The sequence below is a fragment of the Pleuronectes platessa genome, chromosome 3, assembly GCF_947347685.1.
Source record: "Pleuronectes platessa chromosome 3, fPlePla1.1, whole genome shotgun sequence".
In the NCBI taxonomy this organism is placed as follows: Eukaryota; Metazoa; Chordata; class Actinopteri; order Pleuronectiformes; family Pleuronectidae; genus Pleuronectes; species Pleuronectes platessa.
In genome coordinates, this window is record NC_070628.1 from 26710998 (window position 1) to 27283184 (window position 572187).

Below are 572187 nucleotides of genomic sequence, written 5' to 3' on the forward strand. Positions count from 1 at the left end.
ACTTGTTTGCCAGGTGGCCACCAGCCTACCATCACATGAAGGATGAGCATGATGTGAAACTTCTCCATGTGTAAACACAAGCCTTGAAATTCTGTTTTCATAGAATGTAACTGCAATGGCAAATACTATTTATGAGACATAACTCTGACCAGATGTGCAAAATGTTTACACTAAACACATTTGTTTACAGCACTTGATGTTACTGACCACTTTATCAAACTGTTTAATGATGTTTATCCACTCACAGCACTTCTTTTTTAGCCTGGATGCCAGACGAACTTAGCCCCGCCCACAACAATTTGGTCGGGCAGTTCGGTCTGGAGTCGCTCCATTGGGAAAAAATTATGGCCCGACCGGGCCAATCAGATTGTCAGGGCGGGCTTTATACGATGATTGACAGATGATCAACGGTAACGTAATCAACCACGTCATCAAAGTGCCCTTGGGTTGAATTCGTTTTCAACAAACATGCCTGCCGCTGGTGAGCTGAGATGTGTAGATGCTGCCATTGAGTCTGTTTTCGAAGACATCGACAGCGCATTCATTTTGAAAGAGGAACACAGAACGTGGAGGCGACGCCAAAGCACCGCGCTAATCCCTATCGCCCCGGCGCTTGGCTGTTCACAACGGACACTGAAGCGACGCTGAACCGCCGGGCAGCGCTAATAATATCACCCGTTGATCCAGTAGATCGCTGCACGGCTTTGTGCCGGTCACACCGGAGGCTGAAGCACTGCGCTGCGCCAAGGCTGCCTCGCGGTGCTTCAGCCTCCGGTGTGACCGGCACAAAGTTTTAACATGGGAGTGGATGGGAGCCAGCTGTTATTTAAGGCTTGGCGCTGCGCTGAAGCGTCCGGTGTGAACCCGGGTTAGTAAATAACTCACAATGCGTTGCTTAGCATACGTCACATACTACGTTGCTCTGATTGGTTGTAGGTCTATCCAATTGAGCGAAGAGGAATTTTACTTCCTGGTCAGTTGAAACACGCCCCATAATTTTTTCCCAATGGAGCGACTCCAGACCGAACTGCCCGACCAAAATGTTGTGGGCGGGGCTAAGTTCGTCTGGCATCCAGGCTACTTCTTTTTAGGAAAAGAGTATTGAATGGTTTCATACAAAAGAAGTTCACAGTGACTTCAGACACTCCCTAACCTTAACCACAATTGTGCAATTTGGACACCCCATCATCCATTCAGTCATCCATTCAGTCATCCATTCACCCATTCATTCACCCATTCATTCATTCATCCATCCATTCAATCATTCATTTAAAACATTGCCTCTGAATGTGAACCAAGTAGCAATTATATTTCCTTCTAAATGTATTTGCTACTCAGACAACATTATTTATTGATGGTTATTGGGACATGAAAATGATTGCAACAATTTTTTTTTAAAGCGTTTCAGAAAAAAATGAACCACCTTACCTTCTAGTGTTTTTTCATGGGACTGGGAAAAAACACATATCAAACAAAGAATACATAAATAATGCAGTCATAACTTTTTATTATGTGGACAGTAAGGGTCAATGAAAAATAAATATCTTATTTTTCATTGCCCAATTCTCTTCTAATTTTAACAAGTTGCACAATCTTTTTCCTCATGTTTATAATATTTTTTACATTTTACATTGTTAAGTTCACGGTTGCACCAAACACACCCCTGCAAATTTCTTGGCAATAAACCCTGATTAAGTATACAAGTTTGTATGTAAGTAGTTTGTATGTAAGTTTAAAGACTTTTTTTTAAGGTGAAAGAAAAACTGATAAAAATTGAATTTATCAAAGCAGCATTTGTCAATTAAAAAAATATATGAAATAAGACAATTCTATTCACGATAGAATGTATTTTGGTGTCATGTGCACGTTTTCACCTTCACATAAAAAATAACTGTTTGTAAAATGAAATAAATAAAGAGTAGCTCCATGTTGACAACCACGATAATGTGAATATATTAGTACATATTTAATATTGGGTTTAGTAATGCTTTTCTTTTTTCTTAACATTATCACTCAGTGTTTTAATCATGTGGTTTTATATAGTTAGTTTGATGGTTTGTATAATGTACATAAATATTGGTAATATTTATGGATTATTATATTATTATAGGGACAAAAGATGAAAATGAGCTCACAGAGCTAACTCTGATTTATTTACAGAATAATGAGCACTATTAGTGAGGGCAACATATGAAAATCTGGGAACTAAATCCTTACCAAGAAATGTCTTCACAATTGTGTTTAGGAAGGTGTGTAATATCATGTCTTAAAATGTTGAAATTCAACTCCCGTGGGAAACCTCCTAAAATTTTTTTCAAAGTTGGGGTACCTGTAACCGTTTTTTGAAAATCCAGTTAACACCATGAAAAATTCTATCTTTTTTCTATTTGTCTAAAGCAGAGGTCTTCAAATGGGGTCCCCCTGGAGGTACTGTTGGGGGGGTCGCTAAATGTTTGGTTGATAAGATTTTTTTTAATCATTTTTATAATTTGATGTATTTTCTAACCAATTTTTAAAATGCACATTAACATGCATCCAACATATTGAGAGGCTGATTTGACCCTCTGCCCAACAGCCTCCATCCATCCAAGGTTAGATAAGTTGTGTGCTACCCATCAGGGTCCGACATTTCACTAATGTGGGAGTATGTGTGCCATCCACAGTTGGCTTGAGGATTCACTGTCTCTTCTACATACATAGTTTGAAATAAAAAAAAAAAATCTGTGAATTACTTTAATAGCTCAGTGTTGTATGCAAGATGTATGTTTATAAATGGCAGTGGCATGGCCACCCTGTACCTAGCACATGTTTAAATTGAAAACATGACTATATGAACCTGTGTTATATTTGAATAGCTTAGTATTGAATGCACAATAACAGGGTAGCTATGTTTATACATGGCACTAGGCCTAGTTTAATATAAAACACAATTTTAGACAATATATATAGTAGGGGGTCCCCGGCCTGAAAAACTTTGAAGACCCCTGATCTAAAGCAATAACCTCATGGAAAGCTAATAATTGTCAGGGCAGCATTAGTTTTTCACCAAAACTGCTTCTTAGTGGAAAAACAGACATTTGAATTTGAAAAGTAGCGTTATGCGTTTATTTCAGTATCTTGCATAATACTGATCCACTCTGCCACACGCCTAATGTGTCAATGTCTGAGTCTTCTCCAAACTGAACATCATCATGAACACAATTCTTGCACGAAATGCCTTTGCAAACTCCACATGCCGAGATACACTTGACACCATTCTTTTTGCAGCTGCACCGGCGGTCGCTGCAATCTCCATTGCAATTGCAGACTGTGAACTGAAGAAGCTCCTCAGGAGCCATGGGGTCTAGTGTTGGAACTGGCTCATATCCCTGAACACCTAATGTCCACCCGTAGTCACTAGGGCCCAAAGACATGCTCTTAAGAAGGATCCAGTCCCGGGTTTGTATACAGTGCCTTGCATAAGTATTCACCCCCCTTGGACTTTTTCCCATTATGTACTGTTACTAACTGGAATTCAAATAGACTTAAATAAACTTTTTCCTGTTTGATCAACAAAACATGCATAGTACTTTGGAGGTGCAAAATAAATTTGATTGTGACACAAACAATAATGAGAACAAAAAAGTTGAAATCTGTTGGGTGCATAAGTATTCACCCCCCTGTGTCAATACTTGGTAGAACCCCCTTTCGCTGCAATTACAGCTGCAAGTCTTTTGGGGTATGTCTCTACCAGCTTTGCACATCTAGAGATGGAAAGGTTTGTCCATTCTTCTTGGCAAAAAAGATGAAGCTCAGTCAGATTGGATGGAGACCGTCTGTGAACCGCAATCTTCAAGTCTTGCCATAGATTCTCTATTGGATTGAGGTCTGGGCTTTGACTGGGCCATTTTAAGACATTAACATTCTTTAATCCAAACCATTCCTTTGTAGCTCTGGCTGTATGTTTAGGGTCATTGTCCTGCTGGAAGATGAACCTCCGCCCCAGTCTCAAGTCTTTTGCAGACTGCATCAGATTTTCTTCAAGGATTTCCCTGTATATGGCTCCATCCATCTTTCCCTCTATTCTGACCAGTTTCCCTGTACCTGCTGAAGAGAAGCATCCCCACAGCATGATGCTACCACCACCATGTTTCACTGTTGGGATGGTGTGCTCAGGGTGATGGGCAGTGTTGGGTTTTCGCCACACATAGCGTTTTGCATTGAGGCCAAAAAGTTCAATTTTGGTCTCATCTGACCAGAGCACCTTCTTCCACATGTTTGCTGTGTCTCCCACATGGCTTCTGGCAAACTCCAAACGGGATTTTTTATGGATCCCTTTCAACAATGGCTTTCTTCTTGCCACTCTTCCATAAAGGCCAGATTTGTGGAGTAGACGACTAATAGTTGTCCTGTGGACAGATTCTCCCACCTCAGCTGTGGATCTCTGCAACTCCTCCAGAGTAACCATGGGCCTCCTGGTTGCTTCTCTGATTAATTTTCTCCTTGTCCGACTCTTCAGTTTGGGTGGACGGCCTCCTCTTGTTAGGTTTGCGGTTGTGCCATATTCTTTCCATTTTCTTATGATGGATTTTATGGTGCTCAGAGAGATGTTCAAAGCTCTGGATATGTTTTTATAACCTAACCCTGCTTCATATTTCTCCACAACTTTATCCCTGACCTGTTTGGTGAGCTCCTTGGTCTTCATGATGCTGTTTGTTCAGTAATGATCTCCAACAAACTCTGAGTCCGTCACAGAACAGGTGTATTTATACTGAGATTAGATTGCAGACAGGTGGACCCTATTTACTAATTATGTGACTTGCAAATGTGACTTGTGAATGCAATTGGTCGCACCAGATCTTTGTTAGGGGTTTCACAGTAAAGGGGGTGAATACATATGCACTCAACACTTTTCAGATTTTTATTTGTAAATAATTGTGAAATCCATGTAATATTTCCCCCCACTTCCAAATGATGCACTATTTTGTGTTGGTCCATTACATAAACTCACGATGAAATAAATTTTAATCTGTGGTTATACCATGACAAAATGTAAAAAAGTCTAAAGGGGGTGAATACTTATGCAAGGCACTGTATATGCACGGAGAGAGTGCTGTGCAGCTGCACCCTCTGTTGGAGACAGAGTCTTTGGTTTGATCACCCCAGCTGCCGCTTTCTGTGAGAACATGCTGTATCGAATTGAACCCAAACTGGTACCTGGTGCATGTTAAATGCACTGAAAGATGGCTGTACCAGCTTGAATCACTGCATCCTTAGAAGCCTGTGTGTCAAGGAAGCTGTCCATGTGTTCATCAATATCCCTTGCACAAAACCTGAAAAAATGCACTTTGAGATTTGTTTCAAATGCAAAGTGCAATAGAAATAAAATGTATTATTATTATTATTATTATTATAACCTGTCAAATATAGCTGTTTTCCAGCGGCCAGCGATTGCAGAAACCGTATCACAACCAGTGAAGGCATGACAAAAGAGCAGGTAGCGTATTTGTCTTTCAGAGAGAGCTTCTCGGATCCTCCTGACATCATAGGAGCCCTTAGATGTGGTCAAGTAGATCGGATGGTTTGTGCTTGAGCTATGGTGCACCACCATTACCAGCAAATCTGCGTCTTCTGCCTGCACCTGAAAATAGAACAAGATATGCAAGTGTGTTGAACTATGCAAAAAAAGATAACCATTGTCAAGTTAGTATACAATGTGAATACTCTTCTTTTCAAAGTAATCATAGCTGATGAAAGTAAAATATGTACACAAATGTTACTGACCTTAACAGAGCCATCTCTAGCAGCAGCCAATGCCTCTCTCACAATTGAAGTGTCAGTGTAGTGATGTGGTCATGATCTTTTGGCGATCTGCTATAGCCATCAAAGACCACAATGATCTTCTGAGAGCGACAGCCAAGACCCTGCAAGTATCTCAGGTAACTGTTGGCAATCTCCTGCCAATACTGACCTTGTTCCCACTTCCCCATGTAGAGAAGCCATCCACCATCAACCACCAGAGTGGAGGAGAGTTGGTTAGTGAGGTCAAGCGGATCAGTTAAATCCTTCAGGCTAGTCTTGGAAAAGCCTGCCTTGTTTGCCTTGTTCATTTTCTGATTTTTGTTGCTGAACCGTTGGGCCAAAATGATCAGTCGGTTGAACAACTTGAGTGAGTCAAGGTGAATCTTCTTTTCATTGACCTTGGGAATCTTTCTGAGTGATGACAGGGCTTGTACCTTCAACTTCACCTCCATGGTCGATGTGGCTGACCTTCCATCCAGCTTTATCTGCATCTGCCTCCCTACTTCAGCTGCTCTCTCTGCATTAACTGGGTCATCTCTTGTGCTTGTGAATCCTGTTGAGAAAGACACAAGCAACTCCTTATCTCGATCTTGGTCAAATGGGTTGATCTCCTCAAACCACTTGAGGACAAGTTCAATCGCTTCAGCATCTCGCTTCATTTGAGTTTTGGCCATGTCTGTGGAGTGGACCATGTTTCTTGACACCTTCCTCCATGCGCTGGTTGACATTGGAGAAGTGGTTGAGGGTAAGCACCTGTGACCAGAATCACTATTTCTCATCCTCCCTCTGCTCAGTCCACCTTCTGACTTGGCTGCCTTCATTAATGACTGCTCAATACAGATGTCACACCAGGTGCCAGACCAATCATGGCTAGAGTAACGGACAACATGGTTCCCATGGGCAGTAACACTTTTAAAGGTTTCCTTGTAAGCAGGCAAAGTTTTGAGTTGCTTCATGAGTTGTCAGTACAGCCGTGCCCCCTTGGCGTATTGGTGATGTCCCACAGCTGCAAAGATGTCTAGCATCCTGGTGACAATGCAGGACAGGTGCCCATTGTGGTCTGCAAGCCGTTCAGTTCTGATGAAGATCTTGATGACATCTACCATGTAGTGGTACTGCACCCAGAGTGCAGGCGTTCTTCCTCCTTTGGCAAGTCTTTTGAAGATTTCTTCAAACCTCCGTTCAAACACTAAAACAATTGGATCTGTGTGTCTGGCTCCCATTTCCCCATCAGCTACCTTCTCCATCAAGGTCCTCATTTCACCAAGCTCCTCCTCAGTAAAGGCATGTTTCATGATGTGCTGATAGATGGCTGCATCAATCAGGAGGTAAGCACGGATAGCCTTGTCAAAACATCCTCCATCCAGGATGTGGTTGGCTGTCGTACACCCTGGATAGATCAGCTGGATCAGCTCTAGTAGTCCAGAATCCTCCATGATATTACCCAAGGATCCAAGGTAGGACTTTAGCAGGTGAAATCCACCCAACCGTGGAATGATGGGTAGATTTGCCTGCTTTATGATGTCCACAGCTTTGAGCCAGATTGGGAGATCGAACGTCACTATAGTGACTTTGTCTTCAGAGACAAACTCTTTGAGAGTGGTGAAGATGGTGTTGTGGTCATTAGGGTCACCTTCGATGACTGGGAGGATGTCGATCAGCGTGCTCTGCTTGGCATCATCTGCATGGATACGTTTCATCCAGCCATTCCAGTTGGAGTGTGAGAAATCAGGATCCTTTGCTTTGATAACCCACCCTGCTGCCCAGAGTGTATCGCCCGGAGTGAGGAGTGACTGGTCTTGTGTTACAAAGGAGGAGAGCTCAGCGATGGGAAGAAATGTGATGGTGTTTATTCCAGTCTGTTTTCTGTTGGTGAATGGAAGAATCTTCACTTTAGCTCCCTTCAGGATCTTAGCTTTGTCGAGTGCCTTCAACCACACCCTGTTGATAGCTGCTCTCATCTGTGGATCTGCCAATGGTGGTGCCGGAGAGGTGATTTTGATCCAACCCATTGAATGAAAGGGAGTGTTTCCGTGAATAGAAACAATTTTTAAATCTATATTGTCCCCAACAAATTAAGTGACTGCATTGCTTGTTTCCCCAACCTCCATGGAGACCACCTTGTCACTCCATATTTTACTTTCACTAGCTGTCTTAACTGATAGATGCTCAAGTGCATTATCAACCTCAACTTCATCATCTGTCTGATCATCAGTTTCTTCAACAATGGTATCAAGAGCGCCAGAAGTATCAGAGAAGCCATCTCTGCTCCTGTCATTGATGAAGCAGTATTTGTAGTTCTGTGTCTCTGAGTAAGACTCAGTATATCCCAGCTGGTGTAACTTGTTGAGCATCCATTTTGACCCAAATCTATGATCCAGTTGTATGGCAAGCCCCATCTGGTATGGCATAACTCCTGACCGAGGCCGAGAGGCCTTTATAAAGTTTTGCCCCCAAACAGCTACTCTTTCATCTGTCTTCACTATCAGTTTCAAGAACATCTGAAGGCTCTCAGGAACAAGTGCCAGCTGACTATGGATATCAGTCTTGCTCTGTGCAGTGGGGTATGACTTTGGATCTAGATCAATCATGGCAATGTCGTTGCATATGAATTTTAGTACAGTCTTTATGATCTTAGTCTTCTCATCTCCAAGCTCAAGATTAGCATGATGCTCTCGCAGAATGTTGCTAGTGTTATCTTTGAGGCAGAGCACAGCTGCCCTTCTCTCCTGTGATGTGAAATACAATGTGTCATGGTATTTCGCTTCGAGTTTCTTCTTTAGACATTTCTTTGAATAAGAGAGGCTCTTATCTGGTGACTGATCAAACTGTTGCAGCTTTTCATGGACTTGATCAAGTGTCATCACCCCATGCTCAAGTTCTGAGTCTAACCATTCACAGAATTCATTAAAAACAGCCTCTCGCTCCTCATCAATTTTCTTCTGTACTCTCTTCCTCTGTCCTCTATCTTCAATCTCAGAGTAATGACTACCTGTCTCAAAAAAAACTTTGCAGCGCAAATGATACAGAGTTTCCTCTGCCACCAAGTCATTGATCCCTTCCAGGCGTCCAACGACTCCAGTGCTCCAATCGTCCCCACGACTCTGTGCTGTCTTCAGCAAGCTTTTCTTTAGTCTATCTGCAGTCAAATTATCCGGCACTTTATATCTCTTTCTGGCAGCCTCTGGGTTATTTATGTAGAGATGGGCGGGTTGGTTGCAAAGAATGCATACATTCTTGTACAGAAGCTGAATGGGCTGAGAACTTGTAGAACTGCACTGAACTCTAAGCAAGTGCGTCTTCTCTTCATCTTTGCTGACTCTTTCTCTCCTTTTGATGCATGAGCTGACTTTGTGGTGACCTCGACAAACTTGTTGTACAAATAATTTTTGCACTTTATGTGGTACCTGAGTCTTCCTACATTTTGAGCCTCTTTCATAAACTCCAATATCATAGCATTTCCAACTGCTTCTGCATGTTCCATAAAAGTAGAGTAGCCTTTAGGAGTTGCCTATGTGAGCCTCTGAGCTGGCGTCCCCGGGCCTTCACAGATGAAGCAATTGAGCATACTGCTAGACTATAATGTCCTACAAAGTAAAAAATGGTAGAATATAATTTATATTATATTAAATATTAAATATTACGTAGTAAAGTATTTTTGTGACAATAAAGACAACTCTGTCATGTGCAGGAATAACTTCAATCTAATATATTCTATTGAAGAGGAAAACAGGAGATCAGCTTTACAGTAACATTAGCAAAAATCCTCTCTTGGAAAATACACCGCTGTAACCTAGCTATATAGCTAATGGGGGAGTCAGCAGGCATTCAAGAAAATAAAATGGTGCAGTTTGCCATCAGATGCAGTTTGGAGTGTCTAATACACACATAAGAGTTGGCTAACTGACCATGTTATTTACAGTTACCCAGCTAACAAGGCCTAGCCAAGTGGGAGTTAACGTTAGATAGCTAACCATGTTATTTACTGTTAGCCAACTAAGTGAGCTAGGTTGCCAACTTTTATGTTACTTGCATAGTATCAATGTAGTGACATGAATTATTTCAAGTTGTTAAAAAAGGATGTACAATACTTACATATCAGACAGAAAAAGTAGTGCACATCGAAGACTGTTGCAAATGGCTTCAGCATGTCTAGCACTAGCTACTAACTACATTAGACCGTTGCTAAGCAGACTGTTGCTAGGGACGCCACTCTGATCCACCCTGACAATTGTTACTCAGACATTGACACATGAGGCGTGTGGCAGAGTGAATCAGTATTATGCAAGATTCTAAAATAAACGAATAACGCTACTTTTCAAATTCAAATGTCTGTTTTTCCACTAAGGAGCAGTTTTGGTGAAAAACTAATGCTGCCCTGACAATTATTACCTTTCCATGAGGCTATTGCTTTAGACAAATAGAAAAAAGATTACATTTTTCATGGTGTTAACTGTGTTATTTTTATTTTTTATTGTTTTGGGGGAGGCGGGGGGGTTTGGAACCCTTTATTTGTGAATAATAGCTGAAAATGCAATGAGTGGGAAAAGTGGGGGTGGCTGTTTTTGCACTGAGTGGTTTTGGTGAAAAACTAATGCTTGCAATCAACTCAGAATCATGAAAAAACCCTAGTTTGACCCCTCACAAGTTACTTAAAGCCAAATTTAACATTTTCGATTTTTCAAAAATCGGTTACAGGTACCCAAACTTTGAGCAATTTTTAACGGGAGATGAATTTCAACATTTTAAGACATGATATTACACACCTTCCTAAACACAATTGTGAAGACATTTCTTGGTAAGGATTTAGTTCCCAGATTGGTCAAATATATGCTAAAATTCCCTTACCAACCATAAATAAACAGATCGAAAAAAAAGTTGTTTTTATTTATTTCTCTCTTATTTACCACGGTAGCTGTGTGTGCGTGTGTGTTTGTGTTTAACTGTGTTTGCATGTGCGTGTGTACACTCTGCTGTCTGACAGGCGCTGTGACGTTTCACTACAGCCCCGCCGCACCAACAGTGCATTCTGGGTCCAACCCAAGATGGCTGCGCCCTTGCAGAAGTGCTGAAGAAGTGCCTCTCCGGAGAAACTGTCGGGATTACGTGGGATTTCCGCGAGCACCGTCGAGCCAAATCAGCTCCGAGGGTCGCTGGCTTGTAGAAGGAGACAGCAGGAGCCCAGTCGTCGATAAGAACGACCGGGGCTTCGCGTGGCTGTGGCAGACTGTCCGTGTGAAGATGGGCCTCGTCTCCAGCCCCTTCCCATAGCGAAGAGCCGTGGGGAGAGGAGCCGCGGATTCCCCTGCAAACACGCACCCGTCCAGCTCGGCTTTGACGGGTTTGACATTCTGTACCGGCTGTGGACGCTGCCCTACAACTTTCTCACCAGGATTGTTTGTGCCACAGTGTCCGTCATCGTCCGGAGGCGTAGAGGTTCCTCAGCCCGGGTAGATAACCCCACAGCACCGAGGTCTGCATCTACACGCTTCGCTACCGCCATTTCCACACATCTGCTCTCAGTCACATGGCCCCGTGTTCAGGTTGTTTCTAACATGACTGGAGGAAGCTCCTTTATCAACGCTCACTCCTCACGCAGTTCTGACAGCTAGCTGCATGGGAGCTGTCAAATGAGCCACGCTAGCTGAGCTAAGTAGGCTAGCTGACCGGTGTGTGTGTTTGTGTGTGTTAGCGGGGGAGGCAGCTGTGGTGTTGACACAGGCAGAGTTGGGTGAACGTCTACACACGCACACACACAGCTCCTCAACTGTGGCTTCAGCCTGTGTTCACATGACCTCATGTGTGTGGGGCTTCTGGTGGTGTTGTGGTTTTCATCCCAGCAAGAGATTCACTACACATGACCCACAGCCACCATCCCATAAACCAAGGGATTTAATTTAATGTTGACGGTCATAAAGGTTAACTCAGCAGCTATTGAGTTTTCCTAAACTCTCCCTTCACTAGTTGGTCGGTGCTCAGTTTTCAAATGAAAGATCTGCCTGCAGCATCACAGTATTTGAGGGTTCTTAAATATTAATGCAACTTTTTTTATACTCCTGCAATTAGGATACTGCAACCTATTAATAGTCCTTACCACTGAGGATAAGAAATGTATTTTAAAAGAAGTCCTCAAATGTTGAGGAATGTCACAACACAAGCATTCAAAGAAAAACTCTGTTTGCATAAACTAAAGTTTAGATTGAACTCAGGAACTGTATGATCAAAGAATGAATGAATAAGATTATCAAGAGTCTGACCATAAACTGTGCCCTCATTCTCACATCCGTCCATTTGTCAATCTGTCAATCTGTCCCATCCCCACTCAACTCAGTTAAGTTGATATAAATTCATTCAATATTTATACACCGCTTATCCTTTAAGGGTTGCAGGGGAGCTGCAGCCAATCCCAGCTGACATTGGATAAAGTCGGCGTACACCTTTTCTCTCTATTGGATTATTGTAGCTCCATAGTTTACACTATCAACATTCTTTTTACTTGGAAAGATTTGTCGTATCAACTCCAGAAGAGCCGACGTGTTTGCAACAACCGCTTACGGATGACTCTGCTTCGAGAAATGTGTGACTGCATAGTTTAACCACTGCCACACTGCCGACATTGAGTCATCTTCTGGCAGCAGCTCCTCATGCACCATGCTGCTAGCTCACGTTGAATTGTTTTTCAAATAAGTAATGGATGAAGAGAAACATGATAATCGGCCAATGACCACAGATATGTCATAGAGTAGAATTTAATACTATTGGCTTGTGAATGTATCGTGGATCCACATTATTCGGGTGAACAAAGTGTAAATGTCATAATAACAATCCATGATTTTATTGACCGGTCATCTTGTTACTCATGCTGATGAAGGGAAAATGACATGAAATATCTCATCATAGTGCTGTTTAAAATACAGAATCAACACAAATCTTTCACCTGTAACATCTTAACAAACCTAAATAGTAACTTGATCGGGCTGATCTGAGTTTGCTGATGACAGATTTTGACCTTAAGGGGAAACTCGGCTATTTTCATGGTGAAATAAGAGAACCAGCCACAGCTATGATCATGTACTAGTTGGACCACACTGAAATCACAGAAATCACAGAAATCAGTTAAATCTTTTTTTGTTTCCACTAACGTAACCGCTTCCCCTGCAGGGCCCTGATGAAAATGGACTCAGACTTGCTTCATTCCCCAGCGGTTGGCCTCGCTGATGAAGAGGAGGCCGACATGAATGACTGGAAGCTTCCCTTGGCCTTCATGAAGAAACGCCACTCGGAGAAGATCGAGGGCTCCAAGGCGTTAGCGCAGAGCTGGAGGATGAAGGACAGGGTAAGTTCTCTGCTCATGTGCGTCAGGGTGCTCCTTTGTGCCGAGATGGGGCTTGAGGTTGTAAGGGCTTCACCCTCTGTCATTCTGTAGCCAAGCGTAAACTGTGTAAACTCATTCACTTTTAGGTACAATGCGGACAGTAGACAGGTTTGATAGTTATGCAGTAGGCACATTTTCATTGTCATATAGCTCTGAACTCATGTTCATTTTCATGGGAAGAACTAATTGCAGAGTAAGCCAAGGAAATGTTATCATGACAGAACTGATGCTATATATCGCAGGGGATGTTTTATTTATAATTTTTAACTGAAGAATTGTTAGAAAAGCATGGTTTGGAATTTTAAAGACACAATGAAATTCTGTATTTTTTATTTAATGTATTGTTAGAGCTGCAGTTACACAGTAAGATGGCATTATGATAGACACTAGGCTACTCTATTATGTCACAGCTGTTTCCCAATATTTTGCAGTCTTTATGCTAAGCTAAGTTAGCTGGCTCTAGCTTGGAGTGCAAACATGCAAGTGGTTCCAGACTTCTCATATAACTCTTTGGAAGAAAACAGAAGAAGTGGTTTTGTTGAAGTTGGCACTTTCAGCTGAGACAGCGTGGAAAGTTAACAGAGGTTGTCCGTTATTAAGCATAGCTTCTATTGGGGCTCTTAAGGAAAGGTCGGTGATTAGTATTGGCCTGGCCATTATACCAGATCTAAAAATTTCAATCCACAAAAGACACAAATTAAATGCACCAGTGCTACACACAATGCTTCCAGAGGACATCAGTCTTTATACAGCCAGGACAAATTTCCGGCAAATTACTGGCTACCCTCGTGTTTATTATAGTACCAATTCATTTTATACTGCTGGAGGCTAGCCATGCTGCGCTTTGACAGGAGAAACTCAAAGCTTTCCCTCATGAATGGCCACAGTGCATTTCAGCTCTCATAAAGCTGTCGTTTCGTCCACTGCAGTGTTACCGACCTGATTATTTGCCCCGTGGCTATGATGGCCAGTGTCATGTAGTCATACATAACCCTGACAAAGTCAGCACCTATTGCAGAAATTCACCCAAATAAAAGTTGAACACCTCGCTGCTGTTAGGACATCAGAAGAATTACGCCGCAGCGGCTACTGATGTGTGGCGCTGCAGGGAAACGGTGAATGAGAGGACATCATTAAACGTGAGGCAGCTATTGATTTGAAAGAGGTGATAGGGCTCGGCTGGTGTGGGCATACCTGTCAGAAAGTTGAGCTAACTCACTGTAACATTTTATATTTTTCATCAGACCATTTTTAAAGCCAGAGACCGTCATTTGTACGTTTGTAAGAAGAATATGTCCTTTCACATTTCTGCTTCCAGGGAGCTGGCATTAAAGAGAGCTTTCTGTGTTTCATGCAGTAAGAATTTGGCTTCAATGTGCTTGGGTTTAAATCCATCATTTAAAATGGCAGTAATTGAAAAATGATGGATTTTAATCCGTTTTTTTCTGCAGCTTCATGCATTTTTCTCTACAGTAGTTTATGGCTGATCACACACACAGCGCTTGCCTTCTAATTGTGTCAGCTGATTTAAGCTGATGGACAGTATCTGTAGCAGTTAAGATATTGAGCGAATCGAAATGCAAAGCTTTAATCCTGGAGAGAGTGCGAGGCTTAGAGCCGACCGTAAATTATGCTTGGCACTGTGGGAAATCAGAGGTCCTGCTCTTGGAGATTTGGAGACACACATGCACATGTACATGCACACTCACATCAGTATGAAGACATGAGCAGAGAGAAAGGCTGTTCAGTTACAAGGCTCATTGGTCAAACTGGGGTGTTTATTCTCCTTTTGGGTAATGAAAGCTATTAAATTGTGTATATGTGTGTTTTCGTTTTTTTTTCTGCTTGAGGCATGATTTTGTGTGTTGCCACACCTGCCAAGTGGAATAATGACGACAGTTTTCAGATACACTGTACAGATGCCTGTATTATTCTACTGTAAATTTCAAGATCTAGGCTTCTTAAGAGTGGATCTGTCTGGTGAATTAAAAGCTGCCTGTAGAGGAGAAAATGTAGGACTATATTCTTTTACAGTAATGTTAATTTAAGTAAAAAGATAAAATCTGAAGATGGGGCAAGTATTGTGTTTCTTTCCCTCGACTGTCAGTTTGATAGGGACTACATGAATGGAATTAGGTCTTTGATATCTCCGCATGAGTTTGAGATCAAGATCTAAAAAGATTCAAATTAGTTTTAATGAGCTGATGCCACGACTTACTCTTCTCTGTTGATTATCACTCCCAGTGAACACGGAACATGACGTGTCAGTGTGTTGATAACGAGCACACTTGAACCTGGACCTGATGAGATGAGTCATTGCAGCATAGGCTTCGTCGTTGATCGTTTATTCTGAGTGTGATAGCTAACACACATCAGCTGAAATCCTCAAAGTCTGTAACAAAAGCAAAAACAGGAATTGGACGGTAATACTCTCGATGTGACTTATATAAATATTTAATTACACTGTTGAATAATACATACTGCATTGTAATTGTAGACTGCTTTATTTTGTGTTTTGATTGAGAGAATGAGAGACGGTTGGAACCCCTGTGTAGTTTGGACATGTCCACAAGCCTCATCTTGGTCTTGTTCAGTTGAAGGCGTTTGCAGATAGGGAGAATAAGGATTTAGTGAAATGGTGGAATTCTAAGCATTGTAACGCTTTACCTTGTAAAGTATCATAGTACATATAATGCTGTTTTATTACATTATGAGGGCTTATAGCATCGGAAAGAGGCAATACGCTCATTCGAAAACAGAAAACAACTATCAGGGCCATTCCAGGCATATTTCAGTCGATCAAATCGGCTAAAATAACTCGGATCATTCATAATCAGATCAATTCAAGATTTTTTTTGTCCTCTTCACACTGCGGCATTTTCCCGCTGCGTACGCCAGTGAAAATTAGCCTGTGAAAGTGAAATATTAATTAGGCACAGCAGTGACTGACCCTGAGTTCACACACTGAGGTTGGAAGGATGCACAGGTTCACTACGCTCTGACGATAATAATTATTAGAAGAGCTGGATAAAAACTCCCTTTTTATTTGGCCCTGCAGGGCGTCACTCTCACCAGTTAAAAAGACAAACGTCTCTTACCAATTACTGCAAATTCTGTCAGTAAGTTAATGATGTGCCTAAATTAGAGCTGACAGGTATTGGCTTGTATTCCCTGTGTTCGGCTGCCATTATGTGTCAAAGATACAGTAGTTTGCGAGGAGGGGGGGGGGGGGACCTCCACTCCGTAACACCACTGTAAAACCACAAACGGATTTAGGTTAATTTATGAGATTAATTTAGACATGATCTTTTTAAAATACGACCTTCCATTTTGGAATCAAGAGACGCTCATAAAAAATACGGTATGTGAGATTAACTAGCCGGCAGCTGTATTATGTCAGTGTGTCAGTTACATTACCATCTAAGTGAGGTAAATTATGTTCAGAAACAAACTCAGTGTCAGTGGATACCTGATATTAAAAGACTTGAATCAGATTGGGACATCACCAATGCTTGTTGAAATAGTCAGAGCAAAGTGTTTAGTAACTCTCATTTGCTGTTTAAATCAGAAGTACCTAAAATCTATAACAGTCCAACATTGTTAGACAGACAAACTGTCTCTGACCGTGCATGCACAGGAACATGTCTGTCCCCAGTTATTATTCTTCACAATCTTCTGGAGCTGTAAGCTGTGCGACGTCAGAGTTGCTTGACTCAAGCGTGATGCAAACTGAATGCCCAGCCCTCAGCTTCTTTAACAAACCCTTGTCACATGCAAGTGCACAGAACGTCATCGTAAAGACTGATTTGTTATAGTTGTGTGACAATAAGGTTAGAGTAAATCCTTGGAGATGACGCACAGTTCTTTCCCTGGGAGGAGGGTTGAATTCATACACCAGATCCCCAGTTGAGACACTTTGATACAGTGCTGAGTCAACGCTCATTCTCAGTATGCTTTAATCAGTGAAGAAATTGACACAGATTAAGAAATGCACAGAGTTGATATATCTCTATGGTGTAAATCACACATGAGTCATAACTCATGAGGCACCATGGCTTGTTTCTTTCCTTACCTAGGCATAGAATGCAGGGAAAGTATTCGATTCAGCATGAGGCATCTTAAGGTCCAGTAACTGTGACCTGTGTCCTGACATATATCCTTACATCATCTTCTATGGGTCAAACATGGCAGTATTGATGAATGTCAGATGTATGGACATGACCAATAATGTGTGCATAGATTGTCAATGCCAAATCTCATTAACAAAGGTAATATGGTATCTTCCAGTATGAGCAATGTGTCTGTTTCAATGCTCTCATGCAAAATCCTGCTACTCTGCTAAAGATTTAGAAGACAGCATCCCCTCCAAGCCATTGAGGTTATGTTTTCACCAGGGTTGGATGTGGAAAGCCGGTGTCAATCAGGCACTGATTCCTACTGATTTGTTGGTTGGTATTTTTGGTTGTTTACCCATTAACGTTGGTTTCAGAACTTGATCAGGGGGCAGATCCAAGAACCTTTTTTTACATTCTTTAACATTGTTAGCTAGGGTGTTTTTCAACATTCCCTTCCATTTACACGTTTCCTCCGAAAGTAATCCATCTTGTTCCACTTTAAGGAACAAAAATCTAGGAAATTTGTTGCAGTTTGACTGAATTTAAAGGGACTGCTGGGCTCTGGTGGAGGTTTGCGCTCTTCTAGTTTGATTTGCTTTTCCCCATTCTCGTGTTGGATTGTAAAATTGGATGTTTGTGTGTTGTTACATGAAAATATTAATAAACTTATTATCTCAAAGTGCCTCACAACATAGAAATTACACACATGAAAATAGACTAAATTAAAATTGAAGAAGGAAAGAATGCAAATCATGGTTGAAGTGCAGTGCAAAGTGGATACCAGCCAACCCTCTTTTTATGACACAAGTAAATAAATAGAACTATAATATAATATTTTTATCATAATATCATTATTTTGGAATAAGTGGGGCTGCCTGATGACATATTTCTTGTTTCTTGCACCTTTCTGGACAGCTACACATGTACACACACTCGCACACACACCGAAACGAACGACCCATTTAAAATGGTCCCATATTTGTTTTCACACATGCGCTGCCTGCTGTGTGTTTTCACTTAGGAGTAATGAAATCAATAAGTCGTCAATACCCAAGCACATTGTAATAATGTGGAAATGAGACAGCTGGTCTGTGCTGCTTTATCTTCTGCATCATTAGTTGTATTCAATCAATGTTCTCCGCTCATTAGGCAGCACATAGACTTTCAGCCAGGCAAGCTTGAAAACTAAACATGTTTATAAATATCCATGATAGGTATTTGTATACATCTCTTGAATTATGGCGGTGATCTCACCATACAGTTAACATATGGGAAATGCCGTTCAAAGCGATGTACGTTCAAAGTTCCCACCCTGTTGATGTGTCCTTGAGATAGATAAATACTCCACAAAGCCATAGATAATGACACATCATACAGATTAGACTGTGCACGTGTCACATGCTGCATTTTTATACACTTCTGGAGCTCCAAGAAATTTCTTGCATCTACACAAAGAATGTTTTTATTGAGCTCATTAGTTGCAAGGATACAACTCTTTCTCAGTAAACAGCATCTTTTATTTCCTTTCCTGCATCATTGTCATTAGTGGAAGGATAATGCCGGTGGTTTTTATTGGTATTCGAGATTAATGAGCAGTAGCACTCCTTCTAGTCTCATAAACACGGATGTAGGGACATCAAGGAGAAATCTATGCGTGTTTTTCTAGCTTGTAGGAGGTGCTGAATGTGGCTGTACATTGTCCCAACAGACCACCAGTATCGCAGTCTTGTGCTTTTATTTAGGATGAACAGTACAGTCTGTACAATGTCTTAGCAGAGTTATTCTTTATCTTTTCAAATGCTATTAAATCTAAATTTATTTTTCATGAGTAAAGGGAGTAGAAGTGGCTCATAACCTCTGCAGTTGTATTAATCCATGACTGCATTAGAGTGAAAGTGCAGCGTCACCTTGAGCATAGGGGAGATGTTAAAATGTTTAACAGGGCAACGGTTCGGCTGATCATTGACATCATTCTCTGTATTTTAATATATCTAACTCATGCATGTGTGTAAAAAAGGGGCAGAGGGTTGCTGGAGAAATGTTCCTACCTGATTATATAAAGATTACTTATGCAGACAGAGGACAAATATTGTATACAGTACAGTATTTCTCAAGAATGTCCTCAGTGCCAGCTTGTGCACCTACTGTATCTGCTATTATCAGTGGGTCCCAGACACATCCAATGGTTCTTCACATGGGACCTTGACAGCAGTTTTCATGTTCTCCTTTTTCTTTTCTCGTACACAAGCATAAACCTAGGCAGCTGAAGTTTACGTCAAAGCATTTAAGTGTTAAACTTTCCAAACACGAATATTTGATAATCGTACACAGAGTTTTCAGAGCCGCCCCCCCCCCCCCCTACAGCTACTCTTGTCACTTTTGGCACAACAGCATAAATGCATTTGTCAGGAAGGAATTTACCCATTTGTACAATTCATTGTGTTTGTAACAAAGGCCATGGAGAAAAGCTCATTCTAAAGGAAGAGACTGTACCGTTTAGCCCAAATTATGAGCACGGCCGTTTTACTAAGGCCTTTGTAAAAAGCTGTGTTTGGCTCTTTGGCAAGAAATGTTTGCCATGTATTTTATATATATATATTTTTTAGATATATCTAAAATTTTTTAGATATATCTAAAAAATATATCTAAAAAAGCAGAGTTGTGTATGTGACTTGCTCTAAAAACTTTAAGTCACATACACAACTCTGCTTAAGTGTCCATATCATGACCTGTTGCTACATGACCGTATGAGATCAATGGTCTCCACCATTTTAATAACCTTTATTTATTGCTGGCCTAACACTTGTAATAAATAGGGGCCATTGATCGTCGCATTGACCAGAGCTGCGAGGCTGTATTGGAGTTTCAAAAGGGCGCGGAGGGAAAAGACTGGGAAGTCCCCTGGAGTCCTGTGCTGCTATTAATGAGAGGAGGACGGCAACCAATTACGTGCATAGGCCAAAACAGGGAGATGCACGCACACATGCTAACTCGTCACCATGACTTCATAGGACAATACAATGACTTGCATTCGAATCCTGATTACTCACTGTAACTTAAACGTTCCTAACCATAACTTTAATACACATCTTCTCCTTTAAATCTTGCTTACTTTTTGTCCTCTTAATGAAGACAACTCCACATAGGGGTTGTGTGTACGCACTCAAAGATGTAAATTGAATATTTATCCTCCTTCCCGTTTGCTTTTCTGATTCCCTCTTCTGTTCTTTCGGCCCTCCTACTCCTCACTCTCCACCTCACAAAGAAAAACACTTAATGAGGTTATTGGAAATCCATGAGGGTCAGGGCATACCTGTATTAAATTTTATTTTTTCTTGGCTGTCCTCTCAGGTTAGTACTTAGTCAAATTAACAGGCTGAAGCCTCCGCTTTGATCAAGAGCTATATTATCTTGTTATGGGTCAAAAGGTGCTTAGGTCACACAGGGAATCCTCACTGATCCCCTCTCTCTTTCTCTCCACTCATTTCTTCTTATCACTGTCTTCAACACATCTGCAATTTTGACAACAGGCCTGCTGTTTCCATTTGTGTTTTACTTTGGCTGGAACTACCTATTATTTTCATTGTCCACTTATATATTCATTTTTTTACAAGCAATCAAAACAGAGCCAAAGGTGATTTTCTACTTTGTCCAACCAACATCCCCAAATGCATGCAATTTACAAATCAATAATGGTTAACAGATTATCAGTGTTTCACAGTTATACTTTTTTTTTTGTCAATTGCAGCCCTTTAAAAAAAACAAAAAACTTTACTTTCCTACTATCTCCAATTTATGGCTGGATCTCGTGTTTTATCCTTTTACTTGGATGAGTTAACAATTTATTCTGCATCATACAAACAGTTTATGATTTGCAGGAAGTGAAAAATCCAAAGTGCTCAGGAGTTTACATAAAAATGATAAATACTGTAACAACATGTTAAGCCCAATTCCAGCTTCTGCGTCGAAGCTACGCTGTAGCCTATGCGTGGACGTGTACGCCACACAGAGCCATACGCCGTGCCCTGACCTGCAGCTCCCCAAAACTGTAACTTTTCTTCATGGCAGTTCTTTAAGAAAAGGTAATTGCTCTTTAACATCTCTCAGCTCCAACTCCAACATTATCTGCTTACTAACACTCAACATTGTTCTGAAGTAAACAGAGTCGCTGGACAATTTGTAAATAAGCGGACCACAAACCGGAAGACACTCCACCAGCATAGAAACTCTTCCGCTTCTAGTGTTGCGGCGATGTTGTTGCAGCGCGACTCACACACACCTACACCCAACATTAATGCTCAGCCCTCTGCGTAAGCTAAGTGCTTACCTACAGTAGAGCTTTGATGCGGAAGCATGAATTGGGCTAAAGACCTGAATGTGTTGCACACCAATGTGTTTTTAAAATGAATATAACTTGAATTCAAGAAAATATTTATTTACCGGGCTGACGAGAAGTTGCAGTAAAAAGTTTATGAATTAATTACTCAGTGAACAGATAAATGGCATTTTGTATAAATTTATACTTTTCAGCCCAAATGGCCCAAATGGACTACTTTACTAGCATGGGTGCCAGACGAACTTAGCCCCGCCCACAACATTTTCGGTCGAGAAGCTCGGTCTGGAGTCGCTCCATTGGGGAGAAATTATGCTCTGAATAGAAGCTGTTCGGACCAATCACATTGTCAGGGCGGGCTTTATACGATGATGGACAGATGATCAACCATAGATATGTGATCAGCAGTTACGTAATCAACTACGTCATCAAAGAGCGCTTGGGTTAACTTTGTTTTCCACAAACATGTCTGCCGCTGGTGAGCTGAGATGTGTATATGCTGCCATTGAGTCTGTTTTAGAAGACACCGACAGCGCATTCATTTTGAAAGAGGAACAGAGAACACGGAGGCGACGCCAAAGCGCTGAGCCGCGCTTATCCCTATCACGCCGGCGCTTGGCTGTTCACACCGGACGCTGAAGCAACGCTGAACCGCCGGGCAGCGCTAATAATATCACCCGTTGATCCAGTAGTATTCAAGCATATACTTACTCGTTGCTCCAACATTAAGCAACAGCGTCCCAACATTTGTCTTTCTTGGTGTTGTCTTTATACAACATGTTCCGAGGATCATACAACTCACTGTAATTCTCGACTTCAATTATTAATTTTATGTCATCCATGTTGAAGAACTTCTCCGCTGTTTGCTCCGTTAAATGTCGGGTGTCGAGGGTAAATTACGTATTCTCCACTCAAGCCTATGTGGAGAATATGTAGCCCCCCCCCCCCCATTGTCATTGGTAAAATTAAAACTCCAGGACAACACAAGGGGAATTCAAAGTATGGGACGCATATTTGATCATTTATATCATATCAAATATGTCATCAATATCGTTTAAAATCATTTTTCAGTGTGTTTCCTTGCGCGATACACTCGCGTCAAGTGCAAAAAATAGACTCGACACAGAAACGATCACTGCACGGCGCTGGGCAGCCTTGGCGCAGCGCTTCAGCGTCCGGTGTGACCAGCACAAAGGTTTAACATGGGGGTGGATGGGAGCCAGCGGTTATTTAAGGGTTGGCGCTGCGCTTCAGCGTCCAGTGTGAACCCGGCGTTAGTAAATAACTCACAATGCGTCACTTAACATACAACGTTGCTCTGATTGGTTGTAGGTTTATCCAATAGAGCGAAGAGGCATTTTATTTCCTGGTTCGTTTGAAACGCGCCCCATAATCACAGCCCAATGGAGCGATATCAGACTCACATTCTGACTAGAATTATGAGTATGACAACGTCAGGCTACTACTTTACTGTTTCCAGCCTCTAAAGTGAGCACATTTCCTCCTGGTTTTGTTCATCGTCTTTTATGTACTAAAAACAAAACAAATTATTTCAAGAGGTCACTTTGTGAAAATGTTTCTTGCATTTACAGACCAATCCATGAATCTATAAATCAAGAAAATAAATTACTTATAATGCTTATAATGATAACCCAAGTGAGATAATATGCAAATTTAGAAACCGAACGTATGACATAAAAGTGTGTGTGTGAGAGAGATTTGTTTTCTACACTGACCTGCTTATCACATTCAAAAGAGTATACTCATCACAGTCTTTCTTGTATATTAACGTATCACGTATCTCACATATACTTTAACTGGGGCTTACATAGAAATGTTTTTACTTTCTCAACATTTGTAAGACGACGGGACCGTCATTCAAGTGCTGGTCACGCTAGCCCTCTGCAGTTTTTAGTCACAGGCTTAACCGACAGACAGGCACTTTGAGATAAATAAGGACTATTTTAAAGACTGTGAATCATGAATAGCTGCTCAGTGCAGACCCGGAATAAAAATATAGAGATGGAAATGCGCATAATCGGTCCCCTTAAAATGTCCATTTTATCTTAACAAGCACTACACTCACAGCTTAACCATTTTAACAGTGTCTAAGGGAGCAGCTAAGTCATTGCTGTGAGCCCTGCAGATACCTAAATTGATGCCCAATAGATATAACAAAATCTTTTTATCAATTATTTACAAGCTTGGTTAAATTAACTACCTGTTCTTGTTTTCACTGAGTGTGAGGTAATGTTTAACATACAAGCGGATAAATCAGTGAGAATAATGGAGTCCACACCTGTGAGGCATCATCCTCAAATGTCATGTTGCATCGTAATGATGATTGTGAAAAGAAACACTGTGCCTCATCCGTCTGTGTTATTCTCATGATGGACAAAAACTAATACTTTCATCAGGGATGCTTGCTTTGGGATGATTATTATATCATCAACTTGAACCACTTAAGTATAGCCATGATTAACTCCAAGGTGATACCATTGTTGCGGTTGCATAGTGTCTCCTGTCCTCATTGTACATTGGGTGACGAGTCTGACTTCTATCCGCTGAAGTACCTGTTTCTGTGTCTCTTGTATATTTGTATGCTGGTCCATGTTGAGGTAAAAAAAAAATGATATGATAGTTTACCATCTCTTGAGAGCCAACAGTTTTTTTTGACATTTAACCTGCCCTGGCAGTAACATATTTTCTCTCTCCCACTGGAATTTGCATTAAGAGTGTGCTGTCACTTCTGCTGTTGTATTTTAAAGGCCAAACCTGCCCCGGTTCCTCCTAGTGGATTATTTGTCTTTGTAATATGTTTTAGATGTACAGGCCACCTTCCTATTCAAGTGATCTCAGACTTTTGGACGCTGTCAGTATCTTTTACCAGGATAATGGTGTAGATCTTTTGCAGCCCCTGCAGAGTTGACAGGGAAGAGGCACGCTTGCCTACATATAATCAGTAAAATCATCTTATTGAGTCATTTAACCTCCATCCCTTTCATCTTATAAGTGTGCACAATTTCTTTTTTATTCAATTGACTTTCAGAATAAAATGACTTAAAATAAGGTTAGGTTCTTATTGGTGAAAGGATCTGCATGCCGACACCTTCCTTTAATATGTGTGAAGGAAAAAGGCACACATTTCTTAGACAAGATAATGTGAAACACATTATAGTGCAAACTAAAAGAATATCAGTAAAGAAGTAAAATTGCTTAATAAGCAGTAAAACCAGCCTCTAGCTCCCAAACAGCTTGAATCTTCATTGACTTTTCTGTCATTTGAGTGAAAGCTGTGTGTCAGGGGACATTGGATCATTCTTGACAGAAAGCCTCCAGTTCTTTGAAAGATAAAGGAAGAGAAGAAATGTGTCCCATGAAACCTGATGGACTTTTAGATCGTGTGGCTGGGGAGACAATCTTAGACTTCTAGCTGCTTTCCGGTGTTCATGAAACACCTGACCTATCCTTAGATTTAAAGATACCAGTACTGAAATGTTGCGAAAAGACAAACATTATATTTAAGGCATTCCCCCGAAATCTTTTGAAAAAGCTGTTTTCTTTGTTAATTGGTAATAAAATGTGATATAAACTTCACAAGTGACAAGGATAGACAAACATTGTGTGTTCTCTGCTCAAACACAAACATTTGTAATTGTTGTGTCTTTATTGAATACACTCACTACACATTCTTAGTGCTGGTGGGGAATTTTTTTTAAAACTTATTTTAGCTGTGGATCCGATCTGCCCAAGCGGAACCATGGGTATGATGACTCACCAACAAGGATGTTAACCCGGTCCAATAATTCATCTAATGTTACTTTGGGTTTCTTTTCTCTAAACCGCATTGAGCCGCCATCTACAGCTCCACTTGGTTTCTTCATATTGTCAAACAAGAAGACGTCATTTAAGCCTGACAGCAATTGGATACTAATATGGACAATGGAGATGCATATTGATACCAGGTGTAAGTATAATCAGGTTAAAATCAAAACTACATATATCTGGGAACAAGATGAATTTCAATGTCAGGTGCGATGGTTAGCTTCATAAACATAGGTAGTAAACCTCAGTATGACATTGTCACTGTGGGCATATTAGCAAGGCTAAAGTTTGTTTTTATTTTAAAGCAACACTATCCATAACTGCATTGACATGGTGCTTCCAGAGTTTGACCGACTTTCCGATTTGTTCACTGGAAATCACGTTTTGGCCAGTTATCCCAGTCGGGAAAATATCTATCAGATTATTCCTGACACCACGTGACCACACAATAAGTACAGAGCCCCTGGACCCTCAGTCGTGTCTGGACCTTTCATGCAACAGTAAACTGTGTAAATTCCAATATGACTCTGTCAGGACTAAATGGAATTTTTACCAAGCATGCAGGTGGGAGAAGGTTGAGGGGTGAGGAGGTCAGGTGGACATGATTGAGGTGATATGCTGCAGTGTGACTGTAGGTGTGCGGATGCTGTGCAAGTTGAGTCTCGTCCTGCCCGGTCCCACTAGCACACTGACCTTTTCCTCTATCGGTGGGAAAGGAGGAGGGCACCATAATTAGCCTCTCAACAACAGCCTTCCAAATGCTGCTCAGCCAGGGGAGGTCACGAAACCAACTGTACTCAAACACAACACATGCTCTATAGGTTTACATTACCCACAGAGAGTTATCCGGCACTACCTGGAAAAGGTCACTTGGCACTATTACATTGACTTACATGGAAGTGTTGTACGTGTGTAAACTATTGAATGGCTAGCTCTGAACAAATGTGCTCTCATGCAGCTCTCTCTGTATTTTGCCACTCACATGGACACACGTGGACGGCAGGGCAGGGAGGGCGAGGAGGAGAATGTGACATCAAGTGAAGGGAAACACAAACCTATTATTCAAGTCGACAGCAGCTCTGCTCATTAATGCATGTGCAATAAAGCCTTAGCCAATACGAGTAATTTATCAAAACACCCATTAAACTTTCAGAAGTGACATTTTCAGTTTCTCCTGCAGTCTCCCATCCACCAGTTGTATAATGTGTTTAAGCCATAGCAACCTTGTCAATTTATAGCTAGTTGTTATGAAAAAGCTAAAACAAAAATGGGCTGTATGTTATAAGAGGACCTTGTTGACTGCAAACCTTTTTTGGACGTGTGGTTTCTCAAAAGCCCCTGGTGAGGCATCCACCTGACCTATGTAAAAAGGTCCCTGGACATTCAGACACCATAGTGCACTAGTGATTAGTGAGTGATTTCAGACAAACCCACTGTCTCTTCTCATCAATGTTGTAAATATTGTTATTTTGTTGATAACTTGCTCTGTTACACTCTGTCCATCCTCTTAGAGGGATCCCTTCTTTTTGTTTGTTCTCACTCTCACTGAGGGTTAGGGGGAGAGGATCTCACACCTTGTTTAGCCCTATGAAGCAATTGTGACTTTGAATATGGCTATACAAATATAATATGAACAATTTAATGGACAAGATATAAGGTCTAATTATTTCCCGTTGTATTTTAAGTATACAAAATATTATTTTGTATTCTCAATAGTGTAATAATGACTTTGAGATTAGTGTTTCCTCAGCTTTCAGGGGTTGTCTTCTCTGCAGTTTTCTAATGCGAGTTTTATCAAGCAGACCTAAGGCAGCAGATCAGGCAGCTTCTGTTGGCACTTCCTTGATTTCAGTTCATCGTGTCAGTGTCCTCTTTAATTGGAGCTACAAGTTGGGGTGACAGGGCGTCACCGCGGCTAACGTCTGCACCGCTGCACAACAGAATTTTCCTGAAGTGCTGATGGTGCTGAAGAGCTCACTGCTACTTCCGTTTGTAATTTGCACTGCTGGAGACCTGTGCTGCCTGAACAGGTCTCTCCGTGTTTCTGTCTTTTGTGTTTGTCAGGATTTTCCACATAACCCATGGTTGTTCTATTTCGATGGCCTATGTCTTTTTCCCCTCACTTCGTGCCACAGTGGACTTTAGTGTTAGGTCTCATTTCCTGGTGTGACATCGGTCTGTTGTTACGATGTTCCTGTCCCATTTTCATTTGGAAGAAGAAAGCACCACACACTAGCTAGTGGCTCAAATGTTTTTTCATTAAGCAGGTGCAATGAGTGTGCAGGTGTTTTTACTCTTTCTTGTGTGTCAGGTCTGCTTATGCACTTTTTATAAAGATCACAAAGGTTTTTGATTATTTATTTATTCATGGAGCCTTTGCTGCACCTCTCTGTTTAATATTCATACTTTACAGTTTCAGGTTAGAACCCTTAGTATAATGACAGAACTAATTCTTCTTCTAACTGTTGAAAACTGAAGCCGTTTTCAGACATGAACTCCGGAAAAGTAGTTCTGGATTCTCTCTAGAATTTGTACTCAATCTCATATGAAGAATGTAGCAGGAGATTATCTGAAAGTTATCCCGTCTATAGACGGGTGGCGTGAATGCAGGAGGCAAGACGTAATGTATAAATCCTGCTGTAGAAAGTTTGCAATTTTGCAGCATATCAACACTGGCGTCTGCCCTTATTATCAGAAAGTCTTAAATAATCAAATTTTCTGTCCAAGTTGACATATTTGTTTGCATCGATTTTGTGTCTGTTGCGTGTTAAAATTATCATCAACTCGTCTACTCACTCACAGAGCCCCAACTTGATAATTTCAGGATAATATTCTGGGCCCAGTGCATATCTGACAGCAGAAATGTAGTGAGCTCTATTTCAATTGTTAAAGTCCCTGGATCAAGTGGAAAAAGTGAATACATCTTCTTTCTCAGTAACTATTGTAGAGTTCCCCTCTGGGTGAGACACTTAACTTTTACTGCTTCACTGGATTGTCATTGGGCAGGAGCAGCAGTAGGAGCAGCAGGATGTGGTTTACTAGAAAAACGTCCCTGAAGGGTCCTGAACACAAGCATGCTCAGTCCAGTTACTCAGATGAATAAAGATTTAATGTGCTTTTGAAAAACGTTAACAATGATGCGAGCGCTGATGAGTGATGTGAAGATAATGTTGTGTCCTGTGTCTTCTCTCCCAGATGAAGACGGTGAGTGTAGCGCTGGTGTTGTGTCTCAATGTTGGAGTGGACCCCCCCGATGTGGTCAAGACCTCACCCTGCGCCAGACTGGAGTGCTGGATAGGTGAGTGAGTCTGTAACCTGAAAATGAATGAACATGCTCTTAAAATGTAACTTTACGCTCCTTTAGAAAATACACATAATCTCTGACAGTCAAGCTGATGCCATTTCTGAGTAGTCCGTCTTATCCTGAAAACACAATTTTTAACAAACCATGACAGTAAAAGTTTAGCTTTTACTTTGCAGCATTTAGCGACATTCTTAGTCTCTCCCAGAGCTGAAGTCACAACTGCTTTGTCAACAAAAGATGAATTAGTCGAGAGACCCACAACACGTAACACAGAACAAAGACAAAGGAACCATCTCCATTGAATGGAAACCTCAAAACCACTGTTTGCCTCCCCTGAGACTCCTTTCCTCTTCGAAGAGTGAGGGAGGCACATTAAAGTGTGAACACAGCTCTTAAAGTTTCTTAACTTTCTGAGTGCCTCCTGACACTGAAGACCTGCCGCTTGGTTCTAGAGATGGTAAACTTTCAGAGGTAAAGGCAGGAGGGCTGTCCTAAAATACACCAGAGGAGAATATATGGAATCTGATGCATCTATTTGCAAATAGATCGACAAACACCGCGTTGTTTTTGCTATGGTGTATGTGGTTGTCAGAAGACTTATTTTACACAGTGGCACCATTACATGAAATTGTGTTATCCTATCGGGACTTGGGAGAGATCGTGGTGTTTTAATAGGCACTTTCACCCTTGGTTTCTTAAAAGTCACTATTTTATTATTCATTTTACTTCACATTTCCCCAATGTCTATAAGTTTGAGAAATAAATACAGTGTCTCGTGAGTCTAGATAATAATATGTTAAAAAAGTAATTGATCATTTTGAAATGTCTTATTTTACCAAGAAAAGTATATATTCTTTCTTTAAAATGTCACACAGTGAGACAGAAGTTATTATTTGAACCATCAAACACAATCATTTAGTTGTGAAAGTGCGACAAAGCCCCATTCATCACAAGAGCAGTGGATGACTTCTCTGCATTAGCGTATAAGTATCTCCTGCAAACTTGCCAATGCATTAGTCTCTGCATGCTGAGAACAATTTTAATCTGTCCTCAATCTATATTTAGCTATTCTTCTTGCCATATTGATGCGCTCTCATCGATTATTTCAACCTGAGGCGGCTGTTATTTTTCCAAACACTGCTTTTGATTTGATAAGAAATTTTGCTTTGATGCTGAAAGGTCAAACTTGCCTTTGTCATCATAGTTTTGTTGTATCTTTTGCATGAATATTAAACAACATTTGCTGCTTTGTTGGATTGGTTTTGGTGAAACTGTCCGCTAAAAATCCTACACTTTACAATGGCTGCTTTATCCCCTTCAGATTGAATCAGTGTAGTTTTACTGTGCCATGGATGTTTTGTGCAACGTCTGTGTGTGTGTGCGCACAGTGTATTTTACTCTCTGTGTTTGCTTGCCAGATCCTCTGTCGATGAGTCCACAGAAAGCTCTGGAGACCATCGGGGCCAACCTGCAGAAGCAATATGAAAACTGGCAACCCAGGGTAAGTGGGTTCACATGAACCAGCCCCACTCTTTCTTCTAAATGTTCTTGTAATAACACAAACACAGACACTCTCTAACAGCTATTTCACATAACAGTACATACACACTTGGATGAAATGCATAAAAAAAAACAATGAAGAATCATCCGCCCTCCAAGATCTGACTATTGTCATATCATATCATCAGTGATTGATTTAGCATCCAATAACCCATATGCTACGTTTAAAGCTAACGGGACATCATTATCATGCACCCACAGAATGCGTCACTAATTTTATTATGGTTAATAAACACAACATTCTTTCCCATTTTTGCCAAATCTATGAATGAAACCGGTAGTGGCAGTTGTTTTTGTGTGAGAAGGGGCTTTCTGGAGATCATTCTGATCATGCAATTTTCTCCAGGTATTACTAAGAGGACATTTTAAATGTCTTATTTTACCTTCATCAATCTATAATGTTGTAGCTACGGATGTAGTGCAGTTCTTCCACTTCCAGTTCCAACCAACACCCACCTGCTCTTGAGAGTGATTCTTATTTCTTTTAAATGCATCAGGTGGTCTTTTAAATTTAGCTGTTATAAGTTTGTGTGTGTTCATGGATTCATATCATCGCTAGCAGCTGCACTTCCTCTTGGCTTCCAGCTGTAAGCGAGGTCAGTATATTTTCTCAGAGGCTCCACAGTTGAGCTCTCCCTTGGCCTCTGAGTATCGCCGCCTCTGTGCTGGAGCAGATGTAGAGGCAGCTTTTCTATCACTCCTAAACACAGATGGAGCGAGATAAGTGAAGGTTAAGAAAACAAAAGGATGTTAGGCTGTGAGGACAAGTGGAGATGGAGATTATGCACTGGAGCAGATGAAAGATGCTCAAGAAAAGACTGATTTGTGATCAGTAACCTGCATTCACAATGTTTGGAAAGAGAGATCAGGAAATGAGAAGGAGAGAACTGTGCTTAGGCAACAGGAAATCTGATCCATGTGACTGACTGTACCAGTCAGTGTTTACATTCAGGTAATTGTAGTAAACAACAACATTCTGGGAAAAACTGTATTCTAAGGTGGGTCTTTAGGACAGTGACAACCCCTATGACAGAGATCATAGGGGTTGAATGAAGCGGTTTCATGCTCTTTATGTGCTACTGACATTTCTGCATTTTATGTTAATTTGAAGAAAGATTACATCTTGTGATAACCATGTGGATGGTAAATAAGCACTAAGAGTCTTATTTCAACTATAGTTTATTTGAAAGTCGGCACCAGATGACAACAGTGTATCATGGTGTATACATTTTAACTCTCCTTTATATATTTCTCACTGTGCCAGACATATTTCAGACATGTATCCTGTGGGGAGTAGTGAAAGAAATAAACAAACACTTGAAATTTGATGGGAACTGCATTTCAAACCACCTGTGAATATGATTTATACGACTCGATTTGATCAGGCCTTTTTCTTGTGAGACTTTGTAACAAATGGTCTGTTTATTAGGCGTGTGAAAGAAATCCGACCTCATGTGTCTGCTGAGAGCAAAAGGGATATGGGATGTTGTGGGCCAGGTGGAATAAAGGAGCTGAAAGACAAAAGGTAAAATAGAGACAGTAGTAGCTGTTGAGCCTTGTGAGTCGGAGCTTGGCATCCTACATGTCCACCAAAAACCTTATATCTTGAGTAGGTACAATTTAAAATATCAATGTGTGGCTGTTTGGTAAGATGCCACAGAAGTGACACACAAGAGGGTGTGAAGGAAGAGACATCCTAAGAGAGAGCAGCTGAAGGAATGTGGGCTTGAGCTCTGCTGACCTCTGAGGTCAGGTGGTAGGAGTGCAGGAGGAGGAGTGGGAGGCTGAGAAAGCTGTGCCTTTTCTTTTTCTTTCTCCAGCTCTGCAGCACCACCGCAGAGCTGTGTTCGCCAACACACCTTATATAAACGGTTGTTAAAGATGTCTATTACACAGCAGCTATTTACCTGCTCTTTCACCGTGACGAGAAACCTGGTAGTAAGGTAATTTCGGATGAAGCAAGTTGGTTAATATTAGACGAAATAGCAGATCTGACATCCGTTTAGTTACGGATCCCACTGTGGTGTTGGTGTGCACGAGCTGTGTTCATAACAGTGGAGCCGCTCAGAGAGTTTAGCTGTGCCAGCATGCCGTCACAAATCTCCTCCTCTGTTTGCTGCTGTACTCTAACATTAACACTCATGGCCAGAAAATACAGAGAGAAAGGTAAACACTGTCTTGGTTGCTGCCCACTCGCTTTCTCTCCCAACTCTCCCTCTCACTCTTTTTTAACATCTCTTTCTCTGACCTTTCTTAATCATTTTTTTTTATGCCACATCAAAGTTATATATTTTCTTCTGTCCTTACCTCCTTTACATCTGCGTATTTTCACCAGTTCCTCTGTCTGTGTATGATTTTGCAATGGAGTAAAGAAAAGATCTGGTACCTCTCTGCCTCCTCGAGGTGAGATCTAATGCAGCACATGCAGATTACGTCACATTCGGTTTCGTACTGTTCTTCTGCTACAGATTTTTTCAGTCGATCAGGACTGATTTGCTCCATAATAGTTCATTTTGGTGGTTCACTGTCTACTGGAAGAAATGCATGAAGTGCAACAGCAAATACAAAACATAACATTTGATCATCATCCCAGTTTAACCATGTCAAGCAACATAGTCCGTTTGTTTGGTGGTTGGATGGTTAATTATTCTTTTTGATTATCAGCAGGATTATGCAAAATGCATTTATTCATAAAACATGGTTGAAGGATGTTTACGTGGTATTTTTTTTTTTGTACATTTTCGCCAACCATCCCCCCAAAATCAGTCATATTAGTGGACTTATGACTTCGGATGTGTGCAATTTCTTGGTGCTCTCTACTGTTTGTCTACATTTTTGTTTATCTGTCTTGTCAGCAGGGCTCAAAACCTACCTAACCAATTTCCATGAAAGCTTGTGGAAGCCCATTCAATTCTGGAAGGGATCTGATAAATAGGCAGATCCAAAACATTTTTCATCTTCTTTAACATGGTGAAAAAAGCCACTTGTTGGCCTCGGTAGAGGTGTGCATGCTCCAAGTTCTCACTGATCCACTGTGTAGACGAGGGAGGGCCGACACCCTTTAGTGTAATGAGAGTAGATGCTCCTGGCGTGCATTATGAACTGAGCTGTTCACCCATCAACCAATTTCTGGATTTTGATTCAAACCAACTTCATTGACCTTTTTAACAAACATGGTCAAGGCTGCTGAAAAACCTGTGGGAGTTGTCTTTATTACTTTGGGTCTGAACCTTCACAGTAGTGCAGTGGATTTTTATCATTGTCATTATGGCTAAATCTATTGATACAGTTTTCCAACATCCAAATCATGAAAACATAAAAAATTAGAGCTGTGAAAAATAACGCGTTAACGCGTTATGATTAAATTACAGGATTATTCGTTTTTTTTTTTTTAACGCATTTAACGCATGCGCAGAAGGACCTTTCAAGTGGAATGCGCCAAACCAGACTCACTCGCCGGACACATTGTGCAAAAGAAGCGGTCAGCTTTACTGTCAGAGAATTTGAACAAGTTAGTTTGCCTCACCAACTGGCTAAAGAACGAGTAGCTAAGAGGGCCTTTAGAGGCATTAGATTGTATCATGGTGTGGTTAATGGTTGTGTGACAAAAAATATAAAAAATGTCAACCATCCTATGGCTAAGAAGCTCAAATAATTTCTGTTTAATTTAAAAAAAAAAAAAAGTTTTATTCAACCACACAATGGCTAAGGAGCCCGAATTCTGTTTAGGATGAAGATTATATTAATGTTCCATATGGAAAAGCAATGATAACTGCTGAAGAACTGCTGAGTTGCAGCACAAAAGAAAAGTTAAATGTCATAAATCTTGTTTTCACAAAAATATTCCGAAAAAATCGGTAATGTGATTAATCATGATTAATCCATAGAAACCTGTGATTAATTTGATTAAAAATTGTAATCATTTCACAGCCCTATAAAAAATATTTAAAAAAAGGTAAAAACTGTCTGGAGACTCAGTTGGTGGCTTAAAATTAATATGTCGACTACTAAGTCGACTACTTTAGTTAAAGTTTTTAAATGTACTCTCTTGCCGTCTGTATGTATAACTCCCCCCACACAGATTCTATTTTTTGTTACGTGTACGATTCTTAACCTGCAGAATTAGATTAGCATGCTAGCAGCAGTCACTGATAAAGAAGTTGATGGAAGGAGACACTTGACGGCTGTCAGTAGAGCTGTATGACTGCTGTCAGCTGTGGGCACACACCCTGCTTATGTCCTCATATTCTGACACTTAAATGTGATGCTGCCACATGATAGTGCAACTTCTCAGTCTCAGGTTGAATAACTTTAGGCATGTTTTTCTCCCAAACCATGAACCTTGATGGTTATGTTTTTTTTTACTTTTTACTTTCAGTCCAGAGTGTACTTTTAACCTGAATGGGTCAGGATTTGTTTCGTGGTTCGGGTGTCATTTAGCCTCGTAAAAAGGCTGCCAGATGTACCAGCTTTTTATTTATGAACTGATATAAGGTATCACCTTCCTTTTTCAATAATTAGTAAAGTTGTGCATGTTGTTTAATTTGTGTGTTCAAGATGACCTTGGCTGCAATAATAATGGAAGCGTTATTATAGTTTTCCTGCCCTGACCCCACTCACAAACTCTCAGCGCTCTTATTGTTCTTTTGTACGGCAGATGGGGTTGTACATTCCAAACCATCATTCTTTTGTTTGTTGTTTAACTTCATCCTTGTTCTGCAGTCTGTGTTTTTATTGAGTGTGTCTGTATTGGGTTGTCTTTGAATCCAGACTATATTCAACAGTGGACTGCCTTTGTTTCATGCAGAGGCATCACAAAGCTATGTTAGTGAGATACCTTCCTTAACTTTCAATTTCTCTTTGAGTTTTCCAGCTCTACATGTCTCCTGTGCTCTGCTATTCTCTTTCATGTCACCCCTTTTCTCTTTCTCTCCCTCTCCTCCGTTACAAGTTTTGAAGTGTAGTTTAAAATTCTATCTCCTTGCCTTGCTAGATGTTTGGTAGTTACTGAGGTGAAATGCACCATTCGTGTGGTAGTCTTGCCCTATGGCCAGTGCAGCATGGCTGACATCGCTGAACATCAGATTTACTGGTCTCTGTCCAATATCATCGTATTTTCTCTTTAGGTCTGTCTTTTTATCCGTCTGTGTGCTATCATCCCTCTCTCCCTGCATCTCCCTCTACTGCTTGGTTGCACTCTGTAACCCCCTTGCTGTTCACTCTATGAACTTTCTTTGCATAATTTATCAATGAGCTGCAGCTAAAACTTTGCTTTTCATTGGTTTTGAGTTGTTTTTTTCTCTTATCACCCTGGAACAGCCGTACCACACAGCAGAGAAAGAATTCCTAAAGTGAAATGATCAATGTATACATGATTGCAGCACCCATTGGTCAGAACTATAATACCAACAATTGGGCAATCAGGAACGGCTGCCAATTTAAATATGGTTAACGGTAGCTATTCCTGCGACAGTCACTGTGCCCATCTAAAAATGTACCTATTTTGCACCTAACAGACAGAACTGACAGCAATTTAGCAAAAATGCAACGTTTACATGTAAGAATTGATGCCCCAACCATCTCAACTGTCCCCTTTTGACATGGAGGAGCAGTGGTTTTACTCCGGATGAACTCCTCCTCCTTTTCTCTAAAGCTGAGCCCAGCCACCGGCTGAAAAAACTTATTTCGACAGCTTGTATTTGCGAAGTCTACAGTAGAAATGTGAGCCAGTGACATTAGGGAGTGATAAAGATGATTCTTCTTTGCAAGAAGTTTGCTTTTTGACATTCTGTGTTAATAGAAACCATGACTCAAACATCCTGTATATCAGGAGAACTTAAAGCTGTGCTTATTACCTTCACTTGTGTAAAATATTTTATGTATAATGGTCATTTGTTTATGATAGTTCATCAGATGGCAAAAAAACAACCAAATCGTGTGATAACAGTGTTGGTTCTTGTGAATGCACTTTGGTCACATTCATTGTGTTAGCTAAGGGTAGGAATGACATGCACTCTCACAAAACTAATCCAAATTCAAAAAAAGGAATTTGAAAATATCTGTGGATCAATTTTAACATTCTTATTTCTGTTGTAGAAAATATGATTTTCATTTTCTGCCTATGCTGGTTATAAGGCATCAGTATTTCCTGTCCACGTGTCCAATTCAGTAACCAGCACCAGTGCGTTATTCCCTTGTGGACCCCTCACAGCTGCCAAATCATTGAAATCCCATTTGAGTTCGCTGAAAACCAGTGTGAGCCGGAAGCTGCAGAGTGAATAACGCGATGCGAAAACCATCTTAATGATCTGCCCTCGCCTCTCCTCATGCACCAGTCCAATAGGAGCCACAGAGAAAACCATTAGCCCACTGTAAGACATAAAGACATTCCACCAATACATCTATAAACAATGTACTTATGAGGAAGGCTACAGCTCTCTAGTGGGACAGGAAGAGTGGGGGGGAGGGGTTATTGATCAGTTATCTCACTGATGCAGATCACCTCGTTAACATCTCAGTAAACGACAGTTTGAAAACCTGAGGCCATCTTGTGCTGATGATTGGATGGAGATTAACTCCAAATTACTGTATGGATAGGTGTTGTATAATGGCTAGTATTTCTCATAAATTGAAGTAATGCATTGCTAAAATAAGACAGGGCTCCTATGATCATGGAAAACCTGGAAAAGTCATGGAATTTTGTTATATTCATGTTCATTTATGCTGCGTTTTAAACAAGTCATAAGCTTTTAAAGTATTACGCTCAAAATATAAGCAGGCATACTTGGGTTTCTGTCATTTAAGGTATACTGTATGCCTTGGAATTCTCATTTTTAGTTTAAATACTACAATTTGTAGGACCCCCTAGGGGGTCCGCGGAGGTACTGCAGGGGGGTCGCGAAATCTTTGGTTGATTAGACAATTTTCCCCCCACAAATTGAAATGTCTTTAAATAAACATTTACATGCATCCAACATATTGTGAGGCTGATATGACCCTCTGCCTGACAACCTCCATCCGTCCAAGATTAGATAAGTTGTGTGCTACCCATCAGGGTCCGACATCTCACTAATGTGGGCGTATGTGTGCCATCCACATATGGCTTGAGGATTCACTGTCTCTTCTACATGCATGTTTAAGATACAAACATGAATCTGTGAATTGCTTTAATAGCTCAGTGTTGTATGCAAGATGTATGTTTATAAATGGCAGCGGCATGGCCAACCTGTACCTTGCACATGTTTAAATTACAAATATGAATAAATGAACCCTTGTAATATTTGATAAGCTTAATATTGATTGCACAATAACAGGGTAGCTATGTTTATACAAGGCACTAGGCCCAGTTTAATACAAAACACAATTTTATACTGTGTATATGTGTATATATATATATATATATATTAGGGATGCACCGATATATCGGCCGAACATCGGTAGCGGCCGATATTCGCCTCGTTTACTGATATCGGCTTATCGGTAATAAACTTGACTTTCACCGATATCATTGGCCGATGTTCATATTTGTGGTAAAACCGCTGGGCACGTGCCGCGGCTGGGGGAGCAGTCGCTCCGTCGCCCTCCTCTCCGCGCCGCCGGAGGCTCAGTGTGCGGCACCGGGAGGTCCTCATCCGGTGGCACCTCACGGCGCCGGCGCGGAAGGCGGAGAGGGGACTGGGTACGCGGTCAGCGGCGGCCACTCTGGACGCGTGTCGGGCCCTTCTCGCGGATCACCTCAGCTACGGCGACCGCTTGGGGAACCCTCCGGCTGGCGCCTATCAGCTGACTGAGAACTGGTGCGGACCAGGGGAATCCGACTGTTTAATTAAAACATGCATCGCGAAGGGCCACGGTGGGTGTTGACGCGATGGGATTTCTGCCCGACACTAAAAACAGGTAAAACTGAGGAGGGCTTGTTAAGTTATCTTGACTCACGCAGTGTAACTTGGTGTAAAAAGTATGAGCGTAGCGTCTGTTTAAGTACTTTATTCTCATGTGCACCGGCTCTATTCATCCGTCTCATGCACAGGTAACAAGGGAATTGACAACATACGTTATACACACAGAAGCCATAACACATCTAATAAACGGGCAATACTGCTACCGTAAATCAATGAGAAGAGCGTTCTCTATAATGATACTTTAACAGGGCTGTTTTAGACAGGGTAAAAAGGTGCTGTTTTAAATTATCCTTGTGGTATTTTGACCAAAATATGTTACAGACATTTCATTAAGATCCCAAGGAACCATTTCAACTTGCGGTAAAATGGGCATAATATGTCTCTGTTAAATAAAGTTTAGTTAAATCAGAGATTGTTTCATAAATCTGATTCAATTTGTGCTCATTAAAAGATAAGAATGATGAATAGTGCTTTTTTAATAATGATTTAATTATTTTTCTGGCACAAAAGGGTGAATGAATAACAACAAAAAGAAAATAAACAAATATCGGTATCGGCTATCGGCCAGATTGTTTTTTAAATATCGGTATCGGTATCGGCCAAGAATTTCCATATCGGTGCATCCCTAATATATATATATATATATATATATATATAGTAGGGGGTCCCTGCACCATCTCTTGCCCAGTTTGGGGGTCCTTGGCCTGAAAAACGTTGAAGACCCCTGTTGTAGAGGATACACTTCAGCCATCAGTCTATGGTTGAAACCCAAATCGGGCTTGGGTTTTGTGTATCCTCATACCAGTGAAGCTGTTATCTTATGATAGTCTGCCTCCAATCCTTCATTTATTTCTGATAAGGGGAAGAACAAGCTCTGAGATGACCCTAATATTTTCTGGGGTATTTTTGCTCATGATGTGTGTGAAATGCACATCATTGTGGTTAATTTTAATCACCTTTTCTTAGCTGAGTCATGCCAAGTTTGTGAGAAACCTGGGTGTCAGGTTTAAATGGCCAGCTATCTCTCTCGATGCCAGACCCATAGCCTGACACTGATTGGACGAGTCATAGGTAAATTAAATTGATCTTTCTGAGAAGAAGATGGAAAAAGTCTCTCACAACCATGTGGTGACCGTCTCCCAGTTGTACCACTTTGCACTACAACGTAATTAAATCAGGCCTTACCCAACTCAGAATGCCATCCATCAGCGGAGGGGCATTCCTATCTATGTTCAAGAATGTCTTGAAGACCCATCGTTTCTGAGAGCACATCCTTTCATACCTCTTACCCCCTTAGACATACCTAACATGCACTTACTGTGAATTTTCAGTGTATTTCTTTACCTAATGACCTACAATTAAACTCAATTAACAGATTAAGCACTTAGTACTGACTTAAAGATATCCTACATGTGTTCACTGGATAGAGTAAAAATACTTATCGTCTCATTCTCTGTCACCGATCAGTTGTTAAAGTGATCCCATAATTTCATTTTAAGCCACCATAATCAACTTGTCATACCAGGCCAAGTGAAGGCAGTGCACTGAAATGACCTCATGAATGTGTTTTCTTCCATATTGTTATGAACGAAAACTTCCCCTTACATTCTCTGTTTTTCATAGTTCACACTGACACTTGTATAGTTATGTCAAATATGTTACCAACAAATTCCTCTTTATACATCCAGCACTCATTGAATATCATTATCATTCACTTTCAGTGTGTCTCTTGAGCTGTGGACAAACCATAGTCTAATATTCACCCCCATTTTAAGTGTGTTTAACCTGCTCCTGAGGGAAATAGCTGGCTCTTTAGCTGCTTAATGCTTCAGTTTCTCCACCACCTTGTCACCGACACTTCTGTCTGCTGTTTGGATCTGTGCTGCTTTCATACAGTCATACAAGAGCTTATTAAATGTGAGGGCATGTGTTGGCATACATTTTGTAAGAGGATGCAGAGCAGGAGGGGACAACAAGGGAGGCCAGGATGTGACTCATTGGATAGAGATTAAAGATAGACCCACCTTTCATTCTGCCATTTTTAATTTAGCCCAAAAATGTGTCACGGTGACTACGTGTCCACGCAAATCAAAAAAGCCTCCAGTTGAGCATTGCATGGGAACAGGGGCATGTGTGTCTAAGGAAAATGGTAAAAATGCGGAATGGGTCCAATCAGCTGTGGAGGAACAGAAGGATGACAGAAGACGCTCATCCGTGAAGACAACTTTGTGTCTTTGCAAGTCATTGGAGAGACACTTCACTGCCTGCCACCAAGCTTTTTCTTTGCACACTGATCATCCAGAGTGTATGGGCTACATGTTACTGTCTTATTACTAACAAAGCTCTACCTTCCCAGCTGTAGCTGCACTATTGAATTCAATTAGTCTTTTCTTATGTGTCTCTTAAATTGTCCTGCCAGGCAAATTAAACGCATATTTAAGAAAAAATAATTCAGTGCACAATTGGCACAGCTTTTGTTTGTGTAAGATTATTAAAAAAATGAATTTTCTTTAGTGGTATATAAAAGCTTTAACTTCAAGGTAAAACAGGTCATTATAATGAACATAATTCCTCACACCATCTACCTAATAACTCCACAAAAGGCTGTGTGGTTGGGCATTTGGACGTAGAAACCGTCTATTTGTGATTATCTGAGCCCAACATTGAATGTTTTTGGAGGTTGGTGTTTGGGCAATTCGTTACTTGATTCTGCTAATAGAATGGGCTACTTCCCAGAATTCATTCAACTGTACAAATTATCCTGCGAAGAGGTACAATATATAAAATGGTAAATTTTATATATTCATTCATTCACCCAGTCCATCCTGACTCCGCTGACTCACTTCTCTCTCTGACACAATATGTGCTGACGTCTCACATCAACACTGATATGAGTTGAGTAAAATCCCTCTTTATAGCTTAGCACATTCATTCTTTTAAACTGCTCCACAAATGAGGTTGGATTTTTTTCACAGTTAAGAGATAAGATCCAACGCTAAAGAAGACAGAGGTGGGCAGCACTCAATGGAAAGAAACTCAATAAAGGAGCCAATGGCACAAATAAATGTTGAATCAACCTTTTGATCTTATTGACTGCTAGCTTGGAGCACTATTCTGATTTATTAGTGCTAACATTTTCCTGGTTGGCTCACATGTTAGCGGTTATCAATGAGTTTAAGTAGTTAGTGTTTTACCAAGCGTCTAGCACTACCTATTTCACAAGGCCCTGTGGATACATTTTACTGTACCAGTTTTTGGTTGAACTATCGATCCAATGCCTGGACAAACTGATATGTGTCATGGCAAAAATACATTCCAGTGGATTCACCATCAGAGGTCCCACTAGTGATAAGTGAAAAAGCCCAAATAACCAACTCATAAATTTGTAATTCTCCCCTCAGCACATTTCTTAGCTCAGAGAGGTTAGCTTTTCCTCTTCAATGTTTTTGTTTTATTGAAACGTGTGCAGTGAACAAAACAGAATAGGTAAGGACAAATAGACATTTTTCCTTCCATTCCCAAATAACAGAGGATCCAACGAGTGGATCTTTCTTGTGCCAACCTTTACGGCGGTGATAAAGCTAACCATCTACCTATGTGGCTAAAAACTGGTGCAAATGATTACATTACATTACATTTAATGTAATGTATACCAAGTACCGAGTCAAATTTGAATGCCAGCACTTAGATGGACTTCGATGAAACCACAGGAGCAGTATGCAGGTGTGTGAAGAAGTGGTCCCCAGTTACTTCAATTGTATTGGATTCGGCTGTAACACTGTTCAACCTTGATACTCCAAAAGTACAAATTTGGACGAAGATTACATCACCAAGATTCTGCTCCCACCTAATATCTTTAGCCAAATAAATGTGACTTACTCTTGAGAAGAGGTGTATAGTATTTTGTGGTTGTGTGGTGCAAGCTGCAAGTTAATTTTGGTTAAGTATTTCTAAAGAGGTGAGATATCTGTCATTCTTTCTTCTGCCTGAGATGTGCAAAACATGAATTGCAACTTAGCATTCATCTAAGCCTTTGAATACAGCCTTGCCTACCTTGAGGTAACACCTGTGTTCCTTTTGAGTCGGATTTCTGTATGAAATGATTCCCTTTTCTCCAACAGTACAGTTATTTTTCTTACCAACAAGGCATGCTATTACAGACTAATGTCGTAAAAACACAATTGTAAGACATTTTCACTGAGTGCACTGTGTGCACTAACAGAAATCTTAGTTTTAGTATGTTTTTTTCATCAACATGACACAAATTTGTCACGTTGATGTAAAACTATGACAAATGTGATAGCAGATGTAAAGCTATTGTCTTTATAACTTTAAGCAATCATTGCAGTCCAAACACCGAATACACAGGGCTCTTTGTTCTGCTAACAGCAGTTCATGGTATGAGGCATTACAGTCTAATAATTATAAGTCTTTTCCCCCCTAAAGTGGCTTCAATTAAAGAGTGAGTTCTTCTTATTATGCACTCAGCAGATTGTGATATCAGTCTTCACGTTCCCACTGTCACAAGTGAAGAATAGAAAGCCATAATACTGAGACATAGCTGCTCTGTCAGCTGATACCCAGCATCCTTTTCTCCAAATTCTCCCCCACTGTCAGTCAAGTTCATTGTCCTTCATTTTGGCCTTGATGCCTCTAAATGCTAGAACCTGCACCTCTCAATTTGCAGTAATTAGTAAGACGGCTGTCTGTATTGACCATTAGTGTCCCCCTCTGCTCCTTCAGTCTTCAGCTAATGGCTCCCCTGGCCCCCCTTCTCTTTCTCTAATGGCCTGCTCTCCTCACACGGTTTCTGTCTGTCTCAAGGCAGTGTGGGATGTCTGTATCAACGACCTGACCAGCGGTGGCCTTTTAATGGGCTCATTTTATAACATGATGTCTACCTCGCCATCCAACCTTAAATGTAATCACACTTAACCCCGAAATAAAATAGCTTTTTCCCCCAATGGCAGATGGCCACTGCTTGTTAGTAGTACTGAAGATGATGTGGGGCAGATTTCATTACCTTTTCCAAGAGGGTAATCAAACACCCATCTGGGAGATGTTGAATTAAATGACAGGTCTGCTGTTGTGCTGATACTCAATGTCTGTGTGTGTTTTTAATTATTATTTTGATGGCACCACACCATAGTGAACATCCTGAATGCTGGTTCTTTGTATTCCTATGTGTCTGGTGTGGATTCAAGGCTAATATACTGGTTTACATGTAGGTGCATTGATGAGCAGTAAATAGTGCTAATATTTGTGCAATCACAGTAAGATATTCCATATAATAAACTGTCCTGAGTGAAAAAGGTAGGATCAAGGCCACCAACATTATCAAGCTCAGTAATTTGGCTCAAATGTTTTGTTGTAAAGTGGTGCATCTTCTGACCTTATGTACTCCTACTCTAAAGGTCTTTTGAAATTCACCATTGTATTTGACGGACGGAAGTTAAGAATTGTCCGAAAACATTGTAATATTGATAAATAACAAACACGTTTTAAGAATTTCTTCGTTAGAAATACTTTAATGTGTCCTCAGTTTGTTTACATTGTGCATGAGTACATAACAAACATTCCTATAGGGTTCTCACTTTTTCAAATAGTAAAGTTTTTTGAATTAACGCAAATTTTTATCTACATGGTGTTATTCTTGACATCTCCACTGTACATCCAAAAACGTCCACACATTTATTCTGAGATGTTAGATGCTGACTTGTGTTGTGATCATCTGATTAGCACGGCTTCATTAGCTAGTGTCCATCTCCGTTTTAAGTAATAGTTTAATTTAGCTATGGATCAATAGGACAGCAACAGGCCAAGCTGACAGTGAATTTAAAGAGCGCCCTCTGCTGGACTACAAGTCAAGTTAATTCAAAGACTCTGCAGTGCTTAAGAGACTACAACATTTAAAATTGAAGAAGCTCAGTTTTTCAAAATATCTGGCATTTCACTATACTCTGCTGATTGACAGTTTGGGGCTCTACCAAATGTAGCAGTGTACCACCAGAGATAGTGAATAACCCTGCTCACAGGTAAACATTAGTGAATACAAATCAATTTTGTAGATGTTGCAAAGGGAATTGTTTAGGACTATTGTGTTTGTGATACCTCAAGGATGCAAACAGACCGAATTCAGTGCAAGGCCACCTAAATGTCACCTCTAAAAAGTTGAATTGTTTTTTGTTTGTTTGACAGAGTGAAATACAGCAGTGAAAGACTCAACTCCATCCTTTGTTCTTTTTCTATTATTGTTGTGCATGGCCTTGATTCTCCAGCCGCTCTACAGGAGCCTGCACTTTCTCTCCATGATAGCATGTGAAATATTCTTTTTGTGGACTTTATGCTGATTATTGACTGAATTGAATGCAATAAGTCCACACCATAACACCTAAGCATGTGGAGCCCAAACCTATAGTATGTGTACCATATTATTTTTTGTCCTAACATGAGAGAGTTAAGAAAATCCTCCAGGAACCATGAAGTTCAGCCGTGTGGAGTTTGGCAGGGTTTCCTTCTGCTTTCTTGTCCCTCAGCATCATTAAATGGAAGGGAGAGCCTTTTTCAGGATTAGAGGGGTTTGTACACTGCCATAGGCTATGGACAATTGATCATTATACATCTCTGCACTCCACTTCTCCACTCTCCCTCCTCCTTTACTCGCTGTGCTTTTAATCTCTCTCTCTCTCTCTCTCTCTCTCTCTCTCTCCATTCTTCCTCTCCTCGCCTATTCCCTCTTCTCTTTTTGTCTCCTCATTCTCATCTCATCCTCCCTCCATATTTGTGTTACTGTACTATGTATCCCTATCTCTCTTGTTTAATTTACACTCACAGGGTAAAGATTGTGTTTAAAATAGGAAGAAAGGCTTCCTGAGATTTTTAAATGACGTTTTGTGAGAAATTATTCAATTTGATTGGAAATAATTTGTGAGGAGAAAGGATGTTGGGTGTGTTAATGTTTGTCATACGATAATGTTCTATCAAACAGTCCAGCACCTCCAAAACTTTTTTTGTTCACACTAATATTATGAGTGTTATATATTAGGGTGGAATTGATAATAATTACAATTAGGGACAACTCTCTCTCTGTCTGAGCAGAGAATGGCTGATTATGGATCTGTCTGTTGTGCGACAGGACAAAAAGTTGAGTTCACAGCTGCACGCAGAAACCTAAGTAATATCTATCAAACACAAAATAGAAAGTATTTTATAGACCTTGTGTTACACTGAAAACCAGCAATAACATTTGTCAAAATCAAACACTTTTTTTCTCTCCTGACACTGTTAATCATTGCTTTGGTTCAGTATGGAGGTGCCCACACATACAGCATCCCCTCTGGAAATAAATCATTAATGTCCAGAAGCTTTTTCTTTGTCTTGAGACTGGTTCACTGCGGTTTCTAGATCTCCTATTTGTTGAGACGGGCTCAAGTCAAACTGTCAACTATAAAAACTACAAAATGTACTTGGCTGCTTTCACATGGAACAACATCACCATTACTGGTTGATCGTAAACAACCTTAAGGTTCATACCATAGTGATGTTGTGCTGCTGCTTCATGAGATAAATAAGCTATAGGCTGAATGAAGAGAGGGAACGCCGATAGGTAACAAAAAGCAGTAAAATAAGTGGTTGGTTTCACAGCGGTTATATCCTAAAGTACAAAAACAAACTGCTGGAGATATTCTACTGTTTAATTAATGAAATCAGTCACCTGTGTGTGGCTGAGACTGTAACAGACTCACCTCTTGTCACAGATGCATTCAGCGGGACAAGCTGTTTGATTATCCAGAATTTACTTTACAATATCATCAACGTAGTTTTGACTTTAACTGTAAGTAGTGAGAATTTTGGTATATATATATATATAAAAACCTCATTCTGACTTGTTAAACAATATCACTCATTGTTTATACTCAAAAGTCAAAATTTTATACATCAGTAATTACATAGTAAGATTCAAACTACTTTACTTTTTTCTACTTTACGTCAGTCATGTGTGTTTGGATTCTCATTATAAATATCTACAATTTAGTAGAATTATTATATTATATTCTTTAGTTTCTGCTCAACTTCACTTAAGTTAAGTTTGAACTTATCAGACTGTTCAAAAACAGCATAGTACACAAATATAATTTTCGAATAAACTCCTGCAAAGGGTAAAATGCAGCTTTTGTCTTTCTATCAAATTACTTAAAAATTGAAATGAATAGACAGATTAATCTGTCATTACTATAATAGTCAGTTGCCTCCCAAAGAAGCCATATTTCCATGACCCTGAGAATCCTTGGTGTTATGTGACACTGTATTGATCCACTTGGAGAAATTCTATTGTGTTTTTTTCTCCCTTTCACAGGGAGGTCAGAGGTCAGTGTCAGGTACACTCTAGTGTCAAGAGCTGACAGGGATTCATTGTCTCAATGCGGAGATAGGAGAATAGCAAGGCAGTTAATTTCTTGTTGGCTCATGGAGATGCTCTGTGGTGACCCTTTGTTCAGTCCTCAATATGGAAACTCGGAAAAGACAACTTTCCCCTTTTCTGGTATAAATAATATAAAAACCTAAGGTGATGTTTTGAGTCAAGATGACCTACAGTACTTCCAGTCTGGTATTTTTATAAGGAAGTTAAGTGTTTCAACTGAATCTCTTCTCAGTGAATTACAGTACATCATTGCAAAACGTTTACATCAGCTTTGGTGACCTCTTACATGTCATTTGAAATGACCTATACGCTGACCTTGTGGCTGATGGAAAGCCACCGAAACCAAAGCAGAGGAAGCTGTCATCACGTATTATATTGGACAAGAATACGGTTGTCAGCAGGCAGGCAGACGTTTTCCTATTGAATCCAATTCTGTTGTGAGCATTGGGACACGGGGAGATGTTTGCATGGCTGTGTTGTTTGTACTTGTTTGCAGTATCCTTGTTGGTTGGTTTCATGTGAGCCTCTGAAAACCTCTCTACATAGGTCTGAAGATAAGGTTTGTGTATCTTTTAAGAAGTATATACCTCGTTTTAGCTGGGTTGCTAAACATCAGTTAGCAAAGTACTCTCTTAAAGGACTACTGTGTTTAACAACCAGCGGAACATTTCTCTCTGGGTAGCTTTTTATCAGTTTGTTTGCCGTATAGTGCTAACTAACTGCTTCGTTCCTATGTCCCCAAACTTCTAGCACCACCTGTATTGCAAAGAAGCAGAGATCGATCTTTCTGTGCCACTTTTTTCTTTGAGTAGATTATTATATTACTCTGGTCTTAACCATATTATAACTTTGTTGGTTAACCTGGTATCAATATCCTTGTGTACATGATCTTAACATTTGCCTTGGCCATTTCTGTACCAACTGAGATACCCCAGTACTTAAGGATGACCACATCACCAGCACTCTGATGGGTTTGGCTGCACTCTGTCAGATTACCAGTAATTTGAGATGTAACAGTTCCTGGAGTTTATGGTGCTGATGGAAGTTGTTTATCAGAAACCTGAATAAGATTCACCTGTTGATGCACTCCAGCTATTTCCAGCATCCAGGCTTCTTAAACCAATACAAGGGCTTATCCATCTGATTGAACCACAGTGATGCTCAAATTTTCTAGTAAATTAGCCCGGAGATAAGTGCACATATAAAACAACTTCAAACAACCACGGATTTCATTCAGAAACGTATGAGTCAGTTGTGGGTTATTTGTGGTGTAGAATTTAGGATGACGTAAAAGATACTGTCAATGCATCAATTGGTATATTTATAGAATGTATGATTCAGTCCACTTGAAAGCAGATCCCTGTTCATCATCTTTCTTTCATTGTTCTCTTATGGTAGCCTATAGAACGATAGAATTCAAACATTTTGTCTGGGCACAGATATCTGTATACTGTGAAATATTTATTGGTGGCATATAAATAATGCCACTAATTAAATAAAAAGGGGATGCAGTCGTTATTAAAATCTGGATTTTTAGTTTTGGTTAATTTGACAATTTGGCTCATAGCCATCATACCAATGCAATTTTTTTAAATGTAGTTATTCCTGCCTTGGGCCGGCCATCAAAGAAATATTCGTTATTTTCATTAAAATTAACCAAACATTTGTAACAGCTTCCAGTCTTCCATCACACTTTCTCTCAATTTGTCTTTGAATGAGCACACATTCAATCAGACAAGTTTATTTTAAAGTTTGTTTACCTGTTTAATGAGAAAAATAAATGTGTCACTAGGCTATCACAAAATTCCCTATTACGAAAAAAAAGCTAACTTGAAGTAGGTTGTCACCTTGGGCTGAACAGGGGCCTCTTTACGAAACAAGAACATACAGCTTAGGGAAAAGCCTTCCCATAAGTGTATTACTTTTAATATTTAGAAGTCGTCTGAATATTAATGATAAAACTAAATTAACTCCATTGCCTAACTTTAAGCTTCTTTCAGACACGAACTGAACTCAGGAGATCCTACGCAGTTTCTCTGAAAAGAGGTTTATGTGTGAATGCTCCTGATTTTCTCCACCTGGCCCCCTGGTATAAAGTTTGCAGGATGTCCACAGAACTCGATGTGAGAACACGGTAGGAGATCCCCTGCTGGTTCACCGAGAGCAAGTCGGTGGAGATGAAGCTTCTCACTCGCTGATACAGAGGCAAAATAGAAGGGGGAAAATCTCGGTGTGAAAAAGTGGCGTCACACACGTAAAAGACACAGACGGAGATGTCAAGAGAGTTTTTGGTGATAAGAGCAGATGCCGTTGTCAATGTGCTGTAAAAAAAATCACATGGTCTCCACAGTAGAAGTAATACGAACACTTTCTGCGTCTGCCTGCTGCACCACGCCTCAGGTTGGAGGACGACCACTCTCTAGAGTGGTCAACCTCCAACCTGAGGGTCGGCAGTTCGATCCCCAGTCTGACCCATCTGCATGCCGAAGTGTCTTTGGGCAAGATGCTGAACCCTGAATGGCCCCCCATAGAATAACAAAGTGCTGCTAATAGATGCACTGTATGAATGTGTGTTTGTGAATTGGTGAATGTAAAACTGTACTGTAAAGTGCTTTGAGTGGTCATCAAGACTAGAAAAGTGCTTTATAAATACAAAACCATTTACCATTTACTAAATCCTCAGGTGAATGTCAACACGTCTGGGCGGAGAACCTCTGCTGGACATGTCTGAAAACAACTTTATTTAGATGCATGATTTACTTTATTAAAATAAGCTCCTGAGCCTTTTCTGCAGCTCATTCAATTTCTCTTCTCATCCAAGATGTTAGATAAAGAGCTGAGCAGGAAATAAAATTCTACTACTTTAGTTATAACAATTGAATACACTAACAGGAAAATTAGGCAAATATTGTCTCGACTTTGAGCTATCAACAACTTTGACCATCTGGGATCATCTGTGTGTCTGTACAATCCCAGTATTTGTTAGTATTGTGTTGCATTGGAGTGTGATTCCTCTGCCAAAAATCTGATAAAACACACAATCATATCATTAAACAAATAATAGCCACTATAATCTTGAAGTAAAATCTGAGGTTGTGACAGCACTAATTCTGCATTAACATTTCATTCTGCCAATGTGGGCCATTTAATTTGCATTTGTATTTTTGACATTGGTTGCATTTGTATTTTTGACATTGGTTTCACGTTTAGCAACTCAACACTTTCTCGTTTCTGTGTCCCCCCCCCTTGTTGTTTTGAGTCATGTAATATGAAGTGATGGAAACATTGCGGAATCCATGATGTCGTCAGTCTCCTGAGAAATATCAAACAAATGTATATTATGCACATATTAAGTGATTATTTTTAATGCTGCGGCACTGTGTTTGTTATTTGTTTATTAGTGATGTTCTCCCATGAGTAATTCAGACTCCCAGTTGCTTGACAATAGGAAATAAGGACATATTTTTTCCCAACCAGATTTCTTATAAGTGTATCATAACAGCCCTGCAAATATGGGAAACTGAACTAGTTGTCCTGAGGGATGTCATGGATTTCCTGTGAATGCTTTTAGGCTGCCTACCCCTTTCCTTCTCCTGACATAACATACTGCCAATCTAATAAAGCCACCTTTAGCTTCTTTCTCAATGTCATTAAGCTAAATGCGATATGAATGGAGCCTCTTGTGCAACCATTACTCCCTTCAATGGAGAGAGATGCTCTCTTACTCATTGCTTAAACGCCATAGCCACATCCAAAAAGGCTATTAGGTTGGATGATGTGGGAGCTATTCTTAGTGACAAATGCCTTACTGAGTTTTCCAGGAATGAGGCAGGAGGGCAGAAAATACTCTGCAATGTCCATTTCCCAGCTGGAAGGCCTGGGGGAAGGAGGAGGAGGAGGAGGAAGAAGGAAGGGTGGAGGGTGGCGGGGTTTAGTCCTCAAAAATGTCCACAAAAACACACACACACACAGACCATGCATGCACAATGTGTGGCCCCAAGGGCTGCAGTCGCAACTGCAAACACACACAGGCACACAAAGCTAGTTTGTTAATCACTGCAACGAGGGCTCACCTGACATCCACATGCTTCCATCTCTCTTTTACGTAAACACAGTAGACAAACTCATATGTTTCTCACTAAGGAGGAACGAGGACGCCTCAATCAGAAGTGTTTTTTTAAACCCCCCACTGAATATGTGGTTTTGGTGGCATTGCTGTGATCTCTACCAAACACACCCAATATCACACTTGCTGAGCACATGCAGATTTACTTTTTTTTCAAGGATTTTCTTATGTTTCTTTGCTTGTGAGCCCTAATTCTAAAAACGATTGTACTATTGGCTATGGTTTTATCACGTTTTAGACTGTTAATCAATACAAATAATACAGTTTGTGTATCTGTATGCTTTTGTAAAGTCAGATCCAGTGTTTTCTTTTAAGGTAAGGATTTTTCGAGTAAACAAACAAGACACATCTTATTGGCCACGTTCAGGTCTTTGGTTTTTCCTTAGGTCATGATGCTTCTGAGCTGTTGACACTCGCGCACTAATGAAGAGACACAACACTTGCAGGAACACAAGCATCAATGCACATGCATTATAAAAAATTAAGAAAAAAGGAACAAATACACACACAAGCATAGGCCCAGATCTACAGACATTTGAACACAGAGGTAATATGTTAGATCCAGCTTGGTTTTATATAGATTCATTGATCCAGTTATAAATATGTTTGTGGAACCACTCAGCGCTCCTGCTGAGTTATTATGAGGAACAAATGTGGTCGATACAGACTTGGAAATTAGGAGCTATTGATAGATGCTCAGTTGTGTGTTATTGCTCTGTGTGTGCATGTTTGAATGTCTGTGCGGGTCACTCTTACAACCCTCTGGGATTGAGAAGACCCTTCGTTTGGCTGGAGCACCGACCTGGCAGACATCCTGTGTGTTACTCAAATAACATGAATAGGTTTGTGGTGGATCCCGGTTGTTTTTGTACAGCGTTACGTGCCATATCTGAAGTGAAGTGGATTGATTATATCCCATATCTCTCAGTTTGTGTGTTAGATCACCCTATTCCAAAATTAACCCCAAAACCCCAAACCCACACCCTTTCTCTCTAATCACATTATTTTTCCATCTCTATGGCTTGAACTACTTGTATGTTATTTCGTTTTACTGATGCAAAGATTTTAATTTAGAAAAATCAGAACAGCAACAAATCCTTAAATTTTGAAAAATAAAACCAAAAATCTTTGTTATTGTGAGCCAATTGAAAAAATTCTCCCTTGTAGACTAAATCACTCATTCAACTTATTTGTGCCCTACTTTGTGGAAACAAAAGAAACCTGTGATTTCTAGTACGTGGGTTGCAGTGGTTTTGTTTTATCTACCTGCTTTCATCTTCTTTTGCCTCAAATTGTTAATACTTCCTTGTCAGCCTCACAATGAGAGATAAAGAAAAGATGAAAACAAACCCACCAGAAGTGGAGATATGGCTTTTTTCATAAATCCATGCTTCTTCTTTGTCGAAATGTGGTGCCTACACTGCATCTCAGGAATGAGCGTTCACAGACTGCTGTGTGATTCTGGTTAGTGTGAAAATAACCTTGAACCTTTAGAGGAGCAGATTGTTCACTTTGGCGTCTTCAGCGCGGGTGACCTAAGTGACCTCGCTTGAGGCAACTTATCATGCCTTAAAGCTTTGTACAACTACAAGGGAAAGTGTTCTGCTTTAAAACAAAATATAAAATAATAAAGCTGTTTTTTTCCCAGTAACATGAGCTTGAATATAATTCACCAGACACATATCCCTGATTTCCTTTTTCCATTTGTAAACGACAAAATTAATATGACAGATTGTTGTTTCTTTACTTTGGTTGTTAAGCAGGCATTACGCATGATTATTTTGGGTGTCAAAGCATAAATGGCTGTGAGATGTTTGTTTGGGCTCCAGATCAATACAAATTCTAGCTAATTGCTCTACTGCTGCAGTCGTTTCTCGGAGTAAGTGGATCTGAGCAAACACTGACGTCACAGGAGAAACCATTTTTTGAGTTATAAAATGGAAGTGACTAACACTTATTATTACAATGCGTTGCTTTGTGACATTGGACCTTTTTACCTATTCCCAAAGCTATTACCTCTTAGCTTATTTATCTCTGTGAGGGAGAAGTGATATAGGCCAGTGGACGCTGAGTTGTTTGATGTCATAACTGTAGGAGATAATGGAAAGAAAACTTAGATTTGACTTTGAGTAGATTCACTGACTGGAGTTACACAGACACACACACACACACACAAGGTCAAGACATCACACAGAGTCTTAGACAGCGGCGGTCCCAAAGCGCTGTCTCTGGGCTAATGGTTTGTGGCAATCTTGCCTGCCCCAATCGCTCTTCAATCACATACTGGTGTAACTCTCCCTGCAGGCGGCTGGAAATGAGGGCAGCATTTGATTAGAGCAGTGGAGAGTGCTATAATAGGTAGCCAGCTGCTTTGGTTAAGAATAGCTGCTCAAACACATCTGTCGCACCACAGGTCACTGTGAATTACTGATGCGTTCAGTGTATCTAAAGGAAACTTCAGGACAGTTTTAACATCTAATATTTGGCTTTTTAAAGGGAAATGGGACCAAAAAAAAACATGTTTAATAAAATCCCGTAGAGTTTTGATCTGTAGACATCCCTGTCCTCACAAGCCTTTCCTGTCGTATTTCCATCACCACTGTCCGAGCTGGAGCTGATTTAAAATCCTGTTGCTTGCAGACAGATTTGTCGAAAGTGAATGCTAATTGTATCTATTCACTTGGCAGACTAAATTCCCATGTGACTGGGTGTTCGTGGTTTTTTTGACCAGTGGAAAAGTGGCCTTAACTACAACACTTAATATTGAGTGCATCAAACCTGTGATTTTCTTGTTATATAATTTAATAAAGTCTCTTTTAATTCTAAACTTAAGACAGTTTAAGCAGTTTAATACCAAATGAATCGACGAATGGCTGACTGTCCTTCAACTTCATTTATTTATTTATCTACACCTTTTTCAGACAGCAAGGTTTTTAATCTGTTATAATTCTAAACGCCAACATATTCACTAAAAAAGAAAAATATGAGTTTCTGCTGTTTTTTAGCTTATCCGAGGTCAAGTGACAGTCTAGACTGGTCAAGAACATTCCACTGTTTCAATCTTTGTGTAGCGCAGTTGTCCCACATTTTCTATTCACCTCAGACATCCTCAAAACTGAAGTTTATCTCTCTGAGCTCATAGTTGTACTGTTAAGACAATAGAAGAGGAGACACTGTAGAAATACATCGACTTCAATCACTTTAATCTTTATAGATTGCTTCAAGATTTTAAGGTTTTAGCTTTCATCACATGTCTGCCCCCTCATAAGGTAAAATGACTGAATTACAATTATGTACGCATACACAGAAACAACAGAAAGGCTTCTGAGAGCTTCTCAGAACTCAGCTTTTAATTGGATTGGTACTTAAGAGGCCTCTCTGCCCCTTCTCTATCAAAACAGACACACACAACATTGATATTCACTGAGGTGTCTGTATAATGCACCCCATTGAAGCGTCCTGAATGTTTCAGGAAATCATGTATGCTAAACGTGAACATGCTTGAGTCCTTTTTGGTTTTTACCACATTCGATTTCTGCTTTTTCTCTCAAATGAGAATCGAGTGAAGTTTTTGATGTTAGGGCAATGGGGCTACTTATTTAACATAGTAACTGTTACCATTTGTTGATGAATACAACCTAAGTTGGAAGCAAATTTAAGGTTCAGGTAATAATTACATGTCTAATACTATCATAACTACAATCTCTGTCTGTCTGTGGTCCGCATATGTGGTGAACCATTCATCTTATCGGGTTCACATTTGTCATGTGTATTGTTAACAGCCCAAGAGATTTCAGTGTTGAATCTGGGCTGATTTTGACACCGGAAACATTACAAATAAATAAACCCACACACAATGGTGTTGACTGTTGGCAAAAATAGATCTATGACGATATCACAATTAACGTAACTATGTTACTTGAGCAGGCCAAAGGCCAAGCTAACTGAAATTGACAGATTTAAGGATATTTCATTGTACACAACTGATATGATGATAATATTATAGCATAATCATGCACGAACAACCTTTCAAAGGGCAATGGGCCTCAGTCACCAACCGCTCTAAAGAAGAAATTTCTCCATAAAACCCACTTTTGCAGTTTTCACGAAGATTCTATCATTCACCGGTGTTTTCCTATCTGGCTTTTGTTCTTATGAAAGAACAGAATCTATGCGCACTGATCAGCACTTTTACGCACACTTTACATCTGAAATGCTTGTGTAAAATAATCAGTTATTGTGTTTTTTACTTTATTTCTACAGTTGAATAATAATATTTAAATTACCATAATATTTGTAGCATTTTGATCTTAAAAAGACAGAAAGTTTTCAGTGCACATTATAACTTTAAACAAACACACAGAATATTTGACCTATACTGCAAAAGATTACGCTTTTTGAACACAGACATGTTGAAGAGAAGAATATTTACCCATCTTTAGGTTTTACACACTGGTGTATACATATAAAATGTAAAACAACGATCCATTTTTCTCCTCATGTCCTATATGAAGTTTTAGACTTGAACTCTTGAAATGTCCAATTATCCACACCTCTCAGATCGTAGTTTTGAGAAATGGCAGCGTAGTCTCAACAGGAGGTGTTTGCTGGCAGGATTGGGAGGTGATGTGTCATCTCTCCCTCCCCTTCATCCGACCTGCTGTGAACTGACTCAGCCTGGACACACTGGACCCAGCAGGACTGCTGTCACTGGGGAAGTGACTACCAGCACACAGACCCGCTCACCCGAGTGCCAGCTTCTAGCTGCTATTTAACTGAATGCACTTTCTCAGTTAAATTTGAATAAGTATACTTTATTCATTCCAGTTAGGGTAGTGTCCACTTGCTTTTCCTCTTCCTAGTTTAAATGGCACTGCTGGCTTCAGATCTTTACTGTTGGAATACGTAGTGTTTCCCTTTTCCTCTCTTGATATCACAAATCCCTTTTTTTACTTTTGTAATCCTGTTGAACGAATGTAGAGAGAGAACATCTATGTCCAGCTGTCCTTATAGATGAAACTCTTAACTTCAGTATACTTCCATAATCACACCATTGCCTGTAGGGGAGAAGGGATATTAGTACAAGAAACTGCTGTGATTAGGACGTTATTTTAAAAATAAGGATCACCAAGCGAGCATATGAAAATCTACCCATTAATCCATTTGCCCCTCTAATGTGGGTCTGGGTCTTCGTGGTACTGAGCTACAGCAGGGCTTAAAAATTTGTCAACATAACTATGTCATTCAGTTCTTCTCTGGGAACCTTCAGGCTGTGGCCATACCAGATGGCTAATGTGTTTCCTCCAGCGTGGTCCACATCTGCCGTGTGGTCTTTGCTCAACTGGACCTGCCCGGAATACCTCTGAGGAGGCATCCTTTGCCAAAATCACCTCTGCTGACCCTTAATGCAAAAAAACCCAAAACAGCAGTTCTATTTAAGGCTTCATCTGAATGTCTGAGCTGGTTACCCTATTTCTAAGGATGAACCCAGCCACCCCCTAAATACATTTTACCTTAAACATCTTGCAGTCAAAGCCAAAGCTCGGAATGCATGTAATATAGGTCACCAAGATGGAGCCTCATCTTCTGGCGCATCTCTCTTTTTGCCACGCATTACTGCAGTTGATGCAACAGTTCAAAAGTGCATCTGTAGCTTTATCTTAACCACTTCTTGTCAAAATAACCCAAAAGATATTTGAAACCTTTTAACTTGAAACAACTCCGTCCCAGCATGAAGAGAGCATGCACTATTTTCCAGCATGGTCTCAGAGTTGGAGGTGTTGCGCCTGCCTTTGCCATGTCTTCTGCAAAAAGCTGACACTCTACCACCAGACACTACATATATCATATATGCCTTGAGTTCTGTCCATGTCAGTCACACACAAACAGTTGATCCACAATGACTGTATAAAGGCATGGCAGGATTCAAAGTTTTAGCTTTAGAGAGTGAGCAGTAATAACCTGTAATACAGCCGCCTGTCTGTCTAGTTGCTACTATCACCACCAGTGTTGTGCTTCTTAAGACTTTATATTCCTGGTCTTGAAATAGACTGCCTCACATGATGTCATCAATGACGTCATGTCATTGACTTTGACACTTTACTATATGCAACATTACACTTTTATGTGTCTGTGCGAGTTTGAAAGAGAGACCGGAATTATTGCCTCTGTGTTGGAGCTGTTAAGTGTAGTGGAGAGAATGGAGACTTGCAGTTTAACCTCTATGATAGGTTGTGTAATATGTTATGTGCATATTTTGACAAGAGCCCTGTGAAAATAATGACTGATTGATAGGCTAACGTGAGGCAGTGTGACTTGAAGATGTCATACTTAAGGTTTCTCCACTCAAGCCCATATATTACTTACGGAGTAAGTGAACCTGTTGAACTGAGTCATAAATTACACCTAAATGTTACTGTGGCATGAACCAACTGTGTCCTTTAGTGTCAAAGAACTTTTCCCTTCGTAAGGCAATAATTCTTGTGTCTTTTAAAACTATATCCTTGGAGAAAAGAGTCAATGTACTCTAACACATTGATGAGTGTCTATCCAATATATTGGCTTTAATGGCCTTAAACAACTAAAGATATTAAAGGAATTAGGGCCACTGTGCCACAAAATCTTACCATATATTGTGGTTTTGCCTAACTCGTTACTGAGACTGAGTCCACTTTGCAAGAAAAAGTTGACCCACAGACACTGTAATTGTTTCCTCTATGTTTTTGATATAGCCATATTTTCTCCTCCATCCTGGTCCTATTACTCTTTTTGTAGTCATATTTCAGCTTTGGTTCACCAATAATAATAATAATAATAATAATAATTGTTCTGTGTCTTTTTTTCTTTGGGGCTTGACAACAGAAGGAAGATCTTTAAAAAAGAAAAAGGAATTCTCCAGATCTGAGCACAGTTGTAGTTTCAGTGACTGTGGCTTACGGTTTTGGTTTGTTAGGATTTTATCACATGCAAATAAATTATGGAATCTTTTTATGGGAAACAAATCCTTTTGAATCCCTTATCAAACATAATAAGGTTTAGTTTTCAACGTAGGAAAGTAACTAAAGCTCTAAATATTTGCAACTCAGCTATTCAATTTAGATCTCTAATCCCATTTTGATGGCTGAGAAGGCAGAATCCCTACTGCTTCAAGTGGTTACCTAATTAGTGTTCACAACCTTTAGCCACAATGTGACGTTTTAATGAGCAGAAGAAGATATGATTTTCATCCATCTGACAGCCTATATTCCTCAAGCCACACGCTTCAAATATTGAACAAAGAACAGACAGTTGAGGAAACGGATGTCAAACGATCAGATTGTTGTGTCGAAGAGGGAGACCAATTTTTTTTGCATTTTAAGGCAGCGAAACATCCGATGCCTGCTAACTTTGCTTGAAAGTTTTTTTCCGTAGATAGATAAAAGGTTCAGTAAGGCAAGTTTCATGTGCAGGGGTCCTGTGTGCTGATTAATACTGGCAAATTTCGACTCTTGATATTTAGATCAGCTCAGATCAGGTGTAAGAAAAACATTAGAACAAAGAAACAAGTCACTGATGAGGGTTTTCATGGCTGTAGTGATCTAACAGGGGAGATTAGACTTTGAAGCACCTCCTCTAATCTTTCTACTCCCACTGTTTTTCTATAGTTTTTTGCCCCTGTTTTTCATTTGTCTCTCTTCCTTTAGTTTACTTCACATCTATCTAAGCCCGGTGTTACTCACGTATTGATTGGTGATTGAAAGGACATAGGTTGACTTTTTCCCATTTCCTGTCTCTGACAACAAGCGGCTGCTGCTGTCGCAAGCGACCAACTTAACTTCCTTGGGTTTCTTATCTTTTGAGTAGATAGCCTCTAATACCTGAATATATGAACGGCTGGTATTTCATTCAGCTGTAACTCACTTTATTAAACTGTATACATTTATATAAATATATTACATACTCATTTGTTTAAAAGTCCAATTTATTTTATACTTTATATACCCATTGGTGCTAAATCATGACGATTATTCAAAAGTTTCTAGAACTTTCCAACTTGTATCATTTTGTTTACTGTCACGGAAGCCAGAGAAGCTCCCATTGCTCTGTACAGCTTTAACTGCCTTTAGTTTAATTGCATCCTGAATGCTTACAGTACTTTGAAAAGGTTGCCTGGTCTCAGGAAGAGACACGATGATAAATGGGGACTCAGCCAGCACTGAGCACACCTTTTAAGAGTTTGTTTCTTGTGGCCTTGATGGATATAATGGAGGTGTTTTATAGGGTTGGTGTGAGGGGAAGAAAGAGACAAACAGCTGCAGTTTAGGAGAGCGTCGGCCTCCACAGGAGGCTGGAGCCCCCCCTCAAGGCCGAGGACACAAAAACGCATGCATGATTCTGTCCCAAGCTTTTTGTTCCATTTTGTGTTTCCTATGTTATGTTTTCACTCAGCAAATTACTATAGTATCACTAATTATGTACAGCACATTTGATAATACTGCCATAATAATGATAACCGTGATCATTTTGCTCGCTACAATTGTGATACAACCTTTTCACATGGTTTCATTTTTAGCCCGGACTGGTCGTCAGTTCAGAAACGTATAAAAACAAACAGCTGTTCACACTCACACCTTTATGTGTTATTTAGAGATTCCAGTTAACCTAGGTTGCATGTCACTGGACTGTAAGGGAGCTGGAGTATGGCTCTCAGAGCCACTTGCTTTTAATTTGCTCGGCTGTCATGAATTTAAATGCACAGCTTTGCTTAAATGCGATTGGGAATAATCTGAAGTAATATCTACAAGAAGGTGTAAACGCTTGTCCCTCCTGCCTCTCTCTCCCTCTCATTCTTCCTCCTTTCCTCATTTCATTCAGCACTTTACTACAGAGTTAAATCTCCTCTAGATCTCGTCTCTGAACCAAATCTGATTTCAGGCCTTGTACCTCCTTCAGTGCAGGTCCCTCACTAACACTATTTTGCCATTCTGATACAACTTGGTATTGTCGGGGGTGAGTGCAGCGCCTCTCAGCATTCAGGCACTCTTATCTGATTATACCCAAATTGTATCAGACTGCGATCGCTACTATCGCACTGCAATTCACCCAGATGCAGGAAGCCGAAATGTGGCACCTTGGATCAAGGGGTGTTCCGTTTGGCCTCTGTGGGATACGTGATCTGATGAACAATGAGCATGTGGTAGTTTTATTCTGCGAATCAGAACTACAAATCACTATTCATAATTAGGATCACAGCATTTAGCACCGTTTAAATACAGATTACAACAAATTTAACCTCATTTAAATATTAATGTCACAACTCTAGCTTTTGATACAGCATGGATCGTGAATTACTGTAAAGCTCCAAGAGTTATAAATACAGCATACATGACAAATATGTCCCAGGTCTACTGCTTTCAGGCTGTGCTCTGTTAGAAATACTGTTCACTTATTTCCAGTCACTTCAACTTTGCAGTTTTATCAATTGTCGTTAAGTTACTGCTGATCACCAGTAAACCACACTATTTGAGATATAATGTACAAGGACAATTCTGTTGAACTTCAGGCAACAAATTTATCGTTGTGAGATTGAGATGAGTTAATAAAGTAAATTGTATTGAGAGAGCGATGTAGGACAGATGTGACATATTGTAGGGAGAGTCTCACAGATTATAACAGAAACAGTTAGTTTCTTCTGTTAGTGAAGAGAAGCTCGTAGCAGCGAGGTGATGGGTTTGACACAGCTCGGTCGGTCTGATGAAATTAGGGCAAAAAACAAACAAACACCAAATCATTCAAATTTGTCAAGATAGGAAATAAACATCAAGGAAAGTTTGAGTTTGCACCAAAGTTACAGTAACAGGATTGGGGGCTGTTCTAGTCGGAAGGACAATAAGTCAAAGTAAAATGTGGTCTGATATACTTAAAATCCGGTAATTGAATATGAAGACCTTCTTATTTGGCAATTAAAAGTGAACTAGAGGGGCGCACTCAGAACGAATGCCTCTGCCGAGGCGAATGCCCCATTGCCCTGTTCATAAAAGTGAGCATAACTTCCTGGAACTGCCCCATGATCTGGATCCGCACCGAATTTTAATGGGATCTGACCCAAACATCATCTTTTAACCAAGTTTCGTGGTAATTAGTCAAGTTGTGTTTTCTGTTATGACGATAACTAATAGACAAACAAACAAACTCGGATGAAAAAATAACCATCTTCATCAGAGGTGATGAGGATGTTTTTTGAGAAGACATCTTAATTGTCATTTTCTAAAAGTAGACTATTTAAAACGATATCATGTCGTTTGTCATTGCTTTTTGTCTTTGTATTTAACACTTCTTCTTGACAGCAGCCAAAAAGTGGCAACCGTAGAAACACCAATACACAAAATATATGTAATAAACTAATAAATCTAAATTATGATATCAGCGAAGGGGTTCAGGGTCATAGCATGATGGAGCAACTAACAAATACAAGTAAAAGAGCTGTAAATGGATTTTGAGAGGATTCAAGTGCTTTTAATTTGACTTGCGTACTTGCACCATTGATAGTAATTTCATTGTTTTCAAGGAGTTCAGTCCTACAGTCCTGTTTCTCTTTGCTTGGTTGGCTGTTCACGTCTGACGCGGTCTGAAGACATTTTTTTCCCCTCTAGTTTCAGTCGTTGGAAGTTTTCTAAGAAGTTGTGGTTCCAATATGGCTCCTCCTGTGAGTCAGAGCCATTTGACAGGAGGCAGGCTGTCAAATGGCATGTAGTTATATAACAGAAGGGCCTTGGTGACTGTGCTTATGATTCAGTCGAGTTGAACCGGGAGCTTTTCTGTTGCATAACTAGTTGACACCTTTGTGTCCCTTCATCCATGCACACTCACACACATTATTTGATAAACTGAAGAAGCACAAGCAATCCACATGTCCGCTCTCTCTCCTGCCGCTACTCCTTTTAAAGTTCCTGAAGAAGTCTTTCCACCCTATGTACACAGGCTCATGGGCGAGCATCACGCTGACCTCACTCTTACAAAACTTCTCACACTGGTGAAGCATGATTGGAAGTAAGCAACAGGTGGCAACAGGAAATGCATTAACTGCAGTGTTTTTTGTCCCTTTTTGAGTGTTTTGTTCTGTTCTGTGAAGCTTGTAAAACAGCATGATACAAGACTTGTACTTGTTTTATCTCCTATCTTCTTTCCACATCTTGTTTAAAACACATTTGTGAACCCGAAAAAAGCTTTCCTTTTGTTCCCCCACAACAAATTCTTCTGGTTTTGCATCTACAAGTTTTTAGTTCAAATCATTGTTGTTCAATTATATGAAAGGGCTCTCGGAGTCCTTGTTTGAGTCATTATAATATTAGATCAGTGCAAACTAAATGTCTCAGATTTGTCAGCCTGCTGATTCAGGGCAATATTCCTTGGATAAACAAATAATACCTTTCAACAAATCAATACATCTGAACCATTTATTTTAAATGACTGGGCCATATGGAAGAAATTATCAATATTTTTTTTTCCTTCTGTCGATAAATATTAATAGATAGATAGTAAATAGTTAGCAAGGTAGATGGATAGATTTACATATTTTAGCAAAAAAACAAACTGACAGATATGAATTAATATCATCAAACATGGTTAAAGGTATTGGGAAGTTGAAACGACAGAGTTGGAATTGAATAATAGAATAGAAACATTTTTCAGTTTGATCTGTTTATTTCATTTTTGAAAGAGGAAATAGTATATGGTATATTGTGTCTTTTTTAGTTTTAAACGGCAGTACTCTGCTTCTGTATTAAACCCTCCCAAAAAACTGAATAGATTATGAAATCAATAGTGATGTCATTATTTTGACTATTTCCCATCAGAACACTACGGCTTGTGTGGTGAAAAACTCAGATTATAGCCTTTACCGTATCCAGGTGGCCTCTCTGGGCAGTGCTGCAAAATGTGTTTCACGTTTACTCCCCTTGTGTTTCCTTGAGATTTTAGATAAATATCTTCTTTCCTACTTAAGTGCATGTAGGTCAGCTTAATATGTCAAGTTGTTTCCTCAAACGGCTATTTACCTCATGTGGTTCCTTTCAGCTTGTTAACATATAAATAATGAAACATGCCATATTTGAGAAAATTCTTCTAATTAAGATAAACAGCAGTAAACCTCAGGCTGTGTCTCATACCAAGGCCTCTCATGCACACAACATGAAACAAATCTGTAATGAAAACCAGCAGGACAATCCCCCTCATGGTTGTTCACCCTAGTTTCTCAAAGATGTACAGTTGCAATCAGAAATATTCAACCCCCTCACCTCAATAGACATTATAGTGATGTGGATGACAGATAATGACAATAAATGACAAAAAAAACTCATCAAACAACAAAAGATATTTATTGATGCGTATTTTAGTTATTTTGACAACAGAAGTTGACTTAACTTTGAAGTTCAAATGAAAAATGTAACTCTTTCAACACATGTGCATGTTCAGTATTAATCAACCCCCCAGCTTCAGTACTTTGTGGCGCATCCTCTAGCTTTTATAACTTCTAAAAAATGTTTTCGGTAAGTGCGGACAAGCTTCTTACACCTCTCAATTGGAATTTTTGCCCATTTTTCAAGTGCAAAAGCCTCTAGATCAGTGATGTTTGATGGCTTCCATGCTGCAACTGCCTTCTTTAAATCCCACCAAAGATTTTCAATCAAATTTGAATCTGGTGACTGTAGGTTTGACAGGCAGGTTTGAAGGTGCTCCATCAGTTTTAAACTTCCTTATAATGTTCCCAATTGTGTCTCTTGGAATATAATTTTTGGGGGAAATCTTCTTCTACCCAAGGCCTTTCAGGTGTGCTGAAATAATCTCCTCTCTCAGCTTTTGTGCAAGCTTCTTTGTCTTTCCCATGATTGCAACTCACCTTGAATACCTTCATGGGTAGGGTTTATATATGCATCACAGCTGAAGCAAATGAAGGATCAGTATAGAGTTCCTAAAGGCTTAATAATGTTTCAACTCAACTTTAGGACAAAAAAACTGTCAGACAGCTTTAAAAACAACAATATTATATAGGGGTTGAATAATTGTGACATGGCTATCTTAACAAAATATACTGCTACACACAAATACTACATCATGCATTTTCCGTGTTGATTTTCTGTATCACTCAACTCATTAAGAAGTAATCCGAAGCAGAATCTTGCTCAAGAATCTTGCTCAAAGTCCTTAAAATCTTTGGGGGGTTGAATATTTCTGATTGCAACTGTACATCTCCATACAGTCTTACATGCCTCTATCTCTCTATCTATCTCCTTATCTCTATCTCTTTCTCTCTAAAAATGACAACACGCCAATGTCAGACGCACTCCTCTCTACAAACCAATTAATGTCATGTATAGGTAGATGCAGCCCCTGCAGGCCATGATGACAGGATGTATGTCATACAACTCAAATCAAATGTAAACAATGTAGCAAACGCATGAACCTTGATTTAGACTTTCTCATGTGATTATGTCCTTAGAGTCTTTAAAATGCCTGATTCATGACATTTTCCTCCCTTTATTCCTGTTTTTTAGGCACGTTACAAGCAGAGTCTGGACCCCACAGTGGATGAGGTGAAGAAGCTTTGCACGTCACTGAGGCGTAACGCCAAGGAGGAGCGAGTCCTCTTCCACTACAACGGTCACGGGGTGCCACGACCTACAGTCAATGGGGAGATCTGGGTCTTTAATAAGGTATCACACACCAACACCACATTTTCCCCCACCTTCACACACTCCCTCTACATCTCCTAACCTTTGCTGGAACGAGGTCCCAACATAGCCTGATTATTTGTTGTTGTAATGTCATAGGCTGCGATTACATGTGCAACAAATATGAAAATATTATGTGATCAACGATAAAATCTGATTATTTTATTTCAGCCACCAATAAATAAAGTCGCCTGCAAAGAATAAGAAAATAAGCTGGTGTCACTGGACATCCCAGGACTGTTATAACACGACACAGTATTATTTGTTGTAGGGTTCTGTGAAGTGGGGGGCGAGTTAAGCGCTTCGTAAGAAGATGGCTGCGCCGAGTCAAAGCATGGATTCACTTAAAGAACAAGCTGAAGTGGGAAAAAGTCGACCACGATCAATTAGAGAGTGGGAGTTTTTAGTCAAAGACCCAACAGCATGGTGCACTGTAAGCGCTGCCCTGCAGTCTGCTCAACTTGAATTTACAGTGTTTGACATTCCCCCAGAAAGTTACTTGAATTTTACTTTGTTTTTTCATTTATTTTGTTGTTGGGTAGCTTACTGTAGAATGCATTATAATCATTTTACTTTAATGGAATAATCTCTTGCACTAATTTTTATTTTTGGGAGAGTATGGGACCGCAAAAGGCAAGACTAGCGGTTCAGACTGAGCTTTTCTTTTGTTGTGGAATAATGCCTGAAGCCAGAAGTTAAAAGTTAGCGAGTGAGTCACAGAAAATCTGCTTTTCACAATCATCAGGCAGTGCATGTTCATGTGTTTTGGGGGTGTAGCTTTGACAAGAGGGCAGATGGCTTTGTTTTTGTGTAGCCTGCTCTTGTTAGCTTTTTCCAGGCTTCCCAATCCTAGCTTAATATGTCAATACCATCAAATGAAATCTTACTATCTAGTCCTAATATTGATACAACCACTGATTGCTTGCAGGATGAAGCTGAACAGCTACTGTTCAGCTTCAGCAGGTGCACCATGGTAGTGGACCAGTCCATCCTCTCTTCCAGGGACTTAAATTACCCAGAGTTCCCTATGTTCACGATGAAAGAAAATTACATGAGGACCTCAAAAGGTTCCTTGGTTCTTGTTGTGGTCAAGAAGTGCAAATCGTTTAACAAGCCAACATAAAAGCACATTGTACCTGTAGGCTGTGATCCCAGGGCTTAGCTCCACTTGGTTGCAGAGAGTCGATGACCTGTGAATCCGAGATAAAAAATTAAGTTGTTCATTGCCGTGTCCTATAAGTAAGCACCAACTCAGAGTGATGCACCGCTGCTTTCTGGGCTTAGCTGTTGCCTACTTGTCCCCATTGCAACCTCATGTCTTATGTCCTCTTCCCTTTCTTCATCCTAGTTCCGTTATCTCCTCATACTCATTCCTTTTCCTGTAAAATGAAACTGCCGTGTCACTGGCAACTGACACAAGAGATCTGTTGGGATTTAGTGTTGTCAGGGAACCAAATTGTATTATATATAATTGCATGCGTTTCTACCATCGTCATTTTTCAGTCTCTATCACTCCTCATTATAATTTTCCCTTTTCAACTATTTCTCCCTCCCTCTTCTCTGCTCACACTCTTCATCAAACAGATGACTAGTTAATAATTAAGCACAAATCTATGAAAGTGAGTTCTCAGCAATACCAGGATCTACTCTCACTTAAGCTCTCTCTCTCTCTCTCTCTCTCTCTCTCTCTCTCTCTCTCTCTCTCTCTCTCTCTCTCTCTCTCTCTCTCTCTCTCTCTCTCTCTCTCTCTCTCTCTCTCTCTCTCTCTCTCTCTCTCTCTCTCTCTCTCTCTCTCTCTCTCTCTCTCTCTCTCTCAACTTTTCTTTTCAGAACTACACCCAGTACATCCCGCTGTCCATCTACGACCTGCAGACGTGGATGGGGAGCCCGTCCATTTTCGTCTACGATTGCTCCAATGCTGGAATCATCGTCAAGTCTTTTAAACAGTTCGCCCTGCAGAGAGAGCAGGAACTGGAGGTGGGCAGTAACACAGACAAACACACTCATGCTTTGCACATTGTTTGATTTGATACCAAAATCCGGAGCCAATCAGTAGCGGCTTCCTACCTGACCCTCACCTACTGGACTGATCAGAAAGTGGATTTCGGTGCCTCATTTTGTAGGCTGGCTCTAGCAGCTTGTAACGTTAGCCAGTAGCTTCCTGAATCTCAAGTCTAGATAACCACAAAATGCCCAAAGCTTAACAGTTGAAATTGTGCCTGTATCTCATGGGAAAGGATTTCGACATTTTAGAGGCACAGCAAATGTTTGAAAACAATTCAGTGTAAAGGGAGGAACATGAACAACTCAATAGGCACCAGGCGACACACAGGATACATTTGAAATTAGAGAGATGCTCCATGTTTGACCTTGTGCCAAACACATCAGCCGGCAGTATGGTGTCTCTGGCTCCCACAGTGGGGAGACAAATGAGTTTGGAGCTGGAATATTTTGCTGAATTAAGCATCGAAACTGTTTTTTTAGTTTTAAAATATTATAAGTCAGGTCAGGCATTACACGTTATAGAATTTTGATATGGAAATATTGTTGTCAACCCTCCGAAGAGACACAACGTTAGTATTCGTTGTTAAACAGTTGAGGGAAAGAAACAGGCAAAGGGAAAGAAAACAGGCAAAGGGAAAGAAAACAGGCAAAGGGAAAGAAACAGGCAAAGGGAAAGAAACAGGCAAAGGGAAAGAAACAGGCAAAGGGAAAGAAAACAGGCAAAGGGAAAGAAAACAGGCAAAGGGAAAGAAAACGGCAAAGGGAAAGAAAACGGCAAAGGGAAAGAAAACAGGCAAAGGGAAAGAAAACAGGCAAAGGGAAAGAAAACAGGCAAAGGGAAAGAAGAGCTTCTGTGAAAGCTGCATTACCAGTCAAAGAAAAGGTGGAGGCAGCAGGCAAACTGTTGAGTTGCCGCAGTATTTGACAGAGCTTGTGACGAGTGTCTCTAACCATCCTCTGCTGCTCTTCTCTGTTTAACTTTGCAGAGATCATGTTAGGGCTGCAGCTTCACAGATAGAATCTGAACTCTCAACATCAGAGACTTACTCCTAATTTATGGACGAAGAAATACTGAATAATTCATCTGCACCATATGATTTGTGTTTGACCAATGTAGTCATTTGTCAGAGTCAATTAGCTATTTACAAACAAGAGTGTTCCTGTTTCCTTTCTACAAACATGCTTGTCATTGCCCAGGTGATGTCTTTATTGAGGGCAGGTGTGACTCAAGAGGTAGAGTGGTCAAGTGGAAGGTCAGTGGTTTGATTCCCAGCTCCAGGAAAGATGATGTACCTGATGACTATGCCATTAGTGTTTGAATGGGAGGCATGAGTATATGCTATAAATAGAAGCACTCTGAGTGAATTTGACCTGTCTAAAGCTCTTTTAGTGGTTGTTAAGTGTAGAAAAGTGCTTTATGAATGGAGTCCATTCAGCATTTAGCGGCAACGAGTGTAATGGAACTGGGTTGTGATTTGTAAGATTGTCCAGTAACTAAAAATATCAACATTTAGTATTATATTCCGTGTACAACTGCTCACACCACCTTACAGCTTGTGGTGACTGAGACGTCTCAGACAAGTACATTAATGGAAAATAGAAATTCACAAAACACAACTACAAAAGCTACAACACAACCGCAAATGCCACACATTGTAAAAACAGCAGTTAAGCCTTGGCTTTTGAAGTTGTATTGTCACTTTTCCGATTTTGAATCACTTTAGTTGTCTGTTGTTTTCCGTTAATGAGTTTGTGTGAGACATCCTGGCCACAGTACCTGTAGGAAAGCAGAGTAATAGCATACCAGTGTTGCCATCTATAGGCAATGGCATGAATAACTGCTGTGCTCAACGTTACAACCACTATTTAAAAGAAATATTTAAATAGTTGTTCTATAAGTGGTTTTTGGGAAGGTGTTCAGTTTTTAAGAGTTAGCTTCAAATAGAGCAGAGTTGAAACCCCAGTTCTTGGGGCGCAAACTCCTTCATCTTGGAGCTACTTTGGGCAAAGGAAAATTAGTAAGGGTCTGGGTTCTTTCAAAGCTACTGCCAACATTAAAGTTTTTGCTTTAACTTGTTATTTAAGTGTAATTCTCATCAGATATTTGCCCTCAGCCTTGGCAGTGAATCTTGTGAAGTGGCAGTGTCATCCTAAGCTGAAATCTGCTGCATGGCTGGTGCAAAAAAATGGACAAGCACTTGCTCATTGTTGGAGACAGTATTTTCACTTGATGGTTGCAGGGCACACCATGTACTGAAGGCATTATTAGCATGACTGCACAAAAAGTGTTTATTTAAAGGTGGAGGCTTCAGGGTTTAACTGCAGTGTTTCAGTTGGGAAATATATAGAGGAGGTCCCCCAGTTAAAAGCAAGGGAAGTTGCATAACGTCCATAAGCAATGTTTCCACCTGAGTGCTTGTCCTTCTCACCCACTCATACAGGAAGTATATGATGGGAAATGGAGGGAGGGGATAATGGAAGGTAAAGAGAGAGGCGACGACTTCCAGAGACTTTTGAATCATGCAGGAGATGATCCAAGCGGGGAGTCCCCCTCCTCGCCCATGAACATCTCTATCCTTATCCCTCTGACGCAACACTTTGTGCATGCTCATGGGTGGTCCCTAGTGGGATCAAGAAAGAGCTTCACATGCACAGTTTTGTCAGCAATTTTTAAATGGCTGAGCATTAAAGATCCATATGAGGGGAAAGATAGGAGGAGGTGTTATACAGTGCCTTGCATAAGTATTCACCCCCTTTGGACTTTTCTACATTTTGTCATGGTATAACCACAGATTAAAATTTATTTCATCGTGAGTTTATGTAATGGACCAACACAAAATAGTGCATCATTTTGAAGTGGGGGGAAATATTACATGGATTTCACAATTATTTACAAATAAAAATCTGAAAAGTGTTGAGTGCATATGTATTCACCCCCTTTACTGTGAAACCCCTAACAAAGATCTGGTGCGACCAATTGCATTCACAAGTCACATTTGCAAGTCACATAATTAGTAAATAGGGTCCACCTGTCTGCAATCTAATCTCAGTATAAATACACCTGTTCTGTGACGGACTCAGAGTTTGTTGGAGATCATTACTGAACAAACAGCATCATGAAGACCAAGGAGCTCACCAAACAGGTCAGGGATAAAGTTGTGGAGAAATATGAAGCAGGGTTAGGTTATAAAAAAATATCCAGAGCTTTGAACATCTCTCTGAGCACCATAAAATCCATCATAAGAAAATGGAAAGAATATGGAACAACCGCAAACCTACCAAGAGGAGGCCGTCCACCCAAACTGAAGAGTCGGACAAGGAGAAAATTAATCAGAGAAGCAACCAGGAGGCCCATGGTTACTCTGGAGGAGTTGCAGAGATCCACAGCTGAGGTGGGAGAATCTGTCCACAGGACAACTATTAGTCGTCTACTCCACAAATCTGGCCTTTATGGAAGAGTGGCAAGAAGAAAGCCATTGTTGAAAGGGATCCATAAAAAATCCCGTTTGGAGTTTGCCAGAAGCCAGTGGGAGCAAATACAGGGAAATCCTTGAAGAAAATCTGATGCAGTCTGCAAAAGACTTGAGACTGGGGCGGAGGTTCATCTTCCAGCAGGACAATGACCCTAAACATACAGCCAGAGCTACAAAGGAATGGTTTGGATTAAAGAATGTTAATGTCTTAAAATGGCCCAGTCAAAGCCCAGACCTCAATCCAATAGAGAATCTATGGCAAGACTTGAAGATTGCGGTTCACAGACGGTCTCCATCCAATCTGACTGAGCTTCATCTTTTTTGCCAAGAAGAATGGACAAACCTTTCCATCTCTAGATGTGCAAAGCTGGTAGAGACATACCCCAAAAGACTTGCAGCTATAATTGCAGCGAAAGGGGGTTCTACCAAGTATTGACACAGGGGGGTGAATACTTATGCACCCAACAGATGTCAACTTTTTTGTTCTCATTATTGTTTGTGTCACAATAAAATTTATTTTGCACCTCCAAAGTACTATGCATGTTTTGTTGATCAAACGGGAAAAAGTTTATTTAAGTCTATTTGAATTCCAGTTAGTAACAGTACATAATGGGAAAAAGTCCAAGGGGGGTGAATACTTATGCAAGGCACTGTATGACCCCTCCACATCAACCTCCTCCTTCAATCCATTCATTTAATCAGTCTGTTTGTGTGTGTGTGTGTGTGTGTGTGTGTGTGTGTGTGTGTGTGTGTGTGTGTGTGTGAGTGTGTGGGTGTGTGTATGTGCACGTGTGTGACTGCCCTGATCCCCCTCCCCTGCAATACTAGTCTCAGAAATAAGTGGAGGTTTTCCTAAAGGAAATTTTTTTGTTAATTAAATATTTCCCTGATTATCCCCAGTGGAAACGGGGAAAAAGAAAGCTGCATGGTGATTGTCATGATAATTTGAGAGATTAGAATATGCTAATGTGATAATTATAATAGATGCTTGGCATTAATCAGCTGCTGTTGGCAATCTTGTCGTATTTATGGTTGGGATCATTGCAGCAGACTTTGTCCCTCTCAGGGGATAATGATGTCATGTTAACACCACAAGAGACCTTAGAAATAAACGCTGCCTTGTTTGTTATGTCTGTCTCTGCGAGCAAGCTAACATTCGCTTCTCTAGACGTAGAAAGAGGGACAAGAGGAATTGCGGTACAATAACATTGGCACAAATCCACACAGAACCGCACAGAAAAGACCGGGCACTCACACCTGCAAGCATTTCAAAGAGAAATCCAATATGCATGTTGGGAAAAAAGGGGCACATGCACAGATACACACATGATCACACCCCATCCCATTAATTAAGATTATTCTTCTGTATATTTAATGTAATGATTTATTCATGTGCGTGCAGAGCCCCTTATAGAGAAGCATTGTAAATACATCATGTCTCACACTGAGATCAGAGCTTCCGCTGCAGCTGCCTCAGTTCCTACACTTATTATAGAGTCAACTAATGAGTTATTGGACTAGCAGAGAGCAGGAAGGGTGTGCAGTATATACAGGAGCGCCGAGGCATTACATAAATCCACAATGCCTCATCACAAGTCTTTTTTTCAGTTTGATTAGCTAAACTGGAAACTGGATTGAACACTTGAATCAGGTCGTGGCAGTTTTATGAATACAACACTTTACTTTGTTTTGCTTGTGCAGCCTACTGTAGAGATAGCATTTCTCCTGCCTTGTTTTCCTGTTTTTCTTTGGGCACTGGCAGCTTGTAGATCATAATGGTTTTCCTGTCTGATGGTCTTATCATCTTATTTCCCCCTTTGGGCACAGAAAGAGGAGCACGTCCTCTCTGTGCTCGCCTCAGGTAAGGTCAGTTTACCCCACCATGCGTCAGGCGCTAAGCTCCAGCACATTGCAAACTGGGAAGCCCAAGAAATAGTTTCCCTTCTCACGCTCTGGTGTTTCACCCGCTCTACTGTGCAATATGTGTGCCCATGTGAACATATGTGTTCTCTTATTTTAAAGCCGTGCTCCCTTGCATAACTGTGTGTATTCATGTCACTGTAGATTGATTTCCGAGGGAGGTGGTGCCAGACAGTTTGTGGGTTTTGCACACCGACTCCTGCTCAGCCTTAGTGCCTGTTGCCCCAGAAGTGTTTGCAAACACAGAAATGGTTTTAGCACTTGAGGCAGCATTTTCGCTGCCGTTAACAGAAACCCGTTACAGCTCCTCAAGACACTTAACAGTTACAGTTTGTAATTTATACCAAATGTCCCCTCTACTGTCAGCTAGCACAGATGTGCATAATATGATCACAGCCTATCTATGCACCCCAACCAAAATTGGGCTAGAGAAAAATAAAGTTAAGTAATTCGATTTTTTTCTTCTTAGACAATTCGTTTATGGCATTAAGCCAGTGAGAGGGTCAATTGGCATTGTTATGGATGCATATTATTTAGAAAAGAAAAAAACTATATCAATTAAGTCAGTTTAAAATGATGATCAGCATGAGGTAGACTTTTTGGGAATAATAGAGGCTTGAGCTTTGCAGAAAAGAGGTAATAATAATTATAATAATCTCCCCCTTATATCTTAACATGGGCAGGGCTGCAGAGTGAAAGAGAAACAAGCCATAACAGTCAGTGATGATAAAGAGAAGTCTTGGACTGCTGCCTCCATTAAGACCCACAGCTCATTAAAGCCTATTTAGAAAAAGACAAACCACGCTCAACTCCCGGCAAAGAAATCAACACAACAACAACGCAATGAGCAAATAAATTGTCAAGAGCTCCAAATATAATCAAAGTTTTACATTGTATGAAAGCCTCCTTCATTTTTCATTTTGGCAAGTAATGACGTAGCCGTCACAGAGTGTCGAAATACCACACTACTGTGTTTCCAAAAGAGATAAGAGGATTGTTTACCAGTGACGACCGCCTGCTAAGGGGCAAAGCAAGAAAATGTCCTCACAGGGATCGATAAACTATCACATCATCATTATGGTATCAAGATGTCTCAGGCAGTGCCTCAAATGCACTGTTTTGCCTGGAAGCTCGCGGTGGCCTACCCGTAAAGAGGACTTGTTTGTTTCTTTTGCAGTCCTATTTTCCTCCTGTTTTTATGCAACAGAGAGAAAACAAAACAAAAAGGAAGGGACTTGTATGGCTTGTCTCATGCTGTACGTAAAGAAGCAAAATAGTTGAACTCAGTGTGTTTTGGGTTTTCACTGAAATTCCTCTTCTCTTTACCCGACTCTGTATTTCAATTTGAATGTGGTAACCACATTACAGAAGCTCCTGAATAGGATAGACAATTTATCTCTGTAGACAAGGTTCAGTTGATAATACATTTAAATGGGTTTGAACAAGAAAAATTTGTTTATCGGATCATATTTTGGCTTTGACTGATCAGCTCTTAAAGTATATCAAGATACCCTCCCAGGTTACAATCCCAGCTAGTTTGATGAAAACCATACACACACACACAGATGAAAACATCTGCTCGACGTACAAGGTCAAAATGGAGAAATCAGCACCGCGAGCGTGAAAATCAACAGTAGTAGTGTCCTCTGACAGACACAAACACTGGCCTCAAACTAGTTTCCCCTCTTTAAAGTCAAGATGTCTTTCAACCTGCTTCCCGTCTGTTTCTGTCCTTCAGTCATTCATGTCCTCAGACAACAGGTCAGACTTTGGAGCAATTAAATAATTCAGCATTTCACGTCTGAAACCCAGATTCTTTCTGGCATCACTTCCTGCTTTATAGTTGAAATCCTCCTCGTTGGAGATGCTCATTTTTACAGGCATGATGCAGCACTGTGGTCACTTGACAAATTCTGTTCAAGTTCGAATGAGTTACTGGACTGCTGTTATTTTTTCATACATTACATGTCGGCTTTTTCACTGGTCTGTAAGCATCGACACAATCTTGAGACCCAATTTCACACATTTTCCGAAATAAAAACTCTGTAATTCAGCTCGATACAAAGCAATGCATCAACAAAACAAGTGTTGTGCTTGTTCTTTGAAGACAAATTGCCGGACAGGAAGGGATTCTATCATGCTGTTGCATTGACAGAGGGCAGCACTCATGACTGTCTGAGTCCTTTAACAAATGCTGTCATTTTGTGTCTGCTCAGGTGGCAGCCATCAACCCCAGCCACCCACTCGCCCAGATGCCGCTGCCCCCTTCTATGAAGAACTGCATCCAGCTGGCAGCCTGCGAGGCCAGCGAGCTTCTGCCCATGAACCCTGACCTCCCTGCTGACCTGTTCACTTCCTGCCTCACCACGCCCATCAAGATTGCGCTACGATGGTAAAGTCCCTCCCACTTATCTTCCTTCTCTTTGCCACAATTCAGCTTCTGACGACACATACAAAAATTAACCCCATGGACCTCAATCGATATGTGTTCCACATGCTACATTCAGAATATGCTTTAAATTCACTCTGAAGTTATGAGTTTTTTCACCTATCTGACAGTGTGCTCCATTTAGTGGTGGGGGAAAAAACCTACTCTGTTCAGTATAGCGATATTTTTTGCTAGCAATTATATCGATACAGTAGCACAAAGTATTGCAATAAAAATTTTTTTTTAAATACTTTATTTACAATTTTTGAAATATTAAATTATATATGTAACAGCCCCTGGCTGGCAAACCATGACGAGGAGAGTCTCCGAGTTTAAAAGATACCTGAGCATTCCATCCGTTCATGTGAGAGGTCTCCTAAAATAATTGCAAAGGTCCTGAATGTTTAAGGACAAAGTTTTTGCACTACCCTTTCTTAGTTTTTGCACTTCTGTTAATGTGTAGTAGACGATGTTGTTCACAGAATTAAATGTGACATTTGAAGTGAGTTGAGCAGTCTCATTTTCCTAATTTTTTGTAATGCCTTTGAATAATATGGGGGAATCGAATCGCAATACTTGCTGTATTGCAATATGTTAAGAATCGCAATACTATTGAATTGTGGCCCAAATATCGCAATACTATCGAATCGTCAAATTTTTGCTAGTTTCTACCCCTAGCTCCATTAATGAACCAGACTGGGCTTTAAACAGCAGGAGGAGAAACTTTATAACGATGCACAGGAGATGTATGGTTATGGTTTTTCACAGTTGGTGAGGAAAATGTCGAAGGATTACGAAGTGCTTTTCTGCTCATTATCTGTTGAGTCTCCCTGATTTGAATTTCTTTTTAATGGAAAATCAGCACATGGTTGTTATAATTTGAGTTTTAAATCAAAAAGTTTATAATAATTTTGGCTTTATTTTGGGAATTTTGATTGATTTCTCGTCCAGGTAACTCTTTATTCGTAATCATGTGTAAAACTGATGTAGATATTTCCAGATAATTTCAGCAGATCATCCAGGGTTCAGTGTGTGTCAGAAAAGCATTTTATGACTCTTGAATTAAGCTCTTTATCATCTTTAATATGTATCTACATCTTGTTTAATTTATCTCTGTAGTCGAAGATGGTCAAGAGAAATGGGAGGTACCTGAGCTAAATCTTACCTGCAGATAAAGAATTAAAATACTAATTTGATATTTTTGTTAAAACAAAATTCTAAAAACTTTTCTCCACTGCCTTAAAGGGCATTGAGTTTTGATTGATGAGTGTAACATGTATTTAAATGATTTGTGCACCTGCTACATAACAACATTTGAGGAGCGGTGAAGGGCACTGAATACCCTATGAAAGCAGCATGATGCATCATTGATTCAGAGGACTGTACTGATGGGGCTTCAAGCTGAGGCAGGAGCACATGAGTTGCGTCAGACAGTCGACTGTCTTTGGGGCACAGCGAGCGTGGGGTAGCTTTCACGCTCCGGCAAAGATGATTACATCAGCCCCAATCCCCTGTCAACATAAAATTCATACACATACATGAATGTATCATTCTTGGTATTTGCTGTAACTCCCCATCTGCATGTGGGGTGTAAGCTCAGAACCGTATCGACAGCCGGCTCCAGTCTGATTGTCAGTTGGTTTATTTGTAAGAAGGGCCACACAAAAACAACTGATCAGATTTCCACGACACTTGGCGGAAGGACCTGGTACGCACCAGGAACATTTTTACAGTTTTCCCAGGATCAAATAGATCATGTATCTTGATGGGGGAAAAAATCTGGTGTATTTAGGGTATAGATATTAATGACTCTCTGCAGGTGATCAACTCATCCTGCACAGAACTATGTGCTTACAGTATATTCAGTGTCTCTGCAGTGAACCAGGTCCCTTTAGTGTCATTAATCATCACCTACCTGCACTGTTCTTTGCATTTTAATGACTGAATTCACTTTGCACACATTAGATGGATGGTTTAACAAATGTCGAGCTCAAGATTTGATAGCGTTGGATACCTCAAGTTTTTAAGTGAGAATGACAGGTTGCCTTGGGAAGGTGTCTGACAAAACCCGCAGAATTTTTCTTCTCTGCCATAACTGGTGAAAGATTTCGTTTGTCTTCCTCCTCTCTAAATCCACAGCCCGCTTTGACCTTCAGCATAATGAGGTCTCGCTGCTTTGCCATTAATATTGATATACCCTACCAACAACCCATTAAGGAAAATAAGTTGCTAAAAAACTGCTGGATAATATTGACTGAGCTTTTCCATAATACCCACTGCCTCCAGAAATGGATGTCATTGCTCGCAGGGAGTGTTGGGACCTCTCCTTCCTATTAAGCACGTAGTTGGGGCAGTGTTTCTTTCATGAATTTTACTTGTTGCCTGGTAATGAACTTGGATAAATTTATTCCTGTATTAGCCTATATTTGCATTATATATGACATTTCCTCACTTAGCCCAGATGAGTTGATAAGCTAATTCAGCATGAATATTAAGTGAACACCAAAGCTTCAAAGTAGAAATCAACCATTTTGTTGATAATTTATTTAGTCGACTTCTATTTACATTTTTACAGTAACAAAAGTTTACGATGATATAAATAGAGATTACTCTATATTATCGTAACATCTAAGTATTAGAAATTGTGTTTTGTTTTCTTTCTGAGAACTTCTTAAAGGTAGGGTTGGTGATTTGTATCTCAAACATTTTTTATCTTATCGGTTGGAATCCTCAACACGTCCCGATAGCCATCAAAATTTAATAAAAGCCTGCGTAGTTGGTCCTCGCTGGGCTGGTGTATCCGTCTGTCTACTAACTGACCTTGGGGCTGTCGGTTTTTCCAAAATGGTAGTTGCATGGTATTGTTGCGTCCCTGCTTACAGAGGACAAGGAACTTCTTCGTTGTTTAGTAACTTTTATTATCATTTACACGAACATGTCCACTTCGCGGTCTTACTCCGTCACTCGCACACATCAACAACCCTTCACTTTCTCATTGGGCCCCCAACCTCAACAAAACCAGCCAATGAGAGCCTGACATCCCCAAACAACCCCACCCTATTGGTCCAAACAGTCACATGTCCCATCCCGACCCCTTCACTGACCCTCAGGATATCAGAGCGCTCCTTCAACACAGGGTTCTACTGAACATACGTCAAAACCAAACATAAACATAAACCCAGTCCGTTACAGTATAAAGAAAACAAACGGCCAAAACCCAAACACTTCCACACACCACTTGCTAGATGCTATGGTGTGGTGATTATCCACTTACAACGGCTTTACTTGCTAGAGTCATCCTTTTCATAGCAAAACAACATTAACATCAATCTCTTACTTTACTAATAGGTCAAGAGGCAATACAATTGATCAAGGTGACAGTGATCTCAGGGGGACTCATGGAAAAGTCGGCCTCCGGCAGTTGTTGAGTTTGGATTCACGTGACTGATGAGAGGGGGCGAGATGTATAGGTTGTATATATTCAAAGTATAGCCTGGTCTTGCTGACTTTTACAAACTCGAGCTTTAAGTTTGTGGTTTTTGAAACAGGAAATAATAAATTCTTAGGATGAAAAAAAAAAAATTTAATAGTTTTGTGTTTGTGTGTGTATATATAAATATAAAGATAAAGTAGCTTTATTGTCAATTTCTTAACATGTTCAAGACATACAAGGAACCGATACAACGTTTCCCATATATATGTACTTAAATCCATTTCTTACACAAGTAAGTGACATTACTCAGTCAATTACGAACATTAGGATTCTTCTCTACTGCCACACCTTGAATTTACCATTTTCCTATTATTGTCACTTTTGACTGCTGTTCAGAGGTTTGATTAAAATCCAAGGCCTTGGAGGAGGAAGGTACTGCATGCTGGTGGACATAACTAATTCTACACCTAGTCCACAGCTGTTGCTCAGTGTCCTCCTGTCAGGTTTGGTAGAGAATAACAATTTGATTGAGAAGAGTTCCGATTCACAAAAACCTCCCTACTGGAATAAACATGCCAGCTGTGGTCTGCATTTCCATCAACCTTCTCCCCAGCTTTCTCTGAGATATGGAACTCTTCGAAAGTCTCCCAGGATAATGCCCCTCCCTCTTACCCTGTCCTCCCTCTTCCTATTCTTCATATAGTTAGTTGCTGACTTTCCCATTTGCTTATTATTTCTAAATGAAGACATGCGGAGCTGTCTTCTCTGTAATTTCACACAGCCCCACAGAGAAAAAGGGTGAAGAGAAAATGGAGAAGGGCTGGGGCTGAGTTTGGCAGACTGAGAGTGGGCGGATGCAGGGATTCACTGATGTGCAGGCTTACCTTGGCTTTAAAACTTTAATTAGATGCACTGAGGAATGGATGATGGGGTTTACACAGAGAGAGAGAGAGAGAAATGGGGAATGCCAGGCAGAATGAGTGCATATGTACCTTTCATTGCTCAGCTGAGCAGAAAATCATTACTGACGGAGTACCATTTTCAAGGGATATCCCCACTGCTGCTATATGGGAGGGATGGAGGAGATGAGTGTCTTAAAATAGAGATGGAGGGAACAGGGTGAAATCAGGGGTTTGCAGGGGACAGATGAAGGAATATAAAATATTTTCTCATAAAAAAATATTCAAGTTCCCCAGAGGATGAATGCGTAGCACTGAAATTATTCTAAAGCTTTTCATTTTGCACAACTACCCAGTGGAGGTCGAGTTCAAGAATCAAGTTCTGTCATATGAGAAATAATACTTGATAAATTTAAAACACAATTCAAAGTGCAGCATGAGCAATGATGCCGGATTTACTGAACAGAACACAAAATAGGTCAAAATTTGTCATTAAGCAACTATCCCCCGCTGTTATTCTCCCCCTTGTTCCAACTGTAACTCCAAATGTAAAATGAAAGTCGTATTTGGACTGCCTGTCATAATATTTAATATTCGCAGACCATATATTATGATAACTACTTTTTCTGTAGCATCACTGTTTTGGTCAAAGTGTAACATCTGTAGGATCATAGTGAAATGTGGTAGATTCATGCATGTTGATTAACAGTTAACACTGTGGTGATGCTACAGTCTTAGCTGACCTTTGTTGTTACTAGTAATCAGTTAATGTTTGAAGATAATGATCATCCTAATAAGATCATCTGCTAATCATCAGCATGTTATTATTAGTTTAATATGTGAGCACACTTACATTAGCATTTCATCAAAGCACCTCTTTACCAGCACATAGCACAGCTTCCCTGAGCAGGAAGCGCAGTCTTAGACCGTTGTTAGACCCTAATGTGGCTCCTCATGAACAATAGAAAGATTACTTTGGAGTAACTTATCAGGGAGATGCGAGGGTGCATCACCTCTGTAATTCAGCCCTTTAGGGAGGAAGCAGTCAGCAGCGATGGATCTTTGTAGAATGCAAAGCAGGCTGAGCCAACTCCTTGGCAAGTGCCTCGCTCTCCATCTCTTCAATATTGCACCAATACCACCAGCTCTACACATGCTAACGCAGACCCTGGGGTGCCATGCCTTCCTGCATGTGTGTGAATAATCAGGTGTGCACTTACACAGAGGCAGTGCGCACATGCTGTTAATGCTGATGATGATATGTACATGTACGTTTTTCAACTCAGCTATGAAACTTACGATGGTGAGATGAAGATGTTTCTAGTTATCTGCATGTATGTGCTGTAAACAATGAGTTTTTTTCATGAGCAGCAACACAGATGAAATTTTAATGGGAATGCAGCAGTAAGGGCCCACGTGACACACACACACACCAACACACACACACACACACACACACACACACACACACACACACACACACACACACACACACACACACACACAGAGCTATGTATCTGTCGTTTCCAGCTTCTATATGTGGAATGAAGAAAAATAAACACTAACAATCTGTATTTATAGCCTGAACACACACACACACAGAGACACAAACCATATGGGATTCTTAGCTTTAATAACTGAAATGAAAATTATGTGGAAAAGTGTTGACACATCTATCTTGATTCTCGATGTAGGATCAACCACAGAGGAAAAGTTATGTAACACTGCATATATCTTAGCTGACTAGTGTGTGGAGACCTTTTAAAGAACATAGCAGGTTTACCTTAGAAAAATACTTCATACATACAGTAAACATGAGACCTCAGCACAATTGTTACACAGCCTGATCATGGAGAAGACTCCCACTCTTGCTTTCAGTTGCATATACATTTAGTGCACCTTGTCATAATAAAAGGTCAAAAGTTAATATGTCACAACCTAAATTAGTTATTTACCATAACTCATCATTGTTTAATATCATTGTAGGATAGCTTTAAAAAATGCTACAAGGCCACTGCAAATATTGAGACATCTCACAAAAAAGCTGTTTGTGAGAGTGCTACCAATTTGAAAATTTGAAAATCTGAAAACACTGACTATTTTCAAACACACTGCCCATTGACCAAAGCTGGACAACTGATCCAAAACTGAAGACCACCGGAGTCCTCAAATATCCAAGGTTCACTGCATGTTGATCTGTTTTGATAATCAGATTAACTGCATCACATTAGCACAATGTCAACTATGATAGGCCCTTGGTATTTTCAAAGTTTTGGTAAACAAATGTTTACTTGTCTTGTGAACAGTCAAATCCAATTATATTTGTCTTGTTCAGTATTGCAAATCAGAGATTTGGCGCAAGGGGCTTCAAGGGATCCTGTGTCAAAAGGATTACACAGCTAGAATTGATTTAGGATGGTAGTAGTAGTGGATCTTGATTTCATTTCCCCAAACATTTAGCAACTGAACAAAAGCAACAATTCAGAATTACATGATATTTTGCCAAGAATTGTCACAGGCAAATAATGATTCGCCGGATGCAGTGGGTCTATAACTGCCATGGGCGCATCTTTCAGGTGATTATCCTCCCCCTCCATTTTCAAAAATTTTGGAGTTCACCAAAACAAGCTCAAGACAGTTGTTAAATACAAACAAGCCGTAGCATATTTCCCCCAATAGCAGCATAATAATTGGTGTAACCAGACCATTCTCCAGTGCTGACACAGTGATGTGTAAGCAGGTCTACCGATGTGAAAATAATGAAGTTGCCATTTGAACCATACAGCATGCCTTAAAGTCCCTAAAGGAACTTAGAGGCCAGGGGGGTCTGATGTAGGATGGAGGTGGAGCATGTCTCGGGACTCAACAGTCAGGTTTTGCCCTAAGGTCTCCAACAGGGTAATTTGGCCAAGCCCATAACCTCTTGTAACAGACTCTCTTCTTTTATGTGAACTCTACTGGAGAGATTAACACTGTTCTTTATTGTTACAAGTTTTTACAAGAGCTCAGAGCATAAACATTTTTGATAGGGATTGATATGGTAATAAGAGAACTGTGAAGATTTAGTAAGAAAACCATTTGACAGTTAAGAAATATAGTTAGTTAGTGCTGTCAGGTGGAACAAACTTATGTAGAGGATTTCTAAATAATACCAAACATACCTTTGGCTTTTTGTACTTTCGTGTTACTTATATCTTCAACGTATACTCCTTTACTTCATCACCCATATGATATAAAGTTCCCCTGGGATGCAGGTGAGACAGTTAAATCCGTTTGTACTAACACACACAATCGTCTATCTAAATAATCATGTCAGCAGGTGACAACTGCTCATTAATATATATGCACATCAGTAAAGTTTGAATGTGTAACTTGCAGCTGTGAGTCAGAAAATGTGCTCGTATCCCTGACAAATCACCAGTCATTGTGTCAAAAGTTGTTTTATTATTCACTGCCGGAGCCGCTACAGGATTCGTCTCTGGGTAACATCATCACGGCAGTCTGTCTCTGTGGTCTTAAGGCAGAAACAGAAACTTGTTTTAATTCCAAAATGAAATATGTATCAGTGGAACTGGAAATACTGTGTGCATTGTTAAGGATGGAATTCCATGCAAACTGAATAATGCTGTTTAGGCAAGGTCAACATCCCTGTACGTTCAGGAAATGTCTTATTAGCATTATGTAGCCAGTATACCACAAGCACCACACTCTCAAGGTTAATTTAAAATGTAAGCAGTAATGAAGCATGATTCTATGCTGATCGGACAGGCCCTAATCCATATCCGCACTTGTCTTTGTAATGATCAAAGAGCTCACATTCATCATAATGTACCATCATTTCAAATGTTGCTATGAAATAAGTCCTTGTACTGCAGCTGCCACTTAATGAGCAGCTTGTTACGAGCTCTTGTAACAATGACAAATGTGGAAAGAGGCATTTGAAATTAAAATATTCCTTACTTTCCATTTATTTTTTTACTAAATATTCTAATATAATCTTAACTCTACAATACAGATCATTTACAAGTCAAGATCTTTCATTGTGCTCATAAGGCACCATTTATTTTGACATATGACATTAAAGGCTGAATGTAGGATTGAAATGTAGATTTATAAGTTTCCTTTGTTGACGGTCCAGGAATCTCAGACCAAGAATCCAATTGGCTTTATTTGTGGTCACTGACTACTTGACCTTCGACCAATCAGCGCTCTATAGGCAGAAGTTGTTGTCAGAAATTGTAATGAATTTCAGTTGTCACCTATGGGTGAAAATATATTTTTTAAACATCCCAAACCATTCTTGCAGGATAATCCACTTCCTTATCTGCATCCATCATAACGCTTGTTTAAAAAGAGACCAGACACAGTTATAAAAAGTCAAGGACAAGTATAAACACAAATGAGAAGCAGGTCTAGAGACGTGGATGAAGTTTTAAAAGCCATCAGACACAAAGTCCTGGCTAAACGAGAGGCAGAGGAAAGAATGTCAGGAACCTTGATATTGACAGTTGATTTCAGCTGCAGTCCTCAGTTACAGCTGCTAACTCTTCAGAACCACCTTCACAGAGTGACAGTGATACCTGCGTACTTTATGCTTGGAAGATTTCTGGGGCCAGAGTCCTTCAAGAACCATTCCACATTAGGTTTTCTGTGTGTATTTTAAAATGGTGTACATGAAGGATTTATTCAATGTAAACTTAAATAGCCAATGTAGGATTTCAGTGCTAACTAGTTAGGATAGCAAATGTAAAAAATCATTGACCAAATCAGGATTTGTTATCAAATGTAGTTAAACGTCTTATTTAATTGAATAAGGAATTATTGCTCATATTTAACAGAACAGTAATTTCTTACAAAGTGTGATATATCTCATTTATAGTAGAGGTCAGTGACAGAGCAGATTGGATTTGTGGTTGCCCAGTTGCCTTCTAGCCCCCTACTGATCGAGATGGTGACTTGCGACAGGGGGCCGATTGAAGGAGTAATGAGCTGTAGATCCGGCCCTGAGGGGGCCACCCTGCTGCTCCCGTTCCTCCTCCACCTCCCACCTCAGTAGCAGCATAGTAGTTCCCTCACACAAGATCCACTTCATTTCCCTCCTCAGTGTTTAATATGCACAAGCCCACTCCTACCCTCTCCTCTCAGCACCCACACACTCACTCACTCCTATTCATCGATCCAATTACAGTTTGGCCACCTCACTCTCTGTTGGTAATAATCCCTCAATTTCCTCTTCATCTCTGGCCTTCAGCCCCTCGGTTCTCCTGTCAACTTATCTGTGCCCTCTTCATCACAGGAACTCTCAGTTCACCAGCCATAGCGGTTGGTGCAGCCTTAAGTTTGCCGACCACTCATAATAGTTTGAAGAAGATCAAAAGCTTTCGATGAGTTACTGCTGAGTTTTGCCATGTAATAAGTTAGAGCCCAGACAAACCTCAGCTCACCTCTACTGTTCTCTTTTCTGGGAACAGTTTATCAGCCTCATATTAGTATCTGTTCTCACTCATTGTTTTTTTTTTTCTTCTTTTACCCCGAGACATAACTTATTTAGTTCAGTGGTTATTTTCTTCCAGTAAGTTTTTCAACGTGAAACTTTCCACATACTCGACAGATAAAATGTTTTCGAACACCTCCATGTTTCAGAACACCTCCACCACTGACTTTAATGGGAGCGTTTGTAAGTCATCAACAAAAAATTTGACATTTAATTCTCATCTCATCGTCATCCGCTTATCCGGGGTCGGGTCGCGGGGGGAGCAGCTCAAGCAGCATTTAATTCCATTTGTGAGAAAAGATGTAAGTTAACCAATTTGCTCATTCCCGAAAATGATGATTTTTCATTTTTTGATTATATAAACTATTCTTTCAAATCTTCACTGGGCTAACACTGATAACATTTCTCCACCCTTGAAAAAATCAGTCTGTTGGTCAAAGGCTACCACTTCGATTCATATTTGACAACAACTTTACTCCTGGGCCTCCAGGATGTCAAAGTTGTCAAGTTTGCAGTGAAATATGTCAACATCTACTATATCTTAGAAAACCCGAACTCAACTATTATCGCCAGTATGTTGACGATTTTAAATTTTAGTCAATTGTTTTTAGATTGATGGTCTCCAAAACAATCTGCAATGGAAAGTAATCACATTGACCCATGCAAGAATTAACATTTCATAACCACCTTGTTGTTTTGGACCTTCAGTCTTTTCAGATTAGTCCAAACCGAAACAAGTGTTGTGACCAAAAGAGGTGGTCGCGGTTCAGATCAAACTGAGCCGCGGTCCGGTTTGTTTGTAGTGTGAAACCACTTTTTTGGATAGTTCTTAATCTTAATCTTCATTCAGTATTAAACAGTTGAATAATAAAAAGGCTATGTACTGTGCCTGAAGCTGATGAATTGTGTAGTCACACAATAATGATGTTACAGTGGCAACGAAATGAATGGGTTCATTTGTTTTTCCAATGAAACAGAAAGAATACTGTCTAGAGAATTGCCAAGCAACCTATGCATGTCAAGTATACGATGAAGCCCATCTAGGGATGAAAGACATACCTATGTCATTAGTAAATCTGAGGTGTGAAAACATCCTGAGATGTTTCTGACATTACACTTTACTGCACCAGCAGGAAGCTACTGATTGTTGATGCTATCCTGTGTAGTTGATCAAGAGGTAGATTTCAGACACACACTTGTGGTTGTGAAAACCAGAACAATTATTCAGGGGGAAACTGTAGCGATAAAACCAGGCTGATCTGAGTGTAATTTGCATATCAGCCCTTATGGGAAAGAAGCAGGCAGCAGCGATGAATCTCTTGTGAAATCCAAAGCAGACTGAACCAACTCCTCAACAAGCATGTGCTTCCATCTCTTCAATAGCACCCCCCAGCTCTCAACATGCTAACCCCGCTACTGGGCCTCTGTGGTTTCCTATATTCTGGAGACTCAGAAAATACATGTATTTCTAATTAAAAGCTAAAGCAAGCTGTCCTCATCACCTCATGCTGACAAATGCCTATTAGCACCTATTTTTACTACATTGAATGCATCTGTACTGCACTCAGTTGATAGTGTATGTAGTGTCGTGAGATTTGAAAAGATACAGTGCAAACCATGATAAAAGCTCTCCCTACTTGTGTCATGGCTTTGATTCAAACCAAAACAAACTGATGTAGCATCTGTGCAAAGGATTTTCTTTTTTTCTTGTAGGACCCTTTTGCATTATATGGATTCATACTTGAAACATGTGCATTTCTGCCTTGTTCCACCATTAACCCTTTTTTTCAGAGCAGAGCTGCTGGACAACGTTTATTTGGCTGTAGCCACAGGGAGAAAATTCAGCTGTTTATTAGTTTCACACATCAATTATCTCGTCTTACAACTTAGCATGAACACGTTCTAGTTTTAAAGTCAAGCAGTACTTCGAAATGTATTTTTTAAATATGTCTGCACTGTGGTTACACTGGCCCGTCTGTCTCTTTCTGCTGGACTCTATTAGTAGTTAATCATCCGTGTTTGTAGCGTTTCCCCTTTTAACTTTAAACATACAAAAATATATACAAGATAATCTCTGGTTCAATTAGAAAAAGTGAACAGAGAGGTTGTGTTGTACTGGGGGAAATGATGGTGTAACCGATGCTTTACGTATCATTTGTCAAACGTTTGGCACATACCAAAACAGATTTGTTAGCCTTCAATTTGTTGCCAATCAGCATCACAACTTGCCCTGCTGGCATCCTTCCTCCTCTTCGCTTTGTGAGTGTCAGGCCCTCTTGGCGCCCGTGCTGTTCTTAAAAGAGATCGTAAGTCCCACTGCTTCCATGAGGGATCTCATTATTCTCTAGCAGCAGGAAGAACCTTTGAAAGTGAGTACCACAGCTTACGTCACAGTCAGGGTGGATCAATTGTCGGAGACAAATTCCCAATCCCTGCATGACTTCTATTATTTTTGAACTGCCTCCAGGCGTGACGCTGGCTTCAAGCTCTGGTGGAAGATACGGAATCACTCGTACTCAATAACCAATCATAGATGACGGCTGACAGAAAAGTGTAAAAGACAAAAACAGTTTTGACGGTTTGATTTTTATTCTAACACTGTCTTTTTTTGAGAGATCAGTAAGACTCAATCTATTTATATTTTTACGGCAACTAAATTTAATCAGACATTTGTCATATTTAAGTCTGGACATTTGGAGCCATTATGACCAAAGCTCTTGTAACTTATAATGACGGTTTAGCTAAATGTCCAACTTTAGCTTCAAAAAATTAATCAGATCTACTTTTTTCATACAGTAGTTACTTATCACATGGTCAGTTCTACCAGCCTTTACCGCTCTACACCTCAGCCACTGGGAGGCTGTGGATGAGGTGTGGAGCAGTCGTCCTCCAACCTGAAGGTTGGCAGTGTTGTGCAATAGTAGTAGTAGATTTGACGTTGGCTAATTATTAATAATCATGAGAAATGATTATTAAAATAGAAATTATTTATAAAAAATTATTAAAAATTATAAAGCTAGTAATTAAGAATAGTAAAATAATTCATTAGAAATGATACGGTTATCAATTAATAATGGTTAAATAATTAATGAAAACAATACAATTATCAATTAAGAATGAAACAATCTGTAATTAATGCTTATCGTTGCGGGGCACCACCCTGGTTACAGGGACCAACTAGTCAAACTATAGTTATCAGTCTCAAGTGATAAAAGTTAAATTAATAATCTCAATATTTAATATTAATGATTATATAATAAACAATGAAGGGTTTTAAGTTCGAGCACAGGCTATAGTAATCCAGCTGCATTCACATACACATGTACAAATAATCACAGAAATACAAATACTTTAATTACAAAAGTATTTATTCAAAAGGGGAAATAAAGTTAATGTTATTTCAATGATTCTTCATTTAACAAACTCCAATATTTCAAAGAAGGCAACAGCAGCAGCAGTACTTATCACAATGGTCACACATGTAATTTTGAGTATCTACTGGTGTGTGTGTGTGGTCGTGTGTGTCTGCCTGTCTGTGTCTCTATGTGTGTGTGTGTGTCTGTGTGTATCTAAAGAGAAAAGGGAGTGGCTATGGCGTAATGACGAGATCACGTAGTGACGTAGTCTGGCCAGGATCAAGATGTTACGTTCACGTACTTTCAAGATGGAGGTTTATGACCCCGGTGACGACATGAGGTCGAAGACAAGATGGCGGTCGGTCGCCTGTTACACAAAGGAACTTTAGACAAAGAGAATTCTTATCTCCTGGTTCTGGCGCCGAATGGCGTCGAGATGTATTAAGGCTTTTTAAATCTAGAATTTTCTATGTAACATGAAATAGGTAAGTGTAGGTCGGGACGTGTGTAAAAACAGGTTTAGGAGAAAAGAGAGAGAGGGAAAGAGAGAGAGACATCAAAAACATTGTCTGAGACCAGCTACAGTGACTTCACCACTCAGTACACAAATTAGAGTTGTGCACCGATCTTTTAACAGGTTAGGTCTCTGTAAACTTAGTCGGACGATAACAGTGCTGCCGGAGGCTCTCTGTCACGGCGCGAGGCACTTTAAAAAATTCGCCAATGTAAACAAGGAACCGGAAGTGACGCATCGTTTCCTCGTTACACGGCTAAAAACAGATCAGCGATCTACAAACAAACACACTCAAATAAACATGACACGCTAAGTATTTAAACTAGTCTCTGCCCAGACAATAAAGCCTCTTACTGTGACCTTTGCGGTGTTGCTTGCGCGTGAAGCGCGGATTTTCCAGAAGTCCAGTGAATCTCGTTGATAACCTCAGGATGCCTGCACGAACGGCGAATTTTCCTGGAAACAGATGAGTGAAGTCCTGGCCTCTTAAGCGAGCTCCGGTGGGTCTCGTGTTTACAACGGAGGTTAGCGCTGGGCCGAATAGAGCGAACTTCTCTTGCTCTTGGAACGGAATTCGGCCTCGTCTCTTCTGCGACAGAATGATGCTTTGTCCTGCAGGGATTAACAGCTGTGGCGCTGTTGTGGGGATCGTGAAAAAGAAAGTCTGTGATCTTGGCCGGCGAGTGGACTTCCTTTGGCGATCTCTTTCAAGTTAAAATAACAAAAAGTCCTATCAAAATAAAACGTCGACTGAATAAAGAAAGGGCAGCGATTTTTGGGTTGCTGGGGCTTTTAAATTACCTGAGAGGTCCTCCTCCTTGAGGAGTTGGTCATAGGACATCGGCCAATTGATTTGTCAGGAATGGATCTGAGTGGGCGGGGCTTGGAACTCAGCGGGGGTTCCAAGGCATTCCCAGAACATTTTCCACCACCAGGGGGAGATTCTTGAGCCTGCAGGAGGATGTTTTCCCGCCGAAAGTTTAACAACCCTTTGTTCCTCTCGGCTCCAGTGTCTGGTGGCCCTCTGCTGGGCTCTTCAGACCCAGCAGGGGTTCCGTGTTCCTGCGGGGGCCTTGAAACCTGCTGGGGTTTCTCGAAACTGCCAGGAAAAAGTACTCACAGGTGGATAAGAATGTTCCACAAGGCCTTGATTTACACAGGCCTTTGTTTAGATTTTCTTTGGATAACCTCTGACCTGTGTCTTGTGGTCATCCGCTGGGCTCTGGCCCAACAGCAGTTCAATTCCCAGTCTTCTCCATCTACATGCCGAAGTGTCTTTGGGCAAGATGCCCCTCATAGAACAAGAAAGTGCTCCTAATAGATGCACTGTGTGAATGGGTGAATGTAAAACTGTTCTGTAAAGAGCTTTGAGTGGTCATCAAGACTAGAAAAGCGCTATATAAATACAAAACCATTTACCGAGGAGGGTAATTGTTGAACATTCATTAAGTTTCATGTGGCTAGGAACAAGACTAAGACAAATCATGATATTGCTTGTCTCTACTGGATGCGTAAACAGTTTGCTGAAGTCTTTCTTTATACAATGTTCCCTGCAGGTCATGTGTGACTGACACACAAAAATAGACGCACGAACGCATGCACACACACTTCCTGCTCTCCTCCAGGTGTGTGATGACTCGCAGTGGGCTCGGCGCGGTGCTCTGCGTCTGTCACGCTCTGAGTGACGACCTGCTGTGACTTACAGCTGGCCCGACCTGTCAGAGCTAACCACGCGCAGTAAACAGTAACCCCCATGCCAGACATTTCAGAAATATGACTGCGTGTCCCGCTGTCTGCCCCCTCCCCTCTGACTGTAGCTCAGCCAAAACACACTCATCAAGGGGCTAAGCGGTTGTAATCTGTGAAGCTTTTGTTTCTTCTTTGAGTGTTTTATCTGCTCATTGTCTCTTTTGCGAGTCATATCATTTGTACTGTACAATCCCAATTCCTTTTTTTGTGCTTTGTCTAGTCTGTGAGCTCATCTTGTTTCTGACCCTAATCTGCAACTTTTCCCTGTCTGCTTTTGCCCCCAGGTTTTGTATGCAGAAGAGTGCCAAATTGGTGCCAGGGGTGACGTTGGACCTCATTGAGAAGTAAGTGGCACTCCACCAGCATCCCCAAAAAACTCAGTTTCTCTCTTCCTCTCTCTCTGGAGGGTTGTAGTTGAGAGAAGTCATTATCCTATCTTCCTCAAGTCTGTCTCGCCCGGTCTGTCTTCCTGTCTTTGTCTTTCGCTCTCTCCTAGCTGTCAGCCCTCGCTGTGTTGCTTTCCACCTGCAGGTATAATTCTCTGCCTTTGTTTTCCCCTCACAGTGAAAGCAGCAGTAGTTTGGCAGATTTAAAGCCCCACATTTCTTCAATAAACTCCCGGGTGCCAAGCGGCTGAGCGCAGAACATCTCTTGCGCTTAGGCATACACTGTCACACTGATATTAGCGCTCAATATGGATGTCGTATCCAAAGTTTTAGTAGTTTCACAGAACAATCAGGAGTGGCTCCCCCTACCACCACCACACCACCCCACCACCCCCTGCTTATGTGCAGGGTAGAGTAAAATGTCACCCAGGAAATAAGTTGGTCGAAAGGGCTTGGGTAGTTGAACTATGTAACTTAACGTAACGTAACTGTTATATAGTCTTTGCAGGATTTGTTTGTTTTCTGCTCTCACGCACACGCACACACACACTAACCCTAACCCTCAGTCAAGCTTTGACAGAACTGTTAATTTTTTGTAGGGCTTTATTTAAAAAGGGCTTATAATGAATTACATAATAAGGTGTATAGTTTATATAACACAATTTGAACAATCTTACTTTTGTTAATGCAACTTGAACACTCGCTCTAGTTAAGCAATTTTCTTGATTAATTCAGGCTAATTAAACGTACAGTCCACAGCAGTAATTCCATTAGTGCAGCAGCTGAGTTATTATTTAACACTCTGTTCTTCTGGGTTTCCCTTCACAACACGTACACAGTGTTTCCTATTTTACCATTCATTTCACTCACTTCTACTTTGCTGCCTTTTCATTTGCTTCAAAGCTGCTTTCAATGGACGTCTACTCATCCTGCACAGATATTTTGTTCAAAATGGCCCTTACAGGCTCAAAGGACATGATAACTCTTTCCTGGTCGACCAACTAGAAGTGAAAAACTTGAAGACTCTGTTTCTGTATTTTGTTTGAAATGGTTCTGTGAAAAAGAACTAAACGTGACCCATCATAGCACAGACAATGGCCCTTCTCTGTTGGGTTACCTGGCCTTTAGCATGAACCAGCATTGATTTGGTCATGCTGGGCACATCTGTTGTTTGATTCTTTTCTGTTTTTAGTGAACAAGACGATATAGTTATTTTGCTTCTTTTTTTTTTTCTATTACCAAACTCATTCCAATATTTAGTCACACTCTGGTTAACTGTCAATCGATAGTTTGGTTTTAACTTCATCAAATGCCTCCACAGACTGCAGGTAGTTATTTGGAGGATTGAGGAAGAATATGTCTCACAACACGTTTTTTTTTTTATTTCAGCATTCCACATGTAATATGATTGAAACTACTTCCAGAAGATGTGATCCAGCCACATGTAGCTACGTAATTGACCCATGAAAGTTTGACCAGATAGTTTGTGGTTAATTTACACGTTCACTGTCAACTTTTTTCCCATTCTTACATCGATCATCCATAGATATAACGTGTTTGTTTTTCACCTTCCTACATTAGTAGAAACCTATTGGTCGCTGCTCTTCTTATTTTACCACTTAATTAACTTGCCATCAGTTTGGCTTTCATCTTTTTATTTGAACACACTTTCCCCTATTCCTTTCCCCATTCTCTCCTGTGGATGCATATTACGCAGGAAATGCCCTTGTACTGTACACAAAACTTCCACTGAGCGACTCCCAATGCAGGATGGGAAACCACTAGAGTGATGACGAACACCTTTGAAGAAATAAGCCCATTCATCCATTCTCAATTATAATATGTTCGACATCACGGAACCCTTCATTCATGCTCAAGCTCTCACTCCCTTTTCATCTCTTTTTGTCTTTCCCACCAGGAAAAACAAAGGGCATATGTAAAGAGGGGTAAGGTTAGTTATGATCCACATTGCAGTAAGGAGAGTCTGAGAACCCACAAACACCACAATAATTTACATCAGAGAGAATTCCATCCTCTCATTCTTCTGAAGGACGTGTGCAGAACACTGTCCAATGTCAGTCTCCTACCACAAAATGAGACTCACGACAGTCAGTCTGACCCACATCCAAAGGTACAGTCACTAATCATTTGAAGGCCTAGAATTATGTCGAATAAAAAGCAACACACTATAGAATCACTGAGTGCAATTCCACTTTATTGAAGGTTTGATAATGGCCTTTCAGTATGTACAGCCATGACAAACAAAAAAAACAGACGCTCCATCCATTTAAAAACTGCAGATCAGTTATGTTTTGGAAGATCCGGTGTTCTGCTCTTTGTGTTCGCTGTCTTCTACAATCGCCTTCACTGTATAGAAAAAGTCGTTAAGGATAAATGAGAGTTCTCCCAGCAGCAAAAATTGCTGACCTTTTCTGTTTTGGTTCAGGTGCTGAAATTGAATTTGAGATGATGTCAGTTCGAGACAATATCGAAAAACAGTACATCTGAAATTCATGAGGAAGATGACCTTGAGTTGATGAGCGTGGGGATATTAAGGGTGAGGCTCCATGCTGGAAGAAAATCAAATCTAGTATATACTTAGAAATGTCCTTACAGTTTAAAAGTTAAAAAAAGTGTTCTAAAAAAGGTAAAATAATAACAAAACAAAAAATAGGTGTTAAAGAAAAGTCATATTACTGGCACAGTAAAGTGTTTCCTCTCAGTGTTGATGTGTCAGCTTTACTCAGTGGGGAGGTCGGTGGCATCCCTTAAGTTGCTTTTTCTGTTCATTGCATGTCCAGCGTGTTGTACAGACGGCTAAATGTTGACTCAGCTGATTTCCGTCACAGTTAAATAATTGATAGTCTCAGAGCTCATAAAAGAAAAATGGCACTACACTCGTTTGCCATTCCACCTCTTCGCGGTATAACTTTGGGCCAGCACATTAAAGTCAAATGCCAAAGTTAAACATTATTCATGGGATGTTTCTCGGCCAAAACATGAAATATCACAGTAGCTGCAGTTTGTAAAAGTGTACAGTAATCATCATATTGATTAAAGTAATATATATACATATTACAGTCTGAAGACTAATGTAAAAAGTTTTGCTCATAATGAGGAATTAACTAGGGCTGCAACTAAAGATTATTTTGAAAATGGATTATTATTTTGACACTTTCACATTCCAGCAGTTTATTTGAAAAAAGCTACTTCATCTTCTTGTACAATGCTTGTATATGTATTATAGACATCTGCAACTGAATAATAATAATTCCAGATTCAGATATCTACAATTTTATTCTGACTTTCTATAGTTCAAGTTCATGATGTCTACAACCCCTAGGCTCAGTTCCATTCCATTCTCAAACATAAATTAAGGTTAAATTAAGGCGAGATATCTTGACCTGGAATTTAAGATATTGTTGCATTCAACTGAAATGTAGATATCTATAACGAGAAACCACACACATCAATAAAAAAAAGTAGTTTGAATCCTACTATGTCATTACAGATGTTAAAAGGATTTAAGTAATTAAATAGGGTTAATGATTGTTTAGACAATTCATAATAATATAATACATACCTTATTAACCTAAAGACATGCTGCCACAGAGTGTGCCGTGCATTATAACAGACCTGACTAATCGATAACTAAATTAGTTGTCGGCTATCTTTATTACCGATTATAATCAATTTGTTACAGCCCTAATATTATCACAAAACACTGCAGTTCCCCTCAGTACCATGTAGCCTTTAAGCCTTTTTTAGTTCTGCGTGCCACAAAGAAACAAAGCTTAAGCTTTACCAAGAGATCTGACAAATGTCTTAAATCCATATCCTTCTGCATAAAACATTCCAAACCAAAGTTATAATACTTTAAATCCAGCATTTTTTACATCCATATTTACTTGTTACTACTTCTCTGCTGTGTTTGCTGTCACATTACTGTGCTACCACCACCTGTAGATCAGTGGAATCAGTGTGAAAACCTGGCACACTGGCAGGGAAGATAACCTAAACTGTGACCTGCTCATTGAAAAACTGAACTTTTCAAAGTGCCACAGGAGTTCAGAACATTGCAATTTAGTGTTGGTAATCCTGCAAAAGCTTGCAAGTGCAGGCAACTCTGATGCAACTGAAACATCCCGCCTCCTCCCATCAGCCCTCTCATCAAAGCGCCCCCAAAACATATGAACATGAACATGCACTGAATGACAACTGCTTAGAGCCGACTTTCCCGTGACTCGACACTAACCTCTGGCCATTGTCTGCTTCTGCTCAGAACTCCGGTTCGCAGTGAGAGCATGGGCAGGCCGTGGGCATGTAGGCAGGTCGGTTAGTCGTGTTTATTAAGGTGCTGCATACACTGAACCACGCAGCTCCTCCGTGCTTTTCCAGAGGTGTTGCATGTGTGAACACAAATGTCAGGTTGAGACGCTCCACACTTTCTGCTAACTTGTTCTACCTGACCTCATTCTAAATCAATGTCAGTGACAGCTGTTTAGGTTTTAGTACCTTGCTATGCTGCCTTTGAGGGGAGAACAATGCAGCTCTAACTGTTTTCATAGTTGTCATGATAAAATGAAAGGCTGTATAAATGCTAGTCAATGCAATCTAGGCACATTTCATTGTAACGTTATTGTCGCTACCATAGCACAAGTAGCACAGTATATAATCAGCTGACTGTGGTATCCTAGCAACAACAACAGCACAATCACCCTGGGTTGCTCTGTAACGGAGAGTGATTCAGTGAAGCTCAATAATGAGCCAACAGTCTCTCACACGCTCAAGGAAGCTTTTTGCCTTTGTCATCATTTTGCTGAACACGAGCATTACACTCACTGACCAATCATCGGGCTCATATTCACCCCTCAAAAGGTCACACATGTTGGAAGCCATGTGTGGAGCGCTCATCGCTCCTTGAAAGATTACAGCCATTTGTTGTAAGAGGGATTGAACATAATGTCAGTCTTGAGTAGTTGTGTGCTGTTGATTTGTTGATTAATTTAATCATTCCTCTTTCTCCGCTCCATCTGTGCACCCTTCTGTGTCGGCTTCCCACATGCATCCAACACGCACTCTGCCTGAATCAATCACAATAGCCTTTCACATAAGAGAGTCACGACGCTGCCTGCGTGTGGATTTTACCTGCTTACTCGCTCAATGATCTCTGGCCGTTAACCCTCACACTCTATCGCACAAAGTTTCTCTTCCCTTTCATCTCACTTGGAGCTGACTCATGTGGTCACGGGTTGATCCCCATTCACAGCCTCCCTCTGTGTCTTTCACACACCGGCTCCCTGGTGTCTGACGCAGTCCGACACTGTGCTCCACTCAGCGGGGGTCCTGAAAGAATCCTATCACTGTGATCGCTCGTTAGCATTTTACTACTGAAGACGGAAGTTCTATGACTCTACATACATCTTGTATGTAAATGCTGTATGTCCTCCACATAGACATCAGAGAGAATAGGCTGCTACACAGCATCAACCAAACAGTAGAGATTTATCTCTTTGCTCCAACTTTTACAAGGATCCTGCTCACGTCTATGATCTTATATGTAAACATACTCAAATTGGTTCTTGATGCATCTGAGGACAGGGTTTTAATCATTATACCAGTATTTCTGCTCCATCAGTATTCATGGCATCAAACATGACAAAATTGATCAAACTGGAGACGTATCGGGCAACAGTGGATGTGGTTTCTTTTACTGACATATGCACATATCTGTTTAGTGTGTCTCACACACACATCATAACACAGCTCACATGCAGCGCTGCACTGTACTTGTTATGCCTCGACACGAGTGGCAGGAGGCTTTATGTTTTCTGGTTGTCTTGCTGTCCATCTCATTCTTATGAACACAATATCTCAAGAACACCTAAAGGGAATTTCTTCCAAATTGGTAAAAACATTCAAAAGGTGGACTTTTGGCTGTCAAAAGTCAAAGTCGCGGTGACCTGACAAATCTTGATCAAGATTTAAGTTCACTTAGACTCACATTAACTGGTCAAAGGTCACGATGGCCTCACAAAACATGTCTTTAGTCTCCTGAACATAATATCTCAAGTCCATCTTTAGGTTATCTCTTAAAATGTTAACCTTTAGCACTTGATGGATTTGATTCCTGTGGTCGAAGGTCACAAGGACCCCATGTCAATCTGGAAAAAAATGTCCAGAGAAATACCAGACTGAGATCACATAGATAGTTTCTGTGGCAGTTTTATTTGTACATTTTTTCGCAGTGTAAAGTTTGGTTTGACACCAGTCATTAAGGTTTGTTAGTACAGATATTTTTACAAATTTATATAATCTGCCATTAAAAATTGATAGCAGACAGATATTAATCAACATTCTCCAAGTTACACATCTTATAATATATCATTATTGTAAATATTTCATATTATCAACTTAGTAGCTTTGAACCAGGACCTTCAGTATTTGAGAAAAGCAGCTTGTGAAAAATAAGCTACACCTGTTTAGTGCCAGATCTGCTGTTACCATGCATATCATTATTATTTTACAATGTTTAATGAGCTTGATTGGCACAAAAATGTATTGCATTTTGAATTCGTTCTATCATCTGTTGTTGTAAGGTTTTAACTTGACAGCTTGAGACATGGGACATTTCAGACATCAGACACCTAAAAGACACAGGGCTTACACTCTTACAGTTTTGTTGCAACACACACTAATACGCACTTAACATTATCACCGGAAAAATTGTGTTAACCACATACTACATTATCGATCCTGTATATAGGCACTTTAGACGTATGTACTTGTGATTGGCTAATCCAAATGACTATGCATTTGACAAGGCAAAATCTCTGCATGTATCTAAAAAGCAAAATGCAGTGCAAACTTTAACAGAAGGTCAGCATCAGTCGAAACACAGCCTTAAAAGCGATCAGGTTGCAAAAGGGATATGTCTGGCCCATGAGCTTTGTTCCTCTTGTGTCGACAACATGAACAAACATGAAACATGTTGCGACACAGATTAGTTTTTCCCGTCTTTCTGTTGCTCTGCTGTTTGAGTGAGAGTCACAGTGTGTCCAGCACACCAAACATCTAACTGCTCATCTACCAGCCACATGACTTAATCAAGCACTTTTCAAACGAGTTTAACATGTGCTTCATGAAAATTGAAAGGAATTCCAGACCAACAATCTTATAATTCATAAGATTATCAATGTAAATATTGATAAAATGGATTTTATCAACACAAACTACAGAGGCCAGACAATAAGTTACTATTATTCAAATTTAAATGGAGAAATATATTTTTTCTGCCAGTCTTACTGAATTTTGGTTTTATCAACAAGTGGTCATCAGATTGACTTGTGTGTTTTGTTTGTTGCTGAGGACCGAATGGGTTGTAGTGTTGAGCTTTATTTTATTTGTTGTCATTTTTTCCTACTTAATTTTTTGATTTAAAACATATTCCTCCCATTTTCTAGCCTGACGTTGTCATACTCACAATTCTAATCAGAATGTGAACTTCCCGACCTCATATGTTGTGGGCGGGGCTAAGTTCGTCTGGCATCCAGGCTACCCATTTTCTGTACTTGGACACAAACGACCCGCTCACATTAACTGTAATATCTGTGAGGCAGCGAGGGTTTGCCCTCAACCCCCTCCTATTCACTCACTGCTTTGCATAGTGTTCATTAAAAGGCAGACAGCTCGGTGGAGTAAAGGTGATTTTCTCCGTTTTGCAACAGTGATTACTGTCACATCGACTTGGGTTCTTGTCTGAAAAAGATTTCCCTAGTCTCATTTCCATGGCGCTCCCACTCTCCCTGCACAGAAAGATCTGGTTTTTAAAAGCCGGAGGAGCTTCTGTGAAAAACGGATGTATGGTTTACACATCTCAAATCCCTCCAGTGCACACTGTAGATACACAGCTGTGTGGAAACTGCATTATAGGCAGTGCAGTGAGTCTAAAGATTTAAGAAGTCCGGTGTTTTGGATTTAATCTTCACATTATATGGTGTTGGTACGTACAAGGGACGATAAACACACGAAATCACAAATTTGTTTGTGTTATTCTAATATTTATAATCTGTTCATATATTTGGGGTGTTGAGAAGAGTTGGCCCACTCTCATTAATCAAATGTACTGTGTAATGGAACATTTTATTACATTTCACAGCAAAGACAATTATCAATTCTGGTTCATACAATTCTACCTAGCTGCGGCTAGGGACCAGAGCACCCTGTCACTTAGTCAGACTTGGGTCAATGGCACAGAACAATGGAATCACATTTGATTTATACTAAATAAGCCCCTCCTTTCACAGAGGTAGAATGTTTATCCAATCAGCTCTCTGCGTGTTGTCTTCAGGCTTAGATTTGGTCACCTCCAATCTGAATGAGGACCCCTTCGAAGTCTCACTACACATTTACATCAGGCTCTGCTTAGACTCAGTGAACCCCCATCTCTGCTGGATGACCCATGAAAGAGTCTAGGTGTGAAAACCTTTTGTCTCAGCAGAGGCACAGAGGAATCTCCAATGAATACACATCTGAGTCTGCCAAGCTGACCCCCACATGTTGCCGTCTTAAAACACACAGAAATACATCTCAGAATAATATTCCCATCTATAACTGTCATTCCTTGCATGAAACTTAACTAAATATAAAATCTGCCTTCACAACTGTTTTTGGGGTAATCTGGCACCAGGTCTCCTTATGAAGCAGCCAGGTTGAAATTGTTAAGCTTGTGTAACCTGAAATGAATCTGTATGACATAAAATCCATAATCTTACTCTTGTTCTCGGCTGGTGCCTGATATTCATCTTGGCCTCCAGTATCTTTGTGCACACAAGTATATTCATGAATATTCAGACCTGCAGTAGCTGTTAGTCTCTCTGAGTAAGTGACTGTAAATTTCTTCACGTGGTGCGATAATGTTACTGAGCAGTTGGCACTTTGTGCTCTGAGTCACCTATGTGCAATACAGTGAGCGTGGCTGACATAGTGCCATCTGTGTAATGTTTTGTGTGTTTGTGTGTTTGTGTGGTGCAGGATCCCTGGCAGGCTCAATGACAGACGCACTCCCCTTGGAGAGCTTAACTGGATCTTCACAGCCATCACAGACACAATCGCCTGGAATGTTCTGCCTAGAGGTAAGACTGTACACAAGATTTTTTTCCCCCAACAAAAATTAAAATGTAATACAACTTGGGCCGTGTTCACACAGTGTGTATATCTCCTCTTAAAAAAGTTAGATAACATACAAAGACAATGCAAAGTGACGTGAATGAGGTGTAATTCGCAAGAGTTTGACATATTTTAACTTACTAATTTGTGGGACACAATGTCAGGAAATCCAATCAGCGATGAGAAAGAACCTCACCGGACTCAGGTCCTGGCCCTGTCCTGAGCTAGCAGTTGGTCAAAATGGTTGCTAATCATCCTCAGGTAGCGCTGGTATTGTTGGTCATCCAGCTACTCTAGAAGACGGCGGAATTTCCCAAGCTGTACCCTACTCCAGATGGTCTTGTGGAGCCCGACACAACAGCAATGACTTCTCTGGCATTTCCACAACATGTACATCGCAGTAGCTCTAGTTACTTCAGCCTCCTAACCTATTTTCTAATAGGCAAATATTCCAAGAATATGTTTACCAACATTGGTCCTGCCGCAAAACATGATGGGGAAATTTCCATTGCGTTTGGTGTAAACGCACCATTCAAATTCAGCAATCCCAGCCACACTTGTTGTCGAAGATCCAGCAGCATTACATTTTCCTAACACATTGTTTATTCTTGTAACATTAAGAGAAACACTGAAATACTAGTTAAAAAAAATGTGATTCTTAAAAACTTGAACATATTTAAAGATGAGTACTGTGTCATAATAACTAACTATAGTAACCATTCGAAACAATGGGAAACGCAAAGAAAAAAAATGAAACCCTAAAGCAGGAAAGCAAACGAACACACTGGCGTTGAAGGTGAAGGACAAACTTGCTGGGAGATCTGAGGCCCACTGACGTTGTGAAACATTGTGAATAACATGTTTCGACAATAATGAAAAATGAATTTACTCATCGGGAGCTCAGATTAATAAAGACACCTAATAAAAACATTACAGTAATGACGCATCAGCAAAAGAAAAAGTTTGAGAACACCCCTATTGGTTGATAAAATAACCAGAGTGCAGTCGGCACAGCCTGGCTCCTCAAATTGAGATGAATAGTGTTTAGAGTGTGTAGCACTGTAATTGGGGTTTTATCATTTTAACCTGAATTTAGGGGCCATAAAAGTTAAGAACACACACATAAACACACTTCCCTCTGTACGGTGACAACGCATACATAAACTTGTGCATATACTGCCATTAACAGCCACCCACAGAGTCACCATGCCCAGATGAAAATACACATGCGCTCTTCTTTCTTGGCATCTATTTATCTTTTGCCTGCAGAGCACACACCTCCTCTCACTGCTCACCTGTCTCTCGTATACAATACACACACACAGACTCACACTGACACACACACTGACAAGCACACACAGACTCTCCTGAGACAAACTGTATCAAAGCTAAAACAGCAATGTGACAATGCTGATGGCTGCCAAAGCCTTTTAAAACCCCGGGGCTCTGCTGCTAATGAAGCAGCCCACATCAGCGCGAATCCCTGTAATGAAGGCACTGCATACCAATTACACACACACACACACACACACACACACACACACACACACACACACAGACACACAGACACACACGCACAGTCTCTGTGGCCTTATGCACCCACACACTAACTTAAACATTTCAACATTCAAACAGTTCCCATTCACTCACAGCAGGCACTGGATTTGTGTGTCACTGTCTAAGTACTCCACACATGCGTATGCCCCCTCACACAAACACAGGGAATCACAGTCCTAAACCAGGGAGATTGCCATGGGATTGGCTCTGCCCCATAAAGTGAATTAGTAAATACATTAATGAGCTGATGAAAATGTGACCACGACACATCGCTGGGTTCCGTACACACCGGTCTTCTGCACACACATACACACTACCTACCCTGGGTTTTTCCAAAGTTGCCGCTTTGCTCTAATTAAGCTTCTGTCTTTTGCCCAGTTAGATCTGCATTTACTCATTCAGTGCCCCATTTCCCTCACGTGATCCCATCTGTCTGTTAATTGATTCACTCGCTGACCCTCTTCTGACTCTGCCTTGGTGGATAATCTCTGTTCTCCCTCTCTCTGCCGTCAGATTTGTTCCAGAAGTTGTTTCGTCAGGACCTGTTGGTGGCCAGCTTGTTCCGGAACTTCCTGTTAGCAGAGAGGATAATGAGGTCGTACAACTGCACGCCGGTCAGCAGTCCGCGCCTGCCCCCTACATACATGCACGCCATGTGGTAAGCCGCACGCATACAGAACAGAGCGGGCTTTCTTACACACAGGTACCCAGATGGTTTCGGCTCAGTCAAGCAGAAGGCAAGAGGAGCAGCAGCAAAGCTTTCTAGGAGATACCTTCTTTGATCAGACAAGAGGCACACAGTGTCCTGGACTTAATGGTTCCACATGTATATTTAATGATCTCAAGTGGTTACCTTTAAAAAGCCATATAAGATGCAATCGGCCTGTTATCTTATGCAAAAATGGCAAAATGCCTAAAAGTTATGAGATCATTTATTAAATGAAATCTCCTTTGGAAATATTTGAAAACAGCTTGTCGAGCTGCACTTTTTTGTCACCATTGCCTTTTGGTTTTGGTCTTGTTATTGTAACAGCAGGTCATTGGGAAAACAGACTGTGTTTTACCACAGTGAGATATATTCAGCAAAGCACTGCCAACTATTCTGCTAGAGGGTCTGCAAAGCTTTAAGGAATATTCCTCTCGTTTGTGGGAATATGCCTCATACATACAGTTAGTAAGCAGATTGTACATGAAAATTGTGCAATGAGTATAGATTCTTGTTTAACCTAGCTCAGCAGAACAACTGGAAACCTATTCTATTGATTTATCATGAGAAGAAGAAAACAATGAAGAACTGAGGTGATTACAACAACCACTGAGGTTAGTGACAGCATGCAGCATATCAGCAGTCCTGTCCTCACTGTTTGGTCGCTGTCTTCACATACGCAGTCTTTCCTGACTCACAACAAAACCCAGGTGAGCCTTAGAGGTTTTGGCAGCTCGCTGGCTGGAGAGCAAGTTACAAAACAACTTGTGTAACTCCTTTCTCTTTCAGTGATCCCTGCTTCCAGTAGTTAGGTTGAACTAATCTAAATCACAAGCAGGAAATTGATGTCTATCTTATCAACAAAATCCCAGAAAGAAAGCAAAAAAGTGTTAAACATTGTTACTATATGTCCTGAGAAATCCCATCATAAGTGGACAGCGTTAAACACATAGCTATATTGGTTCACACCTGGATTTAGAATATGTCCTGAATGTCTCTCCGGTGATCTTCTAGTATCTCACCTCCCTGCTCTAAATGCAAATAATCATGAAAGTTGTGTTTTTACCCCGTCTAAGTGTCCGATGACGATGTTTGTGTGTGTCGACGGGAACGAGAAAGAAAGAGAGAGAGAGAGTGTGATCAGAGTCTGGTAGGACTGAACGAATAAATGTGCACAGCTACACAGAAAGATTTAGCAGATTATAAGAAATGTATCAGTCGTCATGGTTTGGTCAGTGTTGAGGTGTGACGGTGACCGCAGACCGATCCACGTATGGATACAGAGAAGCTTAAATTCATAGTCAAACTGTAGCAGGTCAGAGGACGTCAGCTGAGGAGGCGGTACTTCAAAAAACATTAGATTAAGTGGTTCAATTACTTTCTCTACTTCTCAAAATAGACATTGTTTGAGGAAGTGTGAGCCAAAACACGTAGGGGTTTTTGTTTGCTTCAGGCCTCCAGCATATGCATACACCTCGCTCACGCTAAGTATAATTTCCATGATTAAGTTCCTCGGTTGTATTGTATGTTGATTACTGCGAGCCTTGCTGCATGTGTTTGCTCGCTGCCTCATCAAAATAAGCAGATATAAGCAGTGTGTTCACTGGCAATGGCCTCAGTCCACCTGACTACAGTAGGCTGACTCAAGACAGCTTGTATATAGAGTAGGGCCACTGCTTCCACTTTAACCGCCCACACACACAAACGTAACCTGCAGCTGAACATGTCCACCTTTTGACTGAGAGCATCAACAAAACTCTGAGGGATAGGGAAATATTCTGTGGGACATGTCAGACATCTTTGACTGTGGGAGACATGGCAGATTTAGGTTAAAGACATTGGCACCCGAAAATACATAATTCTTGGGAATTATTAAAGTTTGAGAATGTCTTCCCTTTTACTCACACAGCTTGAAACTTGAGCCAGAAGTTGTCGCAGTGTTTCCACTGCATTTGTCCCCCCCCACGCGTTCTCATTACAAGTGTTATAGTTCGACATAGAAAGAGGTGCTCTGTTGTCCATTGACTTTACCTGCATCTCCACACTGTGTAAGATCGTATCTATCTCCCTTACACCAACACTTCTCCCACTTTCTATTGTTTCTCCTCTTGGGCTTCTATAAAAGCCTCCCTCCACCTCTCCCACTCATTATCTGGATCGTGTTTTTGGAAAACAACACTCTCTCACTCTGTCTCCTCAAGGAGCGATTTGTTGTGTAACACCCTGGCATCACTTATTGTAAAGAATACTGTTCCTTCCCTCCCTGTGTGAGCAGTCATCTTTCTCTCTTTATCCGTGCGGCCTTTTATTTTAGATTGTGGGTATATTGCTCTGTTTACCACTAAAGAAATTGGGAGCTGCACTTTGTTTCACACCACGTAATAAGCAGGACAGAATAATGGCAGAGAGGTGCTTTAAGAGAGCAGGAAAGGAGACTGAGAGGATGATAAAAAAAAATGGAGCTCCCAGAGATAAAAGAGCAGTAGAAGTATAAAAGTATTGCCCTGTATAGATTGTGGGAGGGGGTGTAGAAAAGGAGTAATTAAGCAATTTGGAGGCTCGTCGATTGATGTTGGTGTCCCAACACAAACAGCAATTGGAGCAGAATTAGCAAGAGCAGATAAACTCATGGCTGATTACTCCCTCGTGGACAGTCTCGGCGTGGGAGTGTGTGTGGGTGTGTCTGCTTTATGTGTGTTGTGTGCGTCGCTGCACCATTCTCTGCAGGCAACAGGAAAAAGAGCTTAGTCAGGAGCCAACTTGTCCCCCACGCTTCTGTGTCGTTGGCCGTCCCCTCCACACGCACACAAACACACACGCAAACAGGTTTTGTAATGAGTTACTTATTGGCAGACACTGTCCGAATTAATGCCTTCATCTCACATGGTGCAGCAGCCTCGACCCTGTGATGGTGGGTTTACTGCTCTCTCTGATGTTTCTCCTATTGAATTACAGCAACAGAAACGGAGATGGGATTTGTTTGCAACATTTCTATACAGATTCTAATCTCAGCACAAAAAATAGATGTTGTTTTCTGGGTCAGTTTTGTCTACACAACAGAAAACAGGAAAATGCAATGCCTTATAGTAATTTCATTATTTGATTGTGTTTCTTGTATCTGTAAAACTTTTTAAATGACTTAAAAATGATCTAAGACACACAGTGCGTAAGAAAGTGATCAGATCATCTTTGAAAACTCAGCTCCACCCTCAAATGTTAAATCTTTTTAAATGAAAGTTTGGCATGTAAAAAAAATGGAATCTGTAGGCACAGGACAATACAGGATCCCAAAAAGAAAGGAGCTTATTGAGTCAAATCATGACTCCATACTGCTGACTTCACCCAGACATTTTAAAAGTACTCAGCAGCAGCCACATACCAAGAGATCATAGAACATTTAGAGGCACCATCACTGCATCATTTTGAAAGCTCCTGTTATATGACATTCAGGGAAGTTAGATTGTAATGGAGAGACTGCGAGGAGGTTTCCTCCGACTGGAAATCATTTTCTCAGCAGCAGTAAATCAAGCTAATACTGTATTACACTATATGTATGATTTATATATGTGATGAGTCACAGTCACAACATTGTAAATCGAGACTACCTTACTTTTGCTAAAAACAATGCGATATGCAAAGTTTAACAGTAGCATGAACTGAAAGAGTCATGAAGTCAGTGACCTAACGTTTGCGAATCTGTTTTTATTGCCGATCATTTCAACATATAGTCCGTCTGTCTTCTAGCAGAGTGTAGTTTCTTCTTTCAAAAGTTTCAGTGTCATCCAGGGCATACTTTTTCCTGAAAAAATTTAAATGTTTTTTATTGTGTTCTGTGCACTAAACTGGATTTGCTCATATCTGGGGCTGAAATTAATCAGAGAAAGAGGGACTGAGTTTCACCTTAGCAGTTAGAGACCTGCGGTGTGAGCTGTAGTGTGGGCGTCATGACTCAGTCACTTACAAATACAGAAACAAGATACACAGATTTCTTAGATTCAAATTGAGTTTGACACACTATTATCACAGATTTACAATTTAAAAAACCTATTACTCCAGTGTCAGCATATATGAAAGTTTTTTTCAGTATCTAAGTAATCTAGTAATTGTGTTTAGATCACAAATAGGAGACTGAGGTTGTCGGAGAGATGCAGTAAAATTCAGACCTCCTAAAATTAGGATTCTTCATCCTATCAAGGATGTTCTAATAAAACAATGGGCACACATTGAACTAAAACCACGTACTGATAATGATTGGTATAAAGGTCATTATTGATCGATAATAAAGGGACCAAACTCAGAAGGACGGCAAACAAAAGTGTCTCAGATCACAGACACAGGGAGGAACCTTGTCAGATGGTTTTGGAAGACAAAGAAACAATCAGTGATCAATAACATCTAAAACAAATAAGATATATATAAATACACATGAGGTTAAGTCGCATACAAAAACCCTGTCCATCTAAATCATATATAAGTCAGCCACTTATTCCTTGATATACACTCACTATCTCACTTTCAAATTATGACCTGAGTCAAACCTTTCTGAAGTAAGCGGCAGAGATTTTACCACCATTCCCCTGCCTATGTGATGCATCCCTAACCTATCTAAGGATTGCTGGTACAATCTGTAACTGACCTTCCTTCTCAAATATCAACATGCATTCAGCCCATACTCTCCACATTATTAAACTGGAATATGCACACTGTTGTAACTGTGCATCTAGAAGTAGTAAACCACCTCTTGCATGAGTTAGATATTTTCTAAGCGGAGAACAACTGTTCCTTATGATGCACTAATGTCTGCCTTGCTGCTGCTGGAAGGCAAAATGTTTTTTCTGTCACGTTGGCGGCTGAATTTATAAATTCTCCCATTTAGTCTGAACTACTGACTTTGGCTTTTTAAATTTTAAAAACAAGTGTTGGATGGAGCAAATGTACTGTACCACCTGCTTTAATTTACCTGCACATTTCCTGATTACAAAGTAATGCTTTGTGGCCACATACTTTTTTGTATGTTTGTAAGCTGCACATGCAGTACTGACAGCAGTAGATTCATTGTATCCACTGCATTAAAGATGCACTCTATTATACTAAGTCGAGCAAATGGGCTAAGCTATTTAAGCAGCCGAGAGAGTCTCAGACAGAGTGGACTCAGTGTCACTTATTCAGCATCACATAACATCCCAGTGCATCGACTGGGAACATGACTCAACCCCTAGATTGTGCTAGTATAGAGGGGGGAAAGCCCCATCGCTGGGCTGGATGTGCTGCAAGAAGAAAAACGGATAGACAGACAGAATAGAGAAGCTGTGATAAGGTTTGATGCGAGTTACATAACCCCATGAATTAGGTATGACCATGAGAGAGGAGCTGGTGTTCAGTACAGGATTAAAGGCTCCTTGCTGCCCTCTCCAGGACCTCGGGCTGGGAATTTAAAGAGGTGTATGAGCACCGGGGAACAGAGGGAGGGAGACAACGTGAGCTGTGGAAAATTAGTATGCGACGAGGGGGGGAAAAAGAACAAGCCTTGACCAAGGATTTAGTGCTGAGATACATTTTTTTATTTTGCTTCAGCTCTCAACAATAAAATGATAATGTGCCGTATATCCTAAATCTAATACAGTGTGTATGTGTGTGTGTGTTACCTCTCTGCAGGCAAGCGTGGGACCTGGCTGTGGATATCTGCCTCTCTCAGCTGCCCACCATCATCGAGGAGGGCACCGCCTTCAGAGTAAGTGTGTGCGTGTGTGTGTGTGCGCGTGTGTGTGTGTGTGAAAGACAAACAGTTCAAACACTCTTCAGCCACACTTTAAAGATGATTCTTTTAAGTCTGTGTGCATGCGTGTCCGTGGGCGTGCGTCTCCGTGGGCATGTCTGTCTATAGTTATGAGGGCCAATATTGGTTCTATATCATCATTGTGAGGACATGTTGACGTTATGAGGACATTTTTGCTAGTCCTCACAAAATATATTTGCTTTTTGAGGGTTAGGACTTGGTTATATGTGCGCGCGTGCGTGCGCGCGTGCGTGCATGTTCTTGGTTAAGGGATATCAAGTTTCGATGGATGGCTCTTATTGTGGAAATGTCTACCAGACACCCATAAACCTCACACACATCTTGTTTGCACTGAAGCTTCTCCACCACCAACGTCTACAGCATCTCTATTATTCTCTCTCTCTCACACACACACACACACACACACACACACACACACACACACACACACACACACACACACACACTCTCAGTGGATAACATTGTAAAATGTCTAATAAGTCAAGTGTGAGTGTCAAATAATAGTTGCTGAAACCACTGGCCTTGCACTTTAGCACACTGGTGTGTTTATTGTTCTATTTACTTTTGTGCCAGGGGAGCGTGATGGAGATGCTCAGCAAGAGGCTGATGATGAATTAAGATTTCTGGGTCAATTGTGTGTGTGTGTGTGTGTGTGTGTGTGTGTGTGTGTGTGTGTGTGTGTGTGTGTGTGTGTGTGTGTGTGTGTGTGTGTGTGTGTGTGTGTGTGTGTGTGTGTGTGTGTGTGTGTGTGTTCGTTTGTGTTTGTGTGTTTGTGTGTTTGTGTTCGTGTGTGTGCTCGTGTGTGTGCTCGTGTGTGTGCTCGTGTGTGTGCTCGTGTGTGTGTGCTCGTGCAAGCAGACACAGTCACCTGGACAGCAACCTGTGCTTTGTTATACAAACTAATCAGAAAGTATAAAAACAGAGAAGTGGGACCGAAGCAGCTTTTTCCTGGCGTTAGCACTTTTATCCGGGCCTTTTCTCTCCTTCACCTGGCCTCTCTGAGGTGGGCATCTTCTCTACAGCCCCCAGGGGAGCAGTTTTCCTTCATGCTCCTCCTCTACTTTCTCCTGCACTCAGGCCAAAAACACTTACCGGTACCGTAATTGAGCCTCTGAGGACTCTAAAGGAGATCCTTCCTTTCTGTCATGCGCTCTCTTTCAGGAGCCTTTAACTTCTCTGATGTACTTCAACTGTTAGAAGTTCCGCTTTATTTTTTAGTCCAGGTAATTAATGAGTGTTGGCCTTATTTGATTACCTTAAAAACACTTTACCACCCTCAGCCTGCTTACCACAGCTTTTTGATGTATCTGGGCAACAACGGTTATACAATCATCAAGAGGATCAAACATGAATTAAAAACAAGCAATACATCGATAAGATAAATATCATAAACTCTACTCTTTCTAAGAACTCTTTCTGAGTTGATTTTGGTCACGATCCAGGCCTCACACTTTCCACGCTTGGGTCATTTGTATAGAAAGTACATTATATTTGCTTTCCTTTTCCTTGCATCCACCCAATTCCACCTGATAGTTGCATTTATACAAAACTCTGTTCATATTATCATCAATGGTAAATGTCAGTCATTCTTTTTAAGACAGACTTTTTGGTGGTTTAATCAAATCTCAAAGTCATTACCGAAGCTGGACTTTTTGGACGTCCTGCTCCTGTTGTCTTAACTTGTGAACCTGTCACATGATCACATGGTCACATGTCACTGTCCCACTGGTAGTGCAGGTAGATCATAGCTGCCACTAAGATAAATTGACCTTGTCTAATAAGAACTAATAATAAAAAATTCATCAAACAATGTTATATTACTGTTTTATTTAAACAGTAGAGTTTTTGGCAACGTTAATAATAATAATCATTAAAATAATATATAATTATATCGTAGGAGCAGTCAAAGTTTCAAAGCATTTAAGTTTCTAATTACACACCATACTTTCATAATTTTTTTGAAACTTTAAATTAAGTTTAAAAAAAGTCTTCAATTTACCTCATACCTAATGAAGTCATTAACTGAACACGGTTTCAGGAAGTGTTTTTGAAGCAGAGCTCTAAATTCCCACTTCGCTTCAAAGCAGCACCTTTCTTTCTTCATGTGTCAGTAGGTCTGTGAGTGTGTGTATAGAGCTATTAAGCTTTGATTATGCACAGATTAATTTAGCCATCCAGCCGAGAAGCGCTGATATTTCCCCCCTTCCACATCCATCAGCAGTCTAAGCTACGCTGTCATAATTCCCAGAGCATTATTAACACCCAGTGATCAAGAACTCTGCAGCCAGCACCTAATCAATCAGGCAAACTGCCATGGCAGTGGAGAGAGAGAAAGGAGAGGGAAGGTGATCATGATGGATCAGGATTTATGTCGTTACTGCATTGCGGTGTCACTTCTGAGCTTGTTGTGTCAGTGCTTGTATGAAATGATAGGCTCGTCTCTTCAGACTGGCTCATCAGTGTGGGAGTGCATGTGTGTTTGGGTAATCACATTCATTTCTTTAAAATGATGATAAACAATGAGTGTGTTTGATTTGTGTCCACAGCACAGTCCTTTCTTTGCAGAGCAGCTGACAGCCTTTCAGGTGTGGTTGACGATGGGTGTCGAGAACAGAAACCCTCCTGAGCAGCTCCCAATTGTTCTGCAGGTACACACACACACACACACACACACACACACACACACGCTCTCACCTTGAAGCACCTTCTCTCTTAATCCCCCTTTTTTCAAATGATCTGTCCCAGTTTGCTTTATCAGCATGCCGTGTGAATACGTTTATGTTTCCAAAACATGTGAGAGAAATACAAATAAACAAAAGAAGCAATGGTGATCATAATTAAACAATTGTTACCTTAATCAGCTCTCAGTCATGTCTGAAGCTGTGGTAATCTGCAGTGCAAAAATAATGACATTGAGGAGAACATGTCCGAGGGGATTTGTGTTGGTTAGTGAGAAGTGGAGGGTGAGTGTCTTTTGCGCTTGCTTGATGGTCGTTAATTAAACCACTCGAAGGAACTTCGAGCTGCAAAGAGGCGTATTTGAAATCCATCTCTGCTGCAGAGTGTTTGAGAACTGAGAACACTCTTCTCCCTCTGGTGCAGCAGGTGCCAGATATCTTGCAACATTTCGGCTGTTTGAATTGTGTGAAGAAAAGATTCTGATTCACTCGATTGTAACCGAGGCTTTCATTTCAATACCAAATCACCATATCTTTGTAAGATCAATGAAGCCAGGAAAGACTTAACCTTCATACTATATAATATTATATAATAATATGTGATGTGATGACAACAATACTTTAAACACCATTGCCCCTCACTGCTCCTTCGCTCTCCTCCTCTATACAAAGCTTTTTCTTTCCTTCAGGTCAACGCTTTCAATCTGCCAACACAAAAGTGTGAAATGCACTGCAAGATTCCTCCTGCAGACTGAGCTCAGCATTTGCAGGCTAATTCTCTTCATTGCAACCCGCAACAAAGGCTGTGACAAGAACAGTGTCTCCTGTGTTCCCTGAAGTGGTGTTAAATTTGTTTCGGATGCTTTAATGAGGGAGATATGTTGCCAAAACCTTCTCGCGCGTGTCAGCTGTTGAGTTACAGCAGTAGACGGTTTCTCCTCTGCCTTTCCCACCATCCTTCCTCCTACCACCACCATAATCCCCTCCCGCAGGGATGTACAGTTGTGGTGTTGTATTATATCACAGCGTAGTAGCGGTGTGCCGCTGTCTGTGTTGAATGGTAATTTCCTGCTGACTCAGCGCGGCACGAGCCGCAGCCCGTCCATACAGCAGTTCTGTCGGGGCCTGTTAAAAGCCGAGGGAAATGCGGACAGAATGGGGAGTGGTGGATGGTGTGTGAGAGCATGTGTGTGTGTTTGCTCTTGATGTGGACACGGGGGGAAGAAAGGAGGTAAAACAGCAGTAGCCCTTAAGATTGTACAACATTATGCAGCCTTGCACCATGATGGGAAAGTAATCGAGAGGGCACGTTGCACTCTCTGATGTAACAGATGGACACATAAATAGTTCTGATGCTCTTTTAAGCACACAGTTGCATAAGAGTGCATTTATGACTGGCATTATTCTCACAGGATTGTACAATTTGATGCCAAAATATAAACAGGCTCAATTTGAGAGACGCAAAGAATGACAAGAAAAGGGCAGCGGAGAGTAATCCATCAATGATGCTCTTTAATGAAATGAGCAAAGGGAGAACATAAGAGCTCTGGAAGCAGAGACATGGTGCACTGTCTTGACAAAAGCTGTTTCATCCGGAGAGGATTTACAGATTGTGCAAAGGGATTGCAGCATCTCCAGAGTTGTGATGTTACAGTAGCGGCAGCACATACACATTCACCCACATTTGTCTTCAGGTGTCAGTGGAAGAGATTAAGGCATGACTGTGCATCATAATGTCATGACGGCATATGTGTCACTCGCACACACACACAAACGTACGCGCAGACAGCATGATCATAGGTAGTGCTGAGTCATCACACAAAATTAGATTGGAGTCAGGGTGTTACGCAAACAAGGAACAGAGACAAATATTTACGCACGTCCTTATGCATTTTAATATCACAGCGTTGTTCAGGGAGTGTATTTCCAGCCTTGCTATGATGAATTGGCATATGTGCATTACCGTGTTGCTTAAATCATGCGCATACAATTTGCTGACTGTGTGGAAAATGTTCGCGGACATCTGTGTCATACCATGTTCCTGTATTCATGCGTTTGTGTTTTAATTGCTGTAGAGCACACACCCTGGTCACACACAGGTCTTTGCTCCTACCCTCCTTCTTGGAGCTGGAGGTAGCCCGAGGACGGTCTTCCCCCGGCCTCCTTCTGTCTGTATGGTCACGCTCATCAGGTGGAAGTCACGGAGGATGCTAATAATACATTATGTGTTGGTGGATGACTGTGTGTGTATGTGAATGTGTGTATGTGTGTGTTTCTGTGTGTGTGGGTGGGTGGGTGGGTGGACCTATGATCCTCCATATGCTTGTTCTCACACTGTGGGACATTCTCATGGGGAAGGAACAGTGTCCAGCCAACACAGGCTTTTGGCTGCACTCAGCTTAACGCTGCATAAAAGACACACACACACACACACACACGCACACACACACACACACACACACACATGTACACGCTAACATTTTTATCATGCATCATATGCGTTCCTTGGCCAAAACAAATACATCGTGATCCCATTTGGCATTGCATATGTATACACATATACAAATGCACACCATAAATCTGTATCTTCTTAAGAAGCCCAGTGGAATTGCCGCCAAGAGGACACATCCAGGAACCCACACACACACAAAAATTGCAATCGTGTGTGTATGGGTAAACAAGTTCAACCTGGTGCCAGTGACTTAGCAGTGGTGGTGCGACAGCCACCTGTTCTCTCCACCTTCTCTGCAGTGTCTCCTGCTGTCCTTCCTAATTCCCTCCTTCCTTTAATCTCAAGCTTCCTCTTCATTCGTCCGCAGCCCGGTTGACCTCTGACCTCTGCTCTTTTTCAGGTCCTCCTCAGTCAGGTGCATCGGCTGCGGGCTCTGGACCTGCTAGGACGGTTTCTGGACCTGGGACCCTGGGCTGTCAGTCTGGTGCGTTCAGCTCCACATTAACTGTCTGGCATTGATGGGTTTCTGCTCAAAAACATAATCAGTTCTTCCAGTGGTATGAGAGAAAGTGTAGCCATGACAACAACAGGTTTTTAATGTGCTGAGGATTTGACATATCTCTCATAGAGAGATGTCTGCCTCCACCTATACACAGTAAGGGTGAAAGACAATCTTTATGACGCTCAGGTAATGAAAATAGCAACAAAAAAACTTGAACAGCTCATAAATGTATGAAACGTGTAACTGGGGATGATCCACAGAGCTCACTCCATCTTACGTATTACACATTAGGCTGGAGAACTTTCAGATGTAATTTATACAAACTGTCTGCATGACAAGCTATCGGATGAATGTGAAAATAGAGTATTTGTCATATGTTTTTAAAATTCTCGGTGAGTGATAAAAACAATAAGGCATGTTTTATTAGTTTTCAAGCAACGTACAGACACTGGTACACTAAATAGACAAGAAAAGTGGAAGACTTTAACAGACTTAGAATCGTATATGTTTAAGGACATATTAATAAGTCCAAATAAAATAAAAGTGAATTTAAATATGGGACTCTTGGTGGAAGTATACACACTGCTGAGCCATTTTCCAGTTTATCATATAATTTTAAAATATGATTTGATCACTATGACACCAAATGTACCATATGATAATGAGTGATTGATTAATCCTAATTAGTCTAGTGCTGTTATGAAGAAGCAATTCCTACCAAATAGAGGAGAACTACCTTAACAAAAATATTTTAGGCAAAGGCATGATGTAATTTCTGACTTTATAATTTATATATATATCATCAAATGATAGGAACTTAATTTATGATCAATAGAAGCTTATTATTCACTGTTTTGTAGAAATATTTGTAGAAATATCTTGAAAATGTGTTTTTGGCATCTCGTTTTTTGTTGACCTCAACCTTTAACTAATCAGCTGAAAAAGTGTATCATTTGTGATTAAAATTCTGTTGTTGAGTTATTTTGTATGGACACACACGAGCAGAGGAAACCAATACTCTGCTTCAGGCCACATGTATAGTGGTGCACAGAGTAACCGCTGTTTTGACTCTTTCCAAAGATCTGAAATACACCTGCCAACATCTCGGAAATGCCAATCAACACATTGCTGAGATTAAAGAAACAGTGGGTTCATTAGTGACCTCCTGCAGGGATTTTTGTTAGGAGAGCCAGTTAACAGTCTCTCTCTGACATCCGGTACTTGTGCTAAACTCACTTAAACTAATCATGCCTTTGTTCCAGCTCCATACTCCAGCACACAGACATGAGAGAGGTGTCCACTTTCTCATTTACATCTCAGAAAGTATTCTTTCAGTTGATATTCCTTAAAGCTCAAAAAGAAGCATGATACCCATAATTGCCAGTTCACAATTTAAAAAAATAATTTAAGGAGATGATACATCTGTTTGTAAACAGGCAGTAAACAAGTGCGATATATACATGTAGCATTTTGTTGAACCTCATAACGCTACAAGAATAGGTTACTGTTAAATTTCATATTTATTGCTTGGAGAATATACAGTAACACTTTTTTGTATAACATTTTGTATTGTACAGTTTATTTGATTTGACTTTGACCCAAAACCCAACACACGATAGTGGAATAACGAGTGTTCTGTTGTACTGCTCCAACAGACAAACAAATAATAGAAAAGCTGATACTTTGTGTGTGTGTGTTTCCAGGCCCTGTCTGTAGGGATCTTCCCCTACGTGTTAAAGCTGCTTCAGAGCTCAGCCAGAGAGCTGCGGCCACTGCTGGTTTTCATCTGGGCTAAAATCCTGGCTGTGGACAGTGTAAGTTATGTCTAACACATTCAACTCTTCATCTCTTCTAAACCTTACTTTGAATTCCCCTTCTGTTGTCCTGGAGTTTAATTTTACCACTTTTACCAACCACATTATTAAATGTCCCCCTCTGCCCATCCACTACAGCCACACAAGCAGTCATACAGATAAAAAGAGAGGGGGGGGGGGGGGCTACGTATTCTCCACATAGGCTTGAGTGGAGAATACGTAATTTACCCTCGACACCCGACATTTTTTTTTTTTTTTACATGTATTTTTATTGGTTGTTAGACAAGATGTACACTGTCACACATGTTGCAATATTTCAATTAAATTTCTTTTTGTGTCAATGAACAATGAAACAGTAGCATTTTAACAATTTACATTTTTATATTTTTATAAACCCCATCCCACCCTAACATTCCTTGTGCCACAAACAAAAAAAAAAAAAAAAAAAAAAAAAAAAGGGGGGGGGGGGGGAGTTCTCCTAAGATGAAAGTGTTTGCGCTTTACGTTAACGCCATATACTAATGAGAGGGGAGAGTGACAAGTTTGTCAAAATAAACTAGTAAAGGGTCCCAGACTTTGTTGAATTTTCCGGTTGATCCTCTAAGAAAGTATTTAACTTTTTCAATTTTTAAAAACATCATCATATCAGAAAGCCACACAGATGCCTTCGGTGGTAATTGGGATTTCCATTCCAAGAGAATTCTCCTTCGAGCAATTAGAGTGGCAAAGGCAATAACATTTTTCTTGTTAGTGGCTGTCGCAGTGTCGTTACCCCTTACCCCAAATATAGCCATTAAAGGGCTAGGTTGTAGATGTAGGCCAAAAGCAACATTCAAAATCCCAAATATTGATTTCCAAAACTCTTCCAACTTGGAGCACGTCCAGAACATATGAGCTAGGTCTGCGTTAGTGGCTTTACAGTGATCACACGTATCATCTAGTTCAGGGTATATTTTTGCAAGCCTGGCCTTACTATAGTGAGTACGGTGGAGAACTTTAAATTGAATCAGATTGAGGCGTACACAAGAAGAGGTTCCATTTACACAGCTAAGAGCTCTAACCCATGTCTCGTCTGAAATGGCTGTTCCTAATTCTTCCTCCCATTTTGTCTTGATGTCTTCGGTTGATACACTACTAAACGACATAATTGAATTATATAAATTAGAGATTTGGCCCTTCAAAGTTAAGGGAATCTTTAGTATGACATCTAAGTTTGAACTTTCCGGTAATTGAGGGAACGATGGGTTGTACGTTTGAATAAAGTGGCGTATCTGAAGATATCGGAAAAAACTGGATTTAGAAATAGAGTGTTTTTTGGCCAAATCCGTGAAAGTAGGAAAAATATTATCTATGAAAAAGTCCTTGCATGTAGTAAGACCCATAGTGTTCCATTGTATGAATGTGACATCAAGTTCAGCAGCTGGAAAAAGGATGTTATTACATATGGGACTTAGCATAGAAAGGCCAGACAATTTAAATGTTTGCCTGAATTGTATCCAAATTCTTAGGGATGAGCGCACTACTGGGCTTGAGGAAAACTGTGATGGGGAGAGAGGAAGTTTTGTTGTTAACAGTGCAGGAAGTGATGACAGATTACAGAGCTTTGCCTCCTCACTGCACCAACCCGTGTCTGGGGCCTGAAACCAGTACATTATTTTTTGCAGATTCGCTGCCCAATAATAAACCCTGAAATTTGGGAGAGCAAGCCCACCCCCTTTTCTCGGTCTTTCAAGCAATGTTTTACGAAGTCTTGAAGATTTACCTCCCCATATGAAACTTGAGAGTAGGGCATCAAGTGAACGGAAGAAGGATTTTGGCAGGAAAACTGGGATGCTCTGGAACAAGTATAAAAATCTAGGCAACACATTCATCTTGACGCAGTTGATTTTCCCAGCCAAAGAAAGGCAAATAGCACTCCATCTCTGGAGGTCAGATTTTAGTTTCTCCATTATAGGTGTGAAGTTGACACCCGACATTTAACGGAGCTAACAGCGGAGAAGTTCTTCAACATGGATGACATTAAATGAATCATTGAAGTGGAGAAGTACAGTGAGTTGTATGATCCTCAGCATATGTTGTATAAAGACAACACCAAAAAAGACACATGTTGGAATGCTGTTGCAGTTAATGTTGGAGCAACAAGTAAGTATATGCTTGAAAAAAATGATTAAATGCCGTTTTTACTGCAGGCTGATAACAGCAGAAGTATGTGATATTATTAGTAATGTGCCACGCTTCGGAGTCGCTTCTGCGTCCGGTGTGAACCCGGCGTAAGACTCAGTGGCCCCTAGCTGTGAGAGGCACTTTCTGTATAGAACTTTCTGTATAGAAAGTGCCTCAAGATAATCTGCCTGAGAGTTTGATGATTTCACGTAAATTCCTCTCACTTTTAGAATAAGGGAAATTGGTCAGAGTCCTCTTCAATACACACCTCTATTCTTAAGGGCTATATTTTTATTTTCACACCTACGTAGATAAATTGATGTAAAAACATTCACTCACACAGTTTAGACAGGCCACCAAGGACAAATGATCTTTTATGACAGAAGTGCTCTGAATCCAGGAGGAGTGGAAAGTGAACTGAAGCAACATCTGCAACCCCCTCTCTCCCTCTCTATCCCTCTGTCTATTTCTCTCTATTGCCCTCTTTCCTCTCTCTGTGATTCTTCAGTCATGTCAAGCAGACCTGGTAAAAGACAACGGACACAAGTACTTCCTGTCCGTTTTGGCCGACAGCTACATGCCAGTGAGTATTGCTCGATCACGTCATCGCGTTTAGGATAACAGTGACCCACAGCATGTGTTCTGCAGTTTTCTTGGTTGACTTGAAAGTTGAACAGATCTCAGATAGCAGCAGGGTGAAAGTCGAACATGAAATGAGAGCTCAGAGACCCTCTCTCTGTTTCAGGCTGAGCATCGAACAATGGCTGTCTTCATACTGGCTGTTATCGTCAACAGCTACAACACAGGACAGGTACGAGTTGGTGTGTGTGAGTTGTTGTCTGCTGTCTGTCTGTTACCTAAAAGCCCAAAGGGAGAACGTACCAAATTACTCATTTACTTCTCCCACCAGAATTGTGGCGGGTTGTTTCGGGGGCCAGGCGTCACTTTGAGAGATGCCTCTATCGCCCATTGTGTAATTCCGGGAGATATTGGTTATGTGACATTTTTGTCACCGACAGTTCCCTCTATAATCTCCGTCCTGGCCACCCTCATGGTGACGCTTTATCACCACAAGTGTCACTTCAGTCTGCTCCTGGCCGCCGGTGTTCAATCCCAGAAGCCTTTTGTTTCCGACACTGATCAAACGTCCAAGAGTTTGATGTTGGGGGGGATGTAGCCCTTCACTGCAGGGCGTATACAAACAAAAAACACACACATAAAACTCACATACATAGTCCTTTGACACGCTATTTCACAAAGAAATACTCCACCATCACTCATTTTCACTTCCAGTCTCTTCCTCTCTGCAGTTATATCTAGTTGTGAGGGTTATTTAACACATTCATTTCTGTCTTACCTACTTTATAGTTCTTCTCTCGCCTGACATTATATTATTTTAACAAATCAGAAAAGCTATATGTGCTCTCAGGCTCAGACATAGCCATTGTTCTACCATACCACTGTGTACTTAATGCTCCTACCTCTCTCACAGGCCTGTAAATAATAGATGATACCCAACTATACAGAAAAAGACTCTGCTTGTTCCACATCTCCATTATTTATCCCTCTGTCTTTCAACAACAGTGCTCATTACTGCGGTATCGCTTTTGCACACATGTCACAGAGCACTGGCATCTTAATATTCCAGCTCTACGGGTTCAGCAGGGAGCTGGGATCAGAAAAACCCGGGAACGACGTCTGTGAGATCTGAGGCACATAAAGAAAATAAAGTGTGTCACTGCTGTTAAAAGATTTGTTGTCGAACGCCTCAATCTGCAGGAGACAAAAGAGGATTCTCAGCACAATAACTGCCTTCATCCGCTTACAAGGTGTTACTTTAAAGAGTTCTAAGTTCACAGGTAACTTTTTGAGTTGCATGTGGGTGCTGAGCTTTGAAGCACTTAACCATGAACATCCTTATGTACATCAGTGTAATCAAAAATCACATCAGTTGAACAACAGGCTGGTGTTACATTCACCACTCTGCTGCTCCGAGTTTCTAACAAAAACAATGCTTTCCATTTGCTGCAGTTTGTCAAATTATTGAACAAATACAAAGAACACTTAGAAATGTCCTTCATATTAATTTCAGCTCGAAACTACATCCTTTTCTGTCCTGGTTTGCTTTTAATGTGAAACAGCTGCAGGGTGTGTAGCACATTTATTGATATTAGTTAAGCAGGTTGAAAAAACACCAAACTGTAACAGACTGGACTTAATTAAACACAACACTGAAGGTACCCTGAATCACACCGTTTGTGAAACATGTGGCAAATGGCCAAGCTTTATATTTTATTTCATTAATATAAAGTTAAATTAAACATCTGCCAAGTAGTGATTGGTAATAAATAGCGACTGAAAATAATGAATGCTCTTTATGAATCAGGAAGCTCAGCATGACTGTTGTTGTAAATGGTCTGTATTTAAATAGCTCACTAGCTTTCCAGTCTTGATGATCAGTCAAAGCACTTTACTGTATTCATAATAATAATGTTCCGTTTTGACTGACACTGTCCCAAGTATGAATTTAACTGTGCCTGGTTCGAATCCCAATTCAGTCGGGGTCTTTCTGCATGAAGTGAGCGTTTCCTTCCCGTGTATGCATGGATTTTCCTCTGGGTCCTCTAGCTTGTTCTCACAGTCCACCTCAGTAATAAACATCTACATTTATTATAACCCTTTTAGAGAGTTTTAACAAACATAAACCATAATAAGCTTTGTATGGGAAGAATATGAATCATAACGTGTTCAGTGACTGTACATTTTGTTGACCAAGTAGAACATTTATTTTCAAGCGAGCCAGCCATTACTTTCAAATAAGCCCTGTACTTGTATCACCTCACGAAAAGAAGAAAGAAAAGACGGCTATTGAAAATAGTGACGGGGAGTGCTCACTCAGTTTGGAAATGATTTGAATAAATCACCCGCTTTCTCTTAAGACTTTACACTGACTCAAAGTTGAATGGACCAATTACCTTTTGTTCACAAGAAGGCTTCGAAGAAGGCTGTTGGGTTCAGGGGAATGAGTCCGTCTGCTGCAGAGCCTTATAATCCTTTTGTACATCACATAGTGTGAGGTTACAGGTTGGTGTTGATTAACTGGCTAATAAGTTACAAGGCTGCTCCCAGCCTGAAGCCTCTGTACGGCGCAGCAGTGGGCGACTGATATATGGCTCAGATTGTGTTATTAATAATTAAAAACTGCAAGGTACTTGTTGATTACCATGATTTGTCCAGTTTTACCCTCTTGAGTGCAGTGTCTATTCTAGAAGAGCTACAACTGAAAAATGAATAAATCAAAGGATTATAACAAAAATATGCCTTTCACTGTTCTTACCTCATAAATAAAAGGTGTTAACCAATTTTTTAAACCCCCAGATTACAAAGGGCACATCTGAACAATGGTGGCACGGTGTTAGAGTGGGTAGCACCGTCGCCTCACAGAAAGAAGGTTCCCAGTATGGATCTTACTTTGAGCAGTTTGTATGTTTTTTTCTGTGTCTACATGGATTTTCTCTGGGTACTCCGGCTCCCTCCCACTATCCAAAAACCTGCAGATTGGGGTTGGTTCAATTGGAGCCCCTCAATTAACAGTACGTGAGAATGTGAGGGTGAATATTTGTTTAACTATTTATCTTGGCCCTGTGATACACTGGCAACCTTTCCAGGGTGTTCCCTGCCTTGCGCCCAATGCCAGGTGGTATTGATTCCAGGTCCCCCCCGCAACCCTTAAAGGATAAGGTTTACAGTTAATAGATGGGGCATCTGAGCAACTAAATCTCTCTCACATTCACTATTCTCCATTTGCTCCACATCCTCCTTCCCTTACTCTCCTCTTCCCATACCAGGAGGCCTGTCTGCAGGGCAATCTGATAGCCAACTGCCTGGAGCAGCTGTCAGACCCCCATCCCTTGCTCCGTCAGTGGGTGGCCATTTGCCTTGGTCGCATCTGGCAGAACTTCGACCCGGCGCGCTGGTGCGGTGTCCGAGACAGCGCCCACGAGAAGCTCTACACCCTGTTGTCAGATCCCATCCCTGAGGTGAGAAGGTTTCCTCCTGAGTTCTGATACATTTAAGAAGTTGACTGGGACGTTTTTAGTCACTCACCAAATCTTGCCTTAGAAATTTTCACCCAGACAACTTGTGGCCCAACTCACACAAACTAACACATCATTTGTATTGGTTCACACACACTTGCACACACAAGGAACATCTGTCTCTACCAGAAACTTCCTCTTTCCCTCGGACAGGCAGCTGCTACGGCCATAGGTTGGAAACAGAGGTCTGAACACACACACACAATAAGACACACAATTCTTTTCAGCTACATTTCCGGCCTGTGCATTTAGTTTGCATTCAGCGTATACGTAGAAGTTATTTGGGGTCACGTGTGTGTGTGTGTGTGTGTGTGTGTGTGTGTGTGTGTGTGTGTGTGTGTGTGTGTGTGTGTGTGTGTGTGTGTGTGTGTGTGTGTGTGTGTGTGTGTGTGTGTGTGTGTGTGTGTGTGTGTGTGTGTGTTTTCCCCAGAGCCTTGTGACGATGACTAAGAAAGTGACGGGTAGTTGAGGGGCAGAGTGAAAGAGGATCAGAGACTAAACAGAGTGTTTAATTAAGTTTAAGTCTGAGGGGATAGAACCAAGACACCACTTCAAATCGCATACTGAATGCTTTTGTTGATTGTATTTTAAAAACTCATAATGCTGAATGTGCATTTAAATTGGATATTGCTGAGGTTTTTCTGTGCAGAATGTGACACATTTATCTTTTCGTCTTTATTTTGTATGTACTAGATTTATTGTGAGTTGATGCTGCCCTCTTGGTCCGGAGCTTTTATTCAGAATAAGGAGTCTTCCTGGTTATATCTTTTCTTCTTGCGTTGTCTTTTCTGTAAAACTTGATGTTGGCTCAGTGTTGGTAAGACATGTGCAGGAGCGGGTTATAATACCATAACTATCTGTACAGTCAAACACAAACCAATACAACATGCTGCAAATACAACCTTTGGAAAATGTATAATGATCAACTATCAGAAAATGCCTAAATGTCATCTTTTGTTGGAACTGTCAATACATTTCTATCCATGTGTGGTATACAGTGTCAAATTGCACTTTTGATAAGAAAAAAAAAATCAATGTGAATGGTTCTATTGGACTGTATTAGATCAGATAGCTGTTAACTATATTCTGACTCTGATTTTGTGAAATCCTGAGTGAGGATGGCAGATTACGATGCTCTCAGTGTTGCATTCGTCTAATTTAATTACCTCTCAAATCAAAGCCCCTTTATCATAGTTTATTTCAGGTTTTAGGAAGAAAATAACAATGTTCATGTGAAATGTTTCCGCTGATCATTTTCATCAGAGCAAAACAAACCCTATCAAAGCAGCTGTGTGCTGCGGTATCACCAGATTAAAAAAGTAGCTGTGATGAATACTTGGAATTATCCAGCTGTAACAGAAAGATTTATTTTGTATGTAATAGTTAAATGAACTGAAAGAAGAGTATACTGAAACTTCACTGTTTATGTCTCTCTCTGTGTGTGTGTGTCTGTGTGTGTCTGTGTGTGTCTGTGTGTCGCTGTAGGTGAGATGCGCAGCCGTCTTTGCTCTGGGGACATTTGTGGGAAACTCTGCTGAGAGGACAGATCACTCAACCACCATTGATCACAACGTGGCCATGATGCTGGCCCAACTCATCAATGATGGCAGCCCTGTGGTCCGCAAGGTCAGATCACTGCAACACACACACACACACACCCTCCACACACAAACACACACAGTAAGTTTCATATTATTAGTGTGACAAACAAATGAAATACCAGATGAAAATAGAAACTGGTTTCTATTTCTACAACAGTAGAAAGGATTTTGCTGGAGGACACTACGCTGCAGACCCACAATGACCAGTTATATTTCATATATTATTTTATGGTGTGTAAAGACTATTAATTCAGTTCAGTTTACCAGCACATTCTGTATTATATTCTTTACGCTATAGTTAAACTTTTTAGGAAGAGCATTATCTTTCTTCCTGAGAGTCGCATGAGAAGACCAATACTCTCACGCTTGTGTTTTATTCAGAAGTAATTAGAATGTCTCTCAATATTCTGCATACCATTTCTGCATTCCTGTTGACTTCTCTGGGGGAAAAAACAGACTGCAGCGATGTGGTTAAAACATTTTCATATAATTGTTTGGATTTGTCTTTAAATCTAATCATGATCATACTGAAAGATCACTTTGTTTTTTTTCATTCAACAGGAGCTGGTTGTAGCCCTGAGTCACCTGGTTGTCCAGTATGAAAGCAACTTCTGTACAGTCGCCCTCCAGTTTATAGAGGAAGAGAAGAACTACACAGTGCCCTCACCAGCTAACACCGCAGGTATTCAAGACACACAAAGACACACACATGGTTTGTGAATCGCCTGCTAAGAGTAATATGTGTAAATCCTGGAAGTGCTTTCCACATGTTCCTGTGACTATGGATCAGTATAGAAGAAACCCAGCAGTTAACCAACTGAAGGTTGTGGTTTAGTTTTAAAGCACTTGAGTGTTGCTGTATTGAGTCATTCTTCTGTAACTGTAAATGTTGTCAATTATACACACAATAATCCCATAATCTTCCACTGAGAATACTTCTGCTGTTTAAAACCCATCCCTCCATCTCAATCAGGCTACACCAATATGATAAAAAGCCAGGGGTATTACGCTAAACAGAGAGATGTTATCCAAATGCATAAAAAGTCATATGTTGATGCAAAAAAATCACAGGACCTGAATGAGACGTGAAATCTTTCAAACACTCAGAATGAGAAGAGGATTTAGGATTTTTGTCGCTGAAAATGAAATGAATCAGATCAAGAGCATGATGTGGTTCAATGTGCTGTTATGCAGATCAGGGCACAATCAAGTCATGTGAAGTAGAAGAGCTGAGAGCAATTAACATGAGACATAAATTGTATTAATGGCATTATCTTAATTTGTGTGAGCACTGCATGTCCACGACAGGAAATCATGTGATCTGCCCAGGTTTTTTTCCCACTGTAGTTTAATCTCTGTATAACCATAGACTTGGAATTCAGTCAAGCAACGACCTTGTACAGTAAATCTGGTAGTTCACACCTTTAGTTACAGTATTCAATATTGGGAAAGTGTTCATAAGAGTAACTTTCAATAGTTTTATGCTAAGTTTGAGGTTAAAAGGTTTCTTTCTAATGAGAGAAGAATGTCATCCTTGAACAGATCATCTCTGACCCATGAATGTTTTTCATTCTATTTATTTTCATCGGTGTCGGATCTGGCCTAACGTGTGTCCCGTTTGAACATCCAGAGCCTGGTAACCTGACTCCAGTGAGGGACAGCCCGGCCATACCACGCCTGAGATCGGTCAACTCTTATACCAACATCCGAGCTGCTACCACTGCCCGCAACCTGAACAAGAGTCTGCAGAACCTCAACCTCAATGAAGAGGGTAAGAGGACAGATAATATGAAGGAGGAGGTTTATTTAGCTGAGTGAAAGCAATGAATCCATGCAGATGCCAGTAGCACCTTCAGGAATAACCCCCACTGCGTCAGCTGTGGACTGTGGATGTAACAGTCCTCAGGCTCACTACTTAATTCTATCATTGCAATTCTTCAGAGCGGCTTAGTGAGTCTCACAAGCACCACAGAGGCCATGGCCAGTTTGCCAGACAGAGATAATTGCTCAGTTTTTTTAGGGTTGACATTTATGCTTTTTCGGGATGATGCCGCACTTACACCTGTGGCTTTATTTTACGAATGTGAACGAATCTGAGACAGTGTGGACTGACTGTTCTACAAATGTGCTGACTGCTCTAAACTGGCCGCTTGTTTTCTGCAAATATGCACAGTTTACTGCCCATAAATGGCCCTGTCCTTGTTGTTCGTACACTGAGCATGCGTGTGCTGGTGTAAACAGGAAGCATTGGTTGTTGGTTGCAGAAAGAGCAAGTCTACAAACAAAAAACAGCAATTGCAAGCAGTTTTATCATTGTATAATGCAGAATTTATGAACCATTTCGTTTTCTACACTGGTAGAAATAGTTATTTTCTTTAAGTAATGTGATATGAGCCTGTGATAGGACTGAAGGCTACACCACGCCTGCAATACACAATCATCAAGTGGTTTTGAGTGTCTACGACATTCTTTCCAACCATCTCTGTTTCTGCCAGTCCAAACTGACACGCTGCCCTGGGGCCAGCAGTTTCCTAACTTCTCTGTTTTAGCAGCTCTAAAACTCCAGACACAGTAGTGTTGATACACGGCATATCGGTAACAAGGTTGATGCATTTTCTAACAAAAATGTAGAAGTGCCGATGTAGCCTGAGCTATTCAGCCCAATATGAAAATCAAAGGAACTTTTCTTCTTGCCATCATCCACTGCAGATGTGTTGAATGTGTCTATGTATGTATAGAAGTGCTTGCATATCCGTCCGTCCTGGCATTCGATCAGGTCTTTATGTCAAAGTTCCTCCCTAACTTTCAGCACCAGCATCACAGTACAAATCTCACCTCATTTGCCTGGGCACCAGTGGATACTGGGAGCTGTCCATGGTGCTGAACCGCAGGTCTGTTGAGACAAGCTTACAGAGATCTAACAGGGAAAGTTTATCCACAGTAAGCAAAACATATCCATTAAGCTGCCATGTTGTTTACCTGTAGATTTAGTGAAATCAATTAACTAAGAACAATTTAAAAACTCTCTCTTTTGGGATTTTATTTTCTTTATCCAGTTGCTCTGTGCTTTTTGCTGTGACGGTCACAGTCACTGATCAGAGACAACTACAATTATCTCTGCTACTAAGAATAGTTCCATCTGCAATTAAAACACTCCCCAGTATCTGCATTCTCTTTGAACCTATACTCCCCTGTTATGTCACTACATTCAATGGGGGCATGTAGAAGGCTTTAGCTTCAAGAAGGGACACAGCTTACACCAAAAAATGTCTGTCTATGGTTTGAATTTCACAGTTATCGTTGACATGTTTTATGTCTCGTAATAGAATTGTAATTAATAATGAGTTTAACAGTTGGCTAAATGATTATTAATGAGCCCATAATCATGCCCCCAAACATCTATGTTCACAGCATTTGGATCACATGACTTGCTACCCAAACTAAGCTCTCAACACAGTTTGTGCCACATTTCATTGATTCAGCTAATGCTAGCTTTGCCCCCTCTGCCTGCCGCGGACAGCTTAATGCATAAGCCCTGATGAGTGGAGCTCAATCACTGGCTCTTGGTGGAGAGCATAACCTATTTCTAATTCACATTCTCCATGCTTATTCCAATATGCAGTGGTGTTTATCATCAATAAGCGCAGAGCGTGTCTCCATTCTCCACCAATCCCAATTTCCACATTTCAGCCTGCAGGAGGATGCCTGTGCGATTGGTTTTGTATGAGTCAGAGTAATGTTTGCTGATATGGAGATTTACAGCAGGAGGTGACTGAGGCTGACAGATCAAATTAAGGTATATGAGCAGGTTATTGTGTTGGAATATTGGCTCCAAATATAAGGACCGTTTACAAATCTCACACTCTATTTTGTTTTTGATTTGGCTATTGGATTTTATTTTTTGTCTTTTTACAACAAATGAAACTATAATAAAGTTTATTTATAGAGGCTTTTTACAGAAGCTAAAGATCTTTCTGAACAAAATACGAGCCTCTTGGTGTGTTTAACACTCATGTGTTTTGCTGATGGGATCTAAGGCTTTATTGCATGTGTGTGTGTTTTCATTCATTCAGGTGGACCAGCAGCTTTCTCTCCTGGTAACCTGAGCACCAGCAGCAGTGCCAGCAGCACCCTTGGGAGCCCGGACAATGATGAGTACATCCTGTCCTTTGAAACCATCGACAAAATGCGACGGGTGTCCTCCTATTCTTCCCTCAACTCTCTCATAGGTAATTCAAATCAATAAATTTTCTTTACTCATTCATCTTTAACTAAATGTTAAACGGCATCAGTTTTACACCTAAAGGTGTATGTACTCGTCATGATGACACAGTTGTACACTGTTTGACAAAATAACCCTGATAATGTCATAGTGGTGTGATTTAGCTAGGTTAAGGTGACTGTGGCCCTCGCTTGACTGTAATAAACACTGTATGCTCACACTGCACATGTATTCACCTGCAGGGACATGCTGAAGCAGAGACGATATGCAAATATATGCGACAGTTTCACTGAAGTCTTCTTCTGGCAGTTGTCAGCCAGTGCACGTTCATATGTTTTAGGGGCGCATCTTTGACAACTTATGGGAGGGGTCAGGATATAGTGGTTGTATATTTTCAAAGTGTCGCCTGCTCTTGCCAGCGTTTGCAGGATTACGAACGTTAGCTTTGACTGGACCCGGGAGTTAAGTAAAGATATTATCAGGTTGCAGGATGGGTACTGTGTGTTCCATCATTTGTTGATTTTTACCTTTACTGAGGACTTATCAAAATGACATATTGGAGGGGTTTTCCAACATAGAGACTTGTGCCCGCCTCTGTCTCTCTCTCTCCCTCACACTGGGTAAAAACAACTGAATTTGTTAACTTCGTTAATATATGGAAAGTTGGAGAAGGCAGTCTGGCTCGATTCGGTTGACAGATCGAATGATAGAGACACAGAGGAGCAGTGAAACTGTAAAACATGCTTGGTGATGTTGCGGCCGGACTATGCACACTCTGGCCCGGGCGGTCGTGTGATGGCTCAGTACCACCCCCGCCTAATTTCTGTCCAGTATTGGCTTCTTTTGCCTTAGTTCAGCTTTATAAAAGTGCAGTGATGCTGTAGTATCCCAAAGACAAAGCAAGGAAAGACTGATGAAGCACACAGCAAGCTAAAGACCCATTTTCTTTTCTGGAAAATAAAAAGATAGTTGATGATGAATCAGCAACACAACAGTAAATTAATACTAATGCGGCTTTGTGAGGGCTGTGTGTGTAATCAGGCTAGTGTTTGCTAACATGTTATCCTCGTCAAATGCTAATTGCTCATGTAGAGGTCAGCTTCAGTTATGTAGATGGACCCAGAAGGGTGATTACCGCAGGCTGCAGACGGTAACTGGGGCAGGTTTGTATGGTTCAACACATACAAGCGCTTATCCAGTCCCATGAGGACAGCACATGAGAGAAAATATCCGGGATTAAAATCACCATTAGAAGAGCTTCCACTAGAGAAACACACCTTGAGTCGGGCCAACCCCGAGAGGGCGAAACCCCTTGAACGACGGCTAGGACGGAGAGAAAAATTCCAGTCCAAGAATAGAACAAGGGTGAATAAGGTTTTAGATGTGTGAAGTACAGCATAACTGAGGGTGGGAAAAGGTGCATTAAAGTGCTTTTCCTTGTACATGTCGAAGTTGAACCCGCTCACTTACCAGTGCTCCCAGGTGATCGGCAGGCTTCACCATGCGTCCTGACAGCCAGCGTGTGTGCGAGCAGGAAAACCATTAACTGACTTGCGCTGTGGGAAAAAGGGAAAGTGAAACTGGTGATTCCCATTTTTCTTCCTTTCTCTTTTTTTTATCATAAATTACAAATGTCCCGTAATCTCCCAGCCCCACTTTGTACTTTTTGTATCGTTTTTCCCTTTTCTGTTGTTTGAAAATGCAGGAGGGAGCTGAATTTAACTTTGCATTGGTTAGATATAGCGAAATGTCCTTTTGATTTGTTGCTTAAATGAAAGCCCCCCTAATCCAGGTGTAGCTGACCCAGTCAATTTCAGCATCAATATTGTTCAACATTGAGGAAACAGCCTAGATTTACTTTTAATTCATTGCTGTATAAATCCAACTGCCCAATTTCCTTCGTCGCTTACTCAGTTGTTAATATCTACCTTTTCCCTCATGGCATCAGCTCAGTTTTTTATAACTAATCCAGAGATAATCAGTCTCAAACTAAAGCTTGGCCCTGTTTGTCATCTGCAAAAGGATGGTTCTCTTGTGGTGTCCAGATAGAAAGGAACATCAAAGCTCGGAATTAAAAGACAAGACAAGACAACAATAAAAACAACCTAGCACAGCGTGTGCCCTAATGCATTTTTATCAGACAAATTGAGCTTTCAACGTTTCATTAAACCTTTTTCAAGCTGCTTGATGAGCTTTCATACTGGCATGAGGTGCCAAGCTTTAACTGACTCCTCAGCTCTGGAACAGGGTATATTTTAGTTGTTAACTCATTTGCTTGTGGTTGGTTTGGTTTGAAGTGGTTATTGTCAGACCCTCTGAGATTTGATTTTCATCTCGCCAGAAAAATATAAAAAGTCTTCCTCATGCAACAAAAAAGCATTCATTCTCAGTATCATCACATCTTTGTTTTAACACTGCAAAATAAAAAAAAAAGAAATGTTGACAGGTAAAGCGAGCTATTGTTTAATAGTAGGCTATAGCAGTTTGGAACAAATTGAAACCGTAAATCCTAAATGCAGCAGTAACCTGACATTGATCTACAGGAAACCAGAAGAACAGAGTTTTGGAGGTGATTTAAAGGTTTACTTTTTTTTTCTTTGTCTTTTCTCTTTTACTGCGATTATTACAAATCCTTCTCTGGGAGGTTGTAACAGTCATAATGGACGAGATGAAAAGTCTAAAGATAATTAAAATTGTTTCAATCTATCCTGTGGGGACCATGAATGACTGCACCAAGGGTTTTTCAGCCCGTCTAGTAGATATTTGAGATATTTCATAGTATTTCTATCATTAAATGTGACTGGTGGTACTAGATCAAAGTGAGTGGATCACCATCCATCTGGTATCATTGAATACATCCTGCGATTAATCCTGGAAGATGAATGTTGATTACAGTGTTTATGGTTTGGAGTTCAATGTCTGCACTGCCTCCTTACAAAGCACATTGCCAACCCCTCAGTCATTCATTATCTGGTAACTGCACCAACTTCCACGGCAACGCATCGTCTTCTATTCCAAACGAGAAGTGTAATACACTGTAGAACGATATCAAGATCAGAGAATCACCTGAGTCTGTGGGATTCATCATCTGGTCACCTTGAATAACTGTACAGAACTTCATGGCCATCCATCCAAGAGTTGATGAGATAATTTTACTCTTGACTGTGGGATAAAGTTGTGTAGGGCAATTCTGTACCTAACTCATTTTTCTCACATCCAGGGCTCAGCTTCACTTCTACCTGTGTCACTGTTTTTGAGGCTCTCTCCCATTTAAAGAGCATCACAGCCGTAATTATAATGACTAAATAGGCCTCATAGAGGAGTTGGGTCGCAAACATTCTGATGCATTTTTTTGCCTCAAACATTTAAAAATCAAAAACTCACGATGCAGAGTTAAGAGAATTTATGTAATTTGCCTGAACTAAGGAGGCCATAAAACAGTGATGCAGTGTTTCATTTAGCCTATAGTTAACATATTTACTACTGTACATCCATTTCACTCTGCTCAAGTCTAAGAATGACGCAAGTGTCACGTCAGGATAAGCCACTGGTGCAGCGCCAAGCCAGTGAGTAATACCCACTGTCATGTGGACGACGTAGAGGCGATGCAGAGGTAATTTGTGTGCACCCGTAATGTAGCGCAACGGTTATATGGGAGAGGACCTGTATATCACATCTATCAACTGGCTGTTTACTGAAGCAGCTATAGCGCACTGGCTAGCTGTCGCTAATCATATCCTGTCCCCCAGGCTACAGCCTGATCACCTCTTTACCTCACTCTCACTCTTTCTCCCCTGGTCACTTGTGCCCTCTCTTTCCTTTTATCTCGCTATCCCTTCCTTTGGGTTTAATCTTTCTCTGTGATCCTCCTCCAACTCTTTTTGTATTTTTCACCCATCTCTGCCGTACCTCAGAGCAAGCAGGAAATATAGGTCTTTTTTTAACCCTTTCCCAATGTTATTTGTCCGGTAACGTAACTATCTCTCTTCCCAGCTGTAGCCCTTGTATCCTCCTCCTCTCCATTCTAGGTATCTTTCCTTTTTTATCTCTTATCTTTGAATCTTTGAACCGTGAACGCCTTTGGGTCTCTGTGCAGAGGGGTCTGAGCTTCTAGAGGTTCCAGATTTAAATCACTCCCTCATCCCTACAACATCCCAGGGGTTTTGCAGTGCACATGGAAAAGTGGGTGACAGGGCAAGGATTTAGGGAGATGATATAATTTAAAATGAGAGGTCATTCTCAGAGGTCAAGTTTACATGACCACCTGAATGACTGGAAAGATCAGCGCAAATGGAAGGGGAGGAAAAAAACTAAAAGCGAATGGAAAGAGAGAGATGGCAACAGTTATAGATTATTACAGCTCAGTGTCCCCACAGCTGACACACAGAGAGAAGAGAAAGTAATGGAGGCTCAACCCACTGCAGCCTGAAATCAGGAAGAATGTGTGGAAAAGAAGAACGAGTGTGTGACTGGCAGGTTGGTGAAGATTTTGAATCAAGTTTTATCATCAGGTAGGTTTACAAACACAAGGAATTTGCTTTGGTCTATTTATGCAGGTATAAAAATCAAAAAATATAAGAAAGGAAAACAAAAATTAAATAAACAAATACTATGAGGGGAGGGCTGGTACAATATGTTGTCGCGACAGTGTTGCTTCAAAAGAAAGCTGAAGACCAGATGAACTAAACCACCTGACAGAAGGAGACACTTGTTCATTTGGATTCATGATAACAGTTATAATTGACGGCAATGAAGCTCTATGGCTGAGGAGAGCCAGCTGCTTTTCTCTCTCTCTCTGGGTGTGCGTGTGCGCGCGTCTTGTTTGTGTTTTGATTAATGGTGTACATTACCGGACACTCAAGGTCTTTCTCCCTCTGTGACCTCAACATATCCAACAACTGCAGGAGAGGAGAATGACCGGGAGAGTGGACCATGATGCCAATGAGTTGTTTGTGCATTTTCCCTTAGCTGTTAGGTCTGACTGGTTATAAACTCAGGAGCAACGTTAAGAGTAGCACAAGAGTGATTTATAAATGCTAATGTATTTTTATGTTAATTTACATGATATTTCAGCAACAAATAATTGATTATCCCTCAAAATGATTTGCTTTCGTGTGTCTTTTCCAGGTGTGTCCTTCAACAGCGTTTACACTCAGATCTGGAGAGTGCTGCTACATCTGGCAGCAGACCCGTTTCCTGAGGTGTCGGACCTGGCCATGAAGGTCCTCAACAGCATAGCATACAAGGTTAGTTGTGTTTGCGCCCTGGATCTCAAGGCATGTCTTTACCGCACACACGTGTTGAAGAAAGAGTCGAGCTCTGAATAGGCTGTTTAGTGGTGGATTCAAATGTTTTTTTACTTAAATGTTCTTGTTTTAAGTCATAAAGATGAGTAGCAACTCATTTTCTACACTGTGATGGGAGAGGGACTTAGTTTCTGTATGTGTCTTTCAGTGTTTTTTTAACACATGCTTATGCAGTGAAAAAGATCCATCTCCAGCGCACACACCTCACCCTCCCACTGGCATTTTCTCCCACCAAAAGGCCATTACTTTTGTGCAAATGCAATTAAGAGCCAATGACTCCCTGAGGCTTGGCAGAGCAGAGCAGTGGAAAGAGGCTGCTGTAACTTAAGGAGCCATATTAACCACTGTAGTCCACCGCCCATACTAACCCCAAAGCAAAAAATGACATGTTTTCCACCCCTGTCCCCTCAGTTACCTTCAGACCAGTAGCATCTCTGCAATGAGACTCCACAATGGACTGCAGTAAAAAACACAAATAAATTGATTTACAATATAATACAATAGACTCTTCTTGTGCCAGCTAATGCAGCACACTGTCTGTGTGGCTCTGCAGCAGACTTTTGTTGTCTCAGTGTCTGTACCTGCAGAACCCAGGTTAGGTGTTACCTTTGTAAAAAATCTGCACTCTGACAGTCATCATATGGGAACATACTGATTTTCAGCCACACGGACACAGTGAGAGATGTGATTTCATTGTGCACTGCACGTCCCCCACACCTCCTGTGTTTGTTTATTGTAAAAGGTGTGCCTCTTAGAATAGGTAAGACTTGGTTTAAAAGTGAGTATTTGATTTATGTCTTTTCAAACAGCTTGTACTGTTGACTCGGACTCATCTCGATTTTTTTCTCGATACTCGACCCAAACCTGTCAGTAGTTGTCTTTACCTCTTATATTGATATTTCTTGAATTAAAGAATAGAGATTTGGACTTCTCTCAGTCGGTAATTGACTTGTTTTTGTCTCGTTTGACTTGACAGTTAACTTCAGTTTCTTTCAGTAGACTGGATACTTGTCTCATTTGACATGAGACCTTGACTGGCTTGCTGTGACTGAATTATTTGCTTTGTTTGGTTAAAACTTGACGTTAAACTATCTCTCTTGTCTTGGGACATAGCGTGCTTCCACTGGCTTGAGTCTCGATTCAGACAAGACCATGTCATGTATCATTCATGCTGCACATACATACATTTTTTTTCACTAAAACAGTGATAAAGCATCAAGCTCCGCCTCTGCTGTCTTTACATTTATAATAAATCCTGTAAACACCTTTTAATGCTTTACTCTCTAAAGGTTGAGTTATCACAGAGGGTGCCTGTATTCATTTGGTTACTTGCAGAGAGCCTGTGAGCGGCAACTTAATCAAAGTCTATTCATCCCAGGTTCACAAGTGTTAACAGTAGCCTATCTGGGAATTCAACATTTTTAATTAGGATTTTAAATGTCAAATGATATTGATTTGTTACAAAGAGAACAAGGTCAGCAGCTAATTAAAATGCACTTGCCTTTCAGATTAAAGCTTTAAATGCTTTTATTGATGGGTCCATCTTGCTGCATGATGCTGGGATAAAAGTCATAAGTCTGTCTTTTTTATTTGTGTTATTCTAGTGTGTCGAGTTTCAGGAGAAAAGAAGATTCATGCTTTTTATGGCTCTCCGCCCACGCAGTTTGAGTCTTTCCCGTCCCGTTCTTGTGAACGTGATACCTCTGTAGTGCCTTTACAGCATTTCTTCAAATTATGCTTCGAAGATATGGAACATGCTGTCACCACAAATTAGAAAAGCACCCTCTGTTGATGCGTTCAAGAGACTCCTCGAAAAATGAATTTATGTTTTTGCTTTCGATAAGAGTAAATCACCACCTGAGAATGTCTGTGTCAGTCCGATGTGCTGCTCCACTGCTGTAGTTTATTTCACGAATGTGGGAGAAGAAAGAAACTTCCTGTGAAGGCCCTGCTGCCACTGACTGCAAGGCAGTGTTTACCGATTTATTCACTCACTGATGAATATTGATCGTATCAGGTGTCTAAAATCAACAGTGCATTTCCTCAGGCCATTAGGAATACACATGCCAAGTGTAAACCTGATAAGATGAATGGTTCTCGAGAAATGTGTTCCACAGACAGAAAGACAAACACACTGACAGACAGACATTTGTGGAATTAGTGGGTGGATTATGCACCAAATATTTAGAACATGCTCAAACCCCAGCAAAGAAAAGCAACCTCTGCTCTTATGTTTATAGAACTGTCAAGACTGATTTTATATTTTAGGTTTTTATCAATTTCAACCTTGTCTTTTCCATTTATTGTAATCTTTATTGTTATTGTAATCTTAACATTTCTTATCATGATTGTACTGTTTTGATGTTTTCCATTAATATTACATTTAACACAAAATGTTCACTCAGGCTCTCAGGTAAGAACTGGTTAATTTTCGGTGGTCAGAGGTCACTGGGACCTCCCACGTCGTGTTTTTAGCTGAAACTCAACTCAAGTTATTTCAACATACACTCAATACATTTTATTAAATTCATTCAAAGTCTTAACATCATATATGAGTTTTGACGGAGATGGATGTTAATCGTAAACTGATGGGTTGGCGAAGACGTAAAACTTCAGTGCATCGTGAGGGGAGATTATAACTTGAGAATTACTTTCTAATATAGTCTTGTGATTTTTACTTAATGGATTTTAGCCTTGAAGCTATGTTAATGAATTTGACACCAAAGATGACACCATTTCCTTTCACTTGACACTTGACTTTTTTCAACTGCTTTTACTTTTGACTTGGACTTGTCTCAACTAACTTGATACATGACCTCAACTTCTCTTCACTTAAAGGGCATTGAGTTGAAGTTGCTTTGATTTGCTTATCTTACATTTTCTTGACTCACAGGAGATTTTGAATTCTCTCAGTTGACACGCTACTTGACGTGTTTCTAGGGGAGATTATAACTTGAGGAGTCAGCATCGTCTGGTTTCCCTCATCTGACGTAGCAGATGCAGGATCTCTTCTAACGCAGTTACCATGTGACACACCTCCACCAACCACATCTGCCCTCCATAAGCCCAACAGCTCTGACTTGTTCATCTCCCTCCCACTTTCACCACTTCATATGTTGTCTTCATACATGGAGCACTCGGCACTCTCTCCACCAGCCGTTTAGATTGTCCTTCAATAATCAAAGGATGGTACAGGCTTGATAACCACTAATCTCACCAGGATCCTTTTGTGTGTGCCTATACCAGAGTATAGCTGCTGCCACTTTCAATCTCTTGGATGAATGCTGCGATGTCAAGCTCTGTTCTGCCATTAGAAATGTCAGGTTTCTCTGCAACATGTCTGCTGTGCACTGCTGCCTTTACCCAGACATTCACTTCTCCTAAAAAAGTTCAGTGTATTGCTCAGTTCTTTGTCTGTATCTCTTTAAGTCCTTTTTATGTTTTTCTCATCATATAGATCTTGTGCTTGAGTAGAAAAGGTACATAGATTAGTGGCAGAGCTATTTCCATAATAACCCTGTTAGCTGCTTTTACTGCTGCTTGTTTAATTTCCAGTTGCATCTTAAGAAAGCGCTCACAGCAAAGTTTAGTGACTGACGTCTTTTCACCATCACAAAGGCTTTAGATTAACTTTGCATCAAGAACTTTTAGACACTCACCACAAACAAAAATGTACTTGCCGCGATCTTGCAATTAGCACAGAAATCCAGTTAGAGGAAATCCCAGCTAGTAAAATGTGTTTGCCTGCGATAACCACATTTACTTCTACGAGTTTCTCTCCACCTGAGTAAACAACAACTCTGCTATTCATCAGTGATGCTTTGCCTCTGTTGTCTTTATTAAGTTTACCCCTCCCTTGTGAGCAGCCATTAGACAACTCACAATGAAGAGGTTATATTACCTGCTCCATTTAATTAGATAAAGTTCTTGATATTTGTCAAACTGTGCTTTGTAAAGTTCTTCCCTCTTTTTGTGGGCTTTTACAGAAGGACTATCCCTGATTTGGGATTTTTTTATTACACAAAGGTGAAATTAACTCATTCGGCTTCTCCCCAGGCGACGATGAACGCTCGACCCCAGAGGATCCTGGACTCTGGCTCTCTCACCCAGTCGGCTCCAGCCAGTCCTACCAGCAAGGGCACGCACATTCATCAAGCCAGGTGAGGGAACGTGTCTCACACACATGGATTTCCAGATATACCTGCTCGTTCATGTAAAGCAACAAAACCTATGCATCATGTACAGCTGCACAATTCTCCGAATGAAATGCGCTGTGAGAAAAAAGTTTTAACTAATTTAAGCACAAGACCCCACAATTCATTACAGGTTGTATAATATAGTTGGGACATTAACAAGAACATGAGATCAAAGGCAGAAGCTAATGTGATATAAAGACAAGAACGACAATTCTGTGCAGAATGTGTTAGCACATTGAACTGTACATGTAAAAACAGTCAAGATCTGTGTCCCTGATATAGTCAGAGAACCTTCATCCTTTCAATTATAAAACTGAAGCATGTGAAGCTTCCGTAAAAGCAGAATGTAAATCCTTTTGTGTATCCCACTCCTCTGTCAGGCCCTTGATGTGGTCACAAAGTATTTATTCTTATGCATCATTCTACATAAGGTATCAGTAAATTAGTCTTGTTCTCTCTCCATTCAAAAATATTACTGTATGCTTGTGAAAAAAATCCATCCGCTGCCTTTGGATCTCAATTGTGTTTTGTTAATTTACATTTTTTCAACAGTGGGTCTCCTCCCATGCCCAGCACCAGCAGCTCCAGTTTGACCAACGAGGTGCCCAAACCCCCGGCAAGAGAGCAGCCAGCTACACGGCCCCCCTACACCCCAACACTGGGAGGACAAGCTCCCCACTCCCACCAGTTTCCCCGCACTCGCAAGATGTTTGACAAGGGACCAGAGCAGGTAAAGCAAAAGTCTACTGATCATTTATATCTCAGCCAGTGTGTAGATAACATAATCTGTAACCAACGGCAACAGTGTTAAGAAGTCAAAGTTATATTAAAACTAGAGCGATAAGAGAATAAAAATTGTTAGATCACGACTGCTTAGCTACTTTCCATAGAGGAGAGTCACCAGTACAGCCCAGTGAGTGAGAGGCTCACCTCTGTCTGAGTCTACTTTCTTAAGTATGTCAGAAAGGTGGAGCAGGTTTGTTTCCCAGACAGAGGCTGATGTCCCTTCTGACTTTCTCTCTGAGGGATCATTTTATATGTAAATGTAGCTGGGCTCACAGAACAGCCATTTTTAAATTACAGTATATGTGATCACAGATTTGAGGAGGATATGAATATACTAATAAGTGTATAACATGATCTAGCAACATAAAGTGATTTTTCAAGCAGGATTTAGCTCCTTTCCTTTGAAAGTGGTTGTTTAAATTGATTCCACAGCAGTTTTCAACTATGTTCTCAATTTCACACATTGACCAAAAAGCTCCAGCCATATACTACTGTAGATTTGACCTGGTCTTGTTTTTGTCTGTGCACAGGCAGCCGAGGATGGTGACGAGCCGGGTGGTCACAGGAACTACATCAGTGCTGCCCTCCAGACGGGCCTGTGTGATTGGAGTGCAAAGTATTTTGCTCAGCCCGTCATGAAGGTAGTGTCCCTCACAACTTTGTTTCCCCTCCATCCGTTTCACAATCTCTGTCTCCACCTACAACTCACTCTCCCAGTTATTCTTGATCAGTCATCAGTTATTCATCTCATGGCAACAGATCAGCTGAGTTATTGCTTAGCTGAAATGCAAATCACACATTATCAAATTAAAAAAGAAAAAGAGCAAATCCATCTTTTTTTAATCAACAAACAATATATTCACATTATTCCTCCGCCAAGCAATCTAGGTCTTGATAAGCAGCTTAGAGAGGTTGCTAAGCAACAAAGACATCCTGATACTGTATGAACAGTCATTTTTAATGTTCATGTACATATTGATGTGATGTCATGGGTGTGTTTGTCATGCATTTTACAATAGCTGCAGGATCCCTGAGTCGTCTGAGGACATGAACTCTGTAACAGAGAATGTATTTAAAAAATAATGAAATCCTATGAAAAACAGCAGGGAGGGCACCGACTGAGTATGAGAACGAACCTGCTGCTTGTACAGATGAATAATGGAGCTGTGTGAGCTCCATAAAGTCCTCTTGAGTGAAATTGAGTAAAGATTTAAAGAAGTACTTTCTACCAGGCACAGTAGTTGGTGCTAAATTATATAATATTAAATCAAGCTTCCATCTGTTTAAAAACTCTAAACATGCCATTCTCTCTGGGACATGATGAAGTAAGATGATGTTTTCAGGACATTGTGTCAGGGTTGAGCAAAGATTGAATCTATCTTTAAACAAATTCAAGCATTAGGGTCCAGCAGAGGAGTAAAAAGAATATGTGAGAAAAGTATTAGATATTCATATGGGTATGAGACAAAATGGCAGATACAAAAAGAAAATGTAAAGAAAAGTAGATTTTAGGCAAATAAAATATTTACATCACAGACATTTGGGGCGGAAAGAGGAGGAGAAAACCCTGCGTGAAAGAGTGAGAGAGAGTGCCCAAAGATAAAAGTAAGAGAAGATGGAAGTAAAATATTTGAAAAGAGAACAGACATTGACGAGCAGATAGAGGAGTGAGAGGAAAAGCCGAGTAGTTGAACAGATATAAAGTGTATAAAGGGCATGGTGAGCGGATGAACAGGAAACGAGCCAGAAGTGGCAACAAAAGGTGATGAAAAGCAGGGAGATGATTGGATGGGAAGAGTAGGAGGAGAAGGAGGAGAGGGGTTTTGCTGTAACACAAATCAGTTTGCTGTGTTGGCAAAAAATTTGAGTGCTGCCATAAAATTCCTCTCCATTACAAAGCTCTATGTGTGTGTGAGTGTGTGAGGATGCCTGAAAAGTCTGACGGCAGGTTATCATAGCACTGCATCAGCTGTGTGTGTGTGTGTGTGTGTGTGTGTGTGTGTGTGTGTGTGTGTGTGTGTGTGTGTGTGTGTGTGTGTGTGTGTGTGTGTGTGTGTGTGTGTGTGTGTGTGTGTGTGTGTGTGTGTGTGTGTGTGTGTGTGTAGGTGTGTGTAGGTGTGTGTGTGTGTAGGTGTGTGTGTGTGTAGGTGTGTGTGTGTGTAGGTGTGTGTGTGTGTAGGTGTCCGTGCATTTGAGTGTCTGTGTATCTCCATCTACAATTATCAGCTATTCACAGCTACAGCCTTAAGTGAGTGTGAGAGGTAACATGGGTCACACACAGCACATAATTGTGCTTATGTCGTCTGAATCTGGACCACAACTTCCTGCCACAACACATTAACAGGCAGGACACAGTATAACACAGACCTCAGTGCATCACCCCCTCCTCATCACTGATTGCTGTTGGATTTGCTTTTATATGTCGTACCTGCCTGTTAATGTGTTGTGGCAGGAGGGTGTGGTCCAGATTCAGACAACATGTCCAATATGAGCAAAATACCAATGTTCATACGGTTTCCACCCAAACGCAGCCCTAAAAAAGCATGTATAAACGCCTCTTGCCAAACCAGTGTGCACATATCCAAACAACATTCACCATAAGTCTGTCTAACTTTAATGTTTTTCTGTAAAGGTTTTGGGTTATACTGGTACAGTGCCTGTTCTTACATTGTCTGTGAAATGGGCTGTTTGCTTGGCCTGTAGGGATGCTGGTTGCAGCTTTCCTTCTCAAACAGCTAAATTGACCTTTTCTTGAACTGGCTTTTCTTAAAATGAAACTGAATTGGCCTCATCACTGTTCATGTGTTGGGCTTATATATAAGTTTGAATGATTTACTTTTTTCTTGATAATTTTTCATACATTACACGCTGGCTATTTCAGAGTTTTGTTAAGCAATGGACACAATCTTCAGATCTATTGTACATATTTACAGTATATATACAGATCTATGAATGTCTACGGAATTTGGTAAAAAATTTAGGAAAATGGAATTATTATTATAAAGCTACCACTCCTTGAATTAATTGAGTCTGTTAGTGTGAACATTTTCAACTGACAAACACTTCAGCATACTCCTGATGAAAAATCAAGATTCTGACAACAAATGTAATTTTTCAAGGATAGGTGCACAGAAGACTCTCTGACTTATCATAGCTCTGTCATATTATTTAATTGTGGCCTTGAGCAATAACAGTTGACAATTTATAAGCATGCAGTGCACTATCCCAGATCCTTGAAACTGAATCAGAAAAAGTGAATAGAGACATTATTTTATTTAATTTTTTTCATTTCATTATTAGTTCTAGAAGAAAACAAATATTTTTAAGTAAACTTTAACAGGTCAAACAAAAGTCAGATAACAGTTCATAGTAGGAAAGAAATAAGATATAAGAATATCAAATTATAAAATAATGGCAGACACCCAGGAAGCAATGCACAGCTCCACCAAGTCAGCTTAGAAGTGATCATTTTGGGTCTTTTCGTGCATGTTTGGTCCATAAAAGTAATTTTTTACAGTTTTAGCCACTCGGTGAGTAATTAACTGCTCCACTCTGTGTCTCTGTTTATACCCAGTCTTGAGTGTTTACATCTTTTTGTTTGCGTGTGTCTGGGTGTCTGTCAGTGAGAGAGAGTGAGCAGCCGAGTGTGTAATCAAACACCTGTAGTGATTAATTTGGCCCAGGATAAACGTGATCCCAATAGGCCATTTCCAATGTACTAGAATTTTGTAAGTGGTGGAGGAAGTGCAAAATTCTCTATGCAGAAAAAACCCTGACCATGATAATTTGGGGGTCACGTGCCTCCATTGGACCCACATCTATGGTAAGACTTTGGTCAAAAGCCCTGTCTGACTAAGCTTCTTCTGAAAAATACAAAATAAATGGTTTTCATTTGGTGTGAAAGAACGATCACTGACTGACTTCACCAGACACAAGGTTTTCCAAATTGTTGAAGAAAGTCTCCTCAAAAGAATGAAGCAGCATATTTATTTTCACAATTTGAAAGAGAGATGATTAACAATCCCATGCAGAACGTGCAATGTGCTTGGCTGTCCACATACTTTTGGCCATATAGAGTACCATCAATGTGAAGTGTGAAGAGCTCTGCGGACAATATATACAAAAAAGTCTCCCTCTCAGACACACACAGGCTTTTGTCTACCTCAGGGTCTAATTATGTGTTAAATCAGAGGTTGGCACGGTGCAGGACCAAAACCCTGGGAACCGCTGTATCAGCTGCCTCCTACCTTGGCGCGCGCGCGCACGCGCACACACACACACACACACACACACACACACACAGCTGTGGGAATATGTCAACCTCAGTCTGACTGCGAAATCTGCCTCCTACCAGTCCCAGTCAAGGGCTTCAAAGCCTGAGAGACACTTTGTGAGATACAGATAAACGCGACTTGACTCTACACACACTTACAAAAAACATAGAGCGATATTTATTCACAAGCTCCACTCAGGGGTGTTGTTTTCCTTTTAAAGCAACATGCACATTGAGTGAAGACATTAAGAACACTGATCACACAGGGTTGTTTTAAAGTCACATGGCACCACTTGCACTGATTGCTCAGTATAACAGAATCTTGTCTAAACTGCCAACTAGAAGCTTTCCCCGTTCTGTGTGTGTTCGTGTGTGTGTCAGACTGTTTAAAATTCAGTGGGCATGAGATGCATCGCTCTAGAAATGTGCTTGATAAGCACACAGTGGCAACCAGCATCTAAACACACACACACACACACAATTATGGCTCGTTCTGCTATTTACAGTTTGTTGTTTATTTATTCAAATATGCATTATGATGAAAAAGTCCAATTTACAACTTTAATACTTTTAGCAGAAATAGTCATTCTGTGCTAGTGAATTGAAGCTGGCAGAACATCTGTGAATGCCATGTTGTTACATAAGACTTGAAAAAAGTTAACACCTTTAACTTTGTCGCTTTACTCGACAGATGTGATCAGATGTGACTGCATGAAGTGAACTTGACACCTCGACTCATTATCTGAGTCTGAGCTCCACTCAGAGTTTTAATTAGATAATCCAGGCCTGTGCTTTGATTAGAAAAGTTGTCAGGGAGATCTATAGTGTCAGTGGGGAACACATTGTGACTCTGAGCCATATATAAACGGTTGACAATTTGGGGAAATATATGTCTTTGTTGTCTGTGAGAATAAAATTGTCAAATCTATAGCAATCTTATGCCTTTGTGTTTAGTATTAAGCTGAGGTCAGGTTTTAGTTAGCTTAGCATACAGACTAGAGGCAGGGGAAAGAGTTAATATGGCTTGATCTAAAGTGGGAAAATGACATCTACCTATAGCTCTTAATGCTCATAATGAATATATTTTTATCTCAGTTGTTTGATCTACACAGGAATTAAACTAGAGGGGCGGTCGGAGAACACACACCGCTGCCTAGGCTAATGCTCTATCTAGCAATGTTAAAGAAAGTGGAATATAATTCCTGGATCCGCCATGTGATCCAGATCTGTACTGACTGGGTTTTCCCTGATCCATGCAGCATCCTTCCACCAAAATCCGTTGTTATCCGTCCAATAGTTTTTTACGTTAATCAGGCTACTGACAATATGGCCTCCATGGTGGAGGAAAAGAAAGAAACACTTTAAATACCTGTGAAACCAAAGAGCATTTTCCTCATAATCCACCTTTATGAACAGAGATCTGTAAAACCTATTTTTCTGCTCTGCAAGAAATAATCATGTAAATGAATGTGTTTCATTTGGAGTTTGATCATCTTGACTTATCAACAGACTGTTAATTAGGCTTCAAAGATAAACACAATGCATTCTGATGAGTAACACTGACTATAACTATGTTTGTTCACAAGATAACCACCCTCATGTTTAATATTAACTGTTATTATATTCTTTTTTTATCATGTGTTTCTCATATCTAGCTAAAATCAAACTCAATAATTCACTGGTGTGCTGAGAGGTTTTTGTTAGAGACCCCCATTGATAAACAGGAATTATCCAGAGGCACTTCAAGTAAAAGAGGCAACAGAGAAGGAGAGGCTGGGAAGTCTTATGAGGGGGAAAGAGGGAGAGAATGATAGAAAAGTGAAGAGAGGAGCACCATCAAGAGGATCCTGGCATCTACCATATTTGCGAGGGCAGCAAAGATGCTGTTAAACTTGCTCTAGTGTGCGTCAAGGTTTCCTGTAATCTGCCTCGTCATGAGTACAACCAGATTAGAAACCTCCATGGTGACCCTTTATCAGTAATGAGCGTAGCAGTCATGGCATCTGTAATTTGAACCTGGTTCAAAGCTGCTGTTTGTTACTGTGGCACCTCCTGATGCTTGTTGTGCTGGATGTGGTCCTCTCAAACAGACATTGTGTTTGCTCTGTTAAAGTGCTCACTGCCTCCCTCCTCCTTTTTCACCCTACCTCTCAGATCCCAGAGGAGCACGACCTGGAGAGCCAGGTGAGGATGGAGCGACAGTGGAGGTTCCTGAGAAATACTCGTGTGAGGAAACAGAGCCGAATTATCACGCAAAGAGGTCAGTGACACAAAAGTTAACTCCAAACTGAATGACCAACAATCAGTTTGTCTCTTTTCCACTTCACCACTTTCAAAAACCTCAACAGGCCTTTTGGCTTGGAGCTAAATTGCACACATACGGATGACATGAGACCGGATGTTGAGATCATTAAAACAAAGCAGATATCCCTGTTTCATTATCATAGTTCTTGGTTTATAACTTGATTCTGTGTTTGGGAATACATTTTACACTTTGACTTATTGTGTATATATATATAAATACAAATATCAAAAACGTGTACCTCAAGACCTGGTGGATAGAATTGATGCACATACTCTGGGAGCAAGTATTAACCAAAGTCTGAACTGCCATAATTATTATTTACTAGATTGACTGAAAATAGATCCAGTCTGAGATGATATAAATTTTTCCAATTTACAACAGTCCGTATGGACGAAAGCAGGATGACACGGAAATCATTGCCGCCTAAATAAACCGTCAAATTTGCAGACATGTGACTTAACGTGCAAATGATTCGCAATGACGAGGGAGCACTGACTGATTTCACTGTTTTTTTAGAAACAACCGGATTTATGAGTCACAGGACTCCCCTCTCACACGTACGCAGACACACAACCCTACATATTAAAGAGCCCAGGGAGCCAGGATACACGCAGGCTTCCCATGTGAAGTCAGAGCTCTCTCAAACAGAATAGCTAACAACCCCAACGTCATCGGCGGCCCCCTTCCTTGCACACACACTCGTACGCGTACACACACACGTGCACACTCACGAGGCGATTGGCGTCAGAGCTGAGGCTTGCACACGCACATGTCTCTACCCCACTTTCTGACTGCTGGCTAAATCATTGAATTCCCTTCCATCCTCCCAGTTTTTGAAAGAGAGAAGTAGTAATGTTGCCCTCATTCAGTCTGTTCCCTCCAGAGTGAAACGAGAGGAGGTTGGAGGATGAGATGGAGAAAGTGAGAGAAAGAACGCAAAGTTAGGAATAACACAAGGAAAAAAACTAGCAGAAATATTTTGGCTTCTGAACTTTTTTTCCTGCTTTTTTTTGCTTTTGTTGATGTGATCTTAACCTCAACACCATGTTGTTCTTAAGGCCTGCATACTTTCAGATTTGACAGAAGTTCCTAAAAGTAAATCTATGACGTAGACCATGCTCTCGTAACCACCTTTCCCTCTGAGTGTGTTTCTCTACCACAGCAAGATAAGATACATTTATTGATCCCAAACACATGCACAGTCACACTACATGCAGGTGAGGGAAATTTGTCCTCTGCTTTTGACCCAGCTGGTGAACATCGCAGGACACACCGATGTCCAATTTTTCTGCCACTAGTCCACCGCCTCTCTGACAGCAACACACCACAGAACACATGTACTGATTTCTGGATGGCTTTTTTTTTTCATCATTCTTCTTCATCTCATTATGGCAGTGTCGAGAGTACGTTCAGGTAGCCAAGGACCGGCTGGCAAACTGGTGGATGTAGTTGCCATGACAACGTGTGGTGAGGCGGTGAACTCATCAGTAGCATTGGCGTATTGGTACTCTTTCACTTGCATCAAAACCTGCCGAAGGGGTACACATGCAGGAGAGAGGTTTTTTTTCCTCATGGCCTTGTATCTCCTGCCGTATATTGTGTCATATCTTTAGCTCATTTTGTTGCTTAAGCCCCAAGTTCTACATTGTTTTTTATAAAAATGCTATAGTCCTTCCCCTTTTCCTTATTCAGTCATAAAATGTTTCGTAAATGCCTTGTTGCTGTTTATTTCTGTTCTATTTTCTTTGTTCTTTTTTTTTTACAACATATTAAATTACCCATCCTCAGTTACAAGTCTTTGAACTGGTTTGTGCCTTCATACAACCAGTGCATTTCAAATGTGGTCTCTGTGCATCCGTCCGATGTCAGCATACTTATGTACAGACAGTGTTTCACCACAGCAGCCAGTATTAGGGGGCTTGCTGTTAATGCAGGGAAGAATTACATTTATGTTGCTTCAGGACACGCTGTACATTCTTATGTGTGAGCTGCTCGTCTCAGGTGCGTCTCCTGCTCGTGAGCTGCGCTGCTCTTCTAGAGAGTCAAGGTCTCACCTACTTTCTGCGCCAGGTGCACAGTGACAATGTTACATCACCACTATGTCAAAGTCTATTGTCTTTCTGTTGAATATGTCCGATTTTCTGTTGACTTTTAAGTTTATAATTAATTTATTAGTTAGAACAAGGTTTTGATTGTTATTTCAGGGCAGGAAGATGCACGGCTCCATACCGTAGAGTCCTGGTGTCTAGCTTCATATATAGCCATTATTTTATTCTAGGGAAATACAGTATTCATACCAGAAACCTCCAAAAACTAACTGTAACAACTATGTTCCTGCTGCTACAGCGTGACGATGTCAGTGAGCGTCACTGCAGCTTCTGTAGTTAATCAAGATGGTTTCCTTCTTTTTACAAATGCTCCTATTCTGGTTTAACAACTCTTTCCCCCACCCCATCCTCCCCTCTGTGCCACTTTCATTCCAGGTGTCTCCCGTCTGGATGATCAAATATTCATCAACCGTAACCCTGGAGTACCGTCTGTCGTGAAGTTCCACCCCTTCAACACCTGCATCGCTGTTGCCGACAAGGACAGCATCTGGTCAGGGACACACAACACGCATTCGGATTAGTTTAATGTCAAGACGACCATTATGTTAATGATTCTGTGTCATACCTGATGTTTTTTTTCAAATGTAAATGATGTGTGGTTTTGTATCCTGTAGTTTTTGGGACTGGGAGAAGGGAGAGAGGCTCGACTACTTCTACAACGGAAACCCTCGTTACACTCGCATCACAGCCATGGAGTACCTGAACGGACATGACTGTTCGTTACTACTCACTGCAACAGGTTGGAAACACACACGCACACACTGACATAGAGCAGTCAACTGCGGAGCAACAACTCATGTTAGTAAATCTGTCTTTTTGTTTCTTCAGTGAGCAGCTCAAATGTTCACACCCACCAGAAATCGCAAAGAGACTCAGTTGCAGAAGCAGCACTTGATTGTTACCCTGACGAACACACATACACAAAACACTTGTGTGTATTTATCATCATTCATCAACGAAACAAACCCTCCGCTGCTTTATCTTCATTCCAGTGGAATTGTAGAACACAGCTCTACATTAAAACACACACAGAAACAAACATTTGTTTTCTTTTGTCTCTATGTGTAATATTAGACTGAAAATGAATGATGTGTTTCATTGCACACTTCCGGAAACCTTGATAAAAGCTCAGCAATTAATACATTTAAATTCAATCTGATCAAATTGTACTGTGTACCACTTCTATAGAAGCCATGCTCTGAAGGATATCGGCGAAAAAAAGGACATGTATAAAATGTACAGCATTAAAAAAGGGAAAAAACTGAATGTAAATCAAGTGGAGATTTTATGGATTGCAATAGCTTCCTCGTGTGAGTGCATGGACGTGTTTTATCTTTAGCTCAGTGTCAGAGCTCTGGTGCAGCTGCTCTTCAGACAGGCTTTTTTTTTATGTGTTAGAGACTCCTGGTTCTCTTTGTATCTCATGACAAAATACTTTCAGGCATAGAGCTTTTTGAGAGGCTTCTCTACCCTTTGTATTTATTCTTTTAAGAACGGTGTGTGCGTGGTCAAATAATGCATTTGTGTTGCAGTTTGTGAAAAAAAGTCCGGCTTTCATTATCATCTTCTGCACATTACAGCATGCCCTTCTAAATCCATTAAGAATGCAAGCAAGTATTTGGTCTGTGTGCTGCTTGCACTTTGCTGTATCTTTAGATAGATACCTTTTCTTCATCCACTTTCTTTCCTGGCTCTCACTCTTAACTAACCTCTCTCTATCTTTCTGTCTCCAACCTCCACCCTTTCCTTTCTTTCTAGATGATGGAGCGTTACGCATCTGGAAGAACTTTGCCGACCAGAAGAACCCAGAGATGGTGACAGCTTGGCAGGGTCTTTCTGACATGCTGCCCACTACCCGAGGTCAGCCCTCAGCCAGCACTCACAGTAAAGAACAACACTCTATTTTTCTATTATCCCCCTCACCCCCCCATCCATACCCCCACAGTTGTGTACCTCCTGTTTAATACTCACCGACCTCTCCACTGTCCAACCCATCCCAGTCATACTCCCACACCTCTCCACACACAAACAGCCCCAATCGCCACCACTCTCTGGCTCCGAATGACGTTGCATGTACAAGATGTCAGCGTTTGTAGCCAATATATTTTGGTTTCATTTCTGGATAGCGGGAAGAATTGAAGATGCATAGTCCATCTTTATGTACAGTCGATAATCACACCAGAACAGAATGTCTCAAAAGCTCAAAAGCAAACAGTTAGTTTAGTTTTTATATATATATATATATATATGTGTACTCATTCTAAAGTTTTTGCTGAATGCAAAAATGGGTGAAAATGAAAATAACAGAAAGTAACAGATGCTGAAGCTTCGGCAACAAGCCTTTGCTGGTTATGTCAAAGTCCAGTAGCAGCACGCAGCAGGTTGTCGTAGGAGGCAGGTTAGTGTGTATGAGCCCACACCACTACACTGTGAAGTTCCACCACAGTGTTTCACATGTTGGAGAACAGCACTGCTTGTGTAGGTTGATTCTCCCACATTGGAGGCAGGTTTTGAATCACAAGTCTGAATTTAGTTCCATCACTCAAAGTGAGTTTAATGCTAATTTAAAGCCTGTTATAGACCCCACCTGCCTCAGACTATGTGTCATATACATGATGAACATGGGATATCTGTCAAAGGTTTGGTTGAGTTTAACATGTCAGGAGGCCGTCATATGGTCAGGTAATTCAAGAACACAAAATGAAGTGCGATATGTTTTTCATTACTTATTCCTTACTTGTAGAGATGTTTCTCTTCTGTCAATATAATTGATAATTTTAAACTTGGAAACCGGTGGATTCTATGTTTACCTCCTTTGTTGACACACCTCCTTAAATCGTGAGAGGGAGTTACTCACAAATATTTGAACCAGGCCTGACACCCACAGTACACACTTGTCAGAGACATCCCTCCCCACTGTTGTGCTGGGTTACCCACTCACCCTCTCCACTGCTCCACTTCTTTTTTCTTTTTTTTCGCCTCGAGCATTTCTCTTCTCGTTTCTGGGCCAGAGACAGCTGTAGGAATGATTGAATGCTTCTCCAAGTATTTTTAAAGAATTTACCTAGCATGATGACATGAGCACAAGAGAGCACTTTTTTTTTTTGCAACTTGCAGATGCATTTTTAGAGCACCTTTAGAGACACATATTTAGTTAATTGGTTGCAACTCGAGCCAAGCTGTCAGGATGGCTGACAGAGATGTGGACCACACACTGCTTGCAAATATATGTGTCTCCATCATTACAACGCCACAGAGTCCCCAGAGCTCTGTGGGGACCAACAGAGAGGTGACACACCTAACTAGCATCACTGTCTGTGTAACTCTCCCAACACAAATGGCCCTGAGAGACTCCTGCTCTGGGGAGGACTCTCTCACAGTGAGCCGAAGCCTTGCTTTCACGAAGACGTTAACATTTAATGGTGTGCTTGTTATCCTGGACGTTTCGTTGTGTAGCTTCTGCATTTGGACTACATCCGAGGCATCATAAATATATCGACAACCGCTCGACTTAACGTCTTTCCAGGAAAAGTTTTGCTGAGGACTCCAGCTTCAAGTTATAGTGTTCAGATATATTTTTGAAACTTGGAAGCAGGCTTCAAAAACATCGGCAATCCCTCTCTCTATCTATGTCTCTCTCATTTCCCTATTGTATTCACGCACAGCACCTCCCCTCCTGGCTCAGCAGTCAGTTTAGAGTTATTGTTACTTGGAGTGTCTTTCAGATGGAGTAAGATTATTATATGTTAGTGTTTTGAATCTTTAAGATTTTTAGCATTTCCTCAGCTGCTTTAATAATATAGAATCTGATGAAATATTACACAGGTCTGTCTTTGTACTGGCTAATACCTGCACTGCCTTTGAAAGCATTTGCTACAAGATCTTGAACGTTTCTCAGCCAGATGCTGGCAGAGACAGAAACCATCTCTATCACAGGCACATCCACACATCCACACATCCACACACACACACACACACACACACACACACACACACACACATACACACACACATACACACACCCACAGACCTGCACAGCCTGTCCTCCCTCGTCCCATCCCTGTCATCCAATAACAGGCTTGTGTGCTGTTTTTTTCATCAGTGTACATCTCTGTAGACGTTGTCTGTGTGTGGCCTCTTGTTACTTTTCTTGTTCTTTGATATTGTTTTGTGATTGTTCCCCCTCAGCAGCGAGGCTGAACAAGGCAGCAGGCAGTTTCCCCATGATATAAATCTCCACAACAACTTATCTTGAATGGATTTAAATGAATGGGTGTCTTTAACCACACACAACTTCTTCCCCGGTTAAATGTTGACCACGTGTCCTTTTCATTGCCAACCTCGCTCAGAGCCTCATTCCCATGCACATTCACACCCAGGGTCCTTTCTCGTCCAGCAGCAGCTCCCCCCTGTCTGCTTTTTGTACTGTGGCAAAGGGATTTGTGATTCTGTGCCCTGCAGGCTCAGAGGTTTGGGACCTTGTGCAGCTTCCACAACCGCTGTTTGTGTTGCAAAGGCAGCAGCTCTGCTAACACTTGAGTCTCTCTGCTTTCATTCTTCCATCCCATCATATCTGTTAGTCATTTGAGAGACGACACTCTGGGAACCAGCAGCCTTGTTCATCCCTCTGCTGAATGAATGCATGTGGAATACACTCCTCCAGTCACTCTTTAAGTGTGTGAATGAACGTGTGTGTGTGTGTCTGCAAGCTATGGGATCCTTGCTAATTTGTTGCTTGCTTTGTTGCAATCCTGCTCTACTCCCTCCCCTACCTCTTCCCCCTTGCACTTGCTTCTTCCCCATCCGCTCGCAGGTCTTGCCAGAAGGGTCTCCATATATCTTGACAGGAGTAAGCAGGGAGGTAAGTGACGCCATTCTCTTCTCTATCCCCTCACTCCCAGAGCAAAGGTGCTGCACTAAACAGCTTTTTATGTTTGCTTCTATTCCCCTACCATCCTTCATCCTTTCATCTGTCTTGTGATGCTCCATCACTCCATCACTGGCAGCACTATGAAGAAACAAACATTATTGCATTTCTGCAAGGGACACACAGTACTTATGTTTAATAAAATGCTAAGACTTGCTGTCCCTACTTAAGGTTGTTACACAGTTCTGGCTTTAGGTCTAGACAGGGACAGATTTAGCGCTTGAACTCTGTCATGTTTGAAACGATGGATTCTTCATTTCAGAAAGATATAGACAAAAGCAGACCTCGATTTGCCAGCTGAAATGATGACAGCTGTAGGAGTTTATTTAGCACAAGCTAATTAAACCTAGGTGGCTTAATGGGTCAGCTGACAATGCGTCATCTGCAGATGACTATTCCCAGGTGACTAGTTTTGAAAAGAAAACCCTATAAAAGACTGTGTTCAATATGATAATTATGATATCATGGTGAAAGACTGATACTAAATGCTTAAGCTGAACGTTCCAGTCAAAAAGTTAGCATTTTAAGGCAGATCAGACTTATTTGAATCTAACACAACTCTTTTGTGGTTGTCTAACTTACATATATCTCTATTTCAGTCTGACAAGTAACAATTGAAATGTTTATTGCAGCAGTTGAACAAAGTTAGAGTTTTGCTACCCGGCTTTTAGATATAATTACATATATATAATGGGGGAGTGATGAGTAAATATCTTTAACCTCCCTGCCTGTAGGTGTTATTTAGCCGGATCGCCAAACTGGGAAGATATGGAATGTGAGGCATAATTTTTTAATATTATAGAGGTAATGTTGGCTGTGGTTGTTGGAATCTAAAACCAATAAGGACGCGGTCTAGACCTAGACAGACCTGCCGTGCCCAGAATTGCCAATAAGCAACAATTGGACTATCACTGTTTCAACGAGCTAATTTATTTATGGTTATTTGACTGAAATCCATATCCAAAAACCCAGGTGCTTATGTAAAGAAGACAATAACTTTTCTCTTGGGTAAGCCCAGGTTCTATCTTGGCACAGACCCTGCCCTCATTACTCGTCTCACCTCACAAAAACAGCCTCTTTCATGTATTAAAAAGATTCCACTAATTTAAGCTGTTCCCTTAGGTGTCAGTGTTTAATGGGGCAGGTGTTGGTGCTGTGTGATTTTAATAGCACAGAGCCACCCAGTCTGTCTCGCCGGACGGATCAGCTCACTAAGCTCCACCAAACCAGTGAAATGTGGGGATTGGAGCTGACAAAGGCTGGAGAATCTCTCTCTGAGGCGACTTCTTTAGTTTGCCATGTACGTCACTGGAGGGAGAGTTTTGGGACAAAAACCCAAGGGAGAGTCGGAATATTCTCAAGATGTAAAGTCAGACAGGGGGTTAGAAGAGGCAGATAAGTAAACCGGCAGTTGCCCGATCAGTTCAAATAGGTGGAGGCTGTTGTGATGGTAGTGTTTGTTAAGTGCTGGTTGGAAGGACACACCCAACACAACACAAACCCAGATTCTGATTATCCATGTTGGAGTTTGTTCAGCAGTCAGTAGTTAAGTCCTGAACCAACTACTGTTAATCATGTTTACTCCTCTTCATTTACCTTCTTCTCATTCCTTAACCTGCAGTTGCTAAGGATTATGGATCCTTTTTTATTCCTCTGATAATCTTTTTAATTTGTGCCCTTTCTTGCGACTGCATAGGTAAAGTAGGACAGCCCTGTCATCTTTGGTTTAAGGAGGCAGACGCCATGTCCTGCTCTAAATTTCCCTACTCTCCCTGGTGCCTTGTTAACATCAGGTCTCTGAAAGCTTGCTAAATCCAGGACCAGAGACTTGGTGAGGAGACAGACGTACTTTTTCATGTTTCGTGAAAATGAGGCATGAATCGTCAAGGTGGATTTGTTTCTTTTGTCTGCAACTTTTAATGGAAACTAGGCAACTGGTCATTTTTCAAATCGGGATGTGTTTCTGTGAAAAACTTGAGGCTCTGTGTGGGCATGGGTTGGATTATTTCAGATATAACATAATAAGAAGAAATAAAACAAATTATTTCTTCTGATCTCATGTGAGATTGGGCCTCATGTTTCACAGTATGAGGCAGTGACGAGGGTTGTAGAGTGGGAGTACTGGTCAGTTTCTATTCTCGGTTTTAGACCAAGCGCAAATCTACCCTAGTTATAATTTGTTGACCTTCATATACATTTATAAAGTAGAGCTGATGTTTACATTACAATAGACCTTAAATATGTTTGTGTTTAAGGATTTGTTGAATACAGATGTGCACAGTGATCTTTAATGTTAGTCCCCTGTCCACAAGTATCAGGTCAACAAGTGCTAATATCATGTTGGATATGGCTCCTCTCAACACGGTCTGTCAACCAGTCAGGTCAAAGCATTTTACCTCCCTTTACCTGAATGCCAGGCCTCTGCCTCCAAAGGTTGGACAAATGCCACAGCAGGCACGTCTCCCTGCCAGTCAGAGCACTCCCATAGTTTACGTCATCTTCTATTAGAGAATGGTGTTTGCTGGGTAAGTCCCTGGTAATCCTGGAGAGGGTTTATTACCCAACTCCTGGAGGACCTTTTCAAAGCAAACAGCATGAATGAAGAGAGGGAAAAATGCTGAGGGAGAGAAGAACCAGGAAGGTCGACTTTAATGAGCTGCAGTGTGTGGGAGAGCCAGTCCATTTCAGTAGATAATGGTAAAGAATAAGAATCAAGAGGAAGGTGGCTCCTCCAGAGAGAGATATTTATGCAAAGGCATAGATAAATCGTAAATTAAGGATTGCCTCATCATACAGTTACAGGCGCAGCATGATCTACCACAACAGTTATAAGCCCAGCTGTTAGTTAAAACATTCTAACTATATCATTATCATTATTTGGGAGAATATTTGATCTCAAGCAAAGACGCCGAAAGACCATGCTTAAAGAAGAACAACATTAAAGCTATGTGTAATTCCTCCTCCGTAAGGTGGTTAGATTTACAGCTGAGGAATCATTGCCCACACTGCTTTACTCCTCCTCTTCTTTCTCTCGTTTCTGTTCTCAGTGACTGTATTGATTTCTGTGTGGGTAACTAAGACCCGCTCAGGCCCACATATGTTCCCTCTCAGGCTGAATTTTCTCCCTGTTTAGAGCCACTCAGTTTTGACCACCGGAGACCAAACAGTTTTAGTTTTTTCAGGTTTAAGGTCATGGATCTGAGAGCTCTGACCCTCTAAACACCCAGTAAACGTTTTTGATTGGAGTCAGAAGGTTTTGGTCGCCTGAAGTGAACCAAAACCTTCTGACTGTGAGACCAAGGCAGTGGTTCTCAAGTTTGTGGTGGGGGTGAACAGGAGACAAATATAGAGGGAAAACACTGTCCATCAGGCTTTGAGTCCACCTCTCCTGTCTGAGCTGTTCTCAGCCTCTCAGCTACCCCAACAGAGAGAGAAAGAGTTAGAACCTGGACGGAGAGCCAGAGACAGGGATGATGGAAGAGATGGACAGAGGCTGGTCAGTCAGGTGGCCCCAAAACTCCAACTTCTTTAGGTTTACTGGTTGTGAACTGGATAGCATTCTACATCTACAGACGCTGGGGCATACCACACATAGTCTCTAATTATTACACACACAGACGCCCTTATAATATCAATCTGCTATGGTGCAAGCACACCTGGCTTTTAAAAGTAATGGGAGATGTTGCTCTGACTGATTGTTTTTGCCTGATATGCCCAAACCACATTCATGTTAATTAAAGGGACTAAGTGCAAACATTAAAGCGTTTATAGCTCAAGTGTATTTGGACACACCCTAATTATACTTATGCAATGCACTTAAGATCATGTTCTTTGATCGTTAGCAGGGAGCTGTGTGATTTTTTTTTTTTTTGATTTTTTTATTCTAACACATACCGTATTCCTTAAATCTTTTTCTTTTTTTTTATCAAACACCCACAATATTTAATGGGTCATATAATATTCCACCACAGCAGAACTTGAGACATTTCCCAGCGAATCAGAGAAAACACCGGGAAGGTTAATCGAGCCATGGTGCAGATGGAGAGAGTGTAGTCTGCTATATCTTCTCTCATACATATTTTATTGTAGCTCCAGTGGATCTCTCATCTTGAACGAACACAGGGAGAATGGTGCATAAACAGGAAAAATAACTAAATCTAAAGCTTAAGAAGGTTGGGTGTCATGTGCCCTGCGTAGTTAAGAGGAAATACTTTCACAAGCCTTAGTGTGTTGGGGAATATTCTGTTCTCCTCCTCTCATTGTAACCCAGTTCTTTGTCTCCGAGCTGCCGGCTTCAAAGGGAATGCCTTCTCTCTTCTCGCAGCCTCTGAAATGAGCCTCCATCAAGCATGCCGCATGTGACTGTGAACGCGTCACTGACTGAGCCAGTCCTGTGAAGGGGTTTTCCCTGTGTGCTACCCCTCCTCACACATAAGCCCACGCTACCGGCGGCGTGATGTGATGCTAGAGGGGGCTAGGTGACGTAACAGATTTGACGTTGCCACATGGGGCTTGGGTTTCTCCAACAAACCTGGCCAAGGAAAGATGGTTCAGTTGAAGTAACAGTAAGGGAAGTCACGACTCATGCAGGGAGCTCAGAAAGACATGAAGAGAGGGAAAGATGCAATTATGCTACAAATATTCGCAATTATTCTTAAAGGCTAGGGAAGAGCAAAGTAATTATGTACTTGCATGAGTTGGGGCCATTTAAAATGAAAACAGTGTTGAAGAATGAATATATAACACAAGTGGGTGACCGATAGATAACTATTGATCAGGAGAAAGCCAGAGGAGGAAGTGACGAAAACAGAGGCAGGAGGAAAGGAAGGGAGTGAGGCATGGTTCAATACTAGAGAAGAGAAAATTAGGCTGTTTCTGTAGCATCTGTGGTGAAAGTGATTCATATAAGAAAAAGATGTGTGTGTGAGTTTTACACACACACATACTTTTATTTCTGTAGTTCTTTATCCTGGCCCCTTTACCGCAACCTTACATTTACAAAAGAGCATTTGAAGGATTTGCTCCATATAGCATCTCTCAGCTCCCTGTTTCATGTAAGATGAGGTTCTCCAACTGCAGCTGAACGCCCATTTATGCCTTAGTGATAGAATCATACATCAGTATCACCACAGGGATCTCAAAGATATTACAAGATGGGGGCCGGGTTTATGATCTATACGTCAGTCTATCAATTGGGGACGATGAATCTGCCCTGACCTCACTTTTAGGGAGCTGTCATGTCCTCTCTTTATATACAATGATTAGCTGTGTCTCAAATCAGTGGCTGCATCCTTCGGAGGCTGTATTTGAAGACTGATTGGGTCATAGCTGCCCGATTAGACTGTCCCATTTTGAAAGCTCCTATAAATACTGCCGACAAATTTATCATTGCATTGTCAACCTACCCCAGGATTCATTGTGCTTCGTCAAAGGGTTGATGGTGCCGCCAGGCGATGAGATGTCCAACGCTTGAATATCACATTTTAGCTCAACCAAATAGCTAATGGTACAAATGGTAAGGAGCAAAGGGGCATTACAACTTTTAGGCATGCCCAACTGCATCTCTGTTGGTAGTCAACAGCAATAAGGAGGGATGTGTTGGTGACGCTGAAAGCCTCTGTAGACCAGACCCTCTCATTTCGGTTCAGCCTTCGCTGTCTACTTGGCCAATGAAGGACGCAGCCCCTGAATTGAGACACAGCTATTGGTTTGCACTCAGAAGAAGTAGTCACAAAGAATCACAAAAGAGAGCTTGAGAGAGAAGTTTAACTCCTGCCTTCTGTCTCCTCTGCATCTATTTGCTGTGAAAGTTGGTTTTCTTTTCCAATTTATCTGTTTCCAACATCAGAAAAAGTGGGGGGATTTTAGATGCTGCTCAACAATCTGACAAGGCTCTTATTTGAAGCGTGCCGATGCCTCCAGGCTGCAGCCAGAGGCCTATGCCAGGCATCACTGAGCCAGCAGGCCAAGTGTGGCTGAGATGGCACTGCTCACTTCATTCCTGCTGTGACTGCCAACATATGAATCTGAGTGTTGCTGTCTTCAGCTTCTCTTCCTTCCTCTCCTTCTCACCCGAGTGCCATTTGACTCATCAAAGCCAGCACCTGCTGACAGGCTCAGTTACAGGGTCAGCTTGCATCTCCCAGTGGCTGTCTGGTCACGGAGGACGCAAAATGCAAAACTCCACTTTGTCAGCACGAAGACGAAGGATGTGGAACTTCGATCAAAAACACAAACTTTGCTGATGTGTGGCGTGGAACTTTCTAAAGTGGCATTTAAAGTCTCCCACAGTCTCTGCAGGAGATGATCATGGTTGTTCCTGCTGAGGCCTTTGTGGAGGATTCATTAGAAATGCAGCGAAGCAGGAACTAATCCTTGATTTAACTTGCCACATGTGGCAGCAAGAGCCCCGGAAACCTCCAACAGCTTGTGTGTGCTGTGTATAAGAGGGACCGACACATGCTCAATGTGTTTAACAGCTGTGTTTATGTGAATGGTGTGAAGTTTCATTTATAAATTAAATTAGCTCAGTTTAAAAACACTTAATAAATAACAGTTCACATTGTATAGGAATTATTCACAACAATGTAACATTTAATGCTCATTTGTCTGACATTTCAACCAGCTTCTGTTTTGTCTCGTCCAGATGTGTGAATCAATACAATACACAGTACTGGTACAAACCGTGTGTGGGTGTTTGATATGGTGTTCATGTAAGTGGCATGTCATCCTGTGACGCAGGTGCAGGTATGGTTGTGGACTGGGAGCAGGAGACAGGCCTCCTCATGACGTCTGGAGACGTGCGAGTCATCAGGATCTGGGACACTGACCGGGAGATGAAGGTCCAGGTATGGTACCCCCTGTTCCTGCTTATGTCACTGTGCTGACATACATTTTGTAATTATTATTCAAGGGGAGAAACCAGCAGGTCTGTCATAAAAAATATAACTAATGAAATGAACAGATTAGTGATTTCTGTAGAGTCTGGGAAGATGGAGAGTTGTTGTATCTGCTAGAAAAGTGTTGAAGTCCAAATCTAAACTTTAATGCCACCTTTTTGTAAGAGTGTCTTAGTGTGATGATGCCAATCATCTTGTCAAATGGAAATATATATGCACTGTTAGGTTGCAAGTGATTTTACCATGCAGCCAGTTAGTGGGGTGTGTAGCTTGTGGCAAACATGAGGCAGAAAGGTACAAGTATTCAAATCTAATAATGGTTTTACTTACTGCAGCTTCAATATCGTCAGACCTCATTTCACCAAATACATAAATCCATAACGATGGAGTCTTCCAAGTAGAAATATTCCATATAAATATCACAGATCGTTTCAAACATCCTTTTAAATCAACATCGCACAAAAAGTTGTTATTATAGTATATTCACCAAATCATTGTCAATAACTCTGGTGATGCTAAACACAAAAGCATCATGTTTGTGTTCCTACAGTTTTTCACTAGTGGCATTTCAGCGTAATGTGCACAGTATACTGTATCCTCCTATTTTGGATAACTAATGTAAATCTATGGCCGAGAACCATTAGTGCCTTTTCTTTTTTTTCTCTCTCTTTTTACATATCTAATGGGCCTTAGTTAGCTAATCATTGTCTTGATTGATGGACTTAATACAAGTACAAATGGCCCAGCCTCGCCTTTGGCTGCATATTGATGCTGCGTCCAACTGCAAATGGGCCGACAGTCAACAGGGCTCATGATTGATGATTTCCAAGAAGCTTTCGGGTGAAATTAGCCTTGTAACGACAGAATTACCTTGTTAGGTTTTGTTACACGTCTTTACCAGGGGATTTCTCTCTCTGTCTCTCTGTCTCTCTGTGTGTGTGTGTGCGTGCGTGTGTGCGTGTGTGTGTGCGTGTGCGTGCGTGTGCGTGTGACCACCAGGACATCCCAACCGGAGCAGACAGCTGTGTGACCAGCCTGTCCTGTGACTCCAAGCGTTCACTAATCGTTGCGGGTCTGGGTGACGGATCTGTCCGTGTGTTCGACAGGAGGATGGGTCCTAATGAATGGTAAAGCACAGCCTCTGACCTAATCACAAAGTTACATTTTATCATTACATTCCATCTCTATTTTCTTCCTTTTTCCCCACCAATATCACACCAATATTTATACACACAACAGTTTCTGTGGGCATTAACTCCTACAGAGTCCTGCGTTATTCACTTCTCTAATCTATCTTTATTATATGTAGCGTGCTGTAAATCTACCTTTGGGGTTGGCACCACTTTTAATGGACCCTGGTGGGACTGCACCCCCCTAGTTGGTTAAACATTATTTTAATTTCAGTCTCAAAGGGGAAAAACAAAGCAGTTAAACCTCGAAGTGACCCATAAATCTTTAAGTAAAGCTAATTTAACAGTTCCCCTCAGGCATAGTTACATCCTTCAGCACCTATGTTTCTGAGGTCTGGAGGACAGGCAATGTCTGCCTGCCTGGAGGAAGAATTTAGGGGTTTGCTAAGCCTACGCTTGTTTTTGGCTTCAGCCTGAGTGTTTGGCAAAGAACTTTACATATTTGTTAATTGATGTTCATTTCTTTTATTTTAACTTAGCTATTCATTGCTGGGAGAGATTAAATGTTTTTTATGTTTCTACCAGAATCAGATGCACTTCCTGTCACACCCGTTACTAGTATCACTATTATTATGGAATGTGGTTAATTAAGGATCAGTTTAGTTACATGAAGGTGGTCAGGGCAGGTGGAGGCGTTTACCTCCGCACTTGAAGCGTCTCAAGAGGCAGCTACTGCTTATTCAGCCACGATTACATGCTGTCACCCAGTGGTTACTCAGCTGTATTACAGAATGGGGAGATTTTATTTATGTTTACTTGTTTTTTTAGTGACTTTCCTTTCTAGAGGAATAAACTCAGACAAGCTCAAACACAATCAGACTCTTTTATCTAATATCATAGCACTTCCTCCTCTTCCTACTGCTTTTTATTTCATTTAAAAAAGCTTTTAAATGCTGCTTTTGCCGTTTGGCTTAGAAATCACAGAATTGTTTTTAATTGTTAAATATACATTCATAAAAAAAAATCTTCTCTCTTTCATTAAGAGTGTTCTGAATACATAGTAATGCCAGTTTTCATATAATGCTTTTGCAAAACTGCATATGCAGATCATAACTGAATATACTTCACACATTGAAGTTAGAACACCTCACTTATTATTTTTAACAATATCGTAAAAATGAGTGAAAGTTCCTTAGGGGAACTGGGGGGGTGCTAGATGACAGAGTGAGACTGTCCATGCTCCTTTTTTCTTTAGTTACTAGATTATCTTGTATAAAGTGGATTTTTTTGCAATACATCCTTTGGCTTTTAAATGTTTGAGTAACTTTATTGTTGTGCTCATTGTTTTAGGCTTCTGAGCAACAGCACAGTTCATGACTATCCAGTCAGAGCCTTGTGAGGACACAGTCAGTTACATGTTAACTGTACTGACATTTGTTCTGTCTGTTTTGTGTGTGTGTGCAGCCGGGTGATGACCTACAGGGAGCACGGAGCCTGGGTGGTCAAAGCTCATATACAGAAGGAGACAGATGGGCAAATTATCAGTGTCAGGTACACACCGCCTCTCTTCCTACTTAGATTTGAATTCTCTCTTTTTTTCCCTCACTGACATTGTTGTTCTCCGCCAGTGTCAACGGTGACGTACGATTCTTCGAGCCCCGGACACCAGACTCCATCAACATGCTGCAGACGGTGAAGGGGTTAACAGCTCTGGACATCCACCCACAGGCTAACCTGTTCGCCTGGTGAGTCTCTTTGTGTCGACTCAGGTCCCAAGAAAAGCTTCTCGAGTGTTCTTCCCTTTAAGAACAACCAGAGTGCTCTGTCTGTCTTTGCCTAGAGTAAAAATTAAGTCACAGCAGAAATATTGATTTTCTTTGTTTATCTTGAACTGACTAACAGAATAGGATTTATAAACTACTGACTGTCTTTAAATGAGTCAGACTAAACCAAATATCTGTCTGGACAATACATCTGACAATCCATTTATGAGGTGAAATTTCACCCTAAAAAATGAAAGCATATGATTCATGTTAAAGCTGAGACACTGCCTCAGCTCACTGTTCTCTATCTCTCTCCCTCTCTCTGTTTGTTCCTCTGGCCTCCAGTGGATCGATGAACCAGTTCATCGCCGTCTACAACGCTAACGGCGACGTGATCAGCAACATTAAATACTATGACGGCTTCATGGGACAAAGGATCGGGGCCATCAGCTGTTTAGCCTTCCATCCTAACTGGGTAAACAAACACGGATCATCATTAATTAATACAGAGTCGGTACAGTTTTAAATGCAGGCCTGTAGTTATCAAGCACTTCGCAGTAACTCTACATTTTGGTTATTTATTCCATAATAATGTATAATATTTCATAAACTGATGGCGTTATGTGTTAAATATCTTATATAACTTCAGTAGAACTGTTTTATAAATATAGTGGAATATGAAGTTACACCAACCTATTGAAGTGTCGTGTCACAATATAAAACGTTCAATCCAAATAATCCTCTCGGCCTGTTTTGCCTCGGAGCAGCAGTTAGCCGTTAGCAAACCTCAGCGTCACTCAAAACCTTGAGACACAAGTACTTGTATTTCCTCTGATTGTGGGTCCTTTGCTTTTCTCACAATAATAAAGGTTCCACCAGAAATGTGTCAGTCTGTGAACGTTCTAACCTTGTGTGTTCTATTTTAACCTCTGCCAACGTGGTTACGTCTGTTCGTGTCTCGGTTTATTTATTTGTTTGTTTGTTTGAAAGCAAGATTATGCTAAAACACCTGCATGGATTTCCATAAAACTAGTTTGAAGGGTTTGTATGGGTCAGACAGCAGAACCCTTGGGGGGTTTTTCAACATTTCTAATGATTTCTCAGAGAATAGTTAATCGCTGTTACTGAACTATTACATCTTTAGGGAATATATTGATATTTGTTAGTTTTTGCAAGTGTTGAAATGTTGTTTAACAAGAAGACTGTTGGCCCTGGTGGTCGTATGTACTATTCTGAGTTCCATTTTAGTTTCAGTAGAGTGACTCAGGTTTGGTGTGAACTACTTTGTTCTGGTGTTTCATGTAGCAAACGTCAGCTTCTAACTCTATATTACTCCATAAGAAGCCTTTTATTAGATAACAATGGTATCAGTGAATGAAATATAGAAGGGATTATATTTTAATGGGATGTTTTCAACTCACTGTCTGCTAGAGTTTACACTGATTGTGTGTCTTTTCTCTTTGTCTCCCTCCAGCCGCACTTGGCCGTAGGCAGCAACGACTACTACATGTCCATCTACTCCGCAGAGAAGAGACTCAGATAACACACCAGCATTCATAGCACCCCTGCCACCCCACCAAAACCAACACATATGACTTCTGACCCCGAGCCTCCAGCTCTGGATGTAAATGACTTTTTTGTCGTTGTACATATGCAATTACCACCCTGAATGTTCTAGTGACGGCTGCTGACAAAAACTGCTACGACTATATATAGTATTATTATTGTCATTGTCTAATCACATTCTTATAATTAAGCTAATGATTGTAGACCTGGCTGTGCAGAGGAGTTCATATATTTAAATAGCATATACAGAAGAAGAGAGGATCTATTTTAAAGAAGTGGTACCCAGCGATCACCAGGGCTCCTCGTCGCCGCACAGCAAGCATCATTCCTGAAGGAGCTGTTACCCCACATCAGATATGGCGAGGGAGGGGTCTCCCGGAGGACGACACGGTTAAAACACATTCACTGGTGCAGGAAACATGGACTGCTGGACCCTGGTGTGTTATACATTTATTTTAATGGCTGACCCTCAGCCAAACTACGCGGAGGTTTGCTGTTTTGCTGCACCGCCAGCTGGACATTTGTAAGGACACAGAGAAGTTGGACTGCACACATTCTATCCTGACACATGGACCAGGAAGACATGATGATGAGTGTGTGTTTGTATGTGTGTGTTAGTGTGTGTGTGTGTGTGTGTTAGTGTGTGTGTGTGTGTGTGTGTTAATATGAATTATAGCACAGATGTGCCCCACAGTGGGCCTTCATAGCCTTGGGCTTGATGCCTAAACAAGAGGCCTGCTCCCATGCTCTCCCTCTCCCTCTGGCTTTCCTGACCCCAGCGTGCCAGACATCATATTTTCCTTACGCGCCCTGTTATTATGGCTCAGATGGGTGTTTTTGTTGCTTGGTTTGTTTTGTTTTTTTAAATTATCACCTTTAATAAGGGAAAACCTTGATTGCCTCGAGGATGATACATAACCTCATGTCTAGCACAGAGAGAGGAGGTCTAGATACAAAGCACCCAGTCATACAGGGAGCCTGCGGTTACCTACCTGCTCTGCAAAGCAATAAAACTTAAACCTTCCTGCGATTTAGCCTCAAGCCAATAGAGACATCAGCCATCAGCCTCAGTCTGAAGGTGACAGCAGCGTAGCTTGCAACAGTCCAAACACTGACCTGCAGGGCCCCATGGTGCCACACTACAGCATTACAAACCTCCCATCTCCATTCACAATCATGTAATCATTCTGAGATTATTTTATATACTGGGGTACATTTCACCCCATCAACTCAACACATCAGTTACAGCTAAAATATCAATGAAATTGTTTTTTCTGTGATTGTCTAAAGTTTCCGCCCATCACTACGTCCACCACCACACAATGTGGAATCAAACAATAATGAAAGAATCTCTGCAGACTCTCCCGGCCGACAGGCACTCTGCTCCCAAAAGCTCATTGCGTCACTATTCTGGCTGTTGTGTGCTGGTCGGTTGGAAACGGGGATAGAAATTGACCCTGGTTGCTTGTTGCTAGTCTAACCACATTAAGGTTCGGCTTATTACTAGTGAAGACGCAGCCCTCAAAGCATGCAGCACTGTAGGTTTATAGAACTTGTAGTCTCAACAAGAATCACCTGCCGTCTCAAGTCTGGACTGTTTTTCAATCTTCTGTGAGACTTTGAGAAATTTGAGTTTCTATTTTGTTTTCATGACCAGACTTGTTTGTTGTTGCTTTGATTGTCCTGTTGGAGGCATAATATGTGTATGCTGTTGAGGGGGGTGGAGTCACAGCTGCTCATCTTTCCTAAACTCTCTACCTGTAAAGTATTTCTCTCATTTCTTTTATTTTTTTTATTTTTTTTTTGGGGCAGTATCTTCATCAACTCTTCTCTGGGCCTCCAGCTTTGCTTATTTAGCATTTTTTTAACCCTTTTCTCTTTCGGTTTGGAAATTGTATGTTTTTAATTCTGTTGGCATATCGTTTGCCATGGCCTCAGTAAAGCGGCAGGAAGAAAAGAGTGGGGACAGCCTTACCCTCACGCCGACACACACAAACACACACACACTATCCTACCATGCACCCTTCCATTCACAACATGACCCCAACACTCCCCCTCTCCTCCTTCCTTTCCTGCCACACCCACCTCGCCCCCTCAGTTTCCCATCAGGCATCCCAAGCTTAGCTTTTTCCCCACAGAAGGAGTGGACTTGTGGACTCAGAGTCAACTGGGAACACACAGGTTGCAGTCACAGTCACCACCATCACTGAGCTTCCTCAGCCGGCCTCAGCTGCTGCACCGGCTCAGCCAACATGGTAAAGGCCTTTGCTCAGACACACATTCATCTCCAAGCATCCTGCTTTGAGTTTTAAGATTTTAGACCTGGAGAAAAAAGAAGAGACTTTAACAAATTAGTAAGAAAGGAACACTGAAACTTTTGACTGCTTTCCTGACTGTGGTTTAAAGGATAGGAGATAAAATCAGTGAAATAAACCAAATACAGCACCGGACTGTCTGGAATACGTTTTTGAATCCAAATACTGCTGTGACTTTATCAATACTTGATCTGAATCTCTCTTTATAAAACCATGTTCTCATATGTTTTGGAGCTGTTTTATTTTTTTATATAAAAAATACATGTACAAAATGACGATAATTAAATAAATACAGTGCTGTGGGAGGCAGGAATCTGAACTGTAAAATACTGAAGGAACACAGAATGTGTGATAAAACAAGAACCAATGAAGCACCTCAAACAGGAAACTGAATTCAGTCTGATCTTCAGAAACTTCTGATGGGAACAAACAACCACAACATTTTAAATATGTTACATACTAGCTGTTTCAATTCAGGGGCTGCATTTCAATACCAATTAGGTCTCAGCAGCGTGACGACTCTGTTCCATTTTGAAGGCTCCTACAAATGCATCCTTCCATCCCAGAGAAGTGATGGGTGCTGCCCGGCCCAATCTATCCCAGGATTCACCGGCTTCTGTGATGAACTGGTTTTCGAAGAGGTAATTGCGCAGAGAAGCGACAAGACGTCCAAGGCTTGAGCACCACGCTCCAACTCAATCTAACAGCTAATGGTACAAGTGTTTACAAAGAAAGAAAAAACTTTTACACCATTTCCATCTGCAGCTCTGTTTCTAGGCAACAGCAATACGGATTGGACAAGCTGGTGAGGGAGATCACAGAAGGCTCCTGTAAAGCAGACCGTCTCATTTGGGTTCGGCCTTCAAAGTCTGCAACACAAAGGAGGCAGTCTTTGCGAACTGATACACTAGTGTCTATTTTGTTACATACTCGATGTTAGATTCATTATTTGGGCCCGAGCACCGAGCGGTGGGAGGCCCTATTGTATTACGAAGGATTTATATTTGCCTTTTGGGGATTTTTCAGGGCCTAGACATTCTTAAATTCTCAACGAAGTTTGCAGGAAATTCAAAGCCCTAAAAAGTATTTGAATTCTGGAATAATTTGAAGTGTGCGTGGCAAAATGGCTCAACAGCGCAATCTAAGGAAAAGCCGCTCAGTTAGCTTTCACCGATCTTCAAAAATATCGGGACACCTGTGTATCATGACCAGACACACAAAAAAGTCTGTTGTGCACCACAGGAAGCCCACCATTTTGGATTTAGTGGCCATTTTCCACATTTTTACTTTGACGAACTTGTCCCAGGTCTTTCATCATATCACTTCATATTTAGATGAATGTCATCTCAACAAGATGGAGATATAAACTAAATAATTTTTCTTGACTAATTTTCTTGTTTTCGTCACACCGTGTGGCCGTAGCGTGGCGTCAAAGTTTGATTACACGCCATTGAAAAACAAGGTTCTGTATCTCAGACATTTATTGTCCAATTGAGTCCAAACTATACATGCAAGACACAGAAATCATGACTTAAGATGTCTTGTTTTTTGCATGCCTTTCACTTAAACGTATTCCTCCTCATCCACTGATCCCAACCCTGTCAAACTGTGTCAAAAGGGTCTTAATACATTGATAATGTAGGCATAACATTACTGTGACTTTTCGTCAAACGCTATATTAGTGGCGTGGCATCAAATTCATCAACTCGCCGTGTCACAGGAAATTGCTGTAACTTCGGTGTTTAAGGTTCATCCTCTCTCAAACTACAGTTGTGTAACAGCCTCAAACCTCATTGACACATTCACAGTCCTGCCCTGATCAGATCCATGTGTCAATATTCACTCATCATTACAGCGCCACCTGCTGGCGACAGGAAGTGACATGTTTTATACATTGATGAACTGCTCCTGGCTGCTTTACAATATACAGCTGAAAACAGCTCAGTCAATTCATTGGATCATAGTCAGAATTGTGACTTTTCCTCAAACCATGTAAACACTGAGGTGCAGCGAAGGATCATCCTTTGCCAAAGGAGACAATGTTGTCATAACTGCACTCTGCTTTGTCCTATCACCACCAAACTTCTGTCACATGATCAGAGTCCAAGCCTGAACAGTTCCATGTGTCATTATTTCCTCAGTGTCATAGCGCCACCTACTGATTCGCCATGAGACAGGAAGTAATTTGTAAATCCACTCTGCTTTATCCATCCGGCTCCGAACTACTGACCTATGATCACAATCCTGACCTGAACACATCCATATTATATATTAATGTTAGTGCAGGGTCATAGCGTCACCTACGGATCAGTGTGAAAATGAAGTTGTAACATTGTGAAATTGACTTAAAATTGCTCACGCTACATCAGAGCCCCTACTAGAACAGATATATTAGTCTGTATGTAATAATAGTGATGGCGTCACCTACTGGCAACAGAAAGTAAGCTTTGTTTACAACTATTATTTGATTTACATACAATTTTCACCTTGTGATCTGCAATTGATACTGTGGACCCGTAATGCGCAATTAAAATCAGATCATTTAGACCTCATTTTAAATCGTGGCCTTGAACAGCCACTGAGGTCAAAAGTGACGAAACACCTACTGTCTGTAGGTGTTTCCATGGAGATGTCACGATGTAATAATACGTGGAACAGTGCCACCTCCATGTGTCCTGTAAGAGTCGGGTTCAGATTTCAGTGGCTCAGATGAATCATCCTCTTCACCTCGTGCTTTTCCACACAAAGAACGTTGTCACCTTCTTGTTCTCCTTTCTACCTGCTCAGCACTGCCAGCCGAGATCAGAGGTCACCAGCCCGACTGCTGCAACCCAAGCACTACAGTATTGTTGTGACTACTACACACACACACACACACACACACACACACACACACACACTGACCAGAGGAGAACATTCCACAGCAGCAAAGAGTCGGCCGCATGAACATCCTGAGGAAACAACACTCACTTCCTGTCAAATTAAGCCAAGCTGATGGCTGCTCGGGGTGATAACCGCCACCGCAGGCTGATTACTAACTGGCTGAGGTTGAACACCACCTTAGTTTCTGTTCCCGCCCACCCGGTCCAGATTTGACCGCCACATACATACAACAGACGGACATACCACCTTGAATCATCCTATAGTGACCAGGCAGTTGACCTCCAGGACAGCCAGCAGCAGGAGTGTCAGTCCTCCGCAGACAGGATGGGCCTCCTTCTACTGCTCACCTCCTCGCTCCTGTTCAGCTGTAAGACTCCTGACACGTTATCTTCCTCCATGGATTCCTTATTTCTGGATGATTAGTGGGTTTGTCTCTAAGCTGCTTTCTTCTCTCTTATCTCAAGACTTCTATCCAGGGATAGTGGTGGACGCACAGCGATGTAAGTACAATGTGTTCTGTATCAGCCTACAATAAATGACTGCTCTTTGCACACAGACACGTTACTCAGTATCTTCCAGAGAACTGTAATTGGCTGCGAGAGACTGGTTTAAAGAGTTAGTGGTTGTGGAGCATCTTCGATTTACTTTTCACAGGATTTTAGATATTCTATAATCTGCTGTCTGCCACTAAAGCAACACTTAAAAAGCCAAAAGCAGAGATATGGTCAGTGTGGAAACAGGCCTGTTTGTTATCGGAGCTTTCACATCGTTGGTCTGAGGTACGGTGGAAAAGTTGTGTCAGGAAGTGTCACACGCCTCCTTGTGCTCCACAGTGGGCTGGAGATGGAAGGCATGAGACAGGCCGGAGCAGCTGTGATAAAGATAAAGATCTTTCTCGAGTTGGGGTCAAACTAGCAGGTTCAGGCTGGAAGTAGAAACAAAACACACACAGATTTTGTAGGTGGCTGTATGGACGTCTTTTGTTGTGTTCTTTCCTGCACTGGTTTTCTTGCCTCTCAGAACACTGATTTCCTTTGAAATTACATTTCAGATTGTTATATTTAAATGTTTTTTAGACATAATCGAAATTATATTTCTTTTGAAAAAGGTGCAAGGATTGCCTATGTATAAGTTTTCTACAGTAACTATGATTAAGTGCTGAGGTAAGGTAGGAAGGTTAAAGTTACAAGAGCTTTCTAGAGCAGATGTGTGAGCAGACTTCCTGATAGAAGACTAACGCAAGGATTAGAAGACACTTTTGATATGAGTGAAACCAAACAAATTCAATACATTTTCTGTCCTATCTGGTTGATTATCTTGGTGCTGGTGTCGCTGAGCAAGGCTGATGCTTTACCGCAGTGGCCTGAGTTTGAATCCAGCCTGAGGCCGTGGCTGCAGGTCAAACCCACTTTCAAGCAGTACTCTCCTTCAAAGTAACCTCATTTGAGCGCTTCTCGTTCACTGGTTTATCCGTCCTGTAGAAAAGTGGTCCCCGTGAGTCACACAAAGTTTCATTTTTTTCACTGTTATTTAAGTAGAACTTCTGCAAAGTATACAGGCAAAGCTTCTCTATCGTGGACAGAAAGTGTTTTTGTTACCAGCTCTCGAGATGAAAAGTTTAAGAAGAACAAGTTTAATCTTAAAAATGCAATCCCATTTCATCTGACTATAAAAACTTTATTTTAGCTTGTGCAGTGTAGTGGTGGTGTAGTACAGTGGAACTGTAAAAGTGACCTGCAGTAATTGAGCTGCACTAAGTAAAGACTTGTCCACAGAACCGCTGCTGCCACCTGTTTATTCAAAGTTCAGAGAAGCTCAACTCAGTACACAGAACCATGAACTGGAGAATCAGTTGTCGTTATCATGAATGCATTGTTGTCGTGATGGACAATGTCATTGATGCGCTGCTGCAGAGCTCTGATCTTCACTTTATTCAAATTGTATTTAATTGAATGTATCGCTTGTCCAAATGGTTTGACACTGCACTTCCTTTGGCCCTTAACAATACACGAGTGCAAAGATGATATGATGAACGGTTCTCAAGATATGCGTTCAACTGTCAGACAGATTTCTGGAATTATTAGATCGATGGCAAACCATTATCTGACCAGAAATATACAACAGATCTGCCACTAAGCATAAGGTCACAGTTTGATCTTCATCTCCACCATTGTCCACGTGTCCTTGGGCAAGACACTGAACCCCAAATTGCCCCTGACGGCTGTGCTGTAAGTGTGTGAGTGATGTGTGATAGAGAAAGTGCTGCACATTGATGCACTGTGTGTGAAGGGGTGGATAGCAAAACTGTCCAGTCACGTGCTTTAATAAGTGAATAGCATAAAATGGAATTCCAAAAATCTAAACTGTATTTAACTCTGTGTGAGGCGACCTTGACTGGAAACATCTTGTGGAGAAACCGTAGCAAAACTCTGCCCTGCTCCCTGACTCCTGTCATCAGCAGCCCTGCCAGGTCTGGCTGAGTGATGCTGCATGTGGGCTGGATCCAGCAGCCCCTGGTTCCTGATGGGTCCCCTGTGTTGCTCGTTTCTGTAACAAAGTGCTTTTCGTGCCTTTTTTTCCTCGTTTTCCAGGTTTGTTTACTGCCCCACAGACGCCCACTCTGAGTCACAAAGGCAGCCTGTCGTCTCTAATACTCCACTCTATGGGTGAATTAGTGGGGAGGCTTAGTGAACGTGTGCAGATGCTTTCGGTCACAGTTACACTGTGGAAAAACTAAACTGTTGTCACTTTTCAAAGTTTCTGAAAGGCGGCTGCGGCTGAGGGGTAGAGCGGTCGTCCTCCAACCTAAGGGTCGGAGGCTCGATTCCCCAGTCTGACCCATCTGCATGCCGAACTGTCCTTGGGCAAGATAGTGAACCCTGAATGGCCCCCCATAGAATAACAACGTGCTGCGATTAGATGCACTGTATGAATGTGTGTGTGAATGGGTGAATGTAAAACTGTACTGTAAAGTGCTTTGAGTGGTCATCAAGACTAGAAAAGTGCTTTATAAATACAAAACCATTAAAACCATTCTTGCTCTCTGCTGAAGAGTTGTTGCTCCTTTGGACAGTCACTTCTACATTCATGAACATCAGCAGATATTTCCCCTCTGACTTATTCATTAGATTTCACCTGTCGGTGCGTGTGAAACAGTAACTGGATGGGTTCAGGTCACGTTTGGTTATGTGAATGACGCAGTTTAGCTGCTGGGATCATGACAACAAGGCTAAAATAACATGAAATAAAACCATGATTAATAACCATGATTAGATAAAAATAGTTCTGTCAGGAAAATAAATTGGACACCTCATGAGGCTGGATCCAGAAAAGCATGTTAGTGAGATCAAATTTCTGCAGCTCTTGTCTAAAGCAGGGGTTTTCAACCAGGGGTCCGCTAGTAGTTTTCCCCTGTGCATGTGTGTTAAAGGTAGATGTAGAAGAGCGGTTGAGCTAGGTAGAAAAACTCTCAGGAGGACTTGGAGATTCAGTTTGTATGATGGGAATTTTTATTTTCCCAAAAAGAAGGCCCAAAAGGGCAAAATTAATAATGAAAATATTAAATAAAACAAAAGAGCGAAAAGCAAATACTTGCTAGACAATAAATTGGCATAATAGCCAAAACAATTAATTGCAATAAGAGTCAACTTTACCACGTTCACTGGTTGAGAAACAATTTCTTAGGAGAGCTCTAGACACACAAACACACCGAAGTACTACTTACGCAGTAGGTGGGATTTGCTGCTTGTGATCATGAGGTTAAACTTAAGTAGGCCTCAATCGTTTGTGTGATATTGCATGATTATCATTTGTGACATATTCTGCATTACTTTGTCATCTTCCCTATTCAGTTGTAGCCCCAGTTTCTGTTGATTGTTATTGATCACCGTTACTTTAACGTTCTCTCAACATGTTGGCTACATGTCTGTACATTTAAGTCATGAACGTTATATATTGATGTACACATGGTTCTGAGATGCACAACTACAAACTGCATTTTAATTTTGTTTTCAATTCTTAAGCACTTAAAATCAACCGTTTTTGTTGTTTTTAAAAATAAAATTGTAGATTTGTTTGAGGTTTTTAAATAAAACCAACATGGAAAACCAAATGTTAAAACTTCCTTCTATCCACGCACACACACACACACACACACACACACACACGTAGGCATGCGCGCTTAGGCACATCAGTGGGCCGAGGATTACTTTCTAGTCAGAATGGTGGTCCCTAGGACAAAACCAGTTGAAAATCCCTGGTCTAAAGACACGACAGAGTCAGGTGCTCCCCATGTTACTGACAGCTGAACGGGTTACTTCTTACCTGAAAGATCAGGGATGTCCTTGGCCCATTGATTTCAAGACCCTTGGTGAGGCGGGCCTTCGACCAAAGAATTTTCTTCATACTCACAACATTGTTTATTGTATGAGACTTATTTACAGATAAGATCCTGACAAGAGTCGGATGGAATTCCATTGTGACACATCAGCCTTCTGAGTACCAGCTCATAATCAGTTTAACAGCAACTGCCTTTCAGGGTTGCTCATTTCAGACATACCAGCAGCATGACCAGTCAGAGGTGCTGATTCAAATGGGAAGTGGGCAAAAGGAAATTCTATTCAGTCCGATTCTATGCAATCTGTGACTCATGAAACTCCCAATAATTGTGTGGATCTAAAACAGTGAACTTCCCAACCAAAGCTTCACTGCAGTCCCTCTCTGTGACAGGTGTTGGTCAGATTTAAAGTTTTTAATCGTATATCATATAAAAACATGAATAATTAAAGTGTTAATTAGGAAACAAAAACACAAGAATATTTAGAAAAGTAAAACCAAGGTTGAAACAGTGCATCATATGTGAACACAGAGGAAGAGCCCAGGGCTCAGGTAGGGCAGGAGGTTTGAGGCTGTTTGCTATAGAGGGCTTTAAAGCTGAGCAGTGGAAATCATAGTGTATTATTTGCTGGACCAGAAGCCAGTGATGCTGAATGAAGAGTGGCGTGATGTGGTCTGTTGTGGCAGTAAGATTAATTAATTAATAGATCACTTATGAACAAAGAATATAATGTCTCCTTTATTAAATCCTGTTACTGGCTTCATCTTCTCACCTAATCCTCAGCAACAGAGCCATAAACTCATATTCCAAAATGTGCAAGCATTCACACAAGTTTATTTTAATGAGACAATATGTTTGGAATCAAATTTTAACCAATAATAGACCATATTACCTTATTTTCCATTATTTGACCATGCAAAGATAAATATTTCATCCCACTAGTCTTGAAAAGTCCACGTGAAGTGAGGCACCGTCTCTATAAGAAGTTACATCAATCCCATCCTGTCAATGTAAATCACAATAACACCCCAGTTCAGGTGTTCAAACCAGGAGGACAGTGGAACAACATAAGGGCGGCGTGGTGGTGTTTAGCACTGTTGCCTCAGAGAAAGAAGGTTCCTAGTTCGAATCCCAGTCTGTATATGAGGGGTACTTCCTCTTGGTACTGTACTACATGCAGACAGTTGTGAGGGTAATAAAGATTGTAAATTCACTGGAGGTGTGAATGACTTTTCCCACCTATGGTCCAATGGCTGCTGGGATTAGCTCCAGCTCTACCACAGCCCTCAAAGAATAACCAGTATAAAGTTATTTATTTATAACTTTGATCAAATTCGAGCTTATAATCAAAATCACAAAAAAAGGTTACAAAGGTCAAATAAAAATACTTTTTCACTATAGATTACCTTGTACATTAACTCTAATTCTTTTTTTAAATCCCTCCACAGCATTCACGATACAAAACATTGTCCTGTCCATTGAGCCCAGTACTAATGTGACTCGGGACACCAATGTGACTGTGAGATGTAAGGCCAATGTCAGCTCGGGGACTGGGGTGCTGAGTCGGGAGTACACGATATACAAGGACAGCAAAAAGGTGTACACCAAGACCTCCAGCACGTCAGAGGACCTGCTGTACCCGCTGCCCGGGGCCAGAGTCTCCAACACTGGCAAATATAAGTGCAAGATCAATATCGAGGGCAAAGAGAAGACAAGTGAAGCTACAAAACTCACCGTGACAGGTTGGTTTGTGTCGGAGGCTTCTCTCTGTATCCTTTTTTAAATGTTTTATAATCTGTTGTGACTTGAGAAGCTCAGGTGAGTTTGAATGACTCGTATAAAGTTACCAGGCAGCAACTGGGAGAAATTTCAAATAAGTCACACGTCTCTCTCTACAAGACACTGAATTTGGATGGAAGATGTTGGGATGAACAACAGAGTTCGTCTGCTTTCAAAATGTGTATTATTTAGCCATGATAATGTACCTTATACTGTCAGGATTCATCTTTGGCATATTCGAGAAGTTATTTTTAATAAGAGAGAGGAGAGGATGTTTGAGGTGTCAGAAGATCTTAAACATTCTCAGAAGATGCTACAGTTTTATGAATCTGAGTATATGTCTTAAATGTTGGTTTTCCAGGCCTGTCGAAACCAGTTCTCCACATTAACAACGGTGTTGTCAATGAAGAGGAGGAGGTAACCGCCAGGTGCACAGCGCCCGGGGAGACCGGCTCCATTTACTTCTACTTCTATGAGGACTCCAAAGAGATCCGGGACAATCTGGTCAACTCCAACCAGCTAGAAGCCAAGTTTCCTCTCAGCAGCATTGGCATCCACAAACTTAGCTGTAACTATGCTGTCTTAATAATGCCGGACTCCTTCAAGTCTGAAAAGAGCAACAGTATCACTGTTTCAGTCAAAGGCAAGTAGAGTTTTAAAATGTCTACTTTTGTAAGCTTTGGGCCCATCTGAAGTTTCCGTCACTGATTTTGTCTCCTCAGAGCTCTCCATCACTCCAGTCCTGGAGATTTTGCCTCAGTCCAAGGTTTATGAAGGAGATCAACTCAGCATCTTGTGCACCATCAGAACGTTTCTCAACAGCTCTGTGAGCAGCCCTGCCGACCTGTACCTGAGCCATGGGATAAAGCTTCTCAGCAGCGGAAAAACCAAGGTCAACCACAGCATGGTCGCTCTGGCACAGGACCCTGGGGATTTTGAGTGCAGACTGGAGATAGGAAATGTGGCCAAAGTCACCAAAAAGATGGTTACAGTGACTGGTGAGTGAGCAGGGGAGACAAATGTCCATGTACATGTTCACATTTTACATACAGTAACTGTAAAGGTTATCAGACAAGTCAGAAATCCCATTCTACTCATTTTAGGTTAGGGAACAGGGAACAAACTATTGAATTAACAGCCATCAGTGGGATATATAAACTCTGTACTCTCTCACTATAAGTTGTCTGAGAGGACTGTTACAACATGTCTGTCTGCTAAATAATAAACAAGAGCCGGAAAATGGTTAGCTTTATGTCCCCAGTTTTGTATCTCTAAATGTAGCCAATGGTTGACACATTTCTGCCATTGAAATCATCTTATTATCATATTATTATATTTGTAATTATATGAGATATGTCATTAAATTTTACTCCAGGTTGCCTTATAAAACCTGGCTATAGGGAAAACAACTTGCACAGCTTGCTCCTGTTCATTTCCAGTACTGTCTGTTGATTAATGAGCACTGTCTCCATCAAATAAATAAACAGATGCTTTTTATGTATACGTTACATACGTATATATTAAAAGAAAGAGACAATTAATGAATAAAAAACAAAATAAAATTATGTATACCTGTTTTTTTCAACAGTTGGGTAAAGAGAAAAAAGAAGGATGGTCTTGGTTGAGTGTGAAACTGTTAATCTTTTTTTTACTACATTTTAGTTAATTTATTTTAAAACACTTTGTTTTGAGGTTTTACACAGGTTTTACATTTGCACTATTAGTTGATGTCAGTGCAGATGAGGTTTTTTTAATCTGTCCACAGAACTGTTTTCGGTGCCCACTCTCACCATGTCTCCTGCTGAGGTCTTTCAAAAGGATTATATGACACTAACCTGTAGAAGTGAGAACTACGCCTCTGAAAGAATCCCAATGGAAGAGCTGAGCTACACTCTTGAGCCGCCTGACAGCCATCTGACCCCCATGAAGCCCGGGGTCTTCTCTGGCAGGGCCCTGCAGTATGATTTCAACTATACCTGTGTAGCTCAGGCCAAGGGCATCATGAAACACAGTGACACCCTGACTGTATATCCAAAAGGTGAGCTAACTTGATTCGTAAAGGTTTCTTAAAGCTAATGTCTTGATTTCTTAAAGGTAAACTTACTTGATATTCACCTCATTACATTAATTCGTGATAAATTATATACATTTGCCTGAATGCACTTGTGCCACAATTGAACACATTTTAGGTTATAATATGTATATTATAAACTTCAAACACAAAGCAAATCTGAATTTGATGGCACAAGATTTTTGAAGACTCAACATTGTCATTGTCCTGTTGTGTGACACATCTGACACAATGAACACCTAGTGCTAGTCTGGTACACAAAGCCATTTAAAGTGAGCGTGGAACATATGCGCCACTCTGTTGTGGTTGACCAATCAGTGGGCCAGCTGGCCAGTCAGAGCACAGTGGATTATTTAGGACAGTGGCTCTCAAAGTGGGGGGCCCCAACTACCCCTAACCAGCTTTGGGGGGGCCCAGCTTGCAAACGTTTGAGAACCCCTGGTTTAGGAGGAGGAGCTTAAAGAGACAGTAGCTAAAACCAAGTGTTTCAGACAGAGGCTGAAAGGAAGAGCTGCAGCAGTGGACAGGATATGAACAGTGATGCTTTTTCTGAACATTAGAGCATGTACATCTTTTCAAGTAATAACCCTCATTCAAATCATGAATCTGACTATGAGCATAACATGTCTTCTTTAAAGAACTGATGTCTAGATTTAGAGGCAACACCCCTCCAAACTTAAAGTTAACCTCCTGTGGTCTTCAGGTAGAATCCTATAGAAGCATCACTCACTGTGACACTCAACAGTGTCAATGGAGATTTAAAGGGGTCATTCTTTTTTTTTTTCAAGTATATTTTTGAGGGTTTTTATTTTGGTTCGGAACCAAACCCGGGCCGCTGAGGCACAGCCTGGTTGGGGCGGCAGCTCTACCAGGTAAGCAATGCGCCGCACCTAAGGGCTCATCTAAGATAGTGAAAACACAATGATTCCTACATGATGTATCGATTAAAAAGTCCTATACATCGGGTCTTTATATTCATCATTATTTCTGTGTAAAATTGAATACTCCCATGATTAAGTTATGGGTGTGAGCAGCTCCAGCAGCTGGTGTGTCTGTGGCTGCTGGAGGCAGAGCCCCAGGCTGCACAGTTTGTGAGCATGTGAATGCAAGAGAATTGATGATGGCATCGTTATGGGGCTGTGGTTTAGATTACATCAGTAAAAGTAAAACAAACAAACGCACAAAAGGAATGAATGATTTATTGCAGCAGCAGGTCCAGATCAAAGACATCCACTGTGGCAGATAGATCCATGTGGCTTCGTGCTAAATGCTGAAATGGTCACGGTGGATCATCCAGCTGTGGCTTTCTTTCACCTATAAGAGCTTGTAAACTCACCACCTGTTACTTAGAACTATATTGAGTGAACCCAGATGCAGACAGTAGGCCGGGGCTGACGGTATGGAGCAGAGGGCATGACACCACCTTTCTGCTGTTTATTCCTGATGAACCCTGATGTGACTGCACAGCTCATTCAGCTCAGTGTCTGGACATTTCAAGAGGCTGACCGTTATTATTATTATTATTAGTGTTATTATTAATAAAAACTAGAGAGGCTGGGTGGACTGGTAACATTTAGCTTTGAGAATGAAAGCACAAAGAAGTTGGACCTAGGCCTGATTGTGGAGACAGACATGTGTCAGGTGAAAACCGCAGAAAGGTTGTGACTCACTATTCAGAGGAGAATGTCAACAACCACACTGTTACCTAGCAACAGAGGTAGTTGTATGTGTGCTTCACTGTGTGCAGCAAGTGAGCGAGAGCTTTGTCCTTTTTTAGGTTCATTCTATGAAGTCCATAGGAAAGTGCCTCTTTAATTATAAATGATAATCAGTTGTATGCACAGGCTGCAAAGTGCTGATCAACTGAGAGGGAATGTATATCAACACGGTTCTTTCTGGATGCACTGACGTTTCACTGCATAGCACAAAGTTGTTCTTTCTATTGTGTCATCTATAGTTATATTATAGGAGACCATTACCATATTGAAAACCTTTTTTTGTCCCTCCGCTAATTTTGAACCCTTCCACTGACCCTAAGTTGTTACTGTTACTGCTCCCCAGTCCCAGGCTAAACACCTTGTCATTATATAATTGCCTTTTATAGAATGGGCAGCAGAATAGTCAATATAATAATGTTAAATAATGACATATATGTGGCCATTTTTGTAAGGAAATCGCTGAAGCAGCCTATGAGAGATAAGAAAACAATGTTCTTCCATCCTCCATCAAAGAGGTTATATTTTCAATGTCAGGTCTGTCTGTCTGTCTGTCTGTCTGTCTGTCTGTCTGTCTGTCTGTCTTTCTTTCTTTTCTTGGCAAGATAGGGCGAGATTAGCTCTCAGATTGTACTTCTACTGTCACTATGGTTTTCCTGGTGAATGGGACTCTGCCACAGAGACTCAGGGTGTTTTCTTTCTCTGTTTCTCCTTGTTTGCAGTGTCTGTCTCGATCCCTAAGATCTCAGTGGTTGGCAAGGCGGTCCTGGGACAACCATTCAATATCCTCTGTCAGTCGGACACTGGCAGTTTTCCGATCAACTACACCCTGCTATGGGATTATGACAAGCTCAGCACAACTACTGTTAAGCTGCCCCTTCAGGAAGCTCTCTTCACAGTCACCATCTCCAGGCCTGAGGAAATAAACAAGTACATGTGCGAGGCCACGAATAAACACAGGGAGGCTCCGCTCAGTAAAAGACTCAACGCTGCTGTTATAGGTAACTAATCACAACAACTACACTGTGTTCATCCGTTGTAAATGAGTAGCACATTTTAACTAAGCTCATTAACAGTCATCCATAAATCGAGATTGTTTACCCCATGTAAAGAATTTTCATCAGCCACATCAGCTGTATCATAGAGAAATACTGAAAAAGAAACTACTGTATATACAAGAGAGAAAATATCTCCCATCCAAGTCTTATTAAGGAATTGGAACTTAAATTTTCCTTACCACAGGAGAACAATTTTATCTTAAAAGTTGGGGAAAAAAACACCCGAAATGTGGAACTATGTGCCGATGGTGTCTGATTAGCTTTATTGATTATTGAGATGGATGAGTCTAAGTTTTTTCAATGTTTTTCTCTCTCAGTGCCTCTGACAGACACGACTCTGACCGTCCTCCCCAACTTAACAGAGATCTCGGAGGGAGATGATCTCTACCTGATATGTGGCACTAAAGGCTCGCCACCAGTCACCTTTAAGTGGTACCGTGATGGCGACAAACAGCCGCTGTTCACCACCACCACCAACAAGAACAACACACACCACCAAGTCTCACAGTTGTCCAAAGAGCACAGCGGCACATACTACTGCGAGGCTGTCAACCAGGCCAACAACGTGGTCCGCAGTGAGAAGGTCACCGTAGAGGGTGAGACTGATGAGTCTTTATATTCTGTAGGAACCAACCTTCACCAGACCTGCTGCTCTTTTTGTTCTTTTTCTGTCCTTTGTTTTTTGAGTTTGACACAAAGCCGGCGACTGGGCATAATCCTTTGTGCATGAACGCATTTTGTATTCACACACAACTAAGAATCCAGGAAGGGAAAAGAAACATTTAAGGTGTCTCAAGATTAAAATATTTAGCTGGAGCGCAACAGGGAGGCCAACGAATGTCCGTGACTCACTAAGTAATGAATTTACTCCATTGGTTGGCTGGTTGAGTATTGGCATTTCCATTTGCTGTTACTCTTTCAAAATGAATTAGCTCAAACAGGTTATTTTATGCCATTAGGGAGGTATTCACAAGGTAGTGTGTCCAACTTAGCACATTTGTCACTAGATTTACTCACTCTCCAGACCGCTTTAATGATTTGATGTCATTAATACACCTAACCACAAATCTAGTGGATCGTTGGGACAGACCTGAGCTACTTTCCAAAGAAGAGAGTCATCTGCTCTGACCCATGATCATGAGGTTGGGCTTTTACCTCTGCAGGCAAACCTGTAGACCATGTGTCAGCAGACAAGCTTTATTTCTCTGACTGATCATTTTCAATACTCTAATAATAGATGAACTGCTGATTTTGTAACCCTCTTTCAAAGGGCTTGACAGTGACAGCTGGTTGATGTATATATATAATCTAAAATGGGGGGCCACATCCCTTTTTATACTTATTCTGCTGTCTGAAAACTGAGAGAGAAATACGCGTAAAATTACTAAAAGAATGTATATGTGGGCACAGAGAGGAGGAGAGAAGCAAACTGTGAGATGACTGTTGGCTGAATGCAAATCAGACACAGTGATGTCATGAATATTTCAATGAGTGTAATATGCCCTTTAGTGACTGAGCGACTTTTCGAGCAGCCTTTCACTACTTTCCAGTGAAAGTAGAGGTAGAGTGGTTCCACAATAGTTCATCCATTTGATTAAATGTATCCAGCTCTATTCTCGGCTTTGGCCTGGTCTCACTACCTTAACAGTGATTTAGCTTGTGCTTTAAATGTCCAACATTCAGCGGTATCACTCTTCATCTCTCTCCAGGTTCACAGGCTAGCAAGGCCAAAAATCCAGGTTTATATATATGGTGTCAGATCCTCAGAATATGCAGAAATGTTTGATACCTTCGACATTTTTAGAGATGAGGGGGATCAACTTTATCTTTCTCCTGCACTACCTTTGTCATCATGTCCCATTTTCTTCTCCTCCTCTCTCCCTCTGTGCTTTGCCTGATTTGTTTGTGTCTCCCTCTCCACAGTACGCATGGCGCTGTGGAAGAAAGCGGTGATCGGGGGCGTGGGTCTGGTGGTGGTGTCGCTGCTGGTGCTGGCCTGCGTGCTGTACTGCAAATCCAAGAGAGGTAGACAGACCTACAGTCCTCCAGCAACTCGGGGCCCTTATGTCTAACTATGTATGAAATCCTTCCTGTGCCTCCTTCCTCCTGCTCCTCTCACCTCTCCTCTCTAATTGTAGGTAAAAGAGAAGCAGATGCTGAATTGTCAGTGTGAGTTGGCTCGATTTCTTGCTTCCTCTGTATGTGACAGATTCTGTCGAGGTCAGCGACGGTATATCTAGTTTTTAGCAGCTGGTTTTATCATATGCTGGTTTTGCATGTTTGGAGTGTAAAAATCACATAGACTTCCATTATAAACGATTTCCCCACATTTCAGGCAGTACAACATAAGCTTAAAACCAGTATTAGGAGAGACTAACTATTTATACATTTTTCATATCTCGTAATTTTTCTGCTCCTGGCAAACAAACCCTGTTACTTCTAAAATGTTATGCTTTAGTTTTACAAAATAATAAATAAGGACTTAGACATAACATTTTACTCAGTGAGCTAAGCTAAGCTAGCCATCTCCTGATGCCAAGTTCATTTTAGAGTACAGGCATGAAATTTGGATCAATTTAATTTTCCTCATGTAACTCTAGGGAAAGCATATTTCCCAAATGTCAAACTATTCTTTTGAATTAAGTGGCAAACTTCATCAATCCCAACATAGAAATTGTAGTGTTACAACAACTAAGTCACAAAAACTATGGACAGTAGCAGCCAACAGAGGCTAACAATAGGACTAATATTTATGATATTTGCTAGTGTACAGTAGTAGCAGTCCATAATTTACAGCACATTAGTCCAGCAAATCCAGTATTGTTTTGGTTATATGCTGTACAGTGAAGTAAAGGATTGTCCTATGATGTTTAAGTGTTGTAATTGAAACTTAAATATATATAGACAACAGTGGAAGTCTGTCACATAAAATCATAGGGTTGTTTGCCAGAATAAGTAATAAAAAAAAAAGGACAAAGTGAAAAGAAAGTAAAAACGACACAACTTTAAAGGAGACCTGTGTAGTGTTGACCCCTAGTTGAACTAAAGAGCTGTTTAGATGAGTGGGTCTCCATTTTGTTTGTATGTCATGGACTCGGGGCACATTCCCATTGTTTTCACGCTATTATATTATATTCTTAGAAAACAAACAATTCTCCAGATAAATAAAGTAAATACGAAAGCTGCGAGGTAGTAAACAAACAATGAAGGTTTGCTTCTTTTTACAGAGGGAAGCATGTGCAACAGGTGATAGTCATAAATAATACAAAGATTAAATGTCTTGGCTAACAACAATTCTAAATAGGTTTGTTCTTAAGAGCACTTTCTGCAATTTGGATTAGATTAGTACTATTGACAATCCAGCCAGCAGACCTCATTTTGAACATTTGTCAGAAAGCCTTTGAGGGCTCCTTGACAGTAAGTCTAATACGACACAGAGGTTTTTAACACAACCACAGGAAGCGTGGTTTGACTTTTGGATTGTGCACCCATGACTGTTCTCATCAGCCATTCTCACGCCTCAACAGTCACAGCATGTTTCCTGTTGAAACCCCAGTACCTCACTCCCCTGATATATGTTCTAATGCTCTAATATGCATAAAGGGATCATGTGGTGGGGACCTTATTACCAGTTATGTAACTATCTATGCTGCTGCAGATATCCCCTTAAAGTTTATATGCATGCACAATGTGTGTACGAGTGAACATATTGTCTTTGTCTGTTTTGCATGTACATTGTGTTTGTGTCTATGTATTGTAGAGGTATAGAAACAGTAGGATGATGAAGGGATAGATCACTGAATAATGAAAATGAGGTCTTTATCTATGCCGATGGAGGGGTGGGTGAAGTGTTTGAGTCCTCAGAACCCTTTAGAAGTCTCATGGGTGAACAATGTTGGAGCCAAATCCAATACAAATGAAGTAAATGTTGTAAGATTTTTCAAACGTAAAAAAACAACAGAAAAACGGAACCAGCAATGCTTCCGTGCATCTTATGCATCCCCTATGGCAAGACCTTTTTTCCAGTGTGTGTAGTGTGCGTGAGAAAGTGTGTAAATGATGCTGCTTCGAGTTCAATCTAAATGTCTGGGCTTAGGGACACTTGGATGAAACCACAGGAGCAGTATGGAGGCCTTTTAATTTTTTGATTTCGTATTTTTACGTTTGTAGAATCAGTCCCCACTTCCATCACTTGTATTGGATTTGGCTCTAACACTGCTTACCCCTGAGACTCCTAAAGGGTTTTATGGATTCAAACACTTCACCCACCCCTCCATCAGAATTATATACTAGATAATGAGTCAATTTTAATTTTTCATTGAACTATCCCTTTACCTCCTTAAGATGCAAGTTGCTGCAGTAGTTAATTCACGGTACATGGCATTAGGTGTCAAGTGTTACAAAGTGCTTAGAGTGCCCATTATCATCTTCTTCCAGACGAAGCGCCAATCTATGATGGCATGGACGGGAAGGGTCACCAATGGGACGTGAGATAGCGTGGCATCGCTTCCCCGCTGACATCAGCAACAGGAGCAGCTACAGTGTCCCAGCCACAGTGTAGAGAAGCTCTACAGTAGGAGGGACTTGAATTTTTAAAAAAAATTACAAAGAAGCATTAATCGTTTTAGCTAGAATTATTGCACAATTGGACTCTTTAAAATCTACACTCTCAAGAAAAAGGAGGGGCATTGTTATGATGAGATATGAACCAGGACCCGCTGCTCCCTCTCCCCTCCTCCTGCAATCTAAATGGCCTTTGATTTCCTACTTAACATCAATGTCTTTCCTTTGTTCTTTCATCCCCATGTGTCTGTTTGTGTGAGTGCATGTCCTTTTTTGTGAGAACTGCTCTTTTTGTCTGATGTGCATGTATAAATAGGTTTGGTGACTGACTCATTTGTATATACATTTGATCACCATGACAGGAAATGTATGTATATATTATGGTTGATCCCTTGACTGACTGGAAAAGACACTCGTAGAATAAAGACATTGCTTTTATTTAGAAATGTGTCAGTACCATTCATTTTGCTCTGGCTAGTGGATTGAAGGCTAAATTCATTTGTGGTTAAAAAAAAGAAGAAACATTTTATATATTATCATGCATTATGTTCTAATATTCGACTTCTTTGTGCTGAATGGTGCAAGGATACAATACAAAAATTTCAAAAATTGCCAACATAATAAAGATTATTTCATTTCTTAAAAAAAAGAAAACACAACTCAGACTTCCTTCAAAAAGTCGATAACAATGGATTCTGCAAGAAACTTCCTCTGTTGGCACAGAGCAGCTTGTTTGTGGTGGGGAGAGGGGGGGTGGGTCCAGTGTTGATGAAACTGATGGTGCTGGGGAGGGAGGGTCTTGTTTTGACTCAGGACACATACGTTGCATGAATGCATGCAGCTGGTGGAGGAAATTAATCATAAGAGCTTTGGTCGAGCTGTGTGTGAGATTACATTACCAACTGGGAAGTTGTTTTTGCCAGAATTTATTGTGCAGCCGTTGCTGCAATAACAAGCTATTGTGCACGAAGCGCCGGAGGATTTCTGAACCAGATGAAGACTTGTGCTCCATTGTTACTGCTTTTGTTTTGTTATAAAGTCTGTACCCCGAAGGCCAAATTGTACAGATGTCCCACATAAAGTATCTCATATCTTTTCGTTCCAGCTTTTAGTATACAGAAGTGTAAGAGTTAGATCAGAAGATTGAAAGGACTCTCAAGTCTGATTGAAATGGTTAGCTGTCTTTAGCTTAGCATAGAGACCTGAAGGGAAAACTCTTAGCCTGGCTCTGTTCTACAATGGCTGCAGTGTCTCATTTTTACACTTTGATTTTTGTATGAATTAAACAAACAAGATATAACTTGGCAATGAGCTCAATTTATTGGAGCTGGTTGAATTTTTTTTTTTTTTACGTGTTTCCTCTTCCTCTCACTGTTCTAAAGTGAAGCTAAAATATCCTGGATATGAACGCTGCAATCTTGCACTCTTGACATCATTTGGAGCAAGAGTCTGTGCAGTAGTGATCGTAGAGGTGAGCTGTGTTACTCACGTCCCACCGATGCACTCAACCAATCGTGAGTCAGTCTCAGCTATCAGTCGGGACGTTTCAAACATCAAAATATATCCATTAAAACCAATTTTACTTTTGAACATTTGAAAGTAAATCAGTGAAGAACTACAGAAACCTTCTTAAAGAAACCTTTATTTTATGAGTCTTTTGGGTTTGCACTGCAGCCAGTCATTAGGGGGCGGTCAAAACTATTTGGCTTCACTTCAGGGGAACTGTTGTGTGTCCTTCTTTATATACAGTCTATGCTTTCAAGAAAAATAAGACATTCTAGACATTTTTTCTTTGTCTCAAGGGTTTATGCTATAGGCTGAGCTGGCTGTAGCTTCACAGCAGATTATAGAGATTTAACACAGATACTGTTCTTCATAAACAACCCTCAGCAAAACAATGAATAGGTATATTTGCCAAATGTTAAACTGTGACGAAGATGTTCCCAAACGCATCACCTACCTAGAGTGGTAGAGAAATTAGTCCTTAGCCGTTTTAGACTTGTGTTTTCCTCTTCCTAATGTTGTTGGCATTTTTTTCTTTGTTTTTGTTTTGTTTTTGGGCGTTCTGGTTTGATGCCTGAAATAAGTTCTGTGGTCAAGAGATTTTCCCATTTACTTCACATTGGTAAACACCCCACTTATTAATTATTTAGATGTTTTTACAGTGGTTCCTATCAAGTTACTAAATGAGTTGTCAGGGACATCATTAAGCCACAGCACACATGAAAACCATTCCACTCATCACACATTTACAGCCTGTGTTTTCCAACAGTGCTCTTCCAATCTGTTGTAGGCTTTTGCAGAAGAGATAAATATGCTAAAGTAAGTGTGCTAAGTCAAATAACAAGCTGGCAGCTTAGTGGCGGTGGAGTTGGAGTCATGCGACCGAGGTGTAATTAATTTATAGCCTAAAATGTACCTGTTTCTTCTGGTAATTTTTTTATTTAGGCTTTGAAATGGTGTTGATGTGAAGATTGTCTCGCTGGACATAATGTGCAAGCTATGATAAACAAATTGTTCATATCTGTGATAATAATGTGTCATCGTTTGCATTCTGTGTCAGGTGATATACCTGCGTCCCCGCAAATGTGATGCTATTTTTTATTACCGATCAATGTATGTGTGTTTATTCTAATCAGTGAGTTGATGTGTGGGTTTGGCAGCTGTCTGACCTAATGACTGTCTGTCTGTGTGTCACAGTGAGGGTGGTCCGAGCTGCCGTGAGTGTGTGGAGTGAGCGACCACCTGAAGCAGGTGAGTGGGGCTTGTGAGGCAGTTTACCATCATGTCAATGCTTTGAATCTTGATCCGGTGGATGCAGATGGCCGTCCACACTGAGGCTGGTTCTAGAGGTACCTTCCAGTAAATGAGGGATTTTGTTTCTCTCCACAGTCGCAAAGTGTTTGCTTGTCTTGGGAACAGTCGGGTTGTTATGATTTGTGGCTATACAATTACAATTGAATTGAATTGATCATGTGTTTGATGTAGCCAATGACGAGGAGAGCAGTGTGTTGTCCAGCGAGCCTGATGTAGAGTATACGGAGGTGGTGCATCCCCAGCCAGTGGACACTGTCAGAGGTAAACACACAAACCTGCGTTGTTTGGAGTCCATGTCTTGTCCTTTTTTAAATAACTTGGTTTCTCTCTCTTAATTTCTCCTTCTTTTTGTCGCTCTGTTTTCTATCCATTCTGCCTTTTTCCCCCTCCACTACAAACTTATTTGCCAAACCATTTTCCTCTGCTTTGCCCACATTCCTTTGTAGTTGATAAGACAAGACCTGGGAGGGGCCTAATTACCCATAACTAATATATCTCCAGGTCGCTGTAACTGCTGGGACTTCCAGAACCACTGCAGATTTTATAAACAGGAAGGGTTGAACTAATTGCCTGGCTGGTGTCTGATACTAGCCATCCTGTGCTGAAGCTCCCAGCAGGCCAGGGATGTTAGAATGTCACACAACCCGCATATTTTTAGGTTTTCTCTAAATGACAGATCAAACACAGTATCTACAAAACTTCATCTTTTGATGTTCAAGCAGACTAATGTGTTGCTTTTTACGTTAACAGTCCCACTGCGAAAAGGCACAGACACAGTTTACAGCGAGCTCAAAAATCTTCCACATGGTGAGTGTAACATCTTTAAAGCTGCACTGAAGAATACTTCCGTGGTGAAAAATAACTGATCGACTACATGTAGTTACAATTGGGCTTGTTTGTAGTGACGAACTCAGAGAAAATTATCAGCCAACTCTGCTCTTTCTTTCAGCGCTGCTGAGCTTTCTAAAACCAAACTGCCTCACTGCCGTCATCAGCCTTGTTTCTTGTTTCCACATCAGGCAACTGTTTTCAGTAAAAGAGTTCTGGTGAAGCAACTGAACAACACCTGTGTTGTTCAGTTTGAAAGTGAACATTAGAAGGTGGAGACCAAACTAGACCTTAAAGAAGAGTCATGATTAAACTAATGTACATGGTCAGAAATATGACCCTGAATTGATGTCAATCTGCCTGTAGCAAACATAAATGTAGGGAGCTGTTTGCTAACCTTTTAACTTTTATTTTGAAAGTTGTGAACTTAAGTCTAAATATTGTGTCAATTCCTCAATAAACCTCTGAAATAGCAGACATGCATGTTTGAAATGAAAACAGCAGTTAAGTAAGTCATTCAAACTTACATACAAGCCACATCATTTTCTGAAAAACATTGACTCTCAAATTGTCAATGCAGATAAACCAGGTAGGATGAATGCAAAGTTCTCTCTTCGCATAGGCTGTGTAAAAGAAACTCCTGTGTAGAACTCTCATTTGTGAGGACTCACAAATGACAATAAATAATGCTCTGGAGCATTATTCATAGAATGAGTACTGCATTTGTCTATATAACGATAATATGGCAAGTGGCAAAATTATCAATTCATGTAGCTTTAAATACTGCATCATGAAGGTAAAAGAGAGATTTCTAGATCATACCAAACATTATTTCTGAGATGAGAACTTTTATAACTGATGGAAAGACAGTTTACCCTGGCCAGCTACAGAGCCATGACCACATCCTATTACTGCTGGCAGGAACTTCCTGTTATTAGAACGGCAGCCAGACGCTGGACGTCTCTATCAAGCAGTCTATCGGAGTCCTAATGTTTCCTGTTCAACTGTGACGTCTGTGAGCGAAGCATCTGTACGAGTCAGAAGGAGTATTGATATAGAAGAAAGGGACAGGACTCATTGGCTGAGGCTGGTCAGTCTATGCTGAAACAATGGGCTTCTGCAGTGGAGGAACAAGTGAGGCAGCAGGTTCAGCCCCGTTATCTTAACTTACAAATGACTAATGAATAACTCTGAGGTCAGCCAGTGAGGACGTTGAGTCACCCGACCAACCCATGTTTGCTCATTGTGAGAACTGTGAGAACTGTGAGAACCGATCATTTTTAAGGTCTTGATTTTACGATGTAAATTTCCTAGAGATAATATATATATTATGATTTGGTGCTGAACAAATATTATTTTATTGTATTTCATTTGTGATACATATATTTTGTGCTGCTTTGTCCTTTAGGTGCTGCTGACCACCATGACTATGTGAGTAATTAACTGCACAATCAATCCTATTTAAATATGTTCCTCTCACTCTGTACCATTACTATCAATATACAGATTAACATATAAATTATATATACAGTAACTTCTTCATTTTCTGCAGTTCATTTTAATCAATGATTAATTTGACATCCATACAAAGCTATTTATATGAAATCGTTGTTATAGATAACTGTTATATTTAACATTTCATTCAGATATTGGTGCAAAATCAATGTAAAATGTTCATTATAAAACACTAATCAGTTTAACCTCTATGGAGGTAGTTTCAGCTCAATGGTTATTGTACCTGTGTCGGTTCAAACTCCATCCGTTCAAAGTTGTTCACCAGTATGTCTATAACTTGATGAAATAATTAAAACATTATAATTATATACAGTAACATTATGTGTATTACTTGTAATCTGAACTCCCAAAACCCTTTTATGTCCCTGCATTGGCTGCCTCCCGGTCACACTGACCCTCTTCAGGCCGATAGTAGCCAACAGAGTGGGTGGGAAATTGCTGTCAAAGTTTCCTGACAAGAACAAAGGCGTTTGGGCCGGGGCTTCCTTCCCTATCGCCCAGTCACATCAGTGCTGTGGTCCAATCACATTAAATCCAAGCCCATCTCAGCCAGTGCACTGTCCACCATGCAAGCTGTAATCACCAGCCCTCCCAAATGCACCATTTGCCCCTAAATGGTGCTTCATGCGGCTAAAGAGAAGAAGTTGAAAAATAAGCAAAGGATGTGACATCATGATCTGAAAGTGGTCGTTTCTTTCATCAGTGTATCTCCTAGATGACAGATAAAGCAGTTCACTCTGAACGCAGCCTCATGATAGTTTGTCTGCGCCTCGAGAAGCTGATGTAAATTTGCACTTTGTGTTTCTGAAATCTTCCTTCGGGTTGTGTCATTAGGCTTAGCAACCAGAAAAACAAGGGTTATCTCCAAGGTAGTTTGGCAAACAGATGAGATTCAACTTAAAATCTGAGTAAACAGGCAACTTTTGTCAATACATGAACAAAAAGGCACTAATGTGCCCATGTGACACTGTTTTTACAAAATGTTGCATCTTATTTGTTAATTTGTTTATCTGTCAACAGCATAGTTGCGTGCTTCCGTGTTAACTGCTTTGTGTTGTGTGCCGGGCTTTAAGTTTCAGGACGGTAAATGAAGCAGTGACGGTGTTTAATGGCTCTGTGTCAGCAGGGTTCAGTGGAGTACGCAGAGCTCAATGGTGACCGACCTGAGATCAGTCACCACCTTCCAGAGGCCAACAACCCCCAGGACCTGCCGGTGCCAGTGGATTAGTGATGGCACCACCCCTTCCTGCTGCCACCTCTAATCCACACTTTATCATCTCCACCATATTACTATATCACATCTTCCTCTTCTTCAGTCAAATAACTGAGTGCTAGGTTAGCTGTAAATAATTGTTTGTATTAATAAAGGCATCTCACCTACAGTATCCTTCCAGTGTTGTTTGGAGGTGTGTTTTCCTTGTTCCCACAGAGATCTGATAAAACACAGATTAAATAATAGAGGGTCATTATATTAGAGCTCTAAAGACAAGCAGAAATAGCACAGCTATGATCAGAAAAAAAAGTGTCAATTTCTCAGAGCTATTCTTCCTCGACTCAAGTTCCAGTAAGTTTATTTTCCATTTGCATTAGTACATGGTGTACACAGTGAATGTAGTGGCAAAGAAATTAAGTAAAAATAAGTGAAATAAAATCAAAAAGAAGTTACATAAATGTAAATACTCATACCTTTGGCGTGTAAGTACATCACAGTGAGAGTGTGCTTCAGTTTGAACAGGTTTCACCACCAGGCTTGTTGCATGTGCAACAAAAGGCCATTCTGTTGCACCAAATTTCATGGTCTGAAGTGTATTGCCTTTATTCCTGAGGATATTTGGCAGATATGACAGCAATATTACATACATGTATAGAAGCACAATAAAAGCATTAACAATGTGGGAATCTACACTGACATAAACATAAAATAACAATTGTAAAGAACGAAGTCCAAAGTATAACGTGTTAGTGTGTAAATATTAACCATAGAGTCTATATTAATGTTATATAGCTATTGTATCAAACATCAGTGTGCAAGCATATATGATCATGTGCATGACATGCTGTTTTGGATGTGAAATACAATGTACACACACACACACACACACACAGTTTTCAGAGCAACTGGTCAAACACTGTCATCAGGTTTAGTCTCACATTTAACTATTGAATCACACATGGAAAAAACATATTACAGCCAGTTGACAAGCTCAATGATGTCACACCCTGTCCCTGTGACAGATGGTAATTTCTGTGTTGTAAAATCAGGTAATTGTTCAGAGGGTTTTTCTTTGTTTAGGTATTTAGCTTCAAGTATTTAGTAGCCTACTGAATATAACATCTTTCAGTCAATGTAATGGGTTTTTTTCAGCAGGGTTTTCCCCTTATTTACCACTAGAGTGCAACAACAAATAATTATTCCAGTTTTGTGTTAGCTCAAGGCTCCACCTTGTGGCAGAACCTTTAAATCCACTTAAGGATGTTGTGATAAAATAACTTTTTATGATATTACAAATAAAAATTTGGCAAATAGTAGTGTTTAAAGTATCAAATATCTATGCTTCAGTAAAACCAGGAAAGATATCCTTAAATCACACCATGATGACATGTACAGTAGTGGAGACAAATGGTCTTAATATAAAATATAACTTGTGTGAATTTGAACCATTGATGATTCAGCATCATTAATCACCGATTCAAACTTTAATGACCCGGAAATTTTCTGACATGTGTTGCCGTGTGTTCTCTGAGTGGATATTTGAGTTGAGCTAATACTTGAACAGGAGCAGAGTTTCCATTCTCTGAACAGTGTCAGTGTGTGTGTGTGTGTGTGTGTGTGTGTGTGTCAGTGTGTCAATCATCTTCAGGTGCTGCTGTTGATAAGAAACTGCAGCATTTTTTTATCGTCTCCAAACTGAACTTCATATATTTTTCACTGGGAACCTGCTTTTCCCAATACAGATTAATGGAGGCCTAGTGCCGTCGTAAGAGAAGTCGGTTTGATGGTAGCACGTTGATATCACTTCCTCTGTTTAATATCAACAATGGATCAGAAGACAATGTCTTAAGTGAAAGGGATCAGTGAATGTCAAATCCTCAGAGATTTATCAACCAGCACTACAGGTCCTCTCTGGTCTATGCAGCCTTTCTTTGAGCTTAATGCTTTGGTTTTCTATCAAACAACTCAATCCTCATCAGGATCAGGCAGATAACATTAACAAAATACAACAAATGGTCCACTCATTAGTGATCAGCTGGTGAACATGGTGAAGCACTTAGCCACTAAAGAGACGGATATTTCCCTCAAGAATTGGTAGAGAAGAAACAAATGTAAAAAGCTCATGAATAACAAACAGAGATTCCGAAGAGCAAATGCAACGCTCCAAATGTTGTTCTTTATCTGCAGGGTATTCATTGCATTTGGTTTTCCTAACTGGATATATATTATACAATGTCTAAATACTAAAATATGATTTTAGCCTTGCTATGTGGGAGTTTACAAACATTGATTTAAGATGGATGGTTTCCACATTTACTTGTCTTTGTGCTTCCCCTATGGAAGTAAATCAGTTTCATCCGATTTTGACATTTTACTGAATTTTTGCATCAAATTTTTTGCAACTGAATCTTAGTAGTTGAATATTGTACTTTGAAAGTTTGAATACTGAAATTCAGTGGCAGAAAATTAAAATGCATGATTTCAACGTAAATTGAATTGAAGTAAACTGATTTACTTCCATATGGCCCCCTCTGGTCAAATATGCTCATCACAGTGATGAATTATATTATTGTATTATATATCTCCTCATCTCATCGTCATCCGCTTATCCGGGGTCGGGTCGCGGGGGGAGCAGCTCAAGCAGGGGGCCCCAGACTTCCCTTTCCCGGGCCACATTGACCAGCTCTGACGGGGGGATCCCGAGGCGTTCCCAGGCCAGTGTTGAGATATAATCTCTCCACCTAGTCCTGGGTCTTCCCCGAGGTCTCCTCCCCACATATATATTATATATTATTATTGTTGTTGGGATTATAATGAATTATTGTACACTCCCATTATGACAATTTGTTGCTGGACTTTCTCAGGTTGAGTGACTGAATTTTATCTGTTAATTCATGTCATAATTAATTTCTTAGTTTTTTTTAGATCGTTTTTGTATTTATTATGTTGTTTGGTGTTATATCTAAAAAGAATAGAAATTGCAATAATATTAAAAAGAAAGTAAATGCATCTGGTGCCATTAAGAGAATGACAGGAGAGTATAACATGCATACACGTGTGTCCTGCTAGATAACCTGACATGACCAATCTTATGGTTCTGCTACAGTTTCATAATGAACCAAGAAAATATCTGACTCTTCTCAAAATATCAGAAGAGCTCTCTAACTTGGTCTTTTGCTGTACATTGCTCCATCGTATAGTTCTGTGCACTGCTACTTAATCCGTGCTTTCTCGCCTCCATTAAGCAGAAAATCAGACCTCATAGTTTCAGCTGCAGCTGTTCATGCCATGCGAGTCTTTCTCTCACACAAGAACTTGTCTTTCTCTCTTGGATCCATGCACCTGTCACCAGTGATGCCGGTAACGCGTTACTTAGAAACGCGTTTCTCTAATCTGACCACTTCTTTCAGTAACGAGTAATCTAACGCGTTACTATTTCCAAACCAGTAATCAGATTAAAGTTACTTTCCCAAGTCACTGTGCGTTACTATTTTGGTATTTGTGGTTAAACCGCTGGGCACGTGCAGCGGCTGGGGGAGCAGTCGCCCGTCGCCCTCCTCTCAACGCCGACGAAGGCTCGGTTTGCGGCACTCCTCGATGTTATTTTGGGGGAGGGAGGCCTCACGGCCAGTGTCCGCACATCACCGCACGATGTGCGCCGTAAGACGATCTGCACCGATGTGCGCAGCAGGATGAAGTGCGCCGCACAATGAAGTGCGGCGCATATCATCATCACCGCACTTCATCCTGCGGGGCACTTCATCCTGCGGTGCACTTCATGCTGCGGCGCACATCATCCTGCGGCGTATATCATCATCACCGCACATCATCCTGCGGCGCACGGCGCACTTCATCCTAGAGCTAGAAGTTCCACACCACATAACAGCCTTCTGATTAAAATTGATATTCTAACATTTAACAATACAGGACAAAATCGATGTATGTATGTGGGTCTAGATACAGCATTAAAGTCATGAAGTTATTTGAGAAGTGATGGCCTATTTCAATGGCAAGATAAAACAAAAAAAGAATCAACCCCGGTTGAAGGGGACCGGGTACGGCGGGCGGCGGCAGCGACTCGCGGATCACCTCAGCTACGGCGCCCGTTGGGGGAACCCTCCGTTCGCGCGGCGGGGCCCCCTCCGGCGGCTTCTAATAAAGTGAGTGCTAGCAAAACCGGTTGTCATTTTTATGTTGAGGCGGCGGGGGTGTTGTCGGCAGGTGCTGAATGTAACTAATAAAGTAACTTGTAATCTAACTTAGTTACTTTTAAAATCAAGTAATCTTTAAAGTAACTAACTGGCAACACTGCCTGTCACTCAGAATCAGTTGCATGTGAGAGTTACCATAGCTTGTACGAAATATGCGCGAAGAGAAATTAAACAAAATGAGGGACTTCTCTGGCAGGGCCCAGTCTATTGATGAGTCGACACAGCATGTGGTAACTCCACATCTAATTCTCAAAACCAATGAACTCTTGCCCTCCAAAGTGTACCTGTAGTCTTAGACAAACCTGCTGCTGAATATCTTGCACTATTATAAATGTATTACACTGTGCATGTGTGGTTTGTATATATAGAATCACAATAGGATTGCAATTGACTACATGTTTAAACTTTATCAAAAGAAGTTTATCTTGTTGAGGAAATCTGAGAGGAAATGACAGTCACAGAAAATATTGTGGTCAAGTAGCAGAGGGCTGGAATGGCCCCAATACAGGATGGCAAAGCTGTCGTGTCACTGTTACTAACTCAAGACCTTTGAGCAGCTTGGCATCTGCAGAAGAGGAACGGTCACCGACCGCGATGCAGGATATGAGTCGACATGATGTACACTCTTAAAAAACAATTTCCATGTATGTCTAACTTGTGAAAGTAAACACACCCCTGAAGCTTTAATGTAGTAAACCTTGTGTTATTTCAATATGTTGCTGAAAATGCTGCCTGTCAGAAACTTGTTTCATCTATTGGAAACGCTGAACAGAATTCAACGTGTTGGAACCAGCTCATCACCTGGGACATGACACATCGTTTGTCACATACTGTTCTTTTAGAAGATAGATTGAAATGACGCATTTTCAAATGGTGAACACCATGAATGAAACATGCAGGTAAGGTTGGCTGTGACGTCAGCATCCGCATTACTGATTATAAGCGCACATCATACTCAGAGTTCCCTGTAATTGAATGTCCTCTCTTCAATGACCTCAAGGACTCCAGGGGCCAGCTCTGGGTGGATTGGCATGGCAACTGCACTTGGAATCTTTCTAATATTTTTTGAATAAATGTATTTAAAGGTGAACATCTGTGTCCTCTTTCTCTCTGTCTCTGCCAACAACCTAATTAGAATCCCATTAGGCTTAATGAACCTACTTCGTCCAAATGGTCAAAACACATGCTCTAGCACAGTGTACGTTGATCAGTGTGTCATCATCGTTCTTTCTAGTCTGAATCCATCCTGCTTATTACCGAATGTGCTGGTGGAGTGATTGACATGAACCATTTGGTTTGCTCTTTTCCAGCTCTTTACACCATTCTGCTTCACTCAAACCCACAATCTTCTGCTATTTTATAAGTCTCTGCACGGTACTGTTCCCTTAATTTTCAATCTTCCAAAACATTTTTAAGGGGCCTAAATATGTTGGAAAACTCTTTGCACATTTATCCAGCTTGGTAAAGAATGATCGGATCTAGCATGTGGGCTTGGTAAAATTACTCAATTGTGCCCACCAATTTCCAAAAAATCAAAGCCCCTTGTTTTAATTTAGCTTTACAGATGTAGTATTTTACAAAAAAGTATCTGAGAGCCTTACCCTCAACCCAACAGGAAATCTGGTATCTTAAATTAAATGGTCAGTGTTGGTGCATTTTTGGAGAGGAATGACAGATCTGTGGTAGTTCCTGCTGCAGTAATCTCCAGGACCATGATCATACAAACACATACTTGCACAAACAAGCACACGACTATACAAACTGACCTCATCATCTGTGCGTCAGTTTACCCAAAGGCTCTGCAAATGTACCTGTTAAATTCAGTACAGGTCTCCAGTGTCCATGATGATGATGTAATATGGACATCAGATAATACTATGTTGGGTCCCTTGTTCTGTTGGTGTGTTCAACCTTGGCGAGCTGTGCATTGATGAGTTTGGTAGTGTGTTCCTTTATGCTGCTTGTTGTAACTCTGAGTCATGATGTGTGTATATGTGTGATATATGGTGTTGTTCTCCCTCCCTGCCTAAGGGTGGTGCTGTTCACACTGCTCTTTGTTTTGCCTGTGTCTGTGAGTGTCAGGTCCTGCTGGTGATTGGAATAAAGGTTGGTGGAGCTGACTTTAAAAAGCTCACCTGCCGATGCCGCTCGGCTTTTTCTGTCTCCTAACACGACCGTGCCGACGAGATTTGAACCCGTCTGCTCTGAGTTGTTTTGTGATCACTATATTGTTATCTTTTTATCGTCTGTTCAAAGCTTGTGAATGATATTCTGAGCAGGGGTGAGAAGCCCTTTTTGTGAAAAAGCGTTCTGAATATATCACTTTTGTTTGCATCTCATTTCCTTCCATTTCATTTCACTGTTGACCTGCCTGATTACATAAAAGTTAAAATAATAAAGTTAAAAAAAATACAGATAAAAATAACAGGAGTGCAGTCAGTATACGGAATATTTGCATAAAAAATTGCCCTTGATAAAATAAACAGATAGCCTCTCACTTTGGCAGTAACTTAACTGTTTCATGGGCTGTGTGTCGATCAAATGAAAGCTACTGTAAGGCTGTAATGTAAGTGCAGCGGAAAACTACATAAAGAGTGTGTCAATGTGTTTTCAAAATGCACAGAAATTAACAATTGTAATTGAAGCTTTACATCTCCTATTAAAGTTTATGATACCAATGAATTGATGTGTTATGATAAAAGTCTTATTTTGGAGTGACTTGGTTTCTCTTATGTGATGAGTTGCAGGATGTAGACAAACCTCGTGCAAAAGTGAGAAACTGTCAAACTGCGGCTGCCACGACTAACTGCTTTGTCAGAGCTGAGATGTGGCAAAAATTCATGACACATATGATTTGTGTTTAAAAAAGAGGGAGCAACAAAGTGTTAAGGGCGTCATGACACCTTCAGGTGCTGCAGAATAAAACGTCTATATTTTACCATCAGTATTATCACATAGGATCCACTGGGTTGGTCATCCACTCTGTGTACGCTTGGTAAATATGAGCATTAGCTAACTTAACTGATTAGTTGTCCAAATGATTGTATGGCAGCCATATCACATCAAATTATATAACAGCTTCAAAGTCAGACATATAGGATCAGGGGAGTTTGGATGAAGACTAATTTTCCCGTAGTATGGTCGCTGTAATCAGAAGAGTTTGTTGCCTTGGAAACTGAGCAAACATTTGATCCTGAATATCACTTTGTAGCTTTTCTGCATTAAATCTGACCAGAAACTTCCTGATCCGTCACAAACACAGTTTCATTATAAAATGACATAAAAACATCTTCACTTAAAAGTTAATTTTATTCTATCAAACCACAAATAATCCCGTAGAACAACTGCACTTGTGCGTGGTGGTTTGAAGCCAGTACAGCCAGTCTCCACCTTAATGCAGAGGGACAATGTGAACCAGATACCTGGGATCATGTCAGATGCAATGTTAAGATGCAATACTGTGTACATATTCTTATTTCTGTAAAGCCTGTAGTACGTCAGTAAAACATCAGCAGCCAAAGGCTGAACAGTGAGCTGACCTGTAATCTGTATGCACATAAGTAATATTTACTCAAGGAGTCCCTGTTTCAACATACTCAAACAAATGGGGCTAAACAAGGTCTTTTAAAATCTTGACAGATGCCTGTCTGGTTTGATGATAAACAGTCAGATTTGCAAGCTGGAAGCATTTTTACTGAATTTAGCTTCCTTCTGCAGATTCAGTAGGGTCTGTATTATTCTTAGTCTTAATCTTCAGCTCAGATCACAGTTGTACCTTTTTTCCTTGAATGAAGTCTGGTTGGATTTAATGGTGTTTTGCTTTAACTGCAGAGAAAAATTACTAACATGGGAGAGATTAGCCAAATCTAGAGGATATCATAATTTAAAAAATGGGATATCGGACCTGTGAATAATATTCAATGATATATATCCTTTGTCAGAAGAATATAACGTCATGGTGAGCATCAGCCTGAAGAAACAAGCTTAGCAGGTTGAACAAAATGAACTCTGATGACATCATAAGGCTAATCTGGTTCTTCTTGGTTATCTGGACTTCTTATTGACCAGAAGCCCTTTGTTGAAAATGAGCAGTAATTTTGTCACGGATATATGAAACACATTATTAAAGGGGTTTTGGACTTTAAATCAACTAATCAATTGGGATTCTGAGATAACTCACAAGTGATTCTACAATGCAATCCACAGTCCAGTCCAGTCCAGTGTGACATTTGAATGCAAAACCTACACTGTACACAAACAAAATGCTTGAATATATGTTAGATTGTTCACTCATCACCTGAACATTTAAGTAAGTTACAATCTTAGACTTAAACTACTTACTATCTTTGGCTAAATCATTTGTCTTCATCTGACTGTGACCAGTTTTACTTGCTCTAAAATATGAGCAAAGTGTACCTGCTGAACTGCTTCTCAGGTTCTCGCTCACTGATTAGATCTTCTAGTTAAATCCTTAAACCCTGGGAAGTCGCAGCCATTCTCAGAACAACAGCTAAATTCTTCTGTCAGATAAAGAGGACTTGCAGAAGATTATAGAAACACACTGACCGGATAGTGCAAGATATAACATCTGTGGAACGGTATGGTCATAATGGGATGTGACAATGAATACGCAGCACCAGGTGTATATTGAAGAAAAATGGAGGAGGAGATATGATGTTACAATATGTTTAATAATACAATATATTTTTTTTCATATGTTTTATAGTAAAAACTAGAATAGCACTGAGTAGAGCACATACCTCTTCCAAGGCACAACAGGCCCCTTAGGCTGCACTAAAGTTCACAAAGAAACCAGATCCCTAAACATACCTCATTTTAAAAATGAAGATCCATTCATTACTCTCAAAGAAAAAAATTAAATTTTTTTATCCTAAATTCGCACCAAAATTGAATGGGTTCTTCAGTGACGCATAACACATCTTTAATCGGTCAAGTTAATCAAATAAAAAATTGAAAACACTGTCACTTACTGAAAGCAAAATCTAGCCCTAGATTTAAATATGGAGTTCTTGATTAATAAAACTGTCAATGTGGATTACAGTTTGACTATCGATATTTGTTTTCAGAATAGAATCCAATTCCTTCATCGTCCAAAAACCATCTCTTTTTACCAGTGTAATCAGTGTTAGTTCCCCATTCATCATGTGATATTTACTCATCATTTAGACTTTGCTCTTTTATATTTGCAATTTCAAAAACACATGTTAATTTACAGATCTTACACTCATTTAGATAAACAGAAAACTAGGTGATGTGCATCAGAATTGAGATCCAGATGTCTGGCGAATAGGCGGTGACACAGGAATGTGTATTCATGCTGTGTGTGTGTGTGTGTGTGTGTGTGTGTGTGTGTGTGTGTGTGTGTGTGTGTGTGTATGTGTGTGTGTGTGTGTGTGTGTGTGTGTCTGTGTCTATGTGCGCGCGCAGCAGAGTGCAGCTCATTCACTTCCAGGTGCACTGCTCCACGGTCCAGTCACATTTCAACACGAACTGCTTTCGGCCTAATAAATGCGCATGCGCACCAAGGCCGACCCCTCCGGTTTCTGCGTGCGGTGCCACGTTAGTAGCGGTAGACACAAAACACCAGCTCTCTCCCAACCTTTGGACGAGGAAGAAGCCGTGAACCGAGACCGACTCCCCGCCGCTACTCCGCAACCGAACGTCCTCGCAGCCCCCATCTCTCTGTCGGGAAGAAACACTTACGAGGCTAACTATGCTGAAGTTGCTGCTCCTCTGCACACTGGCCGTGGCCAGCAGGGCTGAGGTCCCCGAGGAGGACGACGTCCTGGTGCTGAAGAAGAGTAACTTGGACGAGGCTCTGAGCGCTCACCCCGACATCCTGGTGGAATTCTGTGAGTAACGACGGCTGCTTCCAACCTCTCCTGCTAAAGCTAGCTGCTTGCTGTTGACTCGGCGGCTACCCGGCTAGCTTGCTACGTGAAGCCTGGCTCCGTGCTAGCATGAAACTTTGACACTTGTGACAAGTCGCAGCTGTTAGCAGCTAATACACATATGTCGGGCTCAGTTTAGCGCCAGGGTTTATTTCACCTAGTTCTCCTCCTGCTGCTCTATCTGTGAGGGAACTGTTGGAGACGGGTTGTCTTTGTCACTACTTCTCAGAAGTTTGAGCAGCTAGCGCCGAGTTCCCTCGAAGTGTAAATAATTCAGACGCAACACTCAACTTGTCTGAACACGGTTAAATTCCGCTTGTGTCACTATTAACGTCAATCGCCTAACAACTTTTATTCATCCACATTACTGTTGTATCATGGCTGTAGCGCCAGGGCGGTGCAGGGAGCTAATAGTAGAGCATCCTGTCGTACTTATGTGATTTTAAACTAGCATTAGCACTTCTGTCGTCAGAATAAAGCTGCAATAACATGTTAGTAATAAACACAGGTATCCTGAAGCTAAAATAGTGGGTGAGTGTGTTCAGTCAAAGTTTCGATTCCTCTCTGCGGTTTCTCGGTGAGTTTCAGTTTCCCCGGAAGTTTGCATCACTGTTGTTTGAAGTATTACTCTTTTAGTTGCGATTCTTTATCTCTTCTCTAATCGGTTTCACATCTGGGCCGCTTTTCTCGGCTTGCAGGCCCGTCCCGCTTCACTTTTGTCAGTGTGATGACCTGTTCCCACTGCGAGTGACGCATGTGTGGTCCAGTCATAGAACCCGCCCGGTGAGACCCTCCAATGAGCTGGAGGTGGGAGGGACCAGCGCTTCGTTTGTCCCCACGTACACCCCAGCTGGGCGGGGCCTGTGCGTGGATGTGGAGCTAGGTTGACGTGTACATTACAGAAGTTCATCTGTTGCGTTTGTGTTGACGCAACTGAAACAAGGAAGTTTTGTTATATGTGGAGAATTTAAGGTGATGCAACGTCAGGTCCGTGAATTCGACGTGTCACTTCTGATCAGAGGATTTGTCCGTTTGCACCCAGACCATTTTCCAACATTAAACACGTGAAACCACAGCAGGAACTGATTTGTCCTTAGTGTTTCTGTGTGTGTGCGCACCAGCCACTAAACTAGTAACGGTTAAACAAAAGCCCTCAAGATACAGCTCTCAGTTTTTAAAATGATTAAAAAAATTCACTTGAAATTTTTCCCTAAACATTCAACGTTATCTATGTTTAGTTATCATTTTTGTGTAATTATCTAATCCATGAAATTGGTTGAATTAATAAGAGCACATATTCAAGAAGTGGCTTCATTTTGTTTTTGTCTTTTTATACCATTATTCAATGAATGTTATGGGCCTTCTGGTGACATTCTGAACTTAAAATTCTGTAAATTGATGTGCATTTCTCCTCATTTTTCAGGAATCAGTAATGACAATGTCTAATGTGGAGCCCATGTCTTTGTGCCCTGCAGACGCCCCATGGTGTGGTCACTGCAAGGCCCTGGTCCCAGAGTATGCCAAGGCCGCTGGCATGCTGAAGGCCGAGGGATCAGCCATCCGCCTGGGTAAAGTGGACGCCACAGAGGAGACTGAACTTGCACAAGAGTATGGTGTCCGGGGATACCCCACAATTAAGTTCTTCAAGGGTGGAGACAAGGAGTCCCCCAAAGAGTACTCTGGTGAGCATTAATGTCTGTCTTTAATGACTTTCTTGTATTAGAAGTTATTCAGAAGTCCGATATGATTAGTATATTGTCAGTTGTAATGTTTTTATCCTCCCCAATAGCGTCTGGGAACTTTTTGAATTAAAATATTAAGTGTCTTTTTCTTCATCTTGTAGCTTAACATTTTTCAACCAAAAGCATCGAAATGAATGGGAATGGGTTTTCTTTTTCCCGAAGTGACTCAATCTTGATTAACCTCCAGCAAATTGAAGTGAATTGATATTATAATGTTGTGAAATTCTATATAGATGAAGAAGATCTAGATCAGACAACCATAGGCACATTGGCATTCTTCATTGACGTAATATGATCTGCACAGCAGCAGAAACCGTGAGTCAGCCAATCAGCTCTCTGTAACAAGACTGAGACAAAATGTAGGTTGGGCCTCCTCTGCACGCTCCCCTCATGCTGACTCTGAGCCTGGCCTGTCAGCAGGGTAGGGATATGTGCAGTTCTTCACGTCGCCTCTTCTGGCCCAGGCCACGTTTAGAAAGGGAGGGGAGAGGTAACTTTTGAATGTGGGTTTTCTGGTGGAAATGAATACTCTGAATTGAGTTCAACTTCTAGAAACACCCTCCTCCCCTCTCCCACGTACTGCACCAGCACTCCATGCTATCTCACTTCATCAGCATGGGTTTCTCAGGGAAATTGCTCCCGTGTTGCATCAGTGTTGCAGCCAGATCTATCTTTAATTCCAATTTGATTGCAACAGGCTTACTCAAAAATGGTAAACATGTTTTTGCTGCCTCAGAAAGTGAGCGTACAGATTACTTTATACTACATGGTGCTTTGATCTGAAGTGGTAAGAGCTGTTGGCCAGAGGTTTCAGAAAAGCAGAAGTCATGTGTTTTTGCTGATGATATTTTTTCACATTCAAAAAAGACTTTGACACCAGAAAATGAACGAGTGGTGTCTTTGTGCCTCCACTTCTGTAGTTTGACTGATGGTGCTATTTCACTTTACCAGTTCTCCCTTGAGACACTAGCATTTTAGTTCATGTCTGCTGTATCTCATTCAGATTTAAGATGCTTTCACTGAGTGGTTTCACTGTCTGTTTAAAAAAGAGTGTCCTATTGTCCTCATAAGAGGAATTGAATCAGTTTTGGGATATTGTGCATACAGAATGACTCTGAGTTACTGTGTTGCAGCTGGCAGACAGGCAGATGACATCGTCGCTTGGCTGAAAAAGCGCACAGGCCCAGCCGTTGCCACCCTGGCTGGGGTCACAGAGGCAGAGTCTGTGATCGCTGACAATGAGGTTGCAGTCGTTGGATTCTTTAAGGTACAATTTGAATAACAAGTTAAGGTTTATATGGAGTGATTTTTGTAAAAAGCTCATTCCATTTGTTTATGTATTACACATTTTATATGGAGACATCATGATGCTTTCGAGCATTCACACATCTGAAGAGCCATACCATTTGTTAACTTGTATTAAATTAACTTTTAGTGATTTTGGGATTAATTAATCGCACTATGCTCATATAAACGTGTCATGTTTCTGCAGGATGCCGAATCTGCTGGTGCCAAAGCTTACGAAAAGGCAGCTGAGAGCATAGATGACATTCCTTTCGCCATGACCTCCGATGAGGCTGTTTTCTCCAAGTTTGAAGTGTCAGAGGACAGCGTTGTCCTCTTCAAGAAGGTGACTTTGAGTGCTTGAGTGTATTTCTTCACTGTTTCAAAATATCTAAGATGTCACGACACAAAAATCACATCTACATACAGGTACTGTTTCTATTTATACAAACTGATTACAGGACTTGTCTTTAAGTACAGATTTCAAAATGGCAGAGTTTGAGTAGTTACTGACTGTCTCATGTGTATCACATACTAAATAGTGTATTTGTGGCCTTGGATCAGTTTTTGAAAACACACATGCATAAGTAAGCATTTATAGTGGTGTCACCGGTGTTTTTTATCCACGCCTTGGTAATGTGATGTTGTGGACCTCACAGTATCCCCTCTCTGTTGTTAAACTTGGCCTGTGGAAGATCTTTTAACGTTTAAGATGGGTGCCTGACTTTGGCCCTGTGGCTTGACTTCCCAGTGAATGATCTCAACATGTTGAGCTTATGTTGAATGGCAAAGAGCTGTATTTGCTAATGGTCTGTCTTTCGAGTGGACCCATTGGCTTAGAGCAGAGGATGAATGGATAACAGCTGAATGACTTCCTTAAAAGTACAAATGGATGATTTGTTTCCTTCTTCCCACCTCTTGTAGGACATTGAAATCACACAAACTCTAAGATTTAAGGCAAAGCAAATATTTATATAGAATGATTAAACTATGTGCACTGTTTCCCACAGAATTTTCTTTTTCCGGTATGGTTTACTCTCCAAAAAAAGGGATTTGCTCAGAAATTCAAAGCAGCGAGAGAGAAACGTATTTATTGCTGCCCTTTTTTTTCCTCTGTAATAGTTGACGTAAAGTGAAGTTAATAGAAATATAGGGGATTAGAAAATTAAGAATAAATATTCACTTTGTTTCACTCAAAGCAGGAGAAATTGACTATGAACCACAAATGTAAACCATTGATAAAATGGAGATATATATTGTTAGTACATAAATTACTATACTACAGCAAGCGCCATTACATTAACTACAGATAATCTGACATGACATTTTGTTTTGGAGAGACATGAGACACTCTCTGTCCTTCCACTTGTCCTCTCTCTCTGCTGCTGTGAAACAGGGCAGGCACCACAATTGGAGATAGAGGGGGAATGAGCTAGATTGTCTCAGACATTTGATCAGTTTATAAGAGATAAACACGACTCGTGAGAAACTAACTGGCTATTGACAGCTTCTGTTTTAATTCTCCAGCAAACTGTTCCCTAACAATGTCCCCTGCAGAGTGAGGATCAAACTATCGTTTTTCTACTTGTTTGCTGAGCAGTTGGTTTGGTAAAGATCTTAGTTGGCCTTTTAATTTTTACTGCACAAAAACTAACACGCAACTCAAAATGATGCCACTTCAATGGTGTCCACCACAGCGTTTCCTAAAGGGCTTACTAGCTTCCTCCATTTTCAAAACAAAGTGCTCCATTACTGACCTACTCTTCTGATGGGTCAAGAGGATTTGCAATTGGTTAAACTGACAGTGATTGCCCTCTGCTGGATCAGAAGACAAACTACTTCAGAATTTACCAAGCACTTCTTGACTGTATATTTTGAAATGTCATTATAGTTTCAATAAAAATAATGTTTACAATCCATTAAAGCAATGAACTAAATACTTAGATAGGTACAAACTCTAACAGTCAATGACGCAGGTCAGCGATTGTTGCTTTCTTATCAGTGTAGATATGTCTTATTGGGTTAAGGTCCAGTGGGTCCGCTCATAAAAATTAAGCAACCCTGTACTGAGGTTGTTTGATGAATTTAACTGTTACAAAAGATTGTCCTTTAACCTACAACTTGCACAACCTCTCAGAACTATATATATATATATATATATATCTCTATCTGACCAAAACAATTTCACAATTTATTTTGGTGCACGCTGTCCTTCAGTTACGGATGATCTTTCATTTTGGCTTCTGGACGGAGGCTCAAGGCTTCTTCTGCCATTGTCTGGCCTCTGATCCCTGTGGTAACTTTACCGTGTTGGTAACTTTACTCCACATACTGCTGATATGTGGGCTCATTGCCTACAGTTAAATAAACCTTCCCACATCAGGGGCTCAGTCTTAATCAACAGCTGGGGTCTTTCACTTGTTTATTTCAACAAGGATTCAGAGCTTATGTTTCACAGTCTCAATCAGTGCCCACAGGGCTGGCAGCATGCCACTGACCAAACATCGTTTCTCCTATTGTGTACCAGTAAAGACTGCTTGGCACAGTTGGTACCACTGCTATTCTTAACACCCAGTAGAAGCCACTTCTCTGGCTCTTATTTCAGGTGGGGTTTACCAAGAGATTTTAAAGTAGTTTGTTTGGTAAATCTATGTTTGCTGTTCACAGGCAGATCACATGGAAGGATAATACTTGTATCTCAATGTTTCCATGTTTCCTTTACAGTTCGACGAGGGCCGCAATACCTTTGATGGAGAGATGACCAAAGAAGATCTCCTGGCTTTTGTCAAAGCCAACCAGCTGCCACTGGTCATTGAGTTCACTGAGCAGGTAATGAGTGAAGCCGTGCACATCAATATGCAGCAGTAGAGGAAGCACTCAAACATTTTACTTGAGCAAAAGTGCAGATAAATAGACAAAAGTACTCAAGTAGAAGTACCACAGTAACTTATCTACTTTGAGAATAAAAAGTATTTTACAGAGTGTAGCCTATTTCCTAATTCGTCTACTCCAGCATTATGGCTGAGAGTCAGCGGTGGACTCTTCTGAATTTCTACATCAGTTAAGTACCGTTTCATGAAAAATGTACTCTAGTAAAGTTACAAAAACTTTTGTTACATCCCACCACAAAGTACTTTCCACAACATAAGCAGTGCAACTCAACATCTGATGTGCACATGTAATACTCGCATGTTTCTGTGTTCATCAGACTGCCCCCAAAATCTTTGGCGGAGAGATCAAGTCCCACATCCTCATGTTCCTGCCCAAAGCTGCTTCAGACTTCAAGGACAAAATGGACCAGTTTAAGAAAGCTGCAGAAGGATTCAGGGGCCGGGTAGGTGACCTGCCTGAGGAGACGTGCTTCTCTGCACTCTGAAATGCACATGTCTTCAACCTGACATGTGATTGTTGTGCATGCTGAAAATATCACACAGATCTTCTTTTTTTTAAATTGATCTCTCCCATCTCCCCCTGTCCAGATCCTGTTCATTTTCATTGACAGCGACGTGGACGACAACCAGCGTATCTTGGAGTTCTTTGGCCTGAAGAAAGAAGAGTGTCCAGCCATCCGCCTCATCACCCTGGAGGATGAGATGACAAAGTACAAGCCAGACAGCGAGTCCATCACAGCAGAGAGCATCGTTGAATTCTGCACACGGTTCACTGATGGCAAACTTAAGGTGGGAGAGGTTTATATATGTTTGTGTGTGTGTGTGTGTATATACACAACACACTGAAGACAAATTCTGAATTAATCCTGTTAATGTCATGGTCTGTCTTTGTGTGCTTTTACAGCCACATCTCATGAGCCAGGACATCCCTAAAGACTGGGACAAAAACCCTGTCAAAATCTTGGTGGGCAAGAACTTTGAGGAGGTCGTCTTCAATCCTGCTAAGAACGTCTTTGTGGAATTCTGTAAGAGCCCTTTCAGATCTTACTAGTTTTATTTAAATTTTTTCTCCCTATGACATAGGGAGACATTGGAGTTTCAATTTGTAAAACATGATAAAAGAGTACTATTTATTGAGCTAACAGCTCAATAAATAGTATTCAGAAATAAACCAATGAATATTAGAAGCTAAACTTTTATTCCCCTAAACATGTTAAATGTGCTCAATGATTAGTACCTTAATGAGCTAAAGCTAATACAAGTTGCTGAGTGTTTTGTACATTTCATCAGTAATAATGTGACACTGAAATGTTTTTTTGTTGTTGTTGTATAAAGATGCACCTTGGTGTGGACACTGCAAACAGCTGACTCCCATCTGGGAGAAGCTGGCAGAGAAGTACAAGGACAGTGATGACACCGTCGTGGCAAAGATGGATTCCACAGTCAATGAGATCGAGACAGTTAAAGTCCATAGCTTTCCTACTCTGAAGTTCTTCCCTGCTGGAGATGACCGCAAGGTGAGCGCCTCATCACAGAGTTTATGTTCTCAATTGTACTGTCTTCAGTTCCTCATAACTTTCTATCTGATTTTGGGATGGTAGAGAAAGAAATAATCCTTAAGAGTAAGAACCGAAATACAATGTCACCCCTTTTGTTTTTGTTGATCAAAGATTTGATATGTAAGCAGTGAGAGACATTAACAGTATTATTACTCTAATCCCTCTTAACCTTGCTGCTTGTGTTGACTGATCCATCCAACAACTCTCCTTCCCAAAAATAGCTTTGCCTTCTTATTCATTATGTGCTTTAGCAGTTATGAATTAACGGGATCTGGGTGATTATTTGGGTCTAAAGTCACTACCATAGAGGCTTCCAAAATGTCATTAGTGCTTCTTGATTTAGCAGCGTTAAGCACATGCAGAAACCTCAGCCTGCAGGCCTTATGAGTTTCTGCCCCATTATGTTGGTGTTTGGTTCAACACATTTTCAATAATGATGTCTGAACAGGTGGTCGACTACAATGGGGAGAGAACATTGGAAGGCTTCACCAAGTTCCTGGAGAGCGGCGGTAAGGACGGCGGCGCCCCAGCAGGAGACGATGATGATCTGGATGCAGAGGTGAGCTAATTTCCACTGAGCTGAGACATAATTGATTGCTTAATTTGAAGCAATTAAATCACAGCATAGTTGTAGCCTTATGAGAACTTATTTTTTCTTAGTCCAATCATCTTCACCGAAAAAAACTGTAGTCCCTTCATTACTGAGCACACAAACATAACATGAGACTTGCGTCTCAAGTGTCTGAATGGTTGCCTATATTTGCTGAGTCTGTCTGGACTTTGGTGACTATAGCTTGACTAATGAGCCGCTGCTCCGATGATCTTCATTTACTGGCACTCTCTACATTTGGCTTTTGGAGACAAGCCAGTGAAACAAAGCAGTATGTTAGTAGGTCAGAGCACTTTATCAAAATGTACTGTTTAAACCGCATGTATGCAGACTTGCTTTGCGTACGGATTTTCAATATAGGTGCATTTACATTGTTTCATAAGCAATTTGTAGATGTTTTTTGTTAATTTGACACTTTATTTCCAACAAAGTTTCTTATTTTGAAACAGAAAATGCACCATTTTGTTTGAAACTTCTTTTGGAGTTGAGTCTTGATAATAAAACTGAATTCAAGAGCCTAGAAGAGAGTTCACATCTGTCATTGAAACTCCAGTGTATTTGGCGGCATATTGGCTTCATGTCTGAAGTTGCCCAGAATAGGTTTTTGGGACGAGGCCCCATGAGGACTTTAGGATGTAACCTTAGAACTGACCCACTTTTTTTGATTTATAAGGGGGATTAGGAATGGAATAACTGGGAAGAAACACTATCATTGTATGGTTTTAGGATTAGATATTAATTTGAAGGAATTTCAGCTTTACGAAAAATGGCAGCTTGCACTTAGTCACCGTTTTTTATGATATCCACCAGTCTGCCAGTAACACCCGGCTCCATGTCCTGGTCAAACGTGCAGATGATGCAGTTTGGACTTTGACAAACTCCCTGTGTTCAGTGACTCTGCTGTATCCAGTGCACATTGGAAAGGATTTTTTTTCTAGCACCTTCCCACTCCACTACTGCCAACACGCCCCTTCCCAGAAGTCTAATTGCGGTGCAGCCCACTGCTGTCCGCCAATGCCCCCTGCAGCTGTCATTATTGTTTACTGGCGTTTGCCTGGAGACCCGGGCCACCAGATAAAAGCCACACATGCAAGGCTGTTATCAACATTAGTGTTGTTCTGTGTCAGTTGAATCTCCTCTACCCACCTGTCCACAGACTAGATGTGAGGGAATGACTCTGCAGAACAAAGCTTTAGCTTGTGACAGTGCTGATTAGACTTGCTTTTTATTTATTCAGATGTGTTTTAGATGTTTGTCACTGCATGAAGGTCTAGTTTATAATCCAGATTATGAATATTCAGTATTGACTAACAACCCTCTCTGCTGTCCAGGATTTGGATGATATAGATGAAGGACCGGACGAGGACTCTGACGGCGAGGATGGAGGTGACGATGAACACGATGAGTTGTAGGAGCTGGCAGTGGAGAGAGAGAGAGAGAGAGAGAGGAGACGAGTCCCGCCCCAACCCTTCCAACCGGTCACCATCACTACCTTCACTTCCCAGTGGACCTTCCCTGTCCTGTGAACATTAATACTTCCCCTCTCGGTCAGTCAGTCAGCCGGCCTGTTAGCCAGCTGGCCAGTTAGTCAGTCAGTCCATCAGTGGCGTGGCAGGGCCTTTTTTGGCCTGCCACTTCTCTAAGCTTGCAGCTTCTGGTCAGACTGGTCTTGTCCCATATCTGGGGACTCTGTGGAACAGCACACCACCTCTATGGGAGACCTCAATGCCTTCTCTGCAAAGCTCCTCATCAGCTGTTTGCCTTTGTATATTTTACACCAAATGTAAAAAAAGAATATGGCATTGAGATCCAGTTTTCAAAATGTTTGTTTTTCCTGATAAATTTGCTCCCCTCTTAAAAACCATCTTTCCATTGATCAGTGTGGGTATGAGCTACATGACTGTAAAGCATATTTGTAGGTATGTGGGGATATCAGTGTTCTTTTTCCTCTGACAGTAAACCAGAGGACCAGAGTTTTGTGTGTTGGTTAGGTAAGGACTGAACTCTCAGGGGACAAGGGGCCATCCTATAGATGTTACTTTTTTATTTTGCAATGTCTTCACTAAAATACACCCCACAAAGTTTGTTCAGTGTGGCACAGAGGTTCCCTATCTGTAGCTGAGACCAATGATGCTCTTTCTTTTAATGGGTGAAGGGGGTTTACTTTGTTATCATGTCCTTCATTCCCAAACTATTTCCCAGTTCACTCTCCTCATTTCAGCTCGGCTACTCATTATTATTTGAGGGAAAACTTTTTTATTTAATTGCTTTCACATGAGGTTTTTTGCTTTTTAATTTAGGAATTGTCATTTTTAATAACGTACCATGGTGCCCAGCTGTAGCCAGCTGGCCCTGTAAGGGCAAAGTTGGCCTTTGGACACACTCTCAGACCTGGGATGGTTTTTGGAGCCATTTCTGATAGGTCGCACTGCATTCATGCCTAATCAGAGATTCATTGTGGTTACTAAAGCGGACAGAGATTGGTACAGTTCCCTGGTCAGGTTGTTCTGAGAGAAGTGTCTGTTCTATCTGAGGTGGGTAGGGAACAGTTGCACAGCCCCACCTCTCACCCACACTGTACCGCCATCCCTTTTGGCTCTACCCAACACCCATATTGCCACACAGTTGTGTGTTTGTGTGAGTGAGGTGTGAGTGTGCAGTTCTGAATGGTTTAAAAGTGTGTGTGTGTATGTGTTTGGCATGGAGGGGAGGCTTGAGTAGAGCAAGGTGATGGTTTTGACATCTGTACAATGGTAGGGGAAAATAAAAAAAAAGCATTCCATCATATCCAAATTGATGTGGTAAACGTGAAATGGTGGCCAATAAACAAAATACTAAAATAAGTTTGTCTTCAGTTTCTTTTCTTTTTTTGAACTTTTTGTTTTAATTCGATGTCTGTAATGCATTTCCAATACATCACATGTGCACATGGACAAAATTACGATGGTCAACATGGTCAACTTTCTACCAAACGCCTGCCTGTTTAAGCTAGCAATGAGCTCAAAACAACTATGCTAATATAACTAGGCTCTAGATGTCCTTTCTGTCTGTCCTTCGGGGCCACAGATAGGATTTTAGAAATACCGAGCTCCCTATGACAAATTTCCTCAAGGGGATTTGAAACCAAAAATATGAACCCATGGCAAAAGACTAAAGAATCAGGGCATGAACACATTAGGAGTCATTGTGTGGGGACCATGAGATCCCAGACTGGATCCATGAGGTCAACCCCACGCTGCAAGTGAGGTTAAAAAAAAATTGCCATCACATTTCTCAGAGCTCAATGTGATGTCTTCAAATTCCATTTGTTTTCTTATTTAACATTAAAACAAAAAAATATCAAATCATCACATTTAAAAACACTGAATAACAATGTTTGGTTTGCATCTTTAAATTGGATGATACCATTTCCCTGTATGTTGATGAAGCAAATCAGTCATTTGTAAATGAGCAGCACCCTTTCTGTGTCGCACATCAGCGACTAACATAGTACGTGATTAAGCAGCCTCTTAGACGGTTTATGTCAACAGCCTACAAATGGCACTTCAACTCATTCCCTGGCAGTTATCCCCCTTTATCATGACTGGTGTTTACTAGAAGCCCCCCAGCCTCCCTCTCCCTCTGACCAGGGTGGATGTCAACACTATCTTAAAGGGGGCAGCATCTGAGTGTGTGGGGGTGACAACAGTTGCAGAGGTTACTGGCTGTCAAGACTTGAGACATGAGCTGTATCATAGGATTGTCACAGGTTAGTGGGTGGCCCCTGACCAGTGGGCTGCTCATCTTCCAGGTCTCGTCACTGAAGCTAAGCCTCTTAAAATAGGCAGACAGAGAGTATAAAGAGACCCACTGGCCCTCCGAGCAACAGCTCCTATGTCAACACACTGAACAGCAAGAGCATAACAGACTGATCTTTCTGCAGGTCCACAACTGACATCTCTCCGAAAATCTGCTCTGGTCTCTGAGATTTCAAGGAGTCAAATTTCATTGTTGTAAAAGTCTTGTCGGAATTTATCTGATATTCTGCAAAAACAAAGGGAAGACTGAATTTGACTAGGATGAGGTATCAGTGCCCTGTGTCCCAGACCATGGGAATAAAGACTTACCCCAAGGACTGTGGAGTCCCAGTCAGCTGCAAGAGATCTGTTTCTTTGAAGGAGACCCGCAGTGTCCACTTCTCCAATGATATCGTTTTTCAGGACTATGTGCGCCACGGCGAGCTGGAGAGGATTGGACTTTTCATCAGAGCCAGGAGAGTCTCCCTGGACACCATCTACCACTCTGGTGAGCCCATGAAACGCAACCATAACACCCACCCGTGAATCGCTCATGCACTTAAGAGAGCTTGCTTGTTAGTCGACAAACATCTTGAGCAAATCTCATTTTCTCCTCTTTATGCAGGTATGGCTGCAATTCACGAGTCTGTCCTGTCTGGGAACCTGGAGTGTGTCAAACTGCTGGTCCATCACGGAGCAGATATCCTCCAGCGAGACGAGGATGGATGGACCCCTCTGCACATGGCCTGCAGCGACAGTTTCCCACACATTGCACGGTGAGCATCCAGTCTTCTTTTATATTGAACAATCAAAAGGTCAAAAGAGAATCATATCTATTTCACTTCAGAGTGAGACTGTAATTTAGACTATCATGAAAAGAGCCCAATAGCAGCAAGTACAGAAGAGTCAAAGTCAGCAAAAGTTTCACTATAGAGAAAAATCTATAAAAGTTTGTATCAGCAACCAAAACCTACTGGTCATTCCAGAGCCATGTCAGAGTATTTTGAACGGAGCAGTGGTGTTTTATTTCAACATCCTTTTGAAGAAGAAAAATGTGCTGGTGGATTTTTGAAAAACGCAAAGTTTCACTTTTTAGTCTAAAAAGGTGAGAAACAAAGGTATTGTTGATGATTACAGTTATTTCTCCCATAATTAAGCCACTGGAGGCAACTAACATTACATGTTGAAACTATGTCAAGCACATACCAACACACACACACACACACACACATTGGCTGCACAGCTCTCCTACGCCATAGAGGTAAGAGAAGCTGGAAGATCTGCTCTATTCTTGCACCTCACTGACACTGAAGCATGGTAGAAACTCGCATTGAGTTTACCAATGTTGCAAATCAACAAGATTTGATACCTTTTATCCATACCGTTTCCTTTCAGCTACCTTCTGTCGCTGGGTGCTGACCCAGAGCTGGAGAACGACTGTGGGGAGAAGCCGGCTGACCTCATCGACCCGGACAACAAGGAGCTGCTGGAGCTCTTTGGGCTGGCGGTGAACGACTGAACACCCTGGGCTTTTAAAGCTACCAACTCTAACGCCCAGTCGTCTGACTGCGCTGCAGCCATAGACAGAAAAGGCCACGTCAGCCCAGCATTCTGAGTTTGTGAGCTGCCTCAGCTCAGGAGGTCAAGGACTGTGGATGTCTGTTGGATGGAGGGCTGACAGAGACAGTAGGCTGCCTCCAGAGTGGACTGAACTTTTGCCGGTAGCGGCTCCTCTCTGATCCCTAGATCTGAGATTTGTGAACTGAAGGAATCGTATGATGTGGAGTTGCTGATGTTATTTGGCACGTCACTGGAATTAAGAGGGTTTGTGAAACCTGAAGCTGTTGTTGCTGCTCAGCTCATTTGCACCTCTCTGACAATCTGTCGGCCACCATTATAAAAACCAAACAGGCTTGTGTTGTCTGACTTGGTAACACAGTTGTTTACAGTTGATCAGAAGGATGTTTTTCTATTGTTGCCTCTACATACGTTTCAGTTAATTAACTATATTCATTTTTAGTGGTTTGTAAATGACTTTTTATACATTGCTTTTTTAATAAAGTTTGTATACCATTTCTTTTATTTCCCAGCATTGTTCAGAACAACCTTACTAGTGCTGCTACAATTAACTCTTGAATAAGCATTTATCACTTTCAGCTTCTGTTTATGTTCACGACTCAGTGTCCTGGAATAAATTCACAATGAGAAAGGAAGAACATCACAAACATGAAATCTGAAGCAACAGATTCCGTCAACAACCCTCATCAGGGTTACTATGATCAATGGACCAAATGTGTTGGTTTCAACTAACACTTAATACTACAAAGTGTTGATTTCATCCTCTGAGACTCAAGGAGATAAAATGCTCTCTGAAGCAGATCTTAACTTCTCTAAGGATTGTGGACAAACCCACATAGAAGTGTAAAAATGAAAGGAAAGCTGAAGAAATCTACTTTTTATCAACCTAACAAAAAATGAGACGTAGTTCAGCCGATCGTCAGCATCACAACACTTCCATATCTACAGTATATGAATGTAAGAGCAGCCTCAACGACTACTTGATGCATGAATAGTCCCCGTTTTTCTAACAATCACTTTCTAAGGTTGAAGTCAGAATGGATATGTTTTCGAAATGTATAAACATATGACAAAGGAACATTCTGAACCGGATATAAACTACCCAATAAGGGCCTCTTCACAGTCATTACTGGAAACACAAAACAAAGTGGCTAATCTCATCAAAAAGGATTAAAGTCAGAATCAATCAGCTGCAAACTGAAATTCCGGTCATATGATTCCAAAGTGCAGCTACAAAGGCTTCTGGGAAACTCTGGTAGTCAGCCACACTGATGAAACACTCAAATGCATCATGCAAAGTCACAGGCAGAGAATTCATGTGTGTTTTATTCAATCACATATCTTTATAAGAAAAATGCAATTTATTCCAAATGTCCTTGGCATTTGACCAGATGAATAAGTACAAAAACATTGTCTAAACACATTATTTACAACTGAAACAGAAATGTGACACTTGAAGAGGCTTCTGTGAAAGTCTATGTCGGCAGACAGCAGCACCACCTCTGTTGGTTCACTCCTTGAACTTCCACTCCTGTCGGCACATGGGGCACTGCTGCTGGACCTGCTGCGAGTTCAGCCATTTCAAGATGCAATGCATGTGGAAACAATGGGAGCACTGACCCCAGACCAGCGGACAGTCGTCGCCAGGCACTTTGCCTGCAAAAGATGTTTCAAATTACAGATCCAACTTAAGTGTGTGGTGGGGTTTCACTTTACCTAAAATGATACTGAGAAATAAGTTCAGGTCTCTTAATTTGATATAAAAAGGGACCATTAAAATTGCAAGATTATAGTTTTTATATTTGGACATTGACAGCAGATACTTGACCCAGTGGAGGTGGGGGAGAACCAGTCCCACCTCCTGCAGGGCACCATCACATTACTTGGCAGCACCTTTAGTGACCCACTGATTCAAGCAGTGTGTGAAGGAGAGGTATCACACTTTGCTCCTTCCTGCTGAGTCAGAATGACCAATCTGCACTGCTCCCAGTCTACCATAGGCACCCAATATACCACACTCTGGTTTAAACTATTGTAACTCTGCAATATTCATTTTATATCTCTCCAATTTCAATATCGTATATGTGCAATTGTGTTACATTGTTTATACTCCATTCAGTGTATATATTCTTTATATTGTATGTTTATTTATTTATTACTTTTACTGATGTTTCCAACATTTTCTCTTCTTTGTTGCTATAACATGTCAAGTTTCAAAGGTTCTTATTGTAGAAAATTAAAGGGAAAGTCTGCTCAATTTGCATTAGATCACTCATTACTTGCTCGTATTAAAAAATATTTTTTTAAATCCTTAAGGAGGTGACAACGATATTTGACCTCACCCTTGTTCATGGTGACCCCCACTCTCTGTATGTTAGGTTTCAAGTGATTTTTGACAATTGCTAGCATATTTGTCAATATTGACATTCGCACTCCTGCACGCACTAAATCTGGGTAAAGGAATGTGGTGCTAATCTCTTTCATTTCTTTAAAGGCCCTGATTCATATCTCTTGAAACTTGACACGCGGACAGTGGGCACCACAATGAGGCGAAATATCTTTGTCACCACTTAAGGATTTAAAAAAAATAATATAAATATGAGCAAGTTATGAATGATATAATGAAAAAGCCTTCTTTCCCTTTGTCTGTCTGAAAAAAAACATACATATAATATTCCATTTCATTATACGTGTTGACGTCTTGTGTGGAAATCAAATCAGTCGTCCCTAATAAGTGACATTAAACTTTCAAAGTTTGTCCTCAGCTCCAAGCAACGCGAATAGACGCGTTCATTCATTGACTCATCGATATTCAAAGTGCGGCTCTCTCATACTCACAGTCCGGGCAGCAGCCATTGAAGGGCATCCTGCAGATCCCACAGTTTTCATCATTGGCCACCCAGAGCCAGGAGGCCACCCCGTTCCACTGCCGGATCTTCACCTTCATCCTGGGGCTCTGACAGGAGCAGCAAACCGTCAACACGCTCCTGCTTCAGGCACAGCCGCCGATGTTAGCATGTAAGCTAACATTGACGGAGAACTTCCGCTGTAGCTGTTCTACCTCGTAGCTGTTGACAAATATCAAGCAACTCACCAGGCGACGTCTTGTGATCTCCACCACGACTTAACTCACTGTCAGAGTTTGCAAACTAAAAATCATTTTGTGTCCAGTTGAAGGTTCATCAGCTAGTGCACCAGGGGGAGAAGGAAGAGCTTCTTCTTCTACTATTCAAATTGAGCTCCAAAAGGCTGCATGCTGTTAGAAGAAACACTGCCCTCTTCAGTCCATTTTGGGAATTGTCATTATAAATATGGACTATTCAACATATAGGAATATTTATTAAACGAACTGCAGCTGACTGAGTTTGAAAATGTGATAATTTTGAAGGCTTTAAACTTAAAACTCTAAATTAGAAAGAAAATGGTATTTTCTGGGTGACACTCTGAGGTGGGGAACTTCTTATGAAGTGGAATTGATCTGTGGAAACAGGTAGTCAATGACAGTCAGTGGTAATAAGAAATTATTAATGTTTAAGTCTCAAAATAAATCTCTGAAATAGTGTCACTGGCAGTCACAATTTTCCATCATTGATATTATTTATTATTTATAATTATTTAATTTAGTTCAATTATATTTGTTTATCTAAATTAATCAATTATATTTCCCCACCTTTAATTCATTCATGCATTCAGAGACAATTGTACAGAGCCCCTGAAGGCCAAAAATATGATATATTTTGTTGCCTTGTGCGCACAAGATATTACCTAAGATGTCTGTGATTCAATCACTCAGATGCACACAGCCACCAGATTTGAACCATCACATGGAGAAAACTCAGCTAATAAAGTTTTATATTCACCTGGGAATGTTATACAATGAAATGATCTTGCTCTTGCACAGAGACACAGGATTGTTGCTGCTCACACTGAAGGAAAACAGAAGGACCGTGTTTCAATTATAATACTAGAGAAATTAACAAACTCTTAAAAGCTGTATAAACAACTTAATGTTGTCTTCAGAGCATTAGCTAGTCATGTCTTTACTAAGCAGATATTAACTCTGTGTGCAAATCTTATATATCTTTTAGCAACAAGATAATTGTACTGTTCCCACTAGAAGATTATATTATCATGGGCGCATAAGATAATAACTTGTTCCAAACAGATAATAACTTCTGTGCGCATAACATAAAAAATACACATCCTTTTGGGACTTCAGGGACTCCGTACTTGTGACGTCACATCTACTGACAGGTAACTTTTTTTAAATCAGCGTAGCACGTTATTAACTGAACGCGCATAAACAATGTGTTGTGAGTGGCAGCTCGTGTGAGTGGCTCGGATTCAAATCAGCCATGTTCTACCCACTTGATAGCAGATGTAAGTTTGACAGCTACTTCATCACAGTGGACTTTATTTAAGACTTTGAAGGAGACTTTGAAGAAGACTTCGCCAACTCTCAGTCAACTCTCAGTCAGCGTCGCTGTGTGGTGTCCGTTTCCGGACAGGCAGGCTCGCGCACTCGTGGTTAATGGTGTTTGTCCCCACATCTTTAATACATATTATAAACACAACTAATTGTCATCGACAGTTACAACTGGCAGTGTTAGCAACTGGCAGTGTTAGCGAACGGACGTAACGTAAGTAACGTGCGCATTGTACCGCCAGTGTCTTCATGTTTATGGTTTAATTTCTTAAAGAGAAGCGGTATATAAATATGATGAATTATCATTAATATGATTTTTTTATCGACTTTCTAAGTAGTTGTTTACTAAACTTGCAGTGTTGATCAATATGTATGTAATAGGTGACATCTAGTGAGTCAACAGATCGCCACCTGTGCACATATTGATCCATAACTTCTCATGCCCTTATGAGGTGTGTAACAGGAGAAGGGGAAAGCACGTTTCAAAGCTTATGTCGGTTAAACATGTCTGTTCTGCATTGTGAATCCAGACCGTGTTATTATTCAATATAGTCACTCCTGAGCAGTGTTAATGATCGTTGTTTCTTCTTCTGGTGTGACATCAGTATGCTTCCGTTCAGATGCCTAAATCATAGTTGTGATTTAAAATAAAATGTTCTTTATTGGCTGTTTGTTCAAGATGATATAAGCAGCACTGAGAAAATACATTATGTAAATCCTAAAGCTGGTCAATAGAACAAAATTAATAGTTAATGTAATATAATTTTTACCAACAGCAATACAGCAAAAGCTGAATCAAAATAGTACCCATGCATTAAGGAGGTATAACACATATTCCACTACTTTAGATTTGTAAAAGTAATGGATATCCTCTAGCCTGGATGCCAGACGAACTTAGCCCCGCCCACAACATTTTTGGTCGGGCACATTCTGACTAGAATTGTGAGTCTGACAACGTCAGGCTAGATATTCTCTGCTCATGAAGAAGAGTTTAAAACCACAAACCCTGACTCAAGCAAAAATGTATGTGTCTCATGCTAGTTATCAACTGAACAATTTTATTATATATACATTTTCAGCCACATCAACCAGTAAGTTTTGCAGGAATAATAATTATTTTTGAAAACAAGCATATAGATCTTTTTGTCCTAATAATAAAAAAAGTAGGTTCCTCTCAGTCGAGGCTACTGTTGTTGAATAGCAAAGTTGAACGTTAACTCAAAGCTTCTGTTTTTTTTACACTCACTATCTTTTCATCTTTTCAGGAACCTCTGCCTCTGTGATGGAGCATCAAACCATTCTCAAAAGTATACTGGAGGAAAAATATGATATACTATATGAAGAAGCCATACTGCCTTCAAGACTTTGCTATCGGAATCTTAAGCACGACTACCAATTTTCGGATTTGGACCAGCAAGAGTTTAGATATGTTGAATATTCCTGCCTTCACCCCTTCACAACCGTCCCGCTCACTGATATTTTATCATGTGACTGCACACATGAAAGCAGCAAAAAGACCATCATCACTCTTGGAGTGTGTGGAGTTGGAAAATCCACAACTGTGCGAAGCTGTGCTCTGGAATGGGCTGAGGGGACAGAGTACCAGGATATCCACCTCATGTTCCCTTTCACATTCTGGGAGTTAGGTATGTTCAGATCAAAGTGTTCGTTGATCTTTCTTCTAGAGATGCTTTTCCCAGGACTGAAGAATATTGACGCTTCCAGTCTAAATCGAAAGGATGTGTGGTTCGTCTTTGATGGACTGGATGAATATTGTCACCAGCTAAAATTTGACGCTCCACCAGTGAGGGATGTTTCTGAAGAAGCCACTCTGGATGTACTCATAACCAGCTTGATCAGGGGGACTTTACTTCCCAATGCTCACATCTGGATAACAACCGGGTATGCAGCTGCAGGACAAATCCCTGGTGAATACCTGCTGAAAGAGACTCAAGTACAAGGGTTCAGTGATGTGCAGAAGATGGAGAAGATCTACTCAACTCTCAATGATGAGGATCTGGCTAACAGAGCAATCGACCATGTGAAAATCTCATGGAGTCTGGCCTCCCTTTGTCTGATACCTCGAATATGCGTCATCATGGCACTGGTTTTGGAGAGTTATTTAAGTAACGAAAAGAACCAATTTAAAATCAGTCCTTTAAATCTGACCCAGATTTACACAATTCTAATGAAAACATTTGATTGTGATACTATTCCCAAGCTGCAAAGGATGGCACGGCTTCGATTGACAGAGAACAACGTTATACATGAGGAAGATTTTTTAAATTGTGACATAAGTGTAAAGGAAGCGTCAACTTTTGCCAAGAAATGTCCACTTCTGTTGATGGAAGAGAAAGGGTTGTTTACCTCAGTGTTTCGCTTCGGTCACTCAAGCATTCGGGACTTCCTCGCCGCATGTGCTAAAGTGGACGAAATTCAGGCATCACTTTTCCCGTCTACTCATTGTCAAGCATTACTGGACGAGGCATTGCGAAGTGATGCAGGGAAAATGGATGTGTACCTACGTTTCATATTTGGCCTTCTTAAAGAGCGTTGCATGTTTCAGCCCAATAATCAGCTGTTTAAATACACCAAGAAGACGATCCTTGAGAAAGTTATGACTTTCAGGGCAGTGGGTCTGCTCCACTGTCTGAGGGAATATGACCGCAAAGCTTTCGTACATGAGATCAAGCTCTTCCTAAAGTATGGCTTCTCACCAATTGAGGGTTTCGCACCATTGCATTGGCATCTCTTGATCCAAAGGACCATAGCTTATGATTGGAAGAGGCCGAAATTTGTGATGGATGTGTCCATGAGAAGTGACGAAAGTCTCGTCCGAGAGCTACCAGCCATCATGAAATCAACCAAAGTCATGTAAGTTTTTTCAATTGGATTCATCCGTTTACATTCCATACATGCATCCTTTTGTTTCTATCATATTTTTCTGGTGGCCACATTCAAATAAAAGCCAAACTATTTATAACCCAAGGGACCCACAATGTTCTCTTTGGGATTTTGGTGCACTGTCTCTTAACATTGACTGCACTTACATCAATATCAGGTCAGTTATTGGGGTCTGTCTGTGATTGTCCTACATTTTAGTAGAAACACTAGGGGGACCAAGTTTAAAAAGTGCTGTGATCCCTACACTTAGACTCAATGTCATAAATTCTATTCTAAACACAGCTTAAACAGAAATGTTTACTTTGACTTCTCATTGTTTTACGTTATATCCTCATGTGTCTTGGAAGACACATGACAAAGCAATAGCAAATGTGTCAATGTTCAAATTCTTACAGACTGAACTCTGCACATGAGAAGGAGTTAATGTGAGATCAAAAGAGAAATCGATTTGCTGTTAAATAATTTGTGTTTGTATTGGTAATTAAACGCTAATATTCTATACCTCATTTTTCTTAATGTCTGTGGCATTAAGATGTCAATTGCACATCTATAAAAAATGTGTCATAAATATATACTTTAGTCTCAATTTTTAATGTGGTCAGTTGTTTCCTAAACCAGCTGGACCCTGTAGTTCTTGGCAAATAAATGAATTTAATTTATTGAGCATTTAGAGTGATTATTTACAGCATCATTTCAGTGTGTGGGCAAGTAACTGAAAAGACAATAATTAAGGACACTGTTAGTTGGTGTAACCGTAAGGCTGATGAAGTGCTCGTGTTTTTATACAGTAGTTTTTGAAAAGTGAAAGAGATCAATTATACAGAGGAATAATACTATAAATAGGCAGTGTTTAATTGATTTAATTCTTTCTTGGTTTGGGTCTTTTTATGGGATTTGTTGACAAATGATGTAGAATATCACAAATTCTTCTTTTGGGCACCATTTTTCCCTGTGTCAGTAACTCTCTTCTCCTCTCAGGCTGCGATTCTCTAACCTGACGGACATGTGTTGTCCAGCTTTGGCAGCTGTCCTGAGCTCAACAGAGTCATTTATGAAAGAGCTGGACCTAGGATACAACAACATCAGTGACAGTGGAGTGAAGACACTCGTGGAGGGGCTGAACAATGAAAACTGCAGACTGAGAACGCTCAGTTTGCAAGGCTGTGAAGTGACCTCCAAAGGCAGTAAATGCCTTGCCACGGCCCTGAGGCAGTCCCAGAGACTACGGCAGCTGGATCTCAGCAGGAATAACATAGGAAACGATGGACTACAGCACCTTTCAAAGGGTTTGAGATCTCCTGAATGCCAGCTAGAAGCACTAAAGTAAGTGTTGTCTAAAAAACTTAAAATGTTGGGTATAAAACCAGATCAAATAAACATTTTTAAATTCTCATTTTACTCATTGCTCTGAATATTTCTGTTCTGTTTCTGTGTCTTTGTCGTCATAGACTATCACAGTGCAACATTGAGGTGAGGGGCTGCTCCTATCTGGCCTCAGCTCTGGAGAAGAACTCTGACAGCCTGAGTGTGTTAGATCTTAGCATCAATATGGTCAGGGACAAGGGGGCCAGTGAGATCTTTAAAAAGTTAGATATTTCAAAGCTGACAAAGCTGGAGTGAGTATGACTTAATATACACCCTGCAGCCACAACATCTGTTGCAGTTTAGGTTTACTGGATAACTTTTTTGCACCTGCTCACTTCTCTCCGGCAGGATGTACCACTGTGGACTCACCGCGTCAAGCTGCAGAGCCATTGGTGAAGCTCTGAGGCGTGAAGAAAACACCCTGATGGATCTCAACCTGAGCAACAACAACTTGGGAGATGAAGGGTTAACGCTCCTCTCCATTGGCAAAAGTAAATGGTGTCATCTCGAAAAACTCAAGTAAGGAGGTCTCAGTCTCTTTTTTCCCACTTAAACTGCTTTCAGGCATGCGTTGGACTCTGAAAATCACCTGAAATTATGCGGAGGGGATGTAATGTTCGAATGAGCGCGCTGCGTGTGAGAACACAGTAGGAGATCATCAAGGAGGATTCAACCTGAGCGAGCGCATGGACTGATCACATTTCTAACATGTGAGCTGCAAAACATTAGAAATATCTGAGAATGAAAAAGAGGAACCATACACGTATAAGACACCAAGGAAGATGTCAACTTGGAAAGACGAGATTCATGGGCTTTTGTGATGCGGGCCGACACTGGTGTGATGTGCTATAAACAAAACACATGATCTTCGCAGTGGAAATCTTATGTAAAGTCCTGCCTCTTGCTTGCTGTGCCACCCCTCACCGGAATGAGCTGTCAATTTCTGTTGTTGTGAACGTGTCTCAGCAGAGAGCCTCTTACTGCGTTGTTCATGTGTGAAAGTCAGGACCCCATTGTCTAAAGAGGCTAAAAAGAAATGAAAATGCTGTAAACTGCTTCATAAAGTTGTCATGAGATAAAGGCTTTTTCTTCAGCTTCCAGCTCAAATGCTCATGTATTAATCACTCAATTTGTCTTTTATTTCCCCTCAGCCTCTCAAGATGTGGAATCACTGCAGGCAGTTGTAGCTTTTTGCCCTCTATGATATTAGACCTCAATCTCAGCTCGAACAGCTTGGGAGATGACGGAATCAAATCTTTTTTGGCTGTACTGAAGAATTCTTCCGGCTACCTGCAAACTCTCAAGTGAATACTTTTTTATCAAAATTCACTGCAATATATTTTTTTGTGTTGTGTTTTGAGAACAGTATGTTGTAACATTGCTTTTTTATTTCATGTCAGCCTGAGCCGCTGCAGCCTCACTCGTGGCTGCTGCGCTGAGCTTGCATCCACACTTGGATCAAAGACTGGCAGCGTGACAGAGCTGGATCTGTCTGAGAATGACCTGGAGGACAAGGGACTAAGGAGACTCTGCGTGGGACTCAGAAACCCTCAGTGTAAACTTCAGAAGCTGTCGTAAGTTCTTAGCTTATTTATTTCGCTTGTCAAAGGAGTAACTGTCCCAAATAGAAAGAGCTTGAGCAGCATCCTCTTTATTGCACATTGCAAAGATACATCTAATATCAATCAATAAACGATTGGTTGCCAATCCCAGCTGACACTGGGGGAGATGCATATTACATCCGGGACAGGTCAGTCCAAACATTTGAGCAATAATCAATAATAATCAATAATAATATTGACCAATATGAGCCAATAACAGAAATATGATTATCTGTGTTAAAGTTTGCTGATATACAACGAAATGTAAACTTTTATTTTACAGAATGAACAATGAAAAGAAGTGGTGCATTTATTTTTGAGAATTGGTGTATTATATTTATATTTTCTTGACTCAAGTTCTATTTAGAGCTATTCAGTATTTAACCCCTGTCATCCACCCTGATGTGGAATGGTCAGTTGGCACTGGACTATGGAAATGTAAAGTGGGGTGTATGTTTCTCTATGGACTATTTGATATATAAATTTCAGACATGCACTTAAACTTAAGTTAGTGGCCAGTTCTATATACTGGTGCATTCTAATTTGACATATCGCCATTTCCAATATGAATCTGAATTGACCTCCATCCTGCTTCCTATGTTATCAAAACACAAACACATTTGAAATGAAGGGTCGGGACTAATTTGAAATGTTCTGATACTGATTCTGGTGGGATGCCTGACCTGTAATGCATATTGCAAAATTATACATCAATATTACATTTTCTACTCCTAACTTTGAAAAACGTCTAAAATATACATCTACATAAGTTAAGACTTAACTGTCTCTCTGAGACTGGCTAAGTCAGCCCTCACCTAACTGACACTACTCTGTTAGAGGGAAGGATTCAAGTGTGAAAGTATGTCTGGTTGGATACTTGTAGAGTTTAATTGAGCTGGTGTTGATGAAGATCTCCTGGACTGGTTTTATTTCTCTCCAGACTGCAGACCTGTGGCCTGACCTCGAAGAGCATTAAGTCCCTGATCAGTGCCCTGAGGTCCAATCCCAAATATCTGGCAGAGCTGCATCTGATGGGCAACAGGCTGGAGGACTCAGCCGTCAGAGCGCTCCTGGACCTCACAAAGAACCAAACATACAGACTGGATACAACAGAGTGAGTCCAGATATTTATGGATATTGGTTTAAAAGCTCATATGTTATCAATATCTCTGCATGTATTAATAATGTATAAGTTCAAACTCAAAATGAAATGCAACTTTTCTTTCTTTCCTTTCAGTTTGTCAGAAGCTTGAGGAAAGCAGATGTGCGAACTCTAAATCACAATCAGCTGCCACCATGATCTAGAATCATCCACTAATTGTTACCTTAACAAGTGTTTTCTGTGCTGGACATGACCAGGCTGCATTTTGCAGCACTTCAAAACGGAATAATACAGACAGAGGGAAATGAACGTATGAATAGCTGATGTTGTCATTAATCTGCTTGTGCCTGTCTGTATTAATATTATTGTTTTTTATAATGCAGATCTACAATGAATATGTTTTCTCAGTCACCAAATAAATTGTTTTAGTTCAGTGCTGTGTGGAGCTGGTTCATTTCTGTGTTGTAGCAGCACCCCGCCTAGTGGCCAGGGCTCGCACTCTCAGCCAGTGACGCGTTTGACGCTGAAAGGGTCCCTGTGCTGCGGTCTGAGTCCGTCCTGCAAAACAGGCAGCGTCTCCTGTGTCCTCACCGCAGATCAGCAGTGAACGCACCTCAGAGGAGAAGGTAGGCTACAAGACGTATTCAGGTGCAGCACAAAAACACAGGATTCATCTCGACATCATCTGACAGCAGCAGCTGGTCTCAGGGACGTGTCTATCAGGTGTTGTGTTATGTGTGCGGGGCACTAAGAGAAGGAGGTAGTTGAATGCTGTGTGGTTTTGCTGTTATGAAGATGCCATACAAAGTGCAGGGGGGCACCTGCACCTGCACCTGCACAGCGGGCTGCCCAGCAGACAGGGCCTGTGTGGCGCAGTTTCAGCAGACAGAGAAACTCGTGTAACAGTTCATCCTCATCCTGCTGCCACAGTCTCCTCCCTGCTGCGCGTGGATGCTGCTGACACACAGAGAGAAAGCTGCTTTCTCGCGGTGCGATGTCCCCGCGTCTCTTCATCCCCGCAGTGTCTCAAACAACACGCTCATCCTGTCGCTCATTCAAACCACAACAGGTTTTCTGGATGGAAGCAGTCGATCGTTTAGATCCGTTAAAGACAAATGTAGGAATATAAAAGTCATAATATTGGCAGGTATCTGGGCTGTCGCACTGTGACGTTGTTATGTTGTATTTACAACAGTCAACCAGCAGTAGTTTAATATCAAACAGTCAATGATAACTACACAGAGGGATTCAAATAGGATTATTGCCATATTTAATATCATATTCGTTTTTTCCCCCTGTTAATATTGTTCCTCTTGCTGAGGGTTAGGAACAGAGGATGTCGCACCTTGTTGAAGCGCTGAGACTAATTGTGATTTATGGAAACAGGCTCCACAAATACAATTTGTTTGATTGAAATAAAAGTTCACGCGCGAGTTAAAACCGTGCCGTCCGGTGTTGTGCTGAGTTGTACGTGCCCGGAGAGAAGTGCATACACCTCGCGGGAGCGCGCACCCCCACAGCGGGAAGACACCACCGGACCTCATCGCTGAAGCGATGTATTAATAATTAAGAAGATCTTCATGATCTCCTTTGTTGGTGTTTATTAGTGATGAGAAATGATCCGATGCCTATTGTTCATGGATATTTAGCTAAACTAGACTTTACATTGAAGCTTCCATCCATCTAACACTCATCTGGTCTGAGAAAATGAAGGGATGCAAATCTCAGCAATCAATCAAATACACAACTGCCAAACAATGCATTCACATTGCAAATTTATTTCTCAAGATCTATAAGCCAATACATTCAACAGTATTTTAAACTACACAAAAGGACACAGGAATAATTACACACACAATAATAATAATAATAATAATAATAATCACCACAATTGTTGGTTAGGGTCCAGTAAACGTCCATTAAAAAAAAGAAGATAAACATTCAAACAAGGTGTGAATCATGCTGTGGCCTCCCCAGTCACAATAATTATTACATGTTTTAACCATCTATCTTTTTCTTCTTCTATTTTGGACTGACATGTTAGACGTTACTCCCCATCCCCATCACTTAACACCAAGTTATGAAATATGATTGAATACTATTTGGAAGGATGACATGAATCCCTCAGTTAAAGCTTGTATTGCCAAGGTGCATTGATGCTGTCACAGCAGCTCGGGATGGCCCAACGCTTGATGTTTGCTTTCCCTTTAACTTGTCCCCTGTCTGTTTCTCACTACTAAAGAAGTGGTGTTACTTTGAGTTGATCAGAGCCACGTTTTATTTAAAAAGATGCATTTCTCTTGCAGCTACTTGTATGTTCAGGTCATCAGCTTGTGTCCTTACAGTTAAAGTATAGCAGATTACGATTGCAACTACCTGCTGTACGTCATGTAGGCTGAACATGTGTCGTGTTGGACTGACAGGACTTTGGGATTTTTGAACAACACACCCCGTCTCCTCTCAGGTTAATAACAGAGCCACTATTCAGTAATGTAACACAAGTTACCCTCTCTGTACTCTGGCAGCAGCATGAACCTTCACTGCTGGTTAGATAATCATCCTATCATGTTTTATGGACATCAATTTATGTAGAATCCTGATGTTGGTAAAGTTCTGCAATTGTCTAATTTAATGAATGTTGTTTAAACTTGTTTGCTTGAATCTCACAGTATCTTCCAGACTGAGCTGTCATGGGGAAGGAGAAGCTCCACATAAACATTGTGGTAATAGGACATGTTGACTCCGGCAAGTCCACCACTACCGGCCACCTCATCTACAAGTGTGGGGGCATTGACAAGAGAACCATCGAGAAGTTTGAGAAGGAAGCTGCTGAGGTACGTCTCATATTGTTTTTACATAAATTTAAAAAATCTTTTAAGGAATTTATACAGTGTAAAAATTACACTCTGCCTGGTGCCCTGGGGTTTTAATCCAGTAGTTAATTGGTTTCTTGTCGGACTAATCATATTTATTTGTGTCTTGTCCTGTTTAATCTATGCCCTGTTATTGTACAATTATGTGTCTATGCAACAAATTTGTAGGCACTTCGATCAAAAAATAAATTTTTATTGGATATCTTCACTTGAACATTCTGTAAAATTACGAGCCATGTGAGCTTTTGAGTTTGCACGGCATGGACGGTTTAGAATTATTTATTAGGACTTGCATTAGATACTATTTAATCATTAATCATAATAATTTATGTGTAGATATAGTAATTTATTACTTAACAGATATTCAGACTGGAAATAAATTTCCTAATAATTACCTGAATCATTTACATTTTTTATATGACTACTACTATATATCTTGCATTTTTCAAGCACATATTTTCATTACTTGGAAGTGTTGAGTATCTATGTGCAAGTTTATTTCAATGTTGATTGCATTGCAATGGAGCTTTGGACAAAAGTGTCAAAGATAAAATGATATAAAGGAAAAGCTCCTTGTGCTTTCCTCTCCTCATCCTCTAGATGGGAAAGGGCTCCTTCAAATATGCCTGGGTCCTGGACAAGCTGAAGGCAGAGCGGGAGCGCGGCATCACCATTGATATCTCTCTTTGGAAGTTTGAGACCAGCAGGTACTACGTCACCATCATCGACGCTCCAGGTCACAGGGACTTCATCAAGAACATGATCACAGGGACTTCTCAGGTAGATGAGAGGAGAAGTGAGAGTAGACAATTAGAGAATGCTTGACAGGGAAGAAAGAACTGGAGGGCCGGTTGAAGTGTATTTCTCTCTCCTCCAGGCCGACTGCGCTGTGCTGATTGTGGCTGCAGGCGTGGGCGAGTTTGAAGCGGGCATCTCTAAGAACGGGCAGACTCGTGAGCACGCCCTCCTTGCCTACACCCTGGGAGTCAAGCAGCTCATTGTGGGCATCAATAAAATGGATTCCACTGAGCCCAACTACAGCCACAAGCGCTACGAGGAGATTGTGAAGGAAGTCAGCACCTACATCAAGAAGATCGGCTATAACCCTGACACTGTGGCCTTTGTGCCCATCTCTGGTTGGAATGGAGACAACATGCTGGAGCCCAGCCCTAATGTGAGTCTGCTGGGAGAAAACCTATTACACTTCGGCTAAAGTATTTTGTATATGTATAGTTACAAATCAGCATGTGTCAATACAGATTCACATTGAATAAGGATGGTGAAAGTTATATATTTTGTGACTCCAAAAAATGTGTGATAATATCAGCTTCCATTAGAATGTATTATGATTCAGTCTTCCTCTGCTTTCGAGCTCTTCGAGTAAGGTCTTGCATAAAGCTAAGTATCAAATGCACACATCACCTCTGGACTGGTGGCAGAAAAAATTGGACTATGGGCAGAAAATCAGACTGGATGGTCTCTGGTTCGACTCCTTCGAGTGACAACCAAAAAAGATTAAAAAAACATACCTGGATGGACAACACCTCGATCTGTCCAAAAAAGTCCAAGAGGACTCTCCCTACCCCAATGTCTAAGTGCTCCTGAGCAATGCACCTTACTCCCCCAACATCTGCTCCCCGGGCGCCGTGCATGGCTGCCCACTGCTCTGTGTGTCCTGCTGTGTTCACCAGATGGGTCAAAAGCAGAGGACACATTTCCCCCCATTTGCATGTGTGTAGGATTAATAAACGTATCTTATATGATGAACAACAGCTTCTCTCCTTTCACAGATGACCTGGTTCAAGGGCTGGAAGATCAACCGTAGAGACGGTAATGCCTCAGGCACCACACTGCTGGAGGCTCTGGATGCCATCCAGCCCCCCTCGCGCCCCACCGACAAGGCCCTCCGTCTGCCTCTGCAGGATGTCTACAAAATCGGAGGTGAGGCCAGTGTTGCTGTGGATCTCCGTATAGCGGATGTTTGTTTGGTGGTGGATGATACAGAGTTAGCAGAACAAACGCAAACGTTTAAGTGCAAGATGCAAGAGTATTTAGTGAATGGGAGCACCTTGTGACATAAGAAAGAGAACTGAATGAGGTCATATACAAATTCCCACTGGCTTATGTCTGGCTATTTAAAATGAGTCTCTGTCCCTATTCTCTTTTTAACCTTTTCTAGTAGAACTGTTCACAGTGTGGACCAGAAAGAATTGGTTTATTTATGCAGCTGTTTCACAGAAAGTTGTTCCTTAAATGAGTTCCTCTCCTTCAGGCATTGGTACCGTACCAGTGGGACGAGTGGAGACTGGAATCCTAAAATCTGGCATGGTGGTGACCTTTGCTCCCGTCAACGTGACCACTGAGGTCAAGTCTGTGGAGATGCACCACGAGGCTCTAACTGAGGCGCTACCTGGCGACAATGTGGGCTTCAACGTCAAGAACGTGTCTGTGAAAGATATTCGCCGCGGGAATGTTGCTGGAGACAGTCGGAACGACCCACCACAGGAGGCGGCCAGCTTCACCTCTCAGGTCTGCATACAGGGATTCTGTATTATGCATGTTCATGATTGTGTGCTACTGCTTGTGCCCTGACACTTCTCTGCCTTTTAATAATCTACAAGGTGATTATCCTAAACCACCCGGGTCAGATCAGTGCGGGCTATGCCCCTGTGCTGGACTGCCACACTGCACACATCGCATGCAAGTTCGCTGAGCTCAAGGAAAAGATTGACCGTCGCTCAGGTAAGAAGCTCGAGGACAACCCCAAGGCCCTGAAGTCTGGAGATGCTGCCATTGTTGACATGATCCCCGGCAAGCCCATGTGTGTGGAGAGCTTCTCCGAGTACCCACCACTGGGTAAGTCTACTGTCCCGCAACATGGTCTATGTTTGTGGGTCAATTTGTAACTCGGGTATTATTCACTGTTTTACTGAAAGTAATGTGAAGTCAAATCAAAATCAAACGTTGAACTGTCTTAACCTCTGTATGGATTGAAATGTATATCGGAATATTTTTTGATTGATCCTTCTTCAGGGAGGTTTGCCGTCCGTGACATGCGTCAGACGGTGGCGGTGGGAGTGATCAAGGGCGTGGACAAGAAAGCCCCCACCAGTGGTAAGGTCACCAAGTCAGCACAGAAGGCACAGAAGGTCAAATGAACGTTGTGCTGGGCTGCTGCCCTGAACCCTCACCATGGCAGAAGACACACTAGCGCCCCACCCCTCATGCACAACATAGTCAGTGTCTGGTCTATTATCACAATGCATCGCAAAAGCAGACGAAGGAAAAACTAAAAATCTCCCACACTGTTACTGAATTATGTAGATTTCATTGTCACGCAGTTCGTGAGAGAACAACAACAAATATGTGTTACAGCTCTCTGGTTGTGGTCCGTTATAACTTCGGTGTCTTGCACCAGTAATCAGGTGCTGATGTCATTTTGCCACGTCCATGCTGAAATAATGTGCGTATTTGCCAGAGAGCCCGAGGTAGATTAAACACCTGCATGTTGCTGTTCCTGTACCTTAGAGAAACGAGCTTCAGAAACGGTCTGATGCCTGAAACCGTCATGCCTTTCACATTGCTCGACTTAAGCTCCCTAGCAGTAGCTCTGTTACAGTTACTGTTAAGTTCATGCACTTTAATCACTGTTGATGTTCATAAAGTAAAGATGTTTGAACAGTACGTCTTTGTTCCTGGTTTCATTACTAACTATAACTTAACCTCCACACTCCCAAACCACTGTCACTGTAAAAAGTACCTATACTTTTAACCATGTGGTATCGAAAAAGGTATCAAACAACACTTTCAATAATATTGAAAAGTATTGAAGCAGATCTATGATGTGATTTTCAACTCCATGGAAGAAACAACATGAAGATCAGCTGATTTCTCAACCTGTAGTTATTAGCAAACCTATATTGACTGGAGGATGAAGCACAAGCATGCAGCAGCATGCCAGCTGCCGGTGAGCGCCCTGTCGCTGTAGAGATGTAAACGAGAGATGACCACCATGGCGAGTGCTGAAGACGTAGTGTCATTCACTAGCATGGACCACGACAAAACTATGAATCGAGGATATGCTGTGGACTGGGCGGATGGAGACTCAGTGTGGGGATTCTGTCTCAGAAAGTAGGTATCAGGAGGAAGTAGGGAGGTTGAGGTGATGAGGGAAGGGGGAATGAAGGGATGTAGGTAGGGATGAATTTGAAGTAGGGTGGTTGAGGTGATTAGGGAAAGGAGGATGAAGGGATGTAGGTAGGGATGAAGATGAAGTAGGGTGGTTGAGGTGATTAGGGAAACCAGGATGAAGGGATGTAGGTAGGGATGAGGATGGAGTAAGGAGGTAAATGGATAAGAGAAAGAGAAGACGGGTCACTGAGTGACAAGGAGAATTCAAAAAACAGTCTTGTCATAGAATTTCCTTTATTAATGAATGAGAATAAAAGTCAACTTGCATTTTTATTACATTACAGGCTTCATTAATCTAACTGAGATTATTACTTCTGTGTAAATATGTGCACATAATTTAAATAAATAAAAAAAACAAGAGAGAATGTTAACATGTCAAAGGCCTGTTTTGTGCCCAGTAGCAAAATGGTCTCTGAATAAAAAGCTGTATAATGCCTCAAGTCAGAACATTTACAAGGAGACAAAATGAAAACAGTGCAACCATTTCTGTTCAGAGGTACCTGATGCACTTTGCAGGAAACCGTATGGAGATGGAAATGTACAACAAAAGCAAGGCACCATTATACTGTATGCAATGCAGACTTGGGTGAACTGGGGTCTTTTACTTCTATGGCAAATCATCTTGAACCATAAATGGTTCATTGTTTTAATGGTGTGGCATTCACTTTCAGTTATAAATAGGTTTGAATATGACAACCTCCATGCAAAGTATATTTAAATATCTTAAAGAAAGTAAAATCCACTTAAAAGCAAACTGCCTCCCGGCCTCCCTCACACATCCTGGTCTGACTCTTCAGAAAACACTGAGGTACTGCTCGATAAGCGCGATTACACCACTGAGGCTTTGTGTGAAGTATTTACGCGCTGCATGTTGTGGTGCTGGAATTATTTTCCAACTACCTGGAGGAAACCAACAATCCTTACCTGATGTACCTGAATCTGTACCATGCAGCAGGAGGAGAGTGTTGGTCATTCGTTTTCTTGGTGTAATAATGAAAATAAGTCATACATTCTGCAGTGATTCCATTTCAAGGAAGCAATACGAATAATTATACTGAAAACAAAAGCAAATATTGACCATGACTTCAATATTATAATTTCATGTAAAAACAGGGGGGCAAAAAAGCTAATAATTCAACACAATTCATTTTGACGTAATTCAAAGTTAGATTTCTGTCAGTGTCTGATTCTGAAGTGCTTTGCTAAGACGCTCCCGTGCTGACAAAATAACACAAACTGTCGTTTAAGCTAAATGACAAATGACATTCAAGGTGTGTTTCAATCCACGGCTGTCGTCAGCTGGAAAAACAGCCGATCGGTGCATCATTGATCCGAACGTGTTCAACAGCTGCTCCATGTTCCTCTCTGGACACCGCCTCAGATTCAACACAGCACAATGGACATGCAACATCACAGCTGGCTGAGTGTGTTATCAGCATGTCTTATCTGAACGTGTGCGTATACAGCTGTGGATATGTGCTTTCAAACATGATGCATCTCATCCTAGAGATGAGTGTTGGCAGAAGTGGCTTAGATAAGTAACTTGGCACCTCTACACCTCAGTAGCAGGTAGTTGTAAAGTTATCAATCTAGCACACTCACCAAATCAAAGTTAAAGAGGGGAAATATTTACAAAACCCAATCCTGTAGTTTTGCATGTTTTTAGTTTATTAGCTACAAGTCCCTTGGACACAAGCGGTTTCAGAAAGGTCCAGTATTGTTGGCCGTATGATGTGTAAGTCTGTCACACAGAATTTGAAAACCCTCTGTTGGTGACTTCACTGTTATGAGGTAACTTTCACAACTCGTTGTGCTTGAACTGCAAAACTGCAATGATGATACAACACTGACAAAAATGACCTTCACTATCTTATTATACAAGTCAAGTACATTTCAGGAGACAGTTACTGAATTACCTCCACTGAGGAGGTTTTGTCAGCAGGATTATGCAAAAACTACTGAACAGATTTCCATGAAACTTGTTGAGATGGGTCATGGGCCATGGAAGAACCCATTAGTTCTCGGAGCAGATCCAGGATTTTATTTTATTATTTTCTTAAATGTTGCGAACTACGGCATTCTTGGACATTTTCACCAATTCTTCAAGTACCAATTCATGGGTCTTGATGAAAATCAGACATATCTAGAGGACTATTTGTGTGTCTCGATGATTGACTTTAAGGGGTCTGTTGGGCCTCAGCGAATCTATGCCCTCCACTGAGTGCCTTTCTTTTTTACTATATGAAAATGATTGAAATCCAATAGATGCCTGAGACTGCAGAAATAATAAATAGAAAAATCTAACATTGGATCTTTGAGCTGTATTAAGTATTCTTGGTTGTGGTTTAGGATCTAAATCTTGAATAAACACCATTTTCTGGTGTGTTACTTCTGAAAAAAGATTAAAGGAAACCACCGTCACTGGTTCAGGATAGTTGTAAAATGTCTTGTTAAAGCGTATAAATTTGGGGAGATCGAGTTTTCAAAATTAAAATAGTGACGAGAAAGGAGAATTAAAAGTTCAGCAATGGTGAAATAACATTCATTTCAGTATGGAAGCCTGTCATGTGATTGGAGAGACAGAAACATCTTACACAGAGCTGAAGTCATTGCGTCACATCTGAGCTCTCCTCTGTTCCACTAGCCTCCATAACTCTAGCATCTTTGCATCTCTTGGTGAAAAACACTAACAAAAAAAAATCGAGTCGTGGGATACTCCTTCTATGTATAGAGCTCATGGGAAATTTTTGTTTGTTCAAAGTCACTAAAAAAGATTACTAAGAATAATTAACGTTAATACTTTGTTTTTCAAAACAACAGGCAAGTCACATGACATACAGTTAAAAATAGCTCTGTTCTAATGTTGGACTTTTAGTTATCATCGATAAGGGTTTTGAGTGAGGTTCTCTTACTTCTAGAACAGAACGTTTCGGTTTACTTTGGCCCTCTGTAATTTGGCAATTCATTATTGAGGCCCATTTTTCTTTCAATTGTGTACGACAGATGTGTGTGGTAGTTTTTAAAAGACTTTTCCATGCGCTAGGTGTCCATGCCTTCATGCTTTGTCTCAAGGTCCCGTAAATTACTGTCACACAGGGCAGAGTTTAGTTGACTTCATGTCATAGTCTCAGGATTTTGGGGACTATGGTCCCCTCTATAGAAGCCTTCATCTTTACCTCACATACTTGAAAACGAAGAGTAACTCATGCATGATATGCATCATCCTGTATGAAAATACTGTGATTCTTATCAAATGGATCAAAATAAAAATTAACAAAAAAGGTCCCCTTATTGTAGTCCCACCCTCCCTCTCCGGTCCAAAAGGATAAAAAACGTTTCTGTTGTGGGAGATTCGTGTGCCGTTTCTACTCATATCTATTTTAGCCGTACACAAGGCATGTTCAGCATTTCGGTGCTGCCAGCGGAGGGTGAGGACGCGGGAATGCTGGCCAGGCTATGGTTAGAGCCTGGGGATCCTGCCCCTGCTCTTGGCCCTGTCCGCAGGAGCTCTGAGGAGTAGGAGTGGGCTTCAGCAGTCCCCTGTGACAGGAAGTCAAATCCCTGTGTCTCTATGTCCCTGTCAGTGATTAAGAGGTCCTCCTCACCCCATCCAGCTCCACCACTCCTGCCCACACCACCACCACCCCCTCCTCTTCCCCCCGGGTCTTGGCTATAGCTGTGGAAGCCAACTGGGGAGTCACTGCTTGTACTAGGGCTTGGCGAAGACAGGCTGTGGCTATGGTGGGAATCCTGGACAGCTACTGGAGGTGCCTGAATCAGGTCCTGCACTGACATGGACTTGCCCAGTCCTCGGTCCATCTGAGAGGGGCCAGAGCAGCAGCCCAGGGCTGGCGGCACCAGGGGCTCGAGCTCGAGACTCATATGCCTCCTCCAGGAGCCCTCCTCCTTAGTGTTAAGCCTGCCATTGCTATTGGTGCTGCCCTTGAGCTGCTGCGCCAGTCTGCCCAGCCCGAACCCAAGGCCAAGGTTTTCCCTGACACTGCTCTGCTCCATCTGTGTCCCTAGACCTCTACAAAAACCCTCCATGTTGGGGGTTGTTTCAGGGAAGGTCGCTCGCACCAAGTTGCTTGGGCCACCACTTTGGCTGGGAGGGAGCGGTGGTGGAAGCCCTGGCAGAAGAGGAAACCCTCCATCTCCCACTCCTCCACCACTGATACTATTTGGGGTGAGGATGGGTGGAGAACTCCCTACAGCCTCATCTGTTCCACTTTCAGGCGTGGTGGCTTGACCCTGGGGATGATGATGATGGGAATGATGAGGATGATGATGGTGGTGGTGGTGATGATGATGGTGATGAGGAAGTGTCGACGGGCTGAAAGAGGAGGATGCAAGGCCAGAGGGAGGCGTTGAAGAGGAGAGATTGAGGTTGAGCTCATTGGGTGGCGCCAGGATGAGATGGAGTCCTCCTTGGGTGAGGTGGGAGTTGGTGGCAGAATGTGTGACGCAGCCACCAGGTGGAGGCGCCCCACTGCTGCTGACCTGGGTGGAGTAGGACAGGTCTTTGCTGAAGACGGGGGAGTGGTAGTCAGAGGTCTGTTCCAACTCGAACAGCGGAAGAGAGGAGAGGGTGAGGGCTGAAGATGATCCTTTACGCAAAACTTGACGATAAATGTCAAGCAGGGAGTCAAGTTTTGACTCAATCGACTGGACCTGTGAAGAACAGGGGAGGACATCAGCAAGAAGTGAAGAGACACAGAAGAAAGAAAGTACAAGTGAAATCCCCATTTTCTGCAAATCAAATAATGCATCATAAGATATTCAAGACTTAAACCTAAATGTATTTAAAAAAATACAAATAGAGGACTGGGTCTGTAGTAATGACTGATAACGTAATCCACTATAAGAATAAAGCATCAAAGAAGAAGCCACAAACTGACCTGTCGCTCCACCTTACAGACACGGCCCAGCATGCTCATGTCCTCCAATATGTCTCCATCAGATAGCAGCTTCTCTCGAATCTTCTTATCCAGAGGGATCTGGCCCTTCCCAAGGATTTGGTCCACTCTGGAAGACACACACACAGACACGCACACAAGCACACACATACACACACACACAGGCACATGCAAAAACAAGAAGACATCAGTGACAAGAGGAAAAAGAGAGACCCAAGAAGAAATCCATGAGGCAGCCGACAGAAAGGAAGATTGAAGCTGCAACAGAATCATATATTATTGTAGAGCAAACTCTTACAAGCAAATGAGACGTTGGACTTCCTCACTGGATTTGAAAAACAATCTATGCTGGATGGAGTTCTACTAAAACTGTTCCTTGTGATTCAAACAGGTAAAAATATAAAAGGTTTTACCTTTTCTGCTCTGAATGATATATTTTATTCCTCCTAGTTTTACAGGTTCTTATTCAAAATCTGATTCTGTCTGTCTCTCTCTCTCCTTACATAAGACACTGCTCGTGTTCAATCCAGTGAGGCTCTGTAGAATCTGGTTAATAAAGGGGGTTAATGAGGACAGGGATAAGACAACGCAATGTCATGCAATTAAAACACCACCAGTTTTTGAGAAAAATAAAACATGAAAGCATTGGCAGGATCACACCTCAAAGTTGGTACTGTTGCAGTGTAGTAAAGACATTTTTGTTTTCTTTTTGTCGTAAAATGGAAACTTTATGGAATTTATGACGAATTAAGACAGTAAACAAATAAGTCAATGCTACTTCAAAAATGATAGTGATCCATATTGTAAAGTTAGCGTTTGTTAGGTCAGTGTGTTCTGAGTTTTCTTGTAGTAACACAAATGTCAGTGTTGATCTTAAAATAAAATGTTTTGGTTGCATAGGGCATTTTGAACATCAGATTGACTCAGTAGAGAAAAACTGTCATTTGCGGTGAGATAAACAGACCAAGATGTGACCATGAAACCAGAAACGAATGAAAACAACGTGTCTCAAGAAAACTTGAGGAGGGTAACAATCTTTTCGTTGCTTCACACAGATCTAACGCTTGGTCGAAATGGTTCAGATTGAGTAATATGCTGCGTTAACTTTCTTTTGAAATGTCAGGTTTTCTTCTGCATTTGAAGCCCAAGTTTAAAATTCCAATTTGCACATGATACTGAGATTGAAACAAATATGAATATACACCTGAGTGCAGCAGTAATTGTAACTCAATGTCGCCTTGAAAGTTTTTCCGGCACTTTCAGACTCATCCTAATGTAGAAAGCAGAGATTACAATCTCCGTCCAATTATACGACCATGTATTGGTATCATCAGTTTGGAAACAACAGCTGATGAAGACCATGACATGTGGTTTAAAGCAGCTCTGAAAAAGCAACTTGGTGGATTTTGAGCTAAGAATATTTTGCTAAATCTTTTTTCTCTGTTCTATCTTTAAGTGTCAGCACCCTCTGAATAACAGTCTAAAATGCAGGCATAATTTTCAATGAACGGTTAGTGACAGCAGGGGGCGCTATTACACCTGCAATGACAGGTCAATACACAGCTGTATAGTTTGTGAGTAGGAGTGTGCATTACAGGTGTTTCTTCGTGATAGGTGTTTATATCAGGATGCAAACTCGTTTGTGGATCCGAGAATCGCCCAGAATTCACCAACGCAAAAACAACAACCAGACTTTTAAAGCCCCTGAAAACATGATTTCAAATCTGAGGTGTTTCTTCATTAAGCAATGATAGAGTTAAACATTTTCTCATCCAATGTGGCTAAATCCTGACTTTTACATTTAAGTAGGAGTATTAAATGTTTTTGTTAGGGGTTTAGTTGGGTTAGTGGATGTCTGCACACCCAAGTCAGAAGAGTTAAAGAGAGGAGTTCAAGCTCAGTCAATTCCAACAAAGGAACGTGATCTTATGATCTCATAATTTGTCTTATCGTTTCAGTTCTAACATTTTTTTTAGGAAGAACAACCTCTTGAATAGACGGAGCGAACTGAGCTGAACTCATGTGATAAGTGAAGGAGGGCAGAGGGGAGGGTGACATGTTCTGACCCCTGAGTTGAGTTCTTTCTGCTCTGGCTGTAATAGACAGGGAGAGAGGGGGAGGAGAAGGTTTTGGCTCTGCTGCTCAGTGGCTGTGGGCCGACAATCATGTCCAGCCTGTGAGGGAAGCAAACACACGCCCACACGCACACATACACACACACACACACACACACATAAAGTAGGATAACAGACAGACGTATATCAGTATAACACAGATATTTACCCATCCATTTATAAGACACATTTACACAACCGCACACACCAAGATGCATCAGTTACAGTATGGTCAAACAACTCTAGTTTGACTCCAGAGACTAAAGCATGTAAACTGAGTGTGTGTGCGTGTGCGTGTGCGTGTGTATGCGTGTGCGTGTGCGTGTGTGTGTGTGTGTGTGTGTGTGTGTGCAGTCTGTCCTTCCTACCTGGTCTGAAGGCTCTTGATGCGACACAGCATGTCCAAGTGACCGGCAGAGTACTGTTCAATCACGTCCTTCACATCGTAAGGACGCAGCGTCTCTTTAAACTTCTTCTTGGCCACATGGAACTTCATTATCCTGCAAAAACACCAGAGGAATTCACAAAACCGCCTCCAGGTGGAGCTCTGATACAGTCAACAGCAACCTCCACTGATAATATCACAGAGTGCAGCTAATGAAAACACAGCAAACCTTATTTTTCTAGTCATGTTTTTGAAAGTTGCCCAACATGTGTCCTTGCATGCCAACTGTCAGTTTCTTCACGTCAATGTGAGCAGTCAGAACACAAGAACATATCTCCACTGAACCTTATAGCAGCATCCATCGAGCTGTTGGCTGCTTATTGTTACTGTGTGTTTGTAAATTTATTGGAGTGAATAAAAACCTCCCTGAATTTATACCTGGGGCAGTGGAGCCGAATGTGAGAGTCTGAGTCTCTGCGGAGAGAGGAAGGAGCCGGCGGGAGCAGTCAGCAATAAAAATGAGTCTTAAAGGGAAGAGCAGGGGAAACAATTCTCCAATGTTTGTGTGAAATCATATTTTTTTATGGCCAGTCAAACTCTGGGCTGGTTTCTGTCACTTACACAGGTCAACTAAAGTCTTTCAGAGTTCAGATGCATTCAATGACACTCTGGGAACAGAAGCTTTAGCAGCACCACTAACCCCATGAACTGAAGTATAGCTGGCTCGTTGTGATGGAGAAGATAAGGTTTTTTTTCCCGGATACATAATTATGTTGAACTACTGAGAAAGAAATGCCAGATCAAAAGTTAACAGGGTTAGCCATATTTGATAAAAAATATGTATTTGTGTTGCTAAGCACAGGAACAATTACTCTCAAAAACTCAAACGCAGAGTCAGGTCTTTAAGGACTCAGACTTCACTGTGGTCACTTTTCTTTGGATCTGCTTCTTACTGAAGCAACAGTTCATCATCCAGGGTACAATAGGAGCTGACGGAGCAGTAGTGGAGTGTAACGCTAATGTGTCATATCCAACTACTTACTTTGCAGGTGAAGCATTTACAAACAAGGGGTATGATGAGCTTTCTAAATATGAAACATTGCCAAAGATTTAACTGGCCAACAGTTACAATGAGCTCCACCTCAAGCAGTTAAACCGGTAAGAGATGCATTCATGCACCCTCTTGATGAGTGAATATGGGCTATACAAATATAATTTTATTAGTTCATTCATGTTAATGAATCAGTAATAACAAAAAATCGAAACATAGAAATTAAAAATTTTACAACACACTACAACAAATAATGTATTTAGGGATAAACTATACCAACAAGTATTCAGTTAAACTGAGTGCAGTCATAATTTAAGATGACTGTATATTATGTTGGTGTACTTTTAAAGCCCCTGAAAACATGATTTCAAATCTGAGGTGTTTCTTCATTAAGCAATGATAGAGTTAAACATTTTCTCATCCAATGTGGCTAAATCCTGACTTTTACATGGAAGTAGGAGTATTTTGTAAAAAATGTTTTCCAAGATAAACAAAACTGTGGTACTTCTGGAAGAAAGAAAAGCATAACTTACACTTGCCTGTCAACGAACATGCTGAATGAAATAATTAGAATTTGAGGACCTTTAAGCTTCAGTTAACACATCTAAGAATACATATCGGGTTCACCCGCAACTCACATGAGGATGAGCACTCACACGCATCTCAGGTAAATAAGATACTGAGATACTGAAACTTTGACAAAGCTCTGCCATGGTCAAACACATTTTCAAATAAAACTGAAGTGAGTTAATTAGTGTTAATGTTATGAATATGCCTATGGAACAGTAAGGCCAAACTAAATTTGAAATTTCACTCTAATCCTTAAAAAAAAAACAAATATCTTGTTTAAATTTGCTGGATGACACCTCGTTCTTGAAGGTTCAACCCAAACGCACAGAATTCAATAAAGCTGCATCAGAGTGACCTTGTTTCTTTTTGGACGTTATGTCTGAGACACACAGTGTCCTTGTCACATGATCACCTTACATACAGTGTAGCTTTACAGTGCTAATGCTCCTGCATATCATATTTCCTCTGTGTCAACATTACATGAACCAAAGATGATCTAAAAATAAATGTCTTCCGGTCACTTTAATCCCCTGAGCACGTTCAATCAGGGGAGCTGCTGAGCGGCAGGGGGCTGGGATCAGGGTTTGTTTACACGCAGTAGAAACATACAGTATTAGTTGGAGAGATGGGAGAGGCCTCCTTTCCTTCACCTCACCTGACAGTTCTAATGACACACTTGACTGAGGGCAGCAAGTCCTCCACCGAGATCTCACAGTGACAGCCCCTCTCGTCAAAGCAGTCGTCCCCGGCCATGTCTGTTGCTTGGGAGAGAGAAGATTATTATGAGGCAGGGACTCAGATATGATGCTTTCACATCACTACTCTAAATCCCCAGTTTGCATCCGCCACTAAGAAGTGTGGGATTTTTATCATCAGTCCTACCTGGGTTATATTTGTATTGATAATAACCTTGAGATTTAAAAAAAATGATATTGCTGACATGTTTAAAATGCAGATAGGATAATATTGTGTAAATATTAGAGCTTAATTTATGGGGTTAATAACATAGCTTAAAACATTTCTGTATTTTTCTGTCTTGATGCAGCAACTATCTGCTTCACACACCACAGTATAATCAATGAAATCATAAAACACTTTATTTATATACCACCTTTCAAAACACAGTTACAAGGTACTTTACAAGTTAAGCATTTTGCAGCATTTTGTAATATTTTCATTGTGCATTAATTTGCTAAAAAATAAACAAATTCAATAGGATATTAAATTATTGTCATTATTGTGAACAATTTTTGTCAAGATAATCATGTGGTGAAGTCCGAGAAATAGAACTTTCCTGTGAATTTAAGCTGTATTATTAGATTTTTTTGGCCACTTGGGGTACTAGAATAACCAAAAAAATGCTTTAGTTACTGTGATACTGGTGACTATTCATGGTACAACAGTGTACGCATGGTTGAACATGACGGGAATGGACTGGATTAAAATCGAAAGTGAAAAATGATCAGATGGAGAAACAGGGGTTCGAGCCGCTGTCTGGAAGAGCAGAGCAGTCGTAAAGAACAGGCCTCTGGTGTGCCTGTAGATTTATTATGCAACTTTGCCACAATACAGCTCTGTCCATGGGCTTCCTTGAGTTACTACACCGACAGGAGGTAAGCAGAGGGGCTCAGTACAAGAGTTACACTGCAAAGCTGAGATGTATAACTATAATAATGTAAATGATCCCACTTAAGCATCACTCACTATTGCAAAGCATGTAGGATCTGTGTGTATTAATATGTGTGTGATACGTGATTGAGTAAGAGCTGCTGATTATTCAGCCAGTGTGTGTACTGTGAAAGAGAACAGTATCACTACAGGCGAATGTGAAACCGTGATGATTGATGTTTTGCACCATTAAATAGAATATAAAAGTCTTCCACTATAATAACTTTTTATTTCACTTGTAATGGAGCCATAATGAAATGGATATGTTTCCCATCCTCTAACATCTCATTTAGCCAACATGTCAGTGAATGATCAGACGGAGCGCGGCTAACCAGCCAACCAGTTTGGTTTTGGCTAGCTCAGGTTATTGATTCCTTTCCACCGCCAGGCTTCGCCAGCTGGCTGGATCCAACACCCCATATGGCTGCTGGAGCTCACCACCCCCAGCTTCTATCAATCCATCACTCCACCCACAAACACCAACTGGCCATTACCCAGGAGGGCTTGCCAGGCCGGCAAAGCAAGGCCAAAGCAAAGAGGTGCGAGTGCCTTTAGCATTACTTCACTCCTTTGCATGAATTAACGGACAGAACCAGTTCTGCTGCGTTTACGGACGGCAAATATTCCTCAATTTATCACATGTAGGGAAGATTCACACGTCACATGTTTGGACCTAAAGGAAGAGTTCAACAGTTTTGAGTAAAAATAGAATCAGTAAAGTGTTAAGCAAAGGGTGAGATAGAAAAGGTTCTCTGCAAGCTGGTTTTCACACTTTTTAAATAGATGAAACAGATGAGAATAACATTACAAGTGCTGAGCATCAGAGATGTAAATTTATGTTTTTTTCCCCTTCAGTCAGAGCAAGGACAGCTATTAACTGAAATGAGAGTGGTATTGATCTTCTAATGTAACTCCCAGAAAGGAAGCGAATATTGTAGTTCCTAAATTCATTAGAGATGTTTTTGCACTTAAAGGTTCAGTGTGTGAGATTTAGTGACAGCTAGTGGTGAAGTTGGGTATTGCTACTGAATGAAAAACCCCTTCCTTCATTTACCTTTGTAAGGGCAACTTTACTGGACTTCAGGGACATACAAATGTCACAGTAAAATCATGGTGGTACAAGGCTGACTAGATGGAAGAGAGATGAGTTCTTAGCTTTAAATTATTATACACAAATGAAATCATAATCATGAATTTGAAATGATATCCCCCTAAATCCTGGACCTTTATGCTACATCATAGCACAATTTTTTTTATCTTATTCAGTGACAGTACTGTGCTGATTTATGGATATCTCTGTATATGGAGAGATTAACAATAAATTGTACTTTGAGTTATTACAAGTTTGAGCTCAAATGAATGCTCCAATTGAATCTGAATGAAGTCAGACAGTGTCTGAACTATGAAAGGCAGGACAGAGTCGCTTACCATCAGTGGTGGAGCGAGACTGGCTCTTAAGGCGGAGTGAAGGTCTGAAGCGTGTGCGGTCATTGAAGCTCCAACTCTTCTGTACCTTGGCGGGGCTGGTGCCCTCGGTACCGGCTTCAGCCACTGGGGACCGCCGGTCGTTCACTGAAGACGTCTGCCTCTGCTTGATGCTCTGACCTCGAGGGCTCGCCATCCGGACCCGCTCCTTGAAGCTCAGCTTTTGGCTGCAAAGTTTGGATGACCAGTGGTTCAGAGCGAAGTTAGAATGAGTGGAAAAAGATAGGAATGGTGTTATGAGGACGTGAAATGACAGATTATGTTAATGATGCAAGTTTCAGGGTGACAACTTGAATGGTAAAATACTGTTTGCTCCTTTGCACAACAATCATGTGATAAACGGGATCATCCAGAGCTTTACCAACCACAACAAGGGTGGCAGGCTGCAGCACAAGATAGAGAAAGACCAGCATGCATTGCAGCAGGCTCTTCATACAAAATGCAAGCTTGTGTTAGATATGATGCTTCAGCTGTGTGTTTGAGTTGTGCCTGTAAATGCGTGTCTGCATCAGCTACAGTACATCAGGACATTCAATGCCACGTTAACTCAAATGGATATTCATTTTTTGTGACACCCTGATACGTTGCTTACCATTCACAACAGCAATTCATCACTTAAAGGCATGAGATTTATTGCAAATGAGTTCATGGATTATGGAAGGGAATAAATGGAGACTTCTTGTGGAAAGTGAAGAAACAGGACGGTCATCAGAAGGCCGCCGATTATTCGTGTGGGCAGCTTCAAGTACTGCATGCAGAGGAAGTGCACAGGCAACAGGCATCATGGCTACATACTACCTAAACTAAAATGTTTTTTCATGTTGAATTAAATCAATGACTGTAAAGATGGACGATATGACAACTAAGCCAAAAAATATTGGTCGCCCCCTGGTGGTTTGCTGCAGTATAGGTCATAAGCCCTGTCTTGTGGGTGGAATGAAAAAGTCAAAGTAGATGTTAACCAAACTGACATACTTGGCAGTCTTTTATTTTGAAACTGGTATGAATCAGTTATTTGATGCTATAAAAATGGGGTGAAATGTCAAGATTGACAGCTGAGACGGACGCATGATAGGTCAGACTCGTGTGCTTTGATTCTGCAGCTCCACTCTGCAGTCACTGCTGCACAGACTCTGGCTCCAAATGACATCACAAAATGACAGTAGTTGTGACAGGTATATTCTAGTTTCACTTTTGCACAGTGGTAGGAGATGGAGATGTATCGTCCAATCTTTACACACAGCCAATGGATGGAGTTCGTGTAGTTTTAAAGCAAAGGATATGGCTGGCAATATGTCAACAAAGCTAATGGAAAGACCAAAGCTAAAAATGTGTTTATCTCAATACTTTCTGACTCCCACCTGGTATGACTGCAGATGCTTTCTTTAGTACATTTTCTTGTCCCTGGGTTAGGTGTGTGTGTATGCAGATGGCACCAGGCTCGGTCCCATATCTCATCAACCACCAACCAGCCACACACCAAAACCTGGAGTTTGTAATCTTGTTAAATACTCGAGGGTGGACTGCTAATTTAGTTCTCCTGTTTAATCTAGTTAGGGAGGTAAGCAGTTTCTTTCTGTTATACTAGCAGCTACTATCCAGTTAGTTTGGTTTTGTTTGTTATGTTGGCCTTTGTCCCCCCCTGAAGTCAAAGTAATCACTATTTTTAAGCTTAAAATAAAAAGCCGTTATTGGCTATTTTTAAGAAATCCCTGTTCCAGTGGCTGCTTTGGACTTGAGGGAAAATGGGAGCTTATTTCTTGTTATTATCTGGCCCCTTGATGGGACATAACACCTCACTTATATCTCACAAGTACAGTATATATTTTTATAAAAAGGCTCTGAAATTTCCTAACTCAGGTTTAGCAAACACAAAGGTACAGTGTATTTGTAAACTAAACATCATTCAGCTGCAGATGAGTACACGTTTGCTGCACTAGTGAGTGTTTACATCAGCAGGATGGTGTGAAAGTAAAATACAGTGGACATATCAATCGTAAAGAAGAACCCTGTCACCCAGTGTAACAGTGTGACTCACTTACTGAGTCATTACTGGTTTTGGTCTTTTCATAATATCTGTTGGCAATAAAAACTAAAATAATTTAACCAGACCAGATCGGTTAAAGTGACCGTGGCTCAACAGGCATAGTGTGTTGGAGTGACAGCCACATCAGGTGCTGCATGAATAAGAAAATCGAATAATAGTCGACGACATAAAGTAATTTTCATTATAAACATTTTAAAATGTTATTTCACAGAAGATGAAACAGAAATGTTGTAAAAACCAAAGTCACGACAAGCAGCGGCAGCGCATTGCTCAGGCAAAGATCAGACAGAGGCAGAGTTTGTGTTACTGTAAAAGCGACTGAAGAGTCATTGCAAGATTAACTGGCTCTGCCCTCTGAGGCTGCACAGCCTCCTACAGATACCCATGCACCAAGAATTAGTCAGCATTGCCAAAGAACAATGTCATGTAGCACGGGAGCAGGAACACTGTGTACCTATGTTTCCGAGTGGTACACCTCCTCAGTAGCTTCTGTTTATTACTATGAATTGGACTAAAAAACCAGGGGGAGATAGACATATGGTGACGTGTTACATGATGCAGAACTTGAGGAGAGAATTTTTTTTTTTCCTCTGAATGTGTTCAGGATGAAATATTGCACTTCATTTCACTTTAAAACCCTTTCCCCCTTTTTTTCCCTTTACATAAGCCTTCTTGTGCTTCTTGCTACTTATTTCTTTCTGCATTTGAGTCGATGTGACTGACAGTCAGCGAGAAGCCTGACATCTTAATGCAATGATCCTTTGTAAAACCTTTCGTAATAAGGACATAGAGTGTGAAGTAATCCATCAGAGTTTCTGGTGGCACCTGTGGACCACTGACATTTAGAAGCAGCAAGAGTGAGGCAATTGAGCTTAGTCGGAGAGAATGAACATCCACAGAAGCATTTGAAAAAGGCTGCAATTTGGTGACTCACACACTTCATGTCGATATCCCTCATTTAACTATGTGAATTTAGCTGGGCCATGGCAACAAGTGCCTGAGTCACCAGTGTGAGGCCAGTAACCTTTAGATATATGCTGGGTTCACTGAGGGTACGAAGATGTAGACCCTGTTTTTTTTTTTATTCTCGCTGTATTTTATCTCAGCACTTCTGTGATGTATTTCTTTGAAAATGAATAAATAAATCTAGCTAATAAATAAAATAAAGCACGGCGGCTCCAGTCTGACTGTACAGCGTGTTTCATCTCCTCTCCAGTGCAGCAGTGGAGACGTAAACCGAGCTCTCCTCCCTCATTTATAAGACATTCTTCTTGAGACGTGCTCAAGACTGCGTGGGATGATTTCTGTTCTTGCATGTGTGCTCATTTTTTTAATTAGCTATATTTTTTAATTGACTTTTATAATTCGTATGCTTCCCCTACAATTTTAACAGTATAGTACATGTATGCCACATGGCTCGCAAGAGAAAAGCGTCAACTGCCTTCACAGACTGGCTGTGGAGCTTCAGAGACACACATTTACTCAGCGTTTCATAACTGCAAACACAACACTTGACATCACTCAGGCCTCAACGGCCTGCATGCTGTCCTCCCCTAATGACTCTAAAAATGCATCAGCTAAAAAGATTAACTAAGTGTGTGTCAGATGCTATAAGTAGGGTATATTCATCACCCACAAACAATAACTGTGAAGCTTCAATTATACTCCCCAGTGGGCACGTATATAATGTAATGTTACAGACACCCCAGATGTGTAGTTGTTTCTTATTATACTCCTGTCCATCCGCTTGGTGCACAGCTGGTGCCGTCGTAGTTTCTGGCACAGAGATGTGCACACACCCTTCGACATCAAAACGTATATCTGTCTGAGCGATTCAATGGCTCATGGGCAAATCCATTGCACTGTATCAATTCTGCTCACATTGTTTATATTTTGTTCACACTGTGTATATTATATTATATTAATATTCTTCTTGGGTTATATTGTATGCCTATTGTCTATTTTGAATGCCCACTCTGCTGCTGCAACACAGCCCATTTCCCCTTGTGGGACAAATAAAGGATTATGTAATATTATTTGATCTAATCTAACAGGAGTAACAGGAGTCTAGAGGTTTATAGTGGTTCATGTTTCTCTCCTAACAGAGCTGGGAATCATTCAAAAGGTTTGGAAACTATTGCAGATATGATATCAACTGATATCTTACTCTGAAGCTGCATCAATCAATGTGTTTGAATTAATATTATCTCATTATTAAATGATGAGCTGATTGCAGCTCCCCTAAGCCTCTTTCAGCTGATGTTGTGGTTTTATGGGCTGTTTCTTCTCCAATCAACCTCAAGCCCACAGAAAAACTCCAGCGTTCACCTCTGTAGCTTCCCAGCACCAGGCAGTAGACAAAGTTAGAGACAGGCTATAAACATATGTGGAGCATTGGGCATGGAACAATAAGAGTTTGTGGAGGCCAGAAATAATCCATCCACCAATCCATCCATCTATACTGCCTATCCTTAAGGGTCACAGGGGAGCTGGAGCTAATCTAGAAATGCTACACATTCTTCCCTTTGACTTAAGAAGCCAAACTCTTTTTTTGAATAGCCTTTTTTAAAGATACATTTCAGTCAGTACCAAAAAGGTATTCAGGTCTCCGGACCTACATATACATTTTGGGGCAACAACAGGAAGAAAGGGAATGTTGAGAGTAACAAACCTTGTGGTCGACTCTCCCTGCTCCTTCCTGCAGATGATAAGAAGCAAAACAAAACTATTAGAAAACATATTTTCATCATATTTTAACACTTTATTTTTATATTCAGGGCTCCGTCAGCAGCTACTGCTTCTACACATGCAGAGGATTTCAGGTCAGAAACACACTAATCAATAAAAAATCATTCCAGGGGAAAAAGACCTGAACAATGAGCAGGCTCACTACAAACATGCAGGTCCCTGCAGACTGACTGGGCAAGCATTCACAAAAAGAGAAGGGACCAAAGATTTGCATTTCTTCACATAAACGAGTATGTTTGTATGTTTGTCATTAGTGTGTGTGCGTTTTGTAAATTTAGTTGATTATGACTTTGAGAGTAAACTAGACAGCTTGCAGATGGTCCTAATATTTCCAGGCTCCACACGGGTTTCTGAGCGGTGTAATGCCCACACAAGGGGGGGAGAATCCAATCCTCAATGACTGATTGAATAGGAGAAAAGAACTGCTGTTGTGCCATAAATGGCAAGAGCTGGATAAGTAGGTGGGTGGAAAATGTTCAAGCTCCCAAGAAGGAGGTGTCCTTGACAGCTGAGAGACCATAATTAGTTCACATCTAGCATTTTAGATGGAACACAGCATTGTGATGATGTTATTAGTATAATATCCAGAATGAGGGAGGTACTGAGCCGCAGGCGTTCAGCATGAACATCATCTACGCTCAGGGACCTTTCTGGGTTTATTGACGGAAGGGAACACACACACAGGACATATGTCAGTACCTGCTGGAGCCCCTTCTGTGTCGTCACTGGTTTGTGATATTACTTTTACTGGCTGTGATTTCTCTCTGGAATTCCAGGTGTCACATTCGTGAGCTAGAGGTGACAGAATGTTTATCACAGTGGTTGTGGAAATGGGGGGATTGAGAGCTCCACATAAAAATTGGCTTCTAAAATTGTATTTGATTGGTTTGTAGCCGGTTGCTCTATTTTACACCTAACATGTTTGTTGTGGTTAGAACAAATCCTGGTGCATTTGTTTGGGCTTAACTGAAAGCTGTCAGTTGGACAATGTCGATAACAAGCGGATGATCTGCATGCTTAAAATCACTTTGTAAGCTCTTTGTGATTCCATAGATTGTAAATATACGTTAGAAGCCTAAAAGATTAACCTTTAAGTGATAAAGAGGCCGGTATTGGTATGAAGTAAAAATATTAGATAGATTTTGAGGTAGAATTTATTTTGTGTTTATCGGAGCATGCTGAAGTTAACAAAGCCTGGAAATTACTGGTCTTTGATGTGAACCATTTTCTCTTAAGAAAAAGGAATTATCAAAATAAATGCATTTGTAATATAACAAGAAAACAGACAGCAGATATATAAAACAATAACACAGAGCAGGAAAAAACTAAAAAGGCTGAATAATAATAATAAAAAGGTATATATTAACTTAAAATACACATAATTGAAGTATAGGAAAAAGCTGCCTAGAGTGGCTCAGAGACCAGCTGCCCTAGTTGTACCTACTTTGTAGGGCTGCAGGTATGCAACGCCTTCAAGTGAGGCTTCCAGGTAGCAATGGACACCGAGTTCTCATCAGCCGAATAACTACGCCAGACACACTGCAGGAAGGATACACAAAACCAGGAAGAAGAAAAAAATGTACAAAGAAAGAAAAAGGGAAATGGAAAAAATAATAAAGAAAACAAACCACAAAGGCAAAGAGAGAGGAAGAGAGAAGAGGAGGAGAAAAATTGGAGAACAGAAAAGACAGAGAAAAAAATTGTTATAACAGTGGTTGAGCGGAGGTCAGGCATGAATACATCCTGGAATACATCCCGTTGGAGGGCAGGAGGCTCTCATAGTGCCGCCATGTGGCCTCAAGGTAGGGCCTGGTACTGTCAGTGGAATAAGTACAACATGGGGGCAGACATGATGAAGAGGGGGAGGTGATGGTCGACAGGAGAAGAGGTGGAGGTCAGGAGAGAGGGGAGAAAGGAGAAGCGACAGAGGAAGGACTGCTGAGAAGCACATAGGAGAAAAGTAAGAGTTAAGAGAGCAAGGGGAGGAAAAGGGAGCAAATGGAGAAATATATAAAGGGCACAGGGTGAGACCATCATCACTAACATCCAGGGGGACACAGAGAGTGTGAAGATCAGACTTGAAAAGAAGGAAATGTGTAATGCAGGAAAGATGAAGGAGCAAGAATCGCGATGTGCTTTTTATTTGGGTCGTGTCAGGTTTTCAGGGAATCCATGGAGGAAAAAAGAGAAACTGGTGAATGATAATGGCTGTTTTAAACACATTTATTGGTTATTTCAGTTCTGTGGTGAATTGTGTTGAGTAATGCCAACAATCCTTATTGTCTTTATACATTAGTGAGGAATTTATCATTTGGTGTGTGAGAGAAATAGGAGAGAGAGGGCTGTGCTGTGTACCTGGATGAGGTAGGCCGCTGGGTTTCTTCTTTTCTCAAAGTGCTTCTGTCTGTGCTGCTCTTGGACCTTCAGTGCAAAGCCTGAGCCCAGAATACCCTGGTAGGATATTAATAAGGAATAAATACTGAATGCAGTTGTACAACAAGGAGACTCAAGCATCACTGAGTTGCTGAGAAAACACATAAACGTGTCTGACGTGCATATAAAACAACAATGTTAAGTCTTCTCGAAGGAAGACTTTGACATATTTGCAAATCTGCCCGTTCACTGTCTCGTTGAAGGTTAGAGGAGATCTGAGCAACTCTCAGGGCATATTTACATTATGGGGGAGAATCCGCTTTGACACTTGCCTCTTCCATCATTGTGCACAGTTTAAAAAAACAAACATGTCTATGGTTCAGAGTCAAGTTACAAAACTTTGTGTTCAATACACCTGGTTTATCTACAATACAAAAACATTTAATGTTTTTCATAACTGAATTTACTTCATTAGTGTTCAAATGTGTTTAAATGATTTACTTAAATGCTGTAATTTATCCGAGGACTTAGAAGAAGATATGTTTAACTGACTATTACAGAGCGCTGGTTGAATGTTTATCCAGTCTTTATAATTACTGAACATATCACATGTCCAAATCACATCAAACTTTAAACTGCACTTCTTCAGGCAATTTGTGCAATTAGTATGTAGATAGCTAAAGTGGTGATGTTTTGTAAATCACCACTGGGAGCTCTGGAGTAATACATACTGTGCCAACCACTACGGAGCATGTGGAGCTTCAGTCCCCGTTCTCCTGCTGTGAACATGCCTTCTTCCCCGTGCAGGAGTTGAGTGGCAATTAGCATTGCGAACATGGAGACTGGAGGCAGGAGGAAACCGTTAAGAATAGATGTTTCTACTTCTCTGTTTGTGTATGGATCAAACAAATGAGATGGTTAGGTACTGATCTTAAGAAGAGATGGTGAGACAGTCGGGCAAGTCGTTTCCTCCTGCTTCCAGTCGATTAGCTCAACTCAACGCTAAAGAGAACCAATCACCTCCTGGCTCCGGCTCAATAGTAGTTACAGACATGAGAGCAGGAATAATCCTCTCATCTCACTCTCAGCAAGAAATATAGGATGCAAAAATTCTGTCATCTTACCATAAGTTCCCCCTTATTGACAAAATGTATGATTCTACTTTGATCTGATTCAAGCGGAAGTTACAGATACTCTGTGGAGTTGTCTTGTAAGCAAACACAGTTTTGTTTATATTAGTTTTCTCAAAAAATCTCCTGTGTGCATCCTTGAGGCTAGAATAAATGTACTTCTACATAAACACTGCAAAGTGTATTGTGCATATCTGTGTTTCCATTGGCCAATTCTCTTCTCCCCTGCCTTATGCTGGAATGCTAAAGGATTTATTAGATGTTATCACATTATAGGAATAATATAATTAAGTTTAGCGTAACCTCTATTATTCTGTGAAAAAGATGAAATGGAAAAACTGTCATTAAAGAAATAATTTATTAATTAATAATTAATATATTATAAATTGAAATCAATCAGTTAAATGTACTTTGCTTAATTATATTCACCTCACTAGCTTGGAGTCACATATCAGCCAAACATATCTATAGTCTAAATAGTCTAGTTTTATAAACAACATGGCTGCAGCCAACTACTGAGTAAGAGAGTGATCTCTAAGAAGAGGACGTATGAATTCTTCAGCTATCGGAGCCCCACAGTAAAAGGAATCATTTAAAGAGTTGGGACTTACTGCTGGCAAGGCAAAGAAGGAGATGCCCAAGAGGGCAAATCCTGCAGACAGCATCCGTCCTGTCCACGTCTTTGGTGTCTTGTCCCCATAGCCAATGGTTGTCAGGGTGATCTGTCAACACAAACAATTATTAATGTCTGAATTGTCGAGACGTTTATGCTAAGGAAAGAAATGCCAGTCGATACTTAACCTATGGACTTGACTACATCAGTACCATAGAGGGTTCATTCAGATTCACCTGTGGCACACTCAAGTCAAAATACAATCTTAGGTGAACTTGATCTGTTGGTATTTTTTCCAATAGTTAAAAAGAAAATGTGTTTTTTCTGTGAAAAACGCTTCCATTTTTGCATGTTTTTCCTTTTGCATGCTGCTTGATTTTGCCAAATATATGCATGATTTGAAATGACGCCTTCGAGCAGTGCAATCACATCAGAGTGATTAGGCCCGTGTGGAGGTCTTGTAGGAGCAACACTGTTTGGCCTTGGTTCTGCTCACACTGATGAAAGCCCGTGGCTAAAATGTTTATTCTATGTTGGGTAAAAAGTAATAATTATAAACACAGTATGTGGGTTGTTGTTGTTGCGTTCAGTTTATGAGGGTGATCCGTTGAGACATTATTATAGCTTTGACTGACTGAAGAATGGACCAAACATTTTTTTGGGGAGGACGGAGCCAGATATTTTGATAAAAGAAGAAAAATAAAAGAGTTAATAGTGACAATGATTCATCTTGATGCAGCCGGGCACAGACTCACGTGTGCTCATCAGAACAACATTTAATGCTATGTACCAGGCAGATAAACCAGGTTGTAACTGGAATGAGCACTGCATGTGAACCTACTGCTCAGCGTCAGTCCTCTGTCTGTTTGTGTCTGTATCCATCTATCTCAAGCCCTCTGTGTTGGCAGAATGATTACCCGAATTATCTTTTATTCAGGCTCTGATTGCTGATATTCATGACAAAGGTGGCTGCAGCCATTTGGCACAATTATGTGTTTTTGGACCCACTACGTGAATGATAGTTAATTGAGCATTGTAGGGCTAATGGTGTTGTCAATGCTCAGAGGCAATGACAAACTGAATCATCACTGCTGAAACGTGTCATTGTGGGCCTGCCAGAAAAATTAAATAACAACTGGCCATTACACAGATTTTCACCATCCAATCCGGCAGACATTTTTTTCTTGCAGAAGGTACAAATCAACCTCTGATGCAAAGAGGTGCAACTCTATTAGTGTTTACTGGATCCTGACGGGCAGAGCATCATCCCCCCCGCTCACCGTGCCCCACCACAAGGCGTCAGCGTAGGTGGCAAACTCCTTGTTGAACTTGTTCTCCACAAGGTAGACGAGGAACGATGAGAAGATGAGAACCAAGAAGCCGATGTACCAGGCAGTGACCAGTTCCTGCAGACAGAGTTCAAAACTGACATTCAGGGTGTACTCGTGGGAAAAGGAGACTTTAGTTAATACAAAACCACTTATATATATGAACCTTCACAGCAGATCAACATGAATTGGCGTTCCTATGATTTCTGAGGACCGAACTTTCTATGAAGGTTTAGACTGTTTATTATAAATCCGTTGACTGGGAGCGATTCATAGAAACCCAAATACAAAAGAGCACAAGAGCAGGGGCCGTTATCATGAAGGTTACCAGGAAGACCCTTCATGTCTTGTTTCACTTCCAGGAGGCAGATAATAAACTCTGATCATAAAGCAGATCAAAATGATGATTTACCTATAGTCTACTGTTTACCTTTTAATAAGCAGAGGGACAAGTCAGTGGGATCATTACCAATAGAACTGATGCATGAAACATCCTAAGCTATTATAGTTGGTGGAGCTAGTTTAAGGTTGTTTTACTTAGTTCAGGGGTCAGTTTACAACCTACAGTCATAAGATCAGAGGGGACATACGATGAGTATTGAGGATGGTAAAAAAAATATATAAACAACCCAAAGTTCCTCTACTCAAGATTCTTTTTTGGGTCACTGGGCTAAATTGAATTGGTTGTTTTTTAATGAAGCCATGTGAGAATTTAGAGTGGAAATCCCTATTTAGTGGAGCTTCGAACAATTATATATCCAACAAAGTTTCATTTATATTCTTGAAATAAATGTGGAGAAGTAAATAAGATATTATTTCTCCTCTGAAGTGTGGAGGAGTAATATAAAATCAGTATAATGTATACAGCATGGAATGGAAATACACATGTGCTAAACCTTAAAGTACAGAGTAAATATACTTAGTTACTTTTGACCACTGGTAGTACCATGATGTTATGAGAAGTTAAACAAACTCATAACTTATATGGGGATGAAAGTATTAAGTGAATTCTGGTGACCAGATCAAGTATCAGGTTTGAATCAGGACACTGTGTGAAGCTCTGGGCCAGGATCAGGTTTGGTTATGTGTGGCATCTAGGGTTGCAAACGGGCGAACAATTTCCAGTAAATTTCCGGAAACTTTCCATGGGAAATTCAAAACTCTATTTTAAAGATGTATGGAATGCAGCACACGCTGCACGTTGAATTTCAACCCTGCACTGTGCATTTCTCCATCACATGCGCAGATAATTGCCAGCATCCTGCACACTACAGCAGGGCTATTGAAGCCTACTGTAGTGTGGAGGACTAGTCAGGTAAGTTTCGATGATATTACTGGGGGAAATATATTAGCATGCTGATTGAGGATTGTTCATCTGTCCATCTAGCCTCTTTCTATTCGTTTGTCCATCAATTGTAAAATATTTTTAAAGACGATTCCAATTGTTTATATCTCTGGCGTTGGATTAGTGTTTTTTTACAAGCTTTCTTCTCATCTTATTTTACAGAACAATTCCACTTGCACTATCTCATGTGTGGAGACATTTCACCCCAGCCAATGTAGAAGGAAAGGTTGTGTACATTTGCAAATACAATGCAAAGACCTATATTAAGAATGACACAGATCCAGAAGCATATAGTCAAGTGCCAAAAGTTTCCTCAGGGCTCAAATCAGCCATTGACAAAACAAATGTTTATGATGTTTTTATGTCTGTATATGACAAGGTAAATACAGTTAGTGTAAATTACCCGCACAATTTCCTGTTAATTCCCGTTAATTCCCGTTAAGTCCCGTATATTCCCGTATATTCCCGTATATTCCCGTTTATTCCCGTTAACTCCCATGGTAAGTTTCCAACTTTTAATATTTCCGGAATTTTGCAACCCTAGTGGCATCTATTGCACTTCTGTCCGTCCTGGGAGAGGAATCCCTCACATGTGGCTCTCTCTGAGCTTTCTATGTTCTTTGGTAGTTTTCTTTCCTCTTGTTGAGGGTTAAAGAAAGAGGATGTCACACCTTGTTAGGCCCATGTGACAAACTGTGATTTGTGAATATGGGCTATACAAATACAATGTGTGTGTGTGTGTGTGTGTGTGTGTGTGTGTGTGCGTGTGCGTTTGTATGTGTGTGTCTATGTGTGTGTTTGTGTGCGTAGGTGTGTGTGTGTGTGTGGGTGTGTGTGTGTGGCCATCTACCTTGCTGTGTGCGTAGACCACAGATCCGAGCAGCTTCCAGGTACCACCTCTTCGATCCATTCGCACCATGCGCAGGATCTGCAGGAAACGCAGGCTACGCAGGACCGAGGTGGCGAAGATGTTGCCCTGACTGCCTGCCGACACCACCGCCACTGAGGCTATCAGCACTATGATGTCTGGAGGGCAGAGAGGAAACGCACAAGGGCTTACTAAAAGAAAAAAATCTAAAATCAACCCGTATGTTCTGTTAATGCCGGAAAATTCCCTAATTAGGAAATCACATAGAACAAAACTTCTTTTAATCGATTAATGAGCTTTTTCTTGCCTTGTTTATGAATAATTTAAGCTGGGTGGAAATACATTACCATTATGATGTGAGCACTATAATATATGCTTACATTTTTTTTATATCAGTCAAATGCTAGGTAATAACCCTAACCCCTGCTAAGACATCAAATCGGTTGCACAGGCTTATGCACATGACAGCAAAGAAAAACACCAATAAAAACAAATAACTTGTTACAGGAGTCGAGATCTAACCTTAAGGCAAGTTTATCTTGTTTGTTTGTTTGTTTGTTAGTAAGATTGCCAAAAGCTACTGGATGGATTACCACAAAACCTGTAGGAAGGGTGCAGCATTGGTCAGGGAGGAACCCATAAAACCTTTGTGTGGATCCGGATCAGAATAATTCAGGAATCTTGATTAAAAAAAAATCTCTTATGTTTTGGGGGTTTGTATTCCTGAATGTGTGCAATTTCAATATCAGGAAAAATCGGGATCTAGTTGATTTAAATGTGGATTCATTGGGATTTGAGTTTTTTTCAGCTGCTGTGGTAGCAAATAGGGCCAAAAACCTGTGACTATTCCAACTGTAAAGTGGCTTTAGCTATGAGGCTTGTTTTAATTTCAGAGTACTGTTGTGCCTTGATGGAGTTAAACTCTCCATTGAGTGCCATTCTAGTTAATAATGTGGCCACTGGTCTTTAAACAGACAGCCTGGTTCAGTCCTTGGGGTCAGAATATGTGGAAGTGGCTTAATACTGCTGGAATAAGAGCAGCACACTGCTGTCATCCCTCACTGTGGCAAACCAGCACGACAAAGACTCTGTAATACTGGAGCTCACATAATCTGCTGTGGGCATCAACAGTACATTAAAGCACTGTGTACTCTTCCTATATCCACTGCGAGCAAACTGGCTACAGCATCGATCTGCTGCAGACACAAACAGGAAAGTGGGAGAGATGTTACTGAAGCACTGCTCCCTCAAGAATATTTTTTCCACACACAGGGTATTATATCTATCAGAAATGATCAAGATCTCACAGCATAACACTGAGGGGAATGGTTTGCGGGTTTCAGATGAGTTCCTCTTCAATCTCTCATAAGAACATGGCGCACAAGTGCAGACTAACTTTAATAGTTCTGCAAACACATATACGCAAACATCAACAGAGACAGGCAAGCGCCCACACAGACACAGTTTAGACTTGTTCAGAAGAAGTTCACACAAAATCTACAGTGAACAAATGACTAACATTAAACCCACAAAGAACACGGACAAGCTCCCTTCCTTGCTCGGTTCATAAACAGATCTTTAATATGCCATGTGAAACCCTGTCCCCGAGTCGTGCTCCTGAGAGAAAGTGCTGACCGAGGTGTGGCTGATGATTCCTGCTATAAATCATGTACCAGTTGACCCACAGTGCAGAGAGGGAAAAGGGGGGAAAGTCAGCAGCAGCACCATGAAATATACATTAATGACACCCAGGGGATGGAAGTGTCCCGGGAACCTGCAGGGCTGAAGCAGGGTTCACTCAAGTGGGTAACCATGCGAGTTAACCTGCTCAGCCCAATAAGTCGTTGAGGGTGCGACTGTTTCTGCTTATTCAGCCACGGAAACATATAAAATAGAAATCAGTGCAGCAGAGGGGGACAGTCTGAGTTGTTTCAGCAAAACTAAAATCCAGAATTCCTCCTCAATGAAACTCGATATTGTTTCTTTATTAAAGTGCAGTCTGAGACACTCTTGTAATATATACAATTAATAAGCAGTGTTAAGAAACAGGAATTAGCAAGGACCAGACAGCTTCGATACAAAAGTGGTGATGGTGATGAGGATGAGGATTATTATATATTAAAAAAAAAATGTTGTCCTTGAAGTCAGGCAATCAGCATTTCTCCTTTTCTGTAGGTTTGATTTTTTGCCTGTGTGAAGTGAATGAGTTTGCAAATAAGAATAAACACGTCACAATCTGTTCCTCACTGAAATGAATGTGGAGAGAAATCCATTGTGGCCAGTGACCACTCAGTTAGAACCTTGAACCTTGGTTTATTATCCATGACTCTAAAAAATAACTTGTGTTTAACCTTTGTTGTGAGTCTTTTCATTTTTAATGCCCAATGTCACGTGAGCTAGAAATCCACTGCTCTTATGAGGGAAGTGCAAACTGCACATTTCTGAGCACAAGTTCTGTTTATAACAGCAAGAGGAAGTAACACATTTAGGAATTTACTTATTTTGACATATGAGAATTTTACAGCGAGTAAATTAATAAGAAACAAGGAAATAACTCTGCTGGGAGCAAACAAAAAAATCCCAAACATCGAATTACTTGTTTCGAAATCAATGGACTTTCGTTGCAGGTGCTGAACTGATTTCCCAAGCTGCCTCCTAACATACAGTGCCATCATTTCTGTAGTTCAACTTCATTTATTTGGGTTAAAAAGTAACAGCTACAAAATACAATACAAATTCAAAGCAGTTTTCCCTTGAATATAGAGGATTTGAGATTCAACCTCATTTGCAGCATGAATTGCAAATGGTCTGTTCTGACCCGGCAAATTTTCAAGTGGAAGAACCCAACAGGGAAATCAAACAATCCTGTTAGAAGAAAATGTGTAGTACCACAGTCCATCCACAACCTCACCACATTTACACACACATTTGTTAAGGACAGGTCTGAATGAATGATGGGAATTGAATTCAGCAGAAGTCACTGTCATTGCCTGTGTATCTCCCTCTCTGTCCACAAGGGAGGATTTTAATGTTATTGGGCTTTAAATGACTCCAGTGGACAAACAACCTGCATTCAGCAGTGACACATCAGCTTTAAGATCCTGACTTAATTATTTTCACTCATGGACTCAGATATGTAGAGTATTACTCCCTTTAGTATAAGACATTAATTAAAACATTAATGAGCAGAAACACACAGAGCCTCAGGAACTCCGAGGACACAGTGGCACAGACCAACAAAGCTGCTGATGTTATAGTTTTTTTTTCTTGATTTACTTTAAGCAGCAAATAGATTCCTTTGGAGAGCAGTACTTTAGCAGTAACATAACCCATACCCCTCCAGCCAAGTTTGAAAAGTCACTGAGAATACCCACTGCCATCAACATGCGTTTTAATTGAATCTGGAATATCTACCAGCAAGAAATATGAATATTTAAAATTCACACATTGTTTTTGTCTAAGGCAGCTCCAACAGAAGAAAATAAATCGATATTTTGATATTTTACAGTTAAACCAGGCAAGTTTGTCATTTAGGATCATGTTTTAGATTTATCAAAGTGTTAAGTAATAAGGTTGTCAATGTTAAGAGAACAACTAGTCAATCACTGTCTGACAAAATAATGGACAAAATTAAAAAAGATTCAACTCAAAATCCCCTTATTGGCTTTGTCTGAGCTTGCAACCACTCCTCATGGACTTCATCAGTGAATGAACTGATTCAGGCGGCTGAGTCACATTTGGAGCTAATCCAGCGCTGGTCTGACTCCTCCATTGGCTGATGAAGACCATGAGATGCAGCTTAAAGCTCAGACAAATCTGCTGAGTGGACTGGATATTATTCTGTTGCACGTGCACAATGCAGAGGAGGCTGTTTTATTTGAAGGTATTATGGAAATAAATTAAGAAAAAGTGTGAAGGAATATTTTTTACTATGTCTTGAACTGGTGAAATGAGTCTTCAAGCTTTAAACAGCAGTTCAGTCAGTGTGATTACTGGTAATATCACAAACATGACATGATTAGTCATGACTAGCTTTTCGACCAGAGGAATCCATTTAGTCTGAGGACGAAAGACAAGCAGAATCCTCTTAACATTTAAACTCACTTAATGTTTTCACAACAGCTCTGTCAAGTGAAGTTCAAGTAAAGATGTTGCTCTTCTATTTGCACTGTCTTCAGGTCAAAACAAGAACTGTTTGTGGTTGGTTGTAATTTCTTGATGTGCAGTGTCCTTCAAATTTCATAGAATAACACATGACACAGTTTCTCTCTTTGGGGAAGTGAGAACACAGACAAAGAAATGCTGAATAGACCTAATTCATTAATTAAACCAAACATTAATTAGGTTTATCTGTCAAAGGCACAAATGCATGATGGGACAGATCATCCTGTGAACCTGCATCACCTCCATCTGTCTCCCCTCTGCTCAGGTGCTCTGAGTCCAGTTCCTTTTCTCACTTCATCCCATCGTCTCTCTGATTGTTTCACACTCTCTGTCACACTCTCTAACTTCATTTTCACCCCTTTGTTCTGCCCACATTCCCTCAGCGCTGGCAGACACCAGCACCCGCAACAAAGTGTGACGACAGGAGCTCATGGCACCCTGCCTGACCTCCAAGCCCTGCGCTCCCTCCCTCGAGTGCCCTACTGTAACTTTCCAAGAGGCAGCAGAGAGATCCATGTCTAAACAGTGGAAAGAATAACAGGCAGTTTATGGCAAGCTCATCACGTAAATTCTCTCGACTCTTATGATCTCTGACCACAACCGAAAATGACACAAACAAACACATGTCAATGTCGTGCAGTGGAACCATGCTTACATCTAACATCAGATTGTGTTCAGAGAGAAGGGAAATCCGGGCCACTAGGGGGCAAGTTGAGGGCAACAGCGACGTGTCTGAGATCACAAAAAGTGACTCAACAAGGGAAATGTTGCTCCAACAACTCACCTATCACACAAAATGGCTTTCTGGCAAAGCGCAGTCGTCCCGGCCATCCTCTGTAGCGACAGCAGCATCCCGCTGACCAAATCCGGGCTATGTACTCCAACCCGAACACCACAATCATCACAAACTCCTGTTCACACGGACACAGACAACAACAGGAAGTCATTTTCAGGATTAATGGATTAGTCAGTGAAAACATCATCACATGTTATGATTCATGTTTGTGTCATTTAACTTGTCACCAGGTTGACAAAGTATCGTACCTGGAAATAGGCAAAACACACAGTCACAGATGCAGATTCCATTAGACACAACACAGATGCATTCAGCACCGTGAAATGATTATTGAGATGGTCGCTCCCGCTTCATGAATTCGCTGACATTTTTTAATAGGACGCGCAAAAATGTTATTTTTTCCATCTGAATGGAGAAGATGAATGAACAGGTTCATTTTTGTTCATTTCATTGCCACTACAATATCGTTATGGTATCACCACCAGTAACACCAACGTCCTCGTCGTGCAATCATTGTGTCATCAATGGCAAAGACAACAGGTTCCTGGGCGCTACTCCCACTTCTTCTTCTCGTTCTATTGTTTAATGCTGTCTAAACTTCCTGCGACACACTACATTTTGGCCCGATGGTCTAGGGCAGTGAATTTCAACCTTTTTTGAGCCGCGGCACATTTTTTACATTTACAAATCCTGGGGCACACCACCAACCACAATGACACTCTATGGACTAACACAGTACATATAATACATATAGTTAGTAATATAATTTCTAAATGTATTAAAAAGCACTATTTTAAATTATTTCAGCCCTTTCTTACTCTTACCTTTTAATGAGCGCAAATTGAATCAGATTTATGAAACAATACCACAAGGATCATTTAAAACAGGATCTTTTAACCCTGTCTAAAACAGATTGACCTGTTTTGAGTGCCAATAGTTACTCCCGCCGTTTACCCGCGCTTCATTGAATTTCTTCACTTTGACATTCAGAGCACTGGGCAGGAATCACATCGCATCAACACCCACCGTGGGCCTTCGCGATGCTTTGTTTGAATTAAACAGTCGGATTCCCCTGGTCCGCACCGGTTCTGGCTGCTAGACGCCAGCCGAGGCGCACCGCCGGAAGGGCCCCCCCGCGCGAACGGAGGGTTCCCCCAGCGGGCGCCGTAGCTGAGGTGATCCGCGAGAAGGGCCCGACACGCGTCCAGAGTCGCCGCCGCCGACCGCCGTACCCGGTCCCCTCCAACGGCCCGCCTTCCGCACCGGCGACGGACACCGCCCCGCGGCCCCAGAGAAAGAAAGCACCCTGCACCACTGACGCCGTGAGGCACAGCGGAATAGGACCTCCCCCCCAAAAAACCTGGAGGCGTGCCGCACGCCGAGTCTCCGGCGGCGTGGAGAGGAGGGCGCCTGCTCCCCCAGCGGCGGCACCTGCCCAGCGGTTTAACCACAAATACCAATGATATCGGTGAAAGTCAAGTTTATTACCGATGTGCAGATGTCGGTAAACGAGGCAAATATCTGCCGCTACCGATGTTCGGCCGATACTTCGGTGCAACACTAGATATTAGATAATTTCCCACGGCACACCTGACGATCTCTCACGGCACACTGGTTGAAAATCACTGGTCTAGGGCACCTTTCACGCCTGCTATTTTGGTTCCTCACCAAACTACGTAGGTGTGAAAGTGCTGTAAGTCATTGTTTTTATTCTGTTGTCCTGACTCCTGAGGTCCCAAGAACTCCAATGGTGATAAGGCTTATGTGTCTTGACCAGCTGATCAAATGTCTTGTCATTATAAAGATGATTTGATAAAAACACAGTTTCTGAACGCTTTCTGGTCTGCAACTTCAACCAGCACTCTTGTATACCTACAATAATGGTGATCCATAAACACGAAAGGGGATAAGGCAAAATTAAGGACAAAGGTTCTGGTAAAAAAAAGTAATTTTTGCTCTGGTGTTTCTCCAGTATCTTACCAGGATGAGGAGGCAGTAGGAGGAAAATTCCACATGAGTTGGGATGGTTGAGAAAACGGAGAGCACCAGACAGCTGAACACCAAAACGAACCTGGACAAATAAAAAAAGGCAGAACAGTTAACAAAACACATAAACACAACTGGGATCAAACAGAAGGACGTCAATGATCTGACGTTGGGATCGGTCGAAACCTAATTTCCGCTGGTTTGTTGATCTGAGAACTGAACAGGACAGCGGAATCCTCCTCTGCATTTTCCTCTGTGACAAACTTTTGAACCCGTTTTGGCATAAAAGGAAAACCAGTGCATGAACAACCTGGCAGCACAGTCGCAGAACTTATTTCCTCTCTGCAGTGAACCATGAGCCCAGCTATTATTCAATTTCCTGAGATATCAAGTTATTCATGCTTGTTTGTGCAAAATGATTTGCAAGAAACAAGCAATGAAACTGTGGCTATTGGAAAACAAGCAACATCCGACCATTTCCACACTCTCACTGGCGCTGCCTGCACAGGGAAACTGAAGCCATTACCCTAACATGTGTTTTTTTGTTTTGTTTCCATCACATTAATCTTCCAGAAACACATCGCTGTCTGAAATGCGAACATGGGGCTGGGGTGGTGAGAGCGCATCTGTGTTTTATCCTCTCGGAGCTCCTCTTTAACCTGCTGGACACCGACTGCTCGACGGGCTGTGTTTGTGTGTGTTTGTTCTTTCTTTAAACGGCCGTCCAGGGAGAGGATAGAGTGAGCAGACACAACCCGCTTCATGTTTGCAGAGTTACCCAATTCTCATCCTTTAGGGCTCTTTGTGGATAAAGAACTTTCACTTTATCAATAACCTCAGCACAATAGAACAGAGCTTTATGCAGATAGAGAATATGGTGTCTTCAAACATGCTTTATTTCTCAACCATTTCAAATTTTGATGGAGGTTTTACTCGATATAATACTTTTCTTCTCGCTCTTCATGATACCGTTTGTCCATCTGCACAGCTGTAAAGAAGTAGAGACAGGGGACTCCTTACTATCAGCCCCTCAGTGCTGACCTAATCATGACCCCAGATTGTCACAGAGTTGAACGGAGGTCTTTCAAACTTGAAAATACTACAAACTCAGTAGTATGTCCCGTGGTTGAATTGTGCTTGTGTGAAAATGGTGGGTGTGCAGAGTGAGTCACTGTCCCATAGCCTTCAGTACAGTAAAGGACTGTGCTGCTCCGACCCCAGTCGGACCCTCCCTGACATCCAGAGAGCCCAAACAGAGGTCAACATTTTCCACAGCCGCCAGGATGGTTATGTCATTATATCCCGACACATACACAGAGCTGCTGGGGGTTGAGAGGGAATTCAAAGTTAAAGTTTGAGGTTTGTTCTTTTGACATTTCCAAAGATTCGAATAATGTAATTTTGATTGGAGGAAAAACATCTAGAGACAAGCATTGTGATGCTGTCAGCTGAAAAGCAAACTCCTTGTCGCCGGCACACCTACGCCTCTCGCACTTACAAGGTTGTCAGACCGAAAATTACACAGTGACAATCAACTCCCTTCATCCACAGCCCTACACGAGATTCCATTTTGAATACATTTACTTTAAAAGGGAGCAGTCAAGTACTGAGAAGCACTGACAGCAGCATCAAGCTCTGAGCAGAGTTCACTAATTAATTCCACAAACTAGTGTTACAGGCTGGTCTCGGTAGCTGTGTGTCAGGATGCCCTCCACCCAGAGCACACAGGTTTCATCTGGAGTGTCTCACAGTGTTCAATCTGAGCAGCACTAGCTGAAAATAAAGCTGACACACAGACCTTGTACCAAACACACACACAACTGTGCTCAAACACACACGCGCATGCACACACACACACACACGCATGCACGCACGCACACACACACACACAGACACACACACACACACACACACACACATGCACACACTGTCCTTCCGCCCACTCACCCACTCATGTCTTTTAAATGCACCGTCCCCCTTCCTCCACTCACATACAAACAGCAAGAGAACCAGCACCACTGAGTGCTAAGTGCTGTGCACATTTGCATATTTTAATTGATATGTTTGAAAAAAAAGTTGCAAGACTAATAACTAATGTCCATAGATCCAGACTGTGCAGCGCACACTGGGATCCTCTTCATTAGTGGAGTCTGAGGGGAGGGGGATGGCACAGGCCCCTGGTGTAAAGTGCAAGGGTCAGTAGGGGATAGTTAATTGGCTTATTAGTGTGACTCTTGATATTCCTTGATAGAAAGTCAATTAAATGACCATAAAGACATATGCAACGGAAGACAATAAAACAATCATGAAGACAAAAAAAAATGGATGTAAGGTGATGCAAAGTAACCATAAAGAGATGCAAAAACACAGCAGCCGCAAGACAGCTGCAAAGAGACCAAACAACGACCAAGTCGTGAAAAACAGCTATGAACTGCACATGATACTGATATGAGGCTGTAATCATCAGAACGGACTGGGTTCCAGAAGACTACAGAAGAAGCTTTGTCTCCAATGACATGTGGCTGTTCCCTCTGAAGCTGTCCATGGTCCTGAAACTAAATTCTGCGTCCACACCTGATTCAACATTAGGTTTTATTCCACTATACACCACCGTGGTATTTTATCTGGGCTTTCAGCTAAGCTTTGTCTCACCTCTAAATTACAAGCAATATTTTACAGTGTGTTTTGCCAGTTAGTATTAAAGTAATCAATGCAGTTAAGCACACAGTACAAACAGAGGACAAGAAGATGTATGTGTCATGTGTGAATCTTGCAGGTTGGCTCAGGAACTGTGAGATTTTACTAAGAGAAAACTTCTCCCCCCGGTCATTTGTGAAACAGAAACAGAAATTAGACTGTAAATAACATTGCTCTGGGCAAAATAACACAGGGACTTGAATATGTATATGATATGTAGTGTCACTTTGTGTGGTTCTTGGAAGCTTTAAAATGAGATGAGACTACACAGATAAAATAACCTACTGTGTATCTGTTTCCTTTTGTTTTTTACATTTCCAGGATCCATATTTTTCTATTATTTGAATACTGAAAAGCTCTTATACGCAAAAGCACACATTAGTAGATCTAGCTACAAGATCAGATTTTTGTTCAGTTTTTTCTTCTTTTTAGCATGCCATCACAAGTCATCTTCAGGTGCAAAAAGCTGAGTTAAACATCAACTGTAAAACCATCATCACCGATGGCCTCAACATAAATATCCACGGTAGACTCTCTGCCTCCTTTTAGGGTGACAGTGACCTGAGGCCAATACCTCATGACCTCTGACCTTTCTTTTGAGGTCAAGCGTTCACATTCCAACACACAGTCAGTCATGCTTTGCACATCTTAATTCATTCTACACATTCAGCATGCCATGGTGTTTGTTTATTCAAACAGCGAAAGGCCCTGTCAGTGTACTCAGCACATTTCAAAGGGGGAGGTGCATATTTAAGGGATGTGTTACACACTGTTAGACTGTTGTTACTTGTTGTACTGTTTTTGTATTGTAGCTATCAGCTGCTGTGTAAAGATACACTGTGAGCAGGGAAATGAGTGTGACTGTAAAGCTCAGAGAGAGATGCTACGAGACCAAAGACGACAGAACAATTCCCTTAATGCACTGGGGCTCTTTGAAAGGCTGAGCCAGGGATGCACAGTGTACTTTGTCAAGAAGCAGTGGCAGGGGTGGGAGAACATTGAGTGTGTGTCCCCTTCCCTATTACAGCGATGCATCTCAGTTTGCAAGAGGCACTGATAGAGAGAGCAGAACGGGCGGAATGTGTTTGGGAGATTAGACGAGTGCAAATGAACTTGCAAAGCGGGAGCAAGGATTTTACTGACGTCTGCCTATTGACACAATGAGGTGTTTGGAAGAAGCCTGGTGGGTTCATTTGTTGGTGTGGGAGGATTTTTAACGTGCAAATCACACTGTTTCGATAACACAGCAACACACATAGCATATCAAATAAAGCGTCTGGGTCTGATCCGCTACACATAGCAAAAAGAGTTTCACAGGGATTTTGACACTCTTGAAGCTCTGTTAAAAGAAAGAAAGAAATATGCTGTAAGGTTAATATCACACATTTTCAATGGCATCCTGTTTGGATTAAGGAAAAAGTCAAAAAAATTAAGTTCTCTGCAGCCCAATGACAGCTGGGTAATTTGGAATAGACGTCAAATTGAACTCATGACAGGCATCTTGTTGATTTCTGTGATGGGACATTTTGTATTTAGATATGTTTAATGAAAGAATGACAAGTATAGATAGAGAATATTATTACAAGATGTGTTTCTGTGTGGTTTACACTTTGTAACACTGAGATGTTCTTGTGATGTTCTCTGCTCAAATGTGTATTTGCTGGAGATTCCTGTGCCCTCGGCTGAGACCAATGGTTTTCACAGCAGGGATCAATTCAGCAGATACAACAGAGGGGTCAAAGGTGTTAACTGACCAGAAGAAAGGGGTCTGAGAGAAACAGGTTTCTTCTTGAGTCTCAGCAGAGTTCATGTCATTTTGTTGTAAACTTCAAACAAGTCCTCATGCAGATTGAAGGTGACCAAATGTTTAAGCCTGGTCACAGCACTCGGAGAGCTGATTGGACAACATTCTTCCTATGTGAAAGGAGGAGCTTCTACTTGTTTAAATGAAGTCTATTTTGGGTGGCTCAGGGCCAAATGCCTTGTATCTCACTGTGGTACAGGCTTTGAGCCCCTAGCCGCAGCTAGGTAAGAATTAAACCACCAGAAGACAATTGTTTGCTGTGTCATATGTATGAAATATCCCATTACATTTCCAATACTACCAGTTACAGTTTTCCCTCTTCATACAGCAGAAAACCTACACAAAAAATGTAACGTTTCACTGTCTTTATATTTTGTGTACATGCAGGCTGGGCTCATGAACCTTTGTTTGTTTTCAGTAATCATGTAGAGATTATTTGTATCCATTGCATGCAGTTGGCAGTTTATTGGATACACTTATAGGTAAAACTAATGCAGGCTAAATAACAGAATCATCTGTCTGTAAAATGCAATACAGTTCAATAGCAGTCTCCAAACGATATTAAGCTATATCAACACCTCCCTAAACCAGTTTCAATAAAAACTCAACATAATAACCTTGTTGTAGGTGCGAGTTGTTGTATTAGACAGTTTTCCTTTCAGCTAGGTGTATCTAATAAACTGGAAACTGAGTGGGTAACATTACTTCAGTTCCCTCAATATTGCTGCCCGGATGAGTTTCCTCCCCTGACATGTGTTGACGTCAGTGCAGAGTACTGCAGGGATAGTTTGGCATTGGTGAGTTTCATTTGCTCCTGGTTGCCCGGGGGCATCACTTCAGATTTATGTGTTTCAATGAGAAGTTCACAAACATGAGGCTTTATAGATTTTCTAACATTGAGGATAGATGCTCTTGTAGGATCAGAAACAGCTGGCGTGCCCAGAAGCGGCAGCAGCAGCACAACTGATCATTAGGCAGCAGGGCTGACTCATAGTATATGTAATTTCAACCTAAACAGTCACTGTACATTTTTCTCATTTCACACCGTACACAATTTGAAATTATGCTGGGTTCACAGAGAAAACTGTAATGGAAAAAGCCAAATATGTATCAATAATAAATAACGCTGAAGTAAAAATGTAATCAACTCTTTTATTTAAAAAGAAAAGATGAGATGCTTGGAGCTGATATTTGGATTGTCATGAAAAGGCTTAAAACACGGTGTAAATGACACCGTTTCAAACCAAATTTGAATTTGGGGCTTCATGACACTTGGATGACACCAAACGAGTAGTTCAGAGGCATTTTATGTATTTTTTCTGTTGCTTTCATATTTAGAGGTGAGTAGATAATGAGTGAATTTTCATATTTCGGTGAACTTTAGCCTCAGGGACCTCAGTGACACCCTCTGACTCTGAAAAAAACCAGGAGACTACCCCAGATTGTAGTGAGCAAACTATAAACAAGAGCGTTGTTAAAGTGAAGCCCAACTGCTGACACAGCTTCAGCCAGCTGCGTCACACAATGTCCCTAGCCAAACCATAAACTATAAAGATGGACTACAAATCCCATGAGTTTGCGAAGTAGCGATCGAGGGATGGAGCCACGGAAGCGAGGTCCCATCACACCCACGAAATAACGAATTAAATTCAAACTGAAAGAAAAATGAACATTTGAAAACACATCTGTGTGATAAGAACTACTTAAAAGGACAGAAACCTTCTTTGAGAAAAGACAGGAGCAGTCCTGTTGTTTATCCTAATATACAGCCTATGGACCAAGCCTAAACACTTGGCGTAAGTGTGCAGCTGAAATAATAGCTCAGTTTCTTAACACTATGTACGATATTTTATAGATTAATACATAATAAACTGACAGAGCAACTGCAATATAACATGACGTGGCTGTTTCGTTGCTCATGGTAGAGGTGTGACTGGTAAATGTCATGATTGACATATTAAATGCAGAGGAACCTCTGTGTCAGGGTGTTTGTTGTTCTCACTTCCTCCCCCATTAAACATGAAAACATTTCATGGTAGGTTCAAGTGGTACAATGTCAATCAATATGTAAGTTCCCTTATATACTGAAACAATGCTCTATACAGGGAATGTTTTATTTTTCCTGCTTGTAAAAAATAGACTAACTTATAATAGGTTAAGAATAAAATAAAAGAGAAATCTAAAGCTACAAATACTGAAATACTCTTTAGTACATTTTGTTTTTGTGATTTTCTTTCATGTTTTATAAATCGAAAGGCAGTCTGTGACCAAAGAGCTAAGAACCTTGTAGCGTGTGCTCTCCCTGACAAGATGATAACGATGTGATCATTTTATTGCAGGGTAAGTCTCACAGCGAAGATTGTTTTTAAACAGCCGTTTAAAAATACTTTTAAACTCACATCATGTCCCGACGTCCTGGGATGACAAGCGCTGAGACTTTCAGGAACACTTTGTCCCATGCAGTGTGTTCTCCTTTAGTTCATGATGCAGTCAGTGATTCTTTACTTTGATATTTTGTACTTCTTTTTTAAAAGACAGAATGTTGCCTTAGCTGGTGTAACATTGTATAAACCAATGGGTTCTTCGTAATATCTCATATCCTACTGTGCCTAAACAGATAATTAGCGGAGAAGGCAGATGGACAAGGAGCATCATCCAGTAATGCTTCCCCTGTCACAGCAGCACTGGAGATAAGAGTTGGCTACACAGCTGGGAGATAAAAACTGCATCAGTGGAACCGTAGGAGGATCCATAATGGAAGGTAAAGGGGAGAAACTGACGTACTTTCAATATAGTCTATTCATAAATGAGCCGCCCATCCATATTTCTACTGTAAATATTGAATGTTGGTCAGACTGCACTGAGGGTATTCTTTTATTATTTATAACAATTTCCATTTTGAAAGTGCACTTTTAAACTGAAATGTGTTTTAAGTTGCTTAATTATTTTTTTCTTGATTTGAGCAAATAGAAAGACAACTGTTGCCAGAAACTGTGATCATGTGGGCTGGTTAAAAGACAATAAGAGAGCCTATTGGCTGGTCAACATGATCTCTGCATGCAGGGACTGTTCTATTTGTGAACCATCATAGATAGTGAGATGTAAAATACAGTTACAATATAATATACACATTACAGGGCAGGCCCAGAAAAATTATAACTGGCCAACTATGGACAGTGGCCGATAACATACACACACACTTTTGAATGTTTAGAGTATATTTGAATATAGTTTATGCAGCAGTATACCATTAATGAGTTAGATGCACAGACAGATGCGGAGTCCATTAAATCTGGGTAAACAGTTAATTTTTATTTAGTCGTTATAAATATTAATATATATATCACCTAAATATGTTGAGCATTTTGGATATTGATTCATGACTTGTACAAAACAGCTACTGATGAGGTTTGTCATCACTACACGTGTGTAGTGACAGCAAGATGTGAAGAGCCAGCTGCTTTTCTACAGACACACTTTCACATCTGGGGGTGCAACTGGGGCAGACTTCCGAGTCACACAGCAACTTCCACCACACAGATTTCCCATCTGGTGACTTGGCCACTCCAAACATCAGTGAATACATGTTCTGTGTTGCTGGATCTGGGATGCTGGGCATGTTGATGGGCAGCATCTTGAAACAGAGGCACTCAAACAGTGCTTGGCAACATTGTGAAGCTAATGTCATTCTCTCGTGAAGGCATTTGTGTGGAGGGCTACTGTGGCTGCTGGCTGTGAGGGAGGATGTCGGAGGTCTTACCGCAGCCTCACGGAGACGTTTCAGCGAATTATAACAAATACTGAACTCTCTTTGTGTCATTATGTTTTCTGTCTCTCATTACAGCAACTCAGATGAATCACACTCATGAATCTTATCTTCCTGTTGAGACTTTTTCATAATGGGCCCTTTCGGACAAGATGCAGTATGACGATCGATCATCGCAACTTTGATTTGAGTACTTCTTACAAACAGCTCCCATTATCCCTGTTTTGGGAGAGGACACTGTCCAAAGTAATCCTCAGGGATTGATCTGGGTCATTTGCAAACCTATTGATCCTATTCCACAGCTGAAATGTCCTAGGTGACAGATCCTCTAGCAGCCTAATAGGCTCATAGTGGTGTCCCACTTTTCAGTGACCCTCTCCATCGATCAACACTACACGTCTGCTTCCTCCAGCCAGGGACGGGTCGATACTCAGACCTCCGAGCTCCACCCAACTTCCACCTGCAATCTCTCTCTAGGCAAACAAGTATTAATGGTGCCAGGCGAGGGAATAATGAGGCATCCAGACAGAGATTCACTATGGTCAGAGAACACAGACTTCTCATTGTAACACTGTAATGAGAGACGGACATAGAAGAAGAGTGAAGCGGTGTCCCGGACTTACCTCACAGAGTTTGCTAAATTAATACCTTTATTTGTTGAATAAAGGCATCACCTGTCCAGATGGTGTTCTGGCTAACATCCACTGGGAACACCACACCCACCGTTCCCTGTGGCACAAACAGCCACCATCTCAAAGGTCAATAAACCTGCTGTATTTGTGGAGGATGAATCGGCAGAGAAAAAAATCAAATAAAGATAGTGGCTTCAATTCATTCAGGACAGCATCTGTACACAATCTCAAGGGTCAGCAGAGTTTAGAACAGAAGACTTTCAGCAGCAACTGGTCGGTGTTCAAATGAAGGCCATCAAGACAAATTGACCCTGTGCTTCAATCTTTGGAGCTTTAAACTAAATCAAAAACCACTCTCTGAAAAACCCTGGCTCACAGGGGCTAAAGTGCCACAAATATTACTTTCCAATTTGAGTCTGGAAGAGACCAGCGGAGCTAAGGGCTGCGCCGCGATTTCATAGACTCGGATATCTGCTCAGGCAAACCCCTGTGACCTGAAAATAGCGAGGACCCCATTAATCAACGGGCACAAGAGTGTGCCGATCGGTCGACATCTAGCATCCGTCTTCATGCAGACTAAATTTGGGTGATCATGCAGGATGAGGTTGATGGCTGAGGACATTAAAATGGTCTGCGCTGCCGTGCCAGAGCTGAATTATTAATCAAATACAGATATACGATGTGACGACAGGTTTTCAATCAACAGCCAATCTTTATTTTCAATCTGAAGCTCATCTGTTTCTTTTCCTATTTTCTTAGTAACTGATCCTGGGGGGGGGGCTATTTATCAATTTTTCTGCCATAAACTACACAAATTTTCACTCTGAAAAACTGTATCACTTCTTAACTTAAAAAAGAATCACTATCTTCAACTGGGCTGGGGTTCTCTGTAAGTATGGATCATTAAATGTGTTAGATAATATATACATTTGACCAAAATTATGTGTTATGTGAAAGGGGCTGCTTAGTGACTCTACATTTTACCTGAGGTCTGAGATTTTGTTTCAGTTCAGAAAGTTTCAGCATTTTTCAGATCATTGATTTGGTTTTTAGATTTTTTCTCTCTCTCTGTCTTCAGCAAAAAAAAAAATTATCATTTAACAAAACCTGGTCAGCAGTTTTCTTTTGTGTAACTGACATTTAGTGTGACGGAAAGAAGGTTGTGGTGTTCAGGCATGTGCATTGAAGTGTAGAGTATAAGACAGGTTTTTTGACCAGCAGAAGAGGCTTCTAATTATCGGGATTTTCAGCCAACAGTGTGAGCTTCTGTTGACTCTTCTCTCTTTTTTGTTCAGTTGAAGCAAAGTGTATGTAACTATACATATAACCCAGAAAACATCTCACCAGCCTCTGCAGTGGAATAAAATCGGACATAAAAATCTTAAATCTATTGTGTGCATTCAACTGGAACCAAGTCTACGTCTACATATATCCTAACTCTCTTTTTACAAAGACAAATGTGTCCAAAGATATATAGATACAGTGAATCTACTGTATACATAACCTTGCTAGCATTAATACCCACAATACATCAATACCCCTTTGGGGTGTTTGTTAGTGTATGTACTTTGTATGAGCATAAACAGATAAGAAAGGAGAGAAAAAACAGCTTGGAGGTCTGAGCAATTCACTGTGCAATGTGTGAATATCTTAGGATCCATCCACAAGACTAAACGCAGCAGTTTCCCAGAGGAGCAAGAAACCTCAAGCACGAACGAAAAGCTGAGATAAAAAGGCACCAAAACACATACACACAAACACACAAAGGAACTGTACGGGGGGTCATGAAAGGTGGAGGATGGCTACAACAGAACACCTAACCAGCGTGACTAAGAGAGATGCTTGAAACGCCCGATCCATTCACAAAATATATATTTTATAGGAACTAACAGGGATCTTTTTGGGGGTTTACTGGGTCTAAAGCTCCCTCTGTTATTATGACAATACATTAAAACACAAATAATCTTCTCTTGTCAGTGAGAGCAGGAACATTTCTGCCCAGGGACACAAAGTTCCCCTGCACACAACGGATGATAAAATGTCTCATAACCTACACATGAATGCAGCATATATTTCAGCTGCTTAACGCTGTATTGAAGAGATACTAAGATACCATCACTTCAATTCCCTTCAGCTCTTTAGAGGCACACTGGGAGAATGCTCATTGGAAACGTGGTAAGGCTGTGATCGATGACTTCAGGGTGACGTGATTAACGAGTTGCAGGGGAAAACTAAAGACTTTACACAGAGTCCATATCTCCAACACTGACAAGTCTTCATAAAAAATATACAGAGGTCCACAGGGGCGAGCATGTGATGAAGCTGTTATGATTCTCAGGCCATATCTGATGTAACGATGAAAAGGACTGCGTGTCAGCATCTCTTACGGCAGCAACTATTAAAAAGCCAAATTCTGTTACCACAGCTTATATCAGAATGTGCGCCTGTCGCTGCACAGCATGTGAAAGAAGAAAAGCAGTTCTCCCTTTCTCAGTCGAGGATCAACATGGCAGGGGTTACTTTGTGGGGTTAAAACCATTCAAATAATGCAGATTCAGCGTTTCCTTTCCCTGCATTTCATTGAGAACAAATCTCTCCCTCCGGCACCCGCTCACCTCGACCCGCTCTAATCTCCTCAGAGATGGTGGCGATTGTGTCACATCCGATTTTCTAAACATACACACAGTCTGACCAGCATGTACAGCATGACTGATCCAGTTAGTGGGAAACACGGAACAAGCTGCCATCATGAAGGCCTGTGTGCAGTCCCTAGAGATCATATAGACAGGAAGCAAAAACCCAATGCCTGATTCACTCACATTTGTAATATTTACAATCTATACAGTTGCAATCAGAAATATTCAACCCCCTCACCTCAATAGACATTATAGTGATGTGGATGACAGATAATGACAATAAATGACTGAAAAACCTCATCAAACAACAAAAGATATATATTGATGCATATTTTAATTATTTTTACAACAGAAGTTGACTTAAATTTGAGGTTCAAATAAAAAATGTAACTCTTTCAACACATGTGCATGTGCAATATTATTCAACCCCCCAGCTTCAGTACTTTGTGGCGCATCCTCTAGCTTTTATAACTTCTAAAAAAAAAAATTGGTAAGTGCGGACAAGCTTCTTACACCTCTCAATTGGAATCTTTGCCCATTTTTCAAGTGCAAAAGCCTCAAGCTCAGTGATGTTTGATGGCTTCCGTGCTGCAACTGCCTTCTTTAAATCCCACCAAAGATTTTCAATCAAATTTGAATCTGGTGACTGTGAATGCCACTCCAGGAGGTTCCAGGATCTTTTCTCAACCAAGCTTTGGTGGACTTGGAGGTTTTGGTTTGGATCATTGTCTTGCTGGAAAGTCCAATGATCACCAAGGTTTAATTTGTCAACAGAAGCCATCACATTCCTCTTTAAAATGGCCTGGTATTTCTGTGAATCCATGATGCCATGTACACAATAAAGATTACGTCCAAACAGTTCCAGTTTGGTTTCATCAGTCCATAGAACTGTCACCCAAAACTCAGTAGTCTTATCCAAATTCCTCCTGGCATATTCTAGTCGACTTTTGATGTTCCTTGTGGTCAAGAGCGTGTGTCTTGAAGCCGGCCATGAAGTCCTTTTTTATTCAGTGCACGTCTTGTAGTTGCCACTGTCGCACTTGTACCAGCCTTCATCAGGTCATCCTGTAGGTGTCTTGCAGTCACACAGGGGTTTATCTGAGTTGTTCTGACTAAGTTGCTGAGGGTCCTTGATGAAATGTTGGGCTTTCTTCCACGGCCAGGCAGGTTTGAAGGTGCTCCATCAGTTTGAAACTTCCTTATAATGTTCCCAATTGTGTCTCTTGGAATATCATTTTTGGGTGAAATCTTCTTCTACCCAAGGCCTTTCAGGTGTGATGAAATAATCTCCTCTCTCAGCTTTTGTGCAAGCTCCTTTGTCTTTCCCATGATTGCAACTCACCTTGAATACCTTCATGGGTGGGGTTTATATATGCATCACAGCTGAAGCAAATGAAGGATCAATATAGAGTTCCCAAAGGCTTAAAAATGTTTCAACTCAACTTTAGGACAAAAAACTGTCAGACAGCTTGAAAAACAACAATATTATAAAGGGGTTGAATAATTGTGACATGGCTATCTTAACAAAATATACTGCTACACACAAATACTACATCATGCATTTTCCGTGTTGATTTTCGGTATCACTTAACTCATAAAGAAGTCATCCGAAGCAGAATTTTGCTAAAAGAGTAAGATTCTGTCAACTTTATTTGATAAATCCTTAAAATCTTTGGGGGGTTGAATATTTGTGATTGCAACTGTACACTGGACGGCTGTGGCTGAGGGGTACAGTGGTCGTCCTCCAACCTGAAGGTCGGCAGTTCGATCCCCAGTCTGACCCATCTGCATGCCGAAGTGTCCTTTGGCAAGATGCTGAACCCTGAATGGCCCCCCATAGAATAACAAAGTGCTGCGAATAGATGCACTGTATGAATGTGTGTGTGAATGGGTGAATGTAAAACTGTACTGTAAAGTGCTTTGAGTGGTCATCAAGACTAGAAAAGTGCTATATAAATACAAAACCATTTACCATACACTCGCTAATTTGGTCATTAGGATTCATGTTCCAGACAGAAAAGATACCATAAAAATGTGATGCCCATTTAAAGAACAAGTAATTTAAAAATAACATTAGAATGGTGTTTTTCTTCTTTTTATAGCATGCTATTTATTGCCACTGTCACTTAAGTGCAACACAAACACCTGATCTACTAAAGGTTTGCATGTGTATAAGTGTGCAAACTTGATTTCACCCCAAAAAACACATGCAAGCTGATCTGCTAACGGTGCACACTGAGGATTGGGTGCAGAGCAACACGCGCCCCTTTACTACGTTTGCATAATGGAATATGAAATATCCGGCATTTCTACCCAAGTGCGCAAAATATTGGGAGGAGTAGATGCAAATACTTTAATTCAGCACACGCACTGGGATTTACAAAGCCTGAAAAATAATTGTGGTGATAGTGACAGCCTCCATATTTACTACGTTTGAAAGGTAGGTGCTTATCTGCACAACGTTTTTATCAGAAATGCTAACTGCACCTACTGCTCAATGTTGGTTAGAGGCATCACTGCCCCCCCCCCCCCCCCCCCCCAACACCCAACCTTTTTTATTTTCAAAGGTTTAATTGTGAGCTATTTTTTTCTTTAGTTCTTCTTCTTATGTCCTGCGATCTTCTCTTAATTTCATCGGTTTTTATTTTACCCACAGCATTTACTTTCTCGCAGAAACTCTCCCACATCGCGTTTCTTTGACTTGTATTGATAATTCTTTGCTGTAGCTCAACAACATGTTTGTTTGCCTCTTCCACTAATACCTTCAACTCCATGGCATTCAGTTTCGCTCCCATTTCGCCCATCCCTGTACTGCTCCATGGTGGGAACCAGTAACGCACGCAAAACACTCATTTAAATACACCTGCCTCTACCATGTTTGCACCTGTTATCATTTACTCAATTATTTTTAGTAGAGTACCAGTAAAAAAGCCCATCAACCAAACGTGTAATCTGTTATAATGCACAGACAACTTAGCACTCTTTATTTAGGATATTAGTAGATGAGGCCAATAGTGTTGTATCATTTGACTCACAATGGGAACTTGTCTTTCTTATGGGGACAAAAAAGTGGTTTAGATTTCAGGTTAGATTTAGGTTTAGGTTTAGGTTTAGTTTAAGGTTAAGGTTAAGTTTAAGATTAAGGTTAAGGTTAAGATTAAGTTAAGGCAAGCAACTAGGGTTAAGGTCAGAGTAAGTCTCCATGAAATCAATGTGGCTCAATGTAATCTCCTCTGAAATCATGGAGATACGACTGCGTGAGGGTGAGGGTGCGTGTATGAGTGTGCGGATGGTGACGACTCCTCGTGAGTTGAAGCACTATGTGTAGGTTTACTCTGAACAATAGGTGTGAGTGTTCCAAGCATCACATGTTCTTCAGCATGAGGAGCACTGACACGAACCTTTAGATAGAAAGTGCAGTTACACTTTGGGGAGCTGTAATGTCAGCCTCCTTATATAGAGTCTGTGGTCCACCACTTTTCGTCAAAATGGGCATCTAACTTGACTGGGCTGGCACTAAATGCACTGCAGTCATCAATGTTTCCCAGAAGATGAACCTGAATGTACACATAATCAGGTGGTTCTGAGTTATCCACTAGTTCAGTTCAGCTTTTATTTTGTGTTTATACTGACAACAATTGACTTTTTTTTATAGCATACTTGCCGGCTTTGAACGAGAAGCATGAAATGGAAGGTTGGAGATGAAGTGGAGGTGTCACAGTAAGAGAAAGCTGATCCAGCAAAACACGAAAAACCTCGACTGACACGAGACAAAAAGACATATATCCACCTCTGTCTTCACATTTCTCTTTTTGTCAACTCTTCACTATCCACCAACTTGTTCTCCCCTAAATGAAATGTACACAACATGTTTCTCCAATACACAAGGACAGCATGCTCACTGGTTCACACACAATCATCCACACACTTGTATCACACTGACATGCCCTGTTCATTAAGCGAGCGGTTGGAAAGTACAAATCAGCACATTTCCATGTCACCATAAACATTTATGTAGTAACACGCAGACGATAAAACACAATCACCAAACAAACTTCACAATGTGGGACTTGGGAGTGTTTTCTACATACTGCAGTTCTCATTATTTCATTACATTGTGTGGGCCCTTGTAAACTGTAGGCGTGGGCCCTTTCATTACCATTCACTGCACAAGAAGACGCACAATGGGTTTCTAAAGCATACTCAGCACCGAGCTACAATATCAGGCTGCAGATTTACATTATTATTAAGTTGCAGTATGACGGGCCCAGCCCCTGGTTCAGTCTTTAGCTCTCAGTTTATGGAGGTTAATTCATCTGGATGTGTTCTCAGAGGTTGATTCATTCCTTCCCATCATCAGTAACCCCCAAGCCCTGTCACAAAGGTTGGGGTCAGCCATTGTTTACAGAGGAGTATGTAAGCCAGGAGTTTGCCTTTCACACATGAACACCAGAAGCTCTTGACTTCTTCGTAGTCACCCTCTATGACACTGCTTTTTCGCCTTAAAATATATTTGTAATCCTTTTGATTTCTACAGGTTTGTGTCTTTCACGTGTTAGACAAGTCATCACCATCCAACTAGCTCGCGCTGAATGTATCTGGATCTCCTGAATGATCTCTTTTGGACATTATCTGGAGTTTTTACTAAGGGGCCTCTCACTCGGACATTTGCTTTCTCACATACAGCCTCTCCGTAGAATGTCAGGAGATTATCTGGAGGTCAGAGCATGTGTACCTTCGGTAATTCGGCTACAATAATATCCAGAATTGTTTTCAACGCCACCCTGGCCTTCGCACAACTGAGACAATGAAAAGAATGAGAATGATTGATGGGCGTCTGACTCCTCCATGATGATGCTCTATTGATTGCACTGGCCTAGACTGACAGCCAATTTACTATCAAGAAAGCACATGCACCTGATTGCATGCCACCGCTCATGGGAAAACCATTTTCTGCGGAGTGCTGTGGAAAAGCAGTACACTTCCTTTTCAGTCACAGAGTGGTGAACAGCACATTCTTTGGCGGGCGCTCAGTGTCTCTGTTAAAGGGATTTGTTATGCCGTTTTTACAGGGTGGGTTTACGCGTCAGACCGATGCCTGCGACTGAGAGGGCTGCTTGGTTTTTGTGGAAACAATAATTGAAGTAGCAGATAATCATGCTCCCTGTTTTCTGGAAGAAACTGTTGACTTTTCTGTTCAAGGTAATTTGAACTTGAAGCCACCGTGGAGTAATGGACAAATCAGAAATCAGAAACAAATCAAGTAGCATATAAAACGGCCTTATGGTAGTTCAGAGTGACAGGAAAATGATGTGCTGAGAGGCTACACTTTTTATGGTGGACGATTGGTTTTTATTAACCAGGGGAATTCAATATGAGCATTCACCAGGCCAGGAAGATGTAAAAAATCCAAAACATAAATACAGGAGCTGGTTGCCTGTTTTTGTTACAGTAACAATAACAACCTCACAGTAAATTAGAAAGGAGCTCAAGCTGCGGTCACGACCAGCGGCAGAGGAAGCCAAATGGAAAGATGATATAAATCTGAGATGCTAAATCTATTCACTTTAAAACGCACAAGTTGGAAATTATGAGATGTTTTCTGGTTAAAGGGTGTGGGGAGGATGAGGTCAGAGATGGAGGTATTTTCCATCCATTAGTGGTGGTAGCATGAGATACACACATAATTCACTTTCCATATCTTCACCCAATTAACTAATCGCATCACAATCGAGCAAGGTCTGGCTGGTTTGCTTCACGTCAATGACACACACACACACACACACACACACACACACACACACACACACACACACAGCAGAGACCTATGAATGAATACAGCTGATGCAAACAAACCATTTCCACAAACATTCTGGCAGAATTTAGCTCTTCCTCTGTGAAAGCCAATGATGGCAGCTACTGCGGGCGCCAACCTTATTGTAAAGCTGAAATGTCCCGAAATGACAATAAGAAATCACTAATTATTAAAGCGGGGGAAAGGACCAGTGAAGGAGGCAAACGGACCAGGAGACGTTCAGACATTTTCATATTCTTTCCAAGCAATGACATTAAGAATGGCAACAATTTCCAATAAGTCTGAGAATTAGCATAGAGTCTAATATGTTGCATCAGGGAGTACAAGGACGATAAGGATTCTGTTGTACTCCTGCTTACAGGAGTCTGTTAAACTGCTATTACATATTACTTCAAAAAGGTCACCAAGCCCTTCAGTGACAAAGAAAACCCTCTGGCTGTAGTGGATCTGCAGGGACCGTGCAGAGATTAATCATTATTGAGAAGGCGACGCTCTTCTCTGTCTGTCGTTTGAGGCCTTATCAGGTCAGGTATGTATGGGTGGTAAAGTAGGATGTGGTTCCATGTCAGGCCATCGGAAAACAGCCTAAAAATACAAGATGCCATTCATTCTCCAGAGCTTAATTAATAAATAAATAACAATCTTCGATAAATGATTATAAAAGCAATACAGTCAATACTTGGATTTACATTTTTCTCATTCTCTTCAAACTATCCAGCGGTACCAATGTTCCAGACCTCAGAATTACTTCTTTGACCTGTTTTGCAGCTGAACTTGATCTAGAGCAAGTCAATCGTTGCCGATGGTTAAAAAAAAGGATCAGACCGACACAGCAGTGCAGGTCGTTGCATGTCCACTCACTGTACACGATGAAGGTATTAGTAAGATATCGTGAATATGAAATAGCAATTCAGCCTAATCGCATATCTCTATATTTCATTAATATTATTTTTTGTTCCAAAAAACTCTTATTCTTCCATTTCTCGGGTTGAAAGTCTTGTTATTCCGAGAAGATCAAAGTTTGAGACTGCAGCTGATTTTCTCATAACGATGTGAATAGAGAAGCATCTTCACATTTTCTTCTAATGATTCCTGTTGGTCTAACAAAACCATGGGACCAAATTGTCCTCACATTAGTTTTTCATTAAATTAATCAGGATTTAAAAAAGAGCATAGATTAGAGAGGAGGACACAGAGTCGGGATAGTTTTCATTGTCGGCTGTATTTTGGTAATCGCAGGAAAGAGATGCTTCACACAGTAATGGAGAGCAAACCCACAAAGGGCAGGGGACAGAAAAGTGTGCTTTGACCAGGGATGTTCAGCTGAATGCATCAGTAACGCTTCATTTGAAAATTACATTCATTGATGAAAAATGGCGTTCTGTTCTTTCTTTTGTACCAGTGACAATGGCATTCTCATCCCCATGTCCTGTATAATTGACCATGAATTAAGAACCTGCTCCAGAATCCATTCAGCCCATCTGACCACTCTCTGTTTCAAAGCCCTCACAGAAGACATTTCCCGACAATGTTCCCTAATAGACACACTCTATTTGCACTAGAACAATACGAATAAAAAGCCCTTTCTGCCCCATCTGAAATGCCACTTATGCAAACAGGTGCCAGAAAAGCTGCACATAGATATTCTAGCGTTTTGTTGTCATATCTACTTTAACATTCATTTATATATATTTGTTCTTAACTGAAACAACAATTTGAATTTCCGATGAGCTTTTAAACTATATATTTGGGATTAAAATGGTTTATTACAGGTTGAATATTAACTTTTCCCCCATGTTGAAATTAATGTTAGAGTTTCAAATAAAAAGTAAAAGCCCTGATTATTTTTATTTCAATCTTGTCCTCTATGTTCTAAAATGGGACAGCGTTTAGTTTGAAAAGGCATTAGGTAATGATGTCTTATCTACCAATCAAGCCACATGGCTTTCATAGTGCTGCCATACAGTCAGTAGCCAGATTTACCTTTAGCCTCAGCGTACCCTCGGGTTCGGCCTGTATCATTGATAACAAGGCCAAAAACACTTCATGATGCTAAGGTGCACATCTGAAGTTATGTCCCTAACATCTGCTGGTTCACTAATACCTGCTAACATCTTAATGTTAGTTGGCGACCTAAATTTGGCAGAAGACCTTCAAATGTACAAGGGATATTCACCATCTAGTCCTATATTCTAAAGATATGAAGCATATGTTAGAGAAGGTTTACCAGTAAAAAGGCTGCATTAGTTCAGATCATACACGCAAACAAGAAAACATTTACAGAGTTGGTAAAGTATCTTCATCCCTAAAACCAAATCTTATCCAGCAGGTTGTGAGCTCCACTTTATTCCATCCTGCCTCATTCATGGGCAAAATCCATTTTACTCTTAAAGCCATTCAGCTGTGAAATTGTGTTTGTGTGAAAAGAGCAAATAGTTTGTTACACACTTCTTCCAAATCTGTTTAACTTGACAATCATTGCACATTTTTCTTCCTCTCATCTCTTCCCTAATATGTGCCTCGTTGATGTCGCAGCAAATGGATCCAGCCAACAGCTCCTTGGCTCAGGTCTCTGTCGACAGTTTAGCTAATTGACACGAAGGTCTTTGCATCTGGAAGTCATCACAATCCTATTATCAAATTACCAGGCTGACAACACGCCGCTGTTAGCCTGCTAGCAAGCAACTGTTGGAGGCTGAAGAGAGAAAGGATTCCGGCTTTCCTCTCAACTACATTATGAGACGGATACAGTGGAGCAATTTAGTTAAGTTTCCTGGTTAAACATTGATAAAACCAAGTCTGGAATCTTTAGTGCCACCAAAAGAAAATACATTTAACATTTTAACTTTTTAGCATAATTACATTATTATCACTCTGAATGACAGGAGCATTTGAAGCACTTTCCCTGATCTACAGCTGGTTCCATGCATTTCTACCGAAAGAGTCCGCTGCTGGTGGCACCAAACTGGAACCAGCAAAACTCCCAAAACGTTGCTAGTCAATATTAGTCACTGTGAGAGGGGACACTACAAGTTGTAATAGTTCTAGAAATCTTTGTCTGTCTGACTGTCTTCATGTTGCTCGCAATTCTTCTTCTTCTTATTATTTTTATCAGTATTGTTACGACCCCAAGTAAGTAAACTATTGAATTTGGTGCCATTTGGAAACAAGATACTCTCAATATTAACTATGACAGACGGGTCCCTTGTCAATGTGTTTGTGGAAGAGAGAGAGATTAATTACAAATTCTAAATTCATGAAGAGACATTGGTGAGCTGCCACGGCCTCTGAATGAGAAACACTGTCATGGCACTTTTTGAGTGACAAGGTAGTATGGATGAGTGTGTGTTCGCTCCTCTCCTGTTGAGACCCTTCACGCTGTAGGTCTTTTTGTTTTGATGGATGATCAAGTAGAAGAATATCATTATGCTCTGTCTCACTGTGTCCATGGAAACTTGACAAAACATTTTCAAAGAGACTAAGCTTCATTATATCTCTGAGGTAGTCAGTTAAAATTCAAAGACGTCGAGGTTGAAAAAATGTCCTTCAAAGGTTTGGAAATAAGTGTTAAGATTCAGGGCAATATATATATTAAATTAAAGGTTTCTTCAGTCAGTTTTCAGATTGAACTGGAGGGATTATAAATAAGAACTCTGTTTAAAAATAAAAGTTCTTTTCTCATGTCAAGTAGAAATTAATACACATTACAGTAATACTAGTTTTCAAAAACTAGCATCTTAAAAAGAGAGCCTTGATTAAAAAAAAAGATGTAAAACTATACATTACGCTTCACTTCTTTTTTTAAGTAATTTTCACCAACAGCAAAAAAAACTAAATTTCAACAATTTCAACACTTTCAACAACTGATGAGCTTCAACAGAGGCTTTTGTCTTCCCTTCTTTTTCCTCTCATACTCCACCCACAGGGGTTATGGTTAGGGTTAGCCCTAACCCTATTAAAATATAGATGATGTATGGATGGATGAACCACAGTTGAGGCTGAATTGGTTTAAGTAATTGTTGAAATATTTTAGTGTAAATCAAAGTTGCACATTTAAGATTCAATGGCAGCTGCTACCTACTTCCATCTTCATGAGGCTTTACCATAAATGTGTTTTTGTTGAGCATTCAACTTGGTGTCTCTCATCTATAGACTCTGTCCAAACGGTTTGGTATGTGTTTTTGTGTAAATTGGTTAAGTTGGTGGTGTTTCGAGTCTACTGTGGGAAACAGTCTTTGGCATAAATTGTGTGATTCTTCGTTTTTTCTGGTCGACGTCAGACTTTTAATTCATAAACTACATTTAGAAGCAGCCCTGATTTGAGGCCATGTCCTGTTTGTAGTTAACACTTTCTTTGTCACATTTACTCTCTTCCTCAACGTATGTGTTAAGGTATGAAAAGGTGTGACATGATGAAACGATATAGAATGATAAGAAACAAGGCAGGCTTCTTAATATCACAATGTGTGTATTGTCATATTAAACAACCCTAGCAGACAACTTTAGCAGTAAACCATTATCTGCTATAGAGCTGAGAAACACAGGATCTGAGGAACATAAGGAATTGAAAAAATACGAACGACTTTGTGTGGCACTTGCATTTCAAATGCTGAGAGCTAGTACATGCATTGTTACGTCTGCATCAGGGTGGAAACCACTCTGTTACACAATCACATCTGCTCTAAAGACAGACAGGTCAGGCACACAAGTAGCTGAAAGTCTGTCTGAGCACTTGGAGCCCTTAAACACAGATTTGTGAACAGCTCCCTGCACAAACTCAACACAAGGCATCAAAATGGACCTGAAACAAACAGCGGAGACAAGCGGGTGAAATCCTGTGTCCAAATCCCTCAGCAAGCACTAGCTGTGGAAATTAATCGCTGTAAGAATCAGCCTCTAGTCAAGAGAGCACAGGAGGACATCTGGTCCTGATTACACTACTCGCTGACAGCAGGATGTCTCCTCTACTCGTTTTGCCTCAGCTTCATCATCCTCCTCTCTACACTTTCAGAACACCCTCCACCCTGTCTCCATCACTTTCAGCTTTGCCTCTCACTTTCTGCCTCAGTTTTCTCCGACTTGTGTCCTGGAGTTTTGCTAATCCCTCTGCTCTGTCTGCAGCTCTAGCAGCAGTAGTTTTAGCACGGAGTAATCAGAGAGGGGTCTTAGCTCTCCAGACAGATGCGGCCTGTGGTGGCTCTGCTGCTGGGGGATGATGACCGCCCTGTCACCTGAAATCGCCCGCCTGTACTCACTGATCCCCTCTGTGCTTCAACTTATTAACAGCCATAAAGGCTCATGAAGGAGAGACATAGTCAGTAGTGACAGCACAAGGGTGATGAAAGGTCAATCCATCATTTTCACTCAGAAGTTGGGATCTTCATGGATTCCTCTAGCTGATATTACAATATTTAATATAGGACGCACTTGAACATTACAGAGATTTAATGATTATGACTAAGGAGTCTCCTGATGCACTTTTCATGAAAGGAAAACTCAGGACAAAATCTGGACCCTATATTGTTGTACAGTTTCAAGAGTTCATGACAGCTGCAGTGTGAAACACTTTGAGTGGTCTTTACTGCTAGTATAGACCACATAAGGGCTATAAACAGGCAGTCGTTTTATCATATACATTGTGCATTGACCAGGCTCACTGACCAGTGTGGCGTGAGGTGACGGATTGTGCGCTTTGAGAACAAACATGTAAAATAATTAAGGAGCAGCTGAAATGCTTGCTAACACTAAACTGATTCTGCCACAGTGAGACTGGAAAGGGGTCTTTAAGGGGGTAGGAGCTTTAAATCTTTATGAGCGTCTGTCATAGAGATTGTAAAAGACAGAAGTTGGCCGTTTCCGAACAGCACATGGGTGTAGAAGGGGAGAAAAACCTGTGTTTTCCTGCTCGATAGAAACACAGATTTGGCATGACAGTGGGTCGGGCTGATTGGCCAAAGTGCTTTCTGCTGTAAGACTATTCTCGCTGTCATTCGCTGTAGATAATGTAGTGGAAGAATAATTCTACAGTCAAATGTTAGTTTAAATGAAGAAACACTGATAGACTGAACTGTAACACTGTGACACCAGCGGATGTGTGAACCACATCACCAGGCGGGTTCAGACCACTGGATGGCACAAAGGGCTATACCGCTTCTTTTATGATCTTATTCTTTACTTATGTATTTTCCAGGCTTTACTGCTTTGCATCATCCGTCTTGGATCACACAAATGTTGTTGTCTTTAACGAAAGCGCTTATTGTTTTTGTGTGGATTTTAGAGACTTTTCTCTCCAACACTCTCAGGTTGATATGGATATTTTTGTCAATGCAAAGCAGAACAGCATAATGCAGAGTGGATGTGGGGGTGCAAGGGTTCGGTCCCTCTGCTGGCGCTCCACATAGTCGCTCCAGACAGCATGAACTCACCAGAACAGCATGGTAAGCTCATGAGACACAGGCCATAGCGGCTTTGGAAAAGCTATCCCCTGACATTTTCCATTCATAAAATTCCTGGAATTGAGATGAAGGAGGGAAAATAAATCAGGCTGCAGCCTGCTGTCTGTGTTTTTTCATATATGGCTTTTTTTTATGTTGCTGTGATTGGCAGAATGAGGCTTTAGCCATATGTTTCCTCCTGCTACCACTCTCCAAAGCCTCCTTTTGTTTTTCCTATTGACATTAAATCGACATAAAGACAGGATTTGCTGAGTGTGCCTTCCAAGTGAAGTGGTTAAAAAAGCTTTTACGACATGGAAAGGTCGTCATTACTCTGTATATTACTAAGAGCCATCTCTTGATGGAAATTTCCTCAACCCCTCAAATTAATCCCCCAAAACATAACTATAATTTCAAAAATGCTTCTTTTATCTCTCCCCCAAATACCCTTGGCTTTCTTAAATGCTCTATGATGTACACTATGTCTACCACAGGGCAGCTTATTTTGTTTTAATATTTATTGAAGAAAATTTGTCTGCTGGATTGAATAAAACAACTTAGATCCATTTTCTAATCCGAATCTCTTTGATGCCATTGCACTGACCCCAGAGCAGCTGATGAGTTAGGGTTGAAAAACTGAACAGGGAGACTTGAGTAATGTTACACATGGCGGATTGTGCCTGGAGCGCTGTGATGAGCTGATCCTCAAGTGTAGTCATTACCTCTATAAAAAGCAAATTAATCACCTCTTCCATTAGTGTATCCATCACCTCGTACAACATTATTGCCTCATAATGTCCCTCCCTTATCGCTTAAACTATATATTTTTGGCCCATTATTGACACAGTGCCAAAATATGGGCTGTGCCAAGTCGCAGGCGGGAAATTACATGCACACCTAAAGAAAGCACATGACAACACAAGTATATTAACACACACAGACCATTAGATATAAATCAGTCTGTGGTATACATGCACCACACACTTAATACTGAAGCAATAAAATGAAGTTCATCTGAGAGGCACAGCACGGTGAAGCCATAAATCACGCTGTCAAAAAGCGAGCTGTCCGTTTCTGAACAAAGGAAATCAAACATGTTTATTCTTGAGCCAGTTTAACCAAAGTGCTCCGCAGGGAACATTAAAATGAAATCCAACAGACTGAACTGATTCGAACTGCTTTGACGAGGGCCCTAAACTTGAAGTGGACATTCACAGATTTAAGGCTTTAGTTACATTTATTCTATTTTATTGCTTTTATACAATTATGACTTTTATTATCAAATTCTCAGAAGCAGCTAATGGATCTTGGCTACGTATATATTGAGCTTTTCCTCCATTGGCCTCCAGTCCAACTACATCCAAATAAGTCCAAATAAGGCTCGCTCTTGTTTGACTTCTTTGCACATTTCTACAGCGCTGCTAAAATAAAACCTTAACTTTTTCAATTTAGACAAGAAGTAGGAAGAACAAGGATTAACAAGGCTGTGGTTCTTCTGAGACAAAAAGCAGTTTCTCCACATTTTGTCTGGACAAATGTATGTGGGATTGTGCTCTCCCTATAGGAGTGACTATATGGAATTCTTTATGAAGGGGTCCATAATTTTAAAACTCTGTTTGGATGGACTTAATGCGGTGATGAAGGATTTTCAGGAAGTTCTAAAACACAATGGCAGCTCCAACAGTCCTGAAAAATCGCGGTACTTCAATCAGATTGTTGCAAAACATATATAGAAAAATGCACCAAAAAGTCTTAATCATGGATTTATAAGACTCCTTAATATATGTTAAACGTAAGAATGGCTTAATACATCCAGGGAGGGTAAAGGTGATCAGTATAAACACTGGCAAATCTGTGTTTTGGTGGTTTATTGATGTCATCTTCTTGCTCACTTCTCATCCCCTTGATTTAATTTATAAACACAATCACATGAAGAATGAGGAAAATAATGTCTGGTGTGACCTTTTCTTCTGTAGTGTATCTGAATGTGTTGCGTGTTGAAGTGTAAGGTGTTGACTGGACAGCCTGCAGAGCACCGCTGTCGTTCACCATCTTCTCTTTACTGTGATGTTGCCGTGCACGCTCTCTCCTGGGTGACTCATGTGGACTTGAGGTATGTGACGTCCCCTGCTGCACACGGCTGCTAATTGGGATTAGCATATCACCCACCAAAACAATGCAGCGGTCTGCCGGGTCCTGTGGCCTTTATTCACCACAGACCCAATAATCCTCCTGTCTCTGGAAGCAAAGCTCATTAAATCTCGGATGGAGCCCATTATGAGTGCCCCCGGGTCTGGCACCTACTGCAAATCCTATCATGGCACAGATATGGAGCTGTGGCTAGGGCGGGGACTAGTGGACGACTAATCACAGCCCCAGTGTTTGGACTAGCCGATTAGCACTCCTCACTGATCCCTGATCCCCTAGGATTAAACCCGCACAGCCGCAGAGCCCAACTGTACTGGAATGAAACACACTCACAAGCATGTCCGCCCTCACCCAAACACACTCTCATTCAAGCAACAACATCTTTCCTCATACTTTAGCCAGATATTTGTCATAGTTCCATGTCTGTTCCGGAGGCTAAAACAAGAATCTTACCACAAAAACCTGTTATGCATCTGTGTATAGTATCTATCTATATATATATATCTAACAAGACCACCATGTCACCACTGTAACTGTAAACAGTTTATATGTGTGTCTCTTATGTTAGTGTGCATGGGTTATCCTGTGGCAGTCTGTTATGTGCCTTTATTATCTTGAGTGTTTTTATTCAGTTTAGCGTGTTTCACTGTGCCTTTAGTGTCTGTGTTTATTGTTTACTTTTACTGTCATATGTCTGCAAACCAAATTGGCCTAATTGGACAGTAAACTTTGAATTACAGTGACAATCTTTTTAGGAACCTCTAATAGGAAACAGGACACAAAGAGCTGCCTCAGGACTGTTGTGGCACAAATCTCCACTTTTCCAGAACATAAAGTCTGAATTAGAGCTAATATGTATGTTTATGATGAATCAAAATTAAACCCAAGTAGCCTGGTCTAAATGATGTAGTAGAATACATTTTGGGCTGCCTCTGCTGTTTAAATGGGGCAACGTGCTAATGTAACTGGGAGCATATTTTTCCCGCCTGTGCTGTGGAATACTTTTCACATTGTTTGATGCCATGTTTGTCAGATCAGCTCGGTAGTTCTTCATTGCAATAAAAACAACCAGGATCAGTGAGTAAAACAGATCCTGAATTAAATCTGATCTATAGTTCAGTTAAGAGAGGGTCCCCGCAGAAGGATTGGGCACATTCAGTTGCACTTACATACATAAATTCAAGCACACCGCTTAGGATTCGTGGTTGTAGAAGCTGTAGTTTAAATTTAAATATGTATCTATTGCCAAAATTTATTTCACTGCATCAACAAACTTGAGGGTTTAGACCTGCAGTTTGATTACATTTGCAGGTATATCTGACATCAAATCAGGCCATTGGTTACCTGTCATCATAGTGTGCAATGACACTGTCAGCTGGTTGCACACAAAAGCCATCACCCATTTGCTGCATATTCTCTGCATGAGACCAATGTGAGGCTCCCCGCAGGGGAAATCACATGATAATGACAATGTAATTACATAACAGAAAATGCATTGTCAAACAATTAAAGTGCAACTCGCTTGAGGGCAAAAGAGCTCATGTCTGCCTTTTTTATTGCTATAATACAGCACCAAAAAAAATTACAGAACATGAGACCGATTCTAATGCTCACAATACCTCTAATATCTGCAGGTATGTGTAAGGATGGACTATTTTATTAAATTTGAAGGAAGGAAGGAAGGAAGGAAGGAAGGAAGGAAGGAAGGAAGGAAGGAAGGAAGGAAGGAAGGAATTATAGAAATGAGAATGAGACATATTCTTCATATACATTGAAATTCACCTTCCATCCTCTTCTATCTTGAGGTTGTGCTATAGCTCAGCATTTATAAATACTAGCGCAATGACCATTCTAAACCTCCCTGTTAGGAAGGGGCTGTTTGTTTGGCCTGTGGTGAAGCTGGGTGCAGTTTTCTTATTGAAACAGTAAAAGTGACCTGCAGTAATTGAGCAGCTGCAAGTAAATATCCCACTGCAGGACTCAGTCCACAGAACTAGTGCTTCACAAAGAGCTGTCCTGTTGTTTATTCTAAGTTTAGTGAAGCTCGACTCAGTACGCAGAACCCTGAACCCGAGATTCACTTCTCTTTAACATGGTCGTAAACGCTCAGTCGTTTAAAAATGTATTAATATTAAACAAATCACAAGTCTAAATTGTGCAAGAATCAACACTGCACACTGGACCCTTTACATTAGGGTAACAACATGGCAGTGACTTGGAGGATTGTAGATCTGCTGACTTATAACGTTATACCAGCATGGGGAAGTTTGACTTTTTGTTTCGTTCTTATTTTAAGAATCATTACATTATATACATATTACAATGAGACAGTTCAACCTGTGTCTTGCGTTAGATACTTTCTCTCTGGCTACACGGACAGTTTCAACATGAGTCAATAGGCCTATCACTGGAAAGTTGTATCAAACTGCTGGTGCAATGCATTAAAGGGCTTGGGGCAGAATAGCAGTGTATCGCTGTTGAATAACAGGTCATGTGTTAGTGCACTTGGCCATCATCTCTGTTTACCAGGCTCAAGGCTACAACAGTGTCTGTGGACCGTCGTTAAAGGTGTTAGTGAGGGGGAAAGTCTTAGCGTGAGAACTGAGGCCTTGAGCTCTGGTCGCCGGAGAAAGAAACAGGGAGGCGGTGCAAAGGAGCGACTGAGAAAGGCATCTAGTTAATTTAGAGGTAGTGTTTACTGATCATGGCCAGTGAGAGGGAGGTGGGTGGTGCTGCAGCCCCCCTACACACTAAATGCTCAATGCTGTGCTTTGGACAAATCTAATGCTAAATTAAGAACTGAGAGAGCAATTGAGGAATAACATTTCAGATAGAGGAAGGAGACTGAAAAGGTGAAAATGTGTGAAAGCTTTTATAGTAACACCGTTATTTAATTTAATGATTGCTTTGCTCCTGTCAGTCAGGCAGCTATTGTTTTTTCTTTATGATTATTACAGTATGAAAATCAACATGCAGAGAGCTTTAAGTTGAATTAACATACAACAGGGTAATTGGTTTAGATATAATTAGATGAAACCTGGAAACCCTGAACTGGTTTTATTTGGCATTTCAGAGTATGTCTATCATATTGGAATTAATCTTTTCTGACTTAGATACAGCTAAATTACCTTTTTACATCGGAGGAACAAGCACGCTTAGTTGGTGCAGGGCAGAGCTCAGGATGAGGAGCATTATGAAAACAATCCAACCATTAAAGCAATTTATCACACTGCTATTGACATTGGAATTTAAACAATCATGGTAATCCAGATTTCCAGGAGTATGCGAGAGTAGAGCAGTATTGAAAACAAACTTTATAAACTTAGTCAATGTATGGAGAGTAGGAGGAGATGACGGTGAGCGCTCAGTTTGTCTCAACTCGGTTGGCAGTGCGCAGCGTGAATAATAAAAAGGAAACAATTACCTTTTATATGTTCCAAACATGTTTTAAAAAAAACATAAGCTCTGTAAGCGAACATAGTGGAGATGTGCATGGCTCCCTGGGTGTCTGTTCTATTGACCTGCCATTGTTCTGACTGTGTGTACTGACCAGAAATGAGATTGGCTTGATCACGTTCCAGGGGTGAGTCACATGGTCTTGCTCTCCATTTCTTTATCGAACATATTCTCTCTCTTTCACTCACGTATACATAATCTCTAACCCAAGTGCGCTCACAGGTACTGCGTTTTGGCACTGATTCATTTTAAGCGAATTTGTACCCGTTAGTACCAAAGTAATTTGGTCAGTACCCTTAAAGTACATGAGTTCGGTAACTGGCACTAGAAATTTGTTTACAGCACCCCGATAATGTTGTTGGCCCTTTTCATCGAAGGCTTTTGAATCTTGCTGTCTCATTAAGTTGCATGTTCCTCTGCGTATTTTTTTAACTTTACTTTTCAGCCAAGCCTCAGTTACAGCAGCTCATTTAATCAGACTTATTAAACCTCTTGGTTTGCACTGATCAGGAAATGTATGTGCCAAATATGCTACAGTAATTTGCTGAAAAACCAACAAACATGCCAAGCAAATGTCATACTTTGTGTCAAATCCGAACTATAAATGGTTTGTGAAACATGAGAGGAAAGGAAACTCTACGTGGTGACGCAGGGGGGCTGACTTCCAGCTGTTACTTTTGAGCATTCTCAAAGGTCTCAAACTCTAAGAACTGCTAGGTCGACCCACAGAGCTGATGGCTAGTATCAGTCATCTTATCTGTTCTGGTGAGCAGAATGTTGAAGCATGTGGAGTTTTTAGGAACATAAGGACATTTCTAAAATTTGACATAATCCATGCACAGTCAGTGACACCAGTGTGTGTTTTGCCAGTATGCACGACTCAGCTTGTTGAACTTCATGCACAAAACGATAAGTAGTGACGTGCTGGTGTATACACAACAAGGCTTAACAGGTCAAATGTGGTGTATGGTAAAAGGACATAGCATGAGCCAGATCTAATTTAAAAACAATAGACAGCCCAGTAATATCCTCATTATTCACTTTCAGTCCACTTTGTGGCAAATCAATTTGACCACTCCTCTATTTCCAGGCTGCTAAAGACGGGACTCTAAATAGCATCATACAGCATCACACCCTGGTGTCTGTGATGGAATAGGAAGGGTAGAGGAAGGAGCCAAGGAAATGAGGCCAATTTAACCGTGGGGCCCCACTAACCAGGCCAAAACAGGTTTTACATAGAGACGCCATCAGACTACTGCCTAATGGCAACTTGGGCCCACCCACTTCCTGCCTGGTGTCCCCCAAGGGTGTGTTCTTGGACCTCTGAGTTTTTTGTCTGGGTGTCTTCCTCTCAAATAGCCCGTCTATTTCCCCTCGGTTGCATTTAGTTTGACTATGAGCATCTCTTTGGTTCTTTCTGTGTCTGAGTAACTTCATTCTGCACCTACCCCCCTTCCCTTTTTTATATAAAGAAGGCTAAACAAACAGTGCGCTTTGCCACAGACTAGGGTTCAAGTTGGAGTGATGACCTCAGGCTGGAAAAAGAATTTAATTGAAGAGAAATTCTACAGAACGGCTACTGTGTAGAAAGAGAGGATGCTTTGGCCAGATGACTGAGGCCACTAAGGGAGGCTCACTGTGTTTCCAGTGGCAGTAAAAGGGAGCATGCCCGAGCTGCAAGCACAACGTGTGCAGGGCAGACTGGAAGTTAAAGAATTTCCGTCACAGTGTGAGTGTGAGAGAAAGAAAGAGTAGCCTAGTGTCTGCCAGCAAGAGCAACACTCTCTTTTTCCACAGGGGAGAAGTTATGGTGTGATTTGCTGTATGTGTGTCAACATATGCGTGTGTGAGGCCATCTAGTTAGGAAGATCTACCCGCTGGCTGCATGCACACAGAAACATGTGCACGCTCTGGCACACACACATTATTCAATTTCCCAACTCAACAAGTGTGCCATGATGCTGGACACAGTGGAAGGAAGGCCGGGTGCAGCACGGCAATTCCAAAAACAGCACTTGACATATTTGGCCGCAGAGTCAAAACTGCTACAGACATCATGCACATACCATGGTCAATCGAACACTAATAACAGCTCTGCCTCGGCTCTAAATTACAGTTGGGCCGAGTAATTTCATATCTGCACGGCCGACCGCCAAGTAAATTGGATACTCACAAGTGCTCCTGCCACTTTATTGGTTGTATTTCAACATCACACCTCAGTTACTTTCCAGCCCGCCCTGTGATCAGCCAGTCAGGGGTGAAGGGATGCACAGGTAATCAGGTGAATACGTATGCTATTGTAACAGCAAAATAACAGCCATATCTGAGTACGTCATCACTTTCAGGATTCTATTAGCTACACTAATATGACCGCTAATGAGAAGGCATTAGAGAGGCCAAAAATAACCTGGCAGGGTGGCAAGCTTCATCCCAGCTCTGCGTGCTGTCAGCTATGAGAATATATGGACTGTGGCCGTGGCCAGCTCCGCTCTCCCTCCTGTTTTCTGGGTCTCATTATGCCACAACCACACCTCACTAGCTCCAAGGCTGCCTTGGTCCGCTTGGCTGCCAGTTCAGACAGGTGGGAGGAAAGAAGAGTGAGAGAGAGACAGAGAGAGAAAGAGAGAGAGCGAGAGAGAGAGAGAGAGAGAGAGAGACAGAGAGAGAAAGTGAGAGCAGGCTGAGAGTATAACGTGCATGTGAGAGTGGTAAAAGGGTAAAATGAATTAAACAGCAGTCCTATGATGAAGAGGTACCAAGAGACAAAAGGGATAAGTGAGACAAAGGGGTACAACTCATGAGTAGAGGGATCATGAAAAAAAGGTAAAAAAACAGGGTGGATGATAAAGGAGAGGGTAACTTAGACAGAGGCCAAGATGGAGTGTGTGTGTGTGGGGGGGGTGCAAGAGTTTGTGGACGACTGTGATAATGTTTCTCTTTCTCCTCCCGCTTCTTATTTTCCGTCTGAGTTACATGGTCGTTTGGCGGCACAGGCAGAGACCACCGGCGTGTTTCCACTTGGCCGTCTGGTCGTCTGCCTGTCTGTTTATCTGCATGTCTGCTAGACTACAGGTTCTCACTGTCTTCCTGGTCGTCCACTTATTTTCTCCTCCTATCTGTCTTTCATCCAGTCCAGCCGCTTGTCTTTGTGTTTGGCTGGTTGACAGTTTCTCAGTGCGATCAACGTAGGAAAGCAGAGCGCTCATTTCCCCTGCACCACAGACTCAGGGCTTTCTGTGGGGCTGAGCAATGAACGGACATGAGCACAAACACACACATCATTTGGTACTGTGTCTTTTTATATAATCAACCATTCATCCATCTATCGATAGCACTAAGTGTTAAAGGGGTGCTTGGAGCCTTTCTTTTTATATATGTATATTACCATATATGTTCCTGTTTACAATATATATGGATATCTTGTCTCCGTGTGTGAGTGTGTGCGGTTTATGAAAGCAAATACAGTAACTGTCAGCCAACACCAACGATAGGTGTTTAGTTCAGTTATTTTAAAAGGCACCTTAAATAACAGCCAAGGGAGCGAACAACACACAAACGTCTGACATTTGATGGAAAAAAGAGAGTAAAAGTTGCCCTTCAGCCAGCTTTGCTGTGTCTCCATTAATAGTTATGTTTTGGGTTTTGGGAAGGAGCGGGACTGATGCCAGGTCCGCACACATGTTTCCACACTTAGCATTCAACACCCAAAACTCTTCAGCATGTGGAAACATTGCATAAATTTAAAATTCAGCTCATTATGGCCTTCCTTCCCGTCACAAATGCAAACTCTGACAACCCAAAAGAAAAGCTGGATTGTTTTAAGGATAATGTTATATAAACAGCGATTCATTCAGAAGTGTCAAGGTCTTCAATTCCCAAAGCACATTTCTCTTTATGAACCCCGGTGACATCACTCTGGGTCTCAGCAGACAGAGAGACATCAGCACATTTTACAGTAGCATCTGTGCATGACATTTGGCATCATTTGCAGTTTAATGTGACTTTTTGTTTGAAAGTGATTTCTATTGTCTAACACTGAGCGGAAAAATAAAACAAAAAGACTTGGAATTGGATTTTTTGGTGTGTTTTTGTGTTTGTTTGTCTTTATTGCGGAAAATATCAGAAGCACCCAACATCAACCACAGAGTGTGATACATTACAAGCACCAGAGAGCTGTTAAACGAGGGTCACAAGAGCAGGTGGTGGCATTGATTGCACCATCCAACGAAAGATTCTGCACCAATAAGTCGCCAACTAAGATGTAAAGAGAGTTTGTGCGGATAAGAGGAGAAACCGCTGTTTATGTGCTCTGAACAAAATCAGGTGATCTCCATTGCAGAATTAATACTTTCCTCCCTGCATCAGTCTGCTGCACCCCCGCTCACCCGAATCCTGAGGAGGATTAGTTTCCTAACCCTAACCCTAACCCTAACCCGTCTGAGCAGAGAACCTTCCACTGTGTGAGTGAACTGTGGGGAAAGTCAGGTCCCAATTCTCCAGAGATCCCCTACAGGACATGTCTGAAAACGGTCTAAACCTTCACTCTATGATTCAGATTTAGTCACAGGACTAGTGATATGAAAACATAAGTTGTTTGAGGTTCTGTATGTATTGTTTTTCGTTCCATAGCTCTCATCTCCTTCGCTGCTCCACTCCCTGCCAGTTGTACTTCACTTTCTCCATCAACTTGATGCTCTATTTTTATTCTCATTCCCCACTCTGTCACAGGGCTCCAAGTACATGATGGAGGCAACTTAATAGGAAATCAAGTGGGGAGAATGACAGTGGTGGCAGTGCTTAGCACAGTGGTCACTGTGGCCACCAGGTGTGATCAGATGTGATAGAACAGACTGCTCAAGTTTACTCCACCGTCAGCCAATACAACAGGCTCCAGGTCTTTAAATAGTCACCTGACAGAAAACCAATGACCAAACACAAATGTGACCACTATTAATATATACAAAAAGATACATGTATTATAAAATAAGTGGATAACAGTTCTTCTCAGTACGAGGAGATTCTCCAGCCATAGCAGATAAGTCTCTGGAAGAGCTAAAGACACCTTTGCATTAATTGCCAATATATATAAATTTTAAGGCCATTCACTTTAGACTAACATATGATTCCTCTTGTCTCAGCATCATTACCTTTTCTTGTAAGAGTTTCCTAGTATAGTCTGACCTTTAAACTGGAATTTTGCGATGAATTACTGTGCTGATTTTGGGAAGTAAAAATATTTTATGGTGATGACTGATGGGGTCATTGTTTAAATACATTTTCCATCAATGAATCTCACAAAGTAATTAGCAGCTTACCTTAAAGACTCTGCATCACTGTGTGCTCAACTTTGATTAGAGTATTGAAAACAATAGGGGATGAATTCAATGAAAGCACTTCTTAGTTATCCCCCAAACTGTGGACTGTTGAATAAAGTTAATAAATTTACACTATATCTGTGTCAGCACATAAAGCCGTTGGGCTCTGTTTCCTTATAATGCTTTACTTTTAGTATTCTTGCAGCCAGCAGGTTTGCTATCATATACATGTACTGAATCAATAATCGTCTTTGAGAAAATTTTCATCGTTCCTACATGTGCTTTCTGCAGATGCCATCACAGTCTCTCCCGCTGACCTCAGACAGCCTTCGATATTTAAATCCCTGCTATAGGTGTACCACTTACAGACTTTTTACACTTAAGCTTATGAGTCGCTATTTGCTTGTTTTTTCCTGCTTCAAGTCTTCAAGTGACCACCTGGGCTCACATGGTGTTGAACCATCAAGGCTGTGCCACAGTTATCATATATGAAAGCATAGAATGAAAAATAGTTACAAATGGTAGGACCAAAACAAAGGGGGAAAAAGATCAGGGTGGGAAGAATGACCCCAAAGGGAGAGTCAAGTTAAGAATGCATCTTATTTCATTCAGTGTTAAGAAAATAATTACATTAGTAATTCGCTGGTCCAGTAACTGATCACTGGGCTGCTGATATGGTACTGAAATATCAACAACAACAGTAAACAGCTTGTTTTAAGTGTCTCTGAAGTGGAACAGCTGGCTGTGAGAACAGGGCCTCACAGCGTATCAAAAGATGGACAGAGAGAAGAGGTGGCAGAGAGGAGGTAGAGAAGCACAGAGAGAGAGAGAGACAGACAGAGAGGGGGAGAGACAGAGAGGGACAGACAGAGAGTGGGAGAGACAGGAGGGAGGGGGAGAGACAGAGAGAGACAGACAAAGAGGGGGAGTGACATAGAGACAGAGAGAGGGGGGGCAGGGACAGAGAGAGAGAGAAAGAGAGGGGGAGAGACAGAGACAGAGACAGGCAAAACCTTCATTCTGTTGTTCAGACCATAAGAGAGTTTGTGCTTATGGACATCAAGATGACCGTGGGCCTCAATAGCAAACTCAGATTCAGTGAGAGACACAGCTGTAAACACTTCAACCGATCACAACAGACAGTTATAGTCGAGAGAATCGTCGATGGATCTGATAAAAAATAATACAAACAAATGCAGCCATCAAATTTTAATACCGTGGACAAAGGCTTGTTGCTGCAGGAAAATGAAGCAAAACTGTGAACTGAGTCAGTCACTGCAGGTATACCTGCTCATTTTGGGAAAACATCCATAGGACAGGCACTGTAAAGTGCTTTGAGTGGTCATCAAGACTAGAAAAGCGCTATATAAATAAAAAGCCATTTACCATAAGCAGCAAGGCTGAGCTTTTTCCTTCTCCCCCTGCGCCACGCTGTCGTCTGTGTTATCAGCAGCGCACAGGAGTCGCAGGCTATGCCGCAGCTCATCCCACATTTTGGTGTAAGCACATGACATTTTCCTCACAAATCTCTTCTTTTGAGAGGAAATGCTGTAGTGTGGCGCATTTCATGTTGCTGATAAAGCTATTGTTTTTGTTGAACTGTCAGAGCTGGCACTGCTGCTAGAACATAAGTGAGACTCCTATAGACTGCAGTGATTGGGTCATTTGTCATGAACATGTGAAAGCAGTGATAATGGCAGGTAGTGCTCAAAGGAAAACAACGCCTCTGTGTGTCTGTGTGATCTCAAAGCTGAATGATGAGTCATTTTTAGAAATGTGATTTTTCTCAACATAAAAGATATATTACTGCATACAGACGTTTTAACTAATATAAGGTAAAAGGTGTATCATTGATCCATTAAATACAAGAGAAGAACTTTGTGAAGAACAGAGTGAGACAATTCTTCGTAGCAGCGAGTAGCCCATCTTTATTACATATATATATATATATTTTTTAATCTTTGCTTTTCTTTGAGATTTGTTACATTACCTTATCAAAGATGTTTCTGGTACACAACTCATACGTACTATGATATACTCAACAGTGGGAAATAAGCAAAGTAAGCTGTGACATCATCGTTTCCCAAAGGCTCATTAAAGAGAAGCCAGAATTTGTAAAAATCTCCATGGTGACTTTAGACTAAAAGCCAAAACACAGAGGAAACATTTCTAGAAATATTTTGTAAATATCCCCATTAGTGTGGACAGAGCAATGTATTGGATAGATGGATGGATGGACGGACGGATGGACAGATGGATGGATGGAAACACACCAGTACCATATTGGTCAGAAAAAGAATCATAATTTGGTATTGACCTCTACTTTTTAGCCCCAGTGTTTGAGGAAAGAGACCAGGAGTAATTAAGAGACAGTAAAATGAGAAAACACAGACAATGGGATTTATGAGAAACACAGAGAGAGAAAGACAATTGCTTTAAATAGCATTAACTGCTGCAGGCATCTGAACATAACATAATTTAGCAAACCAGTGAAAATGCTAAACAAATGACACATTCTACTAACCGAGGACCAGCAGAAGCCAGTTAGATGTTTGACTAAATCTCCAACCTAATTCCTGTATTGAGCACCTTGGGGGCAACCCATATTTAAACTTTACATGTGGCAACCAGAGCAATTGAAACTGTGACACAGTATCTGAAAACCTCATTAAAAAGCGACAGAATCCACAGCTCAGTTTGATCCTGCTACATCTGAAAGTTTTACACTGCCTTCGAACGTCAGTGATAAAACTGTCTGATGTAATCCAGAAGAAAACAAATTATGTTCCTGCAATGAGGCATCCTGGTATTTAATCTGATATATTACACCAAGATGCTGGTGAGACAAAGAGACCTCTTCATTCCCCACTCATGAATATTCAAATGAGATGTTCAATTTGTGTTGGGGAGATTATTGGAAAGCTAGAGAAACATGCAGGATTCTCCCCGTAGCCCGGCTCAAACCTAGTTATGCACAAGACTAAATTACTTGCTGTGATACAGTCTGAAATCACAGTGGGATCTCCTACCTGCTCCATTAGAAAAAAAAATGAGTCAGCCTGTTGGCATTTAAAGCTGCTTGCAAAATCCAATCGGTCTGCTGAGTAAGAACTTATCAATTCTGCTGGGCAGGACCGAGCTCTAAGCAACTACTGTAGATGGAACTTAGTGAAGAGAAAAAAAAGGAGACGTTAAAGAAAGCAGAGGATTTTTATATTTTTTGATTGTACAAACCACAAGTCAACATATTAAAGGTTCAGTGTGTAGAATTCAGTGACATCTAGTGGTGAAGTTGCATGTTGCAGCTGAATACCCCTCACCTTACCCTCCCTTTCCAAACATGAAAGAGAACCTGTGGTAGCCTTCAGCTGTTATAAAAACTAAAAGTGTTTACTTTGTCCAGTCTGGGCTTCATGTACCAGTCACTCGATCCAATTTGGCACTACTTCACACTCCCTTATCTGCATTATCATCTGCCTTTCCTTCTTTACACTCTGATGTCAATTACACATCACCTTGTTGTCAAAACACTACACACAATGTTCAGTTGTTGCATACACTTCTCAAGTAAAATCTCAAAGCATCAACCTACACAAATACCCAAATCTCTAAACATTCAGGTCTGTTGAGAAATTTGCAATCAGGACTGCAGCATAAAAGTGCCTTGAGCCTCTGTTTTGTTTGATGAACTATGGAGAACTTGGAAGATATCGACAACCAGAGAAGGAGAGGGGTAAGAGTGAGAGGAGGAGGGAGAGGAGGACAAGAAAGAGGACGGAGGGGAAGAGGAGGAAAAGGAGGAGGACAAGGACAAGGAGAAGAAGAAGGAGGAGGGTGAGAAAGAAGAAGGAGAATGGTCATCTCTAATGAGATTCGGGCCACTGTGGTAGACCATGTACTCAGCCATGGTTTGAGCATGAGGGGGGCTGGCCAGAGGGTCAAACCAAACCTCAGCCGCTTCACAGTTGCTGCCATCTTAAGAATCGTCAGGATAGAGAACAGGTACGAAATCTATTTGCCTTGTGTTCTGTAATACTGCATATCAATAGAATACAGTGTGCTCACAGTATTTATATTTTGCAGGACTGAAAGAGAACCACACCGTGGAGTAAGAACAAGCATTTTCACAGCTGAACAGGAGACTGAAATTGTAGATATGGTTCGTGAATCGTGAGAACAACTCTATCACACCCAGACAAATAAAAAGCAGGATCCTAGCTGACCCTGCTACATTTAGAAACGTCCAGACCCTCAGCTTCTCTACATTGGACCGTATTCTTCATAGGAAAGCCATGCGGATGAAACAAGTGTTCAGGGTCCCATTCGAACGGAACACAGACATCAAGGACTTACGGCGAGAGTTTGTGCTTGTAAGTACCGTACAATCAGCACTGACACATGCATGTATTGTACCTGTAAACCAATATTATTCCTTCTCTACAGTGATGCCTAAATCATTTTTGGGAAGGGGGAGGGTGGGGTTGAGTAGGCCGGTTTACAGTACTGTACTGTTCTCTGTGTGTACCGAAATAAACCTTTTTTTGCTGCATATTTGTGTGCTGCTTTATTTTTGACTATGAAAAAAGTAGGCCTACACTGAGACATTTTACAACAGGAGAAATGGCTCATTCTCCAGAGTCATTGTCATTCATATGGTGTGTTCCATTTTGATGATTGTGTATTCAATTTTGCCCTTCAGTGTGCTGTAAATGCTTGGTAGTGTGCAGCAAATGCTTAGCTGTGTGTTCTCAATGAATGGTATGTGTGTGTCATTTGAAAATGTGGCTGTGTGTGTCATTTGAAAATGTGGCTGTGTGTACCAAATGAAAGCCGTTATTGTTTTGAAAAAAGTGTTAACACTTGTGAAAACTGTAAAAACATGGCACATGGCAGCCTCTGCATTAGTTTTACGCTGCACTGGAAATTACACATTTCACACCAAGATTGTATTTTCGCACTTTAAAAATTTAGCAGAGACGCTGAAAGTACAGTAGTATCACCCTACACTGGCTGGAGCACATTCCAGGCTTTGTAGCAGCTGATTCAACCAAACAGTAAGATTACAAATAACATTGACATGTAATTTCAGCCACCTCGTACCAATGATGAAGTTACACAGTGTTGTGATGATGGAGAGTGAATACAAGAAAGGTCCGAGAACTTTAGACTCTCTCCTTAATGATTCATATTTATTATAAATCAAATTTAACGCAGAGCTCGATATTTTCTGGTGACCGTGTGACAGACATCCTGTCGACACTAATGAGCATCGAGGATCTTTAGGTATGGGGGAAAGAGGAGAAAGGGCTGGGTGTGTTGGTTTTATAGAGCACAGTGCTGTGACTGATCAATATCCACGGACTCTTCCATCCTCAACCTGCAAGCTTGCACACTCTGTAAACTTCTTCTCATCCTAACTAACGTGTAGTTATATGATCAGCCTCAGAACGTGAAATCAATGACACAGGCAAAATATAGAAGTCCCATGTTAAGATGCTGTTTAAACCTGCCAAAATTACTTTTTATTTAATATATCTGGAGGATAAAGTGTATTCGAGTTGAGTTGATGCCGACAGTCACCACCATGCTGAGCAGTGTGAAAACTCTAGCAAATACACTTGAAAATTATACGAACTTTAAAAAGTGACCAAACATTTAAAGCTAGGGTTGATAATCCTGGGAAAACTAGGAAGAGCAGACTACACTTTGAAAACATACAACCGATACTGCCCGCCCCCTCCCATCAGCCCTTTTGTTAAAGCTACGTCCCAAGAATGTGCACTGACAACAACTGCTAGAATCCAACTTTTCTGTGCTGAGTTACTAACTCCAGTCATGCACAGTGGAAAACGGTGTATGCCAGTTAGTGACAGACAGGTACACCAGTCAAACATTTCATTCAGTCTTAATGAAATGATTGACTGGTGATTTGTGATGTTGTGTTTATTACAGTCCTGCAAGGCCACATCCACCAGGTTTTTTTTCCAGTCAACTTCCTCTGTTGATGGCTATCAAGACGCGGAGAGTATTTCAACAAATAAAATAAATGTTTTACAAACAAAATAACAACCCGACCTTGAAGTTATTTTTCAGGAAGAAATATTGAATATTTGCTGGTTCCACTGGGTTTTGTGAATTGGCCCAAACATTTTTATCTACCTTTTTTTCCAAGCTCAAGGTTGGTTTTTTAACATGTTTGAAAGAACCTTGTTTTTAGGAATCAATGTGTTTTACCTGGGAATAATAAAAGACCTTGTCCTTCACCACCTGCAAAGCTGTCATGATTATATATGTAAAAGACATATCAGGCAGATAGAAACAGACAGCAGTGGCTTTGAAAGCCTGTTACAAAACATAAGTAAGGTAGATCAGTTTGCAGTAATACTGCATAATATTACTTACAAAAATGGATCTGTTTTTTTAACTGATCGTTTTGTAGAGTAGTCTACGAGCTCCATGTTTCTTGCCCCTTTGCCATATCAGCTGCAGTAATGAGCTGTGAGTGCACACATAGACTTTTACCACAGCATGCACCTTCATGTAGCGGACCTCACACACTCATTTATAGATGCTGGCTGTGTTAGCAGGGGAGGGATCTGCAAGGACAATGACAATCAAAAAATGCATTTGCGATGCAGGTACACAAACACACACAAACACACACCCACAGCCGCACACAGTGTGATGTAAGTGGTAATAACCTGTGCCTGTGAGTCACCAGCACCTAGACATGCTGCGTTTCAATATGAGACACCATTAAAAAGGCAACAACAGCCGTTCCCTGCAGCCTGGGAGATACGTGATTTATTTAGCCTTATGTTTCGCCGGCTGTGTTAATGCATCTGGCTGGTTACTTTTTGTGTGCTCATTTGCATTAAAGGACTCATCGTATGCCCATCTTACCACAGTTGATATGGTTCCTTGGGGTCTTAATGAAATGTCTGTAACATATTTTGGTCAAAATACCACAAGGATCATTTAAAACAGCACCTTTTTACCCTGTCTAACACAGCCCTCCACAGATTGATCTGTTTTGGCCCGGTTAGCCGTGGAGCCCATAGATATATATATAAAGGCTAGATGTCTCGTCCGCGTTTCCGGCCAACGGAGACGAACGTCCGCACATGGCGGCCATCTTGCCACAGGCAGCTTGCCCACCCATAACATAGTGATGGTAGTGAAACATGTACTTTTTAAATAAAAGAAAAGAAAAAAAAATCTTAATGTATATTTGTAAAGGAAAATCTTGTACCTATATAGAACATTATTCAATTTTTTAGAAAATAACATAATTATTCATAAGTATGCAGTGTCATAACTACATCTCTGACGTTTGTTACAAACTGAACCGTTTAAAAATCGGTTGAGAATTTAGCAAGTTATGGTTATTTAAAAAGTACGTACCACTACAACACAATGTTATGGGTGAGCGAGCTGCCTGTGGCAAGATGGCCGCCATGTTCGGACGTTCGACTTCATTGGCCAAGACATCTAGCCTTTATATATATCTATGATGGAGCCGGGCTACCCTAGCTCGCGAGCTAACCGGGCCGGTGGAGCCGGGCCATCTCTCCCTGGAGCCGGTGAGATGATGGTGGGGGGTGGTCCAAGGCCATGTAGCGAGACTCCCTACATGGGCATGGTGTGACTATGACGTTTATTTCGCTGGTAATCCCATTCGAACTGCAGGCCTCACTTGCCTCAGTTAAGGTCAGTGTTCATGATTCAACAAGACGAAAGAGACTGGGCAAAAATGGCATCCATGGCAGAGTTCCAAGGTGAAAGCCACTGCTTACCAAAAAATAACACAAAGGCTCGTCTCACATTTGCCAAAAAACATTTTGATGATCCCAAAGACTTTTGGGCAAATGTTCTCTGGACTGATCAAAAAAAAGTTGAACTTTTTGGAAGGGTTGGATCCCGTTATATCTGACGTAAAACTATCACAGCATTTTAAAAAAACAACATCATACCAACAGTCAAACATAGTGGTGGTAGTGTGATGGTTTGTGGCTGCTTTGGATGACTTGCCATAATTGATGGAACCATGAATTCTGCTCTCTATCAGAAAATCCTGAAGAAGAATGTCCGGCCATCAGTTCATGACCTCAAGCTCAAGCGCACTTTGGTTATGCTGCAGGACAATGATCTGAAACACACCAGCATGTCCACCTCTGAATGGCAAAAAAAAAAAAAAATGAAGGTTTTGGAGTGGCCTAGTCAAAGTCCGGACTGAAATCCGATTGAGATGATGTGGCATTACCTCAAACAAGTCGTTTCTGCTCGAAAACCATCCAAAGTGGCTGAATTAAAACAATTCTGCAAAGAAAAGTGGGCCAAAATTCCTCCACAGCGATGTGAAAGACTCATTGCCAGTTATCGCAAACGCTATATTGCAGTTTTTGCCATAAAGGGTGACGCAACCAGTTATTAGGTTTAGCGGGCAATCACTTTTTCAAGCCTCATTTACAGGTCTGCTATTTCCTATAGATTCATTGAAGTTCAGACACTGTCATTTTTGTTAGTTTGATTAGTTGTGATGAGAATTCCAGATGAATTTCCATAAAATAAATTACTTGATGTAAAACCCAGGAAATATAAACTAAATGATTTATTTTCTGACAATTTACAATATTACAAGCTATCAAATAAGATAACTTTATTGTCACTGCACCAGTATAACACAATGAAATTCATTTTGAAGCTGTCTTGTAGATGCCCATTAGGATAAAATAAAAGAATTAGGAAATAAACATACAATACCAAACAAACTAAAAACTCCTGTTGGTGAAGTAGGATCATTTTCTGAGTGAATTCTCAATGAAAAAAACCCGAATATATGAGATAACTTAAGGGGGAATAAGGGGAATATAAAGTCATATATTTGTAAAAGAAAATCGATAAGATTTTGTTTAAGGCGCTAAAATGCAGTAGACAGACTTTGGATATTGCTCATTACCTACAGGCAATAAAAAAGGCACAGCGAGAAACAATCCAGATCAATAGGCTGTTTCATACTGAATAGGCCCAGATCACAGAATGTCTCAGACGCTTGTTATAATAAGGGGATTTTGGACAAAAATATGATTATTTCATTACAAATAAATCCAAGGCTATAACACTAAATCTCTGTGTGCCTGCCGTTTGAGGTTTGCAAGAGATCGTCCTGTGTGTCCTTGTTTATGAACCACTGCACCAAACCAAAACTGTAGTCAATAATTTGTTATACTATTTGTATGTCATCTATTTTCTTTATTTCAGTTATATTCAGAAGTCAACCCATGAGTTTTGGCCTGGATGAATAAACTGCAACAAACCTGTACACATTTAAAGCGGCGATGACCCAAAAGTGAAAGCATTTTTCCATTTGATCACAGGTGAGTTTGGCACCCCTTAAAATTCAGCTCTTTTCATTGTGCTTCTTCTTTTATGATCTCGTAACTGCTATGGCGAATAGGGAGAAACATATATAAAAATGAAAATGTATCACAAAGCTGCATAGATTGGTTTTTAAAGTGTGTATTCAAGTGAAACACCTGACAGACTCATTTGGACTTCATATTGCTATAGTTTGCACAATATAAGGTGCATTACAGTTTAGGTGCTGCTGTAATAAGACGATGAGGTGGCGATATGTTTGACTCACCACAGAGGGTACGGTAAAATGACGTCAGCAAATGAAGTCACCATTCAACATATTAATATAAATTGGCTGACTCTCAGCAAGCCTCTTCATATTTTATTCAGAAGCCCCGCAGCAGTAGTTGAGGGTTACCAGCGTTTATCCGTGTGGGCAGAGTGTTAGAAACAGTGTAAATGGTCTTTTAAACAAAGGCACCGAGTCTCTGTTGGTGTTGGCACTTCCCATTAGAATCGCAACGAGTCAGTAAATCTTGCTAAGAGTATAGAAGCTGGGGGGCTTCAATGAGATTTTTTTATATTTGATGGTGCTATGATGCTGTAATGCCAGAGCAGCCGATAACACATCATTATTAGAGGAAAATAAGAGCCTTGGGTTTCCTTTCAGCACTTTGTCTACACAGAGAGCCCTAGTGCTATAGATCGATGTTTTCTAATCAGTGTGACTTCATCAATTTCTTCAATGATATTATACACATAACTACCTTCAACATGTTTAACCCAGCTAGTCTGCTTAAGGACGCACTTACTGGATTTGATCATGTCAGACGGCACACCTGTCCTCTGACACTTGTAGCTATGATTCAGATTCAAAAGCCCACTTGATCCACTTGAATCAGCTCCCCAATGACACCAGCACAGCAGAAAGTCTTTACATCTTCCGCAGCAAACTAAAAACACATCTCTTCCGACTATACCTTGAACAAAAGAAGAAATAAAAAAAAGTTGAAACTAACAATTTAGTAGCACTTAAATGGCCCTTACTTATAGCACTTTGTAGTTTGGCTTTCTTGAAGAAAATTGTTCTCTCTTGATTTGTGTTGTTCTGGGTTTGACACTCGTGTTTGAATGCACTTATTGTAAGTCGCTTTGGATAAAAGCGTCAGCTAAATGAAATGTACTGTAATGTAATGATCTAGATGTTTTAGCTAGCTACAGTCCTTTATTGACCTCTATTTCACCGACCCCGTTTTCTCTCATAGTTTTGAGAAAGCAGTTCTGTGACTTTATTATACTTTGAGGAATTTCCGTTAGGATTTAGGGAACATCCAGCTACAGAGGCAGCACTGGCAAAATATACAAATGAGCCTTGAAATGCAGCAGCCAAAGGACTTTACTCTTCTCGTTAGATCTTGTGCTGCAGTGACAAAACGAACCGTCACATCCTATTACAGACACTGGACCGTTCAATTGGCGTTAAAGGAACCACATTAAGCTTATGTAAGTCGTACTGTATACATCAGATGTAATAAATAAGTACTACCCCATGCACTCAAAAACTAGTTTAACAATTTATTAATAATTGGCTGTATCCAAAACTGGGAACCAATACATTGTAATATATGGATGTTAAATAATAACTCCCACAGTTATGCACGGTTCTGTGATTGAACCAGTTTAATTTACCTTATAAATGATTCCTTTGGGCAACATTATTATAAAACACTACATTAGTTGTAGTTGTCATACAGATGATACCCAAATATATGTATCAATAAAGGAAGATTAAAGCAATCATAAGATCAACTAAATATTGTCTGATGATAGAGGTGCAGTAGATGGAACTGCCCTGGCCTACAGCACCTCCACAGAATCTTGCAATCTCAGGAAATGTCTTTTAATTCAACAAACTTCAAGGACTCATTGGTTCACACCTATGCACTCGGCACATCCTATCTTAAAAAGAAAAATGGAGAAATACTCGACTATGCATGTGTTATTTCTGGGCTGCATATCAGATGTGAGGAAGAAAATAAATAACTACTACTGCATTGAAGGTTCACTAGAGCACTGGGGCCTCTGTGATTTATTGGATGTAAAATGTTAGGAACAACCAGGACTCTTCCTGACTTGGCTATTTGGCCAAACTGAGCAATTAGGTTACAGGGAGGCTGATCCGGTATGAAGCACAACTGAATGGAGCAACGTGTTATCCTTCATGAAAACCTGGTCCAGAGCTCTCAGGACCTCAGTCTGGGCTGAAGGTTCACAATCTAATCGCACACTTTTTCATCACCCTCCCTCCTGTATCTTCTGTGTATTGAAGCATTACACACTTTGTTTTGTCAAACACACTCTCCCTTCAGTTTCTGCCTCTGTCACATCATCTATTTGTCCTTCTCTGCTCCATCTCTCTGCTCTCACCTCTGGTTCCATTTGCTGAACTATGCTCCAATTAGCCTGGACCCACAAGGCAACAATGTGCTAGTGAGGACACTTTATAAGGACATCAACACACATACCACACACACATAACACACTCACGAATGCACACACACATAACACACATGCACACACGCGCAGACACACACAGACACACACACACAGTACTTTGTTAACCTTTCAAGTAGCCACCTGACAGTTGAGTACATATTGTATAACACCAAGTTTATATATATTTCTGCCTACCTGCCACAATTGCACCTTACAACACATTTGGGTTATTATATATTATAATAGTCATCGTGTGCTTTATTTTCAGATTGACATAACAAGGACCTAGTCCTGTTATAGTTGGTTACAGATTACATAACACTGTTTTCATTTGCCTGAAAAACATAGGGATGTTGTGACATAAATGTGACTTGGCAATCATATGTCAAATCTTCTGTACCACTGTCAGGAAATGAGTCATTGTTTAAGGTTTCCTGAGCATAGTATGTGGGATGCTCCATTGTCATAACAATAAACAACTGTAACAACAGGGATATGTTTAGAAATTCCCAAACCAAAGGTCACTTCTGTTGACATATCACTGGTCTTTTTATTCTATTAAAACGCTGAAATCACAATAGTTCTTCATTTACCTCCAGAAATTGTAATGTGATTATTTAACTTACTTCTCAAAAGTACCCACATGTTCTCCACTGCTAACTCTTAAAGTAATAGTTGATTCTAAGTTTCCATGAGTAAGATGAAAAGATTGATATCACTCATGTCCCTATTTAGTACGGAGCTGAACTGGACACATAGATTGTATCTTACTGTAGCATAAAGACTAAAAACGGCAAACCTCCCTCTGTGGAATTTTTAATAAGTAAAGAAATGAAACTATACTCCTTTAAAAGTAAATTAATTCATCTTTTCATATAAAACAACTTTAAGCGCTTCACACAAGGGGTGGGCGATACACTGGTGTCAGTCAGCGGTTTTGATGAGTGCACCATGACATAGATTTCACAATGCCTTCACCACTGTTTTTTCATCAAATAAATGCTCCTATACATTTTATCTTGTAGCAAATTAAAAAGGGAAGCGTATGAGCTGCTGCCTTCATTTCTGATAACACTACAAAGTAGTAGACAAACGTAAATTCAAAACAACTTAATTTGTCCAGGGAGGGTATTCTGACAATCCAGCCAACGTGACAGAACCCAAACCCGAACATGAATAATATTTAGAATTTTTTTTCCTGAATCCAGCCGAGGTCGGATATCTACACTCAGTTATGCAAGTCACCACTTAAAAAACGTCATGTCCATTAATGTGAGCTGGAAGCTGCAGCCGGAGCGAAAACCAGTGTGCAAACAACCAGCGCCATTGGAGCACGTCCCAAACCCACACCGCCGTAACTCCAGGCATTGTTTACCTCTGCCACGTCATATAAACCAAGACTAAGATATAGAAAGATGTCGGGAGACAGGACAGACCTTTAATTTCAAAACTTAAAAATGAAGTAATACCGTGATATATTCACAGAAGGGAATATTCACCCGTTCACACACACATTCCTGCAGAGCTGCACGTGAACACTTGCTGCCTGAGCACTGATGGTACATCATAGGGGTCAGGTGGAGGATCAGTAAAGGACACTTGGACACAGGAACTGAAGTAACCGGGGATCGACTTTCCGTTTGGTGGACGACCTGCCCTCCGTCCTGAGCCACAGCTGCTCCTGGTTTGTTTAAACCATGTGGTAAATGGTAAACTGGTAAATGGTTTTGTATTTATATAGCGCTTTTCTAGTCTTGATGACCACTCAAAGCGCTTTACAGTACAGTTTTGCATTCACCCATTCACACACACATTCATACAGTGCATCTATCCGCAGCACTTTGTTATTCTATTCGGGGTTCAGCATCTTGCCAAAGGGCACTTCGGCACGCAGACTGGGGATCGAACTGCCGATCTTCAGGTTGGAGGACGACCCCTGTACCCCTCAGCCACAGCCGCCTGTGGACGGATTCAACAAACAAGAAACAACATAAATAGTGTTCTGTGTGTCACAACACTCGACAGAACCCGACTAGCTGCTTCGCCCTGCTGCCACTCATTTTGCTCAGTTCAGCGAATATTCCCTCCTGGCTCCAGCTTGATAAAGTCTCCCCTTAATCGTATTCACAGCATTTGGAGCCAGAGGTTACCGCATCTAGAGGCCTGAAATGTCTGCACTGCATCTTTCCATGGAAGAAAATGTTTATGTTAAACATTTGACTCAGTAATGCTCTCTCAGCTGCTGTGGGCTCAGCAGTAAGGTTGCCTTAAGCTTGGTAGTCAGTGAGCTAGAATGTAGAAGTAAACCTTGACTTTTTTTTCTCTTTTTTAATAAGCTTACATTAGCAGAGCATTCATTTGCCATCAGGACCAAAACTGAAAGAGCTATCACGAGGTCAATCCGCTCCTCAGGTGTTGTGTGAAAGATAGAAGCATCCATCCTCATACAGAATTTCAATAGATATTCAACAGTGCTCCTTTCTCGGGTTCAATCTGCAGAGGCTGCACTTAAGCAAATCCACATGTATGCTGAGTGGCACACGTAATGCATTTTTATATTGCGCCGCTCCATATTGTACCTTCACTGACTCCTTCCATTTCTCACCCTAGGCTTCTTGAATGAATCCAATTGCAGAGCACTGGAACAAGAGCCGGAAGATGAGAAAAGACAAATGGCAGCATGAGAGGTGGATTATTTGCATGATTATTTGCATTTGCTCATGTCTCGGTGTAAATGTTTGCTTTCAATCATTTGCCTACAGGCTCGGAGCTGCTTGTCAGAATCAGTTGGCCCCCCCAGTGTACAGCAGATGTCCCTCTAGCTGAGACATTATGCCTCTGAAGCACATTTCAGCGAGAATATCTGATTTCCATATGTCTTGCAGTTAGGTGCAGGTATAATAAGTACAGCCATGGAGACATAAATCACATAAACATGAAGCTGGACACACGACTGTCAGCACCTGGTAACGGGTGGGGGCTCTGCCACCTGTGTCCATCTACCTGTATTCATATACTCTGCGTAGTTGTTGGGTATGGCACATTACTAATGGGTGTTCCCTCATTGGGGCGGCTGTGGCTGAGGGGGTAGAGTGTTCGTCCTCCAACCTGAAGGTCGGCAGTTCGATCCCCAGTCTGACCCATCTGCGGTCCGAAGTGTCCTTGGGCAAGATGCTGAACCCCGAATGGCCCCCCATAGAATAACTAAGTGCTGCAAATAGATGCACTGTATGAATGTGTGTGTGAATGGGTGAATGTAAAACTGTACTGTAAAGTGCTTTGAGTGGTCATCAAGACTAGAAAAGCCCTATATAAATACAAAATCATTTACCATTCACAGTAGACACATCATCACTGTTGTAATGTCAGACCTACTGTAATGAGTTAGGGTATGCTTTCAAGAGTTGTGGCATTTAAATGCAAACTAGACAAACTTGTGAGCCACTTACAAGAGAACATCATCAAACCTCCAGAATAGAACAAAAACTGTATAGGTACGAAAAAATGCGGCAACAAAAAAAAGAAAATTTGGTTGAAATGTTATTTGGGTGAGGAGGAAGTTGTAGAGTTGCCTTGCTTCCTACACACAGAAATGAAATTAATGAATAAATTAACATTAAACCAGTATTAAAGCAGTCAAACCAAAGAGTGAAACTCCAAACCTCTTCCAAATATGTGTGTCTATAGCTTAGTCAGATAGAAGTAATTGCTGCTTATGCACTGGCCATCCAGGAACATGCTCAAGGCAGTAACAACAGCTTGGAGTTAGCTAGTGTGTTGACAAATTTGCACATCAGAGATCATCGCAATAACATCGACTCAAACATGCGTGCAGATTTACTTTGCTTCTGCCAGACAATTTCACTGAAGGATTCCACAGCCAAGTTTTACTAAAAGAAAAAACAGTGTAAAGGTTTTGTACAAGCTAATGTGGTCAAGAAGAATAACATTAATTGGCAGTGGGTTCCACAATATAGATTTCAAACCGGTGGTTAAACATCATGTATTAGAATAATTGGCTCCATCTTAGAACAAGATATGCAGTTCCCACAATACATTCTGGCTTTGACTAGCTGACTGGTGTGACTTCCTCTGTGGGAATCACCTTTCTAGATTGACAGGGGACACTAATGGTCAACATGATCCTATCCCCCATGAAAGACCTGACAGGGATCAGTTTTCAGGTTGTCCATCCGTCCCTGTGTCCCATTCTTGTGAACGTGATATCTCCAGAATGCCCTGTGTGATTTTCTTCAAATTTTGTACAAATATTCACTTGGACTGAACGGTGAACTGATTACATTTCGGTGGTCACAGGTCAAGGTCATGGGGATCTCAGATTTAGTTCGTTCTGAATGCGTCGCCTTGAGGGAATCCTTTCACAATTGGCACAAACATTCACTTGGACTTGGATTTGATTTTCGTAGCCAAAGGACAAGGATAAGGTCATAGTGGCAGCAAAATGTACATTTATGTTTTTCTTGAATGTTAGATTTAAAGATTAGCTTGAGGGAATGTCTTCAAATAGGGCTGCACGATATCAGGGAAACATGCGATAAAGTTGTTAAACGTTGGAATGGCGATATGTGTTGCGATAAATAAACAAATGCTTAAGTATACAGTGTTAAAGTCTTTCTGCTGTGGCTTCACAGATTATTTTGGGTCTTTTCATACATGTTTGTTACCGGCCCTGTCAGTAATTATTGCTCCTCTTTGTGTCTCTACCATTTGTGCTGCACATTGCCCTACTGAATGTGACTACCTAACTGTGAATGTCAAAAGCTTATATATAAAGCATGTCTTTATAGATGCACAGAAATAATGCAAATGTATCCTGAATCATTCTGGAACTGAACATCGCTCAAAAAATGTATTTAGCATTAAAAGAATAATATACAATATACTTCCTTACTGAGAGCATTGTGTGAGATGCAGCAGAGACTGAAGCTTTCAGCTTCTTGCTCCAGTAACTCTGTCTGTCAGAGGCAGCAGCAGCAGCACACTGACAGGAAGGGGGCTATCGCTCAACACCTCGTTAGAGACGTTCTGAGAAAAATACTCCTCCATTGTTGTGCTTCCATGTACAGCCCCCGTAGCCAAGGACGGACGAACTGACAATGCACCTGGAAGCCGTTGCTTGGTGGCTTAAAACTCCTGATTGATAAAAGAAAAAAAGCTGTGTCCAATATTTCTCTCGCAGGAAACAGCCCATACTAACTAAATTAGATGTTCAGATCAATGGTCAACCAATAAATCTCTCTGTGGTCAGCAGCAATATCAATAAGTAAGAATATCTTAAATAAAGTTGTACAAATTCAGACGGATCACATTTGATGCTGCAAAAAAATTTGGCTGACTGTAAACTTGCTCTTGCTGCAGGAACTCATGCTTCGTAACGCCGATATTGTACCTTAGAACACCTTCTTTGTGTGTATGTTTTACTTTAAAAAATACATCATATAACACTAAATCTGTAATCAGATTGTAGTAAATATAATAATAATAAGGATGTAGCACAAATACGTTGAATTATAGCACCACCTCTCTTTTCTGATTTACAGGTTTGTTTGTTTATTTATATTGCAAAGTTCAACTGTATGTGAGAGCTTCTTGAGGCTGGAAATCCAATGCCTGTCTGAAAAACTGTTTCTTTCTTGTTTATCTCCACAATCTCTGCAGCCTCTGCTCAGTTCAACATTCTCCCCTTTTAAAATGTAGATAACCCCATTCTGATACAAAAAGTCTCTCAGATTTGGGTTGTTTAATGTTGAACCTGAATTCCTCAGATGAAGTGGGTCATTTTACTGACAGCATCCACAGTTCACATGTTATGTAGCAGTCAGTGCTAATTGTAGATATCTCCCTATATCTCCCTATATGAGGACTACTGTAGCATCGACATCAATGTTTCAGCAGTTGACAGATCAGCATGTTCACAGCAGGTTGAAGAACGACTTGGAAAGTGGGGACCAGCATGTTGCGAGCCCCTCAGAGGGACACACACACACACACACACACACACACACACACACACACACACACACACACACACACACACACACACACACACACACACACACACACACACACACACACACACACACACACACACACACACACACACACACACACGGTGAACCTCATACAGTAATGATGATGATGAGGCCCTGGACTCGAGGGTTTCATTAATGTCTATGTTAATAATTAAGAGAGGACGGCTTTGGGAAAAAGGCTTGGCTGTGCAAACGAGGAGAGAGTGGCGGAGATGAGGCTGAGTGAAATGAAGACCAGCTGGAGTGCCAGGTCTGAAGAGAGGGTGACAAAAGGCCTGAGAGAGAGAGAAGACACAGTGATACAGGTGATAATTCTCAGTTGGTTCTTCAAACCAATTTCACATCGTCAGTTCTACTTATTCTATAATTTACTTTAAATGTATTATAATTCAAAGTACTGCTGTACAGTTTGCTCTGCTGCCTCCAAGTGGCCAACAAATTAATTATTCTGCTTTAATGAAGTGAACATGTTAGCTTGGGAAACACTGGCTGAATCCTAAACCACACTTTGTCACTTGTCCATTCTACTAATAGGTCCTGTCCAGCTTTTCCTTACCACTCTGTCCCTCCACTCTCCTCTTATCTGCTCCATCGTTGCATATACCTCTCTCTATAGCATCTCTCTCCTCTCCATGCACCATCTGGGGCTCAAGCAGGCCACATGACGCCTAAGACAGATCCACCACACTGAGTCTCTTACCTTTGAGCCTCCTACGTATCCCCGACCAGCTACACCTGACAACCTCCTCTTCCTATGCTGCTCACCTTACTGGTCCACCCACCACATCTGATCTACTCACATCTACTCGCATCATGTAACCTTTACTCGTTCTATCCTCATCTGACATTCTTACATAACAAAAGAGCAGATTTCCAGACAAAGTGCTTCCAGCTTTATTGGAAACACTCAAACACAACTTGTCCAACAACAATATAACAGTTACTCTATACAACTTGTCCGGTATCAGATATTTCAGAGGCTGGAAACTGGCCAATAAACCCCAAGCTTTCTGTACCATTACATACCACTAACATGAACATGTGTTTTCTTTTGGTTGAAGCAACTCTTTAAGGCCTTTGAATCATTGCTAGGAAAAAAACGTACATGGGGACAGAGCCTCTGGCAAGTCCTGCGAAATTAAACTACAATACCTATCAAAAGTGATCTGAGAGTCATGGAGCTGCATCTCTTGGTTGGTCGCAGGTCACATGGTGCGGATGACGAGATGTGTGGCTGTGGTGGGGGGCTGAGTGAGAGGGTGGGGGTCTATTTTTGAGTACTGCGTTTCTGGAGCATGAAGCCCCCACTACCACCTCCTCCTCACCATCATTCCCCTCTATGCTCTTCACTATCCCTCCCTTTTTTCTCCCCTGGTATCCCATTTCCCTGTGTAATTAGTCTTCTAATTAAGGCTGTGGATGTGGAGAGAATGAATGCCCACTGTTGTGTCTCTCTCTCTCTCTCTCTCTCTCTCTCTCTCTCTCTCTCTCTCTCTCTCTCTCTCTCTCTCTCTCTCTCTCTCTCTCTCTCTCTTTCTGTGCATGGAGCCTGTGAGCTGAACTACGGGTGAGCAACACAAAGACCCAGAGCTGGATCATCTGACAAATTCTGGTCTTTGTATATTTAATATTGAGTTGCGGTTTGGTAATCAAATGAGCATAATGTCATACAGCGCAAATATGCACTATGCTCATCAAAAAGGATGGAAATTCAGCCTTTTTCCACACCACCAAAGGATTACATGGGGGAAGTAGGACCAGAAACAGGCAGCAGTGGTATTAAAATAGCACAATGAAAAGAGAATGAAGGTCAGGGCTGTGGATGGAGGCTTTGGTTTGCTTTGCAGTTAAAGTTCTGAACAAGTCTTCTATGGTGCATCGGTTAAAGAATCAGTTTTTCATCCTAACATCAATAAAAACATTCCTTTAAACCTATGATTAACCATGCTGTTCTTACTGCAGTTATCATTACACATGACAGGCAGGTAAAAATTGCTCTTCTATTTCTAGAATGTGTCACATTGTCCTTTAAAGGTGGAACCGGTCACATATCTTCACATTATTCATGTCTGCACATACATCGGCTCACATCAGAAAGCCTGACACAAGACAGAAAAAGAGCTGCTGCAGTCACTATAGTGAAACCTTTGTAAGACAAGACCATAACTTTCACTCAATCACTCAAATAGAAGAAACATAACAGACTGAAAACAGCACTGACCTATTTTACCACCTAGAGTCCACATGTGAGAGCCACAAAAATTCATTTGGGAGCTCAAAACAAACCCTAGACTCTGACGTTGCAAGATGCTTTCGCCCACAGCACAACATATGGCATCAGCGAATTCACGAAGATAGAAGGAAGTAACAGCTGCCCTCACAACTTAACATCTGTAAAGACGTGGCCCCAATTTACACGGTCTAGAAAAGGTAGAAGCAATGTAGGTATCTTAGTCTGGATATAAATGTACCTCTATCAGGAGATGAGGTTTTGGTGATATTGCACAATCCCACATTCATGATACAAAGTAATACTGTGTAAAGCTGCACTTTTTTGCAGTAAAAGCTTGTTAATTTTTTTCTTTAATTTCAAAATTTCCTTTATGAATCACCAGAGAAGTGAAAAGGCTGCTGTTTGTTTTCCACTCTCGGCCTTCAGATCAGTCAGGGCTGTAAATAGCAAGTGAAACTATGAATTCACCAATATCAACCTCCCTCATTTCTGCTTGACCATCCTAAACATCAAAATCTTCAAGAACGACCGGGGATTAATCAGGCCCGAGGTTCTGCACGGTCGGTATGTGGATTCCCAGATGGAGGCCTTCCATTCAACATATGGATATTTATATTCCAACATGCCCCTGACCCCCACTCGTGTTATTAGTTCAAAGGCCTGCTGTGCCCAGAACGCCGCTGTGAGTCATATGGATGGTGGCCAATGATAGCTCACACAGGGAATCTGCACGCAAACGGATACATGTGTATAGGTGGATATATGTAGTGTGGGCAGAGGGATGGAAGGATGGATGTGCATATAGATTGAATGATGTGTGGGCTTTAAGTTTGTATAAGTGTTTATGCATAGCTCTGCACCTACTGGGAAAAGGCATGATTGGTCATTCACTAAGTATTTTGTGTGTGTGTGTGTGTGTGTGTGCGTGTGTGTGTGAGTGTGTGTGTGTGTTAATGCAGTACATGGCATTACACAGCTGATGGGTGTTTAGAATTAAAGCGTGACACTGAATATGTGGGTGAGGTGATGAAGGCTATGTGGCCTGCCAACACAGGCAGCTGCCTTTCACATTGAAATCACCACTTGATTTCACCACATGATATACTCCTCCATTCTACATGGTAGAAAAACGGATCAGCCTTTTGTTCTCTACACATAAGGTTCCTCCAGTGTTAGTAATATTAAACAGCAACACAGAAATTTGAAAATCACAGACTCGTATACATGTGACAAAGATCAGGAGCTACGTAGATAAAGCTCCAACAAACTATAGAAGCAATACACAAAGCTAGATAGTGAATCATAAATATTTACGCCTCGTTCACGCTAATGTGGATATTTTTGAAAATAAACATTGCAAGTCCAAATCTGCCTTTGGGCCTCTTGGCAACATGGAAACAACATTCTTTAGCCACTAGAAACAAAATTCAGATTTTGAAAAACGTTGGTTTCTGTCCATCATGTTTCATCACAGGGCGGCTGTGGCTGAGGGGTAGAATGGTCGTCCTCCAACCTGAATGTCGGCAGTTCGATCCCCAGTCTGACCCATCTGCATGCCGAAGTGTCTTTGGGCAAGATGCTGAACCCTGAATGGCCCCCCACAGAATAACAAAGTGCTGCGAATAGATGTGATTCTAATTCAACTTACCTCGTGAAAATCTGATTCAATATTGAACGACTGAGGTTGTAAAATCATAATGAACCACTATGCAGTGTTTTGGTTTCTATTCTGATAAACCTGTAAACCTGTTCACAAAGCATACCGCCTCCTTAACACAAGCTATTTTCAGTCTTAATGCCGTCTAACTGGGTTGTGTGTTAAATCTGTTGTGCTAATTGTTGTGGTTTGTTGTGAGTGTGTGCAGGTACCACTGAGATAATTAAAATGCAATTCAGAGAGGTTGGTTTGAGTAATAGATCAATTAGTTAGATATCTTATCAAACTAGAAACAAAGCATAGGAGCTGTAGCACCGCTTTGTATGAATGTGTGTGTGAATGGGTGAATGTAAAACTGTACTGTAAAGTGCTTTGAGTGGTTATCAAGACTAGAAAAGCGCTTTATAAATACAAAACCATTTACCATTACATGTACATTTTTTAAATGTACATTTTGGGGTTCTCGTCTGGATGGAGATAATCTGTCAAACGAAGGCCTTGTGAATGGAGTGTTTCGTCCACCGGCGGTAGTGTGTTTTGCTCTGGGTCATATATGGTACTACTGACTCTCAGGCTCCTCTAGCAATCAAGTGGATCCACATCTAATTATGTCTGTCTTTAAATAATAGAAAGCTGAGATAAAGGTTACTTTCACAGTGAGGATGAAAGGTTAGTACGCAGACAATAAAAAGTTCACACAGCGTAACTAACCTAAAACATTTGTAGTTCAGTATTTGGTCTGAAAACACTGACATGTCCCTGATGACCATTAAAAGGCAGACAGTCCAGCAGACAGAATATCCAAAGCAATCAGTTCTTCACATCGCCAAAGAACCGACAGTAACCAAGAGCACACTGTAAGTGTAAGAACAGTAAGGTCAGACTTGTAGAAGCAATTTTCAGACCAACATCTACACTGCATTAAAGTAACAGCCTTCTTATTCATTTCATAGAGACTTTCTGCGCAGACAGATTCTGCCCAAGAAGTTGCAGGAGGCTCAACTTTTAATGTAACAGTGTCATATGGCATCACGCTGCGATGTATGATCAGATACATGCGAGCACATGTTCCTGGTTCGTAATGTGAACGGTGTGATTCTAATTCAACTTACCAAGTGAAAATCAGATTTAATATAGAACGACTGAGGTTGTAAAATCATAATGAACCACTATGCAGTGCTTTGGTTTCTATTCTGATAAACCTCTAAACCTGTTCACAAAGCATACCGCCTCCTTAACACAAGCTGTTTTCAGTCTTAATGCCGTCTAACTGGGTTGTGTGTTAAATCTGTTGTGCTAATTGTTGTGGTTTGTTGTGAGTGTGTGCAGGTACCACTGAGATAATTAAAATGCAATTCAGAGAGGTTGGTTTGAGTAATAGATCAATTAGTTAGATATCTTATCAAACTAGAAACAAAGCATAGGAGCTATGGCCCCGCTTTTCTTTTCTTTTGGCAAAGCTATCACTTTTTTATGTCGTTTTTCGTTTTTATTTGGTAATTTACCATTAATCATTATATTGAGTAAATCAGCTTTAGAACAGTGGATGTCTCAACAAACTAAGTGCGGCTGCACCAGTTTCCTCTTCTCAGGGAAGGCAGAGCATTGCAGTAGGTTTAATGGTATTTAGTTCTGGAAAAAATAACCGCACATCAGTTAGCGCAATAACATCTGACAGACATCATGAGATAAGAGTTCTTATCATTCAACACAGGCATGACAGAGCCGTGTTTCCTGACAGTAAAGTTAGTCTTGTACTGCTACGTGGTGCTGCTGTCACCCTCCATGATTTAAATGGCCCAACAGAGGGTAAATTGATGAGAAGCAGTCAACAGATATTGGATAAAATTACTAAGTGCCCACTGTTAAAACCTGACTGCTTGGAATGAGCTGCAACAACTAAAGATCGGTTGGGGATTGCAGTCTGCTGAGCCCTGAACTGGAGGATCAGTTGTTGTTGCTGTGGACTCACTCATAATATGATCGATGACGTCACTTACGTCGGGAGAGTCTCAGCTTGGGCTGCTGGGCTGGTTTCCTGTTTATTCAAATTGTATTAACATTGAATGTATCGCATGTGCAAATTGCACTTAATTCATAACTGCACTTCCTTGAGCACCTAACAATACACATGCCAAGTGTGAAGTTTATAAGATGATCTATTCTCAAAATATGCGTTCCACATACAGACAGCCAGAGATTTCTGCAATTACTTAAGTAGCATATGTTCTTAACCTGCCTGTTCTCTAGTGTCAATGCCCCTGAGCTACTTCAGAAAAGCCCTCTTATTATTATTATACAATTTAAATGTGATTGATTGATTAATATATATTGCCTTTTAGCTATTTCAGAGTGCTAATAAGCATCGTCACAACCTTCAGACCCAAGTTCACAACTTTTCAAAAATAGAAGTTCTGTATTTCAGCTCAATATAAGGCATTAGAGCTACAAAATGAACGTTGTGCCTTTACTTTGACTACGTGTTACTAAAGAGAAGGTGATTCTATGAATGTTGCTACAGTGACGGAGCACAGCACCTGCAACTCCAGTGAATGTCTGTGTCGGTCCGATATCGTGAAATAAACACAGTCATATTATGGAAGTGATCGGCCTGGTCTGATATTAGTGGCTACAAGATGCCAACTGCCAACCACTGCTGTAGTTTATCCGAGGATGTAGAAGAAGTCATGTTCAACTCTGTCAACAGACTGAAGGAAAACTGCCCCACTGGCTGCTACAGAGCGCTGCTGGTTGCCTGGTCCACGTACCGACAGACAGACAGACAGACGTTTGTGGAATTAGTAGGTTTGTGACATTTATAATGGAAGAATAACACTGCTGCTGTTCTGTGGAGCCTGATCGTATATGACTGGGTTTTTAACTAGTCCTCTGTCTGCTGGTTCAATTAGAGAGAATCTAATAAGCACGCGACTTCACACTGTGTTTACAGCACCATAAAATACAAAGCCCTCTCTTCTTGTCACTGACTGCTTCACTTGTAATGAATCCTGCCTCACGTTTGAAAAGTTTACAACAGCCTAGTAGTGAAGTGTAGAAAGAGCTCGTCTGGAGGTCTTGGATATATGTAAGAGGAACACAGTGTGTAAAATGAAGCATTTAACGGCTCTCAGCGGTACTTTAACAGCTCGAATCTCCCATGACAGACGAGTACTCTAGACGCTTGTCCACAAATAAATGGAGCTTCAGTGCTTGTAAATGCCTGTAAGAACAGTGGGTGGGCCCAGTTAAAAAGGCTTCAGTGAGGGTGTGTCTGATAGAGCATGGGGCGTCATTAAGTTACACTGGGGGAGGGCATGATATGATGCAAATGTATTCATTAGTGGCCTGATTGATGTTCAGCTGCCTGCGATTAGAAGGGGTAAACAGCAGCTGCTAACTGGAGTGAAAGTTGTTCCGCTGTGGAAGGTCATAACTCTGTCGACACTGGGGGGAAATAGAGGCGGCTGCTGGACAGGATACAGCTGATTCATGGGTAGAAACAAGTCTATTAGTCGATTCATCAGTGCGCTGATTCCCAAACTAAGTATCTGTATCCATGTTTTTAATTAACAAATAAAGTTGTTTCCAGTATAAAACCTGAATAATAGCCTAGTTGTTTCAACTGAGAGAGCATGTGAAATGTAAACCAACAAAATGTTTAGTTAAAAGCATACATAAGTAGCTGAAGAAGACAGTAATGGCTGCCATTGCTAGCTAAATGTAATGTTTAATACTTGGATAAGAGTAAGGGAGTATTGTTTTAATAGTTGCTTAAAGTTGATGGTAATATTTAGTTTACTTGTAATGATTAACTTAAATTGATGGATAAAACTGTGATTGCTGAAAGTCATGAATAATAGTTGTGACATTTGGGCTTCATCCATATACGTTTTCATTTTAAAACAGCTTCCGTGGTTTTTTGTGTCGTAGTCATTTCCAAACATTTCTCAGTTTCTGCCAGCGAACCCTTCTCTGTTTTAGCGTCTCTCAAACTCTGGGGTAGTGTGGACGCCAGGCGTATCTGTAGAAGAGCTGTATTTCCAACAATAACTTAGTAGTATGGATTTATCCTTATCTGAAAGTAATGGATAAGTTGTTGTAATAGCTGACTATATAATGTACAACTGGATGTAACAAGTAGCTTAAAGTAATCAGTAAATGTTTGAAATATCCAGATTCAGACAAGTCAGGCAAAAATGACCAAACAACCTGAACATTGACAATTTGATAACAGTGTTAAATATCATCCAATTCAAAATCAGATACATGATGGGCGATGTTGATGAAGGAGCCCTTCAGTTCCTTTGAAAGTGCTTTTGTATGTTTGACAAGATACATTCACTCTCACTCAAGCCCCATGCATGTTCAGGTTAGTGAACAATGGAAAGGTTTGCTGCCGGAAGCCCTGGAGGACAGTCAGGCAAGGAGGTAGCGTGAGCAGACGGCGCAATAAGGCTGAGGGTCACAGACCTTTCACGATGAAGCAGCAGATGGTTGAGGAGGAAGCTGCTTGGCATGCATTAACGTTCATCCAGGTGTTCATCCAGTGAGAAAGAGAACAAGAGCGTCTTCTTTCGCTTTCTTCTGCTGAGGCACTCAGTGTATTCATAAGGAGTGCAGTCTGTTCAAAAGTCATTGTATTATTGTATTCATGAGTAGCCGGGCAGAAGCCATACAGGATTAGCGTCTCTCGGCTTGAAAGAATATATTCATCATGACAGAGTTCACAGTGTACTGGTTTACTCTTTGCCAAGTCTAAAAACCGTTTGCTTAGATGTTGTAAAATGGAATATTCAATGTTCAATGCGCTCTCATTTAACCGTTTATGTCAGTGAAACAACACACAAACATATAATTCCTTTCATTTTCAATGAAAAATTCTGGATTAAAGAGTCGATTAAAGATTCTAAAAGAAATCTTGCAAGCTTAGCATCACACGTCATTTCTTTACATGCTAGGAGCTGTATCCACTGGTTAAAAGCACCCCAATGTTAGCTCTTTATTTAGCTTATTTCTATCACTTATTTCCTTTTACTGAATTTAGCCCACCAACCAGCCAGCCAAGGCCCATCTGGCCAATTTCCTCACTTCTATAGCAAGTTGCTGTGGTCTCCATTCTGCTCTATATCAACAATGTTAGCAGGTAAGAAGCACCAACCACTTCCTGCAAGAAGCCAAGACTAGCAGCAGAGACAATTTACATAAGGCAGCTTTGATCAAATAACATTTTGGTCTACAAAATGAAATACAAATTTCAATAAAAAGAAGCTCAGCTCAAAAGTCTGTCGATCAAAACTAAAGTTATAGTGATAACATTTTTTGACAGCTTTTCTAGTACTGGTAGAATCAACCTTAATATTCAACCAATCAAAACGCTCCAATCTCTATCAAATACATGGTTTAATCATTTTGAAATGTATTTTGGTAACCACGGACACGATGCAAGTTACTTCCAGAACCAGCGTTACTATAGTTAAAGAAAAGGGTGTATTCACCAATGAAACCAAAATCACATTAAAACAAGACACCAGCTCAGAGCGTGAACAGACGATTTTTGTGAATGATGCACTCCTAATATTCTCCCTTCAAGGACACTGAGGCAGAACAACAAGCCAGAATTTGGCAAGTGCACTTTGGCAAGTGCGCTTGCCAGAATCACAAAAGGGAAAGAACTGCTCAAAACATCCGAGCCCTGTAAGAAGTCTGTTGTAATCCCACGTCTTAACCACACCAGGGGAAAATGGACTCAATTAGCAGCTAAAACAACAGAAAATAGGGAAGATGTGGGATTTTGATAAATTCCAGCTGGGAGAAGGCTTTTTCTATTTTCCACTCTGTGAAGGTTTCATATGGCTCAATGGGTTTGTTTTTTTCAAAGGGAAAACAGGTCGATCTAAAACAAGAATAGAAGTGTGAAGATGCTGTGTTTTGTGTTCAGTGAAAACTTACCTCTGACACCTCACATCTGACAGCATACCTCTCACTTTACATGAGGTTACACAAAGGACAGGATGACCACAGTTGCTGCACAGCAGATGTCCGCAGCACGTTTAGCAAAAGGTTATTCTGAGACACAACTTAACTTTGCCTGATGCAAAAAATTGTCAGATGTTTCATGGTGGTTTTGTGCAAAGGTGTCATGAAGAAGCCCCACAGCCTCTGCTGACAGTACTCGTCAGAGTCATTTTAAATGTCTGGAAAGTTGAAAAAGTAAAGTATAAACTACATTTCTGGCTCCAAACCACCAAAAGCCTCAGTGATGGGTAAGAGACCTCCTGCTTTTCCATATTCAACGTGTGCACTTCCAACTGTGGGGGGTGGACGGAAGCTTTCAGCACTCACAAACTATAAGACTGAGACTACCGGGCAACACAGTTCACATGCAAGGGTTCATGAAACTGGTCGCAAGTTTCTATTTTCAGTGTTCAAGTCATGTTTCCATTCTCCAGAGTTGATGAAATGTGGCAGACAGATTTATAGAGAGCACCATCTGTCTTGTATTTCAACTGCATTGTATTCCATAGTGTTTTCATGAAAAAAGAAAATGTGTTGACCATTATGAGATTGGTCCATTACTTTATTGACATATTATTATCATCAAAAGTTGTGTATATGCATGATTCCCTCAGCATCAACACGTTGCTGATACAGTGTGTGTCTTAAGTGGCCTTTCTTTTAAAAAAGTGTTAATTTGGAGCATCACTATAACAATGGAGAATGTTTCTTTCATCAGTGTTGCATTTATGCCGAGCAACATTATCAAATGATTCATACCTACAGCAGTAGTAATCAGTATTACAACGATTATATAGGACTGTATGATTATGTATCCAAATGTATATTTTGTCCTGACCCTAACCCTTCTTCTTACTGAGGGCGATGGGTCACATCATGGGGGCCTGTCAGGGGAACATTGAGGAAAGGCTGCGTCCAACTCAATAAACCAAAAGTTTGTCATGACTCACTGGACCGACCCCTAACATTAACCTTTCTTATGTTATCCCCCAACGCAGATCGCCACCTCAGATCGCACATCTCCAGACGGGAGAGGAAGGGATTTCTATCTACTTGGCTGTCACAGGTGGAGATGCCCCCATCAAACTTGACAAAGCATGATAGGAATATTCCCAACACACTCCTCACTGGCACAACAAGAGTATCTAAATGAGGAAGGTAGAGACAAAGGATCAAATCCAGATAAATAGTGTATGTAGACCTTTAGCACTCTTACATTTAAGTATGATTTAATTCAACAATTTAAAGAGATTATATGTTAAAGCCTTACTTAAGCATTGTCATTTTAGTGGTTTTGGGGCATTTGCAAAGTACACTACTCCTTAATCATGACAGAAAATTGGTTAGAGCTAAGTGTGTGTTTAACAACTGGCTGCTTCTACAATTTCAATTTTCCACAAGGGAGGAAATGGATAAAGCACTGCGAGCCCGCCAAGAGCACATGGGAGCTGCGGGGAACAAATATGCAGATGTCATAGTTTGAGGATTATATATAAATATAAGTTATGAACAAAATCGCTCATTAAAATACATTTCATTCTCCTATAAAAACCAATAACGACGGCTGGTTTTCCATCTCCATCCAAACTGCCAAGAGAAATAAATCTACTTCACAATCTTCACCACAGCAGCCGGGCTAAGATATAAATTACTTTGACAATTATTTTTCCAAAAGCCTCACTAGCCATATGTAGAATTGAGCTGTAGCGGAGCAAGACTTATGACAAGCCTTTTAGTATTTTTTTATTAATGAAATATCATAAAAGTACAAAAACAAATGCTAAAATAACTGAGAAAAAAATAACATTTTGAGGAAAACATGAGTGGAAAAAGTGATTTGCTGATGTCTCTCAGTTTGCAATGCACCTCAACAAAGAACACAATAAGGCGATATGCTTCTCTGTCAACATACCTTTCATAACACTTTCATCTATGATAAGTGATCGGGCTACTGTGCTTCATACTAATCATTTCTTTCTGCAGTCAAGCTAGCCTATTAAAAGCCTGGGTAATACGACCCATGTGGCGCATTCATTTCAACCGCTCTGTTATTCCAACAAGCAGCTGGTGTGTGCTCCAACGCAGCCTAATTCCCAAAATCCAACTCCTCCCTCCTTCCACATAGACTCAAGAGTTGGCCGGCTAGGGGGTCGAGCTTATTTTGCGAAGACAAACACATACGAGTTGATTTGTCGAGCGACAGGCAGACATGACTTGGCATACGAGAGCGATGGGCAGAAGCTCAGAGTCAATTTTACGGACTTATGCCGGGAGAGTAGCTGACATGAAGCTGCTGTCTGGGATTCCCCTTGATTTATTATTGATTAACTGCATACAAGACTTCTCACGCACAGTTTGTAATGCAGTCAGCCTTGGTTACACTTGATTTTGAGTGGTCATGATCGCACCCTAAGGTGTCAGAACATTAAGCAAAGTAAAATAGAGATATCGTAGTTTATGTTAAAATACTAAAGTTGGACCCCTGTGATCTCATCCTCACTCATGGTAAATGGCTTTGTATTTATATAGTGCTTTTCTAGTCTTGATGACCACTCAAAGCACTTTACAGTAAAGTTCTACATTCATCCATTCACACACATTCATTCATACAGTGCATCTTATCGCAGCATGTTGTTATTCTATGGGGGGCCATTCGGGGTTCAGCATCTTGCCCAAGGACACTTCAGCATGCAGATGGGTCAGACTGGGGATCGAACCGTCGACCTTCAGGTTGGAGGACGACCACTCTACCCCTCAGCCACAGCCGCCCACTTATAGTCTATGAGACGTTGATTAAAAACGACACACCAAGCTGGTGGTTACCATCGCTGCTGCTACTCTCTCCATATACACGCACTTATTCACAACACTAGCACACAAGTACACGCTCGTGCACTAGATATAGGTGTCGGTGGGATCATATCTCCTTGTCTACAGCTTCTGCCAGAGCTCGTAAAGAGGGAAGGAACCAGGCCAAAGTAAACACAGCACAGTTTCAGAGAGAGGCCCCACTTCAGCTTTGATGAAGAGCTGAGAGTAACAACCAGTATCACTTTACACATAAGGTACGATAAACGTGGAGCTATCCGTCTTGGTGATACACGCTCCATGTAACAAATGTGCAAATGATTGGAAACACTTCAAGGAGTTTCAAGTTCAATATCATGAACTTCAGGAATAGTTTGACAGTTTCGGGAATATTATTCGCCCTCTAGCCAAGAGCTAGATAAAATGAGAGTCTTACAACTTTATCATAAAAACTACAGTTAGCAGCCAGTTCACTTTTTTTAGCACATGAGGTGGAAACAAGGGGAAATTAGCGGTGTGGAGCTGCCTGACACGTTTTGAGCTGAGAGGCAGATTTCTTACGGACAGAAGCAGGCCAATTAATTCATTCTCACTCCAAGTTAAGCACATGTATGTTTTTATTTTTAAAGCCAAAGTTTGGTTTCTGCATGAATTAAGATATAATGTGTTAATAATGCTACAATAAACACCTGATGGACTCGCTACATATCTAGGCTAACAGTACTGACATGAAAGTAGTAAGGTGGTATCAATCCTCTCATCTAAGTCCCATATTAATGAGTGGTTGATTACTTATTAATCTAAGCCTAATACTGAAATACCACTATTAATAAATAAAAAAGATGCAGAGAAGCTGACTCATGTCCATATCTGAAGCCAACTACAGCTAATGCTGTCCAAGTTAAGTCACTAAATACTTTGTTAACTATTTGTCTTCAGGTACACTGCTCCAATACTAAGAGTTCCACGTAATAACCCAAAGCTATGAACACACTATCAGGGAAGACAAGTCACTTTAAAGTGGAAGCTAAAAGTGTATTTCTTAACTTAAGACTTTAAAGCTAGGGTTGGTAATCCTGAAAAGCAGGCTACACAAAATGCAACTGAGCCATCCCCCTACCTCCATCAGCCTTCTCATCAAAGCTATGCCTCCGAATCATATCATTCAGACTTAATGAAAATTATTTATTATTTATTGAGAGCTATCAGGACGTGAAGAGGACTTTCCTCATCAGGCTTTGCTTTACTCTGCAGAAGTTCCTTTCAAATGTAATTTATTCAATTTTTGTTAATTTATATGTTTATTATATGTTTTTAACATTATCAATCAATTTTTATTTTTTATCATAACTTTTATTATGTTATATTCTTTCTTTTATTTGTATTATTTGTATTATGAAGTGGATTCTATTTATTTGCATTTTAAGTTGAAATAACGCAGGCATTTTATCTCTATTTCTACAAGAATCAGATGAAATTTAATTTCATACATTTCATTGTCATTTTGAGCAACCCTACTAACTAATGCTATGAGATTAGTGTTAGCATTAGTACTGTATCCTGTGTGGATATAAACAGCACGTAGAGCTTGTTTTTGGTTAATCAAAATTCAATCATGATGCATTGATTGGTCTCAGTATCTGCTAAATATTACTGCGATTAAAACAGTTCAACTCAATAATGCTCCTCTTTGTCACTGCAGCTCATCTGGGATAGAATAATTATCATCAAAATTTGGTGGGATCTTCTCTGTGACTTATGCAATAATTTGGCTAATAATGTGGCAGTTTTCGCCACCAATGATTCTGCCCTTTATGGAACTCACTTATTTGTCTCATATTATGTAAAATTCCTATCGCTAGATCTCCTCCACAAAACTAACTCTCTTGTGAACCCCTGTGATGATTCATTTGACTTTAGATTCCTTTAACACAAGATCCAAACATCATGTGTAGTCACTGTTCAATATGATTTAAATATTCTGCAGATGCAATTATAGAGTTAGGGCTGATTTTCTGCAACTATAAGGGCTGACAGGTCACTGCTGAAGGAAAAACATACAACACACATTGCCAGAGGCCTGTAAATGTACAGAAAGTAGAGGCACATGAAGACCTCTTCATGTCAGTGTTGCGTGTGTGATCTCTTCCTCCTTCAGACCTCAACCCACCACACACACACACACACACAGACACACACACACACACACACACACACACACACACACACACACACACACACACACACACACACACACACACACACACACACACACACACACACACAAACACACACACACACACAAACCACTCTCTACATGACACAGGACTTCGCTTGAGGTGACCTCGGGAGCAGACTTACCACTAACATGTTCCGACAAGTCAGCTACAAGAAATTGCTAACAGAGCAATGTAATGGTTAAAATCACCCTGACGCTCATTCATACCTCAGCACTTTAACCTCAATCCTCTAACCCAACTGACGTTTGTGGTACATGTTGTCTAATTTTGAGAGGACAAACAAGAGGTTATATTGGCTGGGTTGTGGCCGTGTGAGAGCCTGGAATAGTTCTGGGGACTATCACTGGTTCAGATCGCCAGATCGGGACAGGGTCATAACCTTGGGAAACAAATTGAGGTTGAGCAAAAAAATATGCCTTCCTCTCACAGATTTCAGACTTAGACATGAGCTTACCCCATGACACTTGTGAACTTTAGTCATAAAACACAACTGAAGAGAAACTAGGATTTGGCAGAAACCTACCTACTAATTGCACATACGTCAGTCTTTCATTCTGTCTGTCTGTATGTGGAAGGCATATCTCATAACCTTCCATAGAATTTTATCCTTAATGTAAAATTTACAGAAAGTGTAACATTAAACTTGAAACTCATGCAATGTTTCCAGCCTCACAATTGGCCTGTGTATTGTAATTTGCCTGAGAAAATGTAGTGCAGAGTTTGGTAGCTTCAATATGTCAGTTTTTTTCCGATTGCATAAACACTAAAATCCGAAGTATTACACAATTATCAAAACCTTACACTCAAGGAGCAAAGCATCGGCCCGGATCTGCACCACTATAAGCACAATGTTCACACTTTTTCAAAACAATACACACAGTGATCTGCAAATCACTAAACACACAGAAGTATATCATGAGGTCACTTCCTTGCAATTTCAAAACACTGACTGTCAAATGACCACCCCTGTGGGCCAATTGGTCAACACAGCCATCAGGTGTCCAAACACGTGATTGCTTAATTTTAGACACACCAATCAGGTTTAAGCACTACAAAAGTGCAGCAGGTGGGTTTACCAGTCTTCAACCATAATGGAAGGAGTCAGAAGAAGAGTGAGGGTGAGAGGGGGAATCCATGGAGGCGGAGAAGGCTGCGGCTGCAGCATGAGTATGTGGAGGTATGTATTGTTCACTTTAGCACTGTGATGTTGCATACTGCACACGTAACCTTTATAATGTAAAGTTACTGTATTTCAGACCTATGCTGAACTACACAATCTTGTCTTTCACTGTATTTCAGAGAGTATTCCAGATGGATGCTGAGGAAATCCCGCATCAATTCATATACATAGTTGAGGCAGGGTTCAACCTGACAAAAGCAAGAAGGAGAGGCATAAATATCATTGGCCACGGAGCTATAATCAATGTCCCAGGGCAACATGGGGGTAACATCACCCTTTGCACTGCCATTACACAAAATGGGGTCCTCCTCCGTCATGCCAATATGATCCCTTACAACACACCTCACATTCTCACATTTTTGTGCCGATTGCACAACATCGTCACAGCAGTAAACCACATGCACCAGATGCAATACATTCTCAACTGGGTAAATGGGTCATTTCTGCTCTGGTCCAGAACTGGTTTCAACACTATCCACAGTTTACAGTATGATACCTTCCACCATACTCTCCGTTTCTAAACCCAATCAAAGAGTTTTTCTCTGCATGGCGGTGGAGGGTTTACGATCTCCAGTACCAGGCTCAGGTACCCCTCATTGAAACCTGTACTGGATACAGAATTTTCTGTTTGTCAGATATTTTATGAGCTTACAGTGTTATGCACACTCCTGTAGTAGCATGCAAACTGGGACCTGTTTTGTTTTGATTCTCAATGCTGACTGAATAAATTATATTTTATTTCAGTCTGCAGTATTGGTCTTTTGTAGTGTTTGGTGAATTTATTATGTATTTGTACTTTCTCTGTGTACTTCACTACTCTAACCACTGAGAAGTAGAATTGCCAAAAGTGTTTGAGGTTAGCAACAGCAGTTTGTAACTGGGTCAAACTGAATTAAGTCATATGAAATGTGTGTGGTTCATATGGTAACAAAATATGAACAAGAGTGTTTCATTTTGCAAAGGATCTCAGGTGTTTTGCTCATTGGGTGTGTGGCTGTGCTAATTGTGTGTAGTGTTTTGAAACACCGAGCCCTGTTATAAATATCGTACTTAAGCAATCGAGAAAAACTGTAATAAATCTTGAATAAACAGTTGACCAGCACTCTGTAGGAGTCAGTGGGGACAGGTCAGTGCGCTAACAGTGTTGGACATGTCTTTATCTACGTCCTCAGATAAACTACAGCAGTGGTTGGCAACTGCCCACCTGCTACCATCAGATAATTTATATAATTTCATTTTTATAATTTTTTTTACCATATAGCACTTAGAGACATTCAGCTGTGTTTCAGGCATCTGATCTCAATCATGGCAACAACATTCATAAAATCACTTCCTGTTTTCAGCAAGTTATCTTCACAACATTCTTTTTTTTTTTTTTGCTGGAATGTTTTGTATCGGACTGAATTTCAAAGCTCATATTGAAAATATGTGACCTTGGGTCTGAAAATTGTGTCAGTTGCTTTACAGACCTCTGAAAGAGTTGATATGCAATGTATGAAAATAAATGTTTAAATGATAAATTTGCAATTGAACCTGGAGAAGTATATATGATAATATAAGCCAGCTCAAAACCTATGTTGTCTGAAATACTGTAGACTTATACCATGTGACATCTGGGCGGGCCATTAGTTAAAGGACAAAGCCTTTCCCTGAGGGAGGTTTCCACACTGAGCTCTTCATGTTGCCAACAGAGGAGCTGAGTACAGGCACACTGCTACACAGGGTGATGGTTGCCCAGAGCAACCACGATGTATGGGGATCTCAGAGTGGGGTTCATATCACATTTTTCCTTCATGTCTGAATTTAAACATCAAAACGTTGACTGCATGACTGCAAGAAAACAGAGTGGGAGGAAATAAAAGGTCAACATGTAGTGCAAACAAGCCTCTGAGGTTTTCACTGATTACAAGAGGCCAATTCTCTCGGACAAGAATGGCATGTTTTCCTTTGAAGAACTGCAGTAATGTAAGAAATCATAGAAAAATGTGCAACTGTCTCTCCTTCCTCTTCATAACTTTCACTCATAAAGTCATTTCTCTGTCTGTCTGTCTCTTTCCTCTCTACCACTCTCTATTTCACTTCTCTCCACTGTGGAGGCACATAACACACTGTGGGGTGGGGGGTTGAGGGACAGGCTGCCTACCCAGCTGTAGTGTTGCCCCTGTGGGTAAGACAGGGAGGTCAAAGGGCCTCTGGCCTGTCGCCCACTACACTGCAACATTATCGGGCTCCTGCCAAGCGAAGTGCCGGGGGCATGGCCTGCCACTCTCTCTCTCTCTGATGAGCTGCCGTTTCCCCTCCTAGGACCAATCTTCAGTATGGTCACCGAGGCTGTGTATGTAGATGGTGGTAAATCCTTTGTCCTTGCACAGAACCCCCATCACATTATGACTACTGTAGTGTGTAGCCTACGTCACACTAGAACAAGGCATGGTAATGCTATTTTTGGACAAACAGTATCTTTCCTAAGGCATTTGATACTGTGGGTCTTTTGACATAGCAAAAGGTTGTGTAGTTGTCTTCTTTCACCGTCAGAATGTATGTCAAAATACGATGATCACGCTTCTGGTTGGATAAATACACTTTTTAGAAAATAAAAGAGAAATAAATCACATCCTGTATACAAAGCACATTCCCTCCTCCAGAGGTTTAATACAAATCTTGGGAAGTTGAAATCTGGAAAAAATAAACTGATGCAAGTATAGGTTTAGGGTTAGCTGTGTTATTCCCACAGCAGCAAACAGACCTTCAGGCCCATGAACATTAAACTGGTCACTGCTGGCCTAAATATAGGAGGGTTGCAGTGGCGAGGGCATGGCTTGTGTCAGTCATGACTAGATGCTGGCCACAGCAGTGACAGTAGGACCGGTAGGGGCCACAATGTCAGAGGAAGACCGAAGTGCACAATTAACCATGAGCACTCACTGTTTTATTAAAACCCACCCAAGATGTCTTATTTGCAGCATCTGTTGCTACGGAAACAGGAAAGTGGAATGACTTAAACAGTAGGAACAGGCAAAATGGAGAAGGCCGAGCTTAAAGAGGTCATAGTCTTTGCTCCTCTCTTTGTGTTAGAGACTGACCACAGTGCAGACACAGACACATTGATGACAGAAACGCGGCCAAGCATCACTGTCTGCACAGGCCACAGGGGAGCGCAGATCATGGGAGGATAACTTGAACAACTCTCACTGCTGATGGTATAGGTCACTCTAAGGAAATGGAGCTGAAATTGTTGGAAATGAGGTTTGCCTTTTATAGAATGAGAAGAGTGGTTAAGAGGGCTGCAAAGAATAACACAAGATCGCCACAGGTACTGCAGTAAATGTGAAGGGGGGAGAGAAAGAAAAAGATAAGAGCAGATGAGAAACAGGTGCTTTTCTCCCACTGAAGGTGACTCATTCAGTACTTGTCTGTCACAAAGACTACGCCCTGTGAAATGACCTGCTGGGACAATCGGGCATTAAACCTCCTCATCAGAACGTGAGACTCAAGGGGCAGCCAGGTGGAAAAATCCTCACCCACGATCTCAGCCACCGGCTCCCAGCTGCACACAGGAGCTCCTGTCTAAGCTGGAAGGTGGATCTGATGGCGCTTAACTCGAAGCGATGCCTACAGATTGTGAAAATGTTGTGGTGGATTTCTGCACAAATAAAAAGAGCAGAGAAGTTGAAAAGTGAAAAAACAAAGAAGATGAGACTCATTTTGATACAAGAGATTAATCTCCTCTCCTGCTGGCTGTGGGAGGCATTACAGCGAGGCAGCCTTTTAAAGGAGGCAAACAGGTGCTGTTTAGGTAAAGGCCCAATGCTCTCTCCTTGTTTACTAGGGCCGGTTCTTTGTGTCTAGAGCTCATCTCTGAAAACAGAACAAGGGGAAATCCCTCCGAGTAAACACAGGATTGACACTTGATCCCTGCAGCAGGCCATCTCCATCACCTGTTATTGTCCTCTGGTTTCAAACAGGCAAAATGATTTACGTACACTGTACATGCATGCGTGTGATTCCACATGATTAACAGTTTATCTTTCGACAATTTGTTCAGTGGAAAATTTGCCTTTTTATATATGTGAATTCATTTATATTGGAGGTCTTGTGAGGAATTGTGCTCTGCTACCTGGATACAACCATTTTAGACTGAGCTGGGTCAGTATACCTGTGATCTATACTGATGTACATGGTAAATGGGCATATGCTTTTCTAGTCCTGATGACCACTGACTAGTTCAGTTTTACATTCACCCATTTACACAAACATTCATACATTTCATCTATGTGCAGCACTTTCTCTAGGAGAAGGGGCCATTTGGGGTTCAGCATCTTGCCCAAGGACACTTCGGCATGAGGACTAGGGAAGACATGGATCAAACTGCAGACCTCCTGGTTAGAGGACGACTGCTCTAACAGGAATCACATTTCAGGGCTTAAGTTCGTGCCAATATTTATTTTATCTTCTTGTCAACAAAATCCCAGCAAAAGACCCAAAACAAACAAAGACTTGATAATACTAGTAAGTATTGTCTGGGTAGTAAACACCTGATAAAACATTGTTCTTACTGTTGTCCAGAAATATTAAAAACACATCAATGAGCCACAAAATCACACTGAAAAGTGTTTCTGATTAATCACATAGATAGAAAAAAGCTTATTTTTTCAAGCTGTAAATGTATTGTTGTTTTTAGTCATAGCTGTACAAGTATATAACATCCTGTTGGTGATGCTTCCCGGTCAGCATGCTCATTCACTCGCTATTACAGATATCTGTCGGAGAAAATCTTCGTAAATAATAAAGGCTCTGACTCAATCGGTTTCATTAAGATTATTTTGTAAACCCCCCACACTTCAGGATTATTTGGACAGATAATCGGCACAGAGTGACCTCCAGTTGGGAACACCCCACGATTGTCAGAAGGGTAAAATCGGGTCTAAAATCGGCCCGATTATCCTCTAGTGAGCTGCAGCCTCTATTGTTTATATTTACTGACACCGAGAATTTGGATGTGGGAGCATCATTGAACCCACAAATATGAAAGAGTTATTCATGCAGAGTATTTTGTCACTATATTCAAACAGCACATTGAGTTCCTGCAAGGAAACCAACTGAAAGCAGGAAGTAAATCTTTAAAGAAGGCTTTGAAAAACTGTAATCACAAAAATAGAATGTACAGAAGTTGCAGTTAAACACATAACGACATTATGAAGAACGTATAAGCACAATAAATGTTTAAACAATCATGGAAGCCACAACCTCTGCTTTCTATCACTGTGCTGATCAAACCAGCCAGTTCCACTTCGCCACTTACACTGAAGCATACAGGCGGTCACTGCTTACACCGCTTTGATCTCACTGTTTATAAGAAGCTACTTTCCATTGAGTCACTTGCTCAGAAGGTGACTGTGGTCTACGCTGTGTGCTGAGGCAAATACCCTAATGCGTCACACAGGTTAAGAGCACACTATTGGGAAAATGGACGGATGTGAATGTGAGTATCTCAAATGTGGGCTTTCTGAGATGAATCTACAGCAGACATATTCCACACCAGAAGGCGAAAATCTATCAAAAACATAATGAGGAGGAGGTTAAGAGAAAAACATTTCTTTGTGACAGAATCTCAATGGCTGGATAATAAACAATAGCTCATAATATAAGACATAACAGCAGTGGGATTTAGCACAGTATCTGATTAGTCATTAAGATGTCTACTAAACATTTTATTGTGTCTGTTGGCTTCAAACCCCCAATAACACCCACCAAACACAGCTTTTAGGATGAGTCAGCATTCTTTACTGCAGCCTATAAATCGAAGTATTCATAAAAATAAACCAAATGATAGATATTTAACAAGTGAGAGCAGTGAGTTCGTGTCACTTCCCTCTGCCACATGATCGCTCAGCATGCCAGCTCAGAAACCTTATGGTGAAGGAACACTGTATACTTCCCCCCCTCACTTTCCTGCTCCTGAACATACTTGCAAGGATAAGGGCTTGTTAATCCAGAGGTGAGATGAATGGCACTACTGTGTGTGTGTGTGTGTGTGTGTGTGTGTGTGTGTGTGTGTGTGTGTGTGTGTGTGTGTGTGTGTGTACGCACAGGAAGGAGGGCAGGCCCCAGGGGTAACTCAGCTCTGCACAAAGACTGGCTCAGTGTTACTACTGTCACATAGGGAATTGATAAAAATATACATGTATGCAGTAGTCATAAAGGATACAGAAAAATACCTCAGTATAACATGTACAAGATACATGTGAGAAAGACATTTACTTTAAGTTACTTATGACGGTATAAAATAATTACTAGGTTAAATATTGCGATTTCCCTTCCCTGGTATTGAGTGCAACTTCATAATTTTGCATTTTATTTTGAAAATCTAATATTACTCATACAGGTAACATATGAACTAGGGCTGTGAAATGATTAAAATTTTTAATCAAATTAATCACAGGTTTCTATGGATTAATCATGATTAATCACATTACCGATTTTTTCGGAATATTTTTGTGAAAACAAGATTTATGACATTTAACTTTTCTTTTGTGCTGCAACTCAGCAGTTCTTCAGCAGTTATCATTGCTTTTCCATATGGAACATTAATATAATCTTCATCTTAAACAGAATTCGGGTTCCTTAGCCATTGTGTGGTTGAATAAAACTTTTTTTTTTAAAATTAAACAGAAATTATTTGAGCTTCTTAGCCATAGGATGTTTGACATTTTTTATATTTTTTGTCACACAACCATTAACCACACCATGATACAATCTAATGCCTCTAAAGGCCCTCTTAGCTACTCGGTCTTTAGCCAGTTGGTGAGGCAAACTAACTTGTTCAAATTCTCTGACAGTAAAGCTGACCTCTTCTTTTGCACAATGTGTCGGGCGAGTGAGTCTGGTTTGGCGCATTCCACTTGAACGCCCCTCGCCGACCAACACATGCTTCGCGTTGCGGTGGTTAGGCGGGTATTGCTACGGTGAAATGATAACGTCTTCTCGCAGAGTGTGCATATCACCTTGGTTTTACTGAATGTTCGATCTTTGTTTTTTTGGAACACGATCTTCCCGTCCAGAAGGTCCTCAGGTTCATCAGAATTATCCATGTTGTTTATTTGTTTGAATGGCAGCTGCCGTCTGACTGCATTAGAGCGGCGACTAGTGCAGAGGCGGCGGAATTGGAAGATCCTTCTGCGCATGCGTTAAATGCGTTAAAAAAAAAAAACGAATTAATCCTGTAATTTAATCATAACGCGTTAACGCGTTATTTTTCACAGCTCTAATATGAACATATCATGAACTGCCCCTAATCACAGCTGCTGATCAAGCAAATCTACTGATTTCAGGGGTTTTCAATCCATCCTGTCGTCCTTCTACAAGGTAGTGCAGCTGTTATTGAATTCTAGAACAACATCTGCACTACCACAGACACTCAGGAAACACCTCTGCTCAAATAGCCTTCGCTCAGTCAACCCTGCTCAAGTTAGGAACTGTTGGCGAGTCTCATTACATCCATTCTTATATTAATCTATTGAGCGGGCACTTTTCAAACCGGTCTCAAATTTCCTTTCACAGAATGACCTCCTTGATCCAAATCAGTCAAGCTTTAAGAGCAGCCACTCCACTGAAACGGTTCTCTCCTTTGTGACGGACGGCCTAAGGGCAGCTACAGCTCCTTACCTTGCTCACCGCACTCTCTGATACTGGCCTCTCAGGAAATGTACATTCTTGGTTTGATTCCTACCTCACTTCATGTTCTTTCAGTGTATCATGGCACTGTTCATATCCCATATCCCTCAGGGTTTCCCCAAGGGTCTTTGCTAGACCTCCATTGTTATGATTCTCTGCATGCATGGCTTATCATGTTAGTTATATGCAGACGATGCGAAAACTGTATCCTTTGTATCTGTATAATTTGTGCCACCCCATACACTCACGGCACAGCTTTTCTTTGCATATGCCAGACAAATACACCCTGAAGTTGGATCGCCACCCTCAACCAAACCTCTGAAGACTGAAAGACTGGGTTCAGGCTTACCCCTTCTTCAACTCCAACCAAAGATGAAAATGAGACCCAGCATGATGCCCATCATGACTGAGGACAATCTCTGACCATGTTTTGCGGTCTCCCATCCTTGTTGCTTACAACATAAAAAAAATAGGCATAATGGAACTTGTATACCCTGCAACTCTTGGTACATGCCATAGTTATCTCTCACCTTGACTAACTGAGTAGTATAACTGATGCTTTATGCTCCTTCTCAGCCGCTGCGTTCCGGCTGGCACTGCCATCCATACACACAAGTACATTTTAGTCCAACACCCTAAACAGCACCTATTGAGCGCCTCTTCACCTGATCTCCTTGCACTTTGTCTAATTGAATAGATGTAGTGTTTAGTGTTTACTTTAGGGTCTCCTATACTCTTCTGGAGCTTTATTGGTGTCCCTCAGGTATAAGCTGCTCTAGAGAAAAGAATTTCAAAAATTAGTAAATGTGAATTCAAGCATTAAAGCCAATGAGGATTGTTCTGTTTGGGCATGTACAACAGATGATGAAGTGGAAGCTTGGAGGGAAGGCTTGTAAGTATACTTGCTCCTCTGAACTGTTCCTGATGTGTCGTCTCAGGCGAGGCAGAGAGTTTTTTTTATAGCATCCTGAAAGCAGTGGATGATGAAATTGAACTTCTGTGAGTTATCTAAACAGTGTTACAGCTGTCCAAGCAAAACAGCTTGGCCAAATTAGTATCAAACGCACTGATCCTCATGAAGAACCATGTGTACACACACACAGACACAGAGAGAGACACACACACACACACCTACATTTTAGTAGGAAATCAAACAATATTTCATTCACAGCAGCAAAACTAATTTAAGGTTTATTAAAAAGGATAACTATGTTAATAGTGTTGTCAAAACAAGAAGTTTAAAGGAGGATTACATGTTAAGAATATTCTACAGCAAACATAATCTCGTGTGTCCTGGTATATAGCTTGCCACTACAGGGCAAGGGTTTATAAAAATAATCAATAAGGTGCATTAATATTTGTATATTTTTTGCCACTTGGGGGAAACATAGCAAGCTATAAACACAACAATGCAACAACACATGTTATAGGAAAGATGATCACTGGCTGGATATGCATTCAAGAAAAATAACTTTTTCAATGAATGAAGTTGCAAATTTACTAACGTCAGCGGATTCATGAGGATGAGGATAGAGTGGATTGTCGGCTTACAAAGACTATCACATCAGAGACTGTAGATGGGTTCCAAACACTCATCCGTCCTGCAACAAAATCTCTTTGGTAAAGATCAGGGAAGGTATTTACTCCATTTCCCTCAACAGAAGTCAGATTACGCACTAAACTAAAGGTCAGGACACTACGGTTTGAAAACGTTCATGTAACGGTCTTGCGGTAACAATCAGAGTCCTGTTAGAAAAAATGAATGGATTCTCAAAGTAAAATGCTGGAGGGCTTTTACTTTGAAACAGGTTCAGGAAGCGTTGGAAATATGTTAGTGACACAGACAAATAAACAGCGTTTGTGTTTCAGAGCAGATTAAACTGAAAAAATTATCTTTCACATGAGTTTTATTGTTTATCTGATGAATTTATGACACAAATAAATGCCTGCAATCCTTTATGTATATTTTCAAAATAAAAGCACAAAAGTGACATTCTTTTGTTAAAAAAAGGGGGGTTTATTGTCATATAATTGCAGGAGCAGAAGATGCATGTCTTCATACTCTACAGTACTGTTATTTATAGACAGGATTACTTTTATACAAGGAAATAGTCATATTTATGATCATATTCAAGGCAAAGCCAATATGCAAAACATTGTGCTGCCGTAGAATAACTCTGCAGGACATATTGTTGAACTGAGAAGCTAAATATTGTGCAAGGAACAGATGTTGTCAATATGAATTGATAGTAATGTGAATATTTTGCATTAAAGTTGCATAACTGCCTTTATTTGTGTATATGTATGCTTGTACACTGAGCTTTTAACAGAAATTGCTAAAATAATAAATATGACCCCCCTAATAGTTTTTTTGGGAAAGTATAAGGGTGGTCGATACATTTGAAATTAAAGGTGATCTTGGGCTTGAAAGGTTGGTGACCACTGCTGTAGATATTAAACTACAAGACCAGATAAATGTTTCTGTAAACACTGAATAACTCTTTCATATTTGTGGGTTCAATGATGCTCCCACATCCAAATTCTCAGTGTCAGTAAATATAAACAATAGAGGCTGCAGCTCACTCGAGGATAATCGGGCCGATTTTAGACACTGATACATTCAGTATCAATATGTTTAACCTGCCAAATGCATGAATAAGCATAAATCTATATCGAATCTAATTTGATGAAAAGCATAATCTGATCTCAATTTCCCCACAAAACAAATGTGAAGTTAATATGAACTGAATTAAGAGATGTTGGAATGAACACAGATATATTGGTGCTGGTCATTTACACATCAAACAGACCTTCACTCAAGTTTCCATTGATCCAACACATTTAAATTCAATCGATTAAATTTAATCTTCAAACTCCTGCATAAGGCAGACAGGAGAAATGTGTTCACCAGCTAGTTGCTGCCTCTTGTTTGGTGTTATGTGTACAGAGTAGACTGGGCTTACCAGAGATTTTTAGAAACAGGTGCGTTGTGTATGATATTGATCAGACATTTTTGAATTGTAAAACACAATAAAGTTCCTGTTCTAAACATTATGCTGTGAGACTAAAAGGGTCTGTAGAGTTGAGGGTAACTACAGAGTGGGTTGAAATTCTCTTTGGGTTTGTTACTTTGATTTAACAGTTATTTGATTCATTTTCAATAGGAAATAATCATTCAGTGCAGATTTCAAGCACCTAATTGCCATCTGTAACTTATATTATTTTCCTCACGATGCAGCTCACTGCTCATCCATCAACATAATCCTGACCTTCTTTTACTGTTAACCTATCTATGCGTGACACATCTTTTTGTGGCACTGGGAGTCTGGGCTGTCAACAATTATTATGCTGCACCTTTGTGATAAAAGTACCCACATTTATACATGTGTTTAACTGGTGGAACATGATGATTATGTTATCAGGTGTATGGTTACAAACCTTGGCTGTGCAACAATAAATCAGTGCTTACACAACATTTTGGGAACATACAGTTTTTCATTTTGAGAAATATCTGGAATACTTCACTACTTTTGATTTTGCTGCTAAAAATCGACCAAAGGCCATTTTATGATGTTAGCTCAAGCTTGATTTGTTTTCATTTGACATCTCAGAAGAAGAACATCCAATTTCTTCCAAACTGAGATTTTGTAAATTAGACATTGGCCTCAGGGGTATTCTGATGTTGGGTATAGGGACTGGAGTTCGTGTTTCATCTACAGTAATACAGGTAAATTGGAGCAGCCTCTGGCAAAGATAAACAAGGAGGCACTACCTTTTTTCCTGGGGCCCCCACACCACATAAGGTTTATCTTGGCAAATTAAAAATTATAGTTCAGAAAAATTATTGTGTGGCTAAAATGTGAGGGTAACACCAACCAAAAATAAGGATGATGGGGTTTTGTCCCTTCTGAGTTTTTTGTTTCCCATTGTTGCTTCTTTTATGTAAACTGGCCCCAATTCTGATATTTTTAATGGCAGTGAATATGAAGAACAACAAGCTTTGTCAGTAACTGGACGCTGATATCATCCTAAGACAAAAGAACATGGGACTGTGGGGCTCTAAACTGCAGCAATTTTCATATCAGCAAACCAGTGCAACGTTCAAGGCCACTGAACATTGTAGCGACATTCATCACACTACAGGAGAGAGACCAAAGGGCTGCGAGAGTTAAGTCGCTGCATTTCTTCAGTTATAGCTCACTGCCACAGGGATGAAAGGGAATCATTCACCAGCTCCCCAGGGAACGTTCATGAGCGCTCATGTGAAGAGAGTCTAGGGCCGAGGATCCTCGTGGGTGTGCGTGAGTCAACACTTTCATAAGCCGTAAATTAGCATTTTGGAGACAACATTTTAGCAAAAAGGGTATACCAAAGGAAATCCAGTTGTGTCCCTCTTTAAGTTATAGCCCCGATAAAAAAGAAAAAGGTATGAGGGGTCAGCATTGAGTTTGATGACCCCCATGGTGGTCGCTGACATCATTACAAGACCTCACAGAGGCTGCACAGGCCTTTTAAAGATAGGATAGGAACTACTATAAATCATTTTCTTGTGTGAAAAGATCATTTCAAAAGGTTTTATATCCTAATTGTCATTTTTGTTATATATTATATAAAGGCTTGTACGGCTGTAGATAAGACAATGATTATTTGGCTGCAACACTGTTTACCCCTGAAACTCTAAAAGTGTTCTCTGGACACAAACACTTCACCCACCCCTCCATCAGCATAGTGGTCACTAGATAATGAGTGAATTTTCTTTTTTGGGTGAACTATCCCTTTAGCCCAAATTAAAAAGGACGTCATAATGTCAATGCACACTATTTTCATTGTCACAGGAAGAATTCTATAATCATGCATCTTTAAGTTTAACTCCACCCCTAAATTCTGGCAGAAGTGTCTCTCCCTGCCAATTCAAAAAAACACCTTTAGAACACAGAGCTAAAGCAAAGTTATCTAGGTTGTCAAGATATGAGCGATGACTCCTGTGGCAGCGGACAGCCTTTTGCAACAGAAATCTCCTATGAAGTAGAGAGGTGGGGGCAGCTGGAGGGCAGGAGAGGATGGGGGATGTCTCTGAATGGAGGACGATGTGGTGGTCCAGGGGGGTAGTTTCAGTGTATACTTGAAAATGAACAGCTTTGCAGATTCCCACTCATAAGCGGTTGCTGATGCCGGGGGGCTGCCCTTCTTTGATTCGATGGTGTATACGCTAATCAAATATATTTCATGACAAGAAAAGAACCAAAACTGTTGACTCTACGAAACCATTGGCCCTGAAAGGCCAGCATTCGTGTATCAAAGAAGCTTCATATGATTTAGTTTACAGCTACAAAGCACATTTCAGTGGGTAGTATCGCTTATTATTGATGTGAGTCAATGGCAGTCTTTCCCATGTCTACTTTCCATCTGTATGACATGAACGTGGCGAAACACAAAGCTTTTAGCAGCTTTGAATTTCACTGTGTGCCACTTTCACATGGGACCAGGCCTTCCAGCAGAAACAGCCTGTAAAATGGGGGACAATTTGAAACTGTTCCCCCAGAACATGCACAATCAAATTTGTCTTGCACTAAAGAAAAACACACTGACGATAGCATGAGTCAAGTCCAGATGAAGTCCAGCGGGCATGCTGATGTGGTGTCGTGTCCACAACAAAGCCACTTTAAAAATATAAGTGATACCTTCATAGAGCTGCTTGGATTACTGTAAGTGCAATAGTTCATGGTGATTTCTCTCGAACTCCTCCTCCCAGTGCTTACACACACATGCACCACTAACACTCTAAAAAAAGATGGGGCACCAGAGTCAGCGTGAGTCTCAACTTCCTTCCTCTCCGAAACAGTCATGATGCCACAAAAACAGTTGCACGCGGGAAATCAAAAGCAGCAGCTTGTGACGGACAAACGGAGTGCAGTGCATGAGGCTGGGGGGGGTCTTGTATCTGGAGCTGCAGGGACCTACAAGTCCTGAGATCTGGTTCCAGCAGTGCAGATGTGAAACTCACTGAGGCCCTCACAAAGCAGATCACAGCTCAATGATAAAAAAAAGAAGCCCCACAGACAGAACACTTACCAAGAGGAACCATGTGCAGACATGGTTACAGTCTCTCTTTGTGTCACAAACTCAAGCAGCAGAGAGTTTTTTTTTTCTTGACACTGTGAAAGTGGCTATGGTAAAGCTGGGTGTATATTTAAAGATGAGCAGTGACAAAGTGGTATGTGTGTGGAAACCAGCAGCAGCAGGTTGGGAGATGGAGCGGCTGCGTATCTGCAGTGAGCATCAACAGGTGTCCCAACTTCACAGATCACAACAGACAACTTGGTGGAATGGACTTACACGAACGCGTGGTAGATGAACGCCCAGGCTCTCGGTCGCTCCAGCACGTTGTACAGGCAGTTTTGGAGGCGCCGGTAGCGCACATTCCTGCGGCCGCTCTGCGCGCTGTATATGAGCGGCTTCCCCAGGAGGCTCAGCCGGGCCCCCTGCTTCCCCCTCAGGCTCTCGGAGCCGGCGGCACCTGCGGTCGCGGAGGATGACAGCAAGCCGTCTCCCGCGTTGTTCATCATCTTCCGGCCGGACTCCACATCCTTCGACCCGTAACCTTCGTTGCGATGCACCGGCGAGGTCCTCATCCAGAGCCCGGTGCCGCCTTCGTCTCCGCCGGGGTTCCGCGGCATGGCATCACCGAAGCGGGCATCAAGTGCGCGGAGGTCGCCACAAGCATGCGTGTGCTCTGTGCCGTGCGCGAGCAAGAAATTACACGTGCGAGGCGCAGTGTGAGAGGCGCTGAGCCGACAGAGCAAGGCACCGTGTTCTCCGTCACACTCTGACCGCCCTCTTTCCTCCCGCATCCACCTCCTCCACAGCCATTTACACACCCGCCGCCGCGCGTAAAGCGCTCCTGTCCTGTGCGCGCCGCGTCCGCTGTCTGGACCACAACTTGTGGGTCCCGTTGATTATCTGCACCGTCTCCTCCTGTTGCTTCAACACAAAGCGAAGCAGTGCATGAGCCACTTTAGCCAGAGCCTCACGGTAAAAACCATTCCGGCCTCATGTTCTCAGGCGCATCAGGGCTGCACATGCAAATGAGCAACTGTCTGTCCTCGTGTCATGTCATTTCCCGAGGGAGAAAAGTTCTAACTTACACAACTATTTCAGAAGAATATCAGGTAACATGGTCCGAGTGGAAAAATAAGCAGGACCACTCAAAGACGGCTCCTTGAACATCTGCAGAACCTGTTATGTGCCTCCTTTGAATTCTGATGGGCTTCTTTTTATAACATGTCAGCGTTGTTACGGTTTTAGATACAAAACAAACAGCTTCGCACTGTCTGTCTCACAAAGCTTCATCCGTCACTCAAACCATGTGGCACAGAGACGCGGCTCCCCAGCGCACAAATGTGATGTCGATGTTCAGTTTTACCATAACTTGTGTTTACTGTGAAAACTTTGTGGGTCAAGAAAGTGAATATAATTAGAACACTGTTTCCTCTGTGTCCTTATAGCTTGAAGTGAAATGGGAAGGGAGAGAAAATGTGTATGAGTTATGTCTCGGCATGGACTTCCTCTTCTCTCTCTCACACACACCCCCCCCCCCCCCCACCCCCCTCTCTCTCACACACACACACACACACACACTTAAACACGGAAGACAGTTGCTTGAGCTGCAACTGCTGCGTGAGCCAGAATGGCTGCTGCCATCGGATGCAGCTGACTAAAGGTGTGATGAAAATACTTGACTTCTTACAGTGAGTTACAGTGGATGAGGAGAGTGTGTGTGTGTGTGTGTGTACGTGTGTGTAATGTCACATTGAATCCGCGGCTCTTGCATGTGCAGGACTTTCTTTTAGCTGCAGAGCTTTGACAGCCGCCACTTGTCTTCCAACAAAACTACCCCATCTACTGGTCACTGCAGATCCAGGCAACCTTCTCAGAGACCACAATCCCAAACCCCCTGATCAATGACCCCTCCTCACTTGTTCTCTTAGTTATATTTCTTCATCACTTAATTAAATATTCTATAACAACTCATTTGAACATCATACTCAAAATATTATTTATTCCTGAATAAGGTCAATAAACCATGAACGTAGTCATTCATGGAACATGAGAAACCGGATTATTCATATCTCTATATGTGAGGGCTTAACAGTATCAAGGTTTCTCATTGTTCTGTTTTGGATCCTCTACAACTACTGATTTGCCTCCATCAGCTAGATATGAACACAGTTTACTTTCTAGCAGTCTGAACTCTTCTGCAACAATGCAACTTGTTAGGGACAAAAACTGGGATAGGGACAATTTGACGTTTATGCAACGCCATCTGGTTTTTGCATGGACAAACAACCAAGATTCAACATTGGGAAAATGGAAATATAGTCAATAAAGAGCTGAACCTACTGACAAAATAAAAAATTACACAAATCGTTATGGTTAGAGTTTTAGAAGCATAAAGGCACAGAAAAGCATTAACATAAAATAAACTTGTGTAAAAGCATCATTTAATATGTAAAAAAAAAATTACAGGGAAATTTACATAATACTGTTCCACACAGATGGTGGAGAAGAAACTAACACCCTCCTTTCCTAAAAGAAACCTGCATGTAGAAGTGAAACTCACATTTACACTCCACCTACAAGCTTAAAGCTGAGCACTTATCATCTCATTCCGTCACGTGATCAGGTGGTTTCATGCATCAAGTGCATGCACCCCATCGTGAAGCTTCACCAAGTGGAAACATGCAAATTAAGAAGCCTGAAGTTAAATGCTCCTCAAAGTAAACAGGTCAGTCGGGACCCATCCTGCAGCCTATACTGGATTTCCTCTTTTCCCAAAGTTTAAGTATATATGTTTTTCCTTAGTAGAATTCATCGTCACGGATAATTTTAAAAATCAACTTTGTAATGTTGTTATTACACTTTCACTCACGGTCTCTCAATTTGTGACTCTTTAACCTGATTAGATATAGATTAATCCATTTCCTGGGAGCAGCATGGAAATTTCGTCGTGGCCTCTGACTTGTTGATGTGCAGTTTTTCTTTTCCACCACAGTCGGCATCCACGCTTTGTACACAGAGGTCGTGACCCCTGGTGCTATGACGAGGGGAGCGAGGGGGCCCGGCTGGCATGGCAAGGCTGGTGGGAGGCTCCGTCAAGATTGCCTGCAGATGTTGTTTCGGGGGGCCCTTTGCTTATTTAACGAGAGGATGTGGAACATAAATCTCTCAAGCCCTCTGCTGCACTGTATCATGTGTGAGGTCACACGTTAGGCCATGTTGGTTCGACTTCCTCTTCGGTTAGACGCACTGCAGCACCACCCAAGACAGAGAGTTACGGTTTAATAGTGTAGCAGGACGCAGCTGTGCTTTTATTAACAGATCCACATGATAAAACAATTGCTTTAAGAACTCTGCTTTGTGTATTCCTATTTTTCCTGATACATATTTTCTATTCCCTATAAAACGGTACCAACTGCAGCAGCAGGAATAAACAGTCTTTGTTTGAATCGATCAAAACAAATAACAAATGAGATATCAATAATCATTAGAGTACTGACTGAGTATAGGAGTGTAAAGGAAACAGGATGGATTACTGTAAATGGTAATTAAGGAGTATTTTGTTTAGAACTATTTTCTAGTCTTATGGACCCCATTAGCCGGGGATCAAACCACCGACCTTCTGGTTAGCGGACGACCCGCTTCTCCTACCTGAGCCACAGCAACCATAAAATAGGGGAAATTGGGTCAAATAAATCTAGTAAATGATTACAGTGTGACAAAGTGTGTGTCGTGCCCTTCAATCCAACAGGTCTCAACAAGTAAAAGATTGTGCCTGAGCTTTTGCAGCCATTCGTGACAGTGAGTGAGTCAGTAACATAGAGTGTAACAGGAAGTCACTTCTTATTACAGGAACTTGAACCAGGATTTTTCCAAATAAATGGTAATGGTAAATGGCCTCCTAGTATTTTCCAATTGTGTTCACAAGCCAGAGCTCTGTGTGAATTGTATTTTCATAATATCAAGTTCTTCTATTAGCTCTAAGGATTCCTGGTGCGCTGTGGATTTTTATTTTAATGACGTAAACTACAGCAGCTCCATTGGAGAGAGCCCTGATCGAGCCTCTATGAGGGTTTCCTGTTGTTGTTTATGTGTGTATATAAACTAATATCTCTTATATATTTGGGTGAACCCACAAATCAAATGAAGGTCAACACGGCTTTCTGTACATTACGTGATTGTTTCCTGTACAAATGAAACATCGTCACTCGTGGTTCCCAGAGGATGACCCCTAATTGACTTGATGATCCCCTGACTATTCCACTTGAATTACCTTGAGGTTGACATTTGGGGTTTTGGATGAAAGAATTTAACAAAAATGCAAAGTTCAACTTGAGTTCCATGCTGATTAACAAATGATAGCATACTATATTAAACTGAGCTGGGACACCTGATATAAACAGTAGCCCTGGTAAATCTCAGCATGTTAGCATATTGTAGAGACTCTGACTCCGTTAAACAATGGTTACAGTTTATTAAAATAGATAATATAGGTCTTTAAAGTTATGAATAGATTGATAGTCCGGTTGTTACATAGGTAGTTTTTAGTTCTTATTTATTTTCCACATATCAGGGAGAGATCTTCTAATATATGAAAACAGAAGAAGTCATGTAATCCATATCATATCAAGTATGTCTTTGTATTCTACTTTTCTATGCGACAACTATAATGTGCAAACATCTGATTTGAATTTATAGGTTCTGAAATTGAGCCTGAAATAAATGAAGCAATGAATGAGGCTGTTTATGGGCCTAAAGAAAAAGCTTCCCCAAAAACATGCCAAGAAGAAAAACGTTTTTCACTGTAACCTTTTGGCCTAATGTCAAAGCTAACTGCAGGCTGACAGCATAATAAGAAATAAAAAAAAAAAAAAAAAAAATGTATGTGTTATATGGTCTTATTGAGACATAACAAAGAAGGCAGATTTTCTTCCACACATTCTTTTTATTTGTAAATAATAAAAATGAACTTTTTTTTAAATATAAAACATACACATAATTTGAGCCACATCTGTTATACAAACAAGAAATGTTGCAGTGAATGCTTTACTTTTTTCTAATTTTCTTTTTGTTTCAGTGGAACACAGAAGTTGTAAACAATCAGCAGTTTTTTTTCCTGTTAATACTGACAAAGAAAAATTAAGAAAAAAATAAAAAGAAGGGGAAATCATCTTCACCGGACGATGAAAAGAAAGGTCAACTCTTCTGAAGTGGGACTGAACAATGGTCGGAGTTCAAACACTGGGTTTGAAGCACAAAGTAGTGTTCACGGCTCGACTTTGAGAGCAGTGGTACACCTGGAGGTTTGGCGGCTGTGTGCTTGAGCTCAGCCGAATGTGACCCATGTCCACCGCTCTGTGTTGTCCCACTGCATGGTCCCTACTGACGTATTAATCGCTCCTCATTACATGACTTGGCCCCTGTGCAGTAATCACTCAGCCCAATGAAAACCCAGTGCATGGCTGTTGAGTATTTACAGTGGGTGACTCTCTGTGCATCTGCATCAACTCTTTATATAATTGAACAGTTCATGTGTTAGCATATCTGAAATCATTATGTTGAAACATAATTCATATTTCCGTATAAGTGGATCTGATTTGTACATATTTATTCATACATCATCTCAGCCCCTTGGAGGTATACTATGATGTGGAATAACAGTAGGAGGGGCTGTGAGGTCTGCTCAGTACTACCATACAGTACAGTACATCTTCCAAAGGTTCGAGGAAAGACATCAACACAATCTTGGGATTTAGTTTGAGAGACATTCAGCACCGGACTGAGGGACGTGGAGCAGACTGCAGTTGAGATCAGATGTCTTTGTGTAATGGGAATGGCTTCTGTTTCTTGGTTTTATTTCTTTAATATTCAAGTACGAGCAAACTGTACAACTGCATGCAACATACAAGCGGCCCTAGAGTATGTGGAACTAACACACGTATCTAGGTCAGTGTCTTTTTTTGTATCTGTTCTGTTTTACAAAAATGTGCATGCAGCTCGGAACAGGTTCCTAAGTCATGCTGGCCCCGCCTCTTCCTCGATGGGAGGAGTCTGCGGGCCAAACGGAGGATGGGCATCAGTTTTGACGTCCGGACAGATCTGTCTGATTGGTTACTTTGACATTCACAGAGACAAACAAGGGAAACTGTGGGCGATTCTTCTCCTCTGTTTGTTTGTGTGTTTTCTTATATCTAGACAAAGATATTATCCAAATGAGTGACGGTAGTAATTTCTTTTTTTCCTTTTTTTCAACGTCATGTGTTTTTTTTTTCAAAAAGTTAGACTTTTTGTCGTAAAAAAATCAAGCTCTTGTGCTTGTGTTAAAATTTCAAAATAAGATAAAAACCTCAAACGTGCTGGGGTGTAGGACTGCACTTCCCGAAAAATGTGAAAAATGAAACGCTCCTCTCTTGCCGTTGCACAGGTGAACAAGATTTATATTTTAATTTTTTTTTTACAGTGATGTTGTATCCTTGTGATTTCAAAGTGACATATATCTTATTTATTGGTCAACCTCTTGAGAGGCCTAATATACATCTATACAAAGACGACTGGCCTGGACTTCTGCCAGAGGTGCAACAAGGAAAACAACTCTGCACGCTGTCAAGTGTAAAAATCTAAGATGTGGCAATATCATTAGCACCCCCCTTGAATAACACTTTAATAGTTTTTAGATCCGTTTTTTATCCCTTGTATTTAGTTTTTTCTCAACATGCACACACCAGACTGACAACATTATCATGAGCATTTGACGTACTCTAAACACATTTTGTGCCAGTAGTAACAAAGGGAAAGAAATAAACGACAAAGCAAACACACTAAAACAGTGTGGCCTCGGAGCAGCCATGGTAAACATATTGAAAAGGGAGGGTCCTTTGACGGAGAGCGGGGCCAGTGATGTGGCTCCAAGGTCATAGGCACCAGAAGAAGGCCCTGTGCTTCCAGCCTGATTACCCAGGAGGGAGCACCCTGCCTGGGGGCAGGAGTGCCGGCAGTCTGTTGGGGTTTCAGAGGAGGCCACTGCAGAGAGGACTGTGCCAGCTGCAGGTGTGGAGGGTGATCACCTCTGTCTTGAGTCCATACATTCCGACGCTTACATACATTTCTTTGCTATTGTTGATTCAGTTAAAAACCACCCTGCATCACTTTTGATTCTCTGACACTGTTTCGTCTCCTGTCTCAAGAGCTACAGCTTGTCTGTGAACAGCCCTGCCTCTTCAGCATACACAGAGAAGAAACAATACGATTTTTCATCGAATGGATATGAAACACTGAAACGTGGCGCTCCCTACAACAGACAAAATTAACCGCGACAGGAGTGATTGTCAGATCTCAACAAAGCTTTCTCGTTGTGACTGTTTCTGATTGTTGTTCTACATTTCCACTTTTAGTTTTTTTTCCCCTCTGTCTATTTGTCTCTCTACTGTTAGTTTCTTGGGTTTGTTACTCGCCGAGCGGTGTAGAGCTATTGGTCCACTAGGATCTGACTCCCGCAGGTCCAGAAGAGTCAAGTGACGACTGGGAAGTTCGGCGTGTTAGGGAGGCAAGTGTCGGGTCCACCAAGGAGGATGGTGGGAATAACTTGTACCAACCAATGACTGTGCTTGATAAGTCCAGTTCCTCCAATAGGATTTGTGCAACTCCCATGAAGCTTTTATGGTCCATGCGGCCATAATCTCCCCATACAATCACCTGAAAGAAAAAAAGAATGTGTCAAATTAGGCAGCTCTAGTTCTGCTGAATCACATTGTTGGTGTGATACTCTGCTGAGGAAACACATGTCCCACTCACCTGTAAGACTTTACCCTGTGGGCTTTCCTCAAATAGCAGTGCTTGCTGGTACAGTGGGTCAAGTGTTTTCCGTGCAATCTTGGTTTTCTTTTTGGCTACGTACGCTCCGTTATTCAGCAGGTAGACCTTGACATATGGAGCTGGATGCAGAGGCAAAACAACAGAACAAGCCATTAGTGGGGAACAGAGTGCGTCGTCGACACAATCTCCATCAGATCTCACATGTATTTATGAGGAAAAGCTTCAGATGACTGTATGCACTGGATTACAATGCCTGGGTGTATATCACATAATAATGAGAGGGCGATAGGAGGAATAAGTTGCTCTTCAGTATCTAAATGTGGGTCAGGTCATTACCAGGGAGAGATTTGGATCCTGGCTTTTGTACGAGTCCTCGAGCTCTGATGACTTCCACCTCCAACTGGCTCTTCTTCTCCATCATACCAATCTGGATATCACCTGAGAAACAGACGAAGAGCAGGTCTACAATTAGAGCCTTAAACTTGTAATCCAACCAGTCAAGTACTTTATGATGTCAAGGTGAAGTCGACCTTTGACCTTTGGGAAATAAAAGGCCATCATTCTATCCTGTAAGGCGTTTGAGTGCAATAATTCTTGCATTATGGTCACAGCGGACTAATCTACTAAGTTCATTCTTGAATCCAAGTGAATGTTTGAAACAAGAAATTCTCTAGAGTTGTTCTTGGAATATCTTGTTCATGTGGACAGGTCTGATGAACACGGCTGTAGCAGGTGCACAAGCATAGAATCATGGAGCAGATTAATGAAGGCACGTACTGAAGGACTAGAAACAATACATCTCACGTGTTTGAAGTTTAGTGGACGTAAACTGAACCAATAAAAAAGGAATCTTCTGTCAACATATTTTACTCAATGCTTCATCTGGGTCAAAGGTCAGAGGTCAAAGGTTTAGATATGTGAAAACAAAAGAAAATGATTACTTAGCACTATATATTAAATCCTTAAACTGTCATATTTATTATTCTACACTATAGTGCATATATGTAATATTATTTCATTACAGCAGTGAAACTCTAAATAGATTAAAACAGAATTTTTTAAATTTTTTTTACTTAAATCTTATTATATGCCATTATAATACTTACTTAACATAGCATATGTAATATCTCACTTGCAATCATCTCTAGTTTAGTATACTAGTAAACTTCTGACTTGTATGAGTTATGACACCACTGACTGATCAGAGTACACAGAAATACCCTAGACACATGCACTTACATAAATTATTAAAGAAAATATCCATTCAATGTATGGAAAAAAAAATATTAAAGAAGAGAAGAGAGTTTCATACCTATTGCAGGAGTAGCCAGTGTTTGCCTGCCCACTAACTGAGCTGGTCCCAGACCATCCAGGAAGTCACTGAACTGGCTGCTGGCACCCAGATTCACTCCAGAGAAGATGAGACTAGACAGAAAATACAGAAATACAGTTTTAAATATCCATTTCTATTCCATCCATTATCCTTTGAGTGTCGCAGAGAGAGCTGAGCCAATCCAAGCTGACATTGGTTGAGAAAAAAATGATAAAACGAGTGTGGTTTCCTCACTTTCCCTCCGAGTTGCAGCTGTTCATGCTGCCATTGTTGGACTCTCTGCTGGGCTGTCGACTCATGTTCCTGGTCAGCTCCACGGCCATTCCAGTCTCGGTGCTCCTCTGGATAGGTGCTCCCTTCTCTTTCTTACTCTTCCCCTCTGGATGGTACAGGAAAAACGGAGGGAAAAAAATCCCAATGATGTTGTCAGAGATGCTATTGTAGTTATTTTTCACTTCACTTTTTCAATTCATTTTTTTTACCCTGTTTCATGCTGATCCCGTTTAAGGAAGATAATGTACAAATGTAGTAAAACATAAAAACACGGAATTATGTTAGACGACAATTTAATTCCTATGGAATCTATGTCAAGTTGATCAAACAAAAACATTTGTCTTATGGAGTAAGTTTAGAATTTGTAATCAGTAGTTTCATAATCTGCATAAGACAAAAATTCTGTTTTGTAAACATTTTAAGAAGAGTCTCTCACCCAATTCTTGGCGAGAAAGCAAATAAGCGTATATCCCCCCAAAAAATTCTAACTATTTTACTGTTAATGCACAACATGTTTCATATAGAACATGAAAAGTCACCATAGGACTAAAAAAAGTGCATTATTTAAGCCTTGTTGTTCCTCACGTGATTTTTTGTCACGAGTGTAAGTTATAGCACATTTCTCATGAAGCATCTTGTTCCCTTCTATCAAGCAAACACCTACTTCAAAAACCTCACATGCTCAGTGTGTAGCCTTTACACTGAGGACAAATTACTGATGACATTGCTATGAGATCATCAGGATTATTCTTTCTATATTGAGAGAAAGATTTCCTAGTTGTGGTTAAATAAAAGCCAAAAACATTATTCTGAGAGAGCCCACCTTCCAAAGCCTTTTTATCCATGGATAAAAAGTGAACTATTAGTTGCTTCCTCAATCATAGTGACAGGAAGTAAAACATCCCAGATGCAGTTAAGAAGTCTGTGATCTCCCTTTGTAAGTCACAGCCAAAGTCGCACCCATGTCCTGCTGAATCCAGAAATGGTAGTAAACAGGAAATTGTTGGGTAGAAAAAAGAGCAGCACTGTTTGACATCTCGGACTGGGATGTGTCCACCTCCTGACTGAAGATGTAGCTGCTTACCCTATCATCCCTTTTAAATGATAAGCAGGAGATACATCTTTGCACCCAGCAGTCAACAGCACATACAGTCATTCCAATATATAACCCAGAATAAAACGTTGCATGTATAAACTATTACCTCGTGGTCCCATGAAAATCTGAGAGACAGTTGATCTCTCCACTGTCTCCACTTCCTCTCTCTCCTCTCTACATGAGGCAGAGAGGCTAAAGGACCCCCTTAGGCTTAATGTTCTTCATTAGCTTTTTATGTCTACTACAAAGAGGGGGAGCACAGCACTTGGTTTTTCATCATGAGTCGTACACCACCCTGTGGTACAAGTGGCTGCCAGGCTCAGATCAGCGAGAGTCTGCACTGTGGCTGGGAGCTGAGCTGCGAGGGGCTCTCAGCTGGCCACGATGTTCTGGAGCTCTCAGGAACATACTTATGTGGTCGTTTGTCTTCCCGACACGTGTTGGGGGAGGCAGAGGTTTTGACTTTTACACAACGAAAGCACACTTGCAATTTGTGGTGCACCGGTACAATCTGCTCCTCGGGACAAATCCACTGAAAACACAACGATTGCTTCAATCCGAAACACGGTTTCATAATTTGGTGAAATCAGTGCGGACATAGATTACATGTGGTGGAGATTAAATAAAATCGTGTGTCACAGTCACAGGGAAATCGTGTTGTTAAGGAGAGCAGTAATCCAGGCATACAGAAGGTACATGAAGCTAAACGGTAACCTGAAGGAACCAATCGGGCTGTGTCACAGAGTCCAGGTTAAAAAGATCAGCACACAACACCAGCACTTGCGGATCAATGTCGATTTCAAAGAGATATTGATCAGCTTTTGTCATCCAAACATCACAGAGCAGGAAAAATAACTCAAGTTTTTGTTATCAAGCCGCGTCATTTAAATAACATGGAATCATTGGAATAATTAACAAATCATTTAAGTAAATAAAAAAAAAAGGTTTGGGAAGTTTAAACTAAGGCTTTGGCAGGCTTTGACATAGTTCTCTCTGCCTGTCGGTGGGATGGACATCCGTCCAGTCATCTCATGTTCTTCATTTATAAAACTCCACTGATGAAACTCCCAAGCTACCTCACATCTCTTCTCTCATTTAAAACCAGTCACTACATGATCCAGTAACTTCTTTACCTTTGATATCCACTGCAGTTGCACTAATGTTAGCAGAACAGGGTTCAGGTGACGTGCACCTTTTTAATGGAATGAGCTGTAAACTGTCCTGCATCTACAGTCTTACACTCCCCTCTGTGACTTTACCTCTTTGTATTCTGATGCTTTTCATGATTCTTCTAATGGTTTTAAACGCGTCCTTGTGTTGCTTTCATTTGGTAACTCTTGGTTCTTCCGTATTTATTTGCTGATTGTGCATGTTTCTTGTTCTCGGTTCTGTCTAGAAAAAGATGAGATGCATGACAGCCTGTTTAAAGAAAGATCACATAAACATCGCTTCGGAGAAGTGATGCCACCTCCTTTACACTCAGCTCAACTTAGAAGGAAGATGATTGTCTCGACCCCATATTTGAGCAGCATGGTGTTGTTACTGCCTTTATTCCACAGTAACCACCCTCACACCCTGAATGTGACATGCTGACATTATAACACCAATATAAATATATGCAATAATGATTCATGTGAGTTCCCTTTTCAGTAGAACATCAGCCACATTCACATCACACGTAACCAGTGGGCTCCAGAGCCACCACTGAACATTTTAGAGTTGCCATGGCAACTCACCGGGGCCATTGATCTGTGAAGTGCTGCGACTGCGACGGTTTCCAACTATGGCCACCACCCGTGCACTGAGGCTGGAGCGTCTCTTCTTGCTGCCGCCACCCACAGTGCCCAGCGCCGTGTCTGATTGGCTGCCGTCAGTGCGTTCCTGGGTGTAGATCTCCCCGCTCACGCTGGAGCTCTTCAGCATTTTGCGGCCCATCGACCGCATCTGCCGGCTAGAGAGAGAGGGAGAGAGGGAGAGAGGAAGATGCTGAGTGGCACTGTGATCTGGTGGGATGGAGAGGGGATGACTTTCAGGTCTCAACTTCCTCTGTACTGTACCTTCCTTTTAGTAGAACACAGACACAACATGGTGGATTGACAAATGGTGGAAGAAGATGATTTCAAACTGACTGTTGTTGAGTGATGTTTAATTAAAAGTGAATCAAATAACAGAGGAGTGAAAAGGGAAAATGATGCTGACATATCCTACTGAAAATAACTAAAACATAATAAACACAGTACACAACTGAAACCAACATAGAGTTTTGTGTAACATGACTGTGCTGTCATTTCAGTCACTACTCTAATGACGATCTCATGAGATTATCAAGGGTAAGATTTCATTTTTTTTTTTAAACTTTTTTTGGGGGGGTTAATGATAATGGCTTCATGTATATAAGTTCCTCAAACAACCCACTGCAAAGTTGCTCAGTGCTCCAGCCTGCCTCCTAGGGGCTCGCAGGAGCTTCCGCATGTCCATTCCCTCAGAGGGTGTGAAAGTGCTGCAGGAAAGCCCGGCTACACTTCCCCTGTCACCCATACTTGCGGCTCCCAAGGGAGCCAAGGAACAACTGGGGAGGGGCAGGTTAGCTTCCACTGCCCCCTGCAGGGGAGTCAGGGAAGGGCGTGCAGCAGAGGGGTAGGTTGGAAGGGGAGGATCCATGTCTGGAGGACGGAGAGGGTCCGGGCAGTCACAGCACAGGATGCATGCAAGGAGGGATCTGAGACATGCAGTGGGGTTGCACAAACATACACACACAGACACACACGCACACATAACACAATGACCAAATAAAACAAAAATGACAAACACACTTGTACATAATGGAAAGTGGGGTGCAGTTGTGCGTAGGACAGAAACATATCGTGATTGGGTGTTTTTGCCCCTGAAACTGCTCAAAAGGTCATTTTAGGAATTTGTGCATTGCAAAACCATTTTTAATCATTCTCTTTATTATGAAATGTCAGGTTTTGGGGGAATCAAACAGCTGATATTAAATAAAAGCTAAAAGGAAAGCAAACATTAATTCATGCATGAGTTACACGTGTGGCATCCAATTGATTATTTGAAACTGATAAGACACAAATGGCAGGGGAGTAAGGTTGAAGAACAAGGATTGAAAGAAAAGATGATAAAAGGGTTTGATGTTTAGGTGCAATCTCAATGCCTCTGTATGAACTCAAAAACAGATCATCTAAATTAATAGAGATATTAATACCCCACTCTGAGTGAAAACTGATCTGAGACCAGCTGTCCATCACTGGTTGAGCCATTCAAATCCCCTCTGTCTAAACACTGAGCCCTGGTCTGAATCATAGATAAACTAAATTACCGGTTTTCTCAAACAGACTGACTGCTTCTTTTTAAACTGATGGAAACTGACTTAATTTTCTGCTTTTGGAATTCAAACCTGTGTTTTCAGTTTGTCTGATTGCAGCCTTATTATTTAACAGACACAAAATCCACTGCTGCCTGAAACAGAGCTTGACGTTTAAGTTAAGCATATAGAAGCATATAAATCAGTTTAGTAGCACAATGATAACTTGTGAATTTATTTTAAAATAAACCAGCCAACACTTCGGGATGAGCCAGGCTCTTACTAGCCTCAGTGATGCTCTTGTGGTTGAAGGGGAACAAATCCCATGTAGCATCCGATCAATCACAGTTCATTGTCAACTCAGAATTCGTTCTTATGTTGGTTGTCCACATACTTTAGCCATGTAGCTGAGATTGTGTTTGGTTTGAAAAGAGAAACTAAAATACCCTCTCTCGCCCTCCTTCTCACCTCCCACTCCACAAAGTGTGTCAGAGGCTGTGAGGCTGTGCTTTTATAAATCTCTGCTGGGATTGAACTGTGGTGAGGCCATAAAGAACAGACCCCTCTCTCCTCCTCCTCCCAGACCTCAGTACATTAGCCAGCTAATAAGCTGCACTACATCACCACCTGGTCCACGACGGACTGCTGGGATAGGGTTGTTTGTCCCTGTCAAATCACTGACACTGGTCAGCCGGGGAAGTGCACAAGCTTTTTGTGTGTTTGTGTGCGAGACGAGAGCATGAGACTTTTTATTGCATTTTAGTTCTTAATCTTTTGTTTTTTATTCCTACTGAGTTACGCTTGGAGGTTTAGTTTGAAGGTAAATCATTTTTACATTCAATCACTATAGTCAGATTCAGACAAAGCTGAAAACAATTAATGTGGATTTAAATTTTATTTGAGAAGGAAAATATTCTACCTTCATTTTTTGAGATTTCACTTATGTAGTGCTGCATCTATTGTAGCAGCAGAAGGAAAATTTCAATTTTCAGTCTTATATGGTTCAAGCTCCAAAAATTATAGATACATTTCCCATAATGCAACGTATTCATGTCTGCTCAAATCCAGCATCTTCATTAGTCAAATATTGACGTGATCCCATATTCTGACAATCCTGTTCGAGAGGACGTACTGGCACAAGTCAACATCTGTTCATGTGTATGATTGACAGAGCGCTCCTCTAAACTTGTTTGGGATTCACACAATCAAATGAATTGTTCTCATAAGAGTGAGACTAACTGCACCTCGAAACTAACTACAATTCTTCAACCAGATGATTTGAGCCCTTCCCTGTGTCCCTCCTGCTCCAGTGTCATTGAGTTAGACATTGAAACCCCCTGCAAGTTGAGGGGAAACTGTTCTGTAGCCCATAACCTCCCTTTGGAAGGAAACTGTCTTCCTTGCAGAGATCTAAAAGAAACTGTCTGTAATTGTTGCCATTACAAGTTTCCATTGGGTGCTGTTGTCTTTAACGGATGGGAATGTGGGGAATGAAGATGTATTTTGTGCCATCATCAGTAAATTCATCATTGGGCATCTATTGATGTTTACCTGGACTCCCTGTTGTCTCCTGTAACAGTGTGTCTCCTGCGCTTCAACTCCGCAGAGAAACGTCTCTTTCCTGTCGCCCTCCTCCTCTCCTCCTCCCCATCCACCCCCCACGAGATCCTCCTTTCCTTCTTCTCCTCTTCCTCTAATGACTTGGATCTGTGTTCAGTTTGTTTGGATCCACCGTTCATCATGTATCCGCATGTTGTATGTGTTTATATGTGTGTGTGTGTGTGTGTGCGTGTGTGTGTGTGTGTGTGCGTGTGGGGAGATAGAGGACACAGGGCATGCAGAAAAGACAGAAACATGCAGACATGCATAAATAAAAAAGAAAGACTCACAATGGTTAACATGCATAAAACAGACAATACCCAAACAGGTACGGTAGGTGTATTTCAGAGAGGGTGAACTTGCTGTTTGTGAGTAGCTGTGGTTAAGAGAAGCCAATGAGGACTGACCTGAGTCGTCCCCCAGGCCGTTCTGATTGGATGGACATGTAGCTGGTGCTACTGAGGCGGGAGGCACTGCTGGCACGGGAGATGGCTGACACATCGCTCATATCACTGTCCGATGATCTCGCCGACATGTTGTCGCTGCTACGCCGCTGTTCCGCATACATCTATAAACAGAGGGAGACGTGCAGGAGGAGAGAGACGTGATGATATTGCACAGAAAATGTGTCACTTATTTATAACTCATCAAGTGCAGGAAGAGGCGGAAGAAATGGACGCTGACCTCCCGTTTGGTCTTGAGGTCCGTCTGAGGGTCGTGGGAGGCTGAAGGCCGGTAGGAATGTACTTTCATCTGCAGCTGTCGGGCTCGCTCCTCTACTGCGAGGGCTGGGACCAAAAGACAGAAGAAAGAGAGAGAATAAAGGAATAAGAGAGAGAAAGAAAAAAAAAGAAAACAAAAACCAGGAAAAAATTTATGAGAAACATTTATGAGTTCTCAATGAGAGAGACCAGAGTATCTTGAGGATGCAGGACCAGATTTCTGACACTAGATGGAGCATGATGTGTACTGATCGGTACTGATGTATTAGGATAAAATGCTATTTGATGCTATGCTGGGTTTAAAAAGGTTGGGAAAGTCAGATAGGGATGTTATGTTGTAATGACAGAAATCAACCCAACCCATCTGTCAGCTATAACCAACAACAAGAGGTTAGACTGAACAGAACAATCATTATGCTCTGAGCAGGCATACGTCTCTAGTGTAGCCATATTCAAAAAGGTTGTTGAGTTGATTAGAATGATGATACACAGTGTTATTCTCTGCATAGGATCCCTCGCCCTCTGTTTGGTAGAGCATGATCATCCACAGAACACTCAAACAACTGCTTTGATTTAAAGCTGACAATGTGTTGTTATATGCTCATAAAACTTCCCTCAAAAAAGTGATAGCAAAAGGAAATATTACAGAGGCAAAGACAAGTCTTTGTATTTTGTGCTTAGTGTCTAAAAATGTAACAGCCTTATCTCAGTCTCAGCTCTCTGCAAGTGAAACTATGTCATCTTCTTAACTACACATTATTTTTTAGGCATATATTAGTGTATATAAATGCAGAAAATAGCTTTTAACATTTTGAGATTATTGAATCGCTCCCACACAACATACCTTGCTCTACGCTGCTGCTCTTTGCAGGGAGCTGCGGCAGCTGCCTGCCCCTGCGACCTGATGAGGGAGTCCCCGTTGGAGGAGAGGGGCTGCCGTGAGGATGTGCTCTGACGGTCAGGAACATAACGACACAAGCAGAGAGGAAAGGATAACAAACTGTTATAGCTGTGTTCCTCATTAACGGAAGTGGCGCCAATAACAAAATCATAAAAGCAACAAACTGCCAATACTTGAGGTCGACAGGGCAAGTTGGGAGAGGAATGAGTCGGAGTCGTCAGTACAAGAGGCAAAGAAGGTGGCACTGTATGTGTTTATACACAGATTGCATGGTACCACAGTATTTATACATATCTTGTTTTTATAATATTTGGATGTAATTTTCCATGTGATCCTACACTAACAGCTTCAGACCAGGTTGTTCCCAAAATGTACCTCATCTACAGTACATAACCCACTGTTTAAGATCATATAACCTGATATCATACCTCTTCGAATGAACATGACTTTTGTTTCCTGAGTTACGACAAATACCTGTGGTACTTGTGCATACAGTGATAACACACTTAGTGCCAGAGAGAAGTAATCAGCACACAGGGGAGCAGAGGTGTTGCACTGGCAGGGACATGCACCTGTCTAGCCGTGGCGAGTTTGGACAGGACCCAGCCAGGGCTGTCTGGCCAAAGGGCCTCAGCGGGCCCCCTCTCCCCCTACTGCCCCTCAGGATAGAGGTGGGCTGGATACGACTGCCATCAGTGGGCAGGCACCAGGAAATAAAAATGAATTAAAACATAAAACCATATAAATACAAAAAAAATGACAAATGAAAATAGAATAGTTTTGCTCTTTTCGGGGGTCAATGTCTGACGCTGTTTAATCTGCAAAGGATTTAAAAAGGAATCGATCAAAATACACGCATTATATTGCAGTAATAAAACTAATCTATCCCTGTTTGAAAGTTCGAAAGAAATACATATCATCAACTTTAAAGCTTACTATTTAAGTTTTAATTTCTCACTTCTTTAATCTGCAAAGAACAAGTGTAAACATGACAATATTTAGTTGGACGATAACAAAGTCAACACATCAAAACCCTTGGTACTGTTGGACATGGGTTGTTGTTTCTAGTCATTTTGCTGAGCTAAACTAAACTGTCAGCAAACATTCTGGACAACAACATGGTCAGACATCATCCCTACAGTGAGAGGATCGAGGTAAAAATAATGAGAGGAGGTGAAATAAGGCGAGTGAGTGACTGAATACATCTATGAATGATCTTACCTGTCCCCCTCGAGGCTCTTTTTGCAGCCCCTTTGACAGTTTGGACTTGATGAATTGCTACCCTGCCTGTTTCAGCCCACAGCAACCACACACAGAGAGAGAGAGAGAGAGAGAGAGAGAGAGAGAGAGAGAGAGAGAGAGAGAGAGAGAGAGAGAGAGATGAGGAAAAACAAACAGGACATGGAAAAATGAAGTACACTATGGTAAAACTGAAAACTGAATATTGATTTACATGGCATGTTCTAAATAATGTAAAACCATAAGGATGAGACTAAATGGTTTGGTTTAGAGGGTTAATAAGAGCCATATAGCTGAGAATTGTACATTTAGGGAACTTTTTTCTACTGCCAGCAACAATATTACAGCAAAGAAAGCGCTTTCAAGCCAGAGAAGTGAGGAAATTCAGAGCAGGTGCTCGGCAGAAAGAGCAGGTGCCGCAGAATAAAAGAGGGATTACACAGCCTTAGAGCACAAATATTAACAGGAAAGGGGAAGAAACGCTGCCGATCGCAGGATCTGTGCGACGCTAACATCCACAGGATGAGCTCTGGGCTTCAGTTTAGGCTTCACAATGTGGGGTCAGGAAGGTTTAAGCAGGCAAGCAGAGCTGCAGCTCAATGTTAAACGGTTTCGGCACAGCAGAGGAGAGCAGGATTGATATACCTCTCCTCCTCAGGGGCTACATGTTCTACTAAGATCCGGGGACTTGGGGGAGTCTTGTGGGGCAAAAAGTTGGAGCACCTAGAAGGACAGAGGGGTGGGAGGAGGAGCATTTGGAGGTGGGGACACCAGGAGTGGTGGTTAATGAGTACAGGGACAGTCAAGGCAGTGAAACGTTAAACTCTGTATAAATTTCATGGCATATCAGACATAAGATTTGCCTTGTCTTTTTTAGGTCATGTCATAAATCTGACGATCACAACCACACATAAACAAACTAATATAGTAGTAAATACACTGGAATTTGGAAGGATATTATCACATATCTGGGGAGATACACTTGCTGACCTTCTCGGTGTAGATTAGATGAAGATTGATACCACTCTTATGTCTGTACGGTATATATGATGCTTTAACCTGGAAACGGTTAACTTCGCTAAAGAAAAGGAGGAACTACCACCCTTATATCCGCCCCCTCCATGTTAGCAGATGGGACACGGGGTCCAACTAAAAAGTCAAAATATGTGTCATTTAGGTATCACAGTTAGGTCTATTCAAGTGTTTCCTTTTTTGATTATATTTGGTTCTAATAAGTTATTTGATGCTATATTAACAGGGTGAGACTGCAGTTAGATTACCAGTGGAAGATGGCAGGGTCTGTAAAAAGGGTTACTTTGCCTTCATTCAAGAGGAGAGACCATTTTGTTTAAGCCATACTAAAACTTGAATTTTAAAAGGACATGCGCAGATTTTTTCATCTTTAGACATATTTCCCCATTTTTGTGTTATTTGATTTGTTAATCACGAGTAGCATTTCCATTTATGAACAATATTTGGTTTTATGGGAGGTTATGTGTGGAATTGTTTCAGTGCCATGGGTAGTGCTCTTGTGAGTGTTGGAAAATAGCCAGGCTAGACATTTCTCAGTTTTTAGTCTAAGTGCTAAGCTAAGCTAGCTGGCTGATGGCTGTAGCTTCAAATTAAGCATACAAATATGAGTGTGGTATTGATCTTCTTATTCAACTTTCTTGCAAGACAAAAGTGATTTCCCTAAACATCTGAGTTAAAACTGCCCTTAGTTTACCAACCTGAGATCCATGTACAGAACAGCATCATTATTCATGATTCATTATTTGAAATTTGTTTGCTTGTAAAGTTTCAGGAGCCAAAATATCTGCAGGCCTTTCTCAAATTATAGATATTTCAAAGACTCCTTAATTGAAGGAAGAAGCTTTTTTCTGAAAGTGAACAATTGTTCTTTTTTTTTATCAAGGTGTGCAATTTCAGGTATGTATGAAAAGCACAAATGACATGAATTGAGGTGAAGTCATGCAGCATTATAAACCCATAATATTGAATGATTCAATCAAGTAGTCAATAGAATACTGATTTGAAAGCTGTGACTGAAAGCTATCAGCGGACTCTGTGATTATTGACTGTGAATTCATTGTTAAACTGCATTATCAGTGTCTTCATCAGCAAATTAAATTCGATTCCTGTAATGTGTGATTTCATGTGATGTAACTTTCTTTTTATACCTGTCTCTGTCAGGGGAGTGAAAGTTGTTGTCTGGTCTCAGACAAGTGGTGCTGACACTCCTCACTCTGTCCAGCGACGGCTGCAGGTCGCTGCACCGCCACAACATGGCAACATAGAGAGAAATACAGGAGAGAAAAAATAGAGATGGAGACAGGATGTACATGGACAGAGGATGTAGGAGGTGTGTCAGGAAGAGGAGATGCTGTATCTCCATTTATCATAGCCAGTCATTCCTAGCGGCCATACACTGCGAGACCACTCAGATGGAAGGTTGGTGAGTTGCCATGGGAACCAGGTCTAAGTGGATGAGGGGACTGCTTGTGTGTGAGTGTGTGTGTGAGGAAATGAATGAGTGAGGAGGAGAGCCGCCAGTGTTAACGTTTACTCTGCTGCAAACACTCACAGCTGTATGTTTGTCATGCTGTGGGGTGACAACCAACAGATGGTTGACTTTGTGCCATCGCATGACATTGCAAATAATGTTTTCAGGACTAATGCGGCGCAAGGATGGCAACAAGGGCTTACTGTTTGTTTAATGCTCTGCACTCGTCAGTACATGCTTAAGCCTCTGCTTTGTGTAGTCACATGAGAAAAAGGGGGCGAAAGAAAAGGTTCTGGGTGGTGAGTGGACCGGGAATGGTGTGTGGAGTGGGTGTGTTCTTACCTAACCGTGACCTCATCAGTGAACCTGAGCACACGGTGTGTGAGGATGCTACGAGGCATGGTGCTAACCCCCTCTTGTCTGTGGGGTGCCTTGCTCTTTAGGCATGCGGGGAGGGTGGAGCTGTACGCCAAAGCCCCCGCCAACACCAGGCAGGGAAAGACCCGCATTGCAAAGAAAGGCGAGAGGAAACAAAAATGACACATGCAACGTAACAGAAATAAGCAGAGAGAGACCAAGTGGAAAAACACAAGCACAAAATTAAGCAGGAGGCTTCTTGCGGATGATCAGGAGACATAGAAGCAACATTCAGATTATGGTGCAAATTAAAAAATGGTTTCCTTCTCACAGCTGTGTCTCACGATTTAACAGTAAAAACAGAGAATTCTCAAAAAATAAAGGACTGGGTCGCCTTAGATTGGAAATGTACCTGCTGCATGATGCTGGTTAGACCGGAAACAGCAAATCACTAAATGAACACATATTCTATAGTCTTACATAATAAATGATGTAAGAGAATGAAGATGGTTCCACTTGCCCTCCCTGTAGGTTGACCCCAAACACATATATGGAGAGATTACATGTAATGCTGATTACATAACAGAATCTACAGATCTAAAGTGGTTTAGGCGGCACGTGGTGAGGAAACCAAGCCACAGTAAATCTATATAATGTGTAGAACTGTCATAAAAGGGATTAGAGCAGAACAGAGAGAAATAGAGGAAATTGCTTAGACAGGAAGTCTGTCTGTCTGTCTTTACAGCCAGGACTGAAGCATTACTGTAAATCTGATGGATGATCATGACTTTTTAATGCTGCTTCGGAGGCAGAAAAAAAGAAAGGAAAAGAGGTCCCTATAATTCAGAACATTCTGACGTGATGTGGTGAAAATTATGTTTTAGGAACAACTAACTGTGACTGACAGATTGTGTACAGTACTGCCAACCATCTTCAAATCATCCCACGACTTTGAGACTGCCGTTTCTCTGTGGTAATCCAACTACAGCATTTTGTAGACGTTTGGGAGACTTATATTTAAAAGAATTGTTAAAATGTTATCCCTAATGTGGGTAAAACTCAGTCTAGATTCTGCACTTCCTATAATTCTAATAGTATAATGCGACCAGACGTTTTATACAAGTAAAATAAGTTGATCTATTATTTATTTCGGAATGAGCTTGTAAGACATCACAAAACTCCAGGAACAAAGAAGACAATTTTCTGCAATTTTAGCTAAATGCTGATTTCAATTATATCCAAGTGTGTATTAACATCCTGATGTTTTGCACTAAAGCTAGAACAATCCATCGTAAAGTGGAAAATAAAATACAATCCATCCAATATTTGATGAGACGTTTCGCTCACAACCAGAAATATCAAGCACAAAGTCACTAGGATTCATTTTTTTTGGGAGCATTCCTGTCTTTAACAAATGTTGTGCCAATCCATTTCATTGTTACTCACATATTTCCATCTGGATCAAGATTGTAGACGTGGGGACTGACCTACACTCGGCTGGTTTTCCAACTTATTTTCACAATATCAGCCATTGTTGATTGTTTAACTCTAACTTTGAAGATCTGACAGCATAGTTTTAGTTAAAAAAAACTTTATTGGTACTCGGCTTAAGATGTCCAGATGGCAGAGCTCCCTCCACTGCATCTGTGACTCTCAAGAATTTATAAAAAAAGTCAGTCTAAAAGTCTCTGTGATGTTTTAAAAAATGAAAAGAAATACTGTATTGACGTCACCTATATATGATTCAGAGTGGAAACATATAACAGCTTCAAAGGATTGCATGATACAGAGGTGAAAGCAGCACATACATTCAGCTAAAGCAGCACATGACAAAGCAACACTCCATCCAAAGGAAACACAAGCAGCACAGCGGTGTGGGGACCAATGGCCATTTATTGCGATGCGAGAACACCGCCGCAATGAAATGGCCCAACCAACTCCACAAATGTGTCTGGGAAAGCTGGACAGGCACAGAGAGGGGTTCGCAAGAACGCCTGTTGCGCTAAGCACTTACCTGTAAATATCTTTATGGATACCGTTTACTAACAGGGGCATTTTGGGTGGGAGTGTGTTGCTGTGTCTACCTACGCCCCTGGTTTTATGAGTGGAGATCATGCACGAAAAGCAAGAGAAAGAAAATACAATACATTTGCTGTGAGTGAAGACATCCAATGCAAAAAATAAATAAACAAGATAGAAATGAATGAGAAGAGCTTTGACTCCCCTCACACACCGGTCAGTGTGTTGTGTGTGTGTTGTGAGACAGTTGTGGGGGTAGACAATAGTTGGACATGTATTTATGAAAGTACTACAACTACTTGACACATACATATGTAGAATTTGTGTTCATGCAGTCGCACAAAAGCAGACATATAAGATGCAGTCAGGATTATTAACAAACTGTGTTTGCACTGACAATGTCAGCATTGTGTTTTACGATGAAGTTGTTAAAGTATAGTAAGAATGAAACTGAGGAAAATGGTGTATCGTTTTAAAATAAATCGGAATGGTGGTTTTCTTTCTTTCTTTTAAGCCCTTTTCGTTACCTGTTAGTGTGCAGGCACTCGGCACTCCCGCCCCGGATTGACCTGTGCATCTCCAGGACCTCACTGTCATTGCCATGAGGATGGGTGAACAAATGAGAAACAACCCAGAGGAAACACAAAAAAAGAATATGGCAACTCAGACAGGCAAAGTGAAGTTATGAATGACAGAAACCAGGAAATCATAATTCTGAGATTCAATCAGGTTTGAATTTAACTATAGAGAATGATATAACAAAACTAGTAAGACTAACTTCAAACTGTTAGTAGTATTAGTAGAAATTAGTTTGTTAATATCACACTGCAGACACTGAATAATCAAGACAAGAGTCAAGCTTTATGAAATATAACTAAATACATGTATGAACTTGTGCAGTCTCCATAAGTGCATGCTTTAGTAATGCATGATGGAGACCACAGTTGCTGAATGACCCACAAAGTTGTGTATCCTCTTCTTTCATATTACTTATTGAAACAATAACCACATCCTACGTCCACAGATCCATAAAAACAGGGTACCTGTCCTCAGAGTACTCGTAGTCCGAGTCACCGGAACGTTGGTGCTCCAAGTGGGAGTTGTGGTAGCGGGAGGGGGAGTGGGAGTGGTGGCGGTTCTGATGGATCTCATCCAGACTCCTGATGAAAGCAGAGCATGAGAACGAGGCTTGATATTTACAGTTTAGCCACAAATTTATCAGACAAATAACAATAAATAAAACTATGGAAGTTGAAAAATAATCCTAGTTGCATTGTTTATTCTGTAAAATTGAAGTCTTCATATCAGCGCAAACATAAACGCAGATATGTAAGGCTTACGAATGTGTTATCACCTATCTGATATATCATTTCGGCTGTAGTAGGGACACAAATAGAATAATGAATTAATTTCCATTCTTTTGATGAGTTAAAGTGTCTCCTGTCAGCTGATACATGTTCATTATAGCGCTGCACAAGCCAGTTGTATGTGATCAATCAAGGGTGTATCATTACAGGCTCGCTCATCCCAAACTATCATGGCGAGCCAAAGGTAAATATACAGTGAATAGTGTATGTCAGGGTAAGAGTCCAGCTTGCTTTAACATATTTGGCACCCTCCTGGTCTCAGAACAATTAATAACATTGTCAGGCCATCGGCCATTAACAGAGATTTACAGTACATGTGGTTATTCAGCCATAAAGCAGTGAGATTAAGAGCCTTAATAAATACATGTTAACAAGCTGCAACAAGGATCTGACACAAATACCGTATAGTCATGGAGACATTGCATTAGAAACACTCACACTAAGACTATTGTAGTCCACACGTTATCTGAGTAAAATGATAAAACTTTTGGACATGTAATCTGAATTATATAATCCCAGTGAAGGATATGTTTTGATGCAGTGTAAATCAAGCTTTTAAATACTAGCTGTCACAACAACAACACGCTCCCCGCTGAGAGTTTCCCAGGTGATATCGTGTTGCAGCGGCTGATGCTCACCTTTGCATGGGCACGTGTGCCGGCCGCGACCGGGCCCTGCACGAGTCCTCCCTGTGAGGAGAAACCGAGCGAGAGCGGTGCTGGACGGCTCGCTGCTGCTCAGGCACAGCCAACGTGCTGCCCCGCTCTCTCTCCCTGGAGTTACGCTCTGCATCTACACACAAACACACACACAAGCACGCAAAATTCAGACACACAAAGACAAAATAATACGAAAATGTTTTTCGAATCATGGATTGTGTGAGCAGAACATACACAGACATGGATACACACACAGCAACAGGCACACACATTCAGGCATTACTTCTGTGTCCTATGATAGGGGTGCACAAATTGTGAGTGTTGTGATACTGACGACCGCTTGAGATGCCATTCTCCTACAGACGGTAGAACATCTCAGCAGGATGTTTTACAGGCAAATGACCAGTTAGCACACAGGCTAACGAGTCATGTGAGCTAGCCCGAGTAGCAAACTGTTTCTGCCATGTCTCTGTCAGACCTGAGGTTTGCTTACAGTTCCTGTGTTAACCTTTTCACATGTGAGAGAACACACTCTTGACACCTTGGGGACCTTTAACCACTGCAGCAGCAAACAAACACCATGGGACATACAATGTAAATATAATACACTATGATGTATAAAATACAAGACAATTATTGACACTAAGAACCCACGAACCAATGTCTCCATATTTTTCTTGCTGCATGTTGCTGACTTGTTAACATTTTGTACAAATGTACAATAATATTGGCCCTCCACGTTACGAGTTCTAAAAGGTAGATATGCAAAAGATTGCAGATTGTGAACAATCATTTAAATTCCCCATGTGAAAAATCAGAATCGATTGTGTATAGCCAATAGAAATGTATGAATAACTGAAGCAGGTCCACATTCAGCCTGACAGGAGAGGAAGCCACAGCAGAAACAGTCAAACAACAAAGCAGTTGTGGTGATTCTGTAAATTCAGCTTCTAGTTTACATGTCCGGTGTCTTGTAAGTGAAGTAAGCTACCTCTGAGCAGGACTAGAAGCATGCAGGTGAATAGCAGGAGACTAAGTGGAATGGCAGTGAACTACAGTAGCTCTGTGCGTCAGTGTTTCTACGGCCCAGCAGAAGAGGAGAAACTGTTCACTGCAGCCTCGCTGAGGTCCAGTACACTGCTGAACTTCAGCAGTGTAGAGGCTGTACACCACAGCACTGCAATTGGAAAACTAGCAGTCCGGTAGCAATATGATGAATTGCAAAAGTCTGATGAGTGTTACCCTTTGCTGATACAGCAAAGATTAATTGTTTTAATTTGGCTGCAACTTGTTCTAAATCATACAGAGGAGCCCAAAAGGAGGCTGGGATGTTTGGGAGCATCAGAAAGAGGGAGGAGGCAAGAAGACGCTGTCTCACCCAGTGCTGGACGCCTACATGCTACTACGAGGAAAAAGTCAGTAACCATGCCCTCCCCACCCACCTTTACTCACTACCATCAAACCATCATCAAACTCTGTATCTATGATGCGATGGGACCCTGCGCATACAAACACACACAAATACACGTTTACAAACACACACATACAAGACAGGGTAAGGCAGAGCAGTTCTGTTCCACTGAGAGACAAAAAGAGAAAGCTCCGTGAAGCAAAGGTTAGCAACCACAAACTCGAAGTACAGTAGGTTCACAAAAGAGAAAACTTCTTTATATATATATATATATATATATATATATATATATATATATATATGTATAGATACATATATAAGCACACAGCCTGGACATGTAGCTTGTATATCTAGACATACTCTGTAGCTTCTTGCTGGGGCTGTCTGCATGGACATGTCGGCGTGGGAGGTACGGAGACGGCTGGGGCAGAGGTATGGAAGACGCGTCATGTGTCTGGAGTTTGTACCAGTGAGGAATGTCGTCCAGCAAGGCCGTCTCCAGCTCTATCAGGATCTGAGAGGGGAAGGACGAGGGAGCAGAAGAAGAAGTGAGCAGTCTGGTGGAGCCACTGAGCATCTTAAGTGTTACAGACTGTCTTTCTTTGAAGGCACTTCAGTGCTGCAGATGTTGAGCACAAACACAAAACCAAACTGCAACCTCTGATCCCAAACTACAGATGTGTTCTCGTTGTTGAATATTTGAATACAACGAAGGTTGAATAGTTAAAATCAGTGAAAATTACAACTTAAAATTACAGATTACACAACAGATTAAACAATTATATAATATTTTATAATTTTGTGCAGCAGAACTATCTCAATACTCCTTTAATTCATTCCCCTGTTGTATGGACAAGTGTTCAGATCCACAGGACTTCATTTTCATGTCTCACCAGTTACACAAGATTTCCATCTGATTATAATGCATTATTTGACATAATGGATTGACTTAAATCATTTGAATAAAATAGTGAAGCAAATCACGATGAAAATGTGTGCTGTAGATCACATTGTGTTAACAGCTCATTCCTGTACACGTCAAAATTGCCACTTAATTTATTGTTAAACCCAGAAAACCATACCCTTATGATATCCACACTGAGAAATAAACATTTGATCAGTGAAAACTAAAGTAGGCATGTATACAAAAAAAGAAGTACACATGTCTCCCCCACCTCGCCAAGGAATTCACTCTCCTCCTCCTGCACTCTGGGCTGGTCCCAGACCGTGATCTCAAGCATGCGTTCTCTGAAGTCCCGCCGGTGAACGTGGGAATATAAGAAGGTCTGGTTCCACTTGGGCTCAGCGTTCTTCTTCACTGTTTTAGTTCGCCGTTTACTCTTGTCACTGAAGCAAAGGAGTGGAGATTAGATTACAAGAAGAGTGACCTTAAAACATCAAGCATAGATGACTCATGGTGCATTTATGGTAAGTAAAACTTGCAAGAGGAACCTGCAAAATAAGATAAAAAACTACTCTGTGTCCTTACCTCCTGTCAGGCAGGAAGTACATTTTGACGTAGGGGTTCCGAGGTCGTCCGTCTGTTCGGGTCGGCAGGTCTATGGCTTGAAGGACGTTGACGATCAGCTGATGGCCCACTTTGTCGTACCACAGCTTCACCTGAAAGGAGGCGATGACGCAAATTAACCTCCATCCATATTCATATCGATTCACAAAGCTCTGTGCATCCTCCTCCGGATACTCACAGAGAGCTGTCCAGGCAGCACCAGAGGGAGGTCTCGAAGGGTCCCCGGACTAGTAGGGGACATCACTGATATAGAGGGTCGGTCCATCTTTTGTGACTCAAAGGAGCTGGAGCCCGCTGAGGGATGAAGAGAGCAAGCATAAGAAAGCAAAATCACCATCCAGATTTGGAATTTAAGCACAATTTGAAGTGTGAATCATTTTACACAAGCAGAAAACAATGGTAATAACTTCTACAGTCACGAAAGTTGCTCATATAAACACTTACTAGATTCTAGAGGAGGGTGGGACGACTCTGGGATTCTTGGGATGTCTCTGTGAAACGCGAACAAGAATATGTAACTACATCATGAGAATGAACATCAATGAAGAGACACAGTCTAGACATTAGTCGGCATTCATCTTTTGAAAAAAAATGAATGAGTTCAACCAAGAGTTGTGTGGTAGAAGAAGAGCAAGCACTCAAATACACACTTTCATATTAAACATGATGCGTAACAGAGAAGAAAGGAAGAGCTGGAAAAAAAGGGATTTTCTCTTGGATATGAAGGATTTGTGGGGAGGCATGAGGGTAAGGGGCTCCATCCATCAAATCAACACTACTTACTGATATGCTCTATACACTTTTCTCAAGAAGTTTTTGGACATAATTCGGTGGATAGAGCTTTTAGATAAAGGAAGGAGACATATCAAAAGTGTCTGTCAGAATAAAATCAATTGGCAGCACTTTGGTATTTTCATGATAATTATATCATATTAATAAAACTGATCTTACCCTATAGGTCTTGAAACAACTATTTCCACTTGAGGTTCGGCCTTTGATTCAAGGATGATGTTGTACACTTCTTTCTTGGTGGCCCCCGGCAACGACTTGCCATTCCACTGCAGCACCTCGTCACCTGGAACAACAACAACGATGAACCAGCCTGATTCTATTATTTTTGCAATTAATTCTGTCTATAAAAGCCAGCAGCTAACAGATGTTTGAATTTCTTAATATCAAACTGAAATGTGAAAAGAATATAAAGCATACAGTGAGTCTGAAACTCAGACATGTTAGAAACTGTTTCTTAGTTTCAGGACTGTGGCTGTTCATGGCGAAGGGGAGCCAGCATTGCTAGGAGACGTGGTGTCAGATATTTTGGTGCACTATCGACCACAGGTGACAAAATAACACACATTCCTTATAAAGTCAACAGTTACTCATGTTAAATCCCACTCAGGTAAGTATGAGTAAGGATTCATCCACTTTACTCAAGTAAAAGTATAAAAGTACAGGCTCTGAAATCTACTCAATGTATGAAAGTAAAGAGTCGCCCTCTGAAGACCATTTCTACTGACTGTATTCATCAAAAGAAATGAAGCAGCCTCTCAATGAAATTGTTAGTGTCTCCACGGTGTCCGACATAAAAGCAATAAATTCAGTGGACTGTCACCTGCTCGTAGGTGTCCCACGACATCTGCCAGACTGCCTTTCTTGACTTTGGTAATGAAGGCACCAAGTCTCCCCGTCTCTGTTATCTTCCCTCCTACCACCTGCCACAAAGAATCACAGGTGCATGATGGGCACTATTATACATGCTATTATAGATATTTCTGCAGGCCACAGCATTCACAGGCATTACAAAACATTATTATTTCTGGATTAAAAGTTTCCTCTTTAATCCCTTACTCTCTTGCTTTCTTTACTCACTTTCAATTCTCTCCCTAAGCTCTCCTCACATGATTCTCTAAAGCAATTCGAACACAGCACTTTAAAAAAAAGGATGATTTCCTGCTTACTTTAAGGCCGAGGAGGGACCCAGCCTCACGGGGCATGGCGGAACGCTTGCTTAATGTGATGCGTCCAATCAGGTGGTCGCCCTCTTTCGACGGCTGCCATGTAACTGGATGCTACCGGGGACAAGAGGGCCATGAGGACAGCAGACCAGGTCATTTATTAAGGAAGTTACAACGTATTATGAAGGTGGAGAGGGTGAGAAAAAAGAAGAAAGGTACAGAATGAAAACATATTAATAACATTCATAATAAATGTTAATGTTATATTTTATCCTAATGCTGTCCTGCTGAGGAGGGTTTGACAGCTAAATGCTTTCATTAGATCATATTTGATTGTATGGGTATGAAACTGTGGTGATCATACGTGAGAGTCTGCTTGTATGTGAGGAGATGTACTGTTGGAACATGTTAAGTGGTCTCGACTGTTATCACTCACATGCCACACTGCAGGATCCAATGGATGACAATCCCAGTCCCCTGCAGGTAGAAACACAAAGAGAGTTGGTCTAGCTTTGTATGTGTCATTCAAACACACAGAGGAGATGTTACAATCCCAAGATTTAACAGATTGGTAGATTAATGGTTTAAATCTAATGAAAGAAAGACTAAATGGTGGGCAATGGTATCAGGGCCTCACATGACCCCAACCATCCATTTAATCATTAACTTCTGTTACATATCCCATGCGTAATACATTATACATCCTTCAACCTGTGATAAACATGTTAGCATCCTGCAACTGGATGGGTAACCTACACAAAAGTAGTGTAATAGGTAAAAATATATTCATATGGATTCACAGGTAAAACCTCTCACTTTCTTAGCTACTTTTAAAAAGTGCAACAATGTATTTACTTCTGATAGCTGCAAACTAGGCACGTTGTCACCGAGGAAACACAGGTACTGCAACATTTTACAGGAGGACAAGGAGGACAAGGACACCATAACTCATTTGATGTGACGGACTGTGTGTAATGTGTGTTTAATCACAGGTGATGGGTTTGGTAGCATGTCATATGTTAATGAGTTTGACTTTGAAATAATTCCGGGTAACAGAGTTTTGCGGATGTGGGGGGGGTGCAGGTCTGCAATAATGTGCAGTACTCTGACACTGGCATGGAATTGTCCAGCTCCTGCCGGCAAAGACCATGAACCATCTCTACACTGTTGATTGGATCGAAAAGACTAAAATCAGTGTCAGCAGCTTAACTGGATGTTGAGGTTCGGGATCATTCAGCTACTATGCTGCTTCTACCACTGTTGGCTCATGAGAAAACGAATAGCCGCAGTGGAAACACACGTTAATCCCTCAGTAATAGGTGGAAAAACTATAAAATAAATGTAATATGTAGAATTTTATTATATAGTGCATAGATCAGAGGATGTTGTAGTTGCAGGGCAGTATGCCAACCACAAGAGAGTTGATGAAATCCCACGAGTTCCTTGTTTTGAAAATGTATGTTGTAATGTATACTGCATGTTAAGTGGAAGAGGAAAAGAGCCATATAGATACAGAAGGTAAAAGTAAGTGCAGTAGAAAGAAATGTCACTCATGAAGCACATCTCAAAACATTCATTCATAATCAAACTGATTCTCTGTGTTCCAAGTTGGCCAGTACAGAACTCAATACCAGAGCCAGGCCACTATCAGAGCATCCCATCTATCATTAACACTGACAGATGGTCAGGGAGAGCAGAGGAGCTAACTGGCCCAGCATCACACCACTGTTCCACCACAGGAATAAAACAGCAACAGGATGACATCAGGAGGGGACTGAAAAGATCTCAGGGCACTGAAGTTGAAGACTGAAGTAAACGGGAGCAGGGTGAGAGTAAAAAGAATTGTATGCTGTTGCAAAAAATAATAATTGTAGTAATATTCAGGAGGAGTAAAGTAGAAAACGACTGCTCTCACAGGTTAGCCTATGAGTTCATGTGTACAGGGGATAGAGAAAATCTGAAACAAGTCTAAACAGACACGACTTCTCCAGCGCTGCTAATCTGAACGTCCACTGAAAGGCTAGAGAGGATAAATGCTGACTCAGCAGTTTAAAGTGCTGAGTGGAGCGTTTGGGTTTTGGAGGATGAACACGCTGGACAGATTATACAATGTGAGCTGCTCTTCTAACTGATGCTACATCAAAGCATCACCTCTCTGCAGGTATTAACGTATTATTGTTCTTCATAAGCTTTGTGTGTGTGTGTGTGTGTGTGTGTGTGTGTGTGTGTGTGTGTGTGTGTGTGTGTGTGTGTGTGTGTGTGTGTGTGTGTGTGTGTGTGTGTGTGTGTGTGTGTGTGTGTGTGTGTGTGTGCTCCTTTCCCACTCAATCTGCTATTTCAACTATTTCGCTCCCAAAAAATTAACAAGGCTCTTGGGTCATGTGTACAAATTTCTTTAGATCAAAGGACTCTGAATCCCAAACCTGTGTTAACTACCTCCACCACACACCCTTAAATCACTTTCTTAATAAAAACATGGTATTTCTGTGCATCTGTAGGCCCAATCCCATTTCACCCCTTGGCCCTACCCCTACCCCTAGCCGTTGTTTTCGAGGGTTATCTTGCCCCTTGAAACGGAGTGACAAAGGCTAGTGGTTTAAATCTACCCTTACGAATTGGGACAGCCCTTCAAGAAGCTGTTAAATCGTAGTAGTCTCAGTTACTAAACAGACAAACTTATAATATCCAAATAACATCTGTGCTAATGCAGGTGAATCAATGAAATTGGAAATTGGAAAGCTCTGCATTATTCCACGTATGAATCAAAAGCACACAGCTTCGGTTTGCTAGCAGTGGTCTGTAGGAAACCCTGCCAGGATGCTTTGTTATAAGATGAGCAGTTAAGTTCGGTACCAATCACTGCTAAACGCAGGTTCAATCAAGTACATTGTGTGTGAATCCTTATTAAATGAAATAATACTACATTTGTGTGTCTCTCTCCCATCTTCCTGGTGATTCGCATGGTATTCTGGGTACCCCTAGGTTCTTAGTAAGGGTCTGAAAAATATTTGTTTCAAGAGGTTTTAAAGCCCCACGCTGCGCTACCCCTTAGTCCTGACAGGTATTGGGACAGCCTACCCCTACACGTGAACACGCAAAACCAAGGAGGAGGTGAAAGGGGTGAAATGGGATTGGGCCTTAGTGTCATTTCAGGGAAGGCCCTGAGGACCAGAGGTGACCAGGCCTATTCCGTCAGGGCTCCAACTCTTTGGAACAATCTCCCTGAGAATCTTCTTGGCAATATTTTATTCCTCTTTAAAATTTCTACTAATTCTGATCTTACTGACTATTTTTTATCATCTATTGTTGTGTGATGACCAAATTTCATTTCACTCTTTCCTATTGTTTGCTGTCAATGCTTTAATTGTAAAGCACCTCGTAACTGTCTTTTAAAAGCACTGTATAAATACAGTTTAGTAGTAATAGTATAATAAGTAATAAAATAATAATTAATATTTTGATGTGCATAACACATTAATTCACTCACTCAATTCAAACCAGATTTTGTATTTACAGTATGCTAGCTAACTATGCTAAATATATGATGATTTTGATAAAATCCTTTAGCTGACCTACTTGAACATGACACTGAGCAGAAGGCGGTAATTCTAATGAGCAGGTCAATGTTTGTGATTGTTATTGCTCTCACTTTTGCCGCTCAGGTTAACACACAGGCTACCTATCGTTTCTGAATAAAGCCTGAATAATAACATTAGTTAAATATTTATACAGAAAACAACAGCTTGATTTTATAATTCACTTTTGCACCGTTGAACCGATTCTCCAATAACTCAAAAGGCCATGTTACATATCCTGACATGACATACGGTGTTATATTTGAGGAGTTTTATCAGATGTAAAAGGACATGGTGTGCATGCCCTGTATTTCTATAGCACTTTTCTAGTCTTGATGATCACTCAAAGCGCTTCACTGAACAGTTTTGCCACTTTCTCGATCACACACACCTCAATCACAGACTAGTGACGCAGCCATCAGGGGCCATTTGGGTTTCAGTATCTTGACAAATGACATTCAGCTCGCAGAATGGGGGAGACTACGATCGAACTGCCGAACCTCTAGAAAGAGGATGACCACTCTACCTCAGCTGCTCTCTCTCTCTCTCTCTCTCTCTCTCTCTCTCTCTCTCTCTCTCTCTCTCTCTCTCCCTCTCCCTCACACACGCACACACACACACACACACACACACACACACACACACACACACACACACACACACACACACACACACATTCACATGTCAACCCTCTAGCAGACTTCCTCTTCCATTTCCCCAGCACCATCTTGCTAGTCCTCTTAACACCAACAAGTAACCAATTTTTTGTTTTATTTACTACCTGCTTCCATTTGACTTCAAACCCTGTGTTAAGTTTCTGTGTCATTCAAGCTTCAGTCTGGCATAACCTGCACTGGTACATTTTTTTATCAAATTTGCTTAGCAGATTGGGAAACCAAGGTGTATTATTAGAACATATAATTGTGTGATAAGGTTTAGACCAGATGTTTGTGCTCTGCATTAATCGATTAATGAAACGTCCCTGTATGGATTGTTTTATTTACTCCAATTGTAATTACCTTATGATAATCACTATAGGGGAGTTGAGCCACTAAGTCAACCACCAAATCCAGTCCTTATCTCTGAAATCCCATCTATCTGGTTTATAGCTTCAAGCTAATAAAGCACTAGGAGGAGATTTTCACTCTTTTGATAGCCGTGTTTTCTACCGCCTAAATGTAAGAATAATGTACGTTTCCTGCTCAGCACCAAATACAAACACACTCTACACTACCTGCTCAGCACCATACAGCAGATTCGAGCAGGTAGTGTAAAGTGTGTTCATACAACTTTTGTGGTGAATGTTGAAATTGCTGTGAATTTGCTAGATGAGTAAATAAGCAACTGTTTAATAACTAGTTCCTAGTATCGATGAAAAGTTGATTATAAGTCAATAGCCAAGTGTTCATCTGAGTTTAGGACACATTTGAAACATATATCAGAGAAACTACCAAACAATTTATTTTCTACAATAATAAAAAAATATCAGGTGTTGTCCCCATTCTCACAATCTGGTCATAACAAAGATGTGACCAGTAAAAAATTTAAACAACAAGCTGAACAGTCATTTACAAATATAACAATGTAGCAAAAATCCAATATAAATCAACGTAATGCTTGTGTATAGTGCAAACACCGTGAGAGGTGAAACACGTATAATTTGTTTTGAATTTGCCTCAAAGAAAATACAGATACCTATATAAATTGTCATGTTGTTCCATATATCAATTGGAGGAAGCTTATAGTGTGACAGGCTATTATACTTTATGGAACACTTTATTATGAGGCACTTAAACTGCAGACACATAACATGAGGTCACTTATCCCATCTCATAAACCTGTAACACAGACTGTGACACCAAAGCCTCTCCTGCCAATAAAACAGACATATTGACCCGACGAAACCATCTGACTTCTAATGTATCTATGTGACATAAAATACAACACATGATTCTGTAAAACGTGTCACACGCCACAGATGAGGGTAAAGAGCAACATCCTGTTTTGAGTTCCAGCTAGCTAAAGAGTGTTTAAAACAGCTAATAATCAAAATCCACACCATCTACCCATTACCAGTCCCTGGCATATAGTAATCTGGATTAAAACATCTGGAACCCGCCCTTCTGTAACCAGTGAGAGAGATAAACTGTCAGAGCACAGCTATCTCTGCCTCTTGAACTCAAACACTCTCTCACGTGGCTTTTCTCTAGTGCGGCCTAGCATCGCAGTGAGCTGCAAAACATACAGGTACCAAAGCAACCACCAGCATCTGAGCAGCATGCAACCACAAGCATGCTTGGTTTGTAGCTGGTTGTCCATTGGTGGTTGGCTGGTTGCAGCTGGCTGTTTGTGAAGCATTACATAGCAAGCGAGCCACTGACCTAATTTCACAAATCTGCTGGCCTAAATCACAGGGACTCTCCAAATATATGAGAGCTGTCCTGAGAGCAGCAGGGTTTAGCCACAGCACAGAGGTGTAGATGACACACAGGGATAGTAAGGCACTGTGGGATGGGAGAGTGCTTCATCCTATCACTTATCCTATAGTTTTACTGCCCGAAATTAGCATGTCTTGGTATAAAAATAACATTATGAGCCAAAATGTTCCTCTTTTTTTTTTGCACATTGTCATACCTCTACTACCAAGTCTATTTTAGAAGGATACAACCATTAAGCTTGGGAAGATGGAGAGCATCTTCAGCTTCAGCAGACTTCCTTCCTGGACCTAATTGTGTAAGGATTATTGAATTCCTTCTTTAATTTCATCTGCTATTTCCAGATGAAATATGTGTTTTAAATATATTCAGGATCTTTCTATTTCTATTATCTATTACCTATTGATGCTGTGGTTCTAATCCAGCTCACACTACACTGAGTATATGGAGGTGATACAGTCTGAAAATGCTTGTGACAATGATGAGAATACAACTAATATAGAATGATTATGGCCCTTTACGATTCCTACACAGAATGAGAATCATATGCAGATTAGGGATGTGTCAGGACATGTGAGGTAGGTGAGAGCTACAACAGCTCAAAACCAACTTTTTGTGATAGAATCAGCTTAAACAAATAAATCGAAGGAACTGTAAAGAATAGCAAACAATGCACGGTGTATAAATATGGATCGTTAAGATAGTTTTGTAAACTCGTACAGTGAAATCATCTGTCCGACTGACCTTTCTCACTGACGCTCTCCATGTCCACGTCCTCACAGCTGGTGTACTCAGGCGTGGAGCCGCCCTCCTCCTCTGAGCTGCTGATGGACATCTGCCGCTTGTTCACTCCACGTTTGCTCTTGTATGAACGTGGAGGGGGTGGCCGCAAAGATTCAGACTGGTCCGAGCTCTGGGAGTCCTTCCTCAACAGGTTATCCCCACCTTTGTCCCTTGGTGTCCGTATTGTACCCGGTTCTAGACGGCCCTTGTTCAGACCCCAGTCTGGAGGCACCGGTCCCCCAGGTTGGGGCCCTGATTTCAATCCGCCTCCAGCAGGTGGTGGCCCCCCTCCAACCCCCACGGTCCTATCCACAGAGTAGGCTCGGTGGTTCTCCAGGACCTTGCGGTCTCCTTCCCCACCCCCACCCCTCCTGGACAGACGGTTTTCAAGCACCTCACATGCGCTGCCTCCTCCTTCACCAGGTCCCAATCCCACTTCGTTGATTGCTAGATCACTGTGTCGTCTTTCATGCCGTACTTTGGACACCTTAGCATGCATGCGCATTTCCTGCTCCTCCTTCTGCGGTTTCACTGGGTATCGGGCCAGATTGGGATCACTGCGATAACGATTCTGGAACTCCTCCTCACGTCGCTGCCGCTCCCTCAGCTCTTCCTCCTCTGGTCGTCTCCGGTGTGTTTCTGAACGACCCAAGTTCCCCTCTCCATCCTCGTAGTCCTGAGAATGGATCTTCTCCAGCCTCCGTCCGTCTCCCAGTCTTCTCTCTCCTCTGTCACTGGAAACCACCCGCTCATCCAAGGATGACTGAGATGACAACTTCCCAGCAGGTCTGCGGCCACTACCACGCCCCATACCTCCCTTACCATTTTGTTCATGGAGGGAAACTGGCCTTTTCCTGAACGAGAGGATAATTTGTTACACACATGTATCATATAGTCAGACAAAGGCACAGGTGCACCACTTCCATTAGCACAGGTGAGCAAAAGCAGGATTTGTTATATGAATAAAATGCTGAGAAGAGACAGAAATAACTTGCACTAAGCACATTCCTTTCTATATTTGTAAAACCTTGGCTCAGCCGTTTTTGTGTGAACAGATTGCACATTCTACCAATCAACTTGAGACGGATGAATTCTTACCTAACTCACCCACCAAATAACAACAAAGGGATTGAATCAAAGACCTCCCAAGACTAAAATCTGTGACCTAGCTTTTCCACGGGTTAAGCTGGAACAGACACAGATCTATTTTTTTCTTACCCCAGGGATTAAAAAAACAACAGCAGCCTCTGCCAATATACCATAAATATGGGCCATGAGCCTCAAAGCAAAGCAAAAAATGTAGTTCTCTTTCACCAATGTTATAATATTAATAAGAAAAAAGGTACAATTTGTTAATGTAAGACTTCCTCCAGTGGCAGTATAAAGAACAAATATATCACAGAAGTTGTATTTGATGCCTTACTTTTCTCTGGGTGGTTCACTTTGGGAGCGAGAGCCAGGCATGGTGTCAGCACCTTGGGCAGCAGTGATACCAGCAGGCAGCTGGGTCCCGTCTGGCCCTGTGCTGGAGGGCGGGGCTTGGGACCTGGAGCGGAGTAGCTTCCTGTCCCGTTGGGCCTCACCTCCCGTGGTTGGGTCGTTCAAGGAGCCCAGGCTCCCGGGCCGCACACCTGACCCCGAAAACCATTCTCCTGATTTGGTGAGAATCTCCTGCTGCTTACGGCACAGGTTGCATACCCACATTACCTACAGGGGTTAAAACGACAGGAGGTGTTTTTAAAGAGGATAATAACTGAATGGAGTTATAAAAAGAAGTGGTCAGGCATGCCTGTGACACAAAACTCAGTGGTACAGTCCCACATTTACACAACACAAATAATTTTTACCGAACATCAAGCCGAGAACCAAACATACCAGAATGATGAACTTTTATGAAAGCAGATAAAGCCTTCTCTAAAAGATGTCTTTCTACTCACATACAATAATTACTCATCCTAACAGAAAACTAGCAATCCCAAGTTCAACACATTAACTTCATGCTTTTCCCTCTCTATTACTCCAGCTAATCAGAATTTTAAGTGCACTCATATATACAGACTCTTAACCATCATCAGAGAGCACAACTTAGTGTTTTTTTGTATTTTTTAACTACAGAAACACCTTTAAAGGTTGTGCTTTTATGAGCGACTAATAAAAAAGTGCTGCCATTATGATCATATTGGTGATATAATAAAAACATCTCAATTGCAAGGGCTACCATCATCACAGTGACACAGTAGTTAAAAAGAGGAAGGAAACATGAAACTGTATGCATATTCGTTTCACCTGTACAATATCTATAAAATGCCCCATTATAACCGGGCAATGTTGACATGTTGAGAAGAAATGATAAAATTATATTCTTCAGCCTCTAAATGTGATTACATTAAATACTCACATGTTGCCATGGCTACTGAATATCGCCTCACTTCTACAGAAAAACAACAGGATTTATCTCCGTCCGTATATATAATCCCAGCGGTTTATTTTTCAGAGAGTAAATCCAAAACGAGTCCAAACTCAGTCGTCCCTTGTATTCCACGTTAAAATCTTGACACGATCTGAAAACAAAACCTCCCTTGGTTAAGAGGAAAACCCCAATACATGACTCTGCAGGTGGCCGATGGGATGGACTGCTAGCGGCCAGTTCAGCAGTTAGCAGTTAGCCTTCAGCGCACCAAAGCACATTCATCATGGCCTGATTGAATCCTAGTTGGCGCATGTCCAGTCTAATCTAAAGTAAATCCAGTGCCTGCACGGCCCACAGCTGTCAGGCAGCCGCCCAGCTACACACCGCCCTCTCTCTCTCTCTCTCTCTCTCTGTCTTTCTCCACCTCTTTACCTCAGCTGAGGGGCCACAGATTAGCGGTGGCTAGTAATCCTTTCAGCTCCTCACCATTATTCAACTCATCATCGGCTGACAATACCAGCTCACAACTCATAACTTCTAACCTTCTAACCCAAGTCTGTCGCCGCTTCAAATGTGATGCTTGTCTATTTGAGGTGTTAGGGTGAAGGTGCTTGGAGGATCCAAAAGGAAAAACTTCACACAACATACATAGTCTCAAAACTATTGTTATCGTGTTTCTGTTTTGTGGCTTTGCGGTTGTGTGGTTGCTTTTGTAGTTGTGTTGTCACTTTTGCAGTTGTGAAGAGGCTTTTTCCTCAGTTTTTTGTTAATGTGCTTTGATTTAGTCGTCTTGGCCACCGTACATTTCAGATGGCACACTCCATACTCAAAAATAATTTCAGTAAGGGAAACTCATGTCACAAATGTGGACATCCAAAACAAGTATTTTTATAGCAATAGAAAAGGGCTCAGCTCTCTGAGTGGGTTCTGAGTCAAACAAGCAAAACCCCCATAAGAAAAGAAGAGTCTCAGTTACAACACAAAACAACAAATAATGTTTTGATCATCAGAGTAACGGTGGGGAGGTTTCATAATGTCCATGTTGCACACCTGAATGATTATGATTGGATAACGCTACTTATACAATATTGAATGAGCCACTCATTGTAAAGCTAAAAAAGACTGGAGCCAATCAACCGATCCCATACGTAACTTGAGTGTTCTGACTGACCTGGAGACTGTATATAAGAGATGGATGACATGCCAGTGCCCAGACGATAGAGCCAAAGCATGTTGATCGCCCCCTGGTGGCTAGCTGCAGTCACAAACCCCCACCTTTTTTCTCAAATAAGACTTGCTATTGTTTGAGCATGTGTCGACGGGACATCGTTTCATTTGTGAATAGTGGGAGGAAGTGGAAATGCATCCTCCATCTTTTTATGCAGTCTATGATGCTTCAGTGAGTAGGGCTGGTATTAAACTTCAGTATTCTATTAATGCCAACAGAAATGTGTCGGATCAAAGTGTCATGTTTTTGTACAGCTATACTTCTTTTTCACAAAAAATTGCAGGAATACTTGTATTCGTTCAAAAAGGTAATTAACTATTTTCCCATTGCCAGGAGAGGAAATTAAATCCGTTTTTTGTCACGGTGAGTCATTTTTGATGTCACAAACGCACCAGAAACTGAGGTGCGTGTTGCCCCATACAAAAAAAACAAATGCTGTTGCAAGTTCTTCCCAAGATGAAAATCAATCAACGCAAAAACATTCATGGCTTTTAACACCCCAACTCCCGGTAGTTCAAACCCTGGGTTCAACAAATTTATTGCATGGGCTCCAACTACAGTTAGTTTGGTTTGCTAGTCACAGCCAACGAGGAGGAGTAAATGCTCTAATCCACAAACTTAATCCACGAGTGAGAGCATCATATACTGTAGAAGAAAACACAGCAGGCTGTTCAAAGCCAGTGTGATCTCAAAGCAAGAGACAAAAAGATCTCATTTTCTAATGGAACGCCTTGCTCTGTTTGTAATGTGCTTTAAAGCCCACATTACTACCCTCCCAAGGGGAGGGTAGTAAACAATAAATGGTTGTAGAACACACGCATGCACACACACATACACACACACACACACAGACACACACACACACACACACACACACACACACACACGCACACAATGCATATAATACATATAATCCTTTACTGGATGATTGTGTGCTGTGTTCCTGGATAGCCTGAAAGATAGTGTGGGAATTAATTATGTGTGAACCAAGTGTGTGTGTTTGTGTAGATATGATGAAGCATCACCCAATAGTGTGTGTGTGTGTGTGTGTGTGTGTGTGGACCAGCCGGAGCATGATGTCAGATTCTCAGCAATGCTGACCAATCAGCTCCTTCCGTCCAGGAGCGGCCCGCTTTAGTGTCACCTCTAGTTCATCTCGCTGCCTCACTGCGTGTTGTGGTGCGAGATGTGCCGTGAGAATGTGTTTGTGTATGTGGAGATATGGGTACGCTATGTAGGACATTTTTTAAATGTTCTTGCCTAGAAGAGCGTGGCGTGGGCGATTGCCTGCAGGCAAGATGTGTGTGTGTGTATGTGTGGAGAATAAGCAGTGCCATTGCTGTCATGTAATAATGTCAACCTCCTTGAGTCTAAAAAACATGCTTCTCCATGGTAAACAAATCACAGAGAAGAGCCAGTGAGTGTCAAAGGGAGAAAGCATGTCATTGGCTACCTTTGGGGACAAACTGGGGATAGTGTGTCCAATTTGGGACAAAAGTAGTGTCCCTAAATAGGGAAAGGCAGATTATTTAAAGTATACTTTTGATGCTTTTTTTGACTTTATTTTAATTAATGCAGGAAAAGAAAGAGAGGAAACAGGGTGAAGAGAGTGAACATGCTGTAAATGGTCCAGCCGAGCGAGAAAGGTGTATATGCCCATGTGGTACGCGCCTTTAATATTTGGCTATCAAACGGCAGATTTTGGGGTCAGTGGTTATGGTTGAGGTTAGGTTAAGGTAAAGGTTACAGTAAGTCAGCTGGAAACAAATATAGGTCTCTGTCCCCAAAGGTCAAATGTGGTCACGTGTGTGTGTGTGTGTGCGGTTGAGTGTGTGCTTGTTTGTGTGTGTGTGTCTCTTTTCCTACTAAATTGTTCTTGTTATTTATTTTCCTTGTTCCCTTCTCCCTCTTTCCTCCTTTCCTCCCCCCTCACTCTTTGATTTTCTCTCCTCTCTTGTAATTATTCTCCTTTCTTTGCCCTTTATTTCCTTTTCCATCCTCTGTTCCTTTTCTCTCTTTCTTCTCCTTCCTCCCCTCTCTTTTCCTACACACATTTCTATTTCGTCTACCCTTTTCATTTCCTTTCTAATTTCCTTATATCTGCTCACTTCTGCCTCTGCTGACACACCTGGCTGACTTTACAAATTAGGCCACCACACACCTGTCACTCATACTCCTCTGTCCCCTGGCCTCTTTTCCTTCATCGTCCACCCCCAGCACCGTTCCATCCATCTGCTGACAAAACGGTGAAGGTGAAGGCGTGCGCCACCGCAGCCCTGCCGACTGCAGCAGCATTCAACAGCAGCTCACGGCGAGAGCAGCATTCATTTAAGCCCGAAATGTGTGGACATCAGCTTTTCCTTAAATGGGCAGAATAAATAGGAGCCTTGGGGGAAGAGGAGCAGTGGGGAAGGGGTGGTTGGCTTTCAGTCAGCATGTGCAGTGACCCTACTCTCAACACACACGCACACACCTCGACAGAATGACATATGAGGCAGCGCAGGGTGTAAACTGCTATCGTTCAGGGAATGGTAAATCCTGAATGGTGGGATGAAAGACCACCGCAAAAAGGCATAATGCTCCATTTCCCTATAATAAGGTAGTAGATCAACCCTGCAAGCTGACCATATGCATTCAGTGGTGAGGGCGGCTCAAAGAAAAGCAGAGCTGTAGTGGCTTTAAATCCACGCGGCTTTTACATTGCTGATGTCATTATCATGGAGAACACTCTTCCCTGTCTGCTTCCCCTTCTCTATTGCTCACCACTCTTGAAGCGATTTATTCAATGCTCAGAAGCTAATAATTATGTTCATGATGATATAAATGTGATTGAAATGTTTATGTTTGTTGGAAAATTACTCAGAAGTAGCAATATCAGTTGTTTCCCCTTAGCAGTACATGTGCACAAATGTGGGGTTTGGCGCTTCTGAAGGAGCAGTGAAGGGAGTGGGTGTATTTGTTTAAAAATATCAACAGTCATTCCCCAAAATCACTTAATCGACCTTTAATAGAAATCTCTCAGTGAACTTTCTCCTTACGTACAAAATTAAAAGGTAATTCTGGTCAGTCAGTATATCATTAAAGGCCCCATATTTTACACCTTTCTGGGATTTAAGTTGAGGTATTGGTTCCCCTAAAATAATATATCAGTGATGTAAAGTCTAAATAAGTGTGGCTATGTGTATTTCCATGTCCTCTCTTCTGCCTCTCTCTGGAGCTGCAGACAGAACAGGCTGCCTCTTTCATTATTTAAGAGCCCCTCTTCTGACTGGCTGACTGCACTTTGAGTGACACGGGACCAGGCCTATCACCATTCTCATTCTGGCGAATTCACGATCCCTCTGGTAAACACAGTGGAAATTCACACTGGTATGTTTGGATACTTCTGTAGAAGACCAACCACATATTTATAGTCGGTTACAACAGTATTTTTCTGAACGGTAAGTTACACCGTCCTCATGTTTTTTCAAATTTTAGCAGGACAGTCGGCCAATGTAGGAGTAACTTCCCGAGTTACAGTACGGAGTTTCACAATGGAGTTACAGTCCCCAGTACATCTACTTTACTCCGTAGTAATGTAGACCACTTGTAGAGCATGCGGTGAGCAGTGTGGAACATCTGTATCCTTGATATATTGCTGTAAGTTAAGAGTCTGAAGTGAAATAAGCTGAGCACACCTCCACGCTGCAGTGTTTTTTCAGTGTTGTTTGTTTACGTTAGCCTGTTGTAGCTAACAAGCTGCTAGCTCAGCGACAAGTCTGCTTGGTGTCGCGTTCGTTGTGGAGGGGAGGGGGGGATGCTGGTGGTGGTGGTGGGTTCGAAGGCTGGACTGGTACCGGCTGGGTGGGGCTGAGAGACGAGTGCGATCCCATATGACTCATACGGGGGAGGAAGTACGAAACGAGACGTTTCAAAAACATATTTCTGAGAATGGATTGAGTGAAAAAGTCCACGCAGTGTTGTCATATTTTGAGGGTCACTACTGACCCCCTTCAAGAAATAACAGATAGAAAATGTTTTTTACAAAATATGGGCCCTTTAAAACAAATAGGACAGAGAGAGAGAGAGAGAGAGAGAGAGAGAGAGAGAGAGAGAGAGGGTGGGGGTGTATATGTTTGTGTGTATGAGCAGAGCGGGGTGTAGTAGGAGGAGCAGAGAGCAGTGGGTTAGTCATCTATTACTGAGGAACATGATTGAAATTATGCAGTGTATCCTCCCTTCCAGTAAAAAGTGCAGTGTCAGCTTAATGCAGTGAGCGAGCGAGACTCTGGGACTATCTCAGTGTGAATCTGAGTTTATATGTGTGTGTGTGTGTGTGTTTGCCTGTGTGCGTGCGTGTGTGCGTGCATGCGTGTGTCCGTGACTGAGCGTCAGTGGTAGAAAGTGGGCCACACAGGGGCCATATACTTACAAATAAATATAAGAGCTGAAGTCATGTGCTTAATGATTCATGAGAGAATAATACTCTGTGTTTTACCCCGCCAATAGCACAAGGCATATACGGCCCATATTATCATACCAAATCCTTAATTTGGTATAAATTACCATTAATATTGGTACAGGAGATCGAGATCACCGTGCCTCCTATCGGCTTGATTTAAATTGCGTGATTACGGTATATTCAGTACTTGTGTTTGTGTGTGTGTATGTTTGAGTGTGTTCGGTGCGAGCGCCAGTCTGCACTCCACTAGGAGGCAGTGCTCCTCTACAAAGGATAAAAATTGGTGAGTGGTTGGTTCAGTTTCTGGAGGCCATCTGGATCTGACATTAAGCAGACATAGACAAGAGCTCCATTAACAAGCTATAACAGCAGTATAAGAGAAAAAGCAGGGCAACTTGACACAGGGCTTTGAAATACACATCAGCTCCTGCACACACGTCAGGTATAGCTTAGCCTTTCTGGCACATACTGATATTAATATAACTTGAAACTGTTGTAATGAGGTATTTTGTTTTGTGTTTTTGACAAATAAGGGACTATTAGATCCAGACAATGAAAATATCCACCCAGCAGACATGGACGGGTAGCGTATACCCAGGACAGGGGTGGAAATATAACATCATCATTCCATCCTTTAATCTCAAGCATACGAAATTGAATAGCTTTACACAAACAATATGTTACTTCTGCTACTTGAGGTCTCTCAATAAAAACAAAAACAAAAGACCTAATTTGAAAACATCATGGAGCAGCTTGGGATCATGGGAGTTGTTGTCGTCACCACCTTTGCTCATGAAAATCAACGCACCTCAGGCCAAATCATGTCCACAGATGAATGAATGTATTAAATTTGTATTCATGTTACACATCAAGCGGCAATGACTAAACATGATCTATGATCCATAATGATTGACCAATACAAACAGTAGAAGAAACAGCAGTTCACTGGCTGACTTGCTAAATGTGTGTTTTTCCTCTATCATATCTTGTTTCCCCCGGAAGGTACAGCAGAAGCTGGCAAAACCACGGGTAAAGGGGATATTACGCAAATGAAAGACTACTATAATGAAATCTCTAATTTCTCTGGATTTGAACACTGTTGGAAACATTTAGGATCATTTAAGTACATAAGTCAACCAAAATATAAAACAAAGGTCTATTTGATTTAATGAAGAATTATTACTTTGATCTTTAAGAGCAATCATTACTCATATGAACTATATTAGGGCCCAAAGAACCTATTCTCTCCATTATTCCTTTTTCTTTTAAGGCAAGAAACCATGCACAGCACCACCAGTAAAACGATGACTGCATGTGCTACCACAACAAGAACCGACATTTGCCAACCCCTCCCTTCATGATAGCGTGACAGCTATGCCATAGTTAAAACTTAGCTATAGAAAGTTAGGTATGATCAACCCAAAATGTGCTTGATGAGTGGTCACCTGGGTTTCCATCCAGCAATTTTGAATGCATATTTTTTAAACAAATAAAAAAACAAAAATTCAGTTCAGTTCAGGTAGACAAAAATATCTTAATGAGTGGACCAATGAGAAGGCTGCAATGGAATTAACACAAGAAACAAGCATTTGCTCTCCGTCACCTAACTTTCCAATATATCCATTTATTACACTTCTTTTTTTGGAGCTTTGATGGTTTGACTCCTTATTTAATAACACAATTTCTTCTTCTGCAGTGGTATAATGACTGACTGGACAATTAGCGCCATCTGCTGCCTTTTTCAGTGAACCAATTCCGAATTGTTGCATGATAGTAGTGGATGTAGTTTTGCCGCTTTATTAAAACGTGGTAAAAATGTGCGGATCATTTGAAAGGAAACCCGACTAATGTTCCTACTGACTCTTTTAAAAGGAGAAAACGGATCATCCTTAAGGAAAAAGCTTGTACATTACTTTTTATATCCCAAGGGAAAGACCTTTAGGACATTCACTTATCTTAAACCCAAAACCAGTAAAAGACCCATCAGAGATACTAACTAATACTAACTACACAACGCATTCATGGTTGTCAATCCTTTCTATTCTGACACTTCTGCCTTACCTTGGAGCATTTATAAAGTGACACATACTCAGTGAATCCTGAGCACCGGGCTGTGCAACATCCCAAACTAAAGCTCCCTCACATTCCCTTCACCATCTTTTTGACAGGGCGCAACAGTAACAACACGTTTGCAGTGACCAAGCATTGGGGGGAAGTGGTAAGTGGACAAAGTGGAACACATACAGTACCTGGGCCCCTCCCATCTCCCTATGGCAAGGCTGGTCTGGTCTCAAACACACAGGCAGGGAAAGCATGCACAGGCATTGTGCATTCATAATGCATTCAGATAAATGTTTGTAGGGTAGAGTGCTTTTTTATAAGCATGCCAGCTGAAATTCCAATCTCTCATCATTGGTTTTGCCAAGATTTTATCCCATTATGTTACATACTGCCCCCTCCCAGCACAGCCATGCCTACAGCCATAGGAAGAGGGGTCAGGATGGGTCAGACAATTCAGACGCCCCTGCAGACAGCCTATGTTACGGCTCATGCTCGCTCTGCCCACTGTGATAAATTTTCAGGGTCTGCATTCATTCTCAGAATTAGAGTAGTGATGCAGGATCACCCCTGGGACAGCTTATCCACAAGGATCTGTCACACAGAAACTGGATTGTGGGTCTGAATTCCTGTTCTGATGCTGTGAATGAGAACAGACCCGAGTGTGGAGGGGAGACAATAGTGGTGACCCATGCAGCGAAACTCAGCGAGCCTTACCCTGTCCTTCACTATGACACACTTTGCAGGGGGAGGAGACAGACATGGGACACATAGTTAGACAGGGTTTATGCTGGAGGACAAATCTGCTGAGGACACAATAGATCCAGGTGGCTCCGCCCCACACAGTATGGTAATTTCTCTGAAAAACCATAGTTAACAGAAACTATGAACTATCAGCTGCTGGCTTCACTTCGATCCAGTAGCTTAGTCTCTTGCAATTGATATTGATGTTTTTTTCAACCCCTTTTCTTTCGGCTGTGAGATTGTAGGTCTGGCCAACACGAAAGAAACGAAACATATAGTTTACATCACCTCTCCGGGGCAGAAGTCGGTGTGTAAGCGGTCAATCTCACCTCCAGATTTGAACACGGTCAGCATTTATGTGGCACAAACATCACATTCACAACACAGAGAGAACAAAAAATAAAATGCTAACCACTTTGTCCTCCTTTGATGCATGCAGTCCAGGTAGCAGTGAGAATTGAGAAAAGTGAGGTATGAAGTGGAGCAAGGAAGGAAAGGGGAAAAATTAAAGAGCATAAAAGGATATAAGAAACAGGGATGAAGAGAGGGCGAGTTTGTGACAGATCGTGGGAGAAGAGGGGAAAGGAGGATGTGGTGCAAACATTTGTTATTTACATTCGGCAGAACTCATACACATACTTCATATTCAGTGACAGAGTCTGAGGCGGTGGGGACGACAGTATGGGAATGTAAGTGACCACTGACATGTTTTGCTCCAGCGACATGCATGACCCAGCTTGGCATGACCTGGGTGTGACTCATGACCTGTGACAACATCAGTATGAATCACAGCTCCTCAACACCGAGAGGAAACTGGGACAGAAAAAGCAACATGGAGTACTTTCCTGCACCACCCTCATCTTAACTAAAACCCCTTCTCTGGAACAAACACCCTTAATTGTCTTTTAATTGTCATATATCCGCGTGTTAGAGCTGCTTAGTTCATGCTTTAATAAAAACACCTAAGATTATATATAAGGCAAAACTAAAAAAAATCTTTTGAAATAGCATTGAGCTACCTAATCTTTCCTTTGATCTCAAGATACTTTAACGAGGTTGTTGTTTTTATATAATTCTTATTGTCGTCAATACTGTAGATTAATACAAATACAATTTGACGATTTAATTATTTTATTACTTGTAATATAATACAATATGTCCCTTTCCACCATGTTAGGCAAGGGGAATGCTCATGGCATGATCAGTGTTTGGATGGTGTTTAGCCGGTTGCTGTGATGCCTTCTGCAGGGCACAGGGCCGCACTGCACAGCTCTGCCTATAGGAATTGATTAATTATTACAATAAGCTGCCTACGAGCAAATAAAACTTAATGGCTTCATATTTGTACCCATATCTTTTATTTTACTGACCCTTACAATGCCATCAATGTACGTTGTGTGTGACATCTTATCTGAGAAGGGATTTTAATAGTTTTCTTTATAGAACCCAGGACAGAGACAAGCACCACCAAGACTAAAGGAGCTTCATCACTTCCATAGCATCCCTACCACAAACACACACACACACACACACACAATACATATACACACACACAATACAAAAACACATACACTCAAATAAACACATACACACACAACCTTTCAAAAATATACAAGAATAAAATGAAATAATGAATGTACTCTTATCCTTTATGAGGATTTTATAAATCAATCTGTTTTGGTTAAGTTGTTAAATTAAGTAGTTGCATTTTCACAAATCCTTTTGAAAGCTTAAGCTTTGCATAATAAAACATGCCTTATTTGAAAAAAGATACTGATTTATGTTATTTTGAATCTTTTCATTCAGCTGAATGTTTAGCTTTATTTGTGTTATTTATAGATTAAATTAACTCCACGCTAGTCTCTTGTTTTCGACGTTACAGCCTGCCTCTGTCAACGTAATATTAGTGACTTTACCATCAGGGATACTAAGTTTATCCCCAGGCCTTTGAGTTCATGTTGTGCCAGTGTGAGAATAGGTCCAGCTGGGATGGGCGGATACTGAACAGATTGGGGACCAGCAGGCCAAGGGTGTAGTGGCCATGTCCAGGTAACAGAGTCGGAGGAGGTCCTCTCTCTTGGGTTGGAGGGGAGCCCACAGAACGTTTGGATGGGAGAGGGCTGGGACTTAAAATAGCTCAAACATGTTTGGTTTATGGGTGGTGGCCAGACTGATACAATCTGATAGTCAGGTCTTAGATTCCTCTTAATGGTTTTGATTAGCTATTATAGGGTGGGCCATTGATGTATAACAGTGTTGCCTGTTGTTTGTAGCGTAAGTGTAGCACTACTCAGTGTCTTCTTTTTATTTTTAGCCACTTTGACTTTATTGATTAATGGCTTTATCTAATCTCCAGTAGGTTCTATCGGGTGATATATCACAAGTACAAGTTTGACTAACTTGACACTCATGGTCATTGGAATTTTGATATTTTGGATTCACATTAAACACATGGAAAATACCTATTTGGCAATGGGCACATTTTTGAATGTGAGCATGTTTGCAAACTGATGTTGTCATTTAGCTTAAAGCACTGCATAACTTCAGCCTCACAACAGTGGCAGTTCTAGGGTTTTTCCATATCAGGAGCAATAAAAGAGCTATAATTTACAAAGAGGGGCCAATGATATGTCCAACATTCCTCACAATTCCTAATTCAGTAAGGTGCTATTTTAAGTCATTCCTTGTTCACTGTTATTGCTCTATAGCTTTGAGCAAAGGCACACATCATTGAATATGTGTTGAGTAGTGTGCATTGTTCAAGTACATTGTGTTCTTTAAATAAGCATAGAATTTTTTTTTTACAAATTGTTATAATTATTATTAGTATTGTTACTAAGTGACTTCTTTATTAAAAGAAAATTTACAAATCACTATAACTTTCCGAGCTACACTGCCACCCTCTTTTTAAAAAGCAGATGATGCTGCAAGTATTAGGGTTAGGGTTAACCCTGGTTTGAATGTCATTGTTCTAAATGAACGATTCCAACTGTTGTCCCTCACAACAACACAATTATTTTTTTCTCTAAGCTGTTTTCAGTGTGGTAGTTTTTAATGAAAGGTTTTCACTGGCCCTCGTCTTTGCTAGGACACTTTGCTTGAGGGTAGCAGCACTGTCACTGTGGGACATGCAGGATTGATGGCTGCAGTGCAGTCACAGGACAGACAGGACAATACAGATGCTGTAACTCAAGTGATCTCAAGTGTTTCACTTTATAACCATTCCACAACACTAACACTGCAGCCTCAGACTTAAAATAAGCCGATGACTGGTGCCAAGCCATTTTCCCAATACACTTTGGTCTCACCAAAGTGTGACCAGGGAGCAAAAAAGCAGACGTCAACAAACACACAGAAGCTGAAGGACCAACAGTAAAACTACAGCCAGAATGAGGTGAGCACAAGAGGATGAAAGAAGATGTCAGAGGTCAAGTTTCTCACATTGTTGGAGCGCAGAGAGACCCGCCCTCCACAGCGAGCACAGAATTTGGTCTGGCAATAGGAGCAGTGGTGACCGCAGCCGTCAGCAAACTTGGTCTTGCGGCAGATTCCGCAGGTGGGCGCATCGTCCTTCTGCTGGGTCGGCTGACGCCGTGTGTCCGCCCCGATGCGACGCACCTCTTGTTTGTAGCTCTCAAACTGCTGGTGCAGTGTTCTAAGAGAGGGGAAAGAGAAAGGTTGAACATTGCCCGTTAGTTGTACATCATGGACTCAAAAAATATTACTAATTTATCTTCTAGCACAGTTCAGAACGTCCTGTATCCACGCATTTACAAAAACTAAAACAGAAAAGGTCCTGGAGGGATTTCTGAATCAGTGATACATTTTTTTGAATCAATAAATAGAAACACAGAAACACAAAGCAGTGTAATGCATGTGTGTGTTTGAGAACAACATTTCAGTTTTGGCTAAATAACTGGCAACAAGACCACCACTTGAAAGGTGCCTTTTCCAAAAAATCATGCACGCAGTAAAAATAAACTTCGGCTCAGTTTTGCTCGGTGGCTCACAGCCTATCCCCTCTGCTTCCTGGGATGTCTATGATTGAAATAACCCAAGTGTGAATTGAAAATCAGGACATGTGGAAACAGGCACAATGTTGTCTCAACACAACTGTCAAAGGAATACAGCATAAGCATACCATGGCTCTAATATAGGGGACCCAGACAGGCACTTTAATTACCTCGCTGAGTGAGAGAGATAGAGAGGAAGGAGATGGCTTCATTCACAGCCTTTTAGTTAATTTGCCTATTTGTGGAAGTAGACAAACTCTGGTTATTTCTCTGGCAGCACACTGACTCTGCAAGTCATTTGCGGAAAAACTGAGACAGCTAGACCATGTAGCGCACTGGCATTTATACATTTGCACATTTGTTGAAGTAAAAATGAGGCATTCACACTGAATCTCTTCACCCTCAAAAGAAAGTTGATAAGTGGGAGGCTGACTATTAGCAGAACACTGAACACCTCGAGAAATCCTGCAAAATTCTCAAAATACCAGTGTTACAGAGCAGTTGATTAACTAGAATCTATCATCCCATGTTGCAAGGCAAATTTCAACTTGGTCATTTAGTCCAACCAACCACCAAACAATCCAAAAATACTCTGGTTAAATTGATCACCTGCCAATGTTGAAAGTAGACATGTCCTCCTGTCTAAAGGTGCTCAGCTGCCGGCTAGGAAAGAGGTAGAGTACATAACAGCTGATCTGTTTTCAGCAGCTTTTTTTGGTCGAAATAAAACGAAGAGCTGTCCTCCACCTTCACCCATCCAAAGTCCAGGAACGATGTGCCTTCGCTGAATACTGATTTTCAGAGTACGATTCGAGAAAAGCTCTTTTTACATAAAAAACCGCCCATCAACAAAACTTTACATAAATGCCACAAAATACACAGCTCTACAGTCAATATAACTATTTTTATTCCAGGGAATGAGTAGACAGAGGCAGTTCTTCTTCACTACAGCCTTTCTAGCTGCCTGTGGCGAGTGCTATGGAGCAGACACAGCAGACTGCCACCAAACACAGTTGGACCAGTGAGGTGACGAGCAGACTGGGACACATCTTGGCCAATCAGCTGACATAGGCAATGGTTGGGACAGTAATTATGTCACAGGAAATTTTGAATGAAATGTGTACTTTAAAGTTAAACTTAATGCTTGCTATTCAAACTGGTTCCTAGGAAGCTACCTTCTAAGCCAAATAGTTAGTGTGTGAACTGTAGATGAACCTGTTAACATTGCTAGTAGCTATAGCTTTGTTAAACAACCATTTGGGAACCCCTAACCTTTGGTATGTGAGCTAGCTTCTGGCTAATCCGAACCCTTTTATTTATATCAACTTGACTCATTTGATCTTATGGGAAAAGAGAGAAGGTAAGAACTGCCTTATCTGGTGCTATATTTTAAGAGGATTATTTGACTTGACAACAATAATTATTCCATGAACGTACAAATACACATAGTTTGATTTGTTTTAGTTTTGACATTATCCAGTGGAAAATAAAATGTGAAGTCTATAAATTCAAATACACTCATGGAATGTATGAATTTGAAATGCACATGTATATTATCTTTCACTCAAATCTATTTAAAGAAGTCTTAGATTGAGCTGAAATGATGATAAATGGATTCTGGAGTCGACACAAACCTAAACTAAGCTAATCCGTACGTAATTCTAATGGAAAAAGGACATGACACAGCTACAGCACCAACGTCATCCAAGTGACATTTGACCCCGAGAAGCTATCTATCCTGCCAATGGGAGTCCAGAGGCTGAGCCAAGCCCAGGCACCATGGGAACAGCTGTCAGAAACAGAGGGTGCACAGGCAGTTGTCATGGCAACATGGTGGCATCAAGTGCTGGGTGTCAGCAGGAGTCAGTGCACCAGCTGTTGCTGTTCTTAGAGCCATGGTTTCATCAGTCTTTTCTACTGCTTCCACACATTCAGCAGACATGCATTGTTAAAGCAGCACAAGGTGACTTTCTAAATATAAAAATAAATTGGTGTTCTCAGCCTAAATCACCAGGGAGCTCTGCAGCAGTGAGGAGTGCCTCATCCTCTTTGACGAAAACATTTCTATCTTAAATATTCTAATGTCTAGTCTGGACTATAATCTCTTTAGAAAAAGTAATTCAACACAAAAGTGTGTCATTGATGTCAGTGAGCATTCACCAAAATCTGTTGTTTTATAGTATGTTCTCATATACCTAAAATAGTTTTTGTTGTGGTTGTAACTGTTTGTTTATTTAGCCATTTGGGGTCAGTAAAACAAGTTGAATACAAAACACTGACATAAAATCATGTCTATAATAGACTCATGGTCATTAATGAGTTTTCAATTCATGCTTCTGTGCCATTGAATTCACTTTTTTTTGTGCTCTTTCTGGGCCTCCACCAACGTGAATAACTATAACAGCTATGTTGAACAGAATTACAGTAATATACTCAGGACAGCCGCCTGCTACCACTGGAAACCCTGCTGGTGAAACTGGAGCAAAATTGTAAAGATGCTGCCTGAAAACCAAGACAAGAAGCTGCGAGATGCAAAACCGGTTTAACAAAGCCCATTTCATGTAGTCAATATCGAATATTGATTCATCCAGCTTCAAATTATAATCACTGCATTTGTATCTGTAGCCTACTTCGTTGTTCAGACAAACAAAGACAAACGTTATGGCTCCAGTTTTCTTTCTCCATTTTGGAACTGCTTCACAGTGCATCATGTCAGTGTCAAAGAATGTGTCATGGTATCATCCTCTCACCAAGGGTGCAAAGGGAAAGTGTCAGACTGGCGCAGAACGGTGAAATCCACAAATATAGATATTCTGCACAATTTCTAGTCACAATGTCAATGACAGCTGGAGAGAAACTATATGCAAATACAAACACCTACAGTATCCACCTAACATGTGCAACCTCACCAACCACGCATTGTTAAACGTGCACCCTGTTACAGGACAATGAATAGTCCTGATTTCTGAGATCCCCATCCTCTGAGTCAGCACACAGCTCCCACAGTCATCCTTATCCACTCTGTGAGACACAGGGAGAGATGTGTTCTCAGGTAAGGACACGTTCTTTGTGTTCACTCTACAGTTCGTCATTGACTACATGCCGAACCTCACTGTGGGTCAGCAACCATTCCTGGGATCACAGGTTGGGAGGAGCACTAAAATATTTAGTTGCAGGAGATACAATCTTTCTTCATCTGATTTCACTCAAAAACAGGGAGAGAATATTTGCACTGTTAGTCACTTGTTTAGAAAAACTCACAACCCTTCTCAAAGTCCCATGTCCTTTTTTTCCAGTTAACTAATTTCTTAAACGCCTGAATTATGTTGCGCTAATGTTAACTCTTTACTGGATATACACTGTGCTGGTGTGTGGATTTGAGAGGTGAAATCCACAGGCTCCTCTACCACTACAAATACAGACACATTCAATCACAGAAAGCTATTTTGTAAAAATGGATCCAGCAGGCTGACCAATGGCCTAGGGTGCACAGATGGGTCAACAAATCACTTAAATTTTATACAGGAGACTGTTGTTTCCAATGAGAAGATGATAATCAGAACGTAACCATGACAGCGAAGGTCCAAACAAACTGTATCCTCCGATCAGTGACGGTACCACTCCATGTTTATTGTTGTTACCATGCCACAAGGTAAACACACCTTTTGGATTGGATTGATGAGGAATTCACACAATTTGTTATTGTTCCAATTCCCTGGTAAAGACCTTTTTTCCATTTCAACCATTTAGGTTTAGGCCTTTTTTTGTTATGTCGACTTGAGTTTGCGATAGCTACTAGCTAAATGTAGGCAAACACCACGGGCTGCCAGAGCCAGAGTGTGTTGTCACCAGAGTTCCGTGCAGTGTTAACTAGACACGTGCAGTGATGTTTATGGTGCCTGAAAGCAGAGCAACTATTTCAGTACAAAGCTCAGGCACTGAACTGAAGCACCAAAATCAGCGTTGTGATTCGGTCCTGTAGGAACCGGTACCGTTTTTTTTGTAGGCAAACCCTACACATATACAGCCAACCCTGTAATGTAACAACAGAATTTGTGACAACATTTCTATAAAAGCATAATCTACTGTAATGTGTTACTAACACTGCTGGCATGTGGACATAACAGACTGTGACTAAAGGAGTTCAAGTGGTGTGAACCAGCTGAACTGTGTCTGTCTCCTCTCTCTCGGTCAATGCCATGAGCCAGGAGGCACAGCCAGAGAGCTAGATGTGAGGAGCCGTGCTTTGGCTTCGTCAAAACAAGTGTGCAAAGTAAAACACATACATACACATATACACACACAGACCCACACCCATACAACGTAAAACAAAGTGAAAGACATAAAACCTAAGCATGTACGGGTTTGAATTTGCCTAATGCTACAAATATTCAGCTGATCATGTCCAAGGCATCCGTGTGTGTGTGTGTGTGTGTGTGTGTGTGTGTGTTGTGTGTGTGTGTGTGTGTGTGTGTGTGTGTGTGTGTGTGTGTGTGTGTGTGTGTGTGTGTGTGTATGTGTATGTATGTGTGTGTGTGTGTGTGTGTGTGTGTGTGTGTGTGTGTGTGTGTGTGTCTGGTGTGTGTGTTTGTGTGTCTGGTGTGTGTGTATGTGTGTGTGTAAGAGAGAGACTATTTCTGTCCCATCAGCTGACTCCTGTTGACGCAAAGACTTTCTCCATTGGAGACACACAAATTTAAAGAAATAGTTTGTATCTTTCTGCAGAAATAGCTGAAACTGTCATATCACAAATGTCTCTGATGAGACAGAATGGGCTTTGTGGGGCATTAGACTCTGCAAAAAAAAGTTATAAAGATGCTCAAGATTAAAGAGCCAACGGGAAGTGACGTGTGTGATTTAATGACCTAAAGAAGAAGACTTTCACAGTAGCAGCTGGGAACAACAGACCAGAATCATTCATGAATGCAGACTATTTATGAATAACCAAGAAACCTTCTATCTCTATCTCTGTTTCTCACACCAGAGGGTGAAAGTCCACTTGTGCAGATTTGGCCAAATTGAAAAAGACAGAATAGACCTGCTCCTGTGGGCCGCTATATTGTACAAGTTCATCATTAAGATCGGAAGGATGCATTGCTTTTGGGCAGCTGTGGTACAGGAGAAAGAGCAGCTCATCCACTAACCAGAGGGTTGGCAGTTCAATCCCCGTCTCCCCCAATGTGCATGCCATGTCCTTGGGCAAGATACTGAGCCCCATGATATATGATAGAGAAAGTGCTGCACCTGCGTGAATGGGTGGATGGCAAAACTGTACTGTAAAGTGCTTTGAGTGGTCATTAAGACGAGAACATGGATTAACGTGATTGATTACCATATTTGTGCGGGTCAGTTGGTGCAGATTGACTGAGGTCTGTGCACTCTGACACATATCCCTGTTAGCATCTACATCCTACTAACAAACTACAGCAAAGCTTCAGCATATTTCTAGGATCATTCATATTTGCCTGAGAAGAAAACAGCCACTGACATGTATGTTGTTGATTAATATTTGATGGCATCCGATGATGTGTACCAGTAACCTATAGAGCTCATCATTTGCTTCTTGCCACAAGATCAGGCTACTTTACAACATTTCCTCTTTTAATTCGAATACATTTTCAAAATTGTGGTTACAACAGCAAATGGTATGTTTTCTGTCTGTCTGTCTGTCTGTCTGTCTGTCTGTCTGTCTGTCTGTCTGTCTGTCTGTCTGTCTGTCATCCATCTGTCTGTCCTTCTGTCTGTCTGTCTATCTGTGTGTCTGCATTTGGTTTTAAAACAATTGGTCTTAAGTTTACTACAAAGTAAACAAAAGCAGGTTTCTTTTTTCTAGCCAACAACTGTGGACTTTGTTGGCTGAAATGATAACTGTTCATTTTATTAATAAGAAACCTTATTTTTAGGTTTTCAATAAATGCCCAATAAATCTACAAAATATTTTCACAATATGTCCCAGTTTAAATATTGATTACTCCAAACTTTAATGTAATGGGACATTGTAGGACCATAGATGTTCCAGTTCTGAAGAGTTACTTAAATAATGTAATTAGCTTACGACATGCCTGTGTAGGAACTTAAGGTAGGGAGCTAGAGAAGCTATTCATGCTTTCATCCACTCCTTACAGGTTTTGTTTTTCTTAAGACAAAAGAAACAATACTATTGAGATACGATGTACTGCCTCATACAGATCATTAGAGAATGTGGACAACATGCTAGGACTGTGATTGGACAATCACTGTTCAGGGGCGGGGCTCAACAAACTGTAACAACACTGGCACATTTTTCAAAGTTTTTATATGAACGGAAAAAACAAGCATGTTGTATCAATAGTCCCAACACTGATGACAGCACAGTTTTGAATAAAAACAGCTCTGCTTCTAAAGGGAGCCAGAGACCAGGGAAGACGACAGACATGTTGGCACATGCTGTGAGGCAGCGAGGGGAGCAGGAGGAGTCGGGGGAAGGCGAAGTGATCAGGGGTGATAAATGAAAGAGAGCAGAAACAGACAGAGAGAAGAAACGGTGGGGTAAAAAAAATAGAGTCCGTAAGATGAAGCGAACAGGTGAAGGGAGTATTGGCGATCCCAGAAGTCTTGTACTCTCAGAAAGAAATGGATAGACAAAAATATGTCTGCAGGGAGAAGGAAGAGGTGGTGATGGAAGGAGAACCAGTGAAAAAGCTAAAGGATGAACAAAGAGAGCCAAGACGGAAACAAGCGTAGGCCAGAGACCATCGGAAGAGAGAAGGCGATGCATCCGGAGCCACTCTAAAAATACCACTTGAGAAGAGGAGTGGATGATAGAAAGAGGATGGAGACAGAATGATATAAAGAAGATGGGCAGGATGAGAACAAGGAGAGAAAGGAAAAGAATAGATGTCAACGACACTGGTTTATAAAAGCAAGCACATGAGTAATATTATAATGAAAACAGTTTTATGTGTCGAAACAAGGAATACAAATACATAACGTTCCTGCTAGAGTCAGCTTCTGACAGTTCGGTGCTTTACCAAATGCAAACATTGTTTTGTTGTCTTGTTTGCCTGCCATGATGTTCTCCAATTTTACATATTTGGGCTCCTCAGTCAAAAGGCTATAAAGTGGTTTTTTAGTGGGTTTGATTCCCAGCTGTCATTCTTTCCAGGATTCAATGTCACTATCACTGTAACGGTTAAGTGTTAAGTGTTTAGGTTCCACCTCTGTTTGAAGATGTGTTTTATGTTTATTAGTAAATCCCTGTGTTATGTCTGTTTGAGTTGTTTCTGGGTTTCATGTTTTCACAATTTGTGTTTCTGTTTCCTGTTTTATTTTGTAGGCCCTGCCACTAGTGTGATCTTTACTTCCTGCCTCTGTGATTGTCTGCACTAGTCCTCATGTGTCACACCTGTGTTCAATTGCCCCTGCCTTCCCTTTGTGTGTATATAAGCCTCTGTGCTTCCCTTTGTCCTCGTTGGATCGTTTGTTTAACCGTTGTGAGGTCCAATCCTGCTCTCCTGTCCTGCTCTCCGGTCCTGCTCTCCGGTCCTGCTCTCCGGTCCTGCTCTCCTGTCCTGATCTCCTGTCCTGCTCTCCGGTCCTGCTCTCCGGTCCTGCTCTCCGGTCCTGCTCTCCGGTCCTGCTCTCCGGTCCTGCTCTCCGGTCCTGCTCTCCGGTCCTGCTCTCCGGTCCTGCTCTCCGGTCCTGATCTCCTGTCCTGATCTCCTGTCCCTGTATCCTGTGTCTCCTGAGCCTCTGCACCTCTGCATCCCCTGTGGAAGCCTCCAGTTTTCCCCTTTAGTGTTTATAGTTGTTTTGTCCGTTAAAGACTTGTTGTTTCATTAAAATTACACCCCTTGTGAATACTCTGCGTCTGGGTCCTACTGCTTCACCGTATTCCTGACAATCACATCTCCTTATATGGACATAAAACTGCCAATTTAGTACACAACCTTTAAAGCAGCAGTAATAACGACACATAAATCTATGTCTTCTGCTTTCTTGGTTGTTTCTTTTTGGTAAAGAATCTCTTGGAAGGTCTTGACATTTGCAGAAAAAGAGGCTCCTTTATAACTGAAGTGTTCAAAACTCTACCACTTGCACTTCTTCTGAACAGTGAAATGTGTCCATTGCCAGTATGTCCTTTGCCAGGAACAGGCCACACTGAGGCACCATTTATACCTGGTACTGACATGAGACAATCACAAGTGAGCAGTCCAGGACACAGGGGTAAATGCATTCAAGATGCATTTAGACACGTGGTGATAAACAGGGCCTGAGGTCGTACTGGTCCCTCTCAACCATGATCATGAAACAGGGTTGAGTACCAAACTCATTAGCCTTGAGGACACTGATAGAATTATGTTAGTACTACTGAGTATGATTCACGTTATAAAACAAGTGGCACATTTCAGTAACTGGAGGCAAAAGAGAGATTAACATGAGTCCACACTCCAGATCAGTGGGTGACGGTAGTAAATCCAAAAACTGAAGAAGAAGAAGAAGAAGAAAGATTTGTCTAAATCAGGGACCACAATTTACACAGAGAGGCCAATTACATGTCCAACATTTGTGCACATTTACTCATCGATTAAGATGCATATTTTGAAAATTGTTCCTTGTTCAATCAAATTGTGTTCATCAAAAAAGAGTAGAAAAGAACAGAAAAAGCTCACTGCAATTTCTGTGAAGCCAAATGCAAATCCGGCCTTGGTAACAGACTCTGGTAACACAGACTGAATCCTTCTGCTACACACAGCCAAGCAGTCTTCAGCAGCTGCCCCTCCCAGAGTCAGTGCCTGGATGTTGATAACTCTTTTTATTGATGTTATAAGTGTTTTACCCAAATCTATGAAGCAGAGTGCTTTTCTGGCATTGTCAGAGTGAGTATGTGTGCATATTTGTGTGTATCCATCATTCTGTCTCTCTCCTTCGTGCATTTATATTTTCCTCATTTTCCATTTATATATCTCTCCCCCATTTCCTTTCCTTTTTTACTTGTCATACCTCTCTCTGTCATGTCCTCAGTACTGTATATTGGATTCCACATCGCATTTCTCCAATCGTTTTCTGAACATCGCTGTATACAGTATACAGTTCACTCTGCATTGTCCTCTCTGTTTCTTACAGTACACAAATCGCATGCAGTGTACAAAGCATCTGACCTCACACAGCCTAATGGGTGATGTGTAAGCCATGACTCTACTTGATGGAGTAGTTGTGGAGTAATTACAGGCAGCCTCTAATCCTCTCACTCTATCCCAGCAGCCTCAGCTATAGCTGCCACTGCCTCAGTTGCCCCCCATTCTTCATCATCATCTTCAATTCCTCCAGCTCTTCACTTGATTTCCCCCTCACCAACCTCCATGCACAGTGATCTACAGATGACATGATGGTGTAATGAAGATTTTTCATTTATGATTATTTATTTTTTTAATGACATCTACCCCATTACATTGGGCCACACACTTCTATGATGTCTATGATTTATACATTTTAAAACTTTGAGCTAAGCGGACACTGTGATTTCTTGACAGTGTACTGTCCGGGCCCGGTAGCTGCCTGAGCCAACAGTGGCGCTGCGCATCTGCTGCGTGTCACGTTTCTCTGACTGTGTGACTGCTGCGTGTAACGTTCTTCTGACTGTGTGTCTGCTGCGTGTCTGCTGCGCTGCAGAGCTGTTATGTGAGGTTTCTGGAATGATCACTGTATTTCCTTAAATTAAAGTGCAGTTATAAAGGTAACTACTTGCCTGGATGCTACACTATGAAAGCGTGCACCTTCCGGTCCTGTGATAGCACAAAAAATCTTGTTAAAATAAAACCTTGTAAAAACATTGCTGTTATTTAGGTTTGAAACATAGTCAACAGATAAACATTATAACTGGGGTAAAAGATCATTTTCACTATCTACCGCGGTATGCGGAGAGAATAGGTGAGACCTCGATTAAATAGATCGATGTTTTGAGAACACGTAGGAAAAGCGGAGTAAAGATTTAGTGTATTTAGTGGAATGCAGGTACTCCTGCAGGTATTGATCGTTTTTTTTATTTGTATATTGTCTTTTATCAGTTCTGCATATGGCACTGAAACGACATCATGTGGATATATTTGTGCTCTTCCCCTGTTATCTCATGACCTAGTTTGGAAGATGTATACCATATGGCACTGAGTTTTTTTTGTTACATTTATTGGAATATTGTTTTTATTTCTGCATCTTCCTATCTTGGGTTAAATAGGTTAACATTTTGTTTTAGAAACAGATTGTATTTGCACGCACAATGCAGGCTGCACCCAAGCCTTTCCTATGAGGATTCAGTGAAGTGTTTTTGAAAGTAAACAGTGCTGAACAACATGTATTTTGGCATTTGCCTAGTATTGAATATGTCACTTTATTAATTACAATCAATGTGCACTTTCCATTGTTATTACGTCTTAATATCCTGTATGAATGCAATAGATTCTACAGAAGTTACTCACTATGCGAGTAGTTTTTATGAGAAACTTTTTTACTGTACTTGAGTCATTTAAATTATAAAGTAACAATACTTTTACTTGAGTACTGTTTACTGTACCTACCCCTGCATGCATACATACATACATACACATACCAAATGTTTTATTCAATTGTTCCCTAACTGGACTAAAAAAGATTAAACCACATCACACATAAAAGAGACAATGCACTCCTTACTACTATGTCCTAGGGTTAGTATTGCATTTGCCTGTTGTAAATATTTTCAAAGAACAGTAGAAGTATTTTGGAAAAAATTATGAAAACCTTATTGTGGGGTAAATTCATTAAACTTTTTCTTTTTCAGAGAGGCTGGTCAGCCGGAGCAAAATGCATTATCATTAAACTTTAATGCTGGGGAGGTCTGGGAGCACTAAAGAGGCCACTCACCGAGCCTCACTCAGGTCTCTCCCTCTAAACCCATAACTCCCAATCCCACCCAGCCACACAGTTCGATGCCACCATTTTTTCCCATCCTCTCAGGCCACATCTTTTTTTTTACTGTCACGTTACGCTCCTCTTAGACTGTGCTGCTGTGGCTAATGATCATCACACCAACACAAGGCTGTTTCTGAGTTCACACAGGATAGTGAGAAACCACTGATTTAAAGGGGTTTCCGGACATTTGTCCTGATAGACAAAAAATAACAGATATATTTAGTATGAAGTGTAGTGTGATGAACAACTCTTGTGGCAGTTAAACGGGATCTGTTCACTGGTAACACTTGAAAATATGCGCTGCTGTACTCTAAACTAAGCCCAGTTTGGAGCTAGCTGAATTTGACTGTTCTCGCCCTCTCAGTCAAGTTATTGTCACGCCCTAACTCCCGGAACCCCTGACACAGACCCGGGTCTGTCCGGGTTCCCCTCCAGGTGGACTGACGGTCCGTGTGCGGACATGAAGCCGAGCAGCGCAGGTTAGCTCCGGGCTGCTTTCTCCAAATGCTAACATCCTCACTGTGCTGCGTCCAAGGCAACTCGGATATTCTGACGTCCTGCCACATAGCGAACATGCAATAGTTTTCATCCATGAAAAAATAATGTCATCGACGAAACTCATCGTCTATTAATTATGCCCATCCCTAAAATGAAAAACATGAAAATATTAATATAACAAAATTCCATGACTTTTCCAAAACTTTTGGGAGATTCTTTTTTCCATGACTTTTGCAGGTTTTCCATGACCGTACGAACCCTGTATAGAATTTGTATCAGCTGATGTCTTTCACCATCATGAGCCAGGAAATCTTCATAGTCGCTAAAAACTTGTTCCCAACTAATCCTTCAGTGCCACTGCATCCATCACGCAGCATTACGCACAAGTGTCGTGGCAGTATTTATGTTTACAGCTATCGGACCGATTAGTTCACACATAAAGGGGATCCAAACCCACTCTGGGATATTATTTGGATGTTAAAGTTTAAAGGTAAACACAGTGTATAAATTGGGAGGTCTCCAGTGCGCTGCTCTGTGTGCTCTATGCACCTGGTCAGCATAGACACATTCATAGCAGCGATTATATGAAAACTGAAGTCGTACTTGGTGATACAGGTGCAGTGTTAGAGAAGACATTATATATATAATATATATAATCTGTCTTAAATTCACCTCCTCCTAAATGATCGTACGCATGGGTTTGAGTTTGCATACAAGTACGCACATTCACCCGTCATGTCTGATTTTTAATAGATCCCAATATTTGCATGAGAAGTGGCGTACGCACATAATGGGGTCTAAAAGATGGGTACGCAATGGTTATAAATGAGACCCCAGAAGTGTAGGAATTAAGATCATAGTTGGCAAATTTGAAGCATATGATCTACCTCTAGTGCCAACATTCAGTGTCCGTGCCACTGCCAATGATAGTGTGTTTCAACAAGGTTTCCATCCTGGAGGGGTTTTGTTCCCTCTGATTTGAACTACAGCACCCAGACAGGCATACTGGACCTTTGTTGTCACGGCTACAATAATAAATACACAGAGCATACCAGTGGCAGCCTACAGGACCTCTGGGAGAAGCACAACACAACATGAAGCTTTTTGAGACAAAGATGACAGACTGAAGGACAAACAGATGTCCCACAAACACAAATCATGTACACACACACACACACACACACACAAACCGTTACCCCCCCCCCCCCCCCACCCATCCACCAACTTCCATTCCTCCAGGTGTTACAGATACACCCGACTGCCTTTGAGTTCTTTTAATTAAGAGCAAAGTGTGAAGATCCAATTCAGCACACTTTGAATACAATACACACACAAACACTCACAAAAAGCACATAGACTCACACTCTCTCCAGCTGTTTGGAAAAAAAGAACGGAGGCTAGCTGCAAGGAAACAGGACGAGCTGCACAGTAACAAAGGCAATCTGTCTTAGCAGGAGCTGACTTTTCCTTCTGCAAGCTTTCATCCACAGGCCAACAAAACAGCAACACCATCTGTGTTTGTGGTGCAGTTTGTGTGTCACTTGTCATAAGTACTGCAGCACAAGTGTTCTCAGATATACAATATAGACACGATGCTGCATTCCTGTGTGTGTGTGTGCGTGTGTGTGTGTGTCTGTGTGGGCGTGTGAGCAGGGTTATGACAAACACTATATGAGCTTGCATGTATTGATCAATGTAAAACAGGAAGGCACATACACATTCATACACAAAAATGCACCAGCATACAAAAACATACATCTGCACACTTGGTCACAATGCAAACATTTCACACTATAGCTAATAAATGGAATTCACCAGTGGGCCAAAACTAAAACAGGTTAACAAGGAGAAAAAAAGCTTGGGAACATCAACAGCAGGCAGTGAAGTGAATATTTAAATATTTCAGGAACTGCTTCCAAGTGTGAGCTATTTTCAGACCTGATCCATAATTCAACCTTAGCATTTTCCCCCACAAACCTTGAAACCCCGTGGTCTGCTCTGGAAAATTCTCCTCCTTATCCCAGCTGAAAGACAGCGTTTAGTGGATATCTTTTGGGGTTTTCACTCTAGAGACATAATTTAGTGACTTCATATGTTTCTAGCTAATGCTGTTGATTCCAGCTAGCCAGCCAAAACTATTCTGGACAGAGAGCAGGAGATATCTGAAACTGGGTTAAGATAAACAGTTAACTAATCATATCATAGGAGCAATGGCTTAAAAAGCACAGTGAATACAACAGTCATTTGGAGCCAGGTAAAAGCAAGTCTACTTCAACAGGAAGTGAAGCGTTAGCTTCACTTAATGCAAACCTTTTGGCTCAGACATGCCAACAATACAATAAGCCTAGGATTGAGTGGGTATGTTTGTAAGTCTATAACACTTTTTGTTTTATTGTTGAAATCCTTTTATTGTCCCAAAAGCCATCGCTAGATAAAATTGTCTGAAATTAACAAGAAAAAGCCGGTGGCTTAATAAAACAACCAATTTTTTGTAATCTAACTCAGTGATTTTCAACCAGTGTGCCGCGGCCGTGAGAGATCGTCAGGTGTGCCGTGGGAAATTATCTAATATCTAGTGTTGCACCGAAGTATCGGCCGAACATCGGTAGCGGCAGATATTTGCCTCGTTTACCGACATCTGCACATCGGTAATAAACTTGACTTTCACCGATATCATTGGTATTTGTGGTTAAACCGCTGGGCAGGTGCCGCCGCTGGGGGAGCAGGCGCCCTCCTCTCCACGCCGTCGGAGACTCGGCGTGCGGCACGCCTCAAGGTTTTTTTGGGGGGGAGGTCCTATTCCGCTGTGCCTCACGGCGTCAGTGGTGCAGGGTGCTTTCTTTCTCTTGGACCGTGGGGCGGTGTCCGTCGCCGGTGCGGAAGGCGGGCCGTTGGAGGGGACCGGGTACGGCGGTCGGCGGCAGCGACTCTGGACGCGTGTCGGGCCCTTCTCGCGGATCACCTCAGCTACGGCGCCCGCTGGGGGAACCCTCCGTTCGCGCGGGGGGGGCCCTTCCGGCGGTGCGCCTCGGCTGGCGCCTAGCAGCTGACTTAGAACTGGTGCGGACCAGGGGAATCCGACTGTTTAATTCAAACAAAGCATCGCGAAGGCCCACGGTGGGTGTTGACGCGATGTGATTTCTGCCCAGTGCTCTGAATGTCAAAGTGAAGAAATTCAATGAAGCGCGGGTAAACGGCGGGAGTAACTATTGGCACTCAAAACAGGTCAATCTGTTTTAGACAGGGTTAAAAGGTCCTGTTTTAAATGATCCTTGTGGTATTTTGACCAAAATATGTTACAGACATTTCAATAAGACCCCAAGGAACCATATCAAATGTGATAAAATGGGTATAATATGTCTCCGTTAAATAAAGTTTAGTTAAATCAAAGATTGTTTCATAAATCTGATTCAATTTGTGCTCATTAAAAGATAAGAGTAAGAAAGGGCTGAAATAATTTAAAATAGTGCTTTTTAATACATTTAGAAATTATATTACTAACTATATGTATTATATGTACTGTGTTAGTCCATAGAGTGTCATTTTGGTTGGTGGTGTGCCCCAGGATTTTGTAAATGTAAAAAATGTGCCGCGGCTCAAAAAAGGTTGAAATTCACTGATCTAACTGATGTACCAGCATGTGCCCAACCTGCCCATGCTCTCACTGAACAATGACCTTGAGCCGAAGATACATACACCGCTGAAGCAGAGACAAGAGCTAGCGAGCGAGTCTTGGAAAAGTCTTCTTGCAGTTGTCAGTGCGAGTTTTGATGAACTAGCTTTGACAAGAGCGCCGATGTGGGGGTTGGGATGTATTTGTAAAATCTTTTTAAGTTTAGCCTGCTCTTGCTATCTTTTTCAGGATTACCAGATTCCAGATTACCTAAACTCTTAGGCCCATTTTTTTTATCTGCAGTATCAATTATCCTGGTTCCATCTTTGTTCATACATTTACAGTAGTGACGACCCCCTCCACCCTCACCTGGACACTAGATGTCCCTGGGCTTTCTTCCCCTGAGCTGTTGGTGGAGGTGACGTCAGCTGCTTCAGTGCACACCTGAGCCTGGTGTGCTCTGCCCTTCAAACGCCGTGCCTCATTTCTGCCTCGCTCTGTCAGGGGGGAGGTTGGTCTCCCTGACTCCCAAAAGCTGCATCGATTTTTGTTTGCCTTACACACACACGTCACTCATCCACACATGCTTTACATGACTGACCTACTGATTCCTATACATTTTATTAATTATATTATGTTTTTGTTAAAATAAATGTCTGTATTTGTAGCAGCCAACTCGTGTCATCTCCCTCCTTGTCTCAGGCTGTGATACCTAAGCAGAGGATGTGTGTTGTTGTTTTTTGTGTGCTGTCCAAGAGGTTAAAAATTCAATGTGTTTAAGAATTTGTGCTGTAACAGTTAGTGTTTATACATATGAATTTCAACATTTGGTGTAATAGACTGAATCATTAATAGTTGGAGCAGTTTAACACGTTTCTTGACATTTTAAAAGTGGTTGTAACTAAAGCCATGAGCTAAACAAAAACTCAACATACTGTCACAATACACACATAGACCGGAAAGAGAATTGGCTACGGAGTTTACCTCAGAGTTTGTCTTTCACACATGCACAACACAGCAGGAGGTTTTCTGCACAGACTCGTTGACAACAGCATCAAATCCACATTATTCAGGCGAGAGTTGGAGCAGCCGGGTGCAGCACACAGAGGCAGGAAGTGACGTATTAATTCTGCTGCGTCGATCACCTGATCACGTTTACAGCACCTCACCGTCGTCGGCTCTTATCACTCAAACTATCTTGACTTCTTCGTTGGTGTCTTCAAGTGTGTGTCACTGCCTTTTCTGCGGGAGATATTTGTTTTAAAATGGTTGTGTCAGTCGCATCTTAGACGTATCACCCAGTAGTCTCCGCAAAGCCTAGAGCCACATGATGAGCTGAGACAAATATCCATCTCTTTCGCCAGACTAGTTGAGTTTGGAGAAAGAGTGAGCTTCAAGACACCTAGCGCTAAGGGAAACTTGAGAGTCTCTTTAGTCTCTCTCACTTATACAATTAGCATCGTGTTTAGTCCATGGGTTTTGCCATGTTTGCTGTGTTGGCCTCATCTTTGTCCTCTGTCATGCTAGCTTGCGAACTTGCTAGCCCCTGCTAGCTTGCTAACTTTTTAGTCTCTGTGTCCTATAACAGTTACATTAATATTACCATTAATATTTGTCCTCTATAGCAGAAGTGTTCTTTTGATTTAACCTTTTGAACACATACAGTATTGCTGTATGTGTTCTTCCCACATTGTAAACATAAGCTCCATTAGAAGGCAGCAGACTTCTCAAGCAACATTTGCCATTTGAACTGTTTTTAATATACAAATATCAACTTGTAGATCTTTAAGGAGAAACATTTAAACAGACTGAAACCAGCCTGCCCACATCCAATCAGAAGTCAACCTATTTCCCCTTATAATGAAAACCTTTTGCTATGACCTTGTCACCCCACTACAGCTGACCTCTGGGTGGACACTAGCCACCTCATCAGACGGTAGACGGGGAGGGGGCTTCGCTGCCCTTTAAATGCACCCTGTAGCCTCCTGCCTTGGGGAGCACTGGTACAGAGAGATTAGCAGTGTGTGTGTGCATGTGTGTGCATGTGTGTGCATGTGTGGGGCCCCCTTACGGAAGCTCTTCCCATTCAACCTGTCTCCCCTTTTCCTCTCTCTTTCCACTGCTCTAATCCTTAAAACCTTTAAATCCTCCCATCTGGTGTCAAGGAACAACTCTGTCAAATCTGCACCTTGTTCTGTGCCATAGATAGGAAATTGTTCAAGAATTTAAGAAATGTTACCAAGAATACTATTAAAGCCAGAAATAAATTCCAGTAAATTCATAGAGTACTACTGCGTTTACTGTCTTCTTTTACTTCTCTGCCTTTAAAGCAACAAAAGTGGCTCCATTAACCCCACCCTCCCCCGCTCCAGCCTTAAGGCCCTGTGTGTATGTCCACCCACGTCTGAAATGTCTACAACCTCTCTGCCAAGGGCATTAATATTTTACACATTATTTCTATATTTACATTTAGGAACCCACAAAAGCTCCAAGGAGTGGACGGGAACTTGGAGCATTGAGCGGGAGAGAAAAGACTTCCTGAGAGTTGTTTCTTTTGACGTCACATCCTTGCAGGGGTTGGTCACTGCCGGTTCAGCATTTCACTCACTCCTGACTGCATGAAAGCTCTCATCCACTAACAACAGCTGGATTAGGAAGTCAATGGTGGTTTAACAAGTCAATGGAACAGGCCTCTGAAGTCAACAGTGCACTTAAACGAGGACAGTGTGTCCGTTAGCGCAGTGAATCTGTGCCGGCTTCTAATGATATGACCAGAGCAAATTATCAGCGACCAAAACAAGGTGTTCTGGCTCAGCAACACATCAGGCCCATACAGCACCTCTCGTGCTGGAGGTTAAACTCACGACAGATAAAGTCCCATATCAGTCGAACCTTATCACTGCCAGCTGCTCAGGTCTCAGGAAACCACTTTGAACAGTGCTGACCGGGTGCAATATTCTATCACATAAGGTACAGAATGTTCTTTTTGGATGTGAATTTTCACTGCTGCTGAGGAAATCCTCGATGGCTGTTGTTTATGGCACCTCTGTCAGTAAAGATTAAGATGAAACATTAACATGTGGTTTAAAGGCTCATAGGTTTGGCTATGACAAAGAAATAACCTGCGACCTTGTTAAAAGAACAAATAAATAGAAAATTCATTATATAATTAAAGCAGAGGTTACTTAAGTAGCCTGATCAACAGACTGAACTGCAATGTTCACAGCAATCTGGTGTTTTGCTCATGTAGTCGATAACTGTTTCACCTATTATAGCAGGTAATCTTTTTCATGATGATCAAAAAATGTGAGATAAATGTTAAACGCTCTGTATTAATAGAGCTCTTTGCTAGACTTGATGACAGGACAGGACAGTTTTGCCATTCACCCATTCATACATGCATCATACAGTTGATCACTATGAGCAAGATTTTCTCATCACACATCACTCAGCCATCATGGGCAATTCGGGGCTCAGTATCTTGCCCAAGCACTCTTTGGAACACAGAAGGGGGGAGACTGGGATCGAACCACCAACGATGTGGTTAGTGGACAACCTGCTCTACCTCCTGAGTCATACCCTCCTCGACCTACAATCAATTCTGTCAACAAACGACAGGCTTTACGGATGTGATAATCAATTCCATGTGTGTTGCCATTTTCTGTTTCTCATGAATGTAGCTTTCATACATACTTACAGGTATGGCAACTTTAATGTATTTGCGTACATACAGGTATCTATCTGGCTATGTAGGAGGAGGACCAGTCTTTTGAACCTTCTTCAAAGGTCTGGAACCAAATTCAGCTTTTAGACTTGGATGACTTCAATGATATGAGAAAACATATGAGAGAGAGAAGTTTGTTAGAAAGCACATAACTGGCACCCTGGGACAATAATGGGTTTTCAATGGCTCTATGATCAAAGGAAGCTGTTTAGTGGGGTTGTACTTGTTATCTGAAGCTTACTGAGTCAGTGGATTATTTAGATGATCTGCCAAGGACTCTATCATATCATTAATATCAATATTGACAGATTTTTGGCATCAAAATGTTTGTGATAGCACAAGTAGCATAGATATTTAGAATGATAAATATCTATGTATATCTATAGATATTAATAATGCCTTTAACAGAAATGAATGTGTTTTTTCATGCAGATTCTTATACAAGACTGTAACACAGCTTGACACAATATACCATAGTCTCATTCAACTCATCACCTGAGTTATATGGAAATAGTCTTCACCTGCATCTGTGTGTTTTCAATTGGGAAGGATTCAAGAAGGATCGTGGAGTCTTTCTTTGTAGAGTTTGCATGTTGTCCCTGTGTCAACATGGGTTTTCTCCAAGTGCTCCAGCTTCCTCCCACAGACATAAAGATTGGGCTAGGCTAATTCGAGACTCAAAACTGACAGTAGGTGTATGTGAGACTGAAGGGCTGTTTGTCTTTATATGCTGGCCCTGCAATACGTTGGCAAAAACTTAACCAAGTAACAAACATGCTCTCTGGCCTTGGAGGGCTTGTTGGTTTATTTTTGAACACATGCAGTAGTTGCCCTCTAATTGCATGACGACATGTGGCACAACAAGGGCCACACTGTCGTGGCTGATAAAAATAACAATAAGCACCTTTTGAAATACAGCTACAAGGTGCTTTACAGGTTAAAAATGAACGATTTAAGGCAAACAATAGCAAACAAGCAAAAGCAATTTGAAGATCACACTCTAAAGCAGAAATGCTTACAATAAAAATAAGAACTCATCTGAACCTAAAAGAGGTCACGTAAGCTTTGGAGAGTTGAAAATGTCTGCATTGTCCTTTCTTTTTCCCCTGACTCATTTACTCTGCCCCAAATATGTCAACCTCCAGAAAAAATATCTATGTATTTCTATTTATACATGTTTATTTGGTTTTGCGTGGTCTAACTACTGTATATTCAGATGTACCTGCTTATTGTCAGTGTTCTGGCAGTAAAAGACCATTTTCCTGTCAAGTAACGTGTAATAAATGGAGCCCAAATTTAATCCGGCTTTGTTTTTCTCACTAGTCTGATCTAGAACTGTGCCTAATAAACCTCATTCTGATATTACCCATCATGCACAGAGTGGCTCTTCGGTGTATGTTAACTCCAAAAAAAGCTTCCCCTTGATAACAAGATTCAGTCTTCTCTCTCTCTATACTGCAAAGTCTCCTCATATTCATTGTGTCTTGCATGATAATCCTGCACAATATGCAGTGGCAAATTTGAAAGAGCAGCAATTATTTGAATGGTTTTCTGAAACCACATTTCTCCTTTGTCCATGGTGTGCTGGTCCCCATCAATGATTAGCCAGATGATGAAGCCATTATTGACTGAACCTGAGCCTGCGCATCATGGAACATTAAATACATAACTTCCTCTCAAGGGGCCCGGAGCAGCTCTCACCCAGCTTCCCTTCAGGCTGCAGTCGGGAAATGAAAACAGCCATTAGAATAGGAGCGAGAGCCAGAGTGCTTATAGGAGGCTGCACTACCTGCGACGACAATACCCATCGTGGTGAAGCCAGGAACAGGCACTCACATGTCCCAGTGCAGGTGTTGGTAAAACAGATTAGCATACAGCCCAAGCTCACTTGTAGGGTCTGCATGGGGCTTCAAACTGCCGTGGTTTGTGTGGGAAACCCCTGAGGCACCAAACTAAATTGTAACAAACCCTGTGTAGGAGGAAGGTGAAGCCCATCATGACAGTGTGGTTTATAACATATTATGTGTTTGTGACTTTAAAGTGACACACTGCTATGCTACTGTATCTCTGGCTATTCCACTATGATGCTCCTTTAGTGCCACACATCTCTGCGTCTTTCTGAAACATGTCACTGCTTATTCTACGATTCTCGGTAGGCTATTGACCATTTGATCGAGGATTTCAAATGTGCAATATAACATAGCCGGTGTCTTCTAGTCTGTATCGTGTCCGGTGAGGGCCTAAGATTCCCAACCACACCCCATCTTTCTCGCTCCGCCGAGGGGGAGCGCAGATGATCGCACACACCGCCTCACCATGCACCGTAGGTCCGTCTACCGGGGCTTTTAGAAAGATTTGTGTCGCTCCAGGCCTGTGAGCTATAATGCCACAGCAATTCCCATTATTGCCGATCTCATCCCCTCTCTCTCCACCTATCTCACTTACACGCACTCATCGAAAAAAAAACACACTAAACGGATAAAGCCACTCCTGGCAGCATGCGTGCGTAAAAGCGAGAACCGGAGTGGTGCTGGATGTGTAAGCTGAGGAATGGGGTGCAGTCCCCATTGATGAAAACGAGTGGGTGAGGGATGGATGATGCTATGATTCATCCAAACCCCCCCCCCCCCCCCATCACTGTCACACCCCGTCCTCCTCCCCCATCTACACCTGTAACACGTTTGACCCTGTTTCAGGTCATCTTTGGCTGCATAATGTTTAAATATTGGCTGATCCCACCCCTGGCAACCCTAGAGGATGTATTCGTTGTGATGCTGAATTGTCACACACACACACACACACACACACACACACACACACACACAGAGAGAGAGCTGTAACTGCTATGTACCGTGCCTTTATACTGGTGAGTCCGTTTTGGGGGACACACACACCATTAAAGACAAACCTTCAGGTGCAGTGCTGAGGACAGACTACTGGCTGCTGGATGTGCAGGGTGTGTGTGAGGTTGACCAACACAATGGTAGCCTCATCAGTAGTGTTCAACCGGGCATAGCTGTGTGTGTGTTCGGCGTGTTTAAGTTCCACCTGATAGAAGGAAGGATGCTGCCCTTACTTTAGCATGGCTTGTTCTTTGTCCTCTTCCTCCTTCTGCCGAGCCATCACTGCCATGATGATCTTTCTCTCCTCCTCGGTCAGGTGGCTGAGGTCCGGCAGATCCGGCATGGATGGCGGCGCGGTGGGTGGGCGAGGGCCGCCCTGGGGCCCCACGGAGGCGGACATCTTCTCCACCACCACCGCCGACGCCGCCGCCGCCGCCCCGCCGCCTCCTCCCGCTCCTCCTCGGCGGGTCGTTTCGGCTGACAGGTTCCCCCCGGAGCGTTTTCCGAGCCACACCTCACGACGCGCTCCGCGGGCACGGCGGCCGCGGCAGCCGCAGCTCCGGCGAATAGTGCGGGCGGCTCATGGTTGCGGGCAGCCTCGGTTGTGTTTTTGTTCGTCCACTCGCCGGGTGCTTGTCCCGCCACACTCTGGTCTTCAATACCCCCCGACCAACCCCCGTCTTTTCCACCTTCTCTCCCCTCCACCGCCCGGATTCACGTGGAGCCCATGTCCGCTTGTTCACGCCGGGAGCTAAGTCGAGCTGTGCGGGGCCCTGGTTCACTCTGCTGGGTAGCGGTCCCTCCGTCAGACTGGAGCAGGATGTTGGACGGTAAAGGCGGAGTCGTCTCTCTCTCTCTCTCTCTCTCTCTCTCTCTCTCTCTCTCTCTCTCTCTCTCTCTCTCTCTCTTTCTCTCGGTCAGTGGAGCCCACCTCCCTCTCTCTTATTTTGCGGGGGCATGCTAACTCCTGTGAGAATTGGGTCCTCATCATCACCGGACATCGTCCTAGGGTTTTAGCACACACACAAACACACACACAGTCGTGTCTCCGTGACAATACGTTGACATTGATTTCCTGGTGACTTACTCCAATCTTAATTATAGATAATCCTTGCAGAACTCTTTCCTTCAACTGAACATAACCTAAACCTAACCCTAATTTATCCTTAACCAAAACAAAGGTACACCCAACCATAAGCCTAAAGTTAAACTACACATTAACTGTTTTCAGATTAAATTAATTTTAAAACATTACTTCACATTCAAATGTAATTCATGTCATATGGATTTGCTTTTTGTTCCAATGAGGAACGACACACACACACACACACACACACACACACACACACACACACACACACACACACACACACACACACACACACTCATTTGTGATTTAAATGTACATCACGTATTAAAAGCAATTGTGTAAACTACAAGTATTTGCAGCCACATAACGAAAGGTCTGTTAGTCACTGGTCCTTTTCAGCACCTGGACAGCTCCTCCGAACAGCAGCGTCTGCAGTCCCATGGTTTATTCTCTGATTCACTCTGCAGCTCCTTCAACAAGCTGAACATCTTCTCTGGTTGTTTTACCTATGTGCCATACAGGGTGAGGGGTAGAGTTTACAGACTGGAGCAGCAAAATGTGCTTCTCGTTGGGCTTTTGATAAATGTCTTGATAAATGCCCACAAATTTAAGTGAAAGAACCATGATGCTCTTTCCAACTCATGGTTATGTTTTTTGTATTCAACAATAATCAGCAAGGCCTGAACCAATAGTTGTTGCCCAAGATTTGATTGGATTATAATAGTTTACCATCCATATTTGCTACTTAACTTGTGTATTGTACATATGTCAGTTTAATTCAATAGAGCTTTTTCCAGCTCTTTTGCTAGGTATATTGCATGTTGAAATCTATACGTGTGCTAGATTGTAACACAATGTAACACACATATCATGTAGTATACATCTAATGACAGTTTTGACACTTTTGTAACTAAATAAAAGATAGAGAAATCAAGACATTTTATGTCATACATTTGTTTTTAGTGTCATTCACACGGGAACAATGCATATTGATCAACATCATTGAAAATGTTTGTTTTGAAAAGGTATATTTTCATGTGTTATCTTACTGATTTTATTTAACCCTTATATCTTGTCTTACTGTAGCTCATCCCCACTTACGTTATCTTACAGAAACAACACCTCACCTTTCCAAGGTCCCTCTCTGAAGACCCCTGAGATATGTTCATACTGTTATCACTTGATCTTTAAAGAAGGTGGAGCCCCCCCTTCCTCCCACCTGCTCGTTCTGTATTCACATACACGGGTGAGTGGCGGCGTCTGTCCAGCAGGTGGCACAACCCCCACATGCTCCTGCTGCCGCTGCCGTCATCCAGTGACGTGACTGAGGAGGTGACTGTACCGCGGTGACGTCAGCCGCTCGTGGTGCAGGATTTTGTCATCATGTGGGTCGTGACTAGGGAGCACCAGCCCTGAGTGACACAGTGGTGCTCCGGCACAGCGGATGTTTGGTGCAGACCTCGGATATGAATAAAGACTGAGTGGAGAGTGTGGGAGGACAGGGAGCTCCTGCTCTAATGGATCTTTTCTTCACATTTAAGACGTGTACACTTTCTCTGTCAACTCGATAGGGACACTTTATTACTGGGTTAGTGAATAGGATGAATGTTACACTATTGTGAATTATTAAATGTGAATAATGTATAAAGTCAGGTTATCACTGCTCACTGCATATATTTGCTCATACTTAAAAAAAATAAAGTCCTTAAGAGTTGACAAAGAATTTCGGTTCATGGTGACCCCCCCTGTCTGCGTGTCAAAAAATGAAATGGAAAAGTGGCTACATTTATTTTATGGCAAAATGGAACTGATTGAAGATAATCGGCTAAACAATTTTTTTACACCTGCTTCTTGACAAAATGACCAGGTTTTATTTAAACTAACGCAAATAAAGTGTGTATTATATTTGATATACAAATTAAGTTCTAATGACCAATTTCCCCAGGGGGGAATATTGATCATTACAATGGCACACTGTATTTCTGCTAATGCATGCAGATTGTTCAGTGACTGGTTGAACCAATTAATGCAATGAAGTGGAATGACCATCTGAGGAACACCAGGAGAAACGTCTTGTTTGACAATCAAATGTAAATCTGCCTAATGTAGCAGCAGAACACTCACTCAAAAACAGGCTCTGCTGACACCGAATACACCAAGTAAAAGTCCAGTAGAGACATGATCCATCAAAGAGACACAGAATTGTTACAATCAACGTGTCTCTTCAGGGAGAGACAGCCATTTGCCCTGGACTTGAGTTAAACCTGGAAGCTGTGAAATGAATGACTGAAAATGTACACGCCCACAATACACAGATAAGTATTGTCCTCATTCCTATTATGAGGTGAAACTTGTAAAAATATATATACTTTCATCTGCCTTCAGCAAAATGTTAGTTTTCAGTTTTCAGTGGGTTAAAGGTGTTGCCCCAACATTACTGCTTATTTCAGAGACCAAGCAGTTTGCTCTGTAGTAGTAATAGTAGAAGTATTAATCATAATAATAATAACTAGTATCAAAGGCAATATGAAATTCACAAACAATCAGAGTAAAAATAAAATAATAATGATAAAGATTTGGATAATAAAAGTCATAGACATCAACCAATAGAAGCTTTTTTATAAAGATGTGTCTTAACAAGAGAGATAAAACATTAACCAACTCTGCTAGTCTAATCTCTTCTGGCACATGGGCCCTGATGGCAAAGGCTCTATCTCTATTGGTTTTCAGTCTAGATTTCTGAATGGCTAGAAACGCCTTACGAGAGGATCTCAGGATCTCTTATAGGGAGATAAAAAGGTTTTAAATATAGGTAGTGGCCAGCCCATGCCTGGCTTTAAGTGTAATTAAAAGAACTTTAAAATAATTCCGAAAATAAACAGGCAGCCAGTGCAAGTATGCTAAAACAACAACAATCTTTTGGAAGGTGTTAGAAGCCGAGCGGGAGCATTCTGGACTAACTGTATTTGGAGGATTGATTTCTTTCCTTTTTTTTTTGCAAAATTAAATTACAAAAAGGAATATGTTAATAAAGATGTAAAATCTCCGCTGTGTTCAAGTCCTTGACTGTGGCACACGCACAATTAGTTTTCAAGCGGTTTTCGTTATGTCTCATTTTAGATCTGTTTCTGATGGTCAAACATAAGAAAAACTAGAACTACCACCCTGAAGTTGTTCTTTATACCTCTGACATGTTTTGTTGAGTTCACGGTGACCTTTGACCTCTGCTCAAATCTAATCAGTTAATCTGTGAGTCCGATTGAATGTTTTTTCCAATTTTTGAGGAAATTCTCTGAAAGCATTCTAGAGATATCGTGTTCACAAGAATGGGACTGACACACAATCTGAAAAAGTGGTAAAAATAAATTTAGGAGGAATAAACTATTTTCTTATTTAGCATATTGAGAATTTAATTACAATTTAAGATTAAAGTTGAACATTTAAGAAAAAGGTTGTTTATACATCTGACCAACTCAACAAAATATCTTATGCGATTAAATATCCTTAAATTTAGTTCTACTTTATTCTTGAAAAGCAAAAGTAAGAAAATTCTTCCTCCTCGTCGGAGGATTGATTTCTGAATAAGACCATTCTAAAGGGAGATACAGTAGTCAAGGCGAGAGGAAATAAGGGAGTGAATGAATTTTTCCAGATCTATATGTGACATTAAAGGTTAAACCTTGGCTATGTTTCTTAAATAATAAAAACTACTAATGTGTGGTTTGAAGCTCAGGTTTTGGTCAAAGGCCACACCCAGATTTTTTGCTTTGATTAAATTTGATTTCTGATTCTAACATGTCTGCCTGATTACTGCCATTATATCATTTGGAATTATGTAGTGCACAGTAACAAAACAGCAACAAGCAGTGGTTTGTGTGTTTGATGAAGAGCTGGAGGAAGCTGGCTTACTGCTAGGTGTGGATGGAGTTTGGGTTAATGTGTATTTTTTTAGATCTTCAAACATGCAGCCTGGAGCTACTTCATAGCCATTTTAAGAACACATTGGGTTTTCCATGAAAAAAATCTAAATTTTGTTACTTTGAGCAGAGTTGTCTCTTTAGGGGTTTAATATGTCATGAGAGACATCATATTTGGTCTGATTACATTCTTACACTGAAATAAAGGAAAGAAGCTGCTTCAATAAGATGCTTTCCCACAGAATCAGTAGACATCTCAATACAACCAAATCCTCATCACTGTGAATATACTGATATCTAGTGGATAGAGGAGAACACTGCATGAGTAGTGGACAGAAAACCTCCTCACTTTTTGAATCAGAGGTTGAATGTGGCAGATATGAGAAACTGAAATCTTTGTTGAAAAGGAGCCATTTGTCACAGCCCGGCTCAAGACTGCGGCAAGGAGGGAGACGACACGGGAAAACTGTGGCTCTTTTAGAACATTTATTAATGGAACCAACTACAAACAGCAGCCAACTCTTCAAAAACAAAACAGAGAAAAGGTACTGGCGTCCGGGAGAGCCAACCTCGTCCCGCAGGTAGCGCAAGAGAGAGAGAGCGACAAATCTGGCCAGCCTTTTAAGGGGCAGAGCACACCTGGCCGAGATGTGCTCTGATTGTTGTTGACACCCACTCCACCTGTAACTCAGAAGAGGGAGAACAGGGACACCTGGTGTCCATGTGAGTATGGAAGGGGTCGTCACACATTGTTGTTACAAATTTATAGTAAGGGATCATATTAAGTGTTTAAACACAGTGCAACTGTAGCAAAGACTCATGAAGTCGGCAACATGGGAAGGTGTAGTTTGTGTTTGTTGTTAAGCTATCAGCAGCCAAAGGCCTTTAGTTATACCAGAGCCAATCTAAGCAGAGTCTATCCCCTCTGTATTGGGTGAATGGGCGGTGTGGCCAAAGGGGTAGAGCGGCCGTTCTCCAACATGAAGGTTGCCCGGTTCAATCCCCACTCTTCCCCATCTGCATGCCAAAGTGTCCTTGGCAAGATACTGAACCCCTAAATGGCCCCTTGTAAAATGTTGAGTGTACTAAAGATGTACGTCGCTTTGGACAAAAGTGTCAGCTAAATGACATGTAATGTAATGTATTAATGCTACTGAAATAACCTATAATTCACTTACCAGGCAGTCACAAGGTTGCCTTCAATGGATTGAACACATTAGGCTAAAATACTTTTTTACACCTGCTTCTTGACAAAAAGGCTGTGTTTTATTTAATAAATAGAAACATAGCTTTGTTTAGCATTCTGCTAGTGCATGCTGATTGGGGAGCGCCTGATTGGAGGAATACTGGATGGTGAATGGAAAGTGAATGAAGTTGAATTACCATCTAAAGGAGGACCAGGAGGAGCGTTGGACAACTAAAGTGTCTTGTGGTGTGTGATGTCACAGAAACTTACAGAAAGGTTTTTCACAATGAGTCAAAATATGCAAATCTACTGAAATGGATCTTTTCTACATCTTACATTGATAACATGAGAGAAATTGTCAGAACAATTATGAATACCACATGAAAGTTTTAGGATACAGCTCAAAAGACCCCCATTCATTCTGGTGCCACTAACACAAGAAATGCAGATGAACTGTATCTCTCTCTCTTTCTCTCCTAAAGAGTAACTAAATCAGTATTTATTACCACAAGGCATTGAGCAGCCGTGTTTTGTTGCTTAGTAACTCAACTTCCTATTTCTCACAGGACGTTTCAAAAGTTTCAATGTCTCACTTTATCAAATGATATCATTATTTAAACTAATCAGATTTATATTACATGTAAATATCCCTTTGTGAAAAATAAAAACTTTTCAGCAAACTGCTACTGAACTAAATACAGAAGTAACAAACTATGTGAATTTGACAATCGCTGAAAAAGATCAAAAAGTGAAGGCAAATACATTATTAACTTTTTGTTAATTCTACAAAGACATGTGTAAGGTTTTTAGCAAATACAGTTGTACCTGTAGATAACGTACTTTTATATTTTTGTGCAATCAAAGATGAAACAAGTGGAAGGTCAAATTTTATTCTGTTCCGAAAGTTGAAAAACCAAGTTGCTAGCAGCCCTTTCACAACCAAGCACAGGAGGGTTAATACAAATAAAGTCGTAACTGAGATCTGAAGTACTTACATTACAGGTTCATCTTTACAATTGTTTACTTTGTTAATGGTAGATTTACTAGTCTAAGTCTTAATTGACAATATGTCAAATGTAAAAATGCTACATTCAACATCTTTAACATTATATTTCACAATAAACACATCACTACCACAAAATGGACCAATATTTTCTATGACAATGACCTGTACACCCCACCCAAACCAATGTATCTATGCCTCAGTGGTCAGAGAATGAAAGGTCTCAATATTCTATCTAATAGTGCATTTCCTATCAAAATACATATTTTCTGTAAAAAAAATCAGACTGCAGAAGGAAACAAATATTAAAGATTAGGGTTTAGATTTCAGAACTGGGTAAAGTAATAACTCGTTTACTGGTTTGTTTTAGTAGTACAGGAAGGCCTGTGTGGATTTATTTCAGATTTTATATTATTGATTGGGATGCTTTCACTCCATTTTGGATGGTCTCTGTCTGCAGATCTTCTGTGCGGGACACCACTTTTCCATCAACTATCTCCTCAATCACAACTCTAGTCCTCTGGGTAATGACTGGTTTAGATTCTGAGGAAAATCAAAGGCAAAATAAAATCAGTAGAATATTTCATTAAAGAGGCAGAGAGCTAAAATAAATGCAATGGTGATATCAACTTACTTTTGACCTCTTTGACCACAGTCTTTTGTACGATGGTGGCAGAAGATTTGCTGGAAGAGCAGAAAAGACAAAAAATAAGTCTAACTACTGAAGATGGAAATTATACAAATGTGATAAATGAGTAGTTTGGCATTTTGGTTAATACACTTTGCTTTTTTTACTGAGAGTCAGATGAGATAGAAGGAGCTGACTAAATGTAAGATAGCAAATGTTGTATTTATAGTTGGTGGTCAATTGCCATCAGCGGGGGCATTTAGACATGAAAGGGCTATTCCCTAAATGTTTAACTATTTCTTTATTATACTTTTCATCTGTGTATAAAATTGTCTTAAACAGTATGTACAGATTCTTACCTTGAATCCTCTCCATCCAGCAGCCTTCGGTACTCTGCGATCTCCATCTCTAGCCTGGTCTTGATGTCAAGAAGCTGCTGGTAATCGGCGGACTGCCTCTCGATGTCCGTCCTCATTTTGCTGAGCTCACTCTCCAGGTGGTAGACCCTATCCTGGAGCTGGCTCAGCTGCATGCTGTAGCTGGACTCGGTCTCAGACAGTGTAGTCTCCAAGGCAGATTTCTGCACAGGACACAAAACAAGGAGGAGATATAAGAAGCCTCCCAGGAACTAATTGCTTGTTTTCCAATGCCTCTTTTAATTGTGTTGCCTGAGGCATAAAAAAAAGTGACTGGCAGGTTTAGTGACTGTTATTCATAGCATGTCTAGTCATACATGTTGTGAAATATGTTACTATGGCATGTGTGGTGAATGCACTGCAGTAACACGAGATGATAAGATGCAACTGGTTGGCAATAATTGTGTTGTATGGTAGTGAAAAAAATCTGCATCTGTTCACAAGGGGTGAGCCCTACCAGGCTGAGCTGGGACTGCAGCTCAATCTGCAGAGACTGCAGGGTCCGCTTGAGCTCGTTGATCTCGCTGCGGGAGCTCTGGAGGATCTCTGTGCTGGTTGACACCTGCTTGTTCAGTTCATCAAACTGGAGGACATGGAATTGGACATGAAAATGCTCAGAAAGCTATTCAGGCAATAAGATGATTATTGTAGTTTTTTCTTTTTCATGAGGTTTTATGTGTCATTCGTCCCGCTCCCCCTCACCTTGACCTTGTACCAGGCGTCCATTTCGCGGCGGTTCTTTTCGGCAATGCCCTCATACTGAGACCTGATTTCGTCCATGACAGCGCTCAGGTCCGCCTGGGGCTTGGCATCCACCTCCACGTTCACAGAGCTGGTATTCATTTGATTGCGCATGGCTGCAAGCTCCTACAGGCAAAGGGAGAGCCAAAGAAGGATTGAGTAAAAGAAGGTTCAAAGAGCCCATTTGGAAAACAGCTAAATTCCCACTCCAAAAAAATCCAATATTGTATTTTTACAGTAAACAATAACTTGTTCTGTTCAGTGCACTCTGTTTTGGCCAACAGATCCTAAATTTATCTGATGTCACTAATGTTTGCTTGTATTGATTCAATTTAAAATGGATGATAATATCTATAAATAATATGTATGTATATATTGAGGAACAGTATGGAGTTCCTTTTGCAGCATCTCCATTAGTGAACCGACTGTAGGAACTTCCTATCTGACATGTCTTGTCTTATGATGATGACTCTCATGAGTGCTTGTTTTACGGCCGCACCCTGTGGCCTGGGCAGCATGTGCTTCTACATACACAGCTTGAGGGCCCAACAGACAATGCAAATAATGTTTGTTTGCTCAAGTTAAAGATGGCATCCCTAGGCTTTTGGCAAATATATGACTAACTCTCCCATGAAAAACTATTTAAATATTTATCTTAGCGTCTTTTCTCAGGAACCAAGGATGAATTAATGGATGATGCTCCCTTCTGGTAAAGTAAAGAAACTATCTATCCTTTAAGAAAGACTCTAAGATACTCAGTAAGATACTGGGGACGGGCTCTCTAAGATAGTTTGATGTTATTGCTGGCTGCAGAAACCTCACCTCTGCATGGTTCTTCTTCAGGTAGACCAGCTCCTCCTTCAAGCCCTCGATCTGCATCTCCAGGTCCGACCGGGCCATGGTCAGCTCATCCAGAACCTTGCGCAGTCCGGCGATGTCCTGCTCCACAGACATGCGCATCGCCATCTCATTCTCAAACCTGCGTAGGAAAGCAGCATGGACGTTCATGTACCTGCTCAATTACTGTTAGAACTAACAACACAAGCAGACACGGTGACACTGCGCCAAAACCAGTCCGACCGGTTTTTATCTCTGTTGACCGTTACACCCCTGTGTGTGACAATATTTCCACTAAGTCTGGAATGCCTGTACCAGTCATGTTATAATACTGCAGGTCATTACATTTTTTAAAATAGATTAAAGATTATAATTCCTGATAAACTATTGCACTCACTTGATCCTGAAGTCCTCTGCTGCCAGTCTGGCATTGTCAATCTGCAGCATCAGCCTGGCATTGTCCTGTGTGGCAACATTTATCTAAAAAAAAAAAGTAGCAGCATTGTTAGTCATCTCTGATCCACAAAGATATGTTGGTGATTCATTTGCCCAGAATGTGGGGCAACAAGCTTTCTTTTGATCTTCAGAAGAGAGCTCTTTACGCCTGAGTGGCGCTCCACTGTAATTATTATAAACCGTTGATGGCATCAGGTGATAAGTCATATTAAACTTTACTTTTATTATGGAGTGCCTGCATTTTAAAGTGCAGCAACTCCAATGACCTTGCAAATGCACATACTTCAAATTCTCCATGGTGACATTTTATGATTTACTTGATAAATCATAAAATGATTGACCAAATGAACCGATCCTGTTCTGAGGTCACACGACTGACTAAACTCCACAGTATTTACAAAGAAAGTATGGTAATGAGGAATCATCAAGGTGGGGCAATAATTAAAGGTGTTAATCTTCACCATGTCATGTTAAATGGATGATGTTTTGTTTTAATTATATCGCACATGATTGTCTGTAAAAGATTAAGGAGTTGGGGGCAATTAATACATTTTTTGGTAGATTATCATTTGTTTGTGTTTATATAATTTTAATGATGATTTAATGATACTTATTGTCGTTATATGTTATATAGAAAGTTAAAGGAGTTATGGGACACGAAATAATATCCCCTGTGGATTATGTTATATTGTAATGATGATTCTTGACTCTATGTAACAGAAGTCAATTTGAATTGGATAATGAAACACATTTCATATTTCACAGTGTGTGAGGAGGGGGGCAGCTCACCTTGTTGCGCAGCTCGTCCAGGATGGGCTGGTACCTGCTGTAGTCCTTCACAGCGGGGGCCTGCTTCTCGTACCACTGGCGGATCTGAAGCTCCAGCTGCGCGTTGGTGGTCTCCAGGACGCGGACCTTCTCCAGGTAGGTGGCCAGCCGGTCATTCAGGTTCTGCATGGTCCCCTTCTCACTGCCCGAGATCATGTTTCCTCCGCCACCTCCTCCGACCGCAGACATCAGGTCGAACCCGGAGCCGATGCCGTCGGAGGCGTAGGACACCCGGACGTTTTTACCGCCCGCGCCGCCATGGACGCTCGTTCCGCGCCTGGAGCTCGTCATGGACTTGACGGAGGAGTAGGACATGGAGGATAATCCAAAGCGGTTGGACATGGTGGCTTCTCTTCTGACCCTGGTGCTGGATTTCACTGGAAGTAGTCTGAGCCCTGGAGAGGTGCGGAGCAGCTGGTGTTGAAGGCAGCCCGGAGGATGCGTTTTATAGCCGCCTCCCTGCAGATGGGTGCGGCCGAGCAGGTAGATGGAAAGATGCTGCTCACCCGCCATCACAGGTGTGACCACAGGGCGTGGTGAGCTGCCCTTCAGGTTTCCTGTCCGCCATGTCTGAACCACTGTTCCCATTAAGGAAGAGGTGTGAATCACTGACATCTTTCATGTCAGCCGCTCTGACAGAGGAATGGTTTATCTTATACCAAGACGAGCTGGGGACAACTAACCCATTTAACACAATGATTTGAACCGTGTATTTATTACTAGAATGGACTAAAAGTTCAGTAGCCTACCCAAATGGGTCATTGATTGTGTTTGAATTTGAAAGATGACCATTGATTTAAAAATGTATAACCTTGAATATTGAAACTACATCAATGTTGGCAGACTTATTGTGTCTGTACCGGTGCTTAGAGCTAAATGCTCATTTGTTCATGCTAACATCTCCATAAAGACTTTCACTAACATGAGCTGCTTTCAGACATGGACTGACCTTCTGGGAATCTCTGGATCTCCGCTCAAGTTTCCAGGTGAGCTGTCTCCAAGCCAGCCCCATATTCAAAACTGTCCCAGTGAGCCCAGCTGAGAATACAGCAGGCGATCCTCAGTAGGATTCACTGTGAGCGATTGGGGGGGGGGGGGGGGGGGATAATCTCCTGCTGCTATGTTCCTGTGTGGAAGACAATCTCCGGAGAAAGTCAGGACCCAATTCTTCTGACATCCTCAAATAATGATTTAAAAGCGAAGCCAATTCATCTTGATTGACCCCTGGTGGCTTGCTGCATTAAGTCATAAACTCTATTTCCTCCATGGTAGTGGATGGGAAATAGACCAAGATAGTTATTTAATGCTAAATATGGGGTTAACCCTAACGATTAACAGCTCATGTAGTGGCAGATATATGATGCCTCACCCCCACAGCACTAACGCTGGAGAGATGCCCTGTCTATATAACTTCATACAGTTGATAAAACGTAAGTGTTTATAAACATGACCGCAGTGTTGCCAGGTTGCCTGGAGGCCTGCCATTGAGTGTTCTTGACTTTTCATTAATGAAAATGATATGTCATTGTTAGGTGTAGTCCCATTCCTCCAAGATGATAGAGAAAATAGAAAACGTACTTGTTGCAGTTTGCTGCCTCGGGCTGCCGCTGCTATTCCATGAACTGAGGAGCCCAGATGAGCACTTGTGTGTATTTTTCCATTTATGTCGCAGATAGTGATGTAAAAAGTTGGATCAGTGACTCGACCTTATTCTTTTCATGTTTGCGCATTAATGATCAGAAACTCACTAGGAGATGATAGATTTGTTACAAAGTAGATTTAATGGGCTTTTTTTCTTTACCTGTTTTTTTTTGTATTATGTAGTATAGTTTATATTGGCCTGCAGCTGTGTTGACTGATATTTGTGTTTGGAGCTTCACAAACAGACCGCAGTATGATCTGTTAGCTCAATGCCCCTGATATTTGACAATGTCTCTTGCCATCAATGTGTCTTGACAGAGGGCTTTCCTCTATATGTACAGTCTTTCTTATTTATGCTATAAGGAAATTGTTCAACTCCTGACAAGGGAAAACAGAGTTTTAACCAGAATGAGAACTTGGATTTAACTCAAATCATGAATAGGTTCTGTGCTTCTTCCACTGTCCCCTTTTCTAAAAAGACAGTGGCCTGCAGCTCTGTGTCTGACAGAGACTGTTTCGTGCCATGGCGTGGTTTGATTGTATAAGGCTGGTTTGTGTTGGCCAGTCTGTCAGCAGATTTTAATTCAGATTACCTTGAGCTGCCAAAGGTGTAATGCAAAAGCAAATCACAAAATGTGTTCACCGATCACCCAGTGGCAGATGCACAGCATTGGGCTGTTGTATTGGGATTAAGAACTGCAACAAACATTCTGACTACTGATGTTCACAGGTATGAAATTCGATATATCTAGGAATCTCCCTTTCTGTCCCCTAGCTCATATTGCCCATGCTGTCGAATAAATAGGGAGAGCGTGGCCTAGGGGATAGAGCAGGTGCTCTGCAACAAGAAGGTTGCCGGTTCGAATCCCACTCTATCCCATCTGCATGCCTAAGTTTCCTTGGCAAGATACTGAACCCCTAAATGGCCCCTCGTAAATGCTGAGTGTTCTAAAAATGTAAGTCGCTTTGGATAAAAGCGTCAGCTTAATGTAATGTAATGTAAATGCTTCACAGTGCAGACAAAAGTTGATCTTGGCAGAAATAGCGGCAAACGCCTGGATAAACTGTTGAAACTCTATTTTCTTAGCTGCTGCTGCCAAGCGACACGCACTCAGAAACTCATTAGGTTCCAATCCCACGAAGGATGTTTGTTTTTATGACTGCAGGCATTTATCCAAAAATAAACCTGTAAATCATTTCAATTGTTCATAGTTCCAAGCAATAACCATTTCATTGAACTTAATTAAAACTGATTGGCAGGTTTTATGCTGTAGTTAAGGGGTGAACAACCATTTGCCATTCAGTCAGGTGACAACCTATTTGGGCTGCTGTACAATAATTGAGGTAACCTCTAGATTCCTGTGGCTTCATCCACCTGACATGAATTATCAGACGTGCATCTTCTATACACCAACATTTTAATGGAGGCTAATACTTGTAAAATAATTGCAATTAGTTACAATTAACAATTAGAGAATAGGTAAGCTGAAACTGGTACTTGAGCTCAAAGCCATATTATCAAGATTTCCAAAAGTGACCATGTGTTATGTAAGAGTGGGGACCGGTATTATCACCCGATTCTGTGATTCCCTCACTTGTACAAAGTGGTAAATGGTAAATGGCAAAGGTAAATTTCAGCTGTGTCCTTTACACCGTGTTTCAAGCCTAAATGTCCTCTGGTAACTTCCTTTGAGGTGTTTTCATCCTCTTACGGATGACAGGAAAATGGTGGATGTAGGATTAGAATTTCTCTAGTAAAAAATGATTTTTATATTTTTGTTCTTCATTGTCATCTTCATTTCTTCTACTTAAATAACAAAAATATAAAAAATTAAATCGACATAATTATTTTGTATCAGTGTTTACGATTTCAGCCAAAGAAATCAGATAGGCTTTTTTATTTTGAATTTAACAGTTGGAGCTGTTATTGGTCGTGATCGCTATAAGTCACATGAATTGATATTGTTAAAAATCGACTTAAAGAGGTCAATAAACAGGAAATTGAATTAAAAATATTTTTATTATCTAATTTATTGTCATATCATTTTGGTCAGATTCATGAAATGTCTGCATGACAGTTGGGAGTGTGCAGGCATTTATTACAAAACTGTGTAAACTCTCCAACTAAGCTCAGATACATAAATATGACCTGTCTGAACTTTGGTGAGGTTTGAATGCTCATATTTAAAAGTCATAAACAATTAGAAATGGTTACATGCTGGGTCTATGGACCGATAAAATGAATAATAGTTGCAGCCCCACATATTTTTCATGATGATTCTGTACATACCCCTCCTCCACCAGCCCTTCTGCTGACCCCCCTCACTGTGAACATTAAGTTCACAGCCCGGACTTGTTTGGCTGAGACATTTGCCCATCCTTCTCTACGCCTCACTGACTGACTTTGGCACTCCTAGTCTAATTGTTATTTTTGAAGTGTTGTGTAAGCCCTAGGGGCTTTTTCAAAACTGTCAAACTGATTGTGAAAAAGATAATAGTTTTTCCTGCTCCGTTGCAAATATTGAATGAGAATTAATTTGATCTGAATAGGCTTTAATAGTATGAAAACAGCAATTTACACAATTTGTGAATGTCCATGAATGTCCATGTTCAGTTTTATTTATCCTTTAACCTTGAGAGAAATACTTTGAGGTCAATGTCTTTAGGATCATTTTTCCGTAACGTTTTCTTGATGTGGTCCCTCAGTATCATCTAAGACCTTGAGTTAAATGGAAAAAAGCAGTCATCACAGTTGACGTTAATGACACATAATGAGTTCTGCTCTGCATTTCTTGTAATTTTCTTACCACTCACCCAGCCGGTGTCAAAGGAGCCACCCTGTAGGGTTCATGCATAACTAGGCTGTGCCTTTCACTTTTCTTCCTTGTAAAGTTGTAAGACACCTTCCAAAGTATGTCTTAAATATTTGTGTCTTGTATGTCTCCCAGACTACAAACTATGAAATGTAAGGTATGGTGAGTGTCTGGTCGTCTGCAGAGAAGACAAACACACACTTTGTCAACTTCCCATGGTATGATCAGCATGATAGTCTAAGGTGTGGAGGGTTTGCTTTATTGAAAGAAAAGGGTAAGGGAATGTTTTTGGCTGGAAATGTGCACGATCTGGTTCTGACAGTGTTTATTTGAGGAGGACGTGTTTATCGGAGACTGTGGAACTGCGTGGCTCAGATATAATGAAATGCTCATGTGACATTTAGCTCCTCCTTAACTGCTTTCCGACATGAGCTTAACTCAGGCTATTCTCCAGGACATTTTTCCAGACAGGCTGGATGTGAGTATGCAAATGTCCGAGTGAGAGGCTCCTGCTGCATTGTTCATGTGAAAGACAGACTTCAGTTCAAATTGTGCAGACATTCTTCAGACAAGGGACTCTAACTTACGTCTTTATCTTTACCTTTATTTTGAAGTTGCTATCATTTCATCAATATGTTTCTAGCTCTAATTTCCAAATCTTTTTTCTGAAGAATACATTATATAAACTGTGAACCTAAGCATGTTGGCAGATTTTTTCAGTAGGGCTTAAGCAGGAGATATTCAGATGCAGCCCCTCTGGGGAATGTCACGAGAAGATCCAGAGTTCACCTCATGTATGAAAGCAACTTTAATGTTGCTTACTTAAAATTTTTAAATCTCTACATATATGTTAGTAATCACATAATTTTGTCATTAATTAGCAAATTAGTGACATAATCTTACACCAAGATCTCATTTTATATATCAACATAGTATGCAGCACTGAGCTACATGTACGTCTGTTTGCTGTTTGGAGCTGGACAGGAAGTGTGCAGTGGTTTATCAAAGTTTTGTATCAAATTATTTTCAGTAGAAACATCAATAATGAGTGCTTAAACCAGTGTTTGACGGTTATAAATAAGTAGGTGCCACAGGTGGACTTGTGTGTTATTCGAAGACCTGCTGTTATTGCTTTCACTGCCTCTTACACTGGAAGACCAAGCACATGAGACAAGCTTCAGCTGAGCATAGTCCCTACATTAGTGTCTTATAGAAAGTTTATGTGAAGAATAATCCCTTCTGTGGTTTAGGATTTAAACAACAATACTCTCAATTAAGCACTCAGGTGACTTGCTTACAGTATCATGTACAGACAAAATTCTTCTGGCATGAACTAAGTTTTATAATTGCTAGAGAATGGATCAAAAGTGTTCTGTTTTTATAGCAGTTGTCTCTTTTGTCAAAGTCCTCCAGTAAAAGGCTCCTTGTACAGAGAATGAGGGGTCAAATGAGTCATGATCGAAGCGTTCCTCAGCGCCCACCCTTCAGGGGAACAGCAGCAGACTAATCTAACGTCCCTCTATTCAGTGTAACACCCATAGGTTATGGGAAAACTTGGCTTGTTTTAATTGTCCTGTAGATCATGTCCAGCTCTGAAGCCTTGCCTCTCCCCCTTGAACATTTTGTCAAACAAGTCCCGACCTGTAATTTCCTTTTGTTCTTAGTTACATCACTCCCCCGACCAAACACTGCCGCTCATGCCGTGCAACCGGGGCTATTTCTTAGATCTTTGTGGGAGCAACATGACATTAAGTAAACAAGTTTGGTGGCATTCCTCATTAGCAGTCACAGCAGAAATCATCTGTCCCAGACATTCAGAATACAGATGAATACAACGCCCTGATGGGTGTTGTTTTTCCAACCGACAGCATTATTAATTGCATTGTCATCATCGCCAGCTTCTTGCCAACAGGAGGACACTTTGCTGAAAGGGTATGGGATTGTGATGACGGTGAGATTCCTGTCAGTGCTGTCTGTCTGTCTATCTATCTATCTATCTATCTATCTATCTATCTATCTATCTATCTATCTATCTATCTATCTGTCTATTTATCTATCTATCTATCTATCTATCTATCTCTCTATCCAAAATAAAAGGTCTGCTTTCTTCTCCTCATCTATTGTTTCTCCTGGGAAAGAGAAAGTCTCGACAGGTACAATATTTGTACAATAGTTGGAGCAGGTAGAACTCCAGGCTCACTTGTCTGAATTAATAATCCCCACATCCTGTTTTTTTAGCAAAGCACAAGTGTTTGCCCAAGGGAGGAATACTTGCAAATTCAAATAGGTGATTCTTTGAAGTCAAGGTAGGCACAAAGACACAGATGAGAGAAGGAAATTTAATATTCTCCCAACAGTCAAACATGTATAATGAAATATTGCATGTCAAAGGAGGTCAGCTGTTACCGTCCATGCAGACAGTAAGAACTGTAGTTCCAGTTGCAGTTGCAGCATGCAATTCATTTCTTTCTCTCTCATGAAAACGTTCACCCTATAGTCTGTGTACCTGTTACTGGGAACCTGTTGCTCCTAAGAGTGACCTTCGTTACCACCACAGATTTAATTGCCATACAGGCCTGATGAGATTGTGCTGCAATCAGGGCTTCAGAATGGGTGCAGTGGAGGCTCAGACACTGACAAAGATCTCCAATAAGATGAGATATATCCATTATACACGTCTACGTTTCTAAAGGAGTTTAGCTTTTTACTGGGCTTTGCAATAATGTATAGTGGAGACTTTGCTTAGGAGGGTGAGAGGCCGACTAATCATTAGTTTCGGTTTGTGCAACACCTATTGAAATTAAACATTGTATATAAGCTTTATGATAAGAAGAAGAAAAAGAAGAAGAGTAAGAAGAAGAAGAAGAAAAACTAAAAATGTTTCCTCTTACAACCTTAAATTGCAAATGAAAAATATTGATATCTTAAGCAATAAATACCACATGTATGCCACTCTGGTAAAACAAGAAGCATATGAAGGCCAATCCTAGTAGCAATTTAAACATTCAATTGTTATTTTACTTAAAAAGTTATAATTTATTAGACAATCCAACAAGTAATACTTCATGACCCATTATCATGCTCAAAGCAAGAAGAGTGTCGGTTGGACTCCCGGATTGGCCTTTGTATTTGGAGGTATCTATGTTGGTTTTCCTGGTTACACCGGCTTCTTCCCACAGTTCAAACACATGTGGATTTGGGTTTCGGTTAATTTGAGAGTCTTACTTAACCTTGTTAAAACATATCAGTGTGATTGGTTGACACCTGTCCAAGGTGTAGGCTATAGATAATGGATGGATGGATAGACATTGTGTAACTAACAAATAGTGAATCATCTTTCTTCTGCTGATGTTTGAGGTAAGGAGCAGAGGGTCCAAATGGAGGAACCTGTTCTCGGCCATTAGTTGGGTTACAGCTTTCCTTCTTATTAAACCGACTTGTGACATAGGATAAAAAAATCACGTTGGGAGTCGAAAGCGAAAATTCTGCATTTCTCTGAACTCTTTCTGAAGTTAGGGACTGACCTAGCTAGCTTGCTTATTTACATGTTGGTAGCTTTGAGTGCTTTTCTGCTTGATACCTAATTGTTACCTCTAGTGTTTCATTTGTTTGCAGCTCGACAGCTGATTCATTACAGTTTTTCTCCATTGCTTTGGCTCATTTCACCAAACAGAAGTGACATTCTCAAAACAACACGTGCAAACCTCCGAACCACTGGCCACTTGTTCACAACAGATTGGAATATCTCATTCCTTTAATCAAATTGCAATTGTATTAGCACATCCTTGCACATGACAAGTACAATTGCCTACAGCTTGCACAAATTTCAAATGATTTAGCACACCTTTGCAAACGGTTAGGTACAATTGCCTTCAGTTAGCCCAATTACCAATTGAATATATATTGCTGGTCAAAACTGACTGTCGCTTCTCAGTCAAGTGGTGGTTCTCTACAGAACATGTTGAAATCATTTTCTTGTGTACATTATCCCCTGCACAATAGTTCACTACACTATCAAAATCTTTCAGGCACTTAATACCATGAAAAACATCATAGTATACACTGTAATGTGGATCTCTTGGATCATCGGCTTAATTTTCAGGTAGAACTTTCAGGTGCAGTTTTTTTCCGCATGGAGGTGGAGGGTCTATGAGTATCGGGCTCAAAACCAGAGGTCCCTGCTCCAGGCAATTGATGCTGCTTATGGTGATGTCACAGCAGAGCAGTGTCAGGGATGGTTCCGGCATTTACGCCGATTCTTCCCCCGTTGCATAGCAAGGGAGAACATCAGATGTGATGTTGATGAAAATCTGTGGCCAGACAGACATGAGCGCGAGGATGAAAACTATTGAACCTACAGCTTTGCTTTACCTTCTTACTGTATGTGTTGTTGGTGTTCTAGGCTATACCTAATTTTAGTTTTGATGTGCTTATTGTTTGACAGTATATTGTGCTGAACACATTTTCTGTTACTGTAACCACGATGTATGGCAATTACTGTAACAATTTCAATGGCATCATGAGTGCAATATAGTATTTTATGTGAAACCTTGACTTAATCTTTTTTTTGTTTGATACACATAGTATTCTGGAAAGAAAACATCTACTGTAACCATTCAGTGTCAAAGGACTGAGCCAAGATTGAAATGTGCACATGAGGGATATCTCTATGGTCCACTGCCATACTGACAAAACATCTAAACATTTTGACCTGTAGTGTTTAAACAATGCCAAAGGGACTTTTCATTTTGGGGACACTGACTATTTGTATGAGAAAAGGATTTAGTTTTGACTGATGAGTTTTCTGTTTTGGGAGAGATATGACCTTTTGAAGGTGATCTATGTAGTTGTGCTGAGCCATATGGGCTATTTTACCAATTGCACTTAGAGCTCTGAGAATGTCATTTCTGTTTTGTGAAATGAGCCAAAGCAATGGAGAAAAACTGTGGAACGAACCCTGGTTCTAGCATTACCCACATATAAACTGCTAAGTGACAATTATGCTACATTTTAGCATGAGCCTGTGACTTCCATATGTAGCTGAACACTGTTCATTAAATAGTTTTGCATAAGCAGTGACAGAATCAGCAACTTGTATTTAAGAATTGTATGGTCTTTTTCGCTAAATGACATGTCAGTCAAGTGTCATTAAACAACTGATTAAAATGTTGTTTTTATTTTTATTTGTTTTTGTGAGAATGCATCACTTCATTTGTTATATCTGCAGACATTGAATTCAAGTAAACATTGGAGCAGCATGACAATATTTAGCAAAACCTTTGCTCCAGACACAAACTCTCAATTATTCTCTGAAACCAGTGATTGAGAAAGATGCAACGCTGCACAACGTGTGTTTTACTTGACTTCAGTAAACAGTCTATGTGGACGTCACATTAATTACAGTACATGTAACCTCTTATTAAAGGCCCACTCAAATACACACACTCACACACGGATCCTATCACTGTGTTTCCCTGAACATTCCCTCCACAGCTTGTGTTGCTCAGTGTTTGAAAGCTGCTCAGTAATCCTGGATCAGAGAGTACAAAGGGCCCCAGAGTCATGGTGATATAAACACTGTGTCCAGTGCCTACTCCACCGCTCTCCCCTCTCCCGAATGGTGCCCAGGGAGTGAGATGGGACAGGGAGGACCATCCTGATCGTGGCTGACAACGAAGACTATAGGTTGATATAGCAGTGGTGCTGGCAGGCTAATGGCAGCCTGCTTGCTCTGTCTCAGAGGCTTACTGCTGATGACCTGCGACACAGTGGGAAACAGTGTTGACCAGCTTCTTGTAGAGGAATGTGGCTAAGCTGTGGGGACTGTTGGATCGGCTCAGTGTGACCAGACAAATCGACTGAGGAACTTTTGCTACCAGTTACTACATTTACTGCCCTGTATTTGTTGAAGGTCACTCAGCTGTCGGTGAGTATCGCTGGGTAAACATTTACAAAGTAAACGCCTCTAGCGTGTGTGTGTGTGTGATCTCTGACTGGGTGGCAGTTTGTTTGCTGTGAAAGCTTTAACTTTGTATTACTGTGTGTGCATTCTGCAGCACATCTGAATGTTTTGACCATCATAGGCACAAGTAGTCATTGGACTGTGTGGAAATATCATCGGCTCGTTGTGTGTACCTGGATAGATTTGAGTGTGAAGTCTCTCAGGTCTCCATGGACTTGCTGCAGGACTCCAGTCAGACCATGTGGGGTCTGAACACACGTTTGAAGGGCTTCCTGGAGCAGGTGAACAAGCTGCAGGAGGCCAACCAGCAGCTGGAGGATCAGATAGCCGACTGGGGGACCAGGAATGCGTCACGATCCCAGGACTGGTCCCAACAGGAACATGCATTGAGGGAGCTCCGTGGCCAGGTCAGACTCACACTTGTTGAAATTCGTTATAATTAGGTGATCGTTTGAACTCTTAAAAAAGGTTGGAAATTGCGAACTTCTTTGCCAAATATATAGGCACAATCTTGATGTATATTAGACGTGCTACAGAATTATTTGCACTTAGGTTTTATGATAATGCTTGGTTTGGGCATCACCCTTGTCAGGCAGAGAAAATAAGCATGTGTATATCAAACAATGACTGCAATAAAAACACAGACACAGTGGATTGTTGTTGTTAATGACAGCCTCAAGCAACATGATGGGAACTGCCTCAAATACATGTTCACCTGAAGGCAAGGTGAGGAGAAATGGCAGCGGTGCCACGCTGGTTTCGGGCTAAACATTGCTTTGAGGCTATTGCTGCCGATTATTGATCATTTTGACATTTTTAACAACCATTAGCAAACCCTCTGGATACTGAAACCTCAGCTAAAAGTTGGCAAAACTTGATCTTAAACAATTTGTCTGCGGTAATTCATTAGCGACACAGTAAACATGTGTTACATAAGTCCACGAGGTAGAAAGAGAGAGTTAAGGCCACATCAAAGAAACTTGCTTCAGAGGATTAGGATCAAATATGTGTGTCCTTACTCTTAGATCACAGCCAGATAGACGCAGCAACAATGCCGTCTGTCACACACAGAAAGAATGTGGAACTCTTTATTACTTTAAGACCATTATCGCCACGCAATCAGTACAGTTGCTCACATGACTCGACTTGATGGTTTTCTGCTGCTCCCATGGTTTTAGTGTCGCGTCCTGTTGCTCACCACGTCACTCATCTCAACGTCTGGCAGACGAGCCTGTGACTATGACAAGATCAAACTCTGCTAGTGCTATTGTGCACTTATTCAATGCCTTCTTGTTAACATATAGGATTATGTCCCTGTTTTTCTTCTTGAATGCTGTTTCAAATTTGTGTTTTCTTTACAGGGCTTACTCATTGATGCGTAATCAGCCTTTAAGACGTTAAAAAGGCGATCATGTCAATGTTAAGATTCCTTCATCTCACAGGGGCTTAAAGATGTGAAGGTGTAACCCAACATCCACATCATAGTCGTGTTTGTAATAGTATGGAATATTCCATGCTATATTTGTCTTTCGTTCAACGTGGGTGTGTGCTTTACTGGAAGTGCTCACTCATAAGAAAACAAAAGGGAAATCAAGGTGTGTTACCTTATTATGTGCGTGATAAGAGAATAGGAGACTCCTTTCTTTGTGCTTGGATTCCTCCTTGGAATCCAAAGACGGTTTGTGGCTTTTTTATACGGTCGATTGAAACTGAATTTCTGAGAAAGTTTTGGCACATGTATTATTTATTCAACATGCACCACCTCAGCACTGATTTACTATTTGAGCCTGCAGGTGAGGTAAGGATAACAGAGAAGCAAATTAAGGATAACTCTCTATGAGTACATTTTGAACAGAAATGCAGTTGTGGCACCTGGTAGCTCACATTGTAGTGTTAGTGCTCCACATGAGGAGACTTGACCCCCTTTGCAGTGGTCGCAGGTTGCGTTTGTGGCGTGTCTTCTTCCATTCTCTCTCGCCATTTCATGCTTGTCCTATCAATAAAGTAGAAAATGCCCCATATCTTTACAAGTTATTATTTCATAATTACGATAAATGTTGTCTACTCTCAGAGGTGACTCTTCACCAGACTGCACATGTTGAGTAATCCACAAATTCCGTTTAGCAGCTTCAGTGTCAGATCCCTGGTATTGTTCATGCTGGTTCACTGTCACGCTGCTGGAAAGAAGGTCAATTAAATTATTATTTAGAAAAAAAAATATCGATGGAACTGATAAGTAGCTATTACTTTGATTTATTGCATTTATCTTTTCAACAGACCTTATGCCACAGCGCAGCCCACCTCATCAACTTATCATAGTCATATTGATATCTAAAAAACTGAACATTGTCTTTGCACATTCCGTGATCTAATCTGATGGTATTGTGTTGTACTTTGTGTTCTCTTTCAGGTTGGTAAACTACTGATGGAGAATGCCCAGCTGGCATTACAGTCTGACACCATGAAGTCCAGAGCTTCTGCCATTCAGTCCAGGTCAGCTGGGTTTGTATGTAGTTTTCCTGAAAGCTCTAACGTTCCTCTGCATCACCCAATACGGTCCAACCAGATTAGTCAGAATAGTCAGTATATCAGGCATGAGATAACATCTATTAGCCTACACTCATTCATGGAGTTTGGGCCCAGAGTGATCAGTCACAGTGAGACAGGTTGGAGGTTTGGGGATTTTAATCAGTAACAAATTAAATACACGTCGACGTGGCATTACTGCTCTATGAAACATCTCAGTACACGAAGCAAAGTTGCAGAATATCTTATCCCATATTTCCTGTTTTCATGCTGCTGCAATGCTTTTCCAGTCATCTGTTATCAAACTCAGGCCAGTTTCTGCTCCTGTGAGCCAACATGCATACAAATCCAGGCTGGGCTTTGTGCTGCGTCGGCACTTTCAATTATGTGTTTATGCAGACTGACACTGAGCCCCACCACCACCTCCGCTGCCAACCATTAACCCATGACGGACAGCGGCAACAGATAGATACCCCTGTTCCGGCCACTGATACCTGCTTACACTACTTATACTACTGGTTGTCGGGAGCTTAAGTTGTGCAGAAGACCTTCAAACTTCCAATGGATATTCACCATCTTGTCATCATTCTATAAGAATAGCTCCACCTGATGTATCTCCTGACCAGCTGAGTGTGTCTGTGAAACTCTGGACTGTGTTTATGACACACTGAGGATGATGTCAAGGTCTTTTAAAATCCTTCATACTAGCAGATGTGATTTGTGGAACACAGCCTTCAAGATATAGTAAATATCTAAAGACTGGGAATGTGTTCTCTTGATCATCTTGATCATTTGTGTTTTCTTTATCTGAGGATTACGTGTGATTGATGTTCTATGGGGTTAAATGATTAACTATGAACACTGGCTGGTGGCTCAGTAAATAACCTCAGCTGTTGACATTGTAGGTGTGAGACAGAGGAGCGGAATACCCAACGTCTTGAGCAACAGGTGGTTCTGCTCAGGGAGACAAAGAGGAAGGCAGACCAGAGCAGCATGATGCTGCAAGCAGACATCCACCGCTCCATGACAGAGCTGCAGGAGACGCACCGGGAGTTTGAGGTCACTAAATATACTCCAAATGTATTTTCTATGCTTTCCTTTAATCTCGCCAACGTCCAAACCTGCCTGTGCCTTCATGCTCCTCTCTGCCTGACAGCAGACAGTCTATAATCTCTTGAATAATGCTTTTCATTATTTCTTTGAAAAAAAATTAAGAAAACATATACACACGTACACATTTAAGGCACATAATAATGACAAATATAAATAAGAATCAAATCTAAAATCAAAATGAATATATATTGAAACATTTATATAATGTATCATGGATAACATTTTAGGGTCTGCACCAACATCAGGGCCTAACTGCTCCAATGACGCTTTGGGTCATTTTGATGGCGCTCTGCAGAGCTGTCGGCTCCTTCGTGGTGCCACTGGCATACCATGCTGTGATGCAGTACATCTTGATTCTCTCAACTGTGCATCTTTAAAAGTTCATGAAGAGGTTCCGGGGCAGCCCGACGCTCCTCAGTTTCCTCAGGAAGTCAAGACATTACTGTTCCTTTCCAGTGACAGTCTTTGGAATCCCAATCAAGGGGTCTGGGTGGAGTTTGCATATTTTTCCCAGTGCGTGGGTTTCCTCTAGGTACTCCCACAGTCCAAAAACACGTAGTTACAGATTAGGTCAGTTGGACCATGGATGACCTGTAACCCTCAAAGGATATGCAGTATAGTTAAAGGATGGATGAATAATGGCTACTTTACAATGACAGCCTGATAGTGGAGTATGTGCCACCAAGTAAGACAATTTATATTCTTGGGAGGAAACAATAATATAAATTAGAAAATAATAAATTAATAATCCCATCTGTTATTGGAACCTTTGTTGGTCGAGGATTTGTGAGCTGGATAATCCCGGGGGCTGGAAAACGTTGAAAATGTTTTTGGTCAGATGCAGTGTCTCATAAACAAGCGAGCCAATGCAATGAGGGTTCAAACATCTTTGTGAAGTTGGCTGGAGATTGAGTCGTGGACAATGTTGGACATGATTGATCATTTGCCTTTGACACCTGTTAGGATTGTTGCCTTCTACTCAAGATGTGGTAGCTAATAATTTTAAGACCCAATGTCACTATCACTGGCTATAACGAACACTGTGTTAAAACACAGGCTGGTAGTGGAGCAGGTTGGACCAGAGAAGTTTGGACAACAGCTCAGTAACTGACTGTGTAGTTGTCCATCAAAGCTGTGACAATATTGACCTTACCTGCAGTTATTAATAGAATTATTGTACAGGCCCACTAGACCCATAAGTGGTGAGTGCTGGAAACATTGGTTGAAATATGTATTATATATATATATATATTATTATCATATAAGAATATTTAATATGCTAGTGATTTGCCCCTACTTAAATATTTCAACTATTCGCTGGCTTGCCATGACATTTTGTACAGTAGGTCATGTACAGGTTCCTTTCCAGATGAATTGTTATAATATAGTGATTCCTGAACTTTTCATCTTGCGCCATTATTAGGTCACAATTTTAGCTTGTTTACATTTTCTTATTATGTTTTGCTCCATTAGCATCGAATGCACTTAGTGTTTTGCGACAATGTTGTGCTAAATGCCAAGTGTGTGTGTGTGTATGTGTGCACGCAGGTTTTCAATTGACAGCAACTTCTGACCTCATCCTCCTCTCTCTTTTCTTTCCCACCTCCTTCTATTAATTTTCTCCGTCCTGCTGACTAATACCACCAGCCCTCCTACCTCCACCACTACTGTGATTTGTCCTGCACACATACACACACACAACCACAAATGCACGTATGTAGGGCTGAATAATGATTTTTCTCACTTGCCTCTGCATTGCGATGACTGCCTCATTGCCCGCTGTCATAGACACACGCACACACACACACACACACACACACACACACACACACACACACACACACACACACTCTTCTCTCTTGCCCTCCTTTTGTCCTTTGCATCTATTCAACAATATGTTCACAAACTAATTCCATCTCTATGCTTTATTTTCTGTAGTGTCTCTCCCTCTCTTTACATCATTCACTCTCCTCTCATGCTCTCTCTCCCTCTCTCCCTTTCTCCCTGTCCCCCCCTCCCACCCACCCTTGCTCCCTCTGGTTGGCTGTTTGTAGGCAGCCCAAGCTCTGCAGCTGCAGCGGGCCGGCTCCTGCGATGCCCTGTTAGCATCATCTACGGCAAAAGGAGGGGAGGAGAAGCATGGCACAGGGATGGAGCTCACCCAGCTCCTCGACAGAATCAGAGCGCAGTGCGACCATAACAGATTTCCCGGCCCAGACGAGAGACACCACAGCCTTGGGACCGTGGCAAATCCACCACCAGGCTTGGTCGGGCCCAGCCACTCTGGTGCTGGAGCAGCAGCAGCAGCAGCAAACAGAAGAGCTCTTACTGAGGTATGTATCATCCTCGTCACCCTTGTGAATCTTCCCTAAGCAGTTTTTTCTGTGCCTCTCTCATGCTGTCCTGGCCCACTGCCAGTCAGACACACCCTCATTACCAACTTCAGAGTCTCCGAGGTAAGGCCGACAGATGTACTGTGTGTTCTCCACTTGATTTAAATGGTAAGTGGGCTGTTGATGACTGTGGTGAAAAGGTGGAGCATTAAGAGACACTGTCACGCTCCCTCCTTTCTCTGTGCGTCTGTTGGCACATTTTCTGTTTTGTATGACTTTCTCCTCCTTTTCTAATCACTTCATCTAAACACTACTACATTTAGTGCGAAACACTATTGCAGTAGTGTGTAACACAATTTGATCTGCCACTACTGTCTGAATTATTCCTGATCTTCATTAAATATGTATGAGCCAAATAACAACCCATGCGTTCTCATCTGTAGGATACAATCTTGCAGATTTGAATCCTTTATCTAGTTAAAGTAGCTTTTTGTTATTTTTGCCTCCTGCCCCCTAGATTTGGACGTCTTTATTATGCCACTGTTCCTGTGCCACAGCACAATGACTTTGGTCTGACAATGACCACAGGCTCCAGGCCACCACAGTGCTATTTCAGAGCATCTTTTATAAAACTGTGTTATTTACATCAGATCCACTGAAGTTAATGTTAACACAATGCTGGCTTTTTTCGGGAACGTCATACTGTCTTTATTAACGTACATCCGTTGTATACTATGGGGTTATGATAGTGCTTAGGGAAAGATGCTGCCCCATGTGTTCTTTACTCCGTGAGTTGGCACAGTATGTGCAGACAGTGAATTGAAGAATCTAAACCTGGATACAGACAACAAATCTTCATTCATCCTCAATTTCAGCAACATTAACACGCTTTTAAATCTTAAAGCTGTAATGTGGAATTTTCCTGTAAACAAACAAAAGTTACGCTTACATACAGTGTTTTACGTAAACATTGTGTGAATCCCTGTGGTCTGATAATTATTATAACTGCTGCCATCAGTGTGACACAACAGTGTGAAACCGGTGACAGGCGTGTGTGTCTCATCATGCATGTGCAGCATGTATAGGATACAAACAAAAGCAGGGGCCCTGTTCTAAAAACATAGCATAAGCAGTTGTCAAACCCTCCACAGGTCACCTTTCAAATCTCTGTAATGGTATATTATAAACTCTAAATCTGAAACAGTGTGCACAAACTCCAGCACTTTTTCATCAGTTTATACACAGACATCTTGGAAGCAGATTTTTATCTGTAACAGATTATTTTCATAGTGAGGAGTAGATATTTTTACTTAAGTAAAGGATCCCAAGAAGTCCAACTTAACCGTATATAATAAATCTTATAAGTAACGTCAGATATCCTCTGTCTAAATTCCTTGTCATGTAATTATCCCATAAGATTACAGAATGATTATTGCAGTAAAACAGAAAATGGAAAATAACTCATAACATGAGTCATCTTCATTTACTGTCAAAACATTACCGTAGGTGTTCTGAGACAGTCTCACCGCTCCACTGCATTTGAATTGGGCGAGGACGGAGAGTGGGAAATGTCTGACAGCTGAACAGTGTCCCGGTGCAGCTTGTACAGCTGTGTGTACTCGCAGACCCAGGTGTCGGCTCCACTTTCTGTTTAGCAAACTGAAACGCACACCACCAAAACAACCACATAGTCCTCTGACTGCGTGCCAGTGGGAACATCTTTCAGTGGCTGCACGTGATTCTCATCAAGCCTGTTTCATTTTTCTAATACATACATGAATGTCTACTAGAAATGAACATGAGCACCTTTTGCACCAGAGTTATCATATCTTACATCTTATCACAATGTTAAAGACTGGTGTTGTGTTTGACTGTGAGAAGTTAAATGGGTATTTGTGTGTTAGTGTGTGTGTGTGTGTGTGTCTTTATGTTTGGCTGAGAGTGAATGTTGTGGCAGTGGAAGTGCTGGGTTCTTGTGCCTCTTTTAAAATCTCATCCTCCTCACCTAACCCAGGAGGAAGCAGCGTGGGCTCAGGTGAGCCTCGGCGGCGCCGCCCTGAGGGAGGCGCGGGCTGAGCTCGCAGAGGCCAGGAAGCAGTGGCACTCCCTGCAGGTGGAGATTGAGACCCTGCATGCTTTGGTAAGACAACCTACAGTAACCTACCATTTTCCCCAGCTATCACATTGATAGCACTTCTCCTAATGTTCTCAACGTTTCCATAATTTCTTTTGTATATATACTTGAAACATGTCTTTTCTCATGAAAGTTGTATATTGTTATTTGTTGAGGGCCAAACAGCTGATTCAAAAGCTGTTGGAACATTTCTCATAAAATCCACAGATGTTATGTCATGGTGGTGCTCGCAGAAAAGTCAACACATCACTGAAGTCATGATTCATCCTCCAGGGAGCATGAATGTCTAACCAAATGTTATCCCCATCCAATGAACATATTTCAGTCTGGACAAAATTGGCAAAAACACTGTCTGACTTAAATGTAGTAACCTGTTTACAATGCACTCAACTGCATTGTAAAATAATCTAGATAAAGATTAATAAAATGTTTTGAATACATTTGAATCATTCTATAATATTCAGTGGTGGGTATTACATTTAAATGTTGTGGCAATTGACTTATGTTATAATAATGAACTAATAATCAATATTATATTAATTAATGCATATTAATGTGTCATGGTTACATTTTAGTTTTTAGCAGCATTTCTCTTTTTCATCTAGAAACATGGATTTGTACTGTTGCACTCTCTATGCTGGGAAGCCAGTGAGGGATTCTGTTCTTTTTCTATGAAATTCTCAGTTAAAACATTATTATTTGCTACATGCTTCTTCGAAGGCAGTGTTTATTTGACCAAAAATATACAATGTCCAGTCATGATGCTGACAGCCGTTGCCTCTTGCTATCCAGGAGAAAGGCCTGGAGAGCTCCTTGCATAACACTCAGCAGATGTACTCCAGCCAGCTGCAGGACCTCTCCCAGGTTATTGTTGGGCTGGAGAGCGAGCTGGAGCAGGTGAGGGACGGGCTCTCCACCCAGCGTCAGCGCCACAGCCAGCTCCTCAACACAAAGATGAGGCTGGAGCGAGAAATTGCCACTTACCGACGCCTCCTGGAGCGTGAAGAGGGCAGGTGAGGACAAGAGACAGAGAAGGGGTTGGAAACAGCATGGGAACCAGGAAAGAATCATTCACTTGGAATTATGAAGCAACACTTGTTGTAGAAATACACTTTACAGACGCACTCGTTCGCTGACATAACTCAACAAAGAAATTCTCCCTTCCATTTAACGAAGAAGTAAACAAAATGATTTCCTAATCGTTTCCTTTATTTAGCTGTCAAACAGGTTGGTCATGCTCCTCCGTCTAGAGTTTGGTTAAATCCTACTATTCTGTTATGGATTAGAGACTTAATCTGTATAGAAACTAGTTATCCCCACTAATTGCAGGCTGAGACAGACTTAGGCTGTAAAAGAGAACACCAAAACAACATGTGATTCATGACATTTAACAGTGTCTGGAAATTAATTATTGATTTATAACGTATAAATCCAGCTCTGTCTGTCATCAGATATAAAGATAAACCCCTGTCTTCCATTCATCAAGCTGTTTCAATAGGGAATATTCCATTCTTTTAGCATGGCCTTTAATTATCTTCACCATGGGTAGACAACTCAGAGTGAACTCCAGGGCAATTTAACAACTTTTCTGCATCACTCCCATGATTGTCATGCTGTAGTTTGAGGAAGGTAGTTTTTTGTTGTATGACTCTTTTAGAGGGTTACAGGGGGATAGATTTGCCACTTTTGCTTTTCCTTATTTCTTTAGATTGCAGATGCTTTTCACTCAGAATCTGACTTTGACTGATGTCATTGATGCCAGGAGAGACAGGACGTGACTTCTGAAATCTGCATTGTAAGGTCTTATTCAAGAAGGGTGGTGAATGAGTGGGGAGCAAGTGAATGCTCAAAGGGCTGTGTGAGGAATACAAGAGCTGAAACCACAGAGATTTGTCAATTATGTTTGCCAAGTAACAAAAGAAAGGACAGAAAATATCACACTGATGATCCAGACTGTACAAAGACAATTGATATTGTAGTGTCACATATTTTATCAAAATATAAGATAAGATATCTTAGTCGGTATCTACAGTCTTGCAAGCAGCTCTGTAAACCTGTAATGGGGCAGAGTTTGAGTCAAATGCTCCCCACCACCACTACCAGAGCTTCTCTCATGAAGATCCACATGCGTGTGGATGACACAGTCCTACCAATGATTTGGTTTCACAATATTCTATGATTCATGATCCCCCCTCCACCCTGACCAGCAGGTGGTACTCTAAGCTTTAGATCGTAAGATTACACACAATGAGAAGCACTAAATATAAACATAACTATTGTTTATCCTCTTGTATGTAGGCTAGTGAAGTTCAAGAGCGCACACTTCCTATGAGTGAAATTGTTAAGTACTCAAGAATACCCTGAAGCAAGTTCACTCATATGTTCAGGTATCATCGCAGCGGTTACCATTAAAGGTATCTTCAGTATAAAAGAGAGGCCAGTATATTGCAGCACACACAGACTTTCTGTAATCCTCCATCTGCAGTTCATTTATCCAATGGCCTGCAAGGATGCAGGCGGATCTTGTATGGGACATTACATCTCCTCACTCACATCCTCCTTCTAACTGCTGTTTCATGGTTTCATTGCCCTAGTCAGCATTATTGATGCTGGATGCTTATTGCCACAATACTCTCGCTGTTGGTTTTAGCACACATGTCTGTAATTCTGCTTGTAGGTTGCAGACATCCTGTATGAACCTCAATATGTACCTTAATGGGGTGTCTGTGGGTGCAACAGCAACACTAACACATCGACTTTCATCAGAAGTTAGAGATTATTTCTGATGAAGGATTCCAACGTGGGTTTCAAAGTATCATTCAATCTGGGTTTGTTAAAGATCCAATTTGCAATTCTCTGAGATGATACTCCTCAATTGCTTGAATGACAGAAGATAATGGAAAACAGAGATGGTGGCTGAAACTCCACTGACAGACTGCCTCTGTTAGGGTGATGTAGGCAGACAGTCGCATCCTGCAAAAGGTCTCACAAGGATAAACTAAAGATCTTAAGTTTGGACTTTAAGAGTAAAGATATAGACTCACTGCAGCTCAAGAAGTTTCTCCCTACAGAACTCAGTGGTTGGTTCCTTCTAACAGTAAATACATAGCCATAAGTCATGTTAAAGCCAAGGTATTTTGGGAGATACGTTCATTGGTCGAGAACTAGATGAGATGATCGAAACCACTCCCATGTCCATCAGGTATGAAATTACAGCTAGGCAACATTCAGCTTAGCTTAGCATGGCATAAAGGAACATTAAAGATATGACTTTAATAACTTCATTATTAAGCTTCACAATTGCTGCCGGTCAGATTCATTTTTATATTTTCTGACAGAGCTAAGCTAGGTTTTAGTATTTTTGTGATGAGCTAACAATCCCCCAATCACAGAGCCTATCAGCTAGCGCAGGGGTGTCCAAACTACGGCCCGCGGGCCAACTGCGGCCCGCCATAAATTTTTAATTGACCCGTATCAAAGTCTAAAAATATAATTGACTATTGCCCACTGTATTGCACTTCTTAGTTTAAACACTAGGTGGCGCCAAAATTAACAACATGTACATGATTTAACTGCACTTGATTGATTTTGCCAATAGTAGTGCATTAGAAGTAAGGCAGTGTACCTCACGTATAGTGAGTGGCCCAGTCCTTCCTATATTTTTCTGCATGTGGCCCTCGGGGAAAAAAAAGGTGGACACCCCTGAGCTAGCGTATCATGATGAATAAGCCTCTGGGGGCAACAGCAATATTACTTGGCTTCAAGCGTAGACAGCAGATATCCGGGCCGATACTCCGTCTTCCGTTTACAGTCCAATGAGTCCTCACAAGCTAAAGGTTCTCCACACAAAATACACACAGCAAATTTTTATCAACATATTCATAGTAATGAAGATAAATTAAAAAGCAGTTAGCTGTTCCTTTCCATCAATGAGTTTCTCTCTTAGCCGGCTCAAATGTGAAAATCATACAGTGGTTAATCAAACAGAAACAAGAGGCTTCCTGCCACAAATGTTGTCCCTCACCTACAGATTCTACATATTCACATGCAGAATCTGATAGAACATTTAAACATCTCCTTGCTGTATTTTAGACATCAAGAAAGCCAGAAAGTTGAACATTTTTCAAGCGGGTGTTCCAGCCATGACACACACGCTTATATTCTTTTGGCTATGATAACTCTGTATGCTGTGTCTGTGGCTGCAGGTACATGGGTCGGGACGGGCCGTCGATGGGTCTGCGACCCTGGAGGTCCTCTGTGGTGGAGCCGAAGGAGAATGGTCTGGAGAACAGTTTTATTGACCCTGCTGTTACTCCGGATGAACCCAAGTCTGAGCCTCTGCCTGAAATACCATCACTCCTCCCTGAAGAGACTGGGAAGAAGAGAAGCATACTGCGCAGACAGCAAAGCCTTGTGATACTCACAGGTAAGAGACACACACACGCGCACACACACACATACTGCTACAGTCATGTTATGATTTGTTGTTAATGTCTGTACTCACAGAGCCGGAGCAAGATAACGATTTGCCCATCTCCACTGTGAAGACTCAGGAGTTTCTTCAAGGCAATGTTGTGCAGGAGAGTGCTGAGGGTCATGGCACCATCGAGTAAGTATTGATCTTTGTGCACCTCATTGACCTGCAGTCAGCACCTCTGGTTCAGTCTGAAGTGTAGGCAGTTTCTATTAGCAGGGCGTAACAGCATCACTCTAGAGTACAGATCTTTTTTTTTACCACATAAATTAGTTATTTCTTTCAGTTTAAATACTCTCTAGCCTCATGATCTAAGTTACCCCTCAGGTTTATAATTGACTCATCAGTTCATAATGACGATAATCCATCTCTACCTCGGCGACGTCTGGTCCGGCATAGCGGATGTGTAAACTCTCAAAGGCATTCTTCTTACACGTTAAACAAGTTATGAGCCATTAAACATTTAGCAGGCGGCTGCAGGTTCCCATGAGTAAGTCGTCATAACAGCGCATGGGAATGGTTCTTCCTTTAAAGGGCTTGTGTTTGATGTGGAGACACCTGCCTGGTGTGGAGTTTTAAGGGCATGGCACCTTATTGTTGTACGAGACATGGGTGGAATTCTTTGTCCAAGCCCAATGGACAAATTTACAAGCCAAACACACACACACACACACACACACACACACACACACACACACAGACAGGTATTTGCATAATGATCCATGACACACATACAAATTATCTCTACAGGCTGTAGTGTGTGTGTGTGTGTGTGTGTGTGTGTGTGTGTGTGTGTGTGTGTGTGTGTGTGTGTGTGTTGTGTGTCTGTGTGTGTGTGTGTGTGTGTTTGTGTGTGTGTGTGTGTTTTTGTGTGTTTGTGGGCGTGTGCGTTTGTGTGTGTGTGTGCGTGCGTGTTTCAGACATCATTTATTTTGTCTTGAAGGTCCAAAAATCGTTCCTGTATGATTCTTCCAATGACACAATAAACAATGATATATCTATATGCTCAAACATTTCCTTGTTGCTGAAACAATTATCTATTAGTCAGAGTCCTGTCAAAGGTGGTTGGTGAGCCAAACTTTCAAATACAGTGCTCTCTTCCTTTGTAGAGTCTCTTCTTCTGTTCACAGAGATTTGCATCAATTTGAATTTAGTTTGACTGAGTTTGTTTTGGAAGACCCAGAGTTTTGGCTACTCTGTGCCCTACTGGTTATATTATGAATTATGTGCATTTTCTATGGTACATTGTATCTGTTACACAGAGCCATACATGGCACGACTGGCAGACGCCTTCCAGCATCAGAGTGTTCTCCCTTGCTGCCCCCTAGTGTTATTATACGTGTAATTACACATTCTGCATTACTTAGTTGGATTATGACTAAATTAATATGTGAAATAATTCTTTGTTTTTGAGTCATGCCATTGACAAAGTAAACAATGACGTCACATGAAAATAATCAGCTGAATGGCATTCACATTGAAAGATAGACCAATCTTGTTATGTTCCCAAACCAAAGATAAATAAATAAATAAACAAAATAGAGATCTACAACATAGATTCAACTGTTTTTAGAACTGATGATGTGATGTTTATCATGTGTGATCATAGTCACCTTTAAGTTACAAACATGATTTCTAACGTTTCTTGTCAGGACGGAGAATTTTGACAAGGTGATTAAGCAGTGGGAGGGCTCCTTCTTCAGAGGGAATCCCAAGCTGCGCAAGAAGTCGGTGTCTCTGCGCTTCGACCTGCACATGGCTGCAGCAGACGAGGGGTGTGCCCAGACTAAACAGGACAGCCTCCCTGACGTGGAGGTGCGTCTGGTCATGAAGAGATCTCGCAGCATCCCGGCAATCACACAGTGACTCTGTCACCAGTTGGTCAGATCGAAAACACCGGTTTGCAGCCGTTTGTGGTGATACAGGTGATGCTGGAGGTGCAGCGATAGCATCTGTCATTGACATCTAGGATATTAACATTACCATCATGCTTAATATGTATTTCAAATTATATATATATTCATATTGATGACTGAAACAGATTTCAAAACCTTCATCCATCTGGCTTTTGTGCTGATCCAATGAGCCTATTTTTACAGTTTCAGAAAGCCACAACAAATGTTATCACACATACTTTCATTACATTACAGAGGATAACAATTAAATATGCAAAAATGTCTCTGTCACCTAACTCAAATGAAGAACAAGTGTCTCTCAACCCTGTCACTGTTTCAACTACTGCATTTGATCCTAATTAACTCTCCGTACAGGAGGCTGGGTGCACCGAAAGACATGGAGTCAGAGATCTCTAAGGCTGGACTTTTTTAACAGGTTTTCTGTCAGGGACTGTGTGGAAATGATTAGGGGGGAGGGTCTTGATTAATTAACGTTATCTCATGAGAGAGAGCTCATCATTTGTCACTACTACACAATCACAGCTCCCACTTCCACTTTATAGTATACCTTAAGAGAAGGTACAACTACAGTGATGTTACAATAAAATAATGTAAATATGACATATACAGTGACAGTTCTTGGTTAAAAAATATAGATATTTAATGAAATAAAATAATAGTAAAATGCTGAAAATTTGATAAATAATTTTGCCACTATTCGAAAGCAATTTTTCATTATAAAGTCACCTCAGTATGAACTAACACTAAATCTATTTTTGCGAGTTGGTATTACATGTACAGTCACTTTATTACACTGTTGATCCTGATCCCATTTTATAATGCTCATTTCATCATTACAAATTGTTTTCCTATGTCTTACACAACCCTGAAATATACATACAGCGGTGCACTGTCAGCAGGGTGAACAGTGTGAGCTATTGCAAGCATGCAGCTGAGATCTGCAGTAGTAGGATGTTACAGTAGTAGCAATACTACTCCTCTACTCAACTAGCAGTTTAAACTGGAGTGCACAAATGTAAATTATTTGCGCACTCTTTGTTGTTGATGGCAAAATAAATCGTGTTTATTCAAAAGTGTAACATTACGAAAAGAAATTGTGCGGTGGGAATGAACATATGAGAAGAGAGGTCCATGCTTTTCAAACAAGAAGAAATACAGTGTTCACCCCCCCCCCTTTAAATAACTATCATGCAATCCCTAAATGCTTGCACTGCAGACACTTACAGCACTTAGAAGAACATCAGCACTGAGAGATATCCACAAAGTGTTCATTTTGAGGGGTCTTTGTCATTGCAGTCCATTCTGTATGTGAATAATATCAAACAAAAGATGTTGCCACATTCTTGATGCATTATGCTGCGATCCGAGCAGCAGTCACAATTTCAACGCTCAGCGAGTGTCTCAGAGGTTCCCTGTCTTAACCAGAGGAGGGCAGTATTTGTAAATAGTTAACTCTGCAGTGTATATTCAAAGCTCGACTCGGGTTGTGTAACATATGCTATCTGTTACACCTTAGATCTAGAATTTTTATTCTAAGTATCATGTTTGGCACCAAAGATATTGAAAAACAAGAACTGGACCATTGTGTGTTGCATTTGGGTGCCTCGGAATATGTTGAGAATATTTAAAGATATTATCTATGCAGTTCTGTGCTTAAGTTTGCTTTGCTTCTTGAAGCACACTCTTCAATTTGAGAGCTCTGTAACTTCAAAATGAAGCATTATGCCTTTATCTTACGATATATTATTTAAAAATAAAAACAGAAATACGTGCAGACTGTTGTGTTTTCTGTCAAATGTTTTCCATCACATTGTGAAATTGACTAACTGGAAGACACAAAGAGACTAACCACATATATTGTTGTACAGTGATTATGTGACGCCCTGTTCAGACTCGGTACAGACGCTTTGATGTTGAGGTAATGGAAAAAGATAGTTCACTCACAAATAAACATGTGTAGGCCCACCCACCCGTTCACGACCTCAGGAGTTCAATGTGTAGCTTTTAATTGTATCAATTTGAAAAATAGTATCATTAATATACAGAAAGAAATTGTTTACAGTGCAGTATAATAAATACATTATGCAAAAACTCTGCTTTGAAATTAAAGGACATAACAATATTTCAAGTGCTTTTCATTAAAGAACATTCAAATTCCCTCACTGATTTATATTTCAGACAGCTGAACACATTTAAACTTCAATTTCCATTGTATTCATTCAACGTTAAAAACAAGACACAATACACTGCTGCACCCCCCTGAATATGCAAGATGTTGGTTTTAACATTTTACACAATAACACATTGTATGATTTTCTGGGCAGCTTCATATATTCAGCGAGAGATCAGTGATGTTGTGTAGCAGTGTGCCATTTAATTACAATCATACTATACATTGGTGCCCTGTCTCTTCTTTTTAGACCACTCCTCAGTCTTCAGTCTTCATACAACATATGCTGTGGTTGCAACTGCCTTTTCGATGACTTTAATCATCTGACCATGTAAAAAAAATGCTAAGCTCTTTGCGTCTACATTTTTCTGGTGCTGAAGAGATTACTTGAGAAAAGGACAGTACATACAGACAGCATTAAATAGAGCCTTAACGCTGCAAGCTGTTTGAGTTGTATCAGTGCTTGTGTGTTTAATGGTTGGCTATGGCTGCCTGAATAACCTCGACAGCCTTGTTGCAAGGCTGCAGTCGGTCATACTCTGCAAAGACATGGCATACGTTCTCCGCACCAGCCTCGATGCCTTTGGCCACAAAGCCAAACATCCTGGCGGAACAAAGAAGCAACAGAACGATTAGATTTGGATTCATTTTCAACAAAACAGAAGTATAAGTTAACATATTTTGCACAGTAGAAGCAATTGTATTGCAGTATAGTAAAGCCTCAAAACATAGACTTTACAGTCAGATACAAAACATCATTCTGATATAGAAAGTAATTATATGCTTGAAAAGCAAAAATTACCTTGCACCAAATGTGGAACCTTTAATCCACCTGTGAGAGTAAAACAGTTCAAGAATAAAATGGTGAGATTTGATAGTCCATGTAATGACCAATAGACATTATAAATATGGTGGTGAATTAGTGTGACAAACAGAAAACATTTAAACAGGAATAATGAGCTGATCAATGAGCTCTTTACTCTCAGTAAGTAACTTGAATGAACATCACATAATGTTTCCAAAACAGATTTGTTTGACAAATGTGAAAAAAAAGAATCACTTTTATTTCATTACAAGTTGTTGTAATATACTCACAATCTATTGTCTGGATCTTCACCACTGTAGCTAAGCAGGTGAGCAGGGTAATGGCGTCTGAAGAAAAGCCTGTGGAAAAAATTATTATGGAGTTAGAAATGTACAGTGTTAACAGAAGGTTGCACAAGAACCACATATCACAACCACCATGAGTTTGTTGTGTACTGTAAGTAGGATCTCAGCACTAAGTGCACAGGATGTGTGTTTTCTTACTTCCTGTTGATATCTGTCAGTGTTACACCCTTCAACGACACCTTCAGATTGACCACGGTTGGTATGAAGGACCCCGAGACCTTCCCAAATGTTGAGGACACTGCCTTCTGAACGGCACAAGGGCCCGTCAGCATCTCGGTGGGAACAGCATTCAGGTAGATGAAGTTGCATGCTATGGAATGGACGAACCCCATGTTATTATATGAGCATTAAACATGTAGGGTAGCAACATAAGTTGAAATGGTTGAAGACCCCTCCAGCTCCTTCCAGGACCTTTAGGTGATTAAGCCATATCTATTTTACACACAGGAAAAAGGACATCGGCACTTCGCAACACTGTGTGTGTGTGTACGTTGAAATAAAGGGAATATACAGAAAATGTGTTTTGCTTATAGTGGGGACTTTTTGGTTCCTCCATACGAATAAAGCTGAATTGAATTGAAAGAGATATTCATGAAATATGTATGGAAATTAATGGAAACTATGATATAAGCTACAATACAGCCATGATAAAAACTTGTAGTGCACTACGGGACGATGGAGGCTACTCAATATTTCAAGCTCACCACATTTCAGAGGTAAATATTGTACGTTTTCTCCACTACATCTTTAGGCCTACTAAACAAACAGTCATTGAAGCAATTGTCTTGAAGGCTAACATCAGACTATTGACTCCTCATTGCTACTAAACTCTAGTTATAACCACTGTCATTACATGTCTGTTCCAGTTAACATGTGGACAGCACTTCCTGCGCTGACAGAACAGAGGATGATGCAGCGTCCTTCACTCAAGCTCATTTATTACACTTGAGTCTGCTTTTCCCGCCAGGATCATTCAAAATGGCTCCTGTGATGAGGGTGAGTTAACCTGCACGGGTCTTAGATCTGACTCAGAAGTCAGGGAACCTTTCCTTTCCTTTCCTATCTGTTTTCGCTCATTGAAAACAACATGGCGATCAGGTTATTTAAATGTTTGTTATGTTAAATGTTTGTTATGTCTCAGAGGGAGACCTGTGGACTCCAAACAGGCACAGTTCTCCTCAATTAGCAAGCTAGCTGTCCTCGCGAGCTGTTGTTAGCATCTCCAACATGGCTGCAACATATTATAACTACAGAAGGAGAAACGTAAGGACGGTACATTAAATACACATGAAAGAAGTTTCAGACAACTTCTGTGGCTTGAATGTGACGTTTCCTCTCCTTTGGGCTCAATGATAAGCACCTGTGTAGCTTCCTCATTTGTATGTTGTTCCCTGTTTCCCTCTAAGTGAAGTATCACTCAGTGAGAATTTCTTTTATGAAAGTTGGTAAACTATAACTCTCTAGTAAAACCTTGGGTTATATGCTAATGGGGATAAACAGGGGTGAGTTGTATGTTACGTTGTCTTACCCGTTTTACTCTTGCCGTCTGGGGCTGGTTTGTCATTTGTCTTTTGCTCTGCTGTGCCCAGATCTGTGAACGCAAATAATACAATAACACACAGACACATTCACACAAACCCCCACACACAGAGTCTTGACTCGACAACGTTAATTTCTTGAAGACTTTCTTGAAAATTCACTACATCCTCTCCTACCTACCACTTCCCTAGCCCCCCCCCCCCCCCCCCCCCCCCCCGACTTAACTCTAACCCTGACCTTAAAGCATAGCCTTAAAGTTTAATGATTTATTTTATAGCCTAAACAGACTCTGATCCCCACAAAATAAGTACAACCTAGACCACACACACACACACACACACACACACACACACACAAACACAACCCTCGACATTATAGGCTGACTTTCTCACCTTGAGAGTGGAGCAGTAATTTGCAGGGTAAAGCGTAAGCGGAGATAGTGTGCTGGTAGACCAGGGCTGAGAGACTTCCTTTAAAAGTAATAGAAAACCACAGTTTTGTCAAAGCTTGACAGAGAAACTCACTGTGTCACTCTGGAAAACAGAAAGATAAATATTGGTGTTTTGCTCAGGTTTCTTTCATGGATGTGTGTGGTAGTTTAGCTGTTTGACAAGGAATCTGGATATATTTGTTGAGATAGGAAGACGTAGAGATTTAAAATGGTTATTATTTCATTCATATTATAATGAGTAAACCAGGTGACTGCAATGGTACTTGAAAAAAATGTTTGCAATGGGAAATTGACTTCAGCTCACAGCTAGACCAAAGAGGAAGAAATGTGACGACATGATTTCCTTTTCTCTTGACCTCACCCATGAGGCTGGTACAGCAGTGCATGAGTCTCAATCCTTAGACTCTGATAAGAGGGAAGACAATGATAATCCTTGATAATGGCTCTGTGGGTGTGAGGACACGCCCTGTGACCTCATCCTTTGGAATAAATAACAAGATTTCTGCGCTGCTGCCCACCCACATCCCATGAGGCTAGACATGGCTGACTCAGGTCTGGTGGGGCAGACATCACGAGAGCAGGATGTGCAGTCATATTGAGTAGGAGTGCATTTTAAGAAAAGCTGATAACTTCTAGATGTGTAACTGTAGGTGTTGCAGGCTTTAACTGCACTTACCAAAGTAGGGTTCCTGAGAAGAGCCTTTGACCCGAACGCCCTTAGTTGATGATTCAATGAGGAAGTGTCTGACAACGTCTGAACTGCTCTCTCCTGTTTTAATAAAGGACAAATGTCAGGAAATTTTACACTGAACTTTAAGTGTCATGATAAAAGGGCAATGGCAGTGATTATTTAATATACCTTGTATTTTATGAATTCTTCTAATTGATACACTTTCTGTTCTAGTCTCCTGCACCACATACAGCCCTCAGCAACAAAAAGCAAGGTGATCACACAGCAAACCAACACATTTGAAATGATAGGATAGCCTGTAACTCCGTTATGTAACAGGGTACTTTACCCTAGCCACCACTTATTTTCAATTTATTCAATCAAATTTTACTTTCAGATCTTTCATTTCCATCACATCTTATAAATCATTCATAATTTTGTGTAACAAAATTCTTGTCCACTATAAACTTTTCTTGAAAAACCCTGTAAGAGAAAAGGTTATAGTGAATTCCCTGGAACAAGGATAATTGTGTTTTGATTATCCTTGGAGATATAATCCAGCAGAGGAGATTGAAACAGACAGCACACTGTAAGCTTGCATACACTGAAATGGCCTTAGTGCAAACACACTGCTCGCATGTCTTTCATATCCTCATTCCAAAAACAGTTGAAAAAATAGATCTGTAAATGAAGTAAGCCTCAAAATTGTTTTGTGAGTGAGGTCCATTTTTCTTCTCAGATTGCTTACAGTTCCATAAACAGCTGGTTTTCCTTTGTGTTTACACAGGACATACTGTGGGTGGAAAAAATAACAGCACTGTCTCCTGCCTCACCACAGATAGCTCGATGCCGTCAGACATGACCATACACATCAGCAGAGTTAAGTAAGTGATTCCCTGTGCCTCTCAGGTCTCTGCTGTAGACAAATGAGCTCAATGAGCTCTCTGCTACAGCGTGTACACATTGTTTGTCCCTGGAAGTGGAAGCTGCGGGATACAAGGCACAAAATGTCCTGTATCCGACCAAACACTGCTGTTTGTTATAATGGCATGTGATTCAAAAGGGTTCATTAGGTCCGATAAAACAACAACTGACAAGTCAAACAATTTACCTGGGTAGGTGGAAGGAGTGAAGTTGGTGGGACTTTGGTCCACCTTCATGGCCAGGCCGAAACTGCCTCTGTAAGAGGTGCTGTCTCTCACCACAAATGTTCCTGCTTCCTTGTCTTTTACCAGACCTTCAGCTAGAATGAATCAAACATAACAGAAAGTGATTAGAGGTATCACGAGGTGAAAAAAGAACTGTATCCTATCAGAGGAATTAACTTGAGAGCTAGAGTAAAGCTATATAGTCTTCATGAAGTGCTGTTTTGAGACTCTCACCTTCTGCTCTGGTGATATGTGGAAGGAACCAAAACTTTGAAGTGTCCATGACAAATTTCATTGAGGGCTGACTGCCATTAAAATGGGCCCGGAAACCTAAACAATCATAAAGATAGTTATGTCAAATAGTGTTGTAAAATGTGGTAGCTGCAAGTATATTGGACTACTATGACAACTGCGACTCACTGTGAGGGGAGAATGGCTTCGAGGGGGACACAGTTACAGTCTGTATCAAGTCCATTTCTGATCCAGGAGAATTGATGTGCAGATTTGGTTCTGGTGCACCATTCACCAACAGTACAGGGATGTCAGTCAAAGACCCGTTGAGTGAAGCTGGACTGCTCTGTGCTCCTTTGCTCTGGAGGTCCTGCAGATGTCCCTGTTTTTTTAGCGAAGGCCTGTCTGCGCTGTCCCTGTTATCAAACAGCCTCATCGGGGACACATCACTGAAGGAGCCGGACGTACCGGTAAGGTTGGACTCTGGAGAGTCAGCATCTTCACTGGCCAAGGACAGGGTGCTAGGCAGGATGGAAGAGGAAGTGTTTACAATTGGTCATATTCCAGAAATCTTTGTCTGTCTGTATATTGTTTGTTATATTGAGGATCATTTATTTGATCAGCTTCCCACTGCATGCCCAAGGCAGTGCAGTATCGAATAAAAAATTTGGACAAACAGATTAAACAGGTGACCACAGCCCTGTAGCGGCGGGGGCTGGGAACATGTCATCACGACAAAAAGCACAGCAACGGGCGCATTCATGACAATGGCAACAACTAATTCTCCGGTTCACGGTTCTGTGCACTGAGTTGAGCTTCTCTGAACTTTGAATAAACAGGTGGACAGCTCTTTGTGCAGCAGCGGTTCTTTTGACGTATTCCTGCAGCAAGTCTTTACTTACTGCAGCTCAATTACTGCAGGTCACTTGTACAGTTTCTGTGAGAAAACTGCAACCAGCGTCACCACAGGCAAAACAAACAGCCCTTTCCACACAGAAATGTTCAGAATGTGCACTGCACTAGTATTAACAATACGCTGGAAGACTGCATGTACAGCATGCGTACCTGATTAATGGCAGGCCGTGCTTTAACAGTGAGTTTTACCTGCCAAGGATGTAGCTGGTGTCTGAGCATGTTGACATGGAGAGGAGCGAGATGCCACTGTTTCTGTTGGGGTTTGGCAAGAAGGATCCTTGCGAAAACGCCATGTCCTGCTTTGTTGAGGGAATTCGTCGGGGTGCACTTCCACATGGCAGCGGAGGCAGTGAGCATGTTGGGGAGCTGGAGAATACCGGCGGGCCGGGTCGTGAAGGGATGGGTATACTGGGTGACACAGACTGGACCATGGTATGTGGGGTGCATCCTCTAGAGACCAACACGCAGTGGGAGATATCTTCATCTTAGCAGAAGGATAGAGAAGAAAGTGTTGGCAAGAACAATAATAAAGACTATAGGAGGGAATTTTGTGAGGGATATGAAAAACAGTGCATGATCCCTGATTTCTTTGACTTCATGTTTTGGTTTTCTTTCAGCAGAAGGGACTTGGCATCCATGCAAATGCACAGCTGCTGAAACTCTTTCAAATTTTCATGCATGGACCTGTTAGAGTATGTCCACTGAATGCATTCAATTGAGTTTGTACTGATTCTGTCTCAACTTGTTCGTGTGCACCTGAGGATCTGTCAGACTGAGTATATGCCCCTTAGGAATACACTGCAGCCTGTGGGCAAGACAGGCACGTGGCCCCTGTTACATAATTATGACTAATACTCATACAGAATCATACATGAAGGTTTTTAGACTCTAACTAGGTGAGTATTGTTACTTGTGGCAATATTATATTATGCAGCAGGAGTACTAATCAACACATCACTTGATTTATTTAATTTACTGATGAAATAGACCAATGAATTGTCTGATTTGTCATCCCTGTTACTGCACAGGGAAGATACTGCTGTTCCAACCTCATGTGTGACTTGTTGGTTTGCTTCTGTGGCTGTAGCCTGTGCAGGGTGTGGCACTTGTCTGGGCAGTAATCCCAGAACAGCTGAGGTTGTGCAATTACCCCATTATAAAAAGATATTTATCTCAAATCTCAAAAAGGGCGGGTAAATTTCCAAAGCCCCAGGCTGTGTTCTATTAGCTTTATGGTTTAACTTTGCTCTGCGTCACACCACTGTAGCCTTGGTTTTCCCTTTGATGCACTCTGGAGACCTGGTTACTGTGTTGCAGAAATGAGGCGTTAGAAAAGTTTGAATAGTATAGGTACACAAAACAGTCTGTACCTGCGGTAGGGCTGATGCAAGACGGACTTTTGTTGACTGAAATGGGTTCAAATGTCGGATCCAAGTCTAGGATGAGCTGGTTGAGATTATTCAGGGAGATGTCGAGATCAGCCTCACCATGGTTACCATTGGGCTGACTATTGACTGTCTCCTGAGCAGAGTCCAGGCGAATAGTTTGACCCACTCTCAGAACATGGTTGGGAAGCATGTGGGACATGCCTTTAGCTGTAGGCATCATGTTAGGAGAGCTCACCGTCTTCTGTGACAACGAAAGACACAAATACAATGGAGAGAGATCAGTTACAATATCCTGGAATTACAGCCTCGATTTTTTTCCTCTTTGCAAAACAGACTCATCATAAACCGTTTTTTCCAAGAAACTCATATCGTTAGAAAAGGAAGTTATCTTCTACACAAAAACACATCCTCAACTCTTTCAATATTTGGTGATTTAAGTGCCCACTTGGCAACATTTGAACAGATGTTCTTTGCTAGATATTTGATTGCATTTTAATGCAATTCTGCAAGCATTAGGTTCAACTTGAACCTGCAACCTGGATTCCAGTATGTTGACATTTACTGGATCTTTCCCACCTGTTTCTCAACCAATGCATAAAACCACTGAATGAGAAATTACACCGGCTTAGTAAACGGCTTACTTCAATGATGATATCAGCATGAATATTTGTTCGGGAAAGGGTGTGTAGTATGAGGAATGAGCCGGTCACGCTGTGCCTCCCTCTCCATGTTTCAGACAAGGCGTGGGGCTCAGTGAGTCACCCAGGTAACCGATGGTTACCATAACTACGCTTGTGTTTTCCTACAACAGCCAAATCTATAATGGTGAACGTATTTTGGGAAAGTAGCAGAATTGCAAAAATCTGCAATTTTCTGGAAAACATTCAAAATTATTTTAGGATTGAGAAGCAGCTCCTGTCGGAAAAATGATGTGCCATGAATTCAATCATCACATAAGCTGTAATATAACTTTTGAATTATTCAGCACGTCTTGTTTTAGGTAATGAGAGCATACGGATAGTCCGTACTATAACCTGCTGCACTAATTATTACACAATATAAACTATATTAATAATGAACTTGAGGCAATGCAACAAAATAGTTCAATGCACAAATACAACATATACATGGCACAAACCATAGACACAGACACATAATTCCAACATTACACCCATAAAACTACATATAACTATAAAGGTCTATAGAGTGGTTGCCATAAAATTATAATACATAGCTTTGTCAACTGTTCTAAATATGTAATAAAAGGTTGCAATACCTCAGCCGACTCTCCCCATGTGTCCATTCAGTGCGTACCTCATCTTGTCATATGTTCTTCATTGTGTTACATGTCTCAGGAAGAAAAAGGAAGACCATCTTACCTTGTTTTCCTCTGGTCAGGTTTCTACTGCTGTAATGTTGTCTTTTCTCTCAGACTGCTCACTGTTTTGGTTTGACACTTCATGTGTGTTTCATGGTTTTATTAATGAAGTCCCAACCCTTTTCTCACTCAGCCTATCAGCAACAAGGATCACTAGTCCCTGCGGCTCCAACTGATGATGTCATCTTAGCTGTGTAAAGTGTATGACTGGAGGGGAGAGTTTTCTCAGATCAACAAACACATTCATCTTAAAATATGTAAAGCTGTGATTTAAATTTTTTACTCGATATGTAGTGCATATATGTATGCTGTGTTTCAACACTTGCAACATATTATATTAAACTACTGGCTGCATTATGCATTATAAGTGTTTACTGGAGTGAATACTGTACCTTGACTGTTGTATTGCATCTCGCTAGACCAGTGACCCACAGTAGCTTTTTATCTGATGTGTCTGATCTCGCTGGTATGGTTGATAAATTAATTAAAGCTGTTGAACCTATCAGTTTCACTCTACTACTCATATCTGTGGCCACATCTACCCTGAGATCTACTGGGTTTTTATCTCCTTTCCACTACTTCTGGCCTCTTGCATCTGATGTTGCAGATAATTTAATGATGCATGTCCATCCGCTCTGTGTCTTTCTGCTCACCTGAAGCCTAAAGTCCAGTGATGTCCCCATATAAACATTGAGATCTGGTGTGTAAAAGAATGAAAAAAGACTGTGCGTAATTGAAGATTGAGCTATTCATAAACCATTTGGTTTCATCAGATACATTCCCAAGATACACTTTACCATAAACCTGCTTCTCCATTCAAATTAGTCACTGTTTTTATAATAAGACACAACCATTCTATTTCTACCCTCATAGTTGAGACATTTTATGATCTTTCTCTGTCCATAAAATTAATATGGAAATTCTGTACTTAGCTCCTTAGCAGGTTCTGCTGGAAAAACTGTGAACAATTCTGACCATTGCAGCTGATAAACACTGGCAGGCTCTTCAATTAAATCTTGAATTTACCTTCAGTGTCAAATAGTTGACATTAAAAGTAGATGCTGGCAGTTTGATGAGAGGAAATAGGAGATTTCTGGCAAATGTGTTTGTCAACAATATACACAGCTATTTATCTAGAGCAGGGGTGTCCAAACTTTTTCTCCCGAGGGCCACATACAGAAAATAAATTTGAAGGTCTGGGCCACTCACGCCGCCAGGCCCCCCTGCCCTGGAGCCGACTGTTGACAGTGCGCCTCAATTGCGTCGCTCAGGGCGGGGGGGGGGGGGGGTGGCGGCGTTCTGAGGGACAGCTGGCTGGTCAGGGGTGAGTTGGGCGCCACATTGTACTGTGGGCCATAGTCCATTAAATTACAATTCATTTAGCTGTCACTTTTATCCAAAGCGATTTACAATCAGTGAATTCAAGGGTACCCGAGGGTACAAACCCAGAACAACAAGAATCAAGAAAGTACAATTTCTTCAAAAATAGAGCAAAACTACAAAGTGCTATAAGTAAGTGCCATTTAAGTGCTACTAAATTGTTAGTTTAAAAAAAAAAATAGTATTTTTTATTTTATTTTTTATTTTTTGATAATTTTAATTTTTTTGAGGCGGGCCAATTTAAAATGTATGGCGGGCCACAGATGGCCCGGGGGCCGTAGTTTGGACACCCCTGTTCTAGAGGGTTGGGTAACCTTGGTATGGTAACCTTTAATGACAATGTCACCAAGGGTCAACTCTTATACCTATATACATATAATTTGTGTTGGACACATTATTTGCGGCTGTGTTCCTCATAATTTTCATCTTAATGATACTCAGAATAGGTTTACACTAGTTTATGTAGTGTATCTTTCTTCAGTTAAACCTGTTATATGTATCAGTAGCTTTCGTGGCTGTTAAATGTTGCGCGTATGAACAAAGATATATTTTATCCATGGCTTTGTCAGTTACCTTCTGTCAAGCTGTGAATCACACTCCTCCTTCAGCTGAGTAAAAGTCACACCTTGTTCCCCTTCATCTCTTATATAAATTAACTATAATCTAATCTAAATTTAAGTCTTGCAGGTACATGCATTCTTTCCTTCTGCTGCAAGATTACAGTCGCATTTAAGATTCTCATGATATGTGAGAGAAGAAATATAAATAAGCCTTATAACACATTAGGACCCTTTTTTACCGTTCTGATGATATTACATTTTTCTAATGTAGATGATTTGTATTTCTGTATTTTTATACTCTTTATACAAGTATATGCTTGCTTTATTATACTACCCAGAAATCAAGTTCAATCTACGCGGCAAATGGCTAGCAGCAGTTCTTCCATGTTAATGATTGAGAGTTGTTCAAAGTTCAAAGTGGTGAAGTCAAACTGTGGAACCTTGATTCTGTTTTATTGTCACTTTTAATCTAACTACTAATTCCACAGACATTTGTCTGTCTGTCTGTCTGTATTCCAAGGAAAGACAGTGTCGAATTTAGCGCAATTTGGACACGCCAAATGTCTAGTTTTGCATGCCTTCATCTATGTCCTTGGATAAACAGTATTGATGGACAACTGGCAGCCAACGGGTCAAAACTGGCCTGACATGCAATGCGTGAACTTATATATGTCACATGTGACAACAGTAATCAAACCAATTCAGTTTCATTTTATGAAAAACATTGAATATCACTGCAAGAAACTGATTCTGGTTGTTCTTGAATGCCACAACCAACAATACATCAGGCCAATCAAACAGCCCATTCCAAACAGAACAAGCACTGCACTAGTTCTTAAACCCAAGTCCTGACTGTGAGGGTCACGTCTCATGTTGTACTGATCACAACATGTTGACGAGTCGTTTTTCATGATGTTTTCATGCTGTCTCATAAACTCTGGAGCAAAACAAACACTCAAACAAGTTTTTTCATGTGCTGATCAGCTCCTGATAACTAGTGATGAGTGTTTATTACTTAAATTGAGAGCAGGTCAGAGTGGAGGAGGAAACAGAAACTCCAGCTCGGTACAAACCAGCTGCAGCTTGTGCTCTGATCAATAAGCAGCTGTGACCAGAGAAACTCTGTGTTTCACTGTTCCACTGTTCTTCTACAAAGTCACTGACCGGCTGCTTCACGTGAACGAGCTCTGATCTGATCATTGTGTGTGTAGCGAGTGTGAACGGGGGGCGTTGCCCTGGGGCCTGTGTGCGTGCCAGTCACCCCTAAAAACACCCACCCACGTATTTTCTCTCACTCCTGGTATTTCACATGATGGCTTGATACGATAATGATTTAAAAAATGACGTGAACGTGAGTGAAGTTCACTCTCGCTGGAGTGAACTTCACTCACGTTCACATTCATCTTAGGAATACTGATTAGTTCAGTTCATCATTCATGACAAAGATGACCTTGTGCAACACCGTTAATGCATCTGGAATTTCAGTGACTTTAGACTTATTTAACTAAACTGTGCAAAAAATCCATTACAATTCATCACAATAAAAACAGTATACCAGTGTTTTTTCTTCAGTTTGTTTAATGTTCAAAAGGTGAAATAATAACACTATATGGTTTTTCATTAACACTGGGAATTCTTTGAAATACTGTACACTGTAGCCAAAAGAAAAATATATTCAAAGCTTTCTGCGATGTTAATTCGCAAGACTGAACCCCAAAAAGCAGCGAAAGAAGCAGCAACAATTCCAATAGTTTGTCATTTAAAAGTCAACTTCTGCTCTGTACATGTAAGATACACTGTTGATTTGAGACATTTTATTCAAATGATCAGCAGTCCAGGTTGTGATGCGCTGAATAGGCTGTTGTTCACACTGACACAGCTTTATGGAGAGAAGGTGGTGGTTGTCTCAGTGTCGGTGGCCAGGGAGCTCCTCCTCCTGCCGAAATTATACCTGAAGAACCTTTCTTGGCTCATGCATCCAAAGTCCTTCAGAAGCTTCAGGAGGTCGCGACGGAACTTTACTCCGATAAAGGCATAAACGAAGGGGTTTAGACAGCACCTCAGGAAGGCCAAAACCTGGGAGACATCGGTGGCATAAAGGAGATGATTCTCATAGTGGCAGTCCTTGGTTCCCCCTTGTGCTGTAACTACTGTGATCCAAAATAGAACCAGATTATAAGGTACCTGGCAGACCAGGAAGACACCTACCACAGCAAGAATCACCTTTATGGCCTTATTCCGTTCAAAGTTACGAGCTTGGCAAAGGGTCTGGATGATGCTGCTGTAGCAGAAGCTCATGACCAGGAGTGGAAGGACAAAGGCCAAAACAATCTGGCCTGTCTGGATGCCGATGCGGAGCTGGTCAGAACTGCTTGAGTACGGGGTGCAGGTTTTGTTGTTGATGGTGGTGTACATCATATCTGGTACGGAGAAGAGCATTGCCATAATCCAAATGACAGCTGATGACACCTTGCTGAAAAACACAGCTTGGGTGCGGTGGCGGTGAGCGGAGACTGCTCTGGAGATTGCAAAGTAGCGATCCACGCTGATGAAACAGAGAAGGAGCATGCTGCTGTAAAAGCTGACCTTGTAAATGGCATGCATGGATTTGCACACTATCAGGCCAAGCACCCACTGTGCCATGGAGTTGGCTGCCCAGAAGGGGAGTGTCAGAGAAAAGAGCAGGTCTGCAAAGGACAGGTTGAGCAGGTACACATCTGTCATAGTCTTGAGGCGCTTGAAGTAGAAGAAGGTTAGGATGACCAGTAGGTTTCCTACCAGCCCCAGGAAGCAGATAAGGGAGTAGAAGGTGGACATAAACCAGAGACGGAACTGGCGGTTGGATGCTTTATCACAAAGTATAGGATAGTCATCATAATCCACACTGGAGTAGTTATATTCTGGGTAGTTCATGGCAGTTGAATTCTCTTCGAACTGACCCAAGCAAGACTGAAATCAAAGACACAACACACATAAAATAGAAAAATGTGACTAATTGGTTTCCACTGCCCTTTGACACATTTTACTTTGGGAAATCTTTACTGATCATTTCCTTAAAGGGAATGGTGAGCGGGAGGCTGTGGTTGGTTATTTTCACCACTTGTCGATAGATATTGTCTATTTCACTTACCTTAAAAGTCATTATCCATATCAGCACAGATGGCACAAGGTTTTGAAGACCTGAAAAATGTAGTACATTTTTGAAGAAAATACATGGTAATAAATGAGAGAAAATATCCCTAATAAACATAGTGATAGGATGATATAATATAGAGTAATAGAATGATCAGTATTGTGCAGTATTGCATGCCTATCAAGATGGGGGACTCAAATGAGACAGTTAACAAAATTATGGTCAAACTGACACAGGAAAGGGTCAAGATATCGTGACAAAAGTGAAGCCAAAGCATCAGCTAGAATCACCCCCTAGTGGCTGTCTCCAGTTTTAGTCATAAACCCTGCTTCCTCCATGTTAATGGTGGGGACATGAACCAACCTGAAAGGCAAAGTGGAAGGATGTGGCGAGGCATTATCCATCTTTATAATACAGTCTATGATCCTGACCTTGAGTCCTTAGTTTGGATAAACTTCAGAAGTGATACTACACTTCTGATCTTATACCTTACAGTTACCCATAAAGTAACTGACAGCTGCTTTATATTCTACCCTACCTACCTGGTAAATGCCTACATCTTAAAGAACAACTACCTCTCATACAAAACCAATTCGTAATATATACTTTTGTTATTAACATCTTCAAACCGAGAGAAATAATATTTGAGTTATTTTCTTGGCCTCTACAAAGCTCCTCCAGAGCTCATCTGTTTTTACAATGGTACCCATATTACTAATAAAGGAACTTTTATGTAGAATTCCCTTTAAATATAGTGTGGCTGTCTCCTGGTTATATTTTGTGCTTCAGAATGCTATTGACACTGCCTTGCTAAATGTAAGAAGTAATAGGCTTCCTGTGCAGCCATGTGGTTTCTTATGTTAGGTTATTATATATTAAATGACTTACATAAAGTATACTTTTATAAAGGCTATGAGTAGTAACCATTAGTCTTACAGTTATTGATGCTATTATGGTGAATATCTTTTATTATATTTCAGTACAGACTGCTCCTTTGGTCAGAAAAGTTGATATTGATAAAAACTCTGTCTGCATGATGTATTTCTGGAAAAAAAAAAGATATGCCTCTGTGAGAAATAGTTTTCTTCAATTCTAGAATAAAGCAAATATTAGTGTGTATTAGTATTAGCAGTGACTGTGGTTGGCGGACTCCAGCAATAATGTTGACTGATGAATGGCTATAACGTACAGCATGGTTTAAAGATAAACCTCTGAAGACATGTCCATGCCGCCACGTGCACTCCCACATGGGTGTCCATGTTACAAATAACTTTGAATAAACAGTGTTATCACTTACAAAAACGACTTGCCCTGATTCATTTGATAGCTGTAAAGGGCACGAGACCTGCAAGCTGAAGTTCCCTTTTCACATCTGATTTGAACTTAAATACATTTGAGTTTTAATAATCTCTCGAACCATATCTCTTTAAATTTCATTCTGATGTTTTTCATTCAGCACAATGCACAACGCATCCTTAAATCTGAACGGTGATGGTACTCACCACAGACGGAAATCATGTTGACTGAGAGTAGGACGCTGTAGGTAAAGCCACTAAACACAAATGAGTTGAATGTGTTTGATGCTTGCTTCCTCTTGTTAAAATGAAGAAAAAAAGACTCCCTCAGCCAGCCCTGAAGTATCATGTGACAAAACTGAGAAAACCACAGACTCCACCTGAAATATTATCCGATTTTTATTATTGGTGCTGTAACATACTGTTAATTAAAATATATACGACTAGATCACTATGCGCTGCAATGGTTAGATTAACGTACTGTATTTGCTATACCTGAGACTGGCCACTGTGACTTTAAGGATATAATTGTAACCTCTCTCCCTGGAGTCTGTTTGTAATCTGTGTTCTGAAGGGATATTAACATTATAAAAATGTTACTACATTTAGACAAATTCCTTCCAAAAGACAAGGAAACATAAGCAAACCAAATTTGTGTTAAATGAATGTGTAGTTGAGCATTTTTGTGTGATTAAGTAAGTGTGTTTTTTTTTATCAGTTGTCAGTGACTATGTTTGCATGTCAGAGACAACCTCAAAAAGAAGAGGCAGAGGGCATTTTTTATGTAAATGAGTTTCAGGGAAATCTGATGCACTCAGTGAATCTGTGATTGTCCAGAACCACACGATTCAGTCTGCAGATAAGAGATCAGACATGGCTTACAAAAACCACACGTGTACTTTGACTTGCTATGTATTCAATAGTTCAATAATATTGTAGGTAAACAACAATATGCCTCATCTTTTTTGTGTACAATTATCAGTTTTTTGTTTTATTGTGTTCAGCTCTTCTATTCTACTTGTTACCTGTTACTCAGATGCTTTATTAGCATGACCATAGTAATAAACTGCATTTAGTTAAATGTTCACATTTGATGCAGCCTCCTTTTCCTAAATAAAGGAAGTTACACAGTAATATTACTTACGTCAATTGTTTTTGTATTACTATACACTGTAACATAGTATACAGTCGAGATAGACTTTTTCTATTGGACAGCTGAAATATTGTTTGCTAACCAACTCACAAGACCTGCACATGCTTCTGCACACCTGTATCTGTGGTTGTGGTTTCTTGCTTTCGCTTGAGGTAGTGCTAACCGCACAGTACAAAAAACAGCAAGCTACAATGCGATGTGCATTTTTAACATTTGCTATCAAAAGTAATTATTGCACCACTTTACAAGAAGCTGAAACCATACATCATAAATCTATTGTCAGGTGTCAGTCATTCTTTGGTCAGTAATGATGATCTTGGCACAACTGAACCCTCGGGGGAGGATTGCTGGTTTTGAAAAACAGGAAATCATTACAATTCCCCCTTGTCTAACCCACTTCCCCTACCTGTGCACAGGGCACAGGGCAAACAAGCTATATGCAAGCACTATATGCAGCAGTCAATGTGTGTTGCACGGATCTGCACACCAGTGTAGAGAATACTTGTGGTTGATCATCAGAGAATAGTTTTTCACTAAGTACGGCAAAAATGACATCTATATAAACTAAATTATGCATATTTAAACATCATTTCATAATAAATGTACATTTATACCACATCAAACATTTCAATTTTTTCAATGAAGATAGACCTTGTTCAGGGTAAAAAAGTTTATTGGTATAAATATGCAAAAGGAAATTCATTTCAAGACTGCATGTTTATGACTGCTCCTCAAGCTGTTTTACGACAACATGAAAATACATGTTTTATCAAACCTCATTACACAATTACGGTACATTTAAGTCTTCTGCTGAAAATTGCAATATTGACAACAACACAGAAATGTTCTAAGCGTACTGCTTTTGATTTGATTGACAGCAAGCAAACTTGAGAACACTGGTAGTTGAGCATTTTACAGAACTGATGATCATGTGGTATAGGCTACTCATGGATTGACTCAGCTGGGCCCAGAAAAACCAATACACAAGTATAATAAAATTGCTGATAATAAATAACAAAAAATAACTACTACTAAGGACTATATCTCCTGAGACAATACTGTCACTGTAATACTGATAGTAAACAAATATTCTCCTGCCAGGGAGATGGTCACTCAGCTCCACTCTTCACAAGACAGCCAACATATTTGTTTTAATTCGCAACATGCAGAAATAACAATAAAAGCAACAATGACACTACAATACAAAAGACAAGGTTTATATAGCACTGAACAATGTTTGTCTCATGTGACAGCTTTTTTTTCATATAGCCAGCCTTAATTTGCTTCGATCAGGGACATGCCAGACATAGTGCTAGAGATATGTATCAATATGTGCTGAGTTCTTTCAAATGGCAATGAGGCCTGTCACTGTATAGTTCCCTCACATGGACCATTGTGATACACTCTGCCGCCATTTTTCAGACAGGACCACTGATTTGTGGGCTTCAAGGGCTCTAAATGTTTTATTTATTTCGATTCAGCCCATGTCTGTGAGCCTTGGTGTTTTCAAACTGAACTAAAACATAATATTTGCATCAGGCTTGTTAAACACTGAGCCCACCTGAACACTGACAAACTGAGATGATACTGTGCAATATATATTATCAGGTGATCATAGGCTAACAGACCTAACAGCCTTACAGTTCATAGTCAGGTATGTGTTAGACTCAGTGGGCTGCTCTCGCCTTGCTGGGCCCCTCTGATGGCTCACTGGTCGGGGCATCTTCTGTCTGAGCAGAGGTGGTCTCTGAGCCAGTGTTACTGTCACTGGTTCCTTCCTCAATGGCTCCCTCTGGAACACTCTCCTTGTCCTCTGATGCCCCTTCCTCACTGCCTGGATGGGCCTCAAGCTCCTCTGAGGCCTTCGGCTTCACTGAGTAAAAGAAACCAAGTTACATGATGTAAAATCAAGTCGGCCTACATGGCACCAGAATCCACACATAAAGCCAATTGTGGCTCACCTGGTGCGTCTGTGGGGTTGGACTCTGTGTCCTCGCCTTCCTTGCTGCTACTTTCACTGGGAGGATTTAGCTCGGGCTTGTTGCCATGTGTTGCACAAATGTGTTTTTCTTCTTCTGCTAAGACACAGGTGGGGGCCTCTCTTGCACAGCGGCCCCCTGCATCCCTCTCACGTTCTGCCATCCGTTTACGAGCCGCCTCCTCTACTGCAGAAATCTCTGCAGAAATCTTCTCCATGTCCACTTCCACTTTCATACAGCACAGCTAGACAGGGCAGGAAGTGGGGTTTTAATGTTGACAGATGAAAACAATGCTGAACCCTTACGGTTGTTGTATGTGCTCATTGGAACAACATTTTTTACTTTACAGAGTTTAGTTTTGGCTGACCGTGTGTGTGCAGTCTGAAATGACTTCATTTAATTCAATAATGTCACTTAGAGAATGAACATAGTTTGTGTCTGTACATTAGTGTCTCATGTTAACTTCTTAGTCAGTGAATGGAAGTAGCTCTCTAAAGGATAAATGGCGCCGCCTGTTGTGGAGAGGGGACAGTGCATTCAGCTGCATAGTGCTGCATCTCATTCCAAAACAACAGTTATTATGGGCGCCACAAATTATAAATGATGACAGCAATATGATTGCCAGAACATGTGGATGGAGTTAGCAGCAGCTGGTGGCAGTAAGACAGATGTAGACGGGCACATAACCAGAGCTGCACACTGTACAGTCAAACATTCAAAATGAAGCTTGCGTGCGAGTAAGTGATGACCAAGAAGCCGTACCCTTTTGAGCTCAGTTGCGAATGACTCTGTGGCTTCGATGAATTTTCTTTTCTTGTCCTGGTGGCGGTCTTCAATCTGAAGCAACTCGGCCTCCAGCTTTCTCTGTGACACAAGACACAAAGTCACCATTGTTATGACATTTTAACCCATACAAACACAAAGCTGTCAATGTTATATCCCACTATAATGTGGAGAATAGAGCCTGACCACAGCGTGATCATACCTGGTGTACCATCAAAGACTGGACCTGGCGTTTAAGGACCTGCATGCGAGCCGTAGTAACAACTGATCGCACATCTGGGACTACGCTCTCACTGAGAATCTCGCTGATCAGACGATGGTTGCGTTGGAAACGGGCTGCAGCTGAGTGCTTTATGGAAAATCCGTCATCGTAATCTGAAGATGGGAAAAACATTTTTGATTTACGTTTGTCTTGTGTAATGTATTTTCATACGCCTATCAAAAGGCCAAGGGTAGAGTCACTAACTTCATGAATCAGAGGCTTTGGCAAACTACAGCACAAATGATTCAAAACAAAAGGATGCAAATACGGCTGTATCTAGAGACTGTAAACATCAGGAAGATATTGCTCAATATTTATAGAGTCAGAGTTAAGTACAGGCCATCACGTCAAAATACATCCTCAAGCAAAGCCAAACTGTTATTGTTAGGTGAATGGGACAAGTGGTTAATTATACCCCACTGCATGTGGATAGAAGTTTCAAGATATAGTCAGCTATTTTCATTCGTCAGCAAATGCTTGTAATGGTCTGAAATCTACAATAATTTAAACACAGGATGATGATGATGCAGGAAGGTAAAATCCAAAGAGTTCATCTACAGTGCATCATCCACAATAATCATCCACACTCTGCTGTGATAAACACCAGATGGATTCAGATAGGAATTCCCTTGAATATCAGTGGGCCTTTCATGCGGATATGTTCAGAATGAAACACATAACTACAATACTTATAGAACCATCTATGGTCTCAGCTTTGATAGCCATTGTACTAGTGCATTTATAGGTGTCCCTTTTCTCCTTTGCTCACGTTTTGTTAGGATGTTTCATTACAACATAAAACAGCTAACCTCAAGTCAGTTAGGATGTTTCTGCAGAAAGCTAACAAAAGCAAACAAAAAATTCACAATAGTGTTAGTTTTCCATACCAAAACAACAACAGAGATTCACATACAGCATATCTATGTGCAGAAACGGTCAGGCATGTTTGTTAGATTTAGATGTAATTAATGAGACATGGAGGATCTACAAGGTCTACAAGGCAATTATTAATTCACATCTTTACTGCGTACCAATAATTAATCACTATTAGTTTGGCTATTTAAATAAGGGATATATAAGATACCAAATGAGTACATCTTATCCTTCTACTAATTTACAAGATGGCCACCTAAATAAAAACATAAGCAAATCCAACAAATAAACTAATAGACTCATGCACTTATCAGAGGATTTACTTGATCATGGACTCTTCAAACCTGTTAACTGGTATCATCTTTACAAGGTACATTAAAGGCCAGCAAAAAGAAAGCCGGATTCAAAATACATTTAAAAAACAGAATTCGTTTTTTAATCTGCCTTTTTCCACTTGCTAACACTGCTCAACATGATAATGAAGTATAAACCATGTGGCACTCCTGGCTGGCTTTGTTGTGGTAAAACTTTGCTAAACCTCTCTGAGATACAAAAGCTCTCAGAGGATATTACTTGAACTTGCTGCTGCGGTGAATAAATGTGCACACCCTTGAAACTTTCCAGACAGCAGAAAATGGTGCTCACATTGGTGCTCTGACAGCAAAACAGGGAACTGTCACATAAGGTAACATACTCAGAAGGTAGGGTGCAAGGATCAAGCTTCTCCTCTGTTCACAAATTCAGTGGAGCTCAGTCTCACCAATGTGTGGGACATTTTCCAATTTTCCTTTTTTGCGTGAAGCAGCATAACATCAGCAGCAAATATAACACTTTAGCATAATGAACCCCTTGCAATGACTAATGTTGGTTCAGGTTATTTTGCATTAAACATTTTAGGTAAAACCATACACATCCTGTTTGCCCTAATGTCATGATTAGATTACAACGAAAACAAACTTTCAACAAACAGTGTAGACTTGTGACTATATCTGAGCTGTTTTGTTGCTGATAATATAGAGCAGGAGAAAGTGGTGTAAGGCAGCAGCTTAGAAAGAATTTCTCTAAGACTGTATTTATTAATAAAGCACAATATCAGAATATGTAGCCACCTGGAGAGTTAAATCTTATTTAATCCTAGACGTACGTGCAGTCTGCTGAGAACAAAACCCACTGGGGTACCAGCCCCATTGTTGACATTGTTTTGATGTAGGGTGTTTCTAAATAGCAATTGGTTTTATCTGTCGTTTTCCTGACCATCATTATCTTCTCCTGTAGACCAGGCAGATCTCAGACAAGCATAATTTCCGTGAGGTGGGTGTAACTCAAACGTCCTCTTTTTGCCTGTGTCAAACTGGTGTGTGCATCAGTCTTTGAAATGACAAGAAAAATATGGAAATTACGCAATTACATCGAAACCAATGCAAAGAATGCCTACAAAAAGTAAAAAGTTGAGCAATGCAAATCAAGTTCAATTCTGCAGAGATTACGTTTCAAAGGTAGCATTACCAAAAATCTGGATGGTTGTAACTGTGTAGGAGGAGGGAAAAACACAAGTCTCTTGGTGTGCGGCCCGGCAACACTGTGTGATGGTTTTACAGTAATTACAGCTCTGTCCCACTATTCTAAAACTTGGGAGACAAAGCATTTAGCTGAGTGGCCTTACCATCTGGTTCGTCTGCTGGTTGAATACTCATGTAAGGTTCGCCCTTGTCCAGTCTGGACTGCCTCTGACGGCTCTCCTCTTCCAGAGCTGCCTCAGCACGGCTCTTTGCATTGACATAGGTCAGGTACGCTGGCGAGTTGTGATAGGCCTTCATGCTTTCATTATACTCAATCTACGGTGGAGAAGACAGGAATGACAAGGAAACAGCGACTGCAAGCACACTCAACATGTGGATCCTCATTTCTATCAACTACGACAGGATAAGGAAAGAGGTTTACTCAGGACTGCAAGAGAGGAAGGAATGATGACTGGAGGGACCCACAACCGTTACAGACACATCTACTGGTCACCCATCAGAAAAGACCCATGAACACCCGTTGTAAAACAACCAACCTTCTCTGCTTCGTAGCCATTCAAATAATCCTGTTTCTCCTCATCAGTGAGGTCCCTCCACATGCCACCGATTATCTTCCCAATTTCCCATAGCTTCAGATCAGGATTGGAGGCTTTTACTTGATCCCAAACCTGGTGATGAGAACCAGACATGTGTGTGGGGTTGGGTTGGATTGGAGGTGCTATAGGTGGTTATCTCTTTGCAGAGAGGTCACAAACCAGAGGAGGCCGTGTGCTTTAAGCTCCATCTTCAAGTGGATCAATCCCACTATGTGATGTGGACTGTTCTAGCTAAGTCCTGGACAATGTCGGCTCGACACCTACCTCATTAAACAACCATTAGTGTCTGTAAAAAGAAATGTACATCTTACTCTGAGCTGATATAATGTTTTAAAAGCAAAGCATCCCTGTCTTCCAGCAGAGCACGCTGGTGCAAAGTGCAGCAGTTACACACTGTGTACTTACCTTACGACTATATCTCATGTATGGCATCAATGGCTTATCAGGTGGCTTTGGTGGTTTTGGGATATTTATTCCAGGAGAATTCTGTTAAAAAAGAAAAGAGTCAACTTAAGACATGTCGGTGTTGAGTGACCATTTATACACTCTCAGCTGAGTAGAGCTTGTGAAATAAAGCGTAGTGCGTACTTTGGAAATTTGACATTTAACCCCAATTTTTTTTTCACTTTTTTCACTTTCACTTTTACGACAGTTTTAGGCCACATTCAAGACAGAACCTTACAGATCACATGGAGTAGTGCTGGCAGTTAAAAAAAATCTCACCTAAGCTAAGATTTGCCCACCGTGAGAAACAATGCCATTATCAGAGTCAGCCAACCACAGCTTGCATGCAGCGACTAAATTACAGCTCAGCGGCCTGAGCCATGCTGAGCTGCGAGTCTGTAATGGCATGGCAACACTAATGGCATGGGTTACTTGACAGAAATGCAGACTTTGAAAGCCAGGTGGTATTTGAATACACATGAAAACACGGATGGACTCTTAGCCAGTATGCACCGTGATGCAGACAGCAAGAGTTTGGAATGACACGCATATTATATTCAGTCTCCGAAACAGCAGGAGTAAACCTCTAATCCTGACTATTCTCCAATATCTGCTCTTTGAGTGGAAATGCAAAAAACATACCACTGTTTGCTCTGAACTAAGTAAAGGTCATTGTTTTGTGAAATGCTTCAGTGCTATTCCAGAGGCTTCTGCATTGTCTTGCCTTGACAAAGCAAACTGACTGTTCAGTGTCGTGTTAGACTTAATTATTTGTTAGATAATAGATTTTATTGACATTTGTGATCAACTTGTTTTCTCTATGTTAGATTCTTACCGTTACCCGACTGTTGCTGCTTTGGCTCCCTCCCAGTCTGTAGTTGTTGTAGGCCAGATGGCTGTATGGGTTGTACCCCACAAACCCGGCAGTGTTGGGCATTTGCTGATGGAAAGAGATTGAGCTCGTCAGTCTGGCTTGGGGATTCAAAATCAAATGGAAATCATTTGACAGAGCACAAACTGAACTGAAAATGAAGTGTCCAAACACCAACATCAGTGTAATGTGGGATACTCAGGTGATATTCTGGGATTGGTGTTGGTTACACTGAATACTCACAGTTGAAGGGGCAGGGGGAGGGGGAGGGGCATAGGATGGTCTCTCTGTTGTGAAAGAAAAGGTCCAAATGACACATCAGCTCAAAGAAACAGAAAACTTATTCCAGTCCAAAATCCATCTTTGAATACTTTCTACATATAGAAGCATCACAGATCAGCGGAGACCTATATCACTGGAGTTCACCTTTAATGATTATAAGACATTAATGAAACTCCAGTGTAATGATCACGTTTCAGCAAAACAGTATGTCTGATGTATTTCAACATTCATTTTAATGTCAACACAGACAGAGATGTAAAGAACACCCCCCCTCCCAGTTCCTTACTTGACATCTTAGTGGAGACCAGTGGGAATCAGTCTGTTCCAGTCATTGCCTATGCAAATCAACACGAAGTACAGCAGGATAAGTTTTTTTTATAAGGTGTTGACAGTTATTCATACGTGGCACAAAACATAGACATGCCGATACTGACTGACAGATAGCAGAGCTCGCTAACACTGCATTGCATTGACGTTAGCTTGGACTGGACGTGATTATGAACAGTTTGAAATAAAGGTGGATATAACTTCAGAAAACATTTTGTTTTCGTGAGGGAACTGATATCAATACCAGCGTGGATTTGTTCAACCTTCAGTGACTTCATGACTGTTTTCACGTAGTAATCGATGAACGGTTAACGTCAGTATCTCCGGGTGTTCACCTGATCGAACGCTGCATCGCTACCAGAACCACAACGCTAGTTAGCTAGCAAGCTAGCGTTAGCACATTTTCGTGTTAGCTCGCAGCGGCAGTCTTTTGAGGTTCTCCTCAGCTAACGTAAGGTTAGCTAGTCTGCGGCTGTATCCAGCAAGTACAGTAGTTAACGGGAGTGAGGTGACGTTACATGTGTTTTAAATATAAAGCTCTGACTGCAGACGAAGCATACGTGTGGTTAGCTCTGCTCAGTTAAGTTGGACTAAATAACCAGCGGACTGACGGCGAGCTAGCTGCTTAAGTCGCGTAGCCATCTCCATGAAAAGAAAATGACATCGGAGAGACAGTAGCATGCAACGTCAAGTCAAACCGACGCGTCTAGAGGCGAACGGCTTCCCACTGGTTTTAATGGTGATAAGCAGGCATGTGTGCTGAAGTGATGGCCAAAGCGACTCACCCTAAAACCTTTAGTCTCCACCACAGTGTGCACGTTGTGGCTTTGACAGGAGGGCTACCCACACCTAGCTCAGAGAAACGATCCCCACTAAAGTGAAATGGGGTCCACTCGTGAGATTCCTGCAGAATCTTCCAGAATCGCACCCCCACCCTCTCCTCATCTCAGCGGTGCCTTGCCTTCGCCGCTGATGCTCATCGCCCTCAGCTGTCACTGCTGCAGCCTCCATGGATGCAGGTGACAGCAGAAACACCTCAAGGACAGAAAAAGAAAGGTACCATAACAAGGCAGGGCTGCTCAACGGGCTTATACACCTCATGTCTGCAGCTTTATCTTTAAGCTGCAGATGTGCACCATCACAATACCTGTCAAAAAACACAATGAAGCCTCCTGGGTTATATAGAAGCTGACCTACATTGTTGCCCTGACTGCAAAATACATTACTTCGTGTCAAAATGTGTCATGTCAGCGCAGATGCTCTGCAGCTAGCACCCATTCTTCTCTACAAGGTAATAATCTCATAATAAAAAAAAAGTTGGAATGATTTATTATGTCACCACAGCGTAAGTTGCCTTGTGGACACTTCACAGGCTGCTAAGCTTTTGAGAACAATCAACGTTGCCCTATTCACTGGTCCCTTGTTGTTAGAACTGAAATACTTTGCATTCTTGTTCACATTGTTTGAGAGCCACCAAGGTCAATAGCTGTAATAGTGTGTTCACTAACGATAACACTTCTAAGCCTGGAGGATTTAGCCTACATCTCTGTTCATTCAACCTGAATAGTACTTGTTTTGGATTTGTTAATTGATTGTGTTCATTGTGACCCTGTTTCTTTCTGTTTACATTGCACACTTGAGAGCTTATTTGATTTATGCCTGACCTGCAGCCTTTATAGTATGCACGCACACACTGTTGTGAGCTCATCTCCAGGTGTGGGGCTTCAACTTTGTTTCTTTCAGCGTGTGATGACCAGAGAGCTGTTGGACTGGACAGAGAGCAGATTCCTCACAAAGCATGGGCTGCAGGGCTGCTTAGCGCTGGACACCTGTGATGGACGACATCTGGAGGTAGGATGGAGGTCACATGCCTCCTGTCAGCTACTGTGCAAGATTAACGCGGACACTCACACAGGGCCTCCCTGCCACAGCTGGGGGATTGCGGACGCCCGGGGGCAGAAGTGGGCCTGTGACATTTTGAATCAATCAGAGGAAAACCCGTAAAGCTGTTCTTGTAATGCAAATTCAGACCCAGTTCTTAAGCCATACAGAGCTCTCCAAAATGGAGTCAGGCAGTGGAACTAAGCAGACTTGAAAGTTGACTCTGGTAGAGGACAGTGGAGGTATTTTTAGAAGCTCCTGCAGCTAGATTATTATGATGTATCATTCCAGAGGTGTTCTCTTGACAAATGCCGAAAGTATTATCTTTAACCTGTCTGACCATTGGCAAACGGGACAGGATTCTACCATCACAAACATAAAGACACAACAGTCTAAAAAGCTGAAAAAGAGATTTAGATCAAACTTAATAAGAGACTTCAAAAGCTCCCTTGATAAAAGCAAGAGGTAGACGGATAAACTCAAAGTATTCAAAAAGATTTAGATCATTTTAATTCAGAGGTGGAGCGTATCCTGGAACACAATCCGGTTGAACGATACAAACACTTACCTCGAACAGTAAGTTTTAAACTAGGGGTGGGAAACCTTTTTTCTATCAATTTTTTTTCCAAAACAACTTGCTCAAACAAATCCTCACCTTTGGTAGTGCTATGCATGACTTACAATGATAGCAATTCCCTTGTATCACTATATACTTGTTAAATTATATTATATTTGAAATGAAAGCCTTATTGGTCTCGGCTCATTCTAATTAGAGCTGCTGTGGTGGACCGGGCTGTCCAGGGTGGGGAGCCACAGAAGAAGTGAAAACAAAGGGGATGTGAGGACTAATGTAATCAAATATTCAATTACTGAAGGGCACCATGCCCAATGCCTCACACCCCCCATTTAGGGCCCATTCTCAGGGGAAATGATTCCAATGTCAGCATTTAGTGAATTTGTTTGGAAAGTGTGACACTTTAACAAATGATAATTTATATGTAAAAGTCCCACACTCCAGTTTAAAGGTTTAGAACTACAATAAACTATTCAAAACTTCGTAGAAGTAGTGTTTAATTTACATTTAAAATAGTTTGTTAACGGCACTTGGCCAATTTTCCTGCAATGTTGTACCGGTTTGTGTCAAACAGGCTACAAGGACCCTTTTTCTGTACATTCCGGACAGTCACATCCATCTTTTCAAAACATATTTTTGTCCTTTCCACAGCTTCTTGCAATGCATTGGCCAACTTATTGTACATGCTGGCACTGACATATTGCATTAAACTAAAATCTATACTACAAACATTACAGCTACGAATAATAAAAGCAACAAAGTTGACCTTTTTTCAAGTGTTTTAATTGATGTTTTACAATGTATATATTTTCATCAGGTAAACATTTACAATGTAATTGATTATTTCATTGGTTGATCTATATTTCAGTTCTTTGATCACTTCAGTGTTTGAATATACTGTGACAGTCCTGCTCTGGACAAGAACACAAGAGCTCAGCTTTTCTTAACCCCAGTCCATTTGGATGCATGCAAACATTACACATGAACAGATAATATCAAAGGCAAAGTGGAACAGTCTACTCTCAAGAAATGCAATTACAGGTCAGTACAGCAAAGTTAAAAATCAAGCAATAGCTATAGCTTAAACACACAGTTTATGTCATTAGGTAGGCCTTTACAAAATCGAAGCCATCTCTCAAAGATTAGGACTATTAAACAGAGTAGCATGGTTGAATGTGTTTAGTTACACCTCATTAGATGATGAATGATAAGATTGGATAGGAACCTTGATGTGTGCATGCAGTTCACTGAATGAATATTGAAGTCTCCAGATACTTTGGGGTCACAGGAATCATTTGGTTTTTGATATCTTTTAAACTGGAGCAATGATTCTCCACTCAGGCCATCCTTTTCTCTATCTGGCTGTGTTGTAGTGAACAACCTTTGGATACATCTCTTCTTTAATGACAGGTCAAACCGCTCCTCAGGTGATAATGCCTTGTCTCCAGCAAAGGTGATAAATTGACCATGGCTTTAATGATTAGATTACATTTCTAGCGTATGCAGTTTGATTAGTAATTGAGGACCAAGTGTGGAGTTCTTATTGATATTAGGTTACCTTGGATAATTGTTGTATGTTATGATTAAACATTACAGGCTGTGAATCTAAAGTAAGTAGTTTGTTATTCACATTTATCAATTTTTTACACAAGTTTTGTAGCAAAAAAGTGCACTTAAAATGTTATGGGTACAAATAGGAGAGGGTTGATTTAATTCTTTAGAATTTCACCCTCACAACCTCAAGTACCTTCAGGATACACTGAAAAACATCATAGACAACCTCTGACTGGTGGCAACAGGCCACATGTCAAATTTCGTTTGAGGATGAGGTGATCCATAACAGCTGGGTAGAGAGCGACTACTTTTTACACCTGAAAGTTTTACAACCGCTCCTTTTCTCTGACTATGGATATACTAGTGCATTTTGATTAGCAGATTCAATATGGAAAAATGTGAGAAATAATACAAATGATAACAAAAATAATAATAATAATAATAATAATTTCTGTGATACTTTACTTATTTCTTGTGTGGAACCAAAAAAAACTCCCTCAGGATGCTGTGCTCAAACAGTCATATTTAAAGCTTAACTTATATTGAGGTAAAATCAGAGTGTGGTCGTCTATTTGATTTCAAATTATCTGATATTATTATACTGCAATCTGCACGCTAAGGATTTGTTAGGTTGTCATTTTTCTGTTCTGTGTGGGGATGTTCCTCTTCTCCAGTGAATTCAGGCCCAGATATCACCAGTAGTAATCAATAATAACCAAAGTGTCCCATAGAACAGATGGAGCAGGCTGTTCATAGCTGGTGATGACAAACACCAGCATTAGCTTAAACCTGCTACGTTCATGTACTGCACTCCACCAGTACAATCGAATTGCTATACGAGTACTACCAGCTTCTCCTGTGATGTATAAAACATTTGAGGAATTGCTTAGTCACTCATTTAATGATTAGTGTGATTCTCCATAGATGATATTATGATGCCTCTTAACTAACATTGACAGATTAACAGAGCAGGGTCATTATGATCATTCCTTTCTTTACCGTTACACCAGAGTCCTCTATTCAAAGCTTCATGTTCTCTACATGTTGCGTTGCTGCCCCCAAATTCATTACAAGTTATTACACTCTGCTTGTTTTCTTTAAAGACATCATGCCTGTTATTTACTGCAGTGGCTGTAATGATAGTGCAAAGCTAATGTGGGATGTTACATTCAAATTTTGACAATAACATGAAATCACACATGGAAGGCCTTTGTCAATGACTTATTCAGATGGTCATACATTGAGGTGCCCCTCACACTTGGTGATGCTAATTGCACCACTTCCTGAAAATGTCTGTCTTCTGTTTTAATCCTAAACAATGCCCAAAAAAGTGCAGAAGCCATATTTTTTTTCTGTTTTGGCACAATCAGTGTATAGCACCACCAAAGATCTGCCAAGCAGTCTGTTAGGAGAGAAGTCCTGTATGCTGAAACACTTTCATTCAAACATGAGTGTCACACTGGAATCTTAGCACCAGCTGGAAAAATAAGATTATCCTATCAGCAGTGTACAGAGTTTCTAGCCCAGCTACACTGCCAGTCCTCTTACTGGAGAGAGCCTTGTCTCAAACTAAAGGGGTACGCAGAGTTAACCACAGGATGATGAAGCAGATCTGTTCCAGGCTTTTTAAAGATACAGTTTTTCATTTGAGTGTCACTTTTCACTTTGGTCTCCATGTTGTGAAGAGCTATGGTTTATCATATGATAATTCAAGAGAGGCGGTTGATGCAATTCTTTGTTTCCCCTCTTTCTTTTTTGATTGAATATGTATTATTGCTACTCTTGTGTTGTCTCTAAACTAAACTTTGTGCTTGTAAACTTGTTTGATTGTTTATTTTGACCAGTTTACCAGATGGGTGGGGTTTACAAAATATAGGACAATAAAGTAAGTTACAACAATTTACACATATTGCGTGAATAAAGTAGTACACAGTCCTTTAATTGAGAACCTCTCTGGATTGTGCTGATGCAGTAATTAAAGCTGATCTAGTGGCTCCAGAAAGAATGAAACAAATATGAACAGCTCCTGTTGTCTCTCAGGTCTCTGCTCGGGTTGATGCATTTTCTTGTCACTATTCAACAATACAACACTGAAGTTAGACTAGAGAAAACAACATCTTTTCTTCTCTAACAAATATCACAACTACATCTCTTATCTCTGGAAGGGCCTATTTTCGGCCACCAGTCTAAGGACTATCGGCCTTAGGTTCACAAAGTAGAAACAATACACAAGTGCTTAAAACACTCAGAGATAAAAAAAACTGTCACACACAGAAACAAAATAGCAAAAGAACTCAAGTCAATGGTTTCCTTTTTGTTGCGCAAGGTCAAGTACCATTGGCCTTCGTTGAAGTGAGGCTCTAGGGCGAAGTCCTTTCCTCATATAGTTCTACTAATAAGCAGCAGTAGAATTCAGCTGGTCCTGCAACCCCACTGCCACACCCCACTCCTCAATCCCTCAGGGTGGCAGTCATTAACTGGTGACAGTCCAGATCCCCTCGCTGCTCCAACGGCCCCGGCAGCCTCATGCCCGTCTTCTGATCCACACACCAGCACTTTCCCCGCAGGCCATCACGTGCAGGGTGACACTGTGGGCACAAAGATCAATAGAATATACTACTTGTAGAACACCTTCTTAGGGGCTAGGGTTGGTTATCACACAGGCTTCACATTAAAATAATGCATCTGATACATCCTACCCCCTCCCATCTGCTCTCTGGTCAGAGTTACGCCCCCAAATCACATGAAAGTTCACTGACTAAAACTGCTAGAAGCCAACTTTTTGGTGACATCCTCACTAGCCTCCGACTATCGTCTCTTCTGAAGCAGCGTATGTCACTATCAAGACATGAAGAGCATTTCAACAAATAAGATAAAAAGTGTTTCAGAATCAAAAGACCAACACTACCTTTAACTGCAGGGGCTAATATTCAAGCTGCTCTACTCAACATTTTATCGGATCAAATCACTGAATGTAATATGGAGGGGGTCACTGTTCCACATAACATCCAACTCTGCACTTCGCCTCAGCTCTACGGTTCTTTGCTGCAACTTTACTGTTGCAGTTCACTTTTAACATCCTCATCAGTTCATCAGCAAAGTGTAAAAAAAGCTCTTAAAATCCACTCTGCACCCCCCACTCTGACAATGTTGACATCAAGCTGGTGAACACAGTGGTGCTTTTAGCAGATAGTAAAGATTAGAGCAATCAAAACCTGCTCTGTGTCTGCTGGATGTGTAAATAAATCCAAGAAAAATAATGTGTAATATATTTTGTAACATTTGACACAGTGATATTAGGTAAAATATCCCTGTTTCATCTACAACGTGTAGAGCGTTCCGAAGAATCTGTTTATGCAGGTTTATAGAAAACTAGGTTAGATGTTAGAGAGCAGCTTAATTATCTTTTAAGCGGAGGTGTGTCAGTGCTCTGTTGGCAGGGCCATATAAATGACATCAGACCTGGCTTGTTAAGCTCTGAGACATTTTTATTGTTTTACAGCTCTTGGCATTTTCCTGCATAAATGGTTAAATGACTGGAGTTGGTCAGGTTTAGGAATTTTATCAGCAGACCACATCAAGAGAATGTTAATGATAAACAGAGCTTTAAGTGAAGGTAAATCACGCCCAGCTGGAATTTAAAGATGCAAGGTATGTCAAGTAATTTCATTATTTGTTGTGGAAATCCTGAGACTCCTTGTCTGAGCTATTAGCAATTGTTGTAACGCAAAATTTATCATGAGATGTTGTTTTTTTGTGGTGATTAAGTTTGAAAAAGCTTCAAGTTAATAATCTCAGAGCCACTCTGCCATGAAATGATTCCTAGTTTCCTTCATGACCTGTTCTTTACTTCCCAATATTTGAAGTGCAGCTTTAGTTCAACAGTAAACAGATGCCTGAGAATCTGTGCAGACCGAGATACTTTAACCATGTTACACAACCAACACAACTCAGACTCCTGATGACTGCTGCTTTAGCAGAGATTTCCTTTTTTATCACTGGCTGAGCGATTGCTGCTTTGATTGCATATTCAGCTCAGAGCAGTCTTATCTGTGTTGTTATGTTCTCTCTTTCCCTAACTCTTATCTGTAAAGTTGCCCAATCTCACAAAGGCAGAATAACAAAGAAAGTAACTGCATTCTAAAGCTAATTGCATCCACAGCAGAAGTAAAGTGATTGTTCAACAGTTTAGGGGAAACCACTTTCACCGCATTGTTCAACTCTGGATTCCGAAAAGTAAATCCCTTTTCATTTGAGCTTAGAAAAATAAGACCCTGGCATTAACAGGCGACTTGGAAACACTTTGGTGTTGATCTTGAACTTGGAAGACAATATTTCATCGGCTGCAGGACTGATTTGGGATTTGGCCCACACATTGCTGATGTAGCTTGAAAGGAATTGTTTGAAGTAGAGAGATAGGCATTTTAACTTGTGCCGGCTTTTTAATGGGAATTAAAGTGTGTGCTTGAAATGACAGACCTGTTTAGGGTGGAAGTCTCCGTTCTTGTCACAGTTTGGTATAGGGATTGTGAAGAGATCGTCATGTGTGCGGGTGTTTGATGCCAGTCTGTCCAATGCTCTTTGTAGCTCAGCACGACACGGAGCCTGTGGGAGAAATCAATATGTGCATAGATATGTACAGTGGCCTACGAAAACTGCAGTCTATGAAATTATGTAAAAGGATTGTCTAGTTTCCAAAATGAACAAGAAAATAATGAGTAAGTTAATGCAAGATAAAAAAAATCAAGTCAAGTTACTATAATTTACCTGCTGAGTGTATTGCCTCCAGTGCTCATTATTTGGGAACACGTTGAACTTGTTGCACAAAGGAGTTCTTTTTTTATATGATTAACTGTTTTGGAAAAAATTCCAACTTTAATTGTTCCATCATGGTTTATTTTTGAGTCAAAGTTCGTTTTGGCGTGATCCTGAAACTCAAGTTAACACAGGTTTTTAACTTGACTCTGTTTTTGTTTTCAAATGCACAGGATCTGCAAATGGAAGTGAGTGTTTTTTTGGCAATTGATTGAATGTGAATGAATCTTTGTGGCAGGTTTGTGAATCATCTGCAGCGGCCACTTAGATGTCTGACGGGTAGCAGCAGCAAGCTAACGCTAGCTTGCAGCGTTAGCTTGCTCGCTCGCGCTCCTGGCTCGCGCTCCACCCTCTCCCCGGCGAGACGGAGCTAACGCTGCATGCTAGCGTTAGCTTGCTGCTGCTACCCGTCAGACATCTAAGTGGCCGCATAAACATGGCGATCGTCAAGGCGGAGACCCCCCGGGACACCTCTAAACCGGAGCCGGTGAGATGATGGTGGGGGGTGGTCCAAGGCCATGTAGGGAGTCTCCCTACATGGGCATGGTTGGAACATGACGTTTTTTTCGGGCGTAACCCCATTCGACGCCATCTAGCGTATCGTTTCTGACATAGAGGAACCACAACAAATCCTGGGAGATGTTTTTTTCCAGAGTTTTTGGGACGGTAGACATGCCAGATACCCACATGAATGTGTAGAAGCACTTCAAAAGTGGAATTTTCATAATATGTCCCCTTTAAAGTAAAAACGTTAACATCCCCCCAAAAATGCCCAAATAAATGTAAATATGACAGAGAGTGTGGAATTGCTGTGCATGGCTGCAACACATTCTTTGTTCAAAATGTGGTCAAACCAGCCTGTTACTGATTAATGGGAATGTTATGATCATGATCTTTCCTATCTTAAAACAGGAATTTCACGATGATGTAAATGTACACCTGTACTTTATTTCACAAGACCGCAATTAAACTTTATAGTGTGTAAATAACTAATTTTAACAATTTATAACCTGTCTGCTCTGCTTGTGGCTTTGGCAGCATAAAGGCGTAATGTAAAACACCTGCGGGGGCTGAGGCACGTACTGCACAAGGAAATGCCTGGGTTTGTTGTTTTCTGGTGAAACTGATAAGATGTAAGATTGTTTCTCTCACCAGCGCCGCCTTGGTCTCCTCCCTGGCAGTGTTGCTCCTCTGATTCGTGGATTTCAGAGGATGCCGGGCCAGGGTCTTCTGTATGCACCGCTTGTCTTGTGGACTGCACCGGATATTGCTGTTGTTTGGGTGCTCAGGGATGATCTCATCCTGCCTGTCCATCGCTATAGGGCAAGGAATAATGCTTAGGTTCCGCAAATTCATCAAGAACGTGAACAATACACAGTCAGAATTATTACGTCAATAGTTTTAGATAATAGAATTATTTTATCGAGAGTCACTTGCATGAGGGTCAGTTCAGCTCAATGCTATGACGTTAGCATAATTTACACAACCCATTATCTGCATTATTTGGCTGAGTGACAGACACAGAGCAGGATCTGCTCTGCTTATCCTCCTTGTCCTTCTACATATCATCCCATACAGCTGAATATGGTAAAATGTAGGCTAAAAACTAGGCCAGGTAACCTCAAGGACACTGCGCTGTATTCCTGCTCTGGGGGGTTAATCTGTACCTCAGCTCTCGCCCCAGCACCCTTCAATTCCCGCACCACAGCCACACCATGAGCTCTGAGGCTTTTTAAAAAAGTTACTGACCCTTATCTGCCACCCTCTGTACATTGTGGTCTGTGCCACATTCACCTTTGCATCCCTATAATCCTGCTGTTCCATGGCCCTGCAGGCAGCCAGCTGCTTCCTCAGGAAATGCCCCCCTCCCTCCTTATTCCCCACCCTTCCACAACAACCTCAGATTGTGCCAGATGGAGGTTGTTAGAGGGTATTTGCTCTGTCACAAGTGGGCATAACTGTGTGTGTGTGTGTGTGTGTGTGTGTGTGTGTGTGTATGTGTGTATACAGGTGCTTCATTTGAGGCACCGGATGAGCCAAATGATCGATAGAGTTTGTGTGTATGCTCATAACCTATAGGCATGTTAGAGATCAGCACTGGAGTGAAAGAACTAGAAACAGATTCGTCATTTTTATCTGCTCTCGGCCTGATTACTGAACCACTGCCAGGGATCCAGTGAACTGCTGTTGGCAAGAGACAATGAAGGTGGGGCTGTAGCCTCTATGTAAACCCTTTTCTCAGGTCCAAGATGCATAATGGCATGCTTACACGTTTCTAAATCAGTACAAGCTTTTGTTACCACTGGAGCTGTCTGGCTTATGCTATCCCTACTGTATTTAGGTATTGATCCTGGGCCATTTTCTGCCAAAGATTTTATTTTTTTTACCGGTCATTTAGTGGAGTTGAAAGGTGACTGGGTTTCTCTAAACTTCACAGACCGTCCTCTTGCTTTGCTTGGCTTGTCTAGGAGGGAAGTGTGTTTTGCCTGTTTGTATTTTTAGTCTGGTTGCTGTTGCTCATCAGCACTTTCTTCCACAAGAGCCAACAGGGTTTCAGCTGTTTCCCTCGTTCCAAGTTGTTCTTTCTTGTCTTTTGCCAGTTCACAATTTTCCGATTCCACGCTCTTTCGCAGGGTTAGCCAAAGTGACTTCGAAGTGGGTCAGGGGTGGCATGTCCTGTTTGCTACCACTGCTGGTTTCCATGGAGGAAGTTGCCACTTCTCTGTGTGGTTTCATTTGATTTGGACCAGCAGCCTTTAAAATCTGATTCCTACAGTGTAACATCAGCCACGGAGCAACCCCTGTACACTGCCTGTCGCAGGTGCACAGCAAAGATAAATAAAAGTCTATAGTAAATGTACCTTCATCATCCACCTACTATTTCCACCATCATCTGTCTGTCTTTCTGTCTATCTGTATGTGGATCGCACATCTCACAAACCCTTAATCTAAACGACTTAACACGACTAGGTAGTTGTCAGTAGGGGCAGTGGGCTTTCAGTCTGGGGACATGTCTTTCTCTGATATCCTCAGCAGTGGTCGGCAGTTGGGTCAAACCGCGGTCAAAATAGCCACCCGATTATTTTGATAATTATTCTATTTCACTATAACGGACTGACACAACCATTTAAGGGTGTAGTGGGTGCTGATATGTGTAATGGAAACAACATTAATAGAATCACTTCCTGATTGGCAATTTGTCTTCAAATTAAAAGCACAATTTTAATTTTTTATATCGAGCTGAATTAGAGATTTTTGTTTTGAAAAGTTGTGAACTTGCGTCTGAAGATTGTGTCGATTGATCAACAAAATTCTGAAATAGCTGTCATGCAATGTATAAAAAAATAAGGAAATCAAGCTTTAATCTAAACCTCACATGGGAACAGTAATGAAGCAAATTCAGTCTCTCATTGCAGATAAACCAGGTGGGATGAACTCAGAGTTCTAACTTTAATTTGCACCAGACTGTTCATAAAAAGCTCAAAGCACACAAACCATAAAAGTGACAGTATATTGTTGAACTGTTTTAATAGGACTCACTTATGACAAGGAATAATTCTGAAGTAGCTCCACAGCATTAATACAGGACAAGAGAACAGGCTGGTTTACAACAGGCATTGAACTAGTACTACGAATCAGGAACAACCCTCACCTCAAAACTAAATCCTTTCCAATCAATGAAAGAATTCCAAACTTGTTGCACAAAAAACGGTATGATTTGCTCAATCCAGTTCCTACTTAAATATTTATTGTCACATGTCTGTTCCTACGGTGGCCCTGAAAGCTCAACGAACGGCAACTTAAGAAAACACATGCAAGTTGACAAAACACCTGCAAAAAGAGAAAAGCGCTGCAAATACCGGAACGAGCTGCAAATAGAGAAACGCGCAGCAAATACCGGAACGCGTTGCAAAAAGCCAAACGCGCAGCAAGAAGCCAAACGTGCAGCAAGAAGCCAAACGTGCAGCAAGAAGCCAAACGCGCAGCAAGAAGAGGCCACAACACAACGGAAGTGTTTCCATGGGACAGCTAAAAGTGATGGACACTGCTGCCACAAAAACGTCCAATACACCATAGAAATTCGGTTCCACACAGGGTTCGGCCACCCGCGGCTCTTCGGCCCCTCTGCAGTGGCTGTACAGTACAATGTTGTGCATATGTTTAGCGAACGCTGAACTTAACGAATCAGTTTTCATATTATTAACGTGAACGTAACGATGTGACGTGAGTGAACGTCACGTACATTTTTTAAATCATCACCGTATCAGGCCATCATGAAATACCAGGAGCGGGCGAGTGTGTGTGTGTGTGTGTGTGTGTGTGTGTGTGTGTGTGTGTGTGTGTGTGTGTGTGTGTGTGTGTGTGTGTGTGTGTGTGTGTGTGTGTGTGTGTGTGTGTGTGTGTGTGTGTGTGTGTGTGTGTGTAGCGAGTGCTCCGGTCCCGGGCATAGACTGTATATAGGTCCCGGGTCCCGGGGCTCCGACCCCGCCCACTCGCTCTTTTGATAGTGGAGGTTTCCTACCCCTGCACACTATGGACAATATATTGCCTCACAGACAGGGGCTTGCTTGTTAGCGCTGTTTATTCAGTTTAACAGGAGAAGACGACATGTCTCTAGATCGGACCATCTTCCGTGACCAGAGCTCACTGTGGCTCTCTCCGAGTGAGTGGGCGGGGTCGGAGCGCCGGGGGACACACGTACACACACAAACACACACACACACACACACACACACACACACACACACACACACACACACACACACACACACACACACACACACACACACAAACACACACACACACACACACACACACACACACACACACACACACACACACACACTCGCCCGCTCCTGGTATTTCATGATGGCCTGATACGGTGATGATTTAAAAAATGTACGTGACGTTCACTCACGTTCATCGTTACGTTCACGTTAATAATATGAAAACTGATTCGTTAAGTTCAGCGTTCGCTAAACATATGCACAACATTGTACTGTACAGCCACTGCAGAGGGGCCGAAGAGCCGCGGGTGGCCGAACCCTGTGTGGAACCGAATTTCTATGGTGTATTGGACGTTTTTGTGGCAGCAGTGTCCATCACTTTTAGCTGTCCCCTGGAAACACTTCCGTTGTGTTGTGGCCTCTTCTTGCTGCGCGTTTGGCTTCTTGCTGCGCGTTTGGCTTCTTGCTGCGCGTTTGGGTTTTTGCAACGCGTTACGGTATTTGCTGCGCGTTTCTCTATTTGCAGCTCGTTCCGGTATTTGCAGCGCTTTTCTCTTTTTGCAGGTGTTTTGTCAACTTGCATGTGTTTTCTTAAGTTGCCGTTCGTTGAGCTTTCAGGGCCACCGTATGTTCCAGCAAATGTATCCGTCAAGTTTTGGGACTTGTCGTGTGAGCAGCAATAATTTCTGTGAATCTTGATCATTGATTGGCGGGCCCCATCTGTTTTGATGAATGTATTTGCTGTCACAGGACAAACTACTTCACACAAGTTTGTCCTGGTTACATCATTCCATCTACATTTTCAACAGATTCAGTTTGTTTACCTTCTCTGTGTACTCCGTAAAACAGTGACGTACGGGACCAACGGGGTCATGAGATTTCAGATTCCACTGTTGTGTGTAAACATTATGTGTTAAATCCTCGTCAAATAAATATTTAGTTATGCTGAGAAAGACTGGCAGAGTGCTTTGCAATGGTTTATACTTCTACAAAACCTGAGATGCACCCTTTTAATGTTATTGCTGTTTGACTTCTCAACTGAGGGGTCGTCACAACAGATCACCATCTGCATATTGGATTTGGCCTAAGTTCGAGGAAACCAGTGATCAAACCTTGAGAACAGCAGCCGAGCTGCTCTGCCTCCCAAGCCACGGCCTCCCCAATGCACCCTTCTAAATGAAATGACTGCATGTTTTAAACTCATACACTTACAGAGCAAGATAAATATATCACCCATTATACTTGAGTTGTGGTCTACGTGAAGAAGAGCTTACCAACTGCAGTTAAGTAACAAACAATTGGTAAGGCTGCCCTTGAGAAGACTCAAGGCATCAGTTATATATTTTATCAACATTGATGCTGCTACGTCAGGTCGTCCTGTCTTCTTAGTGAAGTTATTTGTGACAGGTACAGTCAAACTCAATGTCCAATGAAACCCTGTTCAAAGTGTGGCTTGATTTTCACTAAGAAAAGGGAGCATAACAGAAATGGCTCCACCTACATAAGAGCACTGACCAGTTTATTTCTCAACTGTAACTTTTTTGACTCAGTACAAACTTTGGTCATGATAATAAAAAAAAAGTATAGGGGTCCATAAACAATGGCAACTCAAAATAGGTGAAAATCAAAACAAAGTTTGGACCTCCAGTGGCTTGCCTGCAGTGACTTCCCTGTGTGGTTACAGGTACTTGTGTAGATGTGTATGATGTATGTAGGTATGTATAATGTAATACATTATCACAGAGTCAGGATTGTGTCTGTTGGACACTGCGATTCTCTCAGCTCCGCTGTCCAGTGTTTGTTGAGTTGTGCCTACTCCTGAGAACCTCAGTCCTGTCGCGAGAACACACACAGCTAAAGTGGAAACTACCCAGTGTTGTTCCGAGAAGCCCGCCATGCACTGCGGTGGTATTTCAAAAACAAGCTATGACCAAGATGCCAACTGGTCTCTATGTAAAAAAAGGAACGAACAGTCAAATCTTGAAATTTGCAGGCCCATAAATGTTCCAGACTTATACTTTAGGTTTTTACCAATTCTTGTTTTCATGAGATTCTGGCAGCTCAAAAGTAAACTAGGCTTACTACCAAACATTTCACTCAACACTGGATGCTTGGAGAGAGTATCAGACTTCTGATTTCCAGGCAACAGATTTCTTTGAAGCAGTTAATCATCGGTGCAGTTTTCAGAACACTGTTAATCTAGCAGCGTGTGTTGTAAGGAGGCCAACTCTTTTTATTTGTCAGGAAACCTTAGAGGTGAATCAACTATGAAAAACAAGGACAAGACACCTACTGTTGCACTGCCTGACACTACTCCAGCCACCTCCCTTTATGATAAAAAAAATAAACAGATAATAATAATAATAAACATTATACAACAGACATCTTAAAATACAACATTTTTGTGAGTCTGAATCCAAAAAGACACAGCACCAGCTGTTTGATTCACCCTTGAAGAAGCATAAAATAATTATGAACCATAAACCTTAGGATTATTAAAAGTGTACACGTTTCTTTTTGGTTTTCTTGGCTGTTATTGATTCAGTTTTTTAGTATCTACTGCACTAATGCCACCATAGAACAAAGTTCACAGAAACAAGTATAAAATCCTGATCACTCTGCTGCCGAAGCAGCTCTTGATTTTTCGGTGAAGAAAACCGGTCGGTTGCTTTGGTTTCTGCTTTTAAAAATTGTGTAATATTTTAGCTTAAGGCTTGAAACTCTTTTAAGCCAGATATAACACACATGCAGGTGTGGATCACAGGGATAATATGAGTAGAGGATAGAGCAGGAAGTCTTCTAGATGAATCATAATCATCCATAATCCTTAATCCTTGTTTCTTCTGTTTGACAAAACAATCAAAGAAAAAGCAAGTTCTGAGATGCCTGAACTCATGTCTTTTATCCAACATTATCAAATGAACTGTGTTAAGGTCATTTGTAACCTCAGGGTCAATTAATGTATTTGAGTTCAGATCTTGTGAGTAAACTATTTCAAAGTAAGCTGAGGTTTTTCCTAGGCATTCTTCATCTGTTGATGCATTGTTCGTACATTGGATCTATGAATATAGGGAAACCTGCATCTGCAGTGAATTAGGTCAAACTATTTTGAGTCACATTATTAACTTAATTTTGAAAGGACTGTTCTTGTTTCAATTATTTGAGCAGGTTCTTGAGTGGAAGCCAAGGAGTGGAAATGAATACATAATTTAAAAATGCCTGGTGAGTTCCTGGAATATGAGGTAGAGCTAATAAAGTATTTGATCATATATGAAGGCAAAAATTATTATAAATAATCCGTGCTTAGAAAATGCAATTCTCAATATAATCACCATCAAGAGGTTGGGGTGCAGAGTGCTGCAGGGTTTTGATCAGTGAAATCCTGGCCTTAAATATGAATTATCAGTCCCTGGTGATTGCTGTCCTTCTCAGATTAAGTGTGTTTCACGGTCAGGACAATGTAGGATTGTTTGTGGATCTCTCTGCTCCAACACCAGGAGGGGGTCACTCTCTCGCAGAGGACAGCAATTAGCTAATCAGGTTTACTCCTGCATAAGAGCCCCAGCTGTACAAATGTGCTGCACAGCCCAAAGAAAGCAAATACACAACATAAGAAGACATCTGCTCAAAGAAATTTGAGAATATGATTCACCCCAAAACTAAATGCACATCTTTAACCAGTTCACATCTACCTAAATGTGCTAAGGAGTGAAAATCTAGGTTAGCGTGCTGCTCTCATAGAGACCTGTATCTGGTAAATTGAGCATAGATGGACTGAGGCTCGCTCCACTGACAGTTTAATTCGCTCACCTCCTGACTCTGTGCCTGTAGGTGTAAAACTTCATATCTGACATCTGTATCGGTTTATGAATAATATCTGTTTCAACGTCAGATGGAAGCGTTTAAGTATGATTTTGAGGCAGACTCAGCTGGAATGTAGGAGCAGACGCCAACACACAGAGGATTCATTCTAAGTATTAGAGAGGGTTTCTAAGAATGGGTTGTTAAGAAGCACTAACATTGTTCTGGACCTTGACATAAGATGCTGGATAGTGCTTGTTGTTACTATGGAAATTCAGTATAAATAATATAAACATGTTTTTGAGAACAGTGCTAATGTTTTGACCCAAATTCAAAATAGAAGTTAGTAACTAGTGACAGTTGGGAGAAAACACAGCCATTTGTCACATAAGGATGTAACTATTAGTCAAGTCCACATCTGATCGACGGATCTACCTCATGGTTCTTTTCATTATGAATTCTCTTGGTTTTTAAAAACCCTCTTCTATTTTTATCTAGCATGTTCACTGTTGCTAGGAGTGGGGCAGTGTCAGACATGTATTCAGGAGATGCACCCCCTTGTTTAATAATGCATTAGTACAGTGAATGCGCCACAAAGGAAATCTCCTGCTTGTGACTGGAGTGGCTCCACGCCTTTCCCCAATGTCTTTATAATTGTCCCTCTACTACCATAGTTTACATTGAACATTCTTATACAGCGGATCTGAGCTGCTGCCCAGAATAATTGATTTACAGTGAGATTTGTTGGGCAGAGCTTCCCTGCTTTGTTATGACAGACTCCAGGGGTAAGGAGGAGTGTGGAGACAGAACTCTGCACTCAGATTACAGAACACCAAAAACAAAACTTCGGACCTTTCCAAAATGTTCCATTTACTGCCGCTCTCGGATCCTGGAGAGAGGACCAGAGACTCCCCCCAGTGCCATACAACCCAGCTCCAGTCCAGCTGATCGGACAGTGCAGCATCAAAGAGCATAAATAAGGTTCAGGGAGACTATTATGCAAGATAAAATTGTGTTGATGGACAGATGTGGGCCAAGCAAGCCCTCCTTTTTTATCATGCTCTAAACAGCTTTCCCCGTCTCTCTGATTCCATTTAGTCACGCTATGTGCCGGGCCTAACCTATGCTGGCCCTGCACAGAGAGCAGAAGGCTCTCATTTCAGCTCTGGCAGCAAGAGTGCCGATGAGCTCATCCTCATGAAGGAGCTGGACGTGGTGGGCGATGCACTTGAAGGCTTGTTAGGGTTGGGAGGGAGGGAGGGGAGCATCCAGGGCCAGGGAAAACAGATGCTGCATTGAAGATTCAAATCATTGGTGTTCTGACGCGAGCAGATAGCCTACTGCCAGTATCAGTAAATGTCTGGGAGCCTAAACTCAGTGGGAGCAAAACCGGGCCAGTTAGTCGATAATGTGGAACAAATGAAAGAACCAACTTGTCTGCGACACATTTTAACAGTTGTCTCATTCGGCATAATGGAAATCAACACCACCCTTTTTGTAAGGCAGAGGAAGATAAACAGTAGACCGTGTCCCATCAGTATAAAGAAGTTAACGTCAAAGCAGTGAACTGCAACTGGATATGCAGATAAGACATCCAATATTAAGATATCCCACTGTGTGAAAGTGGAAACAGACTTTCTTCTCTGCAAGAGGAATGCAACAACAAAGAGGAGGACAAGACGTTGACCTAGAAAAGGGTGATAGAGACAATGACATCAGAAGAGGATAGTTAGATAGCTAGATATGTGCAGCAGGAGCAGGAATAGGAGGAATGGGGGCGTGGCATCCATGAAAGAGCAGCAAGTGAATTACTGATTGCAGAGAGCTCTAATAGCCCCAGACTGGCCCCACTCCATTTCAGTCATTTCATACAGCAGCTTTTATTACCTCCTTCCATTACACACACACACATACATACACAAAGAGGCCACCACAATGCATTTCACTCCCCACACTGCATGACTACCTGCAGGATTTCAGTTTAACATGAGCATGATGAGATACACAAGGTAGGTTGGGAAAGTGAGTTGTAAGTGTTGCATAAGCATTAACCGAAGGAATGATTCCTACACTAAAACAGGTATGGTCTTCACTAACACACCACATAGTCATACAGAGTGTAGACATATGCTGCAGACACACACACACACACACACACACTACACTCTCTCACATGCACACACGCCCACCTCATCAACGACCACACCTCCTCCGCTGGCCTCTCTGAAGCCTGCGCTGCATCTTACATCAGGGCCCCTTTCAAAATGACCATCCACAAGACAGCAGAGGGACTGTGTGCACTCTCCCATCAGGCCATGCGTGAGGAGCTTGTGTGTGTGCATGCTCTGGTTCAGGGCTTAGCTGAGATTAGGGTAAACAAGCAGCACATTGTCACACCCCCCAACTCTGACCCTGCCCAGCTCAGGTAAGGCCCAGGCAGCAGAGACAGAAAATATTCCCGTCTGCCCGACGTGGATCCACAGAGGAAGACGGAAAGAGAAAGCAAAGTGTTGGAGAGGTTTGGTAAACCCTGGTCCGCTTTGGCTGACGGCTGTTACATGCTGCAGATAATTAGAGCATCTTTACATAAACCTTTGTAGAGATATCATACTTTCTGGAAAAGTTTTAGTTCCTTGAGCCTCTTTATAACCGACAATGTCTAAACTAGGTGAATTTGCCTTCAGTTCACACAAACTCTGACCCCTTTGTTCTCACCTGAGTTCTCTTCCACCTCCCGCTCGTCGGTGCACACCCCCTGGCCATGCATCAGCGAGTGCAGGGGCCTCTCCACACCCCGTGGCGGGTAGCAGCGAAGCCCTGTGCCACATCGGGGTGAGTAGACGCCACAGTGTGCAGCTTTAGGCAGGGCGCAGGTGGGACAGCAGCCGCAGCCGGGCTCCCGCACTGTCTCCTCGCAGCCGTCTGGCAGACGACAGCTGGCCAGCCTCTCCTCTGAGCACACGGGGCAACGAATAGCTTGGTCCGACAAGCACAGCGCCACCAGCGACAGGGCGCCGAACACCCACAGGCCCCTGCAGGATGGAGCTACACCACCTCCAGGCACCATGGCAGCCCTGGCACCTGCACACAGTCCTTCTCCCTCGTGTATGGTCCCCTTAGCCTCCCTGCTCTCTCTGAATGTCGTGCAGCTTTTGATCACTTTATACTTCAACAGCCGATTTTAGACAAGCAAGGGAGGATTGAGAAGAGCGCTTTGTCCAGGATGGTCTTTGATATTTTCAGCTGGTTAGTGTTTCAATTGCAGGGACACAATGCCTCTGCTGTACTGCCTCTTCGTTTCCTCTGATTCAATTTCACAGCGCAGAAACTGGAGCCTGCTCTTGATCTGCTCGACTGGCGAATGTGCTGGTGATAAGAACTAGGTTTGGTTATTTTGGAATGATCAGTTGCAGGAAGGATATCCACCAGTGTGCTCAGGTGAGTCTTGCTCTGTCTTCGAGTCCAGAGTTGCTCGCCCACCCTCTGCTCAAACACCAAAAAATCTGGTCTACAAGTGTCCAAATGCAAAGCAGGTCATCAAAAGGCAGTGTTTTAAGAGACAGCTGCAGTTTCCTCCTCTTGCTTGTGTGCAGTGCAAAGGACTCGCTCCTGAGAATGGCTCAACACGAGTGGCTCTCCTTGGACTTTATACTGGTCCGTGGTCACGCCTCTTTCTACAGTGAGAGAGAAGCTGAAAGGCACAGCGGAGGAAAACCAGGCTAAAGCTTTCTCCCTCTGTCTCCCTCTTTCTCTCTCTATCTCTCTCTCCTACTCAGACACACACTCTCCCTCACTTGTCCTCTCTCAATCCTGAGTGCACCTAGAGAAGAAACAGCTGAATTACCCTCTCACAGACAGAATACATTTATTTTTCTCCCCCACCCAGCCATTATTTTTCTCTTCAGTCGCGTTCAACTTATTTCATGTGAGGGGCGCTCAGACGTATTGATTTGCATGTTTGGAGATTACTTGATGAAGCATTCTGGTCCATAAAAAGTAAAAAAACAAAAACACAGTGCTGTTCCATTTTAATTAACCCCAAATGCCCAGCACACATGTATGTGCCTCGGGGCTGGAACGTGGTTCAAACAACAAAACAAGCTCATGCCTGCTCCCTCAACAGGGTCTCATTGTGTGTTTATGTGCGTGTGAATGGGTGTTTTTGCATGTATGTGTATGCGTCCAGAGTCCAGTTCCCCTCAGCCCTGGCCCACCCCCACCCACAATTATGTTTGCCCCCAGATCTCTTTTTCTTTTTTTCCTCTCTTGCTACTAAAAGGCAAATGGACAGTCTAACCCCCCCCCCCCCCTCCCCACTGCTGCCCTGCCCCCAAAGGTCCTAAAAAAAACTTCCCACCGGTGGAATCAAAAGGATACATTTTAACAACGCTGCAGAGCTGAGATAGTTTACATGTGTGTTTCTGATCGTGAAAGAGTGAATCAGGGTGTTGCTTTGTTCTTGTTTGCTGCGTGTGCAGATAGTCCCTCCACTCAGCCTGTAAGGTTTTGAATCATGGCTTTTATTGGTCAACATCCCTTTTTTTTTTCTCTGTGTTCCTTTGCCTCCATTTTGCCATGGAAACCCAGCATGTATTGTAATGCCTTTGTGAGTGGGCTTCCTTTTTGCTTTTTTCTTCAGGCTGGTGGCTGGTTGCCATAGGCGGGCCATGGGCAGCACGCAGGCCTTACAAGGCTGTGCACCACTCAGGTGGGTGCTATAGTGAGTGTTGTTAGTTACATAGAGCTCAGATTCCTCACCCGCCCTGCACGCTAAATAATGATAAATATGTACGTTACTAGTGGCTGTGGTCGAATACCTTCAGTATTTTCTTCACCCCAGCTCATCTATTCGAGTCTACTCTCTGTTCCAGAGAGTAGACAAAAGTAAACTAGAACTTATTTTATTCACTCACAATTCACAATAATTAAAACTGGTCTATTTCAAGTCAATAGAAGGAATGATGGACTGGTAGTTGGTGGAGCTGGGTCTGAAAAGCTCCAACACTCATTAGTTAGATATGCTGATGTTTCTTAATTTGGCAGCATGTTCAGGTACATTATTTTATTAACAATATATTTGACAGATGCTTTTGTCCAAAGAAAATTAAAATAAGAAAACTCACTTGAATAGAGCACAACTTCCTCAGTTATAGAAATTAAAGTGATTTTCCCCCCAAAAGAACTGGTCTACAACTGTGTCTGGTTTTTCAATTGTGTCCAGTTGTTTTATTGATTGGGAGATCGAAAAGTTGAAACTAGCTTTTTATTTTGGCCACAAGATGGAGTAATAACTCCTTAAATGGAAACAAGAAAGCAGCCATGTGAGCTGCCTGAACTGATGTGGAACCATCACTACCAATATCCGTTCTTTGTTTCACTCATAAATGTAATATAATAATATTAGTGCGCCAGACTTCATGTGTTTAATAAATGAGTATTTACATCATTAACATGAAAATGATAAGGACTTATCCAAAGAGCTGGTGTTGCTGCTCTGCTTTATGAGCATGCTTTGTGTTTTTGTTGCTCCTCCTTCAAAATAGGTTCCTGTTCCTTTAAGGGATCTCTCCAGTGACCTTGCATTTATTCCATATTCAGATAAAGTCTGGTGGCGGAGATTGGAATCTCCTACTGTGAGAGCGGTTCTCCTCCAGGTGCTGAGCAAAAAGTGGGTAAGATCACTTTATCATTATTGACACTCGAAATTCCAACATAAAAGTTAAACCAAAAAGTACTTTGCAATGTAGACATCTGCATCTCACATTTTTATTAAATATGTGAGAAAGTTTCTTATCGTCATTTTTTGTCATCATTGAATGTAATTAAAGTTAGAGCTCTCTTAATGCTGAAAACATCTCTGAGTAACTATACAGTTTTAAATCTTTATTGTAGGGCACTAGAAGTTTAAAAGTGCTCATACACTGGTCAAATTTGATCAGATCAATGAGAACTGATACTGGGCTTTTAAGCTTAGATTTAAAAAATGCACATCTGTATATTGTATTTCTTTTTATCATATTTTCAAGCTACCTTTAAGTACTGGAGTCTCACTGCCTGTTGGCGTGGAAAGCTATTTTACACTTGCTCCTATGTGACAGCCCTGACAGGAAATACATGTGCAGCGAACTTCATGTCTTTCTCATAAGGCTAAATGTAGTTACATGGCCGAGCAATCAACCATGGGCTTTACCCACTTTCTTTTTTCTCTTAACTACTCTTTCTGCCGTCCAACCAACAGGGAAAGTGCAATACAAGTATTTTTTCATATTCTTTGTGGAAATAGTAAGGAGGCTTTTAGAAGTGAGACGGACATTGGAAAAGTTATAATTGTAATTGTATAAAAAAAAAAAAAACTCTCATTATGAATGTATAAAGGAAAAACATTTAAATGTTTTAAAATGCATCATGACAGAATTAGTAAAAAGTCCCATTAAAAGGAATCTGGTGTGAATTTTGACTTTTTGTGTTCCAAACTAATTCTCATTTGTCAAATATTGTGATTTCTCTCCACAGAAGATCTTTCTTCATGATGAACACAGACAAACATCCTGAATTTGCCTCCCATGAGGGAGACAGGATGGGTGAGTATCTGATTCTGTGTCCTTAGTATGAAAGTGATGATGTTCAGGCTGCACACATTTCTCCACAACTGCCACCATCCTGCCTGAGCACACAGGGGAGTACTGAAAGTAGTGTGTGTTGAAAGCTGAAGGAGTATGTGTGGAGGAACTTGAAACAGCAAGGTGAAGAAGAGTTCCAACACAATGAATCGAATTAATTCATTAAAGTGATTTGAATGTTCCATTATTCCAAGAAAACCTTAGTGCATTGGCTTGATATTCCCTTAATGACACAACAAGTAACAGTCAGTATTTACACGCACAAAATGTGTCTCTTTTCAGACTTTTGTAGTGACGCTACAGATATGAGGTCACAGGAAGAGGAAGAAGAGAAGGAGGACAGCTTTTACGGTGAAAATGGGATACAGTGCGTGGAAGATGGGATAGATCTGTGTAGGTTTACACACACACACACACACACACACACACACACACAGACACACACACACACAGACACACACACACACATACATTTGTGATTGGCATTTTGTACTCTTTTTTGATTTTAGCCATTGTGACTAAATTCTAATTTAGTTAGTTTTAATAAAGGAGCTTAAATAAAAAATCATAAGTTATTGTGGTCACCGTGCATTATCTGATGGGTTTTTAAAGGTTTCGTAAACCAAGTGTGGGGGAGGAGGGTGTTATTCTTTGAGTTAAATGAGAAAATAAATTGACTGGATGCCAATGGGAATTCTTATCCAACAGGGATTGAAAATACTAAAATATCGATTGAATAGGGCTGACAAATGTTGTACAAGAGCTTGAAGTATATCATCCATCTCATTTGACAGAAAAAAAGATCATGTTGGTGGGAGGCGCTCTATTTGCACTGAGGTTTGCTTTTTCTTTCACCTGCACTGGTGGTCGTCATGATATTTGATTTAATGCAAACTGATTTGCATTAAACCAGTAAACCAGTAACTACTGGTTACTGAGAAACCAGTAAACCAGGTTTCTCAGTATTTGGTATCATCTGTTTTCCTCACTTTTGGCTGGAGAGCTGTGACATGGGAGCCAGCTCAGCCGAGGTCTGGGTTTATCACTGTGCTATTATATAGAACTTATATCTAGATTATATCATATCATTCTAACGTATAATGTTCTATACAATTTCTTCATAGACTCTCTGCAGTGTAGCCCCTCATCAAGCGGGGAGATTTTTAAATTTCTTAGTGTGACCACCTTGTTTTAAACATCATGATTTATTTCAGCCCAGCTGGCCTTTGTCAAGTAAAAAAAAAGTGTCACAGACAGCTTTAGGATTTATTTGCGACTGCTACCCATGTGCCTTACTCGGTGCACTTCCTAAAGCCCGCTCTACATCTGATGCGCTGCCTGCGGTTCACTGCTCTGAGACTCTGGACTCTATATTGGGCCTCTCGGCGCTCTAAGTGTACAAAGTTTCCATAGCACCTCTTTACGCCTTCCACAATACAGGGCGCTGCTCTTCAGCCCATCACCAGTCACCGCCAAGACCACAGTGTGGTTTCTGGATGGAACTCAGCACACTGGGGGTTGGTTGACACTTAGCAAGTGGTTAGGTGAGAGGTCCTGCAAACCAGGCGCTCAGGACCCTGCATGTCAGCATGTCATGTGATGCTGAGAGGTATGCATACAGCTGGGCAGAACTTGGGTGGTGTGGCGTTCTGACCTGCAGTTGTCTGTAGCTGAGGAAAAGGTCAAGGAAAAGAACAGGAATCTCCTTGCAAGCTGTTTAAATGACAGCAGATTGGTGCTCTGCAGAGATATAACACTTTGTTGGATGTTTTCCAGCCACTGTAATAGAGGCTTTCAACAATCATTCTGAAATCTCTTTTTAAAGGCGTGCTGTGTATCTCCTGCCTTGGTTGTAGTTTCTGTGTTTCAGAGGAAATGCCTTCCCCTTATCTCAAGCATCTTCTAAATCTCTCTGTGACACTATACATTGGCCCAATAAAGCTACCCACACTTAGGAGATATGCTCGCACTAATGTCGTTCTGTCAGTTATAAATACACATGTAGAAGTGAGGACATCACTTTCTGCTTGAATTCTCATCAACCTCATTCAGCCCCTTATTTGAAAATAAACATTTTAATTTCATAGCCCAATATCACAAATTTACCTGAAGACGCTTAACTAACTGTACAGTATTAGAAATAGATTTAAAAAATAATAATGTTTATTTGTTAAACTGTCGTACAGTGTTGGTACTGTACATTACAACATGTGTCATCTCCCTGTAAATCTGTCCTTTTTAATAACAATGTTCCAGTTATTTAATATGTATAAAGATCAACTGCTTCTTTATTTTCTTTGCTTCTCCTTGCTTCCTCTGTAGGTGCGATAAAAACTGAGGCAGAGGAAATGGAAGATAACGAGCAGTATCTCAAGGCTGAAAAAGAAAGACAGATTGTACCAAAAGAGGAAGCAGAGGGGGCCAGTGAGGACGGCATGGAGGAAGGACTTGATGAGGAAAGGACAGAGGACGACAATGATGAGGAGAGGGAGGGGGACGGGGATGAAGAGGGTGATGCCCTGAATGAGCCGCAGGACCTGTCGCTGGTGGACTACTCACGTTACGACAGCACGGCCCTGCAAGACGCCCACGCAGCAGAAGAGTCTGCAGAGGGGCCCCGCATTCAGGCACCAGGCAAGCTCAACTGTGACATCTGTGGCCTGTCCTGCGTCAGCATCAACGTACTGCTGGTGCACAAACGCAGCCACACGGGTAAGCACAGGAACACAGCCACAACATCTGACCTAAAATACAACTGTTGTGCAACGATCGCACTGTTGATTGGGAGATAGTGGCTTGTATCGACATGGACAAAATGTTTGATTGAGTAACTATGATGAAGAACACGCAAGTCTGCATCGAACATGACGCACATCTCCTTACCAGAGCAGCAGCTAGAGGTTTTGAAATGGCCTCTATTATTGTTCAGATATAAAAGCACATGCAATAAATAATTTGACCACAGCAACAGTATGACAAATAATGTGCACTGGGTTCAGAGTAAAGTTGTAGAATGTAAAACTCATGTGGCCATGTTTTCAACATCGAAGTCAACTGCACAATATTCTTGGTATGTGTGTGGTTTCAGTCATGAGAACCTTGTTTCTAGGTTTCTGACTTTCAAAGTGGATGTTGCCTTGTTCCCTTTTCAAAGATGGTGAAGGATTCTGTTTTTTGCAATTCATTCCAGTCACACTGGAAACATATTTGTGATTAAAGTTTAGCTTTAAAAGACTTGCTAATTTACAAACATATATAGAAAATATAATTGTATATATATATATATATATATAAGCCATCAAAAAATGTCAACTTCTGAAGCTGTGACCACCTCATCAGTGTGTTGTTCAGCAATAATCCACTGCTCCACAAATCTGCAAGCACAGGCAGTTTACAATTCTCAAAATGTCATGTGAAATCAGAATGTGTCAAAAAGTTAATCTGATGTTCTAATGTGAAATGTGAAGGGTTGTTTCATGGTTCTTCCTTCAGGTGAGAGACCATTCCACTGCACCCAGTGCGGGGCCTCCTTTACCCAGAAGGGAAACCTGCTTCGCCACATCAAACTGCACTCCGGGGAGAAGCCTTTCAAATGCCCCATGTGCAGCTACGCCTGCCGTCGACGCGACGCTCTGAGCGGGCACCTGCGCACCCATTCTGGTACCAGCCAGCCACACGCACGCTCATCTACTCATGTGAAGCTGATATGCAATTTTACTGTATGCACCTGTGTACAGACTCACATTGGTTGATTTCTCTCTGTTTTCGAATCTGAACACACGAGGCCTGCTGAGCTGGCATGGCTTTTCCAGTAACATCCTGCCGTGCACTCTCACACTGCTGCACACATTACATATGACATCTTACTCATTCAGTTTCAGTTCATGTGTTATACCTGCAGACATGCCGCACGGTCTCTAGTAATGTACATCATCAGTTTTGTATGAAACCCAGTACTTAAGGAAATAATACTCTGTGTACCACTTAGATGTTTCATGTCTTAGTGATTAACTGAAACCCCTGCTTGCAGTGGAAAAGCCCTTTAAGTGCAACCACTGCAGTCGCAGCTACAAGCAGCGCAGCTCTCTTGAAGAACACAGAGAAAGGTGCCATGTGTACATTCAGAGCAAAGGCCCCGCTGAGAGAGGTGAGTAGCCATCCCACACAGAAACATCTTCACAGCTCCAACATGTGCAGGTTCACACTGTTCACACACGCACACGTGTAATCAGACCAACGCACGGTGGTCACACATGTGAATATGCAACAGGCGCATAGTTAAAGATGTTATTGCTAACAGTTCCTGTTTTTATAGCCTCATTAAATTAATGAGTTTATAGTGGTTACCCCATCATTACAGCTAAATAGGATACGGCTGCTGTGGTGTGGAGTCAGAGTGCTGTGAAGCCCACTTTACATGTCTGTGGCAACTAAGGGGAAGCTAAACATGTACGGCTTTATACCAGCCACCAAACACACGTACACACAAGACTACCCCCTCCATGTGTAACTTCCCCAGAGACACGTCCTCACGTATTGGAAGGACATTGGCACAGTTGCGTGACACCCTCGATGCTCTGCTTCTGTGGTCAACAAATGTTGTAGGTTTATTTCTTATAGTGCCGCAGTGGTGAAGGAGTACATCCTCATCCTGTGGTCACCTCTCCTGCACCGGTGACGTAAAACAGCACCAGGAATCTGATCTTAGATTATTATCTGGTTCTGCCCGGTGACTCTGCTTTGAAAGGTGAACAGTAGCTGCTCCTTGCACTTCGTCACCCGGGACACTGTTTCACTGAGAAGAGCTCTACTTCTTTCCTTCTTGCACCTACTCATCCACTCTTTTGTCGTCAAGCAGAGGACAGCCACACATCCAGGAATCAGATGGGCACTGAGCGTGCTCTGCTGCTCGACAGGCTCGCCAGCAACGTAGCCAAACGAAAGAGTTCGATGCCACAGAAGTTCACCGGTAAGAGCAGCTCAAGTCACAACACATCATTTTAAACAGGCTGACAGTTTTACTTTAGATTTAAACAGAATATTATGAAAGCCTTCAGTTGTAGTTGAATTTATAGGGTTACTTAATTGCTAGTGATTATGGACATCTATATTTCGAAATCAAAGAGCTGTTACTGCTATAATATGCAACTGTCCTTTGGAATTAAATGTAACATTTGTGCTTTTTGCTCGCATTTATGCTTAACAAGGCAGAATTCATGTTTTGTAGATTATTTCAAGTTGTCTGTCTGAGCTACTTGTTTGTTTGTGTCTGCTGGCTTTCATCTCTTGTCAAACAGGAATTGAGGGCAGAGCAGTTGCCTCATACCTGCACACATCACAGAATGGTCTCCACTGCCCTCAATTCGTTACCAGATTTGTGTCATAGGTGGGTATTTGTAAACATGCATGGTTAAATGAATACATGAGAAAAGAGACACTCATACTCGAAACATCATTTTTCTCACTTTGCAAGTTTTGATTGCATCTAGGATAATAAAAATAGATCAGTTTCGGTAAATGGCTGACATGGCACAGTGATTTCCCAAACTTTACAGTTGGTCACACACAACACAATGCTTTTCAATAGGTGGCTTTCACCTTTTTGGTTTAAGCCCAACTGACACAATCAAGCCCCAAGCTACTTGCAGATGAGGGCGTTTGTGCAAAACCCTCCTGCTCCTCTCCATCAGGTTGACAAATGAAGTGAGATCTTTCAATATGACAACCACAGGGAGTGAGAGAAGTCATTTCTGCAACCGCAGAGAGAGAGAGAGAAAAGGCATGAGGCGAGAAACGTGAGCAGGTGCCTGTCTGTTCATCTGCGTCGTCTGCTTCCTTTCAGCCTTGTGTCGTCCTCCAACTTCTGCTGCTGGCTCAGGATGCTCTTTTGTCCTGTGGACGTGCTGCATTTCAGGTCATGGTGTAGGTTTTCCCTTTTGTTGCCTGGGTGGAGGGATGCACATTTTCTCACTGACCCTTTAGAGTCCCTTAAAGGTTTCTTTTCGACTTTTCCTAACTTCTGCATGCTGCCTGTGCTATTGCTCTGCTGTATTACAAACAGTGTGTGGTATGTGAAAGCCTCTCTTGTTGAGTCTTTGTTCTCGTGTTACTGGTGTAGGCGACAATGGTGTCTGCCTGGACCTGAGCTTTAACAGGGAGCTGGTCCACCAAACTGATGTCAAGGACCCTCCGGGAGGATCTCCGGGGCCCGACGGCCAACATCAGCAACAACCAATCCTCACAGGCCCAGACGGCGACGCGGCTCCCTCCCACAGGCCCTACCCCATCCCATTAGGTCGCAATGACATCAACCATCTGGGCCTCACCAACGGCCACAAGATGGGCATGTCCCTCCTGGGCCTCCATCACAACGCCCAGCAACCCCTTTGCATGGACTCATTCCACAATGACAGCTCCCAAATGACCCAGCCCGTCATGTACAGCCTAGGACACCTGCTGGGGGGGCTGAACCGCCAGAACGGCGTCCCTCACCCACATGCCCAGTCCATCCCCTTGTCACCACTGGAGGCCTTGCGAGCGGCCCGGGCTGAGGGGGAGGCAGGAACGGGGGCAGCTTACCCCTGCAGCCACTGCAGGGTGATTTTCCTGGACTATGTCATGTTCACCATCCACATGGGATGCCACGGCTTCCGCGACCCGCTTGAGTGCAATGTGTGTGGCCACCGCAGCCAGGACCGTTACGAGTTCTCTTCACACATAGCCCGTGGCGAGCACCGCTTAGAATTGAAGTAACTTTTATTCATACTGATGTTCATGCTTGCACAGGCACACACATGCACACAAGCTTAGACACCGATTTACTTGTAGCTGGTTGTTTTAAATATAAAAAAAGCATGAAGTAGCAACTGTCTTTAATGTGTGTGTGTGTGTCAGTGTGTGTCACTGTGTGTCAGTGTGTGTCAGTGTGTGTGTGTGTGTGTTAGAGGGAGATCTTAGGAGAAACGTTATGGGAGTATGATTGGTTTCAAAGTGATCTTAGTCACACTGACACCATAAAAATGACCTGTAAAATGTTTATGCAGGAGTTATTCTACCTCCCTTTCATACATATTCTCTTCCCTACGGACGCCTCTGTTTATATAACATACATATAACAATACGTCACATTCATCTAAATGTTCAACAAAGTAGCACAGATGAATGCATTTCTTGTGTATCTGCTGTTGGTTTTCCTGTTATCTCTTTAAAGACGTACAAATAAAAGAGAGCCTCTTTTGCTCGTTGTCACACGCAGACCTGCACCTTGTTGAAGTGTCAATTCAAGACTGCAGAGGGAAAAAAATCCTATTATCTAGAAGGTCACATGTCTCCTTTCAGGCTGTGGTTTTGAGAGAAGTGCAGTTCACGGCTTCAAAAGACACCTCGCTCTGCACCATGTGTTGGTTTCTCACTCCTGAATATTTTACTCTTTTAGCACTGCTTGTCAGAAATGGCTCATAGTTTTGCAGAGACATTTTTGTCACACTTAAACGGAGATGTGAGTGTAGATCCGACTTAGAAAGTTCAAAACTACAAAGTATCTCATAAAGACAGAGCCAATGGGTTATAAATAAAAGTCAAGGCGGTTCTAAATTAAATGAAAGATATTGTAGATCACCTGGAGATGGATTTGACGGCAGGTTAAAGCTGTTATGTTGCATTAAATCAGTAACAAAGAAGTTGATCTACCATTCTCCCACTGTATCTATGTATTTACCTGCCCTGAAATATCCTATGACACATGCCTCTATTATCGGACTCTCAATTTCATCACGGAATAAGTTCTCACTGTTTCTTCTATATTTAATTGGAGGAAATACACTTTAGTAGATCGCGGCAGTATACATCTGCTGGAGGAAGTGCGGTACTGCAAGCTATAGGAAAGCACAATGAGAAAATATGCAAAAGAAATGATAGTTTCACTCTCCCACTGAGCTCTCACCCCACCCACACAGTGGATAGTAAGATGTCTGCCAGTAAAACTACACGTGAGTATTCATCTGAGCGAGGGCACAATGAAGGTGAAATCTATCGTCAGTGTGAAACCCCCCATTCACAGCTTCATCCCTCTGTTCTGAGTGAATCGGAGCAATTTGGCGAACACGTGGGTCCTGACCTACAGTCTATGGTTCTGACGAGCCATTAACGGATCATGTCAGTATGTCACCCTGTGTGTGGGGGAGCACTTCACATTAATTTCAGAGCAGGGACTACATGGTCATGCTTTGCCGCCTTCAGACCAGAACGGGGCGTTAGCCTCATCCAGCTGCCACCACACTATCTGTCCTCTCCATCAGAGCCAGTTCCCTTTTCTCTCTCTGGGTTTGATGAGAAGTGACACTTGAGAGGCAAACTGTCTTCACAGCTTCATGTCCATATGTCAGATGAATAAGCCCAGTCATCCATTTCAAAAGTACAACCACGCCGCTTCTCTTTTTCCAATTATAGGAGGTTGATAACTTCTGAGTGTGTTGAGTAAGATTGGGCTTGTACTTCTTAAAATTAAACTCAGGTTTCTTGGTAATGTAGGAGGACAAAAAAAACTGCTTAAGGACAGAGAGGATGGTTTCTTAGTTTCTGACACATCACTTCTAAAGATAAAAAACAGGAATGAGACATGCATCTAGTGTGTGTGTGCTTGTGTGTGTGTGTCCCATTTCCACCTTAAAACTGCTGCCAGACAAGTTTACTCAGCTAGTGGAGACAGGAGTCATAATGCAACAGTGACGTGCGTCAAGTCAAACTGAAAGCTTTCTGGTGACACCTGCTGACTGAGTCACTGGGCTCAACTAGACTTGAAAATCAGATTGAGATCCATGCTGATGTATTTGAACTGGAAGACCACTCTACCTGATGCGGAGAGGAATGAAATCAAATTCAGTTCAAAGTCATGGATCCCAGCAGGGGCAGATTCGGGAAAAGGGTCATGGGGACATTGGCCAGGTTGAAATGGGATCTGCCCCTGAAGAGCCCCTGTCCCATCAGCAGGCTAAAAACATTAACAAATAAATAGTCTTACTAACAATACTAACAATAAATATGTCAACTTGTTAAGAGAGTCTACAATTTCCATTATCAAATATATTCAATGATCTATAGCTCTGCTCAAAGCTATAGAAGTAACATTCGAACCGTGCATCTTACTGAATCCAGAATTGTGATGGATGTTGGTAATGTAATTAGCTCCTCTGGGAAAATTGTGGCCCCTTTACGGCCCCGTATTCAGAAAAATCCTAGATCCACCACTGCCACGGCAGGTGTCAGATGCACAAAGTGGAAATTAAATCTCAAATCCGTTTGTTTTTGTAGTTTTGCCTGAAAGAGTTGAGTCAATAACTACAGAACAAATCAAATGCAAAAATATAACTTTTATTTACATTTGTGTATTGACATATGTGGTTTAACAAAGGTTTCTCAGTCTGTGGATGTTTGTCGCTGCAAGACGTCGGATGGTGAAATCGCCTGTAACTGCCGACCTGCTGTTCTGTGGCCATCCTGAGGATGGCGCTGTTGAAGCAGAATTGATGGAGAAACAGCGGTGTTGTTAGATTGATCCACATGTTTTTCTAATGTCGCGTATAAAATGATCGGATAAACGCGGGGGGGGTGCGGGTGATGTGTAATCACAGCGACGCGTCATTAGAGGTGAATAAGAGAGGCCGAAAAACATGAGGCTGAAAAGAGATACGAGGTGAATAAAACAACAACAACAACAATAAGTTGCCACCTTTGCTGCGACTTTTATTCCGACCCAGAGGAGCAGGAGCAGATCTGAGCATGCGCACTGCATCGGTTCTAGGGGGACGGGGAGGACATCACGGAAAAAAACGTAGCGGCAGCACCACACACCCCACGCCGAGATTTCCTCTCTGCGCGGCGCTCGAACTGCGCGACGGACGCGGCCCGCGACTATGCCCGGTGCGGCGCTGCGATGCGGGAGGACCACTTGACAGGCCGGGGTGAGGTCTGAGCCGTTGCCGGGAGGACATTCACATTTCTTCATATGGGAGCAGCATGCGGGAAATGGTCGGAGGTTGCTGCGTGTGTTCAGACGAGCGAGGCTGGGCTGAGAACCCGCTGGTTTACTGTGATGGACACGGCTGCAGCGTCGCGGTGCACCAAGGTAACGTTAGCCGCTGTTAGCGTGCGAGCGCCGGGCAGCCGCGGTCTGTGTCGGTCTGTTGCTGTCTACGTGCGTGTGTGTGGATGTGTGTGGGAGGGGTCGGTAGGCGTGCTGCTGTGTGTTGTTTCCTCTCAGCACACACACACACAGGGCCAGACAGGGTGACACGGAGCCTGGATGGCGCCTCGATGGCACCGTGGGTCCGTGTGTGTTCGTGTGTGTTTATGTGTGTTAGTCTGGCTCGAGAGGCGTGTGTTTAGCGCCAACTGAGCCAGGCGGCCCCTCCGCGTTGGACACTGGGTTGCCTTGTGTCCATTTGCTTTGTTGCGCCTGTGAAGCGGGAGCATGTAGTGAACTTACAGGATGTGAGTGCAGAGCCTCTACCTGGGTTCTCATCTGCCGCCTGAAACAAACATTATGTTAGCTCCTGTAAGTCAGTGAAAGTGCCACAAGGTCCGATAAAGTCCGATTAGGCAGATTCATTCATATACAACTTGTGTGCGTGTGTGTGTGTGTGTGTGTGTGTGTGTGTGTGTTTGTTGTGACAGCATGCTACGGCATCGTCCAAGTGCCCACTGGTCCGTGGTTCTGTCGGAAGTGTGAGTCACAGGAGAGGGCGGCTCGAGTGGTGAGTACATCTTCCCAACACATGACACAGACCATCCATCCCTTCCTGCCTCATCCCTTCCTGCTGATGACACACTCTCTTCTTGCCCCAGAGGTGTGAGCTGTGCCCCCACAAAGATGGTGCCCTCAAAAGGACGGACAGCGGAGGTGAGTCTCCCTGAAGCTGCAGGACGAGCCTCCTCGAGTCAGACCACACTGAAGCTGCAGGTTGACTCACTGCCTTTCTCTCCACCAGGCTGGGCCCACGTTGTGTGTGCGCTCTACATCCCAGAGGTGCAGTTTGCCAACGTCCTCACCATGGAGCCCATCATCCTGCAGTATGTCCCCCATGACAGATACATCAAGGTACTGACCACAATACAGCCTGGAGAAAATCGCACCAAAATATACAACAAAGAACAGCTGTGTGTCCACAGGATTCTGTGGAAGTGTGATGCACTGACTCGATATTCCGGTAGCTCTGCCTCTGTACGCACAGAGAAGGGTATCAAAAAGAATGTAGGTAATATAGAAATAAACAGGAAACACGTTTTAGGACACACAACAAAGACCCTGGGCAGGAATGGATCCAGTGACACCAATATTTTGATATTAACCAGATTAAGCCAATAGCCTTATGAAGATGCTGCGAGGTAAAACACTATATCCTAATTCCCTCAACCCGCAAAAGGTCAAACTTTAAATAAGCAATAAGCAAATAAAAAATTTGACTATTCTGATATTAGTCGCATTATCTAAAAATGTTTATGTCTTCATAAATTACTGGAGTTTTTTTCCGACATGGACTTGTACAGCAGCTACCAACCGTTTGAAGACATTTGCCTACTGTGTTAACAAGATGGAAACATTTTAAAGAGTTGTTGCGTTTGCAAATTTTGGAATGCCTAAAATGATATATGACAGCATCACACATGAAACTATTTCAAGTTGTGGTTTTAAAACAGGCAGAAAAATGTTGGGCATAATGACATGAGTCATAATCATACTATGCTCAGAAACTTGTATATATGAATGGAATATTATATCAGCAGCTCCTGCTAACATCAAAGTCTAAATGATTCTGAATAAGGCTGGTAGTCAGAATGATGGAAACATTGTGGATATGTGCTTTAACCATTTGGTTATCAGGGCACCTCAACATTTTAAGAGATGATGCAGCACCTATAACTGGTTTATTGCACATCAGGTCTTTTCAAGACATGTCAAACACATGACTTTTGAGTTATGTCACCAATGCTTGATCAGATTCATGTTTACCTGTTCTGCCTCCTGAAAGATTTTCCTTTCGACCACATGTTTAGAAGTGTTGGAGTTGTTGTTTGGATCTCTAACTACAAACGTCAGATTTGGTTTCAGGCCCTAAACAAATGGAGCAGGGACCTAGTTTTAAACTGAACTGGTTCCCATCAGTGTCAACAGTCCCACGAGGGAAATCCATCATAAAAGAGAAAAAAACGGCACATTAACATTTCCACCAATGACACATTGGAAGAAGCACAACTCAAGTTTCCCCCGGAACGGGAGAACAGTTCAGCTCCACATCACCATCGTTCCCTCCGCCTACACGTAACCCAGAGCTGAATGGGGCAAGGTCCCGCCTGCTCTCTGGAGGTTGTTGAAAGTCATTCTGGGAAGTGTGGGACATTTTCAGCCGAAGTAGAAATAGACGAGGTAGGTTGAGGGAGAGTCAAGGAAGTACAGTTACCACAGTTCAACACAAACAACCCATTGTGATGTATTTAGCAGTGCTTAAATAGTGAGTGAGATCCATTCCCTGGCTGCTTCCTGGTGTTTGTATCACTAGTGCAGGGCTCGTTCCTAACCATGTCTGTTAGGAATGGACTGATTGCTTGGTCTGTGGCTTTCTTTCTGAAACTGTAAAAGTGACCTGTTACCAACCGGAATCTGTTTGTTTTGCACAGATTTTTTGTCAATGTTTTTCATAAAATTGAAAATGAATTTGCTTTATTACAGTTCATGTGTGTGGTTTGAAGATTTACTTAACACTTAATATCTGGTGTTATTGTTATTTTTGCACAGTGCATGTCGACTTTTTCAGAGGTTTTGTTAAGCAGCTAGCCAAAGTTCACAACTTTTTAACAATAGAGCTTTGTATTTCCAGTCTATATAAAGCGTTGCACCAAAAAAACGAGCATACTTTGCAGAGTAATTGCTAAAGAGGAAGTGATTCTGCGAATGTTGCTGCCACGAAGGAGATAGGCCCCCATGACTACTGGGAAGGTCTGTCTGTCAGATATGGTCGAAAAAAAGAAATACTAATTATCAGAACGATCTGGCGGGCCTGATATTATTGCTGGTAGGCCCGTTTTTACCCCCGGGCCACCAGATTTCGGCCACTGCTCGAGTTTGTCTGAGGACGTAGGACGTGTTGACCTCGGTCCCTGATTGCAAGGCTCATTTTGCCTGTTCATTCACATTTTATTTATATAGAATGTATAGTGTTTCCAAATCTCACCGAATTTGACACATGCCAAGTGTGAGGCTGATAAAGTGGGGTGAGATGAGCTTTCCATAAACAGACAGACAGATGTTTGTTGAATTAGAAATTACATAGAAATGAATCTCTATGGGTTTGGACTGTTGGTCGTACAAAAAAAACAAATATGAGACCTTGGTTAATTCAAATTCTTAAAGAATATTTATACATATAAAACAATTATTTGATAAATCCAAATAAACAGTGTCCACAGGGAATCTTAAGTCTATTTTCCATTTAATCTCTATGTATAGTAATGGAATGACGGTTTAATGGTGCATTGTGGCTGATGTAACACAAAGACAATGGGACCTGTACCATGCAGTGTAAGATACAGTGAACAATCACACTGGGTATAAAGATGTGCTTACACGTTCAATGATGCTTTTGAAAAGTCTGCCCATCCAACCAACCGTGAAATCACAGACTCGTTTTCCAGCCATTATAGCTTTATCATGCATCAGCTATCTTGTAACTGTCTCGTTTTATTCTGTCTGTACAGTCTGTGATATTTTGCAGACTATGTAACACAGACGTAGTGAGCGCCGAATCCACCATGAACCAGAACAGGCCTTTTAAAGCCATGCACATTACAGAGAAATCAATATGAAGCCTGGACTCATTGGACTGAGCAGCCAGTCAATGCCATGTGTGTGCGTGTGTTTGTGTGTGTGTATGTATCCTGGTGCATGCCTGCATATAAATGTACACATGTGAGTCTTTGTGTGGAGGGTTTCATATTACTTTGTCAGCTACAGTAAATTGCATGCAGCTTTCCCCCCCGTCAGAGCCATTCATCCAGATTCTGCTGCCTGAATTCCTAGACAGCGTTACAATGGCCGGCCAAAACTCGAGAAGCCACTCTTCTTTTTTACACGCTCGGTGTAGTTCATTCTCTGGCCTTTCATTACACGGCCAACATCCTCGGAGGGGAGATCAGCCTAGGATGTGTGGAGGAGAGGAGGAGAAGGGGAAAGGGGAGAGAAAAGGCGACAGAGAGTGGGCTGGAGTGAAAAGGTAAAGAGCCCGCTGTTCCTTTGTCCCGCACCTGTTGCTAGGCCTCTTGAGCCCCCCACCAGTCAGCCGTGCTAGCTGGGGAAATCTGAGGGAGAAGTACAAAAGCTGTGTGTGTGTGTGCGTGAATGAGTTTGACTGCTCGTGTGTGCTCTGGTGTATGCTTACGTGCATTTTGTGGACATGTGCGCTCAGTTTCACGGCAGTGAAGCCTGATGTGTACAGGATGTGCGGATTCAGCCTGAAGATCTCAAATTTACAAAGTCTAGTCTGCACGTGATGTTTTTTTTTTTGGTGTAGCATCAATGTGTGTCCTGCAGATTGTTATAAACCATTCCACTTCTTTACTGTAATAATTATTACTTGAGTCGAAATGAATACATTTTCCTTTCATCAAGACATAGCTCTCTTTTGAGGATACTTGACTAGCGACAGTTGCTTTGATGTGAACTTTTTCACAACATCTGGTGAACAGTTACGTTGTGCACAGAGCAAACTGTGTTTCTGTTTGAAAGCTCCATCTGTTTGTCTCGACAAGCAAAACTTCCTAATCATTTACAGTTTAGCTGCGGCTGAACTTACATTAAGAAGCTTTTTATCATTGCAGCACCGGAAACACAGTAGTTCACCAGATGAAAAACAATAGAAATCATTTGAGATACAAAGTAAAATAAGTAATATAAAATAAGGACTCCTATCAAAGTAAATGATCACCATAGTTTGTATGAATGCATCAAACTACCCTGGTAGCACTGGTGCAACAGATTGAATCAAACCTTGCAAGATTTAAAAGACTCAGGTTTTCACACACAACTAATTTTCTAACAAGCAAGGTTTCTCTGTGATCTAATAAAACTGATGTGTCTCTGTCCTCTCATTTCCTGTCGTCCCCATCTTGTTGTGGCACCAGACCTGTTACATCTGTGAGGACCATGGGAGGGAAAGCAAGGCTGCCTGTGGAGCCTGCATGACCTGCAACAGACAGGGCTGCAGACAAGCTTTTCATGTCACCTGGTAAGTGTTACCTTCGGAGTGTTTCGTCTACAGCTTGGTGACATTTTGGACAGCCAGCTGGCCAATATAATTTTATAAAATACAGTTTGCCATAACCAAGAGACAGATATATTAGACATATATGTGTCAACTGATATGTTGAGATGTAAAGCAGCAGCCAGTTAAGGCAGAGAAAGGTTCCTCAAAGTGCATATTTGTATTTCCCTTTGTTGTGTTTGTTGAACCGTGTCTGCACTGTTTTTTCTCGCTCTACTTATTTTTTTTATCTCTGGATTTGATTTGTTCCTTTTGATGTTGTGTAGGCTGAAACTGATTCTTATCACAGAATGCAGAATTGTGTCTTCTAAAATCAGGGCTGAAAGATTGGCTGCCACAGTTTTGTATGTGCAGAGATGTGACAATTAACCCATCCTGCCTTGATCACTGATAAAACATTTCACTTGACTTGGATGACATCCAGTTGCGTGGGTGTGTGTGTTTGTTTGTTTGTGTGTGTGCGTAATATCTTTATCACCCTGCTTCCTTTCCCCTCTCACCCTGTGATGCCCTGTGTCCAGTGCTCAGATGGCCGGTCTGCTGTGTGAGGAGGAAGGCCCAGAAGCTGACAATGTGAAATACTGTGGCTACTGCAAGCATCACTACAACAAAATGGTAAAGTTCGCTGGTGAATGCACTGCAAGGTGTAACGTGACTGCTGCTGCTGTTTTTGTTACCAGCTTGTTGAACTTTAGGGCGGACACTGCTGCTCTGCCATTATGCCAGCAGGGGTGTTAGTCACAGCTGATTAATGTCTGTGTAAGTGGGAGAGCCAGAACATTGAGACAGGATGCCAATGCTGTTGTGTGGTTCAGGGTTCGATGAACATAACAAGGGGTCCTCTCAAAAGCCGTATAGTCCGATCACTGTATCAAAGGGGCTCTCGTGTCTAGGGGTGCAACAGATCCCAGAACTCACAGGTTGGATCAAATCAAGGTTTTCAGTCTCAAATTGGATTTTTTACAACTTTCATTTAAACATAAACATTGTTCATAAAGTGTTTACCAGCCACACCGTCAGTCAGACCTCATCATTTCAGCTGCAGCTGTGCATGTACCCATGGCCGATTCATTGAATTTCCATTTAAGATTATTGCTTCCAACGATTATGAAAACAAAGTAATCGACATAAAACGATTTTCCGTGGTTTAGAGCCAGCTACTCTTTGAAGCAGTTTTTTACCAGACAGTTGTGAGAGAGAGTGGTGTCTTCTCAACTATCTCAGCTTAAAAGCAAATAATCATAATGTCATGAAAGCCCTGCAGCTATTAAGGTTTTATTTGATCATGATTTAATTCCCACTTTCCTGTTTTGGTTCTAATAGCAGAAGAAGTTGCGTTCCAGTGAAAATACGAGCAGTTCCTTCAGTCTTTCCAGGGGGCGCTCCAGCTCTCCCTCACAGGACAAACACCACCACCACAGGCAGAGGAAGGTAAGCACTAAGGGGGCGTCGACAAATCTACCTAATGATTACAGACACTGCACTAGTATTATACATTTAGATTTATATAATCAGATCTACCAAGAAAAAAGTAGCTCTGTTGTGGCTCTCTGCCTCTACTCAATGAAATTAAATGAAGATAAACCTATGTGGTTTTTTTAAGGAATAATCATACGTTATGTTTTGGCCAGTTTGAAAGCACTAGTACGCACAGATGTTAGAATGTGTGACTGTACAAGCGAAATTTAAGATTAGCTACCAAACTTTTGCATTGAACATCTGGTCATCAAGGTAAAATAGGTTTGTAACTGTGGTAACTGTGTGCCAGATCTGTGGTCAGTTGTTGAGCTGTGGCTCAGGAGATAGAGCGGGTCGTCCACGAACCAGAGTGATTGTGGTTTGATCCCTGGCTCCTCTATTCCACATGCCTACATGTCCTCGGGCAAGAAACTGAACCCCAAATTGCCCCTGACGGCTGTTAAAGATGAAGGGCTGCACATAGATGCACTTTATGATTCTGTGTGTGAATGGGTTAATGTTAACACTGTATTGTAAAGAGCTTTGAGTGGTCATCAAGACTAGAAATTGCTTCATAAATAGCAGTGTTTTGCAGACTGTATGCCTGGCAGGACCTGGTAGGACTCTTTACATACCTTAACCCATGTGCATGTGTGTTTTCAGAGTCATAAGGATAAAATAAGGCAAAAAGAGTGCTACAAGAAGTCGTCTGACGGCCTGAGTACATCAGTGACATCCAGCAGCATAGAAAAGGTAGGAAACCTTTTGTAAAGTTACATTTTGAGGGAATCCTGATGCCTCCATCAGTAAGAAATGCCAATTTGATTGCCACACCTTGTGAAGAGCTGTCAATTTTTTGGAAAAAAAAAAAAGATTAACAACTTGCTGTAATGTTTGTGTGTGTGGATGCGTGTGCAGATCTCCTCCAGTCACCACAGCAGCAAGGATATTGAGGGAAAATCCAAGAAGCTGAGCTCACACAGTCATGTTCATCGCAGTAAAAAGATAGGAAGCACTGGAAAAAGCTGCTCCTCCTCCTCCTGCTCCTCCAGTCCGTTCAACACAGGTAAGAAATGAGCAACGACATGTTGAGAAGTTGTTGCTTTTGTTAGGGAAAAAGTCAGAGATACTAGACGAGGTGATATAAAGTCTACTATGACGAGTGAGTTTTTTTTTTTATCTCTGTGTATGTCCTTCTCTTGGAGGTGGCTCCTTGTCTTCTGCTCAGGATTTCCATCAATTCTCATCTTCATCCCGCCTGGAGCGTGACCCTGACCGAGGAGTTGATGACCACAGTGGAGAGGAGCGCAAGGAGCGACACAGGAGGCCGGCAATCCAGGAGGACGAGGATGAAGAGGACGACGAGAAGCAGGAGGAAAAAGAGGAGGAGGAGGAAGAGGAGGACAGTAAATACCACAAGCCACCAGCATTGACTCCTGCTGATGGCCCACTGGCAGGATCCCAGGGTCATGACAGGTCAGAGAGCAACTCGAATCCTTTCGAGAACAAGGTCACCATCTCCACCTTTGGGTCCATCATGCGCATCACCTCCTCGACAGGGCTGGGCAGCAGCAGTAAGATCCGCAAGATCTCCTCCTCAGGGGACTACAAACCTTCCAAGTCTCTTTGCAAGCCGTCTCAACTGAGCACTCCACCTATCCTAGAGGAGGCGGGCCTGGAAGACAAAGCCACACCTCCACCACTGCCCCGGGAGAGGAGGCACCGTGGCAACAAGAAGAGCCGCCATGGTCCAGGGCGCCCACGGGGCAGCAAGAACCGAGAGAGGAGGGAAGACGAGCTTCACCACCACCATCACCACGCAGCACCTCCTCCTCCTCCTCCTCCTCCTCCTCCACCTCCTCCTCCTCTTCCTCCTCCTCCTCCAGCTTTAACCTCCTCAGTCTACCCAAGCCCATCCTCCATCCCCCACTCCACCTTCCCCTCGACGCTACCTCCCACCTCTTCCTTTTCTTCTTCCTCTTCCTCTTCGTTCTCCTCCTCCTCTGTCGGTAGTTTTTCCACAGGCCGTGGTAACTCACTGCTTGGCTCTGGTGAGTCCTTGTGAGCGGGTGTGTGTGGTAGCCCCCAAGCTTCCTGTGTGTGTGTCAGAGAGCGTAGAAAACTCGTCCCTGTTTGCACTTTGGTGCGTTCACTTGCAGTGTGACTGTAGTGTCAAAATGTTTCCATGACACATATGCCCTGTCAGCACCACAGGAACAGCTTATCTGTATATCAGCACCATGTAGTAGATCAAGCAACTCAAAGTAAAAGAGCCCATCAGGACAAATACAGATACAGTTTCATGGAACATTTTTAAATAGATATGGTTTAAACGTTCAGAATATTTAGTAAATCTGCCTCAGTTTATTTGTGTGAGGCAGAGAGGTTGTCCTACATAGTGGTTTGTGGTTGCACTGCACACGTCTCTGTGGTAGTTTTCCTGCCCTGCTTTCAGATTCTCTCATGGACATGAACTCACAGGTGCTGTGTGTGCTTATCTTTAGCGGTCTCACAACTGAGATGATGATGAAAGTAATTGAGAAATATTTTCTCCACTGAATTTATTCCCCTGGTTGCGCAGGTATCTACTCCAGTCTCAAGGACCCTCTCACACTGGGCGGGGGTGTCTGCAGTACTCCTCTCTCCCTGGGCGGAGGGCTGTGCAGCACCTCATTGTCCCTAGGAGGGGGCATGTGTAGCACCCCTCTCTCCTCAGGACTCCTCCCATCCCACGTCTCCTCTCTCTCTCTTCCATCAGTCAGCACTGTCTCCAACACACAGGTATTGCACACAAACTGTTGAACTGATCGGTCATGATGAAGTGTTTCAGACTGAAAAGCTTTTTACTGTATGAGAACCACTGCAGAGCTGCTGTTGTTGTGTGTGGGACAGTTTTCCAATTTAGTTTAACACTTAGAATAAACAATAAACAATAAAAAATATAAAAAGAATTAATGAATAAGTTCATCATAAGAAAATTGATCTACAGCTATTATCAAATCAAAAACTATTTCCTTAAAAATATGCACAAATCACATCTTGCCTTGTAGGGTTTAATAAGGTACAACACCCTCTGACCTTAACCCTCGATTACAGTGAGGAAAAACATTAAAAACACTTTTAACAGGGAAAAAATACATCTATTGTATTTGCACCATTTGATAGAATGTTGTGTAAAAACTGGTTATTAAACTGGGAGCTCACGTTGCATTGTTTTTCAAATACATCAAGCATGAAAGAGACCCTTGTGAGACACTTGATATAGTTTGGCCAATGTTTACAGCCGTCTATAAGGCATCATAGCTGTCATCTTTTAATTTGTATTTAAACGTCCTATCCATATAGTCCAGGTGAACCTTTCCTCACTGTGTCCCAGGTCCCTCCAGGTTCCAGTACCTCCTATAGCCTGACCTCCACCCAGCCTTTCGCCAGCTGTCTCTCCACAGCCCCGCCACTGCTGCCACTACTGAGCCAAGCCCAGACCTCACTGCCAGGTGAGAGGAGGACAGGGTTATAAAAACTGAAACTAGTTTACGACAAGCTTCCAAAGTAAAGCCTCTTCTGACTAAACTGCTCTTCCCTTTTACAGGATCTAACATTAAACCTCCTCTCACAGCACAACAGACACTGCTCTTTAGTGAGGAAAAGTACATGTGAAGTTCATGAGTCTCTGTCTGTTCTCAGAGTCCGACCTCGATGACTGTCGCTTTCCGTGTCAGGGGAACTCACCAAGAGAGAGTCTTTCATCACAGTAAGTCTCTTTCTGTACTTTTTCGACTGTATTGGTGTTGCAGGATTTTACACTCTCCTGTTGAAAATGAGTGAGCAGGTTGACACAGGGAAGTAATCTAAAACACAGGCTCTGGTCTCTATCTCCATCAACGATCAAGCATTTGAATACATTTTGTCTGGGCTGTAGCTGTAGTCAAATCAGTATGTATTTCAGCAAACAACAGGAAAATGGCAGCAACAACCAAAGTGGATTAGATTAAAAAAAACTACCAACCACAGCGTATTGTCAGTAGTTTCCTCTCGTGCCTGCAGCAGTGACTTTTCAATGTTTTGAACTCCCTGTTATTTTCTCCTCCTCCTCACCCAGGTCTCCCATGAGCTGTCTTCCTCTTCTGTTTGACCAGAGAGATGGGCTGTGTGCAGGAGTCAGAGCCCGTCCAGAGAACGTCCCTCAAGCCAGCTCCCACATAGAGCTCCTGCTGGAGAAACATGGCAACGGAGACATGGGAGCCAACAGTGAGTCAGCCTGAAAAACAAAGCAGTGGTTCACATGTAGTTCCAAGAAGAAACTTAGAAAAATAAGAAAATTCAATGGTCACAAAAGAAACTAGAATGTGCACATACCTCTGCCGTGGCCCAGCAGTCCTCTTAAGACCTCTTAAATTCAACCAAACTACACAAAATTACACACACTCATAAATATCATGAATTTGTTTTCATCAAGATCCAGAAATTATACCCACAAACATCAATCAGTCCTAATGTGGAACCGTTAAACTCACCAACTTCACACTTGGCATGTGTATTCTCGATGGCCCAGGAAAATGAAGTGTCAAATCTGAAGGTTTTTGTTATGTTTTCTCACGATGTCGGTCTGACAGTCATTCACAGGAGTTGCTGTTGCTGATCTGAGTCATTTCTGCAACATCCATAGAATCACTTCCTGCTATTTTTAAGTAAAAGTAAAAGTTACCTGTTCATTTTGTTGCTGCTATGCTTTTGATTGAGCTGAATTATGTTGTGAAGTTGTGAACTTGGGTCTGATGATTATGTCAGTTTCTCAAAAGACTTCGGAAATAGTAAGTGGGCAATGTTTAAAAAAATAATGTATCATTTAAAATCAAATCAAAGCCACACACATGACCAATGATAAAGTAAATTCAGTTTCATTTCATGAGAATTCCCCGCACCATAGACTGTTTATAAAAAGCTCTGAACACAACATCAAACAAAGTGGAAGTATATTGCAGAACTGTTTTGAGTAGAACTCACTAATGACACGGAGTGATTCCAAGGCAGCTCCAGAGCATTAACACAGACCAAATGTCCAATCTAACAATGCTAAAGAAAATGATTCAAATCTTCCGGGATCCGCCCCTTTGGCCGGATATGCGCCAAAATTCTTTTGTGGAATGTTTGTTGAGTAGTTTTGGCTTAATCCTGCTGAGGGTCAGGGGTGAAAACATAACCTCCCTGGCAGAAGCCCAACATTCTGCTTTCAACTCTTTGCTCTCAATGCATACGTCTCCTGAGAAAACCGATTTTAAATTAGAAAGCCAGAGAAGGAGAAATCCCGCTTTTGTTGAACTGCTCACAACTTCTCGAGGTAATAACCTCGGTTGAAGGTTCTCATCTAGCTTCCTTTAAAGGTCTTATATAGTGAAAATCTTTTGAACCAGTGTGAAAAATGCTTGGTGTAATTCGCCCATGATTATTTTAACTTAGACTCTCTCGGCTCTGTGAGAACACAACCTGGTGCTATTTAGAGATGATGACTGCCCCTGTGGCGCAGTGCTGCGACTGAGCTGAAAGCAGCTCCAGCAGCGTCGCTTCTCACAGGCCCTCAGTCTGTTAGATTCCTGTTCTGCTCTCTCCTGAGTCAGATCCCTCACTGCCTCTTTCTCTGTTATCAACTGGCTCTGTTTTCTTTTTTTATTCTTAGCTACTTTTTCTTTCTCCACCCAGTGCAATCATTATTGTTCCATTTTTCTTCCTCTTTCTGATACGTCAACCACTGTCTCTCTTTGTGTGTACCATAGTTTCCTCTGTCAACATCCATCAGGGAGCCTTCTTTTTTTACCCAGATTTCAAAGTTTCTCGTAACTGTGTATGCTTTTATGCCTCTCAGGGTTCACTTTAGACTAATGAATGTTTATTGCTGTTCTGCAGAAACGAGAAAGGAGAGCGAGGCAGTTCTTCCTCTTTCTGTGATGCTGGGCACGCTGCACACAGAGCTCCATAGAAAATTAATTAAGAAGCATTTCGAGGATTGCTTTGAATCTCTAGCTCAGCTCTTGGGGCACTGCAATAAACTTAACACGAATAATAAAACTGAACATCCAGTTACATCACCACTAAATGTCAGAGCTTTAATAACTGACTCAATAAATGACTCAATTCTCTCAATTACAGCTTTGACAATCAGTTATAGTGTAAGTGTGTAGTAATGGTGCTATAATGATCCTGTCAGTCTTTACAGCCCTTTCATACCCATGGTCTACTAAAATAGCTCATATGTGTTTGATAAGACTCCAAAATGATTGATCCACTATCCACTATTTAACAAACACTCATTATTTTTCAGTGAGCAGTATAACTTGCATTTCAACCATAAATCATCATCATTTGTATCGTTACTGATAGATGTGTTGCACAGTGGTTATTTTTCTCAAATATCAAAACCAAACATTAGTGTTACATGGTATGGACTACGTCTGTGTTACACTGTTAGAATTGAAGGGGACACTCAAATTAAATGAATTAACGGAGTTAACCTAGTGCACTTTGCAAGTTCTTGCAAATCATTCATCTAATCACACTTGGCCTATGTTTTGTAAATTGCCTGAAAAGGTGCAGCGCCTATTCTGGAGCAGTTTGGACATGCAATAGGTTCACTGTGAATAAATAATTGAATAAACAGGCGACCAGCGCTCTGTAGCAGTCAGTGGGGGTGGGGCAGTTCGCCTTCAGTCTGTGGACAGAGCTTGACAGGTCTTCTTCTACCTCCTCAGATAAACTACAGCAGTGGTCGGCAACTGGGTCAAACCACAGGTCAAAATCGCCACCCGATCATTTAAAAAATTAGATTATTTTTATTTCACCATATTGGAGACACTCATGGGATATAATCTCCTTCAGGGCACCAACATTCAACATTCACTTCCTCTTTAGCAAGCTTTCTTCAAAGTAAAAGCACAATGTTCATTTTGTTGCTGCAATGTTTTATATTGAACTTTAATTACAGAGTTTACATTTTGAAAGCTGTGAACATGGGTCTGAAGATTGTGTCGGTTGCTTAACAAACGTGTGTAATAAGCGTCATGCAATGTATCTAAAAACAACACAAATTCAGTAAATCATTCAAACTATAAAATCTTCTTTGCAGATAAACCAGGTAGGACGAACACAACGTTTTCTAACTTCACTCTTCACCATAGATTGTTTATTAAAAAACTCTGCACACAACGTCCAGCACACAAACAATAAAAAGTGACGGTAAATGAGGAGGACTCGCTAATGATAAGGAATAATTCTGAAGCAGCACGAGAGCATTAACACAGGACACGAGAACAGAACATTCAAAATAAACAGGTTTACATTGGGAACTGTACTAGTCTATTGTACACTGCTAGAATTGGAAGGCCAGATTGAATGACTTTAAGAAGACAAAGTGAACAGGGTAGGGTTTGCATTTTCCAAGGAAGTGTTTCAAAATAAGGTGGTAAACATGGGAAATCCAAAAATAATTATTATATATTTTAAACTTTTTTTACCTATTGCTTGATTATTTGGATGGAATTTGTTTGTTGAATATGTGGACCAAGTTAAAGGTGGCGGTCACAGTCAGGGTTTAGTGGCCTCTCATATTTTGCAGTAGTTTGGGCCTCATCAGTCAGAATAACTGAAAACCCCTGTGTGTGGCTACATAGACTGTAAAGTGGACTTAATGAAAGCTCGACTCAGGTTACTGGTTATGTTGGTCTATTATTGATAGTTTAACCATCACTGATGTATCCTCATACATCCAGTATATTAACTGGGTTGTTATTCACCAGTTCTCGTTACTTGAGCGACATTATGAAAAGTAGGACAGTTACTGACCTGATTTTTATGCTTCCGTGCCAGCAACAGTCATGTCTGCAGGCATTGTGTTTTTGGGGTTGTCTCTCATGAATATTATATCTCAGGATACCTTCAGCACCCTGCACGGAATTTCTTCAAATTTGGCACAAACATTAACTTGGACTCGAGAATGAAGTCATTAGAGATTTGGGTGTCAAAGGTCACAGTGACCTCGGCCCTAACTCGAGAATTCATACACTTTGCATGACAAAATTCAACAGGTGTCTCGTAGTGTACAATGATGATATGTTGATATTTTATGAACAAATTGTCAAAGATCAATATCATTGTGACATTTTTACTAGGGCAAATACACTTTTCTGCTCTATATCTAACATCATAACTCAGGAACTAAAGGTGCTGACTGTATTTTACATTTAAAGAGCTGTTTAGAGGAAAAAGGAGCAGTGATTAAATTAATTTGTTGATCTACTTCTTGTCTACTAGGTGTTCATATTCATAGAAATACATGTATTCAACAATATTAATAATATAGAGTCCATTATTGATATTTCATTGCATCTCCTCTAGTTGTGGAGATGCTCCAGTCGCTCCACTCCCTGCAGCAGGAGAACCAGCGCCTCCAGGACCAGATCCTCAGCCTGACGGCCAAGAAGGAGCGGCTGCAGGTGCTCAACACGGAGCTGGCTGTGCCTTTTCCTCCACACGTTTATTCCGCCCTGGGCGCCTTGCACACTTCAGCACAGATCAACTTCCTGTCATCCACCCAAGGTGAGGTTATTCATCTCTTCGACCTACTTTCATATCAAAACCTAAGGACACACTGTTTCTAAGATGTCATGTTGTACACTGCCCACCTGCTTTTACTGTGCGTTCACACGCTCCTCAGAAGGTCCCATTTCCCAACACCTGAAGTCATTGTTCCGACTTCAGTGCAGTTATGTGTTTTGAAGTCCAAACATGGAAATGTGAATGTAAATGTAAATATAAATGTGTTTGACAATGGAAACCATTTATAGTGATCACGTTTGTCCTGGGCCAAAATGAGCACTATAAAGGGATGATTACGTAAATACAATTGCTGAGGTTCTGTATGAAAATCCAAGAACTTGAAGGAAAGGTCACATTGCGAACTTAAGTATGCATGAGCGCCCACGCACACATACACTGACTCTGGTGCTCACTTCTCTCTCTCTCTCTCTCTCTCAGATGCACACACCCACACACTGACCAACAAGCTCACGTTTCTGACCCGCTACAGTTTAAACGTTGATTTGTTGGAAATTACGCCACAATATCAACACCGATCATCACATAATGATCATTACTTTTATTCTGTGATTGAAATATTCATTCAGCCGGTCTCACACGCTCTCTTCTGTGCGTTAGTTCCTGTCCTGCTTCCACAACAGTCCAACTGCATGCTCCATATAAAAACATCAGTGTATTATTTTCTGGTGATCCCTCTCCATGAGCTCATTAGACTGCTTTGAAATAAATATAGGGATTTATTGAGTGAAAAAGCTTTTTGTAGGGTGTGTTGTGACAATACAAAACCTTGTGGCTTATGTAAAAGTTTGATTTTGTATTTTTCACCCTGTGTTTGTACCTCTCTCCCTTAGACCTTCTTAGCACCAATAAGAGTCCCCTGTCCAAAAGCTGCTTCTTGAATGACACCTCCTTTGTTAACTCATCTGAGGTGAGAAGCCGTAGATCATGTGTTACACATTATACTGACCTGGATCAAACAGTATCAACAAGTGTGTTTCTGCTTCCTAAACCTGTTTGTATCAAGAAATGTGTGCGTTTGACCCTCAATTCACAGGATTTCCTAGGGGTCTTAAGGGGTGACTTAAAAAGTCTTAAATTACATTAAATAGATAAAGAAGTTATGTACTTGATCTTAAATACACATAGATAGGTCTTGTTATTGCTTTTTTCTTTTAAGAGAAATGTTTTGCATGCACAGTTTATAATGTTTCAGTGTGTTGTGAGTCTTCCCCAAGATAAAGAGATTAACTTGCTGTAATAAAACTACAAACAAGACAAACTCACCGTCTACAAAGACATTGGTCACACTCGGCTTGAGTTTGGGATAGAGTATGGAAAACTACTGCCTGTCGTTTGTGAGATAATGTTGTGCTTTTAGGGTTTTTCTCTTTGTGGTTCCTTCATCTTATTTTCAATTATCGGGGAGTAATTCTGGGACTCCAATATTCCTCCATATCTGTCATCCTTGACATAAATCTCGAATTTCATTTGTTAAGGTCTTTAAAAGGTCTCAGAAAGTTTGGATTTACCTTGTTGAAACCTGCAGAAACTCTGATACAGGGATGAAAATGATAAACAATATGTTCTCTTACTGTCAGATGTGTACAGACTCTATTTTTTTCACGGTTAACTGATGCAGTTAGGAACTGGATTCACATTAATAGCAAGCTGACACCTGCAAAAGCTGACATGGACTTTTCCCCTCTTTGTTCCAGGAGCTCCACTCTGGTAGTCCGTCCCGCAGCAGCTCGTCCCTCTCTTTTCAAAGTACTCCTCCTCCTCAGCAGAGTCCGGCCTCCTTCAGCCAGCCGCTGCTGAATGGCCTGAGTCGAGGTCTGAGCGACGGTCTGGGGACCATGAGTCAGGCTGGCAGCTCCTCTCTGCCGATGGTGGGTGGGCTGATGGCGTCTCTTGCAGGAAGTATGAACGGTGTGCTAGGAAGCCTGAACGGTGTGATCCAGTCTCCGGTGCAGAACGCCCCACAGCCCACACTCCCTGCTCTGCGCCCCCAACCTCCACCGCTCAACCCACAGGCACTGGCACAGGGCTTCCAGCTCCCCAAGAGTGTGAGCCCGTACGTACCCAGTACTGTCTGACTTTCAGTCAGCTGAAGAGATCCAAAATGAATAGTTTTCTTTTTTTAAGGGTTTTAAAAAACGTCCAACAGCTGACAAAACTTTACTTAATAATATTACGAATATTATATTATAATACTGTTGTTCTGTCTGTTTAATGTACTCGCCTCTGCTTTTATAACTATGATTTTCACTGCCACTAGATATCGCACTTGCACCTGCATGTCAGACCAAAACAAATGTTACATCAGCCACACCTCCAGCCACAACTACCCCCTTCATTCAGGTTCCCAGTAAGTTGCTGCTGCACCCAGTGGGAATGGTCCCTAAACACACAGAAGAGCAGTTACCCTATATGAATACAAAACCTTTTTCCATTTTTATTAAGCATTTAGAGGAGAGCCAACAGAAAAGCAACCCAGCTAGCTGCTGTGCAGCCTGGGAGAATGGATCTGTTGGCTCTTCTTCATAGGTTGGTGCTCCTGTCAGTGCCTGAACCTCCCAAGAGTCAGACTCTTAAGTGAAGGTGTTTTTTTCTACTGATTCTGGAGCTGTGCTCACTCTTGCAGCCCTGAGCGCAGCACACTCTCACCAGGATTGGATGGCGCTAGCTGCTAGTTAGCATTCTATCATTATATAGTCTTAGTGTCTCAATGGGAGCGACTCACATGCACTAACATGAATGTGTGTCTGGACCAGCTACCAAAACAAAGAAGCGGGAAGCTCGGACCACAACACATTGAGTAACGCCATCACTTCACTGGTTCTTTACACAGAAAACCGATGTTTGCTGCTGAATTCGATATTGTGTATATATATATATAACCTTTAAAGTGTGGGTATGTTCCTTGTGTTTTCAGATCCTCTCTCCTGTCAGAGCAGCAGAAGCAGCTTCTTCTAGAGCAGCAACAGCCGCAGCTCCAGCAGTTCCTTGCCTCACAGAACTTCACTCCAGTAATGAACTTCTCTCTGTTACTTTATCTTACTCTCACCTGTATTTTCACACTAGACTTTTTCTCTCAGGATGTCTAAAAAGATCTTTGATTGACAAAGACAATTTTTTCTGACGTATTACCGAAATAATAGCTGTGTCTTAATTCAGGGGCCTTTATCGACTACGTAGAGCTGGCGGGCTCTGTTTCCTCTTTAAAAAGTGGTTAGTCACTGAAGCAAAATTAATCCTGGGATGGGTTGGTCCGGCTTCTCAGGGATGAATGGACCGATTTGTCGGCCACTTTTGGAGGAGCCTTCGAAATGGGAGATGTAGTTGTGCCGCTGTTCTCCTATCGTTCTTCAAATGCAGCCTCCAAAGAATGCAGCCATGATTTGATACACAGCTAATGTTATTCCTCTCTTTGTGGCCATAAACTTTATGGGCAAAGGTGGTTGGACACCTACACATCACACCTACAGGAACTTTTATGACATCCCTTTCTCGATCTAGATAGACATTAACATGGAGTTGGTCCCCCCTTTGCAGTTATAAAAGCTTCCCACAAATTTGGAGGCAAAGAATGGTCTGAAATTGCTGAGGCATTTACATTTCCCTTCACTGGAACTATGGGGCAGAGTCCCACTAATTGCAATGGGTCTGAATGAAACACCTGAATTCGATGATTAAGATGTGTTAATTAATACTTTTGTCCTGATAGTGAACACATGTTCTCGACAAGTCTCAGCTGTCAATCATGACATGTTACCCTGTTTTTATAGAGCTAAACAACGTGGTTCATTTCCTGAGTAGTGTTTTTGATTATCGGCCATAATATTATATATAAGACATAAACTGTGTTTGGAGAAAAACAAGTTTTATTTGCAATGTCAAGGAGAAGTACTAGACTTCCCACAATCCTCAGGTGTAATACCGACGTTTTGATAAGGGGAGCTTGCTGTTACCATGGAAATATTTACCACAGTGACAATCAAGTTGGCTACAATGGGAACGGTTCAGCGTAACATTGACCACAGAACAACCATGATTTATCTTTCTAATATGATGACATTTTTTAGAGATGAGGAAAAGAAAAGCCCAAAGGGGAAAATCACTAGAACAAGGTTAAGTTCAAAAAGAAGTCATTGGAAAAGGATCGTTCTCGATGGTTTATGGGATGAAAAGCTCCTTCACTCATTTCCTACATTTTTTGTTTTGGAAATCAAATGTTTTATGGTCAAGATTGGTTTCATAGATGGTCAGCCTCCTTCCAGATTTGAAACACTTCATAAGGATTTTCTGAAATAAAAGGGAAACGAATTGAGCTGTGCGGCATTTAAGACCTATACTGTAGCCAGCCACCGGGCGGCGATCAAGTTGTAATGTCATCCATCTGTTTATGCAGTCTATGGTTAAATAGGTACAAACAGAAACTCATATGCATCGTCCAGTCTCACACTTGTCCTGACTGTAAACGTTGTGCTCCTTCACCAGGAGCAGCAGGTGGTGGTTTGCCAGATGCTGCAGCAGCAGAGACAGAGGGAGCTGCAGCGCCTCACGCTTACAGGAGCACTCACCTCCACCCCAAACTCACCCATGATCGCCCATTCTCCCAACCTGCTGTCCTCTGCCACAGCCTCCCCCCTGCAGGGCGGCCAGGGAGGCGGCCTCTTTGCTCTGCAGGACCAAGCACTTCACATGCCGGGGGTGAGCAGCGCCGCAGGATTTCTCATCGTGGTTGTAAAGGCTGTCCTGTTTTGTTTCCAGTTTTTGAAAACTCATTTAATTTTGTTTTCAGGGTGGAGGAGAAAAGGGCGGAGATAAGAATGGATGACGTCTCTCGATAACACAAGAGCAGCTCAAATGAAGATGCCGGGTGTCACACCACCCACTTGAAAAACTGAAGTCCACTTTTAGACTTGTGAACGTCTTTTCCTCTCCGTCATCTTTATCTTAAACACTCTTTTATGAATGTATAACAGGATGGACTTAAATTTCAAGGTGAAGTTTTTTCGTGTTTTGAAAGTCTTTATATCAGAGGTTCTTTTCATAGATTTTTTTTGTGTAGGCAGCTTTCAGAGAGCATGAATTCCGTGGTCTCTTCTTAAATTGCACTATTTTGTTAGTTAGACCAATGGGGCTGCTGACGAAGGCAGAGCTGGAGTTCCTGCTCGTCCCTGCAGGTACTGTGTGGGCTTTTTTTTTCCTGACTTCTCAAGCACTGACCTTTTCATGAATTCCCTCCACTCAGTCAGTGAGAATCACAGCTCTGCCCCTTGTTGCAACCTCACCTGTCTTCCTTGATATGTCTTCCCGTTGTCTTCACCCCGCCCAGATTTCATGCGGATCTTCTATGTCGCAGCCTCTCACAGGCTCTTACCGTGTAAAGCATGAATATACTGTCACTTTTCAATGTGTGGTCGTTGGCGTCTCAACATGAAGCTAGTTATTACCTCAAACGTTTTTGCCACCTACTTTCCATTGTTGACATTTTGTGCTGACTCTTTACTACAATAGTAATATTTAATGGATATAAATGCCCACCAAAAAATCCTGGTGTTAGCTCAAAGGTATTAAGTCATGTAACTGTAAAAATGGCACGCAACCCTCTCATCCAAAATGGCGCCATAGAGCCACCAGGTTTTATTCTAAACGACCACAAGAGTTTCTAAAGCCTTTTATATCCTCCCAGTTGCTGTCGAGATTAAGCAGATGAAACCAAACATTTGGAAATTGTGAGGAAAAAGAAATGAGTAGTTTTTTCTAAAGAAGTGGGCACTTTGCATGTTAGTAGTTAACAGAGCAAATTAGCCATCAACACAGAAACTTAATAAAGGAGGCTTGGTACTAACTAGGCCATTAGGTTTTTGATTGATAAGAGTATTTTGCACACCATCCTCAAGTGTCAGCTTATGTTACTTCCATACGTAGATCCTTTTCATGTCGGACGACTAGTGGTTCTTTTAGCAATACTGGATAGATAATGAATGCCTTAATGATACTAGATTTACAGAGAAAACCACGAGCCCAGAGGCTCACTCTCCTGCTGATTTCCTTCGATAGTGATTTATATCTGGGGTTCACAGAGGGGGACATTACTGAAGTGAACTCACTCTTCCTAAGCTCATTTATACTTTTGCTAGCGGACTGATGATTTCAACAGTTGTGAATAACCGTATAGTGATAACTGAAGTGTCAAATCATTTTTCTATTGTAATTTTTGTGTCAAGATGCAATGATCTTTAGTTTTTTGTGCTTCAGTGAACTGAGACGGATGTATTGGAAAAACAGTGCGCAGTGGTTTCATAGGAAGACGACGAGATGTAAAAGTAAAAGTGTAACAGACAGTGGATTGCCAATGCTGCTGCTGTTGGCCTTCACTGCAGGGCTGTTAGAGCCCATCTAGACGTTAGCCAGTGTAGAGACTCCAGCCCCTTTTACTCAGCCTGTTGCATCTCTGTATTCAACTTTCCAGTTCTGTATGAAATGAACAGACATGGAATGGGGTTGGCTTTTCTGTCCCGCCTGAATGGCAGCCATTGTCATAGTTTGTTGAATAAGGGAGCAGCAGCGTGTCGGGTCAGTCGTCAAGCCTGATTTTGGAATGTGGGCGTGTTATCTCAAACCACACATGTGGTTGTTTAAGTGTACACAAGCAAGGGCGACATAACAATGGGTCGTCTTAACTGCAATATGTCTGTGTAAAAGGGGCTTATGATAAAAAAGCTTCTTCTCCTCCACTTCATCATGTGACGACTGTTTGCATCCGTTTTCTCTCACATTCATCTCTTACCCTCAAAGTAAGGGATTGTTTTATCAGGTTTTTTTCCCTTTGTTCTTTACCAATATCTTCTTGGCCTTTTAAATATTTTGTCACTTTTTTTCCTCGAACATGATTTGTTCACAAGCAATGTGATACGTTGAGTGATAGTTTGTTTTGTTAGCAGCAAATGTAGACGTCAGAAGGAATTTAAAGCAGCTGACTAGTCGCTGATAAATACTGTAGCAATGCCAGAGGGAGAACGTTGATTCTGATGATAAAGACATAAGCCGACGTGTTGACATGACTCCGAGTGGAAGGAGTGTTTCGCCAACCATGTCCTTACGAGTCGCCTGTCACACACTATGTCCAGGAGGTGGACTGAGGAGTGGTGCGAAGGATTTCTGAGGCAGTTTCTTTCTCATGTTGCACTGGGGCACTTTGGGCCCAATTGTAAATCGTTTTTTTTAAGTACCTTTTCAATTTTGTTGGAATACGAGTTGTATACTTCAATGTTTGTGTAAAAACACATTCATTTTTTTAAGCTTTGAAGTTTGAATAAGCAAGATAATCCTTGTTCTGAATGTCGTACTGTGTATCTTTTATGTATTACAACATTTAAGCACCTGGCTCTGAATGAGGTTTGATGGAGAGCAAGTTACCTATTGGGAAATGAGTTGCATGAAATGCAGTGATGTCTCTCAAATGTATGGCTAAATACCAAGTAATAACTATGCATAATTTGAAATGCATCGTTCCCTGAAGAAGAAAAAAGAAGAAATTTAATGAAATGAGCACTGAAGTTTAAAAAGGACATGCACTTCGTCATTGTACAGTGTATTTGAGATTGATCAAAATGGAATTGACAATATTGAGATTAAAAGCCCTGTAAAGTATTTTGATATTTTTGTGTGTAAAATTAAAAAAGGATTTTAAGACGACTTTTTGTCAATAAATGTATTTTACTGAGTTGTTTTACATGTTCTCTTGGGTGTTGAATAATTCAGCAGTGAATAATCTGTGTGCCTGACATTGTGATGGATTTCTTTTTTCTTTGAAAGTAATTGTCAAACTAAGTTGTGATCTGACATGAATGACACAGTTTCACTTGTTTTAATGTAGATAATATCACTTTAAACGTTTGTGTGCAAGACTGAGGTGAAAGGCAAAAAGGTAATTTAAATTATCCTAATGATGTTTTCACTAAATTGTACAAATTGTTGTTTTCTTTACCATAGAATGCGCCCTTTATACTTAAATAGTTTATATTTACATCAGGAGCAGGTCCTCTCTATGGAGGCCGCCATGTTTTTTACACAAGTCCAACTGGACAACAGCACCTTTTGGTTTTTAAGACAACTGAAGGTTTACACAGGTTCTCTTTCATGTTTGGAGGGTGAGGTGAGGGGTATTCAGCTGCAACATGCTACTTCACCACTAGATGTCACTTAATCTTACACACAACCTTTAACACAGTACCAATACTAGTCCATAATTTCTGTTCGACAGAGAGCTATTGCATTCTGCAGTGTTAAAGTGTTTCTGCAGATCAATATGAGATCACGCTGGAGTTGACATTTTAACTTTTTGGATGTACAGTGTCATCATTGTATTTATCCTATGTCCTATGTTTGTTTGACAATAATAAGTGAATTGATTCTTTAGTTAGAGCCAAAGGCATGTTTTATGATGTCACAATGAATCCGACCTTTGACCTTTAACCACCTAAATCTATCAGTTCCTCTTTGAGTCTAAGTGAATGTTTGTGCCAAAGGACGCACAGATGGAAAACCCTGCTGCCTCTAGTCATGGCTGCAGCCGCTGGAGCATAAATATCCTCTGGCAGCATATAAAATAGAACAGATCCATTAAATTAAAATAGGTGTATCTGATAGGAACTTCATTTGTGTAAAAGCCTCAGTGCAACAATCAGCATACAGCCCACCTAATACAAAGTCCAGGGAGCAATGTGCAGCTTATAACTAGTATATACCAAGTCATTCAGAAATAGGGTTCAAATGAATAGATTGAGCAATGATGGGTGTGTTGGATGTAAACATAGAGGCTGGCATGACTCAGTGAATGTGAATGATGCGACTGTATCTGTAATGTGTGTATGTGGTGTCGGAGGTTATTAGCGTTTTATTCTATCTCTTCATTCTTATGATTTTGTCAAGTGGGCTGTTGTGATGGTGGGTGTTACAGATCAACCTGGACCAAGCTCTTATGTCGAAGGATTTGACAGCTTCAATAAAACATTTGTTTCAGATTTCGGTTGAAAAGCAACATTAAAAAAAAAGGTTCATGTGACTCAAAAGGTTTGTTTTGACAAATAGTTTTGTAGGTAATTACAAATCCATTTCATAGTAACTAATAAATATACGATGTGATAAGTGGTCACTCTAGAAAACGTGACCAAATTAACCTACATTATTTCCTTAAAGAAAACAGTATTGTACAGGCGGGGCATCTGTAGCCGAGGCAATCTGCAAAGTTTAGCTCTCTCTGATGACACATGGAATAATAGGTAACCTTCACCTCCACAAGTCACTACCTTGTGTGCAGACCCAGTCGGCTGTCTGTCTCTGTGAGTAAGGTAGATTGCCAATTTGACTTCTCCTATATAAAGTTGACCTATCGTAACTTTGACTGAGGAAGAGGAGGAGGAGGAGGAGGAAGAAAAAGACAAATAGGAGACGGAGGAGGAGGAGTGGTAGACACGGCTTCAGCACGTAGAGCTGTTTACACTGAGCAGCCAATCAGCGGCGGACTGAGTAGAGGCCATGTTGTGTCGCTTCCTGGAAGTTTAGAGAAGGAGCCACAGAGAGACTCGACGACCGGAGAAGAAGTCACGATCAGACTGTGAGCCTCAGGATGAACATGAGCAGATTGGTGCTGCAGAGAGGATTCAGACCTCTGCTGCCCGGCGCCTCCTCCACGGTGAGACACTCCTGAGTCATGAAGTCTGTGGGTCTGTTAGTGGGGGCTTTTCTCTTCTTCACTTTTCTCTTCTGTACAAAGAATGAACGAACGTGTACCGCACATTCCTCCTCCTTTTCACCTTTCTCCTCCTCTTCCTCACCTGCATTCTCCTCACCTTCCTACTCCTATTCCTCACCTTCCTACTCCTCTTCCTCCTCCTCCTCCTCTTCCTCCTCCTCCTCTTCCTCCTCCTCCTCACCTTTCCGCCCCTCACCCTTGACACGTCTGTGTATTTCCAACAAACCTGCAGAGATTAAAAGCAGAAATATTTATGAAAACCTGCTGTTGATTTATTTTGTATCATTGAACAAGCGGCTGATAATTAATATTTATTACTCATCTATGTTTTTACAGTTTTATTTTGATGTCCATGAACTGTACTGATCATTGACTGCAAATAAACATGGACGACATGACAGTTCCCACAAAGTGTGTCGATCACCACCTGGTGGCTGGCTGCAGTAAAGGTCATAAACTCGACCATCTCCATGTTAGTGGATGGGCCACGGACGAATCAAAAAAGTCGTATGTGTGTTATAAATGTTAATTTTGCCACTAAGTTTACTTTACATCAGTTATTTGATGATATAAAAATGGGGTGTAACTTCATGATTGACAGCTGAGCCTGACCCAGGATTGGTCATTAATGGGTATCGATGGGACCTCGCTTCCCAGACTGGATAGTGGGGGAAGGGGAAATGTGTTATCAATCTTTAGATAGAGTGAATGATTCTGATATTTAAGAGAGAAGAAAGTCAGTCACAGTTTATTCCTGATAAAGTTGATATCCTCTCTCTGTCACTGTGCTGTGGGTCAGATGTTGTCTCAGGTGCAGAGCTGCCTGCTCTCCACACAGCCGGTGCCTGCAGCCCGGCTGCCCTGCAGAGTGAAGGTGTCTGCTGGGAAACGCTACGCCTGGTGTGCCTGTGGACACAGTAAGAAACAGGTGAGGACATCACACATCATGGGGGGGGGGGGTTCAGGTTCCAGACACACCTGGAGCTGAGTGCCAGTCCAGTTTACTTTGAGACCAGTTTGAAAGCTGTTGAGAGACAATTTGCTTGTGGAGACTTGTATTTCTTCCTGTAAGCAAGCAAATACTGAAAGCTGAGGCCTTTCCTTAGAATTATTGAAAGTTAAAGTCAGAATAATAGAACAGTAGGTTGTGTGCAGAGATCAACAGTGATTTAAAGGAGAGAACCAGCTTGGATTCTTTTAAAACATTAAAAAAAACTATGTTAATATTAACGTCGCAATATGAGCCTTTGACGTCATGACTCAAAAATGCTGCAGGTTAATGTAACACACAGATCAGTCCTGTCAGACAGCACAACACTGAATATACTACAGGCAAACTGTGACCACCATCTAAAAGTTTAATGGAGATTATATACATATGACTATGAAGTGGGGGAGGTAGATATCCTCCCACACTGAGTCTGCTTCTGTTTTTCTCTCTGCTCAGTGTGGGAACTTCTCTATAATATTGTGGCGACCTTAAAGTGCCTTGAGATAAATTACGTTGTGATTTTGCGCCATATAAATGAAACCGAACTGAAAAACTTCCAGTACTTACCATAATACCATAATATGTGTTTATACTTCAATTACAAAGGCCTGATCAATAAGTAAGTAGCAATACAATTAACAATCTTGTATATTACAGGCTAACTGAACAAACAGCACCTGCTATATGCACTTTGGTCGCACTATTTTTATGACTTGATGACTGAGAAGAACCAGCAGACTGTGTGTTGTCAGACTGATGTGTAGCTTGTGTTGTAGGTTTATCTAGGCCTCAGCATATTTCCATGATCATCTTGTTGGAAGTTCTGTGTTTTTATTAACGCCGCCCACACGCATTGCTGTCAATAATCAACATGTTTCAAAGAATCTTTATTTACAACTCATTAACTTCCAAATAGGTGTGGCCAAAAACGTGTGTGTGTGCATGTACTAGTACAAATACTCTGTGAGGTCGAGTTTGAGCCCAGACTCAATAGAGTGCTGACAGTTTGTGAGAGTGAGGACATTTCTGCACAACAGCAACAAAGGGCTGGTGCAGAGGCAGGATGTAACAAATTAAATCTGCTGTGGAGTTCACCTGTTGTTGCTAACGTCACATTGACACCAGTGTCTGCTCTTATCACCACAAGCTCTCTTGACATCTTCGTAGGTGTTTTGTACGTGTGATACCGCTTTTTCACTCAGAGATATTAGTTTTATTTGTATTTTTGTGTCCGTAGCGCTTTAGAAGCATCATCAAACCCCCACCCCAACTCTGGAGGCTCTCCCGATGGACATTTGTGTACACACATACACCTCCTCAGCAGAAACTGAGGAGGAACTCTGGAGTTTCATGCAGGCAAAATGATTTGACTGAAAGTGTGATGATGCTATATACGGCGGTACCGACTGTATGTCACCTTATGAATGTGATGAAGTCTGATAATTGATCCCAGAAACATAAAGCTCCTTGTTAACACTGGTTGTCTGTAGGAACCCACCTTTAAATCTCTTTGTTGTCTAATGAATTACTCAATAGATGTGTGATATCATAATATGACATTAAAGGAGATGTATCTCAGCTCAGGCAGTGTGTGATTCCCAATTGGGTGTTAGAATGGGATCACCTTTGCTGGTGATGATTATAAGATGGGTGTGTAGTGTTTTACAAAGTTCAGATCTCTCTAAGAAATGATATGAAGATAGTTATGAAGTCTGTGTAATAACTCTCTCTCTCTCTCTCTCTCTCTCTCTCTCTCTCTCTCTCTCTCTCTCTCTCTCTCTCTCTCTCTCTCTCTCTCTCTCTCTCTCAGCCTTTCTGTGATGGAGCTCACAGGACGGCTGCACCCAGCATCTCTCCTCTGCGTTTCACCCCTGACAAAGACAGGACGCTCATGCTTTGCGCCTGTAAGCAGACTAAAAACGCACCGTACTGTGATGGCTCACACTTCAAGCTCATCTTCCAGGATCTGGTGAAGTGGGTGAAAGGTGTGGTTAAATGAGCGGCAGTCCACGTGTGTTTCCCTGTGAAGAAATCAAATGTTTGACTCAACAGGATCATGTAATTCACTGAGTTATCAGGGTAAAACTCATTATTGTTGATATTATGTATGCCATTATTTTGTTGGGGAGATGTGACAGTAAGATATTAAACTGATATTGGAGCAGCTTTGGCTCATGGATTAGCGCAGCCGTCCTCTAACAAGAAGTTTGGCGGATCGATCCCAGTGTCCTTGGGCAAGATGTAAAATTGTACTGTAAACGCTTTGAGTGGTCATCCGAGCTAGACAAGCATGAAGAACATTTACCATATCTTCCACTGATTTATCATCTTCTGAAATTGCATTTTTATTACGTATTTTGTTTATTATTATACAAATGTACAATATATGTGTATAAAGCTGTTGGTGTGTCCGTGATAACGCTGTTGATGCTGAAGCAGTGACCGTCACCTTGAATAGGAACACTTATGTCATCAGTCCCACATTATCCTTTCATAAAGACCTGACACACTGTATCCCTATTTCCAAAATATATTAAAGGAATATTTATCAAAAATGTTTTTAATCAGCTTTGTACCCTGATTTCTAGTTGATATTTAGTTTCATAAAATTTATTCAAAATATCTTTAGTAAAATAATATACTATATATAATATACTGACTGTATGCCCTTGTATGTAATGCTAGGGGATATAGTGGCTGTCTAATCTGTTGGTCTATCTATTTATCTGTAATTATTTAGTTTAATAGAGATAAAGAACCAGAGCCTTTTGATAATATTATTGAAATGTATTTTCTGTATTTCCATGACGATGAGCATGACCAAGTTAACTGTCGGCTCTCGACTCTGAATGTTTCAAGCAACAGATATACTCCACAATGTGATTGAGGTTTTCCGGAAGCTGGTGAAAGGAGAACTCAGGCAGCAGCTGATGTCTTATGCAGAAGGTTTTAATGTAGACTTGATGCATCAAGGAGATCAGAAGGTGAAACAACATACAAACGTTAAAAGAGCTACATGAGCAAGACCCCCAAGTCTGAAGATGTCTCCCACAGCTTCCCAGTATATCTTGCTCTACTCGCGTCACCCATTCTAACAGTACATCCATGAACGGCTAAAATTGCTGTCAATTTCTATGTTACATGGAGGTTTTCACATTCTATTGAATAGTTAAGTCTAAAATATGAATCCCAAATCACATTTGTGTCCTTACGTTTTGCCATTGGTGAAATACCATGCATCTCAAAAATGTCAAATGTGGCACAGATTAGTGAGCACATCATGTCTGTATCTTCAGTATTAGCTTCAGTAATGGACTTTTATTATTATTTAATCATTCATTTTTTCAGTTACTTACTTTTGCAAATGTCTAGACATTCAGCCATGAAGCGACAATACAATCCAATTTTACAAAGCAAGATCAAATAAAATGGAATATAATTAAAATAGCTTTAAATCCTCATATAACAAATAGTAACTTATTTTGATTTTAATGAGGGTCAATCCTATCACTTAGAAAACCTTGCTTTATGATTGTGACATTTACCAGTTCTCAGTATAAGTTGAACCTTATCTATTTCTTCATTTCATCTTTCAGTCACTCTCAAATCGTAGAGCGACACCCGCCTCCTGATTGGCTCAGTGGCTGACATGTGACACAGGAAGTGGATTTCGCTGATCGACTCGGTCGCAGCTGTCAGACTGTGAAATGTTTGTGTGTAATTGCCAGTTGTGTTATTGTTGTGTGTATGTGTGTGTGTTTGACTGAGCTCTTACTCTCTACACAGCTCAGACTGGTGCCGCCTCTCCCTGAGTGTCTGTGTGTGTGTCTGTGAGCAGCAGCCGTGTCAGTGTTGGAGTCCCATCTGTCAGGGGAGGCATCATGAACTCGCTGGTGACTAAGTTAGATCACATGTGGATCAGCTTCACCTTCAGACAACCTCGGCTCCCGGCTGCAGCAGCTCCCAAGGTAAATATAGTCCGCGTGCTACGCTGTAAACAAGGTGCTGTTCGGCTGACGACCCGCTGTCTGGGAAATCACTGCGCATCCACTCACTGCTAAATACAGCAACAAAACTGAAGAGACTGCTTATGTACACTGCGGCACATTACAGACATGCACGCTTTCAAAAAATACTGTGTACTTACCTTTGCCCCTTTTTTGACCTTTGATTATTCTTATGCCCTTGTGTTGCACTATTTTGTATAACACTGGATGCCTTAATGTTCCTCTGGATCTATCTATCTATCTATCTATCTATCACTATACTGACAGTATGTAGAGGAACTGTGAATAGTGGGGCCACCTGCTAGTGGTGGATCTAGGGTTTATCTAAATCAGGGGCCATTAAGGGGCCACACTTTACACAGAGGGGCCAATGATGTGTCCAGCTTCCATCACAATTCCCCATTCAGTAAGATGCACAGTTGAGTCATTTCTTGTTCACTTTTACCTCTGAGGCTTTGAGCAAAGGCACACACTATTAAATATATTTTGAAAATTACTCTTTGTTCAAGCACATTGTTTCTTCCAAAAAATAAAAAATTAGAATATAATTCTAATATGTATTGGTGGTATTGTTAGTAAGTGACTGTTGACAGGACAGGGGCACTTTAGGGGCAAATCATATTTCAGCTTTGGCCAGTATCCCCGGGCCCCGCCCTTGGGTCCGCCCCTGCCACACATGTGTAAATGTGAAACAAATATCGCAGGTCAAGCTCAAGTTCACCTAAGTGGAACTCCACAGGCGTGCTGCAATTTGCCTCGCCACAGGAAGTCAGGGTTTTATTCGCTCCCTCGCTCACACAGTTCGGGTGTTGATTGCGTGTATGTGAATGGGCCCTAACACTTCACACACGTTTTCTATCAACACCTGATGAGACCTCTCCTATAGACTGTTGTTGCACAGTAACTCAGCAGCTATGATGGACCTTTTACATCAGAGACATGTTGACCTGTCTCAGGCCCTTTTCAGACATGACCTGTGGAGGATCTCAGGAGAATTGGGTCCAACCTTTCTCTGCAGTTTGTCTTTCACACACACGGCACAACGGCTACAAATCCTCCACAGGAGTCAGACAAGGGGGGTGCAGCAGGCAGGATGTAATGTATGAATTCTGCCGCAGAGATCACGTGATTTTGTTTACAGCCCATCGACACCGCGTCCGCTCTTATCACCCCTTGAAGATCTGACACTGAGGATCATTATATTAACAGTTGGTAAACTTAGGTGATAGTAATGACACTAATGAAAGTTCTGTTAGGTTCAGGTAGATTTTAGAAAGCTGTCAAATAATGTACCATTTTAATCCTGCACTGTTGCAACACATATCAGAAGAAACTGAGAACACTGTTGAAATGTCCAAAGGTGCAGCTCTCCACCCTCCCTCCGGATCCTGTCATCCCCTCTAAGAAGCCTTTCAAAGTGGAGCTGGTTGGTGGAAAGCGTTATTCCTGGTGCACCTGTGGGCAAAGTAGGAAACAGGTAAAATGTCTTTTAATGCTATCTCATACACTCAGAAGTTAAATAAAGTCCTACGTGTTGTTTGATCACACCTTTTTATATTCCAGCCTTTCTGTGATGGAGCCCATAAACTGAAAGCCCCGGGCCTGACCCCGCTACGTTTTGTTCCAGAGAAGGACACCTCTGCTTGGTTGTGCGGCTGCAAATACACCAACAACCCACCTTACTGCGATGGCACGCACAAGCAGGACTTCATTGTATCTGCAACACTACACGAGCAAAGTGACTCGTAAACCAGCAGGATCATTGCCAAATGATTTTGGGTTTTGGTTATAAACCTCCTCCTGGTCAAGGAGCATTTACTTCACACATTTTTTGCACATCAGTATGGTCCTTGAACACAGCTCACATGACATGATCTGCCATGTCGGGTGTCTGAATATTCTCAGTATTTCAAGCACTACATGGGATGTATTCTGGGAAAGATTTGTAAAGTAAATCTAGGGAATGGTGTACCTGAAGAAAAGTGTCTCTGTCAGCTAAACACTGATATATGTGAATGAAGCAATTTATGAATTCATCCTATAAAGACACAGGCAGGGTGTAACTCTGTTTTCTCTTTCATCCGTTGGGATATGTGCTCATATGCGTTTCTTTATTGAAATGAAATGCACTGCATAAACACTGAACTGTCAGATTGTCCTACCAGTAAATAAGTTCCTACTGTATCCACCAATAAATACTACATCTTTATAATTGTCAGTTTTTACCGACACTGTTAGATGGAGGCTGATTCCATCCTTGTACTCTGAAAACTGTTAGAGTTGGGGGTTGGAATGACTTGTAGTGATTAATACATCATATTAATATCAAGATTTAAAGAAATCACTATATCTGGATACATCTCATGTTTCTTCATGTTAGCTGTCAGATGCTTTGACACCTGTTGTCTGGCTCTTTTCACACAGAGCCCCCAATGACTCCTGAACCTTCACTACACAGATTGCGAGAGATACTGAGTCATGTATCAAAGCAGAGTAATGAGACTGTGACATTTCAGACTTTCTTCACTAGATATATTGAATGTATTCATGTAAATGTGTAATGCAACTTATTTAACTTGAACAGTTGTGTTCTAAACTGTAAAAAAGATGCTTACTCACTTTTTGTACAGCACACACAAGCTACTGAGTTAATCAGGGAATCAAACAGGACAGTCGGCTCAGAAAAACCTAGTAAGTAAACATTTTATTGACCTAAAACATGCACATATGGCTGATAAAAAAAGTATCAGTTTGTTGAAAAGAAACAAAGGGAATGTTGAAAACGATGGAACTACGACATACATGGCCAAATATTCAAATCCCTTTTGAGTTCTTCGTGTGCCATGAGAGAGGGAACATGGTCTTCTGACAGACGTTATCAGCTTGAAAGCATGGTAGTGCTTGGAAATGTGTACATATAAATGCTTCTCCTGCTGGAAAATACTGGTTTGGATTGTGTGATCTGACCTTAACAAAGTGCATTGACAGTTTTATGTCATGGGTGTGTTACCTGATGAGCTTTTACTGGACATTTATACAGCAGTAATCAATATGACTGTTCAAAGGCAAGGATCAGCTTCTTTTTTACTTTACATCCAACTGGAGCAGTGACGTGCACTCTGATGCCTTACAGCATTTTGTCGCACGTTTTTTTTTCTGGAAGCCAAACCAAAGTTGAAATAACAATGGAAATGAATCAGACCCACAGCATATACAATACAAAACGATTACAATATCTTGTATAAAAGATAAGTTTATACATATGTATGCACACATGCTCACATTTGATACATACTGTACAGTTTGTATGTGTGCACCGTTCTAGTCTAACACACATAAACACACACGCACACACGCACACACACACACACACACACATACATACAAGTGTCTATTTGGCTGCACTCTCAGTCTTTGCTGTTGAAAGGTGATAACAGTTATCTGGCCCCCATTTGTCCAGAAGGAGAACTCAAGCTCCTCCTTTTGCTGTGAAGAAAAAAAGAAGGGAGCAATTCAAACACTGTCCTCCCTGCTGCCCCATACACGCGTTAGGTCGCCGGGGGCAAACCGCTTTTGTCGCCACCCCTCGCCTCCTCTTTGCCAGCTCCAGAGCTTGTGCCATTGACAGTCACCTTGCGAGCGCTGGCGCCCTGTTTGGATGCGAGAGTGTGTCGCTGAGTGTTGTTGGACACAGAGGTACCGTTGGAGCTTTGGATGGCGGGAGAGGGGTTGTGGGAGGTGGGGCTGGACTGTGAAGAGGCTCGGGCCGGGGGGGCTGCAGCGGGACTGTGGACCTTGTCGCTCTGGGAGTCGCTCTCAGACGTCGGACTGGTGTTGACGCCGTCAGAGTGGCCCTGAGCGGCAGACTGGGACGGCCTCCTGCGCTTCCGGTTGGGTTTGACCAGATACTGCAAGGGGATGGGTCCAGTCTGCAGAGGAACACAGACCATCATTACATTACCTCCGGTTTTATAATGTGCAAATATGTACAGTTGATCATTTGACTTTAAATCATTCGTTAAATACTAAAGCTGGCAACAACTTATTGATTATTAATATATTGATTGATCTTTTTAACAGGTACTGCCTGTGAAGCCAGACTGATGCAAGTTAGATCATGTGTGTTGTGCCGCACAGCTGCAACTATTAAAAGCAGCTGTGGATGGATGCGCCTCACTGTTGGACTGGATGACAACATACATAATACATTGAACACACAGTTACACACTTTGTTTGACACAGTCTCACTCCCACCATCCTGCTGCAAGAAACACAAGCACCAAATTTGAATTCATTCACTGCCGAAATGAGTCCCCAACACATGCACTATGTTTGAGAAAGGTTTGCAAAGAACAGCAGTGGCCTGCTGCTGTGCCTCATGTTGTTTATCACATCAAAAATCTGTAATCATCTGTAAATACCAGGAAATAAAAGCTGACACTATTAACTCTTGTCCCAGGTTCTCCTTTTCATATAAAACCTAAATGTCTGTATTCAACTAAATTGGCCTTGCCTTTCCCATTCTTACATTGTAAAGTAGACTCGATTTTTAACATGTATGTAACAGCCAACAACTGTTGTCCATGTAAAGCTAAAGAAGTAATGGCTGTCCAGCACAGAATTCCTCCTGTTTGTGTGTGTGTGTTTGTGTGTGTGTGTGTGTGTGTGTGTGTGTGTTTGTGTGTATATTGTATCAGAACAGCTGTTACAGGCCAGTTTCTTGTTAAAGCATGCGCATGTTAGTGCATGTGAGTAAGTCCCTCCTTGTGAAAACTCCAGCCCTCAACCTGTTTAAAAACCAAGATGGCAGAGTCCAGTTCAGCTTTTAGGAAAAGTAGTAAAAGGTCTGTATTTATATAGAACTTCTATAGTATTGATGATCACTCACAGCTCTATACAGTTCAGTTTTGCCATTCACCCCTTCACACACACATGTATAGAGTGCATCTTGATTGCCCAAGGACACCTCAGCATGCAGTATAGGGGACACGTGTATTAAACTATTGGGAGATGGGGAGACTGGGATCACACCAACAACACTGGTTGAGGGATGACCCGCTCTATCTCTTAAGCCACATCGACACTCAAGAATTTCCTCCACTGAACAAACCACGTTCCTCAGCTAAAAAGGCAGAGGAACAACAGAGGACAAAAAAAACACCAAAATCTGGCTATTGTCTTCAGTGTGAATAGTGTCATCATCTTTATTGCTTAATTAAATGTCTTCCACCACTGCACAATTAAACCCAAAACACTGCAGCTCCACCTTTTTTCTTTTGACACAGCCTATGGGCTACACAAAGTATGGCAAGGCTATGCTGTCTAGCTGCTACCCGCCATGCAGATCTGCTGCAAAAGTGAGCACAGCCCTGAAATAAGACGCTGCAGGAACTCCAACCTGCGAATGACTGATCCATTTAACTAATAAGCAGAGCAGCTAACTGGACTGGTTTCTGTCAGCTCTACTGTCCTCAGGCGAACTTTACTGACATGTGCTTCTGGTTGTGTGTTTAGGAGCTGCTTCCACTGGCCCAACATGTAGCCGAGGGGAAGGATGTGGCAGGGGAGGCATTTGTTTTGGGCTGAAATTGCTGGTGTTAGGGCGACATCTAGAGGCACAATATATTGTACCACACTACCACTGAAGCTACAATGTGATTTATGCATGCAACTAGAATATGAAACTAGAGAACTAAAAACAGCAGAAAACACTCAAGCATGTTGGAATCTGTATAACACTAGTCTGAACCACTGAACATCACAATCATCATCTCTGTCTCTCTCACTCTCAGACGCACACCGACACACACACTCAGCTGACTTCTGACCAGATACAGCTTTAACATTGATTCAATATCAACGCTGATCACCACATTGGAACGATAATTTTCTTCAGTGGGTAAATATTTCTTTATAGCTGAGTGCATTAATCAGCCTGTCCGACTCCCTCGTTGACCCAAACTCACACGCACACACACACATGGTCTAAACATGTTGAGCAAGACCCTAAATGAACACTGCAAGCGGATTACCTGATCACTATAATCAAATTATGTAAACAGAATTTGTATAGGAACAATTCTTCATATACACATTTGATCACTCTAGCGGTGGCAGAAAGTTGGACTATGGGCAGAAAATCAAACGGTGGTCTCTGGTTCGACTCCATGGAGTGACAACACAAAAACATACCTGGACGGACAACACCTGGATCTGTTCCCCACTGTCTAAGTGCCTACCCCACCCCACTGTCTAAGTGCTCCTGAGCAAGACACCTTACTCCCCCAACACCTTCTCCCTGGGCGCTGTGCATGGCTGCCCACTGCTCTGTGTGTCCTCCTGTGTTCACCAGATGGGACAAAAGCAGAGAACAAATTTCCCCCCATTTGCATGTCGTGTGTGTGTGCATGTGTGTGGGACCAATAAATGTATCTATCTATCTATGATCACTATAGCCGGTTATTACGTTCAGCATGCCGTGTGCTGAACGTAATAAATCTAAAAACATGCTCAAGAAAGTTCTAATGTAAAAGCGGTCACTCACCCGTCTCCACTCGTAGAAGTAAGCAATATCCATGAGAGTGTAGTAGTCCTTCAAGGGCTCATCCCCGTACAACACCTCCACCTGTAACAGACGAGTCACACCATTCAAAAGTAAGGTTAGGAGAAGGGAACCGCGATCTAAAGATCATCACTTCACAATTACAGTCAGTAAGACGAGCTTCAACCACTCAACCCGGGTGAAGCATACACCTGCCATTTCAGTAACCCAACAAAGTGTCACATTAAATTCGGACCTGTTTAGATGTTTCCCAGAGTGTCTCTAAACTGATATGTTGTAGCACTATTCACTGTCAACTCAACCCCACTTATTACCGCCTACAACTTGTAGATACACATTTTAATACTAAGTCAAAAATAAAACATTTCCTTTCAAACAGACCAACTTAAATCTCTTGAGATTCCTGCATCACCAGTGTGTCAGGCAGTGAGTGGCTGATATTCCAGCTGTACTCAAATACTGAGCCATTACTGGCTAAGTCTCTGACTGATGTCTCAGCAGCATCACTCACTGAAGAAGAGGGGTTCTGTGTTTCTGAAAAGCTAAAACATGACACTGATGCTTTGTTTCCCCCACTGAAGCTCAGTACTAGTGCCGTACAGTAAACAGAGTAAATCCTCATTTTAACACAACACTTACTCAGTCTAGTCTGTGAGGTTTGATTTGAAAGCATTTTAAAGGAAAAGGGGGAAAGAAAGAAAAGGGCAAAACACAAAGTGCTGCACTGGGAGACAAACTGGAGCCAGTTCTCTTTATGTCAATATATATATTCCTCACATCAACAGCAAATTTATCGATAAATGTATCTTTTACCATTTTAACCATCATCCCACAGGCCGTCTATAATAATCCACATATTAGACAGAGCGAAAACCAATTCAGGTCAAGGTTATAGTGGTTAATGTGAAATCTTACTGGCTCCATAAAGACACTGATTGACGCATAATTTCTGTACACACCTTCTTTACAGGAATAAAACAGACAGTACACTTCTGTGTAAATAATGAGTAAATATATGAAACCATTGTTAGGTTGACAACGCATGTTATTTTTTGTTTGTATTGTGGGATAAAAGAATTGTTTGTATCCTTTTTTTCCGTTGATGAAAGAAACATGAAAATGCAAACAAAATACAAACAAATACACAAACAAGATTTCAGTTTTTAAGTAAAACCCTTAAACATGAAAAGGATAAATGTTGAACCAAACATGGACAAAGAAGTAACTCATCATTTTAATAACATGAGGACTAATATTTAGTTAGCTTTGAACTACAGTGTCCCAGAGACTCATGGGAGTTAGTTAGTGAATGGTAAATATGTAAAAGGTGAATAATAATATTGTGTCGATGCAACTCTTGTTTCAAGTGTTAACCACTATAACTATAACAACTGAAGCACTGCAGGTTATTAAGACAGTGGCCATGAGGCTAGTATTAGCATAGAATAATACATGGAACAGGGCAGCACATAAATATATTACATAAATTTTCCGGACTTACTACCCTATCGTTTTAGTCAATGTAGTTTATTATATTTTGTGATACTGTAATCTGGGAGCTTCCTGATTCTTCACTCATCTCATAAATTCAAAAAAAATAATTCAATTTTACTTTTAACACCGAAATTCAGGATGAGTACCTGTTCTTGCTCCCCATGTAAAAAGGATGGTCAGATATTGCACATCGACCAGTGGCCTAATGCAGCAATTTTACATCCAATTAATACACTCTTCTTAAAACTATTCATTTTGACATGTCCATTCATTGTGAAGCGACGTCCCTCAGTGTGATAAATAGAAGAGGTTGAACCTCTGTTATTTATCATGTTGCACTGAATGCACACACACCACAATGCTGACATCTGTAGCAGTGTTTGTGGGTGTGATTAAGTTACTCTGGAATTAAAAAACTCCCTCCCCCCGATGTATTTATTGTTATTATTGTGTTAGATCCCTGTAGTTTGCCACAGAGTCAATATGGGAGGAGTGGCTGTGTATGGATGCACTGTCTCTTATTACCCGATAGTTGTTGGGAATGTCCATCTTGCTCCGCAGGAACTTTGCTAAGTGCATGACGGACATGGCTGCCGGGCACTGCAGGAAGCGTTTACCATTGGTCTGAGAACAAAGAGAAGAGTAGAGAGGGGACATGTTAATCCAGGGTGACTACCAGAAGAACCACACCAAACATGTGGGATGGAGGCTTCAATTACTGCTTGACCCGAAATCTTTTCCCAAATGAGGTTTTACCTTGTCTCCCTCCATCTCTGAACGCTGCATCTCATTGTTTCTGCAGGAAAACATTAAACACAAAGACATGAGGTTAAAAACTAGAATTTACAATTCTTTCCACACAAACAGAAAATCTGATTTAGTATGACTTACAGCAGGATCGACTGGAACCTTTTTGTTCAAATATGTCTCATTAGCAGTTTTCAGGCATGAATTCTAGAGAATGTCTTTCATGCATGAAGAACGCAGCAGGAGATTCTCAGTTCACAACAACACAGCGTGCTGGTCAAATCCCACTCTGGAGATCACATGTTTTTTGTTTACAGCTCATCGACACCTGGCCCGTATCAGCAAGAGCCCCTCGAATCTCATCTGTCCGAGTTGACATCTTCTTCGTCTTCTAGGTGTGTGCAAAAAAAAATGTCACCCTGAAAGATTTGTGGAGGGGGGGGGTGTTTTGTTTTAGTTTTTTAGTTTTTAGTTTTTTTTTTCCATTGCATGATCGAAATGGATCTCCTGCTGTATTCTCACGTGGGCTCATTTGCCCATTCGATTTTTAGGAGGGGGCTGGCAGGAGAAACTCTAGAGAATGTCCACAGCAACTAACTCAGACATTTGTGTCCTCACATACTCTGGATAATTTCGGGAGATTATCCAGAGTTCAGAACCTGTCTGAAAGCAGCTATACGGAGTTTACACAGGTCTTCTTCCAGTGACATATTTCTGCAACTTTACCGGGAACAGACCCAGAATTTATTTATGTAAAAATGAGAACTGAGCGACTCACTTATTCCTCTCGTAGAACTGTATGGACAGACTGATAATTTCATCCTCTGCTATGTTAAACGTCTCCACCACTTCCCCTGGCTCCAGCACGCGATTCTCTGCGTAGAAGTCTCGCCTCCGTTTCATCTCATCTAGTTTCAGAGGAAAAAAATGCATTATACATAGAACCCTACGACAAAGACCAACACTATAGATTAAGAGTTTGCCTTAAAATAATATGTTCCAATATGTACCAACATCCTCATAAACACGGTCTTACCTTTGAATAACCCCGGAACAAGCTTATATACAATATCTTGAAGAGTTTTGTCCGCTCTTGGAAAACAAAGAAAGATGCACAATATTAGACATGACACACATTGCAATCAGTGATGTGCGTGTGTGTTTTTTTAAGAGCCCCATTGTAAGTCATCAATAGTTACCTGATGCTGAGCTGTGGACACGTCTTGTGCACTTGGACGTCGCATCGAGGACAGAACTTATTTGTCTCCAAGAAGGCAACGATGCATGTTTTACAAACTATGCAGACAGAGGGGACACAGCTGTTAGAACACTGACCTGTATCATCACCAGTTATGGTAAGTAGTACATAGAGTGGACTGTGTTGCAATTCAATGTACTATATGAATACATTTTAGATTTGACTGTTGAAATATTGACAGAAACCCTTCAAATATAACCCAATAAATGCACCACCTGCCTCCACCATTACAACCAAGTTAAATCAACACCTGAAATGCAGCATCAACAAAAACACAAATGCTAGTTGTCATGCATTACACTATTATTATGCATATATGTTCCTTTCCAGTGGGCCTGGCTTGAAAATCCACATTAATGGTGTGTCACATATGAGACTCAACATCCCACAGTGTGCAGGGGGCTCTGCTCACCGTGCACAACACTGTAGGCTCTGTGCCTAATCCTCACTGGGGTTAATAGTGGAAAAAGCTGTGTGCATGCATGTAATGCAGTGTAACGCTTCAACGAGTGGAACTTACAGGAGTGTAGACACTCTACGATGGTTGTAGCATCGATCAAGTAACCAGCGCACAGTGGACATGTGAGGTGGGGGTTCACGTCTGTGATTTTAACCCGGTTGGGCTGCATTTTATCCATCAGGACAGATCTGCAGGGGAAGCACACGACAACATGAAAGCTGCTGGCTGCATAGTAGAACACTATGCATGATGTTTGCTGGGACTATGGGTTCTCTCCCATATTGAGGTGAATGAGTGGCTGCTCTCAGACAATGTCTGCAGCTCGTCCTTGGGACAGCAGAAACAAAGAGAGGGAGCTGCTGCAACAAGAAAACTCCTTGGCTGACATGTTGCAGCGATAAATAACGTTGAGAGAGCAGCAGCCGAGCGGCTGCATGCAGTCTGCGAGGAGCTGGTGCACAACAGCCGACTACTGAATCACTCTGTGTGGCCTCATCTTGTGCATCAGCTCCGCTCCTCGAGCAGCGGAGCAACAAAGAGCGCTTCATTTCCCCGGAGCTCCGGCGGCCCACCGAGTCCCGAGACCGAGTGGACCCGCTGCGAGCAGTAGCACCGAGGGGTGCAGAGCCACGGGAAAATCACAGTGGTACACAAAGCAGCCATCTTAAATTCACTGACAGGGCTCTGTATGAGGAGGCGAACAAGAGACTGAAAATGTGACACCGTCCACAGTGTGTGCGCCTCAGCAAACAGCGGCGCGATGAGTCCGACAAAGAGCAGCCGCCGAGGCGTCGTTCCTACCTGATCCGACATGAAAGCTCCGCTCGGCTCCCACACACGATCCTGATCAATTATCTGGACTTGGGCAGAATTTGCAGCAGCGCCAGAAAATGGCTTTTTTCAGCCCCGTCAGAGGACTGCCCATTTTGGATCACGTGATATTATTTTGTCGCCTCGTTCACGGGGCATGAGGGGGATCCTCTGCAGGCCCTGCTCCCTGTCTGCAGCCTCATGTGTCTGCAGCCTCACGCCACCACACTCATCTGTCTCTGCTGCATGTTGCTTTGATTCGTTTCTGTCAGGAGCCGAGCTGCTCCTCTGCTTGTCTGCGTGTGGCTCACACTGCGTTAAAGTGCACCACAGAGGAAGGAGGGGAGAGGGCCTGCAGGCCGCACGTCCAAAAACTGCACAACTAGGAGTCTTGTTACTTTATAAGCTCAAATCTTAAATCTTAAATATATCACTAAAAATGTATCAGTGTATAAATAATAAATAAAACCATCAACCCAGTGATAGTTCTATAGTTTCGAGAAGAAATAGTTTTAATGGGCAGAGAAAGGGCTGCAAATGCTATTGAGGTCACTGACGTCATGTTCTGGGTATTTTGGTTTCTTCATTGAATTCTACAATAAAAAAAAAAAGATTCAGTTTTTTTAATAACTGTTTTGAGACTACATAGTTAAGGAAAACGCATTATTTCAACTCTGGAATCATGTTCCTGGTGGTGTCCTTATACAGCACACATATCTCCATAGTTGTAACTAACATTAAGAGGATAAACAAATCAAGTACACCTGTAAACATTTGAAGAGTTGTGTCCTGGTCCAAGGGAATACAAATTATGACAATATATCACAAAAATGTATTAGAAATAATAGATATAACCATCAATCCAGTGATAGTTCTATGTTTACAAAAAGATAAAGAAATGATTTTAATGTACAGAGAAACGTATAGGTTATGAATGCCTGATCAAATATATGACTGTATAAATTATTCTTAGTATGGTATAGAGTAAAGAGTAACATAAAGTGAAATGAGTTTTACATTATACACAAATACAGGTTTTCATTATTTTGATCATGTATAATATTAGAGTTAGAACCATGTTAATCTAAATGAGATAAGAAATCTCCTCCTCCAGGTCCCTGCTAACCACAAACAGAGCTTTGATTTACAGACAGGACAGCAACAATAAAATATGATGACTACAGTGAAGTGTTTAAGTGTCTACATTTGTGACCACAGTGTCAAATGTGTGATGAGAGCTTTCTCAGTCACAAGCTGGAGATGTGCTTCAGTTGTGTTGTCACAAACTGATGCTTGAGAAATGAGACGGAAATACTTTTACTAAAGCAAAGGAAACATTTGTGCTGGCATTCTTGGACAGGACAATTAAAAAAAATGGAAATGAATCTACTAAACTATTACAATTGTTTTCATGTTCAGCATATGACAATACACTCTTGATTCTTGAATGTTGTAGTGTAGCTGTGTGTTCATAAATATTTGGGTGACTCACATGAGAGATTTAAATGAGAAATGGTCCCATTCAAAGCAGCAGAGGTGGAGGTGTCCTTACTTTTAGTCCCTGAAATGTGTCAAGAGCAGAAAAAACACTGGATCCTACCTTTCCCATCATGCAACTCGAGAGCATCTGTTTGTAAACCCACACGTAACTGCCACCTGTGGCCTAAACCACCCCAAGGTGATATGACCATGATGACATCATCAGGGATTTTTCCTCAGCCTTGAAAAAGTTCTTACAGAGTCACAGAAGTAATTGTGCAACTGTAGAAATGAAATAAATACATGTGAACAATGTTGGAACTGTTATAAGTATAGTGAAGAATATAAGACAAATCTAAATGTACACCTTATAACACACTCTGTCTCTCTTTTAAGAACCTATACTCTTATTTAGAAAGTTTGTAACTCACTCTTATTGCCAATATCAAAATTGAAATATTATAAATTAAATATTAGAACTACCAGAACTGAATAACATCAATTGCTTAAAGGTTACCTTGAAAATGTTTAAATATCATCATATCCACTTATCTAAATAATTATATTTGGTGAAATCATGATAGCTGTGTTAGCAGAAATATATTTAAAACACTCACACCTCACCAGACAAACTTTGTCAAACCATTTGTTTATTTCTCATGGTTGGATCTGTAATGTCACATATTCACAAGCTTAAGGGCTGCAAATGCTATTAAGGTCACTGAACTTATATTATATACTATCATTTGGGTTCTTTCATAAAATTATACACAAAGGTTTTTTTTTAAAGATTCACAGTTTTGACACTACATATTAAGGAAAACACATTTCCACTCTGGACTCATGTTCCTGGTTCCTGGTTCCTAGTGTCCTCACACAGCACTTACCTCCATGTTTGTATCTAACATTAAGAGGATAAACATATAACATTACAAAAAAATCTAAAACGTAAACACATTTTAAGAGGTTTGTCCAGGATTAATACAATTTTAACATATAAAGTTATTTTTTACAGTGCAATTAGATGCTTATTTTTATCAGCAAAATATAATTAAAATGAAATTCTACACCATAATAATTATAAGCAATTTGGTTGAATAATGTGTTGGTTCTACCTTGTTTGTCACTGAGTGTGATGGTTGAGATGATGCTGAGGCCTTCTGATGAACTTTAACATAATCATGTTCTTAAAACAAAAAATTCAGGGTACCAAAATAAAAGAAAGACTGGGTCTATTAAGAAATCAGTCAGAATGAATGAAGCTGATGTTAATTTCAGAAGGTTTACTTTCAGTATTTGAATTTGCCTTGGTGATGCTTTGAGAGCAAGGCTTTTCCTCAGACTCCAGATAAACACAGATTCACCATCCTCTTTGCATACTTCTGTTATATGCCTTTTTTTTACTGCATTCTTTTCTACTTTATGTTGTTCAATACTGTAATCTTGGAGCAAGCTGGCACAATAATTTCCTTTGGGATTAATAAACTCTTATCTTATTTTATTTTATTACTCGAGCACCTTCTTACCTGTTTTAATGGATGTGCATGTTGTTTCCCGACACTTCTTTTTCTGAATGTTATTCGAATCAGCTTTGGTAGACCATTTTGAGGGCCACCATCACCACTTTCCAGTAAAGGCAAATATAAACTCTAGCTGTATATCAGAGAGCTTAAGAAATATGATAAATTCACTGAAATGTTAACATCAATTTAACCTCGGATGCACCATTATACAGGTTTCATACAGCCATTTAAACTGGATCACCATAATAAAGAAGTTCATATTTTAACATGTCTGTATATGCTGTATATAGACTGTGCCTTTAATTTCCATATGTGCAGTCATATTACCATCAGGTTATTATGTTATTATTCATGTTATTATTATTATTATTATTGTAATTATTATCCACACTACATGACCGTGTTTTCATCCAGATTCAGATTTTAGTTTGAAGTGCGGGAAACCCCGTAGTTCTGTCGGCGGCCTGCTGGAGGCGCTGTTGCCTGCGCAGCGCAGCGGAGACGCCATCTTGAGGAGACCCCGACCAGCGGCGCTGCTTAGTGACTGACAACAATCTGAGGCGCATCATGACGGGATTACTGGCTCCGAGAACAGCGGCCGCACGGCAGTAGTGTGTGTCTGAGGGAGAGAAGCTGGAGGACGACGGTTCACCTCTTGCCCTGTTCACGGAGTGTTTCTTCAGTTTCCAGAGAGAGGCTGCTGGAGCCTGATGGCCGGCTAGCTGCTCCCTGGACTCCACCGCGGCCTGCTCGGGAGGAGGAAGGGTGGTGACGGCGCAAAATGCTCTACCGCTGACTCCCCGGCAAGACACCCATCCAGCCCGGAGACTCGCCGCGAGTCGGACGACGAGCACGATGCACTTGTAGATTTTGGAAACGCTCTTCACTCTCCGATCTTTTTGTTGTGGTTGTCTGTCGAGGCTGTGAACGCCAGCGAGCGCCGCCCTGCGTACCCCGAGTCCCCCCAGCCCGAGACATGTCATCCAACTGCACCAGCGCAGCGCCTGTCAGCGCCAGCAAGACCAAGACGAAAAAGAAGCATTTTATAGGACAGAAAGTGAAACTCTTCCGTGCAAGCGAGCCCATTCTCAGCGTTTTAATGTGGGGGGTCAACCACACGGTAAATACACCCTCAATCTCTTGTTGTAGCTGGCGGGCGGTTTGTTTATGCTGCTGTTTTGATTTAGCCAGCCTGCTAGCTTGTTAGCCAGCTGACCTCATCTGTCAAGGCAGCTTGGATGCTCACAGTCGCCATGTAATGTGTCTTATTCCCACTGCAGTGAAGTGCTTGCTCGTATATGTGCGGGCTGAGTCAGTGCTGAACCAGCAACCTCCACACGGCTGATAGTTGACCGCTGCTGCCGCGGGACTTAGCCGCGGTCGGCTCATATTGAAACGTGCTTTGCAGGGATTTAAAGTGCTTGTGTTAAACTCCCTGCAGCTTTGGCACGACTGCCAGAAAAAAATAAAACGTGCATGATCGCGGCAGCTTGTGCAGTTTCGCCCTAAAGCTGTGCGACGACACTCTGCAATCATAAATCATGGATGGTGGTGAAGAATGTTTGGAGCCAAGTCGTGAGCTGCTGTAGTTCGTGCAGGCGTGGAGTGGGAGGGGTGTGACAGGCAGCCCCAGCAGCAGGTCACACTCAGTTCCAGATCCACGGACAGCACCCGTGCTATTGTTCTAATGCTCTGAGCTTCCGTTTGCAGCTCCTGTGCACCCGCATGTTACCCATTTGCTGCGGCTTCTTCCATCACGCAATTCCCCTATGAACACATTATAACGTATATTACAATCACTTTTGGCTCAAGCTGCCAATCGCTATGAAAAGTTCAGTGGAGGGAAGATGCGACACCTATAGATGGATGGAGGGGTTTTGCCTTATATGCATCCCACCTCCTGCTGTTTTGTCATACACACACACTCTGGCACAGTCTGATGGTGGAAAGCAGCTTGTCAGCTGTGACACATATCTACATTCAGTGTGGAAGCGTTTGGACTTGCTCTGAGTAGTAGAGCATCTAGTATCTGAATTGTACTTGACTTGATAGAGCTCAGTGTAATTTGTGCCCCTGACACTTTTCTGGTTCCTCCAGGCTGCTCAATATACATAGCTGTATGATCAGATACTGATGCTGAGGTGATCAGACCAGTTAACAAAATATGGGAGGTAAATGGACTCCTCCTCCTCTTTTTTGGTCTTGTTTTCGGTCAGTCACATACAGGTTTGCAAAGCTATCCTTTTTGTTGGACTTTGTATTGACTTGGCTTTTCCGCATTTGGCCTGGGCTTTGGTCCCCAATGAGGCTAACTGGATCGAACACAAGCTTCTTTCCAAAATGAACTGAAATTCGCAGATTCCCTGGATTTTCTCCGGAGGAGGTGCATGTGTGAATGCGAATGTCCGTGTATGAGGTTCCAGATCATCTGCGGACTCTCTCCGTCTGGCCTCCTGATATAACGTTTGTAGAAATTCTGGAGAATTCGACTTGAGAACACAGCAGGGAGTGGAAATTAGTTGAGGCATAATTTTTGCCTCATTAGGCCTGGGCATTGGTCCCTAATGAGACTTACTGGACCTGACATAGTGATTATGCTGGAAAAGTCCAAAAGAGGTAACCAATAGATTACACACACACTTATGGCCAGTCATTCAACATTCACTTTAACTAGTTGCAGTTAGATGGTTAAAATCCAAAGCTGCTGACAGCAGACTGGACACACTGTGGACATGTGTGTGTGTGTGTGTCTGTATGTGCACGTACCACAAACCCTTTATCGTAGCCTATTGAATGAAAAGGTGTGGTGGATAAAATGCATTCGAGCACGGATCTAATGAAGCAGCTAATGATATGGTTATCACTGCAGCATCTCCACTACTCAGTGGGTGAATTTTGGCAGTGGTTGTGTGGGTGCAGCACACAGGCCTGGTGATTTGAGGTGTGGGTGGAAGCCGATTCAAGACATCAAACAGACTTCTAATCAAAGCAGCGTTCCTCCAGTCAGAAAACGTATACATTTTTAATCATGCCTTTGCTGTGATGCTGGGGGACTTCATTTCCACACGGTGTCACTTGGTGTTGAGGTGATGTGCTGTACACCACCTGTTTGATGCTGTTACTCCTTCAGCAACTAGTCTGAAACTATATTTGTCAACAGATAATTAGTCGCCCTGATTCATCAGTGTCAACATTAGGGAGTGTTTGTATTTTACTGTACTGTCACTGGTTTTTCAGTGAGACTAGGGCTGTGTGATTAACATTAACAACAAACAACAACTGTGTGGTATAAGATATTCTTTAAATTGTTCTTTATATTATGAATCTGGGAGTTAAAGCTAAATGTAATATTGTTCCAGTCAGCTATTGCAGTGGTAGAATATTTCAATGTCATCTGTGTGTTATTTATAATTGCCTTTACAGCTGTGTGGCTGTGTTCATGATAATCTACTCAGATTTTGGTTTGAGCAGATAAGATCAGTGTCTGGGGGTTTAGCAGCAGCAGCAAAGACTAACAGTTTGTTCTGTGGTCTCGAAAGTTAATGATTGCTGCTGGTAAACACTCGCAGAGATTTGGCAGAAAGTGTATGGCTCACATGAAACTGACTATACATATTGTTTTTGCAAACTGCGGTGTGTTACAGGTAGACAGGGCTCTGTTCTGCACACTTGGTGTTTCAAGCATCTTGTTGTGTTTGACTGTAACTGCATTGCAGTGAAGTGAATATTCTCCTAGCATATTTATAAACTGTGTCAATGTCGCTGCTTTAATTTCTTATATTTCTAATCCTTCTTAATAGTCTGTTAGTGTGTATGTATCACCTGTTTCTTCCTTCTCCAGGCTCTTGTTTGATTGCCTTTTTGCTTTATCCTTTTCTCCTTCAGATTAACGAGTTATGTAATGTGCCTGTACCAGTAATGCTGATGCCAGATGACTTTAAAGCCTACAGTAAGATCAAAGTGGACAACCACCTATTTAACAAGTAGGTACATCCCAGTTTATGCACTGTCAGCACAATCACTTAAATCTATAATCCAAGTGTAAACAAAAAGGTCACCAGCTTTGTTTTGTTAAATGATGATGCTCCTGCTTTACATATGTGGTAACCCGCCTGCCAAGCTATTAAATAAGAACACCTGTACACCAGCTCATTGATCCATCCAGCCAATCATTATTGGCTGCAGCAGTGTGTTGCATAAATGAATCCAGCCTTATGTTCATGTCAAACTTCAGAAGGATGACAAACTGTGATCTCTGTGACGGTGACATGATTGTTGGTGTCATATGGACTGCTTTGAGTTTCTTAAACTGCAGCTCTCTAGAGATTTTCACTGACAAATCTCTTGTCGTTGACATAAAGTCTATGGCAACTTGGATCACCACTCTAACTTCTGTAGTGAGCAGAAACGCATCTCAGACTAAACAGTCTAAAATTGAGGTCGGTGGTCTAGCCATGCTGATGGATTGGTCAGAATTTGGCCTTCATGGATGTGGTTTGGTTTCCTTGTGTTAACAGTCCAGGTTGGTGGTGCTGTGGGGAATGTTTTAGCACTCATTTCGATCATCCAATCAGTCCATATTTAAATGGACTGTGTTTATATAGCATTTTCTGCTCTCTTTAACCACTCAAAGTGCATTACATTTCTGGTCACATTCACCCCTATTCATACTAACTATGTATGGGGTGCCATTTGGGGCTCATTATCTTGCCCCAGGTCACTGTTAACCATGCTCCAATAGCTGCTTCCAACAGAATAATGCTACTTGTCATAAAGCAGAAGTTGAAACTGCTTCTTGAACATGACAGTGAGTTCAGTGAACTTCAGTGTCCTCACTCAGTCCCCGTCATTCAGGCTGCGGTAGAACAAGATATTTACGGCATGAAAGAACAGCTGACAAATCAGCAGGAACTATGGGATGCTTTGATGGAGATATCACTGGGGGGGTAATGTTGCAGTGACAAAGATTGTTGTCAAAGCTCCAGTGAACATTTAACTGAGCAGCTTTGCAATTCAAATCATCCTCCAGGAAAAGTAGCAGTATAGAACTGAAGCAGGGGGGTGGTGTATTCTCTGGACCTATACGGTAGAGAATAGAAGAGACATACCTCCATCATTTGTCCCTCACATTCCTTTAGTTTCATTTTGATAGTCCTGTAGCTTTCTGTCTGTAATGGACGTCAGGATTTTGAAGGTATACTCTTGATACATCTAATGATATTGGAGCTTGGTTTTGTGTCTTCGGCCCCATTCAGTCCTAGTTTCAGAATGTGTCACCACATTAGTCTCAAGGGGCCACTTCTCACTAAATACAAATAAACATAGTATCTGTGTTCACAGACCAAATGAATGCGCTATGCAGAAATGCACTTACTGTGTCTTGTTTGCTAGAACAAGAATTCAATCTGAATAGACTGTGTCGATTTCTAGGTGTATTTCTAGCAAACCAAATCACCCAAGATGTATGAGGCAATCATAATGGGTTTATTAAAACAAAATTTACTCAAAGCTGTCCACTTGTGATTGGATCACCCAAGACTCAATTGAAGTTAGAACTTTGGATATGATGCTTTTAGAAATGTGCATATCAACGGGATTTTCCCCAAAGCATTTTAACATCTGTTGATATGAAATGAATGTTGTCCAGGTAAAGAGAAACTGTGTGATCAAAAACCACCAATCGATTATTATCACCAAACACAATTTTTTTGTGTTTGGTGATAATTTGGTGCACTCAGTTTTCAGAGTGAAGTCACATAGTATATAATTTAGGAAGCTTTGATGTGTGCAAATCCAAATCTTTCATGTTTCAAACTTTAAACCTTGGTCAATTCAGTAATAGTTCTGGTCTGCTGGTATGGCTTATTGTTAAGGAAGCATACATTTCTTTACTTGGACAAAATTAATGACAAATGCTGAGAATACAAAATATCCCCAATAGAAAGTCTATATAAGCAAATACACTATATTTTTTAATTGTGATTCAGAATTAATTTAAGTCTTTTAAGTTGACATATAACATGTAACATGTTTAATTTTTTTAAAGCTTAATTTCATCCAGTGAACATGCAGCACCGTAACTTGTGACTGGTACACCTGAAATGTCAACTATGCATTTTATTGTTGTTTGTGTCCAATCCAAACTTTCTTCAATTTCACTTTGTGCTCCAATTTGTTCTTCCCTGTCAGAGAAAACCTGCCTAGTCGCTTTAAGTTCAAAGAGTACTGTCCCATGGTGTTCAGAAACCTGAGGGAGAGGTTCTGCATCGACGACCAGGACTACCAGGTGAGACACTGACGGCTAACATGCAACAACTTTTGATGAATGAAATCAATCCAAAACTCTGAATAGCTTTTGACAATTTTGAAATTTTGATGACTTGTCTTTGTCAGAACTCTCTGACAAGAAGCGCCCCGCTTAACAGCGACTCCCAGGGTCGCTTCGGCAATCGCTTCCTGTCCAGCTATGACCACCGCTTTGTAATCAAAACAGTGTCCAGTGAGGACATCGCTGAGATGCACAACATCCTAAAGAAATATCACCAGGTAGGGACCCTCTCACTACTGTGTTTTTAGTTTGATTACTTGAGCCGTTTTCAGACATGGACTCCGGATATTAGAACAGATGCATTCACAACAACACAAACATCTCCAGAGCGTTCTGGTGAGGGGTTGCGCAGCCTGTAGTAGGCAGCACATAACATATAAATTCCACTGCGTGCGGAAATCACGTCTTTGTTTACAGCATATAAACAAAGACGTCGGCTCTCATCGTCAAGTACTCTAGAATCTACCCAAGTTGGCATCCTCATCTGTGTCGTCTATTTGTATCGCACCTCTTTTTCATCCTGAGGTATTTGTATTCTTTTTTTCTTTTTCTTTTCAGTTTTGCGCCCATCTCGTGTTATAAACGTCATCAACACGCAGCGAATCCTCCGGATAATCCCCTGCTGCGTTCTGACATGGGCTCATTCAGACATTATCCAGAGTTTTTACCGGGGGTTGGCAGGAGAAGCTCTGCAGAATGTCCAGAGCACACGACTCGGACATTTTGCTTTCTCACATACAGAAACATCCGGGGTTTACTGCATGTCTGAAAGCAGTTCTGTTTAAAATGAGTACTGATCCTTTCATTCAGTATTTAAACAAAAATTGTCAGTGGAAGTAATGAAACATTTCTTTTCTCTTATATACATGCATGTAACTGATGCGGCGCTGCAGAAATGATATGACTGTAAAAAAGTGCTGTGTCCAGTTTGAAATCGGTTTTGTACATTTGTATCCTCACTCCCATTCTTGCCGTTACACTCTGTGCTCTCCTGCCCTGCCTCTATCCAGTTTATAGTGGAGTGTCATGGCAACACGCTGCTCCCTCAGTTCCTGGGTATGTACAGGCTAACGGTGGACGGGGTGGAGACCTACATGGTGGTTACCCGGAATGTATTCAGCCATCGCCTGACTGTACACCGCAAATATGACCTGAAGGTAGGATACTTAGGTTACTGTTTATGTTTGATATTGGATAGTTGGATCAGGTTGTCTCAAAGATGCAGGACTCAAGATCTTATCATTGCGGCAAAATGTTTAAAAATGATAACGTATATATTGACTGCACATTGATCTTTAGTTTTAAACTATCACACAGTCAAATGTGAATCACATGCAACAATCCCTTATTGCACCTGTAGCCACACATTGAATGAACCCTGTGTCAAGTAATGAGATACATACATAAGCAATATATGACAAGTAAATAACACCAATGGGAACTAGAATGTCACTGAGAGCACATACCCCCCCAAGGCCCTACAGTGTCCCTATGAAACCACATTGAAACTCACTAGATACAGATTTTTATTTGGATCTGTACCAAATTGCAAACACTCATAAATATCAGTCCCACAGCTTTTCCCACAGAATTAATTCAATGTGTGACAGTAACAGGGCCGCAAATGTTGATAAACTCCCTCTCTCACAATTTCAAAGAGGGTGAAAAATATTACTGGATCTGTCCCCTGATCAGGATCCGTACCAAAATTGAATGGGTTCTTTCCTGACCCATACCACATCCTTTCACCAAGTTGAGTGGAAATCTGTCCTGTAGATTTTGCATAATCTTGCTCACAAAAAAAACAAACGAAGGGACAGCAGTGAAAACAAGTCAAGTAAAACAAGGTTTGTCTTGTTCAGAACCAAGATGTTTGAACATCAGCCTCCGTGAAAGTCAATAGACTTAAGCCCTAATTCCATTTAAAGGGAGATTGAGAACAGTAATTTTAACCCAAAGTGTTTTTGAAAATATAAATTGAATTATTAATGAAATTATTAAATGTATTGCCTAAATGGCTAATTTACTTGGATTCTGCAGTGGTTATGGGTCATAGATTCATGTTAAAAAAATGCTGTTAAGGTATAACAGTTTTATTGTGTACTAATATTTAAATGATAAACCCAGGATGTGGAAGTGAGCAGCATCAGCAGTGCCCTGCTCATGATCTCTTCTTGAGGCTAGATCAGATGCTGCTAACATAACATTCATAATTTCAGGATAATATTTACTGGAGATTACAAATTCAGCTCATAAAAAAATCTGGGCTAAAGCTGGATATGAAGATGCAGTTTCCAGCAGCTGTGAAAGCAGCATTCAGACTGCACGCTTCTTTACTCTTCCCCTTACAAAAAATCCTTTATAGCATATGGCTGTCTTCCTGTCTTCTCTGGAGAAAACAACCTTGGCTTTCTAACACTGACAGTTCAAAAAGAGGCTGAGGATAAGAAGAGGAATATGCTAATTCTCCCTCTGATGTGTCTGGAGCTGCTTTCACTTTTTAATTCTATTTTTATTCTCATTTCCCCTCGTTCGTAGGGTTCTACGGTCTCAAGGGAAGCCAGCGACAAGGAGAAGGTACGTTTTATTTCTGTGAGCTAACAACTGCTGACATGATGGAACAAAAACCCCTGAGGCGAACTTGTCAAATGATGGCTAAATTAAGACATCATAAGTAAGCAGGTGTTTTTAGTTGTCATGCTGTCAGTGTGTAGAGCTCTGTTTTTAGACAGTTGTAAACTGTCACCACGGCCGCTCAGTCAGACCTTTGTCTTTATTTATTGGCTATAATATTACCCTTATGAACTGTTTTTTTTTTTCCTGTATCAATTAATCCTCCTAAAATCTCAAATCCATCTCTATTTGTGCACATTATCAAGTAAAAGTTGGAAAACCAAACTGTCTCTCTCTCTTCAGGCTAAAGAACTCCCCACTTTGAAAGACAACGACTTCCTGAATGATGGCCAGAAGCTGCAGATAGGAGATGACAACAAGAAGTACTTTTTGGAGAAGCTAAAACGGGATGTAGAGGTAATAAATATAACCATGTACTCCTCTCATCTGATCTTAGCTGCCTTACAGTGTAGAATTCATTTTAAGCTCCTTTAAGTCCCGTTACAGGGCTCATCTGAGAATTTGTCAGCCCTACAATGAAATGTATGTATGTATGACATTACATCTGTGAAAAATGTATTTTCTTGTTATGGGTGCCAAACCTCATGTATCACAGTAAAATACACCCTGAATGTGTCTCCTGTGATCACTTGTGTTCAGATCTTACTTTCCCGCTCAATATGAAAATAATCGTGTATGTCATTTGTGTTGTGAAGACCAATTAATAACGCACTGGCATCGGGAAAGTTGGTACAGTATCCACCACCTGGGTTGGGTAGTACCAACGTGGTTCTTTGTGATAAGGCTGTCATCTGGATTTTTGATTTGTATGACTTCAACCATTAGGGCAGAGTTTTAAGTGATCATATCATTATTTAAAATATGAAATGACTACATTTTCCATCGGGTTGGCCGTACTGACCATCTGTTTTGTGTCACAGTATATAAACACAAAGGAGCAGATGTGCTAATAAGACATTGGACTGAGCATTTTCTGTGTGTGTGCCATGTGCTTCTCAGTTCCTAGCCACCCTGAAGATCATGGACTACAGTCTCCTGGTGGGCATCCATGATGTGGATCGGGCTGAGCAGGAGGAGATGGACGTGGATGCTGCCGGAGAGGAGGACGAGTATGAGAACGATGGCATGGGCGGAGGCGTGCTCACCGGCTCGTTCGGCACGCCTCCCGACAGCCCCGGAAACCCTCTCAACTGTGGAGGATTCTTTGGCCCTGGGGAGTTCGACCCCTCTGTGGACGTTTACGCAATCAAGAGCGACGACAGTGAGCGTTGTCTTTAACATTCATCTGAAGTAGTGAACATGGCTATAGATTTATGTTACCACACAAACAGATGATGAGAGGACCTCTGTTCAGTAAAGTTTATATTATTTATTTTATTCACATTTCTGTCTTTTTACAGTGCGTTTATTGCAGCATTTCCCTTGAAATGCAGGCATTTTGATAGTTTAACAATCTGTGCCTACTTACAAAAAAACCTATCTTCTTGTATTGGCAAAGTAAAGATCTCTCAAAACTGGAGGAGAATTGTCAAAGTAGTAGTAGTAACATTTGTAACACAAAGCTAAAGCATAGAGGCGAGAGCAATGCACCGTTTATCCCTGTGTTTTTCAGGTGAGAGTAAAGTAAGTGTTGTTTTTTGAACAGGTGCTGTGAGGAAGGAGGTATACTTCATGGCGATCATCGACATCCTCACGCACTATGACGCTAAGAAAAAAGCTGCACATGCTGCCAAAACTGTGAAACACGGGGTGAGTGTAAACACGACTTAATAATTCTAATTCTTTCAACACATTTAAAGAAGGCAAAGCAAAAGGAGTCACTATTAATTAAATAAATTGTGTAATGATAGAGAAATACACAAACAATTTTAAGGAAACATTTGGAAAAATAAAAGCATTAATACATAAAGCAAATAAATAAATGTATATTCACAAATCAAGATTTAATGTTATTTTTATGCTGTATTAAGAGTTGTTATAATTGTATCAAGTGTAACCAGATGAATCATTGATGAAATGAATAGTTACACGTTGGCCTAAGTGTTATACCAGTAAATTGGATTTTCAAACTGATTGTTGGGTGTCACGGTCCCTGAAAGTGCCTTTTAGCTGATGTAACACAAAACAAGTTTTTATATCATATGTTGCTTGTTTAAACTCATATTTCCTTTGTCCTTTTTGTGGTTTATTTTTCAGGCGGGGGCTGAGATCTCGACAGTGAACCCGGAGCAGTACTCCAAGCGGTTCTACGAGTTCATGTCCAACATCTTGTCATAGACTCATCTCTCATGTCCCAGTCCAGCCGGTCACTTCCTGTCATAGATCTGTCAGAAGCCACGCACTTATTTCTCCTCTCTCACCTCGGTGTTGGTCCATCTCCCCCTGCTTCTCTACCCCCTTTAAAAAGAGAACCCTCCAGGTCCCGCAGCCAGGACCAGTTTGGCAGGATGGATGTACCAAGCCTGTTGCTGTCCAACAGAAACGCACCACCACCTGGTTCCTCATCCGCAGCAAACAAAACTCATGAAATCCCTCCCTGAATTTGGAATGAGCTCCCGATAATCTCCCTCTCCTTTTTTAAGTAATGTATCTGCTCCTCAGCCACCTTGTTGCCCCTCACGCCAGCACGGAAACTGTCTCACTAATGCCTTGAATGAGTGTGTCAGCTTCAGCAGTTATCAGTCTCTTAGTACAGTCTCTTCGGTTCCTGTCCATGTTGTTCTTATGTTTTCTATTACATACACACAGATGTAAAGACTCACAGATGTAGAACGGTCAGATTGCATGACAAACCATTCGACAGTCGCCATCAGGCTTTTCTCTCAGTAACAAAAAAAACCCACAGCTGATAAATTGGAATGACAGTGGATCAACATTAATATATAACGGTGTATTAAGTAAATAAATGCAATATCAAAAATGCATGGCTGATGTGTACATGAGGCTCCACCAGTAAGTTGAAACATCAAACCACTGAAACTTAGCATCTGAGTCTGATGACTAAAATAAGAAAAGAAAAAAGAGAAAAAAAATTGCTGTTTGAATGTTACGTTGCCATATTGTTTATGAATATTTTTGAATTTTTAACCGTGAGCTTGGTGGAGGTTGGTCTAAGAAAAAAAGAATCACATTAAAAGGGGAATTCTTCAGCAAATACTTGTTTTATTACCATAAGGATCATTTTTATATCTTGTTTACATTAATGTAGCAATTTTGTGTTTGTATACAGTATTGTTTTGTTACCAACAGACATTAGAAAAAAAGGTTACTTGAAAATGATTCATTGCATATTAAAGGGAGTTTTATCTTGTTTTTGTTGTTTGGCTTTGCTCATTTCTTCAGTTACTGTTCACCTGTTTTCACTCAAAAACTACTCGGCTGATTTCCATGAAACATTGTGGAGGGGTGGGACAGGTCTCAGGAAGACCTCACAACATTTTGGAGCAGATCCAGGATTTTTTTTACCTTCTACGATGTGGTGACATCGAGCATTACCCTTGGAGGTATCCACTCTGAGCTCCTCTCTACTTGTGTACTAAGTATTAAAGCTTTTTTGTGTTGCTATTGAGGGACCTTCAGACAGGTTG

General features: G+C 41.3%; 21 protein-coding genes across 47 annotated transcripts; 12 read left to right on the forward strand and 9 right to left on the reverse strand.

Annotated features, from left to right (window-relative positions):
• Nucleotides 1-10826: 10826 nt before the first annotated feature.
• Nucleotides 10827-164571, forward strand: rptor (regulatory associated protein of MTOR, complex 1). Of its 5 annotated transcripts, none has more exons than XM_053418971.1 (36): nucleotides 10827-11254; nucleotides 12943-13117; nucleotides 28625-28727; nucleotides 30152-30234; nucleotides 64275-64433; nucleotides 66282-66428; nucleotides 74065-74240; nucleotides 90006-90065; nucleotides 99141-99241; nucleotides 101346-101490; nucleotides 107194-107269; nucleotides 109882-109983; nucleotides 112866-112949; nucleotides 114671-114781; nucleotides 117453-117527; nucleotides 117690-117755; nucleotides 120793-120984; nucleotides 122527-122667; nucleotides 123204-123324; nucleotides 124273-124413; nucleotides 126716-126871; nucleotides 131992-132110; nucleotides 136227-136330; nucleotides 136919-137096; nucleotides 137683-137793; nucleotides 143580-143685; nucleotides 146214-146328; nucleotides 146453-146577; nucleotides 147597-147722; nucleotides 150652-150699; nucleotides 157507-157613; nucleotides 158664-158791; nucleotides 160259-160345; nucleotides 160423-160539; nucleotides 160903-161032; nucleotides 162032-164571. In XM_053418971.1, the coding sequence occupies exons 2-36, from the start codon at nucleotides 12950-12952 to the stop codon at nucleotides 162098-162100; spliced, it is 4077 nt and encodes a 1358-aa protein (XP_053274946.1). In that variant the 5' UTR covers nucleotides 10827-11254; nucleotides 12943-12949; the 3' UTR covers nucleotides 162101-164571. The 5 variants fall into 5 exon arrangements, with proteins under 5 accessions (XP_053274946.1, XP_053274948.1, XP_053274947.1 ...); XM_053418973.1 differs by having other exon boundaries at nucleotides 147597-147698; XM_053418972.1 differs by having other exon boundaries at nucleotides 10827-11231.
• Nucleotides 164572-167414: 2843 nt separating this feature from the next.
• On the forward strand, nucleotides 167415-189388 carry pecam1b (platelet and endothelial cell adhesion molecule 1b). Of its 7 annotated transcripts, none has more exons than XM_053418524.1 (14): nucleotides 167415-167688; nucleotides 167786-167821; nucleotides 173106-173399; nucleotides 173798-174079; nucleotides 174159-174434; nucleotides 175202-175474; nucleotides 177945-178223; nucleotides 178598-178876; nucleotides 180204-180305; nucleotides 185544-185597; nucleotides 185832-185921; nucleotides 186411-186467; nucleotides 187897-187919; nucleotides 189127-189388. In XM_053418524.1, the coding sequence occupies exons 1-14, from the start codon at nucleotides 167646-167648 to the stop codon at nucleotides 189229-189231; spliced, it is 2193 nt and encodes a 730-aa protein (XP_053274499.1). In that variant the 5' UTR covers nucleotides 167415-167645; the 3' UTR covers nucleotides 189232-189388. The 7 variants fall into 7 exon arrangements, with proteins under 7 accessions (XP_053274499.1, XP_053274501.1, XP_053274502.1 ...); XM_053418526.1 differs by having other exon boundaries at nucleotides 189130-189388; XM_053418527.1 differs by lacking the exon at nucleotides 186411-186467.
• A 9576-nt stretch (nucleotides 189389-198964) lies between these two features.
• On the forward strand, nucleotides 198965-210268 carry p4hb (prolyl 4-hydroxylase, beta polypeptide). Its single transcript, XM_053417995.1, has 11 exons — nucleotides 198965-199300; nucleotides 200815-201021; nucleotides 202215-202348; nucleotides 202574-202711; nucleotides 205090-205194; nucleotides 205574-205699; nucleotides 205845-206045; nucleotides 206161-206281; nucleotides 206592-206773; nucleotides 207264-207374; nucleotides 208757-210268. Exons 1-11 carry the CDS (start codon nucleotides 199162-199164, stop codon nucleotides 208835-208837), a joined length of 1545 nt encoding a protein of 514 aa, XP_053273970.1. The 5' UTR covers nucleotides 198965-199161; the 3' UTR covers nucleotides 208838-210268.
• A 287-nt stretch (nucleotides 210269-210555) lies between these two features.
• On the forward strand, nucleotides 210556-213177 carry ppp1r27b (protein phosphatase 1, regulatory subunit 27b). The gene is made up of 3 exons (XM_053417996.1): nucleotides 210556-211709; nucleotides 211827-211977; nucleotides 212597-213177. Exons 1-3 carry the CDS (start codon nucleotides 211484-211486, stop codon nucleotides 212718-212720), a joined length of 501 nt encoding a protein of 166 aa, XP_053273971.1. The 5' UTR covers nucleotides 210556-211483; the 3' UTR covers nucleotides 212721-213177.
• Nucleotides 213178-214087: 910 nt separating this feature from the next.
• Nucleotides 214088-216012, reverse strand: anapc11 (APC11 anaphase promoting complex subunit 11 homolog (yeast)). Of its 3 annotated transcripts, none has more exons than XM_053418652.1 (3): nucleotides 215874-216012; nucleotides 215618-215735; nucleotides 214088-214435 (listed from the first exon to the last, which is right to left on the reverse strand). In XM_053418652.1, the coding sequence occupies exons 2-3, from the start codon at nucleotides 215724-215726 to the stop codon at nucleotides 214290-214292; spliced, it is 255 nt and encodes an 84-aa protein (XP_053274627.1). In that variant the 5' UTR covers nucleotides 215727-215735; nucleotides 215874-216012; the 3' UTR covers nucleotides 214088-214289. The 3 variants fall into 3 exon arrangements, with proteins under 3 accessions (XP_053274627.1, XP_053274629.1, XP_053274628.1); XM_053418654.1 differs by having other exon boundaries at nucleotides 215618-215766; XM_053418653.1 differs by having other exon boundaries at nucleotides 215618-215769.
• A 1021-nt stretch (nucleotides 216013-217033) lies between these two features.
• On the forward strand, nucleotides 217034-224610 carry LOC128436797 (NACHT, LRR and PYD domains-containing protein 3). Of its 3 annotated transcripts, none has more exons than XM_053418655.1 (9): nucleotides 217034-217159; nucleotides 218471-220079; nucleotides 221088-221432; nucleotides 221558-221725; nucleotides 221823-221993; nucleotides 222626-222778; nucleotides 222875-223048; nucleotides 224016-224189; nucleotides 224313-224610. In XM_053418655.1, exons 2-9 carry the CDS (start codon nucleotides 218488-218490, stop codon nucleotides 224326-224328), a joined length of 2793 nt encoding a protein of 930 aa, XP_053274630.1. In that variant the 5' UTR covers nucleotides 217034-217159; nucleotides 218471-218487; the 3' UTR covers nucleotides 224329-224610. The 3 variants fall into 3 exon arrangements, with proteins under 3 accessions (XP_053274630.1, XP_053274631.1, XP_053274632.1); XM_053418656.1 differs by lacking the exon at nucleotides 217034-217159 and adding an exon at nucleotides 217182-217313; XM_053418657.1 differs by lacking the exon at nucleotides 217034-217159 and adding an exon at nucleotides 217300-217419.
• An 85-nt stretch (nucleotides 224611-224695) lies between these two features.
• Nucleotides 224696-230208, forward strand: LOC128437350 (elongation factor 1-alpha 1). The gene is made up of 8 exons (XM_053419461.1): nucleotides 224696-224803; nucleotides 226847-227011; nucleotides 227651-227830; nucleotides 227928-228224; nucleotides 228841-228991; nucleotides 229323-229579; nucleotides 229672-229906; nucleotides 230084-230208. The coding sequence occupies exons 2-8, from the start codon at nucleotides 226868-226870 to the stop codon at nucleotides 230206-230208; spliced, it is 1389 nt and encodes a 462-aa protein (XP_053275436.1). The 5' UTR covers nucleotides 224696-224803; nucleotides 226847-226867.
• Nucleotides 230209-231458: 1250 nt separating this feature from the next.
• Nucleotides 231459-345924, reverse strand: kcnq5b (potassium voltage-gated channel, KQT-like subfamily, member 5b). 4 transcript variants are annotated; one of them, XM_053419209.1, is made up of 15 exons: nucleotides 345581-345921; nucleotides 262823-262913; nucleotides 260831-260957; nucleotides 255865-256040; nucleotides 253622-253747; nucleotides 252340-252450; nucleotides 250581-250676; nucleotides 249670-249764; nucleotides 248149-248175; nucleotides 243374-243597; nucleotides 240933-241032; nucleotides 238640-238771; nucleotides 238224-238331; nucleotides 236140-236266; nucleotides 231459-235912 (listed from the first exon to the last, which is right to left on the reverse strand). In XM_053419209.1, the coding sequence occupies exons 1-15, from the start codon at nucleotides 345919-345921 to the stop codon at nucleotides 234617-234619; spliced, it is 3177 nt and encodes a 1058-aa protein (XP_053275184.1). In that variant the 3' UTR covers nucleotides 231459-234616. The 4 variants fall into 4 exon arrangements, with proteins under 4 accessions (XP_053275184.1, XP_053275183.1, XP_053275186.1 ...); XM_053419208.1 differs by having other exon boundaries at nucleotides 240933-241038; XM_053419211.1 differs by lacking the exon at nucleotides 238224-238331 and having other exon boundaries at nucleotides 240933-241038; nucleotides 345581-345924.
• Nucleotides 345925-350311: 4387 nt separating this feature from the next.
• On the reverse strand, nucleotides 350312-419082 carry rims1b (regulating synaptic membrane exocytosis 1b). The gene is made up of 27 exons (XM_053419212.1): nucleotides 418916-419082; nucleotides 396507-396720; nucleotides 383608-383891; nucleotides 382146-383038; nucleotides 375828-375868; nucleotides 375395-375505; nucleotides 375049-375148; nucleotides 374388-374511; nucleotides 373881-373927; nucleotides 373615-373730; nucleotides 373398-373528; nucleotides 373084-373255; nucleotides 372269-372422; nucleotides 370477-370630; nucleotides 369515-369631; nucleotides 368999-369061; nucleotides 365773-365862; nucleotides 364238-364315; nucleotides 362297-362403; nucleotides 361409-361518; nucleotides 361138-361298; nucleotides 357552-357811; nucleotides 354681-354825; nucleotides 354426-354538; nucleotides 353450-353551; nucleotides 353093-353232; nucleotides 350312-352993 (listed from the first exon to the last, which is right to left on the reverse strand). The coding sequence occupies exons 1-27, from the start codon at nucleotides 419080-419082 to the stop codon at nucleotides 352778-352780; spliced, it is 4410 nt and encodes a 1469-aa protein (XP_053275187.1). The 3' UTR covers nucleotides 350312-352777.
• Nucleotides 419083-425749: 6667 nt separating this feature from the next.
• Nucleotides 425750-430312, reverse strand: LOC128437166 (keratin, type I cytoskeletal 19). The gene is made up of 8 exons (XM_053419215.1): nucleotides 429746-430312; nucleotides 428898-428980; nucleotides 428486-428642; nucleotides 427625-427789; nucleotides 427380-427505; nucleotides 426866-427086; nucleotides 426513-426562; nucleotides 425750-426421 (listed from the first exon to the last, which is right to left on the reverse strand). Exons 1-8 carry the CDS (start codon nucleotides 430295-430297, stop codon nucleotides 426285-426287), a joined length of 1491 nt encoding a protein of 496 aa, XP_053275190.1. The 5' UTR covers nucleotides 430298-430312; the 3' UTR covers nucleotides 425750-426284.
• A 9864-nt stretch (nucleotides 430313-440176) lies between these two features.
• krt222 (keratin 222) lies at nucleotides 440177-456470 on the forward strand. The gene is made up of 9 exons (XM_053418223.1): nucleotides 440177-440607; nucleotides 442611-442693; nucleotides 443632-443785; nucleotides 445894-446172; nucleotides 448187-448312; nucleotides 449099-449319; nucleotides 452512-452732; nucleotides 452813-452915; nucleotides 454433-456470. Exons 1-9 carry the CDS (start codon nucleotides 440410-440412, stop codon nucleotides 454644-454646), a joined length of 1599 nt encoding a protein of 532 aa, XP_053274198.1. The 5' UTR covers nucleotides 440177-440409; the 3' UTR covers nucleotides 454647-456470.
• Nucleotides 456471-456685: 215 nt separating this feature from the next.
• Nucleotides 456686-467001, reverse strand: LOC128437165 (tensin-4). 2 transcript variants are annotated; one of them, XM_053419213.1, is made up of 13 exons: nucleotides 465758-467001; nucleotides 464361-464619; nucleotides 463180-463474; nucleotides 462265-462596; nucleotides 462079-462174; nucleotides 461808-461939; nucleotides 460703-460795; nucleotides 459968-460045; nucleotides 459565-459627; nucleotides 458175-458346; nucleotides 457962-458030; nucleotides 457669-457698; nucleotides 456686-457470 (listed from the first exon to the last, which is right to left on the reverse strand). In XM_053419213.1, the coding sequence occupies exons 2-13, from the start codon at nucleotides 464596-464598 to the stop codon at nucleotides 457338-457340; spliced, it is 1731 nt and encodes a 576-aa protein (XP_053275188.1). In that variant the 5' UTR covers nucleotides 464599-464619; nucleotides 465758-467001; the 3' UTR covers nucleotides 456686-457337. The 2 variants fall into 2 exon arrangements, with proteins under 2 accessions (XP_053275188.1, XP_053275189.1); XM_053419214.1 differs by having other exon boundaries at nucleotides 464361-467001.
• Nucleotides 467002-469112: 2111 nt separating this feature from the next.
• ccr7 (chemokine (C-C motif) receptor 7) lies at nucleotides 469113-472442 on the reverse strand. 2 transcript variants are annotated; one of them, XM_053419333.1, is made up of 4 exons: nucleotides 472332-472442; nucleotides 470827-470876; nucleotides 469905-470645; nucleotides 469113-469772 (listed from the first exon to the last, which is right to left on the reverse strand). In XM_053419333.1, exons 1-4 carry the CDS (start codon nucleotides 472345-472347, stop codon nucleotides 469578-469580), a joined length of 1002 nt encoding a protein of 333 aa, XP_053275308.1. In that variant the 5' UTR covers nucleotides 472348-472442; the 3' UTR covers nucleotides 469113-469577. The 2 variants fall into 2 exon arrangements, with proteins under 2 accessions (XP_053275308.1, XP_053275307.1); XM_053419332.1 differs by having other exon boundaries at nucleotides 469114-470645.
• Nucleotides 472443-473929: 1487 nt separating this feature from the next.
• LOC128436588 (SWI/SNF-related matrix-associated actin-dependent regulator of chromatin subfamily E member 1) lies at nucleotides 473930-482253 on the reverse strand. Of its 2 annotated transcripts, XM_053418368.1 has the most exons (11): nucleotides 482000-482253; nucleotides 481174-481222; nucleotides 480849-480892; nucleotides 480570-480674; nucleotides 479696-479776; nucleotides 479231-479362; nucleotides 478838-479009; nucleotides 476242-476414; nucleotides 476019-476120; nucleotides 475239-475500; nucleotides 473930-475150 (listed from the first exon to the last, which is right to left on the reverse strand). In XM_053418368.1, exons 2-11 carry the CDS (start codon nucleotides 481178-481180, stop codon nucleotides 474945-474947), a joined length of 1284 nt encoding a protein of 427 aa, XP_053274343.1. In that variant the 5' UTR covers nucleotides 481181-481222; nucleotides 482000-482253; the 3' UTR covers nucleotides 473930-474944. The 2 variants fall into 2 exon arrangements, with proteins under 2 accessions (XP_053274343.1, XP_053274344.1); XM_053418369.1 differs by lacking the exons at nucleotides 480849-480892; nucleotides 481174-481222; nucleotides 482000-482253 and having other exon boundaries at nucleotides 479231-479576; nucleotides 480570-480630.
• Nucleotides 482254-484430: 2177 nt separating this feature from the next.
• Nucleotides 484431-502207, reverse strand: LOC128436589 (insulin-like growth factor-binding protein 4). Its single transcript, XM_053418370.1, has 4 exons — nucleotides 501282-502207; nucleotides 491191-491354; nucleotides 489703-489828; nucleotides 484431-487811 (listed from the first exon to the last, which is right to left on the reverse strand). The coding sequence occupies exons 1-4, from the start codon at nucleotides 501631-501633 to the stop codon at nucleotides 487674-487676; spliced, it is 780 nt and encodes a 259-aa protein (XP_053274345.1). The 5' UTR covers nucleotides 501634-502207; the 3' UTR covers nucleotides 484431-487673.
• A 1845-nt stretch (nucleotides 502208-504052) lies between these two features.
• On the forward strand, nucleotides 504053-512442 carry LOC128436882 (zinc finger protein Aiolos). Of its 4 annotated transcripts, none has more exons than XM_053418790.1 (8): nucleotides 504053-504238; nucleotides 505083-505147; nucleotides 505469-505579; nucleotides 507509-507898; nucleotides 508679-508846; nucleotides 509217-509333; nucleotides 510045-510155; nucleotides 511305-512442. In XM_053418790.1, exons 2-8 carry the CDS (start codon nucleotides 505093-505095, stop codon nucleotides 511937-511939), a joined length of 1587 nt encoding a protein of 528 aa, XP_053274765.1. In that variant the 5' UTR covers nucleotides 504053-504238; nucleotides 505083-505092; the 3' UTR covers nucleotides 511940-512442. The 4 variants fall into 4 exon arrangements, with proteins under 4 accessions (XP_053274765.1, XP_053274763.1, XP_053274762.1 ...); XM_053418788.1 differs by having other exon boundaries at nucleotides 504080-504234; nucleotides 505080-505147; XM_053418787.1 differs by having other exon boundaries at nucleotides 504086-504238; nucleotides 505080-505147.
• A 2621-nt stretch (nucleotides 512443-515063) lies between these two features.
• Nucleotides 515064-538276, forward strand: LOC128436578 (protein AF-17). Of its 3 annotated transcripts, none has more exons than XM_053418348.1 (20): nucleotides 515064-515309; nucleotides 515858-515937; nucleotides 516029-516083; nucleotides 516172-516281; nucleotides 520358-520461; nucleotides 521019-521112; nucleotides 521821-521928; nucleotides 522619-522708; nucleotides 522874-523021; nucleotides 523161-524006; nucleotides 524537-524736; nucleotides 525332-525449; nucleotides 525640-525706; nucleotides 526055-526203; nucleotides 530341-530541; nucleotides 531393-531469; nucleotides 532257-532615; nucleotides 533477-533570; nucleotides 535042-535254; nucleotides 535346-538276. In XM_053418348.1, the coding sequence occupies exons 1-20, from the start codon at nucleotides 515201-515203 to the stop codon at nucleotides 535379-535381; spliced, it is 3258 nt and encodes a 1085-aa protein (XP_053274323.1). In that variant the 5' UTR covers nucleotides 515064-515200; the 3' UTR covers nucleotides 535382-538276. The 3 variants fall into 3 exon arrangements, with proteins under 3 accessions (XP_053274323.1, XP_053274324.1, XP_053274325.1); XM_053418349.1 differs by having other exon boundaries at nucleotides 515065-515309; nucleotides 532257-532430; XM_053418350.1 differs by lacking the exon at nucleotides 515064-515309 and adding an exon at nucleotides 515473-515738.
• A 1759-nt stretch (nucleotides 538277-540035) lies between these two features.
• Nucleotides 540036-543855, forward strand: LOC128436650 (CDGSH iron-sulfur domain-containing protein 3, mitochondrial). 2 transcript variants are annotated; one of them, XM_053418447.1, is made up of 4 exons: nucleotides 540038-540247; nucleotides 540644-540814; nucleotides 541107-541235; nucleotides 543109-543855. In XM_053418447.1, exons 2-4 carry the CDS (start codon nucleotides 540788-540790, stop codon nucleotides 543295-543297), a joined length of 345 nt encoding a protein of 114 aa, XP_053274422.1. In that variant the 5' UTR covers nucleotides 540038-540247; nucleotides 540644-540787; the 3' UTR covers nucleotides 543298-543855. The 2 variants fall into 2 exon arrangements, with proteins under 2 accessions (XP_053274421.1, XP_053274422.1); XM_053418446.1 differs by lacking the exon at nucleotides 540644-540814 and having other exon boundaries at nucleotides 540036-540247.
• A 152-nt stretch (nucleotides 543856-544007) lies between these two features.
• On the forward strand, nucleotides 544008-547523 carry LOC128436648 (CDGSH iron-sulfur domain-containing protein 3, mitochondrial). Its single transcript, XM_053418445.1, has 3 exons — nucleotides 544008-545266; nucleotides 546666-546782; nucleotides 546869-547523. Exons 1-3 carry the CDS (start codon nucleotides 545180-545182, stop codon nucleotides 547052-547054), a joined length of 390 nt encoding a protein of 129 aa, XP_053274420.1. The 5' UTR covers nucleotides 544008-545179; the 3' UTR covers nucleotides 547055-547523.
• Nucleotides 547524-547990: 467 nt separating this feature from the next.
• On the reverse strand, nucleotides 547991-556769 carry LOC128436647 (polycomb group RING finger protein 2). Its single transcript, XM_053418444.1, has 9 exons — nucleotides 556628-556769; nucleotides 555887-556014; nucleotides 555308-555404; nucleotides 555145-555200; nucleotides 554887-555016; nucleotides 554118-554157; nucleotides 553887-553985; nucleotides 551850-551930; nucleotides 547991-549234 (listed from the first exon to the last, which is right to left on the reverse strand). The coding sequence occupies exons 2-9, from the start codon at nucleotides 556002-556004 to the stop codon at nucleotides 548854-548856; spliced, it is 1002 nt and encodes a 333-aa protein (XP_053274419.1). The 5' UTR covers nucleotides 556005-556014; nucleotides 556628-556769; the 3' UTR covers nucleotides 547991-548853.
• Nucleotides 556770-560141: 3372 nt separating this feature from the next.
• LOC128436717 (phosphatidylinositol 5-phosphate 4-kinase type-2 beta) lies at nucleotides 560142-571910 on the forward strand. Its single transcript, XM_053418556.1, has 10 exons — nucleotides 560142-560758; nucleotides 563524-563621; nucleotides 565828-565924; nucleotides 566032-566184; nucleotides 566977-567123; nucleotides 568505-568543; nucleotides 568883-568996; nucleotides 569600-569861; nucleotides 570246-570349; nucleotides 570797-571910. The coding sequence occupies exons 1-10, from the start codon at nucleotides 560615-560617 to the stop codon at nucleotides 570875-570877; spliced, it is 1239 nt and encodes a 412-aa protein (XP_053274531.1). The 5' UTR covers nucleotides 560142-560614; the 3' UTR covers nucleotides 570878-571910.
• The last annotated feature ends 277 nt before the right edge of the window (nucleotides 571911-572187 follow it).

Excerpts from the sequence above, each read along its gene's own strand:
- rptor (XM_053418971.1), top strand. The coding sequence starts at position 12,950 with ATGAAAATGGACTCAGACTTGCTTCATTCCCCAGCGGTTGGCCTCGCT. Across the intron at positions 114,782-117,452 it reads AAATCCTGGCTGTGGACAGT|TCATGTCAAGCAGACCTGGT; the intron begins GTAAGTTATGTC and ends GTGATTCTTCAG. Across the intron at positions 117,528-117,689 it reads TGGCCGACAGCTACATGCCA|GCTGAGCATCGAACAATGGC; the intron begins GTGAGTATTGCT and ends TCTCTGTTTCAG.
- pecam1b (XM_053418524.1), top strand. The coding sequence starts at position 167,646 with ATGGGCCTCCTTCTACTGCTCACCTCCTCGCTCCTGTTCAGCT. Across the intron at positions 175,475-177,944 it reads CCTGACTGTATATCCAAAAG|TGTCTGTCTCGATCCCTAAG; the intron begins GTGAGCTAACTT and ends CCTTGTTTGCAG. Across the intron at positions 185,922-186,410 it reads GCCAGTGGACACTGTCAGAG|TCCCACTGCGAAAAGGCACA; the intron begins GTAAACACACAA and ends TTACGTTAACAG.
- p4hb (XM_053417995.1), top strand. The coding sequence starts at position 199,162 with ATGCTGAAGTTGCTGCTCCTCTGCACACTGGCCGTGGCCAGCAGGGCT. Across the intron at positions 205,195-205,573 it reads TCATTGAGTTCACTGAGCAG|ACTGCCCCCAAAATCTTTGG; the intron begins GTAATGAGTGAA and ends TGTGTTCATCAG. Across the intron at positions 206,282-206,591 it reads GAACGTCTTTGTGGAATTCT|ATGCACCTTGGTGTGGACAC; the intron begins GTAAGAGCCCTT and ends TGTTGTATAAAG.
- ppp1r27b (XM_053417996.1), top strand. The coding sequence starts at position 211,484 with ATGAGGTATCAGTGCCCTGTGTCCCAGACCATGGGAATAAAGACTTAC. Across the intron at positions 211,710-211,826 it reads GGACACCATCTACCACTCTG|GTATGGCTGCAATTCACGAG; the intron begins GTGAGCCCATGA and ends CTCTTTATGCAG. Across the intron at positions 211,978-212,596 it reads AGTTTCCCACACATTGCACG|CTACCTTCTGTCGCTGGGTG; the intron begins GTGAGCATCCAG and ends GTTTCCTTTCAG.
- anapc11 (XM_053418652.1), bottom strand. The coding sequence starts at position 215,726 with ATGAAGGTGAAGATCCGGCAGTGGAACGGGGTGGCCTCCTGGCTCTGG. Across the intron at positions 214,436-215,617 it reads CAATGGCTGCTGCCCGGACT|GCAAAGTGCCTGGCGACGAC; the intron begins GTGAGTATGAGA and ends CATCTTTTGCAG.
- LOC128436797 (XM_053418655.1), top strand. The coding sequence starts at position 218,488 with ATGGAGCATCAAACCATTCTCAAAAGTATACTGGAGGAAAAATATGAT. Across the intron at positions 220,080-221,087 it reads ATGAAATCAACCAAAGTCAT|GCTGCGATTCTCTAACCTGA; the intron begins GTAAGTTTTTTC and ends TTCTCCTCTCAG. Across the intron at positions 223,049-224,015 it reads TGTAAACTTCAGAAGCTGTC|ACTGCAGACCTGTGGCCTGA; the intron begins GTAAGTTCTTAG and ends ATTTCTCTCCAG.
- LOC128437350 (XM_053419461.1), top strand. The coding sequence starts at position 226,868 with ATGGGGAAGGAGAAGCTCCACATAAACATTGTGGTAATAGGACATGTT. Across the intron at positions 227,012-227,650 it reads TTGAGAAGGAAGCTGCTGAG|ATGGGAAAGGGCTCCTTCAA; the intron begins GTACGTCTCATA and ends CTCATCCTCTAG. Across the intron at positions 228,992-229,322 it reads GGATGTCTACAAAATCGGAG|GCATTGGTACCGTACCAGTG; the intron begins GTGAGGCCAGTG and ends CCTCTCCTTCAG.
- kcnq5b (XM_053419208.1), bottom strand. The coding sequence starts at position 345,921 with ATGCCGCGGAACCCCGGCGGAGACGAAGGCGGCACCGGGCTCTGGATG. Across the intron at positions 248,176-249,669 it reads CATACCTGCAGCCCTACAAA|GAAGGAGCAGGGAGAGTCGA; the intron begins GTAGGTACAACT and ends TATCATCTGCAG. Across the intron at positions 238,772-240,932 it reads TGTGTCATTAGAACTGTCAG|GATAATGAAGTTCCATGTGG; the intron begins GTGAGGTGAAGG and ends GTGTTTTTGCAG.
- rims1b (XM_053419212.1), bottom strand. The coding sequence starts at position 419,082 with ATGTCCGCCTCCGTGGGGCCCCAGGGCGGCCCTCGCCCACCCACCGCG. Across the intron at positions 361,519-362,296 it reads GAGCAGCAGCGTAGAGCAAG|CCCTCGCAGTAGAGGAGCGA; the intron begins GTATGTTGTGTG and ends TTTTGGTCCCAG. Across the intron at positions 352,994-353,092 it reads CACAGGGTAAAGTCTTACAG|GTGATTGTATGGGGAGATTA; the intron begins GTGAGTGGGACA and ends TTTTTCTTTCAG.
- LOC128437166 (XM_053419215.1), bottom strand. The coding sequence starts at position 430,297 with ATGGCGGGTGAGCAGCATCTTTCCATCTACCTGCTCGGCCGCACCCAT. Across the intron at positions 427,790-428,485 it reads TGAAGAAGAACCATGCAGAG|GAGCTTGCAGCCATGCGCAA; the intron begins GTGAGGTTTCTG and ends CTTTGCCTGTAG. Across the intron at positions 426,563-426,865 it reads CTGGATGGAGAGGATTCAAG|CAAATCTTCTGCCACCATCG; the intron begins GTAAGAATCTGT and ends CTGCTCTTCCAG.
- krt222 (XM_053418223.1), top strand. The coding sequence starts at position 440,410 with ATGGACTTGCTGCAGGACTCCAGTCAGACCATGTGGGGTCTGAACACA. Across the intron at positions 452,733-452,812 it reads AAGCCTTGTGATACTCACAG|AGCCGGAGCAAGATAACGAT; the intron begins GTAAGAGACACA and ends CTGTACTCACAG. Across the intron at positions 452,916-454,432 it reads GAGGGTCATGGCACCATCGA|GACGGAGAATTTTGACAAGG; the intron begins GTAAGTATTGAT and ends GTTTCTTGTCAG.
- LOC128437165 (XM_053419213.1), bottom strand. The coding sequence starts at position 464,598 with ATGATGCCTACAGCTAAAGGCATGTCCCACATGCTTCCCAACCATGTT. Across the intron at positions 462,597-463,179 it reads ACCAGCTACATCCTTGGCAG|CACCCTGTCCTTGGCCAGTG; the intron begins GTAAAACTCACT and ends CATCCTGCCTAG. Across the intron at positions 462,175-462,264 it reads GAAGCCATTCTCCCCTCACA|GTTTCCGGGCCCATTTTAAT; the intron begins GTGAGTCGCAGT and ends ATGATTGTTTAG.
- ccr7 (XM_053419332.1), bottom strand. Across the intron at positions 470,646-470,826 it reads TATGGATAATGACTTTTAAG|TCTTGCTTGGGTCAGTTCGA; the intron begins GTAAGTGAAATA and ends CTTTGATTTCAG.
- LOC128436588 (XM_053418368.1), bottom strand. Across the intron at positions 480,675-480,848 it reads CTCCCCCTGCCCCTTCAACT|CAAATGCCCAACACTGCCGG; the intron begins GTGAGTATTCAG and ends TCTTTCCATCAG. Across the intron at positions 479,363-479,695 it reads ACATGAGATATAGTCGTAAG|GTTTGGGATCAAGTAAAAGC; the intron begins GTAAGTACACAG and ends TCTCATCACCAG.
- LOC128436589 (XM_053418370.1), bottom strand. The coding sequence starts at position 501,633 with ATGGTGCCTGGAGGTGGTGTAGCTCCATCCTGCAGGGGCCTGTGGGTG. Across the intron at positions 491,355-501,281 it reads GGAGGTGGAAGAGAACTCAG|CGATGGACAGGCAGGATGAG; the intron begins GTGAGAACAAAG and ends CTTGCCCTATAG. Across the intron at positions 487,812-489,702 it reads GAGACTTCCACCCTAAACAG|TGTCACCCTGCACGTGATGG; the intron begins GTCTGTCATTTC and ends TTGTGCCCACAG.
- LOC128436882 (XM_053418790.1), top strand. The coding sequence starts at position 505,093 with ATGATGAACACAGACAAACATCCTGAATTTGCCTCCCATGAGGGAGAC. Across the intron at positions 507,899-508,678 it reads GCACAAACGCAGCCACACGG|GTGAGAGACCATTCCACTGC; the intron begins GTAAGCACAGGA and ends TTCTTCCTTCAG. Across the intron at positions 508,847-509,216 it reads GCACCTGCGCACCCATTCTG|TGGAAAAGCCCTTTAAGTGC; the intron begins GTACCAGCCAGC and ends CCCTGCTTGCAG.
- LOC128436578 (XM_053418348.1), top strand. The coding sequence starts at position 515,201 with ATGCGGGAAATGGTCGGAGGTTGCTGCGTGTGTTCAGACGAGCGAGGC. Across the intron at positions 523,022-523,160 it reads CTCCAGTCCGTTCAACACAG|GTGGCTCCTTGTCTTCTGCT; the intron begins GTAAGAAATGAG and ends CTTCTCTTGGAG. Across the intron at positions 524,007-524,536 it reads TAACTCACTGCTTGGCTCTG|GTATCTACTCCAGTCTCAAG; the intron begins GTGAGTCCTTGT and ends CTGGTTGCGCAG.
- LOC128436650 (XM_053418446.1), top strand. The coding sequence starts at position 540,182 with ATGAACATGAGCAGATTGGTGCTGCAGAGAGGATTCAGACCTCTGCTG. Across the intron at positions 540,248-541,106 it reads TGCCCGGCGCCTCCTCCACG|ATGTTGTCTCAGGTGCAGAG; the intron begins GTGAGACACTCC and ends GCTGTGGGTCAG. Across the intron at positions 541,236-543,108 it reads GTGGACACAGTAAGAAACAG|CCTTTCTGTGATGGAGCTCA; the intron begins GTGAGGACATCA and ends TCTCTCTCTCAG.
- LOC128436648 (XM_053418445.1), top strand. The coding sequence starts at position 545,180 with ATGAACTCGCTGGTGACTAAGTTAGATCACATGTGGATCAGCTTCACC. Across the intron at positions 545,267-546,665 it reads CGGCTGCAGCAGCTCCCAAG|GTGCAGCTCTCCACCCTCCC; the intron begins GTAAATATAGTC and ends AAATGTCCAAAG. Across the intron at positions 546,783-546,868 it reads GTGGGCAAAGTAGGAAACAG|CCTTTCTGTGATGGAGCCCA; the intron begins GTAAAATGTCTT and ends TTTATATTCCAG.
- LOC128436647 (XM_053418444.1), bottom strand. The coding sequence starts at position 556,004 with ATGGATAAAATGCAGCCCAACCGGGTTAAAATCACAGACGTGAACCCC. Across the intron at positions 554,158-554,886 it reads CAGTTCTACGAGAGGAATAA|AAACAATGAGATGCAGCGTT; the intron begins GTGAGTCGCTCA and ends GTTTTCCTGCAG. Across the intron at positions 549,235-551,849 it reads ACTTCTACGAGTGGAGACGG|ACTGGACCCATCCCCTTGCA; the intron begins GTGAGTGACCGC and ends GTTCCTCTGCAG.
- LOC128436717 (XM_053418556.1), top strand. The coding sequence starts at position 560,615 with ATGTCATCCAACTGCACCAGCGCAGCGCCTGTCAGCGCCAGCAAGACC. Across the intron at positions 565,925-566,031 it reads TCGACGACCAGGACTACCAG|AACTCTCTGACAAGAAGCGC; the intron begins GTGAGACACTGA and ends TGTCTTTGTCAG. Across the intron at positions 569,862-570,245 it reads CGCAATCAAGAGCGACGACA|GTGCTGTGAGGAAGGAGGTA; the intron begins GTGAGCGTTGTC and ends TTTTTTGAACAG.